This window comes from Andrena cerasifolii, chromosome 8, assembly GCF_050908995.1.
Source record: "Andrena cerasifolii isolate SP2316 chromosome 8, iyAndCera1_principal, whole genome shotgun sequence".
Taxonomy (NCBI): domain Eukaryota; kingdom Metazoa; phylum Arthropoda; class Insecta; order Hymenoptera; family Andrenidae; genus Andrena; species Andrena cerasifolii.
In genome coordinates this window covers 5,777,221-6,213,965 of record NC_135125.1, presented here as the reverse complement: position 1 = coordinate 6,213,965, position 436,745 = coordinate 5,777,221, and the positions used below count along the sequence as shown (strand labels likewise).

General features: G+C 48.1%; 5 protein-coding genes and 1 long non-coding RNA gene across 14 annotated transcripts; 4 read left to right on the top strand and 2 right to left on the bottom strand.

Annotated features, from left to right (window-relative positions):
• The first annotated feature begins 3,592 nt into the window (after positions 1–3,592).
• LOC143372115 (uncharacterized) lies at positions 3,593–8,386 on the top strand. Its single transcript, XM_076818041.1, has 13 exons — positions 3,593–3,731; positions 3,944–4,086; positions 4,166–4,342; positions 4,401–4,697; positions 4,802–4,919; positions 5,035–5,198; positions 5,604–5,843; positions 5,916–6,285; positions 6,380–6,530; positions 6,967–7,164; positions 7,260–7,402; positions 7,489–7,710; positions 7,977–8,386. Exons 1-13 carry the CDS (start codon positions 3,639–3,641, stop codon positions 8,337–8,339), a joined length of 2,679 nt encoding a protein of 892 aa, XP_076674156.1. The 5' UTR covers positions 3,593–3,638; the 3' UTR covers positions 8,340–8,386.
• Positions 8,387–8,659: 273 nt separating this feature from the next.
• On the bottom strand, positions 8,660–10,607 carry LOC143372012 (uncharacterized). Its single transcript, XM_076817789.1, has 3 exons — positions 10,324–10,607; positions 9,181–9,327; positions 8,660–9,105 (listed from the first exon to the last, which is right to left on the bottom strand). The coding sequence occupies exons 1-3, from the start codon at positions 10,447–10,449 to the stop codon at positions 9,025–9,027; spliced, it is 354 nt and encodes a 117-aa protein (XP_076673904.1). The 5' UTR covers positions 10,450–10,607; the 3' UTR covers positions 8,660–9,024.
• Positions 10,608–20,665: 10,058 nt separating this feature from the next.
• On the top strand, positions 20,666–249,188 carry LOC143372090 (RNA binding protein fox-1 homolog 2). 5 transcript variants are annotated; one of them, XR_013086207.1, is made up of 15 exons: positions 20,666–21,101; positions 64,091–64,135; positions 98,372–98,411; positions 168,840–169,127; positions 174,833–175,096; positions 175,435–175,488; positions 188,027–188,119; positions 198,211–198,265; positions 206,884–206,904; positions 223,252–223,399; positions 227,637–227,790; positions 230,720–230,783; positions 241,136–241,302; positions 242,189–242,252; positions 242,454–249,188. XR_013086207.1 is itself a non-coding variant. In XM_076817994.1 (13 exons), exons 1-13 carry the CDS (start codon positions 116,819–116,821, stop codon positions 242,496–242,498), a joined length of 1,308 nt encoding a protein of 435 aa, XP_076674109.1. In that variant the 5' UTR covers positions 116,679–116,818; the 3' UTR covers positions 242,499–249,188. The 5 variants fall into 5 exon arrangements, 2 of the variants coding, with proteins under 2 accessions (XP_076674109.1, XP_076674110.1); XR_013086208.1 differs by lacking the exon at positions 64,091–64,135; XM_076817994.1 differs by lacking the exons at positions 20,666–21,101; positions 64,091–64,135; positions 98,372–98,411; positions 223,252–223,399 and adding exons at positions 116,679–116,830; positions 231,701–231,727.
• Positions 249,189–308,121: 58,933 nt separating this feature from the next.
• Positions 308,122–317,265, top strand: LOC143372081 (uncharacterized). The gene is made up of 9 exons (XM_076817968.1): positions 308,122–308,403; positions 309,517–309,611; positions 311,483–311,725; positions 312,092–312,403; positions 312,811–313,082; positions 313,933–314,111; positions 314,308–314,436; positions 314,537–314,722; positions 314,845–317,265. The coding sequence occupies exons 1-9, from the start codon at positions 308,250–308,252 to the stop codon at positions 315,891–315,893; spliced, it is 2,619 nt and encodes an 872-aa protein (XP_076674083.1). The 5' UTR covers positions 308,122–308,249; the 3' UTR covers positions 315,894–317,265.
• Positions 317,266–318,015: 750 nt separating this feature from the next.
• On the bottom strand, positions 318,016–429,763 carry Rho-6 (serine protease rhomboid 6). Of its 4 annotated transcripts, none has more exons than XM_076817996.1 (5): positions 429,250–429,763; positions 329,453–329,717; positions 324,036–324,206; positions 323,520–323,675; positions 318,016–322,548 (listed from the first exon to the last, which is right to left on the bottom strand). In XM_076817996.1, exons 2-5 carry the CDS (start codon positions 329,705–329,707, stop codon positions 322,228–322,230), a joined length of 903 nt encoding a protein of 300 aa, XP_076674111.1. In that variant the 5' UTR covers positions 329,708–329,717; positions 429,250–429,763; the 3' UTR covers positions 318,016–322,227. The 4 variants fall into 4 exon arrangements, with proteins under 4 accessions (XP_076674111.1, XP_076674114.1, XP_076674112.1 ...); XM_076817999.1 differs by lacking the exon at positions 429,250–429,763 and adding an exon at positions 386,677–386,741; XM_076817997.1 differs by lacking the exon at positions 429,250–429,763 and adding an exon at positions 335,339–335,497.
• A 734-nt stretch (positions 429,764–430,497) lies between these two features.
• On the top strand, positions 430,498–430,965 carry LOC143372743 (uncharacterized). 2 transcript variants are annotated; one of them, XR_013086354.1, is made up of 3 exons: positions 430,498–430,564; positions 430,663–430,740; positions 430,857–430,965. It is a non-coding gene; the product is annotated as an uncharacterized LOC143372743 (long non-coding RNA). The 2 variants fall into 2 exon arrangements; XR_013086353.1 differs by having other exon boundaries at positions 430,513–430,564; positions 430,640–430,740.
• Positions 430,966–436,745: the final 5,780 nt, after the last annotated feature.

Below are 436,745 nucleotides of genomic sequence, written 5' to 3'. Positions count from 1 at the left end.
TGTAACAGGAGAACATGCCGTCGAAAGAGGTGGCACTAAGTAAAGTCTTCGGAGAGAGAATCGAGGATGCCTTCGAAGCTGAAATTCAGAATACCTCTTTTCGCTTCATGTTCTCCTAATACCTGGGCCAAAATCTGGCACAAATTTTCAGAATGTACAAAATTGGGCTTTGTAACAGGAAAATATGATGTCGAAAGAGATGGCACAAAGTAATGTCTCTGGAGAGAGAATCGAAGATGCCTTCGAAGCTGAAATTCAGAATACCTCTTTTCGCTTCATATTCTCCTGATACCTGGGCCAAAATCTGGCAAAAATTTTCAGAATGCACAAAATTGGGTTTTGTAACAGGAGAACATGATGTCGAAAGAGGTGGCACTAAGTAATGTCTTCGGAGAGACAATCGAGGATGCCTTCGAAGCTGAAATTCAGAATACCTCTTTTCGCTTCATGTTCTCCTGATACCTGGGCCAAAATCTAGCAAAACTTTTCAGAATGCACAAAATTAGGCTTTGTAACAGGAGAACATGCCGTCGAAAGAGGTGGCACTAAGTAACGTCTTCGGAGAGAGAATCGAGGATGCCTTCGAAGCTGAAATTCAGAATACCTCTTTTCGCTTCATGTTCTCCTGATACCTGGGCCAAAATCTGGCAAAAATTTTCAGAATGCACAAAATTGGGCTTTGTAACAGGAGAACATGATGTCGAAAGAGGTGGCACTAAGTAACGTCTTCGGAGAGAGAATCGAGGATGCCTTCGAAGCTGAAATTCAGAATACCTCTTTTCGCTTCATGTTCTCCTGATACCTGGGCCAAAATCTGGCACAAATTTTCAGAATGCACAAAATTGGGCTTTGTAACAGGAGAACATGATGTCGAAAGAGGTGGCACTAAGTAACGTCTTCGGAGAGAGAATCGAGGATGCCTTCGAAGCTGAAATTCAGAATACCTCTTTTCGCTTCATGTTCTCCTGATACCTGGGCCAAAATCTGGCAAAAATTTTCAGATATCTCTAAAATCTGGCTTCGTAACAGGATAACATGACGTGGAAAGAGGTAGCGCAAAGTAATGTCTCCGAAGAGAAGTAGAAGCCTTGAACGAAAGTCGATAGAGTTTGAGAGTAGTGAATGGCATATTTAAAGTAGTGCTTTAATGCAAAGATTTTTAAAACCAGTCTGCGTGGAAGGATTTTTTTAGGTGTTCTTTTTAGCATGTCTTTTATATGTGATTTGGAATAGGAAGGAGTAAGTAGTGCTCGTTAAATAAAAAAACTCTTTTACCACTTAGCTGCAATTTATTCAAATAAGTGAAATGCAATACAATGAAATGTTACAAGTGTAACTGGGTAATTCGGCTGAAGTAGTATCTTGTGCAAACTTCATATCAATGAACACAGTCGAAAATGCAGCCGGTTGAACGTCTTTTATGTAAAAATTTCTTACCTGTAAAGCAGAAATACACACGATTAATAATCGCTCTAGTTACAGTATGTAAGATTAGTTACATCGCATCGGCACACTGTAAACTCTAAACATGTCACACATGTGCAAGCAGGCACACACACACAGCATTTCAACAGATTTCAGAGTACGTAGTTGCTGAATTGGCCGCTGCTCGTGTCGCACCCAACGTTACCGACTGATTCTAAAATAAGATTACAGTGCTACGAGTGGTAGGAATTAATATTAAATCTTACCGGAAACATATAAAATCTAAAACGACTAATTTCAATCAACATGTTGCACAATAAAATTATTCCCTTTACTAATATATTTTCATACGTGACAAAATGTTGTAACGTTTCTCCCATTTTCAATAATAGACAAGTCAAGTTACTAAAAATATATTTCTTCTTACAGGTTTTAACTTCGGAATATTTCGACGGAATGATGGAAACCTTGATAGCAATCACAAGAAAATAGTGACTTTATATACCTTATACTTTAATGTAACACTGTAAAGGCCTTTTATGCAAATATATAGAAAGAAACTTGAAACAAACTGTATTATTATTCAGAAATACCTTTTACATATTCCTATCCAAATTTCAAATATCTATGGTATTTCCTTAAGAATACCATAGATTTCCTTTGTTAATAAGTCGATATTGAAGAAAATTTTGCAACTAGTGCCCATGGAATACTATTCAGAAATTACAAGCTTCGAGTCTATCAAAAGCATCACATTAACCGAGAACTGTTTGAAGTCCCATGAAAGGCGTAGCTCTTGTTCGCTACTTTAAGGCGATGCCTTCGAAGCTGAAATTCAGAATACCTCTTTTCGCTTCATGTTCTCCTGATACCTGGGCCAAAATCTGGCAAAAATTTTCAGAATGCACAAAATTGGGCTTTGTAACAGGAAAACATGATGTCGAAAGAGGTGGCACTAAGTAAAGTCTTCGGAGAGAGAATCGAGGATGCCTTCGAAGCTGAAATTCAGAATACCTCTTTTCGCTTCATGTTCTCCTAATACCTGGGCCAAAATCTGGCACAAATTTTCAGAATGTACAAAATTGGGCTTTGTAACAGGAAACCATGATGTCGAAAGAGGTGGCACTAAGTAACGTCTTCGGAGAGAGAATCGAGGATGCCTTCGAAGCTGAAATTCAGAATACCTCTTTTCGCTTCATGTTCTCCTGATACCTGGGCCAAAATCTGGCAAAAATTTTCAGAATGCACAAAATTAGGCTTTGTAAGAGAAGAACATGCCGTCGAAAGAGGTGGCACTAAGTAATGTGTCCAGAGATAAAATTAAAGAGTGAGAAGTGGCGCAGATGTTTCGAGACAGTGACTGTTTAACGAAGAGACGCAAAATTTTGAAGCGCCTCTTATTTGCAACTTTAAGGCGATGCCTTTGAAGCTGAAATAGCCACTAAACATTTGTTGTCATATAGCATATATTTAGGTTATATTTTCTGTCACTTCGAGGAGCCGACCACATAATAATCACGCGCATCCAGTCTGCGCATTTTCACTAGCCCAATTCAACATTCAATACAATTTTGTATATATAATGTTTGTTGATAACTGCTTTCTGCAGAGGACGTGTAATAAGTGTATTTCATGTTCTGTTTCGGTGCTTTGCTAATAAAAAAATGTCTAACCTAACAAATTTCATTTTCTGGGGACATTCCCTCATTTATTTTCCCTTTTCACTTAGAATTCCTTACTGCTAACGTAGAATATTGTAGCATAAGCACATTTCAAGTAATTGAAATGTACAATGAATTTTCTACGTTTACAGTACCAGCCGACTTTCCGTTTAAATTTTTATAAGTATAACGGAACAGCTGAGAATTTCTTTCCTTATTCAGAATAGAATACAGAAATAGCAAACAGCTCCCTCTCGCGTTCACCGGGTAATCGTCGATCTATCGGTATTACCATTTCTGTGCAGAAAAAAAATGCTGTAATACCGACCTGCCGAATCGGCCAGGTCACGTGACGTGTCTACCTCCTTAAAGAAGCTTGTAGAATTACGCCACCTTTTGAATTCGTGTTCCCGCGCGTCGCGACCACTTGCCGCGCATGCGCTCGAGTTTGCGCGGGATCACGTGACACGTTTCGAATAGCGACGCGCCAGTCTCCTGTGGGATCGTCACGCGTGCATCGAGAGTCGCATAGGAGTTGTATTATTTGTGAGAATGAACCCGTCATTTCAGCTCCAGGACGAAGATATGGATGCCAAGCTGATCCGCATCAAGTCGAGCCTGATGTCACACGACGAGTGCGCTCAGGTAAGTATTTTTCAGTGAAAATTCTTGTTCGACAATATCCAACGCCCAATGGGCCCTCGACTATGCGTGCAAGCTTTCCTACGGAAATTTCGCTGTATTCGCGTGCGAGACTTGTGGCTCGTTGTCACGATTATCGTGTCGGGGGCAGAAATTAAGCTACGGAAGTAGGGTGCACGCAAGAATTTCGATAGAAACGGAGAGGAATGTTGCAGCTGTCGTCCCTCGAGCGAATATCAAACTTGTTGCTCAGTGGGGGCGCTGCGATCAAAGAGGCGGTTTTTTCGAAGCTGGTCAAGCTCGACGTCCTGTCGACTGTATTCGAAATTCTCCATACTCCAAGCGATCGTCTTCTTCCGTACGTTTCAGACGATTATCAGAATCTTTAATGGGATACAGATTTTCGGGGTTGTTTAATATTCGTTTGTTGTTAATAGGCGTATTCTCGAGTTTCTGAGCTGGATAAGCTTCCATAGGAAGTTTTACGAATGCCACGTAGTGATGGATGCCATGGACTCAATTTTGAAAGTCACTATTTGTGTCTTGAAATCTCGCGACAAAGAGACACTGCTGTTGGAGAAGCTAGTATCAATTATCGATGGCATACTGAACAGGTAATGGATTTTATAGAAGCGTTTGGCTCGTCTAATTTTTGAAACATTAACTTTTCAGAGCCTTGGAGTTTAATATGGATTTCGATGCAGTCTGCGTTCCAAGTCAACTTGTATTTCTCTTGAAATCTTTAATCTTGCATAATAATTTGGAGCAAAAGTTGAAGTTCTCCGCTGTCTCGTTACTGAATATCGTTCTGCAAAATATCGACACGGAGGATGCGGGGAAGGACAGTCTGTTTGAACTATGCCATAAAGCTCTCGATTTAATGAAAGAGATTGTCGAGTATAGCGACGACGCTGCCTCGATTCCCCTCGCAGCAATCGCACTATGCTCTGTTTGCGCTTCCGGCACTCGGTGAGACGCATATTTATTACTTCACATTGAAAGCGATCTACGATCTTCCCTCAATTCGATTCTTCGAGACATCGTTGAATTCTCTTCGAAATTATTTCTACCAGGCTGTGTGCCGCGGAAAGTGATACTCGAGGGAGTTTCGATAAAGCCATTCAATCCAGAGAATCTTTAACCAAGGCTATTTATACGACCGCGATGAACACGCTAATACCGTGCGGGAAAGTAAGTTCTCCGATATCAGATCGCTATCGTGTGACTCGGCCAATCGTGCCCGTCGTGCACCGATGCGACATATTTAATTAGAAGCGTCAAAGGCCCTTTTATTCCCGTCCGATAGAGCGCAGAGTCAAACGAAACGGACAGGGTCAAATTCCACAGGAACCTCGTGACTTGTCTGAACAGCCTTTACAAGCTGAGTAACTGCAGCCGCGACAACTTGTCAAACCACTTGACCGGCAACGGATATCTGAAGTACTTCTTGCTTTTAACCACGAGGCTTCCGTAAGTCTCACGGTTAACTCCACCTATCCGAGGGAACGCGACGAGCATCGTCGCACAATTTTCCCTTCTAGATTCTGGAATCTAGAGCGTCTCGCACAGAAGCGTTCCTAAGACACGTTGCATGGATCGCTTAGCAATCACCAATTTCAAAATTGCCTAGGATCTCTTAAGCAGTGGCGCATCCAGAGGGGGCGCAAAGAAGGGGCTTTGTAAAGAGAAAAGAAAACTGCACTTTATTCTTTAAACAAATATTTATATAGTCACCTACTGAATTCTATTGAATTTGCATTAAAAATATTTCTACCCCTTCAACTCGGCTCCCCCAAGATTAAGTCCTGAGTGCGCCACTGCTCTTCAGTATCAGATATCTCTCGGGATGATCGATGGTGTCTTCTGTTATTTTAGAGAAAACTTGCGCCGCAGCACTTGCATTCTCTTGTCGCGAATCATAACCACTCTCGCCGAGGAGTCACTGTCCATTGGCCACTGGCCCAACGGGGTGACTGCTTTTGAGAATTTAATGCACCGAGGGCTGCTCGATTTGCCGAGGGATGTTCAACAGTGGAGCGATGTTATGTCTTCGGAAGGGAACAGTTCGATCGCATTGATGGTGTTGATCTATTACCACTTTCACGCAACGAAAGAGTACGATTCCACGTTTCGCTGAAATGTTTCAGTCTTCTTCGCGAATTAGGACTTCTGACGTAAATGTTGCAGGACCGATATGCTGCCTTTAAGTTCCATGATCCTGAGGATCATGAATCTTCCCAATTCAGTGCGGATACCAGTGCCAATCTTGAAAGTCTTGTGGTTTCTGTTTGCAATTGCCTCTGTATCCCATCCTTCGCCGAATGTGGAGCAGGGTTACGACAGAGCATCGAAGCGATTGGCAAGCTTGCTGCAGTATTCGAAATTGAGCGATTGTTACACTCATCACATAGATCTTATTCGTTATTGCCTGGAATCTGCTGAAATCCCGCGAGACCTGCGAAACAAGGCGATGGACCTTTGGCTAATAGAGTCCGACGGCGATATCAAACCGCTGTTGACACTGGATTGCGACAAAGTAGTTCGACGCTGCTTATTGGTACTTGAATTCCATCTACTAGTCCTCGAACTTTAAAGACTCTCGCATGGTCCAAGATCAGTGTAGGCTAATTAAATTTCCTCTGTGCAAGCAGCTCGCTATACAGACTGGACATTCGGAGCAGATAATAAACTTAGCGATGAAAGGAATTCGTGAGATGATCCGCGCGGATAACGCCAAGGAGATCGCTGAAATCGCTTGGCACATGTTGCCCAATCTACTGTGTCCCTATCAACCAGGCAGAGGTAGATCCTTCCACTGACATTAGAATATTATTTCCCTGAGTGCACGTGTGATCAGGACCAAATTTATACTTAGGCGCCCCAGGTGCAAAATTACTACGAGGCCTCACAAATTTTTCAGCTGTCTCTAGTTTTTATGTTATGAATTTTATTTTGCAACTATAACTGGGCTGTGTTTTATACTGTTGTTTGCGATAAGTAAGGTTTTAAAATGTGGCTCCATAGAGAGTGAGACTTCAGCCTTATGGTAAATGGGGTCATAAACTTAGCTGCGTTGGGCACAGTTTGTGCTTATTGTTAGATCATTAAACCACTACTGTTTGAGTACTCCTGTGCTGCTGGCAGTAGTTGCTTAAACTCCACCGGAGTAATTAGCTGCTCGTTCAAAACAGTCTAATATAATCGACGATATAAGAAAACCCACAAACACTGGTCGCAGATGAGCAAGTGAAGGCGGTGCTGGAATTGACCAACGTTTTCATTCCCGACTCCCTGTCCTTGAGCATCAAGAGTCGCTGCGCAGACAGTCTCATGACGATTATACTGAGGAGAGACGCGAACTTAAAGCTGAGGACACTGGCATCGATGCATTCGTACGTCTTGCTGGTCACGTCCGCGACGACCAAGCCGTTCACAAGTAAATACTCCAACCAGGCGCATATTCAATGGAGATTGAGAGGTTCAGCAGGCAGAGTGTAATTCCAGGCTTTTTCTTTCCCCCTGGAATTCTAGTTTTCAAGAAGTACATCGGAACACGAAATTTCTTGGAGGAGCTGCTCGCGCAAGGCTTCTCGGACGAGACGCCGGAATTCGCAGCGGTGTGCTTGAAGCTTCTCGCGTTTATCGTTCACTGCCAGGCGAAATCGTCGGTCCAGGTTCTCGGATTTGCCTCTCCGTAAATAATAGAGTCTCCTCGTGGTTGGGGTGGTTCGAATGGCTCTTCGTTTCGTGCGTTTTGCAGCGTGACAAAGCGGTGAATATTGACGTCCAGAGGTTAGCCGATTTGCTGTTAAATACGAGGGAGTCCGTTCACTGCTCGATCAACGGGATGCAACTGGCGCTGGAACTTTTAACCGCGGATAGTGATGGATCTGCTGTCAGGCTCAGCGGGATTGCGAGCAGCGGCGACGAGGCGTGGGGCGTTGTCAATCTCTACGAGACTCTTCATATTATTCATGGAAAAGTTAGTAGAGGACTTCTCTCGTGGGTAATTCTTCGACCTTTTAAAATATTAGGGGATAAGCTGAGTGTAATAGAAACATATGCTCCTCTTTAAAAATACACAACTGGTAACCTGAAAGAGGTTTCAAATCCATTCGTCAGATCTCCCCTTCCAAAGCACACTGCTCTTCCTTCATTAGCTGAAGGAATATGTACTCGATGCTCGAGCACACAGCAAAGTACACCTGGAAACTCTATTCAAACACCTGCGACACTTCTTTCCCACAGAGTGACTCAACACAGAAGGATGTGGTGTACCAGTGCCTGGAGGGTGTCTTAAGGTTCTGCCAGAACCACGTGGAGTCACTCATGTACCACCTCTGTACTCTGATGAGTAACTACGACCTTGTGACGCGGGTCCTGCAGAGCTCCTACGTACCCTACCACTTTCTGGAGTTCCTCTCGACCTGGCTGCGCTGTCGAAGGAGTTACTGCACCGACGAGGGACCATGGAACCCGAGGTCCCTCTGCAGGACACCGTTCGAGGAGACTTTGGAGCAAATCACGACCTACGTCAACGCCGTGGGGAACACGAGGGCAGATGCTGCGTTCTACAATCTTCGGTACGCGGTGGGTCATCTGCTCAGATGACAATTCTTCTTTCATTTGCAAAGACTTGTTGTAATTTAACATGTTTGCTACCGATCGTAGCCGACTCGCTAAATAAAATCAGTTGTTGCTAACCAGCCGAACGATACGTCTCCTTTATTTAACCGTTCCCGATATTCACTCCTACAAAACCTGGCAGCTTAAGGAACATGTACCTACTTGATCGGCTTGTTTCGCACTTCGTGTGGCTAATTAAAAGTGTAGGCACTGTTTTCCAAATGCACGGGGGTGAGAAACGTGTTAAGGAGTAGACACGGCCGCAGGGCCTCCAAGAGATAGAAAATCTTCGAGGAGAGTTTGTTTTAACAGTATATATTTTCCCCGTGCAACATTGCTCGTAACATCACGATTATAACATGGCAAATATGTGCGTACAAAAAGTAGAAAAAGGATTATCCTGGACGAATTTAATCCGTCCGCGTGTGTAACCGCGTGCGCTTCTGTGATCCTGAAATATATTGGTTTCTTTTGTCGCTAATACCTTATTATCGTTCTCCTCGCGCTAATCGCCTGGCGTTCCCCTTCTAGCGATAAGTTTCCATTGGAATTAGTGGACGTGATTGCGCCCCCGGCGCGGCTCTCCTCTCTTCTTCGTGTCGGTTGCTTGAAATCCTTCCCTCCTCGTTTCCGAGTGTCGTTTCAGTCTCCATCCTCGGGCTGATGCTCGTTACTTTCTCGGTCGACTGTTGCGCTGCATGAAGCAGCCCTTGAAGGAGTTCAGTCTCACGTCGATCTCCCCTTCTTCTAGCTAAAATCAAACGACGGGCATGAAGCTTCTCGTACTTTCTAAATTCCAAGCGATAGATCTCTGAACGGTGTATACCTGGTCGAACAAGTAGATCTCCCTGTAGCAGGACGGCGATGAACATTCGCGGATGCATCTGGTCTTTGCGATTCCGTTCTGCGGCGGAAGCATCTTGCAGGCACCGCTCTCCTCGCAAGCCTGCTCGAATTGCCTGAAGAGAAGTTCCTGCGGGAAACGAGCGGCGTTATTGTAAAATGCTCCTCTGCTTCGTAGAAATGCCTATTGTTAGGTAGCTGAGAAGACTCTTCTCGAGCACGATGTGTAACTGGATAAAATCGAGCGCAACAATTGGTTGGAGCCTGTTCGGAGATTAACCCCAATTAGTGCTCGTACGAGCTCTATTATCGGGACTGTGAACGACTTCACTTTTCTTCGAAGGCAGCCTCCTTTCTCCTCGGACGCAGTAGACGTTCATACCGATTCGTATTGGAAAACGATCGCGGTAGTTCGTACGATTCGGCGCAACAAGTGACCATGAAATCAAGTATGTTCCTCAATTTCCACGCAAGTCGAAAGCTCGAAGTTAAATTGATCGATTCCCACTGGTTTCGCAATATCCTTAGCCCGAAGTCGCGTTAGTTCTCACGCTAGTTTCGCGACACGCTGCTTCGCTAGAGTAACCGCGTCTATACCGCGGAAACACGCCCGAGGGCACTTTGACTATCCTCGAGTTAATGCCAAATCGATTTCACCCCTTTAGCGAAACCATCGAACCACCCTGTCCTTATGTCCCCCATGGGGAAGCCACGTCTCGTATAATCCTTTCAACGTATCTCGTCACTTTGATGATATTACCGAAATTCATTCGAAATTTCCTTCTACGTACAAACAATTTACGATTCCTCCAATTTCAACGTTGAATCATTAACATAACACTCCGGAACTGTGCCCACGATAGAAGTCCTCAAAAATCTCAGCAAACCTCCCTCAATTTCCACTAGAACCCCCCAAAAAGTTCTCACAGGATTTCTGAAAGTTCTGTATACACCACTCAGCCAATTTCCCACGCGTTCTTCTTCAGAAACTTCGCCATCAGCCGTCCTCGCGACTTTCCGGTATCGTAAAAAGCGCCACCACCAAATAAGGGCGGTTTACCATAACCTATACTCAGCAGGCAACGCGTTTCTACGGTAAGACGATGATTGTTGATGATCGACTTACATTCTTGGTAGTCTCCTTGTACGGGTACTCCGGGAAGGTGAAGGTCTTGGCAAGGCTTCCTGGCCTTTGCTCCAGGTGACCGACAACGAGGATCAGCCCGATCGTGAACGCCACCCCCGGCGCCATGTTGAGCAGCCGGCAACGGGATCAATATGAAGGGGTGGCGCTCGCTCGCATCCGCTTCGTTCCACGAGCTTTTCCACCGTGGCCATAAAAAAAGACACCGAACGAACGGGGAGGATCCGCGCGATCATCCCTCGATGAACCTGTCGATCCCCTTTAGCCGCTTGTCCCCGCGAAATTGACTTTTTAAGACCCCGCAAGGGGGATAAAGCCGGCGGGGAGGGTTCGGGGATGACTCGGGCGAGGATTGGTTTGATCTTTTCAATAGCAATCTTCGACTCCGCGAATGGAGGGATCTGTTTTTCTTCCTCTGATTAAGGGTGGCGCCGTCGGATCAGCTTTGCGGATTTTGACAATGTCTTAGGGGTGCTTTCGTAAGAGCTCGCGTCCGTTTAGAGATCAATGGGAAAGTGGCTGTGCAAGCAAATGTTTCAGAGGGGGGTAGGTACTAATGTTTAGACCAAATGTCAGCTGAAGGTCAGGTTGTGACATTTGGGTATCATCTTCAAGCTTGGGAAATGATGACTAGCCTGACATTGACTTTTTAAGATCCCACAAGTACGTGGAAGCAATAAGGGTGGTTTTGCCCGCGAGAGGCTTTTTCTATGTTATTAAAAAGCTTTTCAAGAACGGTTAGAAATCTCTCGCAATCCAACATTGCCCCTCGACGAAGACCTTATCCCTGCTGAAGAATGCAAGTAAAAAATTTGGCCAAAAAAGGATCGTTCTATAGAGAAATCCTGGGTGCGTCTCTGGCGTCTCGCGTTTATCTTGTTTATCTGCGCGGAGGAATTCCGCGGGAATCTTCTTTATCCGCTGGAAACAATATATTTTAGCTCCCTCCGTCTCGGTGAAGTGTTCCGTGGCAAGAGGGGCGAGGGGAGAACGTCGCGGCGGATAAAGGCGGCCGGTCGAAGACGATGGGGGTCGCGGAAGCCCTCCGCGGGGTGATGCACGCGCGAATTCATCGATAAATCCGTGGCGTCGCGGCTCGACTGTTTTGCATAAAACGTAAAACGGAACGTATGCATCGAGGCGCGACGGCATTTATCGTCGCGAGATGCGCGCGGCCGAACGAGACGGCGTTTTTGCCAGGGCAGGCGTTGCGCACCACCAGCCCCAGAAATCCACGTGCACCAGCTCCCCCATTAAATCGAGATTTCGGTGGTGATTAGCGGCGGTTTGCCTCGCCTCGCTGCGCCCCGCACTCGATGGATTTTCCCAATAATTTTCCGTCAGTCCGAGAAATCCCTGCTGCAAGGAAGCGCGGCGGTTTTCAGGGTGGGCCGCGCACGCCTGCGTTCACCCCTACCGTCGCCTCTTTTCCACGGTCTGGCTTCAAATAGTTCCATCCCCTTCCTCCCTTATCTTTCCGTCTTTTCCTTTAATTCTGGCGCGAGTAAAAATTTGCGGGTTTTAGCGTAAAGGGGCATTTTAGAAATTGAATTTTCCAAGGGGATCTCCAGAGAGCGAGATTTAATCTTCCTCCGCTGCAGCGTCGTCGTCGTTTTTCTTTTTTTTTAAAGCGGAATCACTGGAAACATTTGCCGTGCGTTCCTTTCGTGTCAGAGTTAACTGTTCCCCTCGGTGATCGACCACTTGCACGCACAGTAATTTAGAGATCCATCGCGAATGCGCACGCGATCAGTGAAATGAATCGTGCTGCCGGTATCGAGCGAGAAAAGAAGCAGTGGCCCATAGAGTAGGAAGTGATTTTTTTTTGTAAATAAGGAGTAAAACCGGCTGCAATTGGAATTAAAATTTTCATGCATGCCTGTAATCAGAGGCAACGGGATAATCGGCACGAAACGCGGACTCGTGCCGGCGGGATCGAAAAATCTGGCCGAATTTTTTCCCTCCTTCCGGTGAAAATACATAGAAACCGGGCTGCGAGCTCGTTTGACTTGTGGAAAAGCTTGGGGGGAGGGGAATCGAAATCGCGGCGGCTTTTTAATTACATGCCCGACTGTTCAAACACGAAAGGCAAACCGATGAATCATGCACGATGTACGCAACGTTTCCGACGAAATCGCGGCTCTGCGCGAAATTCAATTGATTTATCGGCGAGGGTGAGTTACACGACACAGAGGCGAATTTTTTAATACAAACTTTTTTCGCTCAGGAAACGCATTCTACTGCCCATTCGGCCCTTTCGCCCAGGCGAGTAGCTTTTTTTCCTGGCTCGAATCGCTTTACGGGATGCTGATGATCGCGGTGTCAATGCCGGCAGCGATGCTCAGGCTTTTCATTCGCCGAAGTGTGGAACCATCGCCGCTCTGTCTCTTCGTTAGAGGAATTTGGGAAACGTGGACGGAGCAGCTACTGATGAAATTCTCGATCGACGAATTTCGCAATTTCGCTTTCCACGTTTTAATCCAGCAAAATTCAAGTGCCTGCAACGCCGACGCACCGAACACCGTTCCGCATCGCGTGACAACCATGCCTGACGGTGTCTCGTTCAACCGTGAAATAATTTCCGCGTCAATTTAATCGAGTCCTTGTAATTACCAGAGCGGAGGGATTAGAGTTCCATAAAATTCATTGAATCTCGCTGTGTCCGCGCAACAATGGTCGTTACTTCCCGGGAGGCAATGGTTGATGTAATTGCAACGATTAAGAGAATTGTTCCGCGGCGTTGCATGCTTGAACTTTTCCGCCAGCTCTGTTTCCACGCAACAGGCAATTTCTGCAGGAAAATTTCTCGGCGGCTGGAATGAACTCGAAATGGTCTTCTCTGTTTTGCGCGCTGGGAGTGACAGGCGAGGAGGAAGCGCGCGATCAACGTGGGAAATGAAAACGAAGGTGGACGTTCGACTTTTCATCGTTACGTACGGTGCTCGCGATTTTCCGCAATTGCGAGTCGTAATTACGTCATTGCGGCCGTAGACGGGCGCCCGTCGATGTGCACCAATTTACCACACACCCGGGGCTGATTTAACGTTAAAGTTATTATCGCTCGATCGCTGGACGCGACCACCCGTTCCATCGCCTCGCTTCAAAATAAATTATTCGTTGTTTTTGCGCGAGGCCGCGCCCCAAGTTTCCGGGGCGAAGCCAGCAGCGCAATATTTTGCGCAAACATCGGAACAATTACGCGGAATCGTTATTATCGCGCCGAAGGTACAACCAGTTATCCCATCCAGCGAAATATCGCGCAAGGTTCGAAAATTTCCCCGCTCGATATATCACCGCGCGCTTCCTTTGTCGCGTATCGAATAAAAAAAAAAAAAAAAGGAAATAAATAGATCGCGAGACGTGATATCGACGCCTATAAATCAATCCCGACGCGGCATGATGAATAGTAAAATAATAGAATGGGGAGCGTCGGTTTTCGGAAAAGGAAATCCATGTACGGTGGCTAGGTAGCGCGACGTTCCTTGATTTACTGGTCGCGTCTAGGGAGTAACGACAATCTCCTTTCGAGTAATATTCCGCCGGCAAGATTCCCTCTCGCTGGCTGGTTATTGACAGAGCAAATAAGGACGGGCAATAATAGGAATCGTTGACACGCGGCCAAACAAATCCACCGGGAGGCTCGTCGCCGGTGAACCTCGTGCTCGATGCGTCCTGGATGCAGTTGGGTGCATAGCTCGCGTCCCTTGCGATTCTTCAGAGCGGGTCCGCGGTCTCTCGAGGCGCCGTTAACCTTCAATTTAACTCGGGCACTGGATCTGTCTATGGAATACACGAACGTGTAAACGGTGCAGTGTTCCAGAGAGGGTAGTTTTAATCTCCCACTGTGAAACACATCGTAGTAGCACAGAGACGCGGAAGACAAATTATTCGCGAACGATTCATCGATACGAAGCTCGCTGGGTCCGTGGAACGCGCTGCGAGATCGGCGAGTATAACGGGCCTGGCTTATCATTTATCAGCGACGCCCCCGTATCGTCGCGTTTTCCGATCGTAACGCGATTGTCGCTGGAGAGACATTCTCCCGCGTGATTCCATCCACGAAATGGGATCTGCATAAAATATCGTTTTTGCCGGCTACTCCTAATAGGATTACGTGCTCGTTGCATCGTGTCTCGCGTTTCACTAGAGGATCTACGGGTCTCGATGCTCCCGCTTGCTCGTCGCTCATACCTGCTAATGTCCAGCTACCGCGGCTGAACGTCGTAAGAACCGAGGACTGCTTCCCTCGGAGGCAGGAGGTGCTGCGGGAAAAATTGCAGCCGGGTTCGCGACGAAAGTGCAGACAGTTGCCGCGTAATTGAGCTTCGAGCTGTCGTAATGGCGTTTAATGGCCGGCGCAGGCTAGCCCTTACATAAACTTGGCAAGCATTGTAATTTGTGGCGACACGCGGAGGATTTTGCACGGTCGATTATTAACTCGGCCTCTAATTAAACGCGCCGTCTACTTGACGCTTCGTAATGACACGTATATCCGCTCCAGAAGCGCCTCCTCCGGTTGTGGTATCATGCGCCGTGGATGCTACTCGAGTGTGGCTTATCACGCGGGGAAGTTCCCCTTGCCAAGAATTCCGAGATATCATCGAGTTGAATATCTGTCTAACTTGGGTGATGCGAACCAATTGTGCTTCGAGCTACTATACGTTCAGTGTTCCTTGATTCCTCGACAGCGGTACCTGAATTATCCCTGAGGATTTTATTCCCCATTCTGGCAGGGTCGATTGTTTCGATAGCCGATAGGCTAGACCTAACTCCTCGACTCTCACGTGCTGTCGTAATCCACGCTTATTTATTACGTCACTGCAGCTGTGCTTTAACGCTGTTGTATTTGTCACTCTCTTGTGCGCTATAATCCCTGAACGACCTTGCGAATGAATTACTATTGTAATCCACGCGAGTGAACACGTCGGTACTTTATCAAGCGGGCTGTAGAATTTTTACACCCACGGTATAGATAATTTTTATGGAACGCTATTAAAACGTCGTTGCCGCTGCTCTCTGCACGGACGGTATGGTTGCCAGGGAGATGGTATAATACACCGGCGGCTGTACGAGGAACTGGGGAATGATAATACTGTTGAAGAGGATATAGCCGGGAGCAGATCAGAAAAATCTCGGCTGTCAATTAATAAAATCCTTGGCAATGAAAGGGACAATGAAGCAATGAATTAATTGGGTGGAAGAAGGAGTTGCTGCATAGGCACCTGCCTGAATTAAAAAGGAGGTAGAAGGGTGTTGCTACTGCGTCAGAGGGAGTATTTCTCAATAAAAACGGATGCGAAATCTCTTAAATCCCAGACTTCTCTGGACGTCGCGAAGAATAGGCTATTGTAGCATCGCATTCTCTGTTGTTTCTAAACAACTGTTACTCCTCCGAGGATTATCCACGATTTAAAACCGCAAACGATGCAGGGTGACCATTTCTCGCGGGCAGGGGCGGTCGAGCCGCGCATTTCCCTCTCGCAGGGAAATATCTGTTTTAGAAGTCGAGAATGGCCGTGCTAGGGCGCAGTTTGTCAAACGTTTGGCACGCTGCCGAACCCAGGCCCGTGTGCACCTGACCCCAAGTGCAACAAGTACAATTAGGGAAAGCAGAACTTACGTGAACTGACCTGCGCACGGGTCGAGCCCTCGGCGCAATCGATATAGAGCGTGGTAACGAAATTCTGCTGACCGGAACCCGAAGGAACCGCTGGTTTCGGCCGGGCGATCATTTTCCAAGGCGCCTTCCCACCGAGTCCAAATCGAATCGCTATTAAACTCGAAATGCGCGACCACCTGCGATCAATTATATCCCGCGGTTGCGCGGATTTTACTGTCGCGTGATTAATCTATCAATTTCCCAGCAGCCATCAAATTGCGAGGAGATTAAATGAATCGTATGGATTCGCGTTTCTGCGGCGATTCTATTCGTTAAAATTCCCTGGTATTAACGTCTGCGGGGGATGATACCGCGGACGCCTATCCTCGTCAATTGCTAATACTTGCCCGAATAATAATGGCCGTAATCATCTAATTGCGATTGCTGGGGGGTGGTAATCGCGTTAGAGGGGTAGTTTGCTGGCGCAAGCTTCGCGGCGATGTTTGCACAGCGTCGAGGGACTCTTTGCGCTTTGTTTATTATTTTAATACTGGTAGGAATCGCGTAAACACGGGAGCCAGCATAAATTACACGGTGGGTACGCGCAATTTTGCACTGTCGCGCGGTGCAAGGGTCGCAATTTGTTCGCAGCCGTGGTCCCGTGTAAAAGTGTTAAATCACGTGCTCTTTTTTTTCTCCCCCGCGAGGGCGCAGGAATATTTCGCGGCTTCCGCGTGCGCGCACACCGCTGCTTGATGGCTCATTTCCTTCCCTAAAATCCTTTCCGGATTTCAACCGGGAGTAATTCGTTTCTTCTCGAACGAAACAAATGTTCCCGCCGCGGAGCAGGCGGGAGTGTAATCATTCAGAGACGAGCGTCTCGGTCGATTTCATCGAAATACGAGGTTGCGAGAAAGATCGCGATAGGCGTGAATGGGCTACGTAATTATTTTGCCGGTGCTGGACGTGTCCTTTGCATAAATAGTCCGCAACAAATCATTTAGCGGTGGAAGGTGGATGGTAGAGGCACGTACGTTGGATCGAAGTCCCCGGCGCATTTCCTCAGTTAGCGAATCTCATTACCGAAACGCATCGGCCGACGGTTGCTGAGTGTCATATAAATTTGCAACACAATATCGCTTTATCACTGGCCGACGTTCACGGGATGAATTATGGAACGAGTCGGCCGTCAGAGTTCGCGGGAGCCGCGTGCCGAGCACGCACACCGTAGAAAGTGATATCCACGGATTCGTTTGCGAGCCGCTCGCGGAATTCTGATTCATCCGTCGTGCACGGCCGTGTCTGCCACTTTTGCCACGAATACCCTCCGCGGCGAGTCGCGTTTCGTGGAACTCAGACGGCGATACGAAAATATGTGCGCTCGCTGGCCAGCTGCTTGACTTCTCCTTCGTATTCATTCCTGGTGTACCCGACGGAGCAGCGGCAGGCGATGGACGCTTGAAATGTCCGGTGCGGGTGGAAAAATCGTTCCAACGTTCGAGGTTCTAATCTAGGAGGGCTACCGTTTTCAATTTTCATTGTTCGCTGTGCACGTGTTGCGAGAGATCCCTGCAGTGTTTCAGCTGAATTCACCCGTCCACGCGTGCCCGTCGAGCATTATATTAGTTTGCTCGCCACATTCGTTTAGGTATATTGTCAGGGAAATCACATTATATCGGCCGATATTGTCTCCAACGACGACCGTAATGAGAACTCGGCGCGCATAATTGCGTTCCCAATGACGCGCGGATGCGCTCGAAGGGGTCGCAAATGAAATTAGCCGGCTCCCTGTACGTTAAAATGTATAATAAACAGGCTCCGGATGGGGGCATACAAGAAATTAGGTATTAACAACGTTGAGGGAACTTCATTCGTCATCAGCATTGTGCATCATGACGTGCAAATATTTTAAATCATCCACTATATAATAAGACGCTAAAGGGTTGTACCTAGTCAGGCAGCGGAAAAGAGGCGAATATTCGTGAATTTTTCTCGAAGAAGCGGGAGCATATTATTTTACAAAACTTTTTGCGCTTAAAAGAGCAACATTTAAAGAACATTTGGTAATTTTTTCGTCGAAAAATATTTACGTTTATATAATAAAGTAACAACCGACATCCAAGAAGCATTTTAAAAATTTGATTTTGCGGTGAGCACTGCCATTCGGAACCAGATTATCTAAAATCAAACAACAAAAAAGATTTCGTTGGTATATTAACGTGTCCTCAGGACGACGGAGAGAATTTCCCGAAATATTAATTTAAAAGAAGATGGCGGCTATTTAAAGTTGCAATTCTGATTTTTTCGTGGAAAAATCACGCGAAAAAAATCATGTGCGAAGGGAAGACTATCGCCAGGGAAACCGGCTTGGTTATTTTATAGAATCGCGCATGAAAGTTGGATTATTCATTTCCGATTCGCAGGGAAACACGTCGCGCGATTCATTTCCAATGCGAACTGGCGTCGAACGGAGGAGTTTTCAAACAAAAGCCATCGTTGGTAACTAGGGGGAAAAAAATAACGCTGTGATTCCCGCGTTACCGGGCTCTTTCTTTTTTAATCGCGGCTATTGTCCCACCGACGACCCGTTTTCATTTCGCGTCAAACGTCGCTCTTTTTCATAAAATTACTTCCGTTCATAATTCAGCGTGACCGGGTGAAACGTCACGACTCACTTCACGCACAGCCGTGTAATTATTGCGCGAGCTCGCTCCGTTTTTAAATGCGAAGGCGCTGCTTCGGATATCCTTCAGCGTTTCAGATCACGAGCCTGAGCCGTGGAGTAAATGCACGAACGTCCATGCGCTCGAGAAGTTATCAGTTCCCCATACAGTGACTAGAGGACTCGAGTTTCCTCGACTGCTCGTTCTCTAGACTCGTTATTCTCGAACGCGCGGCGAGAAATATGGTCGTTCGCGGAGGAGAATGGTGTCGCGATACCGTCGCGGCTCTTTCTCACGTTTATTACCGCGATTACGATTGCCCCGTACGATTTGAGAACGATGCATTCATAATGAGACGCTGCGCATCTGGCACCAGGGCCTTTTGATTCCCCGCCGGTCGGTTCAGATTCGTTCGTTGCCTGGTAGGAGAAGCACAAGCGCGCGAGATAGAAGCTACCAGGCGTGTATACCTTTTCAAAGGCTTTACACTTCCGCCGCAGCTTTGAAAACTCGCCCGACGACAGCGCATTCCTCGGCTACGCCTACTTGGCCAATATTTTCAGCCTTCCACCATTGTTCTGGCTTCTGGTACACTCGGATGAGAGAGAGACAGTCGAGGAAGAAGAAGACTGAGAATGTTTAGATCCTTGGGACAAACCTTTGGCCACTCGTCGAGGGAAAATGTTCGCGTTCGAAAGTGAATCCTTGGATCGAGGTACGAATTGTAATATCTTCTCCTTTGAGCTCCTTTTTCTTGACTCTGCTGGCAAGGAGTTACGTCAAAAGTTTCGGCGCACTGCTGCTCGCAGTTGTTCCGAGCTCGTCTGAACATGCACGGGCGAATCTACTGGCTGAGTAAGTCCTCGGTAGAATCCACTAGCGCTCGGAGATATCTCTGGCCGCTGGGAGGAGTGCAGCGCAGAGAATTACTCGAGAAATCAGCAAAAGGGAAGATGAAACGGGACGAAGTCTTGGAGCGTCGCGTCGCAGACGAATCAGGGATCCGATAGAAACGAACTCTCGCGAGTCTCGAGTGAAAGTCTCTTTGGGGAGGCTTGAAAAAAGCTGCTGTAACAGTGCGAGAAAGTTGAACAGCGGCGGCAAGTACCGCTGACACGATTTTCCGTCACGTAGTTTATAACTCCGCTAAAGTCCACGGCTGCGCGTCGTATTCCTTTCACATTCTGCAACGACATCTCCCCGCCAGCTTTTCGCGATACTTTTGCCCCCTTCTGAGAACGCTTCTAAATATATTGAGAGCCACAGCACCGCGACCCAAGCCGTACACGCGTCCGCAAGACCAAATTATAGCCCCGCGGAGTCCACGAGATCGTGTCGCTGAGTTTCTCTTAGAAGGAAGTTAATCACGTACAGGGAGAATGAATCAGTGGAACAATTCCTTGGGCTAGGGTTTCAAGAGAGATCGCGATGATTCTCTAAGCAGTCCGAGCTAGCCCGATCCATCCTGATCATACATTTCTTCTGGGTATCACGTGGACGTCTCCCATCTTCACCTTCTAAAGAACCCTACCGCGCGAAGGTACCTGAACCCCTCGTGAAAGGGCATAATACAACAATGAAGGCACTCAGGTTCACCTAACGAAGAGACGTAATACTGCGCGGAGCTTTGCCACTCTTACTCACGAGGGGACCCAAGCATCTCCAATTCTAGCTTCTCGACAAACGTTGTACTAGGTCAAGGGCTCCCAACTGAAGCTCCTCAAGAGGCTCACGCTGCAAACATTTTCCAGAAACCTAAGGCTAGTAGGTACCTCCAATCTTCATCTTCACCGATGAACATTATACTCGACCAGGAACCTTCCATCGATACTCCTACGATCACTTACCAAACAATGTTCATCTATTAAATTAAACTGTTCGTTTCCATCCCCACGAAGATGCTCCCCTGACCCGTGGACACGGTACACGAAAATTACCCGAGTCAAACGGAAAAGTGGTAATGTTTGGGTGGCGATAAGGTGTTCGGCCGCGAGGTGTTGCGCGCGTCGCACGCCGCGGCGCTCGCGGACGTCCTTTAAGGTCGGCGAGAGTCAGCGACGGCAGAATCAGGCAGAATCGCGCGAGCCACTGTGCCAGTCGGACACGGAGTTTCGCGCACGCTACGATCGGGTCGCCGCGTCGTGTACCATCGTCGAAATCGGCCGAGGGCGCACCGTGTTCCTCGTCGATCCGTCGCGTATAGTGTTACATTCTGTGTTCTCGCGAACCGGTACCACTGTCGATCTATCAATTGCCAGTGGACTCTCGCCGCCGGAATTCCATTATCGCTTGTTTGTTGTTGCTATCATCGATACATACCGTTGCCGATTGCCTGGCTTTGGCTGCTTGTGAGTTGTTTGTCGACTGTGCCTGTTGGTGGTGAAAACACGATCACCTGTGAACGAACGGTGTTATTATCAGTGCCGAGTTCTGGGCCAGGGGGTGAGGACGGAGCTTTGGAGCAGCCTCTGGGGGATCTGCAGAGGGGAGCTTCGTCGGTGAGTCGGAAATATATTCTTTGTCTGCCGACCGGCGAGTTTCGGGTTTCAGCAAATATCGCGGTAGTTTGCGAGGAGTTCGGTCAGAAATCTTAGGGGCAGCTGTTCACGCGCGTCTAGCGATAATTGCGTCTAATAAGTGGCCTGCACGCGCGACATTGTTGGCGCCATTCGCCATCAGGAGCTTGCGCCGAAATCGGGACCTTTCGTGGGGGCAAACAGCAGAGGCAAGAAGTGCCCGAGAGAATTTTCTGCCTGAAGGTGGAATCAAGTCAGAGACGTATTAGTTTCTGTCGCGAGTCGTGGGATATTGATTAGTCTCTTCCATAACGATTTCTTGGCACGGTGACTGTTATAAATCGCTGCCTCTCGCGTGTCTTTGCCCCTGCAATCAAACTATTCTCGTCTAATCTGTTCTGCAATGATTCCGTGACTCGGAGAACCCTTTACGATGCCCTTCATGTATGCACGACCCTCGGTCCAACGAGCCTCGGTTAAGTCCCTCCCCAAATGATTTGTTCACCTGGCGAACTCATTGAATCGGCTGCCCTTTGCGTGCTCTTGGCCCCTGCTCGTAACTATTTTCGCTTAATCTCTCGCATCGCGATTTCGCCAGCTGGAGAACGCTTTGGACCGGTGCCCTTCGCGTGCTTTTGTCCCACAAACGCGTGACAGCCGCGTACGTTTCTTGGAAACCTGTGGCGCCTCGCGGAAGCCAATCACCTTCGATAACCACAGCCAAGACGAAACGGAGCAGGGTGGTTAATCAGCCATTCCTTTGTCCGACAAATTGGTCGCGGTCGCTTGCGTGTTTACCTTGCGTCGCACCGAATTAAACGGCATGTCCCATGACGGTAATATTTACGAACGCCCAAGCCGCCGCTGTACACACATACGCACCGTCAGCTGCCTGGATTTTTCCCAACGTCGTCCGAAACGACTTCTCGAGATTAGCATTTTCTTTTGCCGCTGCAGCTGGGATAGCTTCGAAACTTACTCCGGCGCGAATAATTAGGCGACTAAATGGACCTCGGAGGCTCGAAGCCCCGATTGTAATGCTCGCTTCGGTGACGCTTCTTGCAATGTATCAGTCTGCAGGGAATTTTAATAGATACAGGTGTTTACGCGAAGCTTCCTCTTTCTTCCGCGGAATCGTGGTACTTTTATTACCGCGCATACTTTCCGCATTCGCCTGACCGTCGTTGCACCTCGCACAATGCGATTTCCTATCATATGACAACGACGTTACAGAGTAGGCTTTCGGGACGCGTTGAATTTTGCCGCGACGCGATTTATCGACACCGTTCGCTGAAATGTTCCCCAGCGGCGTCGTAAACATTTCCAATCATCTTAGCGTGCAATTCATACCGCGTATTGCGTGGCCCCGCGATCGCTTCGGAGTAATAAATACAAACGCGCGGCCCGCGCGTTGATCAGCCGGCGTTCCGCGGGATTATTATCTGCGCCGCGCAGCAACCTATTAACCGGCGATGGACGAGTTAATTCGTCGCGGAACTTTAATGATCACGCTCCCGCGATAGCGCCGCGCCGCGTAAGCGGGCGCTCGCTGCGGCCGGAGCGCGTTAATTCGCCTTTAATCGTTTTTAAATACACCAGGGTCGGCTGCCGTTCGAGGAGTGACCCAGTTAACAGGTTAACGCTTTCATAAGTGTCTCATTTACTCTGGGCACTGTGGAAGCCTCTTTTAATGTTTACGCTGAAGAAAGGAAAAGAGGTCAGAGGGGCACGACGATGGTAATATAATACATGCAACGGAACCACTGTGCCCTCGAGGACAACGTGGCTGAAATTTCGCGACGCGGCACCGGTCCCGGTGGAGAGAAAAAGAAAAGAATGGACCTCTTTTTTCCCGTGGCGTTGCAAAAAGAGGACGGTTTCGGGGACTGCTAGGAAACCGGTATTCGCAGAAGGTCTTTCGCGACGGTACAAAGAGAGGAGAGATCGAGGCTCGATCGCGTCGCGAACGACTCCGATCGTTCTGGGCAAGAAGTTGACTGACTCGCGCGACCGCTCCTCTTTTGTCGACGTTCCGGATCACGTTCGACCGGATTTCTGAAGGATACTGCTCGCTAATGTCGAAGGCTCGGCGAGGTATCGATGGCTACGGCTTATCTTTCAATTCCATTCGCCCTATCAGTTAGCTTATCGTCCTGACGAGCTGCGTCGCCTTACGACGCCAGTGGATCCACTTGTCGGCCACCCCTGTCGCGATAGCTAACCTTATAACGCTAATGCTCGCGGAATTTACAACGATACGCCCTCCGATAGCGCAAGTGCTCTCTCGCATTCTGATCGAATACGGATTCCCTTGAAGCTGCCTCAGCGTTAAGTGTAATTAAAACGCTGGAAATATGGGAATGCGGGTTTAAAGTCTGAATATTGGAACGACTCTTCGCGTTCTTATTCTCCGGCGGTGTAAGTGTTTATTCTGGAGCTAAAAGCCGCGCGAATGAAGAATATACGTCGTCGCGAAGCCACGAGTCCTCGTACGAAGGCAAGAGTCATTGCCGTTCAAGGATCCACCGTCAATTTAACTCTCATAGTCCCGGCGAAGCAAATAATGACAGTAATGCCGGTCACGCTCTGGTCGCCGCCGTGAACCTTCAATCAAAGCAACCAGCATTTTTCGACGGAAATAGCAGCGACTCGGAGCGTCGCTCGCGCCGTCAAAGCGGAGAATCGTTTTCCCTTGTCCTAGCCACTACGTCGGCCCGTAATCAGGACAGGCCAGTGCATCTACCTCTTGAAATAAAATTACCCCAAATTACGGCACACCTACGTAGGCGCATCCTGCTCGCGTCTTTGCCGTCCCACCCGTGGAAATAACGACGTTAAAACTCGCGAGCGGCTCGGCGGTGTCTATGCAAATCGCGTTGCTCTCGGTCGTCCTCGTCGACGGATCTCGGTCAAAGGAAGACAAATATCCCTGCGAAATGCATCGTCCTGCGCCTAAACGCGACCATCTTCGATCCCCAGGAACCTCGTACAGAATCTGTCTCGCGAGGTAAACTCTTTGCCGTCGCGCGGAGGGAGGAAATCAATGGGAACCAGGAGAAGAGTAGATCGCCGTGTCGTCGACCAGGGACGCCAAATCGCGAGGAGATATTCTCCTCGCGTCGACTGCTCCCTTCTCAGCCCGCGGTGACGAGAATGAATTTCGTCGCCCGGGGAATCGCGGGTTAGGTCGGCCAGGAAAATAGCCGTGGAAGAATCTCGGGGTAAATCCATCTCTTTCGGCGGAAACTTGGTTCGGAGGCATCGAGCTGGAAGCCGGCTTAGGCGGCGCGAAGCCGCCAGCTCCGCGAGAAAGCACGTTCTTACTGCGCTACACAAGCGTCCGCGAGTGCCTGTACGTTTTCGTGCATTCTGTGCGCTGCATAGGCTGGCGCATCGCGACGTCTGCTGCGTAAACTTGGATCCACTTGGCGGAGCGAACTAGTCTACGCTGGGTGCAACTGTGTTATTTGGAAGGTGGTTTGTGTTGGGCTGCAACGCGTAGAAAAGGTTGCTTCTTTGCGCTGGAGTAACTTTTTCAATGAAATGTGAGCGGCTGCTTGCGCGAGCCATATATGGCCGACATAGTTAGATACTTGTATGGTTCTTGGCTTGGGTTCATTCCGGAGCAGGCAATGTCCGGTGATCTGGGTTGATAGGCACCTTTACTCGGCCTTCGAGAAGATAAAAGGAGAAGATTTATGCACACTCGTAAATGTTAGCATGCGATTAGTCTATCGTTGTTTCTGTTCTATTGATAGAAACATCTGTTTCAACAAATGCATGCAAGGTAGTGCTCCGTCTACTGTAAATCGAGACACCGTAGATTAGTCGTTGATTCGCACACACACACAAACGCTAGAGAATGGGCTGTAAATAGACGTTTCTACCTTGCATTACTACCCAATACTATGAACCATTCACGTCGAATCAGTCAAGAAGCGACGTCATAGTTCGCGGGTTGGTTGAAACTTCTAGCATCTATCGATTGATCTAGAGAGGGAACAATGGATGTAGGATGAACTACGATGGAACAAAGTTGCCCTCCGTTTCGAGATATTGCAGGGAGGGAAAGAATGGTGAAAGGGGCGATCTACCGTTTGCCAGGCGACTGCTCTAACTAATTGAGCTATCTAGGTCAATTAGCTGTCCATCTCCCTAAGACCGATATTCCAGATAGCTGTCGCCTGTAAGGGTCATTCCACGGCTTCAATTTCCAGGCGATTCCGCTTAATTGACTTTGAGTTAGGTGCACAAATAATGGGCGGAGCACGTCACCTGAAACGACTCGATCCAATCGGCAGAAAAATTATCCTCGATTGTACTCCACGCTTAAATTCCTGGACCTAAACATAAGTAATCACTGTAGCATCATGTTTTAATACCGCGCCTCATTAATCACACTCGCGCACTTTCTCCCGATTAATACGAGTCCCCCACTGCACCAGTTGCACCGCAAGCGAGCCCACGCCCTCGCTATTATCGTTCGACTTGATCGAACGACACTTTCCCCCGAAAAAGAGAGAAAAAAAAAACGCTATTTCGACTCGCGCCAAGTACTTTCTACCCTCTTCTCTCTTTCCTCCCGCGCGCACGATAAATTTCGAGGTAGAAGGACAGAGCTGGAGTAACGAGCGCTGCTGCACTCGTTAAATATATCGCGCTCGGGTTCGGCACGGCACGAAACAAGCACAAGTGGTATCGATTACCCCTGTGCATGGATATAGGTGGAGACCCGACATAACGAGCCAGCGGGCGATGCAAGCTGTTGCATCCCGGCTGCATCCGCGAGCGGTGCAGCTGGCCGTGAGCCTGCGTACGTAGGTACACGTGGGACACTGTCAAGGCACGCCTCGTCGCGTCGGGATTCCAGTCAATGTCGATACGTAATCGATTCATAAATTACGGCTTCCCGAAGGCGAGACAAAGTTAGCAGTTTCGCCGCTCCGTTCAGCCGATTGACTACGCAATCGCGTCCTAGACGAAGGAATAATCGAGGAGCGCGCTAAGTCGCTGCATTTCATTCGAACGATCGTTCCCGGCGTATCGGTCAGCCGCGCGTTTCGTCGAAATCTCGCGCGGCAACTTTCCTCGGCCGCGTTTTCTCTTTTTCGCGGGAGAAACGTTTATTTGCCGTCCGAATACCGTATCTGTTTGGCCCCTCTGCTCGGTAACTGTAGAATGGTAAGAAAGGAGGGGGCGTTGTGTGCACAGAAGGGTGGATTATATCCGTGATTAATCGCTTTTCACTTGTGCAAATTGTCTTTAATTATTCAATGGGGCGCGGTCTTTTTGAATGGCAGAGAAAGATAGCACAGTTACTCAGGCATTTGGAAAATTAGATTCATGCAGGAGGGGGCCTGCTCTTTTGGGCAAACACAGTGACCGTTGTTATCGGGGAATATCGTGATAATTCGGTCTGGAAACCTCGATGCAACTCCCTTTTGCCCCGACCTCGCGCTCTCTCGACAGAGTCCCCTCTGTTTCGCGCCGTTGGAAAGCAGTTTCGCAAAATGGGAACGCGCGGAACGAGAATTCAGGGCGAGAGTGCCTCCTCTACCTCTGTCTAGTGACTCTTGTGCACACACGTGACTTCGAACAGTGATATGCAGGCTGCGGGATCGCCGAACGGTGGCACACAGTAGTTTCGAAACTCCTTCGAACTTGCCCGCGACGGAAGTGCCAGTCTCAGGCGATCGGTAACACCGCGGCGATACTTGACTTTACGAGCAACTTTGCATAGCATTAACGCTCGCGTTTACACAGCTGCTTTCACGCAGCTGCTTTCCCCCGTTCGTCCTCTCGGCGAACGTCGCGGGGCTCCGGCTCCTCGGCGTTCCCCCACGCAGTCGCTTCGTTTATTAAGTTTAATTGCGCCTCGTGCAATGACTCCGCGACGCCGCCGTTGGAATCCTCTTTTTGCCGCGACGACGCTTGCCGCTCCACTGCCGCATCAATTTGTCTTCGTTGAAACGCATTCGCACTCGCATCCCTTCCAATTCGTTCCGGTCACGGTGCCGGGCTCTCTGTCCGCCGCCCTGCGGGAAAAAGAAATACCCCCAGGATTATGCAAAGATCGTGCTGCTTTGGGTCGTTGAATCCTTCCTCGCGTTCCCCGCGATGTTTATCCTGCGCAGGAAGAACGCCAGTGGCTGTGTGAAATCTCGCGAACAAATGCTCCCGAATAGAATACTCCGAATACCAATCTACTTTACTCCTTTCGCTTAATTCCGTTGTTTGCCGGGCTCTCGCATCTACGTTCCTCCATTTAATTTCACTCGGGCTTTTCCGCGAAATAATTCCATAATCCGCTTCATTCCCGGCTGATAGATCGCGGAGAAAGCATGGGGGAGGTGGTTTTTTTCTTCCTGGATGGGTTCATTTCGCGACGTCGGGGGATCCTCGGCACGGAAGAGCCGGGAGTCCCGAGGCAGCCTGAAAAGGGGTAATATCGGGCAGATTTCGGCTGGCGCTACCCTATAAAACCTATACTTCTTTCGGCGAGGGTCGTGTATCAACACGTGGGTACTTATCGGCGTCGAGTTCTGCTTGCTATCGGCGGTCTTTGGAATACCGAAATGAAGTCTCGGAGCTGGGGCGTACAGCAGCGAGCCAAATGTAGTTCCCGTTATTGCGGTGGATTTCGGTGCGACCGAGTTCCTTGTAAAAACGTCCGAGTTCGTCGAATCGGATCGTTAAACGTTGCACCCTGGAAACTTCGATTCTTGCATTTTTAAGAGCTCGCTTGTTTTATTAATTATTGTAACTGGACGTTCTTTACCAATCGAGGTTTAAACGTTTTCCTCTCGGAGCATTCGATAACTGTTTCCATCTTGGTACCTGCTAAAGTTACAGCGCGAGGTCCTGTGATAGTGAATATTGCTTCGATTGAAACTTCCAGCGGCACGAAGCTGAATTGAATCGATGTAAAAGTTTCCCGTATTATCGATGCTTCTCGTGCAAAAGTTCCAGCGGAGCTGCCTGCGCTTTTCCAGCTACTAATGTTCTTTAATGAGCTGACATTCATACATCTTTGAGCCCCCTGCATCGAAGAGAGCATAAAGCGCGTGCCTCGGAGGCGCTCCTTCAACTGCATGGAAATTCTCGTTCGTAAACCATTTCGCTGAACTCTGATATGTTTTGCCCGGCTTCCCCCGGTTTCGAATATATCCCGATGTCAATGGAAGCTGGACCGTCTCGTATTTCGCGAGCCCTTGCGCTCTGAATTGTTAACGATTCTTGCCCGCTTTACCCGCCTGCTTGCCCGTTTTCCCGAAACCGAGGCGAAAGATGCGCTCGTCGGCGATTCGCGGTGTAAAAGGAGCATCAAAACGCTGCCGCGCTCAAGCTGTTCCGCTGGCATCGAAAAGAGCGCGCGAGAAATGTGGGACAAAGCGATAAAATAAATCATTCCCTCGAGCAGGGTGAGAGACACGGGAGAAAAAGCGACGGGAGATATAAAAGCGGCGAAACAGCGAGCTCGCGGCCGAAGATCGCCGATACATAACACTTTTTTTTACAACTCTTTTCGCACAACCCCGTATCGATCTCTCAGCTCCCCGTAGTCGGCGAAGATGCGTGCGCGGGGCTCGATGAAAAATGCATAGAGCGGCGGAGATTCTCAAAAGCAAATGGAACGCGCGAAATGGTTGGCCCCGCGATGCTTCTCCAACTTTCATCGTCGCTCCTTTCTCCACGTGTCAAGGTTGCGCCCGGCACTTTGCGAAAAAATGCACTTTCATGCTCCTTGCGCCGATTGGAATTCACTGAATAATTGATGCGGCCGTTTCGTGCACGATATGCAATTCCAAGGGCGCCGGGGCTCGGAAAAATTCAGCGATCTTCCGTCTATCGAGAATGCGCCTCGCGTAGACTGTTTTTTTTTCAACCGCGGAGGGCGGAGCGGAGGAAAGTTAATGCGTCGTTATTGCTCTCTATCGATCCTGCTTCCTCTTGCGCCCGGTAATAACGTAATTTGCGGCGACGAAAGTGCATCGTGGTACTTGACGTGTACACGGCCTCTCGCTTTTGATGCAATTGGACGTTGCATCGGACGACCGTGATTTTGTGGCCAGCCCTTCTAGTGGCGTTACGCGTCAGGGATACGCGTCTTTCAACACCCCAGGCAAGAAAATTCACGGGACCTGAGCTTTCGGGAGACGGCAGGATTTTTCACGCGAAAGGATTAAGCAATGACAATACTTTCCGGATGCATTTGCGCCGGAGAATGCAGGCAGGTCCAGAACTATCTGTCGCCTACCACGAACACGTATATACGATCGTCCAGAGCGCGAGATTACGTTCACAGACAAGTAAGCGTGGGTGTGTCGTTCGTCTGGAGCGCGGAGGTCCGTTCGGCCCTTATCAGCGTCATGCACACGCTTGTCTACACGTGCTGGCTCGGTGATAAGCGTCACAAAACGTCACTGTTCCTCCCCGTGAAGCGTAGGAGAGGCTTTGGTTCGTCTAATCACCGGGAACACGGGGAATCTCTCGTCAGTGTCCTTACCACCTGGGTGCTCTTGACGCTGAAGATGTTCGCCGTTGACGGAACAAGACTTTACGATTACGACGTCATTGTTCGCGTTCAGAATAGACCTGCATATCTGGTCCACGGAAATCGCGGGAATTTAGCGGCACAGTTATGACAATTTAAAGGCGAATTAGAGAATTAGAGAATCTTCCCTTTCCAACTTCACCGCAATTAACAATACGTTATTCTTGGTCAGACATACCGGATACCTTCGCTTTACAGACACGTGAAATTGTTGCTCCTTTAGCCCCACGGCTGCAACAACTGCCCCTATACCCTCGATCCCAGTGTTGACTCGACAAAACACTTTAGGCGGCTAATTCGCCAGCATTGTTGCTCAGCCAACAATGCAACCGTTCCCTTCGCCGTGCCAGTAACTGTGCACGGGTTAATGCCGATGCACGAGTCGCCGGTTAACAACCACTGGCCAAGTAGTAACTGCTGCTCGTGAATTTCACCGCGATACCGTCATCTCGCAGTTCCCAGTTCCGATGCGAGAGTTCCGGGCTACTCGTGCGGTCGCCGCGCAAACAGAACTCTCCCTGAACGGACCCTCCTCCCTGTATTTATCTGGTTGAACGCGCGCCCCGAGGCTCCGTCCGTCGTTTTTCCTAAATCACGAACAGCAGTGAAACGTTAATATTTTTCCCGTGGGAGACCGAGTCTTCAGCGGCTTGCTAGCTGATTCCCTTTGACAAGTATCGTGCCTTGTGCTTTGAGTAACTCAGCTTCTCTTTGCAGAATTTATTAACCAGTAGTTTAAACTTTACTGACTCTTTGGGTAAAGAAAAAGGCTACAGTATGCTGGCCGATACTTGGCAAAGTGAATCAGGCAGCACGGAAATGGGAAGCACTTTTCAAGGGAGATCGGCAGGTGGATATTTTCCAAACAGCGCGGTGCATTCTTCTCTCCGCGCTGAATGGGGAACGATTTTCCTCTTGACCACGCGAGATCGTTTCGCATACGAAGCAGCCAGGTTATTTTCGCGCGAGCATCGATGCTGATAGCGTACACGTATCGATCGACGCGTTTCCTTGATGCTGAGCTATTTCGCTTTAACGCCTCCATCGATCCAGCCGCCCTGTCTGGACTGCATTCTTCGAATCGGCTGGCTGAACTATCGAGCCACTGAAACTTTCATTCGCCAATTCGCGAGCGAAATCCGCTGAATGCTGTGCCTACAGGCGCTGCGTCCGAACAGATTCTTCCCACGGCATCGAAATCTTCTTTGGATCGCGCTGATTACGCACCAATTGACTTTGACGTGCACGAAACAAGGTACAAGGGTTGAAGATCGTTCGCAGCGCACGAATTTGCTCAAAAGTTGAGCATTATGGGCTCTGAAGATTCACAGTTTCTTGAAGGCAGCATGGTGCTATTGAAATGTCTTTAAATAGAGTGGAACGCAATTTCGGTTATGGAAGCATGAGAGAAAAGCGTGGGAAATTTACGCGATGTCAAAAGGACTAGAAGATAGGAAAAGTGATCTCGTCGCTGTACGCATAGAGAGGATTTTAAATTCAACATTGCACACCATCATCCCTCCATCATTTTCTCCGAAACTCTTGGGAAGCAAGAATAACCCTTTAAAGCGACTAAGCCCGGAACAGTTTGCACCCCATTAAAAGTTAATTCAGATGATCATAATAATGCCAGACATATTTCTCACGCGACCCGGAGGTAGTGCCTTACCTTCTAAACAAATGAACACTGAGCTTTCAAGCGAAACCTCGATCCCTTTCTTCGAGCATTAATTTGCTAGGGGATTCCAAAAATCGACAAAGCCTGCGCTATAGAAGATTGCTTTCCCATTGCGGTTTGCCCTGTGAAAGGAACAATCACGCCTCCGATTCTGGATACCTATTTGAAGTCGCGGCCGTCGCAGGTGCGACCTGGCCGATCGCGTTTACAGCCAGGTGCGTTTCGTTGGCGGCAGCGCTTTCCGCGTACTGCATCCATTCACCGGGCCCGTAAGACGTTTGCGTCTGACGGCTCATTCACGTGTGTGAGATGAATGAGCGTAACGGTGCGCGTGGCCATTTTCGTTGCAGGGTGTTCCTTTGCATACGCCGACGCACGCGTGTCACCCAGCCCAGGGCCTGTGCACTTTCGATTTCTTGCGCTTCTTAAATTCTCCGCTCAACTGCACCCAGTACCTTGTACTTTAATTGGAGAAACGGTCGCGTGAACGGGGCACAATTAAAACACCCCCTTGTCCCTGGAATAATTATCGCATCGCTGCCGGGCTTCGGTATTTCATTTACACCGGCGTCCCTATTCGAATACTTGCTGAACGATTCTGACGTTCGAAGCGCGCCGAGTACGGAACGTCAGAAAACAGAGGAGTCCCCTGCTTGTTCCTCTCCACGAATTTGTTTAAACACCGTCTGCAGCCCGCGACTGGAATATTGCTTCGCGGCCCTTTACCATTCGCCGCGTAATAAAACTTTCGGTGCTGGTTCTCCAGCGTCGCGTAGCAAACGGGGAAAGTTTCCTTGGCATCGCGGGGGCGACGTCGCGAGAACTTTAGAGGCCGCGTTACGTTCCGGGCCCGGTGCCCGTCCCGCTGCGCCGTGTCTCGCGGGCCTGCAGCTCCCGGCGATGTAATCTCGTAAATGGACGGGTTACAACGAGCCGACAAATTTTACGGGGCGATGTTTAAGACCGTCCGTTACGTCTTTTCGTGATGGAAAAATCGATGCGCCTGCCGCATTCCTCGGCATTTACATTAAACCCACTCCCACCGTCTCGTGGCTCTCGCGACGTGACTCCCGCCGCTCGATCACGGGAAGACACCTTCGTTTCGATGCACGATGAATCATCGAAGCGAAAATGCCATGTATCGAGGACCATTAAATGGGTATTATATTCATGAGGAGCCATGCAACCGGCAATCAAGCTGCACCGCCGTGCGGGGGATTAGAAATTCCGCTTCTAAAGGGCCGCTGCCAGATCGACTAATCTCTGTATCGTGTGCTCGAGTTTTATTCGAGCGGTGCGATGGCAATCTGCGGATACCTATGGCGAGGGTGATGGAAAATTTGTAGGGCAAGTAGCTGGCTGTTGACTGGATGGATGATAGATGCTCGTATAATCAGCATAGATTCAATCTCATTAGATTCCTAGATAGCGGAGCCTGTTGAAGATTGAGGAAACATTTAAATTTCGAGCTTTTCAGCATTCCGTCGGCGAATGCATCTCTCGGAGGATCGGATTGCCAGACCACTATTCAGCTGCGTAAAACCCGAATTCCACCGAATGGCACGCGTGACACGTTCAATGAACGAAATGTTTGTAATTTCTGCCATGGAATTACCCCGTCAAACGTACACCAGCCGCGTCACCCGCCGGAGCAAACCGCGAGATTAGAATCGCGAATTTAATTAGGATCGAACCGCAGTTGCAGCCATCAATTGGACGACCGCATCTCCCGAGGTAATTCGTTTTTCATCGAAACTCAATTTACCAACATATTCACGCCCACCGCGGTTATCACGGTCGGGAGCGCGGTATCGATTCAGCGAAACGTTTCGTGGATCGAATTGCGCGGGCGACGGTGGCGGAGGCATCGTCGAAGTTTACAATTGTAATCATCGACGATCATGATCGGGCAGAGGGGCGCGCGTGAATTGCATCGACGAGATATCGCGAGCACAGTGGCTTGCTCGATTAATAAACCCTCGGGGACGTTTAAAACCTTGGATGAAACTCCCAGGAGGGGAAGCACAAACAGGGGTCGGGATGAACAGAAAATTCAGAGTTTTCGTTAAAGCTCTCGCGCGCAGAGCTCCGCGCGGGCTTGGAATTGCGTGCAGATGATTTCATCCATTTTACGTGACTTTGCATACTCCCAAGGCCGACGAGAACACTCCAGTCGCGCCTGGAAAGCGGCTCGCGACTGGGTACGCTCAGGTCGTGCGCGAACTTGCCATCGAAAAGGAGAGTGCAGTGATATCTTATCGTTGCACCGGCTGGTTGATTGAGTTTCTTTATTGATATCGTGTTCCCGATATATCCAACTCGTCTGTGACGAATTGTAACTGCACAGTACGAGCACACCAGCCCGTACAGTGGATGCAAGTGGGCAGAGACGCGCGCGATTTCATTGGTCATTTTAAATAGACCAGAGAGTTTAAGCGAGCCTGTGTCGAGTGTATGTGCGTATATCAGAGAACGAGCAGGGAGAGAGAGAATCGCGGGGAAGAATTTAATAAATTTTGTGCGGGTTCCGAGGGTTGTGAGCAACGGGAGGCAAGAGTTGCGAGATTAAATTACCCTCGCCCCTATAAAAGACCTGCAATTGAAACGGTTACCATCCCACGGTTAATCGCGTTTACTTTGTAACGTAGCTCTCCGCAACAGCGTAGATCCGTTTCGATTAAATGAGTTCTAGCTTGAGAAAGAAATCCCCCGCGATTTGCGAATTGCGAGTTAATAAAACGCATATGGGAGAAAGGGTCGGTGTTTCTTGGTTCGTGAGAGGCCCGTTTGTTACACAGTCGCACGTCCCGTGGATTTTCCGCCGCGCCTACCAAAACGAGTGCAAAAACACGGTGAAAGGTTAAGTAACAAATTCCCGTAGCTACCGTTTCCCGTAATTGGCCATCAATCTGAATTAATCTGGAACCACGAGTTCCTCAGCGCTGGAATAATCGCGGCGCTGTCCTCGAGCTATTCATCAGGCTGCATAACTCGCGTAGCCGCTTGTCGACGCGTTCCATCGAAGCGAATCGACAATCGCGGCATGATACCGTCCAGCGGAATTAATCTCTCGACATCTCTTGATCGGCTTTGGACGAGTTTTCCTTGGCCATTCCAATCCGAGTGGCAATTAATAAAGGGAAGAGCGCGCCGCGTTGTAACGCTACGCCAGCGGGACGACGCTTCTTCATCTCAGGGTTTCCAGGTGATCCCAACGGTCTACCTAAATAAATTTGGAAGAATTCCGCTGGACGCGTTGGAAAGTTCCCCCGATAATCGACTCCATTTACGTGCCCCTGGTATTTCGACCTCAGTCTTTCTTAATCGCCCCAACGTCGATCTTTCCCCACATAAATCTCCTCCTGTGCTCCACGGAACCGATTCCCAGCTCGATTTCCCTCGCCGTTCAGCCTGGCCAGCCATTTCCAGCGCCATTATTCGCCGGCACGATCGAAAACGCAGGATCACCCGATAACAATCGGAAAAGTCATCGGGATCGCTTCGGGGGCGACGATGAATCGCTGCTGTTTCTCACCCTCGCCTCGCCGTGGCAATCCATCATCGACCAGTAACGAACTGGGTTAATAATGGTGTAAGCGTGCCGTTGCGTAAAAGCGAGCCGGGGAAAGCGAACCATTAGCAAATTGAACGCGATATGCAATTACACCGGTCGCTAACGCCGAGCATCGAGTTCTCGCCGGCGATGTTTACGTTCGGGCGACGTGAACTCGACGCGAATCCCGCTGGGATACGCGAAAGTTCGCCGCGTTGTTATCGACCTGCGCCGCGTATTTAATTTTCCGGGTGTTGTCCTTTGTAATCGCCGACGCAGGGGCCACGGAGTATCGGAATCTGGGGGAAGATCTCGTGCCGGTAACACGAAACGTGCTGCGCGAAAAAAGTACCGAACTGTGAGATTGAATTCGGGGAAGGTTGGAATCTATGCAGTTCCAGATCTCGTCGATACTTTGACGAGAGACCTCGAACTGTGAAAGCGCTTCCAACCGAATATTCTCTATGATATTTAATGTTTCTTTCATGAGCCCACGATCTTGGCCCATCGTGTGATTCAAGGGGTATCCTGGATGCGATGGATTTCAGGGAGAAGTAGATACAGACGGTCCGATTTCGAGCGGAGAAAAATATTTGGGGGATCGGGTAACGATCCCGCCTCTCGAGTGGCGTTGAATTACAAAGTAGATAGGGTCGGTTCTCGCTCAGACCTCGCTCCGCTCGGAATATTCATTGCGCCAGCTCGATACAGACACTATTTTCATTAACAGAGTTGCCGATTTAAGGTCGATTTATATTATCCGTTCAGACACGGAACGTTTCGCGTTCAGGCAAATATTGTTGTGGGTTAATGGATACCAGTGTTTATTACGCAGCGTTGCGATCAGTACAACACGTTACGCTTCGCCCATACGACGATCGACATTCTCCAAAAGAATGTTTTGACTGAAACGATACGTGACTGAAGTTGTCGGAACGTGTTTGCACGGAGACTCGTATGATATGTACAGTGGCTCGCATTAATATTCGGACAGTTTTCAACATCGCGTAACTTTTTTAGAATTGGTCCAAACAACTTGAGTTTTTTTGAGAAGCTAGAAGGATTAGTTTGCTAACTGACGCGTTTCGTCGTTTTGAGAAAAAATGTATTTGGTTGGGATAGCGAAAAGAATAGTAAAGGTCGATTTTTAAACTTTTTTTGTGAGCTTGTAATGAAAATTAAAAAAAAACCGTTTGTAGATTACAGTAATACGTGCCTAAAATTTCATCAAAATCGGTTAACGTTGCTCCGTGCTACAAACGTTTAAAGATCGCAGAATAAGGTCGAGAATCGCGAAAATTCCTGAAATCAGCGATTGTTGACCTTATTCTGCGATCTTTAAACGTTTGTAGCTCGGAGCAACTTTAACCGATTTTGATGAAATTTCAGGCACGTATACAACTTACTGCAATCTACAAACGGTTTTTTTTAATTTTCATTACAAGCTCACAAAAAAAGTTTAAAAATCGACCTTTACTATTCTTCTCGCTATTCCAACCAAAAACATTTTTTTTCAAAACGACGAAACGCGTCAGTTAGCAAACTAATCCTTCCAGCTTCTCAAAAAAACTCAAGTTGTTTGGACCGATTCTAAAAAAGTTATGCGATTTTAAAAAGTGTCCGAATATTAATGCGAGCCACTGTATTTAGTTCAGGCAGAATCTGAAACGATGACCCCTATGCGAAAGATATATTATTCTGACGCCTGTCGCCTGTCGTTGCCGAATGTGAACTGATGGTATAAACACTACATCGTTGTTGTCTGGACCGAAACGTTCCGTGTCTGAACGGATAATATAAATCGACATTTACAAGGAAGTTACGTCTCGAATCGAGGCAGAACGTTTAGCTCACGTGCGACGAATATCTCTGTACGTTCCTTCGATTTTAAGCAACTTCGTGTCTTCCCGATAGCTGCTCCGTTATTCCCATCGTTTCTTCTTTCTCTGATGTCCAACGAGTACAAGTTGCAACGCTCACGTAACGGGGGCGGTCAGTGGAATTCGAATGAGCCCCAGTCGATCGCTCGGCTTCATCCTGCAAAGTGCAGTGTCAATTCGTTAAACAAGTAGCCGGGGAGGATCATTTTTCATTGGGAACGGACTGTCGGTGGCGAGCAATGGCTGGCACTTCTCCGTGCCGCGAGGGAGGCACGGCGAAATTTCACAGCCGTCCCCTCTTCGTGTCCATCCACGCAGTATCGATGTGTCGACAGTCCTGCATGCAATTTGGAATATTATTCGGGCCATTAGCCGCGATACCGTTCAGGATAAGCGTCCCAAGCCGATCGTATCAATGACAAATTGTTTCTGTGCGAACGAAAAAGAACAGTCTGCCGGAAAATCGTCGGGCACCGCAGCGTAAAGTAATCGGGATAATCCTTCCGCCGCTGTTAATAGCGCTTTCACGCGAGCAGATGTTGAATTACCGCGGCAATTCCAGCGAAAATTTTAAAACGGAGCACGGCGACGATTAAGTCGTACCTCTCCGTCGCGTGTGCCATTGATTTAAGAACGTTAACGACGAGCAACAGTCGCGGCACGAGGACCGGCTGAACTTGGCAGGCGGAGCTCGAAACGCGGACATTTCAGAGGATATTATATCTCGCGTGACACGAATGTACGATTCTGAAGAAAAAAACAGAAAGGGTCGCTCTAATCGCGATACGCGCAGCCTAGTTCGCGGCACAAAGAAGCCACTGGCATAATGCACGATGGCCACGCTGAAAGGGACACGGTGTGTCGTCGAGGAAGGAAAAAATCGCTGCGCGCTCCTCGGGCGGAGCTTGAATTTTGCAACGAAGCCCGCGGGCCGAGAGCGTGTTAATGTACCGAGGTAGAAAGGGAGCGGGCGTGGGGGTGGAGAGTCAGCGTATTACCCGCGGCGTATTACCCACAATGCAGTTAGAATCTATACGCAGACCACGGTGACCACAATGGGTCAGTGACGGCGTCTACGTGCCACGGTGCCCCGGGAATAACCAGGGAAACGAGCAATTACCACTGGCAACGGGTGGGGGGTCTGCGAGAATTTATGAGCCGATCCCTTGAGCAACCCTTCGGACGTTATCCACCCTCGTGGAATTACCTGGCAAAGTAAATGCGCCCCGATCCCCCTTGCCTGCCTCTTTTCGTATGATATACATCGACAGCGCGAGGTCGTTTCAGGCAAATTGCTCCATCGACTATTTTTCACCGCCCGTGAAGCTACCCTTTGTCGTCACGGACTTATACGCCTCTATCGCTTAAGTTGGTATTCGTTTGGAAGCACCGGGGAAAAAGCTCCATCGTGCTTGCTCGAAGCATCCCCCGCCTGTTTTAATGAGCCATTTCTCAGCTAGAAATTTCCTCCGTCTGTTTAAAAAGGATTACCGGAGAATCCACTCGTTTTACCTGCTTCTTCGCTTACCAGATACCGCTGAAACCACTTTTGGATTCGTCGAATGGCCCGGTATAACTACCATTTTCCTCCGCGGTGGTGATTTTCACGAAAATCTGTAGCGACCCGGGGCAAATATTTTCGCCCGGCCACGGTCTCGCGCATGGTAACAGATTTTTCTCGTTCTCCTCGGCCGTGCACAGTCGGGTGGCGGGCGCGTATCGCGTGGGAGGCGTATGAAACGGAAGCGGAAAAAAGTGCATCGCTAGTTGGACGGGTCGGGGGAGCGGTGACAGATATTTCGGGGGCGCAGATTGGCGGCCGATGGCTTTGTTGACCAGAGTTTTGTTAAACTCTGCCGGGCCGCGCAAACATTTCTCGCGTTTGCACACCGCCGACTGCAGCGGCCGGGAACTTGGAGCAATCGTCGCTTTTTGGGCGGTGCGTGCGTGCGCCCGTGATTCGAAAATGAGCTCGATTGTACGTCGCGATGACAAAGCGGAAAACACGGCACGTTTGCAAGGGCGAAAACAAGATTGACGGGACGGAGCACCGGTATTTTCGCTGATATCCGCTATCTGTGCGAGCCGGTTGATTGGAAGCGTGACGAATTGATCATTCATAAGAAAATGATTCTTTCGAATCAGCCTGCCTCGCATCGGAATAAGCATGCACGTTCTAACGATTAGTTTCTCGGTATTGCTGAGGTATATGCGATAATCCTGTGTTCAACCTTTGAGTTGGAGTTAGTCGAGGGTCATTCGGGGAAATGTAACGCGATATCTCGCAAGCATAAGTAGATACAGGGAAAAGGGTAAAACCATATGAAAGTGTAACGAATTCTGTGTATTGACTAATAAGTAGAGATACGTAAGTTTTATAATTGAATGAGAAACGTACAAATACAAAAGTCCCCGAAGCTGAAAATCTGAGCACTGAATTGATTTGTGGCCAATAAAGGAATGTCGAGTATAAAAAGTGACAGAGGAATCAGTGTTCGAACGGAGAACGAGAATACAATTGGAATTAGCAAAGTTGATTTCACAATCTTTGCCTGAGAATATTTTTAATGTTTTTCGTGAATTAAAGGTACAATTGGAATTAGCAAAGATGATTTCACAATCTTTGCGCGAGAACTTTTTTCGTGAATTAAAGGGAATTAGCTTCTTTCATACAGGAGTCATGTTTACGGGGGGGATTGCAAATTACAGAAATTCTTATATCCGACTAGAATATTTGACAATCGCAGCTATCAGCTCGGTTCTCACCGATTACCAGGTCTCACCGCGAGGAGGTTGCTGCGTTTCGAGACCCGTAGGGAGATAGATGGAATCAAAGTTCCATCGATCTCCCTGTACATTAAGCCAACTAAACCAAAGAGATGGATGGAAACAAAGTTCCATCGGTCTCTTTGGTTTAGATGTAGAATCTAGGGAACTGCCAAGCAATCACGCGATTAAAAGAAATTCAGGAAAGAAGGAAAGACTACCGGTGAGCATGAAAGGAGTATAGGGTGGCGCAGTCCCTACCACCCTGCTCTTCGAGTCGAAAGGGAAAAGCGCTCGGCGCCTCCCAGACGATTCCTGTTGCTCCGATGCGACTCGCCAGGAGCAAATACTTGACCTGACTCAAGCCGTCTAACACGGAGATTGGGTAATCGAACCGGGTGACTTACGCAGGCAGTGTACCAAAAGGTACACCCCCTACGCCCGAAACTTTTCCCTTTCGACAAGAACACCAGGGGATGAAACTGATCCACTCATACCGATTCCATGCTCAGTCGCTTGCTCCCGAAAACGGAACCAGCGGCGACCTCCTCATCGGAGATGAGGAGCCAACAAAAGAGCAACAAAGTTGATGATTTAGTGACTACTTCGCAATTTTACATGGGGCCTTAAATACTTCATGCTATAATAAATTAACCTAGGCTTCCTTAGATGTCTTCTTTCACTAACTCTTTTCACTAGTTTTTTTCTAAGAAGTAGGTATCATCTTATTAAGTTTCTTCCCCGCGAAGGGCTGAACCGGAAATGCTGAAACAATCAACTACGTTATATTAGCAATGGTGTGGTCAACCTGGAAGGAAACTGAGAAAAAACTTAATGAATTGGTGCCGATCGGGATAATTTCCACTAATAGCAGAGCACGCACGAGCATGCAAAACCATCACAGAGATACACGAAGAAGAGGATGGAATGACGACACATCGACGAGACGCGCGATAGAGTGACAAAAGTCATACAAAGCCATCGAAGAAATCCATGAAAAGAAATAAATCATGAAAACCCATCGAAGTAATCCATGAAATAGAATAAATCATGTAACCCCATCGTAGAGATACGTACATCAAAGAGAGCAGGGAAAGGAAACACATCAGTGATATGCGTGCCAGGGAAGAAGTCTTGCAAAATCATCGAAGAGATCCATGAAAAGAAATAAATCATGCCAAACCATCGAAGAAATGCACGAAGTAGAATAAATCATGCAAAACCATCGTTGAGATACATGAAGGAGAGCAGGGAATGTAGACCCCCCGAAGAGATGCATGAAAGAGTAACAGAAATCATGAAAACCCATCGAAGAAATGCATGAAATAGGACAGATCATGCAAACCCATCGAAGAAATACACGAAATAGAACGATTCGTTCAAAAATCCTGGAAGGAATGCATGACATCGGACAGATGATGAAAATCAATCGAAGAAAGCAATCAGATAGAGAGGGAAGTCAGTTTTGACTTTGGCAGAATAATAAAATTTTAAATGGCTTAACGAACCCCAAAATTTCATCGGCACCAACCGAATAAGGTAACCCAGGCCAGGGGGGCGAGGGGCCGCAGGAAGAACCAAGGTTGAAACCCTGACCAGGTGTCCAGCATGTCCAGCAAGTCCCAATGGTCCAGGGGGCTCGGGAGCTCCGGGGGTGGAGGAAGGACCAGGGTTGAAACCCTGACCAGGTCTCCAGCATGTCCAGCAAGTCCCAATGGTCCAGCGGGCTCGGGAGCTCCGGGGGTGGAGGAAGGACCAGGTCACCAGCCAGTCCAGGATGTCCAGGAAGTCCAGAAGGTCCAGGTGGCTCGGCAGCTCCGGGGGTGGAGGAAGGACCAGGTCACCAGCCAGTCCAGGATGTCCAGGAAGTCCAGGAAGTCGAGAAGGTCCAGGTGGCTCGGCAGCTCCAGGGTTCGCGGAGGTCCTTCAAGTCCGGAGGACCGACGACGACTGAGTACATGAAGATCTGTGAGCTCCTTATGTAGACTTCGAGGAATGATGTCCCTCGATCAAAACAAGGTCGACGGTTAGTTACAATTACGAAATCCACCGAATTCTTTGGCAAAAATGGATTTTCTGCTAAAATATCCATTCCAGTGGCTATTGCAATGACAAATAATGTTAACAACATTTACACTGACCGCCCAGTATAATTTATTATTAATTATGGTCGATAGAACTCGAGATATCGAGCAATTAGTAACATTTGCTCTTGGATTTGCAAATGATTTTCTACGCCGAATGATTTCTCTTTTATTCTCATTGTCAGTGTTTAATCGTTCGATACATTAATGTTAATGCTTATACATACCCCCCCCCCCCCATAAACATGATTCATGTACGAAAGAAGCTAATTCCCTTTAATTCACGAAAAGTTCTCACGCACAGATTGTGAAATCATCTTTGCTAATTCCAATTGTACCTTTAACCCTTTAATTCACGAAAATGAAATCATCTTTGCGTGAGAACTTTTTTCGTGAATTAAAGGGTTAAAGGTACAATTGGAATTAGCAAAGATGATTTCACAATCTGTGCGTGAGAACTTTTCGTGAATTAAAGGGAATTAGCTTCTTTCGTACATGAATCATGTTTATGGGGGGGGGGGGGGTATGTATAAGCATTAACATTAATGTATCGAACGATTAAACACTGACAATGAGAATAAAAGAGAAATCATTCGGCGTAGAAAATCATTTGCAAATCCAAGAGCAAATGTTACTAATTGCTCGATATCTCGAGTTCTATCGACCATAATTAATAATAAATTATACTGGGCGGTCAGTGTAAATGTTGTTAACATTATTTGTCATTGCAATAGCCACTGGAATGGATATTTTAGCAGAAAATCCATTTTTGCCAAAGAATTCGGTGGATTTCGCAATTGTAACTAACCGTCGACCTTGTTTTGATCGAGGGACATCATTCCTCGAAGTCTACATAAGGAGCTCACAGATCTTCATGTACTCAGTCGTCGTCGGTCCTCCGGACTTGAAGGACCTCCGCGAACCCTGGAGCTGCCGAGCCACCTGGACCTTCTCGACTTCCTGGACTTCCTGGACATCCTGGACTGGCTGGTGACCTGGTCCTTCCTCCACCCCCGGAGCTGCCGAGCCACCTGGACCTTCTGGACTTCCTGGACATCCTGGACTGGCTGGTGACCTGGTCCTTCCTCCACCCCCGGAGCTCCCGAGCCCGCTGGACCATTGGGACTTGCTGGACATGCTGGAGACCTGGTCAGGGTTTCAACCCTGGTCCTTCCTCCACCCCCGGAGCTCCCGAGCCCCCTGGACCATTGGGACTTGCTGGACATGCTGGACACCTGGTCAGGGTTTCAACCTTGGTTCTTCCTGCGGCCCCTCGCCCCCCTGGCCTGGGTTACCTTATTCGGTTGGTGCCGATGAAATTTTGGGGTTCGTTAAGCCATTTAAAATTTTATTATTCTGCCAAAGTCAAAACTGACTTCCCTCTCTATCTGATTGCTTTCTTCGATTGATTTTCATCATCTGTCCGATTTCATGCATTCCTTCCAGGATTTTTGAACGAATCGTTCTATTTCGTGTATTTCTTCGATGGGTTTGCATGATCTGTCCTATTTCATGCATTTCTTCGATGGGTTTTCATGATTTCTGTTACTCTTTCATGCATCTCTTCGGGGGGTCTACATTCCCTGCTCTCCTTCATGTATCTCAACGATGGTTTTGCATGATTTATTCTACTTCGTGCATTTCTTCGATGGTTTGGCATGATTTATTTCTTTTCATGGATCTCTTCGATGATTTTGCAAGACTTCTTCCCTGGCACGCATATCACTGATGTGTTTCCTTTCCCTGCTCTCTTTGATGTACGTATCTCTACGATGGGTTTACATGATTTATTCTATTTCATGGATTACTTCGATGGGTTTTCATGATTTATTCCTTTTCATGGATTTCTTCGATGGCTTTGTATGACTTTTGTCACTCTATCGAGCGTCTCGTCGATGTGTCGTCATTCCATCCTCTTCTTCGTGTATCTCTGCGATGGTTTTGCATGCTCGTGCGTGCTCTGCTATTAGTGGAAATTATCCCGATCGGCACCAATTCATTAAGTTTTTTCTCAGTTTCCTTCCAGGTTGACCACACCATTGCTAATATAACGTAGTTGATTGTTTCTGCATTTCCGGTTCAGCCCTTCGCGGGGAAGAAACTTAATAAGATGATACCTACTTCTTAGAAAAAAACTAGTGAAAAGAGTTAGTGAAAGAAGACATCTAAGGAAGCCTAGGTTAATTTATTATAGCATGAAGTATTTAAGGACCCATGTAAAATTGCGAAGTAGTCACTAAATCATCAACTTTGTTGCTCTTTTGTTGGCTCCTCATCTCCGATGAGGAGGTCGCCGCTGGTTCCGTTTTCGGGAGCAAGCGACTGAGCATGGAATCGGTATGGGTGGATCAGTTTCATCCCCTGGTGTTCTTGTCGAAAGGGAAAAGTTTCGGGCGTAGGGGGTGAACCTTTTGGTACACTGCCTGCGTAAGTCACCCGGTTCGATTACCCAATCTCCGTGTTAGACGGCTTGAGTCAGGTCAAGTATTTGCTCCTGGCGAGTCGCATCGGAGCAACAGGAATCGTCTGGGAGGCGCCGAGCGCTTTTCCCTTTCGACTCGGAGAGCAGGGTGGTAGGGACTGCGCCACCCTATACTCCTTTCATGCTCACCGGTAGTCTTTCCTTCTTTCCTGAATTTCTTTTAATCGCGTGATTGCTTGGCAGTTCCCTAGATTCTACATCTAAACCAAAGAGACCGATGGAACTTTGTTTCCATCCATCTCTTTGGTTTAGTTGGCTTAATGTACAGGGAGATCGATGGAACTTTGATTCCATCTATCTCCCTACGGGTCTCGAAACGCAGCAACCTCCTCGCGGTGAGACCTGGTAATCGGTGAGAACCGAGCTGATAGCTGCGATTGTCAAATATTCTAGTCGGATATAAGAATTTCTGTAACTTGCAATCCCCCCCGTAAACATGACTCATGTATGAAAGAAGCTAATTCCCTTTAATTCGCGAAAAAAGTTCTCGCGCAAAGATTGTGAAATCATCTTTGCTAATTCCAATTGTACCTTTAATTCACGAAAAACATTAAAAATATTCTCAGGCAAAGATTGCGAAATCAACTTTGCTAATTCCAATTGTATTCTCGTTCTCCGTTCGAACACTGATTCAAGACATTCCTTTATTGGCCACAAATCAATTCAGTGCTCAGATTTTCAGTTTCGGTTTTAAGGAAAGTGACGTCATACCTCGTAATCCTAAAAGTATCATTTTTATAACTATTAATTCAGAATAAATCTTATATCTTTTAGACAAATAGCTTGATACATTAAGTAACACGACATATAGGTTCGAAAAAAAATGATTCGCTTAATCATGTAAAAACACCGGGACTATGTCATAAAATAAGATAATAAGACTAAAATAGCTCCGACGACCTGTTAATTTCGCTATCTTTCGTGTATAGAGACATGGTCGCTCAGTGTCCCTATGGGTAGAGGGGAAGGGGGAATTAGCTTCGATAAAGATATGAGTTTTGGTGCACACAAGTGGCATATTACTCCACACGGCCATAAAAAGAAGGATTGAAAATCTCTGCACAAAGTACATAGTTTTAACGGATGCGTGAGAGGTTCTAAAATTCGTTTGTTAGTATACTTTATCATAATCTATTGCTTTCTTGTAGAACTGTTCACACAAATGTATAATCTGCATTCTAGTTACAGTGTGAACTTAGATGAAGACGATACTTTTCTATCGTGCCAGGATTTACTGAAACTAAAAGAAGGTAAAAGCCAAAATCCATTGTCGTCTTAGTGCAAATGTAACGCCATCCGTTCGTTATTTAAAAAACTATTGAGAAGTGGCATATTACCTATGGTGGCATATTACCCCGAGTGACCCTAAGTACTTATCGTTAGCTTTATAGACAAATCTAATTAGCCCAATCCGCTGTAAACGTATACGTTGTTAGCGTGGAGCTCGATATTGAAGAAAGGATCGCAGCGGTATTAACAAGCCCCGCAGAGATCCGTTTCATGAAAGCTCTTAGAGTTTGTACCGTTAATAATCGCATCGACGAGGATCAGCTGCCGCAGCGATTCGCGATCTTCCCTTTCGTCGGCGTTGACGGCGAGGAATCACCATTTATTAAAGTTCGTCGTACTTTTCTCCTAATTGGCGCACCGACCGTTCGTTAGTCATTTTGCTCGTCAGCCGCTCGTTATTAGCCAGCTTCCTTTTCGACTATGATTTATCGACACCGTCCTCGGCCCTCTGAAAAAGAAACAAACTTCGTTACGGTGGTTTTAGTTCAACCGCTTCGTAATTCAATCCCGCCCGGTCGATTGCGAGGCGATCGGGGCGCGTTCCCCGCGACTGTGCGAGTAATCTTTCCCCCGTGGGTAGAAAGCAGACAGGCTTAGAAGGGCGTAAATTGTGGTAACGTTAACCGATAGCTCTGGAGTCGCACGACACTCTCAGAAAATTCGGGGCTAAGAGCTCCAAGAGTCTGCGAGTGAAGTTACTTAAGTTGCAAAGCCCCCACTGTTTCAGAGAACGTTTCAAGATGCTAAAGTTACCGAGCCCCGTTCCTCATGCCTCGTCCCAGAACGTTAGACTCGCACGGTGCTCGAGCTCCACCCCCGATTTAACCTTCCCCCCCGCGCTAATCTCGCTTTTCATCGCTCCACATTTGTCCGTTTCGCACGCGGGGCAACATTAACATTAAAAAACACGGAGCGCGATGCCGAGCAATTACCCGATCGATACGTCAAGCTAACGCGTCGAGGGAAATCGCGGAACTCGCGGCGCGGTGTGGAAAACCGTGGCTTCCTTCCTGAGTCGATATCCCAGCGGCTGGAGGAACGCGATCGGAAAGTTAGGAAGTTTGTTTCTCGTGCCTCGAGACATTCTATTCGTTCTTTCTTCTTGTTCGAGCCAGTTTCGAGCGCGGCTCCGGCAGCAGGCGCGCACACACGAGCCGGATGTTTACGATGATTTGACGGGGAACGATTCGGTTTAGTGGCCTGGAAGTTACGAGTCTGATGTCGGAATGACGTTCTGGCCGCTGTCGGCGGCGAGTTTCGGTCAGCGGTATCGGCAAAATGTGTTCTTGCGGTTTCGCGGCAAGTGCGCGCCATTATGGCAGCAGCTTTCGCGAATTCGAGTGCCAGCCGGGGTGTTAATTCGATCGCTCGTTCCTCCAGATTCGACTGCGGAGCGGGGCTACCTATGTACCCACTAATTGCAAGTAGAATGTTCCATACTAGACAGACAGGCTATCCAGTGTCGCATTTGAGGAAAAAGACCCAGGTAGCAAACATTCTGAGGGGCCCATTTTTCGGGAAAAATGAAGAGGTATTTTACTAAAACCGTGATCAGTGTAGTAGTAAAGAAAAAATATATAGGGCCCTGAGGGGCCTTTCTAGATAGGAGCCCAACTGCTCATCGGCGGCGCGTTGAATCCACCACTGATACTGTCATGAAATCCATGAAGAAAGAGAAGAAACAGCTCCCCTTGCTTCAGACCACGTTATTAAAAGTGCATCCCCCATGTTCCCAAACAGTTGCCGCAATCTTGGACCATCTACTCTCGAAACTACCCTCTAAACAACTTTGGATAATCCCGGAGCGAGCTATCGCTCGAAGGCGCCCTCGGAACTGCTCGCATCGCAGCTTGCAATGGAGTTTCGCGATTCCCCATAAACCGATCGAAAAGCCCCGGCTGCAGTTGCAGCCGGCCCGATATCTCGCGGCTTCGATCCCAGAAGGATCAATCGCGTGTCGGCCATCTTGCTGCGGCCTGGAGCGCCCGTAAAGCCTGTTCTTGTCTACCGTTTGACCCCGGGACGAACTCGGAGATTGGCTTCGTTAAGGAAAGGCACGGCTGCTCGTCGATGTCCGCACACAAAAACCGCGGACATTCGTACACACGCACGTACACGGTGTACTTAATTAAAGCCCCCGCCGTCTGTGTGTGCCGCTCACGAGAGTCGGAGGCGCGCACACGCTTACTGACACACTCTCGCCCGGGCAGGGTGCATTAATCCGTGTCTCTCGTGCATGACAAAGCTCGTTGCATTGTCGACGCGGTAACTGGGGCGAAACGGGGCGCCTCTCAAGGGGATGGCGATCGAATGGTGATTTTATGACGATCACGGTCTGCTTATTCAATCGAATGGACTGTGGAAACACTTTTGTCGTCGGTGGACTTCGTTCGGATTATTCGAAGGTGTAGGGAAAATATCAATCGATGGAAACTTTGGGGATTCCGAATTTGAATTGGTCGCGAATTAAATCAGCGATCGGCAGAGCTGCGAGAATACCCTGCAGGGAATTCCTAATACAGTACGAATACGCGTTCTCGCTCGAACCAGAGCCGATGCGTCGCGGCGCCACGAATTTCGACGGAATTCCTGTCGCGCACAAAGGCTCGTGGCGCATCGAATATCTCGTGGAAGGAGCGCGTTGCTCTCGCCGGTCAATTATTATTGCGTCGCTTTGAAACGCGCGGGGCGATTCTGCATTATTAACCCCGTTCGCGTACGCCCCCCTCCTGCCCCGGCCGACATGTCCATAAAGCTCCGTGTTTTGCATTTTAATATAACGGGATAGACGGAAGATTGGAATCTATAAAGCCGTGGCCGGCTCGATGGCGTTAGCAAGACTCGCTCGTCATCCTGGCAAGTATCCAGCCGCCGATGGAAACTTTGGCGAGTCGCGGCTTGCTGTCTGCTAGCTCCGATCCTGAACGTACAGAGACACCCTTGGAAAATGGAATTCCGCAGATTTTTATTATCCATCGCATTCGAAACTTTCTCTCCGCCGTCAGTCTATCCAGCTAGAGCTCGAGGCTTGCCTCGTGGGTGATTATTCCCGGGAATCTTGACCTCGGGACGGGAGCTGGCGATCCCGGGGTACCTGAGCTGGCTCGCCGGTGCTGAGTCCGTGCAACAAGCTCGACCGGGAGCGTTTTGTAATCGCCACAGACCGACCCAGCCAGGCTTAATGGAGCCGAGAGGCTGTTGGGAACCGTGGTTAGTCGAAGGGAATTCCCTCTGTCTGCCTCGCCGAAGTGTGCAGTCATCAGCCGCGATTCGGCCGTTCTGACAATTGGGGTTGCCGCTGGAGTACGCTGGTCTTGGGACATTGATTAGTCAGCGCGGGGGCCAGGCTCTTGCGATGGTCACCTATTGTATCAGGTTTAAACTTCCTGACTCTTCCTTCGAGGCGTTGTCTTTGCAATGAAAACTCGCCAGGCATCGCTACGCGAGACTCGATAGAAACACACCCACAATGCCGCTCGTAGAGTCAACTTTGTTGGGACTTCCGCCCGACCAGTGCCTTAGAGGAAGTCTCTTGTCCCGAAGGGACAAAGCTGCCACTTCCGAAGCGTCTCGTAATTGGAAAGGCGAGGGATTTTTCCCCCGGTCACCGATACGTTTCCCGTACCTCCCGGACTATTGCTTCGGACCAGCGCTTCCCTTCGGCTGTCCGTCGACGGGTCGGACTCAATATCGTGGCCAGCGATAGAAATATTGCTGCGGCCACCGACGTTTCGCGAAGTCCCACGGAGCACCGCAGGGAAACGGAAAGCCGGTGATATTCGATGAAATCGAGGCGAGGGGATTCTTGCGCCCGCTCCTCTTGAAAATTCCAGCCCGATTCGAAGTTCGAGCGGTTCCAGCCTCGTTGTATCGAATTAGAGTGAAATTATGAATAGCCCGTTCGATCGTGGGATTACGTTTCATTAATTAAAGGCTGGCTTGCCAGGAGGATCGCAACCTCGGGCCGTTCGTTACCCCCGGGGAATCGTAATTTCGACTCGCTGCAGCAGCCACGAAGTTCGCCAGCCCCGGCCGTCTGGCCGATTAATATCACCGAAGTTTACGCCACGTGGCTGCGCGGCGAGCGCCTACATCGTTTCGCTTTTATCTTCTGGCCACTCGAACTTTTCTGGGCCGCGGAACCTGTCCTCGTCGTAAGAGAAATCGAAATCGTGAAAGTGGAGGATACTCGAAGGTCCTCCTCCGATCGCGCCGCAGGCTATCGGCGATGCACGCGAATTTCTTTGTAAGCAGTGGCTGCCTGAACGGACAGATACATGCGCGTATAGTAATCGACCGCGTCGCCCAGATAGGAAGAGGAGCAAGTGGGTTCAAGCACCGTGTTACATCGTTGATCTAGCACCCTCCGTTTCCCTCCCGGTTCCTCCTTTTTCGCCGTTCCGTGATTACGAACTTCGGTTGCACCCTCGCGAGCACTCCAGCCCGATGTTCTGCAGGAGAAGCTCCGCAATAAGTGGAGATCGAGCAACCTTTGCCCAAGCGCGAGGAGCTTGCAGCATCGAGCAAGAAACAGGGCCTCTGGAGATCGCCTTAATTCGTTAGCTTTTTTCACGGCGAGGGTACTCGACGCGCGTGCTTCTTCCTCCCTTGACATTTTTCATTTTCACGACGATCTTTTATCCAGCCATTGTGCGTTTTTTTAGTAGCGTCGCTTGTTCGAGGGCTTCTTACGCGTGTAATTCGTTTAGCTGCGAGTTCGCCCTTCTCTGGACGGATGCAGGCAGGATACTCTCTGCTCTTAGAGGGCAGAATATTCTCATCAGCGTCCCTCGCCACCTCGAGAGGGGTTTTTCGGATCGAGGTTTCTTTAGTTCCCGATGAAACTTTAATATCTACCTGCAATATCGCGGGGGATCGTCCTCGAACCGCCACGACTCGCGTATTCACCGGTCGAGGGGCGAATTAATATTCCAACGGTCTCCCGAATCTTCGGGAAGACCTACTTACCGGGTATAATACAGTTTCCTCCAACTTACCGGCAACTTTCCACTCGAGAGACACTTGGACTTAATAGCGACTCGGTACCTCGAAGTGCTGCCCGTCTCTGCTGGAATTCCCGTCGACCAAGTCTACACGATGACCTTTGTCTTGGCCGTTCGAAGGGGTTGCGTTCTAAGTCCGTGGACCGCGACGAGATTTTCCTGGCGCCGATCGTCGACAAGTGTTGGCCCCTCGAACTTGGAAATAAAATTCCTCCGCTGGGCTGGAAGGGATTCCCGCTAATGGAGCGTTAACGCGAACGATAAGCCGCTGCGTACACGGGAAATGACTGATCTGATCAGCTTTTAACGGCTGGCTGGCGCTCGTGTAATTTGCTGATTAATTTTTTGGGGATCGTTATGGGACGATCATTAGGGTTCAAGGGTTCTGCTATGTTTACGATACATTGGTTATATTCCCCCTGGAAATCTTCCCCTCGGAACCCTCTTTGCCCCCAAAGCCACAGCCGAGACGCAGGTACACCCCTCTATGTAATAATTGGCAAAACGGACTCGTACAGCTCGTTGGACGAACGAAATCGCTGGCAGACACGTCGTTGGACACCTCGCATCGTCTTTTATCGATGTCGTTACGCGATCTCCTTTATCGTCGACAGTTTCTTGGCCGTGGCCGGCGGACGAAAGCACCGTCCGACGATCATAGCTCTCTTCTTCTGTTAAGGGAAAGATCCGAGGCCGAGACGCGGGAGAAATCTTCGATTTCCGGCGCGGTCGTTGCGGTAAATCTCTTTCTCGTGAATTTATGTTCCGGAAACGGGCGAAGTTGCGGACAAAAACCAGCCGGATACAGAGTCGAAGATTAATGCTGTTCTATCAGATTTATTTTCGTCTTGTTTGATCCAATTTATTGGAGAAACAAGAAGGAGGCGAAGATCGTTTCGGGAAAAGCGGGAAGTCGGTATATTATTAGAGACGAGATGCCGGGGATGTTCGAAAGAAGCAGATCTGATTTTCCATCTCCTAAGGATCCTCCGCGTGCCCCTGTGCGCTCTGCCCGCCAGGGATTCCTTGGAATTCCTTTAAGGACACCGCCTTTTGACGTGGCTGTTCAGCTCTACCCCCCGAGGCTCTCGCAAATTTTTCTCCCGAGTGAATTTAGAATAGCAGAAGCATGGGCGAGGTAGGAGCCAATCGTTGGGAGTAGAAGCAGCGAGAGGTGTGCGATGGTGTACAGCGCGGTTCGTACGGCCCTGGCCAGTCTATACGCATCGCGTGCACCGCGCATAATGCAGCTCGACGATGTCTGAGAGCACAGAGCATGCCTCTATTCCCTCTCGACAGAAATGGCTTTGTGCACTCCCTTAACCACCCCCGACCCCCGTCTTCCGTTTCGCCAGCTCGACCCTTTGCCGACCATCGTCTCAGCTGAAACTCGCGCTGAAACAGTCGCGGATTCGCCTGTTAATTCGCTTGTGCTTGGCATCGGATAGAGCGCGTTCAATAGAGGCCTCGGGAGTGGCCTGGCTGATTCTTGCTTGTAAAAGTGTTCTTTTTTTAATTTGGATATTATTTTCCGTTCGAACATTTCGGTGAATCTTCTTTTGAACCGTCCTGTACGACTCGCGATTAAGTCCAAGCGGAAGCGATACTACAGTTCCATTTCGACGTCCCGGCACTTTAATTGTCCCCCACGGGCGAATTAATTCAAAAAAGAGGAAACGACAAAGTACTGTTTATATGTGTGTCGCTGTGCATCTTGAATGGCTACGTGGCTGGCCGTCGAGTGGCGTTACCCTCCGCAAAAACGAGATGCTAATGGGGGAAACTTTCGGTTCCGACGAGTTCATGGCGAGTTCGCGCGTTACCGAGCGGCATTCCGGAAATTCGTGATTATTTTTTGTTGCGCCCAAGCCAGGGCTGTAAATGCACGGATCCGTGCACACGGATCCACAGCGCAGATCTCCTCTTTTCGGCAGCAGCCTGAACGAGTAATTGAAATTAACAGTTTTTTGAATGTTTGATTCTCCGACCTCGGGAATCGTACTTCAGTTTTCAGTCGATATAAGGCTCAGCTTTTCATTTGATTTTGCTATCAGCGACGTTCACTGAGAACGCGTCGCCTGTGATCGATAGAATCATATCAACGTCTAAGTAGTCCATTACAGGCGCCACAATTTGCGTCAGCCGCTCGTTGAAAGACTCCGCGTTACTCTCGACGGTCCTGCTGACCTAATTAATGGCGCAGAGTGATAGGATTCGTCAGTGGGGCTGACGAAATTCGCAGACTGTCAAGTCGGAACGCGTGCACCCCAATTTGCCGCGTTTGCATGGCAAACTTTCGCAGTAGAATCTGCCCGAAATATCGTACGTGGTCAGACGGGGAAGCCAATATTTTGAAACATCCAATTCTCCTCTGTCCGCTGTCCGGTCTCTTTCGTCAGTTTTCACTTCATTTCACCAGCTTCCCAGAGACACGTTCCCCCGAGCCGACACGTGGAATCGTATTATCAATTCTTCATAATTTTCTTCCTCTGCTCTTCCGCCAATAGAACGCGCAGCAACAGCTAATTGAATCAAGCGTGGTAAATTCGGACGTGGCGAATTCGCTGGAGCAGGTCTTCGACCAAAGCACGGCGATATCAAAGCACGTTCTCCCGGGTTTCAGAATCAATTCGACGATCGATTGACTCGCGTCGCGCGCATAATCGCGCCTAAAGGCCTCGCGATGCGTGTGCAACGCCTTGTTTCCTGCATGTAATTGGAAATGAATATTTGATCGTCGAAATGACGCAGCTGGTCGCCGGGAATCTGTTCTGGATTCACGGGCTCCAGCAAATATTGTAATTCCGCGGGATGGAATTACCAACTTTTATCCTGGCGCCGGTAATGTTGAGGAAGCTTCCAGAACGGATGGAAGTAGTTACGATATTAGGAAGCAAAGTTTCCAGCGATGGATAGGTAGCTGTGTACGTGGCAGATGGTTTTCCCGGGGAAAGTCGAAGGATTCATCATCGGGGCTCTTAGGGAAGCCATCGAAGTAAGATCGATCCTGCCTTCGATTCCCAGAGCGGCCTTCATTTTCCTCGCATCAGCACATCGTGAGATCCCGAGGAAACGACCGGTTGAAAGGAAACCGGGCTCGACACAGGGCTGCGGGGTGCAGGATTGGCTGGAGGTAATGGCATTTCCTCTTTTCGGCGCGCGATGCTTTTTCTTGGATTCGATTTAGCCAGCAGCATTGTTCGGCCCAGTCCGATCGAGTCCTCAAGAACAAAAGGCGATCGCGCGCTTCTCTGTCCGCTCTGGCGCGAAAAACCGACAACACCGGGGACAGGCGCCCAACAATGGAGCGGCTGTTCTGTGCAAAGAAGGCGCTAAAAAATTCCATAAATTCCTGAATAAGAGTTGCTGCTTCGGAAGCAAGCTCTCTCTCTGCGAAGGGAACGGCAAAAAACTGAGTAAACTTGTACAGGAAAATTCCACTGCGACCGAGCATCGCTCAAAGGGTCCCCCGGACTTGGACCATCGAAGAAGAAAGTCTCGCATCGATGAAGCAAACATTCAAATTGATCAAAAGACGTTCCTCGGCAGATTTGGCGCGAAAACTTTGGACGTAGAGCGGGGTGGAAAATCGCGGCTCGAGTAATCAGCTGCAGGCAAGGGAGGGCCACGGGTTGCCAGCGTGCAGCTCGATCCCAACTTAAACATAATCACTGCTCGGATTTTCCGTGAGGCATCCGTCGCCGCTTTGATCTCTGCCCGACTCCTTTCGCGAGTCGCTCGCGTTCCTCCCACCGACGGGGGACGATTCGCCGCAGGTGGTGGAAGGAAAAATCTGGTTCTCGGTTGCCAAAGACATCCCGGAGGGTCCATTAACCTTCCGCGGGGGCCAAGCGGGACGAGGGAAAAATAAACAGACGCAGCGAGAGAGTTTCCTCGGGAAAAAGGGGGCACGGGCCGCGACGGGGTTGGCGCGGCAGAGCGAGGGGTTGAGAGCTTGTAGGGAAGAGGAAGGGAAAGGGAAGAGAGACAGAGGCAGACCAGGGTGGTGATGGCGTGTCTGGATATCGATCCTGGCTTCCGGGATGTTACCGTCGTGCCCCAGCTTTCTACCCCCTTTGCGTGTATGGCCCACTCTGAGGCGGCTGTGTCGGAGGCTCCGACTCGTGTGTAAATATACGGGCGGAAGGGGAGGACAGAGGGTGCACAGGTGAACGAAAGAGGAGCACGCGATGCAGGTGTGAGTGTGTCCGTGTGGGTTCGTGCTCATATCTCGCGAATATAGTGTACTCTTGAGTAGGGGAGAGCTGCTATAAAAGGGACAGGTCTTAAATGGGACAAATCGAATTGCCAAAATTCTAAACGCATATTTTCCTGTTTACGACAACACTAGTGCCCAGGCGTTTCACGTAAACTTCACTGCAGCCTCACTTCCAAAAGAGTCGTAATCCGCGGTTGATGTTTTTCGGCAGTAAAAGTAAAATTTTCGTTGATTTTCTCTGTTGTTTTCTGAGATCAAGATATGCAGAGTGTTAAAGTGTTATATCGTTAAAATAGCCTGCATTCAACTGAAACGAAAATACTTAATAGGTACGCTTAATTGATTGTTCTGAGGTTATTTTATATTAAACTCCCTTATAGTCTTAAAAGGGACAGCATAACAAGTCTGAAATGGGACGACCGTTTCATGGCTGTCCCTCTCATACGCATGTACTGCTGGACACTATGTGTATTTTACTTTCCTGTAAAGTTATTAGGGAATATCTGGGAAGAAATTACTAGGGAAGTCTTATTTCAAATTTAAGAATTAGTGAAGTGACTATTCGAAGCGACAAAATATTGATGACTTACAGTAAAAAGAGTTAATTTTTTCATAGATTCCATTGTTTTGTATCATTAAAATTTACAATTATAATTGTAATACTTAATAAGTTTCTTTTTATTAACGTACCCCTTTCACGACTTATACTGTCCCATTTAAAACCACCTAGTCGTAAAAGGGACATCTCCCACTTATTTGAAAATCCACGATTTTCTTATTTTCTATTACAATTGACGAGATTGTAATATACTTTTATCGAAGGGTAGTAAACACGCTTTCTACTGATGTAACTGTTTTTTAAATACCTGTAATGATATTGTCAGAAATGGACGCCAAATAAAAGTGCGCCTTTTATAGCACCTCTCCCCTATGCATCTGTTGGCCGGAAGCCACGGTGCATATGCGTTCGCCGGGAAGAAGCCGTTGCATTTTGCGACTCCAAGGGGAGCTTCATGATGGTTTTCTGTTACGAAGTTTACTTCGAAATTTGCAGGAATCTCGATATTTCATCGCGCACGCCGGTTCGTTTACTCTGCTGTCTGTTGGATCAGCAGGCGAGCAGAGACGTTCCTTTTCCACTGCGAAGCGGAATCAGTGGCAAACAGGCGGCTCGAGGGCGGTCATTCGTTAAGAAACCCTCGAGACGACCGAACAAATCGGGCTAATGCAGTCAATTGCCGTGTTAATGCCACGCGCATTCGACAATTTGTCGGACGCGGCTTAAGCACGAAAAACGAGCGTCCTCGAGCAGCGTGTTATCGTTAATCCGAGGGGGGAAACAGGAGGCAGAACAACGCGATTAACAACGAAAGAATTTATCGGTGTGCAAAGGTGCAGCGCCATCGGCACTCCTGCCGATTATTCTTCTCCGTCGCCACCGTGCGCGATAGCGATCCAGGATCTAGATCGCGAATATTCCGCGAAAAAAAATCGCGGACAGACTGATTCGTTAAATCTAATCAATGCTTGTGGGAGTCGTCGCAGATGTTTTCCAGGGGGACAGTGCATGATACGGTTTATCCCGCATTCCCCGTTGCTCGCGTTTCGCGCGCGCATGCACATTGTTTCCGTAGAATGCGTTGGCGAGCATGCAATCAGCGCGCATTCGCGAGGACACACGCGTTCCAGCGTTATAAGCGCGTGTTTTCTTGCATTCATGCTCGCGCCGAACAACCCCGGCCAAATCCACCCTGTTACCTGGTCCTCCCCGTGTCCAGCGTGGGGAGCAGAAATTTTATCTACAAGCCGCCGGATCTCTTCTTCCCTGTTTCTTTTTGCGCGCGACGAAAGTTAGCTGGAGTCGGGCTTCCTCAAGGTTTAATTACGCGTGCTACGCGGCGCCTCAGTTAGCGTTTAATCCCTGGGATTTTCTTCCTCCAGACACAGGTGAAACTGAATTTTCACCCTTTGCCGCGGTTAATTACTAGCCGACCTTTGATGTTGCGAAACAGTCGCATGCCTCAAGCATGCTCCATTTTCAAGAGAGGACGAGACGCGTCTTCCGCGGTTTCCGCTGCGATCGATACTCGATGCTTGAATGGGGCGAGGGTGACAGAGCTTTCCAGAAAACGCGATGGGATCGTGAAGACTTTGGGACCTTTGGTCAGGCTTTGGCGAATCGATGGGAAGAGTTTCGTCACGGTGGGGTGTTGAAAAGTTGAGTGAATTTTAGGGAACATACTTCCTGGCAGTTTTATTTTTTAGTTTGGTTTTTATTTCTTTCTCTATCTTTTGTATTGCGATAGTAACTTCAGCTGGGCCTCGCCTTTTCACTATCCTATAAATTGAAGGAATGAAAATAAATAAAATACGACATCTAGATCGTTGCACTTGGGAAAATGTCATATAGCAGGGAGATAGGGAGTTTTGTTATCTCTGTCAACTTTATATGCATAAGAGCGAAGACTCCGCTGAATATACATGAAATGTCACTCTTGCGGTCAATATGAAAATCCTTCTAAAACAAAAGTGCTGTTTTGGAAAAGTACTGGCGCGACGAGGATAGCCCGTTAACAAAACGATCTCGTCGATTCGACGGAGCCCGTTGGATAAGAAAATCTTGAAACTTCGCGAGGACGGCGCCCCGTAAAATCAGCAGCTGCGCGGTAGACGACGTAGCGGAAAAGTCCGGAGAAGAAATCACTCGGCGGAGACGATAACCTCGGTTTTCATCGGCTTGGCCGACCGCCAAAGAAACTCGCTTTAATATCGCGTGATACCGGCCGCCTGTGCACGTGTATGCAAAGGAATTCGGAAGAAGAATAAGGGAACAGGTCAAGTTTTCGTTGCGACAGCGAGCTGAAACATCGCTCCACATCCTCTTCGATGAGTGATACACCTGGGCGCCCAGATTCGCATACAGAGGGTACTTGATCACTTAACCCCCAGAATTCTATAAAAAAAAGGGGAGAATTACACTCGCATAATTGCAATCGCTGGCGTAAATTTCGTGCCAATGGGATCCGAGCGCAATAAATTTCAACGGCAACGTCTATCCTGCAATTTAAATATTCCCATTTAAATTTGTGCCAGCCGAACTCGGGGAGGGATTTCGCTCCCCGGTCATTAAAAGTTAAATCACAGGGGGAGAGAATTTCGAGGCTTTGTACACCGTATTTAGCGTGTCATTCGAAATGCATATCGTTTAATCTCCGAAGCGCAGGTTCGCTTAGATTTGCCGCAGGAAAAATAATCGGCGAAATGAGAATATTCCTGTCGACGTGGCGTTCAATAATTCGCGATCGCTATCGTCGAATGCAACATGAAACACTCTAGAAAGGAAGGGGCGCGCGGAGGGGCCGCGAGTGACAGAGAGCGTTTCATTTCCCGAAATAAATCCCACGGTGCGCGGAATAAACGATAAGCCCGACGAATATTCCTATGAATATTTCATCGCGACGCATTATTGTTCCCGGCGAATCGGGAATTAACGATTTAGCGAGCAGCGAGGCACCCTCGGCGCGGCGGCGTTTATTCAGCAATTACGCGTCCGTTTAACCAGCTCGTTCCATCGGTTCGCGACCGATTCGTCCCGATCCCGCGAACGTTCCCCGTTCGTTCGTCCGTCGGAATCGCGAGGCTGAAGTTCCACGGTGTTGCCGGTGAATTTCCTAATTGCCAGCGGCGTTTAGGTGCGGCGCAATTATTCGATCGTGGGTGGTACCGCTGGGTCCCAATAATCAATCGACGACTCTGCTCCTGACGTTGTTCCCAACAGCAGGCCAACAGGATTGGGTGGCATACGTTAGGGGGATAACAAGGGAATTAATTTCAAGCAGTTTCGATCGATCGTACGGCTGCGGTACCTCCTTGAACGCGCCCGATCGAGCGTCGCGTCCGTAGCACAATTCTACTTCACTGCTGCAATAACGAAACTCTGCAGGCATCCGAGGAATCGTGGATGAGAGCGAGCAATTCGTTTCCCCGAAATGCGCGATAAACGGGGGAGGAATGTTGAAAGAATATCCGAGCTAGGGCAGCGAAACTGTTTAAGCAGGTGGTAGTGCTGGCAGAGTTTCATGGGAAAGCAGGGGAGGAAAAGTGGAAATTGGGGGCTGCTGGTGGTTCATCGCTCGTATCAGCTAGCGCGAAGGAGGAAAAGCCTTTTATCGCGAGGCACGCGTTCCGCGAATAAGCTTTAATCGGCTGCTGGCGGCGGCGGACATATCGAGGCGTGTCGGAGTTACGACGCCAATAAAAACGGCCATTACGTATCCGCCGTCAGCGGGCCGGGATTAATGGCAGGCTCGGCGACCGTTGTCCACGGACAAAAGGAGCGCGTGTTCGTGCCATAAACATCGCTCAGAAGCCTATTACGAGGAACGGAGTCGGCGAAGAGGAGCGACAAGGTCTTAATTTCGCGTGGCCGCGCGCCACCGAATTCGGCGACGCATCAACGAGGACGGATTCGAAGCCGCCTCTAACGAAATTAAAGGTGTCCAGCTCCCTCCTCCAGTCTCCTATTTCATACGTCAAAGAGGCGCGCGCTTATAGCTCCTGATCGTTTTACGACCCGCGAAGCTCTTATACCGAGTTTCCTGTTCGTGATCACAGGCCTGGCGAGGCGCGTGCCGAGCGAGCTGACTGGGGCATTAGGGATTCCCGGAGGGTAGCGGAGGAACTTTTCTACCGTCGAGACGTTTTCACGTGACGGTCGCGTGGACAGGAGGAGCCCGAAACACGAAAAGAACTCGCGGGGAAGTCGAAGGTCTTGGCGACCGGCCAGGCGAAGTTTCTCTTCCCCAGTTTATTCGAGGTCCCTCGATTAATCGATTCCGCTGGGCGGAGAGGGGGAGGTTCCTCGGTCAGGCCTCGAAGGAGGAAAATTGAAAAGCGCTCGGAGGAAGTGCACCGAGATTAGAGGCTGAGATAATGGGCTATTAGCGATCGGACTGGGGGTTGCTGCAAGCTGAAGCCTAGCGCAGGGTGGAAGAGAGCCGCCGGTAATCTTATTACACCGGTGTTATCGCGATAAAACGGAGTCGAAAGTTGCAGTCCGCGAAGAACGGGGCGACCTCGGCGTCTGTCATCTCGCGGGAGAATAGCGCGGCGTAATGGATGATCCTCGGAGGATGCGAGGAAATGATGGATTAATCGAATTCGCGGCCGCTGGTTCGTTCCTCGCGGCTCGTCGCTGATTTTTCACCGCGGGGGAAAGAATATATTTCACTGCATCGGGAATTGTTCGGCGAGTTGGCTGAATTATAGAGACAAGCTTCCTCGTAACGCGGACCATTCATCAATTTAATTGTACCTCCCGCCGAGACGCACGGGCTTCTAAGAACCGGATTAATCGAGCCACAGTCGCGGGAAAAGTTCGCCGAAGAATGCATTCGCAAAGCGCAGTTTTACACTGCCTATCTACGGCTCGATTAATCGCGGATTTTGGGATGGTGAAATGTTCGTCGGTATCTGTCGGTCGAATTTATTAGGGAGGACAGTTCCGTTCGAATTAAATAAGACAGAGGAACCCTGGTAGGCTTCGCAGATGCAGCTTGACATTGAATTACAAAGTCGACAGGCAATAATCCTTAGATCATCGTGATCCGAGTAGAACGGTTCTGTAACTCGCTGAAAAACAGGGCGGACAGATTGAAGAGGAGTGTCGCGGCGCGGACACGTTTGCTTCCGACTAAACATAGTGTCAAATTGCAATCAAATCCGACTCGTTTGTCATATGATGGACATAGTGACGGCAATTTAACGGCCAGATTGGCGAGCACGAACATTTCAGGCGTCCGCATCGCTCGATCCCGGGATTTCATCGAAACAGTCCAATGAATCTGTACCGTGTGTCTCGTAAATTGGAATGCAGCTAATACGTGATATATTCGAGAGGAGGGTGGTTGAAAAGCGACGCAGCCATGGCTAATCGACTTCTCGGAGAATCCCAAAGTCCGAGGAATCGATTTCAGTCGCAGTGTTCTAATACAATACTTGTAAAGTAGTACAGATGAGTACAATTTCGTACTATCGCTCGAAGGAGTGAAAAACCTGCGAGTTTCTCCTTTACTGCACGGGTTACTTTCACGAAATTCAGTATGGCAATCGTTGCGACCCCCGCAATAAAATTCCAACCTCCCCCACCCGAGCCACGACTCGAAACAACGGCCCGAGTCTCTCGTCCTGGATTCTCCTCGAAACGGTTGGCGCCTCTGTATTTTTTTCTGGCCGATGGCACGGGACTGTTGCTTGAGGAAGTCCGCGGGGTTAATTTCACGGCGTGGCGAGCCGCGTGACACGGCGAAACGACGCGTGACCCAGTTAACTTGCTCGTTTCCCGGTGCATCGACCTGGGAAAGCACGCGTTTATTAAGGGTGGCGAAAGGACGACAAGGGACCGCGCTAGGAACGCCATCGTCGGAGGGTAAACGTCCCTTAATTAAGTTGTCTAGGCTCCTCGGGCCAGACCTATCTCCGACGAAGTTCTTTATCGGACGGGGGGGGGGGGAGGGAGGACTGGCTGCTGATGCGAAATCGATGCCATCATACGCTGGGAAAACGTCCCCCAGCATCGAGTCGAGGCGGGGCTCAATAAAAATTCCTCGAGAGCCTCGGCTGGCAGGAAATGTCGCGGAGACGGTGCCTCCTCGATCGGTGAGGCGAGCGTAGACTTTGGAACCGTAGGAGAAATGGATCAGTCCAGGGAACGAAGGTATTTCGCGGATCTCTGGCCAGGGAGAACGTCTTTTTGAATTCCAGATATAATGGGGTTGCGTCTATTGTGAATCGCGTTGTAATATGGATCGATGTTGCTCGGCCCCTTTTTTTTGCTCGTGGTGTTGGTATTAGCAGCGTCCGCGTTTCTTCTGCAAAGGAATTGCTCTTCGAAAAGTGTCACGCGGAATACGTGTGCACGTAAGGATCAGCTTTCTTTCGCGTCAGGAAAACAGTGTCTTCTTCTCCAATTAGGAGACGATTCTTCCATCGAGGGGCTCCTAGGTGAACTGGAGAACGCGACCTGGATCTGGCTGGCCGACAGCCGGGTATAATTAAACAAACGGAGGAATGGAAATTATGCGGGCAGGGATCTGACTCGGCGGCGGACAGGCCGAGATGAGAATTCCGCGATGGGAAGTAATTCGCGACGACTAGGAGGACCTTTCGATAAAAATTCCTAGAGAGCCGGCTGCGTCGAAGGCGATTCCATCGCCGACACCCTGGAATGCACCGCGATCGATTCGAGTAGCAGCGGGAATCGTTCGCGCGACGAGCAGAAATAATTAAAAACGTCCGCCCACGATTCGTGGGCGTACCAGTTTGTCCTCTGAATCTCGTGTCTCCTGGCGCCTCTAGGCTGGTTCGAATTTCTATTTTCGAAGTCCTCCGGCATCCACCGATGCTGTCCGCAGACGATTTCTGTGTACGTATCCAGCCCATTCGTCAGGGTGTTGGGCACTTTCAAGGCTGATTGCCTCGAAACTGTTACAGCCGAAAGGAACGGGGGCGATTTGTACAGATTTTCGTTCACGGCCAGTATCTTTCAGCGTCCGAGGAATCCAGCTCGTTCCTTTCGCTTCTATTATCGCGGAAATAAACCGAGGGCTGGCTTTCCCCCCGGCGAAAAATCGTCGCGATAAATTCCCGCGACTCGTTTCGCCGACGTTATTTACGATGTCGGTCTCGCCTGCAAATATATCGGCCGCTGGTGTTTATAGTTGGCCATTTTTCCACCCCCTCCGCCTCCGGCGACGCGGCCGACACTTTTAAGCCTAACAGGTGGCAGATTATTGGACGAGCTTCGCTCTCGAGAAATATGTACGTCCACCGATCCGCCGTTCCTTTCAGCTGTCTCTGACGTGAGTTCTCTATAAATTACAAACTAAGATTCTACTCGCCCGTGAAGTCTTAGTTACGCGGCAGACCTGGTCGCTCTATTTTTTCATTCCCAAGCTCTTCTCGCCACCCAACCACCCTATTCTCGCGTCGATGTCGGAGAATCTTTTTCACGCGTTATTGTCTCTCCCCTTTCCATTATTCCACCCTCGATTACCATATTTTTTACGACACAGTCGATACACAAGCGAGCGAGCTCGCGCGGCCAGGTTCCGCGCGGAAATGGAAACGCGTGCACCGCGCAGCTGTTTCGAATTCCAGATACAAACTAGGTGAATTTCATAGAGACCACCCTCCACCCCCGCATTGTCCTCTTTCCATCCTTCGAAAATATCAATTCGTTCGGCCGCGCTTCGATTCGGTTAGGCGTCCCTCTCTCGCGTGGTCGAGCATATTTTTCCGACGGTTCGCTACCTCCTTTCGGCTGATCGGATTTTCGGATCGGCAACTGGAACGGGGGTCTTTCTCCTGCTAGCCAGGCGCTCTGATACAGCCTTTCCCGTGGCCCAGGGCAGAGGCGGAATTAGAAGGAAAACTTCAAGACTCTAATCAGTGCTCGCTTCATCTGCGGTCCAGAAAGTCGAAGGATCTGCGAAGCATTTCCACGAAAGCTGTCCACGAGGATTTCGAATTCGAGGAAGCTGTCGAGGGACGTCCACGACACCGCTCGTAACCAGTTGAAACATCGAGTACATAGGTGTTCCTGGTTCGCCTCTGTAAAATCGTATCTCCCGAACGAAGGATCGAGAGGGGTATCGAAGAACGCCGGAACCTGGAATACATTACGGCATCGCGTTAATGCCCAGGCTGCACGCGACGCTGTTCCGGCGTATAACACACTCGATTTAACTGCGTTTAGTTTTAAAGCCGTGCTCGGACCATTTCCCCCCGCGGCGATACATCGAGTTCCACTTCCCGTTTCCACCTGGCGGAACATTAACACCCGGAGTCCACTAATGTGCGTTCTCTGTCATGGAAACCGGCTTAACCGACTTCCGACGATCAGTTCACCTCGCGTGCACCTCCGCCTCGCATCCTATCCCCCCAGGTACACGGATTTTCCGCTGCCCTCGTATCTTTTCCTTCCTCGATCGAGGCACTCCTCCGTGCAACCGGCAAATCTCATAATTACTCCCGCTGCAGCAATGAATCCTCCGAGCCCTTCGTTATGGATTCTGGATTTCCCTCCTCTCAAGTTCGTGTCTCGCGTGAGCTGAACGCGCTCCTCTGTAGAGTTCCAGCAGGCCATTGCATTCCCCTTTGCGGAGGGTGTCAGGGTTAACGGTAGTTTTAATAGACCCACGCCAAAGTCGTTGTTCCCTAAAAGTGGAGAGCGTAGTCGACACTCTTTCACCAGGCTTCGGCTTAATTAAATCTATCCGTCTGCTAAGTTGTTGCCCGTTGTTTCCCCGGATTTTCCAGCGGAATTCCAGGCGCTGGCTGTCCGAGGGAAATTGCGCGCTGCTCTAAGCGTGACTGAATCATTATTCAGGCCGGTGATTAAGGCCAGATGGCAAAGTTTCGTCCCCGCGCAATATAATTCGGGATCCTCTTGTGTTGTTTCAGATTTCCGTCAGCCTCGTCCAGCCCGACTTTCGTTCCAGCTGTCAGGTGAGTGACGTTAATATCGCCGATGGGAAACGCGGGGCTTGGCCGCTTAAGGGATTGCCGTCGCGCTCCGAAGGGCGTGCGTGGGTGGAGAAAGGTCGACCAATGGACACCGAATGAATGTTCTTCGGCGGCTGGTCCGGGCGTGTCAAGTAATCCTCGCTGTTTAAATCGAAATATCCAAGTATTTCTCGCGGCTGCTGCGTCAGTTTTCTTGCCGAGGCGGGCCGAAGGTGATCAAACAGAGAGCGGTCAAATATGCCGAGATTTTCGACGCGAGCTGATGCCGAAACTCGAGTAAACTCGGGACAATATTTGCTCGGTAAACCGCTTTCGGTTATTGCGTCCCTTAGGCGCGTGCAGTTCCGCGCAAACATGACTTCTTAATGTTATATTTATCTTTGCTGCGCGAACGCGAGGGACGTTATTTTTCAAGCAGCCGCCGTTTTCCGCGACGCTTCTGCTTGCAGTGCAGTCTGACGACCTAGGAGATTTAATTAGACGTATAAATAGCTTCGCGTTCTTGATTTTATGCGGGTTCCTTTGGGCTTCAATGCCCGCTCAAACCGATAGTTTGAGAAGCGTAAGAAGTATAAACCTAGCCGCCGAATCGCCTCGTCTTCGGCACCCTGGGGCTCCAATTTGTTCTGCGAGAATTCTATTGGGAAAGTATTCGGTGGAGAGTTCTCCCACCTTTAGGAAATTAGAATAGACGGCGAACTTCTTGATTTAAGTGGAAATGTTTATCAACGGCATCTCGTTGAACAGAACGCGAAGTCTCGAACGTTTTCAAAGGCCAAGCGCGGCTCGTTCCTTTGGCTGTTGCGAAACAACGTCAAGGGGATCGTGTCCTGGTGAAACAGCGAAACGATAGAGGACACCCAAGTGCGGGGAAAGAAAAGGTGCAACCACGGTGTCGCTTTTCCGCAGACAAGGAGCTACCAGGCACACGTGTGCGTGTGCATCGCCGCGCCAGGACAGCAAGATGAAAATATGGAAACAGGAAGGACGGCAGGAATGATTGCATCTGAAATTGGTGGGAAGAGTGACGAATAGCGACTCGAGGACGGCTCTGGTGAAAACACCCTCCCGCGGGTACACAATTTTTAACGTCGCGTCTGCTTCCTGCACTCCACCCGCGTTCCGTGTTCTAAAACGCGACGTTTACCCCGATAATTTCATGCAGGCTGACGAAAGTCCGTACATCAGGGAGAGAGAATGTTTCCTTGCGAAAGGCACAAGTTTCTTTCGTTCTTTTACGTACGATGCTCTTTATATCTCGACACTGTATTTCCGTTGAACCATCGAAACATTTCTGTGCAAACACTTGCCCTGGAACGGTGGTTTGTTCTATACCGTGATCCGCGCCGATTCGTCAAGGTGTAACACGGGGGACAGCGACAGCTCGTGGAGAAACGGCCGCTTGTCGCAACGGAGGGGTGAACGTGACGGGCGTTATCGAGGGAACGACGTCGTAGAAGAAATCACGGGACGGAGTACATACGCGTGCTGGGCCTTTCTCAGTGGAAAGCGCGTGGTGCACGTACATGCACAGAGGGTTGGAGAGGGTGGGTGGGCGCAAGAACGACGCGGAAAAAGGAAGGTGGGCGTGGGTGCGACGAAAAACGCGGGAAAGGAGGAAAGAACTGCGGCTGGCGACGAGTAAAGAATGCATTGAGCCAGACCGAATGGCCGACCACGTAACGTCGTACTTTTCATTCTGCGATCAGCGCGTGCTTGCCATGGTAAAAAGGCGCGAGAGGGAAAAAAGAGGGAAAAGGAGGAGAGAAATCGAGAGGGCGAATAAAGATGGAGACTGGCCTGGGTGAGAGGCAGAGTTGAAAGAGGAGTGTTTCTTTGGCGAAGGAAGAAAGGCGAGGAAGCGCGAGGAGGAGAGACGTACGAAGAGGGCGCGGGAAGGGGTGACAGAAGCGAAGCGGAGGAGCAAAGGAAGCCGAGGAAGTGGGAGGATACTTACTTGACGGATAAAGGAAAGAAGACCACTGGGAAATGAGGCAGCAAGGAAATAAAAGGTTGCGGAAAGGGGAAGGAGATTTGAGGAGAAAGGTGATGATCGTGCTAATCAAAAGTTGCGTATGGAAAGGAGAAAACTTGTTCGCAGTGGACAGAAATATGTAATAAGAAACGCTGCGAGGGGAGAGGCAGCTAGGGAGAGGGGACGGAAGAGGTACACGCGAAAGAGGTAGAAAGGGGTGGAGTGCAAGCAAGCAAAGGCAAGAAGAGTCTGCATCACCTTGCATTCCACTTGACGGCACTTGTGCGTCGCCGCCTGGCTCCATCTTTCTCCTTCCTTCTCCTTTCACCCTCTTACTCCTTCCGGTTGCGCGCGTTGCACGCGTTGCTCCCCTGACATCCTCTTTTTCAGCGTTTCGTGCCGTGCAGCCGCTCGCGTCGCGACGATGAATATCGAAGTGGAGGGTGGTCGTAGCGGGGGCGTAGAATCGACGCACCACCGTGCTGGTTTAAGCAGCCCGACTGCCACGCTTCGACGATCGCGAAAAGAAGGCGACTCGGTGACGAATGCACCCTTCGTTTTCGCACCCCACGGTGAACCTTGCGACTGCATCGTTCAACCGTGCTTTCGCGGTTTAATCAACCGATTGCCGCCACTCTCGACGCCTCGGTACCTCGATTCTTCTAGTTTCCTGATCAGGCTAGTCCCGTCGCTTATTTCTCCTCGATCCGCCGTCTTTTCGCCCCTGCACGATCGTGCTCGTCGAGGCTCTCTTCTGCCTCCGCCTGGCGGCACTTACGAGCGTCGTAAAATGAGCAGACAAAGCCGAATCGTCGCGTCTTCAGCGAGTATAGAATACGCTGTCGAGTGGCGCACGTGCATCCGAATGGCTGCAAGCTCGACGATTCTTGAGAGAGCTGTAACGTTCGCCCACCACGCACGCGAGCAAATCGTAACCAGCTTTACGAGGTAACCGAGACCGCCAACCATCGATCCGTTCTCAATGCATGAAATTAAGACGTTCCCGGGCGTTATCAACGCACCCGGCTTATCGCTGGAGGGCCACCGCACCATTGTTCAGCCATGACTAGGGAAATCTGCAATGCGGATTCCGTTTGCTTCCAGACGGGAGGTTCGCTCGAATGCGCCGGGAGCCGTGCAAAAATTACCGCTCGCCCGGGGACTCGCGGCGACCAAACTTACTTCCCCGCCGTGGCGTAGGTAGAGTCAACTTTGCCGCGAAAAACGCGGCCGGTTTCGTTTCGCTTGTTCGCATCGCGGCTTTTCACTCGAACACGCCCGTGCTCTTTTCAAACTGATCTCTATTCAACGAGTTAACAGACCCTCGAAACTCGAATGTTTGTTAGTCTCTCCCTTGTTCCAGTCGGGACGACTGCGCGCGCGGCTGTAGTTGGACGGTTCATTGACGGCGGGCAAAATTGGGGGAGCAGCGCAACAATTTATCGAGGGCAATATTGCTTTCCGCTCTCTTCAACATCTCGCTCTCGTTTTCGCGAGCAAGCGGCCCCGCGAGTGTGCGTACAACCGTATACACGCCGCGTCACTGTCCGGAGAGAAACTTTATGTCGAGTCCCCATTGTGCAACCCTGTCGCGAAGTGTATTGCACCGGGCGCGTCTCTGTTCCCGAGGCAAACTGTTTGCATAATAATTTCGTATGCAAGCTCGGTTATCTGCGGTCGAAAGGGAAGAACCGGAGAGGGAGGGCGGGCGTCTTGAAGAGCGCCGGGGACAACTTTACGAGCGAACTCGTTTGAGACTTTTTCATCTCTCGGCGGATAGTCGTCCTATGCACCATAGAATTTTCGCCGGACTTTACGTGGGTGGATTTACTCTACCCTGCTCTGCGTCGTCGCGTTATTAACGCCGGGAAGATAAAGCCATGTCGTCGGTACATTAGAAAGTCCCAAAAGATTTGGGGGTAAGGGAACTCTTCCATCGAACATTGTTGATTGATCGCGAAGTAGTTTTCCATTTCTTCGAGGAATCCTTTGATTTGTGACAGTCCTGCTAGCTTTTCCATCCAGATAGCGAGAGAACGATGGGCTGAATTCTATACCAAAGAAATTTGTTTAAATCATCGAACCGTCTGGAGTGAGCTTGTTTAAAAGTAAGGCGAAGCGCGTTACTCGTTTTCCCTTGTCTTTCTCCTTCCGTTCTTGCATTAATGTAACAAGATTCATCGACAGACTGCCTCCGGACACTTTAACGCGAAATTTCTCGGAGAAAAATCGAGGATGGAAGCGTAACGATCCCCCGCCTCCGCCGTCTCGTCGGCGAGCGGCAACTTTTCAACTCTTAAAAGTCGATAACAAGTTCGCTGTAGCTCGGCGCGCATCTGAGATAGATTGTTTCCTTCCACCACCTTCGACTGGCTTTCGATAATTAATCGCCCTTTTAGGGGTGCAATGCGACTCGGTCTCTGTAGCCTGTTTCCCGGGCTCGTTACTCGGGAACAATAATAATAGTCGGACCGCGACAGCGTGATTAATAGTCTAATTGCTAATTGACATGGCACAGAGGCTCGTTCGCCTCTGTGTTAAGCAAATATGTACGTCGGGGCTTGTAAACGCGTGAACGCGACTTAGGTGCCTCGGCATACGTGGGCGTACTTGTGGAGCGCTATTCGAGGCAATTCTGGGGAGTGCCATTCTGGGGATAAATTGAGGGTAACTTCTTCTAAGCCCCCGGTAGGCTAACAGCGTAGATTCTTATGAACGTGGAGTACACAGAGCGCAGATTCTTCTAAACACGGGACACGCGAAACGAAGAGTATTCAAGGCTTGCAATGAGATGTCCTCAGAGACCTAGATCCAGTAGGATTTTCTACAGCCTAGATAACATATGGGTACACCGTGCAGGAAGGGCTGCAGGCTGCACTCGTGTGCGCGTCCAGCAGGATTAATGCTCGAATATACGACCACACACGGAACTTATTAATTTCGTGAACCAGAACCCTCCACAGCCACGTCCAAACGGTTTCTCTGATTTCACCAGGCTTCAGGCCGATTATGCGACGGATTTGAATTAATTAACGCTGCTGTAGCCTGCGAGCAGGCATCTTTGCACGCTTCCAATGCCCACGGTCCGCCACAAAGGGAGGGAACAGAACCATAACCAATCCGTAATACAATAATCCCATCCGTTTAATTAGCGAGGATATGCATCGAAAGTGTAATCCACGAATTAGCTAACTTTTCGTTTTGCACCTACCTTGAATACATAGGTATGAAGAATTCGTTTCAAAACTCCTCGTCGCTCTTTCCATCGCTCTCTCTCTCTCTCTCTCGTTACATTTCCCTGCGAATTTCCATAATTTTTACCGCTGATTTCCGCGACCCTTCCATCGAATATCCATATCGTTGGGCCGGCCACGCCGACGCATCGCAACCCGCCGGATCATCAACGACACGCTGCAGCATAATTTTCCCCGGGTCTCACCGACAATTATGCGCTATCATATTAATGAATCTCCGCTGTAGCCGGTAATCACGCGCAGCTTGGCTTGTTTACCCGGCGAAACGAGATCCGCAAACTGCCATTATAATTTCTCACATATCGGGGCCGCGTTAAATTAAATCGCGAAATTCTCGATTCGCTGGCCGCGATCACCGAACCATCCCTCGCGGCCGTTTCGATTAGCCGAATAATAGAAATTCAAACGAACCCCGGCCGCCGGTCGACGCCCCCGAAACGTTCCCCGATGGCTGCCGTTTAATGCCGGGCAAACGTTACATCATTCGCGATAAAGCATGGCAAACTTCCCGAGCTCCCTGGTGGCCCCGCCGGTTTTTCCTGTTTCCCACCGTGATCGCCGGTAGACGGACAGGAAGAAGAAGCTCGGCTTTCGTCGTCGGACGAGAAGCGAGTGGTAATGGAAACGCGGTAGGACGGGGCCGAAGTAAACGAAAGGTTTACTTATTCCCCGATGTAAGTGCTGCAGCTACTTCCTTGCGAGAGCCTCTCGGTGGCCGAGGAAGCTGCAATAACGCGAGAGACGTCTACGGGTGAAAAAGTGAGCGTTGCCTCGCGTAATCCCGCGCCAGGGAGCGGCAACTTTCCCGTGAACAGTCGCGTTTCCCCTCCCTTCGCTGGTCCCCGGGGTAGATCATCGATTTTTCCAGCGAAGGCACTCGGCGGCCCGCTTTTACGCGAGCGAGCGTAACGCCCACGAAATTAGAGGTGCCACAAGTGCCCTGGCTTCCAGTCCGATCGTTCCCCGGCGATGAACGATCTACAAAGGAGCGAAGGAAGGGTGGAAGACTATTTAAATAGCCGGAGAGCGATCGCCCGGCCTCTCAGAAGCCTTCTATTTGTTCGGAGTTTCGGGTAAACTGCGGATCGGACTTTAAAGGGGAGATCAGCGATATTAACAGGCGGGCAAGGGGATTTGCAATAAACGGAGACCGAAATTGTTCCGGGGGGGGGGGGAGGGTGGAATTATCCCTCGGATATTAGTTAAACGGATCTCCGTTCTCGATTTCATCCACCGTTATTATTTATCTCCACTCCGCGTGATATTAAAATTCGAGCGTGCAGACGCGGCGTTCTCAGATTTTTATTGCGCGGCGCGCACGTCGGTGCTGCTCCATATTTCTTCGTCTTTCTTTTACACTCGGTGTTCCATCGACGGGAAATCGAGCACGCGCGTAAATATTAATATTCGCTGCGCGTAGTCTGCGGATAGGTGTTTTTCGACTGTGCCCCGCAGTTGCGGCGGCGACGTGTAGCGCGCGCTTACCCTTTGACGGATACTGTATGGATAGTATGTAAGTTTAAAGCTGACTTCGCCGGTATCGATCGGAGTATTAAGTTGCCGGCACAGCCGACACCGATACACACCACGCTCCCTTGGGAACGCGAGCACCGGCCAGTGCAAATAACACCGGATCCAGTGGCGAAATATTACTGGCCGTTTCTCCATCGCAAGTTGTTTTCCAGCGACGTCGAGCCATTTTTCTCGCTGCCCCGGGAAAAGAGCGTTGAATCGCTGAGAGTGGCGGCGTCGCGTTAAAGCACAAACGCCGACGTTCAAGTTCTGACGGATGAAAAATGAAGGAGATGGGGTAATAAGGGATAACAAGGGGAGACAGCCAGAGTGTTTGCAGAAAGAATCGCGCAAGATCCAGATAAGTACGAAGGGGGGAGCGCAGTGTGATCATTTTAAAATTAAAATACAACACGTTAGTCTGACGCTGGAAATTAAAATTCATAATGACACTAATGCCTGTTCACCTATCGAGCAAGACCACTCGAATGGTAACGATTGCTGTAATTGCATGGCTTTCCGTAGCTTCACCTCCTTAATAGGCACTAGGCTGCTCTAACGATTAGTCGCCAAGTTATTTTAACACATTACTTAGAATTTGGCGGAGTCTTCGATACATTTTCGCGAGGCAGAGATGCGCAAAATTTGTATTTAAATAAAATTTCGAACATCGAAAAAGAAGTTAAATAATTTATTTGTCATGCGACGAATAAAGTTGACTTTACTGGGTATTCGAAATTTTATTTAAGTAAAACTTTTGCTCACCTCTGCACGAGGTCCGTCCAGTTTTTTCAGGATGGGTCTTTAATAATTCAGACTCACCCAGGTCGAAGTTTGGGTCGTCGCGAAAATTTGGCAAACGATCGACTAGTCTGATGACTTGCCGTCGAATCGCGTTTCGGCGGAGGGGTCGTAGATGTTGAAAGCTTCCATGGAGCTGCGATTGGATCAGTCAATAGCAGCAAACCGTGTGTTCAGCAGTAACCCAGGTTCGCCATTACCTTAATCAAACATCCGAATACAAGTTACAACGCGACGCGAACCAGAAATTGAATATTCTTCCTCCCGGTCTGCCGTCATTACCGCTGAATCTCCTGCTCGCCGGTTTCTCGCGCCAGCATTGTTTCCAGCGTGGAAAATCACTTGGAAATTTGCCGCGCGACATATTTCCGCTAATTCACGACGATAACGTCGAATTAATTTTACACGAACGGTAATTGCATAATAATTTTATTCAGTTATCGGTTATTCGTGTATTCCGTGTCCATTATGCCGCAGTTAAACGTTGTCCCGTCGATCGTAAATTCTGACTCTTGTTAACGGCGCGATCGATATCGATGTTGGGGAGGGGGGTGCAACTGGGAGGAAACATTCTCTAATTCACTCTGCTCTGAATTAATGGGCAACAGGAAAGCAAGTTTAACCGCTTTTATTTGAAACTGTGTAGTCCGCGGGGGATTTCGAGTCTTCGAAAAGTCGACCGTGTTTTTTTTTAGTTTAACACAGTCTCGAGAGCAGCTCTTGTCCCCTTTTGTCTTCCGCGCGGTTGCACCGCGAATTTCGAAGCGTGCTGTGCAATTTGATGCGCGGCACACAATTCCACGTAGGTAGAAATGTGAAGAATACTTTGATTTGGCTGCGTGCTACCTGCAGCCTCCATCGGTTCGAGGGTTAACCGCGAAAGAAGTCCAGAGAGGAGAAGACACAGTGCAGCAACAGATGGGAACGAATTGCGACAGAGAATTGCCGGTGCCCTGTTCCGCAGCAGTTTCTCTGAGAACGCTCGAGCAATCGCATTAGCAGGGCAGACAGAAACGGAAGGAAGGAAGGAAGGAAGGGAGGCGAGGGCCAACTGAAAGGCAGCACCCTTGACTGCACTCGACGAAAATATTACGATCCTCCGCTATCCGTTAATCCTTGAACAATAACCCTTCCCTCTGCTGTTAAGGGCTGGGCGTGTCCATTGTGCAGAGAGCGCGGTACAAAAGCTGGACAAATCAGAGGAACGATGGAATCTTGTGAAAATTGCACTCGAGCCCCGTCTATTGTACCACGGGGGATCTTTAACGATCTAACTAGTATTGAGAACGTGACGAAGCTCACCCTTCTGCGTCACAGTTCTTATCCAGTAGCTGCGGACGGAGGGCGAAAGGCAACGAGTAACGCCGCAGTAATTCAGGCGCACACCGGCGCACGAATTCTCGAAGGAAATTATTTGCAAGGTGCACTTCCGGGGCTACGGTTTGCGCAGCGGTGTCGCAGGGAGGCGAAATACAAAAATAACGCGGCCCCGGGACACAGGCGGAACATGAAACTTTCAAGGAACTCGTTTGCCGGTTCGATTCGAGACGTCGACCTGTATCGATGCACACGCACGCACATGGACACAGGCGGCTTGCCTGTGCCCGCACGCGCGAGGAGAAACGACTGCCATAGGTTTCCTCCTGATATAACTTCCGTGTTTGCGTCTCGTCCTGGGGAACAACTGAATCGCGAAACGACTTTTTCGCGGGAAATACTCGGGCCTGGAGTTTCTGCTAAGCGAGAACGATTTACGACTAGCTGCTTTTTCAGCAAACTGCCTGCCGATGGAGAATAGAACGAAGATATGGGAGGAATACCTTTGCTCGAGGAAGAGGAGTTGAAAGAAATTTCGTCATCGAGGCACATTGGATAAACTTAACGAAGTTTTACTAATCTTTGGCGGAGTCTGATTGTGCAATCGCTTTCGCATTAAAGATCAGCGACGTTTGTCGCTGGAATTGGCTATAAACTGATGGTTGCAGGAGATGATAACAGTGAGTCGCGATTTAAGGGGTCATTCTACTTTGATCGGCCGAAAAATGAAGCTATTTTTAAAGATTTTTTTTCTTAATAAATACAACGTATAATGAAATAAATCTTATTGGATTTTATTTAGCTACTCTTATATTATACAGAAAAATTAAAAAGATTTCTTTTAATTTGTTTCAAATGTTTTTTTTTATAGCGTCACTGTGACACCTACAAAAAAGAGGTGGTGACTTCGTGCCGTAGGTGATTTCGCGACTCAGGCTTATCCGAAACAAAAAATTCGACAAGATTCTTAATCTGTACGAATGTCGCTATCGCCCGTAGCTACATTAACAATTTTTGTCGAAAAATAACCGAGATTTTTCGCGGGGAACGTTCGCGAAAACACCTTTTTGGAGAACTTTTCATTTCAGACCGGCGCCATTTTGTTATTTCTTAACAAAAATTGTTAATTGAGCGACGGGCGATAGCAACACTCATGCGGATTAAGAATCCTGATGAATTCTTTATTTCAGATAAGCCTGAGCCGGGAAATTACCTACGCCACGAACATACCACTTTCTTGTAGGTGTCACATTGACGGTATAAAAAAACATTTGAAGCAAATCAAAAGAAATCTTTTAAATTTTTTTTGTATAACATAAGAGTAGCTTAATAATTTCCAAAAAGATTTATTTCATTACATGTTGTATTTATTGAGAAAAAAATCTTTAAAAATAGCTTCATTTTTCAGCCGATCAAAGTAGAATGACCCCTTACGTAACAGGCGCAAGACGTTGCATCGAACGACGTTACTAAGAACTGTTCTGGAAATTTCTCTTTCATATACCTATCCTCTTTGAAACAGCAATGTTTTCTGTGCTCTATGTCCGGAAGCTTAGGCAATCAAGTGTTTAGTGTATAATTCGACAGGGACCCGCGTGGTCCCCTTCAAAGTGGACGGTGAAACGACGCACGCGATGGTCCCAGACCGCCATAAAGCATCCTCAGCCTCATTTATGACCAGGTCTAAAGCCGTGGGTTGAAAAATCGCGGCGTTGCGTCGCCAGCACGCAGTCGCTTCCTTCAATTTTCGTTGCCCATAAATCTCCACGTGCCCGCCGATGGAATTTCTACAGCAACCCTCCACTTTCGGTAAATCGCTGGTTGATGCCTCGCAGTTGATTGATATCCCTTTGCATAGCGGCCTCGAGCGTCGAAAGACACGTTGATTTTCTGGGGTCGCCAATGGAATATGTTAGTTCGTTCGCCTCTCCGCGTTTAATTCAAATTCAAGGGAATTCTGAATCCTTTGATTCGATCCGGAGCGGATGTCTTCCTGTTGATATTTATCGCAGACGGCGCACGCTAATTGCCTGTAATTGCTCGCCACCGGCAATGCTGCTTCATTTACGAATTCGTGGGAAATTGAGGTATTTAAGCAGACGGCCAACATCTCCATTTCGCGTCGCTCTAACGGGAATATCCCGGTGTTTGTGTGAATTGCCGTTGCTTCAGTTTACGGAGATATCTACTTGGGAAACTGTTCCTCGCTTTTACTAGAAGTCGATTTGAAAATTTTAACAGCAGATTGGATAGCGCACTAACGCCTCTGATGACTAATTGCGGCAGCGAGGATCGTCGTAGGAAAGTCTTCATTACCTCGGGGCGAATGAAAATGATTGCCGCCAACAATAATGGTTGTGGTCGTCATTAAACTTCCAGAATCGAGCACCGTGTTTGCAAGCGTATTTCCCGGAACACTTGTGGATACAGTTCCGTCCCGTTCTTCGTTCTTCGTTCTTCCGCGTCCAATTAGTCGATGCAACAATCCAGCGGGGATACACCGCCACCCCCGTCGTTATTCGCGAGGGTTGGAGCGGCAAGTTCGGGTGGGACTGCATTAGCAGTCGACAGAAGCGTCGTTAGGGATGCGCGCGAAGGCGGGATCGCGAGCTTGGTGTCTGATAATTGGCGGCAGTGCAACGGAGATGCATCTCGTCGCGAGCGCAGCCGTAAGATTCGAGTGGCGTCCCGAAGCGTACCCTCGCGCTTGTTATTCGCGATTTTTCGATATTAGTGTCCCAATAGAAAAGAAAGAGTCTCTGGAAACAGCTACTCTGCAAGCCCAGCACTATTCGCGCAAATATTTCTAAAAAATTCCTCCTTAAATTCTAGTTGAATGAAGATCTAATTAAGCAGAGTGCCGCGATATCCAGGGATCGAAAAATCCTAGAACTCGTGATGTAATCGTTCAGAGTCTTCTGCTTATTATAGGAATCGATTTCCGTTCGTAGCCGTAGCCTAGCGGCATCCTCTTCTTAAAATACACATAAGTCATTCCATCGTGGCGACCGTGGTTATTCCTGGCCGTCGGGTAAACGAAGGGAATTCTACGCTGGGGTGGTGACAAATGCGCCAGAAATTACGGTCACGCGTGCACCACACCTTCTCGCAATAATAACTGGTCACTTTCCATCGCGGCTTTCCTATATTTAGAGGAGTTTCCTCGATGGACGGCGGGAAATCGAGCGGAAGAGTGTTGGAGTCAGCAATTAGTTTTAAAGCTGATCTATCAGAGGTGTATCGTGCACGAACTTCACAGGGAGATTCGCGTGAATTATCGATTTCGACGATCCACTTTGCATTTTATGACACTCGAAGAAATTCAAGAAAGGAGGAGTGACAAGTGTCTACGAAAGTTCGTCGAGTTATTCGTGGACCGTCTGCCAGCAATATAAAGTCAGCGAGCACCGTGACGGGGGAAAAGGGAGGAAAATAAAAATATACGCTAGTTTCCGGAAAGCAATTGCCAAGACGCGGTCTGGGATACCTTATCGACTCGAAAGTTTGCGCTCGAAGGCAGAGGCTTTCATTTTCCCCCGGCACTCGTGGCTGGAGCTTCGTCGTGGACGTTTTTGGAACGCCCGACAGCACGGGGACGCGTTTTCGTCGTCCCTTGATCCGAGAAGGTAATCGAAAAATGCCTCTCCCCAAAATATCCGGAGTATTTTCGTTCGTCGAATTCTGTTGTCTTTCGAATCGCCGAAGAGAAATTCAGTAGGGATTTTCGATTCAATTTCTAAGAGAATTCGATGAACTCTGTGATTCCAAGTTGAAGGAGAGCTCCAAGGGGGAAGACCTTTTTCCCTCCCTTTTTTTTTTTCTGTCTGCCTTCGTTAATTTTCTCCGCTCGAACGTCACCAGCGATCGATGGGGGAAGAGGTGGCCTCACGTTCAGCAAATATTGTTCGTGAGTCTCTTCCCAGACGAGATCTCTCTCCTCGATGAAATAAATCCGATTGCATTTTGCTACGCGAAGTATTTTCCTAGGGGGAGCCGATAAGAAAACAGGAGGGCTATGGTCCCTATTAAAATTGCCCTCGAAATGGGAGAGTAATCGTTTCCCAAGGAGCTGAGTCGGAAGAACGAGTGGGCGAAAAATTCCAGCTGAGACTCTTAGGCGAAAAACTTCTCAAAGCGAATTAACGAAGAAAGTTTTCAGCCGCGGTGGTTACTTTCGTTAAGAATTTTAATAACAAGCATCCAATTCCTTAACCCAGTTCCTCTGTGCACGGGGAACATCTAATAACCAACTAATAATGCAAAGCAAAGACGCTTTGAAACTTTCGAAGCACGAGATTATTGAAAATTACGAATAATTAATTTCAACGCGATACTATATTCAGACCGTCCAAAGGATAAAAGAATTTTCACGACCGAGAGGGTTGGGATTAAATCTCCTTTAATCCCGTTTCCCCAGTCGCAGTAATCTTTCCTCTTACGAAAAAAAGAGAAAGGAGAAGAAACCCCTATTTACGAGAGCACATTTCAAGCAACGAGGCGTGCTTTAATACGTTTCAATAAATCTATCCGGAACAAGCACCCGACGTTCGCTCAATTTGCCATTAGAGAACGGGGCGCGAGTGGTCTTTTTCTCCGGTGACACGGAAATTTCAATAGAACCCACCGGCGGGGAGAAACGGTTAATTAAAATAGCAATTTGTCGTTGGGACCCGCCCGAATCAAAAATATACGCGACTGGCACGTGACAATTTCGAGAGAATTGCAATGCTAACGAAGATACACAGAAGATACAAATGATAGTTTCATCCTTCCATCGTTGCTTGCCTAGTTGCTTGCCAAGCGAGGAGGCAGTGCGCAGCGGAGCAGAAGGGAAAAGATATTAACCCTGGGTCGTTTAATTAAGCGTATCATTCATTCGCAATTTCTTCGAACGGTTCCGCCTCTGGAAAAATCCACAGGCTGGCAGAAAGAGGATCGAGACGCTCAATTAGCCGGGCCCGCGCGAATGTATCTCGGCGAGCAAACAGAATTTTCGATTTCTGTGTTTGATTTTCCCGGTAATCGTCGGCCGGCGCGCAAACACCGCTGGATTTTTCAATTAGCGGCCCTTAATAGACCGGCTGTTTGAGCTGGTTTCCCAGTATCGCGGCGTAATTAACGAGAGATCGCGATTTACGCGCGTCTCCGGAGGCCCTCTAAGCGCGCAGGGAATGAATCTGAAGCGCGCGAGCTGTTTCCTGTCCGAGCACCGCCAGCCTTACACGAGTGGTACGACCGTGGAGTGTTGATAGACGAGCAATGACGCGGAGCTTTGAGGACTCTAAAGCAGCAGAGGCTGCGATTATAGATACGAGGCACGCGCGAACGTGTATCCGTGACCGAAAAGTCGTCTTGCCAGGTTGAAAATCCTATTTCTTTCGTTGTGAAAGTCTCGGTGCATCGTTAACTTAAACGATAACCGAGTACACAGGGCGGAGGGTGCACGGTCCATCGGATTTAATGCAATGCCCGTAGATTCGGTATCAGGTGGACGCTGAACCCCAAAACCAGTTTACCTAGTGGCCGGGCCGAGGATATTACGTGACCGCGGCCAAAAACTCCACAATGCAGCGGCGGTTATGCGTGCACGTGCCTGCGCCGGGGGCGCGGTTGTGTGGACGCCGGTGGAATCCTCGTGGACGTTAATCCGTGTACGCACGGGCCATTAATAGTGGCCGGCCGATAAATGGATTGCCGTCGATAGCGTGTAGCGCGAGTACGAGGGGCAAGCGCCGTGGCCAAAGCCGTGGAAACGGCTCCCGCTTGCGAGTTCGCCGTTCTGACGTGCGGCGACGAGCGGCTGTTAACTTGTTTACCCTGGTCGGCCATCGTTATCGTCGAAACAGGGCTTTTTGGCAGTCGGCATCATCGATTCTGGCGGATCGGCGCCAGGTTTCCGAAGAAATTTTACCGACGCGAGCGGTGTATCGCTAGGCTACTTTCCATGGGTGGGATCTTTGGCGAACAGCGTGGTTCTTTGGCACGGTCCGCGACTCGGCCGCGTGCAATCCGGTCCGTGGCTATAAATTATGCATCGAGCAGCTGCGATTCTACATGACGCACGGCCGATATGTGACTCTGCCGCGGGTCCAAGGCGGCTTGCAGCTCGACGCTGGAGATCTGCGAGTAGTGGCGCTCGGTGACTAGTCAGACGCGTGTCACGCGAACCGTGCACTTCCACCGAACCACTGGCCACTTCGTTTCAACTCGGTTTCCCCCGTTTGTCCGCACACGTTCACCCCTCAGCAGCGAATTAACAGCCCCGCGCTCTGTTCTCGCACTCCCATCCCTCAGCACCTTGTTCCTCTCGCCCTGAATTTATTACCGCCGCGAAAGAGGTCTTCTATCGGCATCGTATGTATACATGTACGTATCGCCGCGGAATGGCACGGAAAATCGTGGAAAAAGAGAGGCTCGCGAATGGAAATTGGGGAAGAGAAACCTCCCCCGCACGAAAAAAAGAAAGGAGGACAGACTGGTGAACGTAGATAAAGCGGTGGAGGAGAGCGAGAGAGGGGAGGATGGAAGGACAGGGCGAGAGAGAGAGAGAAGAGAGAAAGGGGGGCAGAGGAAAGAGGCAAAGCTTTGTCCACAGGCGTACTGTTCATTTGCCTCTGACAGAACGGATTAAAGGGATTCGTTCGTTTCGTGGGCACACCGTGACTCCTCTACCCCGCCCTCCTCTGACAACCCCCTTGGACCGCGCCCTTTCTTTCTCCCTCTTTCTCTCGCGTCCCCTACCTGATCCTCGGCATTCAGCTGGCCGGATTGTTTGTGGGCATCGAGTACACCGAATAGAGAGGACTGTACGTGACGAAACGCGAGCAGAGGGGAGCGGGTAAATGGAACGAGCTTTTATACCAACGATACGTGCCCTCCCTCGCTCGATTCTTCTTTCAGCCACCCTCGCCCCACCCAGCGCCGCGATGATTTCGCTCTTCCTTCCGTGCTTTTACTCCAGCCGCCGCGGAAATGTGCGTTCCCAGTATGTCGTCCTCGTTCCGCGCGAGGATTAACCTCGTTAAATCCTGCCCCGATTGGACAACGCGATCGCGTCTCTGTATAAGCTTGAAATCGAATACTATCGGTGATTGCGGGCGCAGCAGCGGCGAGGATCTCGCTACCTGTATAATCACTTTACCGGCAATTGAATTCGAGCCGGCTATCTTTTGGCAACCTTACACTACGTTCGCGCGGCTGATACCTCTGCCGTAGCCTCGACTTAGCGAGACTTAAGATCGATCCAAGAGGCGAGCTTAATAGGCAGCCTTAATTATTACGATATCGCGTTCCATTGGCAATCGAGCCATTCTCCGGGAACACGACGCGTATCGGTATCGACTCGGTTGCCAATAAATGCAATCTTGCTCGCGGGGCGTTCAGCGTTTCCTCGTGGATTGATGGAGACAGCGTTGCTAGAAAGATAATTAACTCTGGCCACACTGCTCCCTCTTCCTTCTGCCGCTTTCACAGCCTCGTCCGTTCCCCGTTCCCCTCGCGCGCGGGCCGCTATCGTTTATATTCAATCGCATTTTATTTTCCCGCTGCATCGATAGTGTAATTATTGGAGCCCGGTGTGTATAGTTCCAGGGGAATATTTCGCATTCCTGCATCCACGTGCGGGGTAGCTTCGCGGCAGGGCTGTGCACTGTCGAGTGATTTTACGCGAATGAATTTCGTTCCTCCCTTGGCGGCTACAGTCGACCTACTTGAAGCTCGTCATCGATCGAGTTAATCGCTAGTCGAGTTAATTGCCGCTGTTTTATCGAAGCAGAAGACTCGGGAGTGCGCTCTCTGCGCAGTTGCATCGGACACAGTGCCTCGAAGTTGGCGATACTTGACGGGATTCTTTGGGGCGTTTAGCCCGGGATACCTTAATCTCCTTTACGTCCCTTTGACAGTGGAATAACTTCAGCTAAAGTGTTCTCGAGGCATCGACGATACCGATCCCAGCGACGCGAGCCTGCCCCCTTCGATACACTCGAGTTCACTCTGAAATATTCTGCCTCGAAACCCCGTGACCCGAGCCCCAGCAACGCGAGCCGCTCCTCGGCGCAGCCGATCTTACTACCCTACTTCCAGCTCGCAGAACCTTCTCGCCTTGGTCAAGATAATTCTAATGTAAGGGGAAAAAGAAGCCGGTTTAACGTCGCCCGGATATTATCACGGCCGGTTCTTGACACTTCCATTTCCTCTTTCCACGTCCACTCGGCGCTCCTTTAATCCCTCTCCGCCGTCTGGGATGGACTTAGGGCGAGAGCTCGATCGCGAGCTTCGAAAAAGACCCGAGGGAAAGAGGCGGGATTGGATCCCGAGGATTTAGCCAACGAGAAGAACAAATGGCCCTGGATACGGGAGAACTCCGAGATATATCGGCTCCGTGAAAGACCAAGTTGTTCACCCCGTTTCCTACAGCCTCTCGTCGCTGCTTAATAGAAGTCTCTCTCTCTCCCACGGAGTTCGAGGAACCTGCGAGAAGTCTGATCCGAGTCTCTCGTTCCCCGCCACGATAAGCGTAATTTTCGCAGGTGACTGTAGCGACGGGAGCAGCCGCGAGGAAGACGAATAGCTCGGAAACTTTGCCTCTTCCCCGGGCTCCTCTATTTTTCCGCGTAAAGTGTTGGCAATTTATCGAAACGCTCCAATTTCCCTCGAATAAACTTGCGCCCGCTGTGGCCCGGGCGATAGGAACTTTGCCGATGGAGCCAACTGCAAATTCTACGGCTCTCTTTCTACCTCTCAACCGCGCTCTGCCTCTTCGTATATTTTTCGGCAGAATTCCCGGCTGCCCGTAGACGGAGCTCGAGGTCGAGATGCTCCTGCCGCCTGGTAGGATGCGCCAAGCTCGAACTTTCGTTTCGAGGGGAACGAATTCATCGGATACGGTTGCATAGTTTGCGCGAAGCGTACCGTGGATCCTGTTTGCAGGATGCTAACTCGTTACAGTGGCTGGCGAAGGCTCGAAGTGTTTGGCCGGTATTCCAGCTCCCTTGAAGAAAACTGTGCTCGCCAATGAAATGGCCCTCGTAAAATGACCCACGATTGCTCGTCCCCATCGTATCGCCGCAGGCGAACAATGATCTTTCCCCACGTGCTGTTGAAAACAGAATATCCCAATAGAAGTCCCGATGTAAACGCAGAGTTTGCGTAAGAAGTTTGAAAGTTTCTGCTGAGACGCCACGACGACAATTTGCCGTTGCAGCACGCTGCAGAGAGACGAGTGTCATTAGGTTGTCGATTTCTAAACGGCAGAGGAAACGATCACGGAGAAAGTTCGGCGCGATGAAAATCATCGCGTTACATAAATCACGAACGGAGCGTCGCGTGCCGGTCGCATTGTTCCTTTGGAGTCGAGATAACGGAAGGATGGCTGGTCGTAAGGTGGACGAGCAACGTTATCTCTCTGTTCCGGCGGAAGGACGGTTCCTCGTGATTCCTCCAGGGAGTGCGTGCATCCGTTGCCTCGATCCAGGCATTTTTCTTGAAACGCGTCCAGCGACGATTCTCTGGAATTACTCGTTGCGACCCGGCTCCCCCTGGCCTCTTTACTTTGCAGATTAAAAGATCCTTGACTTCTTCTTCTTCTTGCTCCGCTGTCGCGAACAAGCGACTTACACCAAAGACAATTTGCCGAAGCTACTGTGCAAAAAATCTTGCACCGTCGTTCCTCGCAGGTACCACTGGAGCTTAACTTTTAAAGTTCCATTTATCTTGCACAGCGATATTAAGTATTCGCGCGTACGCTGCTGTTCAGCGATTTTGACATGCCGCGTCAAGCCACCCCCCATCGATCTGACAGTCAGCGCGAAGCGCGGGTCGAAAGCGACCGCCTTGTTTCAAGCATCGCCCATCCCCTTGTCTCCCGCCTCGCAGCCAGGGGTGGAAATGTCTCGAGCCTCTCCCTCCGCTGCCTCTCGCGTCGCCTCGAACATGCACGAGACATTTTTCTATCGCTCGGGACGCTGAAGGACCCGCGGGAGAACGAGGAGCCGGCAGGACAAAGGCGAAGATGACGGAGGACGACGAGCGGAGGAGGGAGGAACGCCCTCTCGGCCGTTTCTGGCCGCGCGAGACTTTCACGGGACAATGAATTCAGCTTCCTACGTGCCCGAGCAGGCCTCTCTGCAAATAAAATGTCTTGGGAGGCGCTCCCCCGTCGCGGCCCTTCGCCGTGAATTCCTGCGGCGCTTAATTAACGAGGCGCGCGCAATTAGACGAGGAAATCTTGTCTGGCTGCCTGGCTGATTGATCAGCATCGTCGAAACGAAGCAGAAGGCCACCGACACTCGCAGCTCTTTCAATTCGACGTGGAATTTACAAGATTCGTAACAGTTTCTTGCTACTTTCCAATCGAATCATTTAGTCGCACAAGCCCCGCGTCAGTTCTGTACAGTGAGTACTACTTCGCCGCGAATTTCGAAAGGTGTTTTGATTAGAGCGGAATTCGGAGAATAGGCAGGCCACGGTTACGTGCGCGGAGAACGTTCGCGATTCTATGCAAACGAGGCGCGATGCACGTCCCGAATCCGCGTAATTTGCAGCCAGGAGCGGGCGCGCAACCCGAAATTTATCTGAATAGATTAGGACAAGTTGGTTAAGTAGAATCAGACCGGCATAGTCGGACGGCGGGAGTCCGCTGGGAACGGGCGCTGATGCTGTTATTCGAACGCGATGTCGTGCGCGATACGATTCCCGAGCAACACTGCAGACACAAGCTTGTAACGAATTGCCGCGACACGGGGTAACAGCCGATTACAACGATCACCTGTCGTTGTCACTCCCCCGTGGGACACTAACAAAAAAGAGGGAGAAACAGGGAAAAAAGAATAGCGTTCCGCAGTTACAGAACGGTTGTCTTCGGTCATTCGCGTGGAAGGCCTGCGTGATCGCCGGGGCTCCTTTTAACGGCACAAATACGCGACGAGTGCACAAACGATACGGCACCGTGAGAAAAATTGGATCTTCCGGTCGACCAGCCGCGTTGCAGCTACGGCTCGTTACTGGAACGACCGCCGGTATATTTGCGCAGCTATGAATAATCGATAAACGGGCGCAGGAAATGGTAAACAGATGTATGTCCCTTGACCCGCGCTGGGACAAAGGATAGGATCGATCAGATCGCCTGGATTTTTCGGATCGTTTGCATGAATGCTCCATCGGACGTTCCGGCCGTCGCGGTATCGACTGGTGAACCAGGTCGCGTCAGCTCGAGTCCGAGCGAATAGAAGTCCCTCCACTTGGAGTGTTTCGCGGAAAAAATTTGCAACCAGGGTGCTGTTCCGATGCTAAAATCGAAGCCGAGGTAAAGTGACAGTGTAGGGACTGCGGGAAGCAAAGTTGCCGATGGTGTTTCCGCGAAAGTTCCAGGCGAGAAATTGCTTCGACGGTTTTTATCAAGAATGCAGCAGGTCTTTAACCGCCCCGATGAAGTTGGCCGAGCCCTTTTTGTACGACACCGAGCGAAGTTACACACCTTCTTTGCCGTGGATGTAGGTCAGGGAGGACGGTCCAAGGGAGGAACTCGCCCGCATTCGGCCATTAAGGCGTCGAACGTAAAACCGTTTATCACCGGGCACCCCTTTTGCATGCCTAACGACCACGCCGACTTCGATCCCTTTCCCCGCCGCGACGCATAGTGGGAAAAGGCGCGGAGTCTCTGGAAGAAAGTTCCGAGGAAAGAGGCGTTCCTGGATTATCAGCAATCGTAGAATTCGAAGCCCACTTCGCAGAAGTTGAATCCCACCCCCCGCGTCAATACCATTTCTTTCTGCGCGGAGTTTTCGGGGATAGCACTGCCTCCAAGTTCGAGCTCGATCGCCGAACTCAAAGCTCGCATATTTAATCTAAGTCTACCCCGAATCAAGCCGAACTCGTATCTACCCAGGCCACATCCATCGGAACCTTGTAAAATCCCGAGCCCGTGCATCTCCGAAGCTCTCGAGTGCCGCCATATCGATTAGACTCGGAGAGCACTAAACCACGAGGGTATTAGGTGATTGGGTAACAAAACTCCACGACCCTGTGGGCGTGCACAAAGGATCGATTGTACCGGGAAACACGATGACAGCGCTTAATGACGTGAATTTTTCGAAAATTCGATCTGCAATCGAATTCGACGCGCGAGGGGAGAGCGAGGAGGGGTTGGCGAAGGGGCGCGCGGGAGGAGAGATGCGGCGATAGCGTTATTCGCCTTCCACGCAATTTCGCAGCGAGACGCAGCGTTGCGGAAGCTGTCAGCTTCGGGCGGGGGCAATCAAATTTTGTAATAAGCATTCCTTGCCAGTTGCGCGGCGTATTTCGAAAATGCCTGAACCAGCGGCACCGCTTTTAACGGGCGAATTTCGAATTACGATGCTGGGCTGGAATTCTCGGCGCAGCGGGTTTTATGGAGGATCGATTCTCTTTCCTCCCACTGCGAAACGTCGGCTATAACCTCGTTCGCGATCGGGGCGATACAAGGAAAAGCGGCGTGAAAAGAAACTTCCGTGTTTTCAAACTTACATGTTTATTGCCGCGAGAATTTGTTGAGCGGTGAACAGTTTGTTATCGAACTTCAAGCTTCGTCACACCGCACGTGGCTGGCACTTGGTTTGCCTGTCCGGGTCTAACGCTTGGGACCCGATTGTTTACAACTGTCTTCATAAAATAGGGGCCGAGTCGAAAGCTATCTGGACAACAATAAACAGACGGCGTCGCGCCGTCCGATCGGTTTCTTGGAAAGAGTTTCCCTCTCCGTTTTCTCTACCATCTTCAATCAATAGGATATTTAGCATCTTTTGCTTAGACTCACCCCTGCAGGGGTTTGAAGGCTTCGCAAGGCCTCAGCGAAAGCAAAAGATCAGATTTCAGCTGGCAACAGCTGAATCGACCACTGCTCTGTATTAACGCTAATTTCATTATACCATTTAAATTACAGAGTCATTAATTACCTGCACAGTAACGCGATGTAAGTTCTCGTGTTATTAAAGAGAGCACGCTTACGATTCGGCAAAGCCGTCGAATATTCGTGTATTTACCAGAATTCTTTATTGCGCGCAGAATGATCCACGTGAATCTTTATAATCTGTCTTTTCAAGTCATAATTTAATCACGAAGTCTGTCAAGGAGCAGCGGCATCAGTGTCTTCGCGCTATCTTGAGGAATTATTCCAGCAGAGTCTCTTTCCCTCTGGCCCGTCACTCTAATCACAGTGCATCGACAATTTTTCAGGCATTAAGCCTCGGGCAGCGCATTCGAAGCTCGTTTTTGCGCTTTCATCGGGTTTTACCCGCGGCTTTTCGCGATGGTCGAAGTCGTTAAGCCAGCACGCGAGCCTCGCGATCCTCCATTCAACGCGCGCTTCCTCCCTGGCTCGTTAGGTCCTCGAAACAAGCGTGGTCCTTACGACTCCGCCGCGCTCCGAGCGTAAAATATTTTTCCACTGGACATCAAGCAACAGCGAGGCTCGGCGAGGAGCTCCGTAATTTTCATCCTCCCCGTAGCGGGACCGCTTTTAATTCGCCCTTGTCGCGCCAACAGTCGCCAGATGAGAACTTAAAAAGCGGCACGGGCCCTCGCGACCATTTTTCTCTCGTTTAATTTGCCCCCTTACCTTCGCGCCCGGAGTTAAGCGTGCGCTCAGCTCCTCCTCGATGTGTAAACGTTACTTTTGCACGGATGGAAATGGAACTTTCCAAGTTCTTTCTTCTCCTTGGTCTGTTGTTCATTAATTGCGGCGTTCTTCTACTGAAACGGGTAAATACACGCTGTCAGGGAAAACTGTGAAGTGGAGGTAACTGATGTCTTTGACGGTTTCACTCTTGCCCGTTCAGGTTTGATAAGAACACGGAGCTGTTGACCGAAAAGGAGACGCTTAGTCGCGGTATCACGGCCTCCATAGATAGATCCACAGTTAATTAACGTCCGTAAATTCGTGCTAATTGCAACGGCGCATTTGCATAGGCAGGTCTCCGCTCGATGCGCGCCAATACGAGTCGAGAGTGCTCTCGGTTCATTATGCCTTGGGATTATTGAGGTCCTGTTGGAATCAGCGACGAACACTCGCCCTGTCAAGAGGATGTTTCTAGGCATCTTACTGTAATTAATTTAATCACTTCAGTAGCATGCCGAAACCAAGTGTCATCTTTTCGACGTAAAGAGTAAACACGTCCCGCTGCGGTTCGCGTCTCCCAGCAGAGAGAAACGAAAGGCGTCCTCGATCAGCCGCCATCGAGCGCCGTTGAAATATAGAAATCTGCCGGGGCGTCGCGAATTAATAACTCCACCGCTGATTACTTTTAATTAACGGGAGCCATCGGAATCGAGAGCGCCTGAAATTGCCGAGGACTAATTGCAGCGAACGTTACCGCCACGGAATACCAGCTTGCCAGCTGCTAGACATTTCGAGCGCTATCTGATCCGTGTACCAACTACAAACGAGTATGTTCGTTACAAGGTAATCGATAGCGCTGTGAAACGGTATTCTTCCACGAGCCGCGCGAACCACGCTCCACCGCAGTGCGATGCAATTTCACGTGTACACTTTTCGCTCCTCTCGCTATTACATACGACTCGATAATTACGTACTTCGTTAACCTTGGCCAGTAGACGAAAGCTTGAAGCAGTTGACTCGGAAGAATTCCGCCCAGCCCAAATTGCCTGTTAAGTGGCAGCTACTGTAAGCACCCCTGGCATGTGGAACATTTCAATGAAAGAAGCAAAAGGGTCTGGACATCTCGAGCCTCTCAGGGAAGTGATCGTTCCAAGGGGTTACTCCCGGTATTAGTCAGACAACGGGAGGTAGTTGAGGGCGTTGGTGCGGACCAAATGGCTTTTCGGCCGTTCCTCTCATTATTGTCCGGCGTGACCGCGACGAAAGGGGGCCGCAGCCCCTGGATAAAGTAGCCTGTGTGAAAAAGGGAGAAAAACGGAGACGCGGGGGGGGGGGGCGGCGGTGCAATTGCGCCCCGTAGCGTCGTTTTCTGTCGCGCGGCTTCGCCTTTATTGCCTCCGATAAATGTGTTTCCACGGCTGAGGCGACTCGTTTCCCCTTTGTCCCGTTGTAACGCAGCCTGAAGCTGACCCGAGCGGATCCGGAAATCGTCGTGGAATCGAAACCGGATTCCGTGGCACGCTGGGCCACGTCCTGCCAGAAGAATACCGCCGGCAGGATAGACGTCTCCCCTTTACGGCTCTTAGTTTCCACGCCCGCTCGCCGAATCCTCCCCTGCGTCGAAGGTGAACGAGTCGGGCTGGCGGAAATTGCTGGTGAACACCGGGAACACGACTGTAATTGCTGGGCTCTGCAGCCTAACGACAATGGTCGCGATGCAGCGTATCGAGCTGCGCTGTCAAAGCTCTCGCGAAGGGAAGCTTGCCTTTTCCCGCAATTTTCCAGGCATCAATCGTTACTGCTCGCGTTAAAAACACGGCGTTAAAAGGTATCGTCGCGCAGTGTGGCATATTTAATTAAAGGGATTTCAGATGCGACGGGTCGCTTTGAGGCGCAGATGTAAAATCCAGCTCCGCTGGTTACGCGCAAGCCACGCTGACCCAGAAACATCAGATATTCCCGCTTGCTTTCCGCCCTTTCTCTTCTTTTCATTTCCCTCCCCGTCTTATCCCCCCCCCCCCCGCCATCGACGGTCGTTTCCCGGCTGAGAACTCGCAAACTTTCATCCCCTGGGCCCGCGCGCAACTCATGCATTTATTCAGCCTAATTACGACCCGCCGACCGATCAGGAATTCTTCATTCCCGCCGCGAAAAGAGAATCTGATTCGCTCTTCTCCCCGGTTAGCCCCGAATGGAACGTCGACTCCGAAAGCCGACCGTCTCGCTCCGTCGACGCTCAAAAGGAATACGCGATACACCTCGTAATTTCCTCAGCGCCGTTTCGTTCCACCGAATTGTATTTTACGCGACCGTCACGTGTTTCCCGAGGACGGATTACGTCCCCGCGCTTCCGCCCTGATCGCCTGATTAAAGGACAGACTTAGCCGCGCTCAGAACACAGCTTTTCGGAAGTCACTCTCAATTGTAGTTTGATGGAGGCAACGTCTTGGTTCCTCTTCCTACAGAGGGAATATTAATAGGTTGCTTTGGCGTGTGTCTGAATAATAGCTAGCGCAACGAGGATGATTGCTATGAAATTTTTAAATGGTAATCCATTAAGACTTCCATTCCACGGATTTCTATTCGTTCCCAAAGGTACTCGACGGAATCACAGTAGAAATGTCTGCCCGCGGAAATCTCGCCTCTTCCCTCTATATCTTCGTCTTCTCGACGGAAGAAAGTATCGAGCACTGGAACCGCTCCCACGACAAATGAAATTTTTCCTTGGCTGCTCGCATTAATCGCCCACTTCAGACTTCGCGAGCGTTCGCTCCACGCTGAGAGGAGAAACAGAAGTCGAAGGATGTTATCCATGGAAGTTCTCTTCGGTTCTCCATTTACCGAGAAGACTCGCCCGATATTGTCCCGCCTCAATCAATTTCTAAATCCCCTCCTGCGTCTAAATCAGATTTCTCTGCCGCGCGAGCGCCATTTAAACATCCTCTGAATAGCTTAATAAGGGTGGCCCTATCGTTAGCGATTAATTACAGCGTAATCTCTCCCCGGGGAAACCCATTCCGAGGAAAAGTTTGCGCAGGAAGTCGCCTCGTTTCCTCCTACGAAGCCGCGTAATGCCCGGCGTAATCGCGAAAAGAAATGCATCGCGAGGAGTCCTGTTCAGGGTGCGCCCCTGGGGGCGCGACGTTCCCATGCAGATTTCGGGAAAGTTGCACGGAGCGTCGTGGAAAGTTTTGCGGGACGGTAATTACCGAAGGGACGACCAATCAGGGATCCACCTGATCGCAGGAGGGAAATTCGATTGGTTTGTTCGCGGCTCGGTTGGACGAGTTGCCAGCGGTCGACGGGGGTTACCGAATCGACCGAGTCCGCCGCGAAAGAAAGTTCGTAACGTGAAAACTTGCGACTGAAATATCGCTGATTGCCCACGAGGTAAATCTCCCCGTTGAATAATGGCTGGAGGACCGAGGTGGATCTTATTAAGCCATTTAATCGGATGGAACAAACCTCGCGTTCACTGAGGCCGAATGGAAAGTTCGCTGGCCGGTGTCTCGCGGCGTGAAATAATTTCCTGGGGGCAATCGAAATATCGTCGGACTTGCTGGCGTCGGCGTCGACCATTCGGCGATGTTTTACGTTCGAATACACGTTGAATTAAATGCGAATTAATACAGATTTTTCGAGGGCCACGTAAACTGTACACTCTCGTCACCAGAGCAATTTACGGTTCGTGCGTTTTTTTTTTCGTTTCCTCTTTTGATTGCATCAAACGCTTGAAGCGAAGGGCGTGAAGGGGATTGTGGTTGTCGGGGGTTAATTATCGCCCGTGTGAACCGTAGGTATAGCCGGCCACGTCGAAGCCAACAAAACGTTATCGCCGTTATTAATTCGAGGCGCGGCGCGCAAATGAATTGGCGGGACAATACGATTCCGTTACCCCGCGCGATATCGGGGGTAAGCGGGCGCAGGCTGCAGGATACGCGTGTCCCCTCGTAAATTCAGCGCCGCGACCCAGATTCGGAATAACGTCGGCGCGGATAACCCAGTTAACCGGGGAATACCGGCGCGGGTCGCTATCGGGGCTCGCTTTCACGAGCGGCCCAACTTTCTGGCGGTATTGCGATCGCCGTTAACGTTAACGAAGCAACACGCTACCCTTCAACGTCGCTCCAGGGATGGGAGGAAACAGGCGTTGCCTCGCAAACATTGATTAAGAACGGCTCGAAGCGCGGCGGGACCGATGGAATCGCGCTCGATATGATATCCAGGATGATATTCGAATTACCGACGTTCCCTCGGGCTGCTTCTGGCGCGTCCCGTAGCATTTCCATTCCAATTACGACTATTAAAATGTAAAATCAGAATACAATCCCCTTGGAACATCCCGCTGGAATGAATATTAATGGGATACTGATAGAAATCAACTAGCGCTAAAGGGTTAACAGCCAGCTCGTCGCGCTCGAGTCCGAAATTCCGGCAGAAGCTCGCCGGGACGAATTCGATGAGATCGCAATCACGGCGACAAATCGATGAGCGCGGCAGGCACCGGCGGCTGTAAAATTGAAATTCTTCAATTACCAGGCCGCTCGACGAATTAAACAGGCCGTTGGCCATGTTATCTCCCACGTCCCGTTAGCTGCTTCGTTCCCGGCCGCTGAATTATTTATCACCGCGTCTTCGTAATGCGAAATTAGATGTGTCCCCGTTTATTATTCCCTTTGGCGCGTACCAATCAGCGAGAAATTTCGCGCGACCGGAATTCCATCCGGGAGTCCCAGAGACACGAGGATGGCCGTCTCTGTGAATAACTGAAACTCCCTCCCCGGGGATACACTCGGAATTCGATTAGCCGACTAACTAGACCAGCGATCGCACAAAATTTCTGTTTCACGCGGACACAGAGAGAGTCCCGGAAGCTAATTCTTCGATGGCGGTTCGTTGATCTTTGAAGATCTCCGTGCTCTTTCAAAATCCTTCACTGAATTCCGCGTTGAATGGAATAGAACGGTCAGAGAGGAGTTCTTTTTTTTTTAATATACTCGAGCCGAATTCCGCGAAATTTACGTTGTTCGAGCGAGTTCTCGATCAACTATCGTTTAGCTTTAAAGTAAGGGTCCTAGAAACCAGAGAATGATAGCAGAGGCTGATCAAAAAGGACACGGTGCAATCCCCCAGCGTTTCACGGTCCCCTGGGCGGAAAAGCGTATCCTCCGCTGGAATGTCGGCAATTAAAGCGGCAATAACGAGGCGATAACGAAGTTGCTTTATGCAAACGATCCCTGCGATAGGATGCTTTACGGCCGCTTGTTTCCTGCGCGAGTTTCGAAGAAAAAGGACGAGTAATCCGTTATCGGGCGAGGACTTTAGCTGGATCCCTCCCGAAGATCCTGCTGCTTCTTGAAAAGCGAGACCGTCGAACCAGGTCGGGATAGAGTGCACGAGATTTCCTCGTATTTCGCTAAGAGAATACGGACGGTGGTTCTCGGCTCGAGAAGGATTTACTTTAACTCAGCCCTCAAAGAATCCTTTTACTGCTTCCGCGAGTTTCTCGATAAATAGGTCATTTTGTCATTGAAAGGGCTGAACGTCTTTGCTCGGGGAGTTTCGTTGGCTGCGCTCGGATATTTGATTGCTGATCAAGTAAAGAACGAAACACATCAAAGGGTACAGGGGAGAAGGAAATATCTGCAACAACGAAAAAAGAAAAACGAAGGCAGAAAATAATTTCCCAAGCTTCAAAGATGTATCTATAGAAGCTCAGCCTAAATGGCAGCAGGATTTCGCGTGGCACAGAGGAGTCAAAGTCACCATGCCGATCGTTGGAATCGACATTACCCCCAAAGAGTCATTCGGTTTCGGGCGATCGGGCTTGAACGGACGTTTCGAGGCCGTTTAAGATTAACCGTTCGGTTGTTCGCGCTTCAATCCGGCTGCAGAGTCGCGATAATGATTGGCGGCCGCGGCTTTGAAAGCCAATCGGCGGGCAACGACGCGGAAACACGGCAAACGGCGATCGAAGAACGCGAGGAGAGCATCGAAGCTCGAGGCTCGTGGCCACGCGATTCGCGAGCGCACGATCGACGCGACGGTCTCGCCTGAAAGGAATCGGCGTTCCTCGCCGATTTTTAGGTCGCCAGGGGGATTCTTGTCGGACGGCTAATCTCGATATCGCCCGCTGTAGAATCGAGCGTGCAAGGAGACGCAATAACAATGAAGCCCCTCGAACGATTACGAGGTAGCAGGGGTGCACACCGTTATCACTTCCGGGCGATCGCGTACGCTATCGGGACACCACGATCGCTGATCGAGCTTCAAATAAAGTGGAAGCCTCGACGACGAGAACGTGATCGTCGCGCTGCTGGCTTCTGCCGACTCAATCGTCCAATGATACCTGCCGCGATCACGCAAAGCCTCGCCGAACCAGGTGAAACGATCTAACAATAAGCGGCGTTAATTTAAAGTCTGCGACGTTCGAATTCGAGTTTCGCACTTGCGAAGCGTGTGGAACGATAGGAGTACTGTCTGAAGGCTTCGGGGGAATCCCAACCCTCTGTACCTCGCCCCCGAATTCATTGGTCATCGTTTAGAAAGCGGTGCGAGTGATTTTCCTGCGGATTTGGATTTATAGATTCCTCGTAGCCACCCTTGAGGGTCGTTTAGAGGGAGCGCAGAATCAGGGGCGAGTAAAACTGCAGGGCAGTCGGGTGTCCAGGATCGTAGGGGGAATAAACCAGTCGCGGACGGAATTACGTCCTCTCCTCTTTTCGTGCCGCAGGCCCTTTTCTCATCGCGCCTCGAATGGCCGTTCCACGAGGATAATCCGTGGTACCATTAACTAGGACATTCGCGGCACGCGTATCCATTACCACGTACACAGAACCGACTGCACGGACTGTAACAATGGACTCGGGACTCGCGCCAGACGGTGCGCACGACAAACACGAGTGGCATTGGAATGCACGGTCGGTTCGCCGAGTCGAATTTTTATCCCACCGCGAAATCAGATCTTCGATATTTCGATCGATCGGCAAATATTTGAGTCGACGGCAGTATTGACTAGCAGTGAAGGATTGGAATTGTTTCGTCGATTTCCGCGGTAGTAGCGGCGGGATTCCGGGTGGCAGAATATATGTTTTGCGGAATGTATTCGCGATATTTACACAAGGGTAGCATGTTTTGTCCGCTATTAATTCCCCTGTTGACTGCACGCCCCTGCGTTTCTGTTATAATGGACTGAACGCACCTCTGTGCCCTTCTACGTTCTTGCACTTTTCGTGCAGTTTCTAGACGAGCTTGGAATCGACGAAGCAACAGAGTTTAGATAATTGTGTGGCTCCTCTCCCATTGAAGCAGCTATCAGCCCCAAGTTTGTCGTCAGTCGCTGACGCCCCAGTCAATCGGAATAAACGATTCCCTCCCCGTATCCAAGTACCAATACCGCGACTGAATTTTTCAGACTGTTAGCCGTAGAGTTTATCCCTCGGCTGCACAGCGTATCACCGTTGCACCCAGGCTTATAAGCGACCCCAATATTCGGGACAACTGTAGTTCGTGTATCCATTACCGCGTACACGACCATTCGCGTACAGTTCAGCGATGTAATTACAGACGCAGCAGGTTGCATCGTGGCCCGGTGCACACGCCCGGAAGAAGAACATTCTCGTTTAACCCAAACCAGATACTTGGCAGCGATAGCTCTATTATCTTGAAATTTTCAAGAAAGATCACCGGAACGCAATTCGTATTGGGCATACCTCAGATAGATTTCGAAGATTACGCCAAATATAAGTCGAGGACGAGAATGCGTATTATCAAATAAATCAGAAAAAAATAGAAGATAATAATAATAATAATTACGGTATAAAAAATTAGGCAAACCTCGGGTAGATTTCGATGGACCAACAGCCTATAAACAGGTGCTATCACAGATCGTGCTATCATAATTCCTGTTCAATCGGAAATCCTCTGAACGGGAACACCCTAAAAGCACAGTGGCTCCCGCAACAATTTCGACCAAAATGGTTGCCAATATAAATCTTGCGTTGCTCGTTAATTTCTGCAGACATCAGGCTATGTCCATCGACAAACAGCGGGCATTCTCCATTCACCCCGCGATCCAATTACGGTCGGCGATCGCGTGAGGCTCGCACGATCGTTCCAGCCAGTTTCTGCAGCTGCAGCCAGTTGGATCACGCGCCCTCGTCAGAAATAAACTCCCCAATTTCCGGCTTGCGCTAGCAGCAGCCAGCTTCGCCCCCAATCGCGCTGCACGCGGCCGCCGGTCGTTATCACGCGCGCGCGCGCCGCATCGATGCACTTTGGAGACCGCGTTAGATATTACCCGTGGATTTTATTATCGGCCCGCGGTGGCCTGCGCTGGGAATTGGATAAGACGAAAGGCGGCTCGTAAGCGATACAAAAATACGAGGGGAACGTGAGACACCGTGGCCAAAGCCGGGAATGTTCCGTGTAACGATCACAGGTCACGTAGCCGCCCGGTAGGTAAGCAATCGATTACCACAGGGAATAAAAGTAATTGCTTTATAGTTCCCGAGCTGGCTCCACCGATGGCCGATCGCTCTCCCCACGCGCATCCTCGTGGCTCAGTGTTGGGCGCCTTCTGCAACCGCGACGCGACTCCCACGGCCACGATGAGGCTGTTCCTGGGTCATTTAATTGAACCTTTCTTGGGGAACACCTCGTCGATTATTTTTAATTTCGCAGCTTCCATTGGGCGATCTTCCAAGGGAATAGGAAAGCTTTCGGGGAACTCCGCTTCGACGTCCTAGCAACCAGCGATCGTAAATAGAATAACTGCATTACACAGTGCAAACTTTATGCCCCGCTAAGTCGAAGCCGCTCAGGACAGTAGAGAAAGTCTCCAATTCAGACTTAACCCGCCGCGTCTTTTCCACCCCTTTTTAATTAAGCCTGCGATTCGTCCAATTCCCGTAACCACGACACAATCCAAGACCTCTTGGTTCTTTTTCATTTCCTTGCAAGAGAAGAACGTCCCCTAAGACCGCTGCTTCGTGGAAGGAAATTAACTTCCCGCGCAACAGCCACGTCGCAAACGAAAGACCAAGAAGCAAGAGTACCACGACGACCGGCCCTCGACTCGATCGAAGGCGAGTCACTTGTTTCCAGCGGAATCAGATTCATCGACTGCTGAAGTAATTCGAGCCGCGTCCAGCGAGACCGTGGATTTTTACGCGGCTCTTCCTAAAAAGGATACACGCGGCCGTTGCCGCTCGAAAAGGTCTTAGCCGAGGGAACGATTTATTATTCGCCACCCGACCTCGATTCCAACGGCGCTTTTCACCCGGCCTTTTTACCCCCCTTCGCCTTTCCCGTTTTATACCCGATGGCCGTCTCCGTGTCTCGTCGTTTTTCCCTGCCGGAGCGCGATCGGGAATTTTTCAGGCAAACTTTCTCGTCGCGGGGACTCGATTTAACGCGCCTTCGATCGACTCGTTGGCCGCGCCGCAGCCGCATAATAGAATGAGGGGGTAATTTGTTCACGGGCTGATGGATTCGATCGACGTCGCGGCAGCTCGCTTGTGCTCCTCTGTTTAAGTTTCCGCGGTGTTAGTTTGCTGCCGGGCAGTCGGGCTCGGCGATCTTATCCTGAAAAAGGGTGCCGCTAGCTGCCGATGTCTCGGAGAAACGGCCGAAATCTATTTGCACGCGTGATTCCTTCGCTATCGAAATATTGTTATAGGGAGAGACAAGGAAGAGGCTGCTTGTTTCCGCAGACGCGTTATCGAAGGTGTCGTGAAATCGCGAGTTTGGAGCGTCGCTGAGGAACAGTTTATTACGTTCGTCGAGTGACTCGCGAGATTTCCGCCACTTTCGCGGAAGAGTTTCCCGGCGAACGGTCCCCCGTCGACTTTCCTCGGACCGCTGAAAAATAAACGGAGGAAGCTTAAACGGGGCCGAGTGGCTGGTCGGATCAACAGTAATTTAGAAATTTAATTCAAAAGTTTTGCGGGATCCCGCGCTGCCGGGAATTGAAATCCTCAGCATTGTCTCGCGGACGCCCATTATGGCTTGGAAGGACGTGAGGAAACTCGAGGAAAAATGAGTATCCTTGGATGCTTCGAATTAATCGAACCGCCTGCCTTTAGTCTATCAATTCCGCATCTGTGAGGTTGATAAGAAATAACGTTCCTTTAAATTGTCTGGCACCCGCGCACCTCCACCCCGCCAAGTGTTCCTCGAAGGAGGCAGAGGTAAACGGCGTGGGTGGCCAGAAAATGAATTCGACGGACCTAACGAGCTTTCGAGCACGCGACGATGCAATTTGACGCGTCGCGACAGCCGTTCCTTCTCTCAAGGAGCGGCGAAACCTGTGTTCAGCCTGGTACACGGTCATCGGATTAGTTCATACGTGTCGATGCGCTTAATTCGGGCGACCGAAACGACGTCTGGCCACCAAGCTTTTCAATTTCAATCCTGGCCACGTCTTTCCCGCGCGCAGACAGCGACCTGTCCTTTCCAATTACAAGCTAGTTCGCGCTTCGTGGCTGCAGCCGTGATCAGACAGAGACCCGACATGCCGAGGCGACGGCGAATCCGCCTGGAATTTATGGACCGATCCGTCCTCGGCGCCCACCACTCGATTCCAGCCTCGTTTCTGGGGCACGGGGGTAGTTTGGTGGGTCTGTGCTCTCGACGACGTGATTGCGTTGCGTGCAGGGCGTTTTTAAGGGGATACGACGAATCCGGGAATCTTGATACTTCGGGGCAGAAGGAACGGAGCAAGGAAACTCGAAGCTGAGTGAATGGACTTTGGCGAGGAACTCGAGCACCCTACAGAAATTATTAACCGCGTCCTCCATCAGAACACGGGTCAATATAATATTTAGATTTACTTTCGCTACCCTTGGCAACCGTTAAAATATTAATCACCGAGCAGTAAATATTTCCTCTGCCGATTTTCTGAAATCACCACCAACCCCCCGATCGTCGCAGAATTCGCGTTTAAACTGGTGCCTTTCTAATATTTTTCGTTGCTGTTATTCGTGACTTTTTTCCCTCGATCAACCTCGTCCGTTGGAATTTCGTAGCCACCTCTGTTTCTCCCCGGCTGGATTTCCATTTTAAATCGAAGCGTTTCTCCGGAGCTGGTGCGGCGAATCGAGTTTTGAGCGGGTTATCGGATACGCGCGAGCATTCGCTCGATGGGAATGCCGTATTTCGAATGACGCGACCGGAATCGAAACGATCGAGATTGCAGAGGGCACTGCGAAATTCCGGGGGTGTCGCGTTCTTCCCTTGCACCACCGAGTTTCGTTAAGCGCGCGGCGCCGCTCGACGGTACTGGGAATAGCGGCGGATCTGCATGGGAATGGAGGAACAACGGACGGTTTTGTGGTGATAGAATTACGTGAACGCAGTGAAAAGTTTCGCAATGAACGAAAGAGTAAATCGCCCCGCCGGCTAATGCAATTTCTCGCAGGCTCGAAGTTTGGTCGTTGGCGTGTCCCAGACTTACGATTCCGCGAAACTTTTCTGCTGGAGATTCAGTTTCCCCGGGACGTAAATAACGTTACTTGGCTCTCTCGATGCCGGGACCTCGAGCAGTGAACCTGTGGAGTGTGTGGGACGCGTGCAGCGATACAGTGGGTGGTTTATTACTAGGGTGGACTCAGGAGGAAGTAACAGGTCTCTTCTTCTCAGCCCCTCTCGCAGAACATCGACCGACATCGTCCACTGATAACCTCCCACAAATTTTCTTATGTACTTCACGCGAACGATCAATCACGATCCCGAACACTTCTACAGCGGCGTTGTTCTTTATGTTTCAGGTCAATCCACGCCAAAACGCCACATCGTATACCCCACATTGTGAGTAGACCCTTTTTAGTCGCACCTTTTAATTAACTCGCGTTCGTCTGTCCACCGCGTCACCGGTTTCCTCGAGAATTCATTGACAGCAGAAACAGAAGAGGTTTCCATCTACCGTGGCGGCCCAACTCCACCCGAGTAATTTTTAATCTCCATCCTGCTTAATCCCACTTCGTACGAGAACGAACGTCAAAGGACGATCTCCCTCCGCCAGGTGGGATATCGATCTTCCGCGACGCGATATTAATCTAATCTCGTTTGACTAAGGCGGAACAAAAGGGGTGATATCGGCCAGTCGCGAAAAGGGACGCGGGTGAAAATTATATTAGATCCCTCGCCGCGCTTTTTAATTCCAGGCTTCCGCCGGGAGATTTCGGATAATGGGGATTTATTCGGAGTTGGCTTTGAAATTAACCGCGGCGAAAGTTCCCCGGCTCGGAACGAGCGCGAACTATGGACACAGTCCGCTGTAATTCTCGTTCGAGAAAGCTTGCTATTCAATGGAGATTGATTGTCAAAAGAATCGAATGGTTCTTGGCGCTCGGTCCACAAAAGCGCGGGATTAATTAAATCGCGCCGGGTAAAATCGTAGATCAAGGCCGCGCCCTCCGGGAAAGACAAATGAGGCAACAGAGTCATTCTCGCGGGATGGAGGATGAATCATGCCGCGGACAGGTGTCCCAGCGATGTCGATAAATCCCCATTAATTGCATCGGTAATCCCGCGGTCGCTGAAGGACGGGAATGAACCAAAAACGTCAGACAGCAGCATCTGTGCGGCACGACAAATCCAGGGGCAAGAAAACTGGCTTAATCCTCTTACGTCCGTCGCACTGCCACGGAAAAATGGCGTTCTTCGGCTGACCTTAAACCCGACAGGAACAGGAGAGGACTTGACCCTCGACGAGCAAATTACGACCTGATGCACGCTCCTTTTCGCGACAGAAATCCAGAAAAACCATTAGAAATTTAGACTGTTGCCCTTCTTATAGATACTTAGCAATGGAAGATAATTGGAGACCTCTTAGAAGATGGTTAAAGAGAAATAAGGTATCTGAACCATGTTTCCTTTCGTTTCCTTAAATTCGAGGTAGGGTAAACTGGCCCAAATCGTACCCATTAAGTATAAATGCTTATAACACGAAAAATAACGAGGAAAATGAATTCGCGATTTTATTTAAAGTGAAAAAACACCGTCGAAATTGAAGTACAAGAAAAGAATTATTTTTTAGTTTATAGTGCATTTTAATTTAGTTCTTAGTGCATTTTTAATAAAATCGTTTAATATAGAATTTTGTTTATATATATTTTTTATTTTCTAGTTTTAGTGTTTGTGGATTTACATTTTACAGTTCATGCTTCTTTACAAATATCTTTTATTGCTGTATACCTACTGTTTAACAGTTCGCTTAAACGCTATAGTGCTAAAGTCACTAAAATATAATTCTTTTCTGGTACGAGACGGATCATTTCTCGATAAATTATGTATTTTCGTAAAGAACGCGTGTGGCTGATATCAACTCGTTTGAATCTGTGGTTATGGGTTATACTTATTGATGACTGGATAATTTTTTCACCCCCTCGGGGTTAATTTGTTTTTCAAATATTGTTTCGTCATCCAAACTACGCACGCCTGCAAAGTTTCAAGACAATTGGGTAGTTTGAAGTGGATCAAATTTGAGTTGCCAGATTTGAACCATACATACATCAAACATACAAATAACCAATCAGAGAATCGAAGCTGAATAACATCGTTTAAAAACGATTTATTTGTAACGTGGAAAAACTATGATTTAGGATTAATGTCTCTAAATCGTACCATACTTATCCCAACGATTATAATGATTATTATTACTTAATATTATAGGGCACTGATCGTTGGTTCAAAAAGACGAAATAAATTTGAGAATAGACATAGCTTCGCAAAGAAATCTGTTTCACTGATTCTCATAATTAATAATTCTAATTGAGAAGTACCCAACACAATTACCTTTTTTCATATTTTTTTCATAGAATGACCGCATAGTTACTTGTCCTATAAATGCCGTATGGTTAAGTGGTACGAATTAGGCAAGTTTACCTTATAAAATTTTTTTCTCGAGTGGTCGCCGAGAAAAGTCGGCTGGATTCCTCGGAAGCGGAAGCCGAGATCGCAGCCAAGGGTACATAGCGCAACATGCTTTCTCGAGTAATTAATGCCAGGACAGTAGCCGTTCGGAATTAGCTGCGACCTCGGGAGCAGAAGCCAGGGGACGTCTTCTTCGAGATTAGAGGACGTGGGTCGAAATCCAAACGGAGCCCGTCTGTTCGACGTCGTCGTTTCTCTTCACTGCCGTACGTTTCGCCGTTACTCGCTGCCCCCCCCCCGTATCGATTCCAGGAGCAAAAGCGAGCGGGGTGTTTCGGGTGCGCGTCGTTACGTAATTACGAGTCGCCCGGGCGGCTTATAATTATGTCTTGTTTCCCGGAAGCCGATGTTGTAAGAAGATAATTGCCTGGCGAGTCGGCGGTGCTCCTTCGTGTCGGATCGCCTGTTTAAGGCGAACTTCGCAGCAGGCTTTCTGGGGGGATGAACGTCACAAAGGCCGCCGATGATAACTCGAACGTGGAAGGGTATATTGGCGCGGAGCAGCGTTCGCGCGGGGTTGATTCTCGGAGCTGTTTAATTCTAGCCTGACACTGGTTAATTGCCGCTCTCGCTGCCGCGAAATTTCCTTCGAAATTGGGGACGAAGTTTGATGAAGATGAAGTTCGAGGGACTTGAGCTCCGCCTTGGTTCTCTATACTTTACGAAACTCTTGGGTTCCTCCTGCTTTCGTACGAATGAAAGCTTGGAGAACTTGATCGAGAGCCCTTGAATGCGAGAGAGCGTCTAGAAAAAGTCTGTAATTGAGATATAGAGACTATTGCCATTTTGCTAGAAAGTGTCCTTATCGTCGCGACGCTTGTACGGAGATAAGGACACTTTTGTCGCAGGGGAACAGCAAGTGAACAACGGTCTCAGAGTTCCCCTCGTTATGGCATTCTTCGTGGAAGACAATCCTTAAAGTAGGTATAACGTTTTCGTGAGTAAGAGGCACCTAGCAAGCAAATACCTGCATTGCTACAATAAAGCGAGAGGGGGTTGCAGTGTCTTTCGTTCTCCGCAGGAGGTAAATTTCCTTCTTCAACGAAAGAGGTCCCCAGCGAAGCGTTCTTGGCTAGGAGATTCGCTGTTTCCACGACGAAAGTATTCACGAGAATTTCAATTCTGGAATTTACTCCGCGCGTCGAACTCGCTTCGTTTTCATTATGAGATCTCTGGAGCGCGTAACACGTGCCCTTTGCAATCTCTATTGCGTTTTCATAGCTCAGGAATCACGCCTGAACTTTTCAAAGCGTATTCGACTTCGCCCTTTCTTCCTCGTCAAGCTGCAACCGTGCCGGCACAATGGCCTCGACTTTCTCTCCCAAAACGCGGACAGACTCGAAAATCGTTGGCAGTTTCACAGATCGTTCCTGCTCGTAGCAGCGGACAGCCTAAATCTTATCAGCAGCCAGCAGTCCAGGGGCCCTGAAATCGAAATTGAAAACGCGCGCGTGGAATAGGTTGCCAGAGGGTCTCGCGAATGCGACGTCGCTCGTATGGGACGAAGCCATTTCGAGGGGGTGGGATTTCCTGCGAGAAAATCGTGCGATTGAATTAGAATCAGGGATATACGAGAGTGGCTCGACTAGTAGAAAATGGGAGGGTAGAGGGGCGGCTGTGGAAACCAGTGGGAAATGCGGGAAAAGTGCTCTTTGGAAATCACCCGCGAGCCCTCGCGACGGCGCGCATTAATAACGGATATGTTTTAATCTCGGCGGGCGTGTATCGAGGTGAAAACAGCGGAGTGCAATCTAATCTGCGGCCTCTCGGATTGGATAAGTTCCAGTAGATATTTCGGTAGTGAATTCGATGATTTAATAGAGAGGTGGATCGTTTAAAGTGTATGGAGAGTAACAGGGTAGACCGGGGCGAATTGAATCGCTTTGTGTTTGACGGTAAAAAAATAATAACCAGACATTAAAAAACTAATTTTATATTATATATTCGTGACCAGTACACCTTTGGCTAGAATTTTAATATATAAAAATTGAAATTAAATATAAAAATCTTTCATTTGTAAACAAAAAACGAAATAGTGAGAAATATCCGATTCGCCCCAAGTTTTGGAGCGAATCGGATAACCCAGAAATCTCTGAAGAAACTGAAATTTTCATAACAAAATCTTTACTCTTCTCAGAGAATCTTCTGAAAGTGGACGAATTAATTTCTCACCACAGTAAATACAATGGCATCTTCTTAAGACCATTAATTTTTTTTTCTTTCGTCATTTCTTTAGATTTAATTTTTATCACAGCTTCCTTTATTTTTTTGGGAGACACCATGATCTCTGATTGCTTATTTTTATGTACGTACGCACCATCTGTATATAAACAATTATCATATTTATGATCACAAAAGTACTGAAATAAAAAAGAAAGAGCGATCCGATCGCCCCAAATGATGTGATCCGATTAGCCCCATATAAGGGTATCAAAGGTTGTAGCTAACATAAACATATTATCGTATAAAAGTCTAAAATACACCAAATACTAAGCTTGGACATCGTGCGAACTAATAAGAATAAACACATTTGAATTTTCAAGCTTACTCTTTATTTTAAATACGAAATTGCAGCTTACGTAGGTTACATTCGGAAACCGCATGCCAGCTGTAAACAATGACTTAAATCAATTGACGCGCTATTACGTTAGGTGCGGGGGAGAGGGACGATGTATTACGAACGATCGGAATACTCATTTCTATCGCGATGTAAGAAATATGGACTAAATACTTATTTTGATCCGATTCGTCCTGCGATCCGATTCGCCCCGGTCCACCCCCTAAGGATTGGACTACACAGTAAAACCTCGATAACAAAAACTCTGAAAAAAAAATTAGATTTACCACGCTGCAGCCTAGCGTGCAGGAAACCCGCGTGAGTGGGCGATAACAGTTCTCCGGGCAAAAAGGAAGCAGAAATTGCGCACGCGTGTTTTAAATTAATCCTGCCCGATTAAAAGAACGGGTGAAACAGACGGGCCTTTGCGCGTCTGCTAATTAAATCCGGGTAAATTAGCTCCGTCTTAGAGGAGGATGGAACGTCAGTCGCAGGGTACGCATAATAGCGTGGCTGCTTCCACGACGTCGCGGTGCTCTCCGCCAACGAAACGGAGATTTAGATCTCTGGATAGAGGTCTGACGAAGAGCTGGCCGCTCTCTTCTCCCCTATTTTCGGGGAGATTTTCCACGATGAAAAATAACGGGACTCGAGTGGGAAGCCGGGCGAAGAAAATGGGATCGTTTGAATACGAATTTCACGGTCTTTAATGTCGAAGAGATTTGAATTCATTGGACGAGGCGAGGCGAGAGCAATGTTCCCTGAATTCGCGAACACTTCTGCGCTCCCGGTAATGGCCGGGCTCGCTCCTCGAAATAATTTTCGAGCGTTTCGCGCGACTTCGGCGCCGGAGTTAGATTGTAGGGGAACCGTGGTTTTTCGCCGGTGCAGCTGAAAGGGGATCAACAGGGCCTTTTATTCTCCGCCGGTTTCATTATGCCGCTTCTGGAGGCATCGGGATTATGAATAATTCGGGAGTATTTGCTTTTCCGCCGTCGCGGCTGAATTAATAAGAAGCCTTGGAAATCACCGGTAGACGAGTGGAGTTTATTACGGCGCGGCTTGAGACGGACATATTAATTTGCTGGGTGCTTGATGCAGTTTATAATAAGGAAGAAAAATGGTCATAGAAACTTATAACTTATAATTATTTCTCACGAATTTCGAAGGTGTTTCGCATCTCTTAATCAGTCTCTTCAGGATCGAACGTGACGTCCATACGGTAAAATACAATGTTAGTTAACAAATGCTACAGGTTTTAAAATTAATTAGTTTTTATTTTAATAAGAAGGGGAATTGCGCGGTGTATTGTTCTATGTGGCCATTTGAATTGGCGCGCAAAAGAGTCCTGACTTATCGATATCGAGGCTCGCAGTACAGCGCCTGGCCGCCAGGTGGCGGCGTCGGGGAAATTGAAAATCGCGCCCAAACAGTTTTCGAATAGTTTTGCATTGTTGATCGTGACCATGCGTAGACCTCGACGTCTCGTGCCTTGCTCCTCCGAAATATCGCGCCAAGAAGTGATTAGGAGCATGCGTCTGCGGAATATTAGGATGTCTATATCGCTGAACTTCGAGTGGGAGCAGTTGAACTGTGAGATTTGGGTATGCCAGCGATAAAATATCAATTTGTTGTGGTCGACATGCCTGGCGAAGGGAGACCGTAGCTTTCACTTGAGAATCTCTCGTGTTTCTCGACGTTTTCTCACGCTATTTCAATGCTATTTCGTACTCCTTCTTGCATTTTCAAGGGGTTTCGAGGAAAATGTATAAAGCATTCAGAAATTAATATCCAACAAATATTTTTATTAACTTCTTTAGAATTAACGTGGGGCTCGTACCGAGGGCTATCAGAGCCAGCATTCTTGACGAAATGTATGTGATTGTCAGTTAAATTGTGTGATCGTTTGTTCATTGGGAGATTTTATTAGTAAGGTAGTCGAATGTTGGGAAATGTTTCGAACTGTAGTTGCATCAATTTCGAGTCTTGCGATGTTTGAAGCGTGTGACTCGGTCATGGTGTTAGTTGCCACACCAGATGGCGCAGGCAGGAAGACACGTGTCGCCACCAACCGCATGTATGAAAAGCAGATACGTTTCCAAGAGCAGTCTCCCTTCGTCATGAATTCCTGTAAAGTTGTCTATAATTGATAAGGTAGTTTCCTAGTCATACATCAATTGCATCTTCGTTTCTTTTCGTAAGGCGATAACATTTGGCAATAATTGCAAACTAGAGGAGATAGCAAAATATATGTAAATATACATGCGAAAAAGTTGCAGTAACTGTAAAATGTTCTCAGGGAAACTTCCTTATCGATAGAACATCGGTAGAAGTCCTGTAGTACCAACTTCAAGTTCCATGGATAATTACACTATTTATACCATGCATTTGAAAACGGTGGGAGCAATCTCTGACCAGCGTATGTTACAATTCTTATCCGCTTACAAGTGAATACTGTTCGCAAGTACATTAGGATTCTAATAAGGGTATCGATTACCCACGGCGCAAAGTGAACCGAGATATTTTCCGTAAATTACACGACCTTACAGATTTTTATCGATCGCTATCGGTTTCCTACTCGGATTAATACGATACTTTTATGCAACTCTTTACGTAACGTCTTGCTCATCGCGTAATAAGCCGTTCCATCGAGTAATTAAATGGAAGTAGATCGCAATAGGGAAGCCGCTTTAAATAGCCCCAAGAGTGTGTTCACTCGTTTCAATGAACCGTAAGCTTCCCATTCTCAGGCATTTACATCATTTTATTTAAAACAACGCGGACTTGTACAGACATATCAAGCGACCGCGCGTCGAGTCAAAGTAGCTTTCCGAATGCAGCGCCAGCGGTTCGGGCAAATGCAATTCCTAATTTAATCCAATCTCCTCTCCCTCGTATCGTTGCGTCTCAAGTGTTATCGATAGAGATACCAACGGTGCTTTCGTTACGTTTCGAGAGGGAGGAACGCTATACAAGTCTGAAACAACCGATTCGCCAAACATACGTCGCGGGTATATTTAGCTGGAAAATTGAATCGCTGCCAGGATACGGCCCTGTAATTCGATCCTCACGGCCGAAGGGGATGCTCCTCGGCTGCAAGAGGTCCCGCAGGATTGCGGTCTCGAAATAATCGCCGGTATCGAGGCACTCGAAAGAATTCCATCTGTTCGCCATTTTAAACGCCGTCCCCACGTGAACGGGATCGCGTGCCGCGAAATATTCCGGGGAAAACGCGATGCGCGATAAGGGAAGGGGGAGAAGATTATAGATTTCCTGCTCCACTTTACCGTGTTTCCTTTTTCCCCGGCACAAAATCTAGGGGAGTCAAGCCAACTCTCCATTGGACGCCGAAGATTACAAACTTCTCAGATACCGATGTTTTCATCGAGGGTGTTTCCTGATCTTCAGCCGCGGTTATTCAACAGAAAGCAATGCTCGGTCAGTCAGACTGTTCGTTACTTAGACACCCTTAATCATCGTACAGGAGTCCCTAGGCATTCGAACTCCCAACCGAACATATCTACCGATTCAGAGTTCAAAAATAACCCACTAATTGACGCGATGCCCTCGCCTAATCTCGGCTAGCAGAGGTTATCGTTCTCATTTTAAAGACGTCGCATTCATCTCGCACAACAGCCCTCGACGTCCGCTTACAATTTAGAACGTTCCCGGATGCTTCGCGGAATGTCCACACTCTCCTCATTGATCGATCGAATCGAAACACCCGGGATCGCCGCGGCTTCCGGCCGTGTGTGTACGTTTCCTATGCAGTCGAGTTAACCCCCAACTTGCTCCCTCGGATACACACAAAAGGAGGCGAGCATGGCGCTCGTAGTGGTTCTTGGAGGTTCGCTCTAATCGTACAGAGCTGTTTGGCGATGGCGCGCGAAACTCCCGGACTCTGTGGAACGTTTAAACACATCCGACGATGTTTACGCCCGCGTCGATGGCCTGTATGTGCTCGCGTTTCCGTGGACCGCGCTGCGTGCCCGTCGGAAGAGAAACATACAGACGTGGCCGCGATTTGTCAGTGACGGGAACCAGAAGCACCCGGCGTCGCGTAATATTTCTGCGCCGGGGAGTCAGCTGGAATCGATGGGAGCAGCGCCGAAAACGGAACGCTTCCGGCCAACGGGTCATCGCGTGCCCGTTGTTCGCCAGGTTACGTGATCCACCGCGCGGAATAAGATATTCCCGAAACACCCATCCGGAACGACGAATCGGGCTGCGACACGCATGGATTTCGATTGTCAAGCATTCGCCATTGAATGGTTACCCAACGTCCCCAGTGGGACATCCCTCGAATTTTCATTCCGGGGCCGTTCTAGTTTCGGCCCGAAGTTTCAGGACACTATCCCGACGTGGATGTTCTCAGCTACGTACCTTCTAGTTTCTCCAGGCCGTTAATTATTCATAGGACATTCTCAGCGGGTGCGATCTCGCCCGAAATGATTCCTCAGATTCAGTCCCCGGGTAATCTTTAACCCTTAGCTGGTATCTTGGGGTCGCTCATGACCCCAGGCACGCAAAGTTCGCAGCAAAATTTTTGGTTGCCTAAGCTCGTAAACTGTTTTTCTAATTAATTTTATAATAATAGCTTAACTTTCTAGGTTTCTATTATTTTACGCATTACCTAAGAACAAAATATTCATAGAGGTTGATTCAGGGTCGACTTTACAAATTTCTGTGTCCTTCTTTATTTGGGGTCTGCCACGACCCCGGTATACCAGCCACGTTTGCCAAAAACAGTATACCAGTTAAGGGTTAATCGGAATTATTAATTCCAACGAAATCTGATTGGGGATTCTCTAAATCTTCCGGGACTCGGCTAGCCCGGGCCACTGGCGCTGCCTACAGAAGTATGTAATGGGAGAGAGCAGGCCGAAATTAGTGGAAGGTAATTTTAGTCGGCGTTTCTTATTTTCGTGATCGCCCCGCGATGCAGACTCCCAGGAATTCGCCGCGGCTCTTTTTATCCTCCGCTGGATTTTATTTTGAATGCCTCGAAACGCGGGCCCTGACCTTAGCGGGAGCCGATTCGCCATGGCGTCCGGTTGCTCGCGTTCATTCGTTTTTAAAATAAAGAGGTAGCCCCCCCCCCCTTCCTCTGTCTGTTGGAGGCGTCTCGTTTCTCTTCGCCGCGACGTGTCTTCATTAATCCCACGTCCTCGCCATATTCCGTTGCTCTTCGCTTCTCCGCCGGTGCGGTTGCTCGGTGATCGTCTCAGCGAGCCACCTCTAAGGAAACAGCAAAGTGCATTTACAAATTGGCGAAGCTCCGGACATTGTACAAACGTTCAGACGGATCCTGGGTTAAGCGAATAAGATTCGAGGATGCGCTTGAAAAGCTCCGAGTCCATTCAACGTGCAGCAGGATGTCCGCCGTAGCCATAAAAGTATCTGAGATCAGACGAAGCAGCGGTTCGCAGGGGCAGAGGTTTTTATCAGAAACTGTCCCCGCGGCAGATAAAATATTTGCCACGTTTTATTGACAATTTCCTGTGTACCCCCGGGGCCAGTCCCGAGTACAACGAGTTAAAATTGAAGGGATAAATTGGCTTCCAACGTAAAACTCCGAGGCGCGACGCGCCGCGGCGACTCCCGAGCCTTTTACGATCGTAATACCTCGTACCTATTAAACCCGACGCTCATTAAGGCGCGCGGGGCTGCATTTTCGACGAATTTGTTTAAGTGCACTTCCAGCGACGCTCGAAAATTTCCACGACGGCGGCGCGGGAGGGGTTAACAATTATTTTCGGCCGTAAGTCGGGGATGGCCGACTTAAGTGGGCGGCACTTTTTGCAACTGCTTCAACCGGCGCGGGTATAAATTCGAGCGTTGAAGCTCGTGCGTTCAGAAGCTGGAAAAATTTGCATCCACCTTCCCTGCGAAGAGTTTGATAAGGAAATGGCGGTTTTCTCTCGAGGGGGTGTTACTCCGGCTTCTCCTGGCGCTGGTGACAACGAATTTTCGTGATTCGAATATTTCGCGGCCTTTGTCCGTCGCTCGACGTGGTCTCTGCGCGTGAAAGTCTCGCCAGAGGGCCTTGGTTAGCCCCGGCTATCGCTGCGATTCTCTCTCTCTCTCTCTCTCGCTCTCTCGTAGTCGTCATGGAAACCCCTCTCTTCAGGGCTCACCCTCGTCGGGAGTAGGCAGTTTCCAGAGGTTTAGGGTGTAACGTCGAGCTCCCGGGCGAACGACGTCGATCAGGGCGAACCGTATTCCGCGGTGATAAATCTAAACGCTTCATCTTATCGCCCGCCGTTGCTCCGCGGTCTCCTGTTAACGTCCACGCGTATACCTGTCCCTCAAGGACAGCGAGCCACGCGGACGTCAGACGGTTGCGCAACAGCCCGGGACAATTTCAATTTCCTCCCAACTTCCACAGCGGCATAAGCTAATGAAAGGATAAAGATAAGCGATCCCATTTCTTGGCCGCGAGGTTTTATTCAGAGTCCAGGCTTTATTGCCTTTTAACAAGCCCCATGCAAATGAAGAGCGACAATATCGCCCGCTTCAACGTACGATCCCCCTTCCCCTGAAAACTTCTCCCCGGACCGAGCTCCTTCATTAGCATCGCGTTTTTTTCACGAATATTTTACGAGTCACCCGGCAGCGATCCTACTCAGCTCGATGGTATCCGTCACGATAAGCTGGCAGCCGGGGATAAAATCCGAGGAATTGGCCTGATCCTTCGATAGCCCTTCGTTTTATCAAATTCGTTCCGCCCTTTTGTCTTTCCCCCTTCTGGAGGGACCCACTTGCAGAACCGTTCCTCCGCCGCGGCGCATGACGTCGCTATTCCCGGCGCTCTCGTAAAAAAACCGGCGAGATTCGGGAAAATCGAAGACGACCTATAAACCGAGATGTCAGCCGTGAAGTTTGGACCATCACCTCCGTCCTATCGTGCCAGCTTGCTCGCTGCCTTCGGGGGAAAAGGGTCGCGGTGGAGATCGAACGACGAACCAGCCCCAGGATCCTCGCGATATCGAGGGGAAAATAAAATCCAGAAACGTATTCGAAATCCTGCTTCGCTGGTCCTAAAGTTCCCCCGAAAATCTGGCCAGGTTTGGACAGTTTGTCCCAATTCAACTCCGTGGGAATGTAGCAGGAGACTCGCGAACGTACCGCTGCAGGCTGTTTCCTTTTTTTCTAATGAAACGAAAAGGCATTGGGGGTTTATATAAATTTATATAGACATTGGAAGATCCAATAAATTCGCCCTCGCGGCGGCTCCTGCTCGTGTTCTTCTGCCCCCACAGCGAGGTCAACCGTAAAACATTTATATGGTGCCGCGAGGACTTATGTGAAAACAGCGGGCGCATGTGCGCTCCAGCTGCAACGCACCTACGAACGCGCGTAGAGGGTTCTAAAAATACGCGGCCACCCCGAGTGCACTTGAAACTGCACCAGCGGAGGCTGCACTGTGAAAAGAGGATAGCCGGCAAGTCGATAGGCAATTTCACGAGGCGACGCGACTCGCCCAAGCACCCCTCGCTCGTTATAGAATCGTATACAGGGCTGTATTTTCGTCTGCCTCTTGCATCGCACGCTCGAGATCGGTATTCGAGGTACACATTCTGTACTGGACAAAGAGTAGGGATATAACAAGAGCGACTCTCGTGTCAATGGATATAGCCTTGCAGCATGAATTCATTACTACGTAGAATCGTGAGCGCATTGTCGAGTATAATATTTCGGATCGCTAATTATTATTATTATTATTCGTCTTTATTACTTGGAATATACAAAGAACAGTAGTACACGAAGAATAGCGAAGTAAAAGGCGAGGCTGCGGTAAAATACTGCTAGAAGCCTAACTAAATAACTAGAACTAAAACTAAAGCTAGGGAAGAAAAGTGAAAACAGAAAAATTAGAAGACAATTTATTAAGAGACTTTTTTTTATTATTCTGGCGCATGGAGATAGGAAAGCATAACAGTGGATGGGCAGACAGGGACGAGACAAGGAAGAGCAGGAATATAAAGGTGGCTTAGGAGTAGTGTAGAAATATACATCGTCGAGATTTACATTTAAAATCAGGAAACGAATTTAGCCCTCGGATATGGTGGAAGGGAATTATAATAGTGAGCAGAAATATAGGCGAAGGAGGATTCAAATTTAGACGTCGAGTGTGCCGGTATGGAAAGGAGATTTTGATGCCGAGTAGAAAGAGAATTAGGCCCGTGGTAAGAAAGATTGTTGCGGATAGATAATGTGGATATCCATTTCACGCGAACCTGTCTTATTGCTCAGACCTCCTGAACCCACCCCCTGGAATTATCCACGTGCTCAGATTCACCCGTTACATTTGGTAAGCGAAGTTAGCGATCCAGTATTCTTCAGCGTCCCCAGGAATTTACGTAACGTCTGCTTCTCGCAGAAATACGGCGGGTCTAATCGGAGTAAAAGGATTTAATTCGGGATGAAGTGTTGCGGAGACGGCAGTCTCCGCTCGAGCCGGCTCTCGCTGAATGATTTAACGTCTCCTGGTACAGGAATCGTGCATTCCCAGCCGTGCATTCGACTCAGCTGCTGTCGCAACAGTGCGATCGTATCGTTACGTTTTATCCCCGCCTGTTATCGCGAAGTAATATCATGGAGATCCATTTCCGTCGAGAAGGGCGTCGAGTCGCGTTATTCCAAGCACCATGGCTCTTGCACCCTCTCGCGTTCGTCCCTTCGTTTCTATGGTGATTCGAAGAGGGATAGTATCCCCTGTAGATCGACCAGCCTCGCAGGTTGATTGTAGGTGCGGCGTACGCCTCGTTCCCTATAAACACAGGATGATCTGTCATGGGGATGCTGCTTCCACCAAAGGGAGCAGTCATCTGGCTAGGGATTATTCAAGTACGGCCGCGGATAACTTCGGCGATTATATTTTTACTGGAGATTCTCGTCAGGGCCCGATCGAGCTCTTCCGCCGCTCTGGGCGAGAATGATCTCTGCCGCCCTTAATATTTAGGTAATTATAAATAATTATATTGAAATATAATTATTCACAGTGAGCGAAATTTCTTTGTAAGTAGGTATTTGTTGAATAACAGAAGCCTCTTGTTTTATAAAAAAAAATGAATACTAGTAAAAAACCAGTAACGACATAAAATCAAATATATAGAGTAGGAGGTAGGTACTCACGTATTTTTTAAATAGAAAAAAAAACAGAGGAGCGCGGAGCAGTGGGGTTTTGCCCGGAGCAGGATCGGAGCCGGAGCACAGAAAACTTTTACTGCTCCACTGCTCCAAATTTGTTTTTATCATTTGAATTTTCTTTTATTTTATAAGAGCAGACGAATGAAATGTTTTTAATAAGTACCAATTCTCAATTTTTCATCACTGACAAAATATTATATCGTATGGCCCGGTGCGAAGGAGGCACAGTACTTTCTTTGCCCGAAAATTAAGCAGTATTTATGAATTTTTCTCTATATGAAAATGGAAAGCTAGAAATATGGGGTTTGTTGCAAATGACAGATCACAGTTTGACAGTATTAAAAGAATTTTTATTTATAAAAAAAGCAGCCGGAGCAAGTATTTTGATATCGGAGAGGAGTAAATAAAGAATTCGTCTGCTCCAATCCCCTGGAGAAAAGACACAACTCTTATCAAACATTTTGAAAAATCGATAAAAGGACAACGCAAACACTTTATTGATTTTAATCTTCTCTTTCCGCCAATTTTGCCGCCCCAAATTTGCCACTCTGGGCAGTCGCCCTTTGCACCCCCTAGATCAGGCCCTGATTCTCTTCTCTTGCCTTTCTTGATCCTCTCTAATGGCCTTCCTTTCGCGAATTTTCCATTCGCTCTATGCCGCGAAGTGCCCCAGCAGGCACTTCCTCTCTCGCGTGTATTTACACTGCTTCTAAACGTCTGCTCGACTTGTTTAGTGAGATCACATTCGCGGCCGCGTACTGAAAATACAGCTGCACCCCGGAACGCTTATACGCCTGCCTAGTCTCCTTAACGAAATGACCAGGATTCTTGGAGCTGGCGGCGCTTTCCCTCTCCTGATGCGACTTTAATCGCCCCGAATCATCGCTACGTCCAGACGTACACACGCTCTCGAAGGAAGCACAACGCTGTGCATTATCGACACGAACGAGCGCGACGGACACCCTCGAGAATCGTGTTCTTCAACGTTTCCGCGAAATCTCCTTAACGCTCTCATAGTTAATCGACCTTGGTGCGAGAGAGAACCATCAAAGGAACGGCATTCAGGGTGCAAAAGATCCGTTTAGGGCGCTCGGTGGTTTTTACGAGTCGTTTCCGAGCACAATCGCCCTTTGAGCGCCAGGTCGAAGTCTAAATATCGGCGTTAATGAAAGTAACCGTGAATTCGTCGCTACTGGCTGTGAAACTATTCGTGGAGGAACGTTTCATGGGGCCTTTGAGACTCCATTTCGTGTTTCGCAGGTGAACCATCGGTGTATCGAATTCATTTCCTGTTCTCACCTCAAGCTGTCGCTCTCCATTGCGCTTTACAACCCTTGAGCTGCGAAAACAATTGCGTCACTCGCTTCGTAAGAATCACCTTGTACAGACACACCGGCAGAACCAAACGCTACTCTCCTCTCCGTTCTGATTAAATAAAACGTATCGTCATCGCCCACCCTGGCTGGCACAGCCCCGCGATTTTCCACCTAGCGCGCAGACTGTCGCGGTCTCCTGTTTGACATTTTTCGTTCCGCCGTTTCCCTGCGGCCGACAGACACAGCAGTCGGATCCTGGCGGTATTCCAGGGATATAAATTGTCGGGATTTCGTTGTCTCCGATACTTTGCTCCCCGGAACTTTTCCACCCTCGTCAGCGGTGCCCATTCCTGTGTCTCTCGCGACTGGAGTCTGGCGCAGCTGTGCGAAACAGTCGAACAGAACGTGGCCGGGGTTTCGCAACGATCCGCTCCTTCGATCCTCGCCGCGATCGTCCCGCAATTATCCGCGCTTCGATCGGTCTCCCGACCACGTGTCCCGTAGACAGAGATTGCGGCAACGATCGCGGATGGCATAGGCGTAATGGAAATCGTGAAAGTTTCGACGGTGCACGTAGCCGGAGATTTTTGCCGGAGGATGCGCAAGAAGCTCGCCGTCCTCCGCATAAATCAAAGGTTAGAGGCGGGTGATTTACGCAGGATTTCTGCGAGCATCTCGATATGCTCGCGTCGCGAGAATGCTCTCGCAGACGCGTGGAAAGCGGTGCGCGGGCGGTAACGAGCGCCGACGAGGCTTTGTTACTTGAATAATTAATGCCGGGCGTTGGGAGAAAGGCAGCAACCCTTTGCGCAGCGACGCGATATCCTTGGCACGTTTTCTGGGAGGGAATAAATGTGTTTCCCGGGGAGCTTCGGCGTGTCTACAGCATCCTCGATGGCCAGTAACATCCTAGCTTCTGGGAACTCGTGTTCGTCGTCATCCTCGAGTCATTGGGTTATAGGAACTCGAGTGCTCGGTATGCAACTCATTTGTCGCCCGTTAAGTCTCCGGATTGCGTCCGCCTGTCGCTGGAGATTCTGATAGGACGGGCGGAGAGGTAATACCGTGTTCTGGGGAATAATAAAGTTTCCCCTGAACGGGGGATTGCACTCGTAACGATAATTTCGCGACGGATCGCGGCGAGTAATCTCGCGTGGCACGAGCTACCCTCCGAATCGGGATCCGTTCTGTACACTTCGATAATGGTTTCATTTCCTTGTATCTCTCTGTTGCACGCTAATATATGCGTAATAACGGGGCGCCGCGGGCGCAATAACGAAGCTTCGATATTATACGCGGCGACGGGGCGCTGGAACCCGACTCATTCACGGACCAATGGTCGATTTTCGCGGTGCACCGCCGTCGCATTAAAAAGAACGGAATAAAAGGAAGCGCGGGAAATGTTATTCTATCCTTTGCCCGTGAAAAATCGCCTTAATTATAGGAGCGGAGTCGAGAGTACGGATCGATACATCAGTAGCTAGCTCCGTAACATAAAACGAGTAAAGAGTAACACACGAGGTTCCCCGCTGCAATAGATTCTCTCGATTTTCGAGCAACCTAAAGATCAGAGAGGAATTGATTTATTTCCACGTGAAACAAGATACGCAGCTCGGGAACATGTGCAGGCTGCGCGCGAGGCTCTGGCATTTCGCAAGCGCGGACAGAAAAGGCAAACACCAATCGCGACACAAAGAGTTAGTCATGCGCTGCTATAAAAAAGTGAGAGATATTCACCCGCAATGCTTAATCGTTGCAAATTTATATCTCTGCGCATATTCAAGGGCAAAGAGAATACGCGAAACTGAGAATAACAGTGGGCCGCTGGAAGGGGTAATCGAAAAACGATTAAACGCAACTCGATTATTTTAATTTCTGTTCGATGAACCCATTTTTGCTGCCCGCCAAGCAAATCGTATGAGCATAAAAAAAACGGGTAGGGGGAAGGTAAATCGTTGGCATAAATCTTCTATCATATTGCATCAAACTATCGCGGGGCTGGCATCAACGTTGCGCGGGTAATAAATGTAACGAACGGTTCGCGGGAAATGAAACGTTTTATATTTCCATAAATTTCGCGATTAAACGTAGGAGCCAAGGGACGATTAAAGAACGAAGCAGAATGGTGGAATTTATCAAGCAAATCCTGACGTTGTGGTTTATACATTCGTTTGGTTTTATTAGGCTAAATATTTATCCAGCGATATGCGCGAATAAACTTCTGTTCGAATGCGCTTCGTCCGACTAAATCCGGCCACGAGTGACCGTAGTACCGTGCTGGCTATCAGCGAATAATAGTTGCAGGGACTACGGAATTTCATAAAAATGATTAGCCGTTATTTAGTAATCGTTGTTCGTTAACCGAAGCAGAATTCGCGAAATAAAATTGCGCCGCCGGGGAGGCATTGTCGCGTGTGCGCCTCGGTCGTTTGATTCCCGTAGTGCGAATGATGGCCGTCGCGCGGCGCTGGCCGCGCAATGGCGGCGCGCGCCGATGGCGCCGGCTGGGAGCGGGACCGTCAGTGATCAGTCGCAGAGGGACCACGCACGGTGGCGGTCGTGAGTTTTTGCAAAAGAGAGAACGCGTGCGATAGGACGAAGTAGATAAAGAAAGACAGCCAGACCGAGAGCGCGACAGTGAGAAGCAGAGGGAGAAGTAGCAGGTAAAGGACAAAGGGAAAAACAGAAGGACATTCCGCGGGCGGTTCGTGTGGTCGCCGAGTACGCGAGGTCCCACTCGTACGTGTGCGCGCGTGAATAGAGCTTTCGAATAGCCATCGTCGTCGTTCGATTTGATCGGTGCGTCGTCTCGTCGGTCCGTTTCAGTGCGTGTGTGTGTAGGCGCGCGCGCGCCCATCTCCGTGTGCGGTTTGCGCGTGAAAAAACACCGCACGGGTCTCTCTACCGTTACACGCCAGTGTATTCCAGCCAGCGCGTGTGTGTGCAGGCCACACATACGGTAGCACATACGTACGTGCAGCACGCGTATACACGTACATAGAAATAATACGTGCGACGAAGAGAAGCTTGCCGGTTACACGGGTCGCGTACAGTGCACGAAACCGAGAAAGAGAGAAGGGACAACACAGAGTGAGAGAAGGAGGAGGTGAGCAGCGGAGGAGGAGGAGGTGGTGGAGTGGCGGGCGTGGAGGGGGAGGAGGTACGGAGTGTTGGATTTGTTTTCTCGCACAACGGTGGAGCAAAACGGCCTCAAACTGTGGGGCTCTGGGGCGTTTTTTCTTCCTCCGCAAGGGATGTACTACCCCGTAAGTGAATGATACATTTTTCATGAATACCGTGCGTTCACCGGGAGTCTATGCTCTGTATGCCAGGCTGGAGAGGGAGAGAGCGAGCGAGGGAGGCGTCTGTCTCCGTCGCTCTCTACCCTCTCCTGGCTGGAAACGTTCGAAGGCGTCGGTTCGATATGAGGCGCCAGGGTCCATGCTTACTTTCTATTTTCAACCCGTGCAAACGATTGAATCATTTCTATTTCGCGATTCGACAACTCAAACATAACTCTCGATCGATTCTCATCGCGATGGAAAGCGTGCCCGGAATAATAAAAGACGCGCAGCACAGTGTCTTGTCCCTGCGACGCGTCCTTTTGCTCGGCCGCTCGAAGGCGGTCGTATTTCTCGTATCTCCGGCTGACAGAAGCTTTATCAATCATCCGCCTTTAGTTCCGAGGGGGGGTTAAAGGATTTTAGAGCAACGTTTTTCGTATACATTTCGTTCAACGCGGTCGCGTTTGAGGTTATGTCCGTCTCCGCCGGGAGGCTGCCAGTGAGAGGGAGAAAACGCGTAGCACTGGAAGCCGCAATTGTGTGATCGTTTCAACGATATCAAGTGCGGAGATCAGCCTTGGTCGTCGAGATAGTAGCAAAACATGCGTTTCGGGGGACCTTGTCCGATTATCTATCGCTTTAAGAGACGCTTCCGCGAAAGTGAGGTTAGGATGCTTGGCGAGGGACACGGGCAGAGGGCACTTTGGAGTGAAAGTAAATACGTTGCCTGGCGTATTTCTTTAGCGTGTTTATTACCTCGTTAGATGTTACATTCTTGTGTCCGTAATAAACTAATGCTACGGCAATATAATTCGCTTTTCAGCAATATTTACTATCCACCGTTGGGCTATATGTATGTTTATTATAGTCGTGTACTACGCATTATTTTTGCACATAATATTCAGTGTTATTTTATCTAAATTCCATCGATGAGCCGCTGGTTTAGATAACGTGGCAAAACAGCCGCGTAGCAATCGCGTTCGCTTTCGTCCTCGTTTGTCCGTCTGAATTCGGTGCAGGTATAGCGCCCGCGTGCATTCACTGCCCTAGGTAGGTAGTCATTCGAGCACAGGGCTTTCCCGGCATGAACAGGCTCCCCCGCGATCCGAAATTCCCTTTCTTCGCAGCTGTGGGGCCCTGGCGGATTATATTTCGCGCACAATAAAAGCTGACCGTTTTCTTTCGTCCTCGGTGGGTCGGAGCGCGCCGTTTTTGTTCCCTGCGACCGAGGTTCTGCAAATCGGGGATTCAGCTTGCTTGATTTATTGCCCCACGATATTTCAGCCCGAATATTTCGGTCTTTAGGTGCGTTCCGGTTCCAACGGGGAGGGTATTATTCATCAGCGCTTTCAGACGGAGCTGCATTTGAACTTTAGCTGCAACGTGGAATTACATGTTACGATCTTGATTACGGGATAGCATACGGTCTCGGTGACGAGTGAAGGCACGTGCCTTCTGGCGCGAAAATATTGCGTCTTTACGTTTCGTTGAGCTCGATTCCTTGCTCCAATTAATTGACATTAATGCGTACGTTGGAGGATTACCTGCTTCGTCACTATTTCTTCTTCGCCCCTTATATAAACATTTCGAGCGTATCTGGAACACCTGAACCGATTTTATCGCTCTTTTCGGTGTAACAGCTGTTCTCCGAATAAATTGCGCTAAATAAGCTGGGAATCTGTGTACCTATAAACGATCGTTAGAAAGTATTTTAATGGCGATACCCTGTATAGAAAATAGGGGGAGAGACGGTTGATCCTATCGGATCCACTGGAAATCCTCTGTACACGGGAAAAGCGATTAAAGCGTGTAGTTATTGCGAACAATAGTACGCAGATTAACCAACAGTGTACGTCGAAGTTTCGTACACGTTATTCAGCATCGAAACTTCGCCCTTTTTCCATGCTCAGACAAAAACGCATCGAAACCGCGGCGAACGTGATTTAAACTATCCCGAGCACAAAGAAACGTCGTTGGAAATCGAACAATCGCAATCGATTTCGCAACACAATGCATCTCCCGTCCGCTCAGAAATCCCATCGACTCCCGGTTAATTTCCACGCTGGCTCAAAATGTTCCTCGCTCCGAAAGAAGGGAGGAATAGGGGGAAACCGAGAGCCGGGAGCTTTTCGCTCGACAGGGGAACGCGAGCGGTTCGCGGCGGTTAAAAGAGAAACTTCTCCACGCACGGGCACACCGAGCGGGGGGTAGAAAGCATTTCAAAAGAGATTATACACCGCCACGACCTCGCGGGATATTATTCGACTACGCTAATCCATCGGGGTATTACCGCTGCCAATTCCCTGCGAGAATACATAAGCGAATAAAAGAGGCGGAAAAAAAAAATGGTCGGATCGCGATGGCGAGCAGCCTTTCGCGAAATAAAAGTCAAGCTTTTTGGGTCAAGCGCCTTAGCGCGAGTCGCGCACACCCTCCTGTACAACCCACCCTTGCCGTTTCAATATTATTCCCCGTGCAGGCTGACGGTCAATGGAGCTCGAACAAGTCGAAGTGGACGATTCTCGCGAGCCCCAACGTCATCTCGAAGCACTTGCGTCGGGCGTTGATTCGTCGCTAATCTTTTTTTTCCACCCCTCCGCGCTGCGACGACGGATCTCCTACCCTCCTGGTGCTCGCCTACTCGCGACGCAGTTTCGCCAGCGACGTCGCGTATATATCGAAATATAGGACGGTGGGGGCTATTTCCAGCTTCCGGCGTCGGTACTTTATTTCGAAGCGAGCTCCACCGATCGATCGCTCCCATCGGCTGGCCCTTAAGCAGGGACATAGGGGGTTCGCGCTCTGTTCTCCCCCCCCCCCCCCTCCCTTTGTCGCCGATGCAAATTCGCTCGGGGGGGATCGTACTCGGGCGTAATTGCGGCCGTGTCACCGAAACGACCGAGAATTTGGTCTTTTTCGGGGGGAGCGGAATGGATGAAACACTGGGTGGATGTGTTGTGAGATGTGTTGGAGTATTTTTGGTGGGGTGGGTGAGAGGTAGCTTGTAGGGGCTTCAGGGTCGGATCGACGGTGGTGTTTGGTAGTTTAGTAAATAATTGTGGGACGATCTTAAATTCGTGATTAAGTTTGGGTAGGTTTGAAGAAGCTTTCCTATAGATTTGAGATAATAGGTCCTCTGTTATTTAAATGTGAGCTCCCTTCGGCCATTCTACCGTCTTAGGTACGGCAGCAATTTCAAGTGGTAATTCATTAGGCAGTTCCATAAATCCTTACTTTTATTGCACATAATTTAACTGCCGCCCGGGCAGCAATGGAAAAAGAAGAATAGGTCGGGGAATTTTCCAAGCGGTGTTCTGGGAACGAAAAATGAAACGGTATTCACAGTTGGAGGAATTCTCTCCGGCATTCTAGCAACGGTATCGTCGTTGGTTTATTTCATCTATAATTGTCCCGCAGCTTTTAAACTTCTTCCCCGGCGTTGTTTCCCCGACTTCGCCTGGGAAGTTCAGTCGACAGTGTCCCCCATCGAACCGATCTGTTTTTCTCGGGTCTTAGGTAAATTGTCCTTGCACTGTCACCTTGCTACTGATACTCCTGCCCCGGGGTCGCTTAATCGATGCGTTTTTCCACGGCTAACCGCATCTTTGATATTATTATCGATAGCTGCGCATGGACACTTCCGTTCACGTGCCTTGAATCCATTACGACTCTGTTATCGTTAGCATCTTGCTTCTGAATCCGATTGCCAGCCGTGCACTTTTAGCTAAGAATTTTAATCTCGGCGAATTAAATCGCGCCCGATACCAGTTAGCAAATGAGACTCGAAACGTTCAGCTTCGAATTCAGGATTCGGCTTAACTTCAGCTTTCCGGCGGAATTGAAAGTTGCTTCTCGCGGAGCAATCTTCCTGATTGGTACAGACTGGAATCGAGAAGTTCGCGCAGCGGGAAACGGCTTTGCTTTCTGCGAAACAGCTATCGAATGCGAGATCGTTTCAGCTGTATCGAAACTTGCGCCTGAAACCGTTAGAATAAATCTTGACGACTCTCCATCTGCATCTCCGCTGGCAAAGTCCGTTCACCTCTCCTGGATCGGGGTTGTTCGGTTGATTCCGATCGAACACAAGCTATTTTTATTATTCTCGGTTTTGAACCCTCGAACCGGGGGTCATGCACGCGAAATTACGTACGGTCGCGTGCTAACGGGAGTTCTAAAGATCACGCGTTCCCTTTTATAGCCTTTGGACAGTTCCACGGCATTCTCGGTCGCCTTACAGCGCACCGAATGCACGGCGCTGCATCCAGTGCAATGGAAATTGCAATTAGTCGAAAACTGAGGCAGCGAAATCGCAATGAGCGACGAGGAGGTTCTTCGACTCTGTATTTTGGGTATTCAGTGCAGAATTACAGTGGTTGAGACGAAGAATCTTAAACTCCATGCTTGGAGATATTGGCACATGCGTACTCAGTTCTTTTGTAGTAGAACGCGCAGAGAAATTGTCGCGAAATTGACGAGCCCTCTTAGGAGAATACGTACGTGCAGGTGACGCGTTCTGCTCCGTTCGATCGATCGAAGGGGTCCTCGAATCTCTCTCGGAAGCGCAGTTTCATTTACCTAAGACGAAGCCGTAGGGACAATGCAGCGCGACCAGCTCGATTCCTCTATTCGCCGATCGAATTTAAGAGCGTGCGTTCCCTCGACTTACCCGGAGAATAGCTTAGATTCCACTGAACGTGAAATCGAGTACGTTGGTTCGATTGAAACCTTAAACAGGTGATAATCGAATGCACGAATTCTCCGGAACGCATGCATGAATTCTCGGGAACGCATGCACGACGGAGAGAGTCGCGTTCGACGTTACGAGAACTGTTTACTCTTGCATCCTCCGGGAAGGGGAATATCCTCCATTCTGTTGGAGGAGAGAAGCGGGCCGGTCAGGTAACGAAGAAAACGATTAATTACGCGGCGGGTTCGGATATTAAGAGATATTTCACGTGTCTCGCGTAAATCGAGGGAACAACGCGCGCGAAATGGGAGGAAGTATCACTTTAAGCTTTAAACTACGCTCGACGCCGTTAATTTGCTCGGTGAATACGTGTCAAGGCCTTTCCCGCATGCCCGGCCATTGTTTTTTCACCGTTGAATCGCTCTTGTTGCAAATTATCACTTATGAATACGCTTAACTCTCCGCTTGGGAGGAATTATTATTCGCGGTTCTTCTTCTCTTTGAAGAAAACTCCTCCGTTCCCATTGTCCCCTGATTCTATCCCCGAAGGAAGAGCAGAGGGGGATATTATCTTGCGCGATAAAAAGTGGCGCGGCGATAGAAAATCGTATCGACGGAATGTTGACGGAAAATTATGAAACAGCTGGGTTGTTTGATTAGAAAGCTGCCGGCGGGAAGAAACGTATCTATTCTTTGTCTACTCTTCGCGATGCAGGATCGACGAATATGAGTTTGCGGTCTGCGCAAATGTTTGAGGGGCTCGCTTTTCAAATAGTCGCTGAAACTCGCTGCATTCGAGGCATTCGAGCAAGGAAGTCCGGGTCTTTTCGTCTACGAATGTAACTGGCTATTTGAGGAAGCTAAGAGATGCTGTTATTAAAAGCTGCTTTGGAAGAAGAATTCAGAGTGCGGCACGGGCGAAATTGGTTAATGTTTCGACGGGGAGTATGAAATTTTCGCCGTGGAATGCTAATAACGGTAATCCCTTCGTTTCCCAATTAGCGCGCCAGGGAGAATGCAATATCGAGAACATCCTCCGGTTGGTGTCCATGCACTGATAAGGGAATTAACTTATAACGTAGGCCCGGGATTAAGATTGATGATTAAATAGCGCAGCGCATTAGCTATTGTCTCGCCAGGGACGAGGCAACACGGTGCCATTATTCACGGTCAACAATAAGACTGCACGACACCGTGGATTGGCGTCATACATCCTGACATTTGACACGTAACTGGCGAGGTTAATTTCGGACGGGTCAGCGCGTGGTTACTCGCCGAGGAAATCGATTAGGAAGAAAATCTTCCCGCGTACTTTTATCCGGTCGCTTTAAATCGGGACACGAATCAAATCTGTTTATCCCCGTCATCGACTTTTCCATTGGCCTGCGAGCTATCTTCGAGCGCGTACCTTCTCGAACCCAATCCCGCCCCAAGAAAAGGACCATTCTCCATCCTTGCAGCCCTGCTTGCGAAGATTATACAAAGGAAATTCGATAAATTATCGGACAGAATCGAGAAGGAATCCCCATTCTTTATTTTCAATTGCTTGTAGAGGCTCCAGAAAAGGAGCGCATTTGTCCGAGGATCTGGGTACTCGTTTTCCACCGCGATTCGGGCGTTTTAACTATGCGCGGAGCTTGCCATCGCTGGGGGGATGATTGAGTTGACAAAGTTGCGCGGGCTGGACGCGGTCCATTTGCAGATTCCGGCCCTTCATTTATCCGCGTGGACGTTTCACCTTCGCTCCTCTCGCGGAAACGAATAAATCGAGCCTCCCCGACGGGATCGCTGGTTCTGTCCCCTTGTCCAAGGGGGATATATTTATCCGTGGAAACGCGACAGGCCATTCGGTAACGAGACGCATTTAAACTCGCCTTGCCTTTGATACGTGCCAGCGGCGATTCGTCATTTTCGGTATTAATCCGCGTCGCTGAGCTTGTCGCGCGCGCTCTCGCAGGTAACTCGCTTCTTAAACGTTACTTTCGAATACCAGCCGCGCTCTCCGATACGATTTTGCGAGGGATTGCCGAAGACTTTTCTGTCCACGATCTCCGAGGTCGCCCACCCCCGCGTCACTCTGCTTAATTTCGTTTCGATTCCACCAGCCATCGCCAATGGCTCGCGAGTTGCCGCGTTCGGTAACGAGCGATAAATTGTTAGCCGCGAGAGAAACCAACGCGATCGATTGTCCTACTCTCCCCTCCAGTCGCCCGATAATCGACAGCGAATATTATTAACCGCGACGAACGCGACGGAGGCCAGCAACCCCAGAACCTCGAGGAGCAGCCTCGACCCTGCCACGACAGCCGCGACAACCGTACGTTTTCGAACGTGGCACCGAAATATACACAAGTCCCAGTCGAATGCCAACTTCCACACGACCGTCTGCTTTTATCGATGCTCTAACGCCTGTCGCCCGTTTCGCTTGTTTATTTCAAGACCAGTCTTCAGCGAGCTTCTTGATTGTGCGCTCGCTTGCTCAACCCCCTCGCTACTGGGGGTGGACTATAGCCGTCCGACGTAGAGCGGTCGCCGGGCGTTAATGAGGAGATTGCACGAGGGTGGCGCGTCACAGATTTGGCTCAAATTTTGCATATAATTAGAGCATATTGTGGCGCAATAATGCGAGCGTAGCGCTGCTAAAAAAAATCGCGTGGAGACGGGGCCGATAATTTTTTAGATGAATTTATGGTGGCTTGCTTCGAACATTTGGATAACCGTGCTCTGCGAGCAGTGTCCGTAGGCTTTGATTTTATTTTCCAACGATTCGTAGAGATAGTACTCGTAAATTAATGAATGCTGACTTGGGGGGACTTGAAACGTGGGTGTAGATAGTATCAGACTTGGGGACTGTCGAGCCTATGACGTCTATGATGAGTTCCCTAAACTTTCGGGTTTATCAGCGGCTGGGTACAGCCCGCGAGGATGCGGGCGCGATTGATCTTGCTCGTTTTGATTAAACGACATATCCGGCGCGCATTAGGTATAAAGATCTCGTGCGGGTACCAGTATGGGCACGGAGCGAGGAAATAAAGTTCGGGACATTTCGAGGAATATAATCGTACGTTCTCTGTGACGCGAAGCGAGAAAATGTTGCTTATTAAGCGGAGTCGTTATAATTTTATTAACTACCGGTCGGAGCGGCCGATGTTCTCCTTGGCTTAATTAAATATTTCATCGGTCGCATGAATATACAACACTGCGCCGGAGTTTAAATTCGTCCGGATCAGAATTGCATAAAGGTCTTTGAAACTTTTAACTTCGACGGTTGAAAGGATCCTGCTATCCTTGGGCGCTTCTGTTTGGAGACTCGAAACGAAAATATTTGAGGACCAGAGGGAGGAAATGAAATTTCCTTCCCGTATCCCCGCGCAATTTCTTTGAAAGGATAACTTGAACCGTTTTTAGACGATCCCTGTTTGAAAATTCGTCGCTCCCTTACGCTCGCGGTTAAACAAGTTCTGCAAACTCTTTCAACATAATGTCCTCGTTACCTGGTCCGCTGAAAAATTGTGAAAACCAGTCTCGCTTTCCCGTCCTCTATGGAGAACCGTGTCCAAACCAACCCCCCTGTACGTCTCTCGCAAACAAGCCGAGGCCACCGCATTATTCCGCAAAAAATTCTCATATCCACGCATGGACGGACCGCATGACATCCTGCAAAATTTCCCCGGCTTCGGAAAATCCCCGACGATCCTCCAACTGGAGCCCCGCGTGCAGCGCGAGGTCCGCAGCGGTTGGCAGCGATCCAATGAAATTTCGCGTCCACTGCGCAAAAGCGCGCCTCTTTCGGCTTGGATCTCGCCAGCGAGCCGTGAGATAATTTCTGAAAAATCTATCCACCGAATTATTTCGACACGCCCCGCTTCGCAGGGTCTCCCTTCGGCGGAAGCAGACGCGCGACGATTTTTCAGCGCGCTCCGCGGCGCGCACGCTTATTTATGTTAATTGGGGAGGTTGGAGGGTGCGCCGCGTTCGAAAGGGCGAAATTGCGGGGATTTTTCTGCTGAGGATTTTCAGCAGGCGAAACCCTGGCTGCAATTAAACATTTTCGAGTGTCTCATTAAACGGCGCGCGTCGACGGGGAGCCGGAGGAGGCGCGATTTTCAACCCTCGTCTGCCGCTTGGCTCTCATTATATATAAACCCTTCGTCATCGGTCGGGTGATTCGCGTCTGAACGTCGCGGGGGTCTGCTTTTAGATCGGGGGATCGCGGGCGTTTATAACTGGCCAGCAGCCGCGGGACCGAGACTCCCGTGGATCGCGAAAATTGACCGTGAAATAGGAGCGGAGATGATTTTCGATCTCGGCTGTCGGGGATGAAGGTAATATCGCGGCGGGAGCGGTGCGGGGATAACGTAGAGGGTAAATGCAGCATAGGAGTAACGATGAGATGGGAATGCGATGGGAGTTCTGTTGCGATAAAAGTGATAGAATGGGAGGAATAATTTGGTGGAGTGAGATGACAATGGGGATAATGTAGCGGTGGGTGAGATATCGGAGTAAGAGCCTAGTGGGGGAGGTATTTGGGCGCGTTAAGGGTAAACATGAAAGCGAAAACAGGAGGTGTAATCGTGGGAGGAGAGAAGATTTTTAATCAATAGTAGTTATTCATTACGAGTTATCTGATACGGAGCAGAAACGGTTTTATTAAGGCAAGTGTGGTCAATATCGATACTATCCCTTCAACGAAACGTTTATTGCTCGATAATCCTCCTCAGAAATATCGCTCGTTGACCGTTCAGGGTAATTAGCAGGCTAATAAAGCGCGCCCGTGCGTGTTTCTTCCAGCGATCTCAAGAATTCCCAACTGCAAACTCGTTTCGGTATTTAAAAAAAAGAGAAAAAACGCTGCATCGAATAGTTTACGGTCTCGCAAAGTTTCCCGCAGTTTACGAACAACGCGGGGTAATCTTCCAGCCGACATTATCGTCCTTTCAACTACCGCGATTAATTAATTTTAATTACTAGCCCCGGTTATCGCGTAGCCGTTGCAAAATAGAATTAATCGCGTATTCATCGTCGGACGTCGGAGCGGAAAGCCCGAATAATATCGAATCCAGGGGGATTAATCGACGCGATACTCGAGCTTTTCGAGAGAACGGTTGATCCCAATTTCGCTGGAAATTAATCAAAATCGGGCAGTTATCCCCCGAAAGTGTCGCTGACAAAACGATCCGGGGGGGTTCGTTTGCGTTTCGAGTTTCCTCGCCGCGCCGCGATACTTTAAACCTCCCCCGCGGGCACTTTATCGATCATAAACGAACAGCTGTAAACACCGCGTTTCGCTCGGAGCGTCGTTTTAATTGCCGCCGCGACCGAGGAGAAATTTGTCGCGAAAAATGGCGGCGAGCATCGAAAATAGATTCATCGGGCGGGGCTGGGGGGAGGAAAAATTGCTTTAATCGTCGCGATTATCGCGAGAACGGCGCGGTGTATTATACGGTGCTGGCGCGCAGGAGCCCCCCGCTACGTGTTCGCGCCAGTTTAACTTTAGTTTAGCCGGTGTAACTCTGTCGGCGAGAGCTGCAGTCGATGAACACCGCGGCCTGTCTGCGAAAAAGTTTGCGCTTCGACTGCTACTTTGTACTTTGCGTCCCACCCCCACTGAAATTCCCTTTACTCGCCCGCGAGAGAAATTTGTTGCTGGGAAACTTGCTCCTCTTCCCTTGCAGATTTCCCGGTCCTTTTTGTCGGCGACGGTGCTCGGCCTTTAACCGTTAAAATCGCGGAAGAACAAGAGTCAGAATAAATTCGCCTCGCGTGAACGTTTCTTTCTTGGGATAAAAGCCTCGGTCCTGCGGTTCTCCTGGCAAGGGAATTTACCGATTCGCCCTTTCTAGCCCCTTTCGGTCCCGTTAATTCTGTTCGCCACAACGATTCCAGCGAGAAAACGACTCCCTTTAACTCAGCTCTTCGAGCCATTTTTCGTCGGCGGCGTCGAAGAATTCCGGAGAATTCCCTTCTCGATTGCGCAGCCAGGCTGAAGGAGACGATCGCGGCCGACTCAATATCTCCCCCCCCCCTGGACCACAACGAATTCTTTGTTGGTCCGTCGGACGAACTTAATCTCCGTCGTGTACGAGGAACGTAATAAAACGAGCGCGGCTCTATCGCGGGGGCGAATCATACGCCATTCCCACGGGGCCCTGGGAGCGTATGATTCTGGCCGCGGTTCTTCTCTCTTCACGCGAGGAGAAACCCGAGGCGGAAAAGCTCCAGGACGTGTCGTCGCGGTGGCAGTGTCGGTGCGGATATCGATCGGTCCAGGGTAGTCGCAGCTTCTCTTTAAGTCATCCAGGGCCCAGGACCACCCACGCGTCCGCCCCTGACTACCCTCCGACGCCCCTTCCTCCCACACGGTTCCATTCCACCCACGCAGCCTGCAGTTTCATCCACCGAGGGCACCCTCGTCTATCTATCCCTCTGTGTAGACCTCTTCTTCCCACTTCTTCCCTCTCCGTCCTCCTTCATCCCTCTTGCACCGCGTGTCTCTCTCAGCGCCTTCTATATTTTCGCTGTCGCTGGTTCGCTTCAAGGTTCCGTCCTATCGACGCGTTCCATCCTTGGTTTCTCTCTACGCGTTTCTCGCGATCCTTGCACCCTGATCTTGAATCCCTCCCCCGCATCGTTCACCGCCGCGGAAGGGCAGTTCCTTTCCTTTCCTCTTTGCGGATCGATGATAAAGGTATTCACGGACAGACCCACCCTCCCTTTCCCGCGATCCAATTCCTCTCGCTTGATCGGTTAGTCGCCGAGGAATGCGCCAGAATGCACTGGCTTCCTTTGTTGATGCCTCGTAGAACGTCTCGGCGCGTAATCTGTTATTCATATTAGTTCTCCTCGCCCGCGCAGGCGGCGGCACAGCCCCGTCCAGTCGTCGTGTTCCCGTCACAGTTCGTTGAATCATCTTGGGCCGCTCTTCTTCCCCAGCTGTGCGCTTTCCAGGCTCCGAGAACCGTCTTAGCTTTCCGGCTTTGTCCCTTCGGGCAGTTAAGTGCCACTTGCCGCGAGTATTTTCGATGTTCCGCTGGGAACTTGACACCGTTCTTGGCCTGCGCCTTTCCGCAGCCCCCAGTTCCTCGTGGATTTTCCCCGGCCCTTTGTTTGGCCGCTGTTTGCGTAGGCATAATGTGCGTTCTTTGTGCCGATGCGCGCTAGACATCTGCTTCGAGAGGATTACCAAGAAAAATTGACCTTGTCTGCATTCGTGAGAGAGAGAGAGAGTCCCTTGTAAAAATCTCTTTTCTAAGTTCCTCCACTCTCTGCTCGGGTATTTCAAGAAAGCCAACTTCAGATTCCTGCTATACAAGCCTAATCCAAACCCTCAGACCTACCAGCAGCTCAGACGAGCTCTGTAGAACAATCTCGAGGAGGGTGTCTCCGTAGGAAAAATAGAAAACATTCTCGTTTTCAGCATCCACTGTGGACATTCCAGGTTTCCACGTTTCCAGAAGCTTTTCCCACCCCGTGTTCCTTGCAGGAAGCCTCGAGTATCGATCTCTCAGCCTCGTATACGAAATCTCCGACCACCCTCTCTCTCTCTCTCTCTCTCTCTCTCTCTCTCTCGGCGTGCCCTGTTCATTATACTTTGTAAGGGAAAGAGAGAGAGAGATGTCAGGAAGGGAGAAGAAAGGGTGGAAGATTTGAGGACGCGAAATGGGAGCGGGGTGTGCGTGGGGGGAGAGGGGTACTACATTCGCCGCTAAATGTGGTTGCAGATAATGACTGGGGTCATCCTCGGGGCTATCTGTCTCTCGTCGCTCCTCGATAGCGTTCCCGCTTGCCTCGCTGCGCGGCGAGTTTATTTATTTAGATTTTACTACGAGGTGGCAAAGTTCTTGCTGCAAACTCGACAGACGAATGGTGATTAGCGGTGGCCTCTTCGAAATTAATTATACCTGCGAGGGCTCCAAGTGCTGGGCGGTAGAAAGAGGGAAGCTCTGGATGGACGTTAAGTGCAATTGAACTGAATTATGTATATGATTAGCGCGATGAATTCTCATTAACACAGAGAGAACCACCCCCTCTTCGTTCGCGCCGCGAACTTTCTACTCTTCCCGCGCATGCAGGGCGCTCGCAAATATCCATTAGCTACGGATGTCGCGCGCCAATGGCGAAGAGAAAGCTTGTAATTTCCTCGATCGGCTAAAGGAAATAAATAACCCCGCCCCGCGAAACAGAGGAAATAACGTAAAAATTCATCGACCCCCTTTAACGTTATCGGCCCACGTGGTCCAGCGAGCGTGTGCAGCCTTAATTCAACAGATCCTGAGGACGGCACAGGACTCGGGTGCCGTTAGCACGATTTACGGCCGGACCGATATTAAAACGCGAGCGTAATTTACGAGCGGAGCGGCGCAGCTGCCGGCGACGCGGAGGCGTGCGCCGCTCTATCAATCGTTTTGCATGAGAAGGAGAGGATAAAGCGACCATTCGCGGTTCCCACGTGGTCGACGGACGAGAATCTCGATCGTTGGCAACGGGGTTACCGTGTCCGTCGAGTGTAACGAGCTTCCATTCGCCGAAACGCGACGAGAGCGTGTTTCATACTCTAGCCATGGATGAAGGGAAATCGATCCTCTTGCGCCCCCTTCTGTTTTTAGTTTTGTTAATCCGTTTGCAACTGGTGCAAGTATCGCTCGAAACCTTTCGTTTCATCAACCTGTTCGAAATTGGTTTCCATATTGCGTCGGTGAAAGAGTATTCGGTGAGCAAGTAAGCTATGCAAGGGCGCTCGAGTTTCCCTTTAGAGTAATCATCTCAGTTCACTCTTGCCTCGTCGAATCCGAAGGCTACTTCCAGCACCCATCGAGTCACCATTCCACTTACCGATTAAGCCCTGTCGAGGACTGAGAATTTGCGTATGCACGGTGTGTTGCATTGCCAATGGAATAATCAAATAGCGCGATTGTATCGCATTATGTAGGTACAACTTATCGGCATTCTTGGAAGTGTTCTCTCGGCGCGGGCAGGTTGGATCTCGATCGAAGTCGGTGTAATTTGCTCGGGCCGATCGCGTGATTCGTCCAGTAATTTCGCGAGGATACGCGGACCGGCCAAGGCATCCCGGGCTCGCGAGCGAGAAAGGGGGAGGGCGGACGGGGTCGATATCGATTTCCATCGCGCGGAAAAGCTGGCTCGCGTGCGCGAATGAAACTAATTTCCATTCCGCGTGCATGGAGCGCGGCCGGCCGACACGAGTGTTTATCCTATTATGTTTGCGAATTATCTGTCGCGATAGCGTCACGATTTTCGGGTCGCCGTGGAAGGTCCCCGGTATATACACCGCCTTCCTCAGGGTTATCTTTATTTGTCGCGGTGAGCGGGTCGCTTTATCGCGGATTCCGGCGATTCTATTTCTACAAGGACTCTTTTGCAATTCCCAATTAAGCTGATCGCGGCCGGGATAGCAGAACGCCTGCACCGCGACTTCCACTTGCTTATGTTCCGTGCTTTTTTCTGTTTCAGGTAAGTGTCCAGTCATCTTTGCTAGAGTATAGGTCCGCAGGTGGATTCCGTGAGTGTACGCCACCCCTTTTCAGTGTGATTGATTAATCGTTAACGTCGGGAGTCGATTGATGGCTTCAGACACAGGTTTCTGTATTGCTCCACTTATCCAATGATCAGACACGCGCTACATATTTAGGTGCAAAACACTCGGGGATCAATCAATCGCACGATAAAACACGAAGGCGTGGAATCGTCATTAGGTATCGGGGAAACAATCCCTCCCGCCCGGTTATCCGCTGAAACCCCCTTGTTCCCGAAAAACACTTTCGGAGATATCGATACTAAGTAGATAAGAAGAGCCCCGTAGCTATTTGTCAGCCGGGTTTGATCACCCACGTATCGTAGACGTTACTATTCATATCGAAGATCCGGTGAATATCTGTCCCGACGGCTTGCAAGCTTCGTCGCTCGCTCATAAAAGCTCGCTCGCTTCTCTTCCCATTAAACTGGTCGAACGCTAATTTTCAAGCAAATGGCACTGAGTAGAGCTCGCAAACAACGGAAATTGATGGACTTTCAACGGGATATTTTTCATTTTTCCTCTCCCCGATGCTTCCCCGAGCGAAATGCAAATTCAGTGGACGACGGAGTTTGCAGATTTTCGCGGGAAATTGAACGACTACTAAACAGATTGAATAATTCAGAAGCATACGAGGCTTGTAGACCAAAGTGCAGGTCTCGAGCTTTATAATGCATAAAGTTGCAACAAGTTGCATGGGTCGCATATTTTCCCGGCGATTGGTGAATCGGCGGTCTCGAGATTCGAGTTGTCACGGTTGGACGCGGTATTCCACGCACCTTGCAGCAATCTCGCGGCGGGGAATCGCAGCTTGCACGCGAATCGACCGAGACGATGGGACGCCGATCCTTGAAACTATTTCCACTCTGTCTTAAAAGCGCAAGTTCTTGAACGCAAAGGAACGCATCTCTGCCAAACGTATTCCCCTGAGACTACCTTGCGTCGAGTGAAAAGGTGTTCGTCGAACTATCAATGGTTAATTCAGTCACCCAGCAATCGATCAGAATTCTAGCCAAGGACTGGGCTAATTAAAAATTTGCTGGAGCGGCACCCAGCGTTACGCCGGGTCGGTTAATTGAGGGATACGTCGCGATAATTACGAGTTGGTTGCCAGATGCGTGGCGAGCTTCGTCTTCCCCGCCCCTCCCACGCTCACGTCTCGGCGATTATTAATTATACACCGTGCATTATTATTAGATTGCAGCCTGCGCAAGCTTCAAAGACGCACTTAGGGCGCGCTTGCACTTTCCGCGCGATATCGTCAAACGGAAACACTCGCCGTAGGTGCGGCGCACAAAGCTGTGTGGCTGCTCGCGTCGCGGGCCTCCGCTCGGAATGTCAATTACTCGCGAATGGAATTTCTGCCGTCGACAGATGCTCGCTGATTGCACGCGTATTTGGCCGGTGAAAGATGCGGGAAATTCGTCGAGCACCCTGTTTGCTGTCGTCCCTCTTCTTTCTACGTGAAATTGTTGGAGGAGGATGTTGCGCACAGGATATTAATTCTCAGACCAGCACACGTGTCATTTAAATTCCAAGGCTTGCACAATTCAGACTTCTTCCATTATTACCGCATTTACGAGCTCCCTTGTTCCGGTTAATACCCTCGCGTCTGTCTCGAGGGGCATTGATTACCTCCAATTTCATTTAAAAGAAAGTCGACAAAGGGAAGCAATATCGCGCGAATGAATCCCGCGGCCAGTGTCTAACATAATGCTATTGATCGTTTGTTAACACAGCACGAGCCGGAGCCTGTAAGTTTAATTAATTGACCCCGTTCAGGATGGGCTACGCGTATCGAGTGGTCGCGGATGAAACGATGCTTCGATCGATTTTAATTACCCCCTCGCAATTATCTCGCTCTCTGTAACGCGATTTGTTCGACGAGACCGTCGGAAAAAGAGGAAGATTGTCGACTGGATAATCGCATTCAAATCCAGTGCAATCAATCAGCCCTCGCAAAAACCTGTCCTAATGTCCCAGTCTAAGGAATCCGAAACTTTTTACGACGAAGAGCAACGCCTGCTAAAACGAACCGTCGTCTGGAGAGCTGATGCAGTTGCTGGAAATTCGCAGAAGCAATTACTCCCGGCTAAAGTGAAAGAACGCTACCATTAATCAGACGTGGAAAGGCGGCGAATTTTCAGGAAAATTAACAACCGCGCCGCGTAGTAGTTACGTCCGTTGGTGGCCGTAATCGAGGCGCGAAGATTAAAATTCAACGGGGTCCCGCGGGGAATATCGAAGAATTATGGGTAACGGGCGCGGTTTATGCCCCTGATCCGGTTTGCTTAATATCCAGCCCCACCTCCTTTTCATCCAACGCCTCTCGGAGTTTTCCGTCGCGGTCCAGTTTCGGGATCGCGATTAAAGCACCACGATTAAGGGCGATTCGCGTTCAAGTGGCGGTAATGGGACAGTAACGCCTCCCGAGATGGAAACCAGTCCTGGCCGCGTTCCTTCGTCCATCGTCATCGTTATCATCCATTGTCATTACCGTGACGTTCCGCTGCCGTGCCAGTCCGCGATCCCACGTGAGATTCATTATCCAATCTGCCCGTTGACACAGTTTACGGTGTTTCTCTTCTCTCTACACCGTCCAAATTGCCTGGCCCCGCAATGACACTTCCGGCGTGGCCTCTTGCGCAATTTTCCACGGCTGGACGCAACGGAAGAACGTCAGAAGTGGGCTGGAAACATTTAGTCGTACAGCTAGCGTACAGTCGATTGTCTGGCGCATTTTACTGTATCGCAATTCATTTGGGGGACGTTACTAAACAGCGTGTAACTTGTTCCTAAGCTTTCTCGCAGAAGGATTGATGTGGCTCAAGGGTAGGCTCCCAGAAGGGAGTAATAAACATAACGTTAGTCCACGGTGGCACATAAAAAGGTTACCAGAGATTAGGAAAGGACTCTGAGTAAACAGTTGTTTTATCTGACGTTGGAGAGTCTGTTTAGCTTTATAGGGACACGTGTTCATGGCGCAGAGAAACGAATGGGAGTGTGGATATTTGGAAGAGGAGATGTTTAGGTTGCAAATGGGAGAGCACTTGGGAAATTAACCAACACGGGCTGTATCCCGGGAATACTTCGTGGAAGATTTACAACAAACTCGAATGTAATTTAACTTCTCGTGTTCGCTTATTATTGCGTGCCTCGTTGCAACGAACGCGTCAAACAATCCCGCGCATCTGCGCTGAAATAATATTAATAAATACACCCTGGGACGCGAAGAGAGATAGACTGGACACGCCGTCGCGTAAAAGTCGTGCTCGACGTGAGTTACAGACTTGGAAGCGGTCCCTTGCGGGCCGGTTGATTTTGCCTCTACTGTACGCCTTCGTAATCTGCTTCGCAGGCAAGTGTTCCCCGCGAAATCTGACCTGCGCTCCCTGAACGGGCCCCAGGTATTGCTGTGACCCTGGAATTAAGCGGTTCCTCGCGGAGAAACCCGTTCATCAGGACGTCCCTTTGGGCCAGACCCACTCCCTCTCTCTCTCTCTCTCTCTTTGTGAGAAAACGGTCGACCGACGATCCGCTCCGAGGAGCCTCGGTTCGACCCTCGAAATTCTTCGGACGCGAGACTTTCGCCCGTAGAAGCCGTGAACAGGCGAGGCCGGCCGGGCCGCTTCCACCATTGCTCCCTGATCGATACCGTTTGTAATTCAAGATTGAATTGTCAAAGGGCACGATCCAATTAATGGAGGGAGCGCAATTAACGAGACAGATTGCAGGCCAATCAAGTTAATTAATATCCGCGACAGTGTCCGCCGTGGGAGCGGCGCGTGAACCTCCCCCGCTCGCCGATTCCGCCGCGCGGAGCTTCCGTTTACGTTCATTTCGCGTTCGAAAGAGTAATGGGGAGCTTCCTTTGTGCCAGAGGCGCGCAATCGTCACGGGCGATTATCCTCCAGGAATTGGATGATCGCGAGAAATTGCGGACGCAAAAGTGCATCGTGCGTCGGGGCAACGAATCGCAACTTGGATGTTTCGCGTTCATTGGAATCGCACGAAGCCGGAGGGTATCAAATAGGAATTTCTGTGCAACGTTACGCACAAATTCGCTGGTTATTACATGGACGCGCGTGTTACATCTCCCAGCTTGATACTCGCAAGCCGGAATTCGAAGAACCTGCGGGGATGCGACGAGGAGCGTATATTTTCCAGACACTGTCACGTTCGATATAACTTCCCGTCCTGCCTCTGTGCACGCGAGCCCCGCCGCGGTGTCAGGTTCGAGAAAATGGAGATAAAAGGGGGTCAAAAGCGAGGCTCCCTCGCCCCGTCTCCTTCGCCTGCATTTATGCAGCTCCGATCGAATCAGCGAGAGCAAGAAATCATTTATTTCCGCGCGCCCGCGCGGGCAAACATCCCCGCGGCGTCTATTACGACGTTGCCTCGCAATGTTGCGCGATGTGCATCTTTATTGCACGCCTCCTGTTGCAGCCGCGTTGCTGCTGCAACAGCAACGCTGCACCCTGTCTGTTGTTTTATCTTGTTTGCCGCCCTCTTCTTCTTTACGAACCACTCGCCCCGTGTTTGCGCCGGGATGTTTGATTCGCTTTATCCGTAGATTTGTATTTGCCGTCTTGGGCTGGCAGTAGTTGGTCCGGCGTTTCATTGAAAGATTGCGTGCGCTCGGGAAAATTTTCCACCGACTTTGTTCGTTGGCAGATATGTAGCGTGTTAGAGTGGTCGAGGCAAAATTAGGTGATTGGTACGTGATTCATAACGGAGGAAAGTAGCCTTTAGCGAACAATTGATTCTGCTTCGACTGTATACTCTGATTTCCCTTTGTCACGATGACCGAGCAGAATGGAATACATGAATGGTGGATTAGCTGTGATTTTCGTAGTCACGACCCTGGTACCCAGATTCGATACATCGTGATTGGATATCGAGGTTTCCGGCGTCTCTGCGTTGGCATAAGTATTGGCGATATTCCGCAAGTGGTATCTATAATTGGATGAGGGCTCATGATTATTCAGAAATCTTCGCTGATAGTGTCGATTAATTTCAAGGGACTCTGCAAAGTGCGCTTATCCGCGCGAGAAAGAAATCGTGCTCCGTTCGATTCGGAGCGATTCCCCCATTGAACCAGTCCCATTGTGAGCGCCTCCAGTTCAGCCTTTTCGTTCCTCTGGCCGACCTACTATTATCCAGACCTCGATGCAGCGGGTTACAGGCCCGAAATAGTCCAGGCAGGTTCCCTAATAAATGGTATTCAGCCAGCCCGAGGAGAAACTCGAACAACTCGCAGCCCGCTTCGCTCTGAAAATGATACGCCGCTTCGGCATTCCTCTCTCGCCGCCTCGATTTTAACCGTTCGATTATATTTTCAAATGTTCGCCAAGTGCAACCCCGACGAAAACTGATGGACCCGAAGGCCAACCGCTCTCCAATTTCCATCGCCTCCATTGAACAGGGAACGCCACGTTTCCATTAATCATGGGAGGTCCATTTTCACGATACTCGATACGATTTCCCCCCTTTTTACCCTGTCTTGGGGCTGCTCGATTCTACGTTTCCCCGGGTAGAAATCGCATCTGCCCGACAGGCATTGGGAACCACGTGAAACCAGTCGGGGCAGAGCGGCATCACGCGAGAGGAGAAATAACGGGCTGAGACGAGCCGTGGGTCAGAAAAGGGGGACGAAAACGAGGCGGGGTCTATTGGGAGACCCTATACTCCGAGTTGGTCCTGTTTCGAGGCCAACAATGAGACCGGAGAATCGAGTTTCTGGAGGATTCGCAGAGGTGTCTTCGAGCGATTCGCGTTTCGAGGGATCGCCGCATTTCTCTGCTTTTCGCCGTGCCAGCGGAATGGACTCGACTGTACAGTACTTCTGAAGATTCCTCTGACAACTTGGGTCGAATTCCTTCCATTTCGGCGTCGAAGAATCCTCTCGGTGGTCGCTTAGCAGTGGTTCCATGAGTGAAGTGAGTTTTACTTTGGGATGGAGGGCATTTTTGCTTCTCAGCGCGGCTTGCGTTGTCTTTCTATTTCTATTCGGTTCAAGTGCGGTTTGATTATTTCATCCGTTTTCCTGGTAGCTTAATTACGACTAGACGGAGCTAAAGTGGACAGTTGTAGTTTTACGCGTCCAGTATCGTAACTGCCCCGTAATTATTGCATAAGAATTGAAATTGCGGTAGTTTCGTTTAATTGTCTTCGCTTTTACGTTAGCCGAGGCGCGAGAAATTGAACAGGGCAATTAACTCGCTTTGCTTTGGCTGAAATAGAAACCAGGATTCATAGAAGTGCTCGTTGCTTCTCGGCTGAGAAAGATACACGTTGTGCGGCCACTTTCCGCAGCAAATTGGCAATCAAAGGTTGCCCGGTCGCTTACTCAACGTCACCCAATTCCGACCGTTTTATTGCGCGTTTTCTTCGCGCGCACCGCTGCGATTTAAGCAATTCGTGGCTCCATAATTTGCGGCGATTACCCGGCGGTTTCGAGATATTACGGGTCCGACTCGTGCAGCGCAGCCGAGAGGGGGGGGATAAAATGTGGCTGGGTACCGTAATTCGAACGGGGAATACAAAACTAAGCGGGAAATAATTAATGCTTCGAGCACGAGAACTCGCACGATGATACTCGAACCCCGAAGTTAATCCTCGACACATCCCTCTCGAACACAACGCATACTAATTTCTCGCAGTCGAATATAAAAGTTTATAAAACTATTAGAAATACAAGTTACTATAAAAATTATTATAAAATATTATCAAACTAAATTGAACGAACATCAGAGTCCCCAGAATATAACTTGGAACAGAAGGGGTAAAGGGACGACAATTTCCTCGCAATTTCCTCAGACACCCAGTCTAGATCGTCACCCTGATACAGTTTCTCACAACTGTCGCGGACGTAAATACTCGCGCGGGCGGGTCCGTACGCACGAGGCTACCAGGATTACTAGAACTCGGCTGCCTGAAAGGTTCATTGATGAAACCGTGGCTTCGCAGCGCGCCGAGGTTTAACCTGCTCCTCTTATCGAGGCGTATACACTGGGACGTGGTCACGGACGAACACGGGGGACTTGAAATTGAAAGTTGCCAGTCCGCTAAGTCGCCGCGCTGATAAGGGTATCGGTTCCGTGGCCCTGTGCCAAAAAACCACGTCCCTCGCGTGAGAGACATCGCGATGGAGCAGATACGAGGGAGGGAAGTTGCGCTTGCAAACGAGAATTCGATGGCCGCGGACGTTCCTTACACTTGTGTTTCTTTATGCGAACGGTTTTTGGGACCCTTTTCGGGGGAGGACGGGGTTGGATCTGGCGAGCTGATTATATACGATTCCGAGGGAACGTTCTAGGAATTATTTTGTTAAAATAACAAGTGGAAATATCTGTGAGAGGTCCGAGTCCAGCGCAGATCGGGCGAGTGGAATTGGAACGAAAGAATGCGCGGCGGGGATGATATTTTTCTGGGTTTCTGATGTTGCGCTGTGGTGGAATGGAAAAAGGGGGTCGTTTCATGAGTACGTGAACCTTTTGTGGCGCTCCGTCGAGGCTGCCTTCACACCATATTTCACCGTGCTCGGTTTTATTTTAATCCAGCCGCGGTATCGAGCGCGTGCGGCGCATGTAATAAAAGCACATTGCCACAGATTCGTTGCGGCACGCAGAAAAATACTCGGCCGTTCGACGTCCGTGTATTTACCCAGGATTTAATACGGCCCGACGCGTCGACAGTGATGCTGCCGCAAATTTCCGGGCTCCCATTGAAAAATATTTTACACGTCGAACCGCGGAGCCGCCGGATAATACAGTCCACTTGCCGCTACCTTCGACGGATAAACCAGATATCCATCAGCGGATCATAGCTCCGACGATTCGATTTAATCCCACGGTAATCCTGGGCCGACGCGTTAAATTAGGTTTAAGGATTTCCAGGCGAAATCCCCTCGCGTGGCGTTAGCCCAAACTGCCGGCCATTGAATTTTCATTAACGATCGCTCGCAGCCTGAACTGGACCGCGGTACTCTTTCGTCCCAGGCAGTTTATATGCTGATCCGTGGCAAATGCCACACGCGCGTGATCGTAAAATTCTATCTATAGGATCGCAGCCGTTTTCTTACGAGGAGTCATGGTTCAGGGTGAACGCTGGAGGGAGGATGTTTCGAGACGCGCGGCGTTGGAAACGGTTGTCACCTGTTCAGCCACCATTGAAGATTTACAGTCCCACTGACTATTCGCAATGAATGACTAACCACACTTGCACCTCTATCTTAAGCATTTCGAGGAACCGCCTGGTTTCTAGGAGAGCTGCCGAGTAAATGTAGAACGGTGACGAGGAGAACAGCGCGGAAAGGCTTCCCTAGATCAAAGTAGATCTCACGGTAGATCTCCGCGGATCTCTGTGGATACAAGTAAATCCCTCCAGATCTCTCTAAATCAGTCATCCCAACAGACCTTTCCATTTTGCTGTCCTCGCAGTACTCGCGCATTTACCCAGTACCTACCCGCGTCATCCTTCCGCGCAGATAGCTAGATGCCTCGTCAACAAACGAGTATATAATACCAAGCGGAAGTGCTCCATGGACCACACAGCATCTCGATGTATTCCACAGCTGTCTCCCTTATTGTCGACCGATTTGTCGACAAAAACGGTTGTTTACGGCCAGCCAGCCGAGCGAGCTGTTTTCGCCGCGGGTTTTGCCGTCGTCGAACGATAAATGTCCGCGTTCCGTTCGCGATATATCGAACGATATCTGGCGGAGCGTCCACCCGGGGTAAACACGGGAAGAAAAATGTCCTTCGATCTCGAGGGGCGTCGCGGGGGCTCCTCGGAGGAGGAGTACCGCCAGGAATAGCCGGGCTATTCCCGGTTCCGGGGAAGCTTCGCTCGGGAAAGGGAATGGGTCTTCGAAGCGGTTGGACCCACGCCAAATTGAGTTTTCCAGCGGCGACGCAGCGGGGAGCGCACGGATGGACGTGTGCACGATACGAGCCGGTCGCGGGTCATTAAGATCCTGATAATTAGGGTTATCGGCTGCGGCGGGTTATTCACTCGGCTGTCTTTCACGGCGATGCTCGAGTTTTCACGGGAACGCTCCTCGCGCTCGAGCTTCCTCCACTCCGGGCGCGTTCCTCCTGGCATTCTTCTGATGTCCGACTTTTCGAGTGGAATTCGCACTCGCTCAGCCGTCGCTGCATACTTGGACCGGCGCGAATTCAAGAGGAGATGCGAGTTCTATGCGAGAACGCAAGTAGCGCGCGGTGACGAGAGCTGCCTCCGCGGAATGGATTTAACCAGGAGGAGCTGGGAAGACTGAGAATCTCTGGGCTTGCTAATCGAATTTAAAGATGGTTGCATCAGTGCGCGAGGCAAAGTCCAGCGAGGAGTCAGGAGGAGCGCGTCTGTGGAATCGATTCGATGATGAATGGTACTGGTGCGCTTGAATAAAAAGCACGCTTATGACGCGTTCGGGGGGATCAATCTTCCCTAGGAGGTCCGCGCGGGCGAGGCCTCCGCGTCACTGTGAAAATAATTGTGGGAACATGTGGCCGATAGCGCAAGTTTTCGGCCCGAAGCCCCGGCAGCTGTGCTCGTCTGTCTCTCGGCTCCCCCGAGTGGCTGTCCCACGAAGGGACGCCTCTCGCTTTTTATCTCCCCCGTCGACGCCGCTCGACGTAACATCTGCCACGGACGTGTACCAATTTCGAACTTTCCCGCCGGAGCGTCTCCACTCCACGAGATATTGTTTTCGAGGGTCGAGTACGTTTTCCAGACTTTTTCATTCAGCCGCGTCAATGCTCCCGCGATAGCGACTCTGCTCGAGTTCCCGTCGCCGTGTCCGTTCCTCCTGACTGTCATGGCCCAGTGGCGAGGCGCGCCTAGGTCATCGTTAGAAACTTGCGTAACTGCAGGATGGAATCGACACAGAGAGCCCGAGGGTGAAAAAGGGACGGGCCTCGGGACTTCGTTGCGACCAGGAAGGGTGGGGGGATTCTTCGCGAGTCGTGGGGAACCTAAACCGACGATTTGTAAACTCTCCGCGACGAGCATTTCCTCGCCGACTACTAACGCGCCCTTTTTGTCTCTCGTGCACGCTCGTTCCGTCACGCCACGTGCACGCCATAAGCGTTCCTTATTAGCCTGCCTGCCAGCACGCATGTGCGATGAGTCTCTCGGCCCGAAGACAGCCAATCGGAAGCGTCCTCGCCGCCGAGGATGAATTATTCAAAGTTGTGGCGGAGCTGCGCCGAACAAAGCTGGCAAGGAGAAACGGGAAACCTGGGCGGCTAGAAATCAGGATGGCACCGAGGAATTCGGTTGTAGCCTTTGGGGATGCTGGAGGGGATACGTTGATAGTTGAGGGGTTAATAGAGGCATGGATGGAGAGGAGGTCTGCGAGAAATATGCTGGAGAGCATATTTTTGGGAGGTTTACACGCAGTGCTTTTAGTCTCAAGCTTTCTACTGCCTCGTGCTGTTCTATTTAATTTATAAGACTCGCTCGGGGGAGATCTCACAGATTTCGCAGACATCGCACAGAGGAAAGTGAGCGGAAAGGGACCGAAATCTTGTATCGAAAGTCACTTGGTAGATGCTGGCGACCCTCCTTCAAATTCCTGCGCGTGCCATCGGATTTCCCAAGTTTTCCACTGTCGCAGGCGTTTCTGTGGAACTTTCAAGTCACAATGGCTTAGAAAAGAGGAAGAGCGCGGGCACACGCGAAGCAGAAAAGGGATCCAGGACGCAGAATTTAAAATTCAGAGCCCAGAACGGGGACAGGAATGCTCCTCGATCTCGCTTGGAGCATTGAACGAGTCCCTGCTGGATTTTACTCAGAAACTCCGAGGAACTTGCCTGAGTTTGACTCTCGAACTCAAGAACGATCCTCGTGGATGGTGACTTGGACCTGTGTGTAGGTAATAATCGAGTGCCGACTCGTGGGAGAAAGGAACCCGCGCGAGGATTAGCGAGTCTTGTAGGGAGGAACTATGAAGCAGCCAGCTCCTTCAGGGTCTTCCATCTTCTTCCATCTTCTTTCTCCCTGTTAGCTTCGCTCTGCTACCTCGCCTCCGGGCTTCCGAGAAACAAATGGATTTAATTCATGCGTGGACGGCGAGGTTCGACCGAGATTGCCTCGATACAGGCCTCTCGTGGCCAGAAACTCGTCTGGAGCTAGTTTCGTTCCTGTGGAATATTCCACTTGGACTCGAGGAGCCCTTTCTCTAATAGCGAGGCAAAATTTTGCCAGCTCTCTAGTACCAAGCATTCCGTTCTACGTGCATCCCATCGTGCTTCGCTGCTGGGAACTAACACTCCCAAAGTTTTACGTTCTTCCGCTACAATCAGCAAGTACTGTTACCTAATTCCACTTTTCCCGATGAAATTCCATTTTTCTTCCTGCTACGATTACCAAGTCCCCTTACATATATCCACAAGTCATTATTAAAAAAATCCTGCTCTCGTGTGAAGATATCCAATCTGAAGTCGCTCCTTTCTACCGTGACTAGGTAGCCGCGCTGCGTGACTTCTAACGCTGCTGCTAATCTAAAACGCCACTTTGTGCGAAATTGAACCGTTGCCTATTAATGTCCTCGGCGTAAAGACTCCTGCCCGTACGATCATTTGCAGCGTCGTACGCGTTCAGTGTTAATTAGAGATGTTGCCAGGCAACGGTGATCCTTGATCCTCCACTTCTTCCTTCCCATCGTAATTAACGAAAAGCCTAATTAAAACGCAGCGCCGCCGCGATCGCTCCTCGGCTCCAATTAGGCAACGGCAAACCGTTAAATCGCGGCTGGCTCGTGCTTTCGAAATCCCCGCGCAATTACCGAAGGCGTCGCGACGCCCGATCGGATCCGCGGCCGCCCGCCGGACGCGCGTCGAGGCGTGAATATTCAGCGGCGTCGAAGGCGATCGCTAATTTCCCCGGGCGTTTCGAGCGTGGCTACGCTCGCGCGCCGGCTCCTCAAGGCCGTTAATGAAGCTAATTGGGTGTAACGACATTCTGTCGTAAGCTCCCCCAGACACCGCCAGTCCGACGAAGCCCATCGCGCTCGTCCACGCGCGCACACAGAAGCTTTTTTCCACTCTCCGGGTGACCGACTCAATCGTCGCGTTAACCTCGGAAATTGGATGAGTCGCGGCTATTTTTCCCCTTCCTTTTTTCCACGTCTTCCCTCGGTCTTCTACTTTGCGAGCGGCCCAGGAAGTCGCCGTCAGAATGGCAACAAGCCCTGCCGGCTGAAATTGTGCCAGCCGCACTTAGACTCGACGAAGTAGGCTAATTTCCGTGGTAAATGCATCGATTCGGGAAGCCAGTTACCTGGAACTTCGAGGTGTCCGCGCGCGGACTGATTCCTCGCGAATAAAATCCTCGCTGACCCGAAGATCGTCGCCTATCAATTACGCAGGAGGTTACTGGGCAGTTTAATAAACGGTTGAAGGAAGATATAGAGTCGATCGATCGACCGGAAACAAGCTCGTTACACCCTGCTGCCCGGTTCACTAGCGCGGGAGTCATAATTTGTTGATGCTCCAAGGCACCCCAGGGAATCCGGGCGTGTGTGCGCGCGCCTTTTGTTACGCCGGCTTCCCTTATCCTTACGGGGCACAGTGGCCTCTCCTTCGCTGCGGCAACTGGGAAATCCCGTGGATTTCCTCTGCACAAATGTGCCCGCAGGCTGTGTTTTATATCGAGACCTCCGCTCGTTACTTCCCCTTTCTCTCTCTCCCCCTTTTCCCGGCTCCATTAGCCGATGCTCTTCGTCGAGGCACGTTGTCCTGCTCCGTGAGAGGGCGCGGTATTACATAATTACATTACGAGATTTGATAGTCGATCAACTCGATAAATTCCCTGTCGATTCTGCGGAGTGGTAGAAGTTCTCGAAGTTCCTATCTCGCAATCCTCCGGGCAATGCTGTAAGAGCAATTACTACCCACGTCGTAGCATTCGCGAAATACCATGTCCCATTCACCGAGAGGCCCGTCCAACGGACTCCTAATAGATCTATCATCGGGCAAAGGTACGCATCAGCGTAAAGAGAAAGTACGAGGCTAGTAGCCAGATGGGCGAGGCTGAGTGCAAATCATCGCTCATAAAACCCGGCTATGCTCCATAATCCGTCGCCTGCCCGTAATCCAACGATCAGCCGATCGGTCTGACGTATAGGTGACATAATCTACTTATGCAGGCTCGCTCGGCGCGCCGAGCCGAGCCCGGGAGCCGACTGGAGCCGCAATTCCAATCGAAACGGTAGCGATGGTCGTCGAGTTTCGTTCAATTAAAATGACGGGGGTCGGAGGGGCGACAAAGAGAGCCGTGATCGTCGTCGCTGGTCGCTGGTCGACGAGCCAGCCGCGCGCGTGTGAACGTCGCTTAACGTGCACGGGCACGGTCGCTGATCGTGGCCGTTGATGGTTTTTGATTGGCCGGAAGTGACGTCACGACACGCATCGCGGCTCACCGGGCGCACTAATCCCCCGCCTCTGCTGTATCTCGTCGTTGGACGAGCATCGTCGTCGGCTCGCGTGCGTGTTTACTCCCGCGACAGTTCGGCTGCGCTCCGCGTCGCTTTTCGTCCCGACCAATCGCGCTTAATCCCGCGGATGAGACGCTGAAACGCCGGGATGAAAGGTATCTCCTAAGCAGCCCCTTCTCCCCGCCCCTGTTTTCAAGGGACTTTATGGATCAGGGTCCTTCAACCGCGGCCAAAGTCTCGGGGAAGGCTTCGGGTCGAGGCCCAGCGACGAATTAGCTGGCCAATGTACGGGAAGAACAGTAATAGCTGGCCTACTGCGCGGTACCCGTGCGCTCTTTCTGGTTATCGAATTGTTCCTCGAGGTTTGGGGGACGTTCGCGAGATTGCTTCGTGGGGCAAGATTGAATTTGTAGGTCCCCAGCTGGGAACCTCCTATCGGATCGAGGCAAATGTTTTCCGGTGTTTGACGGTTTGTCAGCGGCGACGAAATACTGCGTCATATTCTGATGCACTCAGTGGGAAATATATCCCTGAACCTTGGCCCGCGTTATCAGCCAAGGTTCTGCTTGGAAAATCCTTGAACTGCGGCTAGATTGCTAGATGAGTATTAAAGCGTATTTGATGGTGCATTCTTGTCTGGTCTGTTTCAGTCTGGTACTACTTCAATTTCGTATAGATTTTTGTGGAGTAACGTAGGGTACAGGGCTCAAATTTCGTCCCCCATTTGTATTTGACCCTGTAGAGGGTGTATAAAATGATAGAACGAGCTGGCACTTGGCACGAATTTTCTTTGAACGTTTCTCTATGTACTCAGGAATCGCAAAATATAATTATGTCATGTCGGTACGAGATAAACAAAATGTGAAAACGTGCAAAATATGAGATCTGAAAAAAGTGTTCCTAATTTCGTCCTCCAAGAAAGTAGCTGTAAAACAGAAAGTAAATTGAATAATCAATTCTTTTTTATTATTGATTCCAGTGATCTTACAGTTTATGTGTGCAAGCAATCGCGGCAAATAAACGTCTTCTTTTCGCATGGACTCCTTACTGCACTGTTTTTATTTCGGCATCTACAAAACATTAAACATTTCTCCTAAAATTGCTTGAGAACCGATAAAAGATAATTCACTCCTGTAACTGTTCAAATTTTTAGAAAATCGATCTCAATTTCCTTGGGAGTTCCGTGGACGGAATTAGGACACCTCCTGGAGAAGAAATTTGGAATTCGCGCAGTTTCAATATGGCGATCGCTCTAACAGATCCCGCGAGTGATGGCCATCAAAGTTACTGCGTATAAAAGAACTATAAGATCTGCCCGAGAAGGTGCTACAGCTTCGAATTCGAAATAATATTCATTTCTACGAGTAACGTGCTATCATACCGAAGTGTGTAAAAACTCGAAAATCTCCTTCGGAAACGCACAAACACGTAACCTGTTACTTGCAAGTCTATCAGAATACTGACGTATACTACTGCAACATTTACCAGCAGATGACACTGAAAATGCAACCATAGAAATCGAGAAATGCAGGGGGACGAAATTAGGCGCGGGGACGAAATTTGGGCCCTTCACCCTATTTGTTATTCGTCATTCTTTCTATATATATGTATGTAATGAAGCATGGACCAGATCGCCGCGAGCAACATGAAAGGCTGTGGCAAAGTCGAAGCGAACGACATTGCGCGACACAGTTTATAAATTACGGCAGGAAGCGCAGCGGTTAAGCTCTTGCTGATTTTATGCCCCTTCCGCCCGTGCGTTTTACGCTGCCGCCCGCACGGCACGCTCGTTACAGCTTGCCACGCGTTACTTAGCCTCGATAGAACCGTATTATTTCGCACGTCGTAAACGACGGTGTAAAAGGCTCCGTCGTATGCCTGGCCACTGTAAAATTTTTAATCCGCGCCATGGCTTTACGATCGCGCGGAGAGCGCGATCGTGTATCTCGGCGGGCGCCCTGGGAGATCGCCTTTCGCAGCCATCTTTGCCCGAGAATTTGATTAATCCTTTGTGGCGCATTCAGCGTGCCCGGCATCATCACCGAGAATTGCTTCTTCCACTTGTCTGGCTTCTGGATAGAAATGTGTCCGTTTGAAACTGCGCTCCAGAACTTCTTCATCCTTAGCTACGAGAAGACCATTTTCTGCTACTTCGCAACTCGATCCTCCGGGAGCCATAGGTCGAGTGTTCGATTGGACCTCCACACAGCGTACGGCACCCTTGGGTTAATTTTTCTTGCGCTCGGTCAAGCCTTAATTTCGATTTCTCTTCCTCCTTGATGCTTTACCGCCCGTGCTATCGGATCCGGCCCGCCTTATGGCCGAGCAGAACCCTCGATAGCTGACAGTCTTCGAAATATTCCGTAGCGTTCGCTATACTCTGGCATCTGCTTCTCCCTTCATTCAACTTCTGTCCAGCTGCTCGGTCATCGACACTGCTCCTACCTTATTTTCTCATTCGTCTGTGGAAAAGCCAACGACGTGTCCCGCCGCATCGCGCCAGCTCCCTTTTTAAACTCCACCCCGACAACGGTTTTACTGGCGTCCACCGACGACGGCGTCGCACAGAGAGCAACAATGGCCCGGATTACAGGGGTTTAAGGCGTATATACGAGCTCGTAAAACTGCAACCGCACAATGTCGCAGATGCACGAGCCGGCCGTGCAGAGATTTATGCACGCTGGCTTTCACTCGACGAATTTAATTACGGTGGCTGCTTATTTTTAGCGTGAACGCCGGCAGATTCAATCTGCCCGTCGACGATCATGAAGTCGTTCCTTCGTTTCTGCTTTAACCACCCCCGCAAGCACGAAACTGCTCCCCACTCGACTCTAGATCCACTGGACGTTAAATTCAGTCGATGATCGTCGCCTTTAAACATATCTCCTCGCAATTTCCACCGAGTTCCACCTGCAGCAGGGTAGGCACTCGGTTGCATCGATCTTCCTCCGCTATCGACAACCTTCTCACTGTTTTATTGCCATCCGTTTCGCGCGAAGGACGATTCAGGTCTCGATAAATGAAATCTCTTTGCGTGCATTCCGAAATCAGCCAGTTTCATCTAGTGACTCGAGCTAACTAGAAAATCGTATCCGTTCATCGCGAAAAATCGGCGATGCTTCTGAACTTTGGACCCGAGGGTGCAAACCCTGCGAGACCCTCCATCTTGGATAGAAGCAACCGTCGAGTTTCGTTCCTCAGACCCAGCGTTCCTAGAGCCTAGCCTAGAAACTGTGATTTGTTGTGGCAGGGAGACGTTCAGCCCCTTTAGAAGCACCTTGAGACCCGTTAACATTTTTCCCAGGTCGCAGGCTCGAGGCGCGTCGGAACTTTCCCCGGCCCGCGTCGTTCCGACGAGAGCTATGGCTGATTCCGGGCGGAAGGTAATGGAGTGGGCGCAGTCGGCGGGGCTCGTAAATCTGTCGTCCTTTGGCGAAAGAGGCCGGCTAATGATGAAGCCGAACGCAGGCCCGTAAATTGTCCGGGCAATCGCGTAATGCGATGCTAATTGAATTCCGCGCTACCTGAACGCTTGCTCGTGGCCGTGCACGCGTTTCTCCTGCCGCCGAAACCATTCGACAGCCCTCGAGGCGCGATCCCGAGACGGCAGTTGCCAAAAGACGGCCCATTGATGAGACATTTCACTCGGATCGAGGTTCAAGATCGCTGGTATCATTTCGTGGCTCAAAGGAACGACGAACTTGTCTCTTCGTTAAATCCCGCCTCGCCCGCGCTATTTCGGCAGCCCAATTACGGGACGCTCGCGGGTGCTCTGCTGTAGAAGATGAATCGCAAGCCGAGTCCCTTACAGAACGGGGATTTCTATGGCGAACGCCAGTCGTCGATACGAAAGATCGCATTGCCGTAAGAAACGAGGGCACGCAAGCGCCAAGGACAGCCAAAATCAGTCGCTGACGCAACACCCAGGTCTGGCCCGGAGGTTTTTGTTCCACCGTGTAGTTAGGGGGGTCCAGACCAGTCGATTTGGAGGTTACGGTCGCGATAGGACTGGTGTGGGTGGGTTAGCGTGGAAGAGAGAAAGAGAGAGGCTGGGAGGAGATCGCTCCGCGGCGGTCCAGCCTCTAGAACCCTCGTGAACGGTAGCTGAAGCCAGGCCTTTGTGCCGAGGATGGCGGCGTGCCAGATTCTCTTCGTCGATCCCTACTAGCGGACCTGCGAAAACCAGCCCCGAAAGCCACGTTCCATTTATTGTCCGCGTAGAAAACGTACGACGCCGACGCCGAAATAATCGAAGGACGGCACTCGCCAGCGGAAAGGTCATGGATGCTTCTCTGGTCGCGCCGCTCGGCAGGGAAATCGTTTCTGATTTCCCTCTTGGGTCACTTCGGGGAAGCACCGCGGTGCTTCCCGGCCCTGGGACGAGTTGCGAGTGGTATCGATTAGGCTGAGGCTTTGCAGTACTTCGGGATGATTAGGTGTTGAATGTTGAGGCTGGGAAGACGAGGACACGATCTCTTCTAGAATTTAGGTGGTAGAATCAGTTGGGATATTAATGCGTTGGAGAACACTTCTCTTTCTTCCTTAACGAGGGCTCGCAGCTCGGTGATTGAATCTCGCGGTGATTATATTTCGCTGAAATTTCCCATCGCGCTCCTTCAGCTCCGCGGAGAAGCGTATAAAGCTCTCAACCGCAGCGGGAGAGAGTAGGTCATCCCTGCCGGAAAAAGGTAAGTTCTCTCGTAGCGAAGCTTCGGATATTGAATCTCGCGGGATGAATACCGAAGCAGTTACAGAAAATTTCTTTATTATTTCCCTGACTCGCAGGCGGCGCGCGGGGAATGCTAAGGCGGCATTAGACATTCAGCTGGCGCGGAATAGGTCGTCCTTTTCGGGCAGATAAACTTATCTTTAGCTCGGCGATACTAACGCATCTTAATTATTGAGCTTCGTGCGGGGAATGCTGAAGCGGTTGCGGAGGAGATGGTTAATATCTCTCCTTGCAGCGTGCCAGTAAGGTATCGAGCTATCATTCGCCGCGTAGTAGGTCAGAGTCTAACAATCATTATAAAGGGTGGATACAGATACAGTATATCTGCGATGAATGTGGCTGTGCTTCAACAACGGGGGATCTGCAGTTCCGTGGATACTGTCGCTGAATAAAGAGGCTGAATTGCCCGCTGAACCTTGATATTACTCTGTAAACGTCGTTATCTTGTGGGAACAGAGAGAGCATGTTTCCCGCGGCGAGATATGATATCGATAAGAGGAATCTGTGGAGCATTAAAGAGAGGGGGGGTGCTGGAAAGGTCATGGTTATCGGATGGGAAGTCGAATGACGCAGTTGGGGAGGAAAATCTTTAGGCGAGCCTCTCGGAAAATCCGTTGCAATTCGAGACTTCCAAATTTCTACGCCCTCCCTTCGCGGAGCGTGAAAGGCTCCTTATTTTATAGATCAAAGAGTTTCTTGGAGTCAGGTCGCAGGCAGTAGAACTCATCGTTCCTCCAAGCTGTGCGAAACAGGCGCATTTTTCGTACCGGAACTGCGCAAGGATCATTACGTGGAGTAATATCCTATCGTTAGACGTTGAACCTTTTGTGCACCATAAACGCGAGCGCCGCGTTTCGGAGCCAACAGACAGCCCACCATTGTTTCGCACGTGAACGCAGATACGATATCCGAGCAAAGAAAGCCGACGGTCGTAGCACGGCGGCCTCTCCTCGCGTCTCGATATCGCGCGAACGAAATCTCGATCTCGTCCTCGGCAAACTTCCGATAAGATTTACATTTTGAACGGGGCAATAACAGGGGAGCAGCAGTAAAACACACGGACGTTCCCTTTCTCCCATTCAAGCATCTCCTTCGTTCAAGATTTCCTTAGAAGCTGAAAAACTTACACGAATCTAGAACTACAAGGACTCGGAGGTACAGAAGATCATCCCTGAAATATTTCCCATCAGCTATCTATAATACACGATGCGCTATCGAGGGGGGACCGTGCTTCGGACCGTTCCATCTCCGCTCTCCTCGTTTCACGCGGAAGATGGAATTTTTTGCGCGAGTTATACGAGGAGAGAACGCGTCTCATCGACGAAATTAGATCAGGATCGTCACCAGGAACGAAATTCTTTTCGCAAGCAATTTCCTCCCTCGCCCGAGGATCTTATTCGCCGAGAAAATTGCAGGTATAACCGATATTCCGTCGCGGCCCGGGCACCATCATCATCGCCCCTGGAATCCCCTCTTTATCGCGCTGAAACGCTTTTATTCCCCCGATTTATGAATTTCCGCGCAGCGATAATTTCGCGTCGCCTCGCTCCCGAAACTCGCCCGGCTCCCGCGCATTCTTTCGCCCCTGTTTTCGCCAGGGAATTACGCGCTGCACCCGGTTTTCTAGCCGCTGCAAGTTCCCAGCAACGAGCGCGGCGAAACTTGCAAATCGGATAAGGAACTCGGAGGAGCGAGGAAGAGGCGTATTCACCGCGTGATTACACCGCGAGATTTCTCTCCGTGGCAAATTCTATCTCGCCTCGTCGTTTCACGGGGAAAATTCCGCCGATACCGTCGCACCGCGGAACGATATAACCGTGTCTCGCGGAGTGAACGATCTCTCTCGAGTGTTTTTCCCTCCGCGGAGCCTCGCGGAGAGAGGAGAAATTTTCTGGCTCTGCCCTAACCGTCTAACTTCTGCCGCTCGGCAGTTCGCGTTTGAATTATAAATAAGAGCCGGGGGAAGTTCCTAGCGAACGGAGAACGACGCGGCGGAGTTGCTGCAGTGGAGGAACTAGTTTCATCCCTCAAATGTCGTTTAATGATTAAGGGGAAATCACATTCAGAAATTGTCGGTTACCTACGGTGAATATAATTCTCCAACGATCTTCCTTCTGCCTAAAACGAGCAATCGTTCAAGAATTTTCCGACTCGCGAGGAGCGTCTGTGCACAAATTCCAACAAGCATTAAGTAATCCCGTCCGTCGTCGCTCTGATCGCGACAGACCTTGACCAGCATTCGTTTCGTCAGCCGAAAAACTTCGGAGGGGATCGTTGTCGGGAATTTAGAACACCCTTGTCTGGGAAACAGCCGTCTCACCCCTAAGTGATTGGCCGATCCCAGACGTTCCATTAATTCGCCTGACAATTCCTCCGAAACGAAACTACCGTTCCGGTGGGTCCGGAGTTTTCGATCGATCACGAGCATCACGGTTCTCTCCGCTCCATCCATATGTTCTCCGCTACGAAACGGTGCCCCCGAGCGGGCCACTGCGAGGGGAGGCTTCGAAAAGGGTCCATTTTCAGGGGAGAGCGGGGCTTTTACACGCGAGCGATAACGTATTCGAGGGAGCACAGTGACTCTCAGTCGAGTTTCGCATAGCCTTCTGCGAGAAGTTGGTAAAATGCACCACTCTATAATATTATAATAAGGCGGGGCTTTATGGGTAGCCGGAGGGGGTGGATTTATGAAACAGGCTCTTAAGTATGCACTTCCATCATCCTAAATTCCAGCAGCCTTACATAACGTTACATATTTTTACGGTAAATCCAAGTTACTCTTCTACCCCGGTGACCAGAGACCGTTTAAGTAGTCCATGTCAGCAATATCCCAGGCATCTCCCTTGCAACGAGTTTCTCCGTTGGAGTCGCTCGGCCGGAAGCTGGCCGAAGTCTCTGTGCCTCGTATAAATCCTTAATCGAACGATTATGACTGTCCGTAGCGGGTTAGTCTTCCCCCGGAGTGGACACGACGTCGTTTCGAGGTTACGCAAATCTTCCCTTAATGAAATGCAACGACTCTCCCGCGGTGGATGCTCGAACCCCCCTGTTAGCCGAGCCTCTTGTTATGGTAAAAGGGTCGTACGCGCTCGCAGGATGTCATGGGGGGTTTAATTGTCCCCGGAGGCGAGCATTTTTATTTTCCGCCTCGAGGAGCGAGAGCAGCCCGCGCGTCGAGGCTCCGTCGCGTGTAGCTTCTACGCGAGCCCACTCTTTCTCCAGCGCAAAATGCTACACGAAGGGAGTAATTTGAAAATCGTTTAGTACGCGCTGAGAGCTGAAAGGGAGGGGGTTAATTAAACCACCTATATACCTGCGAGCGGGGTTTTTCCCCTTAAAAAGAAAGCAGCGAGTAGAAGTCTTTAGAAGCGCAGCTAATCTCGCCAGATAAGAGCGAACATTTTCTACCTATAAGAGGCGGGAAGTTTGGAAAATTACAGCCACGGCGGCAATTGTTTCCCGCGCGAAAGTAGCCGCTCTCTCGACGCGTTTCGCACGCACCGACGCGCGTTTTTCGCCTCCTGGTCGCGTGTCCGTCGCGAATTAACGCGCTCACCCTGTAGTCGCGCGAGCCCCGTCGAGGGTGGCGATATACCGGGTGTCGTGCGACACGCGATGCGTCGTTTAGCGATTCAAATCGAATGGGACGTTCTTCCCAAGATATCGCCGCCATTTATGCCATTTTATGCCATTTACGAGCCATTCCACGTTAAGCTGCTCGAGAATTCGCGCCGCAGTCGACTGTTTGTCATCGCCGTTCGGAGCGCAGTTATAACTTAAAGTTTCTTCCTCCGCGAGCAGCTACCTCGAACTCATACCAGTTACGCAAATGCGCGCCCGCTTGATCTATCGACTCCAGTGCCAGGGAGGATCGCATAAAACGCGCGCAGCGCAGAGTCATCCCGGATCCCGTGTTTCAGGGATGTCGTACTACCCCCTGCCTGTGTCGATGGGACTCGAAGCTAAATCACGAAACGACCATGTAAATCACCGACGATCCCCATATTTCAGAGGCAGGAAACACACCGAGCCCAGTAAAAATTACACTAACGAACGATCCAGTCCAGCTCGCCTCCGGCTACCGCGAAGCGATAACCTCTGCTCGCCCGTGCCTGCGTCCGCGGTGATCGAATTTTTCCCCTGCGTCACGACGATAGGTAACAGCCACCGGCGCCCAGGTATCCGTTCGTTGGCTGGGTTTCAGCAATTCCTGGTGCCCCGACCAGCGACATCGCCCCCAGGAACATCCTCCTGGCGAGACCGCCCCCGGGAATTTATGAGAAGCTAGCCCGGCGAACGTAAAACTGCAATAATTCTCCAACCGGTGGCATACACCCCGCGGAAGTCCTACGATCGACTGGCTAACCGGCGCGAAAATTATTGCCGCTTGCGAACTTTGAAAACCCCCTTGGCGATTCCATTGCTTACTCCTGCGCCTCGGTGCGCTGTTCGTCTCGCGATTATTATCGCTGAATTTTATACTCTGCGATGCTCATAACGGTGGCCATCTTGCCTTCTATATTACATAGAATTGGCAGTAATGGATTACGGGGAGCTGGGAGGGGACCCCTGGACGTTTTTCTGCGTGGAAAATGATCGGTATGGAAAGTAAATGAAAAGCAAAGGTATTCTGGACCATCTGTTATCGGTTCCTTATTGGAAACTCTCTCCACTGATCCCCTACGAAGATTCGATTGGAGAATACGTTTCGCGTTATCAGCGAGCCGAGAATACCCCGATGACAACTATCGGGCTCTCGATAACGAAGTCGAAAGTTGCTGCGGAGTGGACGGTGTTTATTATGCCCGCACGGTGACGGGGAGTATTTGACAAAGAGGGAAAGTTTTCTCGTTAACCCGTCGACGGAGGAAAGGTAAGGGAAAGAAGAGTCGCTGGGACAAAGGGCGCGAAAGAGAAAGGGGCGGCCCGTCGAAAATTGCGCTCGCCTTGGATGCTGGTTGCTGGACCAGATAACAAAAACAAGTAATTAAAAGTTGCGCCTGGACGTTCGTTCGCGAGGGAAGCTGCAACCAGTATCGTTAATCGAATTGGTTTCCCGGTGAAAATCCAGCTGAATGGAATACAGCATCGACTGGCATTGAAAGTATCTCGCTTTTCGGGGCTCCTTTTTTCTCCCCTTCTTTTGCGCCCGCTGCTAAATCGTGCCCCGTGCTCTTCGTTAAACTGTTCAATTGCTCGATCATCGCCCGACAAAGATGCACCGCACCTCCGTCTCTCTCGTCGAAAGTAATTAAGTTTCTGGGCTGCTGCAGTGGGGGTAAATAGGATTCGAGGAACGGAATATCTTTTGATCGATCAAGGGAACATTGAAGGCTTCGGGGCTGATTTATTCTTCTATTAGACACAAGTACCTGCTCGCGCTACTCGTAATGAACAATTTCCAAGAGAACGAACGCTTCAGAGTTGACCCACAGGCTCCGTCCACTAAAAAAAGTCCCGCGCACGTGACAGCGATTTCCACGTCAAGCTCGGACAAGGACACTCCACCTATCTCGATCGTCGAATCGCTCATCCGACGAAACGAGACATTCCCGCTTCGAATCCAAGTCCAGTAATCCGTGCAAATGATCGTTTCCCTTTCCCCTCGGCGAATAGTGCAAGCCTCGGCTTGCATTTTATCAGGGAAAGCGCGAGGGGGAGGGACGCGAGATTAAGCTCCTCCAGGTCAACGAGCGCCGCTCCGTTCGTAAAATACTTGCGAGCCGTTCGAGACTTATCTTCGTTTGCCGGCTGATTCATCGTGCCGTAGTTCGAGCAACAAAAGATCCGTTGGCGACGATGACCGGCAATCTCGCGCCGTTCCCCGCGAACGGTGGAAGGAAGGTCGAGTCGTTCGATCGGGAGAAGAAGTCTGGGAAATTCTTTCCCATTTCCCGGCGCGTCGTGATCTCTCGTCGCCCTGTTTCATTCACGAAGATAGAGGGTCGCTCATTTCCTGGCCGTGCCCGTGGAAAGTCGTAGCGGCCGCCGTTTCCCGTTGATTTCATAGCGGGAGACGCGGCTCGCACGCGAATCGATACGCCACCTAGGAGATAGGGACGTTTTTAGGAGCGCGTGTGTATGATACCTCCTCGGATGCGCTGCGGGCGAATCGAATGGGCCTCCGCGACGCGGGAGACCCAGCAGCGGCGACGCGAGATGGCTCGCGGGAGACGGAAGGGAGATAGAAAGCGCTGGGGTGAAAGAAAGAGTTCCACTGACTGTGAGATTCTCGTAGGGGAGAGTAGGGTAAAACGGAACGCTTAACTTTGGGGGGTGGTGACATAAAATTGGAAGGAGAAAAGGACACGGGCCTTCAACAGGAGTCCTCAGTGGACCTTACTCTATAAGAAAATCAAAGCCATTGTTAAGGAAAATCTTTGGGAACGACGGAAAATGAAATTTACCGGAGGTATTGAAATCTTTGCCTAGCTCAAGTGGTAGGGTAAAACGGAACACCCACTTGAGGCCCATGCAAACATACAGAATCTTTATTTTTATGATTTAAAATGTATTCATTTATGTTAAAAACTATAAATATATGTTTTAGGTATAACTGTTACGAATAAAATATAACAAGAATATATGTTATACATATTAGAAAAAATATTTTACTAGATAACATGAAAATTACGGAAAATAATCAAATATGAATATAATATCGTAAAAGAAGGATAGATTAATACAGTTTGTTTATTATTTTATGAACAAAAATCATATACAAATGTATCATCTTCCTTTTCAGCACTGGCGCAGGCCTCATGGGCCCACCCTTTACATGCAGTCATTTAGTAAACATTTAATATTTACAGTTCAGCGTGTGGTAAAGAACTTTTAAATACGTCAAAATGTAGCGTAAGGAGTATAGAATCCAACGATGTACTTACCGTTGTTAATTTTTGAAATCCAAGTGCCGAAAAATGGTCGAAAGTACAACACAATATTGAAACGTCGATACCGGAATTTTGTCCAACTCTCTTAACGGGAAAGTGACGTGTGCACGGGTCTATGGTCTGTCACAAAATGCTGCGAGGACCCTTTGGTCCCATGTCACGCGATACCAACTCATTCGCAGCTCTTATCTAAAAGAAACATTGCTGATCCGTTTTACCCACCCGTTCCGTTTTACCCTACTCTCCCCTACTGAAACTTACGAGAGTTTTCGTTTGTATTCGGTGGACCAGGTCGCCCGGTTCAAGTGTCTACGAATTAGCGACTACAGCTGGTACAGAGCGAAGGGGGAGAGAAAAGATGATTGAGAGGAGTAGGAGGAGAGCAAGAGAATTTGGAGGGAGACCAGACAGAAGATTGATCGAAGGAGTAGAGCGGGCAGCCATGCATACTAAGAAACGGATGGTGATATTATATTATTTAGTCGGAGCTCTAATAGGAGCACAGGACAACCTGCTTCGATCGCGGGAAGTAGCCCGTATATAATTTGTAAGCAGCCCCCGTTAAGAAAAATTCCTCCTCCGCGCGATAACGTTAATCCGCGAAGCGAGCCGAAATAATTTCAGCTCTCCCAGTTCGTATTCCAGGATTATCGCCGCTCCGCGTGAGACTGTTATTGCCTCCAGCCTAGCTTGGGAAATAGAAATAGCTGGAAACTGCCCCCGCGTAGCTGTTTACGGGCTCGATAAACGCTCGTAAGTTCGTTAGCGGGGCGATTCCTTCCACGGTGTGGACGGTTTATTAATATTCACTGCGTAACCGAGTCGAGGCGTTCTAGAATTCAATGGACGATAGATTTCTGAGTTACACTACCGAAGCTGGGGATCAGTAGGCTCCTTGCCCATGCAAGGTACATAATCCCAGTGGACGGCCAATCCGCAGCTACTAAACTTGCTTAAACATTGGAGTTCTTCTTTCAAAACGTCCCCTAGCGAGATCGCAGTTTCGGATCGTCGTACAGACGCCTTCCTTTTCTTCAGCTCTCGCGTGATACTCAGACTATGTAATTAGTAGGGTTTATAACCTCTTGCTGCGAGATCCTCCCACTGTGAAACTAAAACGAACCTCTACTCGCCTCGCAGGAGGGCGGGGAACGCGAGTACACACATACGAGGTTTCCCGTCGCCCCTGTCAGAAGGAAACTTATTCGTGAACACACGGGAATGATTAATGCGGGTTATTTCCAACGCTAAGTCTCCGTGCGGCAGCCGCGTGGAAAGCGACGCGACTAGGGCGAGCTCTCGGGGATGGATATGCGGCCTCATAAATATACGATGCGCGTCTCATCGACGGATATGCAGCTCCGATTAAAAATAATCCCTCTGAATGGATCGGCCGCGCGTTGAGAAGTCAGAGACCGCGTTAACGAATGCGAGAAACACGCCTCCGGGACCCCCTGTACGTGTTCAGACAGACGATTAGAATTGGAAAATCGTCTTTAGCTTCTGGAGTCATGCTCGTGCGAGGGTTTCCTTCGCGCATCTTTCGTGTATCTTTTATTCGAATCGTGTTCCCTTTTCCTCGCGAAGGCGGCTCGGGAACAGTGAACTTTCTTTCCCCGAAAGTCATGGAATCGATGGTGGGATTGGAATGGCGATCACGGGCACGGAGTGGGCCAGGGAAGAGGCCTTCCTCCGACAGAAATAAAGTCACGTTCCAGGGGAGAAATACGAGCGACCCATGCTGAATTCGCTTGTCGCGTCGCCGCGCACTCACACGCGCCCACGTTAGCTGCTTGGATGCCCACGCGTAGACGAGTCAACGGTTCGCGCCGCGATTCGAGTCTCTCGATACGAGCAATGGCCGCGGTTTTAAACGGCGGAAAGGCAGCTTAAGTCAACGTAGCGGGGGCTATAGAATATCCAACGAAAGAGGTCCACGTGCCAAGTATTCGTCTTAATACCACAGTTACTTGAACGCAGAAAAATAAACTTTTCTGTGGAAAACGCTGCTCTTCGGTGACCTCTGTCGCTGCTATTTAAAAGCGCGGTGCCTCCGCCAGGTGATGGTCATCTATGATTCAGGGTGATCGCCAGCCTGCCACGGGGATTGATTCGGGTGGAAATTGGTCGCTCGGCTTTCGCGAAACCGCGTCTTGGAACTTAGGGTCCACGTGTTTGCGGTCACTCCCATTCTGAAACCCCCTTTTCTCCGTTCGGTCTCTGCGGAGGTATCGATCACCGTAGCCTCCCGCGTTAAATACAATTTTCCGCAGTCCCTGGAGATAACGGGAGAGCGGTGGCTCGGGAAGGGCACCGTTAAATCGAGAATCCGCTGGCCGGCGGAGGCGATCCCAGCGTGGCCAGGAACTGTCGATGGTGGAGGTCTGGTCAATTGGTGTGAACGTACTCTGTGAGTACGCGTCCATTCTGGCTCGCAGCTTGGGAAGAGCCCCTTTAGAAACGTTCCACTGGCAGCGGGCCATCCATTAATACGAATTAGAGTATTTAACTTGGTGGGCGGGAAAGGGGGTTGGAGGAGGGGGTTCGCGAGAGGAAACAGCGGCGGATAAAGGGGAATGGAACGAGAATGGAAACGGTCGAGTTGCGCGTACCGCACTCCGTGGAAACAAATTGGCTGAATTGCAACGAAACCGCCCGACTGACTTCCAGACCATCGAAATTTTGTTCCGCCTCGATATTCCGGCATGAGGATTTTTCTTAATATGTTCTATAGGGGAGACCGGGGCTAAAAGTTCCGGGGGTAAGTTGTTCCGACGGCTCTATCTTCAAAATAAAAAGAGCGTTGTACTTTAAATTATTTTTTCCGTGTGAGTTGATCACGCCACTCTGTCCCCCACTTTAATAGCGTCCGCGACAGCGAATTGTGTGGTTGTAAGCAAGGACCTATTAGTCGCGTACCAGATAAGTAAAAATTTTTCTATCATTACTTTTTGGTCTATGTCAATTATTTAACGTAGATATTATAGATTGAATCGTTCTTATGGATCAAATGACATTTAAGAACATGGTGCAATAGTGTTTATCGTTTGAATACATGTATAAGCAGAATAATCTTTGAAATTGCTACATGTGTCGGTAGGGGCTAGTTGTTACCGTGACTTGGGGCACGTTGGTACCGTAAAAACTTGCCCCGCCGCAAATAGGTCTGTGAAGATAGCACCCCCAAATTCGATTTTTTAAAAAAACTCAACGGCATTCGTTTGTCCTTCGTTTGCCCACGATTGCCCATAAAAATTTTTTTTTGCCCACCCTACAAAAAAAGTTATGAATAAAATAAAAAATTTGTCTTCATCACCCACGATGAATGCATTTCAATTTTTTAATAGAAGGATACGAATATACCCGACCTGGCCACGTTTGCCCACTCTCAGATTTCATTTGCCCACCCTCCAGAATTTAAATAAAAAATAAAAACCTCGAAAAGAAGGGTACAGGTGAAGCGATCGCGTTAAAGTTCGATTTTTCTAGAAAATATTATCAAAATCGTTCTTTCAACGATGCAGTCCGTTAGTTTAGATGTAGAAGAGATTTGCCCATGCATTAATTTCGTATGCCCACCCTCCAGAATCGAATTATTAATAAAGATAGCCAAGAAGTGCGATGCCCGTTGAAGCGATCGCGTTAAAGTTCGATTTTTCTGGAAAATAATATCAAAATCGTTTTTTCAACGATGCAGTCCGTTAGTTTAGATATAGAAGAGATTTCCCCATGCATTAATTTCGTATGCCCACCCTCCAGAATCGAATTATTAATAAAGATAGCCAAGAAGTGCGGTGCCCGTTGAAGCGATCGCGTTAAAGTTCGATTTTTCTGGAAAATAATATCAAAATCGTTCTTTCAACGATGCAGTCCGTTAGTTTAGATATAGAAGAGATTTGCCCATGCATTAATTTCGTATGTCCACCCTCCAGAATCGAATTATTAACAAAGATAGCCAAGAAGTGCGTCGTTGGAAATAATTCGAGAGTATCGCCAGACATCTGTTTACGTTTCGGCAGTGGCACTCGGCGCTGCGCCCCTTTAGTTAGGGTAGCAGCGCTGCGTGTCGTCATCGAACGTGCCGAAACGTAAACAGATGTCTGCGACACTCTCGAATTGTTTCCAACGACGCACGAAAGTCAGTCGGTCTACAGAGTTCGGGCGCAACTCTTGCGAAATCGTGCGTTCATTTACGGTTTGTGAAGTAACTGTGACATTATATTATTTTCCGTTGTGCGATATCATTGCGGTAATTAGTGAAAAATGACTAGAAAACCACTCTGGTATTATTCTGCACATGCTGCAGATGTGTGAAAAGTGTGAAGTATTCGATGAGCGATACAAATTGAAGTGGATAACATGTCACCAAACACCTTTAACCTTTACGGTAAGAACAATCCATTTTGATAATTCATTCGGAAAAAATACGAACGGAAATGTATCCGGTTTAACGGGTACCGCACTTCTTGGCTATCTTTATTAATAATTCGATTCTGGAGGGTGGGCATACGAAATTAATGCATGGGCAAATCTCTTCTACATCTAAACTAACGGACTGCATCGTTGAAAGAACAATTTCGATATTATTTTCCAGAAAAATCGAACTTTAACGCGATCGCTTCAACGGGCACCGCACTTCTTGGCTATCTTTATTAATAATTCAATTCTGGAGGGTGAACATACGAAATTAATGCATGGGCAAATCTCTTCTATGTCTAAACTAACGAACTGGACCGTTGAAAGAACGATTTTGATAATATTTTCGAGAATAATCGAACTTTAACGCGATCGCTTCATCTATACCCATTTTTTCGCGGTTTTTATTTTTTATTTAAATTCTGGAGGGTGGGCAAATGAAATCTGAGAATGAGCAAACGTGGTCAGGTCGGGTACATTCGTATCCTTCTATTAAAAAATTGAAATGCATTCATGATGGGTGATGAAGACAATTTTTTTATTTTGTTCATAACTCTTTTTTGGAGGGTGGTCAAACGAAAATTTTTGATGGGCAAACGTGGGCAAACGATGGACAAACGAATGCCGTTGAGTTTTTCCAAAATTTCGAATTTGGGGGTGCTATCTTCACAGACCTGCCGCAAATGTATAAATTGTTTCCGCTGTGCTTTAAGATGCGAACATATGAATGAAAGGCGGAAAGGGACACGACTTCGATCGAAGATATGCGTAAAGATAAATAAAAACTGTCGCTTTTGGTTTTCTTTTAAAGATAATACATTTTTGTTGGTCCGAACCTTCATAAATAACCATTATTATTAAAATTCTGCTTTATTTCATTAGAAGGCAACTCTTATATCATAGTAACAACTTACCCCAATGCGATAACAACTTGCCCCATATAGGGGTAAGAAGTTCCGCTTCGATCAGCCACAAATAAATTACTTTCTATGGGAAACCTATTACAATATATTAAACACAAGCTTAAAATCAGAAGATATAATAAATTTAACAAGAAATTAGTCAATAGTGAAGAGAATAACTACATTATTTTCCAGTCATTTTTTATGTTTTATCGAAATCGGAACTTTTAGCCCCGGCCTCCCCTACGTACTTACGCAGGCGTGTATTTAGTACTCGCGATCCAGAGAGCGTGGATCTAGCGAGTTTAAAAAAAACAAGTGTCGAGCTAAGCGTAGGGGGAGACATTGTTAATTGATAACTGCGATTTAATCGCGCGCTTGAAAGGACTATCGAGTTGCGTTCCCACAGATTCTAAACGGGATACGTCGAGGTGTATTCGATGCGAGAGCACGATCCGGCGTATCGCGTTGAGTAATATGACAGAATTGCAGCTCGTCCCAATCATTAAGCTCTTCTCCCGGTGGCTGTAATTTATTTCCCTGTCTAATAAAAGTCACTCGTCGAGGAATCCCCGATAGGACTGCCGGCGATTCCGCTTATTCGTGACAGATCGAAGACCAGCCTCTTCCATTCGGTGCTGTTATTTTCATGTCGCCTCTGCGATTAATGATCCGATAGAATAATTCATACGCACTCTCGTGTCGCTGCTACTTACAGTCATCACTCATCGTTAAATAAGGTGCTGATCAGTCTTGCTCTTTTAACTCGGGTACCGTTGCATCTATTTTTGCTATTTAGAATTTCGGGACCGAGATATTTTGGAATTTGAGGACCTGGGCATCGCGATGTGCCAGACACGTGCCTAAATATTTTACAATTAAGTACCTCGAGGTCTGGAGCTTCGGCAGCCCTGCGCGGCCAGATCTCTAAACGTCACAGTACCCAGGTACACATTAACATTCACGTCCCCGCTTAAGGTACGCTCTGTCCTACAGTATTGCGCTTATAATTGCGCACTCATTTTCGTCTGCAGATTCAGCGGCTCAGACAATAAGCTGCTTAGCTATCCTCCTATGATGCTTGTTCTATCTCTGTCCTCTCCTCCATCCCCATCGTGTCTCCACCCTCCGACCACCCCTTTCGCTCTTTCTGCCTCTGTCTCTCCGGGGTCGTCCGCTATTGATTCCAGGTTTATTCTTGGCGACCTGGTCGCTTTATTGTCGTCAAAACATCCAAAGCACAGGAAAGGATACCACGCTCGAGACTTCGGCGCTCGGGGATAGTCGATTTCAAGGACTAACTCAGCCTCGCTTCGACGATTACAAGCGGTCATCAAGTCCCGTGCATCCGAAGACAAGCTCTAGTGCTTCAAACGCTGGGTTTCACCAGTTAGCTCTCGATCCCACGCTTTCCCACTTTCAACTACTCTTTCACACGAATCTTAAGAATCCCCCAAAGGGACAGAGTGTTCAGGTATCTCAATCCCTGTTAGTTCAGGGGTTACATTAAATCCAGGTCTTCGGTTGAAATCAGGGCCCGCGCAAACATACCGTAACCCATCATGGATAGTAACCCGAATTTTCATGCGTCGATTGTCGATCGGACGGACGAAGGTCCCTGTCGACGGAATAAATTCCCTTTCCGCGTAAACGGCCCGTACCGCGGCGTTAATAAGTTAGCGTCGCAAGCACGCGCTAAATTTCCATGTAACCAGCCGCTTAACGAGACCAGTGACTTGTTACTTGCACCGTGTTCCAGCAATTAAACGTGCCGCGATAGAGCGTGATCCGCGGTACATTGAATTCCGCGATATAGATGTTAAGCTCTTTTTTCGAGGGACATCAATGTCGGTTTCCCTGGTCTACGATACCGCACACGCGACGCGGTGTAATTATCGCTTCCTTCTGGAACGCATTTTAAACCGACGCCGCTCCGCGCCCCGTAATTGCGATTCAAAGTGACGATTACTCGCCTCTCTTGTTCCTTCTGTCAGCGTGATCTATGTGGGAATGATAATCGAGCTATTCTGCCCTCCGCAGTTAAAATGGCCTATCTAATATTTTTAAACAACCGAGAAAACTGAAGATTTAGCATTTACTTTGTACTGTCATTATTTTCCTTCAAATTGAAGCATGTTGTCATTATTTCGTAACAGCCTAATATAATTGTTTGTAATAGGTGTGCTGGTAGGTGATGTATTATTAACGTACCCATTAATTAATTGTTTTAGATAGGTTGTATTAACCATTTGGAAAGAAATTAGGTTAAATACATTAGACTGTTTATAAATCTTTACGAAGCACGTAGAGTTTTCTAACTTTATTTAAGGGGAGGTTCCGGTCTAGAGCCCAAAAGAATAGGTGATATTTAGGAATTAATTAAAGGAAAACTGCTATATATAATTTAATGGGACTTTTTGCATTGTATTAAGGATGTCTTAAATTATAGAAATATATTTTTTGTTTTATAATTAATCATTGCAGACGGCCCTGGGTAGCCGTTAAAGTCAAGGCGTCAAAAAATTGATCCAAATCGGTTGGCGCTGTATCTCCAAAAGTTATTATCCGATTCGACTGAAACCTTTTTTATTTTGAAGATTATTCTTCTGTCCAGGGTAGGGGCTAGAAAAAATTACAAAAATGACATTTTTTTAGAAAATAACGACACTTCAAGTTTGAAATCACATCCCTGTATTTTTTTCGTCCTTTCAACGCCTTTGAAAATCATAAATTTTTATTTTTTTGTAAATTTTTCTAGTTCTCCCCTAGCCAGAAGTATATTCTTCAAAATAAAAAAAGTTTCAGTCGAATCGGATAATAATTTTTGGAGATACAGCGCCCACCGTTTTGAGAAGACTGTTTCGAGAAAAACGCGTTTAAAGTTTTACGTGAGTGCCGAGTGGCCGGGTGTTACCCATGCATTTGCCGCTACTTAAATGCCTATAATTTTGTGAATTTTACGATTTTCAACAAATCCTTTTAAACACGTATTCCTAAAAGATTCAACATGCGAAAAATGAAATAAAAAAAAATCGACTTTTAGACCGGAACCTCCCCTTAAGAGGTAAAATACGTGTGGAACTTCGAATATTTCAACATAACTCAGACAATGACAAAATGCTAGATAAGGAGAGTTTAACTAAGGAGGGCAATATCACGAGCCTACCTATCTTTGCCACTAAGCTGGGGAAAGAGGAGAATTAGTTACGATATTAGTTATTCGATTCGTGTCGCAAAAGCGTTGGTACTCAAAATGTGATTGTAACACATGGTCGTCGCTGTTGGGGACAAGGGTGGCCCTGATCTCCCGATGCAAACAGCCCTTAGGAATCTTTCATTACGTGGTACCATGTAACGCAATGAAATAAAAGGCCCTTTTGTTGGCACACGATATCGTAAGAGATTCATTTTTTTTCAGCGCCAGCATGGAAACGGGCCCCTTTTGCATTACCCGGTGCAAAGCATGCAAACAATGCACCCTCGAGCTCTTACGTCACCGCGATTCAGTGTCGTGTTGGTATTGCGTCACTGCAGCGTCAGCAATACGTCAATACTATGCCCATGTGGGTGCCTCTGCCTGTTTCCCATGGCGCTGTCGCGGAAGTGCGAATTGCCTTAACGTTCGCCAGTCCCTCCTGCGTTCATCTCGCCTACTGCCAGATCTCTGACCTCGTTGATTCAAGCTCCATCGGTACGGTGTTTCTCTGCACTACCCTCGCCGCGGTCGATAATGCATCGTGCAGCGTACTAATGAAAAAGCCGAGAGGGATTGGGAACCGAGGATCTAATTGTAGGAACACTGAGATTCCAGAGACTCCTAAGAGTTTAGGAAGACTATGATTGTAGATTCTAAAGGTTTTCTAGACAGGTTCATTGATCCCTTTGACAAGGAACACTTTTCTAAAAGGTTTGTCGCATACAGTAGACTCTGTTGCTGGTACTTTGGCATTCGCCTCACAAGGAACACTATTCAATTGATGATGGAATGGCGCAGATTTTTTTATATTGATCGAAAGTATATGTCGCAAAGATCACAAAAATGCAAGCTAAAGATGCTCCCAAAAGCTGGTCTGACCTTGAAAAATCGACAAAGGTGAAAGCGGGGAAAGACGAAAAATGAGGGAAAGAAAATGACAAATCCGTGTGTTCAAATTTAATAATCTTTATTATATGAAAATACATCATAGTACATGAATGATGATAGATTAATGATAGATAGTGATTAGAAAAAATTAATGATAATAAATGATAATACTAATGAAATCACAACAGTGGGTAATATTAACCATTTCATTTATGATAATCTTGTCGACAAGTAGGTTTAAAAAAGTGATTGAAGGAATAATAAATTGCACAATGACTGCAACGAGCGAACGCTGTTTCTTTCATACCTTGAACAACGAGACAGTCTAAACATGTCACTGACATCATTAGTATTATCATTTATCATCATTAATTTTTTCTAGTTATTATCTATCATAAATGAATTATCATTCATTTACTATAATGTATTTTCATATAATAGAGATATTTAAATTTGCACAGACAGATTTGTCATTCTCTTTCCCTCATTTTTCTTTTTTCCCCTGTTCCATCTTTGTTGATTTTTCAGGGTCAGACCAGCTGTTGGGAGCATCTTTAAGTTAATTTTTTGTGACCTTTGTGACATATACTTTCGATCAATATAAAGAAATCTGCGTGATTTTCCATCATCGATTGAATAGTGTTCCTTGTCAGTTACATCGCCTATAACCGGAAAGCCACGTCGGATATCCAATGTCTCGTAAACACTTTGCTCTGATTCCCCTGTTTCGCACGCAATAACCGTAAGGCCCAGGCAATAACGACAGCTACGGTCCACTGCTCTCGAAGGGGAAGCCTGCTCTGAATGGCCCCTTGTATATCCCTCGCGGATAGTTTCGAACTGCCACAAAAAGCTGGACAACGAGGAACAGTTGAAGCTCTTATTAGAGGGCCGGGGCAAGTTTCCGCGAGACACAGTGATTCTCGGGACGCTGACGGCGACGTAGAAAAAGCGACTGCTCCAGCAACGAATACTAACGACTCCCAATTGCCAGCGTTTACGCTGATAACGTTCAATGTGGATTTTCTTCGCGGCTCGTGAGAAATCGTCCTGCGGCCTCCGCTTCAGAGAATGGAGCGCGATAAAAAGTTCCCTCTAACGGCCACTCCAGCAGGCGACATCCTCGATAAAAAGTTGCTCCTTTATCGCCGCCGCGGATGGTGTAATTAAATCCAAGGACCCGCGATATTAAAATCACAGAGGCGCCAAATAGCCAGGTTCACGCGAGAAACCCGGCGAGCACCTCCAGGCTGCCATTATTCCTCCTGATGAACAATAAACGGTTCGCCAAGAAGTGGGTTAACCCAATGACATGCTCCGCCGGAGGGAATTAGGTCGTGGGATCGCCTCTATTCCCTTCGGTCCGTCTCCTTTGTTGATTAATCTACTGTTCCGTGAGATAAGACGCGAGGTAAGAATCACAATGATTCTTCGGGGTCACTCGATCCTCGTGTGTCCGCTCGCGGAGGCCTTTTCACAGCGGATTCTCCACAGCTTTTCATTCTCCGCGCGCCTTCGCGTCCTGACGAGGTAGTTTCCTTCGCCCATTCTTTTCGCCCCTTTTTTCCTCGCGCCCGGCATCCGCGCTCCTTTTATTTCCCCCGGTCCCGGCTCGTTAGACCCCTTTTCGTCGATCCCGAGGTGTCCTTCGCGACGGAAAACTCGTCCGGATCTGTCGCCTTCAGCTCGAAAAAGCGGCGGAGCAGACGATCGTGGTAAGCCGGCCCGCGAGCTTACAGGTCGCTGGTTTTCCACGGAGGAAAAAGGTTCGACGTCTTCTTCGAAGCCTGACAGTCAGCTCACTCGTGGAACTTCTATTAGAAACGATCCGCAGTATCGATTTCTATACAAGCCCGTCGGACGGCCAGCGTGGCCTGGCTAAATTGAGTTTTCAGAAAAATGGCGTGGCAAGGGGTAACAAATGGTTCTGGCGAAGTTCGTTCCTACTCGAGCCAGGTATTTCGAAACAATCTCGAAAGACGAGCGCGCTGGACGAACCATCTGTAACCTGTCTCTCGGGAATTATGCTCGCAGTTGTTGTTCCCGTTGCGGCCGCAGAGAAATCGGTTCCATTTGCTGGCCTTAGGGGAGTGGTTCGTTCGTAGTTGCGGCTCGATATGCTGCCCGTATTCGTAAGTTTTCTTCCGCGTTTACCGTGAGTCTGGAATTGACTAGGGATACATCAATCTTGCGCGAAAGGGATTGTCCTCGGAGCAAGACGATGATCGTGCGCATTCATACATATTGTATAACTGGTCGTGATTTGAAAGGGCTGGAGAGAAGTGGTTGGCGAAACGATCTACTTGCGGATTGAAAGGGGAAGCGTAAATGCAAAGTGGGACGTGCAATAAGTAGATAGGAAGATATAAGGATTAATGGAGGCCTTGATGCATAATAAGAATATACATGCTTGGTACCTTGGTATTGTGCCACTGTTGCCCCAATTGCAACTCTGGCGTTGAGTTCAGGCACTGCTACTTAGGCTCCTAGTATGTACTTAAATACCAGTACCCTAGTTGTCGAAGATAATACCTAGGTACCAAGTGTCGCTGCATTAACACGTGGATAGCTTAGCTGGTAGATCATTCGGATATCCAGATATCCGCGTAATTCATTCCAGGAATTCGAATCAGGTCGCAGATCGAACATCGCGAATCGATTCCCTGATCGCAGAAGCAGCTGCACAGACGCTATTTGCAAACGGGGACAAAACAGAGTACAATTTGCAGCCGTTTCCCTCGGACGCTTTTCTTCCCGTGTTTTTCATCGAAACGCAAATAGGGCGAGGAGAGATGACGGTCTCCTAGCATGTCGTTAATCGCTGCGCGTGCAACACGCAAAATGATTTGCGGCTTGTCCGCGGCTTCCACTTTTAATATTAGCTATCGAGCCTGTTGATTGCGGCGCTGCGAAGAATGCACGCAGACACAAATCATCGTCTCGTTCGCGCGTCGCATTTAAAATGCAAAAGTGATGCTTGCGACGGCGATGGAGTATTTATTTCAGCTTTAGTTACGCGAGTCCACCTTGGTCAGATCGATTCGGAGCGCGCTATACTCGAGTACCTCTATAAACCTCGGATACCGCCTCACCTTGCGGATATCTCGTTGCACTTCGACGCTTAACGTGTTACGGCTGAAGAGAGGAGACAGAAGTAGAGACAAAACCCACCCTCGCCTTAATAAATACCTGCGTAATGACTTTCTCACCCCCTCATTACCGGGCGACTCTCAAGCTCGGAACATCTTGATGTGTCCAGGTGGTTCAAAAGCGTTCCAACTAACATGGAAATTCTTTCTCTTTGCAGCACATGGTGCAGACAGGCATGGCTGCGCCCTACGGTGGGGGTGTCTTCCCCCCGCCGGTGAACGGCGTAGCGGGCGTCGTCGGGGCAGCTGGTGCAGCCGGTGAAGTGAAACCACCACCACCAGTGCCAGTGAAAGAAGACAACAGTGGTACACCACAACAGCCTCCACCCAGTGGGCCTCAGGTACCACCACCGGCAGGCGCCCCACATCCATCCGCCCCTGGTGCCCCGACCGCGGCCAGCTTTAGTCCGCCCCCGCCTCCGAACGGAGTCGATCAACAGGCTATCGTAAGCTATCTTCCACTATTCCGCCTTTCAATTCTTCTCGAACACCGAGATTGGTCGGAGCACTCCTTTCCGCGCTAAACTTAAATTGAGGTCCCTTGCGCTATTCATTACGACTGATAATTTCCACGGAGGGTGATCAAAAGATTGCACACACCGTCCCGAACAGTACACCGATTGTGAGAACGATCGCATCGGAAGACAACCGGGCCGAGGCGCCGTGAAACGAAAGAACCTCGGAATGGGATTCGAAGGACAGCTCGCAGTCAGACCGTCCCATAAAACGCTCGTTGACATTCTCGCTACACTTCGCAAGTAGGGGAACGGTAGAGCGCGCGGAGATACCGTCTTCCGGCGGATGCAGCAGCGGAACACGACCCCGTAAAGCCGAGGTCACGCCACGTCGATTGGCCCCTCGATTCGGTCTACCGAAACCGCAGTCAGAAAGTCCTCGGCCCGCGTGTCCTTGCCACCGCGGCGAGTGGCGAAACTCTTCTGGCCCATCCTCGCCGCCGGATCGCCTTCGGTCTCGCCGCGCTACACAGAATTTCTAACGAAAGCTTGCCAGACGCGATAGAAACAACGCCGACGATCTTTGCGGGGCGTCGTGATCCTCGGTGCCCCGTCACGTACGCGCGCGGTGTCGATGATTCCACGCACGTAGGGATCGAAGAGCGGAGACGCCGGGGAGGTTCGAGCTGATGAACACGATTACGAGAGCGTCGGATAGAGTTGCGAAAAGTTCCGCTGGGTTTGCGAGGGTTTGAAGCTGTGGGATTGGCAAAGGAGACGTGTCGTTAGACGTTGTAATTGGGGAAGTTGCCTCTCGGAGCACCGAATTCTGGCATTGAAATTTTCTTACGCGCAGAGTTGATTAAAAATTGATCTCTGGTTCACTAGCTGGGTACGTCTATAGGAAGAAGCTGCTTGGGAAGATCGTTTGCACAGGGCTCAGGTGTTTCTATGCCGACGTAGTTTCTCGTATTCCTTTATATTCCACGTGCAATCGGTGCTCCAGATGCGTCGGTGTTCCTTTGAAATTGTATCATCGATAAAATACATAACCCTCCACTTCCGCCTTTTTCCGTCACGCTCGAGCTAACTCAAACATCCTATTTCGCTCGCAAACAACGCGGATTTGTTTGAACTAGTTCGGGCTGATATAATAGCCACGATAACTCGCCGACGGTCTGCGTCGCTGTAATTGGTGGGACTCATAAAGCCGCCTAATTAGCCGCACTAATTAAACTAATTCCGTTCGTTAATTCAATTTAGTGGACGGGACGAATTCCGTGCCCCCGGTTTGTTAATTCCTGGCACCGCGTTGGTCGACACGGTGTACAGTGGGCTCTTCCAGTCTGAGGAGCCCGAGGATTTGCGGCGGAATCTTTGTTGGTTCGGTTCCAAGGGGCTCAACTTCTAAAAGCCTCTACTTCTGCTCTTGCGATTTATATTCTACGCTCCACATTTCTAACATTCGCCGTTCAAACACTTCTGATCGAATTCCCGCGGTTCCAGCTCTGAAATCTTATTCCTCAATTCTGAACTCTGAATCTTCAATTCTCAGCACGTACAATTCTGAAATAAGCTCGCCTTACTTTCTAATCCAATTCCTCGACAGTAAATCCTCAAAGCGAATCACTCGTCGCAATCATTGGCCCCGGAAGACACAGTTTGAAGCGATTAAGAGTTGCCGCGATCGCAATTCGGATTGGGCACGATTCAGAGGACACTTTGCCAGGCGATCGTATCTAATTAACCCGGACGGGGGGACTATGCGGAGCATTTTGGACACGGTTGAGCCGAGCGTGAAGAGTTCCGAACAATGTCGCGGTTCCGGGCGACGTGGTCCCTTTGTTCGTGGCTCGTCTGGTCAATTAACCAGTCCCGGTTAGTCAGCAGCTCGTAAAGCTGCAGGCGCAGTTCGTTCTCCTTGCTTTACACTCGGAAATTATCTCGAAGCTACGCGACTTTCCGCTCCTAGCTGTCTGAAACGTCGATCGAGCGACTTCTGCTTAGGGAACCCCGAAGGGACCGTAGAGATTCACTGTGCAACACTTCTTTGAGACTGCGAGGCTTTGGAGATCCAACTCGGACCTTGGGGAGTTCTCGGAAATCTGCTGGAGAACGAGATACTTGTTTAGGAATGTACACTGCAAGCGGGATACTCTGGAGATTTATCTTTCAACTTGCAGAGTTCTTTAGAAACTTGAGGCACCCGAAGGGACGCACTTTGAACGTCGGAAGTTAGAAAGCTATATTAGTTAGAAACCAAAGCAGAGGTACCCTTATGTGCCTAGCATGGAGAGTCGGATAAAGTTGGAAGCCTTCATCTTTAAAACCCATTCAAGTGTCCCTGGAAAAGTTGCCGGAAAATCCTTTTCGCGAGCGATGACATTTTCTGATCGCCTCAAAGCGAATCGGGCGCTCAAGTTTCATCTCGCAGCGCCTCAAAAGAGAATCGCCAATCCTCGAACGGGCAAATTGAATTACTTGGAGCAGAAGCGCAAATTAAAAGTTCCCCCCTCGAGGCTGGATACGCTTTGCTCCGCGAGCGCACGGCGAAAGGGTCGCCGCGGCGTTCTTTGACGACGGAAAGCCTCAGACAATCCAGTTTCATCGTGACTCGAGTGTGTTCGGCGACCGACGGGAAAGTTCGCCGACTCGTCTCGAAAATTTCCATTCGCGGCTCTGGGTTCTTTGCAGCCCAGCCTCGTTAGCCAATACAAAGTCGTGTCTCGAGAGGAGTTCGAGTGTTTCGCGGGATTTCCAGTCTGCGCAACCTGCCGCTATTTTTTGCCCCTCCCTCCGCTCGAAATTTTTCCTTAGAAGCCCCGCAACCTGCATCGCAGCTTGCGATCAAATGAATTTTCCAAAGCGAGAATTTAGTCGCGTGCTAGTGGCTGGCACGTTTTGCCACCGAGAGGAAAATTTCCCTCTTCTTTTATGCGATGATAGATGACCACCTTTCCTCGTCTACCTTTCGCGAGATTCTTCCAGCGCCTTTTTGCCGCGCTTTCTTTAAGGGAATTGAAGAGGAAACAAATGACTGGGAGTTTAGAGGAACGATAAATCCCGGCCAGGAAAGAGAGAAATCCCTATTATTCGTGTCGGACGAAGAGCTTCTCAGAGATAACGAAGAGTCCGCGGACGCTTCCTCGAGGATACTTAATTTCGCTGGATATATTTTCTCTACTTTCGGTCGTTTTTCCCAGCTTCTCGTGCTGCAACGGCGCCCCGGAGTTTCGCGATAATTTTCGTATCGACGAGACCCCTGCAAAGTGGAAGAAAAAGATACACGAGACACTTCTTCTGTGACGGTCGTTGGGGCAACTTCTTTGGAAAGATCGATGCTCGAAACCCGTTGACGAGCAGAGGAATCAATTAATCTTCTTAAGGTCGAGGCAGGCTAATTTGCGTCATTAAAATTCCGCTCGGCTGTACACCAAGGCGAATTGCTCGCGACGAAGAGCGAGGGCTTTGCGTTTGCTCTGTGCAAAAGCTGGATCGATTCTCGTTGAATCGCTGGGCTTAGGTGGGAAATATTCTGCGGCGCTTCGCTTTTGCATTTTCCCGCGAACACTTGCGAATATCGTAGGAATTTCTTCCCGCTATTTGGTAACGCCACATGTGCTCGGCCCTGCGAAATGTCGGATAGGCTGTTTGAAGGAACTCGAAGCTAAACTAACGTTTATAACGCGGCATAAACTAGCGTAAAGGTAAACCGGAGTGACAAGCGTTTCCGCGAAGCCTTTGAAGCGTCTGGTAGCTCTCAGAAATTCGATTCTTGAAGTTTGCGTCGCGGCGAACTCCGCAGACTTTGGAAATTGTTCTCGCGGAAGGCAGCGCGGGGCTATTATTCACGTGAAACTGCGATTGTTTCCCTTGAAACGCAACAATAACTGTTCTCGATGACACAAAAGCGGCATTGAATTTAATTTAATGGCTTTCGATGGACTAGAAATGGATTGGAACGTAGCGCGGACATTTCCCTTCCAATTGCGACCACTTGCCCCAAAAATACAGGGAGAGTATGAAACGAAAACATTTAAATGCCGTATAAATATCGGCCTCGGGAATCCCCGCGGAGCGGAAAACGAATCCACTGATCCTCGATTATCATTGTGCGTCTCGAAATATGATGAATTTCGAGGTGGACAGCGCATAACTCATCCGACGACAAGCTTCACAGGCGCGTCGTTCGTCGCATCGCAATAATTTCGCCTAATTGGACCGTTCGTTCGACAGTCGCGAAATTGTCCCGCGCGGACGGGTATTGCGAGCCGATAAAAAAAGAAAGAAACATAGCGCAATTTTGTTCGATTAAACGCCCCGGGGATCGGCCTGGAATTGACGAGAAAGGCCAGGGGTAAGCTGTGAATCACAAAGACTGCAGAGCACCGTGTCCAACCCCTGTGTTTCTGTGTTTTCGCCTCCCTGTCGCCGGGAAGCACGTGAAAATTCTTGCCCCCTTTTAATTTTCGTAAATACAACGCGAAGACGGATTGAAGGGCAGAGCTTTGTCGCGTCTCCTCGACTGCAGATCCCAGCGAATTTCGTCCCCGAAATTTTCCATTTTCTTTGAACAATCCCGCACAGTGTAGCCAGGGTGGATTTCTGAAAGGACAGGGACGCAAGGAAATTTCAATGACGCGCATCGTTTCCGGCAAAAAATTGTTAAAGAAGAGGACGCGCAGAGGCGGCGAGGGTGTACGCTGAAAGAATGGCGGAGGAGAGTGGCCGCCGGGAGGCTTTCTGTTTTCCACCCTGCTGGATTCCGTCGCCGTCAGCCAGCCAGGGTCTCCCGCCTCTTTTGTCCCCGCGGAAGCTTGAGGAAAAAGTTTTAATCTCCCGCGAAACAAGCTTCTCGCGTCGCGAAACGCGTCTGGGACGCGTATCGACGCCGTTCTTCGGCCCTTAAACTCCTCCGGTATCGCCTGGACTGCCGATGAATAATTCCTCAGCCTGCAGCCACGAGCCGTGGAGACAGAGCATCCCCCCAGACGCTGGTGCATCTAAATTTCATCGCCTCTACCGCTTTGTTGGACAGGGGGATTAATTTCGGTCTCGGCGAATCGCGTCGTAACCCCTTGACAGTCGGGAACGTCACCGCTATCAGCGAATTTCAGGGATGGCCACTCGTGGCCGCTGAGAACTGCTGTCAAAATTGCTGTCGAGATAAGGGGATCGAAGCTTTAGCGAGCTTTTCAGCTCGCTGAATTAATTACACCGCGCGCTTTGCCCGCCGCAGAGTTCCTCCTCTCTATGGCGGAAGTTTAAACGTCTTCTTCGGCTAAGTGTTTATTAATAACACGCACAGCCTGGCCCGAATTGCTTTAGTTCCAGTACACGGTCGCCGGCGGTGCGAGCAAGCACAGAGACAGCTCGCGATAAAGTTCCCGCGTGGCAGTGCTCAGTAGCACAGCCAGAAATTCCATCGTGAGCCGCAGCTGCGTCTGGCTATACATATTCGACGTGTGTTCGCTAAGCTTCGTTAGTAGCGCAGGCGAGATAAGGTCGGCCGTACGGCTGACCACTTACGGGCTGCGCTACTTGCTGCTTTTACACACCTAGCGAATATGTACGAAGAAATTGCAACGTGCAGCGTAGAATTCACTTTCCCATCCGGCCAATCTCGTCTGAATGAAATCTGATCCTGTTTCCCTGCTCGCTGAAACTAATATTCTGTGTTTGATTTCCGACCTCAGTCAGAGGTGTTCCAGGCAGCGGTGGCGGCCGCGGCAGCTGCAGCTGCGGGCGGCGCTGGTCAGCAACCAGCCCCTACACCCGCTGGAAACGAAACCAACCCGGAAGGTGCCGTCGAGGGCACCACCCTGGTGCCGGTCACCTCTGGTGCGACGACACCCGCGGCTGCGACACAGGGTACCGACCTGAAAGGTCAGCCAAAACGGCTTCACGTCAGCAACATACCTTTCCGTTTCCGGGACCCTGATCTCAGGGCAATGTTTGGGGTAAGTTGCGCCTTCTCTCTACCTGCCTTCCTCGTTGACCCGCACAGTTCACCTGGAACGTTTTATTTAGTTCTTTACGAGCACCGTGTTCTAGCGGAAGTAAGCATATCCGTCGCCTATAGCCTTAGCGAGCGTTTCGATTAAATCGTTTGTTGCTCGAGTTTCTTACTCGCTCGCAGAGGTATTGATAACTTTGCGGACTCTCTGCAGTTTCTTACCCACCGGTCGGGGTAGGAAGCTCCGTAAAGATTCGGACGGTCGGTGAACACTTGAGAATATCTATTTTAGCGCGCAGGTGGTGAAATGTTCTCGAGACAAAGTTGCTTTTTGTTTTCCAGCAATTCGGGCCAATCCTCGACGTGGAAATCATATTTAACGAAAGGGGAAGCAAGGTAAGCCCACGTCGCCCTTAGGCTGCGAGCCACCCCTGTCAACCCACCCCTGAAAATACTGTTAGACTTAAGCCACGCAGCTGCGCCCAACGGGATCCTCGCCGCCAGGACGAATTCAGGTTCGCGCGCCCCGAAATCACCTTAATTTCGTCGCCCGACGTTAATCCGCCAGTCTCAGCCGTGTCCCGCGGAAGCTTGCGAAACGCCACTGGCACGTAGCTCCCATCGCGTTCGGTCGGAAAAGCATGAAACAGCAATCTCCGCGGGGCTGAGAATTTCTTCCACCGATCAAGCAACTTTTTTTCCGTCAGTCGCAACTTTCGCAATTTCCGTCGCGCCCCCGGTGCTCGTTCTTTCGATGGCTTCGCGACAGGGGGAGGGCCGCCTGTCCCTCGAACGCGACCCGATTTTTCTCCCTCGGACACGCGAATGACCCGCGCCCGCTTATTGGAAAAGTTGGCGCGAAGACGTCCTGGCCACGAGGAGGTCGCGAGGCCGTAATCATTTGTTGGAAGGGACGCAGCGCCACGAGGGGGTCCTTTCAACCCCCGCGGAGCTCGATTCTATATCGGCCGCGAAGCACGCGGCAACCACGAGCCGGGAGATCTGGGAGAACTGGGACGTGGCGCTACGTCCACTTCCGTTTACGTTCTTTTGCAGCGCGGTGGCAACGCCTCGCGGTACTTTTTCGTCCTAGAAACGGACAAAGTGTGACGTGCAGGAAGAATTCCCCGGTGCCATTGTCGAACGACCTTTAGTTGCGATTCTTCGAGCCCCTGACCGCCAAGTTCTTTAGAACTATGGCAAAAATGACTATGTACGTTGCTTTCTCCTTCGTTTCGTCGCGTGTTTCTATCACGCGTTGCGTGGGTGTAAGGTTGTATTGCCACTTTGACGTGAAATAGGAGATAGGCCGATGTCTCGCTTCTATAATTCGTGGAAAAGGAAGGAGATATTGTCTGCTCTCTCTCCTTGAATTAGCTAGGACCAAGTGCTGCCGAAAACTATTCTTTAGATTTCTCTGCAGAAGAGAGGTGCTTTAGATTTGATATTCGAACTGGGGTCCTGCTTTCATCGCGCACAATGCCGGTGTCCTTTGATTTATACGGATATTTCTCATACCCGATCGCTATACAGAATCATATTGTAGGATCCGATGAAAAGAACTGATCTGGATTTAGAATTCGGGTTCATTCAATGGCCTCGATATTTCTTCTGGAGTCGTCTAAATTTCTCTCTCGTTCAATCCTCGTCTTCTTAACTCTTCGTACATCCGACGACCCGAGGATCCACTTCTTCGGCTGATTTCCAACACCAACGGAACTTCGTTCGTCTGCATTCGACTTTCCCAACTTTTCGTCGCCAACTCGTCCGTCGGATCGAGACATATCCCGCCTGGAATCCAAGCTGAGAGATCACTCACGCGAAAGCACCGGCAATTGTCAGCCGTTTGCGCGCACACACGAGGCAGGGACGACGGATCTAGGGGAAAGGAAAAAGAGCGGGGCCAGAGGAGAGGATCGGACGCGCGGCGGAGTTTGAAATGCAAATAGGTTTCAATATGGATGACAGAGGTCTGGATAAGATCCGCAGTAATACATCGTGCCGACAGCCTGCATCCGGTGAGCTTGCATATTCAGCGTCTTTGCGTCAAGTACAGTCAAGTGCACTTCATCAAGCTCCTGCGGTACACCGGTAACCCAATACCATCGGCTGCTGGCGACGTCACGCACGCTCGACCGTTGTCCACTCCGCAATCATCCAGCCCTCGATCCTCGCGGCAAGATGGTTCTGACGTCCCCCGTTAAATCACTCGGCCGAAGATTTCGCGAAACCCTCCATCCAGCCCGAGCAATTAAGAATATTGTTCGCTCCGATCCGTTGCATCTCGGGGGCGAACTATCGTAATTACGAACGTCGCTTGCTCACTGCGAGCAATTTTTCAAGCATCTCCACGTAAATGGAAACTTCGTTACGTTGACCCAGCTTGGATTCGACCCGGGTCAAAGAGCTCCGATTGGATCGTGCCCCCTCGAAGTTGAAAGTCCTTTAGCTCGAGCAGACTTCCGATTTAGAACGAGTTGGAAGTATCGGGAACTGATATTGGTCATCGAACTCGCGGTAATCCTGGTAGAAGTTTCCTGCCTTCGACAGACTTCCATACAGACTCCCAGAGTACTCTGCGGGACCGTTTAAAAGGCAGAGCCGGGCGGTGGAAATATGTATCCCGGCAGCGATTATACGTAACAGGAGGAGCTCAGCGTTTCCGAAACGGTTAATTGGACTTCCCGGGCGGTCATTCTCTCCTTCTTCGCCTCGTTTTCTCGACAGAGCTCGGCAAACTTGCCGCAGTCTATGATGTCGCGCGGAAAGTTCCCGGCAGCAATAAAGGGATAGCGAAGGGTCTCGAATGGGAGGCCCGTTGACGGTGATTCGCTCGTCCAGGGCATCGTAATTAGATCAGAAATCCATTATTTCGAGCGAACCCCCCTCGCGCATAATGATCCCGTGAAACGCGACCCCGCGAGGAGCTCGAGGACAGAAAAGTTTCGAGAACGTCGGTCGAGGAACGCCGCCCCGGAGCTTCGAGCTTGCATATTCAACGGGTCTTGTCTCGGGTTCTTCGCCGAACGGGTGGGGGCGGCGCGTTACATCGTTGTAACTGGAGGCGAGTAATCAGAAGCAATTTTGAAGTTTCCGCGTTTGGTTCGGATCTCGGCGGCACTCGAGGCGCGGCTCAACGTTGGAACATCGATTCTATCGCCAAGTGAATTAACAACGTACTCCGTCGTACGACTTAATCGTCTCCGGCGCGCTTCGTCCAAGTCTCTGGCTGGATCTTCGTTCTCTGCTGTCGTCTGTTTCGCCTGGTAGTTGGGAACTCCGCTGATCAAGTGTCGACGATTACTTGCCTGTGACGATCTAATCGAAATTGAATTGAAATTCCAATTCCGATCTCCCCGGTAACACGTTTGATCGACCAAACGAATCGCTGGTCGATTGCTGTAAAATCGAGAATCAAATAACGGGGGACGACAGGCGTCGGCCCTAGTCTATTAGCTAATAATGGCGGAGAGTGGTCCATTTCGATGGTTGGGGACAGTTCTGACAGGAAGTTCGCCAGGAGTCACATCCGTCGTCGCAGCAGCCAATCCCAAGCGGCGTGTGTAGCATTTCCAGTTACAGCGACCTGGAAACGGATTAATTAAACTCGCTGACGACGGTTATCGTCCCTGGTGATCGTCGTCGGGGATCCGTGGAGCGCGTTTTTCTTTTCTGTTTGCCCGGTGGCGTGCAATCGGACCCTGATTGGTCGCGCCAAGTCGCTTTCGTTAAATACATGAAAAAGCAGCGGCGACGAGGGATCGCGCTCCAGTTAATTCGCCAAGTGAGTTCACAGGGCGCCGTTTCACTCTCTGGGATTACTTGCAGCCTGCATCTTGGGTGATTACCGGTAGGAATTCGTCGTTTCGAGTGCCCGATCTTTGAGGGAACTGTCGCTGTGCCTAATCAGTGAACAGGCACTGAATACCTAAAATCTTTGCGGATTACTCAGGGAACTCAGAGGTTTAATTATCAGTCGGATATCAAGATCTTCTTGCTCGATAAAAACTTTCAGCCAGTGAAGCGTGTATTCACGAGAAATCAGTAGTTACGCATAGGATTAGTCAGGCGTAGGGCTTCTGGTCGACCGGTGACGCTGAAAGGTGCCACGGAGTTCAGTCGCGGAATGGAAAGTTCCCCCGTATTAAATGAGCTCGATAAATGGCGGAAAAACGGCCTCCGGTTAAACGCAGGTTGGCATTCGTCACGCGTCAGAGATTTAGCCGGCGACAATGGCACCAGGGCAGCTTACCTTTTGCATTGCAAATGCTTTTCGCGACATTCCCGCGGAAATATGCGCGACCGTTGCCATCGTTCCTTAGCGTTTAAGAGAGCCAGGACGCGAGGGGATCTGGAATCGACGAAATCTGCACGCGATCACCACGGATGGATTTTGCGCGAGAGGCTATGAAGGAACGATTAACTTCTAACTCCAGGAGAATAGAAAGATTCCTGTCGCAGATCGTTACGGTTGTCATGGATCCCCTCACGGGCCTGGGTAACCCGTGATTTCTCGCGCAGCTCTCGCGGGAACCGCGTCCGCAAGCTCGATTTCCTCCAGGCGACGACCAGGTTGTTTCCTGTCGAGGAAAAGCGAAACAGGGACTCGCGTTCTTACGAGAGCAACGCGTTTTCTAGACAGTAAGGCGTGTGAGAGAGACAGAGAGAGAGAGAGAGAGAGAGAAAGAGAGAGAGAGAGAGAGAGAAAGAAAGAGAGAGAGAGAGAGTGACGATGATGGCGCGAGTCTGTGAGAGAGACCTTTTCTCGAAAGCTTCGTCAATGTAAATGGAATGTGGCATCCCTAATGAAGTGCAGCATTTTGGAGACGAGATACTTTGAGACCAGCGCGGAGGAGGGCGCCGATCGCGATTGCCGACCTTTTATTCTTTCATTCTCTCAAGCCTTTTCTTTTCTACAAGGGGTTGGAATCGAGCGGACTTCCAGATTTTTATCAGACAGCTTTGTTCGAGGGGGGTTGGGGGTGAAGTAACGATGGGGAAAATTCTGTTTCGCGGGCAACCGGTCGGCGCGCTTTTCCTGCACTGAGTATGTGCCAGTGACACGTACATACATACCATAATATATAACCAATGGTGTTAGTTCTCGTAGTTGTTAGACGAGCTATTGCATTTTTACTAGCTAGCATTCCGCATTTTATCATTATTTAGCTCCCATTGGTTATAAGGCAGCTCGGTGCACCCTGCGTAACTGTGTTCGCGGCTGCTTTTGACGAACTGTGTACGAAAGTAACTAAACAATCCCCTCCCCCCCCCCGCCCCGCCCCGCCCTCTCTGGACGCCCGTTGTGTACTCTTGGAGCAAGTAACACCACCCTCGATTCTCTCTTCCTTTCACGATCTCACCGCCGCGCTCTTGTACAGTTCCATCGACCACTATAAAAGAGAATTCCGCGGCTCGCGATGCTCTCGCGCGCAACCATCTCTCCCGCCTCGGCGAGTAGTCGCGGACCGTCGCGAGTACGGTCGGTTCGAAGCTGGAGCGCAGCAGCGGACACACGGTGCGCCCGGTGGGCCGGCTGCCGCCACTTCCGGTCCAGGAGGAGACCCTCGGGAGATGCTGCCCATTTGATTTGATGAAACTTTGTCAGACCTCGTTTTTTCTTTTCTTCTCCAAAGCTACTTCTCTAACCAATGTACCTCCACTCTCTCTTGTCCTATTACTTCTTCTTGTTTCTCTGACGAGCCTCCCCAAGGCGTTTCAAGGCCAGCACACGCACACACACGTACACGTACACACGCGCGACTAGCAAACGATGCCTGATACAGAAACGAGGGTAACAGCTCGCTGGCTGACAACCAGCGACCTGCCTGTTGCGTAATATCGAGATCCGATCATTCCCAAGCTCAGACCTGCGTTCAAACTGCCCGCGAGACAGTCCGGTCTCGCTCTGCCCCCGTCGTACACCTACACACACACACACCCGCGTATACTCTTGGTTTCACGCAGACGCGATCAGTCTCTTTACTAATCCACCCGCAGCGTATTGACTTGTAACGCGTGAGATGTCTGCTGTTCTCCCAGTCGAACATGCTTTAATGGAACACCGGCAGGTGATCGGGGCATTCCGAAGTTTAATCGCGTCACTCTGCCAAACATTTTCGGTTCTCAGAGCATAGAGTTAGCTTCGATTCTACCCTAACTCTCTTAGCCTTTTACGTTCCCTAATTCTTCTCGCTTCATGTTCCAGTAGATGCGTATTATATTTATGGTAAATTTAAAGAAGTCCAACGTGCAACTAAAGTACACGGATACGGTAGAGTTCCTTCAATTTTTCCATAGACAAATGTGAATCCTGCTTTATTTAAGCATACAAATCGACCTTGGATCTTAAACGTACCTATCCACCACATAGGCTTACTTGTTTTTAGCGGACATTTCGCGCGCTGCGATCCAACGCGGAACAGCATGATACCGTACATATTTATATTTACCATTGCATCTTCCAAAAGTTTCTTAAGTATATACATATATATATCTATATATATAATGAATATACGTATATGTATATTGTCACGTACACGCATAGACACACACAGACTCACATATGTACACGCGTCTGTACATGTACGTACGTATCTCTATCTAATTGTTATATCATTATTATTATTATTATTATATGTAAATAGTAGTCGCACGCTTTTGTCTAGGCGAGTCGAAGGTATTAATGAAAAGGCCCATGCTTTCTACCTCTTTTATTACTCACGTATGTGTCTTAGGATAGAGAAATGCTGCTTTCGATCTCACCAACGTTTGTCCGACGTTAATACAGTCTCACGCGCCGTTTGCCTCTTCTCGTTGCAACAACATTATTCTCTCTGTCTGTCTACTGAATCATCCCCTACCCCTGGCATCCCCTGAAGTAAACATTCACCCGTCCAAACCCCTGGCACCATCCCCCAAGATCCCCGTACAGAAGCTTGGACGCGCGGTCTGATCTTGAGAACGTTCGACGGTAGAGAAGTGTACGCGGGAAGATCGCGCAGCTTTGGGCTGTTCTCGTTTCCTTTGCTTTCCGAATTAACTGGGGAGGGGAAGTTGTAACCAGCGGTGTTCCAGGGGGATTTCATTTCGACGAGGATGAATTCGCGCGGAGGGTTGCTACGTTACTTTTCGTTAGACTTCTGAGATAGCTGAGGGTAGCCCTTTTGTCGCGGGATAACGAAACGGTAACCTGGGGAAGCCTTGAAACTCCTTGGAGCTCCATTCGTCGAGCGCATTTACTAATGGTCCATCGCCACGTGCTCCACGTGACTACGTAGGAAAGAGAGAAAGAGAAAGCGAGTGAGTGAGCGAAAGAAAGATTGAACGAGAAATAGAAACACGTAGGAGAGGAATCGGTTCGATGGGAAGAGAAGGACATCTCTCGTGCCACTTCCATCGCATAACACACACGCACACACTCCTTGTCTCTTGACTCACCCACTCTCTCTATACGTATCTATCTATATATACAATACATATATATATATATATACATAGATGTATAATATCTTGAATCTCGTATTGTTTTGTGCGCTTTTATATCGCTGTTTGCCAGCTTCGGTCACAAACTTCAAGTATTCTTCGAGCCCCTCCCTCTCTTCGTTAGCCTGAACTTCACGCCACCCTCTCCTCCCTTGTGTCGCCCTCCCTCGATCCCTCGAGATTCTGCACACACACATGTACGTGTAGATACAACATCTGTCTGCACGATCATCTTCTTAATCACCTTATTATCAATTCAGACGTCTCGGAACTGTGGGAGTGAATTTTCCATTTCATTTCTTGACTAATTTGCTTCTGGGGTTTGTAGAATATAGCACTCCGAGAGTACCCTTTCGAGTTTTCTCCCAGCTTTCTTCTCACAAACGCGTCCGTATCGATTCCCAACGAAGACACGCTCGATTGTTAAATTAATTCTACGGAAATGAAGGAATTCCTGAGGGAAGTGTTGTGCTTTCGTACTCGAGCTAAATTGCTGTTTCTTCCTTTCTTTGCACGCCCGGGTACCGCTATTAATCACAGCCTGCCAGCCAATTAGTCATCTGGAGATCGTATCTGTCGCTCGAAACGTCTTACTTACACCGTGCAGCATCGATTCCAGTCGATCTCCAACCCATCGTTAATCCAGCCGTTTTCCTCCTGCTGTACCTACATCCACGCGAACTGTAAGTCGTCTCGATGGATATTCGTTATTCAATGGAACCAGCCGATTTAGAAGTTGAGCTCATTACACAGCCCTTCCACTTGGAAACGTTTACCTTCTAGCCCGCGAACATTCAGGATTAACTTTTGATTGCATTTCGTCGGGATTTTCCAGCGCTCCCCGAGCAACCACGCCAGTTTCATTGCCATCTGGCGTTAATCAACGCGCCCGTTAATTCCAATTGAGGGCACTCCAGCCGCCCGCGGCACCTAAACAACATTAAGCCCCTCCGAGGGCGTTAATCGTTAAAGGTGTCGGGAATAACGACGGCCCGATCCTCTCAGGCATCTAAATTCCCAATTGCCACGGTGCGTCGCGATTCCGATTACTCTCGGGCGTCCCGTCGTTCCGTCCGCGAGCCGTGCCCGCGTTAAATATTTATATCGCTCGCGATAATTACGCTACCCTTCGGCTCGGCGTACGGAATATCATTGTTCCCGCATCTACGGCCTGGTTAGCAGCCTTGGGGGCCGCGATTTCATCGCAAGACAAGAGGGAAACGTGCTCGACACGAAAACACTTTGCCCGCGGAGACAGAGAGTAAATTTGCTCGATAAGGAACGCTCCTGTCATCCATTACGCTCGATTACGCGAGGCCGGTACGCGATCACGAATCGCTGCTCTCCGGGGATTACCGGTCCGCCACATTTTTGTCCGCGGTGAAGAATTTCGCCCCGATCGCCGGCGGGGATAACCGGCCGACCGTTGTACACCCCCGCCGCGACCGCAATTATGCATTTGCGCGACGGATCGTCGAGTCAATCGTCGCGTATAAACAGCGCGAAACAGCTCGCGTGTTTGCAGTGGAACCAGTAAACGAATTCCCGCGGCCAGAAGAAATTTTCTCACCGCGGCTACCGTCCACGGGGTGGTTCACCCCCGTCGCGACGAGCTTTCCCCGCGACTCGATGGCGAAAAACACGCTCGGAGGCGTGAAATTCACCGCTGAATTCGTGTCTGCTCGCGCCCGATACTCGTGGCGTGCGAGATGCGAATCTGCTCGGCCGCGGAAGGCATAATAATTACGGTCGGGCCCGCGTATCGTTTCCGCGACGATTTCGAAATAGTAGGCTGCCCTTTGCCCGAGAAATTCTGCCGCGTTTCTACCGTTAGAGGGTCTGATTAATGGCGAGACCCTTGCAATTTCACCGTGGTGCTCATGGCATTACTCGGTATCGCCGGAGACCGCGATCACTCGCGATATCGCGGAAACTCAGCCCAGGATAGCGAGCGGAATGAATCACGAGCACTTTGTTCCCTGCTCTCGTGCATAGAGTGCACTTTGCTTGGGCTTTCTTTCTACTGCGCCGTAGATACTTTGGTGGTAGTTTCTTCTATTGGATAGATAAAGGCCTGTGCTAATTTAGGGACCACGGACGTGAGTGATTTGTATTCTGTGTTTAATACGCTGTCGAGCATTCTTTACTTAGCGGACGGTTTCTTGAGTTCCAAGGATAGGTAATGAATCGTAGAAGTTTCGGTGTTATTAATGCGTTAGGAAATTGGTGGTTATTTGCTACTTCATTCTCGTAAACGACTGTGAAATTTATTGTAGGAGCCTGGAAGATTGAGAAATGCGATTCGCGCGGTATTGGAAGGTTCGACGGTGTTTGGCGGCGTGAAACGCGTTAAAGGGAGGAAACGAAGGGGCGTGACTAGGCTTTCGCGTAACAGAATTAACGCGAATCCCGTTCCGAAAGATTTGCAAGACTGGCGCGGATTAATTTCCTGAAAGAAGAGAAAGAGGTTACCGCGGCATCGAGCGTCACGGCCTGCACGCCAACCTCAATTTTCCGAAAGCTGATAAGCCTTTAAAGAGGTTTTCGCCGAGATCCCCGATCTCCCGTCACGAAAACGTAGCTTTGCCTGTGAAACGTCGCCCTTTAGACCGACGCCGAGGAAAATTACCGTGGAGAATATGTGTAAACAACTCGAGCGGTGTATTTTCCTTAAATCCTTCGTTTAGACGACTGAGGGAAATAAAGGGACGTTTGACGTTAGGCATTATACTCTACCTGTTGCCATTTCTCGTGAACTCTTGTATCCGTCGGATTCTTCGTTCGCCCCGAAATAATGTTGCGCAGTCGTGATTGAATATCGTACTTCGGAATTGTTGAAAATTCGTCGAGGCTGAAATATGGTTGTTGAACGTGAAATAGTGGCGTTGCGGTGTGGGTGGAGAGCAGGTACTCGACGACACGTCCGACGTATGCACTCGATATGCAAATCGATTCAGCGACTATTGGATTCCCTTTACATTCCCGAACCGCCATATTGCCGGGCCAGCTTATCAACGTTATCGTGATTTCCCAGGTGAGTCGATGCTGCGTGTGATTCCTCTCGTCATCGAGGTGTTGCCCGAAAAGTACACAGGCTTTTTGAAATATCCACCTCTTACGCACAGCGCGACATCTCCTAGAAATGTATTCCTCGAGCATCGTTGCACGTAAAATCGTTTTCTAAACAGTTGCCGAAAGTGAAAGATCACCGCGACAGAAAATCACGAGTCAGAGTGACTGGAGAAAATTCCCATCGACCCCTCGTAATTCCCAGCCGCCTTCTGCAATTACCCCCTCCTCCGTCGCCTGATTAGTTAACGAAACGCAGAGAAATCGTGCCTCGATTATTCCGACGGAATTCTCGGCGGGCCAATTCAATTTCTCCCCCCCCCCCAACCCCCTCTCTCTCTCGATTCGATTATGGCCCCCAGGCGAAACGAGTTACGATGCTTCCTCGGAGGGGAAGCACCGAGGTTCCTCGACGCGCAGCACCTCAGGGCCACGGTAACTTTGCACTCTCTCCTCTTTCGTTCTTCCCGTGGATGCTGTATTTGATTTGGCTTTAACGCGATTCCTCGGCGGAGGCGCGGCAGCCCCCGATACGTAACCACTTCTGGCGGCCGGGGTGTCTCTTCGAAACGGGGGACGAGTCGAGGGGAACTCGATTATCCGCGCCCCCCTCTGTCGCCTGCTTTCGCGGGAGACTCTGATTAATTCATGCAAGAAAGAAATACGCCGCTGTAGGCTACGCGAGATGGAGATTAGGCCAGTCTAAAAGGATTGCCACGTTTTCCAGGGGATTTGTCTCGTTCCGAAACGTCGGCCCGGGTTTTCGTTCGTCCTGACAGCCTCGTCGAGGGGAATGAGTGTCGAGTTCACGTTGGAGGGATTCAAGGGTAGCAGGATCCTAAGTAGGAAGTTATGACGAATTCTTTACAATCTTCTTCGAGCCATTGAGCGGTTTGGATGTTTTAAGTGTCCGCAGCTTCGGCTGCAGTAGTTTGTCGAGAAGATCGCACACGAATGTCTAAGACACATGTACACAGACACACATGGCACCCGATTCTATCCCAACCCTGTCCCCACACCTTGTACCACAGTGTTCTAACCTCGTTCTCGTATTTTAATTTCTTTTTCTCGTACACGCACCTCTCGGTACAAGCAAGAGTCTTTAATGATATGACGATGACCATGATGACATGACACGATATGATATGATATGATAATGAGATGATTAATGTGACCATGACCATGATTTCTTACCATGATTTTATATTTACTTATTTGTTGCACGTTGTTTGGTGCGTCTCCGTAAGCAGTATGACGCGCTCGCAGACCCACTGGCAAACCGACATTTCGGCGGCAAGGAATCGCGCCCCCAGTCGCCCGTAACGCTTGATTTTCTTCGTCTACGTTTAACCGAAACCTTATTGGACCGTTTCATGCCCTTCGACAGCTTCTTGCGCCGCGAGAACTCGCTTCAAATTGCCCGAACTTCGGATCGCACTTTTTTCACTCGGGAAAACGGTTGCAACAGCTTCCACTCGTTTAAAGCTCATCGAAACGTGGAAGACTCGGGTCACGATGCTCGGTACGCTCTTCAGTAAGAATCAGAGACACCGAGGAAAATTCGCCCGCGAGATTTATCGCTTTGTTTATCGCCGGGACGTCGCTCTCCGTCGCGGATGAGTCTCGCCCGCGTTATTGTTTCGCAGCCGACAGCGTTCTTCCATCAAGAATCCGCCCGAGGATTTGCGCGAGTCGCCTCGAATCTCCGCGGGCCGCGGAGACGTCGCGGCGCGTCCCTTGCCCGTCGTCAGCCGCTGGGGGAAACGTCGAAAGAAAATCCACGGAGCTTCCGTCCCCCTTGGCCGCGTCTCGAGAGAATCTCGAGAATTAATTAGCGCGGCCGCTCGCAGACGGCCATTGTGCGTCCGGGAAATAAACGGAAGAATAGGTTTGCGAGCTGAAAGACGAAGAATGGGTTTTTGAGAAGCGATAAGGCTGGGAGGAGCTGCGGCGAAGGGCAGGAATGAAAACAAAGAGACGGAAACGCGAAAGAGCGCTGCGACGAAGGGTTGCTTATCCGCGACCGCCACCGTTCGCTCGCGGAATCGTGAATGAAAATGTGTCCCGATCGACGTGAATCCGATAGGAGGGTGCAGGGGACAGGTGCCCGGGCAAATTGCGCGCGGAGCACCCCCACCGATGACGCGTTCGTTGGCCTCCAGACCGCTGGGAAGAGTCGAGTCGCGTGTCGCGCCTATTTTCACCTTTCTTTCGATCTTCTTCGCTGGTGGTTCCCTTCCTGCTCAATTTTATTTCGTGACACGCGCGCGAATGCAAAGAACCGCACGAAATGTCGGGTCGGCCAGTCGACCGTTTGCCGAGCGCTGGCAGTCTGTAAGTTGAGTTTAATGCATGTTGTTTTGTCTGTCCTTGCATGCAGGGATTCGGTTTTGTAACATTCGCAAATAGTGCTGACGCGGACCGGGCACGTGAGAGGCTACACGGCACCGTGGTTGAGGGCAGAAAGATTGAGGTGTGCATGAACATTCTTATACTTATATATATATATACATACATATATATATGTATACATCGCCATTAATTCATTTAAACACTATGTACTTCTTTGCAGGGACACGCGAGAGGCGCACGCGAAATCGTTGAACGCTTGTCGCGCGCGCCTCCCGCCAGATCAACAGGCGACCAACTGCCTGCTCCTGTCCTTTTTTTTTCAATCACTAACATCATTAAAATGATTAAAATTTCACTTCGTAACATTCGCGGAGCGTTGGTCGCCTATTTGAAACTGATCTATCTAGATGCTAAGCACCGCGACGAGTCGCGCTCGTAAAGGCCTTTTTCCCTATCGATCTCGTAGGTCAGGCTACATAGATCGCCTGAAGCTCTGATTGCTTTGATGTCGTTCGAGGGGATGCCAGGTATCCGCGATTTACGAGCGCGAGCCTCGCGGCTAGTTTTAAGCGCAGAACGGTTCTGATCAACAGCTGGAGGACGAGGCTCGTGCCTCGTGGACAAAGCGTGCATCTTGATTCGCGATTTGCAGCCACGAGGCATCGAATTCTCGAATTCTGACGGAGCCACGGTCCCTCCCCGGAGCACGTCCATTATCTCGGTGCAATTAGTCGAGAGAATATTGCGGGCTGGAGACGAAAACGAGCCCAGGGAACGCGTGCTCTCGCGTACTGGGTCGATCCGGCCGGACCACTCGAGATCTCGAGTGCAGCGGATCGATCGGCGCGCTCCGAGGATCGCTCGAGAGCCTCGAGTGATCCGCGATCCTGGCCAGCGGAGTGACTTGCACACTCTGCTCTCGAAATGAGAATGGAAATATACCTTGCAACGTGAATCGTGGGATCCGATTTGGTGATCGCAACTGCTTCGCGGCGATTTAAAGGAAGCCCCTTTCGAGTACTTCGATTCTCCAGTTCTGCAATTCGATACCGAACGATCCCAGGCAAGTTTGAAACGCACAATGGACAAATGGCTCCGCCAGAATTAATCGCGGGACAGCAGATCGCGGCAATGGCGTTCGAAAGTTCGCGCACGGTTACGTTGAACGTGAAATTTATGAATAATTCTGAAGTGACGCTGATGCATCTGGCGATCTTTTATCGATCGGCGCCTCCCATTTTGCTCACCGCCGATACCCAGCGACAAATGGCTCGGTTTGATCGAATAACGCGATTGATCGTCTGGCTGCGACGTTGCCTCGGAATTTCGAGTTTGTCAATGAGCTGGAGGCATCTGGATAATCGAGCTCCCTTGCTTTTGGTATCTGGCTTTCCTTACGTTCCATTAACTGTCTTTCGGAATTGAAGATCGAAGCTGAACACTCCGAGTAGCAAAGCTCTCTCTATTAGATTCTCTGATTTCTCACTGACGACCAGTGAAGACTAACATTCGCCACGTATCTGCCAAGTACTCAACGCAACTGCAATTTTAATCGCATCTCTCCAAACACTTTCCCTAAACAGCATGTTAACGAGCCTTCCACTTGTCGATCGCCAGTCCACGCGTATTCGATAGCTAGCGTGTCCGCGCTTTCTACGAGAGGATCCACCGGCCGCCATTGCCGATCCGCGCCGCGACGCCTCCAGATAGACGCGAGCAGAGCCACTGACGCGGACGTACGTCGATTAAATCGAGAATGTGCGCGCTGTTCGGCCCGAGGGACAATCGGATTAACGCGTCCGCGTGGGTGGCGCGAGCCGCGTGGCAATCGACGAAGTTGAAGGGGTGGACGCGCTCGAAACAGCGAACAAAAAAAAAATTAACTTTGCAAAAAATGGAGAAAGAGAGAGGGAGAGAAAGAGTGGGAGGGAAAGAACGTGCATATGCAGACGTACGTGCAAAAGAAAGAAAGAAAGAAAGAAAAAAAAGAATACAAAAAGAGGCCAGCTTCATCAGCGAACTCGGCCAAAACCCATCGCTTTGGTCAGCGACGAGAGTAACGCAATAGAATGATACGATGAAAGGCAGAAACGATGCGCACGCGTCGAGAGAAAACATATTGTGTCTGACGCGAGTCTCTTGTTGTCCCCTATAGAGTTCTTCTGCGCGCGAGATTGGGGACAGAATCGCGGCAAAGATAAAACGATAAGTAGATCGATAAAGTGAGAGAGAGAGAGAGAGAGAGAGAGAGAGAGAGAGAGAAATGATTACCGAGCAAACTGATTAGACGAGAAAGAAATGACACGAAATCGTTGAGAGAGCGAGCGAGAGAGCAAGTAGAGAAATTGAGAAAGTAAACGGGCAAACGCTGAGCGAGGGACACTGAGGAGGCCAGTCGAAAAACGATCCCCGAAGTGTCCGAAAAGGTAAGGATACCACGCGCCAAACGAGGAATTCGTTCGGACGACCAATTTGGAGTCGCGACGAGATACATCGCCTCGCACTGCCCGCTCTCTCACCCCGATACCACACGGGAATCGCACGATCGACATCACACGAACGCTTTTACTACCTCTCCCCCCCCCCTCGATTGTTTTTCCACCGCGGGCCGGAGCGCGGGCGAGCAAACACGTTCGATGTCTCGATTGCCTCTCGGGCGGCTGACCAACCGTCGGGCTGTACTACTTAAATTGATACACGACCGCACAGAGCGCAATAGCGAGCGTGCAGGCTTGGAAATATGAAGGTAGAGGCCTCGATACTTCGATGTCTTTCCTTTTCACTCGCGGAAAGCTGATTGTCGCTTGTTATCGGTCAATTGATAACGTGGGATGAGACCTTTGTTTTTTTAGATAGCACCCCGGTAAAGAGACTTTTAGGAAACGAGGCTCGCAGATATCGAACAGTTTGCCGCTTCAGCTCCGAAGAAACTCCTCGTCGCCGCAGATTCACGATTCGCGAAACTTCCCCCCCTCCCGCAATCGCGCCTCGAGTTCCTCGCGTTTCCGGTTCGATCTCCCACGCCGCGTTTCCGTAATGGTCCCGTACGCTTTTTCGCGCTGCTAGCGTTAAGTTTACACGTAAGCGAGACGCTCGAGCGAGTACTTTCGCAGCTGGCCAATATAAAGATTCACGATCGTGGAGCTCTCCGGTCGGATCGTATGGAGTAATTCGGCGCAGTCTGACCTGTTTATTTTTTTTTCTTTTTTCGACTGGCGCTGTTGGTCGAAACGGGTCGACGTCGAGGCATCGCGAGCCTGACGAGGCTTTCATGGTCGTCGGGTTAAAATTAACAAAGCTCTAATGCCCAATTACGACGTTACACGTGCTAGGTCTGCTCGTATTTCTGTCGGGCGTAATAAGCCGCGTGGTAATTGAAATTTACGAGCGTGCTTTACGGGTTCGCGGGTTTTTAGAGTCTCGATAAAGATGGCGGGGTCATTTGAACCGCCCGCTGTGGGGAATCAAGTTCGACGGCTCGATAAATGTCGAGCAAGTGTCTGCCACCTATGTTCGCTCAGAGGCACGGGGAATTATGTAAAGAAGGTATTAATTCCGACTCCGCCTCTCCAGTTGGCGTTCACTTAGGGTCCCCGCGTCGCTAATCGCTCGCATTTCCAAGGTATCTGATGGTAATTTCGTTGGGCATATCAAATATCTCGCTTGATACGCACACCCTCCCCTATATTCTTACGTACATTCCACCCCTACGTCGCTCCTAGCGGTGTTTCCCACCTAAAACATTTCCCATCAAATATTTCCTCCCCTCAAACATTATCTCTCCATATTTGCCCGGTTATCTGATCGCTCCGCGTTTGTTCTGCGGGCACCAGCCCCTCGCCGGCCGGGAATTACCACTCGAACCCGTTCCAGCGGGTTAATTAACCCGGGGAGCCCGAGGAACAGGACGAGGAACGAGCCCTGTCAGCCAGGAAACTCCACGAATGGGTGCTCTTCCGTTTCACGAGGATTCGAATCGAAGGAATTACACTTATCCCCCGTTGAATAAATGGCAGTGGATGGGCGTCGCTGTGAAAAGGATTCGGGTCTCCTTGCCATCCCCTGGACGATATATCTCGACGGTGGGAAGCAGCCCTGGTTACCGAGCTCTTTCAAGGCTCGCAACGAGTGCACACAATGCTCGACCGGGGACTACAAAGGGCGTTCGTTAAGATAATGGGCCTGCGAATGGGGGAGAGGGGAGTGTCGCGAACGGGGGCTTCATCCCCCTCGGTGAAAGGGTCCACGGGAAGTTTGAACTGGTTCAAGCACCGGTAGTAGTTAGAGGAAGGCTGATGTGGCCCGATACTCTTCGATTATCGAAGGTCGGTTGGCCTCGTTAGCACCTGAATTCTGCGTGGGAACATTGTTGACGCTGAAGAAATGGACTCGGCGAGAAATTGGTAGCGTCGCTAATTAGGGAGTAACGAGGCAGCCATTCACTACGAACGCCCCGGCAGCTGGTGGCGATTTTTGGACGAACCTTCTCGCGCGAGTGATGGATGAGTTCGGGGGATGGGCTTCGATGCGAACTGGAAGCAACCCAAAGTGAATTGGATATTATTTAGAACGGCGCCGAGAGCAACGCGAGAAGGAAATCGGAAAGCGTCTAAACAAGCCGAATGAATAAGCGATGAAGCGGATTGCAGGGAGGATCTAAAAACGTCCGGGATCGTATAGCCCGACGTCCTGACAAATGATCGAGACCAGCAGGGCTTGGAATTACGTCGATCAGCCCAGGGAATGTAGATTAACGAGCAAGAAGTAACGGAGACACGTGGAGGTAAGAAGAGCTTCCTCGAGGACTCCGTGTGGCGCATGGATTCCGGGTCACTGCGAACGAGGATGACACCGATGGAGCTGAAAAACTGTGGAAAATGGGAAATCCTGAAGGGAGGAATTAATCTTCGTCGGAAAGACTGGAAGGAGCTCTATAAAAATGGAGGGAATGAAAACAGCTGCAGGGCAGGTCAAAAGACTGTTTCCTGCTTCTAAGCGATACCAGAACTCCTGGAATACGTAACTTCATCAGTTGCAGCTGAATCTCTTCCCTCCCCAAGATGCTCCCTTGAAAACCACGCGAGGAAAATGAATTAGCCACTCAATTGGACCACGATTCCAGTCCGCGGCCAATGCTCCAGTAGATGAAACTACCCTAACTAACCCATTTGTCTCAGTTTCCAAGAGGTGCCGATGTCGGGGTAGCTATCGTCGGCACCTTCGAACGTATCGCCCTGTCTCGCGACGGAATCGATTTTCCGCGCAAGCCGCCCAGGTGAAAAGGCCGGCGGAGCCCGAAGGTCGAAGCTGATTAACGAGCAACGACAAAAAGCTGCTCCACGGCAGCCGGAACCGCGGCATTCCGAGAAGACGGAAGTTCGCCGGGGGCTCCTCGACCTACTGGCGTCTTTGGCTGGCCGTAGCTCGTGTACTCCACTCGGCGGCGTAACGACAGGTGGCGGTGGATCGAGTTTTCGGCCTTAGCAAGTCAAATTTATGCAGATACGGCCGGCTGCTGGGGAGTCGAGCGAGGTTGCGCGAAATTTCCAAAGCTACGACCGACCACGCGACAACGCGACCCTCCGAGCCTGCTAACTTGGACAGAGTACAGCGAGGGTGAGAAAGATTTTGGCCGGGCGTGGTGTAAAATCTCGGCCCCAAACGCCCTTCAACGGGACACGCTCTCGCTTCGGCGATAAAACCGGCTCGGTTTCTTCGTCAGAAACCTTGCGATGGCAAGTTCTTCGAATCGAGGAGCTCGTCTTCGATGGATTTACAGTAGGATTCATTCCCCTGGGTCTCCAACGCGAGGAAGGGAACTAATTCGATAGCGGAGACCGCTGACAGGCCAGCTTGTTATCGAACGAACCTACGAGCATTGTTAATATCAATTACGAGTGGAAAAGTTACGAGTACAATGAATCAAAACGCGAGACGATAAGGTTGCTAATGAGGAAAGTTGCGGAGCGATTGCATCGACAACAGTGTTGCACGAATTCGTTCTCACATATTTATTAACAACTTTATCCGCGGGACACGTACATACGCCGCCCTTTTTCTTTTTTATCGCCAGCGGCATTCACCGGCCCTAAACGCCTTTCCTCCAGCCGTTTCGATTCGTTCCTCGACGATCTCTCGAGGGCGCGCGAATAAACACCGACGAGTAGCAATTCAATTAAACTCTAAGAGATTGGAGCAGCCCCGGCCGTCCGAACTCGAAGGGCTGGCGTCTGAATAGCAGCTTATTATTTCTCCTTTCCGCTGCAACTTCGCCGCGATTCCCATCAGCGCGGACGTTATTTCGCACTTAGCTCGAAAAATCGATCCTCCAGTCGCGTTCCATGCCGCCTTAACGAGCCACGATTTACAGGGCGGGGAGACGAAGGGCGGGGGGGGGGAGGGGGCAGTTAGATTTACTCGCTTCCTGCAATTCAATTCAGATCGCGCTGATACACCGGATTGGCCGGAAATCGTGGATCGTTCGTGTCAGGCCGCGTCACGAAACGGTCTCCGTGTTACTAGCACGAGCCACGGCCACTCGGTATCGCATTGTTGCAACGATATCTGGCTTCCTTTCGCTCCGTCGAGGCTCGTTTCTGCGATTCGCTAAACGTCGCCGACCTAATAGCGCGGGACGAGGTCTGGGAGCGAGTCGATCGCGAACCCTATTAGACACAGACAGCGAATTGATCGCCCCCTCCCCGAGTCGCGGGGCAACGGATCGGTGTATATTGCGTCGACGAGCCACGTCGACGTCTAACCTCGCGACGGAGATTGAATCTGAAAGTAGGATCCAGCCGACGGTTAGTGGAAGAGTGTTGCACGGCCGCTGCGAACCGGCAGTGGAATCTCCGGGGGTTGCGCCGTAATTCCCCTTGATCCAAGCCAACGTCATATTGCCCGTCGGTGAACGACGCAGCGCGCCACGCTGACGGATTTACGCCCGGCACCGTTCGCACGTGTAAATAGAGTTAAGCCGCGGCAAATCCAGCCGATGATTGTGATAATATTGTAGCAGCAGCTGCGTCTGACTGCGTCTGATAGGGAAATATGCGAGCGCGCCCAGTCGCCTATGGTGGCGGAGTCTGCGGGACGGGTTAGGATTTGCTAGGCTTGTTGATGATGTCCATTGCTCCGGATAGTCTGTTTCCATGGGCTATTTACACTGCGGCAGAGTGGATTGTGTGCGATGGTTGTTAAACCCGCTGCGAATGAATAGAACAGCGGGTGGAGGAGGGTGAAAGCTGGAGCTGCTGGTTTAGAAGTCTAAACACGCCACGAAGTAGGGTGAACTTTATTGTGCTCTCTAGTAATTCACGCTTGCTCCAATACGTATCTTCGCCCCGTCGAGTGTTCAGATGGCAGTAATATACTTGCAAGGGGATGGAAGACAGGCAGCGTCACGAGCAGGGGAAGTCTTTCGCGAAGGATCTTATCCTCGAGGAGGATATCCGACAGAATTGTATCTGCATCTAAAAAACAGGCAAACAGAGGGAGGATAGAGGAGCGAAACTATGATGTCAAAGTAGATTGCGACAAACAGTATGCGCGCACATGAAGCACGGAATCTTTGTTTGCCATACGTGCGCGGCAGCCTCCGCTCTCGACACGTGTAAATTCGCGTGGTGATTGTTTCGCGGATCACGGCACCGGCTCCACCGCTCAATCGCCCTGCCCTTGGATCGATTTCGTTCTCCCTGCAAAGAGAAAAATGCAATCCACGAACTTCCCGTATCTTCCATCGTTCCAGCAGCCGTGATTCCCCATCGCGGAGCTTAACGAACTTGAAATTTCCATCGAAATGGACTTTCGGGATTTCGAGTTATCCCGCGGGCGAATTCGCGGCATCGGAGTTCGTTTGAATTTCGCGACTGTTCACCGGTTGGCACGCGATTTCCCGCGTGGCTGTCGCAAATTGGCGAGATTAATTCCGGGGAATTTAATCGACGTCTCGAGTGACTGAGGCTGTATTTACCTAGCCGGGTTCCGGGGATGCTTGGTCCCGATGCAAATTTAAGTTCGCGACGCGATTGTTTCGCAAATTGGGGCGGCTGCGCGCTAACGACGCGCCATTGAGGGCTCTTCGATCTGTGCAGAACTTACTTCCATTAAGTATAGTTGATAAAAGTGTTGCCAGTTTCCCTGGTAGCCTGATCTCGCGCGAGAAACCCGGACAATCAAGTGATATCGTTTCCCTACGGTGAAATTAATCGGGGACCAGTAATTTCCTGCAAAAGCAAACGACAGCTGGGAAATTCTAGGGGGTTCCAAAAGGCAGAATGAACATAGGTGGCAGAGTTATGTGAAAAGAAAGGCGCAAGGATCGCGTAAAGTTCGAGAGGTAGTTGCGAGTGTGTTTCTTCGCTTTGAGGCGATATTTTCCGCCCCTCGCGAAACGGATGGAAAGCAGGGGGAGAACGGTGCCGATTTGGCGCGGGAGGAGGTGAAAAGCGAGGCGTACGGTAAGAGTAAAGCGGCCTCGATAAAGAATATCGTCGGCCTGTCGAGAGATCGTCGGCCCTCTTTCGTTCAGCCAGCGACGAAAGTACTCGCGCGAAATTGAAGTAATCGGAAATCGACGGCAACAGTCTCTTGGTTTTTTTCTTTATTCCTGTTTCTTTTTTTTTTTTTTTTCGAATGGTCCAGGGAAGCGGAGCGTTGCGAGGAGGATGTCGAATGCTTCCTCGCTTCTCCTCTGACAGATTCATTTCCTTCTCTTTTTACTTCTTTGTCGAGACAGTGTTTTACGTTTAAATACTCGTAGTTCGAGATGATTACTCCCTGTGCTCTGCTTTCCTGGAGTTGAAGTTTGAAGAGATTAAGGTCGATCGTTCTTGGTGTCCTGATGGATGAAAAAATATTGCATTCTTCTGTGATGCAGTGGGTTCTTTTAATTGACGCGGGAGAAACGCGGTAATTTCAAAGATATTTGAGATGAATCTTATGCGTTGGATAGTGAAGATGAAGGGATGGATAATTTGCTGGATGAAATATCGTAACTCGAGGACACTAGAACGATCGATCAAGTATTTGTATTCTTGGTCCTGAAGACACAATTTCTAACAAGAAGTCTCATTTAATCGAATCGATTCAAATGCATTTTTCTTCGACATCGCCATTTATGTTTCTTTCGTTTTTCTTAACTTACTATATCAATTACCCTCGCGTATCACCTTCAGAACCAAGAATTCGATGAAGCAAAATCTCCCAGGGACAGAAACAGTTCCCTGGGATATTTCGCTCGCTCCTTTTCGATAAGTAACATTTAAAGCGTTCCTTGAATTTAGACGAGATTTCAGAGCGGAACGGGGGTCCCTTCGATTCCAGCATTTGGCACAAAGCAAACCTCCAGAATCTTTCGACACGTAGCAGCGCGGCAACGCGATTCTTAACGAACCCTTTAAATGCCAAATGTAAAAAATCGGGGATCATTCGGTAGAGACACATACCTACTGAGAGATATCTGAATTCAAGAGAAACTTGCAGCTGAACGTCGCCCAGACTTGCCTAGAAAATGTCCATGTTCTCGGGGATAAATTTCCCCCTCGAATTGTCCTCCACTTTGCCAGTTGTTAACGTAGAGGCAACAAGGAACGACGCGCAGCTACAGCCATTTTTAAATGGGCGCGCGATCGTGATTCCCCTGAATCGAGATGAAAACCAGAATTCGAGGACCAGCACGAAATGGCAGATTCGCGAATCCGATCGCGCGTCCATCGACGCTCATCCGATCAGGCGTGATTCGTGCGTGGCTCTTGGAATTGGACGAAATTGGCGTTGTTCGATTTTTACACGAATACCTGCGGTCCGACGGACACTCTCTTTCACAATTTTGCCGTCCGTGAAACAAAACAAAAAAAAAAAAGAAACGCACTCCATCATCGCGACTCCGAGCTTTCTGGCGCAACTTCCACGGGATCGTTCGCGCAATTTTTCCACCCCTAGCTTCGTCGCTATTGCGTTTCCAAGTGGAGGTGCTCGATTTCAAAGTCGAGACACAGGGGTTGTTAGCGCGTTTTAATCGATTACCTTGTTGCGCCGCGAGGGGCGGTTTTCTGTGGGAAAAGTGTGGAAGTTGTCGATGAAGACGTGGTTAGTCGCGGTGGATGAGCATTCCTGCCAGCACGAATCTCGGGATCGATCGATACGATATAACTAATAGCCTGTGGGAGTAATTTGAAGGTGTCTAACGGTGTGCTTTTGATTTGATAGGTGAACAACGCGACAGCGAGGGTGCAGACGAAAAAACCACCGACGGTACCCAACGGTAGGTGGCAGATTTACTTTTTCCTAGTTGTAAGCTTTATTTAAGAAGCAACGTGGGTGTTTCTGATGTTCCTTTCGATGTGGGAACAGCAGAATTGTAGGGTTAGATATGGAGATGAATTTCAATGCAGATGTCTCGTGTTATTTGATCATTTTAACGGCTGGTAGCGTCGATTTATTCGACTGCAACAAACTGCTAAGTAACGAAGCTCGTTGCCGTCTTTAGATCGCGCGAAACTTTTACGTGGAACAATGTCAAGACGCTTCAACTGTTCAAGTTCGCTCGTTCTCGTTCTCAGCGCAGCTTCCGCTGCCAAAGTAAATACCACCCACACGTTTCAATTATTTCCACATCTCGGGACACCCAACCTTCGATCATCCGCAGAGTGATCAACGCTGAAACTCTTTACTCTGCTACTTCTTTAATCCCACGGAACTTCGAACGCCATCGATGCACTTCAGGCTCTCTTCGCTCTGCTGCAGTTGTTATCTCAAATTATCATTCGCAGACATCGGTGTTTCGAACTGCAAGTAGTTCTTCGTCGAGGGAACTCATTACAGTGCCTTGTTTCCTCTTCAATCGTCTGGAGCGTGGATCCTGGCGGCACACAGTGGTTCGAGTATACTACATGCTAGCTGGACAAAATTATTTTTTCGCGGTATTGGGTTTATATGGGGTTCAAATTGTGTCACAGTTCATTATTTCACCAAAAATATCAGTAAAATAAAAATATGGCTAATTCAATAAAGGAAAAAGAATATTGTACTGTAAAATAATATTGTACTTTAACTATAATTATCAGTTCCAACATTATGATTATTCCTGTAATTTCTGAGTTTTCTATGGAATTTTTAAAAAAATTTCGAGCCACAGTTGACTCACCTAACATAAAATGGCTATTAAAACAGTATTTTACTATATGTTCCACGTTGTTCCACGCTAGAAGGGTTGAATGTACGGAAAGTAGAGACTTTCTAGTTTTTTTTAATCACATGATCGATCTGCAGAAATTTGCAAAACTATATATTGTGAATTGTTTTCGAGTACGACGCTCGACAGGAGGGATAGCACATTTGTTATATTTCAGACTCTATACGTATTATAGATTAACTATAACTATAAGTGTGCCTTATAACTATTAATTTCTTGTTAATTACATTACATTACATTATAGAGTCTGAAATATAACAATAGTGCTATCTCTTCTGTCGAGCGTCCCACTCGAAAAAAATTCACAAAATATAGTTTTATGTTAGGTGAGTCAACTGTGGCTCGAAATTTTTTTAAAACTCCACAGAAAACTCAGAAATTACAGGAATAAACATAATGTTGCAACTGATAATTATAGTTAAAGTACAACACTGTCGTTTTGTTCTTTTTCCTTTATTGAATTAGTCATATTTTTATTTTATTGATATTTCTAGTGAAATAATAAACTGTGGTACGAATCAGGTTTGTTTCTAACAATTTCAACCCCATATAAACCCAATACCGCGAAAAAATAATTTTGTCCAGCTAGCATGTAGTATGCTCGAACCACTGTGCGGCAGCCCGAGCGTTCAAGTGTTCTTACATTTGCGTTCTGTATGCAGCTTCTGGCTGCAGCAGATATCAGGGAGCCCATCGCGATCGCACGGTCCTGCTCTAATCCGATTGTCCGAGCAATTGGCTTTAATCTAAATCTAATCACGACTCCATTATGCGGCCCCATTCAAATCGTGACTTAATTCAGATTAGCGGAACGAACGATTGCTAAATAGATAGTATGTACCGAGTTGTATTTGGCGGAAACTAACGGGGTCAGGCGAGCGTACAGAGATTCTATCGAACGGCGTTCGCTGATCTCCTTTTTAATCTTCGACGATTTCTGTCGGAGGTAACGTAGAACGGATTCAATCTTTGTCTATAATGTGGCGAAGATATTGCCACGGATTTGTTTTATACCCCCGTTAAGCGTAACATACACAGACCATTCCTATGCACTCGAGCAGACCCATGCATCGCGACTTTTCTCTACTCAAGCACGAGTCCCAGCACGGTTATAAATAATCGCCACTCGAGCAACAATGACGATCGCACGGTGCCAAGTGTTTCCTAACTCGAGAACCGTTCGAATAACCTGGATCGAACACGACGACGGCCGACGAAAGCATTTCTAATTATAGGCGAATCGGTTAGCCCCCTAATCGGTTAATTGACGCGTCTACGTTCGAGTAGCACAGCAGAAGCTAGGGTCTCAGAGATAGAAAATGATCTAGCATTCGGTGGATATTAGTTAGCAAATTCCGTGCACCCCCAGAAAGACACTGTCTTACAAGGAGAGTATTTTAGGTGTCCGCCTCCGATCATTTTGATTATTGGATATGTTATAGAGGACCGAAAAATAAGAAATACGTGTTTTTTTATTTTTCCCTGTTTTCATATTTGGAGGGTGAAAACTGCGCTCAAAGTTAGGGGTGAAAAATCATTTTTGTGGAATATCTCGAGAACTATTAGAGATAGGGAAATAGTGTCAATGAACGAATTTTGTGTCTTTGAATGCGAAATATGACTGACTCACCAGATTTTCAAAAATCCACAAAAATGATATTTCACCCCTAACTTTGAACGCAGTTTTCACCCTCCAAATATGAAAACAGGAAAAAATAAAAAAACATGTATTTCTTATTTTTCGGTGCTCTATAACATATCCAAAAATCAAAATGATCGGAGGCGGACACCTAAAATACTCTCCTTGTTAGTCGAAATCCAATTAGATGGATTAAAATGAGAAGCAAAGATGGTGGATTAGTGATCAACTGAGGCATCCTCGAACATCAGACACTGTCAGGATCACGCCAGCGATAGGAACAGTTCCCCCACATCCATCAAACAACAGATACCAGTAGTTTCATCGATTTCCACCTGGCCGATGCAATTCCTTGCCTGACCACATCAGTCGGCGAAATTCAGTGCAGCATTCAGATCGCGCAATTATCCACGTACTGAAGCCCATGCCCACAGCCGCACGCGGCGAGATTAAGGTCGATTCAGACCGTTTGACGCGTAGCTGGTATGCATCGTGAGGATAACACCTCTTAATAGTTGGTTCGACAGGTATTCCCACAGGTTTCCAGCGTGGAAACGCCACGCGTTCGCGGCTCCACTCGAATTCCAGCCCGACTAATATCAAACGGATTTCATTTCGTTAATCGTGCCCACAAATTATGCCACCTTCATTCTGCGATTTTAATATCGCGAACTCTAAAGAATTCTCAGTCACCTAACGACCACTTTATACCAAAAAGGTGCATCGCGTTGAACGCAAGTGTTAATACCGGCGAGTCCCCTTAATTAATTATAAGCCCCCGTATTTATTCTCTCCCTTTCTGCAGTATCTTTTCATTACAGTATAATAAAGATATACATATCTCGGACGGTATTATCATTCTTTCGCCCCCGTCTGAGACGCCTTCTAAACGCTTGCGTCGCCTCTTCCTTTGTTCCTCGCGTGGACAAAGCGGCAAGCTAGACGGCAGCGTGAATATTCAGGCTGCTGAGAACGCGCGTATCGCGCGTCAGCATCTGGGGGAAAGGTTTCTTCGTTGCCGGAGATTTCGCCCGGTCCCCCCGGCAGCTTTTACCATTAACTTTTCACGCGCGTATCGACGGCGCCGTCGACAAGAGACATCAGCGTTTCGCGCGTCTCCCACCGGCGGGAACGGCCGCGAAGAATTCCATCGGGAATGGGATCGATGAATGCCTTTTGGCTGATCCGCGAAACGGGGCCGTTCCATAATTCCTCCGTGTTGCGCGGCACAAGCAGCCCCACCGATACTTTCCCCGTAAATTGCGCGGCCCTCGAACGGAAGGGTGATTATGGATTCCCGCGGCAGGGCTGGCTGGGAATAAAACGTAATCCGTTGATATGGAAATTACCGTGGGCAACGGGTAATGCCGATGAAATTGTGGCGGCCGCGTTATCTGTTATTACGGAGAAATTAGACGATGCCCGAATTAATTAAATTTTCCATTCCCCTGCACGCCGGAGATTCGTGCTTCGCAGTAAATGAAACGGCGACCGGGGCCGATTCCGCTGTACGGGGGGAACCGTTCTCCTCGTCTCGTTGCGGTGTAATTTGCCCGATTGTAATCGCGCTCGGCCAGATTTCACCCGGCTGTGTAATCTTCTTAAAAATAATTCACGCTTAATATTCGGCCGGCCTAGCGCGCAGCTTCCAAGCCGCGCTTTCGACCCATTTCTGTCGTCGGAGACAGTTCCCCGGTTATTGGGCGAGGCAGCAAATATCGGCTGCCTTCAGCGGGGTGCAAAGTAGTTTGGGGAGTCGCGTGCGCATCCGGAGTCGCTGGATTTCTGGCGCTGTTTCTTTCCGACGTTACCGTCGCTGTCTCCTCGAACTTTCCAAGTGTCGCGGGCCGTGATGACTTCCTCGGAATCGCGCGATAGCTTTTAATTCGCCTGCGGGCGATGGGTCAGGGTTTTGTGGGACAGATCCCCGGGGTCTTGGAAGGAGCTCGTCTGGTTCGTTCGCTAGCTTTCTCGCGCTTTCTGTCGCCTCGAAGGGGAACGCTTCCAAAGCGGATATTCCCGGCTGACAGTCGCGCCACGGTTTCCCGAGTCCTGCTTGATAATTCACGCGGTCCATTCGGAAAGCGTAGGCCGGGTCGTGGAGAAATGGAAGAACCCATTCCCGAGGGTCAGGGATGTTATTCCAGAGTTAAGCGGAGGGCGCAGGGTGCTCGATACTAGAATAAAGAGAGTTTGCGAGGTCGAGAACTTTAGTAAAAGTTCGAGCTCTTAATCGAAGCGATCTAATCCTTGACGGTCAATCATTCGCATGTGTGCCACGTCCAACGGAGCGGCATTTCCCCATTGAAGGCTGCATAACCGTTGTTTATCAACGCGGAGGAGAATTGAGATTTAAATTAGACGGAGATATGCACGAGATTCCACCGACGCTAGATAGCGTGTCCAACTCTCGCTGGTCGTCCATGATACCGCTGACTGGCTGTGGGCGAGACCTAGGGAAATCGCCGAGGGGGGTTAAGGTTGGACGAATAATTCGCCACCTTCCGTTTCCTTACGGAGATACAGCCAGCTGGCACGCGATCTAACGATCAATCCTCCGAGCGACGTTCGTCCGTCAAAGCTCGGCCATCCTAGAATCGCGACCGTCACGGGCATGTAAATCACTGTCCATTAGTGTCGCGTCTCCTAGATCTTCCTAGACGAGAGAGACGCGACCTCTCCCGCCAGTGCAGGGAGGATGCATCAGAGACGATAACGTTGATTAGAGCAGGCGATTTTAGCTGGCGGACTGTACACGCTCGCGGCTCGCTGAGCGATATTGCTCTACTGACGTCACGGAATTCTAAAGGCTCATCGCGAGCTGGGCTCCTCGCGTTCGATCGTTTTTATTTGAAATTCCATTATCGCGAGCGCGCCATCCGAATTACAAATGCCGATTGAAATTACCGTACGAAATACGGAGCCTCGCGTAATTTATCCCCCGGGGCCGGGGCCTCCGTTTCGACGTCGGCGATAAATCCCGATCGTTCCCGTATTCATGAAAAAGCCGGCCGACGTATACACAGAAATTTACATTTATCCCGGCACTGTCTTTTTCCGGGGCCGGCTCGCGGACAGACAAATTTTCCTGCCGTATGGAGCCATACCGGTCCATTCGATGCTAGTCTATTCGGAGCTGTGCGTCAACGGTGATTGGCGGGTTTAAATTAATTCAGAAATGCGTTCACGGTTCGATGGATTGGATGGGAGAATATGCAATAATGGTAAGGTTTTATAGTCGATAAATTACGTTTTTACTCTGTCGTGAATTTTACAATTCACTGTCGATACGTTCTTCTGGATTGGCTGGGCTTTCGAAATTCTGCAAAATAGCGTGTAAAGTGTCAAGTGGTGAATCACATATTTCCCATGCTTTACATGTTCCGCGTATCCCATGTATGTCGCGCACATACCGCGCGTCTGACATGTACCACACCCCCAAACCGATTCCATATATCCTACGTTTCCGCATATCTCGTGTATTTGGTAGTGACACTTACGAACTAAATTCCTCCTAAGGATATACTGCCCGAAAGGATTGGTTGATAGGTTCCACGCTGAGTTGAATGTCTTTAGAGACAGTTTAGTTGTTCTTATACGTCGACGTTGCATGCTTATAGCGTTTATTTTATTTAAATTAAAAAAAACCGTGGACGTGGTGATATAATTGTGTGTCCAGTGTTTTAACAGTTCTAATACGTTTTTCATACTTCTAACGATCCTTTCATTCCCCAGATTGCCCTTACATATTCTACGCAATGTTGCTAATATTTAATTGTGTTTTACAATGCGACCGCAATTTACTGGAAGGGAAACAATGTCACCATCTGGCGGTATAACTTATTAAATAAACTGCCCCTAGGCCATGCGACCCTGGGTGTTTAGTTTGTAGTTTGTACATGTTACTGCATATGTACAGGGGCAATTTCCTTTAATGCATCTATTAGTTTATAGCATTTCTAATTCATAATTTGAAAATGGGGGCGCGCGAAATTCCAATTATATATAAATAGGGTTCCTACGTTTCCCACGATGTTTCCACCGTTCCTCTGCTCCCCTCATTTTTTGCACATACTCAACAGTCACCTATCGTATGTTTTGTACTTCCCATTTCTCACGCATTATAGCTATGTCCTTCCCACAATCTTCAGATAATGTTCCGACGATATTTCATGTTTTCTACAGTTTTCCACGTCTTTCACATTTCTTACTTCCTTCACATATTTTCCACGCTTACAACGTTACAACGTTACAGAACTGAAATATGGCTTCCCGCCAAAACGTACAAAGTGAAGTGAAAACAGAGAGAAGCGTTTAAGAGAAACTGACGCGACCGAAATGTTGCTTTTTGTGGGAAAAAATTAGTTTTGTGGGAAATAAAGGGCGTCGAAAGTCTTGTGGGCTATTTAGAATCCCCATTTTATGGGAAAAAGTCAGTTCTACTGGGAGAAAGTCAATTTGGTGGGAAAAAGATGGCTCGGAAACTTTATTGGGGTATTTAGAATTCCTGAATTTGTGGGGAAAAGTCAGCTTTGTGGGAAAAAGAAAGTTTGGCCTGAGTTATTTAGAATCCCGAATTTGTGGGAAAAATAAGTTTTTGTAGGCTGTGCCATGTGAGGACATTTTCACGTTTGCAGGTGCAACTCGAAATTCCGCCTCCCTTGCAGGTGCGAGAATCGTACAGTGAATTTCGGAACGGCGGTTTTTTGAAAGGCCAGACCTGCAAGAGAAGCAGATTTTCGCGCTGCACATGTGTATTGTGCACGATCATAAGACGATTTGTTCTCAAATTGAAAGCAGTATGAATTCTTTTAGTATCTATCAGCCTGTCATATCAAATTATGGGAAATCAATAGATGCATTTCATAGAAAATGGTTCTTTATTTTCACTAAAAAATTCCTTATTTTCTAATACACTTGGTTAAACTTTACAGTAATAATTACAATAATAATACTTATACTATAGTACATACTATAATAATAATTACAGTAATAAATAACCCTGCTATTTTACTTGCTAATATTCGAACGACAAAAGGAAAGTAGAGTAGGGAGAAGACGAATGTCTCGTCCACACCCACGATATATCTCAAGTATCGCGCTGATATCGACACGAGGATAATTTATTACACCAGGCGATATTTTTCTGGCGAAGGATTCCCGTCGTAGATACCACATTCGTGGGAAAACACAGTTGGTCGCTTGCACAGGTCTGCTCCCACTCCCTTTTGAAATAAAAGGCAATCGATCAGCATCTCGCCACAAAGGGACAGAGCTCCTCTTGTTCTTCGTCCTCCTTTCCGCGCCATAGAAGCAGAAACTCTGCGAGCTTCGGCGACGTTCGTCTTCCAGAACGAGAATTTCCCAAGGAGATTCGCCCCTCCCCGACCAACGATGGCGTACTTCTTATTCATTCGTTTAATCGACGGCCAATTAGGGCGAGATAATTGTAATTACCGCTCCTAGTAACAGCCGATTAATCGAGAACGACGATGGACCGACAACTCTTGAAGCTTTCGACTATTATAATAGAACATCGAAGGTGTTTCGGTAGAAGGGTAGTTTCTGCGGAGGCTTAAATATATGTGCAACAATTAAGTCTCGTTATTGCATGAGTTTATAAGGAACCAATATGAAAATTTACAGGGTGAGACACCTAATAGCGTCCATTTCCCTTGCATCTCACGAATATGACGAAAATACGACAAATAGAAAAATTAATTTCCTTTCCCTTAATCCATTTACCGTGCAACAACAACGTCACACTCGAGTCAATAAAGCAAAGAAAGTCAGATAACCCAGGGATCTCTGAGAACCCTTGGTCCTTTTCTTACTTTTCAAGATCACCTTCTGCCTCAGAGCTCCTAGTTTATCTCCCTTCTTCCCTCGGACGTTTCCTCCTGTTGCCAGGAATGAATCGAGATTACTCTGCCGGGCCTCGCATAAAATGTAACTCACCCCGTAAATTTTCGCGTTCCGAGCGCTACCTTAAAACGACATTCTCACCTTGAAGTGTATTAACGTGGACTCGATGGTTTTTGTGTTTCAGTATGCGTACAATGGCCAGAGGGTAGGTGCTTCCACGACGTGCCCGAGTCGGCACTGCTGAATCTCTACTTCGAGATCCGTGAGAATTGCCACGGGTTCTCCTGAAGGCGATGATCAGGCAAAGGCGACGACACTGGTGACGAGAGGGAGAGAGACAATCGACGGATCGACGCTTGTCTGCTCGCGGTACACGCGAGGGACACGCTGAGAAAAAGTTTAAATTTTAGTTTCTTTCTTCCCAACAGCCGCCAACACACCACGACCAAGCCAACAAAAAAAAAAAAAAAGAAAGACAGCCACGAGCGTAGAGAGTCGCGCGAATCGGTGCGGAGGGAACACGGTCTCTCCTCCGATCCGCGGCTCCTCTTTCTTCTTCTTCTTTTTTTTTTAATTTTTCTTTCTCACTTCTCTCGAATTCTGGCCCCGCCAGCGAGTTTTTGCTCGAGGAAATTCGATTCAACGTACCGTGCCCGTCAGAGCTAAGTCGAGTCGCGGCGCAGTAGAGAAGTCAACGATTCCCGCGCCCGGATCTTCAGGTTTCTCGCCTCGTTCGGCATGCTCGCGAATTCCGGCGCCGAAGCTTTCCTCGATTTAGCTCGCGGGCACGTTCCGGCGTAGAAACGACACGGCTATCGTCTCGTTTCAAGGTCTAGCACTGACCCTTAGATGGTCCTCGCGAAAAGGCACCGTTGCTCCCCCTTACGCCCCCACCGCCACCGCCCTTACGCCCCCGCCCAGCCTTTTCTTTTAGGGTTTTCGATGATTCCAGCTGAACCAAGGTGGGTGTACAGACTTTATTTACCTACAACTAATTGCTCGTCGTTGAACCAGCTCGCGAGTACTGTTCACTCCTCTCTCTCTTATTTTCGTTTCTTTCTTTCCATTTGTCTTCCTCGCCCCCACGGCGAGGGTGTAACTCTCGCACCACACCCCCACCCCCACCCCCCAGATCCCCACGTTTCTCACGCACACAGTGTTTCTTCCTCGTTCTTTTCCGCGGCGGGAAAGAGCAGCCCGTTTATCGTGCCCCGGCACGGCTGAACGCTAGACAGATGGATCGTTGAAGCCGGAGGGAAAATTGCGCTCGGCGGAACGACGGGGGCACGCGTGAAATTGCTACGGAACCTTTGGCAAACGTTTACGGGCCAGCAGTCGCTCAGAGCTTCGCGGTCTGCTTTGCAGAACGTCGGAGACTCTGGTGTTCCTTGTTCGGGCATCCTGGATCACGCGGGGCACTTAATGTAGCAATTTTCCCCGATCGACGGAAAGAGGAGAAAGAAACTGGGAAAGTGTTCTGCGAATGATTTAGAGCCATTAGAAACGACCCTCGCGAGTAGTGTCTATCGGTCAGTGGTAGGTCGGCACGAGACAGAGCGAACCTCTAGTTCTTAGGTGAACGAATCGATGATTCCTAATTGCCACACGGCTGCACCGTCAAAGAAACTGCAGCGCGGAGCTCCCATTACGAGTCAGTAGAAGAAGGCACGTTTTCTTTGGCCTAGCGCGATCAATCTTCTTTGAGAGCTGTCGGGATCCGAGAGACAGTCGCGTCTACGAGGTCCACCTTCGCTCGAGCTCTCGCTGACGTTTCCACGCGTGCACCCGTGACACTTTAGATTGTAAAACTAGTGATAACGGAGTTACAGGGTAAACGAAAGTATTTTAGCAACATGTTCGCGTAGATCTAGATACTCACTTATGGTGACATTCCATGGGACGCTTTTGTTCCTTCGTACCGAACTTTACAAGCGTACAATTTCCATTCTTTTTTTTTTTATTTTTTTATATTACTTTTACTATTCCATTTCTCGCCGTGGCGTTACGTCACGAACTGACACAGGGTATTGTTTCTAGTGATTGTCAGAGAGTTACCTTCTAGACGTAGACGGTGTAGCGTACACGAACGTCGAGAACTCCATTTACTGTGCCATTTCGTTCGTGATCCTGCAAATAGAGGGTCGATGCGATGTCTGGGTAGCTCGCGAGTTTGATTGGTGGCCAGCAGAGACGCAATTTGCGGGATCACTGAATCGCTGCACCGAACGGTGCATAGAGCCAAAACTTAGAGAGTAACGGTATTATTCCGCGTGCGTGGATAAACTTGCACGTTTATAGACGCCTGATCAGACGCGCGTTCCAGAGGCAACCGTTGGAAAGGCAAAGTGAAGCATCGCCGAAGAGCTCTCGGTTACGTTCAATCGGCTCGGGGGCGAGTTAAATATCATCCCCCGCGGTGGTTCGGGCAAGTGGACACGCGACGAGATGCGCCACTTTGCGTTTCTGGATGGTGGTCCGACTTAAAGAACGCCGATAAAGTGCGACGAGAACCGCGCCGCGACGTGGAAACGACTGCAAGGGACTGTGGAGGAGACACAGGAAGAGACTGCACGTGAAAAGTGGAGAAGAATATATATGTGAAGGGTATCGAGACGGAGGAAAGACTGCAGGACAAAGGGAATTTGCGACACGAGGTCGAAAGCAGACGGTGTCGTTTCGAGGAAGAGACTTGCGAGTCGAATTGAGCGGTGTGACGTTCCGTGTCGCGAATCCTTTCAGTTTCTCGATGCTAACCTTCTATAAAATTCGCCGGATAATCGATGGCATTCCTTATGCTTCGCGAGATTAGATGAAAACGGTTGTTTCAGGCAGGGCTCGGCCTTTGCGAGGGAATGATTGAGACCTTGACACGGGGAGCTGTTGAAAAATATTCAACCTAGATTTGAGATGTCGCAATTCTGAGAATAGTTAGAATACTTTCCGATTTCGTTCCATGTCCAGTGTCGATGTCTCAAGGAACAACGCACGTTCGCGTGCAACAGGGTATTGTCACTGTTCTTTAGAATTAGAAGAATCCTCGGCGATCCAGTGTGTTTTTGTTCGGGCAATAAAGAGAAGACTTTTCTACTTTATCAGAACACGACGAATTCATCAATGCCTATCTCGCGGTTCGGCTACGTGGCATGCATCGTTAATAATCCAGACTACTCTGCCTCATCTGTCTGACCAATTCGACCGATCTCCCCTTTCGTTTTTCTTTCCGTTTCTTTCTTTATCGAATCGCAAGCGACACTTGCCTCGGGCCAATGGCGAATGAAAGATTGAAGAACCAACAGAGACAGTGTTGTTTCTCGTTCCCTATCAATATTTCTTCTCAACACACACGTCGCTGCTGGGTCCTTTCGTTCTCTTCTCTCGAACTCCTCCCTACTTCTCGCTGAGACAATCTCGACTTTTCGTTCCTTCGCTCCACGATTCTCCACGTTTGTTTCTTTCTCTCCCCAGTCGGAGCGCCCGCGAGTGGTCTCGCGCGGGATGAAGAGACGAGGGCAAGCTCGCAGCAACGCTTAATCGCAGCGCGCGGAGCTCGGATGATTCCGTCACGCTTTTTGCACGCAGATCGACAGGCGCGAGGCATCTCGCGTTCCGAAAACCGTGCCCGAGAGAGTAATTCCCTTCAGCGACGGGAGGCCCCGCTAGGTCGCGGGACGAAAAACGATCCAACGGCGAAGTCACGCGATCGTCGTCGGGGAAGGGAGCCACAGCTCCCACGATCGAACAAGTTCTTCGAAGGAGAGAGTGCATGCAGTAGGCTTTTTTTGGTCTTGATTAGTGGCGTTTAGCTTTCAGTGAATAACAGTGACAATAAGAGGCCCGGAAACGATTGTAACCCGGTAGACGCGGCCGCTTGACGTCGAGCAATGGACAATTCGCTGGCGCGATCGAAAGCGCAGAGTTTCACATCTCTGGAGCATTCTGCGGGGCGCGAAAGCTGGAGAAATTTTCGTGGGCTCCGTCGCGCTTTCCCTGTGCTTCGCAGGCAGTCGATGTTGAACGAAAGCGCGACAGACTTTCTAAATAATTAGATTAACGTTCCGAGTGACCGGGATTGTCTTTACGCCGTTGCTCGACGGCAAAGGGCCCCCTTAAAGCTTGATTGACACGCTCGATAACGTATTTAGAAGACTTGTCACCGTTTGCATGCCACGTGTACTACCTTCTTCACGCGTAATGTGTTTTTTAAAGGCCGTTGCAAAAACCGTGTACTCTACCGTTGTTCTCACCGTTTTCTCTGTGTCGTTCTCCTGCTCTCTGTCGGCTCTTGTCATACACACCGCTGCTGTATAACAGGATCGTTGTAACCCTTCACGATACGTTGCTAGTCGATAGACGTGCCCACGAGGAGCTCCGCGAGACGAGGATGCGGCGAGGTGTCTCGTTCTCCGTCGACAGTTCCGTGGCTGGCACAAGCCTCCCCCGGATATCCCGGTGAATTTTCAGTGGTAGAGACGTAGTTTTCGAGCAGCCTAACACGGGAGCAGCCTGGCCTAAGCTCTCGGTAGAATCGCATCGGAACAGTTGGACCGACACGTCCGTGCGGAACTCTCCAGTACCATTCTCAATCGTGCCCGCAGCTTCTGGATGCCTCTGCGAGATTCTAAATCGGTGGAATTGAATACGGTTCTCATTGGCATTGCCTCGCGGAATTCCCTTAACGATGTCTGCGAACCAGCTGCCGCAAGAAAGTAGAGCGGCGAGAGGTCGTCGGTGTGTCGATGTCTCGGCCTTGCACGAAACTGTCGGCGAACGAGATACCTCGCCGCCCGGCATCATCCGCCAGAAAAGGTCAAGAACGCCGGATGTGCGCGTGGAACGGGCCCGAATCGGGGGAATCTCGCGGAAGACAAGGACGAGGGAAGAGGAGGATCATTATCAACCGGCAAGAATGTCCAAAGAGAAGCACGCGACCGGATGCACTCGGAAGAACAGCCGACTTTGCGCCTCCTCTGTTACGGGAAGAGCGAGAAAGTGAAGGTACGGCTCTCTAGAACCAAACGAACAAAAAAAAAAAAAAAAAACAAAACAGACAGACAAAAAATATAAATAAAAAAAAGTACGAACAAAAGAGGTCGTGGCATGAAAAGGCGAGGAATCGAGGCGGATATAGAAACCCCCCGACGTTAATGGCACACGAATTAGAAAACCCCCCCACAAAGTAAGATAAAATAAACAGAAAGACGTGATACACCGTAGAGCGCGTAGAACGAGGGACCGGATGTGCGAGGAGACTAGGAGATACCGCGAGGATGATGATGGCCCGTTTGAGACGATCGACGACCAAGATCCTCTTTTTCTCCGGCGGCTTGGGCCTCGCCCTTCGACCGATGGAAATACCGGAACGGGGACCGAAGGGGACGCTGACGAATGAAATGAAAGGAGAAAAGGATGGAGAAAGGTCGGGGGATTGTTTTAGTGTCGAATGCCAAAAAAAAAAAAAAAACGAATCTCGCCTGTGCTAGCTTTTAGTATCTAGGGTTTCCTCTGTCCGGTGGTAAAAGCATGAGGTATTCTTCGTACGTAATAATTCCGTATGATTTGATTAATTTTTAGCGTAACGATTACTACCATTAACTCTCACCGCTCTCTGTGCCTTTTTCAAGTATCCCCCTTCGTCACCAATTTTTCTTTTCTCTTTTTTTTTTTTAATTACTTTCTCACCCCCTTATCCCTGAACGATCCAGTCACGGCTGTCTCTCATCCCTGACCCTCGATTAATCGATTAATCCGGCCGGATGTCGCGACGCACACACTTGCTCGCAACTACACACAAGAACACACACACACACACACATATATACACGAGTCTCTAAAGCACTGTCTATCTGGTTTGTCTCACACGTATCATCCTTCTTGTTCGATTAATTAACTGGCTGCTAGCAAATCTCCAAGTTAATCTTGAGACACTTGACTGGCGACAGTGCTGGGCACTTGAGGCCGATTTGTTTATTGTTTATTCGCGCTGATTACTTCGGCGGTAAAATGATTGTATACTCCGGATGAATCCTGCCATTGGATCCTTTACATACGAGTCACTCGCAGATTTACGTGCGTTATAAGAGGAACATTAGAGATGCTAATTTCACAATGAAAATACAGTTGCCAGAGTTAAAGTGAGGATAACTGCGCTGTCGTGTTTCTACCGCGATTTTAATAGCGGCACGTTTTATTAGCTTCCAGTTTGATACGCGCGACGTAAGCGCAGCGAAACGATTCCCAAGTAGTACGAGTCAATAATTGGAACGACCACGCGCCAGTGGCTCCAGCGCACAGGCCTGGCGTATCGATCGAACGCTGAATCGAGTCACCAGTTCCGGAAAGATCAGTGTCTAAATTGTAAGAAATTATTTCCGCTCGATACCGAAAGAATTTCACCCAGCACTGTCCGCCAGTTGTCGTCGAATCGAGACGGAGCAACTCGTCGATTCGTTTAACCGATTGCCCCACGATTAATACCGACCACTGTGGTTAAACAATAGTTGTATTAACGATCACCCACCGACGGTGCTCGTTATTGGCACCCACACACGTATCATTAATCGATCCTCGATAATCCCCTGTCACGCGTTCCTGGCACCTCTTCTCCTTCTTTTTTTTTTCTCCTCCCTCGCCACCCCTCGACCTTCTTCCCCTCTAGCCGCCCCCCACCCTATACTTTGATCCTGGTACCCTCGTTCATCATTCCCTTTAATACCTCATACGTATATATACATATATATATACATACATATATACATACAATGTATAGATATTTTTTCGAATTGTTACTATTACATATTATATATATATAATAATCACGGTAATGCGCCACATATTCACTGGTTGATGACTGTCTCGTTGACAAAGGCCCGTACCTTGCCTGTGGTTGTGCTTGGTTGTGGTTGGAAAGCGGTTTTGGGAGAGAATTTTTTACTTGCTTCTTTTTTTAATAATTATTACCTTTTTTAATTTGCACGTCTCATGTCGTGGCCTTGGCTTGCCTTCATATGAGATTCACCTGTGAATACATATATATATATTATATATATATTACATACATACATATAATCTATATTGAATATGTAACGATGCACGTATCTATCCGTGCACGATCGATCTTGGCGTAACGGGGGACGAAAAGTACTCGATGGAAGGAACGCGCGTCCTTTATTCCATTTTAACGGGGAGCAGAGAATCAGCCGCGAGCCGGCCGCGAGATCGATCACGATGACGGATACATGCTGCACATACTATTATTATATTATAATTTCACGTGTTATGGTACGTCCGTCCTGGCAGTCGTACAGATTACTATATATTTACATTTTTGCACCTACGTACACGTACGAGAGCTGAAGTAGTGTGGATTGCCGGAAACGATCTTACGTTTCCTAGTGTATCTTACACGTACGTTTCCTCTTTTCATTTCTCTTTTTTCTTTCCTACTCGCTGTCTCTCTTCTCTCCCCCTCTCTTTGATTCTCGTTCCCTCGGTTCGGTCACTCCTCATTTTCGCCGCGGCCCGTTCCCTTCCTCGGCCCTCCGGGTCCCTCTTTCGCCTCGCAGCCTCTCTCGTACAGTTCTCTACGTTAATGGAGGAGAGAGAGAGAGAGAGAGAAAGGGGGACGGGGTGGATGGAGGAAAGGGAAGAAAGGGCGAGCCGGTGATACGCGAGTTTCTGCCGGCTAATTGCTCGCGTTTTCAAAAGCATTCGCGCGAGAGAAAGCGTAATGAGGGAAGAAAGAAGCCCGCCTTCGACCAGAGAACGCTTCCTTTCATTCTGTTTTCTTGTTTCCTCCTTTCCGATTCGAACACGTAACGTTGTCGTTTTAATTAGCGTCTCCCGTTGCCTTCACTTCCGAGCCTATTCTAATTTCTTCTCCCCTTCTTTCTCGTTTGTTCGTTCGTTCGTTCGTTCTTCTTCTTCTTCTTCTTTTTTTTTTTGGAACTGTTGTCATTGATTAATGTTATTGGAACGTGGCACGGTGTGTTAGTTGGCGAGAGACATGAGAATCAGTTTTTTGGCCGGGCGAAGGTTGCTGCATGCTCGACAAGTGCCGCCCTTTGATTTAGTGGTAACTAATTAATTCTCGTATCGCCTCGTTCGGCCGCCGATCGCGTCGGTCACGTCGCTCGCTATCGATTTTCCAGTCGAGGAACATAGAAACGCCAATGAAGTTTTCTCCCGGCGCAACAAGCGAGGGGTCAAATTTTTTCAGAATACTACGCAGCAGCATCGATTCTCCGAAATACCGCGGACGGGCAAGGCGATTCTTTCGGAATACCACTCACAGGGAGTTCGAAGTTTACGGTTTATCCCGAGGAACTCCCCGGGACTGGAAAGTCCCTTCCATCCCGATTAAAATTCACTGCAAAACCCGGCCACGCGCGAATCCATACGCGATGACTTCTGTATCGAGACTGACAATGACGGCCACTGTTTTTTGGAACACCTTTCGAACCCTCCTAAGTATCATTCCGAGTCGCCTGCCCGCTGGAGAGCAATGTTTCGGTGAAATTGATCGCCGATTGACGCGCGACGTCCGTAGTATTTTGAAAAAAGAATAAAAAAGCACACCCGACCCCTCGCGTCGGCGTCGAAACTAACCCAGACCCGTTGCACGGTAAATATTTGAAAATCGAGAAACCCGCGAGCCTCGTCGCCGTCCACGTCGCCGTTTCAAACAGACACGAGTACATCCATACGTATACATAATAACGTTCACCTTTCTTACTGTTTGTTTAGCCTGGCATTCACTAATTAGTCTCAGTGCGTAGCCTTAATTAGTTACCGCTGAGCGTGCAAGCACCGCCAGCAATTAGTAGTCACCCCTCGAAAGGGTGCGCTTTTTCTTTTTTACTTGAAAGCTCGACTGATAATCCTTTCCTCCTTGGAGCGAGCAGAGAGGGAAAGAAACAGGCAATACGCTGCTGCTTCTCCCTCGTCTGTCGCTCCCCGGCTCTCTTTTTGAACCGAGGAACGCCCCCGCTGCTTTCAGCGCGTAACTGAATGATGTGAAAAAGAGGGAGCGCAGCAAAATCGTCGTCGGTCGGGCGTCGTTGTTCCTCGACCACTTTTCACGGGTTTGTTACGTTAAATGGCCGCCACGAGCCCGAGTAAACATGTCGGAAGAACGCTCCTCCGGACAGTGTCTCGCGCGGGGATGGGGACGAACGAATTGTCAGCCGCGACGGTGGTTCTCGGCGGTTGCTCCAGGAAAAGTAGATTCGTGATTAAAAGGATAGGCACAAAGTGAAAGGGGGTGGCTAGGTTCGTACTAATGGAGCCGTTTCTGTCGCCTCTGAGTTACAGGGGACTCGTGACGCGTTGAAACCGGGAAAAGGGGTTGGGAGGAGCGTTAATTCGTGGCAGGGAGGAACAGGTCTTCTTTCGGAATTAAAATAATAATCCTAAACGGAGAAGCTTAGGGATGCGAAATTTATCGCCGTAGTTAGACACTTGGGAGCCACCGAAGTTCCAAATTTTACACGAAAATTTACACCCCGCGAGACTTGCAAACTCGCGTAAATTACGAATCGATGCCTGTCGAGGGGACCTGCTAACCCAACGTGGGAGCTCGGATTGGGAAAGCTTCTCCGAATGTCTGCAGCTCGGAGCAGAGCAGCTGAGGATAGATGAAAGCACTGGAACTACAAACGGACGTAGTCATTATTTATATACCGCGTGGACCGCGCGAAATAATCGAGCAGGAGCAAAGTGAAACCCACTGTAGGCGAGTAAACCGACGTGACTGGACTGGAAAAACAGAAAACACAGCGCAGCTCGCCGTGCTTTGTACACCGTACACATACACCGCGCAGAACACAGCGTGTTTCGCCGGAATCGATATCGTGTACACGAGAAACGAATGTTCTACCCCGTGTATCGGCTCTGTAGCAGCGTGTTTTACTGCAATCAACGATCGTTCATTAGGTAGCGTTTCTTTCGGCAGAGATGCGGGGATGGTAAATGGAAGAAGGAACAGTAGAACGGCTCACCAAGTTTTCTGCTAATCTCTGCATCTACCTTTTTGCGTAATTACTTAACTCACACTGTATGGAGTACCACAGTACCTTTCTTGTTTTTGAATGGCTTTCGTACCATGGAACCATGTGATACACACACACACACATATATATATTATTATTATTGTTATTGTTATTTATGGAACGAATCGTCTCTTAGTGCATGGACTATGATCGATTTGAACAGCTGTCGCGAAGTCAGAGCCGCAAACAGGCTGCCCAATTTCTGTCCTGTCTGTGTAGCGAGATTATTGTACTCGTTAATTGTGAAGAATGCGTTTGTTGCTGCTTCAGGAGCAAGTTGTTCGTTCACGAAAGCCACGATCCCGCTGTTTTCCCCGAAGCTCCGACGTTCCCGGAGATTACAGCCGACGGGAACAGGCGAAATCACGCGAAGGGTTCTGTGTTTCCAAAGTCTTTCCCTCGTTAACAACTACCTTTACCCCCCGAAGCTCGACTGCCAATCTGAGCATGGTCGATCACTGCGTCGGACTGCTTAATAATTTCCCAGGAGATTTTCCTTTCAACTGTCTACAGCTTCCTCCACGCGTTACGTTAAACTGTTATACTAGCCGGGATTTTTGATTCAGGATAGCCCGAGACTCGCCTTTTAATTAACATCCATTCTGCCTTCTGAAAAGTTCGGTAACTCTATTAGCATGAGCCCGGGGATCTTAGCAAGTTCGCCTGGTGTGGCTGGAACGCGGTCGAGAATGACTGACAATGATCAGAAGTTCAGTTTCCGACGTTAATTAACGCTGGACCTGGGCTCCGTTAATCTTCCTTGTAGGATTAAGAATCGTCAAATGATCGGGAGCGATGACAAGGAATTACTAAAGAATTAAGTAGTTGGAAGCTCGGTTTTCTCGGTATCAGACTAAAGAACCTGTTATAGTAACAATCTATAACAGAAGTAGTTCAATTCAATGAGTATTCTGTCAAAGTATTAACAGTTTTTTAACAAGAGAAATTAACCCTTCAGCCTTTTCCTTCTCAAACTACCTCCCACGATCTGCTCCACTAAGCGTCCTCCTCGGAAAAGGAACGAAGTGATCTCAGAGAACCTTTCGCGTGGATTCCTTTAAACGAACATCGACAGAGCCCGAGCAGAATGTCGGAGAATCTAATCCCAGGCTAGAAAATTTAATAGTTGGTTCAGGGTCGTTCCCCCCCCCGTCCCGCACGTCCAGCGTTCAATTCTGGTCGATGAGGGTCCGCCACCTTCCACAGAGGGTGGCGCACCGGCCCTCTTAGAGCGGCCAAAATTGCTGGACTGTCCGACGATTACCATTAGCCCCGAGAACGTTGATGTTGCTCGCGTAATTGCCAAGAGGAAGTACGTAAATCCACCTACACACATACAGACACACACACACACACGCCACACACATACGTAATCGCTGTTGCTTTACTCGTGGGTCATGCGACTGTGGTTCTAGTGCATTTGACTTTGGAGCCCGCCAGGGCTGTGTTTCACCGTCTGTCGATGTATACGCTCTGTTTTATCTTCACATCTCTCACCACCCTCTCTCCGCCTGTCTGCCACCCCGCCCAGCCCCGCTGTCCTATCTCTCACCCACGGGGATTCATCCCTTTTCCGCGAGTCGACTCGTCGTCGTTGTCGCGATCCTTTCCAGCCACCTGAAAAGGAGTCGCCGCGAATGGGATCGAGATATCTCCCGCCCCCTGGAGAAGGAATCCTGATCGCGCAGCGAACACCAGCGATCACGTATTGCGAACGGGGTGGGTCGCCCTTTCAAAAGAGATTCCGCGGCGCGCGAGTCTCTCGGAAGGTTCGTTGACGTGTTCCACGAGGGATGGGCACCGAAAACGCGAGGAGAGAAATTGTTTCTAAGCGCGTCTGGTGGCTCCCGATGGAGATTGCTTGGAATTCAAGGCGCTCCATCCCTCGCAGGGAGTTACGGCGAGGGGAGGGGGTCACGAACGGCGAGGAGGGCTGACTCGGGATAGGAATAATGTTTTCCGATGTGTCTGGGGGATTTCGAAGCAAATTGGTTTAAGTTTAAGGTGCTCCGTCCCTTTTGCGGGGATGTTCGAAAGGGAAGCTGCGTAGGGCTGTGGAGAGTCGGTGGCAACGAGGGCGCAATGCATACGGCGGCAAAGATGGAGGAGCTCGGAACGAGGAATAGAGGAATGAGTTTGGAAAAACAGAGGCTACGGAAGGGTGGCCTGGAAGGGAGAGGAACAGAGGTTTCGATAGTGGAAGGGAGATGGATCGAGTGCCGCGGGAGGTGATGGAAGATATTAGAGCAGAAAACGGAGGGAAACCAATGGAGAAGAGTGACTGCACGAGGAGAAAGGAAAAGTAATCAAGAGATGGAAGGGTGCAGACAGATGTCGCGGAGAGCTACAGAGAGCATGCGAATAAAAGGAATCCGATGGAACGAATACTCCGTAAAACAAACAAACATTAGGGAAGCACCGAGGTGTAGAGTATTTAAAACAAATGGAACCTCAATTACGAAAGCCAACAAACCGAAAGGAAATCGAGAGTAACTTAAAGACAGGCTTGAATTCGCCACAGAGGGAGAGCAGCTTCGGGAACAAAAGCCAGGCTCTCCCGAAAAGGAAAACTCCGCGAGCAAACCGGGAGAGCCTGCAAAAAGAGAGTGAAATCCGACCCAGCGAAGGAGGGAAAAGAAGAAGGAAGAGAGGAAACCACAAGTGATCAACCGACAGAAAAGGAGAACTCCAAGATGCGGGGCGAGGCGCGAACCCTTCCTCGAGTGCCACGAGAAAGATAGAGATGGAAGCGAAAGGGAGGCTTGGATAGAGAAGGCAGGGTGCTAGAATTCGAAAGAAAGTGCACGGGAGGGAGAAAGAGCGAGGAGGAGGGTGATGGAGACGTGGATCCAGGGGTGGATGCTGGCAGCAGCGTTTATTGATCGCTCGCAGCAACCCTGCCAGCGCAGAGCCACCCCCTCTGCACCCTCCGCGACCCCGTAGGATGGAGCCTCTCACCCTCCGTTTCCACCCTGCTTCTGCAGCCACCGCGCGAAAGCTTCAAAGCTGCGCGAACCGTCGAATAGAAATTCAATCGTATTAATTACTCGCAGCGTCCTGGACCGACGAGATGATGACTCTCGACGTACGCGAACCGATGCGCCAGACGCCATTGATCCCGGGGCATCATGGCGGAACCGTTGCTTTTTCATCAATTCAAGGTTACGCGAGCCCCGCTCTCACCCTATGCAACCACCCCTGGCGCTCTGGCTGCGGTCGGATAATTTTAGTTCGGCTAAATGAGACTTTCCAATGGATTCCCATTGTTCCGGGATGCTTAAAGAACAGCCAGTACGAGATGTTGCGTCTCTTGTTAACGAAAAAGATTCGTCGGTTCCCACACCGATGGAAGATTTCATTTACCGCTAATGGGTGAATGAAATGGGAGGGCAGCGAATTTTCCTTTAAATAAATAATCTTGCAACGGGGGAACCAGCTTCACGTGGTAATCGCTGAATGCGTGAAGAATTTATCGCGACACAGTTCGATTTTGTCCATTATGCAGAGGCCGTCGGTTTCGGTTTAAAAGCTGAATTTCCCGCGAACAATTTTCCTTCGGTAATTCGATGGCGGCCACAAAGGGAACTGCAACGGAATCCGTATGCCGCTCTCCCCGTCGTTAATCGCCCCGGCCCTGGCTCCAAATAAATCTAATAACAAATTCAACGCGCCAGCTATTTGCATAATTAATTATGAGTCGAATCGAGCCTGTTAATCATTCAGCGTAATCGGGGATGACTGTCGACGCGCGCGAGGCAGGGGTAAAAATTTCATTGATTCCCTTGTGGGGGAGAGGGCGTTCCAAGTTTATCTGTTTCACCGTTCGGGGGAGGTGATCGCGTTTTTGGCTCATCGGCAAGCCACAGATATTTGCGGGATAGTTATTTTTGGAGGGAAGCTGCCACCCGATGTTCGGCGGAGCAAGAAACATCCGGATGATGATTTTAGACTCGACGAAAGAAGTATTTATTCTACAACAGAGAATGATGATGGTGATTTATGGTTGCTACGATACAATTTAACATATCTCAAGATTCACATTCAATGTATCAATTATAATGATAGAAAGTAAGGGGTGAATCAGCCCCTGAGTGTTTTAACACTTCGAATGCAGATGCATCGCGATGAGAGGGAAGAATCGTGCGCCGCAGGACACCAGCGTCACGCCTCTTCACCCTCCTATACGAGACCACCCTTAAATTCATTGACTCCCCCGCCGAATGAGCGACTCAATTATATTAATGACTCGCAACAATATACCCTCTGGCGGCACTCGAGGTGTGGCTGCAGGAAAACCACTCGAGTGGATGGTTTTATCCCTTCTGAATTTATGAGGAATATGGGGGAGTTCTGGGGGAGAAAGAAATGTTGGGGGCTCTAGCATACGAATAAACGCCCCACGCAAGCCCTACGGACTACATTCGAGAAACTTGTTGGAACATTTTGGGCGGAACGACGCCAAACTTTGCTCGACGATTATTCACCATTACTAATTGGTAATTAAAAGAGGGACGAGAGTGTAACGATTGTTCCCCCCCCCCCCACCCTCGCAATAAAAAAGTGATACGAACGGCAGGGTGCACAGGCTACTCTTGGTACAATAAATCGATAAATAAATACGGCCGTAATTAGCAGTTTGGCTCGCGTACGAGGGTGAATGCGCATTGTTTCGCGAATAAATCAACGCCAGCAAGACTCGAGTCAATTAATAATGCATCTGTTCGCCGACACGGGCGATCGCTGCGCAAGCATGGAATTTTAATGAGTAAAAGGAAGCTGCGGCGGCTGCGAACGTTGCGTTCACATAGAAATCCATTGGGGGTTGCTACCAGAAAAGCACGGTAAAGAGTCCCCCTCGAAACTGTCGAGGGTACCTCGGGAAAAAATCGAGCGCTCGATACATAATTGCAAATTGACCCAAAAACCCGGCGGGAATGGAGGCTCGTGACGTAGTTGCAATTCGATTAATTTGGTCTGTCGAGTGTACCTATCTATCGGAGCTGATAGAATCAACGTAAATATGCCCACGGTCCACGGCGTAAAAGAGACGTTCTCGCGAGAAGCAAAATGATCGGATCGGTCGCGTGAAGATTGAATATAAATCCTTGCTGGTGATTCCTAATCGATATCTCCGTCCTCGTACTTATTTCAGCAATGCAACGACCGCGAACGTCTCGCTGTGAAATATAGGGAATTATGAAGTATGAAACAGAACTTGTTAACGAAATTTCGGGGCGAGACTCTTGAATCGCGCTCCCTTGGACAGCTTCGTGGTTTCCCCTCGAAGATTTTCGCGACGTGGCGTTCGCCGGAAATTAATTGGGGAATGGGCGATGGAAAGCGATGGAAATCGCGACAACGACCGACGACGAAATTAGTAATTAAACAGGGGTACCCGAAATTTGATAAATCCGTATCGAAATGTCGTCCCTAACGAACCGTAAGGGCCGAATGTAGGGCGCAGACGGCCCCAGGCATACGCGAGGGCTTTGCATGAAATTTGAATACGCGATTTCGCGGCGGTGTGCTAATCCGTTTCGATATTCGGTTACGTTGTCTCTCGTGTTACTTCCAGTTCTGTAATTCGCGTATATGAATCGCAGAATCGGTGTCTGGTTGCTGGTGTTCCCTTTGAAAGGCCGCGATGACGATCCTCGGCGTTGATTGTGCAATTTTCGTGGTGAAACTAGCCGATCAATGTTCGGCATTTGATGATGACACTTCGCGATTCGGTAGGGGCTATCCCAATGAATTCCAGAATTCATTTATGGGTAACATTGGAAGGAAAGATATAAGAATTATAAAGGTCTGAACGCTAGTCTCGAAGACTATTAGTGAATCTAGGTAGTTGTAAATGTTCAGTGAGAGGAAAGGTAAAGTTGAGTGGCTCGATTGAATCGAAGCTAAGATAATCCTTGGTAATTTAATTCTGCAGAGTATAATCGGGAAAGTATACGAAGACAGAAAGCCTGAACTTAATTTTACACATTCTGGAAGCACTTTCCATTTAGAAGAAGAGCTCGCTAACTGACACCAAGAATGCCAAAGTGAAAACGATTCCAATACCAGTAAATCCATTAGTGACCGTGATTTTTTGTCCCCGACTCGGTAGCAGTTAAAAAAGAGGCGCAGCGATACCAATCAATTGCCTCGGTATTGCTAATTGTCAAATGGCAAGAATTCACGAGTCACCGAACCAGGTTCCTAAGCGACGAACTGCCATTTTCAACCCCTAATCAGTACCGTGGAGGCTAGTAATATTCCAAATTGCCCACGCGGCCTCACTGGACCTTTGTGGACAGATTTCGGAGTGCTAGTAACGCAAGGTCCAGACTGACCTCGGTAAAATCACGCTAAAATTGGAGCCAATAATCCAAGGGTCGCCGAAGCTTGCGAATTTAAGGAAAATAATGATCCACGGTGGCTGAAGAGGGGTTGTGCGGACGTGACGTAAACGATTATCCTGCTAAACGATGCAACCAACTAACAGTTTCTGACAAAAACAGGATACAGGTTGCCGGCCATGCCGTGGAGCTGGCTGGGGGCGGCGGCGCCATCGGCAGCTGCAGCTGCAGCGGTCGCCGCGGCCGCGGTGACCCCATCCCCTGCAGCTGCACCGCTCGTCCTTGCACCCAGGGCGGCGGCGAGACGAAGGTACAGAGACTTCTAATAATCCAAGCCAGAAGTGACGCGAGATTGAACGAAACCACCAGCACGACACCCACCCCCCCGATCACCTTCTACAACCCTTTCTTCCACGTTGCACAGATACCTTCCAACCCCTCCATTTCACGGATACGCGCGTTTCGAGGGAAATATCTCTCAAGTCCATTCTGTGATCGATCTCGGATAAAAGAACTTTCGCCGGGTAATTTTCCTCAAGAGGGGAATCAGTTGACGAAGACTTCAGATTGTACGAGGTGGACCACGGGTCATGGATCGCTCGAGATATCATCTTGTAGCGATTTCTTTTAAAAGTGAATTTCGCGCGATTGCTTGGACTAATCGAAGGTTAATCGGAGTAAGAACATTTGCTAATATCTATCTGGTCGAAAGTAAATTAGTCCATAGAATTCACTTCTTCAAGGAATGCCGCCTCGAGATATTTTACGTGACCGCAGCACGTGGACCACCCCCTAGAATCAACAGCAACGGAGCTATCCAATCGTCAGATTCCTCCTTCACGAGCCTAACTTAGCTTAGGGGTTTCCACTTTTCCTCTGCACGCGCAAAAATCGACGTCTCCGACTGAAAGCGAGAGATTGCCTCTCCCGAGGGCCCAAAGTGGATCCTATTTCCCCTGCAACGGAACGCAGCTTTTGTACTCTGGGCTCGACTCGGCGGGACTCCTCCCGACTGTCTAGTAGACGATTCTCTGGACGAGGCCATTGTTAAAGTGTTCTCCACCGCGGATTAGTTAGCATTACCCACTTAATTACCGATCATCGGCCGATCACCAGGCGCGTAATCGCCGACGTGAGAAATTGCCCCTCGTTATTCGAACGGATTAATTGAAAAGATACGCGTTTTAATTGCGCAGCAACTCGTCGGACACCGAGGTCCCAGCTAGGATTCTCAGATAATCGAAGCATCTTCTACTTCCACGGTCTTTGAACCACACGGTGATGGTTCGGTTCGGAGCTTCAAAAATTTCTGCAAGAATATACGTGGCTCGTGAAAAATTAAGAGGCAATCTCTTGACGAACGTATCCCCAACCATTCCAACGCTTCTTCTACTTCCTGCTCGAAGTTTCTTCGAGCTTTACTACCCTAGTTTCCCCGTCCACCCTTCCCGACACGATTGTTAAGTTTTATTCGCGGTTCGTTGTTACGTTGTGGACGATGATAACAGCATCGAAGGGATCGCCGGGTTTGCACGACCGGAACAGAGTACAGACACCGGAATCCGCTAGCAGACGGTACAACATTGTTGCTAGCTCTCGTCGAGCACCGTTTCTTTTTGCTGTACACTGTACGTCTTTCACTGATCACCCCTTCAAACCACCATCCCCCAACCTTCTTTTCTCACTCTCTCCCACTCTCTCTCTCTCTCTCTCTGAGACACGCATTATCGATGCTCCTTTCACGTAATTAGCTAACCCTAGACGCCATTTAGGGCGGCGTTCGCGCGACCGATTATCGATCTGTGGTCGAAGGCAAGCTCCTTCGTTCTTACGACACGCTCGAGCTCCGAATTTTTCCATTTTCTCTGATTCAGACGAAACAATTCGAGTAAATGTTTGACAACGCGAAAATTATAATTCTCTTTAATAGCCGCGGGAAAATTCATCGTGGTTAATTATGTTTAGTTCAAATTTCCTCCAGTGACCGATTGCTTACGCGAGTGATTAATTATCGTTAATCGGGGAGGCGATAGATGGATCGACCACTATTGAATCTGTAAATTAGACGTATAATTGGAAAAGGAGAGAGCGTTCTTTTAAAAGATAGCTACTTAGACCTCGACCACAGATCGAATGGCTACGCTCGATCACGTTGTTTGATGATTTCTACACCACCCCTCGAGATCCTGTCTTTTGGAATGCGCCTGCTGTAAATGCATCACTGCTCTAGTCTTGCTCTTGATGCACCCAATTATTTCCACAGCCGGACGTGAGTGACCGGCTCGATAACCGTCCGACCACGACGATCGTTAAGTCTCGCTCGAGATTGCAGCTAACATTACTTCGTGCGACACTTGCACGGTAGTTAATCATCCCCCGTTGTTGTTGTTGTTGTTGACTGTTGACTGTTGATTGTTGTTGTTACTGTTGCTCGTTGTGCCCAGTTTTCTAGCCTAACCAGCAATGCTAGTTTGCCTTCCCTTCGTGACCAATCGCTGCGTCTGTTTCCTCAAGAGATTCGCGATATAAACCGTAATAATTCTCGGTGTATAGAAGCACTTTTATAGAGAGATACGAAGTTACTGTAGAGGTTGAAGATGAAACTAGCAGAAGCGCGCCGAGTCTGCTTGGTCGCCACTGAAAACGAATTGAAAAGGTAACTTTATTAAACAAGTCAGCGTTCGTTCGACGTAGCTTATGTACAGTAACCGGTGGCGCTGCAATTCAGAGGTAGAGCCACGCGCCAGAGACGATCGAACGGAGGAGCGCGAGTCGCGAGCGGGCTGTTTAATCTCTCGGAGACAGACGTAGAGCGTGGAACGCAGAAACGCAAAATAGAACCAGCGACGTTAAATTGCTGAGCCAAACGAGGCGGCGGCGCAGACAAAAGGTAGGCAGAAAACCATCAGCTTTTTTATTGCTCCGCTCGTCGGGATCAAAGGATGGGAATCGGTCGATCGATCGAGGCTCCGATCGCTCGGGCGCGTGGACCCGCTTCCGGGACCCGAAAGAGGCGTCTTTAAAGGTTCCATCAGCGGAATCACCGCGTTCGAGAGGCGATTTCTTCCTAATTGTTGCTCGAACAGTCTCTGAAATTCCTCGCCGGGATTCTCGGGCGTGGAAAGCTCGCTCTTTTCACGAGGAACCGTCCATGTTCCATTGGAATAGTTCGATTTCACTGAGAACTCCAGGGCTCGAGCACGTCTCATCAGACAGATTTGTCTCTCGATCTACTTCCCTTCGTGGAAACGTGAGATCGCTTGACTCCGCGATCGTGGCTTTATTCGAGATTGAAAAATCGAAGAAAATTCTAAAGAGCTGTAAAATACTTTGGACGCACGTTCGGTCCTTTCGAATTTGAGACATGTGCAGATTTAAACTCTGCAATTCGATTCAAGTTTCTTGGATACAGTAGAGAACGTTAAGAGTTTGCTTCTTCTGTTTGACGTCTATCAGCAGAGCCGCTTCAATTCTCAATTCCCATTTCATCCCTTTCTCTCTCATCAAAAATACTCAAGAATACTCAGAATTCTCGCCATCAGCTGTTCAAGCTTCCCCTAACCAACGTTCTGTTAGTCTTCCTCAAATGATACAGATACAAGGTCGCATATATGAAGAAGCACGGCAGTACAATTCCAAAAACAACGCACGCGATCGTCCTGCAACTAGGATTACCGCAGAATCGTCTGAACCTAGCCAAGTAGCTCAGCTTCTCAGGCTCCCTGCGTCTTCTCCTAAACTTCTCCGGCACCGTGAACCTAACCGCGGATGCTTTAGGCCTCGTCGAAACGCTGCTTCTCATGATTGACCTCGGCTGCTGCGCTTCGTTCGCAGATCGCGTGGCCGACGTCGATGGAGCTTCATATTGTTCCTCGTCGCCGCTGACGGGTTCCTCGATGCGTATGGGACGATCACTAGTAAGTGGAGTGGTCCGTTGATGGGTAGACGTGGTCGGTTTATCCTCTGTCGGTGGTTCGATCGTATCTCGAGCTGATTGGCGACGCTGCAGCCACCTCTTGATTATGGATTCTGCCTTCCGGTCGCTCGATCGCTCCCGGTACCTCTTGTAAAGGAGCATGTGCCACTTTTTCCTCCTAGGCACGGCTAGATCTGAATAAGGAGCCTCAGCCTCCATCTATGTACCTATCGCCCGTCTATTACTCAACTTCTTTCTCCGATCCAAGCACACGTGACGTCGTCTCGGACGTCTTTCCCTATACTGTCCTACAGTCATCAATTCCGAATTGGAGCAAGTGTCCTCTTCCGTGAACGGACACTGGTGTCTCCTTCGGCGCCTCGAAGAAGGATCCTCTTCGAAACGGTGCCACTATTCTGGCAACGGCAAGACCAACCTTCCACTCGTTCAAATTCCCTGAAACTCGATCTCAGCGTCAGGCTCGCGTGCTTCTCGCTTCGTCTCGTCGCCTGCCGCGTGGAGCAGCCAGAACCAGGACCAGCGAAACGGCCATGGCCGAATCGAAATTACCGTGTACCAGCAGGAGAAGGTAGGACTGCATCGGCATGTGCGTTTCTTTGTGTTGTTGCAGCTGCAGCGCTGAGAGGAGTCGCCATCCAGCGAGGAAGAGTGAGCGCCGCGAGGGCGGCATTTCCGACGAGCGCAGCCGCATTGGCCCTCGCGAGGAACCCGGGGCCGCTCGCAGCTGCAGCTGCGGCCACGGCCCTGCATCCCTTCGCACCTGCGTAAGTAGACGGCCACGCAACAAACCACCGCGAGCAACCACTGGTCGCCTCTTTCACCGATTGTCAAAGCTTCAACAAGTGTTTCTTCTACTCGATGGCGGGTAACTCGAGCGCGAACGCTGGCAACGATGCCTCTTGAAGGTCAACGGATAGTAGTACGCGTAAAGAACAGGGGAGGAGGTATTACAAGGGAGTAGATTAATTTCGGATACCAGTACAGTGTATTTTCTACACACCTGTGGCTCACTGCTAAAATTCCTGCCTTTCAAAAACAGATGTCCAGTTACGATGCCTAGGTCAGAGAAGATTTACGTTTCAATTGCCATCTACGACTGGCTAGTTAATTTCCATTCGACACGCGAACAGAAGTCTGCCAATTTCCCTCCAGTCACCCACAAAATCATCGAGCGCCGTCGAAAGCCAGCACGTGTCGAGTTACCCGATGCAACCTGCACGCGTTTCGTTCTCGTTAGCATGCCTGTCGAAATCACTGCACCAGCATGCAAACGATCTAACCTTTGCGCGACGAGTAGCACCATTTTTCCTCAGAGAGAGAGAGAGAGAGAGAGAGAGAGAGAGAGCTACCCCGATTGCTAAGACCCTTTCGAATCAATGGGGACGGGCTTTTTTCAGCGATCGCACGGTGTACTTCTTGTAAAACGCGACACGACGATCGAGAGTGGACGATTGATATGAAGCAGATTCGAGGAGAGGGTTGCCAGAGGGTTGCGATGGAAGATCGTGACGTTTCTGACGTGGCCTCGATCGATACGAGATTTTAGAAATTACTGACATCTTCGGGGCTATCTGTGAAATAGAATATCGTAACCTTTTAATTACTTCCTATTTTGCAGAAGCTTCTCTTCTCATTTCGTCTCGTTCTAAGAGGATTTACAATTAACTACTGTAATTTTTATTTACAATTACCTACTGTAATTTTTATTTACAATTTCCTACTGTAATTTTTATCCTGAATTCGAGGAGAAATGCGTTTCAACGGCCACGAGTAATTCTCATCGTTAAGGGGGTATACCCGTTTGAACCCTCGGAAAATGTATACATTTTGTGGATTTTTTTACAAGTCAACGGTTTGATGCAGATTTCCCGTTTTTTAACTATGTTTACATAGTATTATGAACTACTTATAAAAAAAGTTTCAGTTAAAAAACTATTGTTTTTCGGAAGTTACGGATACATGTCCGAAAGTCTCTCGATTTTAGACGGCTAAACGGTGGCCCTAAAAACTCGCGCTACGTTCAAACAATTTACTTCAAATTTTGCATGCAGAATCATAATAAGATTCCGCATCGTCCAACGAAGGCTTTTTTTATTTCGATTCCCCGTTTATTATTTATAAAGGAAAAAGGTGGATTTTTCTCTTAGAAAAATTTAACTTTACCTTTGATCTCTCACCATTTCTTTATTTTTCAAAATTTTCAAAATCGGCTTCGTTGGACGATGTGGAATCTTATTATGATTCTGCATGCAAAATTTGAAGTAAATTGGTTGAACGTAGCGCGAGTTTTTAGGGCCACCGTTTAGCCGTCTAAAATCGAGAGACTTTCGGACATGTATCCGTAACTTCCGAAAAACAATAGTTTTTTAACTGAAACTTTTTTTATAAGTAGTTCATAATACTATGTAAACATAGTTAAAAAACGGGAAATCTGCATCAAACCGTTGACTTGTAAAAAAATCCACAAAATGTATACATTTTCCGAGGGTTCAAACGGGTATACCCCCTTAATTAAAGAACGAAGACGAAGGGGTTGGAAAATTGTCGAACCGCCGGTCGATGCGTCGTTGTATCGTTTCGTCATCGATCAACCGCGGAAACTTTATTACTTACGGATAAAGGCAACGTTGCCAGGTATATAACTCACCGATGCAAGTTCAGTGACTCGTGACACGTCAGAATCGTCCATTTTGCATTCGATTTCCCCGGCCTGTCGCCGATCGAGGTTCACCAATCATCGTGACGCGTTTTCAGACGAAGACCAGGGACACGACAGTCGTGATTTATGAATTTTTGTTGACTCTACTGGAAAGCCCGGATAACGAGTAACGAATAAAGTTAACGAGGGTTGACGATGATGGACGAGAGACTTTAAAAACCCGACTGTGCAAGCAGGTCGCGTCTTGGTCCTGTTCAATTTAAAGAAACTGGAAGCGAGACGTGTCGAGCCACGAACAACAGATATTTATGCGAATATCTGCTGAAAGTAGCCATTGAACATCGACGTTCGGTTCGATGCAGTTCCTAAGCGGCGATCAAAGGAACAAAGCTGATCAACTCGCGGATATAATGTTCCCGTGGGATGGAAATGTTAAGTCGCGCCCTTCGAAGCTGTGTTGTTGGTCATCGCGCTCAAATCGAGTTTCTAGAAATCTAGAGAAGAAGAGAGGCGAAGATCGAATTCCATTACGAATATCGCGGGAGCAATTTTTCCTTACGACTGACTTCCCTGACTTTTTCGCTCGGTGGAATCTACGATTCGATCTTCGCGCGACTGCAGAATCTAGGAGAAAAATGGACGACCAGCTCCTTTTCGTCGATCGAACTTTCGGAACTATCTGGCAGACGTATTTTGTACGGAAATGAATTCGTAAGCTCGATCGGCGTGCTCTCCGCAGGCATTCAAGTCTCCAAGAGACCAATTATATCGCTCTTGAAACATTATCCTTTCGCGTTTGCAACGGAGACTTCTTTAAGCAATTTAATTCAATAATATTACGAGGTGTGCACAAGAGTCCAACTAGAATTGCATTATCTTTCCACTTTACATGCCTGCTTGACAAGCAGGAGCTGGCAATGAGGAGAGTCGAGGGGAAAAGACACGAGTATTTAAGCCGGAGTGAAAGCTGCGGGCTAGAAGAATATCAGAGCGGAGCCGATGTGTAACTAAAACTGGTGATTTTTGTTTTGCAGCGTTTATTACGACCCGTTCCTAGCGGCACACGCAGCGACGCAGGATCCCAACTACAGGCTGCAGGTGAGAGACGACGTTTCCTCCTTGATTTTCCCTCGGAAATTGTCCGCCGCTGCTCTGTTTCCGTTCCCGAGCGCCGACGAATGAGTTTTTAATTAAATCGAGCAACGCCACCCCTCCGAGGCAGATTGAAACGTCAGCGGGGGTTAATCGATCACCTTTTCAGACGCTGCCGATAGATTATCGGGAATTAATTGGTAAACGAACTTACTTGATCACGAGCCTCCTGTCGGTTTCCCTGGATCACGGCTGAGGTGAAAATTAAACGCGCTCGGTGGCACGGAAACCTGAAATTCCGTGAAATTTTTAATAAGAAATTCGTTCGTGGACTCGCTGTAGATTCACCTCCGACGCGAGCTGTTACATCGCATTGCATTAATTGTTTATTTTATTATCAACTATTAATCGCGTAAGCATCCCAAGGAACTATTCCATCACCAGCAGAACGTAATACTTGCTTCTCAGTTGCGAAATTTCAAATCAAACGCGACTGCTCGATAATTACTAAAGCCCCGATCGTTTCGTTAAGTTCGAAATGGATCCAAGAGTCCAGCTCCCATTATTTTCCATGCCAACGGTTCGCCACGGGAATGTTTCTAACGAGGGCATGGAAAACCTCGTTCCCCTGTTACAATGGCGGAACGGGAAACGGTTCTCGATGAAACACGACGAAGATACCCCAACAAAAAAGTGCATTGTTCACCCCTTAAAAGGCTGGCGTTCAATCGAAGCGTCGTTGATCGGCGCTCGCGGTACGCACAGAGAGGGAACAGAGCGCGGGGCGTTCGAAAAAAAAAGAGAAAACGGAGCAGAGGGAAAAAAATAAAAAAAAACACCCACTCACACTTACACACAGACACGGAGGAAAGGAAGGCACAGAAATATTGACTAAAGTCTGCAACTGTTCCGGACCCGTTTAGCTGGAATGGCCTCAAGCAACAGCTGACGTTAGTTGACACGTTTCGCCAGGCTTGCACACACGTGAAACGCAGAGAAACCGATAACAATTACGCCATCCCTATCTCGTTTTCGCATTCCCTCATCTGTCGTCGCTCTCGACCTTTCTCCCGCCTGCGTCTCTCTTCTCGATCATACTCTCTCGTTTCCACGCCCAGCCTTACACTTTCTCCGGCCGCGGGAGATCGCCGTCGAGCTTTCTGCGCGGGGATCAGAAGGAGAACGACCGGGAAATTTTTTCGCTAAAAGGGATACAGGGGTAGCAATGTATAAAAAGGGCGCGTAGGAGCCGGGACGACGACAGCTATCGTTTTCGAGGCTCTCTCGTCAGCCCGTCCCCAGCTGCCCTCGATCCGCCGAGCGGAATGGAAATTAATTTCGAGCACGGCTGTGTTCATTTTGCGGGGCCGCTCTCTCGTTCTTGTTTCCGCGTCGAAAGAGCGGCGACACGGTGCCAGATACGAAAATCCTGCCCGGCAGCGTGGAAATGAAATATACGCGAAAAATTTCACGCTGGATCTGGCGCCCTTCTTCTTTTTTTTTTTATTTTGCGTTTCCGTGGGCCGCTGTTTGCGCGGCAGAGAGTTGTGTTTGCGAATGAACGCGGCTCCCTTGTAACTGGCGGTGAATAGAATTTTCCACGAGCTCCCTCGGCGTCTCGGTTAACACGTTCAAGCCTTCTAACCTTTCTTCAGTGGGATGGATCGAGTTGTGAAACTTTGAGGAAAGCTTGTCTGCTTTATCGAATGGGGTTGAACGTGTAACGCGAGGACTGATATCGAATTCTTTGACAGACAAAACGTGCCACTTTAGGCGGCTGTATAAGAACGGGCGTTTTCCAAGTCGAAGTGCAAAGAATACATCTGTTTCACTGTGGAAGTTGACTCCCTGGGGGATGAAAGTATTGAGAATTCCTGTGGGTGGATACAGTATTGCTTCTTAAAGTGAGAGGGACGAATATTATTTACTAAAATTAAGGCGAAGCCTTGCAAATGCATAGATGCGACAGATATCTGACGCTTCCACCCCATCGCTCTGAATCTCCACTCGATAGAGATGTATTTTTTACACGTCCCTTTTATTCCACGCCTCCTATCGTCAAACCCATAAATTCACCGAGATCGCGCTATCCGGAAAACGTACCAAACACTGCGCTCTGCCGCGTCACAGAATCGTGCAGCATCTTGTTGCATTTTGCCGCCTGATTTCTCCCCTTTCGTCTACCCCTCTTTCTGTTCTTCTTTCATCGCCGTACCTCATCAAACATTCTCACAGCCTCCACCCGACATCGAAACTGCATACGAAATCGATTTCCCGCGCGCAAAAACCTGACAATTCCGCGGACAAGCCAGTCGGCCACGATCTCTCGGTAGCCCGACGCGAAACACCGACCCCTCGGCTCGCTCCTAGCCGAATTTCTTTTCAGGTTTGCCGTTTGTGTTTCAGGCTAAAGCGCCCGCCCTGGAGGTAGGAATTTTAAAGGTCCACCCGTGAACTTCGCCCGTTGTTTGTCTGTTTTTTTTTCTTCCAAAACCACCCTCTCTTCTTTCTATCTCTCTCTCTGCTGTCTTTCGTTCTGCCCTGACTTCACCGTTTGGACGCTGGGTCAGGAGTGCTCGCCGATCGTTGAAACCACCGTTCCTGTCTCTGTTCTTTCAGCTGTCTTTCACTCCCGCTTTTCTTTCTCCGTAGAACATAAATTGCTACTTAGTTCCAGACTTCAGAAGCCACTTTATGGGTCGATTTTATATTACATCGTTGCGGCTCCTTCGCTTCTGACCGTTCTGCACCCCCTCTCGCCCCCCTCAGTGTGTTCTGCTTTTTGAGACAGTGTAATGCATGCAATTGGTAGCTATTCGAGATTTTTCTTTTGGTATCGTTGGAGAAGTGTCCCTTTCTGTGAGTTGATCGCTTTCGTAGAGGTACGCGTGAGTGTACGATAGCCTAACTGTGGGAGAATTAAGGATATATGAAAGACAGCATAGGGGGACACCATCGATGTGGGCGAAAAGAAATTTCCCGTCGATGATGCTGCGGTTTCGCGGATAGTAAATTGTAAATGGATGCCGTCCGTTTAATCGCCAAATAATTCGCGGTTTTCTGCCTGGCACACTGCCAGTGCGCATCAATTCGATGCTAGATATACGTATCATCTTCCCTCCTCTGTCTTTTCTGTCAGCACAAAAGGTCACGGTGAGAATGATGATTATTTCCAGCTCGGTGTATTATAATTCGGTTCCGTTTCGTTTTTCACACGAACACGAAAAAGGTTTTCAGTTGAACTGGAGTTCGAAATCGGTGAGCACTCCGAGTTTCTTAGAGAAAGTTCCTAAGCTTGTTTAGCGTTGCCCCGAGTTCACCAGCAGCCCTGAAAATTCACCCCTCAGAATTAGCTCTCTGTCGTTAATCGGGAATTTACTAGCTCCCTCAGTAGTTCTCGCCCAGGGTGGTCCTCGCTATTCACGGCAACCCCCAGCGGATGTAGTGACCGCTGGAATTCGAGATCTCGAGTGTCGGACACTCGGGAGAATGAATTTAATCCCGGAGTCGATGCTCGAAGCTTCTACTCTATCGGTCTACTTCGAAGCTCGTCACTTAATATTATAAATTAACAAAGATCAATGATTTAAGTTTCACGTTTGCGAATGCTTCGAGCATCGACATGCTTGCAGTGTTCCACCTTAGAAATTTTCCCTGGCTAGTCTCACGTGTACTTGTACGTCGTAGCTGTATAAACTGGTCGTCGACTTTAACGATTCCGACAATTTCTTGAAAGTTTCATCCTCTCCTGTAGAATCGACGTACAAATAGCTGTGTATACATAGGAGGCATGGATTTCTCTCCTGAATAGGGGAGGCCGGGGCTAGTTGATACGATATTCTGTTTTCAATTTTTTTCATTTTTATTTGAATTAATTACTTAACAACAAATATGCCAAAATGTACTTTGGTCCTTCCTCTTTAATACATAGTGAGCGAAAACTTGAGAACATACATACAAAATGAATGAAAAAATGTTATTTGGACGATGCAAAATGTGCCACTTTACCCCGCTGCGGGGCTAATTGATACGTTATTCTGTTTGCAATTTTTTTCATTTTAATTTAAATTAATTACTTAACAACAAATATGCCAAAATATACTTTGGTCCTTCCTCTTTAATATATAGTCAGCGAAAACTTGAGAACATATACAGGGTGTCCCACTAAGGAGTGGACAGCGCGATATCTCTTAAAGTATTGTCGATAAAAATATAAAAAAAATAGGGAATTGCATGGTTCGAGGGGGCCCATTTATTAGCGCGAACGAATTTTGTTTCCGATTATTATTTTAAAAGATACGATGGTCAAGTTCGGTTTTTCAAATGGAACTATTTTTTTTGAAGACCTGAGTTGATAGTGCGTTCCAAGACAAATTCAATAAGCTTTAATGTATACACTTTATTTCCACTGGTTTTTAAGATATTGCGCTTGCAAATTTACTGATTTTCACTGCAAGAAACCCCTCTGAAATGGCAAAAACCGGGGGCGGTCTTACTGACGCCACGGGTGGCACTGCCTGTTGAAATGGATACTTACCTGCCAAAGGTCTACGCCAGAAATGGCAGGCCCAAAGGCTGGACAATTCTTTTTCGTCGGAAATGCTACTTAGGTAGGTACATCTGCGGTATCGAGAAGCGCATCGTTACTTTTATTTCGCACTTGCATCTACGCTTGGATGGCCGGTTCTTTTGGGAGGGATGCAAGTTGGATTGGTTCTGATACAATCTGCTCCCTATGGTTGAAATTTAGTCTAGCAACTTTCACTCCTCCTAACCTAACCAATCCAACTTGCATCCCTCCCAAAAGAACCGGCCATCCGAGCGTAGAAGCAAGTGCGAAATAAAAGTAACGATGCGCTTCTGGATACCGCAGATGTACCTACCTAAGTAGCATTTCTGACGGAAAAGAATTGTCCAGCTTTTGGGCCTGCGAACCCTGTCGTAGACCTTTGGCAGGTAGGTATCAGTTTCAACAGGCAATGCCACCCGTAGCGCCAGTAAGACCGACCCCGGTCCTTCCTATTCCAGAGGGTTTTCTTCCAGTGAAAATCAGTAATTTTGCAAGCGCAATATCTTAAAAACCAGTGGAAATAAAGTGTATACATTAAAGCTTATTGAATTTGTCTTGGAACGCACTATCAACTCAGGTCTTCAAAAAAAATAGTTCCATTTGAAAAACCGAACTTGACCATCGTATCTTTTAAAATAATAATCGAAAACAAAATTCGTTCGCGCTAATAAATGGGCCCCCTCGAACCATGCAATTCCCTATTTTTTTTATATTTTTATCGACAATACTTTAAGAGATATCGCGCTGTCCACTCCTTAGTGGGACACCCTGTATACAAAATGAATGCAAAAATGTTATTTGGACGATGGATTTGGATGTATCAAAGCTATTTAGGTACTTTTTCTCTATATAAACTAAACAGTTGAAAAACGATTGATAACAAGATACACAGAGGTACGCTGACTCGTCGTAAAGAATTTAACAACAAACTGCACATATCTCGCTCAAATGGAGCTGAATATATACGGTGTCGAGATAATTCGTCTGTATCAACCTGCCCCTGTATCAACTAGCCCCGGTCGCCCCTACCAAAGTGTTTCCGAAACCGATAGAAATTGTAACAGTATCCTTATCAACCCCTTGCATACTGAACCACTTATATTACTTATAAAACAACAATGCACCATAATAATGAACTCGAACTGCAGAGTCTACTTTCCAACTTTAGTACGCAAGTGGTTGAAGAAGAAACTTAATAGCACTTAAATAATGACACTCGATATCAAACGATCCATCAGAGATCGTCTCCCGAAATCGCCAGAAGTACCCGGATGAAAAGCAAATGGAGCACGAACGATGGAAGCCGCCTCTGGCAGACGAGGTGCGGGCGAAAAATCCGAAGCCCGTAAATTTGCTTGGGTCGCACGTGCGTGGAATCAGGGCCCCCCGGATTTTTCGCGATCATTTTCCGCGGTATCGCGCCAAGAATTCGATCTCCTTCCACTCGGGGGTGCACCTTCGTGCCTTGACCCGCCGCGGAAACCGGCCACGAGCGTCTTCCCGCTCGCTGAGAGGATTTACGAGCTTCCAAGCGAGCAGGCGGCTACCTTGCAAAACCACAGACATCCGCGAGCCTTCATAAATCATCGTCGCGTCATTTCGCGCGCCCGACAGCTTCATTCCGTGGGAGGATCGGGTCGACGACGTTCTTCCTTAACGATTTCATCCCTCCTGACACGGGCCGAGGATTTAAAATATATATAACAAATCGCAACTGCGTCGTATTCTCGTGCAGTGCCCAATTTTTTTCATAACTTTTTCAAACCGCGCTTGAAGTTAGTTGATTCTCGAGAAATTATAGTAACACGCCCCGTAGACACGCTTTTAATTACCTTTGCATATAATCTCGTTCGTGGAAGCATCAATCTTGGTCGCTCAATCAGTTATATATCTACGATATTTCCTCCCCCGATTCCCGTCTTTTACGCGAGAATGCGTCACCGCGGGGAAGGACGAAAGGCTGCAATTAACGAGGGGCATTTTTTAGGCTGCCGCGAGGGAACGTTACGTCGAAACGGAGAGATCGTTAACGTAACATCTGGTCCGTGACGGGAAGCAGCGTAAACGCGGCGTCTCTCGTCGGGGGTAGCGTTGGAAACGCCGCGGAAAATGGGGAACGATCACAGGGAGGTAGCGACACGAGCGTAATCGTGGTTTCCGTCAGTGGTCTCGCTTGAAAAAATTAACCGAGGTTTCATCGACGCGACGTTCAAGCTAGCTTCCACCGCCACTCCAATTAGGTATATCGAGTACGAATGACTTCCGCGTCGAATCGCTTCGGAGAGGCTCGTCGCGGAGAACTTTCGCTCGCGAAAATTAATCTCATCATTGTCGAGCACGGCTCCCGGCTAGGACCCTCGAACTTTCCCTTCGAAATAATGAATTTGGATGGTCGAGTGTAATGCGAGTGTACTTAATATTAGCCGAGCAACGTTGCTGGAGAACCTACTGCATAAATATTAATCCCCTCACTGTTGGCAGAGAGTTCTATGGACACTAGGAAATTATACACCCCGCCGAGTTCCTTGAGTTACGTAGCATGGATCTTTTATTAGGAAGCGAACTCTTCGTCCTGATCGTTTTACGATATTCCACGCCCGTAAAATATGTAAGGGATGGGAGGGGAGGGGCATCGAAAAGTCACTTACCAGTTTGCAATCTGGGGCTTCGCTTTTAAGGCGCAGGCTGTTGAAGTTTAAAGAGTCTAACTTCCGGCTCGTGCCACGTGAATGACACTGGCAGATGCACTTAGACAATGGAAACCTACCTGCACGTACGCGTGTATTTTTGCGACACTTCGCACCAACGCCGATTTTCACTTCGATGTAGGAAGAAGTAATATCAATCGACAAAACTCCTGTCGATATCGTGGCCCGAATAATTACCGAGCGCTCGAAGGCGCGCCGAGCTTGTCAGTGTTCACTCCGAAATTCAGGTAGGAAAATTGTGTATGAATATAGTATAGAAGTATTGGCGGAATAACGCGATCACTCGAGTGCGTCCTTTATTTAAATTTAGTGGGTATGAAATTTGCCAGGGTTCGCTGTATCAATCAACATGCCTATTCTTCGCTTTTTACCGCTTCCTTGCTTCCCCTTTTCTCGGAATAAAAAAGATGCGCGAGTTACTCTACATTTTCTATGTATCCTAGACTTCGGGACCACCTCGAGAAGCGTTTAGGCAATCTAAGCATTCGGACCTACGTAATTCTCGCTGGACCATTTTCCTCCACAGAAGCGAAAGCCAAGGGTCAGATATGCCCAGCAGTTAAAGCCCTCGATAAATTCTTCGGTCCTCCCGCCTGCAGACGAGAAAATTGACTCAGGGAGAAGTTTCCTCCAATTTCCGTTCCCGATAGACGAGGGGCATACACCAGGCCCGGCCCTGGTATCAGAAAATTCGGTTCGGCACGGTGGTTCTCGACGCAAAGCCAGTGGGGAGGCAATAAGTCCCCGGGAAAATGCCTCGTCCTCTGAAAACGTTAAATAATTTCCACGCGAAGCCAAACAGCCCGGCCGCTCGCGAGAGAGTCACTTGACCCACATTCTCCTCCGCACGAAATATCTGGCCAAAATCGCGGGACGAAGACGCGACTCGCATTTGGAAATCAACCGCGACCCAGAAACTCCGGCCCCTCGATCCACCCCCTCGTGTTTTCCCGTATTCACCGACGAAATTATTCGCGCAACCCCCCCCCCTCCGCCGCCCCGCCACGAGCCCCCACGTGTCTGCTCGTCCTCCGCTTTCGTTCGCGGCAGGTCGAACGACCACCGTCCTGGACGCCAGAACTTTCTGGCGCCGAGGATCTCGTGTTTTCCGCCTGCACTCTCGTTATTTGCAGCCACGTCGAAAATTATTATTGGAAGTTTCGCGCCACCAGAGACCCACCCCCTCCGAGACGCGCTCCGAGGGTCCCTCGGCTGTCGATGGCTTGCGGGATGCACGGAAGGGGGATATGCAAGCGGAGTTTTACGGTTCCACTTCGCGATTCTTCGGGATTCACTTCTATTTTGATAGCCGGATGGATGCCGAGTGAATCGATAGGGTGCTCAGGGACGTCGAGGAGCTTTTTGCGTGGACGCTTCTGGGGGCTCGGTGTATATACTTGCTCGGTGAATTGTGGTAATTAGGAGGTAATTATATCTTGCAGCAGTTTTAAGAGCCTCGAATTCTGTAGATGCTCAAGATTCCTTTAAGGGAGTACAGGAAGGTTTCTTTGGAGACTCGTAGGGACACTCGAGGTTTCCGCAGCGACAAATAGGAGGATCTCGTTCCGGGAGGGGCTGAAATCCGCGGAGGCTTTCTTTCGGTACCGGCGACGGTAACGTGATTTCGGGATTACCGTCGCGGCGCAGGAAGGGGTTTCATAAAATGGGGCGAAAGTAAGAGCGGGATTTAATTTCGGTGTACTTAAGTGCACTCCGGAAGACGGCGGGGACAGAGTCGAGCTCCCAGCTTCGATCGGTCCAATGGTAATGCCATGGAGATCGCGAGGAGCCGGGGGAGCGCGTTGCGTCGCCGCCGTGGAACAGAATTGCGGGCTTTCAGAAGGAAAATATGAAATTGAATGGAATTATTTCGGGAGACGGTGCCGCGACGGTTGGCGCGGTAGGAAGAATCATTTGGGATTCAGTGATTGACGCTAAAGAGAGTTCCGAATGTAGTTTCCGAGCAGATACTTTCTGTGTACCACGTGCACACTCGCAGTCTAGACTGTACGCACGTAGATCTCGCTTTTCCGCGGCGATAAATGGCGCGCACCGCGGATATATCTTAATCGCGACGCGAACATCGATAACCACCGCCTACGGAAACTACCCCGAACGGTACAAACGATATTTTACGAAACACACGACCGCAAAAGAGACGCGAGGCTACTAAATCGCTCGACTTCTCCCTCTGCATGAATTACCTTGCAACTCTCACTTATATTCAATCGAATTGGCTAAATGTTCCCCCACAATTGTTCCCTGCCGCTCATTTAGTCGGCCCTGCGAGAAGAAACGTTTATTAAAAAGTTTAATTAATCGATTTCGTAGAGCAGACAATGCGATCATTTCCGCGATCATTCCACCATCATATGTACATAAGACACTCCTGATGCTTTGCCCAATGGAGAGCAGTAGCTTCGAGAACCACATAGAGCAGAGTGCTCGGGATATTTGACAAATCGCACCATCGCACGTCGCTGAAACAGCGAACGTCTTTTATGCACATTCTATTAGGGGTACGAAGAATCGCTGTTTCATCGACGGGCTGCCAGAGCGCAGCTGAAAGGGTCCTTGCACCGAATGTATTACCAAAATAGATTCACAGTTCTAATCACCACCGTACTTTCCAATTTCTCCGATTTCCCTTTGTATCCCTAAATCCTGGGACCAACTGTACTCCCAGCTGAAAGTCAGCCCGCGTACGTGTAATCCCAAGTGTAACCCACGCCAAGTAATCCCAAAAGATACTCGTGTTACCCAGAGTATTCCCACTTGTAACGCGAACCATGCCTCCTTCAATTTAATCTGTACCAAGTAATCCTAAGTGGAGAATCCCCCGACCCGAGTATTCCCAATCGTCAAGACGACTTTCCGCGTCCCATCTTCAGGCACCCGATAGAAAACTGTGAGATCCTCGCGGAAGACGCGATTCCTTTGCGTACGATTCGGTGCAAGGAGCATTTCGTGGTGGTAAAGGGAACGCGTTAGTGCCGTTTCTCCGCTAGGACACCCTCTCTGTCCGATCTGTCTTGGAGCTTGCTTGAGCCTTGCATGGCGGGTCATGGTTCCTGTTTCAGGCCGCGGCAGCAGCGGCTGCAGCCTCACCGTTGCTGAAGACGCCCCTCTCGACGGCGCAGCAGGCCACCTACGCAGCTGCAGCGACCTACACGGCAGTGGCTGCGCGCGCATACGGCGCAGCTGCAGCTGCGGCACAACCGGTCGCAGGATATGCCGCAGTCGCGGGGTAAGCGATCACCCCTTCTCACCGAAACTCTCCCTTATGCCCTTTATCCCCCGGGCTTCCACTGTTTGCTGGTCAAACTGCCTCTCTCCGGCCTCTTCGTCCTTTCGAACCCCTTGACGGTCCGCGATCCACATCCCCCCCCGCCCCTCCGTCCGAGGATCGATTCTATCGTTCAGAGAATTTGTCTTCTATATCACCGAGTATGGGAAAGTAATGGGTGATTCGCGAGGAAAGTAATGATCTAGGTAGGGGGTTGAAACTTTGGGGAAATATACTGTGCTTCCTGACAGACGGTTGCGTAATAGCATTGCAGTGGGGGTTTCTTTGAAATTGCAGGATGAACTTCGTTAGTAAACTCTCGTGGGCGCTCTTACTTTAAGTACCCCGAGCATTCTTTCAGTATAGTTTTATACGAGGATAGGTTATAGACAGTTAATGTGAGATGGATTGGGCCGCAAGGGGTGAAGGAGGCTGGCTCGCGGGAGTGCTACGGTCTAACGATAATTCTATGACGCTCTATGGTTTCAAGTTGTTGATGTTACGGTTCAAGTGTTTGTAAGAAAGGATACTATGGAAGGAAATGAGGATGTGCATCAGAAGTCCGTTCCTTTCAGGCGTACGCGTAATCGTGGCCGTGCTCTTCGGAGTCGCAGATACTTGGAAAACCTGACCAGATCCGATAGTCACCCCGAACACCCTGATAGCCCTGTCGAAAACCTCTAAAGTATATTGCACGTCCCACGTTTGTATCTCCTTTGGTCTCTTTATCCTCCGCTACGTATCTAGAACGATAAACGAAAATGTAACAGTACTCTGTAGAAGAACGAGAATGAATATTCGAAAGGGAACCGTGGACTCTTAATGACCTTTCACGTTGATGTTCCAGTTATGGACGTGAATACGCCGATCCCTACCTTGGGCATGGTATTGGGCCAGTAGCTGGTTACGGAGTAAGTGGAGTTTTCACTTTTCTCTGCTAGATATTTACGCTTCGTGCAAAGTTCGAGGGGCGGATTGAAGACAGAGTGGACAAAGTTTCAAGTGGACGACCAAATTAATTAGTCCACTCTGCCTAAATTCGCCTACCTCCACTCCGCTTTATTGCTCTCCGGCTTCTGATCGGTGTTAAAATCTGGAAAATCTGTTCGCAGGCGACCGTGTACAGGGGTGGCTACAACAGGTTCACGCCATACTAAGGACCGAGAGACAGCGAAGCGCAAGCCTTCCAAGTACACCGTTATACTCAGCAGAACATGACCAGAAGTCGACACAATCATCGTCATCATCGTCATCCTCCATCGATCACCCCACGAAGCGATGCCTGTATCCTGCGCGCGTGCTGACGCCCAGCCTCTCGAAGCTGAGGGCACAGATATTTCAGCACCCGTCAACGGGGAACGAAGTCACTCGTCACCAGCAAACGTCTGGCCACTGCGGACGTTGTCTCCAATCTGCCACGAAGAACCTCCCCGACGGCACCAAAATGAACATAAGTCTTCTATCTAAAAAGAAATCGAACAGGCAGAGGGAAAGGGAGGGGAAAGATCGAGAGAGCGAAAGGGGCAAAGCAAATTGGACGAGGAAGAAGAGAAAGCGGTCAGAGGCGGAAGACAGTGGAATTCAGAGGACCGCGTCGAGTTTCAGATTCGACCTCGGAGCAGCTCGCTTTGAATTTAAGAGTCCGCGACAAGGGTTGCAAATGGTCGACTAGCTCCGTCGACAAAGCTCCATCAGACGCGCCGTCGAACTTTCAAACTCTGTCTGATCGATGGGAACTCTGTCTGGCCAGAGGAGGTACGAGGAAATTGGCAAACTGAATTAGCAGACAAAGAGGACTTCGGCAAATTGAGTTCCCTACGAAACGTACCGAACCCCCGAGTACGTTTCGTCAATTGGCGAGGGCAAACAGGAAGCTGAAGGGAGGCTGTAGAAGCAAGTAGAAATTCGACGGTCACGCTATGAAAAATTGCTAGGCTCGTCTGGTAGGTCGCAGGAGGAGCAATCGTCGTATACTTCGCCCAGAAATTCTCGCAGAGGGAACGTGGCATCGCGTCGTCAAACATGTCCGTTCGTCTCGAGTTCGGTACCGGCAGCCATTCCGACTCTTCGCGGACGAAGATGGGGGTTCAAAGAATCATTGATATAGTGTACGGTGTATATATACGTGTGTATATACATATATATATAGATCATTGATCTCTCTAGAAAATCGATTGTAATTATGCAATTCGTTGCTCGTTGCACGTTTCAATCGTCGTGGTGTTTTAGAGCGCGTTGCAAGGCTTCTCTCTCTCTCTTTCTCTCTCTCTCTGTCTCTCTCTCTCTCTCTCTCTCTCTCCTTTTTATCACGAGGACGGGACATTTTATTGCATTCAAGCGTTGTACAAATATACTTTCGCGGGAGTTCAAAAATCGTTCGAAGACCGACAAAGAATTTTGTACATAATTCATTGATTTCTCATAGCTTCGCGCGTGCAAGCTAGGAACCTTAGGAAGCAGGGGACGATCGCTCCCGAACGACAGGTACTTCGCGATCGTGTAATCAGCTTTCCGTGTCTATAATTTTTCGTTTTCGACACTGCTCTGTTCTTTCCTTGTGTTTGTAATTTCGCTCGCGTCGAATCGTCTTCAGATACCAATTATTAATAGAAGCGCGCGCGGTTTGTCAAGGGAGCTCTCGCAAAAATGGCTGCCGGAAAGGAACTCTTCCTTCGCGGCGACGAGGTGACGGGAGTTCCGTCAAACGCCGGTCGGCACGCTCGGCGATCCGAATGAGCAGGAAAGGGATGAGGAGGAAAAAATGAGAATCGCGATACCCCTCGGGTAGCTAGCCAACGGGAAGAGAGCGTCGAGGCGATTGCGCGTGATCGATAGAGGGTTTCTATGCCAAATATGTGTGTGTTTAATAGCGCTGGCGGGCGAGCGTGTGTGTGCGTAGACTTCGCGAATCGGAAGCGTGTCTATAGACACGGTGCAGTAGATCTTCGAGCAGTTAGAAGTGTACACGTTCTGGAAAACCATGGTTCCTGCAAACGATTATGGCAAACAAGCGCAGCTTCCCTCGAATACTTGCAGCCTCGGTGACGCTCCAACGAAACACTTTGTCTCGAACCATTTGCAAAAGACACGATACGCTCTGGGAAACTTGTAACACGCGTTGGAGCTTGTACAGAGGAGGCTTCTCCGCTCTCTTATTTTTTTTCGCACACTTTTGGGAACGGAATCGGAGATGACGTCGGTTCATCTGCAGCCCAGCTCTTTCTGTCTTATAAAATCGCGATGGAGGATGAAGGTCCTCACCGAAACAATGAAAATTCTGTTAGAAGTGGAGGTATTAGTCTACCGATAGCTGAATCTTGGAATACTCTTTGGTTATTTAGTTAGATAAGGATGAATCTCTGAATAGAGGCTTTAGGTACACAGAGTCCCGAGGAAGGATCACTAGCAACTAAATCTCGCAGCGTTATTGTATCTTTAGTCGAGTAAGGAAGAATCTCTACACTCTCACACATCCGACTGCCTCGATCAGCTGCACACAGACTCGAAATCATGAATGATACTCATGCACCCGCGACATACCTGCCCAAAATGCCAACTTCTTGCTAGAGAGCCACAGCAGGTCCTTCAGGTGCAAGTGAAAAGAGTCATCCCGATTCCTTGACCATCAGAGTGTCCCATGCACGCTGTGAAACGATCTTCTTTGCCAAGAACGACGCCAGGTTTCGTCCACACTCGAATTCGGTGATGGAGAACGTCCCGAGCTCCGCCAGAGACTGACATCCTGAACTCTGCAAACACAGTCTTTCAATTTACTCTCTCTAGGGATACTCCCAAGTTCCTCGAAGCATCGACATTTTCAATCGCACTTTCGCGTTTAATTTACACCTACCACCGAGGCATGTCACTTCATCTTCAGACTCATCTGCTCACTCTTCTCTTCTTTTTGTATTTTCGTTAGATGGTGGATCCTAAAGGTCTGCCAAAATTTAAGTTCCTCGGCTCCTCGACCCGCGTTCTCGATCACTGAATTGCTCGGTATATCCGCTTACTCGTCGACTACGTTTTTAAAAGAGAACCGCAGAAAGACTCGAAATGGGGCACGCACATAGAACACACACACACACCCACACACACACACACACATACACAGTACTCCGCGCGCGGGGTTAACGCGAGAGGGAAAATGGTACGCACATTGAGCCGAGTGAGTGATAATCCCTGTTGAATTCTAGTTAAGCGAAGATTTATCGTAATAAATGAATAAAATATATATATATATATATATATACATAAATATATATACATACTAGGTAAGCCAAGTGTTGCGTGACTCAACGTGTAAGCGTGTAAGTGAGGAGAGATGCGAGTGAATGAACATTTTCGAGGGAGAAAGCGAGCGAAATGGAGAGAGGCGAGGCTAGGCGAAAGGGAACCGAAAATAAAAAAAAAGGGCAGAAGAAACGCGATGAAAAAAATGGGGAATACACAACACAAAGAGTCGTGTGAAATAGCCAAATATGACAAAGATATTCTTTTCTTTTCTCTTTAATTTTTTCGTTTTCTCTCTTCTTCTTCTTCTACATCTTCTTTTTTTTTTTACGTAGAAAGCCACGCGCCAGGTAGCTACGTGGTCGCGTGTCGAAGCGTTTTTTGAAAGAGAAAAAAACGTCTTAAAATCTCTATCGATAGGATAGGCTAGGGAGTAAGTCGGCGGGGGTACGCAGGTAATTGCCCGGTAAATTCTCGTTTTCGTTTCGCGTGTACATAAAATGATCTAATAGGAGTAGCCGGTTAGGGGCGGGAGGGGGTTAGGGATGGGGTCGACCGTAAAAATCGATCGTATCGTCGAGCACAAAAGATCACTTAGGGGGCTAACGACTCAGAGAACAAACTCGGTACATACTCATGATCCTTTGTAATGGCTAATGCGGGGAAAAGAGGAGCCATAGGTTTTAAAGAAGTCAGAAAGGAGGTCGGCGAAATGTTAGTGATACGATTGCCGAGAGAAACGTATTCGCGTGCCCTGGCGCGAGGAGAATGGCCGTTGAGAGTGTCAGCGATGGCCCGGGCGGCGTTTCCGCGCGAGAAACTGCTCCTCTGATCGGAGGGAGGGGCCATTTTTCTCCCACTGACGCGATCCCTCCGAGAACGGACGTTCCCTCCCACGTTAGGGTCCCGAGGGCCTGCACGTCTCGAAGAAGATCGATATCAGAGAGGAATAGCCTCGGCGGTCCGTGGTGGAGGGACGCGCGTCAGAGTGTCGGCCGGGGCCGTCTATCCCTGTACATTGTTGTACACTGTAATTACAATTTATACTTAATCGTAATCGATACCTTTATCGGTAGGCTATTAACTACTAGCGGCTAGCGTAAGTCAAGCTCAAATCTAGGCGAGAGACCCATCGTCTTCGCGTCTTATTCTTCGTCACGAGTGCACAACTACCACCCAACCCCCGTTCCCTCTACGATTCCTCTTCTTGTTCCGATCGCCGTCGTTTTTCGTGCCCTTATCTCTCCCCGATCGAGTACACAGGCCTATCGTGCGCGGCTACCGATGGATTCACGATGACAGTGGCCATCGGGCCCCACGGAGTCCTCCGTTTCTGGTGCCCCTTCCCGTTTCGTGCTTGTCACCTTCAGTTTTCGTGGAGAAATGCTTTCGAGGGATCTCGAGGGGCTGCCTTTGCCACGTCGAAGCGATTGGGGGAAAGAATCCTGGGATTTTACGATACACTGTTCTAATTATTTAATGTTTGTACGGAACCCCGCTATAGAGGGTGTGTTTAGTGGGCGAGGTTAGTGCGGGGATACGATCCATGGAATCTGTGTGAATATTTCCAACGAACGACTTTATTGCAGTCGTCTTTATGGTTTAGTTGAAATGAGTTAGCGTTGAATAGAAACACTTTAACAATGTGATGCTCACTTTCTGATTCAAGAATCTACAAGTATTCGCTAAAGTATATCTGTCTAAACGCAAAGTATTCGTCGGAATGGATAGTAATTAAAGAATCGTTGCGGAAAAGAAGTCTTATGAGGTAGAAATATCCAAAGATGGGACAGACTAAGGTAACATCTGCTTCTCATTACGAAACGCTAAAAACGTCTGCAAACTGTACAAAATATCCATGCAAATTCACTTGTTCCATCAATTTAGCGAACTTTGTAACCCCTGCGATACTAAGTCTCCATTGCGTTGCGAGAACAATCTTCCATGACACACGAGGCGGCTAATTGCAATCGCTTCGACGCGGCTTTCCTCTTCTCGAGGTACCTCGCTCGTCGGAACAAGAGATCGAAGAGGAAGCTCGAAAGAACGATTCCCAAACCACCGATCTTAACCGCCGTCTTGGTTCTACCGTACGCTCGACTCCAGCAGCTCTAGTGTAAAATAATCCAAACTACGATGATACGCACCGTAACGTTATACATATATAGATATATAAATATATTGATATGGTAATATAATTATGATTAAACAAGTACCGTAAAGAGAGAGGGATTTTTAAAGCGACAACAAAAGAAGAAGAAACAAAAAAAAAGATGCGTGGATCTAGACGACACTTGTATTGACTACGTAACGACACATCTTACGAGCAACATATCCTAGCGTACTAGGCGAGGGCGAAGAAGGGCGCGCTCGATCGTCTCGTCATCCCCCGGGGGCGGAGTTTCACAACTGGCTGCGCGTTCGCTCCCGCGCGAGAACGCACACTTCCACCCTCGGGCCGTGGGAGGGCGAGAATCGGCTCGCAGCAGTTCCGGTAGCGAGCCAGCGTACACCGGCGAACGAGAGCCGTAGGATCGAGCCCGCCCTTCGACCCCGATCTTTTTTCGAATTATCGCAAGGTGGAGGAGCGTCGAGAAAAGTGGTGAAAAAAAAGGCGAAAAAAAGCGCGAGCGAAGTGTAACGAGGGACGTGAGATTAACGGATGTTCCATGACATTAGGGCGTTACGATGATTAAATAAGTCTAGGTTGTAGTGGGTGCGTGCGCGTGACCGGAAAGTTCGATGTGAATGCGAGCGAGATAGAAGCACCCTGGTCGTCCTCGAATCGGGCGCGATCTTGACGACGCCAGGACCCGGGCGTCGAGAGGGTCCTGGCGATCGAGCGGGGCGAAGATCGAGGAACAGTCGCGCGCGGTTCGCTGCGAGGCCGTGTCGAACGAAGGGAGGGGAAAAAATGAGGAATGATATGATATAGTAATAACGATACAAAATGGAAAAATGGGAATTAATAACCACAAAAAAAAAGAAACAAAAATAGAAGGTCGTAAAGGGGAAGCTAAAATGCCACCTGTTTTTCGCTTCTCTCGCAGTGTGAAAACGAAGGGGAGGGATTCGCAACGGGAGGGTCGTGGTGAACGCCTCGGTGTCCGGTTGCGAGTCGCCTTCCGTTGAAAGGAAAGCTAGGAGCGGGCGTGAAAGGGAGTTTCGACGCCGAAGTAGCAGGGAGACACCTTGCAACGTACACACTCATGGCATATGTACGCGAAAGGTTGGTGTGAAAAGGAAAGATGAGAGGAAGAAATGAAAAATAGATGAAAGGACAGGTAGAGATATACGTGTACGAGAGAACAAGGATACGATCAACTCGAACTTTAGTTGCAAAATACTGATATAGGAGTATACATATACACACAACCACCACACACACACACACACACACACACACACACACACACACACACACACACACACACACACACACACACACACACACATATACGAGGGTGTCATATGGAACACCTTTATCATTGTCTGATTTGATGATATTTTGTAAGTCTGGACCAGTTGTTAGGTTCTTATTACTCCCATAGCGACTTCTTATGGCGTATTTTCTCTGTATATTGTCAATGTTTATTATTAAATATTTTTCAAATAAACCGCCCCTCGTCGCCTTTTATTTGCATAGCTGTCCAGAAATATGTACACTTTCGGGCAGCAGGAAAGATGCCAGTGTTTGCGTTTGATGAGTGGTGACGTGATCCTTTTGCAAACCGATGGTACGAATTGCAGATCGGTGATTGTTTGCGAAATGGTTTATTTCCGTTGTTATTAATCATTCTCGTACATATTACTTCGTGATATGTTCTATTTCATGCATTTCGCCAATGGTTTCGCACGATTTATTCTATTTCAGGTGTTTCTTCGATGGCTTTGCATGAGAACACGTTCATAAGAGGACCTTTAAATTATTACTCTAACAAAAATATTTTTTATTCAGCTTCGAAGGCATCCTCGATTGTCTCTCTGAAGACATTACTTAGTGCCACCTCTTTCGACATCATGTTCTCCTGTTACAAAGCCCAATATTGTGCATTCTGAAAATTTTTGCCAGATTTTGGCCCAGGTATCAGGAGAACATGAAGCGAAAAGAGGTATTCTGAATTTCAGCTTCGAAGGCATCGCCTTAAAGTAGCGAACAAGAGCTACGCCTTTCATGGGCCTTTAAACAGTTATCGGTTAATGTGATGCTTTTTAAAGACTCGAAGCTTGTAATTTCTGAATAGTATTCCATGGGCACTAGTTGCAAAATTTTCTTCAATATTGACTTATTAACAAAGGAAATCTATGGTATTCTTAAGGAAATACCATAGATATTTGAAATTTGGATAGGAATATGTAAAAGGTATTTCTGAATAATAATACAGTTTGTTTCAAGTTTCTTTCTATATATTTGCATAAAAGGCTTTACAGTGTTACAATAAAGTATAAGGTATATAAAGTCACTATTTTCTTGTGATTGCTATCAAGGTTTCCATCATTCCGTCGAAATATACCGAAGTTAAAACCTGTAAGAAGAAAAATATTTTTAGTAACTTGACTTGTCTATTATTGAAAATGGGAGAAACGTTACAACATTTTGTCACGTATGAAAATATATTAGTAAAGGGAATAATTTTATTGTGCAACATGTTGATTGAAATTAGTCGTTTTAGATTTTATATGTTTCCGGGAAGATTTAATATTAATTCCTACCACTCGTAGCACTGTAATCTTAGTTTAGAATCAGTCGGTAACGTTGGGTGCAACACGAGCAGCGGCCAATTCAGCAACTACGTACTCTGAAATCTGTTGAAATGCTGTGCGTGCGTGCCTGCTTGTACATGTGTGACATGTTTAGAGTTTAGAGTGTGCCGATGCGATGTAACTAATCTCACATACTGTAACTAGAGCGATTATTAATCGTGTATATTTCTGCTTTACAGGTAAGGAATTTTTACATAAAAGACGTTCAACCGGCTGCATTTTCGACTGTGTTCATTGATATGAAGTTTGCACAAGATACTGCTTCAGCCGAATTACCCAGTTACACTTGTAACATTTCATTGTATTGCATTTCACTTATTTGAATAAATTGCAGCTAAGTGGTAAAAGAGTTTTTTTATTTAACGAGCACTACTTACTCCTTCCTATTCCAAATCACATATAAAAGACATGCTAAAAAGAACACCTAAAAAGATCCTTCCACGCAGACTGGTTTTAAAAATCTTCGCATTAAAGCACTACTTTAAATATGCCATTCACTACTCTCAAACTCTATCGACTTTCGTTCAAGGCTTCTACTTCTCTTCGGAGACATTACTTTGCGCTACCTCTTTCCACGTCATGTTATCCTGTTACGAAGCCTGATTTTAGAGATATCTGAAAATTTTAGCCAGATTTTGGCTCAGGTATCAGGAGAACATGAAGCGAAAAGAGGTATTCTGAATTTCAGCTTCGAAGGCATCCTCGATTCTCTCTCCGGAGACATTACTTTGTGCCATCTCTTTCGACAGCATGTTCTCCTGTTACAAAGCCCAATTTTGTGCATTCTGAAAAGTTTTGCCAGATTTTGGCCCAGGTATCAGGAGAACATGAAGCGAAAAGAGGTATTCTGAATTTCAGCTTCGAAGGCATCCTCGATTCTCTCTCCGGAGACATTACTTAGTGCCACCTCTTTCGACATCATGTTCTCCTGTTACAAAGCCCAATTTTGTACATTCTGAAAAGTTTTGCCAGATTTTGGCCCAGGTATCAGGAGAACATGAAGCGCAAAGAGGTATTCTGAATTTCAGCTTCGAAGGCATCCTCGATTCTCTCTCCGGAGACATTACTTTGTGCCATCTCTTTCGACAGCATGTTCTCCTGTTACAAAGCCCAATTTTGTGCATTCTGAAAAGTTTTGCCAGATTTTGGCCCAGGTATCAGGAGAACATGAAGCGAAAAGAGGTATTCTGAATTTCAGCTTCGAAGGCATCCTCGATTCTCTCTCCGGAGACATTACTTAGTGCCACCTCTTTCGACATCATCTTCTCCTGTTTCAAAGCCCAATTTTGTGCATTCTGAAAAGTTTTGCCAGATTTTGGCCCAGGTATCAGGAGAACATGAAGCGCAAAGAGGTATTCTGAATTTGAGCTTCGAAGGCATCCTCGATTCTCTCTCCGGAGACATTACTTAGTGCCACCTCTTTCGACATCATGTTCTCCTGTTACAAAGCCCAATTTTGTGCATTCTGAAAAGTTTTGCCAGATTTTGGCCCAGGTATCAGGAGAACATGAAGCGCAAAGAGGTATTCTGAATTTCAGCTTCGAAGGCATCCTCGATTCTCTCTCCGGAGACATTACTTAGTGCCACCTCTTTCGACATCATGTTCTCCTGTTACAAAGCCCAATTTTGTGCATTCTGAAAAGTTTTGCCAGATTTTGGCCCAGGTATCAGGAGAACATGAAGCGCAAAGAGGTATTCTGAATTTCAGCTTCGAAGGCATCCTCGATTCTCTCTCCGGAGACATTACTTTGTGCCATCTCTTTCGACAGCATGTTCTCCTGTTACAAAGCCCAATTTTGTGCATTCTGAAAAGTTTTGCCAGATTTTGGCCCAGGTATCAGGAGAACATGAAGCGCAAAGAGGTATTCTGAATTTCAGCTTCGAAGGCATCCCCGATTGTCTCTCCGAAGACATTACTTAGTGCCACCTCTTTCGACATCATGTTCTCCTGTTACAAAGCCCAATTTTGTGCATTCTGAAAAGTTTTGCCAGATTTTGGCCCAGGTATCAGGAGAACATGAAGCGCAAAGAGGTATTCTGAATTTCAGCTTCGAAGGCATCCTCGATTCTCTCTCCGGAGACATTACTTTGTGCCATCTCTTTCGACAGCATGTTCTCCTGTTACAAAGCCCAATTTTGTGCATTCTGAAAAGTTTTGCCAGATTTTGGCCCAGGTATCAGGAGAACATGAAGCGAAAAGAGGTATTCTGAATTTCAGCTTCGAAGGCATCCTCGATTCTCTCTCCGGAGACATTACTTAGTGCCACCTCTTTCGACATCATGTTCTCCTGTTACAAAGCCCAATTTTGTGCATTCTGAAAAGTTTTGCCAGATTTTGGCCCAGGTATCAGGAGAACATGAAGCGAAAAGAGGTATTCTGAATTTCAGCTTCGAAGGCTTCCTCGATTCTCTCTCCGGAGACATTACTTTGTGCCATCTCTTTCGACAGCATGTTCTCCTGTTACAAAGCCCAATTTTGTGCATTCTGAAAAGTTTTGCCAGATTTTGGCCCAGGTATCAGGAGAACATGAAGCGAAAAGAGGTATTCTGAATTTCAGCTTCGAAGGCATCCTCGATTCTCTCTCCGGAGACATTACTTTGTGCCATCTCTTTCGACAGCATGTTTTCCTGTTACAAAGCCCAATTTTGTGCATTCTGAAAAGTTTTGCCAGATTTTGGCCCAGGTATCAGGAGAACATGAAGCGAAAAGAGGTATTCTGAATTTCAGCTTCGAAGGCATCCTCGATTCTCTCTCCGGAGACATTACTTAGTGCCACCTCTTTCGACATCATCTTCTCCTGTTTCAAAGCCCAATTTTGTGCATTCTGAAAAGTTTTGCCAGATTTTGGCCCAGGTATCAGGAGAACATGAAGCGCAAAGAGGTATTCTGAATTTGAGCTTCGAAGGCATCCTCGATTCTCTCTCCGGAGACATTACTTAGTGCCACCTCTTTCGACATCATGTTCTCCTGTTACAAAGCCCAATTTTGTGCATTCTGAAAAGTTTTGCCAGATTTTGGCCCAGGTATCAGGAGAACATGAAGCGCAAAGAGGTATTCTGAATTTCAGCTTCGAAGGCATCCTCGATTCTCTCTCCGGAGACATTACTTAGTGCCACCTCTTTCGACATCATGTTCTCCTGTTACAAAGCCCAATTTTGTGCATTCTGAAAAGTTTTGCCAGATTTTGGCCCAGGTATCAGGAGAACATGAAGCGCAAAGAGGTATTCTGAATTTCAGCTTCGAAGGCATCCTCGATTCTCTCTCCGGAGACATTACTTTGTGCCATCTCTTTCGACAGCATGTTCTCCTGTTACAAAGCCCAATTTTGTGCATTCTGAAAAGTTTTGCCAGATTTTGGCCCAGGTATCAGGAGAACATGAAGCGCAAAGAGGTATTCTGAATTTCAGCTTCGAAGGCATCCTCGATTGTCTCTCCGAAGACATTACTTAGTGCCACCTCTTTCGACATCATGTTCTCCTGTTACAAAGCCCAATTTTGTGCATTCTGAAAAGTTTTGCCAGATTTTGGCCCAGGTATCAGGAGAACATGAAGCGCAAAGAGGTATTCTGAATTTCAGCTTCGAAGGCATCCTCGATTCTCTCTCCGGAGACATTACTTTGTGCCATCTCTTTCGACAGCATGTTCTCCTGTTACAAAGCCCAATTTTGTGCATTCTGAAAAGTTTTGCCAGATTTTGGCCCAGGTATCAGGAGAACATGAAGCGAAAAGAGGTATTCTGAATTTCAGCTTCGAAGGCATCCTCGATTCTCTCTCCGGAGACATTACTTAGTGCCACCTCTTTCGACATCATGTTCTCCTGTTACAAAGCCCAATTTTGTGCATTCTGAAAAGTTTTGCCAGATTTTGGCCCAGGTATCAGGAGAACATGAAGCGAAAAGAGGTATTCTGAATTTCAGCTTCGAAGGCATCCTCGATTCTCTCTCCGGAGACATTACTTAGTGCCACCTCCTTCGACATCATCTTCTCCTGTTTCAAAGCCCAATTTTGTGCATTCTGAAAAGTTTTGCCAGATTTTGGCCCAGGTATCAGGAGAACATGAAGCGCAAAGAGGTATTCTGAATTTGAGCTTCGAAGGCATCCTCGATTCTCTCTCCGGAGACATTACTTAGTGCCACCTCTTTCGACATCATGTTCTCCTGTTACAAAGCCCAATTTTGTGCATTCTGAAAAGTTTTGCCAGATTTTGGCCCAGGTATCAGGAGAACATGAAGCGCAAAGAGGTATTCTGAATTTCAGGTTCGAAGGCATCCTCGATTCTCTCTCCGGAGACATTACTTAGTGCCACTTCTTTCGACATCATGTTCTCCTGTTACAAAGCCCAATTTTGTGCATTCTGAAAAGTTTTGCCAGATTTTGGCCCAGGTATCAGGAGAACATGAAGCGCAAAGAGGTATTCTGAATTTCAGCTTCGAAGGCATCCTCGATTCTCTCTCCGGAGACATTACTTTGTGCCATCTCTTTCGACAGCATGTTCTCCTGTTACAAAGCCCAATTTTGTGCATTCTGAAAAGTTTTGCCAGATTTTGGCCCAGGTATCAGGAGAACATGAAGCGCAAAGAGGTATTCTGAATTTCAGCTTCGAAGGCATCCTCGATTGTCTCTCCGAAGACATTACTTAGTGCCACCTCTTTCGACATCATGTTCTCCTGTTACAAAGCCCAATTTTGTGCATTCTGAAAAGTTTTGCCAGATTTTGGCCCAGGTATCAGGAGAACATGAAGCGCAAAGAGGTATTCTGAATTTCAGCTTCGAAGGCATCCTCGATTCTCTCTCCGGAGACATTACTTTGTGCCATCTCTTTCGACAGCATGTTCTCCTGTTACAAAGCCCAATTTTGTGCATTCTGAAAAGTTTTGCCAGATTTTGGCCCAGGTATCAGGAGAACATGAAGCGAAAAGAGGTATTCTGAATTTCAGCTTCGAAGGCATCCTCGATTCTCTCTCCGGAGACATTACTTAGTGCCACCTCTTTCGACATCATGTTCTCCTGTTACAAAGCCCAATTTTGTGCATTCTGAAAAGTTTTGCCAGATTTTGGCCCAGGTATCAGGAGAACATGAAGCGAAAAGAGGTATTCTGAATTTCAGCTTCGAAGGCTTCCTCGATTCTCTCTCCGGAGACATTACTTTGTGCCATCTCTTTCGACAGCATGTTCTCCTGTTACAAAGCCCAATTTTGTGCATTCTGAAAAGTTTTGCCAGATTTTGGCCCAGGTATCAGGAGAACATGAAGCGAAAAGAGGTATTCTGAATTTCAGCTTCGAAGGCATCCTCGATTCTCTCTCCGGAGACATTACTTTGTGCCATCTCTTTCGACAGCATGTTTTCCTGTTACAAAGCCCAATTTTGTGCATTCTGAAAAGTTTTGCCAGATTTTGGCCCAGGTATCAGGAGAACATGAAGCGCAAAGAGGTATTCTGAATTTCAGCTTCGAAGGCATCCTCGATTCTCTCTCCGGAGACATTACTTTGTGCCATCTCTTTCGACAGCATGTTCTCCTGTTACAAAGCCCAATTTTGTGCATTCTGAAAAGTTTGGCCAGATTTTGGCCCAGGTATCAGGAGAACATGAAGCGCAAAGAGGTATTCTGAATTTCAGCTTCGAAGGCATCCTCGATTCTCTCTCCGGAGACATTACTTTGTGCCATCTCTTTCGACAGCATGTTCTCCTGTTACAAAGCCCAATTTTGTGCATTCTGAAAAGTTTGGCCAGATTTTGGCCCAGGTATCAGGAGAACATGAAGCGCAAAGAGGTATTCTGAATTTCAGCTTCGAAGGCATCCTCGATTCTCTCTCCGGAGACATTACTTAGTGCCACCTCTTTCGACATCATCTTCTCCTGTTTCAAAGCCCAATTTTGTGCATTCTGAAAAGTTTTGCCAGATTTTGGCCCAGGTATCAGGAGAACATGAAGCGCAAAGAGGTATTCTGAATTTGAGCTTCGAAGGCATCCTCGATTCTCTCTCCGGAGACATTACTTAGTGCCACCTCTTTCGACATCATGTTCTCCTGTTACAAAGCCCAATTTTGTGCATTCTGAAAAGTTTTGCCAGATTTTGGCCCAGGTATCAGGAGAACATGAAGCGCAAAGAGGTATTCTGAATTTCAGCTTCGAAGGCATCCTCGATTCTCTCTCCGGAGACATTACTTTGTGCCATCTCTTTCGACAGCATGTTCTCCTGTTACAAAGCCCAATTTTGTGCATTCTGAAAAGTTTTGCCAGATTTTGGCCCAGGTATCAGGAGAACATGAAGCGAAAAGAGGTATTCTGAATTTCAGCTTCGAAGGCATCCTCGATTCTCTCTCCGGAGACATTACTTTGTGCCATCTCTTTCGACAGCATGTTCTCCTGTTACAAAGCCCAATTTTGTGCATTCTGAAAAGTTTTGCCAGATTTTGGCCCAGGTATCAGGAGAACATGAAGCGAAAAGAGGTATTCTGAATTTCAGCTTCGAAGGCATCCTCGATTGTCTCTCCGAAGACATTACTTAGTGCCACCTCTTTCGACATCATGTTCTCCTGTTACAAAGCCCAATTTTGTGCATTCTGAAAAGTTTTGCCAGATTTTGGCCCAGGTATCAGGAGAACATGAAGCGCAAAGAGGTATTCTGAATTTCAGCTTCGAAGGCATCCTCGATTCTCTCTCCGGAGACATTACTTTGTGCCATCTCTTTCGACAGCATGTTCTCCTGTTACAAAGCCCAATTTTGTGCATTCTGAAAAGTTTTGCCAGATTTTGGCCCAGGTATCAGGAGAACATGAAGCGCAAAGAGGTATTCTGAATTTCAGCTTCGAAGGCATCCTCGATTGTCTCTCCGAAGACATTACTTAGTGCCACCTCTTTCGACATCATGTTCTCCTGTTACAAAGCCCAATTTTGTGCATTCTGAAAAGTTTTGCCAGATTTTGGCCCAGGTATCAGGAGAACATGAAGCGCAAAGAGGTATTCTGAATTTCAGCTTCGAAGGCATCCTCGATTCTCTCTCCGGAGACATTACTTTGTGCCATCTCTTTCGACAGCATGTTCTCCTGTTACAAAGCCCAATTTTGTGCATTCTGAAAAGTTTTGCCAGATTTTGGCCCAGGTATCAGGAGAACATGAAGCGAAAAGAGGTATTCTGAATTTCAGCTTCGAAGGCATCCTCGATTCTCTCTCCGGAGACATTACTTAGTGCCACCTCTTTCGACATCATGTTCTCCTGTTACAAAGCCCAATTTTGTGCATTCTGAAAAGTTTTGCCAGATTTTGGCCCAGGTATCAGGAGAACATGAAGCGAAAAGAGGTATTCTGAATTTCAGCTTCGAAAGCTTCCTCGATTCTCTCTCCGGAGACATTACTTTGTGCCATCTCTTTCGACAGCATGTTCTCCTGTTACAAAGCCCAATTTTGTGCATTCTGAAAAGTTTTGCCAGATTTTGGCCCAGGTATCAGGAGAACATGAAGCGAAAAGAGGTATTCTGAATTTCAGCTTCGAAGGCATCCTCGATTCTCTCTCCGGAGACATTACTTTGTGCCATCTCTTTCGACAGCATGTTCTCCTGTTACAAAGCCCAATTTTGTGCATTCTGAAAAGTTTTGCCAGATTTTGGCCCAGGTATCAGGAGAACATGAAGCGAAAAGAGGTATTCTGAATTTCAGCTTCGAAGGCATCCTCGATTCTCTCTCCGGAGACATTACTTTGTGCCATCTCTTTCGACAGCATGTTCTCCTGTTACAAAGCCCAATTTTGTGCATTCTGAAAAGTTTTGCCAGATTTTGGCCCAGGTATCAGGAGAACATGAAGCGAAAAGAGGTATTCTGAATTTCAGCTTCGAAGGCATCCTCGATTCTCTCTCCGGACACATTACTTTGTGCCATCTCTTTCGACAGCATGTTCTCCTGTTACAAAGCCCAATTTTGTGCATTCTGAAAAGTTTTGCCAGATTTTGGCCCAGGTATCAGGAGAACATGAAGCGAAAAGAGGTATTCTGAATTTCAGCTTCGAAGGCTTCCTCGATTCTCTCTCCGGAGACATTACTTTGTGCCATCTCTTTCGACAGCATGTTCTCCTGTTACAAAGCCCAATTTTGTGCATTCTGAAAAGTTTTGCCAGATTTTGGCCCAGGTATCAGGAGAACATGAAGCGAAAAGAGGTATTCTGAATTTCAGCTTCGAAGGCATCCTCGATTCTCTCTCCGGAGACATTACTTTGTGCCATCTCTTTCGACAGCATGTTTTCCTGTTACAAAGCCCAATTTTGTGCATTCTGAAAAGTTTTGCCAGATTTTGGCCCAGGTATCAGGAGAACATGAAGCGCAAAGAGGTATTCTGAATTTCAGCTTCGAAGGCATCCTCGATTCTCTCTCCGGAGACATTACTTTGTGCCATCTCTTTCGACAGCATGTTCTCCTGTTACAAAGCCCAATTTTGTGCATTCTGAAAAGTTTGGCCAGATTTTGGCCCAGGTATCAGGAGAACATGAAGCGCAAAGAGGTATTCTGAATTTCAGCTTCGAAGGCATCCTCGATTCTCTCTCCGGAGACATTACTTTGTGCCATCTCTTTCGACAGCATGTTCTCCTGTTACAAAGCCCAATTTTGTGCATTCTGAAAAGTTTGGCCAGATTTTGGCCCAGGTATCAGGAGAACATGAAGCGCAAAGAGGTATTCTGAATTTCAGCTTCGAAGGCATCCTCGATTCTCTCTCCGGAGACATTACTTAGTGCCACCTCTTTCGACATCATCTTCTCCTGTTTCAAAGCCCAATTTTGTGCATTCTGAAAAGTTTTGCCAGATTTTGGCCCAGGTATCAGGAGAACATGAAGCGCAAAGAGGTATTCTGAATTTGAGCTTCGAAGGCATCCTCGATTCTCTCTCCGGAGACATTACTTAGTGCCACCTCTTTCGACATCATGTTCTCCTGTTACAAAGCCCAATTTTGTGCATTCTGAAAAGTTTTGCCAGATTTTGGCCCAGGTATCAGGAGAACATGAAGCGCAAAGAGGTATTCTGAATTTCAGCTTCGAAGGCATCCTCGATTCTCTCTCCGGAGACATTACTTTGTGCCATCTCTTTCGACAGCATGTTCTCCTGTTACAAAGCCCAATTTTGTGCATTCTGAAAAGTTTTGCCAGATTTTGGCCCAGGTATCAGGAGAACATGAAGCGAAAAGAGGTATTCTGAATTTCAGCTTCGAAGGCATCCTCGATTCTCTCTCCGGAGACATTACTTTGTGCCATCTCTTTCGACAGCATGTTCTCCTGTTACAAAGCCCAATTTTGTGCATTCTGAAAAGTTTTGCCAGATTTTGGCCCAGGTATCAGGAGAACATGAAGCGAAAAGAGGTATTCTGAATTTCAGCTTCGAAGGCATCCTCGATTGTCTCTCCGAAGACATTACTTAGTGCCACCTCTTTCGACATCATGTTCTCCTGTTACAAAGCCCAATTTTGTGCATTCTGAAAAGTTTTGCCAGATTTTGGCCCAGGTATCAGGAGAACATGAAGCGCAAAGAGGTATTCTGAATTTCAGCTTCGAAGGCATCCTCGATTCTCTCTCCGGAGACATTACTTTGTGCCATCTCTTTCGACAGCATGTTCTCCTGTTACAAAGCCCAATTTTGTGCATTCTGAAAAGTTTTGCCAGATTTTGGCCCAGGTATCAGGAGAACATGAAGCGCAAAGAGGTATTCTGAATTTCAGCTTCGAAGGCATCCTCGATTCTCTCTCCGGACACATTACTTTGTGCCATCTCTTTCGACAGCATGTTCTCCTGTTACAAAGCCCAATTTTGTGCATTCTGAAAAGTTTTGCCAGATTTTGGCCCAGGTATCAGGAGAACATGAAGCGAAAAGAGGTATTCTGAATTTCAGCTTCGAAGGCTTCCTCGATTCTCTCTCCGGAGACATTACTTTGTGCCATCTCTTTCGACAGCATGTTCTCCTGTTACAAAGCCCAATTTTGTGCATTCTGAAAAGTTTTGCCAGATTTTGGCCCAGGTATCAGGAGAACATGAAGCGAAAAGAGGTATTCTGAATTTCAGCTTCGAAGGCATCCTCGATTCTCTCTCCGGAGACATTACTTTGTGCCATCTCTTTCGACAGCATGTTTTCCTGTTACAAAGCCCAATTTTGTGCATTCTGAAAAGTTTTGCCAGATTTTGGCCCAGGTATCAGGAGAACATGAAGCGCAAAGAGGTATTCTGAATTTCAGCTTCGAAGGCATCCTCGATTCTCTCTCCGGAGACATTACTTTGTGCCATCTCTTTCGACAGCATGTTCTCCTGTTACAAAGCCCAATTTTGTGCATTCTGAAAAGTTTGGCCAGATTTTGGCCCAGGTATCAGGAGAACATGAAGCGCAAAGAGGTATTCTGAATTTCAGCTTCGAAGGCATCCTCGATTCTCTCTCCGGAGACATTACTTTGTGCCATCTCTTTCGACAGCATGTTCTCCTGTTACAAAGCCCAATTTTGTGCATTCTGAAAAGTTTGGCCAGATTTTGGCCCAGGTATCAGGAGAACATGAAGCGCAAAGAGGTATTCTGAATTTCAGCTTCGAAGGCATCCTCGATTCTCTCTCCGGAGACATTACTTAGTGCCACCTCTTTCGACATCATCTTCTCCTGTTTCAAAGCCCAATTTTGTGCATTCTGAAAAGTTTTGCCAGATTTTGGCCCAGGTATCAGGAGAACATGAAGCGCAAAGAGGTATTCTGAATTTGAGCTTCGAAGGCATCCTCGATTCTCTCTCCGGAGACATTACTTAGTGCCACCTCTTTCGACATCATGTTCTCCTGTTACAAAGCCCAATTTTGTGCATTCTGAAAAGTTTTGCCAGATTTTGGCCCAGGTATCAGGAGAACATGAAGCGCAAAGAGGTATTCTGAATTTCAGCTTCGAAGGCATCCTCGATTCTCTCTCCGGAGACATTACTTTGTGCCATCTCTTTCGACAGCATGTTCTCCTGTTACAAAGCCCAATTTTGTGCATTCTGAAAAGTTTTGCCAGATTTTGGCCCAGGTATCAGGAGAACATGAAGCGAAAAGAGGTATTCTGAATTTCAGCTTCGAAGGCATCCTCGATTCTCTCTCCGGAGACATTACTTTGTGCCATCTCTTTCGACAGCATGTTCTCCTGTTACAAAGCCCAATTTTGTGCATTCTGAAAAGTTTTGCCAGATTTTGGCCCAGGTATCAGGAGAACATGAAGCGAAAAGAGGTATTCTGAATTTCAGCTTCGAAGGCATCCTCGATTGTCTCTCCGAAGACATTACTTAGTGCCACCTCTTTCGACATCATGTTCTCCTGTTACAAAGCCCAATTTTGTGCATTCTGAAAAGTTTTGCCAGATTTTGGCCCAGGTATCAGGAGAACATGAAGCGCAAAGAGGTATTCTGAATTTCAGCTTCGAAGGCATCCTCGATTCTCTCTCCGGAGACATTACTTTGTGCCATCTCTTTCGACAGCATGTTCTCCTGTTACAAAGCCCAATTTTGTGCATTCTGAAAAGTTTTGCCAGATTTTGGCCCAGGTATCAGGAGAACATGAAGCGCAAAGAGGTATTCTGAATTTCAGCTTCGAAGGCATCCTCGATTGTCTCTCCGAAGACATTACTTAGTGCCACCTCTTTCGACATCATGTTCTCCTGTTACAAAGCCCAATTTTGTGCATTCTGAAAAGTTTTGCCAGATTTTGGCCCAGGTATCAGGAGAACATGAAGCGAAAAGAGGTATTCTGAATTTCAGCTTCGAAGGCATCCTCGATTCTCTCTCCGGAGACATTACTTAGTGCCACCTCTTTCGACATCATGTTCTCCTGTTACAAAGCCCAATTTTGTGCATTCTGAAAAGTTTTGCCAGATTTTGGCCCAGGTATCAGGAGAACATGAAGCGAAAAGAGGTATTCTGAATTTCAGCTTCGAAAGCTTCCTCGATTCTCTCTCCGGAGACATTACTTTGTGCCATCTCTTTCGACAGCATGTTCTCCTGTTACAAAGCCCAATTTTGTGCATTCTGAAAAGTTTTGCCAGATTTTGGCCCAGGTATCAGGAGAACATGAAGCGAAAAGAGGTATTCTGAATTTCAGCTTCGAAGGCATCCTCGATTCTCTCTCCGGAGACATTACTTTGTGCCATCTCTTTCGACAGCATGTTCTCCTGTTACAAAGCCCAATTTTGTGCATTCTGAAAAGTTTTGCCAGATTTTGGCCCAGGTATCAGGAGAACATGAAGCGAAAAGAGGTATTCTGAATTTCAGCTTCGAAGGCATCCTCGATTCTCTCTCCGGAGACATTACTTTGTGCCATCTCTTTCGACAGCATGTTCTCCTGTTACAAAGCCCAATTTTGTGCATTCTGAAAAGTTTTGCCAGATTTTGGCCCAGGTATCAGGAGAACATGAAGCGAAAAGAGGTATTCTGAATTTCAGCTTCGAAGGCATCCTCGATTCTCTCTCCGGACACATTACTTTGTGCCATCTCTTTCGACAGCATGTTCTCCTGTTACAAAGCCCAATTTTGTGCATTCTGAAAAGTTTTGCCAGATTTTGGCCCAGGTATCAGGAGAACATGAAGCGAAAAGAGGTATTCTGAATTTCAGCTTCGAAGGCATCTTCGATTCTCTCTCCGGAGACATTACTTTGTGCCATCTCTTTCGACAGCATGTTCTCCTGTTACAAAGCCCAATTTTGTGCATTCTGAAAAGTTTTGCCAGATTTTGGCCCAGGTATCAGGAGAACATGAAGCGAAAAGAGGTATTCTGAATTTCAGCTTCGAAGGTATCCTCGATTCTCTCTCCGGAGACATTACTTTGTGCCATCTCTTTCGACAGCATGTTCTCCTGTTACAAAGCCCAATTTTGTGCATTCTGAAAAGTTTTGCCAGATTTTGGCCCAGGTATCAGGAGAACATGAAGCGAAAAGAGGTATTCTGAATTTCAGCTTCGAAGGCATCCTCGATTGTCTCTCCGAAGACATTACTTAGTGCCACCTCTTTCGACATCATGTTCTCCTGTTACAAAGCCCAATTTTGTGCATTCTGAAAAGTTTTGCCAGATTTTGGCCCAGGTATCAGGAGAACATGAAGCGCAAAGAGGTATTCTGAATTTCAGCTTCGAAGGCATCCTCGATTCTCTCTCCGGAGACATTACTTTGTGCCATCTCTTTCGACAGCATGTTCTCCTGTTACAAAGCCCAATTTTGTGCATTCTGAAAAGTTTTGCCAGATTTTGGCCCAGGTATCAGGAGAACATGAAGCGAAAAGAGGTATTCTGAATTTCAGCTTCGAAGGCATCCTCGATTCTCTCTCCGGAGACATTACTTTGTGCCATCTCTTTCGACAGCATGTTCTCCTGTTACAAAGCCCAATTTTGTGCATTCTGAAAAGTTTTGCCAGATTTTGGCCCAGGTATCAGGAGAACATGAAGCGAAAAGAGGTATTCTGAATTTCAGCTTCGAAGGCATCCTCGATTCTCTCTCCGGAGACATTACTTAGTGCCACCTCTTTCGACATCATGTTCTCCTGTTACAAAGCCCAATTTTGTGCATTCTGAAAAGTTTTGCCAGATTTTGGCCCAGGTATCAGGAGAACATGAAGCGAAAAGAGGTATTCTGAATTTCAGCTTCGAAGGCTTCCTCGATTCTCTCTCCGGAGACATTACTTTGTGCCATCTCTTTCGACAGCATGTTCTCCTGTTACAAAGCCCAATTTTGTGCATTCTGAAAAGTTTTGCCAGATTTTGGCCCAGGTATCAGGAGAACATGAAGCGAAAAGAGGTATTCTGAATTTCAGCTTCGAAGGCATCCTCGATTCTCTCTCCGGAGACATTACTTTGTGCCATCTCTTTCGACAGCATGTTTTCCTGTTACAAAGCCCAATTTTGTGCATTCTGAAAAGTTTTGCCAGATTTTGGCCCAGGTATCAGGAGAACATGAAGCGCAAAGAGGTATTCTGAATTTCAGCTTCGAAGGCATCCTCGATTCTCTCTCCGGAGACATTACTTTGTGCCATCTCTTTCGACAGCATGTTCTCCTGTTACAAAGCCCAATTTTGTGCATTCTGAAAAGTTTGGCCAGATTTTGGCCCAGGTATCAGGAGAACATGAAGCGCAAAGAGGTATTCTGAATTTCAGCTTCGAAGGCATCCTCGATTGTCTCTCCGAAGACATTACTTAGTGCCACCTCTTTCGACATCATGTTCTCCTGTTACAAAGCCCAATTTTGTGCATTCTGAAAAGTTTTGCCAGATTTTGGCCCAGGTATCAGGAGAACATGAAGCGCAAAGAGGTATTCTGAATTTCAGCTTCGAAGGCATCCTCGATTCTCTCTCCGGAGACATTACTTTGTGCCATCTCTTTCGACAGCATGTTCTCCTGTTACAAAGCCCAATTTTGTGCATTCTGAAAAGTTTTGCCAGATTTTGGCCCAGGTATCAGGAGAACATGAAGCGAAAAGAGGTATTCTGAATTTCAGCTTCGAAGGCATCCTCGATTCTCTCTCCGGAGACATTACTTTGTGCCATCTCTTTCGACAGCATGTTCTCCTGTTACAAAGCCCAATTTTGTGCATTCTGAAAAGTTTTGCCAGATTTTGGCCCAGGTATCAGGAGAACATGAAGCGAAAAGAGGTATTCTGAATTTCAGCTTCGAAGGCATCCTCGATTCTCTCTCCGGACACATTACTTTGTGCCATCTCTTTCGACAGCATGTTCTCCTGTTACAAAGCCCAATTTTGTGCATTCTGAAAAGTTTTGCCAGATTTTGGCCCAGGTATCAGGAGAACATGAAGCGAAAAGAGGTATTCTGAATTTCAGCTTCGAAGGCATCTTCGATTCTCTCTCCGGAGACATTACTTTGTGCCATCTCTTTCGACAGCATGTTCTCCTGTTACAAAGCCCAATTTTGTGCATTCTGAAAAGTTTTGCCAGATTTTGGCCCAGGTATCAGGAGAACATGAAGCGAAAAGGGGTATTCTGAATTTCAGCTTCGAAGGTATCCTCGATTCTCTCTCCGGAGACATTACTTTGTGCCATCTCTTTCGACAGCATGTTCTCCTGTTACAAAGCCCAATTTTGTGCATTCTGAAAAGTTTTGCCAGATTTTGGCCCAGGTATCAGGAGAACATGAAGCGAAAAGAGGTATTCTGAATTTCAGCTTCGAAGGCATCCTCGATTGTCTCTCCGAAGACATTACTTAGTGCCACCTCTTTCGACATCATGTTCTCCTGTTACAAAACCCAATTTTGTGCATTCTGAAAAGTTTTGCCAGATTTTGGCCCAGGTATCAGGAGAACATGAAGCGAAAAGAGGTATTCTGAATTTCAGCTTCGAAGGCATCCTCGATTCTCTCTCCGGACACATTACTTTGTGCCATCTCTTTCGACAGCATGTTCTCCTGTTACAAAGCCCAATTTTGTGCATTCTGAAAAGTTTTGCCAGATTTTGGCCCAGGTATCAGGAGAACATGAAGCGCAAAGAGGTATTCTGAATTTCAGCTTCGAAGGCATCCTCGATTCTCTCTCCGGAGACATTACTTTGTGCCATCTCTTTCGACAGCATGTTCTCCTGTTACAAAGCCCAATTTTGTGCATTCTGAAAAGTTTTGCCAGATTTTGGCCCAGGTATCAGGAGAACATGAAGCGAAAAGAGGTATTCTGAATTTCAGCTTCGAAGGCATCCTCGATTCTCTCTCCGGAGACATTACTTTGTGCCATCTCTTTCGACAGCATGTTTTCCTGTTACAAAGCCCAATTTTGTGCATTCTGAAAAGTTTTGCCAGATTTTGGCCCAGGTATCAGGAGAACATGAAGCGCAAAGAGGTATTCTGAATTTAAGCTTCGAAGGCATCCTCGATTCTCTCTCCGGAGACATTACTTTGTGCCATCTCTTTCGACAGCATGTTCTCCTGTTACAAAGCCCAATTTTGTGCATTCTGAAAAGTTTTGCCAGATTTTGGCCCAGGTATCAGGAGAACATGAAGCGAAAAGAGGTATTCTGAATTTGAGCTTCGAAGGCATCCTCGATTCTCTCTCCGGACACATTACTTTGTGCCATCTCTTTCGACAGCATGTTCTCCTGTTACAAAGCCCAATTTTGTGCATTCTGAAAAGTTTTGCCAGATTTTGGCCCAGGTATCAGGAGAACATGAAGCGAAAAGAGGTATTCTGAATTTCAGCTTCGAAGGCATCCTCGATTCTCTCTCCGGAGACATTACTTTGTGCCATCTCTTTCGACAGCATGTTTTCCTGTTACAAAGCCCAATTTTGTGCATTCTGAAAAGTTTTGCCAGATTTTGGCCCAGGTATCAGGAGAACATGAAGCGAAAAGAGGTATTCTGAATTTCAGCTTCGAAGGCATCCTCGATTCTCTCTCCGGAGACATTACTTTGTGCCATCTCTTTCGACAGCATGTTTTCCTGTTACAAAGCCCAATTTTGTGCATTCTGAAAAGTTTTGCCAGATTTTGGCCCAGGTATCAGGAGAACATGAAGCGCAAAGAGGTATTCTGAATTTCAGCTTCGAAGGCATCCTCGATTCTCTCTCCGGAGACATTACTTTGTGCCATCTCTTTCGACAGCATGTTCTCCTGTTACAAAGCCCAATTTTGTGCATTCTGAAAAGTTTTGTCAGATTTTGGCCCAGGTATCAGGAGAACATGAAGCGAAAAGAGGTATTCTGAATTTCAGCTTCGAAGGCATCGCCTTAAAGTAGCGAACAAGAGCTACGCCTTTCATGGGCCTTTAAACAGTTCTCGGTTAATGTGATGCTTTTGAAAGACTCGAAGCTTGTAATTTGTGAATAGTATTCCATGGGCACTAGTTGCAAAATTTTCTTCAATATCGACTTATTAACAAAGGAAATCTATGGTATTCTTAAGGAAATACCATAGATATTTGAAATTTGGATAGGAATATGTAAAAGGTATTTCTGAATAATAATACAGTTTGTTTCAAGTTTCTTTCTATATATTTGCATAAAAGGCTTTACAGTGTTACAATAAAGTATAAGGTATATAAAGTCACTATTTTCTTGTGATTGCTATCAAGGTTTCCATCATTCCGTCGAAATATTCCGAAGTTAAAACCTGTAAGAAGAAAAATATTTTTAGTAACTTGACTTGTCTATTATTGAAAATGGGAGAAACGTTACAATATTTTGTCACGTATGAAAATATATTAGTAAAGGGAATAATTTTATTGTGCAACATGTTGATTGAAATTAGTCGTTTTAGATTTTATATGTTTCCGGTAAGATTTAATATTAATTCCTACCACTCGTAGCACTGTAATCTTATTTTAGAATCAGTCGGTAACGTTGGGTGCGACACGAGCAGCGGCCAATTCAGCAACTACCTACTCTGAAATCTGTTGAAATGCTGTGCGCGTGTGCGTGCTTGTATATGTGTGACATGTTTAGAGTTTAGAGTGTGCCGATGCGATGTAACTAATCTCACATACTGTAACTAGAGCGATTATTAATCGTGTATATTTCTGCTTTACAGGTAAGGAATTTTTACATAAAAGACGTTCAACCGGCTGCATTTTCGACTGTGTTCATTGATATGAAATTTGCACAAGATACTGCTTCAGCCGAATTACCCAGTTACACTTGTAACATTTCATTGTATTGCATTTCAATTATTTGAATAAATTGCAGCTAAGTGGTAAAAGAGTTTTTTTATTTAACGAGCACTACTTACTCCTTCCTATTCCAAATCACATATAAAAGACATGCTAAAAAGAACACCTAAAATGATCCTTCCACGCAGAGTGGTTTTAAAAATCTTTGCATTAATGCACTACTTTAAATATGCCACTACTCTCAAACTCTATCGACTTTCGTTCAAGGCTTCTACTTCTCTTCAGAGACATTACTTTGCGCTACCTCTTTCCACGTCATGTTATCCTGTTACGAAGCCCAATTTTGTGCATTCTGAAAATTTTCGCCAGATTTTGGCCAATATATCAGGAGAACATGAAGTGGAAAGAGGTATACTAAATTTCAGCTTCAAAGGCATCGCCTTAAAGTTGCAAATAAGAGACTCAGGCCTTTCAAGAGGCGTTCGAAAATTCTGCACCACTTCTCGCTCTTTGATTTGCTCTCCGGAGACGTTACTTTGTGCCATCTCTTTCGACGGCATGTTCTCCTGTTACAAAGCCCAATGTTGTGCATTCTGAAAATTTTTGCCAGATTTTGGCCCAGGTATCAGGAGAACATGAAGCGAAAAGAGGTATTCTGAATTTCAGCTTCGAAGGCATCCTCGATTCCCTCTCCGAAGACGTTACTTAGTGCCACCTCTTTCGACGGCATGTTCTCCTGTTACAAAGCCCAATTTTGTGCATTCTGAAAATTTTTGCCAGATGTTGGCCCAGGTATCAGGAGAACATGAAGCGAAAAGAGGTATTCTGAATTTCAGCTTCGAAGGCATCCTCGATTCTCTCTCCGGAGACATTACTTAGTGCCATCTCTTTCGACATCATGTTCTCCTGTTACAAAGCCCAATTTTGTGCATTCTGAAAAGTTTTGCCAGATTTTGGCCCAGGTATCAGGAGAACATGAAGCGCAAAGAGGTATTCTGAATTTCAGCTTCGAAGGCATCCTCGATTCTCTCTCCGGAGACATTACTTTGTGCCATCTCTTTCGACAGCATGTTCTCCTGTTACAAAGCCCAATTTTGTGCATTCTGAAAAGTTTTGCCAGATTTTGGCCCAGGTATCAGGAGAACATGAAGCGAAAAGAGGTATTCTGAATTTCAGCTTCGAAGGCATCCTCGATTCTCTCTCCGGAGACATTACTTTGTGCCATCTCTTTCGACAGCATGTTCTCCTGTTACAAAGCCCAATTTTGTGCATTCTGAAAAGTTTTGCCAGATTTTGGCCCAGGTATCAGGAGAACATGAAGCGAAAAGAGGTATTCTGAATTTCAGCTTCGAAGGCATCCTCGATGCTCTCTCCGAAGACATTACTTTGTGCCACCTCTTTCGACATCATGTTCTCCTGTTACAAAGCCCAATTTTGGGCATTCTGACAATTTTTGCCAGATTTTGGCCCAGGTATCAGGAGCACATGAAGCGAAAAGAGGTATTCTGAATTTCAGCTTCGAAGGCATCCTCGATTCTCTCTTCGGAGACATTACTTTGTGCCATCTCTTTCGACGGCATGTTCTCCTGTTACAAACCCCAATTTTGTGCATTCTGAAAATTTTTGCCAGATTTTGGCCCAGGTATCAGGAGAACATGAAGCGAAAAGAGGTATTCTGAATTTCAGCTTCGAAGGCATCCTCGATGCTCTCTCCGAAGACATTACTTTGTGCCACCTCTTTCGACATCATGTTCTCCTGTTACAAAGCCCAATTTTGTGCATTCTGACAATTTTTGCCAGATTTTGGCCCAGGTATCAGGAGAACATGAAGCGAAAAGAGGTATTCTGAATTTCAGCTTCGAAGGCATCCTCGATTCTCTCTCCGGAGACATTACTTTGTGCCATCTCTTTCGACGGCATGTTCTCCTGTTACAAACCCCAATTTTGTGCATTCTGAAAATTTTTGCCAGATTTTGGCCCAGGTATCAGGAGAACATGAAGCGAAAAGAGGTATTCTGAATTTCAGCTTCGAAGGCATCCTCGATTGTCTCTCCGAAGACATTACTTTGTGCCATCTCTTTCGACGGTATGTTCTCCTGTTACAAAGCCCAATTTTGTGCATTCTGAAAATTTTTGCCAGATTTTGGCCCATGTATCAGGAGAACATGAAGCGAAAAGAGGTATTCTGAATTTCAGCTTCGAAGGCATCCTCGATTCTCTCTCCGAAGACGTTACTTAGTGCCACCTCTTTCGACATCATGTTCTCCTGTTACAAAGCCCAATTTTGTGCATTCTGAAAATTTTTGCCAGATTTTGGCCCAGGTATCAGGAGAACATGAAGTGGAAAGAGGTATACTAAAGGGTATAGCCGGTTAAGATGGTCAAATGTGCCCTTGAACCGAATGCGACTCACGATGAATCATTCGAAAGCTTATTAAAGAAGAAACATTTGTGGCAATTTTCAACTTCGTATCTCCACCCGGAGGGTAGTAAAGGGCAAAAATAGGAAATCAGGTTTTTGCCAAATTTCTCCTATACTAGAGGATGAAAAATTTTGAAAAAAATCAGAGATATTTCTGTTATCGGGGCACATATTAGAGAATTGTTTCAGATTTTTAAATTGAAAAACCAAGCTGTGAAAAATAAAAAACCCCAAAAAATGCGGAAAAATGCCGATTGTGTATCGAAGCAGTCTTGGCACTATAATTATATTTTTACTGTAAGTACGTATGATTGTTACTATTGTCCTGAATTTTTTTCAGATTTTTCAATTCGGTGCGCCGCAGTTAAAATAATTAAAAACCGATTTTTTCGTCGTTTTTTCCGTGTCAGAGTAACTTATACGTCGAATTGCTTCATGAAATAAGTGTTTTATGCGATCTTCAATGTTTATGCGTACAGCAAAACATCATAGGAATTAAAGAAACTGAAAAAACCGAATCATTTGAAACTGTTATGCCCCTGACATTACTCTGACACGGAAAAAACGACGAAAAAATCGGTTTTTAATTTTTTTTAACTGCGGCGCAACAAATTGAAAAATCTGAAAAAAATTCAGGACAATAGTAACAATCATACGTACTTACAGTAAAAATATAATTATAGTGCCAAGCCTGCTTCGATACACAATCGGCATTTTTCCGCATTTTTTGGCGTTTTTTATTTTTCACAGCTTGGTTTTTCAATTTAAAAATCTGAAACAATTCTCTAATATGTGCCCCGATAACAGAAATGTCTCTGATTTTTTTCAAAATTTTTCATCCCCTAGTATAGGAGAAATTCGGCAAAAACCCGATTTCCTATTTTTGCCCTTTACTACCCTCCGGGTGGAGATACGAAGTTGAAAATTGCCACAAATGTTTCTTTTTTAATAAGCTTTGGAATGATTCATCATGAGTCGAATTCGGTTCAAGGGCACATTTGACCATCTTAACCGGCTATACCCTTTAGTATACCTCTTTCCACTTCATGTTCTCCTGATATATTGGCCAAAATCTGGCGAAAATTTTCAGAATGCACAAAATTGAGCTTTGTAACAGGAGAACATGCCGTCGAAAGAGATGGCACAAAGTAATGTCTCCGGAGAGCAAATTAAAGAGCGAGAAGTTGCGGAGATGTTTCGAGACAGTGACTGTTTAACGAAGAGACGCAGAATTTTTGAACGCCTCTTGAAAGGCCTGCGCCTCTTATTTGCAACTTTAAGGCGATGCCTTTGAAGCTGAAATAGCCACTAAATATTTGTTGTCATATAGCATATATTTAGGTTATATTTTCTGTCACTTCGAGGAGCCGACCACATAATAATCACGCGCATCCAGTCTGCGCATTTTCACTAGCCCAATTCAATATTCAATACAATTTTGTATATATAATGTTTGTTGATAACTGCTTTCTGCAGAGGACGTGTAATAAGTGTATTTCATGTTCTGTTTCGGTGCTTTGCTAGTAAAATATGTCTAACCTAACAAATTTCATTTTCTGGGGACATTCCCTCATCTATTTTCCCTTTTCATTTAGAATTCCTTACTGCTAACGTAGAATATTGTAGCATAAGAACATTTCAAGTAATTAAAATGTACAATGAATTTTCTACGTTTACAGTACCAGCCGACTTTCCGTTTAAATTTTTATAAGTATAACGGAACAGCTGAGAATTTCTTTCCTTATTCAGAATAGAATACAGAAATAGCAAACAGCTCCCTCTCGCGTTCACCGGGTAATCGTCGATCTGTCGGTATTACCATTTCTGTGCAGAAAAAAATGCTGTAATACGGACCTGCCGAATCGGCCAGGTCACGTGACGTGTCTACCCCCTTAACAGTTTCGCCCTTTCGCGGCCAGGTGACATCGACTTAGCTTTCCACGACTTTCGCGCACAATTTGAACGAACAAACAGATGAAACAAAGAAACGAATTCAAACTCAAGAGGATCAAATCGATAATTCCATAAAAATATTCCCATTGAGTTGAGTTAGAATCAAGTTCATCTGAAATAAGGATATTTTTATATTTATATATATTTCCGCAGATCACGCGTACATCCGGCCTAGAGAGAACGAATGAAATTCCTGCAGGATGGAAACGGCAGGGAGGAGATGCGGTATCAGAGCTATCAGTAACTTAGCATTCACGGAAAATACAGCCATTTCCCACGGTATCAGCGTGCTGCACGAGGAAACGTGTAGACCTGTCCGCTTGGCCGTATGCCATCGCGGCTGAATACCAGCGACGTTATAGCGTGTTCCAGAGAGAAATGAAGCGAAAAGCGGATAGCGAAAGAGCGACGGGGAAAAAGGACGGGATAGAGAGGAATAGAGAAAGGGGAGAGGAAAAAAAAAGAAGGAAACGGGATACACAGTAGCCGAGTACCGAGCTGCGGATTAATGCGAGTTTCCACTCGGCGTATCCCTGGCCCCGCGTTTACACGAACATCAGTTCCTGACCCCGTTCCGTGTTTCGTTTAAATTTCTCTCATCGCGGCGGGTCGTATCGGGAATCGAAGAATGCGCCAGCTGTAACGACGCATCATCGACTTCCCTCCCGCCCCTTGGTCCAGGAATTTTTCATTCCCGTTTCGTACGATCCGCTCGATGATACCAGTGGCTGCACTGTGGCAACACATTCACCCTTTTTTTTTTCAATTTCAAACAACGAGAAAATTTTGGGGAAACTTCTCACTTGGATATCGATGTGCAGGAAAAAGTTGACGTTTTTGTCATAGCTTTCTAATTGAGTTTCAGTGAACGATGCAATTGTAAAAACTTACTTAAAATCCTCTCGCAACTATGTCCACGTATCCTAGAAACTACTTTTAAACCGCCTACGCTGAATCATTGTACCACGCGGTGGCAGTTTTACGCAACAATTAAGGGAGGAGGCCTACCTAGAACGGTCAAAACAACATGCTCCTTTGGGAATTTTTTCTAGCAAACCCGATACACTTTTATTATTATACATCAGTCTATTGGAAAGAGTACATCTTACGGATATTTCAGTATTTTTTGTGGTAAAAAGTATTGAAAGGTTTGTGAGTTATAGGCGATGCTCCAGACGTCCTTTTTTTTTAACCGTAACTCGGTGGAGGATCATCCAAAATTGAAAATTCGACATTTTTTAGACAATATATGAAATTATCTAGGCGCTATCGGGCCCGATTTTGGAGAAATTATTTTAAGACAAAATTCCTACAGTGCAAAGTGGCAGCATCGATATTTGCAAAACAATCGCTGGTTTTTGGAGTGTAAAAAGAAATCTAGGTCAAAAAAAGAAAAGCTCCCGATAGCGTTTAGATTTGTAACCCTAAAATAAGCCTACAAAGCCTCGAGTAAATCGGTTCATTGAGTTTTGAGTAATGTGTGTGACCAGCTTTGAAAACATGATTTGAAGAAAACGCGTTTAAAGTGTCGGGTCTGAGGGCTGCACCGAGGAACACCTACTTACACGCGTATAACTTTGTCAATTCTGGTCGGATTAAGCTGACACTTTCAGGGAATATTTTCAAGATGTACTTGAAGAAAATATAGAAATCGAAAAATCGACTTTTCGAAAATTTCTAGTTAGGCCTCCTCCTTTAAAACGGGCCTGTTCTCCTAAGAGTACAGTGCGCAATCCTTCGAAGCGGACGGAGCTGCGAAGGAAATATCATCGTTCTCGATCGGTGCCGCGTTCTGTTCGCAAGTGATTCCGCTACCGAGAACTCAGTGGGTGATAACGAGAGATCTACGGTCTGTTACTGGAGCAGATCGATGGCGGATCGCAGGGGACACGTGGCGAGCTTAAGTCACGCCAACAGCCCCGTCTCGCTCCCTTTGCCTCCATCTCCTTCAGCTTGAAGGAGACTTTCGCCGAATTCATCGGCGATTCCCTGAAAGCCCCGGATTATATTGGTCCGGTGCATCTGCGATTCGCGGTAGACGCGTGCAAAGGACGATCCTCTTCTACGAATTCGGCCGGCACGACATCCCGTACGAAACGTCCCGGCTGTCCATTATTCATCGCGGTCGTTGCAACCGCGCACGCACGTTTCGTGCTCCAATTTTTCTTTTCGTCGTCCTCTGGCCGAACCTTTTGTCGGCACGGGCGTGTACCCTTTGGGAAAAGTATCGAGCTCGTTGCATCGGGCGAAAATGGAGTTCGATTCACGGCGGGGAGATAATTATAGCGTGAAACGCGCGGGTCCCATAAAGTGTCCCTTCGCAGACCCCGACTTTCGTTTGCTGGCAGTCCAGGCTCCAGGTGGACCTCATTCTCGCCTTAAGATATAAAAGGACTTGAAAGCGGTCTGCTATCTCCCATTCTTTTCTATTAACACATACTTCCGAAGCAGTATACGATCTTCCACCGAGAAGCCACAGAAAGTGCCCCCTTGGTGATCCGAAATCCAGGACACGTGACCACAGAGGGCCGCAGCAGGTTCAAAGCCCCCCAGCTTCTCGGCGGAGCGTCCGATTAATGAACTCGTTTCGTTACCAGGACGCGCCCGGCCCTCGCGCGACCGCCGGAAACAGAGGCGCGCCACGCGTGCACGTCCCGGCGATATGAATGGAAATCGCGAGGCGCAACGCTCGGAGCTCCTGCCCGCGGTGCGCGAGTGTAATGAGCTTCTTGCGCCCTGGAATAGAGGCAGTAATCGCGCGGGTAGTCCGAAAGAAGACAGCGAAGAAGAGGTGGAAGAAGAGGGGTAGGCGCCGCAGTGTCGCGAGTGCATCGATCACAAAGAATCTCGCCTAGGTGCCCGTGATTCAGAGTACCGGCCACCCACCGCCCCCTTCGGCTTGTAAGTGCCTGTACGTGGCCGTGCCTCTAGTTCGAGCACGAGGAAGCACGAGGAAGCCTCATGAAACATGGATCGAGAGTCGCCCCTGGAAAGAAGCTGCGGGAAAGAAGCCGACCGCCCGCCGTGCCCTCGCCGATCATCACCGATAGCGATGGGACCAATACCCTCGCGCGTCACACCGATGCGCTTCTGCCCCCAGAACCCCGGTCCTTCCGCGTGCCCCGTCAAAGCTCCCGTTAACCACTCGCCCTGTGACCGACGGATCCCATCGCTCTAACCCACGGAGAAGCACCCCCTGCCCGAGATATCCCGCGCGATAGCGCTACGCGAGCGGACAAGGGTGGTTCCGGAGGCGAAGGAGCGTCAGAGTCCGTCAGATCCAGCAGGCCCGTTGAGCGCTGAAATTCGAATCAGAGGAGTGCTCGCGCGCGGAATTTCCGAAGGCACACGGTCCTGCAGCGAGACAGGGAATATGGAGATTCGGGGGCATCGGGAAATTCAGGTATTCTCGAGTAACGCGAGCACAGGGATGCTGGAGTTAGGAGGGCGCGCTGGTCAGAGGGGAGAGAGATAGGGGTGCTGGAGATTGGATAGGGGGGAATGGAATATTGAGGCACACGGGTGGTTAGACGTATGGAGATGTCGGAGGCTAGTGCTCGATTGTTGCAAGGGAAAATTACGCGTTTAAGGTGAACGACGCTGGGAGATTAAGGGACAACGGGGATGGCGTATATGACGAGGTGGTGGACGACTCACCGATCGGTCCCATCACTAATCACCGATGTGACTACACGGTCGTTCCGTTCGAGCGGTAGCGAGTTGATGCCGGCGCAAGAAAAGCTTCCTGGTGCTGTTCGATTCACGGAAATTAGTGCCACCGCGATGCGTGCCCGGAGCATTACTCCGCGCGCCGAGATGCATTATGCAAAACCGAGAACTACCGCGTCGTAATTGTATCGTTTTTGATAAGCAAGCTCGCGCGAGAGCCACGCTCCCCCTTTGCCCCTTCGTCCTGCCACCGTTTCTTCTTTTCTTACAATCATCCCCCTCCACGGTCTGCCTTTACCGTTTACGATGCTTGCTATTATTTATTTATTCCCGGCTATTAGCCGGCACAACTGTCGTTATTATGAAACTTTTCTGTGGAATTTTAACATTGTAATCTGTTATGTAAGAGGAAATAAAGAAATTGTGGAGTACCTTTATATGCTTTTACTTTTCCTACCCTATTTTTCTGTTGAGTTTTAATATTGTAATCTGTTATGTAAGAGGAAATAAAGAAATTGTGGAGTACCTTTATATGCTTTTACTTTTCCTACCCTATTTTTCTGTTGAGTTTTAATATTGTAATCTGTTATGTAAGAGGAAATAAAGAAATTGTGGAGTACCTTTATATGTTTTTACTTTTCCTACCCTGTGGCACTTGATAAGCTGTGGATTTGCAGAGAGTTTAAATCGATTATATCGAACTTCTTCATCGGTGCAATTGGAGTTTCAACAGCCAGGATCAATTGCGTGATGCACACTGGGGCGCTCTCTGCGTCCAGAGTACATTAGAATCGAATGGCGCAAAAGGCTTAACTGGATTTATTAACCGGGAGGTATAACAGCGATAATCGCGGGTGTATTTGGTGACTGGGTGTTAGGGAGCGCGTTTATGAACGAACGATCGAAGATTACTGTAGCGCGATTATTTTGTCGCATTAACTCTTCGTGAATAGCTGGATCGGGCATTATTCGGTTTGTCCGTGGCTCTGTGTTTACCCAGCGAATTGTTGTTCTTTCATTTGGCCCCCTGAATGGAGGGAAACGAGGATATTTCGATGCAGGAGTGCACCTCGACATCCATAGTCGGGCTTAACATGTGCAGAGAGCTTGCACCATGTAAATGTAGGATTCCCAGATGATTATAGGTAAATCCTTTTGTTCTTTATTGAAAATTCTGAGCTGACTGATGCTGCCGTTCGCGCAAGGGTGGTGAAATTAGAACTACAAGTTAATCCTCTTGTCCGATGGGGCAGAACAACATTTCTATCGCCGGCAGAACAGCCGTATTGATTCGATTTTTAAGAGGAAATGAAAAATGAAACAAGAATTCTGCAGTCCTCAAAGAATTCTTAGCTTCGCATGAAGAAGAAGCTTAAGTATCCCCGACCCCTGCAGGAACTATCTAAAAAGTAACAAATTCAACCATCTTCTTAGAGACTCCTCCTCGGTCTATACGAACCCTCCTCCGCCTACTTCCTCGCAGTTCCCATTAAAATAATCCCCCGCCCCGAGCAAAGACGAAGAGACCAACAGTCCGCCGGCAAACAGGAACCATTTCGAATGTCGCGTTTCCGGCTGCGCTCGCATCCATCGCCCGGGAAAATATTTGTCACGGATGGCTTCTGTGGACAGCAATCAGAATCAAATGGAGAGGGTCTCGCTATTCCGAGGAGCAAACGGAAGACGTTTCGCTCGATCGTGCTTATCGCGGGAGGGGATGTTTGCCGGTGGATGAAATATGTGGACTGAAATTAGCGGCGGACGACACTGTTTGCGGACGGGGGACGCTTTAAAGTATCTATCTGTCGTAATTGCAGCGACGCGGAAGCGACGGCTGGGGGACGTTGAAAAAAACTCGCTGCCCGATAAAATATTTGTCGCCTCAGCCCGCGAGTCACTACTTGTTTCGTCGCGGTTCTTGCCGAAGATAATCACGTTGAAAGCTCCCACGAAGCCTGTCAACGTATCCCGCGGAAACTAATTGAACGCGAGCGCGTTCAGCGTGCCGCGTAGACGGAAGCTGCATTAGGAAATTAAACGGGGAGGGCTGTCGCGGAAACGAGCGAGATCCTTTGGTATTCGAAAAAGCTGCAATTCACGGCGACGTCGTAATGTCGATTAAGAAGGCTGGCTGGTACTTGGTGACCTGTGATATTTACGAGTAACGGAAGCGTGCGAAGTGCACCCCACGGGCCCGTGTCGAAGGAAGAGGGGGTTGAATGGTGGGTGCAGATTAGGGATTGCAATACCGGTTCACCGGTTCCCCGGTAAAGAGCGAGAAGTACCCTCAAATTTTTACCGGTAGTTCGATAAATTATGTATAACAATACTCATTAATTCCGCCTACATCTACTACGCTATCAGTGATAAAAGAACTTCAGTTACTAATAAAGATGAAAATCGAAGTATCTCACGAAGAACCGACTCTGATTTAAAATAAAACTCAAAATTTGAATCAAGTCATCAAAAAAATGGACGTATTTTCAAGTAGAAAAAGTACGGAGAAAATATATAGCCACAAATGGCAAATGATTTTTTTAACCCTTTAACGTCAAACGTATCATATATGATACATTCCGGTTTTTTGGTGTTTTGACGTTTGCTTTCGCAATTCACTGTTTGAAACAGTTTAAGTAGTACATTTTTAGAGTAGTTTTATTTACTGAAAAAAGCTGGTAGTACCTGAACCATGTATTAATTGATTTTAAAATTAACCACTGAGAAAAAAGAAATAAAAAAAAAAATTTTATATAAAAATATATAAATTCAGGACATTTTTAACGATAAAAAGATAACGGGATATTTCTCCTTCAACGGGATCTAGGTGCGGGTGCTAAAGGGTTAGTGACTATCCGACTAACAAGTGTAGAATCTGAGAACGCTATATCCGTGGCTGGATTATTTTGCACAAAAATTAGGTCGCGATCAATAGACCAAAGTTTAGACAAATTATGTTTTTTGCGTACTTATTTGTTAGAAAGAATTGTTAAATAAAAAATATTTAATTACGTATGTAAGTTAAGATTCTTTTCATTGTTTCTGTGGTGAAGATCCATAATAATAAGTATTGTTAATAGTTATACAAATATATCTATTTTGTATTATCTCATTTTATATTTTATGTTCGGAGTAGTATTATTTGCATATATTTATTATAATGCTCGATTAGAGTTCAAAACAAGTTTTCTTTGCAATGCTTACTCTTATATTTTCACTACCTTAAAAAATACCGGTAAACCGGTTTCGATTGATAATTTTACCAAATTACCGATTATTGAAAAAAAAAATGGTAAACTTGCAATCCCTAGTGCAGATATAACAGCCAAGTTGATCTACGATTGCGCCAACTTCTACTGGAAATCTTGAATTTTCTTGAATTAACGAGCACGGAGGAACCTTTTCACATTTAGAATTCTTAATACTTTCAGGGTCCCGCGAAGAGCCTCTAATTCCCCTTTATCATCACCCTCAAGAAGGGGCACTCGCATAAAATACCACCACTTCAAACTTCCCAACCTACCATATCTCCAAGCTCCCACCAACAACCCAAATATTCAGCCCCTCCCTGCAGCAGAGCATCTTCGTCTTCATCCCTCCCGCGCTGATGCAAAAGGATCCCCGGGGAACCACTCAAGTTGTCATCGGTAAGCGATAATCTCCGTTTCGAAGTCTATCTTCCCGGGACTCTGGATCGTCCGGGAAGATCATCGATCATCCCCATTCAGGGATCGGAGTTCGCGCGAACGCACGGGAGACATTGATAATCGCGGCCACGCGAGAGGAAGGTACGGGCAGGTGGAGAAAAAAGGTAGCGGATGGGAGAAATTGATCCAGCGGCCGTGGATGTTAGTCCTCTCTCGTTACAAAATACTCGATACTCACGGGAGGTCGGCGTTCGTACGAAACGGCTCTATCCGTTCATGCGAAGCCAGAGAGGCCAGGTGGCTGCGCGGCCATAAATGGCTGATGTACGATGTAACGATCTCTTCGCCTCTCTCGCCCCGACGTCACAATTAGCCATCTACGTAGCCAACGGCGGACGAACTAACAAACCGACTGGTCCAACTGTCGTCGGGGATGGCGGAGCGCGCGTCCACGAGCAACAGCCGACGCGGTTCGTTCAATTAACCACGGCACTCGATTAACCGTATTCCCCGTTCGACGGCCGCGAAACGGCGCGAATATAAATTAGCGGCGTCGATCGATTGCTTGCTACGTGGGTGGAACGAAGAAACTAGCAGAGGGATGGAAGGCCGTTTCGAAGGGGGACGGTTTAGCGCGTTCCTGGGGGCTGGGATGCCTTCGGGTCTGCTTGGTTTTTATTTCTGAATCGAGGGTGCCCGATGGTCTTGTATTTTAGACTCACGGTTAGAAGTTTTAGGACATATCCTGTCTCCAGAATTAATAGTCCAGGGTATTCAATGAGAAGAAGGTATCTTCATTTTCTATACACACTGTCCTATCTTCCTTGAGCTATTCTTTCATTCCTGGCGTGTTTCCACAGAGGCAGTTTTAAATAAAAAAAAAGGAAGGAAAAAGAAACGTATGACGTCTAGTGGTCTCACCGGTGAATTTCTCTCCGGGCCGATGTACGGGAGGATGATTTTTTGATCGAGCCCCGAATCGGATCAGGATGTTTGTAATTGCACCAGGGAAAAAAGAACTGCGAAGGGCGGAAAAATAGGAGGGAATAAAAGCCATTCTCGCGTTCGACGGGCTGAAATTTCGAGTAACGCCAGCGTGCTTTCGGGGTCCCTGCACTTTTGACATTTTCACGAGGCTTTTCAGCGGCGCTGCAGCGATTTTCAATGGGATTGTCCTGCGGGAAGAGGGCGACTTCAAAGGGAGCAGTGTTCGCAAATGGAGCGAAGTCCCTCAATGAATATTTTTTCATAGCCCGGCGAGCGCGGAAATTCGACGCACGAGCGACGATAAAAAAAAAAAAAAGAAAAAGCGAGAGGGATCCAGTGCTCTCGGTATCGGGACTGGTTTGATCGCGATCGAATCTAGTTTTCTACGCCCGTCATTGATAACCACCAAGCTTTTCCTCTTCTTCCGTTACTCGAGTAAATAATTAATACTCGCACCGAGCTGGGCACCGCAGAGTCCCCGTTACATTATCCAGCTGTGGATAAAGATAGTGGCAGAGAAAAGAGGAGTATTCCAAAGCTGCTTTTGTCTCCGAGTTGCCAGGACGTCGCTAACTTCCAGCAATTAAAAACTCCCGAGCTTCGATCTTCCAATATTCGATTAAGCTTCCAAACCTCCGAGTGAACCCGCGGGATATGGCGAGTAAATCCATATCGACGCCAGGAACCGTCCGTGGAAAGGTGCGCCTGGTATTCCAGTCAAATGGAATCTGTCCTGAAAAGCTACACGTGCGTCGAAGCTTTTTACTCGGAGGCAGGCATTTACAAAGAGATCCATCAGCGTGGCAGTCGAGTGCCGTATAAAAATGAAAGGATTGTTCTGGGATGCCGTTTGATCGTCCCAGCGTCTCGAGACTCCATTTCTTCTCCTCGCTTTCCTTTTTCATCCTCTCCCTTGGCCCTCCGCCCTTACCGTAGGCCCCCGGAGAGGAGACTACCCCCCGCGCTCGCCAGGTACCCCAGATTTCTCAGCAAGACCGATAGACTTGTCCCCGGCGCACTTTTCTCGTCGCTCCTTATTGCCAGCCCCGTGTAACTATCACCGTCACATTTGTCCTCAGCTTTATTATTTCGCTCCCTCCGCGGGACGAGCAACGCCTGCGCCCGCCGCGAGCCGCCACCAACTTTTCCATCCCTCGGGTTCGCACGGGTGCGCGTTCACAAATCGAAAGTGCGTCGGGGCTTTCAACGATTGCCCTGTGGTTTTCCCATCGAGCGAGGAGGGGACAGGCAAGAGCAAGTTTTTATCCCCTACCTTTCGTTCTACGAAACGGAAGGCTCGCTGGAAGATTGAATTATTTACCGAGCCGATCGCGTCGCTTCCGTTCGGATCAGTTTCGTTGGGCAAAGAGACACAGACCGCGGAGAGCAGTTCTCATCTCGATACCAGCGGTTATCGAGGATTTTCCAAGTACTTCCGATTGAAGTAATCGAGGACGTAGGGAAGGGTTGAATCTCGGAACGAGTAGTGGCGCAATAGGATTATTATTACTCTGGCATGATTTCCGAACGCATACAGAGAGGTTACCACTGCGGAATTTCTGGTGTCCCCAATTTTACAAGAAAAAGCTTCGAGGAAAAGGAAGTTCGATACCGTTTGTTCGAAAAGAATGCGCCCACGATCAATACACCGATGAAAGATTAGCCCCCTCCTGGATCACAAAGTTGTCCGAGGGCGCGGTGCCTTCGGCAGCCGTTGTTAAACTCCACTTTCGGTTTATCATGTCACGAAGGAGGCACGACGACAACGAGAATCAACGTTGATCCCCGACTTCGAGCCCTGGGCGATGGGCCACCGATGCCAGCGGCTGCATAAGAAAATTTCAGGGAACCGCGCGATGCACCCGATAACTGGGATTGCATAATAGAGATCATCTGGCAAGAGCTGGTCGAGATTGAACTTGGAGGGAGGATAGAGCGGAGCAAACTTCTTTAGAATCGAATGTGCCAGTGATAGTAAAGAAATTTTCGTGTCCGATGGAGATTAAAAGTGATTAGCTTCTATGAATTTTTGCTTCTATGAAAAATTGTTAATTATTGAGGACAGCGATTATTTTCATCGATTGCTTACAGTGCGGACTAAATGCAATTAATAAACCAGCTCATTTATCCCATTGAAACTCGAGTAAAACATTTGCATACTTCTTTCTTCAAAGATAATCGATTAAACCTTAATGATATTTTTTATTTGCCAATTCAATTTTATATGCAACCCCCAAAAAACTACGTGCAGTAATTAGGTTAGTTATACCAGTTTCAATCCTAATAGTTCTTCCATTTACTAAAACTTGTCATGTAATATCAAGAAAATTTTACCCTACAAAGCAATTTTTATTTTGAAGATTTGTTTCATTATTCATTTTATTAACTTGATCTGGAGGAAAGCATATTGAATTCCCTTATAAAGAATTAAGTGAAATCTTGACTGCCTTATATTTCTCTCACTTTCTAATTAACCCTAATCTAAACAAATAATAAACCCTAATTAACCCTAATCTAAACACACTAATCTACAAAATCTAGTTAATGAGCCTGATTAGACATATATTTTGAAAATATAAAATAGAATTAATACTTTCTATTAACTTTAAATAACTAATTGAAAAAAATAACTTCAATCAAAAAATAAAAAATAAATAAATTAAAGTATAAGACATTTTTTTTCTATTAACTTTAAATAACTAATTGAAAAAATAAAAACTAAATAAATTAAAGTATAAGACATTTTATATATATATATATATATATATATATATATATATATATTAATTTAATTATTTATTATATATATGGATCCAAACAATAATAACGTGTCCCATACCAGTAACGGTAAAAGATTATCCGTAAAAGCAGGCCGTCGCGACCACCCTTATTCCGCTGTTTTTATTCAGCCCCCTCCGCCGACGACGATTCGTGTACAAGGAAACATCTGAAAAGATGAGCTCCGTCTCGCGGTGTCCCATCCTATGCAAACATCCCCCGTTATTTGTACGGTATTCCGCATCTGAATGGAAACGTTATCCGGTTCCGAAATCATTTCACTTGGTAATACGATTTTCTGTTTGCCTCCGTTTTCTTTTCCGTCCCCGTTGGCGAAATTGCGCGTGAAATCTACGCGCCCCCTACAAGTCCTCCCTCTCCCTCGTGAACCGCTTCTGAACGATTAAGTAATCGGTCCTCCGTCGATCGTCGACCCCGAAACGCGACCTGCTCGTTGCCTTTACAAATTACTGGGACGTTAAATTGTCCCCCCCCCCTTTGGCTCGATGACGCCCAGATCCATCGTTTCACATTTCGCGGTCGAGGCAATTAGGGGAATAACTTCTGCTCGGGGTTTTTAAGTCGCCCCATGGCCAACGGAAGGTATTGCTCGCCCTGGAACGGGCAACTGGTGGTTGATAAAAAATGAAGCCACGAACGATCTAAGCACTAGCTGCGGAAACTATTTCCCTGCTGGAAATTTCATGCCTCCGCTGCATCGAACAAGTGCCCCTCTTGACGTACCCTGCTTGGTGCCTGTCGATCCTTCCAAGTTTCTAAGTGAAGTCGCTAAGTCTGTGGGTGGTTTATGGGGGCTTTCGAGGTGGAAGGTTTTGTGGAAGCAGAATGTTACGGTTCTTCTGGCAGTGCACTGTTTCAAAATTCAAGGTACACTTAACCCTTTAAGTTAATTAAAGTGAATGCAGTTGACAGTAAACTTTCCAACATATCGCTTCGAGAGAATCACCGGACCTGTAGGAGAATTTACAAAGCCCGGAGGAGATCCAGGGAATGGAAGAAGACGCGGAGTCCACGCACCCAAGGAGCCCGCCTCGCGGCGCGTAGATTCTCAAAGCTCCTCGAGAAGTCGTCTTAAAGTACACATCCTTGCGGTGAGAGTGGAGGGATCCGTGGATCTTTGCACTCGGTGGATCAGCGTCGTTGCGCAGCCTACGCGGAGGTGGCTGCGGATAAGGGAAGAGAAGGGAGGCACGCGAGAGAAAGGAGGAGAGGAAGAGGGAGCAAGGTGGAGAAAAACGAAGAGCAGAAGCGCAAGGATAACGCGGCGAGAGGAGAAGGAGAAACGCCGGGAAGAGTGTTTAAGCGTGGCTCGGTGCGAGCAAGAGGATGCACAGGCGGATGATAAGAGATAGAGGAGACAGTGAACAAAAGCAGAGGCGCGCGATGAGCAAGTGCGCCGGGCGGGGCTACGAGTGAAAAAATGGGAGAAAGGGCGGACAGGGGGACGCGATAAATTCAGCTGGGACACTGGCGATGCAGAGGAAGCAGCCAAAAGGGAAATGGAGGTGATCCCGGGGATGTTGGGAAGACACAGCGGGAACAACTGCAAAAGAAGCAACAGGGAGGAAGACGAAGGCAGAGGCGAGCTGGAGAAGAAAATCACACGCTCGCGGGAGGAAGGGGCAAGGAGAACGTGTGCTTAAGTATACCCCAAGCGGAAGAAGCGAATGTGTATCCTAATAAAAAGTCGAGGGAAAAGCAGGGAAGACTATACCATAGCCGAGAAGGAGGACTGCTTACAGGAAACGTGCAATGAAGATAAGGAAAGAGGCGTGCGAGTAAGAATATACGCAAGAAGAAGAAGAAGAAAAAGGGTGAGAAGGGGGCAGAGAGATCGGGAAAGGAAGTAGAGGTATAACAGAAGAGCTGATCAAGAGTACTCTTGACGCAGAGGAGGAGGAAGAAAGAGGAGGCCGGGGGCATGGCGCGACGAGGAAGAAGACGGTACCAATAGGACCAAGAGGACGAAGAGGACGAAGAGGACGACGAGAAAGAAGGGAGCCAAGGTGAAAGGGAGAGAGGAGGCGACGGGGACCAGGTCTCGGTTGGGTAAGGTGAGGGCTCCTACGGGTGAGTACCACTCACTTCATTGACTCGTGCGTACGCCCGCACGTCTGTCAGTCCATCCTCACTCACTCGATCCTCGCCTGGTCACGTAGCCACTCTCCACGGAGCTCGATCCTCGTCGTCGTGGTGCACGACCACCTCTCGAGTCGAGGTCGATTAAACACCGCGAGACATAGTAGCTTGGTTATCGTTCCTACGCTCTCAACATCCGTGCTTTGCGATATAGTTTCTGTTTGGAGACGATCCAACTGGGACCTACCAACGGGACCCAACAACATGACTCTGGGCACCCTGGGAAGGATCCTCGTGGTCCTGATGCTGCTGCTCCTCGACACGTCCTCCACGAGGGGCAAGCCTCAGCAGATCAAGCCAGGTGAGCGTCAATCTCTTATTTTTCCGTCGGCTAAGGGTAGCTTGAGGATTCAAGGATGATAAGCAAATTGTACGAACGAGAAGTCACGTGTTCTGCAACACTGTTGCTTACATTTGAAAGTTCTCCGAGGATGTGATATTGGCACTAGGAGGGAGATTGCTTAGCTTGAAAACCTTGAAAAGATGGATTCTATAGTACCCCAATTAGATACACCTATTATCTTGTCAGAAACTACCGAGGTAACTCCGAGGAAACACGACGACCGTGATAGAACTTCAAACTTGATAGAACGTCAATCCGAGACTCCCGACGAAGGATAATGGTGCCCTAGATCTTTCTCTATCGATCGCTATGCTTATAATCCATGAATCAAAGAACCTTCAAAGAATAATTCCCACACCCTCCCACTTAAAGAGGATTGTAATTCCAAGCCAGAGATAAAACACAAGAGGCTGTCTAAAACTGTCCTAGATCTCCACTATCGATCAACGCCTCTCCCCGTGTCACCCAAAAGAAAACAGCTCGATCTGCGATCTGATATAAAAAGAACAACAGGGTCAGAAGTCGATCGTTTGCCATTGTTTCTCGCATTGTTCCTCTTCCGCAAGTGACGTCGGAGAGACGATTATCCTCCGTAACGAGGGAAGCTTCCTCGTTCCCTCGCTCATTACGATACAAATTGTTTATCGCCGATCTGGCCCGACGAAAAACGCAGCGCCATTGTCGGCCGAGTATCGATGTTCCCCCGAAGAAAGTTCAGGAGTCGGTTGGACGGCACGTCGGAAACGGAACCGTTTTTCCCACATTGTCGCCGTGGGAGCATCCGAAAGCCATTGTCCTCCGCCTGTGCGGGCCCAGGGGATCCTCTTCGTTGCGTAATTCCTCCGGATCGGGGTGAACGCACCGCCGGTGGCGGGCAGATCAAGATTATCATCGATCAGAAGCTCCTGACCGTTGACAGGATTTCTTGCCTCGATGTTCGCCTGGCAGGAAAGCGTTTTTTAAAGCTCGAAAACTTCTGCGATGAATTGGATCACATGCAGCGAGACTTCCGTCGGGTTTCCCTGCGTTTCCTCCCGTTATTGTTACAGATAACGATTCTAGACTCTGCGCCAAGTTGTAGTTCCATCCTCCGCGAAGATAGTGGAAAGCTGGACCCTTTAATGAATTCGGAATGCATGGGTCTTAAAGGGGACCAATTTTCTCCATCTCCACTTAGGAAACAGCTGTGGTAAAGCCGCGTTATTATTACCATTACAAGGAAAGTAGAGCGACTCGCGTGCCAGCGAGCGAATTGCAGATTCTTCTTCTTCCTTTTCAAGAAGCGTTACACCCTTGCGACCGCGTGTCCTTACATTTACCAAAGCTGAACCGCATCGCCAGTGTCTCGCCGCGCAGTTTCGATTCTCCTTTAACGATGTGCCCGCAGTTGAATCGTCATTTAAACGCTCCTCTAAGGACACCGTGTGCAGTTAAGCACTACACGGACACCGTCCAAGAATAGTTACCGCAATGATAGGGGCAAATGGTCGCGAAGTTCGCGGGCCCTAAGTGCAGCGCGCGCTTTCGGCCCTGTAAATGTCGAAGAACTTCGGCTGTTCCGGGTTAAAGCACGTTTATCCCTCTCCCCCGATGCGAAATTATTGTCCTGCCTCGCGCTAGCCGAGATCCAGTATCAAACTTCCTCTCCGAGGAGTATTTCGAATTTCCACTCGCTGCGTGTGGTCCGGCAGGTCGCAATCCTTCGAGGTATATAATACACCATGGCTGCGATGCACCGTCAGAAACGTCAATCGAGGCAAGCAACCGTGACTCTCGTTTATGCCGGCGAGTTTAGACAGGCTAGTAGACAAGTTTAGAAACTCCCCGGGCTTTTATACGACAGTGGATCCTCGAGGTAGACGAGACTTTGAGGTCTCGCAGAGATTTCAATATACAAATCACTGTGCAGATCGACACAGAATCTCAGCGTTCCGCACAGGTCCCAGCATCGTAAATCCTAGAACACCTACACTGTTTTTACGGCGCCCCTTTTGTGTCGTACGAAATTCGACGTTACCTCGCGCAGCCTTTCCCTGTCCGACTTCCACGGTGGATCGTCCACGGAATTCGCCGGTTTTTCCCAACGGAGCATCCATTATCTCCCGCGTCAGCCTCGCGACCCACCCCCGCCCTCCTCCTCATCGAATTCGATCCCCCAGCTCGGGCTAAGTGATTCCTTCTGCTGCCACCGGTTGCCCGACTCGTGGCGAATGAATCTTACATGGTACGTCCGAGCCAGGCCAGCTCTATACATCACTCCTGCCTGGAAAACTGTACCCGATCGCCTTGGTGTGTCCCTCCCGCCCCCCCCGCCGACCAATTCGCTGTGCCAACTGCCGGGATCCCTCGGTCCGGCGATATGGAACGATTCTGGATTATTGGAGCTGGCATATGCACCCAAACATCTGGCTCAGCGGAGAAATATCGTCGGCGCAACGGTTCGAAGGGACACCAAGTTCATTTCCCGAAGGGATCTCCCGGGCGATTCCGAGACGTTTCGCGCTCGTTACCCGTTACGGGGGCGCCGATTCGTTTCCGCGGTAGGGGGAGCAGGGATTCCTTGTGAATTAACAGGTGCAACGCGGAGGAATTGGGTCGACGCGAGCGTCCTATTGGTCGCTGTCTCCTTCGAAGTTTCAGGTGTTTGGTTCACTCGATGGGACTGGATGGATCGGAGCTATTTTTCTTGGGACTTTTAGTGGTTCTTGATGGTTGCTTGTACGTGTTTGAGATAGCGGGACTATGTCGCTGTTCCGCGGGTCTATTTCTGGAGCTGTTTGTCAGTTGGCGAGGCTACTGGCGGTAGTTTTAATCGCCGGGCGATGGAAGACCTTGGTCACTCAAAGGAAGCGATTAATGGGGCTTAATACCCCGAGCGATATTCGTTTCACTTTCCGCGGCCGTGCTGACCAGTTCTGTGACACCGAGATATCGGGGCGAGAGGATTGCAAGCGTTCATTTTCATAAAAGAAAAGTGGCAAGGCCGGTTCTGCAGGTGTATGACGCAAATATTGAATCGACGGCCGCCTGGCCGGCCCATTCCATTCATGGCAGATTAAGTTTTAATCGGGCACACAGCCTGCCCGCCGATCCGTCCACGGCCCATCGGTCCAATCGCCGGCTATGGAAAGAATTTTCCACGGTCGCTTCGTTGAAATTGGTTCTTGAAACTTTCACGCCAGCCAGGGTAAACAGTTTCTTACTCGGGATGGGAGATATCTCAATTCACCGCCAGCGCGTTGGCGTGTGAATCTAGGGGATGCGCAAAATGTGCGATAGTGTAAGAGGACTAAGTAGAGAGCTTCATTCACTGCGAACTGCTCAGGTTTGCAAAAATATTCACATCCACGTGAAATCAAAAACATTCGACGACTCGAACACCTTGTTTACGCGTCTTCCTTGTGCGATCATCAGCTTCTGATCGGATAGCTGTCTAAGCCTAATCTCCGCTGAGATACTCACAGTTGAATCGTATAAAATTCCTTTGTATACATTCCTCTACGCTCCTTCTTCCTCCCTGACGTTGACATTCCTTCAAATCTCTGTTCCAAAGGCACCCTATCGACCTGCTCAACTCTAGCAAAATCATCATCCCGAGGAGCAAGGGAGCAGGTGCAGGGGTATCCGCGACCACCGCGAAAGAAAGAAGGAAGCAAGGTAATAGCTGGTGTAGCGGTAGGTCGGCGATTTCCTGATTACGCCGTGGACACCCGGTATGTGGCTGGCTAGCTAATTACCCGTACCGAGAACACATAATAATGCCAGGCTAGCCGAGGGTACGGGCTGGAAAAACTAGTACAAAGTATCCGTCGTGTCTCCGTGTCCAGCGTTGGGCCTCTTCCACATCGGAGTCGTGAATGAGCTCGGTTCTTGTCCTCGTCTGACTAAATGCCAGCCCATGTCGACGATGGCATAGGCGTCGATCCGCTCGCATTGTTTACCTCCGGACCCCCTTTCGCGATCTGCTCCAAGAATCTTGGCGGTTCTTCTTGCGGAGAGCAATGGAAATCCTGTCATCTTTGTTTCTTCGAGTACCGCGGCAACTCGAAGTGTTCGGGAGTATAGGTGACTTGGGGTACAGGGAACTTGGGATATAAGGAACTCGGGGTATAAGTAACTTGGGATATAGGGAATTTGGGGTACAAGGAATTTGGAGTATAGGTGGCTTAAGGTATAGGTAACTTGCGGTAATGGTAATTCGGAGTATAAGTAACTCGAGGTATTGGTAAATTGGGGTACAGGCAACTCGAGGAATTGTGAACATGGGAAATTTGTAATTCAAGGTATAGGTAACTCGAGGACTCGGAAGTTTGGAGTTTAGATGAGTCGGGGTGCAGGTAATTTTGGGCATAGGAGATTTAATTTCTGCAATTTTAAGTTCTCCTGTCCTGCGATTTTTTCTCAGAGCGAGAAAGCCGAAATTTGCACGTTCAATTACATTCTATATCTCTTTACAATTGGAATGTTGAAGCGACGAGCTCGACTCGCTCGGTGGCACATTGGTATCACGTAGGACGCCTCGAGTTCAGCGATTCATAAAGCTTTGATCATGATAATTGCCCACGACCGAATGACCCTCGACGGTGTTCAGCCATAATGGTGCCGTGACGTTAGGTGTTTCATTGCTTGAAAATTAATTCAAACACGGCCCGATTGCCCACCACCGCCCGCGAATGTATTTAACTATTAATTAGCCAGGTCGGTGTCCGGCGTTACGCAATGATAATTAATATAATAATTACCATTCGAGGCATATTACATATTCTGTGGATCGTATAACTGAATAATAGCGCGAGCGTGAGCCTCGAGGCCCAAGCAATTTCCATTCGGCAACTATCGGTGCCTATCATAGACAACTTTGTTACCGCTGACCGATATTGAAAATTGGATTTCCAATTTGCAATCCTGCCATTAAAACTTTTTCGATCTACAAGCCCGCGATTCCACGCTATCGTCCTTCCTGGTTTACAATTTTCCCCTCGTGTTTTTCCGCAAAATCTTTCCTTTTCCCTTTCAACGATCTCATTCACAAATCCTTGTAATTATCTAATAAAGATATATCACAAAAGTTCCAGTCAATTCTGAACATGGATTCACTGATTATTTATGAACTCTTATAAAGAACACTGGATGAACGAAACTGGTACCAGTTCAGCGAGTCTGAATAAAAACTACTTAGACTATTGCCAGATTATCATAAAACAGATGAAAGAAGTAAAGAACACCCCAGGCGTCACCCCCATCGCGCCACCACCTCAAAGGTCGCCCAGTGTCTCCCACAGAACAGTCCAAGCCCAATAAAACGCTCCGCGATACGTGGAATTCTTCTGCAGCAGATCCCAGACACCCGATAGCACGGAATCAGTACGACCCTCGCCGATGGCATGCAAATGAGAGATGCGTGGCGCGCGTGGCGAACGTTAAATCGCCCAGACCTGTGCGGACTGTCGATGGAATCGTTTCCCCTGACCCGACGACGCTCGTCTCTTCGTGATCCGCGTGAATCCCGCTCGTCCTGGTCCAATATAGTTCACCAGGCCGAACCAATTAGTCTGCCGCGCGGCAGAAAACCAAGCCAGCTCGTTTACATTCGACCAGAGATTTGGGAGAATCGAGGGCGAACTATTTATAAGCCGGCCCGCGATTAACATTCGATCCGAGCGTCTTCAACCACCACCTAACGAGTCGATTAAATCCAACCACCTAGCCTGAAGACGGGTCTCAGTGACGATGCTCAGCGATGATCAAACGGGGAAATATTCTTACTCAGCTTCTATTAACGATGCAGAAGAACGTTCCTCGGCGACCCCGGCGGCTCCCAAGATGAAGAGAGGTTTCTTTCGAGCTGTCGAAGGAGAATCGAGAGAAATTGGGTCGACACGATGGTCATCGAGCGTCCTCTGTCCCGCAGCTTTCTTCTGAAGGGGAGAACTTCTTCGTGGTCGTTAGAGGGACTTTGTTCGGGAGCGCGGAGCGTTTAGAAGAGGATTTATGTCGCGTTTGATCGCCAGTGATGCTTCCAGGCACCAAAGGGAGAGACCTGCTTGGACGATTCGTCGGAGACGTCCAACAGTGGCTGTTAGTTGATTGGATAGGGGTTTGATGTTTGGAGAAGTCCAGCACGCTCTGTTTATTTACGTGGCAAGTTTTCGAAGATGTCCAGCAGTGGGAATTCGACTGCAAGGGCCTTTTCGTATGAGATACTTTCGTATTCGTTCGCTTCCCGTCTTTGATCACTCGGGGCGAAGCTTCCGTCCTCCGGTAACTTCCAGGAGACTTTTCGAGGGTAAAATGAGCCCGTGATAGTTGCATTTACCCAGGAATCGCACGCACGCGAGCCTGCAGCCCGAGCGCAACGTGCGAACGACTTTCTTCGTCGGAAGTTAACTAGGCGTTAATTCGGTATTCCTGAAACGCTACTTAGGAAACACGCTTCGGCATGAAGGATCCCCGCAATCCTTTCCACCCACGCGGGAAAAGTTTCAACCTTCGTCGTTGAAACGCTGATACACGCGGAGTAATTCGACTCGCTACGTCCGTAAGTCACTCAGCCGGGGCCAGGCGAAAAAACCCCCGGGGGTACATTATTACGTAACCTTTGAGCCCATCGAACCACCAAGCGTTTGCTGGGTGCGTGGAATCCTGCTCCGCGATGGGCCTCACCCACACACGCACACCTGGCGAATAGTCACGAGATGTCCGTCGTATAATTTCAAAGACCTTAAGGCTGACCTGAGTCAACAAGACCGGCTGAAGAGGAACGTGGGAAGCGGAGTGGCGTGTGGACAGAGAAGCTGCGAGACACGCTTGAGATATTTCGCGAATAGGTCCAGCGACTTTAGTTTCTTACTCTCTCTCTCTCCCACCCAATTTCGCGCAATTCTCTACTGTATAAATTCTTACCAACTGCGGTATCCATTTCGTCGAGAACGGGCACGCGATCGATCCCCGTGCCGTCGAATGTTTATCCGCAGACTCCCCAAAACGTTTCTTCTGGAATCCACCCCCTTCGGTAATCCTTCGATAATCCTACATTTACCACGGCGATTAAAGCGCGGAGGAAAACCAGGGTGGCCGTTCGACCCAAGTCGAAGAAAAACGCTGGAAGCTCGACGGAACAGTCTCGATCGACGATCGTTCGTTACCGGGCGCCCGGCGAGGGAGGAAGTTCGGCCTCGCGAGTCCCATCCAGCAGCCCCCGAAAGTTACGGCCACCTTCCATTGTGGTAATTCAAAAGATGCCGGTGATTTGTTGTCCGAGAGAAATCGTTGCGCTCGAACTTTAATCTATGGCGGGGCCGTTGCAGTTAAGGGGAATTAAAGCTCTGGGGCTTTAACAGGGGCGAAATAAAGCGGAGGAGAACGGCTGAGAATGGCCTGTCGTCCCTCCTCGAGTCGTTCCCGCACCGATGCCGAATTAATTTCGCGTACCATTCGCGATCTCCCTGCCCCTGGACAGAGCGAATAAAACTGGGGGCTCGCATTCGGCAGCGTGTAAACGAGGCTATTGGAATTCATTAAAGGGGGTAATTAGAAGAAAAATATTTCCACGGACGGAAGGGAATCCGGCCACCCATCTTTCTCCAAGTTTCTCCAGCCTTAATGACCGAGCCGGAAAAGTTGCTGCTACGTTCGCGCCTCTTTTTCGCGCTGGGGCGATTTTATTGCAGTGTTCGGGATTTAATGTAATCTTCTGGTCAATTTAGCTCCGATCTTTAGATTCATTACTGGGCGTCGGGTTGCGAGGAATGTTTCCAAAGTATGCCGGGTGCTTTTCTTTGTTTGATATGAAATAATTGTAGGGAGGAGATGATTGCTTTTCTACGTTTCACCTATATTGTGGACCTCGCTGACGAATTCCAGCGACGTATGCAGCCAAGAGAAATCATTCGCGTTCGCCAGACAATTGCCACGCGAATTTGAATCGCGCTAGCAGTCGCGTCGGGCATAAAACGCCTAATTATTCCTGTCATGAATAATTCAGTTTACAAATCAGTCAACTACCTGCCTAGTGATGGCTTCGACGCGCTTCCAGCCGCGTTACAAGTTCCCCGAAATTCCGACTTAGACGACTGTTTCCGAACTTCTACATGACTAAAGCGTCCCGATAAATCGCGGGGGTGTTCTGCACGAAATTGTCCCACGAAGAATTTCGCGGTGAATTTAAATATTGATGCTTGCAGTGCTTCTTCAACTGTTCGACTCTATCTTCTTAGCTTCTGATGGTAGTTCCAGAGGTTTACAACAGATTTTTCAACACCCTTAAATCTTTTTAAAAAATCACCCCCGGTTTATGGAATATGTAAAGGTTTAAAGTCGTCGAATTTGAAGCTTCCAATCACCGAGCCGCTCGAAAATTTGCGAAACAGAGAGAATCGAACGGCCATTGCTAGCCGAAGGCCGTCCAGATGAGAAGAAAGCCGTCGTTCGCAGGCCCGTTATGCCAGCTCCGCTAAAATTAACGCGCGCTTTCTGCCTCTTTCGGTCTTTCTTCTCGATATTCCTGCCTTTCCTCCCACCTCGTTCTTTCCTTCTTTTTTTTCTTTCAATAAACGAACACGAACCCGCGTGGAACCTGTCCGCCTGGTAAACGCGCGCATCGTAAAATCATGGATAAAAATATATCGCGTTAAAGCAGCGAGGCGCGCTGACATGTTTCGCGAAAAAGGTGGAAATCTTGCGCGAGGCGGTATCGATCCTGTGTGCGGCATAAAAATTCACCAATTAAGGGTGGTGTTAAATGAAAATGAGTAAAATAAAGGGGAACTGTCAGCGTAGGTAGCTACTCCGAAAAAGTGGAAGTACAAAAATTGTACGATTTCTTATAAATATTGAAAACCAGTGACGTAGGATGGGTCCATTGACTTTCCGCGCTTATGAGGATTATTTCCACAAGGAGTAACGTAAACGACTCGAAACCCTTCGCGTTATTCGCGATACTAGCGATAAAGTATGCATAGTCGTCGGACGACAGAGGTTTCCCACAGTTGTGGCGATCGTTTCCGCGTCCGTTTCGCGGAAACGATCCCCGTAAACGATTATTTGATCGATTAATTTACATGGATGTTCGTTGGAGCGGAGGAGCCCATTCAGCGATGCGTTAACGTGGACACGCGCGCGTGTGCACGCGCGTCGGTCGAGGCTCTCGTCCAGGTGTGCAGGTGAAGCCAAGATGCCGCGGGGTCACTCATTTATCATTGCATAAGATTCAGAACCTGTTCCGGTCCATTCATCGCCGGCTGCTCGTATATACCCTCGAAAGTTACTCGTGGGACGGGCTACGAAAGGTGTAGCCGCGTACGTGCTCATTGGCGTAGAAGCTACACTCCGAAAACACCACCTTTTGGGAGCTGCTTCAATAATTTGGCAATATGTCTTGTGCTCTTCGTGGATCCAACGAGCCGTTAAGATTTCCAATGGCAAATGCTGGAATTTCGGTGGAGGAGAGTGGGTGAAGAAAAATTCTGGACATTGGAAGCTTGGGGCATAGCTAATTTCGGTTATAGGTAATTTCGTGTACAGGTAACTTGGGGTATAGGGAACTTGAGGTACAGGTAATCTCGGGTACACGAAATTACGGGTATAGGTTGCTTATTCTTAGTGCGTAGGTATCCCAAGGAGTTCACAATTTGGAGAAAGAGATAACGAAGAACACGATGAAACCGAGGTGATCGATCGCCTTAATTTCTTAACAGATCTGCTAGGCACAGATCAATAGCACCGTATAACAAGAAACCTATGTTCTACCGATACCACCGTCTCCACGGGTCGCCGTAATCGCGCGGTGACCGTGTGCAACCGCAGAAAATATTTCGCAATACGCTATTCGTGCATTAGTTTAAGGCAAAACTATGGTAATCCCCTGTTTGAGCTGCAATTACACGGCGAGGGGATGCCCAACCGCGAAACCGATGCTTTTAGATGGCCAACGATCCGTGGCCAGTGGATCGGTTCGAATTAACGCCTGTTCAACGACCAAGATTCCTATATCGCTCGCGAATCCCTGCGAAACTCGCTTCTATCGACCCTGTGTAGAGTTTCGCGGTAAAACGATCCACTGCGCGAAATTTTTAGTAGACTTTGATAGAATTCGAGTATCAGTCTGAATTTTAAGTCTGAAATATATCGAATTTTCCTCTCCTTCAAGGAATTATAAAACGAACCACGACTGCATAGTCGCTGCAATTCGCGCGAAATCGACGATACCGTCTTACACACGCGGATAATCTCGATTCGAGCTGCGCCGATCGTTCCTCCCGTCCCCTTGGGCGGAATAAAAAGGGAGATATCGGGATGAATCTTGTTCCTGTGGAACAAAGGCACCGTTTCAATGGCCTCCACCACTCGCCTCGCAATTTTAGCAACCGAACGGGACACGAAAACCCTTTAAAATCCTTCCGCAGCTCGCGGTCAAACCTCTATACCCATTGTCACCGAAAACAGAATAGATCAACGCTAAGAAAATAGATCCCATCTTCAAAAATCATCCGACGATATTTCTCTGCAATCCTGCAGCCTTAATCTTCAAGAAGAAAAGGCGTTCCTCAAATCTAATTAACTTGCCATTCTAAATTTAATGCCAAAATACTTCTTCCGTCGATCATTAATTCCTTCTTTCTTGCGCCTCGTTCCATAACACATTTTCCACATTTCCCCTTCAATTCCTCCGCTTCCCCACTGAATTTCCGCTTAATCCCAGCTTGGATTCAGTTTCGAGGCTTCGCCGCGAATCAATCGTGCCGTATCCCCGCTGGGGCGTTTCCGCAGTTTCATCGGAATTAATAATCTCCCCGCTGCCCCTCCAAGGAGCGGTTCTTTTAATAGGTTCCATCCAGACAGAATACATAAATCCTCCGTATCCCCGTGATCTACGCCCCCGCCGACGCTTATTCTTTTAATGGGGAATACCGTCGATCGCAGGCGCAGCGACATTGCCGAACGATCACCGCGCTCTTCCATTTAATTCGCGATCGATAGCGTCCCTGGATTTGCCTTAATTCGCGCGACACGCTCGTCAGGCATCGGCCGTGGGATCGCTGGAAAATTCTGTACCACGGAAAATCCAGCGGGATCGTCCACCCTTCCCCAACGTTCCCGTCGCCTTTCAACGTCGCCTGATAAATTTCTCGGATGAGTTCGGTTAATAAAGGGGGCACAAGTGTGGCTCGCTCGTCATAGAGATACGTTTATGGTAATTCTCTGTCGTGTGTTATCGTGATCTCTGTTTTTCATTCGCTTTTTATCAGCACTTTGCACTAGCCATTTATAAATGTTTGGTCCGTTTGTCCACGAGCCCATTAAAAGAGCACGTTTCCCGTTTGCGCTTTGCAAGCAGAATTTCGCGATGCTTGATCGGGGGGTTCCGTGGAGAAATGTTGATTAGCCCTGCGTAACGCTTCATTTTAACTGTGTCCAACTGAAATCTCGTTTGTTTTTTATTCTTTTAACCGAAAGTCCTGTTAGAACTTGCGATCTCTTATAAAAACAGACAGGTATCGTCTGCCAGAATGAAACCCAATTTCCACCACTATTAAATTTTCATCGACATCCCCAGGAATTTATCGTGGACATCCTTCGCCCAACAGGAAGCAGTCCAGTTATCCTCGCTGCCCCGCGACTCTCGCATTTATCCTTGTTGATTAAAGACGCGTCATCTTTGCCGCAGCGTGCGACGATTTGTCAATTGCGCTGGGCCACTGCATTTTCGCGTTTTCGGTCGCACTGTCCGATGGCACTTTGGCCAGGATCGATCCTGCGGACCGGAAAGGTGCATCGATTCCCTTTTTATCTCGCCCGTTACCCAACAGCCCCCACTGGTTACGTCACGCTGGAATCTGCCCGAAGGAGAGAGGCACCAGGCTCGCCTTCCTCGATCATTGTTTTTTACCCGGACCCAGTCCCCCTCTCCCGCCCGCGATCACGATTACATTTCTAGTAATAGGATCACGCCGTTGGAATTCTCGAATCTTTTTATCGGGCTGTGGCAGCCAGTCGGGGCTTTCTTCGGGCGTTTTCCGAGGGCTTTTTGCAACCCCTTCCTTGATCCGACGACGACGCTTGATATTCTTATTGTACGGTGGAAAGCGGATTTTTCCTGTTCCCGCGGCGAAATTGTTAAGGGGGGGCCTGGGGATGTTTGGCTGAACTTTGGCGGAGTGTTCTACTGATTCTGTTTGATGAGCGGATGTGGTGGTTTCGGGGAGTGTTGTTCGCGCGTTTGAAACTTGGGGAGTTGGTAATTTTGGGTATTGATATGTTGGGGAATGGTAGCTTGGTGTGTTAGTAACTTGAGAATTAGAAATTTGGGGAATTGAAAGCTTAAGGGATTGATAATCTAGGGGACTGAGTAGTTGAGAAATTGAAAACTTAGGAGACTGAAAATTTGAGGAGTTGAAACCTTGAGTAACTGAGAACTTGAGGAGCAATTGAGAACCTGAGGAGTCGAAAACTTGAGGAGTTAAAAACTTGAGCAAATGAAAGCTTAAAGGCCTAAAAATTTGAGGTATTGAAAATTCGAAGAACAGGTACCCCGCAGAACGCGTAACTTGGAAAAACGGTAGCGTTAAGAATAAAGTAATCACCCGGGGCGCGTAAATTGCGTTTCCACTTTGTCCGCGATCCAAGCCCCGACGAATCATCGAGCGCGGGATTAAATAAATCATTCCCGTGTGAAATTACATCACTCTCGGGGGCTCCAACGTGCTATCCAACCTCCGCCGGCGAAACGTTAATAAATAACGAGGTTGGTTAAACGTTTCCGCCGGATTATCTGCTCTCGTCGAAACGTTTTCTCGCGCGCTTATGCATGCATGCATGCTGGACCTGTGTCCCTCGATAAGTGGTTTACAACGCGAGAGGTTGATTCCACGCATAAAAAATAATAAAAAATATTAACACTGTTATCATCTACTTGATTCAACCCCTTCCCTAAATTACAACCACTCTTCCATCCTACTTTAAAAATACATTTCCCCATCAAATGCCCATGAATTTATCATCCAGTCACTCGATCAATCATTACCAACTATCCCTAATTGCCCAGAGATAGTCCACAGATCCTCGAGTCGAGTTAATCGACTCGGGCGAATAGAATCGTACAAACACAATCCTCCACTGTTTCGATCGTGGAAGCATGTTAGTGCTAGAAGGTCCCCGCGAGGCGGCCGCTTTTAATTAAAACATGGCGCTCGAAGAAACCAGGATCGGCTGGTTATTAATCGGACACGATCACGCGATATTTCCTCGCGATACGTCCGCCAGCCGGCACGAATTTATCGTCGCGCCACGGCTGATTTATCAGCCAGGATCCGATTTATCAGCGCGTCGCAGCCACGCGAGAGATCCTCACGATCCTGGAGGCCGATTGGTCAATCTCGTCCACCCAGCCACGTCCCTTTTTTCCTTCGCCCAACTGGGTTGCTTTATTTTCCGAAATCGAGGTAGCACGAGGCCCGTCCAATTTCTGGGGACCGTTCAAACTATTCCTTTACTCTTCTCCGAGGGACTTTGCCCGATCTCGGGTTGACGATGATTGTAACTTCAACCGATCGTGGCTATATGACAATTGGAAGATTAGAAATATGTACGGTGCTACTGGAAGATCGCACCGACTCGCATAGGATAACTTTGTTATGTAAATGATGAAAGGTTCCGACAGCCGGGAGTGGTCTCTTCAAGCTTAATGCAATAAAGGTTTGCCATCGAGTTTACCGATATCCTGTCCTTTGACGGAGGCCTTCAAAGCGACCCCGTCTACAGAGACTCCTTTCAGGGAAAGAAAACAGCTTTTCTTAGGGAAAAAACACCCCTTCCTCAAAAGAGAGATAGACTTTCCACGCAGAGGATGTGCTTGTTGGAAGAGGACGAATATCCTGTACAGGACAGTAATTCCTTGCTCTATGTTCCTCGAGGTAACGGTATACTTATTAGTTCCCAAAAGATCGGGAAAAGAAACAGGAAGAACGAAATTGCTCCATTTAAAACAATAGCGTACCCAGATCATTATCCAATCGATAATAATTGGTTCCCTTTGTTCCCATCATCTGTAGGCACTCGTATGTAATAAAAGACCTATATTAAAAAAGAACGACTATAGAATTCCAAAACGCCAGTGAAGCAGCACTAGTTTCTTTTAGGGTGGTCACCACGATTTAAAATCTGAAAACCAGCGGACAAAAATTACAAAAGCGAGTGTTAAACTCGCGAAACGAGACGCAGGCACGTCCAAACGCTCTGATCCTGCCACCCACCATCGCCTCCACTCTCGGAAGCGACCTTGAGCACCGAAAATCCTTCGCCCCGACTATACCAGCCCTCGCCCTCGCCCACGCCTCGCGATCCCCATCTCGAGTGTGTGCAATGTTACGTTACACGTGATGTTGTTCCGCCGCCTGGCAAGGTTGAGACCTGGCCGAGTGGGAGGCGCGTTTCGTGGAAGGAGAAAGGCTGAACGGGACGGGGAATCGGGCAGAGAACGCGAGGAAGATCGTGGCCAGCCCGAGGAGCAGGCAACCAGCAAGCAAGAGGGAAGGGGAAAGGCAAGGGCAGAGTTCGCTCCCATTCATACCTCCGTATGCACGTTCCCCTCGAACGCACACGTGCATCGATGCACAGTGCAGCGCGTGCATCGCGATACCAAACGACCAGTGACTCTCAAGAGCGGCCTCGAGAGTCAACGTCAGCCAGGGCACCCCTCCCTTTCTAATTGGTGGCCCCAGCCCAAGGCTTTTGTCGCGTCTGGTCTGCTTTGCGGCTTCCATTCCAAGTTGAAATTCACGGGCTAGCGAACCGCTATTGACGATCCGCGGGGCTGGATTCCCCCTTTGTGTCGAGGGTGGTGCGTCAATTGACGCGATCGTGGTCGGGGAAGTTGTTTCGCCGAGACCCGGTCCGAGGGCTCGATTTACTTGTGCGAGACTGAATGACTGATAGGGTAGACGACGCTGGGCTCCTTTTTTTGGTAGCTTCTTTTATGGCATTCCTTTGTGGGAACTGTTATCCTCGCGGAATGGCTGTGATGTATCGCTCGGGATGGGGAAAAGTTCCAGGGGATCGGGCTTGGTTTTAGGGGAATTGTGTCGGAGAGGTTCACTTCAGTGGTTACGCACGTAGCGGTTGCAAATCTACGAGAATTAGCGCATAGATCTGCCACGCTCCGCAAGAATACGTAATCCGGGGAGTGCTGTGCTTTGCTGTATGTTGGTGGGCTCTGTTTCTTGAAGATACGATGCAAGTTTCTGCTTCGAACGGTTGGTAGCCGGGTGCACGAGTCAGAATAGACTATCGACTCGCTGCTCCACTTTTTGAAGGCTTTAACGACCAGGATGACGCCTCCAAGGCCACCGGCGCAGCTTCCCGACAAATTTTTCGCTCAACCTGCTCCACTTCGGCCCTCAGGATTAAAATCTTTTTCACCGGCCTCCTCCATTCCCCCCTGACATCATCCGGTTTTGCACCATTAAGCTAAGTTGGCCGGCTTCTCGTATGACCGTCTTCGGCTAACAATGGAGTACCTTTTCCACTGCGAGGCTCCAAATAGCGGTGCACTCGCGTCCCCTTGACTAATGGCAGTCTAATTCTCTACTTTGTCCTTCTGTCAACTGCCCGACTCGGCTCGAGGATGTCAAACACCGCTGGCAGACCTACGAGCACTCATTATTTTTCAACGTTAATTCAGTGGTGCCAGGGGTTGCGTTTGCAGCTGCTTCTACAGCGTGAGTGTCGTTCACTTTTTATCAGAGACGTGTGTCGCACGCTGCTCCAATTAATTCGGGGATCACCTACTTGTTGCTAAACAACTTTGTGGATGAATATAATAGTCGATACGCGACGACACGAGTGGTAGAATTTTCTGAGATAATTAGACGCGGGCGCGCTTTGAAAGATCAATCCTGTTTCTTTCCACTAAAATAATGGAAATCGTAAGTTTCCAAAGAGTGGCTTCGTGTCTCCTATAATTAGCGTGATAGCGACTTTGGAAGTGGGACGGACGACTTGCGAGAGCACAGAAGGAATTGAGCTGCGAAGTAGAAACAGTCGACCACGGACAGACAGCAGGCGCATCCGCGCTGACAAATCTACTTATACTACTCGGACGCTAATGGTTCATTTGTGTTACGAATACTTTCGTCGAGGGTAAAATTCCAAGGCAGAACACTGAAACCTACGTTGCACATATACGTACGAGCTGAAATGTGAAACAGTTGCTCCGCATTTCACCCTCAAACGTTCCGTTATTCTGCGCCAAAAATTCAATTCCAAACTCAAAGTTTCCTTATCCCGCGCAACTCATCAACCCCCTCCGCCACTCACCTCTTCCATCCCACCAGAATATCGCGCATTTTACCTTACTTTTCACAATGTATTCCCTAATCTCATCTTCATAAACACGGGGGCGGCTCGCCAGTCTCGCAATAAATACTTATTTCCCTCTTCCTTCTCCCCTTTAAATCCCACTTCCCCCCATTACCCAGATCCCCTGGCCTCAGCAATTTTCCCCCTGTTGCGACGGGAACTAGGCGCGCGGGATTCTCGGCGCCTCGAAAATTAGTTTATTACAGCGATAAGCTCGTAAACTGGGATTCCTCGGCGCTGCCGCGTCTGCTTTCGTCTGACCAGGGACCACCTAATCCCCCTGGCCGTCGCGCTCCAAGTTCCAAGGACCACGTGATAATCTTCTTCGAGCCCAGTGGACCCTTCCCGGCCGACGACGAACTTCTCGACATTGTTTCGCAGTACACCCGAAAAACAACCCTCAAACACCGGTGCCGGCGAATTTCTAGACGTCCGTCTAGCAACCACCGTTTTCGTAGTTAAACACCGCGTGGCCACCGAGCCGTGCAACGAAACCAGAAGAAACAAAGGGGCAGGGAAGGAGGCAGAGGAAGAACCGCCGGTGGTCCGTTTCGTTCGAGTTTTCCCGCGGCATTCTCCCATCGCTTTTCTGCCACTCGATGCAGCCACTGGTTTCCCTTCAGCAGTTCCTTTTGCTCGCTAAATAGCTGCCCTCCTGTTTTTTCCTTCCCCAGAGAGGCTTCCCACCGGCGTGTTAAACTGTCTGTTTTTCGCGTCGATTCACGCAAGCCTGCCTGATGCTGGCGGTAAGTTAACGTTAGCATCGGATCACGGAGGCTGAGGATTTCAAAGGATTCCCTTGCTTCTCTTGGGGGGGGCGGCATTAATTTCCGCTACGAAGAATGTTTTTGGAGAAGCATTTTCACGGTGCAACTCGTTCAATTTGAATATTTATGAAGTCCACTTGTAAAGTATTACATATTGTTCCGAGGTAATGTGTTTTGTGTAAGAGATCGCCCATTGTCAGAATTTCAATTGGGGGTCGTATTTTGGTTGTTTAAATGAATTAACTGGGAACTCGGTTGCAGGATGCAGATACGAGGGACGCAGGTACCAGGAGGGCGCGTCTGTGATCACGTCCGAGCCCTGCCTGCAGTGCAGGTGCATCCAGGGCGCGCTGAGATGTCGACTTCGAGTTTGTCCACGACTACCGAGCCCACCACCATCGGGGTGTCGCGTACGCGCGCCTGGAGAGAACGTCTGCTGCGCGGAACTAGTTTGTGCCGAGACACGTGAGTACCATTATGAAAAACGACCACCCTCGCCACCGAGTTCCGTCACGGAGCTGCTACGAACGTTACAGAATGCTCTAAGTATCCCCTCTGGAACGTGGTCACATCCAGGTGTTCTATCAACCGATCGCAGCTCTAAAAATTCTTGGAATTCCAAATGCTGGCCACTCAGTATTGCTACTAATTCAGCTGCAATTCTCAGCAATTGGAATTTCTGGTTGCGATTGAAATTAGTGCCAATCCCATTTCGATTTGCAATGATTAGCAATCTAGCTCCCACGGTTAACCCAGGGACTAAATTCAAATGAAATTCTCAGGTGACTTCGTGAATACGTTAAGGAGGTCGAACGTTCGTGACGAGGAGGAAGGGCAGGTGGAGGATCGTCAGGCTTCTCGTGTACAAGGTAACGTGTACCGCCGATCGCAGAAGGGAGAGGTCTAACGTTTAAGGGCGTTTACGGTTAAAATATTCAGCTAGTCTGAAGGGTGTTGCGTTAACGACCAGGTTGCCTGCACGAGGGCGTGAGATACGGGCCAGGCTCGGCGATGATGGGCTCACGCAGATGCGAGTACTGCTACTGCATCTCCGGCGCGAGAAGATGCATCAGACCAAAGTGCCTGTTGCCCCTGCCCGGATGCAGCCCGCTCTATGCGCCGCATTCCTGCTGCCCCGTTGCCTACAATTGCACCCGTGAGTGTACTTTCCCGTCGCACGCCACCGCCTCTAGCTCTCGCAACACCGACTAACACCTACCATTTCTTCTTTCAAGACACGCACTCGTCCACTCTGGCGCCGATCACGGGAAACGGTGAGTCCGCCCATCACGATCTTTATGTCCGCGAGTCAAGAACTATCGTAACCTCCTTCTCTAATTGCAACCAGATTGCTCTTCGACAGACGATAAAAGCTTTACAAATAAAACCCTGACTCGCTCGAGCCCGAAATTCAGCGGGAGATATCTGAATCCTCAAAGGAAGGGAACGGGGACAGAATCTTGCTACAAAGGGATTGCATAAAGTAGGTTACCGTTTGCCCTTCGTTTTCCCTTGCGAACTGCTTTCAAGGATCGAGCCTCCGACCCTCCGCCCCGGAATCTTGGGTCGCCGAGCACCCTCTGTTTATCCTCAATGAGAGCTTTTAATCACTGCCAGCCACGCGAGCAGCCAGTGCCCGTGCTGCTTGAAAAGCCTTCCCCCCTTAGACACCGCCTCTGTCCGGCGGAAAGTTGCGACGAGAAGTTTAACGCGATAAAAAGGAAAGTTCGCCTGTTGGCTCGCTATATCAACCGCTTTGGAAGAAGCCGCGCTGCCGGCCGGACGAGTTTAAATTTAAGCTCAGCTTATGAGGAAAAATCGCATCCGGGTACAAAATCAGGCTGCCGTGCTGTATGGCCAACTTTAATCCCTTTAAATTACGTCGGGTTTCATCGCGCGCCCGAGTACCATCTAATTATCGTTAAGTTCTTTTAAGGATCCCCCGCTCCCCTCCTTTCTCTTTCCTTTTCGTTTTTTTTCTTCACATTTAGCTGGCCACACACGGGGAGGTTTCCCCGCGGCCTTCATCCGTCGCGTTTCAAGTCTGCGGACTTAACTGCATGTTAGCGGTGCATGTCTATGATCGATTTATACCGTCACGGTCCTCGTGACAAACTACAACCGCGTGACAAAACAGTTGTTGAATATTAACGCGCAGCTTTTGTCCGCAGATAAAAACCGACAGGTCGAAATTGAAAACACTTACTATTATAATATTACATTTAAACGTTGATTTGGTGAAATAGCTTCCCTCATTATTGTGCTTTGCTTTGTCAGATTATTTTTTATTAAAGTTAATAGTTCATCATACGTTCTCGTGTCCATTCTCAAATAATTTTTTAAATCATCAGGTTCGTTATCCCTTAATTCTTGCAATAATTGAATATGACTCACAAGGGAAGAAACCGAACCCGGAAATTCAAAATATTCTGAAACGTTGTGTATAAGTAGGAGATTTCCTTCTGATTACAACGCAATTTTTGTTTGCTGCCCAAATTCACTCTAAGGGAGTGTTAATTGATCCCTGGGAATCCGGTTATTTTCCGATTTTGCGTTGTAACTCGTGAACTGTAAAATATTTTTTTACGAAATAATAGATCTAATTAAAAGAAGTAACTTTTGTCTTGAAACTTTTTTTCTATCGCTTACAGTTCGCGAGTTATAACACAAAATCGGATAATAGCCGAATTTTCAGGGGTAAATTTCACCCAGTTCGAGTGAATTTGGGCATCAAACAAAAATTGCGTTGCAATCAGGAGGAAATCCCATATATATTCACAAAGTTTCAGAATTTTTTGAATTTTCGGTTTCGAGATCTTCCCTTGTCAAACGGTCCTTTTCAATTAAATACTTTTGTACCCACTTTTTACGATTTACAGGAGCATTCTATCGGGCAATTCTGTGAATTCCAATCGTAGCACAACACAATTAACGTTTTTTATTATTACGTTTAAACAAATCTCGTTTCGTGCAACTCCGTTCGAGTCTGCATGGCAACTGAGAAAACTTTCAGCAAAACGAAAGTCCACCGTTTCGATGAAATCCGCGGGTAAACCAGCGGATTTCATCCATTAACACGCAGTTTTATCTGTGACCGATTTATCCAACGTGATTTGTCTGTGAACTTTATGTTAGTGGGTATTTGTAGTTTTGATCCGCCGCAGACTTTGATCGCAGGTTTGTCCGCGACGGATGAAGACCGCGGCGAAACCTCCCCGCGTGTGGCCAGCTTTTCTGCAAGGGAACTTCTGCTCGCTCTTCAGGGAGCATACACAGAGCCACACAGCCGCGCGGTGAGAATTTCGAGGGAGACGTTTAGCGCAATAAAGCACGGTTACACGTCGATCTTACTTTTATCCCGTGACGCCCGGCTTCGGAAAGATTCCCCGTCGCCGTTTCTCTGCTCGTTCACTTAAAGCCCGGTTTCATTCAATTTTACGACGCGCCACCCCTTTCCTAGGCGACTGGAAATCACGTTCCGTGGCAAATCTGACGGGTGAAGAGACAGCGGAGGCTTTCCCTTCTGTAGGCTTTGTTTGCCCCGCGCTATGCGTTCCCTGTTATCGAATTTTTATTTCTAATTTCCTTCCAGACACTGCTGCTTCCTTTCTGATATTCTGCCCTTTAAATCTACTGCCTTCGCACGGAGGAATTCGCTGTGTCACAAGTTTCATCTCTGAAGTTTCAACTCTCAACCAACGCTCCTAGCAATTCCCTTCAACTTTCCAACCTTCGTTTCCTAATTTTGAATAAGTTCCTTCCCCTTCGTAAAACATTATGTACCTATCTCTGGAATCCATGATCCACAGAAAGGAGCAGTTTCTAACACCCCACTGTGGCATTCAACCCCTAATCCACCAATAGGCAAGCAAGTGCTGCACGCGTTTAGCTTCTTCCCCGTCTCGACCGCAAAGACTACCAGCTTGCCTAAGAAAAGCTCCGTTTTCAGACGCTGCAGCTTCCCGTACATTTAACGGCCAGTTTCACGCGGCTGCTTAAAACTTAAACCGACCTCTAAAGCGTCGTTTCCACCCCATTATGCGGCTCGTCTCGACGACTCCGAAACCATTCGCTGTTTGGCGACTTAAAGCCAAACAGTCCCCAATGAAACTACCCCTTGAAACGAGGGCGGTCCGCCGTGGTGGCGGCGAAATCGGCCAACAATCGAATAGGGATTTGGTTGTTTCATTCCTAAGGGGAAAACCGAGATACCCTCGCGGAATGATCCTCGAAAGCCGTGATAACGCCTGAGGGTGACATTTCCGCGATGGAACATCCAAGGAAACGGATCGGTACAAAGATATTGCCCTCCATTGGCCCTCGCCCTCTTTGCCCTCCGAAGAAGGGAGGAAGGAGATTGGCTGTGGATGCTTTATGAAGTGCTGTATCACCTTCGATTGAACGGATTCCGCGAGATTATCCCTCGCAGGCGCGTCGTTTCGTTGTGCCACGGTCGGATTCGCCTCGATTCTAAAGTTGAATTGCAGGATTTCCCGTGCTCTGATTATCGCGCGCAACTTTTCCGATGATCCCGGGCTAAATAACGATACGTCGAACGGGGGGAGGCTCGAGGGTTATCGTGAGATACGATATCACCGCGCGCTCGGTTTAACGTCCTGTCGCGATTTTTTGCCGGGCGCCGCTGCGAGGGTGCGAACCGTTGAATCCGAAATGGATGGATTTTTGTGATCGGGTGCGACAGAAGGGAATCGTTGCGAACGATGCGATACCTGTCGATGGTCGATTAATTAGCCCGATGAAGGTTCTCGGGCAAAGTATCGTTCTGTACGCCTGACGAACAGCTCCAGGTGACGGTAAAGGAAGCTAAAGTTCAGTGCAATCTGACGAACGAAAGTTCGACAAACTGCTGGAATCTCTGCGCAAGTTTACGATCTCATTTTTCAGTACGCCGTAACACCTAACAAAAACTTCCAACTGGGTCTTCATCAGTCTTTCATTTATCTTATTTACGTGCTCGTACTTCCCTTCTATCTCGTGGGAGTTACTGTCTATATGGAATTCTGCGGATGTTCCAGTAGCTATATACTTTAAACTAAAGTAGGAGCCAGATGAACAAGAATTTTTCTTTCAGCCTCAAAAGTGTGCTTATCGGTGAAGATTCCTATCATCAATTTCTCACACCCCTCCTTTCCGTCCCTCTTAAAATACCCCGTTTCTCATGAAATTCTTTTGAAAATTCCCTCTAAAGCTATTGAAACGCCATTTTTCGTTCCGCAGGGTGTCGAGTGGGCTCGCGTGTCTATGACGAGGGCGAAATGGTCAGGGACATCGAGTGGAAGGCTGCCTGCGACAATTGTTTCTGCGCGATGGGCGCAGTGCGTTGCGTGCCCCTCGCCTGCGCGCCACCCCTGCAGGGTTGCAGCCCCATAGTGCGCAACGGACACTGCTGCCCGTCCACCTACAACTGCAGTGAGTCGCGATACCTTTGCATCAGGGTTGCCGCGATTTCGCACCGCCCGAATCACCCACCCGGTTTGTGTTTTGCAAATCATCCAAAGGGGTTCAAATCCATCGGGAATCCAAATCCTTACAGATCCTCCGTTGTTTTCGACGCGTAAAATTCGAATCCCCGGGTAAATGCGAATCGCAGAGACGTGCAGAGGGTAGCGAAAATTGGGTCGAATAGAGAGATCGTGTAGGGAAGCGGGAATCGTAGGGAAAATCATTAAATTTTAATGCTCCGCTGAGTATTCGCGTTCTCGTGAAAAACCAACGCCATTCAGGTCGACTTTGCGGCTTTCTGGTAGATTGGAAATTTAATCCTGGGGCGGTGGAGATATCGAGGGGTGTAAAGGGTTGCATTAAAAGATCGTCTGGCGAACGAACTGCGGGGAGAATTAGGGAACGATTTCATTGGCGAAGTATTTAACGGGGAGCATAGTTTCGGTTGAAATTGAATCGAGGGGATGAATGGCGCGCGAGTAGGGGGTCGGGAAAGGGGAAATCAGGAAATTTGAACGCATAGTCGAGCGCTGGTGCTGCGCGGGAGCACTGTTGACAGAAATAGCTACATTGTTGACGAGACGGAAGTCCTCCATTTTCGTTGATTCGTTCGAGGGTGTTCACTTGATCCACTGCAGGGGTGAGATCGAGTAGAGCGGGCGCGTTTCTAGGCTAACAAATGGAAATGATCAAACGGACCGTGGTGTTTGTCTTAAAAACGAACGCCGTGTTTAGGTTGCCGGGAACTTGTCTCGCGTAATTTCCCTCTGGTATCCTGTCGTTTGTTTGAAAAATATACGGTTCGACTGGTGGAATCCACGCCGTAGATTCTCATGAAAAGAAACCACGGCAAAATGAATTTCAGAAAGACCACGTGTTGGTGTCGAATGTATACAGTTTCAGTTAATTCTAAAGGTTTCGTGCGATTTGCCGAATTCTTTGGAGTGATCGCTAAGAACGGCAGAAACACAAGCCGGGCACGGGCGCGCCGCAGAAACCCTGTGCACTTTCACAACCCTGATTACCACCTAGGTGTTCTAGCCCGAATGCCATAAGAAACTGACAGATTAAACGTTCAAGGCGGTAGCATCGAGGTTAAGGCCACCCAGAACTACGCCTCGTACGCGTTCATCAGCAAGGACTACGCCAAGTTCCGCAAGGAGACCAATTTCTTTGTACGTCTGCGCCTGTTTCTTTCTCCTTTTCTCTGACTCACGCACCGATCTGTGGTATCCGGTCACCTATCTGGCTATCCGTCCATCTACTCATCCCATATATTATCCAGCTAACTATCCGTCCATTCACCTCGCTATCTCTGCATTCATCTGACCACCCCACTCGCTACTTATCTCTCTGTCCATCGACCTATCTATATATCTATTCATCTAATTGTCCGTTAATCTGACTGCCCAATGGTCCCGTCTCTATTTATGCACAATATAGAAGCATATATCCCATCTCTTTAACGAGGGATCGATTTAACCCTGCTCGAGACAATCGGGACACGCGAGCGATCGTGAATACGCGTGATGTATGTACGTTGAATCGCATGTCCACTGCTGATTACAGCTTCCAGAGCGTTGAATACTTCGCCCCAGCGACAAAACCGCTTGAATAAATGATCCTATAATTGTTTCGAGCAGTGTAACGGTGACAGTTACGTATACGACTGTCCGATCGAGGGGGGGTGGGTGGAGGGGGAGGGGGAATGAATCCTCTGGACGAGGAATGCTTCACATCGCGTTCCCTGGATTAACTAAGTTAAATGTCTAACCGGCGCACCGTCCGTCCTACTAGGATTGCATTAATTAAATTCCATCCAGACGGTTGTAAATCACGTAGCCTGCTCGGCAACTTGCACGCATATCGATGGCTATACTAGTGGGATTGAAGGGGGATCTTTCGCCTCTATACAGTAATCTTACTAATGCTGCTGCTACTAGTAATGCTGTCAAAGTGGCTCAAGATATTAATTATTGATGAGCTAAGCACCTTCGTAAGGTAATGCAGCCTTTGTTGGTATTAACTTGGTCGCTAGTGCCTATTAAACCCTTGCATACTAATACCCAGATAGATTTGCTCTGATATTCAAATTGCATTGTAGTTCTGAGTCGCGAGTGAATTGAAAGGGATGGAATTTATCTATTCAAGGTGGATTCTTCTTTCGTATAGTGGAGAAGATAGCTTGGAAACAACAGGGTGTTTTATTTAATGCAATATTCAAGGGTACCCACGGAATTATCAATCATAGCCAGATTTCTCAGATACCAGTGCAGTAAAAATCACCAATGTTAATTTATAAAACCTCAGATTAGTAGCGCTGTGTAAAATTTACTAGTTGGGCAGTAGGGATCAAACACGAAGCAACTGGAAACTCGATTCTCCCCGAGTAGTAACACTTCGTAGAAACGAGGATGCGCAGCGCGCGTGAATTAGCACAGGGAAGCGCAGCGCAAATCGAGTAGTACAAGCCAGCGCGTGTCAGCCTAAGTAGTACAAGGGAACCCACGACACCTCACACACGTCAATTAGATCTTACCACTTCGACAGACGCAACTCGAGACTGAATCTTACGTCAAAGGTGACTCCCCCCCTCGCACTCGTACATTCAGGCGTCTCAATCGTGTTTACTATAGTAGAATATGGAATGTTTTATTGCTCCGTTCACCTGACTTGCCTCGATCGCTACGCATGTTTGCCTTTTGCTTCTAACAATGTTTACATCGCTTATCTCGCTCTCATACACGCTAGAAGATTCAACGCATATTCTGGTGTAATATTCTTTGAAGCTCCTCCATTATAATTTTTATAATATTGTTTAACAATTTTATGCTACCCGGTTTCACCCGCGTGGCATGCAAAATTATGATGTCGAGGAATACTTAATGGCTTTTTCAGAAGATTAATAATTAATTATCATTGCACTGATTACTCTCGTGTAGCGTTATGATTATCGATGGTATTAGGTGACGAAGGAGTGCGTACGTAGCTAAATTTTTTAGATTCTTGACCAGGTCACTGTGCACAGAGTAAATTTTGTACACAGCCGGCAGTGGACCAAATAACGAACCCCCCAGTGGAGGGACGAGGGCATCGAGTGGTGGAGGAGCGAGGGATCGATTCCAGCACGACGGACCTGCAGGAGGAGTCCTCGATCGCGACCGATTCCACGTCCTGGCCGTCCACCTTCGAGACCGACATCATGGACAACGAGATCCTGGTGGAGACGGTGGATTACTTGAAATCCAGCCCGGAAATCGCCACCACGACCCTGGCAACGCCGGAAGAGGTAATCCTCGCGGTGGAATTTCGTGAATCGTGTACCAAGTCGAAGCTACCACGTTAGAACGGAATCCTAGAGGAAATACTGAAGTATCGACTTGAAAGATGAAATATGGAAGACACAATTCTTCTGGGGAATGTTGCAAAGGTTGCCTCGCCTCTGTTAAAAGAGATAGGTACTCAAAAATAATCGATAACTACGACATAGTTTCTGTGTCAGATAGATTCTCTAAAGGAAATATTGACTGGACACGTTGACTTGCGATAGGAAATAATGGAGTACACAAATTCATGAGTGGCAGTGCATAAAGTGTACAGAAGTGGAGTCATTGTGTTTTTTTTTTAACCGAATTCTTTGCGATTTATTGTCTAGTTGACGACCAACGTCGAATCGACGACCCTGGAGTCCGCTTCGTCCATCAAAGACGAAGATCCCCTAAATGATCCGTCGACGACTCTCTCGACGAGCACTGTCGAGGAATCGACGATTGCCACGGTCGAGGAACTGTCTTCCGTCGACGATGCGACGACGGAATCGACAACCCTGTTACCAGAGATGACCGGAAACGACGTTGCGACGAGGGAGGAGATGCAAATCAACGCGACTCTAAGGAACAAGGACACAGTCTCCTCCAACTTGACAAATGCAGCTTTCAAGGAGGACTTGGAGCACGGCAACTCTACAGTAAGTTTGTAAATACATCGACGAACATCTACGAGCAGTAAATCACAAATGTTTAGAATATTTCTACGTGCAAAAAGATATCAGTGACTCCCTAATATATCTCCAAGACTATAGTACAAATATACTCGACTGCCATCACATTTTATTGGCTACGAAGAAACCCTTTAATCTTGCACTACTTCCTCGGCATAGAGGCGCGATGCCCCTTAGGAATTGAAGAATTGATATTCAAATGCACAAGCGAAAGGGACTACGCGTTGCTTCTAGTACCGGAGAAAGCTTTACAGTTTCCAAGGCAATATCCTACGACCCTATCCCTGCGGAATCGATTAGTTAAGTTCGTGATTAAACAGACACGAACGCGAAGGTGGTTATTGGAGGTTGATAACGGGACCTGTTGCGATTAGGTGGAATCAGCCGAGACAACAGAGTCCATGACTAAAGGGACCGTCAGCAAACCGTCATCCACTGTGCTAATGCCGGATGACATGCTGGTGATGAACGTCACTGTGAAAACGAACGTCTCGGTGGGCCATATTCAGGGTGTCACGATAAACCCGATTAGGTCGATTCCGCCGGACGTCGAGGCTATCCTGAACATCACTCATCGGGAGAAGGGCGAGGACTACGACTACGATTACAGCGAGCCGACGCTGCCACCCTCGCTACCGAATGTCAGGTAAGGTAAATACCGACCCCTTGCAGGCGTCAAGATCGATCAACGATTAATGATGTACAAATATGGGAAGATTGACAGAGGCACCGCTGTCAGATGGGATGAAATATGGATTTTCGGATGGAATGCTCTCTTGTTTGCTATTCTACAGGGTTTCTCGAGGGAGTTGATAGAATGAAAGCTCGAGGAAAGTTGGCGAAGTTGTTCTGTTAAATACGTGTAAGGATATAGAAGCTTTTAAAGATGAGAATCAGTTTCCCTCTCGCCACCATTTTCATTATCCCCGAACAATATCGCCCGGCAATTAAGAATCATTGTGGAAGCAATAACAAGGAACACTTCTAATTCCATTCCTTCATATCGATCGTACTGCTCGAAGAGAACGAGGACACAGTGTCTCATAAAACCAGGAAATGAAACTTCCTTCTGCCATCGTGTACCAACTGCTCCTTGTGATCATTAAAAAAGCAATAACAGGGACGCCTTTAATTTTTCACTTCTCCATTTCCTTCGTTCTAAAGAGGACGTACGATCTCTACTGTGTTTCCCGGCGATACTAAGGAGAATTGTACACGCTCCTTCTGCAGCATCTTTAACGCGTGAAATTTCTTTACGCCCTCCTTCCGCGAGCCAAAGATTGCCAAATACACGTTTTGTCATGTGTTCCCGCCCGATTCTCCGCTTCCGAAGCACAGCATCCCCGTAACTTTCCATCGCCCACCGTTAAATCAGCACCTTGCACGTAAATAAAATCGGGGGAAAGCTTGAACGCGGAGAGCTCCGAGAGTCTCGCTCGACTGAGATCTCCGATGGGGAATGGAATAAGATGTTGGTTTGCCACGTCTCGCCGTAGGATAATTCCGTTCGTGGCGGCGGACGCGCTGGTGAAAGACAAGACGATTCCGTCGCCTGTCACAGGATATCCTTCTGGATCAGTGGCCGTACCCCCGGAACTGCGTCCGACTGACACTTCTGGATTTTACGATATCGCCACTCAGGAAAACAGATTCAGCCCGCCCGTGGAGACCGAAGGTGGGTCGTATTTTAAGCGTCCCGAATGCTTCTCGCCTCGTCGTTCGCGTTTTACGGGGTAGGGCGCGTAAATTTTTAGATCCCTCGCGACCCCGCACACCCACCGTCGCGCTCCTTATTCTCCACGTGCGACGAAGATTGAGGCTGCGTTCACAAGTTATCCCCCGTTTTCTGCTATCGATTTCTTTTCTATAAGGTGGATTCGTACCGAGGGAACCACCCTATTTCGACGCACCCTATCATTCCACCGACTTGAATCTGGAAATTGGAACCGGCGTCACTGTTGTCCCCGCGCCCATCACGAATCCTCGCCGTAAAAACGATGGTGAGCTCCCTCGCGGAGGTATTTCTGCCGGTAAGCGTCGATAGGCGACTGCTCTCCATGCTTCATTCTCTGTTTCGTGTTTCCGTTCGGCGAACCCCAGCCAGCAGCTGCCTGCTGGAGAATATAGAGTACCGCCACGGGGAGATTCTGCCGAGCAGCAATATCTGCGTGATTTGCATGTGCTACTACGGCGAGGTGGCCTGCTCCACGGAGAAGTGCCCGCCGCTGAAGATCGGCTGTCGAAGGATCAACACCGAGGAAGCTTGCTGCGGGAAAATTGTTTGCGGTATGAGAATTGTTCGAGGTTTTATGCTGACTCTTGCGAAACCGGGCACTTGGGAGGGGTCCCTTTTTAATTAAAGTCAGCGAGGAGTATGATCTTCATTTGCATTCCTTTAATTCGTACAGTCGAAGCGGACGAGTCGCCGACGGTGGTGTTGGACCGTGCAGACGCCACGGCACCCTCTCTTCATCAACCGATAGTGTCGCCAGATCCATTCCGCGACGTGATCAAGACAGAGCCGGCCCCAGACCTGCCATCTCTCATCGAGGACATGATCCCCTACCTGGTGGAGCACGGGATCACCACGCCTAGGTCCACCAGCACGACGACCTTGAAGCCCCTGCAGGCACAGGGATCCAATCACCCGCAGCACCCGTCCAATTTCGATTACATGGACAAGTTACCCCTGATGCGTCCGCCGTACGACTACCGACCCGAAGAAACCCCAGACAGACTAGTCTCAAAGAACAAGTACAGTGTCAATCAGGAGAGCCACTCAAAGGAAGCGATCCCCCCGAATTACAGCTCCAAGGACACCGAGAAGATCCTGGACCACATCTCAGAAACCATCCCCCTGGTTGGAGCTTTCGATTACGAGGGAATCAGCTCTTCAATGCTGGAGCAGACTACCAAGAAACTCGAGGATCGTTCCTACCCTCCTAACAACGCCACAGATCCTGCTCCTGCTAAGCTGAACAGCTCGAGGAACGATGACACCTCGATTGGATCGAGAGCCGAGGCTCCGCTGTCGAACAGTAGCGATTCCAAGGTTTCCTCGACGACCAGCAAACCTTCCGACGACCTGGACGAGTCTATCTTTTCTTTGGACAGTGTCCTGGACTTGCTGTTCTCCAAGGACACGGTGAACGGTGAGAGCAGCAGCGAGGATTCGAGGACGACGGAGGTATCCACGACAGTCAGCCCCGCGACGGGGCCGAAGAGCTCGACAGAGTCGATGGAGAGCGCAGGGGAGCTCGCCATGGAAACTGCTACCCCATCCAAGGTCCTGGAGAACGAGATCCCCGTGTCGGTGGCTAGCTTGCTGAAGTTGGCGGGCTGCAATATTTACGGCAGGATGTACCGTGTCGGGAGGATCATTACGGAGTTGTCCGGCCCTTGTCTGGAGTGCAGGTGCACGGAGACCGGCGTGCAGTGCAAGCAGCTCGAGTGTTGATGGGAGCTTGGTCGTCGAGGGGGTTGTGTTTCTTTCGCGTGAGTGGCGCTGCGATTAGGGTCGGCTGGATTGATGCATCCACTGCTCGGGGGTAGCTTTGATCTGCTGATCCACGAAGGAGAGGTCGCTTGGCGTCGATCGTGGGTGGATGCATTGATTCACTAGAGTTCGACAGAGCTGCAGTTTCAGGTGAAAATCCTTCCCACGAATCCACCGCATGGATGTCGCGAAATTCCACTAACCCCACGAACCTCCCCTATAATGTAGACCAAATTCCATTCGAACAATTATCCGCATACAACGCCAGACTTCTAATCATGCTCCCCACTCTGTCTCTTGTATTCTTCCGAGCCTTTCAATTACCCCTGGACCGTCTTCCCTACGGAAAAGCGGGCTTCCACCCTTTTATTCCGTCGACGTCGTTGACCAGCCCATAAACGCTCCTCGGGAAGGATCTACGGCCCCCGGGAAGATCGATCAGGATGTAATTGTGAGGAATAGTCCTTCCGTGCTCCGCAAGGATAAGTGGATAAAGACGGAAGTTAGCACCTCGACCCCTCCCACCCCCGACCCCCCTCGCTTTAATGGGAATTATCCCGGTATATAGGCGGCCGGTGTTCCATTTTGATTTATCTCTGCAATTTATCTCCTCCGCCAGTTAAATGCAAAAGATACGAACGCGAGGGGAGGCCGGCGGGTTGGTGGAAGCGGATCTACGTTGTTGGCTGAGCTTGCTTCCTCGATCTTTGCATCGCGAGCAGAGAAACAAAACTCGCGACCGAGCGCCGGGATAAGGGACGACCAATTGAGGGTGGATTCTCAACTGTGAAATTTCGATTTCTATCTGCTCGTTGGATTAGCAAGGAATATGCCTTTCGGGATTCTTAAGCTCGTTTCACAGGAATTTGGGCAGTCCCCAGGAATTCGTCCCTAGCACTCTTTTTAGAGACTTTGCATTTGTTTGCCGCTCCGAAGGCTGCTACTTCTTTCCCCTCCTAGGTAGAGGAAGCTTGGTTCGCATTTCTGCAATAGGATTTTAAGACATCGCGGAATTCGTGGTGTGTCATCGACAGCGTTATCGTAGATCGTAAGGGTAGCCAGTAATCGACGTGTAATCGATAAAGACTAGCGACAAGACTATAATCGACGTATAGAACATACATGGACAGATGATTCTTCGCGATAGACTCGTTCGATCTTCCCTTCTCACTTCTCTGCTCTCGTTCTGTGGTCAAGTATTAAGGATACGCTTGAGAGCCATTGAAAGGACGGCGGAAAAATGCGCCAGGCGTTCCTTTATCGCGTGGCGAGGCCGTAAATTCACTCTGAATGCCGCACAGAGGCTTGTACTATACGTTTTATGTTTGTCGTAATAAACGTTTACGGAACACTCAGTCGTTATGCATTTTTTTCCCCCCCTCTGCTATCGTCCGTTCCCTTTTCATTCGCAGGGAAAAAGAGAGGCGGACGGAAGAAAGGGAGCGGGTGTTAAATTTGGAGAACTTTCGCGAAAACGAATGCAAGTCTCCATTCTCCTCACTCAACCGAGTCCCATTCCGTCCCGAGCGTGTGTGAAGAATTCGGAATTCTCGAAAATTCGTGGATTCAAGTCACTCGCACCAGCATCGATCCTAGCTAGCAAAAGATTCTACAAAACTACACACAGCTAGCGCTACAGACACTCAGAGAATCCAAGAAAAGCTTGCAGGGTACTTACGTTTTACTTTTTTCTTCTTCCAGAACGTTTAATCACCCTGATCAAATTAATTCAGAAGGTGCCTTTGAGGGAACTCATTGCTCCTTCGTACGAACTTCCTACTTACTTTTTTTTTTTTTAAAAAAGAGAGTGAAATAAAAGAGGGAGCAGGGGATGTTTTAAACAACGAAATGATCCTGTCGATCGTCGTTACGAGAATAATATCCTTTAGGATCACTGAAAAATTGCTGCACACCCAGGATCATCGTTTCCCACCTTCGACTGCCCGTGATACATTGCTAAAAGCGCAATTGTTCAAAGGACAATCGATTATCTCGCGAACAACGCCGGCGATTGTTCGTAACGCGAGATTAACGATCAAATTAAACGAATGAATGGCGTTTGTCAAGGTAAAAGGCAACGGGATTACGGGAACCGCGGTACGATCTCGACTTTATTGCAGCCAATCGATTGTTTCGATACACCATTTTATGGGGGGAAGGGGGGGCTGGCGGCTCCACGTTTAATACGCCCCGTGACCGAATCACAGTGTATATAATCATATTTATATTCAATAGTCAGTTATATTTACAGGTCGTATTATCGTTATCGTTAACCGTGCCCGACGTGGTCGGTAACACTAACATAATCACAGCCAGTTCGCCTCATGTGTATAATATCGGTAAACAAGTAGGTACAACGATCGACTAAACTGCCAGGGAGAACATCTCCCTTGCTCGGAATCCCCACCAATTCACCACGAAATTGAATCGAAAAGGGGTAGAAATATGCCTTCGAAAAAATTGGAAATACAATTGAAATACATTAAACGAATCCTTCTTCATGGCAACGGGGTATCTTCTGTTTTTTTTTTTAATTACTCAGTCCTCGAGGATAATTCGAAAGCATTCTTTTAAGTCATTTACCGTGGGAATTCGTGGGCACTCCGAGCACGATTCGGCCCTACATTCCTCTATCGAATAGTTTCTACGCACAATTATAAACGTATCCTTATCCTTTTGGCAGCATCGTTAGTGCCGCGTCGCGACAGGACCTAGGGGAACATCTCCCAGGAGACCCTGGATTCCTTTAGCACCATTTAATTTTTCCTATTTGCCGTCGAACGTGAAACGAAGTTCTCTCGAGACCTCCGAGCGGAGCAGCGAAAATCTGGAAGATCCCCGACGAAAACGACCGATTTTCCCCATTCACGATCTCCGATTCCTTTGACCCGATTGCGGCCGACTCGCTTCGAGATTCTTTCGCCCGGATTTTCCCGTTTCAGAGTCGGGAAACCGGGGCTCTTGGAAATCCGTGTCGCGGCCTTTGAAGTCTCGCGAAAGGAATCCAGGGGAAAGTGATCCCCCGACAGCATTTCTCAACCCTTAACAAGCTTCGACCTGTACACCGGGGAAACGACCAGTTTCCTCCACCATTTTCATCGCTTCTGCTGACTGAAAGTGCTGCGCGATAATTGTTTAACTACAAGACTTTCGGGAAACTGTCGGCGGAGAAGGGTGAACTCTGTGTGTTTAATCCAGCTGCAGATGTTGATCGATAGCTTTGCGAACGTGAGAAAATCTGTGGCCGTTTTGCCAGATTTTTCTTCGTGGATCGGTGAAGATATTCGTCCGGGGTCCTTTGGCTGAGAATTGCTGACGACTCGATAGAAAAGGTACTCCTAGCTTAGAGTTAAGGGTGCGGCGTGGTAAATACGAGGGTGCGGGGGGGCGGCAGAATGTCCGTTTCCCGTTGAAAGGGCGAGGGAAAGGACCGACGAAAGATGCACACGATTAGAGGGTTCGGAAAAGGTACTAAGGTTCTGATAAAAATTCCAGACGCGTCCGTGTACACGCGAACACTTCGCGCGCCGTTTATGGCAGTCTTGGCAATTTCCTCCGCGCGTTTACCTTTATTAAATTCCCTCCGTTTCTCCATCTGCCGTTGAGCTTAAGCCCGTGGACGATGCGCGGAATAAAATATAATTTTACCGGCGGAACAAATGCGCGGGCAAGTTCGGAAATTAAACTGCAACAACTATTATTGGTCAACCGTTCGCGCACCGGGAATATGAAATAATAATCCCAAATCGCAGTGCATATTTTCAGTGTAATAAATACACCAGGAAGGAGACTGGTAGCGATCAAAAATTTGTATCAAAAAGAATATAAAAGTATGTTAGAAATATCTATTCGAAATTGTTCTACCAAAATGAAATAATATTCCCAAATCGCAGTGCATATTTTCAGCGTAATAAATATAGCAGGAAGGAGACTGGTAGCGATAAAAAATTTGTATCAAAAAGAATATAAAAGTATGTAAGAAATATCTATTCGAAATTGTTCAATTAAAATGAAATTAGACGGAATTAAAATGCAAAGGGCTGACCCAGGAGCCCATAAAGTATCAAAAAATCTTCACAGCGATTAACCGCATACCCAAATTCGTTCCCCCCAGAAACAAATGGAAATCACTAAAAATTGACAATGTGTCGTCGAAAGACAGAATTGAAATGCAAAACGGTCGACCCAGAAATGCAGACGTGAGAATCGACGAACATCCACGGTCCGATTCCATCTGGAGTCGAGATGGAAGTCAGGTCGAGCGGAAAATGCGGCGATATCTTCGACAACAAACGCACTCGGCTCAACGATCATCCGCCATAAGGCGAAAACGCATCGCAGCGTACAATCGGCCGTGCAGAAACGCGGACAATAGATCGTGATCCGAGCTAGATCTCTCGAGCTACGCAATTTCCTCGGCTCTCGGATCCAAGGAGCAAGGAGAGTGGCTGGGCCGCGCTTTCCAAGGAATTCTTCGTTCGCGACAGGCTTAAATACCGTACGTACTTAGGCTACTTTTTTTTTTTATCTTCTCTTATCAATAGTTAATAGCGAAGAATGACTCGAAACACCCTTATCGATTAACGTCTCTATGGGACTGCGTGCAGAGTGACGAAGAATGGAGGGAAACAATCGATTCCCTTACCATTACGAAGGATCTTCTTTTTCGCGTAATTCGTTTGGAGACGCTTTTCTGTTCCTTCACGTATGATTGCCTAGATATCTGAAAGATACTATATTTCGGTGGCGATAGCTCCAGAGAAATGGAAGCTTCTGAGGTGTCACTAAGCTAGTCTTCGCCAATCTGCACGTAGAGTTCAACAACGACCTATCTATACTTCATATATCAACGGATTTGTCGCTTACTGTTAGTCGATTGTACAGTCGTTCAATATTCGTCGAATAATCGTAGTCCTCCCTTCGCGCGTCATCTGTAACGTTGAACAGTACCCGTCACTCGATTCCAATAACACAATCTCAATCCCGTTTAGCAAGTACCATTTTTCTAATTTATCCCTAGACTTTTGTTTAACAAGAAACACCCTCCATTGACTCTAATTCCTCTATCGTTTCTTCACCAGCTATCCTCGAACGGCTCCTTCGATCCACAAAGTTTGCGGGACACAACCGGCGATCCTTTTGCTCCAAGTCTTAAATACTCGAATTACACCGGGGAGTTATTTAACATCGTTAAGCGATTTATGGTACAGAGGTGTCCATCCGACTAAGAGATTAATTTCGCCGGCCACAAGGTCACCGCGACGTAGTCCCGCTAATTTTTAATTAAAAGGTGGAACTTTGTTGGTGGGTTGCTAGTAATCGAAGACACCCGCCACAGTTTGATTAACAGCGATTCTTCCTGAGGCGCGGAAGGGACGCTGAAGGGTAGCTGAAAGGGATTTACCATCCCTCCTGCCGATACATTCGAGCCACGATTAAACCGAGCGTAACTCCCGCAGCTGCTTTTCTTTGGCTAAGTTCCTCGGGTATCCTTGGTAATCTCCTTCATCTGTCTTTCCATTAAGCGCGTTTCGTCTTCGCCTTCTTCCCTGATCGATCGGTTGATCTTGCCTTAAAGTTTCAGTGATCAGGAAATGCTCGTTCCTGGGGTTGGAGCAGAGGGAAGCTCCGGCGGCAGTCATGGCAGAGATAAACGATGATCTTGCCGTTCGCTACGTGAAAATCGCTGGACGCGATGTGGGACTTTGGCAGTCCATTTAATTATTCAGGTTCTTCTAATTTTTCTACGTTCCAATTCTCCATGAAACTCTTCCTTCTAGATTCATAATAATTCGCCTCTCAATCGTTCCAAAACGAGATTCTACTTGAACACATGCCCATTCTTTACCTCCTTTCAGACTTGAAAGGGATCAACAATGACCCCAACAGCAATTCCTCTACAGAACACATTCCCAACACTCTCATTCCTCCTCCTAACTTAACTAACAGCCTCAAGAGTGTCTCAACCACCACCAGTCACAAGAGATAACCTTCAATCACGTCCAGAGCACCATCCACTTCCTCCGCAGTCTCAAAGTACCATGTTCGACAGTCACGATCTTTCCAAACCGAAATCCACCGTTCAATTCAACAAAATTCCCACATCTCGCATGCTTCGACCATACCCCAACTCCAACCGGCACGATCATCTTCCCTCGGGGGACCAGCGTCGCAAAAATCCCCATTTCCTTGAGACGTCATCTTGGATCTACTCGAAAACGCTCTCAGCGGCTTCCCGTATCTTGACGATGAGGAAGGACCGTCTGCAGAGCTTGACGAGCAGCTCGACCCTCTGTCAGGATGGCTTCCTCAGCTGGGGCAGCGCGATCAGATAGATGTTCCCGAGGATGGCGCCCACCGCCAGCAGCATCACGCTCACCGCTGACAGAAGTCTGACGAACCTGACGAATCTCCGTCCCCTGGCATCCTTCTTGCTCTGGTTGGGGAACACGGCTAGGCCTAGCAGAGGACCTGCCAGCGCACCTGCCACGTGGGCTGCCCAGCCGATCCTGCCACAGCCCAGGAGAGCTGGAATTGGAAGGGAAGCGACGTCCGCGCTGGCCAACAGCAACACGGCGCCTAGACGCCAGCCAGCGTAGCGCAGCTCCCCGTGACACTGCAACCGATAACAGGCCAGGTGGTCCACGAGATTAGGCTAAACATCTGGTGGTAGAGTGATATGGTTCCACTTGTGGATGGTTTCAGTTGAGGAAGATAGTAATTAGGAGCGAGGCTGATATAGATGAAGTCCGAGGAGAGCAGTTGGACTGGATGATCATTGCGTTCTTGTAAATAGGATATTACAGGTGATAGAAGATAATAAATGGACACAGTAAGGAGTCGGTTGACACTGTAAGTGAAAATAGTTTGTTGAGGAACCCCAATCGTGTCAGAAATCAGTATCACGACTGTAAGTCGTGCTACCCTTCCAAGATTCAATGCTGCACGCGACAGCGATGTGAACCACCCAGCTTAGCGAAGCAAGAGATACGTGGATGTCCCAGGGAGATCGATTACTAAGGGATTAATTCAAATTCTAGTCGCTAAACCGATCAGTCAATTGACCAATTCGTAGACCAAGTACGAAGTTACCTGCGAGCAAACCCCTGTTTCGAGAATGACTATTTTCCACCCACGAATTTCCATCGAGAGCCCGCCGATGCCCGAACAACAAGGAACAATCGAAGTAACCCCCCCAACGATTGCAACTTCGTCCAAACTCCCTCTGGAGCGTACCTTCGGAAAAATATCGGGAAACAATCGCGAGGAAGCCAGAGCAGATTCGAGAACTCCGCGATCTTCTTTAATCCCCGGCACTTCCTACTTTTTCAACCCCCCCATCCTTGCTCCCAGGAAATGCCTCCGTTTCGCAGTCGCCTCGCCCCAATGTCGATTCGCGACGCTGATTTTATTATTCCCGATTTAATGAGATTTAGCGGGCAGGAATGGGTGCGGAGGCGCTGGAGGGAGGAAGCGGAGGGTGGAAAGTTGGCCGAGCGTGTTTCACCTACTTTTTCTCCTCCCGTGGAACGTCACGGGAAAGTTCGAGCCGCCCTCTCGATAGAGATCGACCGACTTTCGACTTACCAAGTAAAGATGCGCGAGATGGCTCGTGAGCAGTGCGTAAACACCTGCAGAGGCGCCCACCAGGAACAGGCTCGGCTGCAGCAGGGACGCTCCCAGGGCCCCGCACACACCACCCCCCAGATAGATGGTCGCCACCCCTATTCGACCCTGCTCCACCTGTGAGCATCCAGTTTCCTGCGTCCGATCATCTCCAGGTACACAAGGTCCAATCAAGGACCGAGCCACTCAACAACTTAAATCCCAAAGACACTTCAGAAAAATTAACAACACCTCACCATCGTCCACTAACATCCTCCGGCTTCAAAATGTGATTCAAGATCGCCACGAAAATTAGATAGCGCCGAACGTGACACTGTTTCTACAGAAAATTCTCCAGGGGTGGATATCTCCCCGCAGTGATTCCCGGCTGATTCAACCGTTTCAGACGGCGAGATCGATCGGCCACGAAAGATTCGCATTGGACGGACGGAAAAAGGGTGGCTCGCGACAGCCAGGCAATTAGTCTGATTAACTCACCTCGAGCGGGGTAGCCAGCACCAGTTGGATGACCACGTTGAGCGCAAGGTGAAGCGCGTTCGAGTGCAGGAGCATGTACGAGGCGAACCTCCATCCCTGGACCCTCTGACGGGGGTCGTAGACCAGCCACCTGCGCAAGGTCGCTTCGTCCCCCAGGCAGTGGACGGCTATCTATCGTCATCGAGAATGCGTTTCAGTGTTCCTGCGTCACGAGTGGATGGGATCGAGAAATGGAGCACGAGGCGAGGCTTGAAACCGACTGGACCGATCTTTGGGTCAGGAGTGAATCATGCAAGTAATTTATTCGGAGTATTCTTAAAAGTAACTCTCTGCCACTGTGCGGGGTGTAGGAGGAGAGATAGTTGCGGTTGCGGATGAATTTATGTATCTAAATGAGACGGGGGTTGGAATTTCCGTGAAGTTAAAATTCCGAGGGTGAGTGCTTTTTTAGGTTCTAAGTATCCTCCCTAATGAGAATTACAAATGATTTTTGCGAATAATGTCGGATTGAATCACGAGTTATCTATCGGAAATCTAAGATTATATTGCGTGGATTAGAGTTTTAGGCGATTTCCCTTGCACAATGATTATCCGACGATTTATCAAGGGAGAAACGTCATCGGCAGGAATAATTTGGTTGGTAATTAAATTTATTCGCTTAATAAACGGGTATTAATACGATATTGATAAATTAGAGCGACAGGCGGGCTCAATTATTTGCGCAAATATTCGCGCGAGCCATCGATGAAAGTCGTAATTCATACATCGCGGAATTTTGTACGCATAGCTCCGTTAGAGTCTCTAATTACCTCGGCAATAGAGTAAACTCGAACAAAGAAATCCAGCGGCACGTTACGCCGATCAATAGTGGAAAAATTCAAACGCGCCCGTTATTGACGTGCAGGAGATCTAGCGAATAATTAATTCCCAAAGCATATGGAAATTCTGCCGCGGCAAAATGGTAATTAATCGAAGCTGCTTATTTAATGCAGCACAAAACCGCCGTCATTATCAGCCTTTAAATAACGCACGGTCTGAATATGTGCGGGTATTAATATGAATGATAATCGACAGCATACAGAGCCGGCGAGAAAAGACGCGTCATTATGCGTTATCGCAGATCCGGCTGCATAATTCGTTCATTTTCGTTGCTAAACGGATCGAATAAGCTGGAATCACTACGTCTCCAACTGGACCATCAAAAATAAATCGTTTCCGATGGCCACTATATGTAATTCAATCATTGAGCCTCCAATGAGAATGCGTCGCGTTGAAACTTCAATAATTGGAAATGTTATTAATGAAAATCATTCCTGAATACTTATAGAAGTCACAATAATCAGATTTCCCTTTGTGCCGAGAAGAAAAGCGATTCTCTGAAATTGAATTTTAAGTGAAACTAAAATTGTGGAGCAACCAAACAGAAACGCGAAATCCATGGACCAGTGAATCGGTTACTTATTGTCGGTTGATAAAAGTATCTTTTCTTCGATCCATCCTTGGAAAACAAAGTTCGTCCATCCTCGCGATTCAAAATAATAAGAATAACAATAATGACGATTTCTTTATACCACAAAATACAAAGTTAAGCGATGAATGGACGAGATTCAACATTCCAGCAATCACGAAAACCACCCCTGAATTCCTCGCGAAATTTTCAATCCACACGTTTACACAATGATTCACCCGAAAGTTACGATGGGGAAAAAAGGGACAGTTGGGGTTGGGGGGGCCACAAATCGTGCAAATTCTTGTATCCCCACGGGCGATCCTTTCCCGATATCCTCTTTTTACGTTTCGCGGATGTTCGCGCCCCGACCGCGACGTTTCTCTCTGTAAATCATCCGACGCCCACGGATACACGGGCACTTTTGGGCCACGGGGGTGGCTGCCTCCGCGGCCATTCATTTTTACGTCACAGCTTTTACGAGGCTTGCGAGGAGCTTCAGTCTCCCTCGCTCGCGGTTAATGCGCTTTTATGTTTGCCATCTTGGAGAACGTCGGGACCCTCGAAAATTCAGGCCACGGCTGGCAATAAAGAATTTTCATATCACACTCGCGTTCAACCCCTGCCCGTCCCCCTTTTGTTTCTCATCCACCGGCGTCCGCCATCCGGAGGAACGTTCGCGGAGCCAGTGGCCTGATTCCATGCATTGATCTCTGATTTGTTTCGTTCGATCGATCATCCGTGACTCTATGCTATTTAGATCGCACCTGGACCCATTCAACCCAATCGCTTTAGTGTTCTACATTCTGCTCCCCATCCAGTGGATTCTGGGTGTTCTAATTCGTTGTGAAAATGATTTTAACTTGATTATTCCTTGCGAGAGTAGTCGCTTTAAGTGGAATAAAAGAAAGAGGACCGAGGAAACTTGCACCGTCTCTATTGTAAATATTTAATTAGCTACCCCGAATGAAATAGCGTTCCAGAATCTCAAAACGAAAATTGTCACGCTTCGACTATAATAAATCACTCTTTCAGTTATTTCACTGGGTGGAATCGGTCTGAGGCGAGTTCCCTTGATGCGATCGGGGGTGGAGGGTAACGAAATTATCCATGTATCGGGTTCCAGGTATTTGCGGGAGGCCGAGGAATAAATCTGCCGCGAGAGGAGCCACCGCGACGGGGATCGACGGGAGAAACGTCAAAACATCGACGGGCCATCAATTTTTTCCAGCCGGCCCGCCAATTGTTGTCGGTGCAAATAGTTGTCAGCCGGACAAGCTGTCGTTATCGTACGATTTTTCTCGCGCGATCACCGATGATCGCGTCGCGTCCAAGGGTTTGCCTCGCGTCCCTCGAAATCCTAAGCCACTCATCCGGCACAAGTGGATACGTGGCTTTACACTTGATGAAATCATAGAAAATAAATAGGTACTAGGTTTAAAGAATATATATAAATGATGTATAAATATAAATAATGACGCTTATTTGCAGGAGTGGAATGTGCGGTTTCAATGACGCCCGTGGGCCACGTCCCGAAATTGTTTCGATTAAGCCAGGGAATATGGACGACGGCGGGCGATCGTTATAAAAGGATGGAAAGGATCGAGCTTCCGGCGACGTCTACGTGGTCGCGGGACCGTCAGGGCGTATCTCGACGTTTCATTAGCCCCGGGAACGTTCGTTGTCGTTTTACCATCCTCGTTACATTTTCCCGCGATTTTAAGTTCCGCCATTCTAGATTGGACGCATTCTTCGGTGGCACGGCTTCGCCATAACGACCCCGGAACTTCCAAGCAATTATCTTCGATAGGGACGAAGCCCGGTGGGTGGTGATTCTCGCGATCTTCGAACCCATGGATTTCTCTTCGAATTTCGATTTCCAAGTGACAAAGCTTTCGCGAGGGGCTGAAGTTAATCTCGCGGTAGCAATAAACTAGACGAAATTTACGAATAAACACCAATATCGGCTATACTAATACGGCAATTGGTGCCGATTCTCCGCTCTAACTCGCCGGCTGGAAACTTTACCCGTGATTTATTAGCGAATTCCCCTAACGAGCCATATTTACGGTGGCGCCTTTACTTCTGATTTATCGCGTTCGTTATCCTATCTCTCACGATATTACGGAAGAACACGGGAACTCGACCGATTATTACAGCCACGGAGCCAAGGGTGGAGGCGGACTTTTCGGTGAGGGGCCACGTAACCGGATATCGCCGTTTCCGCTATCTCAGCGTTTCATTAAACCCCGGGAAAAGCATTATCATTCGTTTCATCGCGCGAAACTGGACCGGGAGTACAGACGGCCGATTAGATTCCCTCTTTCGACGATCGTCGGGCGTAAATGGGAGAGGGAGGAAAAAAATCGCTGCTATGGTTCACCTAATGGGGCTGAATTTCGCGATAAAGCGGGGATAAAGAGTTGAAGCTTCGCAAGGTTTCGAGCGCGTAAGATTCCAAGGCGTTAAGACTTCAGGCTGCCTCCATATTTCAAAATCTTCGGAGCCCCGGTCTATTTTCTGAGTTTAAAAGTTTCTCGTATTACAGAGCGACAAATTCTCCCTACCATTCGTTTTCAAATGAAGAGCACCCAAAGCGCCAGCAATTGAACGCCCCCCAAGAACGAGCGCGTTTCATGGCGATCATCCTGCCTCGGAGCGAGCAGAATTCGATTTCGACTGCGCAACGACTACGTAATCGTTCCGCTGGCGCGCCCGGCCTGCCGCCCCAATCTCTGCGTTTCATTAACTCGCGGGCGGCGTTAACATCTGCTTTATTGCGCGAGACTGCGGGAAAGAAGGGTGCATTTAACTTCGCGGCTTTAACTTGGCGCATTTTATACGGCACGCTGGCTGCTCGTACCGACGAGTTTCCGGAAGCGCTCGAATAAGCTCTCTGGAATTATTATCGAGCGGCCGGAGGATCCACGAGCCGCGTAGGAGGGGGAGACGGTGGGACCGGGGGTGTCTCGTCTCTTTTCCCTCCGTTCTCGTTCGTTCCTCCTTTTTTTTTTTCCTCCCTTTTTTCGACTTCTTCCCCGAGCACGAGTTTCTTGAAATACCGGTACGATGTTCGTTCGTGAACTCGTGCGAATAATTGAGAGAGATTCCCATCGGCCTTTCCATCCCTCTTCCACCACCCCGCCGTCCCGCGACGCATTAGCTCGACTAATGGGAAATCTTTCGAGCTCCGGCGACTCGTGTACCATCCCCGACTCATTGAGAAATATACCAGGTTTTTTGTGTATCGCGCTCCCTTCTGGGGAATGTCCGGGAACGTTCTGTTTCCGATAGTCTCGGATATACCTCGCTGTGACTGGGTTGCTTGGGACTATCCAGGGGATGAAATGGAACTGATACTAGTGGATCCCTTAAGTATCAACGTGGACGAATCAAGAACCTCAGTAACAGGGTTCAATTTTAAATACCCAGTGGAATCCTTAATCTAGAGACGCCGTAGCGTCTCGACGCCAAGTACATGAAAGACACCCTGTATATGTCGACTGTCGCTACCGCTATCATTTACTCGTCGCACGGCTATTCGAACCTAACCTGAAACTTATTTCATTGATATCTCATCACGCCTGCAATATTTTCTAAATTTAAAGGCATTTTTCTTATGCAAACCGCATATAAGCTTTCGAATAAGACCAAATTTAATAAAATCGGTCCAGGCATAACAGAGTGATTTAAATAATATTTTGAATAATTGTGATTTATTTAATTTCATGTACTTGGCGTAATTTTGTTACTTTTTCGAAGTTTTTTCATGGGGATATATATTTCTAGACACTTTGGAAACGCAATAGTAACATATAACTAAAGTACATCTTCTAATGAATACCTAATTGCTGTAAAGGTCCATCATTTGGACTTCCCTGTAACTTATAATGTCCCTGATTTGTCCACCATTGAAGATTACGGGGAAGGATACTAAATATGATAAAAATGCTCGTTTTAAACGACTCACCTCGATGATGCTGATGCAGATCATAAGGTAGGGCGGTCGTATCCGGAAGTTGGGCTTCCTGGGCGGCAATGGGTGCCTGGGTGTCGGCCTAGGAGTGACCTCGTCATCCTTTGCCTTCTTGTAGGAGGACGTGACAATGATCGGGGATTCGGGGGAGTACGGCGAGCCAGGGCCGGAATAGGTCGTGTCCGTGCAGTCCGACGAGATGGTCGAGAGTGTCGGAGAGTTCTCCAGGAGGGCTGCCTCGACGTCCATCTTGGCCTACCTGCGAAAAAACAACGGGGCCTCGTTAGCCTCGCCACTCTGCATAATCTGCGCGTTAACGGTCGCTGTTCGAGGGGGCGTGATTATGAAATAATTCGTCAAGCTCGAGTACCGTCGAGTTCCTTGGGGACTTCGATAATGAAACACTCGTTGTCTTGGGCAATATAAGAAAATGGTATTCGCAGGAGGTGTTACGAAGAGGAAATGTCGAGATGGCGGGGACTTCCTTCAAGTTACTGTCTTCTCACCCGAAGTTTCGCGAGACTCAAGTTTCTCCACCTCAAGTTCTTTAAACGCACGTTTCGCAGGGTCAGGGTTTTCTTAGAGCTGAAGTTTTACAGCTCGGAGTATCGTTGTTAAAGATTCTACTTGTAACACCGGTAGCGACGAGTAGACGGAGGGGAAGAATGTAGATCAGCTGGAAAACAGCAGCGCCGTTTCAGTGACTAAATCACAACGCGATCACCGTCCACTTATCGCGATAAGCTCGCCGCGGACACGCGACTAATCGTAATTCATGGACCGTAACGGGTCGAGCTTTCAGGATTTCCTCGTTCCTCGTCGCCGCGGAGATTACGGTACAATAGCTCCTCCGAAAAGGGAGGCACAGAGGGGAAGAATAAGTAAAAGTGGAAAGTCTTGGTTGGAAGCGGTGAGAAGGGGCGCGCATAGAAGTCGAGGAACGTTCCGTTCCGCGAAACGGCGAGGGTGAAGCTGGAGAATCGACGTTCGCGGCTAACGGTGAGGAATATTAATTAAACGGCCCTCTTTCGCCCGCTGAAACGAGCGATTAAAAAGGAAGCAGAAAAGAGGAGGGCCGTGGAGGAGAAGCAATGGAACGGAATCCATAATTAGCGCGAAGAGCTTTCGCCAGGCTGTTACACACGTATGGCTGCCTAAACTCACTTTGCCCGCACTTTACTGCCCGCCAACCAGTAGGCATTAATTTGCATGCGGTTTAAAGTACACGCCGGCCTGCAGCACGGCGCGCTAAACAGGGCCATTTCCTCGTTCCTTGCTCCGACGCCTTCGATAAATCCGCGAATTCTTCGCAGAACCGATCGCAAATGCTTCACCGCGCGTGCCGCGACCCATCCAAAAGTTCACCCGCGGATTCTTCCTTCTCACGCGGTGCAAGCTCAACCTGCTTGTACCTGGAAATTCGTTTCGCTTCGGTTGGAAATTTGAGGGGGTGAATATTGCGTGAGGTGCAGGGTAACTTGGAAATTGTTTCAAAGAAGTTATACGTGTAGTCTGAAAGGATTACGGACACTGAGCTCCTGAAACACCTGCAGACCTGAGGTGGATCCGAAGTCAGCGGAAGTTCGAATCCAAATTTGCAGAGCATGGGTGCAAAGAGGAGACAGATCTGAAGACTCTTTAGAGGAGTCCCGTGCCCATCAACCCGGAGAGGAACCAGCAATCGGGCCTCTTACGAAGACTCTTGCGTCCGCCAACCGTGCGGTGCACCGTCCACGGGTCTCTTTAATCTAAATACGTCTAGGTGCACGCATTCATTCGCGTGCAGTCTAAAGTACAGGGATGCAGTCGCGCGTGTGCACGGAACAGAGACATGGCAAAGCTGTAGCCTACAAGGGCGGGCAGAAGGGGACAGAGGGATCCAGGAGCAGAGGGAAGACCTGGACGAACGGCGGAGAGGGAGACGAGGGGAACTTTCGGATAGGGTCAATCCTGGTGACCCCTTTGTCCGTCCCAGCAGCGGTCTTTGTTCAGTGTCGGTGTTTTCGTGCCACCATAGAATTTGCCTGTGAATTATTGGGGCTCGTCGAGTTCGGGGAACGGGTCTCTCCACGCTGCCACGAAACCGAGGACACCCACGAAACCAGGCGATTTCCCTCGTCTGCCACCTCGTCCACCCCCGTCCCCCCCCCCGAGTCGACGTCGTTCCACGACCACGGAGAATCGATTTCGAACAGGGGGAGGGAATCTCCAGACCGACGGCCGAGATTTCCAGGGATCGTCCAAGGGAATCGGGAAATATGGAAGACGGTGACGCGCACTCTTCGCATGCAAAACGCTAGGCGGAGGTCTGAAATTGAAAGGACTTCGATTGCGCCCCGACTCACGGCGATCAGTCCCGTGAAATTAGTTGCGCGTTTCGATTATTCGAGCCTCAGCTTCCGAAGAGCGTCTCCTTCTTTTAAAGAGTATTCTAGGGGAGCTGATAGTCCAAGGTTCCTCAGGCGAAGGAGTCGAATTCGCTTGATTAATTATTATCGCGAGCGCTAGGCAAGTGTTGAAATGCAATACGATTCGGGCAGAATGGTTTCCAACCCCCGGCAGAACAATGATGCCCGAGGCTCGCGAAACGATCATCGGCAGCCACTTTAAACGCGCGGTGGACGGAAACGGAAACGGTACACCTTCGACCGCAGGTAAATCAACGTCTCTCTCTCTCTCTCCTCTGCGCGCAGTAAGCCTGAATTTTCCACGGATGCGACGCGACACCGCGTTTGATGTTCATTATTGTAACGGGTGTCCGTCCCGTTCCGATGATAAACGATCGGCCCGCGGTCGAGGACGCTCCTCCTGCCTCTGACGCGAGTAAATGAATTTCGCTGGCAGACAGGACCATTCGTCTTTCTTTTTCACATTAATTGCACGACTTTCGCCTCGTTTTCGGGCAAATGGGAAACGGGCTTCTATAAAATTCAGTATCTCTGAATATTAATTCGCGATTACTACCCCCGTGCACCTCTCGCCGGGGCTTTTTCAATTCTCTGCCCCCCCCCCCGCGCTTTGTTAACGAAACGGGCGCGCCGCGATAGCGTGAACGGAGGGTTGAAAATATCGAAAGGCAAGCATGACAAACACGACGTTGTTTTACGAAAGTAATTGCAATCTTCCTATTTCGCTAAGTACTCCGGGAGATTCCTGTGCCTTAGGAGCATTCTGATAGCTCCAGTAGCAGAGCTAACGAGTGATCTACTCCCAATCTTTCCATTTCAAATTTTCACCCTCTTTAGACCCAACTCCACGAAAGAAACGCCACTGACCCCCTCCGTTTCCTTCGCCGAAAACGAATCGCTGTCCAAACGTTCCCTTAGTTAATTTCGAATGAAACTCAAGCAGGAAAGTAGTGGAAACTCCCGTGTCCGAATGGAAGATCGAAGGCTGATCGGAGCGACAGGGAGTTGCCGCGAGTCGGCGAGGAAAGTTCGACGAACGTGCAGTCGCTGGTCGCTGCCCCGCTGCTTAATGAAGCATTGACGTGTCCAGCAAAAGCGTGTACCTGTCCGCGCGTAATTAACGTAACGGCCGTCTGGCTGCCACCCACGCAAATCAAACGTACGAGGAGCAGCGTAATTAAGGCCTCTCCCAGGCTGCGCGAAGAACAATGCTCCGGCTGCACCCGTGCAGATCGATGACCGCGATCGTACTCGATGACGAGAGTGATCACTGCCTTTCCGCGCGTCGCTACCTCCCCTCGAGAATTCCTCTCGGCCTTACGGAGCTATTCTACGCGTTCCTTGGAGTACGAAGCTTCTGCAAGCTTTCGTTTAGGTCACCGAGAATCTGAGCATCGTGTATGCGGAGTTTCCGACGGCGCTAAGAGCTGCAAATGTTGCGAGACATCTTAACCTGAAGGTATTACCTGGAGTAATAGGGTGCTTCAAGTTGTTAGTAGATTTCTTGCAACAGGCACGCATTTATCCACGAAAAACTACACTCGAGTTATTACGCAACGTTGCCTACTTCACTTCGAGCACCCGGAGTAGACAATAGCGCTGCAAAGCCTGCGAGAAGACTCGAAGAACTTCAACGCCAGATGCGTTGAACGTTGCCTCTCAAAATACAGCGCGGCAGATGTGTCTTTGAAAGTCGAGCCAAGAGGAACACTCGAGGGGATCTTAAACAATGAGAATCGAAAAGAAAATCTTCTCAATGTTCCTCGCGGAGTAACTTCCTCGAAATGGGATCAAGATTCTCCTGGAACATCGATAAGAACCCCTGAAACTACGAGCGTATAGCGGCCCGGAAGAGATTCCGCAAGTTTTCACCCCTCCCCGGTGTATCGAGCACTGTCCGACTACCGAAAAATCTGGCGAATTTCCAATTTCGCCCCTCCCGCTTCCAGAGACGAGATTCCCAGAAATCCAACCTCGCCCGATGGGACTCGAAGAACTACAAATACGCGATCATTAATTATTCCGGCGGCTTGACTAGCGGGGCTACACACGATTGGCTCATTAATTTTCACGGACGTTCTATCGACTTTCTGTCACGAGCCCTTGCCACGCCGAAATCCCGATCCGGGGTGGGAGCAGCGACGACCACAAATCAAAATTGCAACCGTACACACGCCTAAATAATTTCCAAGTTTACCGAGGCTGGTTGAAACGCGCCACGGTGGTAGCTCGCGCCGCCCGCTTCCATCCCTCTGTCCTCGTGTACCATTTTTCCGCCGCGTGTTTTTGTTTTCGCCGCCGGGGCGGATGGGGCGCGTCACGAGGCCGCCGGTGATTTATGCAGGAGCAAATTGATACCTCGCGGAATCGCGATTACCGAACGGGCGAATGCTGATGCTACGGAGAGAAAGTTCCGAGCCCGACCTGGTTCCGCGGGCAGCTTTAGGGGTTGTTTGATTTAGGAACTTCCTGGGGCCGGAAATATTGCAAATACCCAGCCGCGGGATATTTTCCGCGTGCCCAGAGAGGCCAGCCACTCGATACCGGTCTGACATATTTACGCTTGGAAGCTTCCCACCGCGTGGCAATACGAAGAGTCCCGCGATTTTTTGGGCGAGCGACGGTTCCCCGCGTTTTAAGAAGTTACAAAGTTCGGCGAATTTGGAAATTCTCCGCGGCAAACGGGGCCTCGTATCTCGGGGAACTGTCCCGTTCCATCCAGAGATTGGCAAACTTCTGGGCGTGGGAATTTTTTAATTTAGAAGCCTCTGGTGTCTGGAAGTTGCGTCGAGTTAAGAAGTTTGTTTAGAATTTTAGTTCGTGCATGGCTGTTTTCCGAGAGTGCTGGAAGCTGTATCTGTTGGTGCGCCCGATTTTCCACGACGGACGGGGATCGTTGCCGCGAGATAACAAGCGTTAATGATTAATCACGATGGACGATAATCGATAGCACGAGTAAGCGACTGAATAAACGGGCGAGCCCGCTCGGCGAAAAAACCTCATCTCCGGCAATTTCCACTCAACGTGGTTCGATTTGTATCGCGCTCACGGTTCGTTGGCTCGCCTCTCGATTAATCCTTGCGTTCTTCCGTTCTATCTACGCACTCGATCTCTCATATTGAATGACACGTTTCGAGATGATACTCGCTACGCTGCGGAGCCCTCACGAGTGGAAACATTCCAAAGGATATTTCACGTTTGACGTTGATGGAAACGCAGAATTGAAAGATGCAGAAGACTCCCTGCAAATCTACAGCTTAATACTGCGGTATTTACTTCGGTCAGACCCATTCAAACTTGATCAATCCCCATTTACAGCTGTACTCTTATGGCCCGCCTCCCCACAACTCCAAAATACATGTACCTACTCTCGATCTTCTCACCACCCCGTGCCCATCTTTCATTCAAACAGCTCCAAACGTTGCTCGAAAATCCCTTGCAACCCGCCGATCGATCACACCCACCAGATTACCTTCTTATCTTCGCACCTATCCCCTTATTTTATAATCTCCACTGGAGCTCTCCAACACCTGGCACAGTCACGCGAACGGGAAACGAAACGCGGATCGATCGATCGTGTCGCAGCTCCGGTATCCTTTCACAGTCCGCCAGTAAACAACCGACCGCATCGTCGGCGTTTAGCAACGAAACTGTCGGCCGGGAAACTGGAGCGGCGTTACGTAAAACGGAAGCACGCGAGCATCGTGCATAGACGGTGCCTCGAAGCGCTGGCCAGCTGGCGAATCGGAGCGTATGCAGAATCCCGTTGCCACTTCAGGTCACCGCGGTCGCGGGGACGATCCAGAGGCGTCCGGATCGATTGCAAACCGTCGCCCCGTCAATCGGCTAAGGAGCGAGTCTTTGCATGAATTATGTAACCGCGAGTCAAGGTTGCCGTGGAAATAGTCTACGAGCTGGCTCCGTGCCGCGATCAATCGGGCTCCCCACACGCCTCCCTGGATTTAGATTCTAGAATGTCAACTTGACCCGACCGCGCCGCGGAATCGAGTCCAGGTCGACGGGGGAACTCGTTAAAAGGAAATTAAACGCGGTCGGGCCGACCGGAAATACGCCGCGGTCCCCGAGTCCCGTTTCAATTCGTTCCTGGCCGCCGTTTGCGGCCGCCACTCCTGAGGATTGGGAATTTTCAGAGTCCTAGGGATCTATAGACTGGGGACGAACGCTGCGGGGGAGTGTGCCGAAAGAGGGCAGCAAAGGTTTAGGGAAATGGTGCGACGTAAGTGCAAGATAATTTCTTGCGAAAACCACTCTCGGACTGATCAGCTCAGAAGTATCTGAGAAGGAACAGTTTCAAGCTGCATGGACCGATGTAGTTGAATTCGCTGATGAAGTTTCTGCAGCGATTAATTGATTCGGCAATGCCTTCCGGATAACGGCAACGACACTCACGGCCGAGCTCCAAAATCAAACAGAAGTAATACCACCAGCTGTCCCTTCCGAATTTTCGGTGAACAAAATTTCTCCCGAACCCCTCTTTTCGATACTGCACACAAGCGGACGCAGTTTGATCGGTTAATCCTGAAACGCACCGTGTACGTTTTGTAACCGAACGAAAACACGCGTCAACCATCTACGTATTCCCGATAAAAAAAAAAAAGAGTTCACGGCCGCTTCAACGTCCAAGCGTTTGCGAAACACTATTTTTCCAAGTTCCGCGGATGCTCGCGGCAAATATTTGACCCAGTAAACATTTGTCACGTAAATAGAGCATGTTAATATTCCACCGGTTACTGCAGCTGTCAGAAACTTTTTTGAGCCCCCGTTGAGAGAACCCGCCTGGAGGCACCGGAGTACCCGCGACTGTAAATAGCGATCGCGTGGGATTAGAGCGACATTACGTTTTTATTAAATCATTCCGTCCCGGCTGTAATCAGAGAAGCGACCGCGTTTCTGGCGGCGAAACATTGTCTCATCAAAGTAACGGCAGGCTTGATGAACGCCTCGAAGCCGGGGTCAGGTTGAGCTTACCACCGAAGCTCGGATATTCCCTGTTCTCTGCACCGAGAAATCCCCGAAAATCTAGGGCCTGTCATTGCGACAGAATTGCCGGGACATTGAAATTTTTCTCACCCACCAGGAAGTTTCCGGGTGCGGAGAATTTGAAACAGAATGCGGCACAGATGTCCAACCGTGTATGCACTCGCAACTGCCCCGCCCTGGAGGAATCCGGCGAACCTCGAACGCAATATCCCGGCGCACGAGACATCGCAATCATCTTGCCGAAGCGCTCGCGGAAGTTCCCCCTCGGCCAGCATATTTACATAGCTTCTTTCACGGTCGAGAGTCACTCGATCGAGTTTTTGTTCGCGGAACGGGAGACGGACGCTGTCGCTATCCCCGAGAGCGAAATGAATTCGAAAGTTTCGCGATCGATCGATCGACCCGGCTCCCGGAGCGACGCTCCGCGCCGCCGTCGCGCGTTCTCCCAATTTCCCGGCGCATTACGTCACGAAATAAGCGAAATACCGCGACGAGGGGCAGCGGCTTTTACGTTTACCTTTTACGTTTAACGTACGAGCGCTGGGACGCCCGGGTAATGGAGCTCGGCCACCGAGACACAGGGGCCAGCCACTCGTTAACTTTCGACGTTTTATCGCGAATATCCTGCCGTAACGTTCCCTGCCCGGGGTCCAGGGCAACTTTACCCGGAGACGTCACGTAACTCTGGATTCTCCAACTCTTTGAAAGCTCTCGGCGACCTCGATAGCTCGCCGTCCAGACTCCAACGAACGGGGCTTAATCTTCCATTCCTCGACGTCTTTTTACCCACCCCTCCGCGTCCCTCGCTTTTTGTTTACCAGTTTCAAGGTGCACGACCGTTTTCTGGGTGCTTAAAAGCTTGTCGTCGAGGAATATCGATGACTGCAGATGTTTTTAATCGAGCCGGCGAAAACATTCGTGATCTAATAATTCTACGTATTATTTGTTTAATGGCGCCTGATTTTTCGGGGCACTGCCCCCTGCGCCCGCAGAGGGACGGCAGAGAACGGGGATTGGCATAAAAATTTCATTCGTTAATTATTACACGCTGCGGGTACGGGGCTGATTCGATGAAGGTCTTTGTTATCCACCGTGCGTTTTCGTTCCGTTCGCCGGCACGGTCGCTGGCTAAATATTGTAGATTTTTAAATCCCCCGCCTCCCAGGGACGCGCCCCCCCGGCCGCGTCGCGGCAAGAAAGGGACAAACGCGTAATTACGCATGTAATTTACAACTCGCTAATGAGAGGCACAGTTGCGCGTTACAGCCGGGATTCCGTTGTTTGCACAATGCCTGGCGGAGCTCGTTGTGTTTGCGGATTCCTTTGCGCCGAGCTATGCAACGACGGCCGACCGCCGTTCGCAAACACGCGGGCTGGCAACGTTTGTTTCTGCTCCTTGCCGGTCATCGATCATGCCGCGCAGCTACTCGACTATTCCTTCGGAGGCTGCACGGCTTTCACCGTTATTGCGATTTCTTGCGCAAACCGTGCAAACAAGCGAGCTGCTTCAGAGATGTCTGAATAATTGGGGGTGGGTATTTTCATTTTTAACACTGCTTTCAATTCGTACACTTTCACTGTTATCGTACAATTTTCACTCATCCTTGCGCGAAAACCTTATCCTCCCCCAGAGAACCACCCCGTGTAAGGCCGAAAGAAGCAAAGTTACTTCCTCCTACCACTGTTCCTCCTCCTCCAACCGTTTACGAGCGACGCGAATCGACTGTCACGGTAAATCCACCCCTCGACGGAACCCCCGTTCCCCGATTCTCCGCCAATACCCGTGATCCGCGCCACGAGCCCCCGATCCCTCCCTCGTTACATTAAACCCGACGCGACGGAGGGTGGAGGCGGCGTCGTAAATACATAAGGGAACCGGGGGCCCTCTCCCGGTATTAAAAATGCACTTTGCCCGATGAATCTTGCCGTGGCGCGAGCAGGAGACAGCGAACAAACCGTCGCCTGCTGTGCAAACTCGGGCGGAGCGTGGGCGGAGTTGCACGCAACCGTCGTTTCGACGTCTGTAAACAGCCGGCCAGCCGCTGGTCGATGGTGTAAACGTTCTGAGAAAACATCGGCGGAGGGCGGAAGCTCGCCTCTCGCGCCCGCAAGCCCCGCGAGGAGCCAACCACGGGGGCAAGAACAAGGGCGCAAACATGCAAATCACGCGGGAGCCACTGCATCCACACGATCTCCGTGGAGCTCGGTGCTCAGCCGCCAACGAATTCCAGTGGATTCTGTCTGGCTGCCTTTGAACTTTCGGCCAGGTGCGAGTGTGCATTAATCCTTCGAGGGTGGAGAGTGGAAACGCTCGGGGGGGGGGTTGGAAATCTTCTGGTACTATGAATTTGTTACGCGTGCTGGATGGGCGCGGTGTGTTCCTGTGGGTTAGAATTTCGGGAGCAGCCGGTTGGAGAAAGTTTGAATCTGCGACACTGCGGCGGGTGAGTGGAGTAGCTCGAGAATTTTTTCAGACGGGAAACGATTGTGGTGAGTTGGGAATTGCGTGTGTCATGGTAGGAGTGATTTTAGTTGAGGGATTCTTGGCGGAAGATTGAATTCTCTAGTTGGAGCTACTCGTTTTCAGTGGAATTGAAATTCCAGAGAGGTATAATAGATTCTGTTCGACATTAATTCCTTGGCTCGCCTAGTTGGAGTTAGGTGTATAGTATCTCGCGGAGTATCGGCTATTCAGCGGCTGAAATCCGAAACTAGTGGCTCGATTCGATTCAAAGTTTCAATGAGTTGCGGTGTTCGATTAAGAAACTGGGGGGAGTCTTCGGTTTCACCTATCGCCGTTTATCCGTTCCTCGATCCAACACTGAAAAATCTAGAATGAAACTGAATCCGATTGTTTCGGTTGAATTGGAGTCCAGGCGCGACACGCTCTTCCTCGAGAGTCGATGAATTACTTAGAGTGTTCCGTCTATCCTCCGCGAGAGCTCCGATTTTAAACGACACCAAAATCTCATCGAACATTCCCCTTACTTAAATGTACGAGCTTGAGAAATCGTCGAATGGAATTCCTCCAAACCTACGCTGGATTCCAGCCAGAATTCGGTTCTGTCGATCCAAAGGAACGCAATTACAACGAATCCAGTCTCCCTGAAACACGCGACGACGCATTTTGGATGAATCCAATTCCCGTCGAACACGAGGAACCTTACTCGTAATTACAGTCCCAGGTAACGCCATTATCTTGCTGCTCGCGCCTTCCCAGCTGGAATATCCGAGCGTCAAGGATGTGTATCATTAACATGCAAATGTTACAATTCGGAACGAGCCGTGTACGAGCGCTTTTCGCGGCCGCAACAGCAACAACAACAACGCGCGACGCGCGTCGCCAGAGGAATGGCCGAAACGCTGACTGTAGTCGGCGCCGCGAAGGGAGGGGGATGCACGGTGCATGTCCGCCCGTGAATTACGAATCTGTCAAGGGTTCACACTTCGCGGGACAACGTCACATAATTTACCAGAGGCCAGGCCCGCGTTCTCCACGCGAGGCACGTACCGTGTCCTCCGACAACTTTCCACCAACGCTTAGAAACGGTCCTCGAGTTTGACCCAACTGGATAACGGAGCCGTCGTGCGCAGGGTGCACGTAATTCTTAATTACACCGCGATTAGGGGGGATGGATAGCGAGGCTGCTGTGTAAAAGGAGGAACAAAGCGCGTTCCTTGAATCCTGAGATTCTCAGGCGTCACGTCTCGTTTCAATCTGATATGCTCTTAGTACCAGAATTTCTCTTCCACTGTACAGAGTGTAGTTGTGTAACTTGGAATGTAACCTAGATTGCACTACTACCCAAACATCCACCTTCGTCCCTTCGCGAACCGAAGATCCAAACGAGATAAAATAAAACAGTGAAGCTGTACTTTCCCCAGAATTACGAATATACCGGCACTGTATCGTTTCTCTGATTCCCCGTGATTTTAGTAGCAAGACCCAGACGATCCCCTGTGGCCTGACACTTCCCCCCACCCCCTTTCGCACTAAAGTGTCCCCCGGTTTTGTCGCCGCGCTACGTCGGGGCGGTTGAAACGCGAAATGGTCGGCTAAAAGCTGTCGGACATCATTGGGGGGACGGGGTCGCGTGGACGGGGGCGAAGGCGCGGACGTTTAATGCGAGTCGCGTTCACGGTGGGGAGGGCGACCGCGACAGTCAGCGAAAATAATCACCGCGGCCAGCCGGAATGCCATTTGCTGGCGTCACCTATGGGATTCTGGGCCGTTTTTAACGCGAGGGTACGCGGTGAAACCGCGAATATCGGCCCCGGCCGTGGAAAATGGAAAATAAAAGCGATCGGAGATGAACGGGGACACGAAATTTGCCTGGGAACGTTTACGGTAATAGCGCGGCAAACCTGCGTAGAATGTAAGCCCCGATCGAGGGAGGATACAGTTCTGGGAATATCGCGCGGATGTCTTCAATTCTGCAAGAGTTTTCAGAGGAGATGGAAAACGGGGTTTCCAGAAATAGAAACTTCGTCGGCTGGCAAAAGAGGTGCAAATATTCGAGGTATACACAAGTGGAGAATATGGGTTTGGCTGGAGAGGGTTACGCGTGGAACGGGGATGGATAAAATCGCTGCCCTTCCGGGATGAACTCCAGCGCTACTTGATTGCAATGTCGACAGAATATTGAACGATATCAGTGGTGATAATGCTTTCCAGTGATTCGTGGATGCAGGGGGCTTCGTGAAAGCTATGCACTGGTTCAACTGTTTGATAATTATCTAGAGACGCGGTAGCGTCTCGACGCCAAGTACAGGAAAGAAAGTACAGAAAAGACACCCTGTATATGTCGACTGTCGCTATCGCTATCATTTACTCGTCGCACGGCTATTCCAACCTAACGTGAAACTTATTTCATTAATATCTAATTACAGCTGCAATATTTTCGAAATTTAAAGGCATTTTTCTTATGTAGACCGCATATAAGCTTTCGAGTAAGACCAATTTCAATAAAATCGGTCCGCGCATAACAGAGATATCATATAGATGCGTCCCGAATTGGTGCCGCTAAACTGAATAAATATGTATAAATTGCATTAATCTTTTTCTTCCTTTCTTGTGTGTGCGTTCATGAACGTGTGTATGTGTGCGTGCGCATATGCTACGTATGACATTAGAATTAAATATATGTAGAATAAATCTGACTGCGTTTCTAATATGTATATGTATATGTTTATGTATTTTAGATTGTAAGGGAGTTATTGTAAATTATTAATACGAGGACAATTAACATTTTTTCTGTTTCGCAGCGCCAAGTATTTTGAATAAAATGTTTATTCGTATTAAAATATTTATTTGTATTTATCATTACCTTTATGTACGTGCAGCTCATTTTGATTTCCCCTTTTTTTTATATTCTAATTATCTTCTATTCTTTTGCGAGTTATTTGATTTCATGTACTTGGCGTATTTTTTTTTACTTTTTTGAAGTTTTTTTATGGGGATGTGCGTTACAGTTGCACGTAGGTGGACGGTGAATGGAACAGAGGCTACTGTTCGAGCTACAATGATCCCTTGGTTAAGAGACGAACCATTTCACTGTGAAAAATGCGCACGAAATACAAGACACGGGATTCCAAGGTCCAGAGTTCGAAGTTCAAGTAGTCGAGCGTTTAAAAGTTAGAGCATTTGAATATTCATGGGCTTCAGAGTTCAAGCATCAGTGTTCTTAAATATTCAAACCTTCGAACGCGAAATTTTCATATCCCTCACTCGGCAATTCTCAAATTCCCTTCCCCTCCCTTTATCACTTAGTTCTCCGAGGCGTTGCATTTTCGAAATTGCAGCCCTGCAGTTCTCAATTGAAAATGAATAGATCCGCGATTTGAGTGTAGGCGAGGAAAAATTTGCAGGCTCGTCGATACCGAAGCGCGCAATGCGAGGGGGCCATTACCCGTTTGATGATCCACCGATTTGGATTATGCGCGTTCATCGTACACAGGGCGTTTACGCGCGTTACACGATTTTTCCGAGTAACCCAGCCGAGGCGTGCAGCACACCACCCTCTATATGCATCGAAGATTTTGATTTATCCCGGAATCTGAATAACATGAGGGCAATGCCTCTGCAACGCGCCCCAAGCTCCCACGTTGTATCGTTTCCTAGGTACATTTACATTTCCACTTTCAACCTTCCTTCCTCCCCCACGATTTTAATTGGTGATTTTCTTTCCTATCCACGGAACGTTTCTTCCATTCGCTCTTCCCCACTCCCGCCGCCCCTCCTCGAGGAAGAACGTTTAAATAAAGGCTGAACAAACGATCCAAGTTTCGCACGTTCCCTTAAGATACCTCCAGCCTCGATAAAAAGGTCTCGAAACTTTCTATCCGCGTAAAATTACTTTGTTTAAACAAAAATTGAATTAATCCCTTTTAAAGTCCCTCCATCCTCGAGATCTTCCTTTAAAGGGTCCACGGTGAGGAATATCCCCCGGACATTCATGGGAGGAAATCGATGTAACTCGAAAAGGAGCGTCGCGAGAATTTTCTTATTACACGTTCCCAGCGAATCCGCTTGGAAGCTCTAATTGACATTTTTAATGAATCCCACTCCCTCACCGGCGCAGCCAGAGTCGAGGTGGAATTGTAGTCGTACCGTTCGCTCGATAAAAGTATGCGATAACCGGGGAAGTTTATTGATAAGTCGAAAAGTTTGGAAGTCTCCGGGAGTCGACGGATAAAAGTAACGATTATAAGAAGGGCGGGGCGAGAAGCGTAATTAGAGGGTCGTTTAAGGGACGATCTGCCGGATCGATGTCAAAATAGGCTGGCGTGAGTTACGATTAAAGTATTTGGGAATTTCAACGGCGTTATAATTCCTCCGGCCGTAAAGAATGCACGAGAAAAAGGGGCGAAGTTAAAGTTTCAGGGGGTGGCAGACCTTGCCAAGGCAAACAAGAATCTCGTTACTACAGACTCTTAATTCTCAGCTTTAGAAAACTCTGCCACATTATCTGGGCTTAAATATCGCGCCAAGTTCCCGTGAATTTCCAAACTTCCGTCTACGTGGTCTTTGTTTTCTAGTTTTACTGGGTGGCGCTGGGATTCTTATGGATTCTTTTTTGCACGAGGTGTCGCTTCGGGGATTAACCAGATACGTGCACTGTGTTTCTTCTAGGAATGCGAGATTGGCCCGTTAATGAAGTAACGAAGCTACCGAATCTCATTCGAAAGTGTGCCCCTCGAATTTACCACCAACAAAACTGTCCGCGTCCAATTAACAGATCGTGGATTTCAAGAAACTTCAATCCGCAGGGGAAACCTCCATTTCTAATTACGAAGGGAGACCGAAGCCCAGAAATTATAAGAGGAATCTCAGTTTCACAGCAACAGTAAAACCGTCCTGCTGTTTAATTTCGTCCAATGAATTTCATACGTTCTCACGGAAAGGGAGTTTCAATGGACCCTCCTCGAGGTATCCCTTCCCAGGGTGGCGCGTTTATCGACGGGACCAGCAAGGTCTCGACCGATCTCCAGGCGAATATCGGAATTACGAGTGCCATTAGGGGTCGGCCAAGAAAATGCTCGCGTCGAGGCCCGTTTACGGGTCGACGTCGACCACTCTGCTGACGGAAGGGAATCGACCTCGAGTGTCTCCAACCCTCTAGTTCGAGGGAACTTTCACCACGACTCTCCTGTGTCTCCCTAAAAAGAGAAAAATCCATAACGCGTGACATTAGGGTCCGGCAGAACTGACCCCCTTCCTCGAGCGCGGTACTGTTTTCCCCCTTTGTTTGTTCAACCCACTCACCACCGCATCTATATCTATTACTCCCCGGGGGATGGAAAGTTGATTGGATCCCCGTGAAGTTTTTAATATCGCCGGTTCGTCTGCCGCTCGCACGGTATTTGTTTAATGACACTCGTTTAGCAGCAATACCTGCGGATGAAATGCACGGAAAACTACCCTCGATACATGCACATTTCTTTCGCGGACAGTGGCAATCTCTGGCGATCGCTCCATCAGCTTCATACCAGCGTGTTGAATTCAGCTTTAAAAGGATCCGTCGTGCAACGTAATTATCGCGATCGGTTGATTTATCGCGCCCGCGATGAGGGCGGGTGAGGGGCGGGCAAAAATATTCAATGCGCAGCCGGATATCGAAAACGGCCCTGGACATTTTAGCTGACTGCGTTCGACAAATATCGAATTTGATAAGTGTTTATGACGCGTGATAACGTTTCGCGACGCGCTGCGATATTAAACCGCAGTCAATAAATTAATCCGCGGCATGGGCGGCGCGTTGTGTGCGCGCTTTTTTCCAGATTGCACGAAACAGACGAGCGGGAAAAATGTAACAGCGTTTCGGGATGGGGGAGGGGGGGGGGGGAAGGTGGGTTCACTGATTCCGGCGAGCTGCATTACTTTTTGCTGTTTATTCCCGTTTCGATGAATTTAATGAAAACAGGCGGTACTCCAATGTGGCTGAATATTCATCGCAACGTTCCGTGTCGAGGTGCGTTACACAAAATTGCGAGGAGAAGCTTCGCATTACCGATGGAGCCACAAAATATTGTGGGGCACGATGCGACCGCGCGCTACTGACTACTCAGACGCAACTACCCTGAATTGAAACCCTCGCTACTCTAATACTGACTTCGTCCTGGTGGACCTAAACGCTCTCCACCCTCCCGCTGTAAAGAAGGAGGAGAATATAAAACGCGGAAGTTGGACCAGAGCTGGCAAAGAGACCGCGAGTGGATGGCCAGCCATTCGATCGCGCGTATTTACGTCTTTTTACATTTCAATCCGTCGCGTAAAGTCGAATAAACGTAGCCAGCGGTTCGATGGGTGCCGCGAGACGCATTCTGGGCGCTCCATAAACAAATAAATAGCGAGTTAACGGGTGGCTGTAAATCCAGGGAATCGACGCGGCGCCTCGCGTCGAATTTACGACGCCTGACAAATTCCCTCCACGAAGAAAGAGACTCCGGCTGCGAAGGGGTTGCTGGGGAGGGGGGAGGGGTGCTCGATAGCACGCTCGGCCAATGTGCTCGATTCCAGTTTTCCAACGTCTGCCCTCGCAACTTCCGAGGGGCCCCGTCGCTTGTCGCACTTTGTCACCAGCGCCCCCTCCACGCTCCCAGCGACGCGGATTTTCATCGTTTCTTTTCAGGAAAACGACGAAAGCGCGGCCCCCGTGACGGTAAACAATCCCCTCGGTCCCCTGGCCGTTTCATCCTCTGCGTCCGTTCCAGTCGGCCTTCGACGCGCCTCGAGGCAAGGATAATCGAATTAAGGGTGATTCGATTAACTGCCATCTCCTTCTTCCTTTTAATAAAACGGCAGAACCGCGGAGAATTCAATTAAACACCGCCAGAAATAGTTCACGCAGGACTCATCGCGCTGTACCCCGCTGATGAGGAAACAAGAAAAAGGGTAAGGGGGCAATAACGACGGTGGACGAGTTTCAATTGTCGCGAAATTGAATCCAGGAGTAAACAGGAGGCGTCCAAGAGCGCGGGAAGAAAGGGGACAAGAATGGAGCCCGAAGTAACGCGGGACAGAGGGGAAGCGTTTGCAATAACTATGATACGGCGAAACGAGGGCGCGGCGCTGTTCAGCCGCGTTTCCGCCGCGGTATGGGACAAAACGGAAAGCGTACAAAGTTCCAGCTTCCAGGGAAATTAACGGAGTGCGGCGGAGCGGCGAGGTGGGCGACGTCGAACCGAAAGTAGAGTAAATTAATAAGTTTGGGCGGCTGCCAAGCGGAGAAGCTGTTCTTACGGGTGGAACTTAAGCGACGATCCGCTTTGGTCGTACGGCCAGAGACGACTGGCAATTCGGGACATCCACGGAGCCAGCAACGATAAGCGTTCTCGCGGCGAAATTCCGCGAAAAACGCCCGCCTGATCGCGATACGACACGCGCCCGAATCGCATTCGTTTCCTTTATCTAACCGAGGCGGAAACGCCGTCGGCCGCGGGGCAACGTCCCGCGTGAGGGATGCGCGGACTCTCTGCCCCGAATTTTCATTTCCCCCGATGGATATCCCCGCGCGATGGATAAATAAACGTCGTACGTTCCGCATTAGGAGCCTCCCGGGGCGCAGACCGAGCGAGATGGGGTTTGAATGTTAAGACGTCTCCTGCTCCTAAAGCGAAAACATGAGATTCTTGCTATAAGAATTCTGTGGAATTCTACGTGCAGCGTATGTGCATGCCTGGCTGCTTAAACGCGAGGAATGTAACGCAGATTCCGACTGCGCAGGTGTAAAATCGGGGCAATGTTGGAGGGTGGAATACAGAGGAAGAGGAAAGCGGCGAATGTACTCTTCAGAATTTCATTCCTCGCAGACTGTATACTTCCACCGAGATAGTGTTCCTTCTCGAGAATGATTTCTCGAGAAATTTTATAATTGCTAATTTCTTATTTCCCGAGAGACACTATAATTTCTCGGGAAACTTAAGTCTAGGAAAAATATTATAAATCTCATTTATTTTCGTGAATGAATGTATAACTAGTTAATCGCGAACGTATAGCCACATCTACAATTTAGAATACAACTTATTAATAACATTAGAAGCTTAATTAACTGCTGAAGGTGCTCTTAAATTCTTATTTAAAAATTTCGAAAAATTGTATACTGAATTAAGTATCTAATGAGTTTCTTGTGGCTATTAAAGAAGAAATATAGAAAAGAGGAGATAAGACTATTGTATCCCGTATAAAATTTTTGCATGATCCAGAATTTTTTCCAAAATGGTCAATAGACGCACTTTTTCATTTAACAGCCAAGATAGCTATATATAAAACGTCAAAATATAACAGTAACAGATTTTGCCAGAAAAAAGAAATAGATTCGCTGACACTACATTAGACGCATTGTGCTATTTGAAAATAAATTTTAAAACCAAAAAGTAATGTTTCGCCTTGTAGAAATTTTGTATTAAATAAATAAATTTACCAATTATATTTAATATCTATTTTTTCATTTACACAAGTTTTGTATAAATTAGACAGGAATAATCATTTAGTTAAAGTTTTCTTGTGTTTTTGATAAATATTATCAACATTATTCCAAAAATATAATCTTTGCAATATTTTTTTCAATTTCTCGAGAATTCTTGAGAATTCTCAATGATCTTATTTCTGATTTCTCGAGAATCAAAAAATATGGAGAAATCAGGATCACTACACCCCTCGAGCCTTTCTTAAACTTCTCCGATCATACCCAGCTCAATCGAGGTTCTCAGAGAAATCTATGAGGAATTACCAGGAAGGAGGAGACCGGGGAGACAGTTGGCATTCTCGAGTAGAAAACGCCCGACGAATTTCAGAAATCCCAGTCCCTCGGTGTTTCCTCAGCGGAAATCTCGGGTCTCGCGGGTTTCGGAAGAGCTACTGTCCTCGGAAGGTCCGTGGCGGAAAGAGGGTGTTAATAGGGTGGCGCATGGGGATGAGGAACAGCAGCCCCTCCGAGCCTGTTCATGGGCCGGTGAAACGCAAGGACCACTGGCATGTGGTCATTAGCACGTACGGCCGAGCCGAAATCTATGGCCGTTTGGCCACGGCGGAATATCGCTGGGGAACCTCCTGCTCTCATCTTCACGCCTTACGCATATTTGCGTTAATTGCCTTAACCGAGGCTCCGCTGTTCACGTGGACGCCTCGAACATCGCCCGCGGCCGGTGGAGGCCGGACAATGGAGCAAGTAATGGGAGAAGGACGCGTGGAAGTGGCTGAAATTGAGGGAGGAAATTTTGGATGGGGCTTTGAGGGTTGCGTTTCGAAGCGGGAGGGTGAAAATAGGAACAAGTGGATTTGAAATACGACGAGGGGGCCGAGGAAATTAGATAAGATGGCCGCTGAAAATGAAGCTTGTAGCTTAAATCGGATCAAAGGCTGACGAATGCTGAGAACAGTGAAACACAAGTGGAGTTGCGAAATTTTTTAGAAGTCCCTGATGAGAAGTTACTAAGTTAATATTTAACTGCAAGAAATCAGAAAGATGGGACGGTGTAATGAGATTGTGGTGAAGCCTGAGAGTTAGATAGAGTTAGCTTACTCCGACTCTATTTTACGTTTCAGAAAGAATATAAAGAAAGGGAGATATGAAGAGTGGAGAATTGTTGCAGAGGAATACCATGGGAAGGCAGAGTGGTAGTCTCCCTGGCCGGTTTAATTACCCTCCTTTAATCGCGCTTCATTAAAACTGCGGCATTTAATTTACTCGCTACCACTGCTCCGCGCCAGCGAAACAGGTAATTAGGATTCCTAATTTCGCTTGTTATCGCTCGATCGTCTGCGCTGGAGTCTGTGCTAGCCAGAGGTGCTCTAAATCGACACCCCGAGACGAACGATGCAAGTCTCGACAATAAGTCACGCGCATAATAACGTCGTGGTTACCGAGATTGAAACGCAACATCGATCTCCACCGAACTAACCGTTCTCTATTCAGAAGCCAATTGCTCGGCGGGGGTCCCTGGTAAGCAAATACTCGAGAAATCCGTCAAATTGTATCGAACTCAATGGAAATTCTTAAGGTCATCTGAATTTCTCCTTGCGAATTGTTCCTGAAAAATTCACAACCTAGAAAGAGGATATAAAACGACCAATGCAGATGTCCCACCTATTCTGGATCATTCATGGATCTATTGTTGACATCGCCCAGCTGACTAATCAAGCTCTACATTCCCTTCCCTATTCTCCAAAAGCAGAAGAACCTCCCTAGACTAAACGCTCATCAATGCAAAACTGAAGCCCCAATCTCGGTATCCAAATACCAATTCCAAGTCACCAAAGATCCACAAACCCTCGATTAACGTCAAACTCCCTTAAGAGAGCCTCCAACACCCAAACACCTGCACATCAAACGCAACGTTCGCTGCCTCTAACCGATCCCAGGCGAGACCATTTTTTCTTTCTGTTCCACACGCACTCTAAATTCCCACACGACCCTCTCTGAGAAGTTCAAGCCCCAGCCAAGAGACAGCAGCATCGCGGCGAGTTGTCGAGGGAGCAACGGGGATATTGAGCGCTGCACAGGCTGCCTACCAAGAGGATCCAGGCTCCCGAGGCATGCAATCACTTTGGCCCACCCGATCGAGCCTTCTCACCTCCGCCATAATCATGTTAATTAATTGGTCGCTGGTTCACCTTGCTGGCTGTGGTCCGCGAGGGGATACGTTGCGGTCAGCCAGGCCGGTTGCCAACCTTGTCTCCAGTTTCGAAGTGGCCGCATCAAGGACGCGATTGTTGTCCCAGCGCCAGGATCATCTCGCTCTCTCCCAAGGGGTGAAAGAGGAATTACGCGTCATTGTACCCTGATTGTACCCGCCGTGGCCCGTAATTTTACCTGGGAAGGGGAACTCGTGTCGCGTAGCCTCGCGAAACACCCCCCTACGGGGTGATACTTCTGCTAAGAGATTCTGAAGTTTGGGGTGAGATGTGGTTTCTATTTCGATTGTTTTAATTACGTAGAGGAAGTGAGGATTACGATATCCTGTAAAATATGCACTCTAGGAGTTAAGGATGAGATTCTTGGATCTCAAAGATTCCACGCCCGCCAGTACACGCATTTCTCCACCCCCAACTGTTACTCCAACCCTCTTCATTTCCATTAAAAGGAAAGACGCACGTTTCACCATCGAGCTCGCTTCGTCGAACAGGTCCCTCCGATTCGATAAAAAGTTTCCACCCCCGTCGAACGCGGGACGTCCTCGCCATTTATTTTTAACTTCCGCCCGAACACTTAAGACGGGGCTTTCAGAAGTTTGTTCGAGCGTTTCTGAAAGCGCAAACTCCCCTGTACAAGACGCCGACAATGTTGTCTTTGCCGGACCGGAATCATCATCGATCGGCGGAAACCACGTCGACATACATCGAGTGTCAACTTTGACTCCCAGCTGCAGGCCGTGGGTGTCGCAGTTCAAAGCGTGCCCGCCGTCCCTGTTAAATCAATACCCCTATTGGCGGAACGGGATACTACGGGCCGACATCTAACACCGTTATCGGGCACGAATAAAGCAACAAAAACGCCTCGATAACACTGACACTATAATCCATATTAATTTATCCCGCAGAGGCCAGCGACACGGGACTGCGTCAGGCCCACGGAATCGCGCGGATCCAAACGAAAACTAATAAACCGTCGTCGCTGATTTCCTCGATATGTCGTGCAATATCGAGGACGATCTATCGAAACGGGCAGAACGAGGGGCAATTCGTTTAATTGATACGGCTGGTCGCAACGAGTCGCGAGTAATTGTACGGGAACGAGAGTCGGTTAATTGAAGCTGATCAGTCTGTGCGATTAATACTCGCTTAGCCTCTCAGTTCTGACGCGACACTTCTATGGCAACGTGGACTTCGTTCATTTTTATTGCTTTCTTTGGCGCTTTGGCTGAGATCGGCGTGTTTTCACGTTCATATTTTCTCGGAGACAGTTTTCAGAACCTTGTTCCAATTTGCAGTGTTAATAACGCTTTGGTCTAGGCTGTTTTATGAAGCAGAGAGTGCACGATTTATTTGTAGCTTAATTTCGGTCTCCAGGAAGGAGTTGCCGATGAATATTGATTTAAGGGATGGCTCGTATCGTGCTACGAAGCAGAGGCATCCGGAGCGGTTCATCAGCATCCGTTTCCTTGCTTAAACCCTCCCACACTGTCCTGCGCTAAACTGGCCTGATTCTCCCCGATAAGAAACGATCGTCCAGTGAATGAACGAGGCTGGACCGCAGCAGTGGTTCAGGGTTAGGCGAGTCGCCAGTGGATCGTGTGTTGCGTTTAACCTTCGACATCCTAGACAGCCCAGAGACGGGAAATGGCAACCGATACTGCTTCCATTTCACTGTATTCGGTTTCCACGCTGATCCGATACTTTCGTGTACCGCCGGCCTGAAAATCTGAGTGATTCCGGCTCAAGTTTCATCCTGGAGCGTTGAATACCACTCGAGTGGCGCACAAGAGTAGTCGATACCAACAATACTGCGCTGTCATTACTTCAAGGGGACTTTGAAGGCATCAGAGGGTTTAAAACCTGCGGAACCTCCTCGTGGAGGGTATTTGAAAGATCTAGTACACTCTGCGATACGGTGCAACCGTGTTCGACAGACTCGGAGCAACCAGCGCAGAAAGGAATCGCGTAATCCGAGCCGAGGAAGGAATGTCTGATAGATAGCAACACCTTTATCATCCCCTAGCGGGTGAACATTCTCCCCTAATTTTCCAAGCCCTGTTCAGCTTTGAGAAATTCCATTTTCCACGGGAATCCCCCCTGTCGTCGCTGCGAGTATCGCGTTTCCCGCGGCCCAAACACGTAGTCCATTCTTCTGACGCGTCCCATTACGTGTTCCGGCCACTTTTATCAGTTTCCCATCGATCCGCCTTTTACGACGTGCACCCCTTTTCACGGCGTCGCGTCGAGTGAATGCGCTGCTCTGTTCCATCCTATTTATCGGCGCGCAAAAAGAGGGAGAAAGGAGGGGGGGGAGGGGAAAGGGATGGAGATGTATCGGGCAACGATAGAACGTCGCTGGCTGTCAATCACCTCCCGTGGATGCGCGGAATTTACGTTCCATCTGCCCGAGTGCTTTCATCCGTGCACGCGTTTCATTATCGAAGCCGAGATTCCGGCTCCAATTGGAAAAAATAGCCATCCCCGGGGCTCGATGTCGCTGAGCAACTACCACGTTAACGGAGCAAGGATTTTACGGCTGTTTCTGCTTTCCACCGGAGCTTCAGCGCGAGACAGACTATGGAGACGCTAATTAGTTGTCCATCCGCCGGGTGGATGGAAATTGCGCTGATGTTGATTTGTGCGCGTGGATTCTGCCGTCCGAGGGACTCCCTGAAATCTCTAGTCTTTGTATAAAACTACCCCTGCTCTTGCGTTACAAAGTTTAAATGAACTTTACTTGGCCAAATTTATCTGTGGGGCACCAAAAACATTCCCTTTCCTAGTTTCATTTTTTTTTTTTGGTATGTGTTTCTTGAACGAAAAGATATCGCTTTGTGGAGTGGCAGAACGAGGGTGAATTACCCAGTGGCGTGGAGTTTGTTCTTTACCTGACGACAGCTTGACAAACACTGATTACGGACGGGTTGCGTCGAGATAAAGCACGGCACCGTCCATTTCCTTTATCAGCCTAAATTGCCCTCGTTATCGGAAGGTTGTTCCAGGTCACCTCGTTACCGCTTATTTCTTTCTAGCCGACCATTCTCACCCTGCCCGCGGAACGGCCACCACCGCCGATGGGCGTTCGTCATGAGAAATTCATTTCCAGTGATCCACGTCCACGGTAATCCCGTTTTCCCTCGCCACGTCCACCGTTCTCCACGGGCGAAAGAGCCTGGATATTCCTGAATTCCGTTAATTATTCGCGTCGTGACGAGGAATCCTCGATATAACCGTTGATTCGGTATCGATTCGAATTAGCGCCACGGTGGATGAGATTTTTCTTCGCCGATGTAGTGGATAAATCCAGAGAAGTGTCTTCAAATATCCAGCTAAACTGTCCGAACGGTACGAAACGTAGCCAAATCTTTCTACACTGTACGCGAAACGACTAACGCGTAATTAACCAATCGCAAACAGAAGATTAACGAAGATTAACGCCCACCGAGATGCGTGCACCCCCATCCCTTGCAGGTTTCCCGTCGAACGAGCGACCCGACGCCGACGGTTCGATGGGCGAAAACACGTAGAGGGTGGCTTCTTTCGCCGGAGAAGCTCCACCGTAGTCTGTATTCGCTAATTGGAGCTGGAGGTCCGGCGATTAGCCGTGTCGAGCGTGTAATCGTAAGGGAGGACTCGCGGTAGCTAACGTTAATTTAATTAAACACCACCACCCTTGCCCCGCGCGCCCCCATCGCCGGAGAATATTCTTGGCTCGGCGAGTCCCTCTCTCGCACCTGCCCGCCTCGAGAACCTCCTAGACGATTAATCAAATTAAACGTCTGATTTCCGACTCGAGTTCCCTCTCGCGTTAACGACTACCTCTTTCCTCGCCTCGTTTCTGTTTTTCCTCGCTTCCTCCTTGCACCCCTTGCTCTTGAGCCCTCCCTGTTTCCCTTCAGCGGTGGAACTCGACCGGCAACGTCCGAATCGTTGATTCAGCTTTAGGCGTGAACCCCGGGATACTCGTTTAATGGAAACAAGTGTTTCCGGTTTTTCCTCCACTCTCCCGCGCGGGTTGGAGCGTAATTGGACACGGTCGCGAGCAGGGATTGATGCCTGGGACGCTTCGAGTTATCGGGCAACAGCTCCGCGACGGTGGTAGAGTAAAGGTAGGTAAAAGTCCGTGTTAGAATCTATGAATATTTCAATCAAGAAGAGTCAAACTCCTTGAGATTTAAATATCCCTGGCGCCACCTCTGAACGATATAAGACATAAGCATAAAGACAACCTGAGTCAGTCCGTCTATCGTTATCGTTGTTGCTTGGCTTGCGTTCGCTATACAAGAGACTTCTATTTTTCTATAAGAAGAATGTATTCTTAATTCACGGAACAAATACAAGTTTAGGTGCTATTGTCCTTGCTCAATTAAAAACCAACGATATGCAGTTTACTAATTATTAAAAGATATAATTGGTCAAGAATTAAGACAGTCCGCAGCGGGTAAAAGTTCGCACTATGCGAATTTCATTGTTTGAGTTGTGGCAGTGGCCAATGGTGATTGACAATCAATTGTCAATCAAGGTAGAGTCGCCAGTGTCGAATTGGGTAGCTGTGCTTTGTTTTGTTATCGTACAATGCGGTAAGTACCGAATTCGTTAGTTCTGATGTAATATTCTGATTTTTAGGAATTAATATTTTTCCTATAAATTGATCAGTAAATATTTTAATTCTTATATCGTCTGAAAGAGCTGAAACTCTTCTATTCAAAAGAGCTAATAGAAGTTTTCAATTCTCCTCATAGATAACAGGATTGATTAAACAATGGAAAAGTAGCTGTGGGGGCAAAAGTTCGTACAATGCAGTGGGGTAAGAGTTCGAATGCGAACTTTTGCCGCAAAATAATTTGACCGGTGTTATAAATTCATTAAACTTATTTCATTTCTAATGTTTGCTAAATTAATAAAGAAAACTGATTAAACCGACTATAAAAAATACATTTGAAATTAATTATCAGTCGCAACATGGAAATAAATTTTGAGTTTAGGATAGTTGAGCCACGCTGATATCAGCTTTTCATTTTCTTTATTAATTTTTATTCAACAATATTTTTCGAAAATCCTTTTTAATTAAGTTTTTGATTAAAAAAAAAAACAGCTTGAAGTAAATGAAGCAATGAAAAGAAAATCTGAATGCAAACGTGCAAATAAATAATTAGAAAAGTAAAAAAAATCCCCCAAAATTACGTCTACTTCTGGAAAAGTTTGAAAGGAACAAAACAAATCGGTTCCAAAAAGAGAATAGCCCAACCATCAACGTCTACGGAAAGAATAATTTGTCCTGCGTGTGAAGAAGAATACACAGATCCTCCAGAAGACTGATGCCTGCGCAAACTGCAAAGGGGGTAATGTTATGTGCAATTACTGTTACCTTGATTAACACAAAATTAATTTTAAACTATTAGTCGTTTTGCTACATTACCACAACTATTGCATATTGGAAAATAAAACACTTTAGTGGAAATCTCTCGTTCTGTTCTTTTACCCCGTAACATACGAACTTTTGCCCCACATGTCGGGTAAGAGTTCGCATTTGACACTTTTGGGAAATATTTATTTTATATAAGTTGCGACAGGTAAATTTACACGAAGTCTCTGCCTATCGAATAATAAGGGATAGTAGTCATTTCTCACAAAATGATATGTGCTATCAGTGTAATACCAAGGATTTTAGGGAAGTCTAAACTTTAAGTGCGCACTCTTGCCCCACAATACTGTACAAGAACTTTTTCTATGGGATTTAGCGTGTCCTGCTGGACCGAGTGCAATTTGTTATAGCTGGATTTCGTGCATTGGATTTTCTTTCCGTGGCTATGAACAAGACAACACTGTGCTGCGCTGATGGATTGCCTATAAGTCTGCAGATAGCTGAGCACTTTGAACATTCTTTGAATACTGGGGTTTATTAAGATTCTCAGACTCCCGGAAAATATCAAAGAGCGAGGTAATATTAAGAAGAAAGTGGCACGTAACGCCAAATATTAGAATAAAAACAGTGAATAGTGCTGCAAAGGAATATTGACCATCCCCATCTACCGTTCTCGAACTTCCCTCCACGAGCGGAGCCCCCAAAGAGCCCAATAATTACAATTCTTTTCACCGTTTCCACCCTCTTTGTTCGCGGAAGAGAGAGAGAGAGAGAGAGAGAGAGAGAGAGAGAGAGACAGCGATCGACTTCCGCGGGAGCACGACGGCCTCGACCAAGTTCAAACAATAATTAGCCCCGCGAGTTGGTAATTTTCCCGTCTCCCCGACCGCCGAATCTCATCGACCATGCGAAAGACAAAGGCTCGGCGGCAATTTTCTGGCCGCGGGAAACGGGTCGGTTGATTGGAAACGCACACAGGCCGGTCTAACAAGCAAAGAATTACGCAAAAAAGTGAAGAAAAAAAACATGCCGATGACTGGACATTTAGCGGGGTGGAAGCGAGGGGATTCGTTTCATTACAAACGGGAATATTCGTGGCTTTCTTTCCAACGTTTAAACATTCGAGCAGATTAATTAACTTTTTGCCGGCGAGATCGCATGCTGCGCGAACGTTCGCGAAGGGTCCCGCGTAATTGCGCGGAATCGCGGGGCTTCCGCGTGCCGTAAATCCGGGGAAATGAAGTAGCCGTGGAAGAACCGCCTGGAAAAACTTTCGGGGTATCCGTCGCCGGCGAGCGAATCCCTGGAAAAAGCCTGGATGCAAAGTTAACAGCGTGGTCGCGTGCTTCGCGATAAAACGACCGAGAAGGAAAATAAGCTTCGGAGGGGGAGCTTCAATATCGGGGGAGAAAGCGGAGAAGCGTGGAACGATTGTTGTGAGCGTACTTTTCAAAATGAAAGCAAAGGAGACCGTGTTGTATTTTCGGTTGGAAATTTTAAGAGAGCACGGGAGAATCTAGACTGGACGAGTAGTTTGGCTGAACAGTTCTTGATCCCCCGCGTGTTTATGCTGATTTTAATTAAAGACGCGATTTTCTCCATGTTCACCCGCCCCATTTTTTATTTCCGCGTCGTCATTCCTGCGCCATCTTCCTTGCGCAGTTCAACAGGCTTATTTAAATCCGGCTAAGAAGAGCGAGAAGCCTATCAGCGGAAATTTACTTTCCCAAAACCAATTACTCCCCCAGGGCTGTAATTCCTGCAAGGTTCTCCATGAAACGAGCGGTACACGCACGGGGAGCAAACGAACCCCGAAACGAGCCAAACTACGCGCATCCATCCCCCGTCGGTTCCCAAACAAGCGATTAGCATCCGGCAGGGAACTTCCCGGGGCCTGGTCGTTCGTAATTGATACTCCAACTTTCCGCGTATTTCAAAAGTTCACTCCGGGGGAATGATCCCTCCCTGATCGCGGCGGAGGCCGGGGAGGGGGTGAAAAGAGTGCAGGAAACATCGAAACAGGATGCGGGTGGGCTTCGGCTGAGCGGGGAAAGGGGACGGCGTGGAGAAGCAGCCCGAAAATGATAACAAAGTCGATAAGAGTAAAAGGCAGCCCAAAGGGTAAACCGTGCAGAGAGGATTCGCAGCTACCATTGGCATCCAATAAAGGGAACTGGAGAGCAGCGGGAATTGGCCCGATGGTTTATATTTATAGATTGAAATCCCCTTTACCCTCTTCCCTTGACGTCCGCGGCCTTTGCTTTTGTCTACACTCGAAATCCTGCCATGGGAATAAAAAATTCCACGGTGTTGAGGATGCTCAATCAAATTCCTTTACTGCAGCGATTCATATAAATGATATTTCCTTTGAATAATAATAATCGAGACCCGACCCTCGAAAGACCAAGAACATTTGATTTCTGCAAGCGTGTTTAGAACTACTTTTTTTTTTTATTATTTGGTTATTTAACAACTCTCCTTCCTCCGAGGCTTTCGTCACTCTTTTCCACCCTCCGCAACGTCTCCATTTCCCTCAGCCCCGTGCTTCGTGCCCCTCGCGCAGAGTCCTATTCGTGTGCACACACGTCCGCACAATCGTGTACGTCTATCTACGCTATCAGACCAATGGAGGAAGGCAGCGGAAGAAAGAGTGAGAGTCGTGCCATCCATTCCGTTTGATCTCGCGACCGTGATATTTTTCCAGATTCCTCCCTTTCTGCCGGGGCTCCATAATCCATCCGGCTGGAACAAAAAGCTCTGACACACGTTCGTGCGGGGCTTTCCTTGCGATTGTATCGCGGCCAGGACGATCCTGCATCCGACTTATCCCCGAGAGTCGATACCACCGAGGCTCGGCTCTGGAGCCAGAGAACTGCCGTTTCCTACCCCTTTCGCGGAGCTATCGAGCACTTCCTCGGCTGCCTCGCACTGCTGGGAACTTGTGGGATCTTTGTTAATTATCTATCGAGTGCAGAGTTCATCTGCGACAAGTTTAAAAAAACTTTTAACTAAGACTCAAAGTGCTACCCTTGCCGTGCCTGCACCGGGAGAATCTACTGCGAGTAGTGCGACTCAATCACGAGCCGCGGCAGAGAGCAATACCAACGACTAATCGCGACGACCACGAACGCAACCCGATCTCCCGCAAATCTCAACGACGCCCGTGCAATTTAATTCAGTCCCGACATAATTTCGCGCACAAGCGCGAGGCGGAGGCGGCCATTTGAATCCGCGATGTGAGAACGGAGCGCCGTCGAACTGGCTGCGTTCGATCCGAGGCGAAATTAAAGGGGGTGGGAGCAAATGGTACAGAGAATCCGGCCTCGAATAATACAGGATATACCAGAGGGGCTCTGGTATCGCAGAAATAGAGGAGCAAGGGGAAGAGGATAAGAGAGGGTAGGTACGCTGCGCGTCGTCTGTGAAAGCTGAGCTTTAAAGCGACGGGTCGAACGAAACGCCGGGCTTGCGATAACTGGTTCACTGAACGCTTCCTGCCTCCCCACCCATTTTGTTGATATCGAAAGGGAGCCAGCCACCCCCGCAACACCCCCCTCGCAAGCCAACGGAGCAAATGATAAATGCGATTACAGCAACTAAATTTTATTGACGTTCGAAAACGTAGTCGTGACCCACAATTTTTATCTGGGCCCAGCCGAGCATCTCCTGAGGGAAGCGCGCTTCTTCCTCCCCTTTCCGTCTCGCCCCCCCCCCCCGACGCAGGGAGGGGCAAACGAAATTCTCCGACCGATAAAAGGGCTCCGGGTGATTCTTACTCGAAAAATGCCACGGGGAAACGAGCGAGCCGGGCGCGGAAACTCTGCGGCGCTTCTCTATGGAGCGTTTTAAACCGTTTGAAGCGACGCGAGCGCGAGAATTTCAATTCCAATTTATTGTTTCCTCGAGGAAATTACGACGCGCGGGGCATCGGGGAGAGAGCTGCGGTAGGAAAATGGACAGATCGGGTCGATTCTTCGTTAAAAAACCAGCCGAAATTGAGGGGCGAAAGGGATCGCCCTGCAGCTTTTCAGGGAAATAGGCTTGAAATTGTGCCCCCAGCGGCTTCAAACTCGATTTACTCGAAAACCGGCGCTGGGGCGGGAAAATTCTATCGCGCGTTTTTGGCGTGGCTTTTTCAGAAGAGTCGACAGCCACCATTTTGCGTAGGGTCTGCTGGAGGGCGGAGATGGAGCTTATTTTTTTTTTTTTTTTTTCAAGGTGTACGCGACAGGCCGGCCAAGAAGAAAGGGAGGAATGATCGCGAGGCAGAAGGGACACCCAATAACCGAGAGCAATTAACTCGATTACGGTTGAAAGTAAAAATAACGTGGCGCCGCGAGGGCAGCTGTTGTAATTGCCGGCGACAAATGGGGGTGAAAAGCTACGGAGTCGGCGGCTTCTAGGAGGCCGGGCTCCATCGTTGCAATTTGTCGCCGAGTGAATATCGACAGATTAAAAAAAGGGCCTCCCGGCTCTCTTTATTTCATTTCTCCGGCGTCCGAAACGAGCGCGCTATTTGCTCCGCGCCGCTTCCAGCTCAACGGTTTCGAGGAGCGACAGTCAATTGAGAAATATTCGAAACAACGGGGGCGTTTTTTTAATTGCCGGCGGAATGGTAGTTGTTCGACGGTGCGTTAATGCGCAGGTTATTGTTCCCGTCTGAGTAGATTGCGATATCATTCACCGCCGCGACGCGTTTCTCTGGGAACAACGCGTTTTAAATGCCTCAGCTTGTGTATCTCGTTTGCCCCCATTAAAAGTCGGTTAAAACTCACCCCTGTATGTATAATGCAGCCACTAGCGCGGTTTACTCTTTATTTATCGGAGCTACAGTTTATAATTGCCAGATGAAAAATCCCCCGTTTTCCACATTATGGATTCGTTTACGTTGAACGCGAAGTAAATCTCCTTCGTAACGAACGTATACAAATGATTTTCCGCTTCTTTCCCTCGAAATGCATTATTTTCGCAATTATAAAAGCAAAGGGTGGCCCCCTCCCCTCCGCAGTATGTTTATTCGTCGCTTAATGAACGCGCGATCGCCGCCTGGAACAATAGCTTCTTTCGCTAGGCGCCCACTGGCCCGTCGTTTATTTATCCACCACTTATTGTTCCCAAGCCAGCCAAGCAGAGGGAAGTAAAGTAGAAATCGCTCTCCCCCGTTTATTACTCGGCCTCTGCGTACTTAAATTCACCGTTACAGTGGCAGCAGAGCGAGGACTTCTTTCGTCTCGTCCGTTATTGCGATTTTATTTACTCGATGCTCGTTGAACATGTAATTACGAGCACCGAGGAAAGACGTCTCCAGTCGGTGCTCTATTTGTCGCAGTCTGATTCAATGTTCATTAGGTACCCTGAACAGTAATCGTGAAATAAAAGTCTTGTCTCTGCGCAATCTTGTTCTTCTACTTATTTTAGCAGTTTCTACTGTCTTTTGAATGCAGAATGAACAGCGTGTACACCAGGGTAGCCCTTATTTATACGTGTCGAAATTCTTTTTTGTGTTTCTTGGCTCTCACCCCATAGAACGGTGTTTCATAAAAAAATAGTCCCTGAAAAAGTTTATTGCAATCGGACAACGGGAAAGAGTGCCGGCCAGGCCTTAAAGTTTTATCAATAGCTTGGATTTAAAGAATTTCTCAAAAATGGTAAGCCCTATCGAAATTTTCTTCAAATAATATTAAAAGAGCATTCAATTTTCTACAATTTCTATATATATAATTTTTTCGTGCTTTCAATCATTTTTTAGATAATTGCGTTTGAATATAGAGAGGTCCGCACTACGCGCGTATCAAGAGACACAGTGTGTCTATATTACGCCACGACCCGCTATCAAGAACCCTTCGATTATCGAATCTCAATAATGGTTGATCCGATTAGATTTTGAATGGTCTTAATGGATAGCTTGGGTTTGATTTACATAAGAATAGTGTCTTCGTTTTGTTCCTACGTGCCTTATGAGCTAAGATATTTCAATGCAAAGTTCCAATTTGCCGAATTTTATGTTCCAAAAGATGTATTATTTTATTCGAAATACTTGGCGCTGCGCTCCGAATTGGTGTTGCTAAACTGAATAAATATGTATAAATTGCATTAATATTTTTCTTTCTTTCTTGTCTTAGTGGTGTCTTGTCTTATTTTATTATTTATACCATGACAATTAACATTTTTTTGGTGTCGCAGCGCCAAGTATCTTGAATAAAATATTTATTGGTATTTAAATATTTATTTCTATAAAAATATATCTGCTTAATATTATTATCTTCTTTGTTTCTTCCAATGATGAGTTTTTTATTCAATTTAAATCCGATTGTTTGTACAAATAGTCGTTATAATTGGCGCAATTTTTGTAAATCATTGGTTTTGCAAAGCTAAATATAGTACATTAATAAATTTACGACCGTTTTTGTTGTTCGTATGCGCGCGCGCGTATACGTGGCGCACTTTTTTGTACCTTTTTTTGAAAAAAGATAATTTTGTGGAGATAGACAATACGTCACGCCGTACAAGTGGGGCGCGCGAAGTGAAGACCTCTCTATATTCGCTATTATCTAAAAAATGGTTGAAAGCACGAAAAAATTATATATACAGTAATTGTAGAAAATTGATTGCTCTTCTAATATTATTTGAACAAAATTTTGATAGGGCTTACAATTTTTGAGAAATTCTTCAAATTCAATGCATTGATGAATTCTAAACTTTAAGGCCTGGTCGGCACCCTTTCCCGTTGTCCGATTACAATAACCTTTTTGAGTAACTATTTTTTTATGTAATGGAATCATATTAAGGAGTGAGAGCAAAAGAAATTGCAGGCTGAAAATAAGGGCCACCCTAGAGTACAACCCTATTCATTCATCTTACACCTCTCCATATACCATCTTTCGATTCGAACACGTTTTTCCACGTAAGTGACGAAATCCACCCCTCCTTCCTAGTTCTACTAAACCCCTCCTACTTTATTCATTCTTATCAATACACCATTTGCCCGCCACTCGTCGAAACTCTAACGACCAACCGGAAACAAAAGCAGCACATCTGCCTCTAATCGCGTCCTTTGTTTATTAACTAATTGCTAGAACAAAAGCTCCCCGTGAGCCAGCTTGTATCCCCGTCCCTCGCCCTTCCCTATTTGTCGCAGCCTCTATTCACGGCCTGGACCAATTGTTTCAACTTTTGTGGAAATTACACGGCTCGGGGAACAACAGTTCCATCGGATACCGGCTGAAATTGGGGCAGAAGAGCGATTCCACAGCGGGGGTGGATGGAAATCTGGAAAACGGGCCACCAGGGGCTTGGATCGCCTAGCACCGACGATGATATCCTCACCCTCCCTCATCCTGCGCTAATTTGCATTCGATCATTCGCCGTAATCAAATCGATCGCGGCCGCTCGCCAGCTGCCGTCGCAATCCGCGCAGCGTTCCACGAGTTTTTTTTTTCCAGAAGGGGCTGGCGGATGAGGGTAATAACGATTTCGAAGTCCTTGTCGAGAAAGGCTCCTCAGTTTCCAGAAGATAAATCGGGGAGACACGAATCAAAGGACGTTCTACGAAGATAAATTGGGGGACGTAATGAGAGCAACAACGGGGAAATTGAAACTGCTGCAGCGTATGATATTTCGCGCTGGGCTGCTGCGGATCATCCATTTTCTTTCTCTGCTGGATGTATTTAATAAAGTCGACCGTGTCGCGATGTGTTTCGAGAGATGCGGAAAAGAATGATTTCGGTTGTTCGATAAAGTTTACTTGGAGGAATACACTTTCGTCGACGAAAGAATTAGAATTAAAAAGTTAAAATTGTACTAGAAAGAATAGGTTCCCTTGAAACAATTTCCGAAATATCGTGTGCAACGAGAATTAAAAACTACAGGGAGAAGCAGTGCGCGTCTCGCAGGGGACAACGCGTGTCTGACTACGTGGTGACCACTACTACTTGCGCTTGCCCCGGGGCTTCGCTCTACACTTACCACACCCCTTTAAAACTATTAATGCGTACATTATTTCAGAAACTGTTCCGAGTAACACCACCCACAATCTAATTACCCCATCTGACTCTAAATTATACAATTAATTTACTTCCGAACGATCACAGAGTGCTTCCTCCAAACAGGACCAAAAATTCCATCGCCAGACGAAGCAACAGTTGTCACGGAAATAATGGCTATCTATCGCGCGCAATGAACAGCAACTATACGCAGCTGATACCCCATTAAACACCCATTAGAAAGAAAATATTTTGCTAGTAAGGAAAAGTTTCGTAGCCCCACGGAAAAGCGGAGGTCCAAGGAGCACATTGTGCCGCAGATATTTCCAAGTATCACAGGATTATGCGCCCCGGCGAAATTGACTTGCCCGATAAGTCTGCTCCTGGCCGCCACGATATATGTGCTAATACGAAAGTAATTTGCGAGAGCAGCCAGGAAAGGGTTGTCTGATTGATTTATGCATGGTCGGGCGGGATATTCCATTACCGGCGATTCCCCAGCGATGTGGGTCGCTACAGGCGTCCTTTAGATACTCGTCCCCGATGAACGGAAAAATAAGAAGGAAACCTTCTTCCCATCCACGATCCCGGCTGACGAAAATTGATGAATATTGAAGGAGCACCGCGTGACGTCAATAATTCTAAGATTAACACGATCCTTCTGGCGAGAACCGAGGTGTGTCTAGGTCCGACTCGTAACAGCCTCCGAGTAGACCTCGAGTGCGGACGTGCCGCGGAAACCTCGTAGATCAGACACGAAACGCATCGCGAACCTACCCACGAAAATAGAAAATGGGTCAGCAGCGTCAAAATGCAATCGAAGAAAGATAATCCTAAGTATCCCAGAACGAAATATCTAAGAGGCGCCCAAAGTTAACGTTTAACTTGTAGCTCTCGGGGCTTCGAGATAAATGCAAGTGTAGGTATAGATCCTCCGTGGAAAGGTTCGAATTAAAATCAGAAGGAGATAAAGTTGAAGACTGAAGCGCCTCGACTACCAGGTACACAGAGGCAGCTCGAAATACGTCTGACTACGTGCGATCTGCAACCACTTCACTCCCTCGACGCTCCATTATCCAATTACGTAACCAGACGTTCTTGTGCTAGACATGGGAAGAGTTCCACCGGGATAAACGAGCGGGCGCGTCGCTGTCGATTTATCCAGGTGACTCGTTCCGTGCACGATCGTTCCATAAGAATTACTCTAAAAAGGGTTTGTGGAGTTCGACGGCCAGATCCACCGCTCGATTTTTAAGCAACAATTAGAAAGAAGTATCCGTTGTCGATTTATCGAGGTGACTTGTTCTGTGCTCGATAATTCCAAGCGTTTCGTAAGAATTTCTCGAAAAGTGGATCGCGGAGGTTGGACGGGAGTGGAGGCGCCAGAGCCACCGTTCGATTTTTAAGCAATAATAAGAAAGGCGTATTCGTTGAATCACAATTCGCCTGTTCCCCCGGGAGCCAAACTTTACGAGCCACTATTACTCGCTACGACCTACCTCACTTTTATATCCGATCGCCCCCGGAGGAAAGGGGCGCGACACACATTCGAGACTACCCTCCTTCGTCCCTCCAGCCCAGCTTCCCTTCGCCGTTCGCCTCTCTTCGGAAACTTTATCGAATCCCGCTCGAAAGTGTTTGCGACAGCTGCAGGTGCAGGTGCACGTGTTCCACGACGCGACGATACGAATCTGGTGGACCCGGCGCGCAGGGGGAGCAACCTGCTCGAGGGGCTGGAGGACACCACCCCCTCGCTGTTATCGAAACGTGAACTATTCCCAAGTTTCCCTGTCCTCGTTAATAAAAACGAACGAGACCTGCGGAATTCTGTGGCACGGCGGAGAAGCAAGGGGAGCTCCATAGCAGCGATGTTATGAATGAAAATATTGCCGAGATAGGCTACAATTTATCCAGCTGTAAGGATTCAGCCTCCGCCCGATGGAAGGCTGGAAAAAAAAGGTCGAAAATTCCGTCGTTCCGAACGTTCGAACGGTCCACCAGGCAGTTGCCAAAAAGGGATATGACGTGCAAACTTCACGGTCCGCGGCGATTGCCAAATCCTATAAATGAATCAACAAGTTGGACGTTCGATAGAAATTCGGGGGCTCGAAATCGCGCAATCAGCGAGACGCAACGGCCGGGGTGAAAATAAACGATCGAAAATTGAAGCTGGGTCGGGGCGTTTCGCGGAGCGTCTTCTTAACGATTTTCAAGCTGATCGCTCGCTGCCGCGCCATTTCGTCCAATTAGACTTAATTAGCTATTTATTCTATACCCTCGGGCTGCTTGTTTCTTTTCAAGCACTGCTAACCGCTGAAACGAACCGTTCAACCGTCAATTATAGCTTCCCCGTTGATGCATGAGGATTGCTCGTCCTCTTACACGAGAAAAATAGTGGAAGCGTGTGTTGTCGGAAACGGAGAGTAAAGGTAGCCAATTATCCTCATTATCCCCTTGTTCCGTGCTCTTCGCGATAGTATTTCCCAGATTAATCCTATCCGACACTGGCGCTGCGATTTCTGAGACGCTGAGATCGAACTGCAGAAACCGAAAAGGGAGCTTCAATTGAACCGCCACTCCAGTGGACGTGTAAAAAAGTGAGGAACGTGGAAAAACAAATTAACATCTCCGTGGATTCCAAACAGACGCGCGAAGGGAGAGCGTGGCGCGGTTTGGGCGCAATAAATTCGCGGGGAAATTAAAATTCGCGACGCGGGGCGCGTGCCAGGGCGGGGATTTTTTTTCCTCCCAATGGAAACGGCCGGCCGCACGTGCGGGCAGGTGAGAATATTCATAACGAGGCCGAAAGAACGTATGGCACTAATGGCCGCGGGAGGGATTTAAACGTTTCCGGGCGTCGGGGAAAATTGCAATCCCGTGAAAATTACGAGGTCTCAGCCGCCCGATGATTCGCGAATAAAAGACGAACAATTTCCCAGCTGGACGTCGCGGGATCTACGGTTCAGGCAAAATGCTAGCTGCCTGGGGAATCGGAAAAGGATTTTTCTCGAGCCACGGAGAAAACTGTCTGGAAGACTTATTAAATAAAATTGTAGCATCTTCCGTGGCTGGTTTCTAAACCTGAACATATACGTTGCCGTAAGAAGATTAAATTTCTCAAGTACGTAGTTCAACTTTTTCCTCCCATTTGGGTGAATCGCCTCGCGCAAACGAAAGTGGCGAGACCCCGCGGGGGATTAGTGCATGCCTACATTGAATCGAACGATAATGATCAAAGTTGCTTCGGAAAATCTGTCGAGCAGCCGTATTATGCGCAGCTTCGTGTAAACGGCGTTTTCTATTGTTGTCACAGTATTGTTCCCCGTTTAATTATAGGAAGTTAGCGACGATATTTAATAGTACCCTCAGTCTATGCGCCAGCCAATGCAATTCGTTGCGGACACGTAACCGCGAAACGTTAGTTGCAGTCGAATGATTGACAATAATCCGCGAGCAATTAATTGAAAAGCAGCGTTCCATCGGCGCCACTGACCTCGGACGCCACTTGATCGTCTACAGGGTTACCATTTTTTCGACGGATGGGAAGCGCGTAATTATCGGGGAAACGACTTCCGTTAATTCGGGCCCGGACTGGAGACGAGCTCGACGGGACATGAATATAATATTTATAACGTAATCGGATTAGCGGTGAATAAATCTTGGCGGGACGCGCGATATTATTGATAAAGCCGGTGGACAGGGCGCAAATTAACGGTACGCCGCCGGGCAACAGATAAAATTGCGAAGTAGCGTTACCCAGCCACCCCCTGGTCGTTACAAATTACCGTTATCGGGGCGAGCCGCGCGCGGAACGCGTAGGAACCGTCCCCGAAATACCCGCTGACTCGATTCCCGTCACGAAATACCTGGGAATCGATGTATCGGGCAAATGACACGGGCCGTCCAAGCTCCGATTACGCAAAACAAAGGAAAAAACCGAGGGAAATATTGAAAAAAAAAGGAAGTCGCGGGGAAAAATGTCGAAACACGAGTCGCGACGCAGAAATTCAATTACATCGTGAAAATGTAATACAAATACAAAGGGCGGGGGATGGACGAATATGGCGCACGATAGGAATTCTTCGAAATTGAACGGGGAAACAAATACGAGTGGAATAAAATAAATAAAAAAAAAAACAGGGTAGACGCGGTTCGAGGATCCGTTGTTTTTATCGGTGGCAACGGCGGAGGAACGCGGGTGATATTTATGGGGCTAATATTTCCAGGTGTGTTCTGGTTTCGGTGCGAAAGCGCTGCGTCGCGTCGCCTGGGGGTTGAAACGGGGTAAAAGACGCTGGAAATTCGACTGAATTCGTGATAATCGGGACGGAGAATTTCGACCATGGGCGAGGCTTGCTCGGGCGGAGGGTGAAGAGCGGGCAAGCGAGAGGACAAAGGGCTGGGCTCTCGTGCCTGACCGCGAAAGAGGGAAAAGGGTGACGCTTATGTCCCCGTTTATTGACTCTGGACGCGCGCACCAGCCCCCGGCCGACGGGACAGGGCCGCTCTTAATTAATTAACCGATCGAATTTCGCCGCGCACTCTGCAGCCGCGGAAACGCCAATTAGCGTCCCCTCGTTCCGACGATTTCAGCGAATCGAGATCGCTCGTTGATCCATTGTTATCGGTTCGAATAGTTTTCGAGGGAAATGCGCTCGGGGATGATGCGACCGTGGGGGTTGCTGCCACTGCCGGCTACGAGGGGCGCGCTGTGCCCCTTTCGAGCACCCTTCCGACATTTTCATAACGTTTAAGGTAACTTCGCGAGGAATCGGATGACAGGATGATGAAATATATATATATATATATATATATATATATATATATATATATATATATATATATATATATATGTTCTTGCAAAGGGGTATCTTCTTTTGGTATAAGCTTCTTTACACCGTTCTCGAAAGATTTTCGAGCATTTAATCCCGATGAAATCCTGGCCGCAGCGCTAAAAAAATTCATCGAAGTGGGACGAAAAAGGCGGGAGGGAAGAGGGGTGGCGTAATTTCGATTGCAGCGAGCCACCACGTTGGAGGGTGAAAAAACGCCTGGTTCTATCTGCAGCCGCGGGGGACCGGTGGCGATCGCGAATTTTTCCGATTTTCTCAGGCATAAATCCTGCGAGGGTCCCTCTTTTTGTCCACTTTTTCTTTCCTTTCGCTTTTTTTCTACGGCCTCGCGCTTTTTAATAAAAGCATTCGCCTGGCGGTCCTCCTAATGAAATATCGTACCTACTGCACGTTTCTACGTACTCGGGTCCCTGTTCTTCCGTATATCCTCCAACGTGCAACCGAACCCACCCACATCTGTACAGAGTGTCGCCAGAATGGCCACTCTTGGTACTTTTACTGTACGCCGTTAACAACCTGGTGATTATCAATTATCACTTATTTGCACGAGGTAGGGTAAACTGGGGTAAGTCCGTGATAGTTTTAGAATTTGTCTATTAACTGCTAATATTTGCAGATTCTGAAAGTGAGTTTAGGATATAATGATAGGTCAGTCATCAGAGAAACAAATAATAAGTTAATAGAAATTCACTAAGTATATTTAATTTAAAATATACAAAATTAAGTTGTCAAGACATACTCTGGTTACTCCGTGATAGTTCTCGTTAGCCCGTCATATGGCCATCAGCTACTTTTTTATATTATTTTACATTATTTTACATTATTTTAAATGATTTTACATTATTTTATATTATTTTATATTATTTTATATCATTTTAGATCATTTTATATTATTTCATATCAATTTATATTATTGTTATTTTGTGCATAATCAATCGTTTCATAATCACTAGATGTGTGAGACGTAAGGAAACATTATTTCTGGTATTGACCATAAAAATTTCTCAAACAGCGCAATCAGAAACGTAGTCTCAGGCACACGAAAAATAAGAATTTAGTCACTTTTCATAAGCAAAAATAACACTGATGCCTTATTGTATGATAATTTTAAGAGTAAAACTAGTTAAAGTGTCATTTTACCATCACTTACGTGCAGTTTGAATTTTCCATTTATCTTCTAAAGCACATATAATATATAAACAAGCGATCGTCCACAACTAGCACGAAAAATTTCACGAATAATGCGCTGCTGCAACAAAATGCTCTCTGACTCTATCACGCTAACTTCAATTGACTAATTATGTTACCACAACATAAACTAGAAGATCAACGGTGTCTGTTAGTGTTTGTTCCATCTAAATTGAGTCAGACGATTTAGAGTTACAGACAAATGAAAAAGTATCACAAAGTAACCTGTACCACGAACTTACTCGAGTTTACCCTACAAACCAGTGCAATTGTAAAGACATCACTGAAAAATCAGAAGGAAAGATGACTAATCCAGTTTTCTGCTAACTTTCCTACCTTTTTTCGAAGAAATTCCAGCCACGATCTCCGACTACATTTCTGCCACTACGTGCTCGCGTATTCCAGCGAATTCCTCTCGCGAAATATCGCGCTCCTCTCCGCCGGATGACGTAAACATACCCACCGAGGGTGAAGCATTACCCGTGCATTGTTGCAAACGCGGTTTGCAACGGAAAGAGCGCGCAAAAATTACTGTTGCAAATTAATTCGGTTCGCTTATTATTCCGGGCGTTTATATTTTCTTCAGCTAATACGAGCGTTTCAGCGTGGATCGTCTTAATTGCATTGTGCTGGGATTGCTTCACCTTTTGTCTCATCTTTTGTCAGATTGTCAGTGGAGTTGCGAAGCAAAGCGTCACGGATCTATCTGGAATTCTTGATAATCTGTAGCGGTGGTATTGCAAAGCTGTCTTTATTCAGTTCTCCTTTTAACACCTCGGAATTAGAATCTTTGAAGCTTGTCGTTCGTTTGGGGATTTAATTCTTTTTCTGGTGGAATACATTCGAAAGTTTCCTCATCTAAACTCAGGCGAACTAATTGTAAAAGCTACTCTTCCCTCGATACAGTAATCTCCAATTCCCAAATCCAACTACTAACTTAACTCCCACAGATTAGATGCTCCTTCGAATAACCAAACCTCCAAGTCCTTCCAATCGATGGACACCAAAAACACCATTACTCCCAACATAATTTATCTTTTTCTTAAACTCCGAATCCATCATGCGTTCATTCGGAACAGTTAGGAAGCATCCCGCACGCATGTACCCCTCTCATAACACGCTGCGGCTGTAACAGTCGGCCAAGGGTTGGAAAACAGGGTTTGTTGTTCATTCGTTCGTTCACGTCTCATTCAACATTTACGAGAGATCCCCGGACGAGGATATTTTTCTCCATACAGGCAGCGGGACATCAGTAATTCCGTGGAACACGGTTGCCTCAGCTGGGAGCTTTACTTTCCTCGTGAATTCCTCCCTGGAGAACTTTGCACGCGCGGTTCTTCCTGCTCCTTTGTTTCCAAGTGTTAGCAGAGCGCTCGAGAGAGGGATGGAAAGTTTCCCATGGACGATGCTTACCCCGTTCACCGTGAAAATTCATCCCGATCAATTTATTAATTTACAGAGCATCTAATAAACTTCCATCCGAATCGCTCGAAATTTCCCTCGACCCCTTTGCTTTACTAAGCACGTCTGCTGTCCTACTTTCACACCGGAAACATGTTTAAGTGCTTAGCTAACCTCCAGCTAGCGCGGGTAAAAAGAAACGTTCAATCTGCCTGAGGGTATTCAAGTGCCGGGGGAGGGTGGACGTGTTAAAGGGGTGGCTGGTTAAGCCAAGATTAGAAAGGAAACGCGATCCTTTACGCTTCTGTGGAGTTTACGAGAAAATCGTAACGAAACCCGCCACGCGAGGCAACCCCAAGGGATCCCACGAGCACGGAAAACGCCTGACGCTCCAATTTGTAACCGGGGAGGGAAACTAAATCGGCAGGAACAGTCGGCGACCGCTCGTTACACGGGGTTATCGACGTTCGTGACCCAACTTTCGATCGGGAAACGATGGCGGCTGCTAGTGGCGTTGTTAGGGCGACTTGGATGACAAAGAGGATACAGGGTAGTGGGTGTCAGTCACGAGTTTCGGTAGCAGTGGCCACGGAACGGAGAGATGACGCGGAGCAACTGGTTCCCTTATCCCAACTAGATTCCCCTTCGATTTTTCAAATGATGTGGGAAAGCGAGTGATAAGAGCCGAGTGATATAATCCTTCGTATAGCACAGAAACAACCGAAGTATATAAACCTGCATCCAGAGCCTTAGTACCAGAGAAGACAACGCGACATCCAGGAACGTCGCCCTCGTTCCAAGCTGCAACCTCTTCCTGGGGGTGGAATAATCGAGGAGCAGAAGGAAAGAGCACCGAGCTTTCAGTCGAAAGGTTTACCCAAAGCGAAACAAAACCACCCCAGACGCGTTCCTCGCCTCGGGCTACTTGTTCCCGACTTTTTTCCCCCTATCGTCTCTCGCTCCGGCAGCCTCCGCTGGTGGAAATTAAATTTTACATCTCGGTCGTGTCTGCCGCTCCCCGCCCCCTCGCCAAGGTAAAAACAGACTCGCCCCCGTCGAGGGGGCGAGGCGTTAAGGGGGAAACGAATCTCGAGCATCCCAGATGGGGAACCCCTGTCGAGCAACTTCGAGACGCCGCCGTACCTTGCCCCTATCCCGCCATCCCCTCTTTTCTTCGCGCCTCCGTTCGCGGTGCTTTTGTTTCCCCGGGAATTTTTCCGTCGGGATGAACTCGACGAGCTTTTCAGCCCGCGGCGAAACATTGAATTATGTATACGGAATAAGTAAAGCCCCGGCTGCGCGAAATTGCACGTAGCTCGTGCGGCGCTTAAAGCCCGCGGCCAATTTGAATTTTAGCGCCTACGAACGAGCCCCACGGAACTTATTGAATACTTTTCCTGGTCACGGGCGAGCACTGGCAACTTGTGCTGCTCTGATGATGCGAATAGGGGGTGCTGTGCGTGTTATAATTGTGGTTCCTGGGAGGGGAGAGACAAATCAAGCGACACGGATGATTCCTTCGTGTTCGATTGAAAGCTTATCGCGTGTGCGTCTATTGCCGTCGAAAGCGTTATCACTGAAAATACGCTTATTGCAATATGAATCGATTAACCTCGGTAGATCGAGCATGCGGTAATAATCGTTTATTGGAGCTGGTCGGGGTGCTGAATTTTCAATAAACATGTAGGTACATATTACATGTGTGCATTTGCGAGGAACGAAGGCAGGCGTGGAGTGTACATGTTCGCGTTTCGTTTAAAAAATAATATGCTGGGTTGGACACGAATATGGGGAGATTTTTTTTTATATCGCCGATAACGTTATCATTGCGTTATTGAGTTGAAAATACGCGGACTATCGACAGAGTCCAGGTGGGATTTTTGAATCGGAATTGTTTGATTTGAAAATACAGAGCGCGATATTTACGGCATCGCGGGCTGAGAAATTACTGGGTTATAGAATTTGTCGGCTTATCAACAGTTCGATTAAAAAATTTATGATTTCCTGCTTGGCGTAGCGACCAGCTTTATTCGTGCTTGATGTTTCGGGATTATGGAAAGTTTTCAAATGTGCTTTTCAGGATTATTTGTCGAATCGGATTTACAAACACGGTGCACCGTTCGGTTTATGTAATTGGAAGTGCCTGTTGGTAATATTTCCCACCTCCGCGTGTTCTAGATACAAAATAATAATTATTTAAGGTACTTCCTAACCAACTATGTTAGTCAAATTAGAGTTACGTAATAAACGATAAATATAAAGTCGTATGATACTATGGAAGTAATAATAATAAATTTTAACATCACGTATATATATTTTAAAAAGTTCAATGTTAATATAAATAATTGTAATACGATAATATAATATTAAATTGGTTAGCGTAGTGAATTGTTCATATGAATTTGAATCATCGTTCGTTATTTAAATGTCTAAACATATCGATCGTGCGACGTTGCCACGTTGACTGCTCCACGTTTTTTATAAAAAATTTGCACGTAAACCTATTTTGTATGTGCATTTACGAAGAAACCATGTGGTCAGTTTTGCAGAAATTAATAAATTCATTTCCTGGTACATCGATGCACTTTTGTGCCAATTTTAGTACACTTCTTGAATATAGTTTTCCTGTTTCAAGAGAGAAACTGAAGCTATAACCCTCTTTTTCGACTCTGCCACATGCCACTGCGTTAAAATCGCACCAATTTTAATTAACAATTTCTCAATAACTATGTGCTAAATCGATTTTAAACTTTGCAGTACAAAGTTTGTACAAGGGTTTCTTGTATTCCAAATTAGTTTTGAATGAAATTTGAAAGACTTCTTGAATCCAGTAGCTTATTCAGGAACTACTTTAAGACAATCATGTCCAGAGAAAACAGAAGCGCCCAGCTGCACGCTCGACCACAGAAATATCTCAAAGCATTTCGCACTTGACTTCCAACCGAGAAAAATCGCCCGACAAACAGCAACCCCGTCCCCGATCCGATGCCCTCGTCAATCTGCCCGCCCTCCATCGATACAATCGCAGACAATTTGCACCCATCCGGAAAACAGTTCGATGCCCAAATTACTCTAATTGCCGCGACGCAGCAGGATTAATAAAACACCTGCTCCCCCTGGCACGTTCGCTCTCGTGCCGCTGAATTTCCGATATTTTCACGAAATCGCGAGCCACGCGGGGTGGGTGCGGGCTAGTGTATACGAAACGATAAAATGATTTTTCCAGCCCATTAAAAATCGCGAGTCGCTGGTTCCCCGTTTCCCAAGCCTCCCCCATCCTCGCCGGTCCACCTTCGCGGAAATGGCCGCCCATTCACGCTGTCCAAGTATTAAGCGATTTATCGCCGGCCAATTATCATAATTGATTTACCGTCGCGCGCGACGAGAGAGCCGCCGGATTTTGGCGTCGACCGTTCGCTCGTTAATGCTCCGTTAATGTAAAGGCTAAATCACGCGGCAAAGCGGCCCGCGGGATAGCGCGCCCGGCTTGTTAAGGGAGTCGTTTGTCATTGGCAGAAAAAGTATCATCCCTTGGTCCGCATCTGTGTCGCTGGTTACCGGCGGATCCCGGGCGATACGTCATCGTCGGTGACGGGCAAAAAATTAGATCGCCCTGATTTCAGGGGGAACTCCTCTGGCTGCTCCTTTCTGGAAGAAATTGGGCGCAACACAGTGCCTCGGTGTTAGACAGATTTAGGGAAGGGGGTGGAAGTGGCGAAATTCGAGGCGCTTCATGGATTTAGGTTGGAAGATTAGCTTTTTAGACAGGTCTTCGGGACCATTTTCTTTTGGGTTTATAAAGATTCGTGATGTGTAGTTTGGGGTAAGTTTAGTTTCCCTGGGTGCAGAAAGCCGGAGGACACCTTACAAGGGGAGGCCGCGACATCTGGGACACGAATTTTGATGAATGGGTCATTCCACGCGAAGTCGGACACTTTTCGGAGTAACATTTCGGATTTTGGTGCAACTTGGATATGCTGTAGTCTTTAGGGGTATATAAACATATCTCAAAGGATGTTTTGAAATGTCAAAAATTGTGGATGTTACAGCTCTTTGAAATATAGTGTTTACTATTTTTCCAAAAATTATAACTGTTGAACTAATAAACTGATGAAAATGACCTTTTGGGTGCTTACAGTGCAGATATAAGAGTACCTAATAAAAATTATTTCACTTAATAAAAACGAATATTTGACCATTTATTTAGTAATTGTTCTAAACAAATGCAATTTTATAGTTGAAGGCACCTTTTTAATAATTTGGAAAAAATAGGAGGATAAAGCCCTGTTTTTCCTCTTTATGGACATGTTTTGAAAAACGTGGACGTTTTAAAATTGGCCAAATGAAAATTAATTGAATGTAACGCTGCGTCCAATCACACCGGCTCGACTGGTCGCTCGGGCCGTGCGGTAAAGAGCTGTAACATCCACAATTTTTGATATTTCGAAAAATCCTTCGAGATATGTTTATATACCCCTAAAGACTACACATATCCAAGTTGCACCAAAATCCGAAATGTTACTCCGAAAAGTGTCCGACTTCGCGTGGAATGACCCGAATCTCATATATATTGTAGCGTAGGTATAGTAGACAAATATATGCCTCACATGTTGGGTCCACTACCCCAGATTTTCCGAAATATTAATAAAAAAAGATGCTTATGCGTTGACGAACAGAAGCGATAGCGAAGTTTATTGTAATGATGAATAGCGGCGCGTGTACAAAAAAATGTACCTGTGGCCATACATATTTTACTAGATGTGCCATGGTGTCGTGAATTTTATTGTTTCATTTGTTTTTACGATAAATGTCATATTTTAGAATGTGAAAAATAGTACTTTATCTTTTGAGGAATAAAACAATACAAAATACATTTATAGAAAAAATCTATAGAAAGTTCCGGTGCGAGACCTGCCCTTTACACGCGCCGCTATTCATCATTACAATAAACTTCGCTGTCGCTTCTGTTCGTCAACGCATAAACATTTTTTTTTTATTAATATTTTGGAAACTCTGGGGTAGTGGACCCAACATGTGATTCATACATTGGTCTACTACACCTACACTACAACATATATGAGATTCATCAAAATCCGTGTCCCAGATGTCGCGGCCTTCCCTTGTTAAAGGGTGGAAGAGTGAATCGAGATCCCTACGATATTGAATGCGTACTTATAGTTGCTTCGATTCTTCTGCTTAGTGCATCAGACAAAATTTCCCTAACTTTCCCTCATATTCAACAAACGATTCATCCATGTGCATTGAACGTAAAATATTCTCTCCACCGCAATATCGACGCAGGCGAACTAACGATCGCGCTGAATTTCAATTCGTCCGAAATTGACCGCCGTGAACCAGCGTCCACTTGGTCCCACACCGTGGGCCCAATAAGAAGCGTCGTTTCCGGAGGCGGGGGTCGCAAAGCGTCCCCAGGGACGGGACGAAAATTTAATAATCGACCGTTCGTAAGGATAGTATAACGGGCGTCGTAAACGCGATGGCGGAGGGCGCCATAAGAAGGTATCATCTCGAAGGAAGAGGACGACGGTCCTGCAGGGGCACGTATCCTTGCTCCCAGCGACAAGAGCGACGGATCCAGGCGTCGAAGATTAGAGCCATTTTCGTCGACGCTTTCGTCAATGTAACTCGAGCGCCCACGGGGGTGTTATCGTTCAAATTCAACCCAGAAAGGGGAAAACGGGAAATTGGATTCCATGGAAGCTACTAGGTGCAAGGTTTGGCAAGATTCTCAGGCACTGTGCTACTGAAGTGTGTACAGAAACGGAGGAATATCCTCTCCAGCGATGAGTTACGAGTTGATTCAAGATTACAATGAAAATAGAAGAAACCAGCTATCCGTGGACACCAAGAACAAGCTGTCCCTGTTCCTATTTCTCCTCCCTTCTCACAATACGCCACGGTGCTCGTTTCCCAACGTATCGACCAGAGGAGATCTTAAAAGCGGACGATTTTCTTCCAAGCGTAGCGGTCTTGGAAGAGGCAAGGACAACTAAAAGCAGTTCCCAGAAGCTTGACCAAACGTTTTGAAGAAAGCTTGTACACAAGCTGCCTGGGAGTCGGGGGGTAGTAAGCAAATAATCCAATCAGGGCTGCATCGTCCGCGGGGAAGCTTCTACGCCTCCCCTTGTCTGGAGAATTCTTTCGCCGGGCGAAAAGACGTGGACGTAGCAGTCCGGGTAAAGAGAAACGGGAAGATGCGAGCCGATTCTGTGGCACCGGGGAAGGGCCAGCGGAGGACCTCGTGTTTTTCCGCCATTCCGGCTTTCTATGGACTTCCTCGTGGATTCTTCTGTGTATACAGCCGTTCCTTCCTTTCCTCCCGCCATTTCCGCCGTTTTCTCTCTTTGTTTCCGATTCCGAGGCGAGCTTCCACCTCCGTTCTCTCGTTCGGTCGCCGTTAAATCGCGAGAGCGTAATTTCCCGTGATTAATAATCCTCTTTCGTCGCTTTCCTCGTTTCACCAGCTTCCTAGGGGAGAGTTCGAGGGGGGGTGGGAATAGTGGGTGGGCTCGAACGAGCCACCAAGGAATTACGATGCACCTTGGCTCGATCGCCATCGATACGTTCGATCATCCGTGAAGAAACGCCGCTCGCCCCTTTTTGTAATGCAATTTTCCAACGCCCGGGAGAAATATGGTCCACCGGCGCGACGGATAGGCGATATTTCCGCATCCACGCTATTTATTACGTCGAATTTAATTGGGGCCGGACACCCGGCCGACGATAATCACGAAATTCATATTTCAATGGACGTGACGGCGGCTGGGGCCGTGTGTCTGAGAGAACTCGCGATATCCGGGATTGTTCGCCGTTGTTTCGGGGGGCGAGGGCTGAAATTAAGTGGAGCTGAAGAATGGTAATGATCGTGGACAGGGAATTTTAATACCGGCGTCGAAGTCGAGGGGACGTTGCTTGCTCCGTCAGAATTTTGAGGAATTAATCGGCAATGAATTTGAATTCACGATTTCTGAATCGTTTCATTACTATTCGGTGAAAAATTGTGAGACTGACGAACGATAAAGACGGAAGAGCTCGACGAGTCAGCGTTCTTCGAGCAACCGACTCCCCCACGGCAGCTAAGTGACATAATTCCGCGAAAGCAGGTTCCACTTAATTACACCTCCGCTAAATTAACAAAACCCTGCGCTTTACCTCCCGCGCTTCGCCTCCAAGGGCTTCCCTCTAAGAAGGCCCCTTTGAAACACGCTTAATCCAGATACCGTTTTCGTTACACACTTCGTGCGCGCTTTACAACGGTCCTTTGCGAATAAACGTGTCTGTCGAGGAGAGACTCGCGTCTTGAAACCTCATTGCCGCGAGCACGGCTTTCATCCTTCCACCCATTCTCAGTTTCCATTTAAATCGACGTTTACGAAAACTCCTTTCCTACCTACCACAGACCCGAACGACAGAAACAGGAAGAAGGGTTAATTTCCCAGGGATCTTTCACCAAGAACCTCTTCCACCATCCGCAACCACGAACTAGGTACACATAAATAGAGAACAGAAGAAGACAACCCGCACCCTACATCGAAAACTCAAACACCACCCTTTTCTACACCCACGCGACCCTCCGACGCCGCCGGTGCCTGTGGGTCGCGTAAATTTTTGGATCACGTAAAGCGATATAATACGTGCCAGAAATATCGATAGCCCTGTGCACGTCGTTAGAGGGGTGGGGGTGCGGCGGGCGCTATCAGTTTTCAGCGTGCAGCCGATTATGCAAATGAGGTCGTCGACAATTATTCCGAATTAAATCGAATTCTTAATCGTGACCAGAATTCCCCGGCACCGTCGAAAGTATTGCCGCGCGATCGGAATGCCCGCGCGAGCGCACCGCTTAATCCACTCTGCCGCCCATTGTTATATTGTTTCCGAGTGGCGAACAATGCCAGCCTCGCCTCGTAATCGTTAGCTACGCGCGGCGCGGGCCCGTTCGCATTCGCGCGCATTTATTACCGCGCGGAAGCGAACTTTAGCGCGGATTATACACGCTCACGCACCCCTCCCGATCCTCGCAGTTAGGTGAATTCCAAGTCGTATATTCGATAACGCCCGTGACGCGTTACGGTGCGGCGCAGCTGTTATTAGCTGGTAACGTGCACGCCGCCATTATGCAAAATCGGGGATGGTTACGTGGAATTGATTTGGATGGTGAACAGGCCGATGGATCGGGGTGTATAGTCGTTGGAGAAGAGTAAGGGTTGTTGGCGTAGAAGACAGGGCGAATGTGCTCGCCCTTTCCATCGAGGCCGGGTTGATGGTTCCACGAGGAACTGATATCGTTAAGGCGAAATCAATTGGCTGTACAACTACCTCTTCGAGTTACAGTCACCCCTACAAGTGGAGGAGACTGGCCATCGTCCCTTATGCCTCATACCAACCGAAGCAAACTGAAGCTGCACCACTTCGAACCCCTCGATGCGTCTCAAGAGTACAGGCATCTAAATCCCCTGATGCGGCTTCTAAGCCCTCCCAGCTCTGGATGGGCAAGCTCAACGCATCCAAAGCTCCCGGAACAACGGAGCCGCCGCGATTTCAATTCACACCGATTGGAACCACATCGGAGCCGCGCACCAGGGTATGGCCGGTGGAAACCTGTGCCCCCTGTCCAGCGAGTAGGGCACGCGAGTCGTCGAGGGCCACTTAACGGGGCTCAACTGGATCGGCTTTAAACGATGCGCCGTGAAAGCGGTGCCCGCAATAATTGGCCGTTCCCAGCGTGCACGTAAGTGCGTGGGACCGCCATCGCCAGCGGGTTATGTAAATGCCAGGGATCATACGCGGCGATACAGGAGAATTAACGTGCACGTGGCGGACCCCGGCAGACGGCCGATGTAATGGCTTAAGCCGTTTACACGTCGTTGAACCCACCAAGCGTCCATCTCTGGCCGCGATATTTGCGCGCCATCGTCGTTGGGCCGCTCGTTCCGACGGGAACCGGGGTACACAGTACCCGCGGGAACGAGCCATCGAGAAGGCTCATCGGCCGGCGATTTGCATTTTCCATGCGTGCACGCCTCTACGCGCGGCAATTTCCGCGGATAAAGAGAAGGATCCTCCGGGCATCGAGTGGCTTGGATTTGCCTGTAAACGCGCCCCTAACGCTGGCAATCGATGCTCTCAGATATCTTGGAGAGATTTTCTACGGAACACCGGGAATAATCGATGCGAAAGTGATTTGAGATCTATGATCTAATTGGATGGAAGAGCAGCGATTGGTGAACCAACAGAGAAAAGTTCGCGAGTCAATTTCGGGGTGGAGCGGGAGCGAAGCTTCTGCTAGGTGGTGTGAAGATTGTCTTAACAGTCTCAAATTCCCTTTCACTTAATCTCAGGAAATTACGACGAGTAGAAATGTAGCGAAGGAAAGAAATGAAGATTCAAGTAGTAGAAGTCAACCATTGATCGGACAAAGGATTTCGCCCATGAAACTCTCAGTTTAATAAAATCTGCCCGTGGGTTTCCATTAGTAAAACTGTTTCTATAGTGTCTCTGTGAGTATACGTTCCAAAGAATCCATATTGCACGAAATGTTACACCGGAAGTCTGTGAAGCTCCAGTATTTCCCCATTATTTTATACGCACAGATTAAGTTTCACGTAACGTTACACGATATCGCATATTCCGCATTCGAAATTATTATTCTACCGTTTATGATGTAACCGGAAACGGGGCTGCCGCGGTATACGAGCAATCGAGGGCATTCAGTAGCGCAATCTACCCTCCGCATGCATACAGAAGTTGTCATGAAATCCTGCAGGGATGGAGATCTAAGTTTCGTCAGGCTGCGCCGCGGGTTTCCAGATAACATTGTCATCAGAGGAATAATCACCGCAATCCCAGCGTGCCGTGTTATCCAAATCTCCTCATTAAGAAGATTAATATCCACGTCGCGCGACAATTTTTCATTAATTTCTCACGAGAACCCCGTCAAAACCGTGCAGTACAAAAGCGAATGAATCGAAACGGGAGATATCATTATCAGAGACATTTCGTCGTCGAGATTCTCCGCCATCCCCCATGTTTACGTCCATGTGCTCGTTTTTTAACAAACTCATCCACGATCCCGTGAATCCCGTCAACTTCTCGCGGAGCGTGATTCGCGTCATCCAGAGTGGTATCGTTACAGTTGACTCCGGACTTGTATTAAATACGTGACGCCTAACTCTTCCACAGAAATCGCACAGCAGTCAGGGTGCACCGTGCACGAGAGGACGAGGATATTCAATAGTACACGATTTGCAATTCGGTCGCATGCACACAGTTCTCGTCACGAAATTCCGCGGAGGGATGGGTGTAGCTTTCGTCGAACTACCCCTGTCGAAGTGGGGAGGAGAGGGAAGTTTGGAACGAGCTCGGAACTGTGCTCTCCCCCAGCAATAATTATTATAATTCCTCGTGTTTCTGCTGTTTAACTGCAGCAGCAGCACGACGCTCGCTATAATTCATTTTTCGCTCGGCTAAACAATACACCCCCACGGCTCTTGAATCTTGTCGCTCCCCCAGATTTCCACGTAACGCTCGAGGAGTAACGAAGTACCTGACCACAATCCCCGGGACGTGTGCCCTTGGATCTCCTTTTTGATACACTACCTCCAGCAGCGAACATTTACGGTATCGCTGTTACGTGCGCAACTGGAAAGTTAAAATCATAGCGAGAATTATAGCGAGGATAGCGTCAATTAGCCGCAGAGAGCCAGTGAACCAAGCCACCCCGGACATTCTATCCCTCCAATAATTAGAGCAAGAATGGATACTCTTGCAGGACAAGACGCAAATTAGCGGGGCCCGGTTAAAACGCAAATTGTCCACAAATTGCGCGAGCAGATCGATACACCTTCCCCCTGGCGGGCGATAAATAAGATCAGAAAGGGGTTGTTAGTTGCCTGCACGCTATCGGATGCACGTGAATCGAGGATCGAGGATGCCCGGGCTATTGAATGGTACGAGTCGTGATTTGCATGCATACACGGGGGGTGGTGGCGCTGTTACGAAATTCTATGAAGCTAAAGGGGTGCAGGTTTCGTCCAACTAAGGCCAGACAACCCGATGAAGATCTATACAGAGGATCGACGCCGGGGACGATCAACATGGCAGGGAAACTCGTTTCGTCGAGTGAAATTGCAGTCGAACAGACCCCTCTGCAGCTCGTCGAAACTTCTTGACAGAAAAAGATCGAGTTCCCAACTGTCTACACGACTGTGCTCCGTGGATGCGCCACGTGCAACGTGTATAATAGTCTGGACGATAAGGGGAAGCCTAACGTCAACGGGACCGCAAGTTTTTCCGTGGACCGAGCCCAGATTACGCTTGGACGCTGTGTTCCATGTAGGGGAGGCCGGGGCTAAAAGTTCCGATTTCGATAAAACATAAAAAATGACTGGAAAATAATGTAGTTATTCTCTTCACTATTGACTAATTTCTTGTTAAATTTATTATATCTTCTGATTTTACGCTTGTGTTTAATATATTGTAATAGGTTTCCCATAGAAAGTAATTTATTTGTGGCTGATCGAAGCGGAACTTCTTACCCCTATATGGGGCAAGTTGTTATCGCATTGGGGTAAGTTGTTACTATGATATAAGAGTTGCCTTTTAATGAAATATTTCATTTTCTAATGAAATAAAGCAGAATTTTATTAATAATGGTTATTTATGAAGGTTCGGACCAACAAAAATGTAATATCTTTAAAAGAAAACCAAAAGCGACAGTTTTTATTTATCTTTACGCATAACTGCGATCGAAGTCGTGTCCCTTTCCGCCTTTCATTCATATGTTCGCATCTTAAAGCACAGCGGAAACAATTTATACATTTGCGGTAGGTCTGTGACGATAGCACCCCCAAATTCGAATTTTTGGAAAAACTCAACGGCATTCGTTTGTCCATCGTTTGCCCACGTTTGCCCATAAAAAATTTTTTTTTGCCCACCCTCCAAAAAAAAAGTTATGAACAAAATAAAAAATTTGTCTTCATCACCCATCATGAATGCATTTCAATTTTTTAATAGAAGGATACGAATGTACCCGACCTGGCCACGTTTGCCCACTCTCAGATTTCATTTGCCCACCCTCCAGAATTTAAATAAAAAATAAAAACCGCGAAAAAATGGGTATAGATGAAGCGATCGCGTTAAAGTTCGATTATTCTCGAAAATATTATCAAAATCGTTCTTTCAACGGTGCAGTTCGTTAGTTTAGATGTAGAAGAGATTTGCCCATCCATTAATTTCGTATGCCCACCCTCCAGAATCGAATTATTAATGAAGATAGCCAAGAAGTGCGGTACCCGTTAAAGCGATCGCGTTAAAGTTCGATTTTTCTGGAAAATATTATCAAAATCGTTGTTTCAACGATGCATATCGTTTGTCCAGATGTAGAAGAGATTTGCCCATCCATTAATTTCGTATGCCCACCCTCCAGAATCGAATTATTAATAAAGATAGCCAAGAAGTGCGGTACCCGTTGAACCGAATACCTTTCCGTTCGTTTTTTCCCGAATGAATTATCAAAATCAATTGTACTTACCGTAAAGGTTGAAGGTGTTTGGTGACATGTTATCCAAAAAATGTTGCACACACTTCTTTCTCACTTTATTGGAACGACACTTAAATTTGTATCGCTCATCGAACACTTCACACTTTTCACACATCTGCAGCATGTGCAGAATATCACCAGAGTGGTTTTCTAGTCATTTTTCACTAATTACCGCAATGATATCGCACAACGGAAAATAATATAATCTCACAGTTACTTCACAAACCGTAAATGAATGCACGGTCTTGCAAGAGTTGCGTCCGAACTCTGTAGACCGACTGACTTTCGTGCGTCGTTGGAAGGAATTCGAGGGTATCGCAGACATCTGTTTACGTTTCGGCACGTTCGATGACGACACGCAGTGTTGATACCCTAAAGGGTAGCAGCGCCGAGTGCCACTGCCGAAACGTAAACAGATGTCTGCGATACTCTCGAATTCTTTCCAACGACGCACTTCTTGGCTATCTTTATTAATAATTCGATTCTGGAGGGTGGGCATACGAAATTAATGCATGGGTAAATCTCTTCTACATCTAAACTAACGGACTGCATCGTTGAAAGAACGATTTTGATAATATTTTCTAGAAAAATCGAACTTTAACGCGATCGCTTCAACGGGTACCGCACTTCTTGGCTATCTTCATTAATAATTCGATTCTGGAGGGTGGGCATACGAAATTAATGCATGGGCAAATCTCTTTTACATCTAAACTAATGAACTGCATCGTTGAAAGACCGATTTTGATAATATTTTCTAGAAAAATCGAACTTTAACGCGATCGCTTCACCTGCACCCTTCTTTTCGAGGTTTTTATTTTTTATTTAAATTCTGGAGGGTGGGTAAATGAAATCTGAGAGTGGGCAAACGTGGCCAGGTCGGGTATAATCGTATCCTTCTTTTAAAAAATTGAAATGCATTCATCGTGGGTGATGAAGACAAATTTTTTATTTTGTTCATAACTTTTTTTGAAGGGTGGGCAAAAAAAAATTTTTATGGGCAAACGTGGGCAAACGAAGGACAATCATTTCCCACCGACAAATCATTAAAATGTTTTCATGGGGGTGCTGATGCAAATTTTTTTTTGCCATAATTTTTTTTTGAAGGGTGGGCAAACGAAATTTTTTTATGAGCAAACATGGGCATACGATGAACAAACGAATGCAGTTGAGTTTTTTTAAAAAATCGAATTTGGGGGTGCTATCTTCACAGACCTATTTGCGGCGGGGCAAGTTTTTACGGTAACAACGTGCCCCAAGTCACGGTAACAACTAGCCCCTACCGACACATGTAGCAATTTCAAAGACTATTCTGCTTATACATGTATTCAAACGATAAACACTATTACACCATGTTCTTAAATGTCATTTGATCCATAAGAACGATTCAATCTATAATATCGACGTTAAATAATTGAAATAGACCAAAAAGTAATGATAGAAAATTTTTTACTTATCTGGTACGCGACTAATAGGTCCTTGCTTACAACCACACAATTCGCTGTCGCGGACGCTATTAAAGTGGGCGACAGAGTGGCGTGATCAACTCACACGGAAAAAATAATTTAAAGTACAACGCTCTTTTTATTTTGAAGATAGAGCCGTCGGAACAACTTACCCCCGGAACTTTTAGCCCCGGTCTCCCCTAGTTCAGAGGGTTGCAGAACGTATAAGTGATCAATCGATGCCTTCCACCTCGAAATTCGATGTCGCAAGTGTCCTTCGTTGTGAGGATTGGTGTGTACAGATAGGGTGGAAAATGAAGAATGGCGGATGTTAACCCTTAACTGGTGTACTGTTTTTGGCAAACGTGGCTGGTATACCGGGGTCGTGGCAGACCCCAAATAAAAAAGGACACAGAAATTTGTAAAGTCGACCCTGAATCAACCTCTATGAATATTTTGTTCTTAGGTAATGTGTAAAATAATGGAAACCTAGAAAGTTAAACTATTATTATAAAATTAATTAGAAAAACAGTTTACAAGCTTAGACAACCAAAAATTTTGCAGCGAACTTTGCGTGCCTGGGGTCACGAGCGACCCCAAGATACCAGTTAAGGGTTAAGACGGAATGATTGATCTTGAGTCCTATTGGAACCAATATTCGAAAAACCACCCCAAAGAAGCGCCCCAGTCGACAGAGATCGTCTACGACAGTCCAGAATGCTTCTGAAAAATATAGAGAAGGTGGGCAGTACGTCCAGTGGCTGGCGATTTATATTATTTCGAATCGACGAGTCAAGGAAAATCCATTTCGGACTGCAGTCTTTCCGAGCGATTTCGGGGACCTCCTTGGTTCTCCGGCACGACGCCGCTCCCCCTCCCCTGTCGATCTGACGAATGGCGTCGATAGATCGAGTCTGCCAGGCGAATTCCTAAACCCGTCGTCTTCCCCGTGAAACGAATCTCCATGAACAGGAAGGATGAAAAAAAGAGCGAAAACCGACGTGGGGAAGAAGAGGAGAGGACGGGAGAGGCGAGTGGGGGGAACGACGAGCGAAAAGTCGAGCTGTCGATCCCGACGAATGGAGGGTGCTAAGGGGGAGTGGGTGGCAAATTCCGTATCTGAGAAATAAATGGGGACAGTAGCATAATCTCGTTCCCGTACATCAGCCAGATTTCCTGGCAGCCCCCGCGAAGTATCGGACTTTTTTGCTAGGTACCCTCCGCTTGCTGCAGTATTTGTCTCGAGACGGTGTCTCCCCGGGTCGCAAGGAACTCGATGGTAGTTGAGGTACGAAGAAGGGGTGAGAAAATCGGACGCTCTTTGCTTCGGGGAAACAGGGAAATTTGAAAGATTTTGGATGATATTGCATAGATCCCCCTTACAAGAGATTTTACAGCAGTCTCAAATCTATGAGGTGCGGACTAACGGACAAAGTATCTGCGGGACACCTCTACGGGTCCTGGAATTCTATGAGAGAGCTTTCTCTCCTCAACAGGCAGTACTGTCTTTCATTGCTGTGTACAAGGTGGTTCTAGAATATCTATTAAGATAAAGTTTGCTTTCTCGTCACCAAGAAAGGTGAGTTGCGAAATTCCAGGTAAATCGAGAATTTGTTTTTTCAAAGAACAAAGATACACCGGCGATATGAAGATGGTATTCTTCGAGCATCCTGCACTGTGGGTTCTGCCATCTCCACCGCACTCCAGGAATGGCACGGTTCCTCTAACTCCCCGAGTTTATCAGGAGCAATCGGAATGCCAAGAAATGGGTAGGAAAAGCGACATGGTGGGATCAGGAAACTTCGCAACACCCGCAGCCCAACACAGAAAAGGGATCAAAGGGCTGATAATCCCCCGAAGGGATTATCTGAAACTTATCCTTACCGTGCTGGCACTGGCGGGCCGAACTTTCCACAGGAATTCACCGAAGACGCCATAAAGGATTCATGAGCGACGATGGGGTGAACTCCTCGAGGATTGTTGACCCTCGTGGACGTGGACGGGTTGTTGGACACCGAACGCCAAACACATCAGGGTCACGTCCAAAGTTGAAACACCCCCGTCGAAACCACGAAATCGCGCGACCTTAGACCGTCTATGTGCTCACCTACCTGTAACACACGAAAAGCAACTGTGAAGCTGAATAACAAAAGAAGACTCGGTATTTCCCGGCGCGATCTTAGAGTCAACCGCCTCGAGTTTCAATACACAGGAACTAGGTGCGGAAATAAACCGAGAACCATCCTCCTTCATGAAATTCATCAATTCTGGTTGCAAGGGCCTCGCCAAGCGCCAGCCCCGTCGTTCCCTGGAAAAATGGCGCCCCTCGAGAGCGGTCGCCTCAATTTGGAGCAGGTTAACGAGGAAGGCAGCGTCCGAGTCCGGGTCAGCGTGGAATCATAAATTCTAACCGCTCTTTCGACGCGACCAGGGGACGAGGCCAGACGAAACGAAGCGAACGGCCAGCGGAAAAAGAGAATGGAAGAGGAAAGGAGAGACGGGGACGCGCCTATCCGCCGCGTAGCGCGGACAAAGCTAGCTGGTAAAGGAACAGCGCCCGGGGCGATGACGCCAATAAAATCCTCGCCGCGAAATCACGAATGAAGTGGGCTCGTTTAGTTTCCACTCGATGGGGAGAGGATCGCCCGGAGCTGGGTCAACAAGCGACCCAGAGCAACCGCCAAAGAGTCGACGAACGCCAAGGAAATGAAATCCAGCCGGGGATTCCGAGGGAGGAAGCGCGCGGATCCTGCCTCTGCTCGCGGCCGAAAGGAGCCGAAAAAATGGCAACAGTCGGAGGAACGTCTGCTGCCTCTCTTTGTGCGACTCGCGGATGCATCGGGACGCGCTTTTTCGCCAGGCCAAGCCGGTGAATTCCGCTCGGGGAGCTGGAACTAATCGTCGAGCGGAATTTTAGAATTTTCGAACGAACGGGTAAGTTTTTTGTAGATCGAGCTCCGCGGCAGTTGGATTTTTGCCGTGGAGTGAAGTTTATCGAGCGGAACTGGAATTTCTACAACCCCCTTGTACCTACATGCAGAAAATTCTGCTTCTCTGTTTGGTACGCGAACACCTGACCGTCGAGAGATCCACGTGAACACACCGAGGGATGAAATTCGATCAGTAAATCCAGAGAAGTATCCTCTTTCCTCAAAGAACATATAAGAATGCGGAAGGAAATATCGATTGGATCGAGTCTACCTAGCGAAAAAACCTTCCGCCGTGTTTCCACGCTCTTCATCGAGCAGAAGGGTGGAGGAAGGCCCTGAACAGCGCAAACACCGAGGAAAGGAGGGAAACAGAGGGCGATCACAAGGATGGGTAAGTCGAAAATTAACTGGAAAAGACCACGGGATGCGGGCCGGTACATGTACAAGCGACTTCCGCGCGGCTTTAAGGCACGAGCGAGTACAAGAGGGTCAACGAGGTATTGAGGTTCAACCGCGGTACCGTGTTCTCCCCGTTTCCAGAGTAGCCTCTAGGCGAATGAAATTAAATCACAGATAGGGGGAAAGAAAGCAAAAGAAGTCGCGATCCCAGCAAAATGCTCCCAATTCTGGATGAAAGCCTACGAGTTTCTGTATCTTTAATTAGCAAGATGACTGGTACGAAGAGGAATCTTGACTTCTCTTCGCCTAAACAAAGTTTTCCTCGAGGTGATTACTAACGCCCTCGCAGCACCCAAATCAAGCTAACAAAGGCCAGTGACACCCGCTCCGAACGAAATAACCGCTCCCCCAGCGCTGCCAACGAGCAGTTCGTCATCCTCGAGGAAGACACAGTTAAAGTTCCACGTAGACCAGGTCGACGCGAACGGGTCTGGAGGCAACGAACCCAAGGTTCGCAAACTGGCGAGATCGAGGACACGTTTCCAGCCTTTCATCGACGAGACGTGCCGCCCAGGGACGGTTTAAGCGGCAATCTATGAAACGGGAACGTGACAGAGGGGCGAAAAGTGGCAGGGAAGAGATAAGGAAGGGTGGTGGGCGAGCGGGTGGGCGCCGCGAAGTGGCGAAGTTGAAAATAAACTGGAAAAGGGACGATATGAGAGCCGGGGCAAGTGCTACTGAGTTTCTCCCTCTCAGCCTCTGCCGTGTACTTTTCTGGGCCACGGAGAAGAGGCCGCTGATAAGATATCGAGGCTCCCGGGGTGGCTTCCGGTGGTGGCTCATCGGGGACGGAAGACGACAACGCCGGCCGATTGAAAAGGAGAAAAGGGGACCATGAATGGGTCGCGGTCGCTACCTTTGCCAGACCTGGCGTCAGTCAGATACCAACCAGATTAGGATATATGGCTACGAATTCAATAATCCTCGGGGAACTCTCAAGCATAAAGGAAGGTGTGGTTGGGGAAAGGAAAACTACAAGGGGCGTTCTTTAAAGCGCCTCCGAGATGAGCTCACTGGCGCAGGGATCTATCCCGACTGATTCGATCTCACTTTCCAAGGGGAATATTTTATTCATCCCAGCTACTCGGGGGGTAGGTTTCTGGCTACCGTAAGGGACCTCTGCGAGGATTGAGCTTCGGATGATTCTTCTGGAGGCTATTCTACAAATAGGCCTATTCCTCAATAATTTCAGCTCCCATCCATCGCGGTGAATTTTCTCAGAAACATCTTAAAACCAGGATTCTACGAGTCCTTCACAAAGGAAAGTACAAACTCTGAACATGAAAATCTTTCCACCATTCCCTGCTACTAATTCGCCAACAAATGCCCAGGCAAGATGCATAGAACACTCGGAAGAGGAACGCACGGTGCAAAAGGGTGGAAACGGTGAACAATTTCATTCAAAGCTCAACCATGTATCGAAGCCACGAAATATGTGCACTTCTGCAGCCGCGCGTATCCGTTACAGGCTACAGCTGAAGTAGGAGTTATCAAAGGCGAGCGAGCCGCGAGGAACGAGGCAGATAAGAGGTTAGAACGACGCGCATCGTGCAGCCGAGTTGAAAATAAACTGGAAAAGACCAGGACACGATAAACGGTGAGTGCAGCTCAGTCTACGCGAGGGAGACTTTTCGGCTGGTCTTATGGAGAGGGATGGGGGTGAACCAGCCATCGAGGACTGAAGGCAGCCCTCTTGTCGCGCTATTCGCGACTCGTGAGTAGAACGGACCGGGTGGTATTAAGGGGGTATTCTAGTCTAGACACTCGTTTTTGAAGGTGATATTTGAAAATTAATTCTGGAAAACCTATCGCACCTACAGGGCAGGGGTTTTGCACACATATTTAGTAGTGTTTGAACTATCAACACAAATTTTTGGAACGCGGTATATTGAAATTTGTACAAGTTACACGCCGAAGCGCTGGTCATGTCATCAAAAACCGGCCTCATCAGGCGCACAAATTGCGGCCGTCCTAGTCATCTGAAACGAAAGTACCAAAGATTTTTTTAATCTATATGAGTGTAGTTATCGCCCGAACTAGATGTAACCAAGTCCGGACATTGTTACCGAAATCACAGCGGTTTAAAAATTTATATTTGAATTTGAAAAATTTATACTTTTCTTGAGCTAAAACAAGGTGTGGGGAAGGTTGTATTAAAACTATTGATATAATTCTAGTTCCGACTATAGGTACACATTCACTTTGAATGTGTGTCAAATTTTAGCTCAATCGGTCCAGTAGTTTTCGAGAAAAACGCGTTTAAAATTTTTCATGCAGTACGACCTATACGACTGAAGTTGCGGTAGATAACAACTAATTTCTGTAACTTATCCCTAATCTGGTATACCAGGACCGTAGAGGAAACCTTCCTGAGCTTCAAAAAAATCATGTTTGGCAATTCTCTCTTCTCTGCTGGCAGTCATAGCCTCTTTAGATACAAGGGTTGAGGGAACGACTGCCGCCACGCTGCGGCCTTAAACCCCTATAACTCTGGGAGTTTTTCGAATTTCACCTTAATATTTTAGAGACATATTTTCGAAACCGTAAAATATTTGAAAATTAAACAAAAAAAAAATAATTTTTTGGGTAGAATACCCCCTTAAACAGCGAATTGCGACCGAGGAGAAAGTGACCCTATCTTCCTAGTACTACTTGAGGGAGAGAGGCAACGAAGAATAGTGAAGGAGGAGTTGACTGATGGCTGAAAAATTCTAATACGTATCTAACGAGAGGATTATGCTTCTTCGGGGAGGCTCGTTGAATAATTTTGCATAAAACAGGGAAATATTAATCGTATTAACGTGTATCGTGCTCGTCGTTGCAAAGTGCACGTGTTGCATTTCGGTGCTGTACTTATTGACATCTGCGGGAGCAAAGTTGATGGTACAGTGAGAAATTTGTTACTGCAAGCGGTGGATCTCGTATCTAACTGCGCGATGAAATATTAAATTCCAAAGAATGGATTGAAGATAGAAAAATTAAAAGGGAAAGTATCTTAGCATCGCGAAGCTTCTGTGAAATGTTCAGTCTGCAGTGTATTGATTACTCCATTAAGGTACACGATCCTCTGTTTCCAGCAGAGAGTTCCCCTACTTTTTCCAATTACCCTACTTTCCATGCTGCAGGGACAATTTAAGCATTCGGTTAATTAACACTTTCGCGGGCTTTAATGGACACGATTAATCGTTGCTCTTGAAAACAATGGCCATTTAAGCAGCCTCGCCGGGCGGAATCTGCGCGCCGGCGATAAGGCGAGGCGCGATTACGCGAGTGGAAAATCTTTTCCGCCGTTGGTAGATTGCTTAATCAATTTCGGCGCTCGATAAACTCGATTGATCGACGAAAGCGGGCCGCCGTCGAGAAGCCGGGGAAATTACAGTAAAGTGCGCGGAATCAAAGTGGGATACTCGTTCGAAATACAGTGTGCGTGTACGCGAAGAATATACATATACCGTGCACAATGACTGGCTGAGTTGGCCCGCGCTCTAGAATTAATTCCCGGACTCATTAAAGTAATTAAAACCGGCGGAGAAGCGCGGCGGAGAAAGACAACGGGCAAAGAGAGATCAGAAACTATAATAAAGGGAGGAGCAGGGTAGACTGGAGTGAAAAACTGAAAGGGGAGCAATTCAAACGGAGACGAGCACACCTGAGGCACCATCGATTAATTCCGACGCCAGGAGGAAAAATAATACGGGAAAGGTGTCTCCGGATCTGCCAGCAGTTAATCGTGCGTAATTAAACGTCCTGGTACGTGAGTAATGATTTATAAGTAATTTATTACGACTGGGATGAGATTGGAAGCAGAGCGTAGAATCTTAGAACACCTTATCCAGCTGTTATACCGAGTGTGAGTTTGGAATAGCTGTTAATTTGTAATATTTTTCTAAACCGTTATGTTCATTCTATTTTCCAACTCTTAGACTATTTTACTACATTGCGGCCTTAAAACACTCCAGAATACTTTTTCAGACCCAAGTACCCAGCCCCGAGTCAGAAAGGTGGCAGACCCTCGAGTATTCGATGCCACGAGCTGTATTGGCCCATCAAGAGCCAAAGGGGAGTGGTGCACCCCAAGGCGCTAGCGTCTTAATAGCCCCCGTCGGCTCTTTTGTTCGACGACGAAGGAAACTGGGTCGCGGACCTTAGGCCGAGTTAATAACGCGGAAGAGACGCACGAGGGGGTGGCCGGCGCAAGAGGTGGACGGACAGCAGCGACGGATGGCGGGCATTGGCTGGTCCTCGGAATTTGCATACTGCATTATATACCGGCTGCGCATATATGCATAGATAGATGCACATGCGCTGGAAAATAGCCGGGCTCGAGGGCTACTGTCAAAGCGCAACTTTTTCTTTACGATTTCCAGCGGCTGCTGATTCGTTTCAGCCAGTCACCGCATCGAATTCCAGCCAGACAGACATTTCCACCTGGAATATTTAATTAATTGGCTCACCAAGCTTCTCATGGACCAACGAATATACCAGCGCGCAGAGTACCCGTGTAATTCCCGGAACGAGATTTCAGGGCGATTCATCGATCCAGCAGCGGCTAAAGCGCCGAGAACATGGTGTCTCAAACTTGTACGACTTGAATCAGTTAAACAGACTCGGGTGCCCTGGAATCTTTTATGTTCAAGCACTGAGATCTGTGGCTGTAGAAGAATGGAATGGATAGTTGCTGAGAGGTTAGTCTTAGGCTTGAACTTGTGGGTTTAATATCAGACTTGGAGACCTGATTTCTAGGTGAATTAGCCAAGCTACCAAGGCCTCTACTCGATCCCAATCGAGAGTACCAGCACTGATACTGTTAGGTTCCCCTAAAAGACGCTGAGGAACAGCGAGGACCTGAAACTGCATGGAGAAACTACCCCCAAAAAATCAGAAGAAATCCCACCTAACGATCAAGCGTGCAAAGCAACATTCCCAATTCCCTGAGCGCGTAATCCGAATTAGATCGGACGAAAGCGGGTCAGAAGGGGGAAGCACGGGGCCAAGGAAGCAGAAGAGGCTCGCGGAAAATGCAGCGATCCGGGAGCACGCGGAAAATTCTCGTAAACGTTGCCGCTAATATATTGCAGTCATCTCCATGAGCTTGGCAAAAGATACCAGACGGTTTTCCACGACAATTTTCCAAGCATCTGGGATTACCATATACTTCCCGCGAACCACTGGTATGTACACTCGACATTACTGCCACTGCCGCTGACGCTAGCCATTTTTCTTTCGCGTCCACCATCCTTATTACCCGCGAACTTCGCCGAGAGGAAAGGAGAGCTCGTTCCATAGGGGGTAGGGGCAATGAATTACACGCTAAAACGCGGTGTTCCGCGCGTCAGAAAAATTACGGCCAACTGGGAGGGTTGTTTGGGGGGTTAAATTTACTTGGACGACTTCTTTACGCTCTGTCCAACAGCTTTGGCCCGCGTTATGTTTGTAATGGGACGTCTGGTGTGGGGGGACACTAAATGCGGGAGGATTTTAGTTGTCACACAAGTGGAGTATGATTTCTAGGAAAATTATACGGCTAGATATATTTCCCTTATTAGCTAACAACCTCCGAGTTTAACGTTCGACTGTACCAGAAAGAGAAGCAATCGTGCAGTTTCAAAAGTGAGAGTATCGCAAGTATTTCTCAAAAGCTCTCGCCACTCAGAGTGTTAATATCTTCTTAACACTCGTCCCTCAAGTGACATCATTTTCACAACCCAAACTTTTACAAGGACCCCAATAAAGTTTCTGAGCTTCGATAGGAAAATGGAGGAAGTATTTCATCGACCAGAGTAAAGTGAGAACCCGGCATAAAATCGAATACGATAACAGGCAGAATTACGTACACGCGCAGTCGGGCTATCAGCGGGAATCAGTGGCTATCAGTCTCGTTACAAGGGACAAGCGGTAGGTTTCGCATTTTAGACGAGGAGGCCGCGTTTATCAGTCGCCTTCGGCACTTTAGATTACCCAGGGTTCGGCAGTTTCGAAGATAGATAGTCCCGATGAGGCCGTGGACTGGGAATGAGGCATCGGGCGCGTGCTACGTGGCAATCTACCGCGGGGAACCGTCTCGCCTTCCGAATCCTCCAGTTTAATCTGCTTTTTAACATTTTCCATTTGGGGACTTTATCGATTGAATATAGTTACTAATATTTATTCCCATGTCTTCACTGCGTAGAGTGGAATTTTCGATTCTGAAACTCTTCGAATTGGGAGCGTTACTTTCTTTGGCTATTCTTCCCCTCGATTTTCACCCAGATTTCTCATCTGAGGAATTGAATGCACATTTCATTCAGTATAATAATAATAATTATTATTATTATTATTATTATGATTATTATTATTATTATTATTATTATATATACGGGATAAAGTCCCATTAGTGTACAAGAGCAAAAACAGAGAAAAAGACAAAAAGAAAAAGAAATAGCAATACACAGCGCATACAAAAAAGCATACAATACTTAAAGTAGGTAAATGGTTCACACACTATAAACTCACACACAACGAGGTTACATAAGTTTACATAAGTTTATCAAGAGCCTTGTTAAAGGAATAGGTTGATTCCGTGAAAAAATCAAGACAATCGCCAAAAGCGTTTGCAAAATGTTGTTCTTCACAGATCAAATTAGTAATGTAAGGCTTAAGCTTGTCCACAAATAAATCTTCAAATAATTTAGGGATGACATCAATAATACAAATCGGTCTATAGTTACGAACATCGGCCGAAACGCCAGACTTAAATATGGGAGATATTGCACTTGTTTTCCATGCTTTTGGAAAAATTCCAGTGGATAAAGAGGTGTTAAAAATTATCCATAAAGCACGCGATAATATAAAGCTGCACGATTTAAAAAATATGGGCGGTATACCAGCAACTCCTGGGCCCTTATGTACATCAAGATTATTTAGTCTTGAGAAGATGTCACCGATATTTACATTCAAACACGCGATATGAACCGCGTTATTAACAACCAGATTAGGTGCAACCCCAGTGTGCGATGTGTACAGTGACCCGAAGTACGATGCAAAGAGGTTTGCAATTGATTGCGCAGTATCAGCCCTCTCGTCACCATTCCACATAACTTTCGGAAGACACTGAGATTTGCGAGAACAATTTACATAATTCCAGAAAGACTTAATATTCTTGTCCGCATGTATTTGTCTTTCAACACTTTGAACGAAATGAAAATAGTTGCTTTTGGAAAGTTTCTTACAAGAGCATCGAAGCGCAGACAAATATAGATAGTCCTCGAAACTGTTGGTGCGTTTATAAGCTTGGTGAGCCCGTTTTTTTTTCAGGCGAATTAATCTAACTAATCGAGAAGAAAACCATTTCGGATACTTATAATTTTTAGTACGTAATTACTTGACTGTGGGTTCTGAATCAAACCCTGCACTTTCTGGTTATTTTTTTAGCACTATGCTGTCGAATAGAGAATCGCAAGAAACTTCGATGGCAATTCCTTCTGAAATCCGAGTAGGAACGCCCCCTATGATAAATAAGCCGTCCGTAGAACAGAGATAAGAAACGAAATCCCTGGAACGCCCCCGTCACGTTCTCAACTCATTGGATGCAACCGTGGTTCGATAACGAGAAAGATTTCCTTTCGAGCAGAAGAACGGTTTCCCCGCTGGCACGAGGGATGGTCACTCCCTGGCCACGAATTTCCGATGTCGAAGCCCGTTGCTCGTTTATTCGAGCCTCGTTTACTCACCATATCGACTGCCAAGCTTCCTTGAACCGATTCCGAGGAAATACCGCGAGCTGTGTGATAAAGGACCATCCCCCGCTCTCAGACGATAATATATACCTACGTTCACCTTTCCCCACGAAACTTCTCCAACAGAACCGAGTCTCGGCAAAAGTCCCCCGATTCGAAATGTTTGGTGGTGTCAGTGAACAAGATTTCTGTTCATATGTCTGTAGAATTGGGCTTTAGGAAGACAGTATAAGGGGTGGAGAAGAATCTTTGAGGCGCGGGAAGTTTATCCCCCACACGTTCCTCGTGACGTTGACAAAGTCGATTCGTTGGGGACGTGGCTGGTCCCAGTAACAGGATAAAAGACGAGAACGCCCCCCGTTTTGGCACTGGAGGCGTCGTGTCAGTTAGGGAAGTGGAGCTTCTTTTACCAAATTCCGTTTCCCGCGACGAACCAAAGCTCGGCGGTTCTTCTCAATCTCCATCCCCCTCTGATTCGAGGAAATCGGGTATTGGCGGTCTTCCAGGTCCACCCTTATCCGGGATACGTCGTTAAAAGGATTCACGAGTCCTTGGCCTGACAATAACAAGTTGGAGTGATAGGGCGAGAAGCGTGGTAATATGAAAGGGAGCCGTGCTCGTTGGGGGTGGACTGGTCCAGATTGTATGCCGGTGGTCGTGGTCGAGTACTGGTCGCGAGGTGGCTGACTCTGTGAGTCAATTGGAAGAATGGTATGGAGAAGCAGTGCGTATTAGTAAAGAGACGCGATAGTAGAGGAAGGGTGATTTGGGGAGCTTAGAGACTTCTGAGATTAGGAGTTTCAGGTTTAGGTATCGGGGGATCCAGAAATCTAGGGTCTTGGAAATCTGAAGGTTTGGAGATCTAGAGCCTTGGAGATCTAGGGATTTGGGGACCTGGAGGTCTAGAGGTCTGAGGATTTACAATTCTGGAAGTTTAAGGGTCTAGGGGATCAAAGGGCCAAGGTTAAACAAGTCTCTAGGGGTTCAGAGGTCGAAGGATACGCAGGTCTAGAGCCTCACAGGTCCAAGGGTCTAAAAGTCCACAAGTTCAGAGGTCCAAGGGTCTAAGGGTGTAGGGACCTAAGGGGCCTAGCAATCTAAGCATTCGAAGGTCCAGAAATTTGAGAACCTGGACGACAGGGAGTAAGAAATCTAAGGCTAGGGACAATGATCTTATACTCTAGCTACCCTATGATTTAGTAATCCAGAATTCCTAGTACTCAGCACCCCTGACAACTCTATCCACTTTCCTCACCAGCATAACGCTGAAGAAAATAGTAGAATAAGTCAATCATACGCCAGGCATTAAATATTTCATGCTCGGAAAGCATCCACCTCCTCTGTTCCCAATGGGTTTCCACCGAGCAGCTTCATTATTGTCCAATTTAAACAAATTTTTCTCGCATATCGCACACCCCAATTGTATTCCAAATTCAATTACCTCGCGAACTCGCGGCAACGTAATTTGATTCCCCGAAACCCGGATCATATTTGTAACTGAGCGAATTAATTCAATTACTTTTTTCAACTTTCCCGTTAACGACCGCCTTGCCAGTAAAGGTTGCCCGCGTTTAAATCGTTCCACCGGGAAATTACCCAAGTACTCACATCCCCGGCAAAAATGCCAGCACATCAATTTCATTAAAATTCCCGACCTTTAATATTCTACCAAACCTGAAAAATTCGTATATTACGAAATACTACGCGCAGAATATTCATCAGCCCGAAACCAGAGAGGAACATGAAAAAAAACAAACAACCCTCGACCCGCGAATCCTTTCCGCGGGAACCGGACTAAAACGCTTAACGTAGCAGCATCCGGATAATAGTGCAAAAATTCATGTTCGACGCCGAGCGTGCGCGATAAACAATGCTCAGAAGATAAGTATAAATCCGAGGATATCCGTGCCGTGAATTTTACAATCGTCTCGAAGGGATCTCGAGCAATGGGCCAGAACGAACGAGGAGGCGAGCGCCTGGCACGATAAGAAGCTCCAATACAATTTTCCATGAGCGGAAGATGAGCTCCGCGGAAACTTTTGAATCTTGTTCTTGCTTCCGTTGAAAAACTTCCTGCCACCCACTTGTATCGGTGGCTTGGCCCGCTTTTGTGCGCCTTCATCTCTGTATACGCCTTGTGCGGAGGGAGATTTCTGTCCCTAGTAACGAAGCTCTCCTCGCGAATCTTCAGACCGATGGAAGGGAATCAGGGGCTGGCGACGCGCCAGAAACATCTTATCTGGCTACACTCTGGTCGAGAGCCTCGGCAGACGATCCCGAAGGTACTGGCAATTACGAGGGAGGAAGAGGGGAGTCGCCACCCCCAAACTCCGACGAAGGCGTTAACTCCCAGAACCGAAACTTTCCATCTCGAAGAGTACAGATCGACTTCGATCGGCCGTAGCTTCCGGGGAAGCTACTCGCTGGTCCGAGGAGGACGGAGGATGATGAAAAGTATTACCAGAGATCGTAATCTTTGGCGGAGGTATTATTCTTTCCTGTATTTTAGAGGAAAGGGTAGAAACCGCAAAGGGTAGAGTGCAACATATTTACGCGAAATGATAAATCTTTTACCGCCCCCAAGAGAAGCATTGAATTCGAAAGCAGCTGAAGATATCAATTTCGTTTTGCTTCGGATTCAGGGGAATCAGGGATTAGTCTCCGCGCCACGTGGTATTTCGAATCGAGCAGCAAGGTAGGAGGCACCAAGAGGTGCAATTTGAAAAATGGCCAAAGACCACGAAAGATTTCCAAGGAGATCAGAAAAGCACTGGCAATCACGAAGTCCAAGAGGATCAGGGGAGTCGTTTCCACCCTAGTCTCTCTTCGAGGTGCTAACTTTAGAAGCAGGCTCTCCCTATATCGAGTGACTTCGATGAAGCCAGATTAGTTCCTCCGTGGCGCGAGAATTCGAGGGGATGCTCGAAGCCAGGCGGAAAGAAGGTCTCAGACGGCGGCCTTCTCTTTGGAGCCCTTCACGGTTCGACGTCTGATATTCCGAAGTGAAAAAGATAACGGGAAGTCCGGTGAAATACGCCCGACGAACTTCGTGCCTGCTAATTAACTTCGTTTCATAATTTTTCACCCTCGAAGTCGGCGCCCTCTGAGGAGGAGTAATCAAGTGGAAGTTCGTGAAAGGGGGAGTTACACCTCGGAGAACCGTGATAAGCTTTGAACGTCAGCAGAGAGTCAAATCTGCGAAACTATCCGAAGTCTCGACTGTTGGCTTCTGAGTTTCAAGAAGATTAGGTTCACACGAGGGAATGCGGCCGTTTGCGAGCGGAATGATAGCTGAGAATTCGATATAAGGCTCAGTGAAGCCCCGAGAAAACGAATGTATACCGTAACGATAACGATGCGTTACCAAGACTTCCAATTCCGCAGAATATTTCAAGACTTCCAATAGAAACAGGCTCCTAGAATCCTAATAGTAGCTGAGAATTCAATCTAACGCCCTCGGAAATCGTCGAAACGATGCACACCGTGCCACCACCCACCCCTTCTGAAAATACGAATTCGAGGATTTACTTTCTACCTACTCTTTCACTTTGAGAGCAGCAAATATACCGTCACCCCTGTCAAGTGAACACTTCTCGCGGGTGAAGGGGAGAGTGGACGAAAACTGCAACTGATTCTCCTCTGATTTACGCGGCTAATATACCCATTAGAAAAGATTTATCGCGGCGGAACGCTGGTGGCAAACGTATAATATTTACGTTCCCGCGGTGGCCACAGCTCAGGGCGCACCCACACCTACGCACCGGGGGTCAAGTGTGGAAAATGAACGGAGGAAGGGTGGAAAGGTAAGAAAAATAAACGGACGGAGAAAAAGAAGGCCGACGAGTCGCGAGGGTGCCTGCGGCCGTGCGCACTTTTTTCCTTGCTGTCCTCTGGTCCGATATGAAAGAGAAAGTGAGGGGAAAAAAGACGCGGGAAAAGGGGGCCGGGCACCCTTTGTGCCGGCGGATGAGGAACGACGCTCCAGGCGATCGTTAATTCGCCAGGTTTCCGTGGTCGATTGAAGAATTGGACCGCGCTGAACCGCGGGCTCTCCGATCGCGTTACTTTTGCATCAGCTGGAAATTCTATTAGAAATTCTATTGTAAATTCCCCAGTGTCGATAATTTTGCAAGCCTCCGCGAGCACTGGAACGCGGACTGCTTGATCTATCATTGATAACTCCATGGTACAACTCGTTCCATGCATTCTGCCCGTTTTAAGAGGTACGTATCAAGCATTCTTCCTCCCCCGACCTCAGGCATCGTTCCGTTCCCATTACGTGCGATCCGTACAGCTCCCAAGGTGTGCCCCCCTCCACGGCAGAGCTTTCGTAACTTCCCTCGACCCCCATTGTCCATCTTGGAGCAACGAAGCTCCCAAAGCGTACAACTTTCACGAGCGTCGATTCCATCGCAATCAACTGGATTCAATTACACCGGCCAGCCGTTTGCTTTCCCCGTCTGCCTTTTCTTTTTCCATTTGTTTCCCCCCCCCCCTCCTCCGCCATCTCCCCACTCGCTGCTAGACCCGCTCTCTAACGGTGATTAATTTCGACCGAGATACGTAGCACGCGTTTAAACACCGCTTAACGAATCCTTTCCTTTCGCGGACCCTCCCCCCGCCAACGTTTGCAAATTACGAACGCCCAATTGCAAGCATACCAGCCAGACGCACACCCTCCGCTTCTTATAAATGATCCACCGTTCGCGTTTAAGGGAGCCCGCCGAAATCAGCCGCTCGCACCGTGAATTTTTCAAAGTTGCCCGATGAACCGAGCTGCATTCCGAGCTGTCACGGGAGGATCGAGGGAAATGCAGCGCGCGATGCAGTTCCATTTCGCGCTCTAATTTCGAAGCGCTCGGCTAAATTCCCCGTGAAAGCTCCGAGCAGCAACGGCAGAGGCTACCGAGGAACCTCCGGCCCCCCCCTCTACCCCCGCCGCCACCGCCGCGCCATCCCTTTATTCGCCGTGTCGGCGGGTAATCCCAACGCCTCGACGGTTCTTAAGGGTCGGTTATATTCCGCTTCGGACAAGTTCGTTTGGCCTGTCGCGACTACTATCCCTCGGGATTACTCGCCGAATTTTCCGCGACTCGAAGATTCCTATTGTTTCCGGCACCTCTGGTCCGTCGAGTTCTTTAAATAGTTTGTTATCGAGCGTCGAGGGGGTGCAAGTTAAAGTGAATCGAAGTGGACGAACGAGGATTACATTGGCCATTTCACTCTTCGATTAAATGCGAATTGATGTCTCTTGACTTCCTCGAGTTGAATCTCGCTAAGCTGGGGCTGCACGTGCGTCCTCGGAAATATTTTGAGTCGAGAGTTTCTTATCGCACGGAGCGGTGCATGTACGCGCGTCTATTGGTATCCTCGACAATTCTGCGTCTCCTTGATGGAAATTCGTGCGCCGTCTGCCATCCGAAAACTCCGCGGTCGATTAAAAAGCCAGTGGCAGCCGTTGGAGCATCCCTTTCAACAAGAACCGTAGCAAAATGGCGGCGAAAAAGGTATACGCGCGAGACGCAGGCTTGGAAGCTGGAGAATCCCATTCCATCATCCCTTTCAGGATAACTAAGTCTTCCTTTCACCTTTCAGACAGCCTTTCCCCGTGCTCCTCTCTGTTCTCCGCCTCATCTACTTCCGCCGTGGCAACCCCATCGTGCGTTTCGTCGTAAATAATCGGACCACGCGTCGAGGGAGGGAGGAAGGGTGACGAAAAACGGAATCCATTCGGACCCATTTCCATCCGTGGAATCTGGTCGGAACTCGATAAGAATCAACCGCTACGCAGGCTTGCAGAGGGAGGACGCGATCATTGACACGAGGTTTCGAGGAGGTGAGTGTTTCTTGGATAAATAAGCGTTATATATTGCAATCGAAACGCGCCTCGTATCTAGTAACTCGTTACCGTCAGACGGGAATGTTTAACAGCTAACAGAGATATGTACGAAATTATTGGAATTATCTGTTATTACACGCTGATATTCTGAAATTAGAATCGACTCGAGCTCAAAGCAGCATAGGTAGGTATTACTTTTCGTTCGTCAAATATATCTAGAATTCCAGCGAATTTTTCCTCGTTTCCAGGGGAAATAGTTCCTCTTGAGAGGAAATCATTAATTACGCATTCACGCTGCAAAGCCCAAAGACCCAGTCAGACTCCATTAATACTCTTTCTCCGCGCGATATTTATTTGCGTCTTTCTTATTACCGTTAATGATTTTAATGGAACGGTTAAGTGCTGTGGAAGCGAGGGATCGCCAAATAAAAAGAGGCGCCCCCACCCCTGGAGCGTATCCTTTCCACGACGAAAAATCTGACTGGCGGACCAATGTGGATGGGTGGAGGGGAAAAATTCTCTCCGTAAATTAAGAGTGACCCCGTCATACTGCTGGTAATGGAAAACACTCAAGAAGCCATTGGACTCGTTACACACGGTTTCTCATTTCCTCCCTGATACGCAACAAATTAACCCGTTGCCCCCGGGTAGTTAGGGGCTGAACATGCTGTCAATTCATTATTTTTAATTAAACAAGGTAGCAACATCCTCTGGCGAAAATCCCAGTGACATTTAATTAATCTATAACGCATGGGAAGATGGATCACTGCAGTGATACAATAGAATACAATCTATAGCATAGAACAGTGGCACAAACATGAATGCAATTGCAGAGGCAACTCTTGAAGCTCTTCTGCGAAACGAAACTAAGGCCTCGGGCATCTCAAATTAATGAAACTACAATCCCATTCCCTCTTCGTTCTTTATAAATCATCGCCATGCACTCATGCCATACAGAAGCTTACTCTCACCCTTGAACAAGCTACAAACCACCCGTTACACAGTCGCAATAATAATTTCACTCAGCCCTGAACCTATTCTGAATTTTTTACTCATCGTTTCCCTCCTCTACCGTTAATTCCGCTCGAGCACCAAGCACACAACGCCCCTGAGCCAGATGCAAATCGCGTGGCCATTGAAAAACGCTTTTCCATTGATTCCTCCATCCCCTTGGTGAACTATGCACGACGCGCCGCTGGTGGGCCCGTCGTTAATATTTAATCGTTAATTTTATTCGACTCGTAAACACACGCGTCACGTGCCGCGAATAATGGCCTCGCCGGGACACGATTTGCCCGCGATTTTTCCTCGCCAGGGAGAATCAACGACGCGATGAATCGCCGTTATACCGACGCGGCCCGGGTTTTTTCATTACGCACACCCCCGGGGGAAATATCGTTAATTTTTAACGACACCCCCGATGGGCGTTCGTCACGGCTCAACGAGCCGGGGACGACACTCGGATTTCCTCGGGAATTTTTTCACGCTCGCGGGGACACGGTCGATTTCGATTCCCTGCGGCGAGGGGGAGAGGGGGGATTTAAATTTTCGAGACGAATGGGACAACATTGTTTGAGAGCTTTTGATTATTAGGAATTTTCAAGAACAAAGGTATCGAGTATAATTTCTGAGTCTTTTCAGAGTGATTTACAAGGGGTCCTCAGAAGCTCGAGGGGGTGAATAGCAGTTGAGAATTTAAGTCGCTTTCGCCTTCGCCTTCGGAATAATGTTCCCCATCAAAGGGATCCGACTGGGAAATTTCATCCGTCATACATTTTGCTCCCTCCCTCCCGTGAAATATTCTTCCCACTGTCGCAACAGAGGGGCGCGGTGCAAAAACCGCTGAAGTTGCCAGGTTCCCGCAGAAACGCTCGTTTCCAGAGCTTAGCGACTTATCGTCATTAGCTGACACTTCAACCATGGTGGTGACTCTGCTTTTTCATCGCGACACCCCCGAGGTGCCTGTCGGCCGGTGGGTTGGGGCAGGCTGGTAGCGACAGAAAGGGTTAGGAAATCGTCGCGACTTCTCCTCCCCTCGCCGTTAATTCCAGCGAGTCGGGGCTCTGCGCTCGAAAAATGTGATTACGACAGTTGCCGAAGAAGCTTCCGTTCTTTGGCCCCTTTTTCCCCCCTCGGCTGCGAAATGTAGGCCGTGGAGCGCAGCCAGGGTGAACCAGGGAGCTGCTTTAATCCCAGGGGAAATCGTTGAAATCCCACGACCGTTCGTCCGTGGAATTTCTGAAACGCGGCCTGCTGCGCGAGGAAAAAATTCATACGATACAGCCCGCAGCCGGTTTTACGCCCCGTTCCCTAATTGACCGTCTTTCTTCTCGAGTTCGACTCGAGGACAGGGTGAATGGCCCAGTTACCGAACACGCTAGCGCGTAATCTTTCGGAAACGAGCACGTTTCACTGATGCGCGTGGAATATTACATTTCCGATGAATTATTACGGACTATTCGTTGACAGAAGAGTAGATACACAGATCTTAAAGTTCGATACCAAAAGTGTAATTAAAAAATGATTTGTTGGGGCTGTAAGATAATAGGGTAGCAAGCCCAGGTCTCTTAGAAAGTCCGATGTTTCTACGTGTTCTCATCGATTGAATTTTCAAAGTAAAGAGGCCAATCTGTTGGATAATTCATGCCTCGTGTCCAATTCTCTTATATATCAGTGGAGTCGTTTACCTTGCTCCAGAGTTTTAATCGTGCCATCGATCTTTTCGCACAAGCCGCGAGTTAAACGTCTCCACGTTAAAGCTGAATCTGGGCTACTACCTTGAAAAGCGTATTAACCTTTTACTATCGTGTAACGCATTGCTTCGCGTTATTGCTAGTTGGACAGTTGATGTTAGGTAGGTCCGGCTATTAAACATTTGTCTCAAGCTAACGATGCTCACGAACCAAATGTGGCTACCGAATTTCCTTAAACTTTGAATCAATGATCACCGAGTTCCATAGAATAAAACCTACTTATCATTGGAACTTTCCAAACTCCAGTTACATCCCCCTTTCACTGCGCAGTTTCAAAGCTTTCGCAGTGTAAGGTGAATGTCCCAATTTCTGCTCACGTCCCCATTTCGGCTCATTTCGTATTTTTCTTATTATTATAAGCGTCACGTTTGTACTGTAGTTACAACAAAATAATTCTAAATTATTTGAACATTTACGCGAGTGTTGCACGAGCTTGGAGCTAATCAAAGTGCAGCATAAGCAGTGAAAAACTTTTAAAATAAGAGACGCATAATTTTTCGACCGTATTTTAGCTGGTTGTGTTAAGAAACAGAGTCACTATTGGTATTCGATAATTGGGCAGAAAATAGTTTTTGCAGTAAAAGTTCTTATTTAGTAACAAAAACAGATACCGCATTGTGCTCTGGATGTAGATTTTGCACTATTTTTTATTGTTTTAAGTAGAAAACAGGTGATTAGGTTTAGGGTCAAGTTAATCACCGTCGTGTCCGCATTTCTACTCACCAAAATTTTAGCAATACCTTTAGCATAACCTCACAATTCAATACATGCTGTAATCTCTATTTCTATTCGAAGGAATTTTATTTTTTGTTTATCATTATTTTATGCTTTACTGTTGTGTTATGAAACATCTCCATAAAAGATGTAACTTATTTTAACCCGAAAAGGCAACATATTAAGTGAGCAGAAATTGGTACAAATGGTGAGTAGAAATACGTACATCGCTATTTTTCGTGAGCAGAAATACGGACATTTAAAGCATTATATTTAATTACAAATTCCTAATAGTTAAACATCTTGAAATATCTTTCTTAAATAGTTTTCGCCTGGTTGATTTACTATTAAAGAATTAATCGATTACTCTGCAAATTTTGATCGCAAACAAATTTTTTACACCTTCTTTCCGACGAGTAACCTCTTAAATGAGCAGAAATTGGGACATTCACCTTACAGAGAAATCGAGAGACGGTTGGTCCAGCTGAACCACCAGACAGACCGAACGTGACGCGCAACAATTTCCTTCCCCTTTCTCTTCACCCTCGACTTTCCTGAAAATTCTTTATCCCGCGGCTGGCAAGCCGCGGACGGAGGCCGCAAAGACAAAAGGCAGCACAAGTTTTTCGCAAGTTTTCATTCTGCCACGGTCGCCGGCGAAATCGACCCACTTTCCTCGTTACCGAGGCCTCAAAGGCGCAAAGAGCGACAGAGGAACGCGGAACCGAGTCGTCAAAGCATTGTATATTCCACGTTCATTCCAGCGAGTCGAGGCCCCAAGACTCGGCGGGGGTGGCGCCCACCGGGTTGCCTCGAAAAATGATATTATACACTCGGGCTACGGGGGTGGGAAACCGCCGTCGGTGGGCGCAGTTCCGCGTTACTTTCACGGTAATTGAAGAAGACTTTGCCTTTTGCTGGGTATTTTTAGCGGAGCTCAAAGGGAGCCCTTGTTTCGAGCGGACGCTTGGAAACTTATAATTAAGGAATTGTGGAACGCTCAAGGCTCGCGCTGGGGGATCCTTTTGGACGCGCAGGTACGTCTGCGAAGAAGTCTGTCCGATATGTGGACATTTAGCCCGCGAACTACCCCGTAATCGCATCCCCTGCGGAGATTCTGCTGCCACAAGTATAATTCAACTACCAGTGATCGCTGGCTTGGAAAACAGAACCGTGATCGTTACATTCCAAGTCTCTACCAACTCCTAGCAACATGCCTTGAATGGGAGCGAAGGAAAGCACTGGCACCGAAACACTGCAATTTTATGCGCCCTTCCATCTGGCCGCATGAATACGCGCAAACGAAACGTCACGCGAACCACCCCCCGGGTGGGATAGGGGCAATACGCAATTGCCATTCGCAGGCGAACAGGAAATTTTATTTGTCAGCCATAACTGGAAGCACAGCGTGCACGCGATGGCATAAACCGTCAGCCATTCTCTCTCCCATATCGCTTACTTTTCCCCGTCAAGCCACACGCGCCAACGGAACCGTCCCCCGACCGCTGGAAAAGCCGCGCGGGAATTCAACAACGGCTGCGAAATTCCACGGAAAATCGTCGACTCCGTCGTTACGTCATTAGCGTCGTCAGCTCGTTTGCGATACCGTTCGACCCTCTGCCACCCTCTCCCCCCCCCCCCCCTAATCCTCGTTACGACCAATCGTTGGCAATTTTAAAAACTGCCCCACATTTCCAGCCGTCCATTCCCCCTTCTTTTTTCGGGCTAACCGTGGAATCCTTTGATTTGTCTCGCGCCACTTCGTTTGCCCTGACAAACCTTCAGCTTTTTCAGTGAGCTCTCCGATAGCTTGTGGGATGATGAATACCTACTCTGACGAGTCTTTCGATTAATTAGAACTTTCAAACGATTCGGCTTTCTAATATATCAGCCATTATATATAAGAACTAACGTTACGCAGGGGAGACCGGGGCTAAAAGTTCCGGGGGTAAGTTGTTCCTATGTAAAGACCAAGCTAAACGGAAGATTCTCCAAGGAAAAAATGAGAGTGATGATGAGGAAGACAACTTGGAATATTAATGCATTTTCTGTTGTGATGCATATTCCAAATCGCAGCCCAGAGAAGAATGGATTGAGTGTATTCTTTGCAAGAACTGGGCTGATTCCAAATGTATAAAAAACATAAATACAGTAATATACGTTTGCCCAAACTGTGATTCCGATTAGTCGTGTGATGATGTTTGATTTTGTTCCTCTAGACGCCTAAATAAACATTGTTAATAAAATTGTGTTCTATTTCATTAAAAGGCAACTGTTATAACTTAGTAACAACTTACCCCAATGCGATAACAACTTGCCCCATAAAGGGGCAAGAAGTTCCGCTTCGACCAGTCACAAATAAATTACTTTTTATGAACAACCTATTAGAATATATTAAATACAAGCTTAAAATCACAAAATATAATAAATTTAACAAGAAAATAGTCAACAGTGAATAGAATAACTACATTATCTTCCAGTCATTTTTTATGTTTCATCGAAATCGGAACTTTTAGTCCCGGTCTCCCCTATGGACTCGGAGGCCCTCGAGGACCAACCCTCGCGCTGGATCCTCGTCGGAAGCACAAAAGCCAGCTAGTTCGATGTCGGAGCTCAATTATGAAACATCACACCGGAAGCATCCCCTTCGCTGCGAGTGGTGGGTGTAGGCGTGTCGCCGGCGTCGTCGTGGAGCTCTGCGACGGTCGGAAGGGCCGTCTAAAGAGGCAATCGTGGTAAATTTAGGGAAAATCCGAGGTCGTCGAGCTGGCATCCCCCTCGTCGCCGTCGATTCTCTCGTTACGTCATTAACGTCGCCGACACAATGTGTCCTGAGTTCGTTACCGCGAGAGTGCGATCGCTCGCGACACTCTCCTGCCCTCTCCTGCGACCTCGTTACGCTGCTGCACTCCCATTAGAGGAAAATTGATAGTGACTATCTACCCGCCCCCGGTCCCGACCAACCTCCCCCGCGCCGCCATCCCTCACCCTATCTCCGCGCCCCCGCTGCTCGTTGCTCAGCCTCCTCCCTCCTCCCCTCCGCGTTACGTCTCTATCTCCTTTCCTTTTGTCCCCTGTATCTCTTTCCCTCTGCATCCACGACTGCTTATCCCTCTGCTCCTTATCTCTTCCCCGCGTATTCCTCTTATCCCACTGTCTTCCTTTTTACCCCCTGTTTTCATCGCGTCCCGCAAGTCTCTTTGTTCCCGTTTATAGCGCGCTTCTGTTTCGTTTCCCCGTACCAGTATGGGCGGGGGTTGCTCCTAGCTGCGCCGCCTCCTTTTTGCCTCTTCAGGGCAATCCGATTGTAGTTAGCCGCTAATTTCCCTCGTATTTTCGCTTCTTCCGCCTCCTTTTTTCCTACCCCGCTACCCGGAGCACCGTGTTCGCGTCTTCCTGCCCACTCCTTCTTTATTCTTCGCTGTTGGGTACGTGTTCTCTGTTTCTTCTTCCGCTCCGTTTTAAGCAGTGCACTGTTTCTTATTATCAAGAGTCTTCTTGGGTGACATGTCCTCGCGGAACTTACCGAAAGTTACCAAGCGCTAGCCCCGTGGAAAAGGAAGACGTGCAAGGGGAACTGTGCTCGAAGAAAGCTAGAACTCGCAGAATGTTCTAGAGAGCTCTCAGTGGAGGCTATGTCAGTTGACTAATTAGAAGAGATGATTTCGGCACATTGGTTCGGTCAGTTAAGTAATTAAAGCTATTGTGCAATTTTCAGAATTATCAAATTCCAACGTTTCGGTCAGTGGTTGTGACCATTTTCAAGGAAAGTTAGATAACGGAAGAACACTGCGTATGCTTTTATACAATGATCGCGTTCGCTAGAAACGTGCGACGTGCGAGTCGGTTGAACGGTGACTGAGGTAAACAGTAGACACGAGGCAAGAGCAACTAGAGAGTAAACCAGAGTGCGGCCAAAACGATGCCAAGAGCGGTAAACGTTAAAGATTTTTAAATAAATTGGAAGCACGAAACTCCAAACCTTACAACCATACTGCCATAATACCACGAATTATTGCTTACGTGGTAAAAATCCATCACTCACAGGTGTCCAAAGATATAATTACATAACGTTGACAGTAATATGTAATAATGGTGAAACCGTAGAAAAGAAATATAGAAACGAAAATTCTAATAGAAAGACTTAACTTAATTGACCGAATCAGTGCGTGGGAATCATCTCTTCTCATTAGAACAATTCTTACGGTCGAAATTCAAACTGTATTATTTATGTCAGTTGACTTTCAACGCAATGTTTAGCATCGCAATCTTTTCTGACTTAACTGTCCTTTTGCTTCAGCAGGGCTTCTCAAGTCACTCGGTCCGAGTGACCGTCAGATTTGCCTGCCTCGAGGCAACAAACGCATGGAATCTCGAGAGGAATCGGGCAGACCGCAGCAGCCGTGGAATTAATTGCGTTTTGAACGATCGGACCGCCATTAGGGCAGAGTGTCGAGTGACCCGGGTCCCGCGACAGGAAGGAAATGGCGCTCTTTCAACGGGCGCGTAACGTTAGTCGGGGAATTTGGACCGGCGCTGCCCGGATAAATCGGTCGAACGGTATAATTTATGAGTGGCTAGGAGTTATCGCCGTCGGGGAATACCTCGCCGAGTGTTTACCCCGTGCTCGGGGCGTTTGCTAAATCTTCCGCGATCAATTGCACGGTTTTTTGCGCCGTCGTCAGTGAATTACACCCGCGGCGCTGCACTCCCTAAGTAATTTATTTCTCCCGTCGAACGTACTCTTTCCGCCGGGGCTTTTCATCGATTCCTGATGAACTTTTAATGATGGTTTTTTCCCCCCACCTTCTTCCGCCCGCGGTCGACGGTCCTCGCGAGTGGAGCGCCGCGGCATTTTCGTGGCTGATGAGTCCTCGAGGGTCCAACGAGGGGACTTTATAGCCGGGGGGACAGAGTTGCTCGTGTTTTGGGAAGAATACACGAGACACCGCGGCGAGTGATCTCGTGGAATCCACTGTATCCGTGGATGAAACTTCGGGGTAATTAAGTTACTCAGCTTTATGGTTTGCGCGGGCCGATCAATTCGCCGGGGGATTAACGAGATCGGGGCAACGACGTATTAACGATCGAGACGATTATTGGAACTGAATTATGTCGCGAGCGATTTAAGTGCCATTAGGGAACGCCGCGCGGTATAAACCCGGCTGGAAAGAAAACGGAACGGCTCTCGGAGGGTACGATTTGCCTGAGGAAATTCCTGGGGGATGGTCGAGTGGAGGGTGCCGATGGAATGGTTACGCTTCCAGCGAAGAATCCAGGGTAAATGAATTAAAGGGAAAATAAAAGATGCATCGGGAGGAGAGATCGCTTTGTCGAATAGAGTAACTGCAAATAGCGGGAGGAGAGGCAACATCCGATTACTCGGGGAGGGGGAGTCGTTGCAAATGAATCCTCTGAACCACTCCCAGGGATCGGAGTCGACAGGTGAGTTGATAGCTTTATACTCCGCTCGCCAACTATTAGGGGAACAATACCTGCGGTCCTGAACAAAGTTACCAGCTTGCAAATTACTGGTACACGTCTGTATAGTCAGCTGAAAGTTCCAAGCCACGAGATTTCGTGCACCCTCATCACGAATCTCTGGTAGCATGTAAAATTCAGGGGCTGGCCCGCTCGCACCGAATGGAGTGGAACATTTCGCGTTTCTTTCCCGCGTAAAGTCCTCTAGCAGGGGCAGTGCTCAAAGTAGTATCGTTGAACACTTCCGGAAACTTTTCCAACGTGACTATAAGTGGCCACTATCCAACTTTCCAACTACATAATTGCACATCTATTTCAACGGAGAATAGGGCCACTGAATTCTACTTAGGACGGCGACTGCAAGCGCGGCTGCGCCGTGACTATAAGCGACTATAACCCGTATATCTCCAGCAGAAAGTCGGCGAACCCGTTGAGCCGTCTCCCCGGCAGTGACTACAAGCGCGACTATGCAAGTTTCGGAAAGCCAGGGTCTCGCGCGAGACACTTCTTCGCCGCGGCGCCAGTAAATAATTACACCGCAATCATATCTCGTTAGCGTCCCCTAGGGCGCGGAGGAAGAAAGAGGCGAGGAAGTAGCTCATTTCGCATGCACCTGGCGATAGAAGGGGCTCACGTAGCTTCGAGCTCATTCAGCCGGAGCGACGTAAAGATGGCCATAAAAAGGAACTACTCGTCGCAAACGGAAGACCGGAAATTAATGTCCTTTCCGTCGTTTCTCTCACTCACGACGCCTAGAAGAAGGATCCCTCGGTCGTTGGCAGAATTCCGCACCCGCGTCACGCGATACGCCCCTCGGGCGACGAATGCGTGAAGGGGTGTAGTCGCGCGTCGTACGGCTTCGTCCACCGACCCCCATAGACCGACTAAAATCTCAATAAATCCTTCTTACCATGGCCAGAAAACCGCGAAGGTGAAGGTTGAATGTGTTTCTTTTATAAGATTCTAAGTTTCGCGAGGGAAATATGTTTGTCCTCATTTAGATGCACTTCGGCGATGGGAGATAGTCGTTTATTGAATTGTGACACGATGTCCTAACCACCTAGCGTTAATGCAATCCCGAATCTCCATAATCCCCCCCGCGTATCTCGTTTTCGCAAAGTGAAACTGCGTTAATTGTTATTCAAATGGCGGGATTCTTGGCCCCGAGCTGCGCGGGAACTTGGCGGGAAATGAAAAATGCACTTGCCTGACCCCTCTGCGCCCTTCTTTTCCACCTTCTTCCCTCGTTTCGCTCGACAATTAAAAATCGCCGGCCGAAGCGGAGCGATTTATCAAAGGCGTCCGCGCGGCGACAATTCGTAATCTTCAATAACGCGTAGCCGCGTTAATTGCCGCTTTAATTGCGAGCTCCACCCTCTCGAGTCTTTTCGCCAAGATTCTATTTAAAGACGCGCCCAGATCCGCCGATTTTTCTCCTCTGCACCAGGGCACTTCAACCCCTACACCCCCCACCCCTCCATCAAGGCGTTTAATCTCAGAACAAGTCAGCCCGTAATCATTGTATCCCTTTGCCTCCTCTGTCGCGACCCAGGGCTTAATTACATTAATTATCAACGCGGCGAGACGGGGTCGCGGCCGTGTTTGCAAAAGATTTTCGATTTTCCACGCTGCGGCGCACAGTGGGGAAATTTCGCGATTTTATGGCCGAAACCACAAAGATCAATTTTTCATTTCGACAAAATAAACGCAAATGTCAATTGCAGAACTAATGTGAGTATCAAACGCCACCAATTTTACTGTTAAGTGTTTTAATACAAAGCTCGTATAGACTCGCAAATGTTTATGTTCATGTGAGGTCAGACCGATTGCAAAGAATTAATGCAGATTTTCAAGTTGCTTCAAACACTTATATTGTGTTATCCAAAGATCTGAAAATAATTTGAAGCCATGGATTCAATTCCTGGTGGTGCGTAAGATATCTTTTTGTCCTCAAAATAATTGTGTTTCGATTTTTAATACGTAATTTGCACAATTTTTAAAGTAGTGTTTTAGAAATAACCTTTTCATAGAAGAATCAATTTTCAATCCATAAAATAGTTATCAATCCCATAATATCCTGCAATGATTTTCATTCTTATTTTACGTTGGACTATTTTCATTCTATAAATGCAATTATTAATTGCTAATAGTTGCTAATCTTGTAATTATATGCATTTTTTTAAACACGATCCAGTGTGTGTTGTCTAACACACGACATAACTGTGAGCGAGACTGGTTCACATGTTATACATTACAATCCTTTTTATTCTTTTTTAAACGATTTTATTCAGCTTCGATTCTCTGTTTGATTGTTTGTATTATGTACGTTTGTTTGTCGCCAGGAGCGATAATCCTTCTGCTATGCTCTGCTGCACTGTAGTAGAGGCATGCTCGAACAAAGAAAAAAGTGTATAAATGTAAATAATAAAAAAATCTTTATCGTTCGTAATTTTTGTAAGTGCTGTTTTTCGGATAATTTAGCTCCTCATATATTAGAATGTAAAAGTGCGGAATTTTATATATTAAAAATAAGTGTTGAGGTTTTGACTGCGAAAATAGATATAGTTCTTCAATTGACATTTGTATTAAATTTGTAAAATTCATTTCTTGTAGTTTTGGCCATAAAATCGCAAAAATTTCCCCACTGTGCGGTGGGTGAATCGAGGCGTGCGGCGCGCGAGGTGGCTCGTTTGTCTGCATCGACAGAAATAGTCGCTTTATGGGGATGGAATATTTGCTTGAATATAAGAACCGTTCCATCTTCGGATAGAATTTGAATTTTCTATTACATTTCTATTACATAATAATGGCGATACTAGAGTTAATATTCTGTCTGATTGGACCACGCCCTTTTATACAAATCAAATCGAAGTGTAATACATGGAAATTCTGCGTAGTAAATACTGCATAGTCTTCATCTGTTTTTCTATAAAGAATCCACCCCCTGACTGGTTCCATCGTGATTTACTCGACACCCTGTGCTCAATGGAACCGAAAGCAGTTCGGGGCTAACTCGACTACCGCCTGGGATACGATCTTGGACGACTAATTACAGCGCTGCCACGACAATTCGAGACAGAACGAGGGAGAGGGCGAATAAATTCAAACTTGCGCTTGTCCAGTCACTCCCACCTGACCAGTTAATCTGCCAGTGCTCGACTTCCCAGCCGAAGAATCGCCTCCTGTCGCGGGGTTGGCTGTCCACCGAGAGGAGAGTTCGAAAGTTGTCCCTCGTCGGGGGAAATTTATGTTTTCGAAACGTTCGCGGCGCTGAATGACGAATAGTCTGGTCGCTGGCACGTTGTGGGAAGTGGGTTGAGGACAGGGGATGGACGGAAAAGCGAAGCTCGAGAGAAGGAGAGACGCGAGCGTGGGAGAGAAAGCGGGCAGATTTAAATAAAAATAGAAAATCCACGCGAACGGTGGTAGGAAAAAACGGCGAAAACACGTACAGGGACACAAAGTCGAGGATCGAGGGTCGAAAACAAAACAGGCCTATTGAAGGAAAATAGAAAATAACAAGGTACAGGCAGAGGGGTGAATGAACAATGGAAGATGAAAAACGGAAACGGAAAGGAACGATGGAAGAAGACGAGGAAGCCAAGCAGAGTGCAGTGGCAGAAAGTGGATCAAACAGAAGAAACACAGAAAGATGGAGGAAGATAAGGGGAAAGGGGATGGTAACAATGGAGCCAGAGAAGAGCAAGAGGGTGGCAGCAGGGTGGGGTACGATTCCGTTAAAAGTTCGGACGATTAATTAATGCCACGGCACCGAGATCCACCCTCTGTCTCCCACCTCCCCGCCCCACCCTCGAGAGGCCAGGGGCGTAAATTCGGTCCTCGTTACTTCGTTGAAACTCGCGCGGCCGAGAAACCGAGGTCCTGGCCAAGACGGACGTTTAGGTCCCCGTTCATTTACTTGCAAATCTGGCGGTTTGTCGACGAATGCGAGCCGAGGACGAGGGGGGAGGAGGAGAGGCCGAAGTTTTCTCGGGGTTGAAACGACGAAATTGCTTGTTTCGTAACATTTATCGCCGGCGTGGGAAAACGGCCGCGCAACGAGCAGGGAGGGGAAAATTTATGCCAGCTAAGATATGACAACTTTTCGACGGGGATTCACCCTGGCGACCCGCCCCCCCTCGGCCGCTTCGTCTTCCTCTTCGAGCAACTTTCGGGTAAACAGCCCGAGCGGGGGGCGGGCGAAAGCGACTCGTTTAGCAAAAATTACATCGCGTTCTGCCAGCCACAGACAACGAAATTTCTATTTTATTCCACGCATCCAGTTGCTTCGTGGGATCGTTCGCCGGGACGATTCTACCTCGACCCAGACTACTGGCTAGCTCGCTGGATGGGGAGGATCGCGGAATTACCGTCCTCGAGATTTTAGGAAGGAAATGGATCTCGATGCTGGAACTTTCTTCGGGAAGGGAGGAGAGGAGAGAGCAGAACGGACACGGCTGTAGTGTTTGATAAATTTCTGTGGAAAGTCGTTTAAGTACGGTCCATTCGCGCGACATATTTTTGTCCCGACGTTTAAGTGTCTCTTTTAGCGTTCCGGAGAACGGGGGTAGAGATAGATCGCCGTGATATCTTCTATTGTGGACGGTGAGTCTGTGGATTTACGCTCTCTATGATTCGAGGATAATCAAAGGTGAAGCATACTCCTTGTTCTCTTTCATCTGGATTTAAAACAGGTGATTTCAAAGCGATCGTGTTTTAATGCGTAAGCAATGAATTTTATTCTCTGCCGCGGAATGTACAGAATTTCCTGCCACAAAATCCTACATCGATTCGAAGAAAAATGAGAAAGCACCGCTGAAACGAACAATCATCCAATTCCCCATTCCCCGAAGCATAATCGCTTGCATCCAGCAAACGCGCGACGTCACAATGCAGCAATTGCTTAATCAATTTCGTAATTCAGGGCAAAACTCGGGGCACGGGGCGCGATAAGCGTTAACGAGGCTCGGAATAACGCTGCACAGGAGCAGAAGTTAAACTTGTTCGAGTCTGTTGGTCCCCCGGGCCATCAAGCCAGAACCCTACGAAATCATTCGCTTAACGAATCGCGTAGTTCCTCATTGAAACGCTTCAACGCTTGTCTTCGAGCTGTGCAACTACCAAGAGGTTTGCTCGACAGTTCCCGAACCGATTCGAAAAATATCCAGGGCCAGGCTCCCCGCTAAAGTCTAAACTTCCCTCGAGCAACTTCCGCCAACTCCTGACTAGCAGACGATCGCTCCAACCAGCCTCAACGCTCAATGTTCTTAACAAGTTCCCTACTTAGGCTTTTATTTCGCGTACCGAAAAATTTACTTCCTCCTGCACACCCTCCCTTCGCTTCTTCCCCTTTCTACCTCCCCCCCTCGCGCATTCTCCGCTCGGGAAAACACCGAAGTCACGAGATGCTTTGTTCGCTGCGATCTTCGTTTCTAGTTCAAGCTGGAATACTCCGGAGAATATTCTTCAGGCTCGCGATAAGGCAATCCAGCGACCCAAGTGTTCCTCGATATAATTCACCCTTTACCTCGTTACCTTCGTGACGCAGAAATCCAGCAACGTGCTAGGAAGAATCCCCGCGCCTTCTCGGGACGGATCCCCACGGTGTTTCCCGATTTTCCTCGCCGGGAAATTCACTTTGAGCCTTGCGAATGTCGATCGACAACGTTCGCCACGCGCTCTTCTTCTTGTTGCACTAAGCTGCGCGCGGAGTTGCGATGTGAAAGCATTTCCCTCGCGAGGTGTTAAGAAGAGTAAGTTCCGTGAATACATACGACAAGAATTACACCGTAACGATGTCTATCGAAATCTGGAGATTTGAAATTTTCGCCAGATGAACCTACCAGATGACTCAATCCCCGATAAATGGACTCTGAGAACTTGGCGTCGAGGAACGCTTCAAGAGCCATTTCAAAACTGCCCCGAAGAGTGGTGACCGGACCAGACCGTTCCACCCCCGCAGCGCAAACAACAACGACCCGTTGCAGCATCAAGGAACGAGATCCACCGCTTAATTCTCCAGCCGTTTAATTAACCGCCCTTTCAATTCCCGCCCTTCGTGGCGCATAATCGAAAACGATAAATCCCTGGGAATCGCTTCGCCCATCCCCCGCGAGCGAACCCTCCGCGGCGGCTCTCCCTCTCGGCGAGTCAATTTCCCAGCCTTAACCAGTCGCGGCGGCATCCGAAACTTTATTTTTATAATCTCGTGACGGGACGACGTCGTAGTAGCCGTGGCGGTGAATTCCGCGGAGATACCAGCGTCGAGCAAAACGACCTCCCCTCCCTGCATCCCTCTGTCTCCCGAATACCATAACACCGTGCGCGGCGGATCTTTTATCTCGTGGAAAAGAGCGGTGCTCGATGGCCCAGGCTCTTGCAGGCGTTCCCGCCGTGTCGTCGGCTAGGAACGAGCGCCTTAAGGTAGCCGGAAATTCGACGTGTCTAAGGTTAGCCGTCTAGCCCCCGAGGGGTGCAATAGGGTGGTTGGAGGGAAATGGTAGGAGGAAAGAAAAGTGCTGTGGAACCGCTCGCGTTTCCTTACCAGCAGTTTCTTGTGCGCCCGGTCTCATGGCCAGGGGCGCGCCAAAAAGGGGTAGGGGGATGTTTATTGCCGCGGTGCAAAAGCAGTTAGGCTGCTGGTCGTCTCTTTTCCTACCTACGAGGCTGTCCTCGCTCTGATATTTACGCAGTCCCACGCCGAGGATACTGTTTCTCTCTCTATATATTGTTTTTTTTAAAGAGAGAATTCTGTTGGCTCTATGAGGGGCTGGTTTACGATTGGTTAACTTGCTTGGGGGATGGTTTCCTTTGGGGACCTTCCGTGTATTGAGTTCGTTTTCAAAAGGATGGGAACATTCTTTGATTTAGATTTTGTGAAGATACATAGACGAATATAGGAAAATGTCTTTTATATCGATTGCAGTGAGATTAGAACGATCGCTTTTATTGCTCGTGTAATTGCCCGGCTGTCTTATAAATACTCTGATCGATTGTTTGCAACAACTTTGTCGATGGATATCGAACGTCGTTCGCCACACCCCGCAGATGAAGCAACCGCGGCGGGTAAGGTTGATCTTGTTGCGTCAACGGGAATATAAATACGCGTTTTGCTAATTAATGGGAGTTGAATCGCGAGCGTTGGAGCCGGCGCAAATATTGGAGCGGCTCATGGCCCACGGATAAACGCTGAAACTCGGCCAACGGATGTAATCGAACCGCCCCAATTGTTACTAATAATATTTGTCTGTTTATGATTGCCTGGCTGGTAAACAGGGCTTGGTTGCAAAGCCTCGGCCATCATTCGGCGAACAATAACAACGGGAACGGTCTATTAAACCGATCGTCAGGCCCAAAGAATTAATTCGTTCCCTATTAATTCGATGCGAATCGTGCATGCGATTACAAACGCGAGGGTGGGAAGTATTTGGACGTGATCGCCGGTATACTATTTGAAATTATAGCGAGGGAACTGTGAGAAGGTGTAAAGTGAATCCCAGTGGATGAATTTTACGAGACTTTTAATTAAACGAGAATTTGTATTAAGGGGTATTCTGGTCTAGCGCGCGAGTTTCATGAAGATAAGTTCGTTCTTTTTCTGGCGGACTTTTCTGTTCAACATGGCGACATTTTGTGAAAATTAATTTCAATGAATAATCTCGATCCAGACGACCATATTCTTACTGAATAAAAATTTTCATTAATCATTTGTTTCAGATATCTACGAAGGACAAAACCATGGCAAAACGCACAAATTTCATGTCTTCGTACAGACATGTCATACCAATTTTTTCGCGACAAAAAAAAATGTAAATTTAGTTGAAAGAACGATTGAGATTTCAGGAAAAACGTTGTGTAGGGTAAACAAACCAGTAATTGACCGCATATATCAGTGAATGACCATTAGGCAAAGAAATGTCAATTATAAATTTAAACATTATTATATGTTTATAAATGGAGTGTAGTTGCACTTTTAATATCCTATATTTTTAGTTATGCGTACTAAGCAAACGTTAATAAGTATAATTCTTATTAAAAGTATGCGGCCATTTACTGGGCTTCTACACGTTTTGCATTTTATAATTGTTTTTTTTTTAAATTGCGATAAGAATAAGTAATTATTTTTATAGAAATTTCAAGAAAAATAAATTTAAATGCAATTTTCACAGTTGTTTGGTTGTTATACATAAATATATTCAAGTATTAATCTCAAAGGTCCATAGATTCAACAATTCGGTCATTCACTGGTTGGTTTACCCTAGTACACTTACTTTCATTGCTCATAAAAAATTCTGAAAAATGGTCATGAAACTCTCGCGCTAGACCAGAATAACCCCTTAAAGAAGAATCTCTAGAGTTCAAAATATTAATTTCTGTAAGAGAAGAGTGGCGCCCCTCAGTGGCACACGAAGGAAGAAGGGTGGGAGAAGGGAAAGAAAGGGTAAACCCTTCCTAGAGTTAAAGAGCATTCAGAATTTATAACGATTTGAATTTATATGGAGTATAGAGAATTCTAGAGTATCATTTAAGATTGCAAAGAGTATGTTCTACGCCACTCACAGTCCACTAATATTTTCTCATTACACACCCTGTAGCATCGTTACACCCCACTTCGTCAACGCTTCCAAACAGGTCTGTCACGAATCACGGCGAGTAATCTCGTGAGTAACCAAGGGGATGCCTGTGGAAAAACAATTCCTCGAGTAACTTTTAATAGAAAGCTGGCCCTCCCACCCTCTGCCCCTAAGTTCCCGCCGCTGACACGTCATTAAAGAAAGAACATTTCTCTGCCACCTAAGGGGGATGGTGGACGGCGAAGGGAAAATGGGAGGCAGCGTCGCGTTCGCGAAAATTATGCCGCCCACCTTCGACTCTAACGCGATCTCGTTTTCTGCGCGAATGGAAAGCCAAGCGGGGTTCGGGAAAGGGGGGAAAAAACGGTGGGAAAGAGCGTGTCGTTTCGCGAATCGCTTCCCCGTGGAGGAGACGAGCCCAATGAACCGAGGGCAGCGGCGAAACAGCTGGAAAATTATGTTTCTTTTCGGGGGTAATCTTGTTTTCGCGCGGTGGAGGGAAGCGTAAAAGTAAAGGAGGGAAAAGAGAGAGAGAGAGAGTAAAGTATTCTGGGAAATTAGATTCGAATACTTTGTTGAACGAATAGGTTCACCTATTGTAGGTGTTTCGATTTCGACGGTGGTGCTGCGGGTGTTTGTTGATCTTATGGAATGTGAAGTGGGACGTGAGTAGGTACTGAAGAGGTGGCTCCTTCTTGATTGATATAGCACTTAGGAAAGGTGAAAGAAAAATTAAAGAAACCTCCAAAACCTTAGTAATAAACTCCCACCACTCCATACTCATCCTAGTATTTATTAATAACTATCTAGAAAAAAGCCACAGCGTCCCTAAAAATTGATCAAGCCCAACGAAAATGAAGGAATCAAGGATCCAACAATCCATTCGCAAGAGTGCGCAAAAAAACGTTCTCTCGGCGGAGGAGCCCGCGAAAATTCACCTGTCCTCGAGAGCTTGGCGTATTTTCCCGAGTCGCGAGGAGCCGGACGAAAAGAAACACCAAGTTCGAACAAAAAGGCTCGCGAGACAATGGCCTTCCGCGAGGTCTCCTTATCAATGCATCAAGCTGGGCTGGCAACGGAATTACTCGAACTTTTTTAGACTTTTCTTCGCGGTGGCCAGCGGACAATAGGGCTGCCAGCTACGGTACACGTGAATGCTAAATTTAAAAAGTAAGCCCCTGCCGTGGCCGGGAGGGGGTGGGGGCAAATTTATGGCCAGGCCGAGTACAAGTTTACAATTACACGGAAGAACGGGGACGGGGAATCCGCGTCTTAATCCCCTTTTTATCTCTCCGCCCACCCCCACACACCCCTCCCCGTGACCCTCTGCTCTGGTATCTATGACCCTTCGGGGGGAATCTAGGCGCCCCGGCAGATATACGAAGATACGAAACGAGCAACGATCGCAGATACGAAAATCGGGTCCCGAGATTAGGGGAAGATGCATCTTCCGTTGCATGGAAATTTATCCAGCAGCCTTTGTCGATTTTTGGAGGCGACGGGGAAGACTGAAGACCTCGAACCAGGGTAATCTACACTCTGTGGGTATTTTAGGCGAGGAACGTGTGGCAAGTGGATCTGTATCGTCGGATGACTTGTGGGGAATGTTCAAAGGAGATCGACACTACCGATTTCTGGAAGAACAGAATCTTACACGAGCAACGCGAGGAACAGAGTAAGAAAATAAATTCTCGCCTACACTCCGCGACAAAAAAATAGCACACTGTGTAATTTTCTTCATTTTTGCATAAGAAATTGTATAATAACGGTTCTCGTATTACGTATCAGATTCAGTCAGCAATAGATTGCACATGTTCAGGGTAAAAATTTTAGTTTTGCCTACTGGCTTAAGGTACAGCTGAAAACGTAGACATTAGTGGTGACCGCTGCGTCAAATTGATAGCGCACCTTCAAAGTTTTCCTTCTCCAGTTATTGCTAAGTCGTTCATACAGGCAAATATTTAATACTCTGCGTGTTTCAGTATCGAAATGTAGTGAAATTAACAACAATGGGTCGTGGTGAAAGATTGAGCGAGTGTGAAATAGTAACAATTAAAGATTTGCGTGAAGAAAATTGTTCCATTGCTAAGATTGCGAAATTGTTAAGTCGCAGTCGTAAAATTATATACAATCTTTTAAGAAATGTAGAGGAATATGGAAGAAAGAAAAGCACAGGACGTCCGAAAGTGACAACCGACCGTCAACGACGTGCTATTTTAAGGGTTGCGTCAAATTCTGTTGCTACTGCAAGAGAAATTGCTGCAGAAGCTGGAGTAAACACTAATGTACGTAATGTACAGCGTATTATAAAACAATGTAAATACATAAAACGCAAAAAACTGATGAGTAAACCACCGCTAACCAAGCGACATAAAGAAGCTCGGTTACAATTTGCTGAAAAATATATTCATTGGAGGAAAAAATGGCGGAGAGTTATTTTTAGTGACGAAAAGAGATTTACGTTAGATGGACCGGATGGGTATCGTTGTTATTTCCATGATTTGCGTAAAGAAACACATTTTAAGTCGTCGACATTCAGGGGGTGGAGGAGTAATGGTGTGGGCTGGAATTGGGAACCATGAGAACACTGAAATTAAGTTTATAAATGGAACAATGAAGAGTCCAAATTATATTACTTTAATAGACGAATAGTTGAAGAAACATGCAGTAACGAGTGGGGGCCCTAACTATATTTTCCAACAGGACAATGCAAGTGTTCGTACAGCAAAGGCTGTCAAAGAATACTTTCGACAGCAAAATATAAAAATTTTAGACTGGCCAGCCAGGTCGCCGGACTTGAACATTATTAAAAATTGTTGGGCACAATTATCGAGATCAGTATATGCCAAGGGAAAACAATTCCAGACCGTTGAGGAATCAAAAAATTGCATCGAACGAAACTGGATATCATTAAGCCGAAAATTTGTTAAAAAATTATTTAAATCTGCACCAAAGCGTTTAATATCAGTGGAACTACAAAATATTGAAAAAATATTTTTCTGTACACATTAAGTATTTTAAGATAAATGTGCTATCTTTTTGACGCGCCGATTTTTCGTTACTTTTCAATAAGTTGTAAAGTAAAATTATTCTTTTGTAATAAATGTATTCAACTACATTGACATAATTTGTTATTCTCATTAAACACTGTGAACGTCAAAAGCAATGCCATATATTGTTCCAAATCTAAAGAAACTTACATTTACACAGTGCGCTATCGTTTTGCCGCGGAGTGTAAGATGGCAGCTTAAAAGTAATGCCACGGTCGGACGAAGGGTTAACAGGTGCCGGGACGCGGTACATGCCCCTTTCGGGTCCCGAAGATAAGGAAACTCGAATGCAGACGAGGGAACTCGTCGGTCGTGGATTACGGGACACGTTTTCTCGCTTCAACGTGGGAAGAGGGAGCACCGTGAAAAACGAGGGGACTGTAATTCCGCGATCTATCGCGAGCACTTGGCAATCACAATTTCAAAGTTATCAAGCGGCCCAAAGTGATCCATACGATAGGAAATCCCAATATTTATACCTACGTGACAAGCGCAACGCGAGCACAGATAGGAACCCCCCTCCGCGCCTGTCCGATCGCGACCCCTTTCCATCAGCCTCGAAATTCCAAGTTTATAGTGTACGTCGTTCATTCGGCAACATCTGCGGGGACGCACGTGCCGTCGCTCCAAATTTACTCGAGCGGCCAGCATCCTTCGAATTACTGTTCTACCGTGCCAGATAACTTTATTACAATTGAAATTAGCGGGTTGCCGAGTGAGTCAGCCCCAGCCCCCCCGAGGGAGGGGCCGGAGGGGGCTTTAAACAATTAACACGAAGCTTTGAATATCGCGCACCGTCGACCCCGAACCAATTAACACGCTTCCGCGGGGAAAAATCTAGAAAGCTTGGCCAGCAACGAATCACGCGTCCAACGTTAATCTTCAGCGTTGACACCCTGTTAGCTGGCGACTGAAACGGCGGTGGAAGATCGAAAGTGGATGTTTAATCGAGAAACTCCCGCCCCGTTATTAAACGACCCATTATTTAACGCCGCCGAGGGTGAGGGCTAGGCTCGATATTTAAAAAGGCGCCCGAACGTGACCGGACTGATAAAAGCGGGAATTAACGCGGGATGGAAAACTTGCAGCCGCTTTAATTACGTTTCGCGAGTTAAGCTGGTCCTTCGCGGTTAGGTCCCACCCCTCCCTTCTTAGGGGTATCCCAATGGAGCCACTTCGGTAACAGCGACTAATTGCTGGGAGAGAGGAGCTCGGATCGCGATATCTCGCGGCTGATAAGAATTCACGGCGTTTCGAGACCACCCTGGGCGCGGACAATTTATGGAATTAATTACCGAGGGCGATTAATCTCGGCGGAATTGAATGTAATTCATTCGTCCCCTGTTTCCATTATTTTTTCAACGATTTATACGGGGTTGAAGATTGCGCTTTAGAATTTTCAGTGGCTTTTAAACGACGAACAACCCAGGCGACACGACTCGGTAGGCCGCGGCGTGGACTGGCATGTGTGCCGAGTAACTTTCAGCCGATATTATCTGCTGTGAGGGTAAATTCATGTTAATCGGCTTCTCTGGCTCGACGGAATGGTATATGGACCGGGTACGTGGAGTTTTAAACGGTGCCGCGGAATCGTCGGCGTGTAGCCTCTCCGAGGGGATAATATTGCCAGTACAGTGAACGAAAATCGGCCGGGGTAAATCAAAAGCACGGCCGAAAAACTCGTATCGGTTTATTAAACCGCCCCGGGACATTTTCGCGTACTGATTACACGCCAATGGGATTATTCACGACCTCCGTTTCCTTTTTTCCCCGAACCCTCCGCCCCGCAGCAGCCCCGCGCGAGCGGAACGGTGAAACGTGTACGGGGCCACGATCGACGCGAAATTGGTCCGATGCCAGATCGAGCTTAAAGCTTTTCTACTGTCCGCTGCAAATAATACGCCAGGAACTGCGCTGGCCGCCGGTCGTGGGACACTTGGTCAGATATGTATTTGAAAAATCGCTAACGCCCGATACGTTAGAAGATATGCCACGTTATTCCACCCCTGGATGGTTCTGCGCTTCTCCATTTACCAAGGCTTATAGTGGACGCGATAAATGGACGGAACACCAGCCTGGTCGGGAAACTGATGTCCACTGAGCTGATTATGGGAGATGGTGATTGGCCTGATAAGGGGTGGAAAGTTGGTATGCTTGAGGAGTATTCAGCTAATGTGCAGAATTGAGAATTGGGTTCGACGTAGGAAAAATTGAAAGCTTAGGTACTTGGAGAAATAAGCAATGAATTGGAAATTAAGTAGAATGAGACTGACATGAAATAGGAAGCTGCAGAGAGACTTTAGACTCTCCTGGAGCAGAAGTGATAGAGTGGGATTAGGAAATTGTTTTTCCGTGGCACAGTCGTTGCGAAGAGAAGTGTATAACTGTGGTATCTATCTGGTTCATTGCGCTCTGCTAGTGGAAAGAAGGGTAGAAGGCTCTCTCTCTCGTTAAGAAGACAGAAACCCTAGGAAAGTGTATTTTTCTTTTGGGTTCGTTTGTCGTAACCGCGGAGCGGAATGATATCGTAATTCCTCGGGAGATCGCGAAAAAATAATCCCACGGTTTCCTATCTGGCATCGCGGGATAAAACCGCGGTCTGGGATTGGAGCCGATCCAAATCTTCGTATAAATATTACCGTTTCCCGTTGATCATATCGCGGAATGTTAATTTCGGGGAGGGTAAAAATGGACGGCTGTCGAACCCCGTTCCTTCGTTTTCGCCCGCCGAGGAGTAGATTCTGGATACCGATAAGGCTTCAACGAGTGCCCCAAGTCTGAATTGCTTCTGATAAAAATCTCTCTGCGTGTCGTCTGTGTGCTCGAATCAACCACCTCTGCTCATTTCCCTCTTACTACTTTCAGTTCTACGTACTGCCACTGGGATAATTATCCTTACAGCAGGATGAAAAAAATGGGTACCTCGAGGGAAAACGCTGGACCTCGGGCGATTTGAAAAATTCAAAGTCCTTTCCTGAAGCTGGTGAACCTCCAAGTAGGGAACACAGAGAGCACCCTTCAATTGCACGGATTTCGCTTCGAAATCTCAATTCTACTTAGAAACTGAGGTAACTATTTACGGGACAAAGGTGTCCTAAAGGAACCGAGGAGAATTTCTAATGACTTTAGCAAAACGAAATATCGTTCATCGATGTTCACGACCAAGCACGTAACAATTCGCGCAGTCGACGAAAGCATCGAAATCGACCGCGAAGATGATCGTCGGCCAGACGATGATCGCAATGCTGACGAGGGTTGCAACGAAGCGAACGTTTTCAACGCGGGCGAATCGTATTTCTGCCCAACGCATTTGCGACTTTCTTATCCACCCCCGTGTGTCTCTGGTGACAATGGACGGGGACGACGAACAAAGGATCGTGCGGGGGTGAAAAAGCAGTCCGTCTCTCACTGGTAACAAGACGCTCGCCCCTTTGACCCCCCCGCCGTTATGGGAGACAAAACAACTTTGGGTGCTTCGGTATCAATTGGAAATCGATGGGAGCCACCAGCGAGTCCTTTCATTTTTCTAATTTCCAGCTGTACGTGGCGTCCCGTGCTTCCTGCGCGACGAGGCTACTCTTTGCCCTCACGAAGGGAAAATAAGTCTTGAGTTCTCCGGAGAAATTTAATTAACGTGTGCCTCTTTGCTCCAAAGAGCTTGCGAGAGGGAGAGCTTTAGGAGGAGGAACTTATTCTCAGATGAATTCGAAAGAAGACTATTGGTAGTTGAAAACACTCCAAGCCTTTAGGTTTCTTATAGGGCAATGGGAATAACTGATCGAAGCATTACAAGGTTTTATAGGGTAGAAACTCCGGAGAGGTGGTGCAAAAGCGAATTACTCGAACGCAACGCAATTCTCGAAATGCTGGAAAATTTCATGGAAAATTCCTGCGCAGCCATTCATACAGCAATTTTCAAAGTTCAGGGGGAACTTTTAATCGTTCACGAACCGCCTGTTTTCGATAGGATACTGTGTACCGGGATGTTATAAAATCGCGATGCAATTCGCCCGGCGTGAAATCGTTTAATAAACGACGTCAACCCTCTAGGTATTGATGAATTTCGGGGGCGGACATCGTTCGCAATTTTTCACCCCCCCCCCCCCGCCCCCTCAGCCGAGGCGACACGCGAATGTTTCGCATACTGTGAGTCCACGCTCCGTTTCGTAAACACGCGAAATTTATCGGTCAGTTTTTTTCGCCGGCGTTTGTGCATCCATGCGGAACCTTACTCTATCCAGTTCAATATTAAATGTGCCCCTCTCTGAGCATACATTCCCCGAAACGATCCTCTCACCACCCTGCCCACCCCCGAATCGTCCGATGAACTACGAATTCCTGAAACTTCTATCCCGACGCACCCTGCTTCTACGCCAAAACACCCCAGATTACGTGGAAGAGTCGCGGATAAAATAAGCGAAAATTCGACCGGTTTCTTCGGAGCCCCCGTGTTTCAGCAGCGGATCCCTTTGAAGGGGCGCAACGAAAACAAAGGCGAGGCTAGCACGGAAGCACGGCGCGGCTATTCCAAAGGGAAATATTTAGACTGGCGCGTGTCTTCGCGGTGGCAACCTTGAAAGGAGGACGCTCAAACACGCGGAAGTCGACCGTGTCCGGGAGCTATCGTTGGACTGGTATTTAGGAAGATGCTTTGGATCGGCGACGTAAAAATATACGCTACGAAAACGCCCGTTTACGTGGCTGAAGTGCTACCAGCGGAGGTCGAACTATACACACTGCTCTCGAAATAATTAAACGGGCAGTTGCTCGAATCAGCTTGCTGCTCGATAACGTACCCAATAACGCGATATTAAATGGAGTTTTGTAGATATTTTGGTAGATAGAGGATAATTGCAATTACTGTGAGATTTTTGTAGCAGCAAATTGGCTGAACCTTGCCCGTTACATCTCATGGTACAATTAGGCTCGTGGCACTTTAGTACTGTTCTTATGTTTTGTTAATTGCATTCAGATGGGAATGTAATAAAGATTTATTATTATTGGTAGACTTTCAATCGGTACTAGTTGATAGCAATGGATATTAAAAAGTACAAAAAAGTGGATAAAGTACTACATGTAATGCTGAGTGGTTTCTACTACTTAGGTTTCAATAAACCCTTTAAGAAGTCTCCCTACTTTGTTTTATTATTATTGTTAAATGAGTTTATTGCACAATTACAATTAAAATTTTTAAATTAAAATTAAAATTACAATGGCGAGTAGGCGAGATTCAGCATTAACTGCTGCTCTACAACCTAAAGAGCCGTTGGGAGATAGGAAAAGAAAGGAAATAACGATGAAACGACTACAGAGGAAACCGTGAGAGAATGAAAGGACTTTGACGGCCGAAAAAGGTGCGCGATATTTGGGATTTTTTTTACGAGACACCCTGAAATTATATTAATTGACAACTTTATGCCTATATTTGTACATACTTAGGGAATATTTTAAGTAATTTAATTTTAAAAAAGAAAGGTACCTAAAACTTTAAACGCGTTTTTGTCAAAACGACGTTCTTCGAATTGGTTAGTATGATATCTCAAAAACCAATCGCCCAATTTACTTCAAATTTGGTATATATCTTCAGCAGATGTCCCATTCTCATTGTTACCAAAACTAAGTCGATTTTTCCAAAATTAGACTTTTGCGACTTAAAAACCAGCGAATTTTTTGCAAAAATCGATGTCTGTTTTAGACGCTGCCATTCTTTTTTTACTCTTCAGTATTTCTCATTTAATCTAGTTCAGACGATAGCCACGCTCATACAGATTACACAAATTTTTGAATTTTCTATTTCAGTCAACTACAACGGCTGATTTTATGCTAATTACGCGCACATGACTTTTATGAGGCGCTCTATTTGAAGCCCTATAACTCCGCATGTAACCACTATTCTTGCATACAATTTTTTTTTCATATCCTCTAAAGATTGGCAATTAAAACCACCAAGTCGGAAGTAAATATATGTAATGGTTTTGTTTTAAAAGAATTCCCAAAGCTCGCATCGTTTATTCGTCCGTCAAAGTAAGGAGACCCTTTAATCCAATTTAAAATACCGCAGGATTGCTAATAACATAGAAATCCTGCAAAATTCTGATGAAAGGAAACTACAGTATTTGGCTAGAAAGGATAAAACATCGAGTTTAAAACAATTTTCGCTTATATTACAAGAAATTAGCCGCGAGATTTTCGCCGAGGGGAAACATCGAGGAAAAAACGCTGCCGTGAAAAGCGCGGTTTGAAAGGGACGAGATTCAACGAAAGAGCTTTTAATCTAACCGAAAATCGGGCCGAAAAATCGCGAGAGTGCATTCGGCTCGAAGATAACGACCGCTTTCATCGTAACTTGATAAACGGCGCACTCTGCCGCCGTGCCCCCTCCCCCCCTAACCCGATCTTCAAAAAGTAAAAGCAGAGCGAACCACTTGACCGATGGTTGACACAGCTGCACCACTTGAGAAACATTCGTTTCCATTAGTGCCCCGTGCACCGCGACGCCGGTTAAAGGCGACGGGCTCGCATTAAAATCATCAAGAAGCATCTAATCAGCGACATTGCTCGCCCAGCTCATTTAGGAGGGAAATTCAAACTGCTCCATCATGGCGGCCATGTTTCTTTTTTTGGCGCCTTTGGTGGCCCTTTGCATGCCCCCTCTTCCCCCGATCTAACAGTGTATCTAATAATAGTAATAATAAGCGACATCGTCGGTCCGACGAACATTTCCCAAGAGCACAGCGTTCTCAGTACGTAATCTACTTACGAGCAGTATCCTGTCAATTTTACCGCTGCTGGGCCAGACGCTAGCCAACAACCGTCGCGGCCAACGATCGCGCGCGTATATACCCTTCCCACGCTTCGTTGCAACAGCCCGGCGCTCGCGAATTGATGAAATCGCGGGAATCGGCACGTACGGAGGCGGATAAATAATACGCTGCGATCTTACCTTGTTTGTCCAGCCGGCGATCAGTCACTCCATGGTCCCTCGAACGGCGGCGGGTTCTGGTCTCTCGGATCCCCCTGGTGTCCACCGGTCTGGATCCTCGGATTCAGCGTCCACGGGTCTTCCCGGCGCAGAACACAAGCACTGTATTTTAAACGCGTACCGTAGACGCGGGGACGAGCGATACGTCACGAGGCATTCGCGATGGAACTTGCTGCTTGACGTCCGCGCGTGCACTGACTTCTGTTCGGTCGCGCCAGCTCGCAGTCCATCCACCTTGGACAAGCGTAGACTCGTCGCGCCGCCGTTACCATGACGACGGGTCAACAGCCACGCGCTGCGCGCGCAGCGAAGACACTGTCACCTTGGGACTCGGCGACGTGCGTGCGACAAGGACGTCGAGAGGCGAGCGTGTCGTCTCTTTCTACGCCGCGCCAGTTAAGTCACGAAATTGTTACACAGCCGTCTGAAAAATTAAGAACGACGCCTGTTAACGCGAAACGAACGATCACGTTTGTCTTGCTGGAACAGCGGCTTTGTCACCGGTACGAAGGCAAACACGAAGCGTCGAACGGCAGGAATTTGAGACTACGTAGACACAGCTACTGAGCTGGTCAAGTGACGGTGTGATACAACAAAAATATGATTGACTTGACCGGAAGTGGAGCCCATCGCACTTCGCGCCAAAAACTTCGTCGCACCGACGTGAACGTGCCTTAAAGACACATGAGTGACGTCACGTTTGAATTTCGTATATACATCGCAGGCATTAGTCGAAAGTGAGTGGTGCGGCCAGTATCTGCAGTCGGTGTGCTAGAAGTGACGGGACGTCGATAGTTTTCTCGCGGATTCGTGAATTCCATAGCCTAGTTATGTTATTACCGCGATCGTGCCGAGTGTTAATAACGATTGCGACGCGAAAGGAGCGTCGAACACCAACGGGATCCACCGAACAAGCTGATGCTGCAGGATGGTATCCGTGAATACGCAAGCTTCCCGCCAAAGCGACAGATTCTCCTGCGATCAGCGTGTTCCAGGGACGACGTTCCCTAACCTCTCATCCGGCGGATTCGCAAGCAACGCCAGGATAAATTATAAGGTAAGGGGCGAAGTTTGCTACGGTGGAAATTTAATCTTAACGGGAATGGGATTCCGCGGACGATGCGACCAGACTAATTACACACTGCCACTAGCCGATTCGGTAGTATTAATCACTTTCGTGAGAAACGCGAACCATAAATATTGATTGACAGATATAGGATAACTGTACCTAATATCGCCAATGTTCCTAATATCGCCACTCGCTGTATCTCGCAAAGTAACCTCTAAAATTTATCGGTTATGCACTGAATTAGTACCTAAACGTATGTAGGAAGACATACTGTAATTGCAGCATCGTGTGATCAACTATTACAGAGAGAGAAGTATTTTAGTGAATCTTAATAGTGAAAAAATTTATTGGACTGCCACAATTTTACATCACATTCGGAGAAGGTACATCTAGTAATTCTGTGAATGCAAAAATATCTACTAGAAATACCTGATTAATGTACTTAAGGACTTAATCGATTGAAATATTTGTTATAAAGAAAATAGCGTTTTTCTTTTAGCAGTATACGTTTTCTTAATACCGCCTACCGGAGAACAATGGTTTCGATGCAATATTTGTTACAGGTGAGGTCACGAAATGTGCGGAGAAACCGAAATAAACTTTATTTGTCCAATTTCCGAACGCAAAAAATAAAATATTATGAAAATCCTGCTTCTATATTTTTGTAAAAAAAAAACAACTTTTTTTCAATCTAATCTTAATCAAAGATTGATAAAAAAAAACATTTATTGAGCAGGAAATAATAAAAGCACCTGCGAAAATGACTTTAAAAACTCATATATACATGAATTAATCAATATTTCTTGAGCTGGCGATATTAGGTACATTTTTTCAGGACCCGATTTTTGCATGTCTTACGTTTTTTGAGTCCTAATTAAAAATGTGTAGGTTCCAACGATTCTAGCTTCTGCTACATGAAATATGACTAATTTCTCTTTAATTTGAAACGAACTGCATGCAGCAATATGAAGTATTATTCAATCGACAGCGATTTAACTTTTGCCTGGCGATATTTAGTACAGTCACCCTATCTAATGATCGATGTCGGGTTCAGGTAAGAGGTTACGGTGAGGGATGTAGCTTCATGTGTCTGGTCACGTGATCTACAGTGGCAGTAAAAAGAAAATTCAAATAAATAACAAATTTTTACCTACCGCGCTGGGATTATTAGTCTGTTATATTAATCCAATGCAAGGAGATACTATTATTTCTTATCAAATTGTAGTGCATTCGTTATTGATCGCTGTTTAAACTTCCCTTTGACCATCGTTGTATTATACCTTTCATTCCTTTTCAAATTCAACACGACGAACTTGCTGTTCGAGTTACGAATGCAGACTTTTAGGAGAGTGAAGCAACTCTCCCATAGTGTCGCTGATCGTATTAATTATTAACGCTGAATCGTGAATGTTACGGTGGCCGAAATTGAAACGCCCCCGTTGCAATATTGAATAAAGTGGGAGCCATTTCGCGCGCCGCAATTAACCGATGATGAAGTAACTTCACCCTAGGAGGTGTGCATTTATATTTATTATCCCCCAGAGGGGAGTTAAGCGTCCGAGTGCAAGTTTCGCCGTGTCTGCCCTTCCTGCTGACCCTTTCTCGTCTGGAATTAACATTTCTACGGGCACATGGTGTCTTCCGGGCGCAGATGAAACCTGGATATAGTATTAATTAAATCTCGTTATTAGCGTTTACCAGCGCGACGTACCGCTGTCTTTAGCCCGCTACAAATCCGCGGGAAATGAAAAGTTACGTTTATTGGATTCACTGCTGGAGCTTTTACGGAGAAAGCTTACATTTAGATTGCTTTAAAAACGTTTGAAAAACCTTCTTTCGTTTATTAAAGTTCATCATTTCGAAGATAATACTGTAGCTGGCTTACGAGGAGAATTTTAGCGTGAATTTCTAGATTAAGGGCTCGAGGTTATGAAGCGGCAACTATTTTTTCAATCACATTGTTAAGCGTGAAAGATTATGCGGATTTCATTATTTGTAAGCCATATTCTAATGTTCCTTGAATTTTCTTTGCCGCGTCAGCTAATTTCCCAAGCTATCGTACTTTTCGGAATATATCCCTGCGGGAATTTGAGAGACACGGGCGAAAGTGTCCCTTTTTTGCCCCTTTTACTTCCTCCCCCGATTCGAAATGAGCCGTGCTTAATTCTGACGTTAATTAATCTTCGGAGCAAAGCTCCCTTGGCTTCAGAGAGAATCCCCCCCTTTTTTCGACAGGATAACTCAGTCCCCTTTAAATAATTCGAGCCAGGGGAAATAATCAAGTTTCGTGGAAAAAGCGCCAGACCCTGGGGGCCTGTTTATTATAGGCAGCACACGAAACATTTATATTTTTTAAGCAACGGAGAGCTTAATGCGCGTTACCTTTAATGCCCATTATAGACTGATGTGCATACAGGGGCTTTAATATTTATTAGAGCTGAATGCGAATTCACTTTAATGTAACAACATGCATTAACGTGATAAAGGTGCTTTGCCACCGATATTTAATGCCCCCTCTTCTTGCTGCATCCCATTTCTCGGTACGTTTTGTTCATTTTTCGGCAAGGCAATCATTAATTATTCATTACACTCTGAGCAGAGAAAATAAGGTGTTTCGGCTATATTGATAAACAGTGTATAATTAGTAGCATTATCTCTTGTTAGCTCATCGCAGATGCTTTATTTGACGTTACCCTCCGCGAATTTATAGCAGTTTCATGTTTAACTTATACCTTTGCGCGCACTCCAAATACTCGATTATTTAAAATCCCATTTAAATAAATCCACATTCACGCGTACGCAACGTGCACCTCAGAACACAATCCAACCACCTTTCTGCATATGGAAGCACAGCTTAAATCTCCTCACACCGAAGCAATCCAGTCTGCTCGAATATCCCAATTGCCACCTTCATTTCCAAAGCGATAAACCCTAATCCTAGCCACTCGAAGTAGCCAGCTGTTCCAAAAGTTCGAATTCTCTTTTATTAGCCCTAAATAGTAGACCAGCTTCGATTTCTTCTAATTCTCGAATAGTTCCTCGTGCCCACCCCAATTTACCATTCCCAGAAGCAGCGCATGAAGCTTTCGAAAGAAATAAAAAAAAGAGACACCAGCCAATGCTGGAGCAGCCTGGAATATAGCGCGACACAGGCATAATCGAACGCAAAAACGAACAAAAGGCGAAAGGGCGGGATTTTTTACGAGCCCTGTCGAAAAAATGCACTCCGACTAGGGCGTATCGCGGCGACGACGGCGTGAAAAGTGGCCGAAACATTTTACTGATTTTCACGGGCCGCGTAACGCGTCGCCCTTCTCTTTTTTCATCCCTTTCCGTTCGGAAAATACATATGTCGTACATATACGCGCGAGGAGGGATCGTGCATTTTGCAGGGGCTAGCCACTCGCTCGATGGACACGTGACCCCGGCCCCCTAATCAAATGAAAATTACTTTTCATCGCGTAACCAGCTTCATCGCGGGAAATTCAACGAATTAAAGGCAGATCACGCTGGGAATTACACGCGGCCGCGTATCAGCCAGTATCAAGTTTCAATAGCCCGGATGGAATCGCAAATTCTCTGATCGCGACCCGCTCGATAATCGCCAGACTCCAAAACCCACCGATTTCCGGGCGGAAAATCGCGAAATATACCGACGAGGAACCGTTAAATGGAGGAAAAGCGAGGGTTGTTTACAATTTTCGAATTGGATTTGCTGCCAGCTGCTAGCGGAGCGACTCGCCGGCATTAGGGAGAATTAAAACTGTACCTCGTTGGATATTCCGCGCGTTTTAATCGAGTCCCGTTAAATGCATCCGAGTTTTTCGTTTAACAAACCACAGATTGGCGGGAATCTCGACGGGACTTTAAGGGATGCAGGTAGCGAACTGCCTCTCAACTTTTTTTCCAGGGGAAGGCAACTTCGGGCTGACGGTACAGAGAAATATAGCAGATATTTGCCCTTGCTGTTCCGAACCCACTTTGCGGTGCTAATTTAATTAAAATTTTAAAACCAAAATTTAAAAATATTCACTTTTTTCAGTATCAGTTTTTTAAAAATAAGCGATTTTTTTCTCAAAAGCGGAACTGCCCCTACTGCCTCCGTCCGCCTCCGGACGCGCATGGCTAAAAGTTTCAGACTCTAGTACTAGGTATACGATCCACCCTTTGAATGCGATAATTCAAATCCTCGGTACATCCGGACGACCGAAAACTGGGCCCTGATACTCGTGAATTAATTGTACCGAAAGTTTTCGCCGACGCGGGGACTACTCGAACCTGCCGCGAAAGCAAATTAAACGTGCTTTCGAACTGCCAGTTTGTATTCAAAGGTCTGAAAAGTTGGGGGATCCGCGAGGCAAGGGAAGAAAACGGTTTCGGCCGGTATTTTGAGCCGGCAATGGTACCGGTATAATTAATTTTGCGGTGGAATTGCGCGACGGGGTTGAAAGGAAGGCAGGGAGAGGAGCAAGGAAGTAACAAGCGCGAGGAAAATAAGAGAATCGCCCGGTGAATATTTTTTCCGCCTATTTTCCCGCCGCGAGGGAAGTCTCTCGAAGAAGAGGAGCTGCGGCAGCTTGAGCTCCCCGGAAATGCGCGCAAAAGGGGCGAACGGGGAACGGAACTGGGGCCGGGGAGGGACTGCGGGGCGGAATACGCCGCTGAATTATACGCGTCGTGGAAATTAATAAGAGAAACGAAGTAAACACGTGCCACTGTAATATGCTGAAGAGGCATAATTAATTCAAGACTCTGCTCCGTGGATGCTGCTTGTTCGTGGATCATCGGATCGGAGACGAGAGCCACGTGGCTCCGAATTTTCAGTGACTTAGGGGCCTTCCATTACGAGTTTTCGAGAAATAAATGGGAATTTGGAGAGCTTCTGAATATACGGAAAATTTCGAAGCACTTTGGGCAGTTTTCTGCACAGCAGGTGGGAAATTTTGGGGATATTGACAATGTTGCTTAAATGTTGTGGAAATTCGAGGGTAACTGAAGCTCCTGGAACACTTTGAGCTATGTTTAGTTGATGAAATATGGAATTCTGAAGGGTTTAAAAGGGGAGCGTACATTCTCGTCGCTGTTCCAGATTTTTCGATGCTATGAATAATATGCTGGACGGCTTTGAAACAGCGCGATAAATGATCGCATGGTAATGATACATTTTCATGGGAGGCGTGCCTTTTTTTTTTATACAGCGTCCTTTTTTCCAAAGGATGCTTATATCTTTTTATCCGGTGTATCGATGTGATATGTACGAGGAAACGGGGTCGTATAAATCTAGTTAAATCCGCGGCTGAATCGTGTGCCCGGCGAGCTATGAAAACACATATTTGCGTCGCGATGCAAGTACATTCGGGGTTTATCGAAATTCCAGCAACAGAAATGTGTAACACAAAACCTATTCAGAAACCACGGCCTTTTATGTAGTCGCGCGTCATTTGCATACACGCTTTTGCAAGCTGCGGCCTTTCTGCGGATGCCAACGATGTGAACGGAGCCTTCTTGACGGAGCAAAGAAAGCGAAGGGCACGTAAGTATTAAATCCGATACAAATGTAGAATGTAACGTTGACAAATAGCTACACGAATACGTGGGGGCCGTTGCTATTTGGCGAAAAAAGTCTGTGCAAAAATAATGAGCAGGGGAATCGTTACTAAATCTTTAGAAACACGTATATTCGCGTATTCTGCGTGCATTATGGGATCCCCAAGCTACTACTACGTATAATATAATAATAAACAGAGCAGTGATCAGAATGATGGTAGTAAATTTTATTTGTTCACTAAAGTATCTTGCTCCTCTTCAGGGTTCCATAGCAAAGGGCATAGGACTCCAAGAATAAAGGAATTTTCATAAACAGATACTGTCTGAAATCGCGTTCTAACGCCCTAACGAGACTCGCCTCCATTCTTCCATTCGGAAAAAGCCGAATCGTCTGTTATCCTGAAATTTCTAGCGCCGCACGTGTCGCGGCCAATGAAACGCGTTGATTTTACAAATTCACTTGGAGCGGCGGGCACGCCAGCCCCGGTGTACCATTAATTTCAACCCGATCCCCGCGTGAAACGAAATTACACGCTCGCGGAATAAGCGACGAGAAAGGAACGGGGATCACGCGCGACAAACACCAGCCTGATTGATACCTGACGCGACAGCGACGCGAACCCGCGTTTACACGATTACGACCGCGGGCCCGGACACGTCCCGTGAAATTGCCGCGGCATTAAAGTTGCAAATAAAATTATAAAATCGGCATATTACGCGGGGAAGCACGCCGGTGGCAGCGGGGGACGGGGCGCGGGGGGGGGGTGAAATTTCGCGCGACAGGAGGACGTCCGGCGAGGAATCCAATTCTCCTCCCCCCAAGGGGGAGGATTTCTCCGCG

Excerpts from the sequence above, each read along its gene's own strand:
- Rho-6 (XM_076817996.1), bottom strand. The coding sequence starts at position 329,707 with ATGGACGTCGAGGCAGCCCTCCTGGAGAACTCTCCGACACTCTCGACC. Across the intron at positions 324,207-329,452 it reads TCTGCATCAGCATCATCGAG|ATAGCCGTCCACTGCCTGGG; the intron begins GTGAGTCGTTTA and ends CGATGACGATAG. Across the intron at positions 323,676-324,035 it reads TGCTGGCTACCCCGCTCGAG|GTGGAGCAGGGTCGAATAGG; the intron begins GTGAGTTAATCA and ends GGATGCTCACAG.
- LOC143372115 (XM_076818041.1), top strand. The coding sequence starts at position 3,639 with ATGAACCCGTCATTTCAGCTCCAGGACGAAGATATGGATGCCAAGCTG. Across the intron at positions 4,698-4,801 it reads GTTTGCGCTTCCGGCACTCG|GCTGTGTGCCGCGGAAAGTG; the intron begins GTGAGACGCATA and ends TATTTCTACCAG. Across the intron at positions 7,403-7,488 it reads AGGCGAAATCGTCGGTCCAG|CGTGACAAAGCGGTGAATAT; the intron begins GTTCTCGGATTT and ends TGCGTTTTGCAG.
- LOC143372081 (XM_076817968.1), top strand. The coding sequence starts at position 308,250 with ATGGTCAGGGACATCGAGTGGAAGGCTGCCTGCGACAATTGTTTCTGC. Across the intron at positions 308,404-309,516 it reads CCCGTCCACCTACAACTGCA|GCGGTAGCATCGAGGTTAAG; the intron begins GTGAGTCGCGAT and ends TAAACGTTCAAG. Across the intron at positions 314,723-314,844 it reads CTGCGGGAAAATTGTTTGCG|TCGAAGCGGACGAGTCGCCG; the intron begins GTATGAGAATTG and ends TAATTCGTACAG.
- LOC143372090 (XM_076817994.1), top strand. Across the intron at positions 188,120-198,210 it reads TTGAGGGCAGAAAGATTGAG|GTGAACAACGCGACAGCGAG; the intron begins GTGTGCATGAAC and ends TTGATTTGATAG. Across the intron at positions 206,905-227,636 it reads ATGCGTACAATGGCCAGAGG|CTGCAGCGCTGAGAGGAGTC; the intron begins GTAGGTGCTTCC and ends GTGTTGTTGCAG.
- LOC143372012 (XM_076817789.1), bottom strand. The coding sequence starts at position 10,449 with ATGGCGCCGGGGGTGGCGTTCACGATCGGGCTGATCCTCGTTGTCGGT. Across the intron at positions 9,328-10,323 it reads ACAAGGAGACTACCAAGAAT|GAACTTCTCTTCAGGCAATT; the intron begins GTAAGTCGATCA and ends CGTTTCCCGCAG. Across the intron at positions 9,106-9,180 it reads AGATCTACTTGTTCGACCAG|CTAGAAGAAGGGGAGATCGA; the intron begins GTATACACCGTT and ends GTTTGATTTTAG.